Source organism: Brachycentrus maculatus, unplaced genomic scaffold (genome assembly GCF_059751285.1).
Source record: "Brachycentrus maculatus isolate JH-2025_06_01 unplaced genomic scaffold, ASM5975128v1 h1tg000180l, whole genome shotgun sequence".
NCBI lineage: Eukaryota > Metazoa > Arthropoda > Insecta > Trichoptera > Brachycentridae > Brachycentrus > Brachycentrus maculatus.
The window spans coordinates 191698-768413 of NW_028280931.1; the positions used below are offsets into that span (position 1 = coordinate 191698).

Below are 576716 nucleotides of genomic sequence, written 5' to 3' on the forward strand. Positions count from 1 at the left end.
TATTTAGGAAGTAACATTTTTTTAATGAAATGATAAAAAATATCGCTTTTTTCCAATTTTACAAACTTCAAATTAAATATTAAACTAATGTTAATAATAATAAAAAACCCTTATCCGCACCCCAGTGGTGCATAGGGCACTGGTTCATATAAACGCAGTGTTATCTTGATCGTTAACACATGAAGGAAAGGTGATCAGCCCTCCGCTTCAGGTACCAGTCCAGGGAAATATTGAATAAATATTACAGTGAAAAAATCACTTATATTTATTTGACCTCCCCCTGGGAATCGAACCCGGGACCTCCAGAATGGTAGTCGAGCGTGCTGACCATTACACTACGGAGGCGGACAATGTTAATAAATGGTATCAAATACTGAAGCACAGATCTGATGTATGTAATTGACCAAATTAACACTACTTCGATGTGATGTGGTGTGCTATGCACCACTGAAAGATAATTATATGTCAAACTGTTTTCGTATTCGGTTATAAATTACTTATTTTATACGAAAATCGAATCAGGTTATGTGTTGTTTTTAATTATTACATAAAAATTGGTTTCGAGATAAGCAAAGGGTTTAAATATAAAAATAAAATACTTATATAAGACCACTTTTTTGAGTTATTAATGTCAACATGACTTATCTCGAGAATTTAAGATGTTCTCATAATAGTTGAAAAGGGAACTATTATGGAAACGTTTCATAATTATAGTATGTTTACAGTAATAAATCCAAAAATGTGGTCTTTTTTTCAGTAATTTAAATCTTTTATTTAAATCTTCATTTCATTCCGCAAAGTTAATGTCAAATTAATCAATAAAATAATTAAGGATGATGTTTATTTATGACGGAATACTCGTGAATCAACTACATCGATCATTAAAAAAAACAATTCTTCAGGTTTTACTGAAGTAAATATTGGGTTCTTTTAATTGTTTGTTTTAAATTCAAGGCGGGAAAATAACTCTCATTGAAAGATTCGTCTACGAGGCGATGTAATAATTGAAAATGCTGCGAAGCCTGTAAAATCAAAGAAACCCTTTTAAAAATAACAATATTTCTTCCTTAACGGCCAAATTAACGGTTCTATCGCCTTTATCACGGAACTTCTTCGTCCCTAATTAAAAACATTAAGTAGGAGGAAAGTGTGATTCTGTTAACAAGGAACAATACAAATGCGGTACTTAAGGGAACTTTACATTGCTCTAAACCATTGGTTCTCAAACTGTTTTACTCCGTTGACCTGCAATATTGAATTTTCTTGCACTTATAAACTTTACAAGTGTTTTTGATCGCTAAAGGTGCTGTTTACCTTGATAACATATGTTTTAATCAAGTTTTTGGTACAGGTCTGTTTGTTACCTTGATGAATCAAACATATTTGTGAATATTTTTTTTGGTACATGTATGTAACCTTGATGAATCGAAAATATTGGTGAATCAAGTTTTTGGTACCGGTCTGTTATTTTGATAAAACATACATATTTGTGAATCAAGTTTTTGGTACCATTCTGCTACCTTGATGAATCAAACTTATTTACTTATTTGAGAATCAAGTTTTTGGTACCAGTCTGCTACCTTGATGAATCAAACTTATTTGAGAATCAAGTTTTTGGTACCAGTCTGCTACCTTGATGAATCAAACTTATTTGAGAATCAAGTTTTTGGTACCAGTCTGCTACCTTGATGAATCAAACTTATTTGAGAATCAAGTTTTTGGTACCAGTCTGCTATCTTGATGAATCAAACTTATTTGAGAATCAAGTTTTTGGTACCGGTCTGTTACCTTGATGAATCAAACTTATTTGAGACTCAAGTTTTTGGTACCAGTCTGCTACCTTGATAAATCAAACTTTTTTGAGAATCAAGTTTTTGGTACCAGTCTGCTACCTTGATGAATCAAACTTATTTGAGAATCAAGTTTTTGGTACCAGTCTGCTACCTTGATGAATCAAACTTATTTGAGAATCAAGTTTTTGGTACCAGTCTGCTACCTTGATGAATCAAACTTATTTGAGAATCAAGTTTTTGGTACCAGTCTGCTACCTTGATGAATCAAACTTATTTGAGTATATAGTTTTTGGTACCAGATTGCTACCTTGATGAATCAAACTTATTTGAGTATCAAGTTTTTGGTACCAGTCTGCTACCTTGATGAATCAAACTTATTTGAGTATCAAGTTTTTGGTACCGGTATGTTACCTTGATGAATCAAACATATTTATTCAATGTTTATGGCACAAATAAAGACAGTTGTAATTTACCGGTAACATAGATCCCCCTACAAGTCGAAATTGATCCTTAGGGGTCTATATAGACCACTTTAAGAAACTACATACGATATGATAAAATATTCCAAATACTGTAAAAAGACCTAAGACCAAACCATATGTACATACCTACATATGTACATCTACCAAAAATAAATGTTTTACTGATTTTTAATAATGGAAAGAATGGTGAACGTAGCGATAAGTGTATAAAAGGATCAATTTAGTCAGCTAAGTACCAATTCAAAAGCTCTGGGTGCTCAGACTTCCATTTACTTTTGTATTAATAAAACGAAAGATGATTTATATCAAGTTGAGACACTTAAAATGAGAACTATTTGATAAAAAGCATTCCTTTACAACATTTTGAGTGTGTCCAAATACTTGTTCACAAAATCTGGATTATCTCCAATTACAGGAGTTATTTTCATATTATTTTTTGACATCTCATCAAAGATGAAGAAGAATATGGAAGTCTGGGCATTTACGGGGCTGACGACCGTCATAGGCTGGTTTAAGTGATCACTTTACACACGTGTAACATTCACCAATTCTACCCATTATTCTCAAAATGTTGTAAATAAATTATCTGGTCAAATTATAAGCTTAATAATAAAAATGAAAATGGTATTTTTTGGCGTTTCTCATGTGTGTGATTATAATCCAGGATTCGGATCTCACATACGAATATAAGAGTTTCTGCTTAGTAAAAAGCTTCTTCACATCTCACCAATAGATGTCTCTAGTGAAGTTCTAGTGATTCAAGAACAAAGCTTCTAAATTGGTTCATATATAAAGAACTTCCAAGAATTTGAGTAGTGTGGTTGTCAATAATGGGTAGAATTGGTGAATGTTACACGTGTGTAAAGTGATCACTTAAACCAGCCTATGACGGTCGTCAGCCCCGTAAATGCTCAGACTTTCATATTCTTCTTCATCTTTGATGAGATGTAAAAAAATAATATCAAAAAATAAAAGCATTCCTGTTTCTCTATTTTGATTGACATCGACCACGATAACCATTTGATCAGATCAGTCTACATGTATGGAATTGTAAAGAGGTATTATTGACATCAGCATTTCTACGGTGCGCATTTCCTGACGAACTACTCCTGTCGAACGTACCAGTATGTTAGGTATGTTCCATACCGAAACGTAATAGCGCATTCAGTATGCGTGTTATTTAATTACACACGATAACCTACAAATGAAATAAAATCCTTCGTTTATTATGCTTCGCGTGTAAGGTAACACTGCGTTTATATGATGAAATGCCTTATGCACCATCGGGTGTGGATAAGGGTTTGAAGAAGAAGAAAAAAGTATTGCCTTTTTCAAAGTACAAATATTGTATATCTATTTTAAAATGTCATTAGAAAGATTATTTTATCTTGTTAGAAATATTTTTCCGCTCCTGTAGTGTAGTGGTTAGAGCGTTTGGTTACCATACTGGAAATAACAGGTTGTATTCCCAGGGGGGTCAAATAATTTTCTGTGATTTTTACTGAAATATTAACTTAATATCACTCTGGGCTGGTATAGGAAGTTCAGAAAATCACTTTGCTTTCGTGCTGTCTCAATAGTCTCAAAGAATTAATTGTTTTTAAATTGATGTCAAAATTATATTTAAATAAGATATAAAATGATTTTCAAACAACGTTATTTTGTAAGTTGTGAAATGGAATATCGCAAATTTAGTGCTTCAAATATTAATGTTAAAAATATTTTCCCTGAAATTATTTCTAGTTTTCATCATTAGCACAACTATTATACATAAAATATCGTAATATTCTTGAAACCGAAGAAAATTTATTGTATTAACATTTAATTTAATTGAAACTTCAGGCATGATTTGTTTCAGGGTATCAAATATTGAATCATGCCGGGAAATAGGGTGGGTAGCAAGTCTGATTCAATTATTAGAAATCCATGCATTTTGTTTAATAGCTTACATACCGCGAGTAAGCCACACGGCAATTAATTTCAACGCATACCCGTGTACAGTTTAATTATTTATTACTGAGGTATGCTTTGATCCATTAAAATAATCGCGACTCTCTGCGCGCTACTGAGAATTCGGCATCAGCTAATATGTAGCTTTTGAAATAACATATCGCTCACTCCTTTCAACAACGTCATATATCAAAAAACTTGATTTTTCAGGAGATCGTTTCTAAAGTTTAAGAATATAGTAAAATGCATTAAAAATAAATATCAAGCCGCTTATTGAACTTTTTAGTGTGCAACAGATCTTTTAAGGTAAAACCTAAAGGTTTTTTCGTCATTTGAAAAATATTTAGTATATTTCAAAAAATAATTAAACAGTACATTTTCTTCAAAATGCAAAAACATCACTTTTTGCCCTGTAGCGGCTAAATATTTATTTCTTTAATGTTTTTCATAGATACTTTGTGGCAGATTTTATAAACTTATTAAATATATATATATAAAATTAAACAACTTTTTTACTATGAGTATATCAATGTTTTAAAATTAGTACATAAACCGTGATTACGACAAGGTTCTTGTCGAAACCGGTTGAATAAAGTGAACCAATAAAAAGTGGTTAAAACAAAGTTGTTTTATTTTATAAAGGTAAATATTTAAAAGTTTAAAAGTGTGCCGCTTTTGCTGGGGTAAAGTAAATTTTCTGGGCATTCAGAAAACATGCAAAACAGAAAATTCATGATTTTTTTATATATGCCGTTGTTGAAAGGAGTGAGTGATATATACGAGTACGTATTAAGTTCGTACATACCCGTTTGATTTCAGTATATGAATGTAACCACCTAGGTAATTATAATCAATAATGTAAATTGATTGTTATGTATTGATTTATTAAGGTTATTTTAAAATCCATAACACATAATTATTATTCACAGCATTTTGGGTGTATCCAAATGGTTGTTCACAAAATTGGGTTTCCCCGCGTAAAAGTTATTATTACATTTTGACATCTCAACATATTTGAAGAAAAATATGAAAGTCTTACCAAGACTTCCGTATTATTCTTCATCCTTGTTGAGATGTTAAAATATAAAATTAACTCTTAAGTGGAGAAACTCGGATTTGAGCTCATGGATTTGGACACTCACTCACAAAATGCTGTGAATAAAAATTCAACATTTCAAATCCTTATCCACACCCCAATGGTGGATAAGGCACTGTGTTATTTAAACGCAGTGTTTCTTGATCGTTAACACACGAAGGAAATGTGATCAGCCCTCCACTCCAGGTACCAGTCCAGGGCAATATTGAATAAATATTAGAGTAAAAAAATTAATTATTATTATTATAAGATTAATTATTATTATAATTATAAATATTGGTTTTTACAATGTACGAAAAATTGTGTATATTTTCACTTTATTGGGTAACTCAATGTTAACAACATTTTGAGTGTGTCCAAATACTTGTTCACAAAATCTGGATTATCTCCAATTACAGGAGTTATTTTCATATTATTTTTTAACATCACATTAAAGGTGAAGAAGAATTCTAGTGATTCAAGAACAAGGTTTCTAAATTGGTTCATATATATAGAACTTCTAAGAATTTGAGTAGTGTGGTTGTCAATAATGGGTAGAATTGCTGAATGTTACACGTGTGTAAAGTGATCACTTAAACCAGCCTATGACGGTCGTCAGCCCCGTAAATGCCCAGACTTCCATATCTTCTTCATCTTTAATGAGATGTTAAAAATAATAAAACTCAATGTTCTTGAGTTACCAACATTAAATAATAATTTAAAAAAAATATAAGTACTTTAGGAGCGTCGCAAACGAATATTACACGTAGATTTGTACTATATTTTAGCCCTCAGACAAAGGCGTCTGTCTCTTCACTTCAAAAATCAATTAATGGCATTTCGTCAAATTGGATGAACTTGAAAAGAATTTTAATATGACGCGAACGCAGACGCGTCTGAACCAATTTGTTTGAGGAGGTTTGAAGTGATGAATATTTTTGCGGCTTGATTTTCTCAGAACTTGTTTATTTAAAGAATCGTTTATTTCGTCAAGTCTGCGAAACTATGAACTATTTTAAAGTGAGAGTATTTTTTGCGTAAAATGGTTACATTTCAAGAATGGATCAACTAAATTCACAATGAACTTGATATTAATCACTTTCAAGAATGGTAAGTCAATGTTTTGTGTAATTATAATAGAAAACTAGATAAAAGATGTGATTTTGGGATCGTGAAATTCTATTTTCCATTATTTGTTTTTGTCTGAATGATATTATTAATAGATTATACTGTAAATAAATTGAATGTTGAAAATCATGGAGTATTTAGTTAATTATTTGTGTATAAATCAGTCGAAACAACTAAAATCAATTAAAATGTGTTAGTTTTAATATTTTTTTGTGATCATCTTCATTCAATAAATACAACTAGTTTTTTTGTTTAATTAAAACTACCGTCTTATATTTAGATAATTAAAATGTCAACTGGTTTCGTTGCAGATAACTTTTACATTAAGACTCAACTTTATACTATACTAAATACGATACTTAAAATAACAAAATATGAAGAAGAAAAAAACAATTTCTAACATACATAAAATGATTAAAATTTTGTATTATTGGTATGAGTAGTTTTAAGTAAGGACAAGTTTTGAGGAAGGATCTGTTAGGATGAGGTTCCGAAACTGGTGGATATTGAATTTTTTTAAAAATATGAAATAATTTGATATTTAAACGTAGTTATAAATTGTTGAGGTAGTGCTGTACATATTGATTTCAAAATATCATATTCTATAATGATTAAAGAAAACACTTCGTTTTTTACCACTTGAGTTTTATTATAGACTACATGTTTCAGAAGTTAAACTTCCATCATTCAGGTCTGTATAATAACATTCATTCAGGTATAATAATAACATTCATTCCATCATTCAGGTCTGTATATGTTTAAGAGTTATTATACAGACCTGAATGATGGAAGTTTAACTTCTGAAACATGTAGTCTATAATAAAACTCAAGTGGTAGGAAAACGAAGTGTTTTCTTTAATCATTGTAACATGTTTTACCACAAAGTTAATGCCGAAAAAATAAATAAAATATCATATTCTATATTCATACGTGTTTATTTTTTCATAAACCTAAGCGTTTAAAATGTTAGGAAACATGTGGTTTTATTTACTTTTTAGAACTTTTTTTAAACCCTTATCCGCACCCGATGGTGCATAGGGCACTGCGTCATATAAACGCAGTGTTATCTTGATCGTTTCACACATGAAGGAAATGTGATCAGCCCTCCGCTTCAGGTACCAGTCCAGGGTAGTATTGAATAAACATTACAGTGAAAAAATCACTTATATTTATTTTACCCGCCTTGGGAATCGAACCCGGGACCTCCAGAACGGTAGCCGAGCGTGCTGACCATTACACTACGGAGGCGGACTAGAACTTACTCTCAATATAATATATATAACTATTGGTACCTATTCTTGAATATTTATGATATTTATTCTTTTATCTTTCTAAGGAAAAAACATTTTTAAATATAATGTTATGTAAATAAATGAATTTGTGTAAATATATAAAAAAATATATTGATGCCTTTACACAGTCTGTTACGTACAACATTTTGAGTGTGTCCAAATACTTGTTCACAAAATCTGGATTATCTCATGATTGATTGGATTTTGTGAACAAGTATTTGGACACACTCAAAATGTTGTAAATAAATTATGTGGTCAAATTATAAGCTTAATAATAAAAATGAAAATGGTATTTTCCGGAGTTTCTCATGTGTGTGATTATAATCCAGGATTCGGATCTCACATACTAATATAAGAGTTTCTGCTTAATAAAAAGCTTCTTTACATCTCACCAATAGATGTCTCTAGTGAAGTTCTAGTGATTCAAGAACAAGGTTTCTAAATTGGTTCATATATAAAGAACTTCCAAGAATTTGAGTAGTGTGGTTGTCAATAATGGGTAGAATTGGTGAATGTTACACGTGTGTAAAGTGATCACTTAAACCAGCCTATGACGGTCGTCAGCCCCGTAAATGCCCAGACTTCCATATTCTTCTTCATCTTTGATGAGATGTCAAAAAATAGTCTGTTACGTATATTTGAAATTTCTTCCCTCTTCAAGGACTCACACTGCAACAGTCATTGAAAAACTTTTTAAGGGTCTCGTATCCTTGATAATTTACTGTACTTCATTTTATAAGTGGACACCCTTAAAGAAATGATACCGCCATGCAAGAGTGCTTCTAAGGTTAGGGAGAGAAGTGCATCCCTCCTTGTGATTACTCTCCAGTGGTGTTGGTGGGTTTATTATAAATGTGTTTACCATAAAAAGGGCCCAATGAAAAAAATGTGTGAAAGCTATTACTCTATACTTACTTAACACTGTCCTTAGAATACTTAAAAATCAATTTTGTGACACTTGCTTCGCCTAGTTATGGCATTTTCAAATATTCTTTTGAAAATGCGAAAAAGATTTTTCATATGTTTTTAAATTTTGATTCAACATTTCATTCACAAATTAAAATAGAGTTCTACAAATTAAACGCCAAATCTATAAATATAAAAAAATTCGTTATATTCATATCATAATAGTTTTAATACTGTATTCTGTTTAATAAACTTTATAACATATTATTCCGATTTTTTTTCTTCTTCTTCTTCAGCTTGGTGTAGGCCTTGTAGCCTGTTTTAAAGAGGCATGAGCCTACTGCGATATTGATTCCCAGCTGTCAATCTATCTCTTTGGTGATCTGCCCGGGTCGTCTACATATTATTATTATTTTTAAAATTAGATCCAGGTTTTTAATTGGCTATTACTGTACTCTATCCCAACTGAAGTCTGTTTAGTAAAGATAAACAAATTCTTCGATTTTTTTCTATCGCTCTTATATTGCAGCCCACAAATCATTTAAAAGTAACTAAATGAAAATACACCTTTAACCACGAAATCAAAAACACAGAAACACATCAAACAAAATCAAAACACACAGAAACGGATCAAACAAAATCAAGTACATGCATTGTTTGGTCAAAGGAACTTTAAATATTACCCACTAAAGCTGTATAACGTGCCTCTATTATCCATTAAGTCATTAAATTGGGAAACTATGTACAAAAGAGCTATTCACAATTGGATAATGGAAGTGGGTAGATTTGGGATAGATCGTTTATTTTAGCCATACCATACATGATTGCCTAAATCATGATATAAAAATAACTAATCAAATGATTTTACATAAAAAAACTATTGTTGAATATTCCCACGATATGAAAAAACCCAGTGAGGTTTATAATATTGTAACTTTGAAATTGTTCTTTGTTTGTGTACAACACTAAAGTTCTGGTAATTTAGATTAAGCTTCAAATGCGGTGTTTGATAATGACGTTCAATGCATCGATGAACACGTATCAAAATAAATTTTAAGAAACAATGGTATTTACAAAGTAAATTTTTAAAAACAAATAAAATAATATTTACACAAAGTGACCGAATTAATAACTAAAATCATCGTAATCCTCGTATATCGAAGTACAGCATGGAGTTGTAAAATAAGGATGAAAGTCAGAAAGATGCAGTCAAAACGATGCATGATAGGTGTTCGAATGATTGAATAAGGCAGGATGTAAAGCTAAGTAAGCAAAATTGATAAAATTCAGAAAAGAGTGTTGAGATGTTTTGGCCACGCGGAACAATTGAGTGAGGAAAGAACGGTAAATGAAATAAATCAGGCGAATGAAAATGAAAAAGGATACAAAGAAAGATTTATGAAAAATTAACATGGATAAGATTTTTCAAATATGTGGGCGTGGATAGGTAAGGAAATGAAATGATCGGTGAATAAGTATGAGGAGATGGATGAATGTGGAAGCGATATATGTTTACAAAAACAGAGTAGTGTGGCGTTCTACTGCCTATCTCTGTGAGAGAATGGCATGATGTTTAGTTTAGGTAAAGTAAGGTTAGGTTAGGTTAGTTAGTTTTTTATGTTTATTGATTAAGTAATAGGTATGTCAAATAAACTCTTAGCGACAAAACGATTAAGAATGTATTATTTGTAGAATATAAAAAATATGTAATTCAAAAATAAATTTGCGAATACATTTTGTGAAATGATTTTCTAATAGGGAAAACCTTTTTATATTTCCGGGGTTTTCTTTACACACACTTTACTATAATTTACGTATATTCGTGAAAATCTTCGTACCTTTATTATATTTAAAAGACGGTTGGAATAATCCCTTTTCTAGAAAAGGGTTGTGGCCCAATAAATTACACCAATAAGGGTGTTAAATACAAATGAAAGGGAACATTTTCAAAAAGGAAACTTTTCTCTCGTCTAACATTTAATATTTCAAAGGCACGAATCCTTGTTATATAATCCTTTTCATAAATTTTGTCTCAAAGACTTTTTTTTGCCAAATTCGTATGTAGTAAAAACTTACGTCTATAGAGACTGCGGTGTTAGACTGTGTAACTATATAATTTCTACAATATTTTATTCACAAGTACCAGTTTCAAATACATATATTTTTATATTTATTTATTTTTATCATGTAATTATGTATAAGTATATATATGTATATATATATATATATATTATATATATATATATATATATATATATATATATATATATATATATATATATATATATATATATATATATATATATATATATATATATATATATATATATATATATATATATATATATATATATATATATATATATATATATATATATATATATATATATATATATATATATATATATATATATATATATATATATATATATATATATATATATATATATATATATATATATATATATATACATATTATAACAATTTACGAAAGAAACTTAAAATGTATTCGTTTACTTACTCATTTTTCTTACCCCGTTATTTTATAATTATTATTGCACAAGTTTATGTATTTTTCAAAACATATTACATACATAAATCATATTTATAATATTCCCGATGAGTAATTTCTATTTTTCATTTCGGGACATGGGATTAAGGTTAACATGACTGGAATACAAATAATGAAGTAACAAAAAAGATTTTTAAAAAATAACCAAAACTAATACATGGCAAAATATAAAAACAATAAACAGATATAATAAATACGCATAAGAAGGATATTTAAAAAAAAGAGCAACATAAGTTATAATTAAAAAGGTACCTCAATTGAAAAAAATAATGTACCTTTAACTGGTCCCTTCTCTTCGATAAGATTTAGTTGCGAATATTTAAATTAAATCGTTCGTGGCGGATATTGGCGGGAGACAACAAAAATGCCTTTGAACAAAAGTCGTGCGGGTTTAAGGTATTACGTAATTTGAATTACAGGAAAACCTCGTACGAACATTTTGCTGTAACCTCCTTGTAGTCGCACAACCTGAAATATGTCAAGGATTCCTTTACTATGTATATATATACATTTAATCAATATCTAGGACATTCATAAAGTGAAACATTGAGCTAGATGTGTAAATTGAAGAGCATAGAAACATCACTAAATACGAGTATTCATTTAAGGACAACCTTTTCAACTAACTGTACCATAGGTCAGCGGCTCTCAAACTCTTTGACGGTGGAACCTTTTAAAACAATAAATATTTCATGTAGTCATAAAATAACCAAAATCTGGTATTATGTTCATTATTTAACTATGACTTTAATGAAAATCGTACAACAAAATAGATACATTATGTACTACTGATTTTACAGTAGTAAACTGAATCACACACAATATAATAAACAAAATAATACAAGAAGTTTAGTTGTTTCTTTGTTTACAAACTATTAATAAACTTCATTTATTGTTTCGGCATTAACTTTGTGGTAAGACATGTTACAATGATTAAAGAAAACACTTCGTTTTTTACCACTTGAGTTTTATTATAGACTACATGTTTCAAAAGCTAAACTTCCATCATTCAGGTCTGTATAATAAGTTATTATACAGACCTGAATGATGGAAGTTTAACTTCTGAAACATGTAGTCTATAATAAAACTCAAGTGGTAAAAAACGAAGTGTTTTCTTTAATCATTATTAATAAACTATTAACTATATTCATAAATTAAAGAACTGCGATATGATTTTCACTACATATCTGCCATAAGGTTTAAGAAATAATGATTGATTGGATAATTTCAATAAGTTACTATTGAAAATACGGAGGTATGATTAAAATAATTTTGAACCCCCCCCGTATGTTTTTCAATGATAATGTGAATTGTTTCTAGTGTAAACTGATAGTGATACAATTTTCTAGTGATTCTTTAAAAAAAATAAAACGACATCTGAGTACGGCGATGTTGTTTTATCGCTTTTAACAGATAAGCTTTTAATGTGGAAATTTTAAGGATAACTTCATTAAAAGGGAGAAGAAAAATCAATCTTAATGTGATATTAATGATTTTTTTCATAAATCACCCTGTACAATAAAGGTATTATTGAATCGAATAAGGAGCTTTGTGAAAAATAATAATAACAAAGTATAACGCAAGGCAGAGCTTAGTGCCTTCACACGTGGTATTTATTTTCTTATCTCTTGCCGACAAATTTTGTATTGGTAGTTTTTTTTGTGAATACCGCACGCCACCCCGTTGACCTACCCTGTACGTGTAGACGGGAAGGCTTTCATGTAACTGCGCTTCCAGCGCGGGCCGGACACGCCGTTATCTCACCACCGCAGGCCGTATTTACGCGATCTACGCGGTGTGTAGAAAATCATTATCATCAAGGAAAAAAAAAGTAAAAAAATGCGCGTATATATTTTATTATAAGCGTTTTTATTTTATTTAAAGATTGAGAGATTAAAAATGGTCCAAATCATTTAATTTCTCTCTAACCTTTATTCACACCCAATGGTGCATAGAGCACTGCAAAGTTTTGACGTAATTTTATCTTGATCGTTACTTTCATGAAGGCAAAGAGATCCCTCCTGCGCTTTAGAGACCAGTCCCATATTAGAGCTTAAAATCATAAATATTTATTTTCATCCCCCTTCCCCTGGGAATCGAACCCGAGACCTCTAGCACGGTAGCTAAACACGTTTACCATTACATCAAGGAGGCGGACAAAATCTACAGTAATGAAATAAATGTTTTAATTCTACCTTTTTTTGTAACATTCTGTTAGTTTTTTTATGACTTATTATTTTAATGGAAAGAATGCAAAGCTTATGGAGACATTTTCGATAAATTAAAGAAAACAAAGGTAGGTAGTTTGGAAAAAAAATCCACACCAATCTATCTTTGCAAACAATTAACTAACCTTTCCACTTGCTCTCCTACATACCCGCCGATCACTCCGACTCCGGACTTGATCATTTTCGAGTATTTGAAAAACATGATTATATTTTGTTTTCCTCGCTATTTCTCTACTTCGATTACCAACCACATTCACCTCATAAATTTGTTAAACTTTTCTTTCTTCACTTATTTGATTCACGTGCCTAAACCATCTTAATACACCTTTCTAAATTTTATCTACAACATTCTCTAAATTGTTCATATTTAAACCATTTACTTTGTGGCTAGTCTTTGGGTCGACCAAAATTGCATGTGATAAACATTTTGTGAAGTTGTGTGTGAATAGTGCTATTGTGGTGATATATATTATTGTTTGCATGCTGTTGTATTGATTGTCCTGATGAAGTGACGAGTACGTCTCGATATCGGTAGACATTAAAATTTCGGTGAGTGGTTATAAAGTAATATTATTAGCATTTTTGTAATAAAATATTAAAATTTACCGACAATAATTAACGCAGCCTTGCATTTTTTGCTTATATAACTAGTCGAACATCTATCAAACAGCATTTTGAGAATAATTTATAATTTTTATATTCCCATAATTTCGAGGCACCCTATAGTATTGAGGCACCCTATACTCAGAGTATTCCAAGTTTCCGGTAGCCCGAACAGGCTAGGCCGGCTTGAAAAGACTACACATATCACGAAAACTCAACTACATGTCTGCTCGTTTTACTTAATATGAAAAATGGGGAAGAGAGTCTTACAGTAAACACAAAATAATATTTTTGTAATTTTCTAGTTGTTAAGGGGCCTGTTAATAGGCAGCATTTTCACTCCAAGTATTGCGACGAATGTTATCCAGAATATTTTAATAAGTGTGCCATGTGATCCAACATTATTGTCGTATGCCGAGGCGTTTATTAATATTTTTTATTTTCATTCATTTGTTGAATACATACGTATGTCCATATACATACAAATATACAATGAAAGCTGTCCCACCGCATTTCCACATCTGATAAGGAAGCATCTAGGCTTCCTAACAGACCTTCTCTTATAACCCGATAGAACGCATTTCAACATTGGCACATCTATCTTACATCGTTTTGCGCACAATTGTTTGAGATAACTAATTTTGATTGTATTATGTTAACTTAATCATTCTATTGCTAATTCTATGCTTCAATTCCATATATAAGGATTGTAACGGAGGCAGACTATATGTAATAAAATAACTAGGTACCTACCTATACATTTTATTAAGTACTTACATATAGTACCTACATAAAACAGATCTACCACCAGAGGTCATATGCATCGCACTGAATAAAACAAAAGACGTCAGATAGAAAAAATAGAATATTCTGAACTGTCAGAATCAGATAGATAGATAGAAAAATATTATAAAGATAAATTAAGAATAAACTTTAATTATAAACTTTAATTTCAAAGCAACGCATTGTTTATTTTATTATTATACACCCTCTTTACATATTATTTACACCCAATTTACGAAGTAAAATATTACCACGTTATATATAAATAAATTGTGATAATATTTTATTTTCGTTATTAATAAATGATTCAGAAATATGATAACAGAGAGCATTTTTTAAAGAAAAAAATGCCTTGTAATATGTGGTATATGTGACAAAAGGAAAAGAATACATACATGTGTTAATTAAACACATGAAATTATCTTGAAATTACGAGAAAACATACCTATTAAGTACGGAAAACATGTTTCCTTCCGGAAAGACATTTCCTTATTCCTGGAAGCCTTCGCAGTTCCATCAGCGGATCCCTTAATGTAATATAGCGCTTCATTAATATAACCGTAAGAGAAATGTTTCATATGACTCGCTTCAATTTAGCCTGTTGAATAATACAACAACTTCACCGACTTTTATTACGCTCATTTTCCGCTACGGCTAACGACAATGGCCGACTAGCTAATATTGCCTTTAAATTTTATGGCGTACATTAACACAATTCACATGATTATTTAAAAGCGTAAAGACACTTTAAATAATTAATACGGTTTGATTTTTATAGCTACCTTAATTTGAGTATTGTAATAATTACCTAAGTAGGTGATTTTCAATTTCTGTTTTATTATGGTTTATTTTTATTATTTTTATTTTCAAACAACAATCTCTTTATGATTCTATGTTAACTTATGTAATATCACTTAAAATTTCCACTTCACGACTGCCAGTTTCGGGATAACGAAGACATCGTCAGGTCAACTGTAGACTAAGACCTCAAGAATGCAAAAATAAAATATTGTTAAATGTGAATGTGACTTTTATTTTGGAAATGTATTTTTCATAACAAGGTGAGTGAGTTAATTTAAAATGAATTTAAAAAAAACGTAATAAATACTTACCTTCTTCTGCTTGGTGCAGGCTTGTGGCATGTTTTAAAGAGGGATTAGAGATGTTGATTCCCAGCTGTCAATCCATCTCTTTGGTGGTCTGCCCGGGAGTCATCTTCCTTGGGGTTGGCCTGGGTTGGTTGAGCCTAGGTGGTTCAATTCTCCTCACATGCGCATACCATTGTCTTCTTCGTTGTCTTTCCTGCTTAACCACGTCTTGGATCTTGTTTATTTCTCTTTATAAATATAATATATGTGTACGAAATTATTATAATTATATGAATTAATATTAACCGATGAAGGCTAAAGTTATATTCAATATATTCGCATTGTTCAAAAAAATGTATAAACCTACCATATGAACCTTAGAGGCAAGCCTTTTTTACCTTAAGGTTTGGAATAAAGAATAAAAAATAAATAAATAAATCGTTGTTTCGGTAGCAGATACAAAAAACCAACAAAAACATCACTTTATTTTCAATTAATTGACCATTAAGTAAGAGTTGTACCAATTTTATTCGATACTTCATTCCCTTTAAAAGACGAAGTAAAATCGGTGGTTTGTAACGAAATAATATAAGAAAGACAAAAAAATATTTTATGAAAATATTGTGAATTATTATTTTATCTGATATTGGCTTGTTCTATTACTCAAAATGTATCATTGACCTATTGGCGTTTTCCCAATACCGGGATATTTCGAATTTTCCAGAGCAAAATATTATTTCTACGAGCCAAACAAAATTTCACACAGAAAAATCTGACTCGACCGGAATACACGATAATATTAATATTGATATTATATACGAGTGCAGGGTGGACCATATAAATATGTTTTTTTTTCATTAAAATTTGACATAAAAGGAATTTGAATAAAAAACATAGTTATTTAACAAATATGTAGTTTTGGAAGGCTGCATTACAAAATAATATGAAAAGTTTAAACGATGGATATTTAAAAAAAGTAATGCATTTTTTTTCAATCAAACATATCAATCAATTCATTCAATTCGACACTTTCAGGTGATATCTGTTTATTTTCAATTTGAATTTTTCTTCAATTTCAATTTTTAGAAATAGTTGTAAACACACCTCATTTTCTTAAAATTTATTGTTACACCTTATTTGATGGATTTCACATCATTTTCAAACACCAGATAGGGAATGCATCAAAACACGTGTCAGAATTGATTTTCATAAATACATACAAGTTGTTTTAACCATGTTAAATTGATTTTTTTTTCATGTTGATATATTTTGTAAATTTAAAGTTTTGTTAAGTTAGTGGTATCATTTATCGTTCACTTTGTGTAATACCACTTAAGTCTGAAGTCTAACTTGACGATAGAATAGTTTTAATAAAACCGGTAGTCATTAAAACGTGGTTTTAAGTGGCATTACGTAAAGTGAACGATGAATGATAAGGAAAGTGTTATATCCAGTAAAATAATTCGTAGGGGACCTTAAAATATTAAATAATGATCAGAAATAAATGTATCTAAATCAAATAAAAAATGCCTTTCGTTTTTTGTTGATAGTCTCATTTTTATGCTTTACCTCTTCTTTGTCGTTCTTTGTTGAATTAAAGAAGAAGCCAGACAGAATTTTGAAAATATGACGCTTCTTATCTCTTCACTTTATGCTAACGTGCCTTGTATTTTAATGATATTATTTTACCACTCCCATTTCTATTCCTTAAAAAGGGTCTTCCAGCCAGCACTGTGCTCAGTTATTCTAGCTCGGAGTACTTGCATTTTACTATCGCGATATCTTTATAAATTTAATATTATTATATGCTCTATGCGATGGGATTGGCGAGGACAAATTTTACAACAACTTTCATAAAATACTATGAAAATAAATAAAATGCTATTTAACAACATGCTCTTAATGTAGTACGGAATTTATAAAAGATGACAAAAATTTAGGTTATAATGGAAGAAATACAACCAAGTCGTAGTCGTACAGGAGAAAATGACTAACTACCAAAACGTAAAATGTTCAGGAGGGTCATTTAAGTCACTTTTGCTTGGCAAGAAAATAAACACCAATGCAGTTAGTCATTTTTAACAAATCAAAATACAATATTTCCAAGTTTAAAATTCTTTGGGATTTTTTTCATGGCAATATTAAGCTAGTAAGATATCAAATAGTCAATGATCACGTTTTTGCAAAAAATACACTTGGTCACATTCATGACTATGAAATACGGAATGTAACGATCATCTTGGTTTATTTGTTACTTTAATTTAAATAAAATGTATTAATTTCAACGCTAATCAAGGAATAAGCTTTTAGCTATGGCTATTGATAGTTAAAAAAAAAACGTAAATATTTAATTGAAGGAGTCTACATGCATACTTTTTTCGCCTCAATAGTAAAATGGTTAGTGCATTTGGCTATGATGCTGAAGGTCCCAGTTCGATTCTCAGGAGAGGTCGAAATAAACATTACTGATTTTTCACTATACCATCTGTATTAAGTAATATTTACCCTGGACTGGTACCTAAAACGAAGGATTTATCATCTTGCCTTCGTGCAAGTAACAATCAACATAGCACTGGGTCAGTACGATCCAGTGCCTTATGAACTATTGATTGCAGATATGGGTAAGAAGAAGAACTCGGAAGAGAGAATGTATGTGACAAGACACAAACAGACACACACACAGACACACACACACAGACACACACACACACACACACACACACACACACACACACACACACACACACACACACACACACACACACAATTATACAAATGCAGCCGAATTTTTCAGCTGATTGAAAAAATATATATACTTATTTATTATTAATTTTATCAAAATACACTTATTTTCTAGAACAGAAAATCAATTTGTTTTCGAGTGTGGTCAAACTATGATTCGAAAGTCCACAACACAACCACCTTTTATGATTTATTACAAATATTACTTTAATGGAAATTGAACGAAAAAGGAATGCGTTTTTTTAAATGACAAAATAAATTTTTATGGTAAAATATAATTTTTCATCATTCGCAAGGTTAATCAGACTAAATCCTTCCTAATTTTGTTAAATTATACAATATAAGTATCACAAGATCAAAATTAAATTTAGTTAAATTAACAGGACCAATTCATGTCCGTTCGGTACATTAAACAAGTAAAAAAAGGGAAAAACTATAAAACCCGCAAAAAAAAATACATTCATATACACAATGCATTGCTTCGGACAAATTAAAGCTGTCCTCCATAAGGGTTGAGGGCGCGGCTTTGTGAAATGTGTTTACCGAAATATGAGAATTCGTGAACAAATGTGGATTTTTCGCCGTGAACAACGGAAAGGGTTGAATGGTTGCCGTGAGAGTAATCATCCCCTGGCCCGTGGGACAGCGTTTTGTGACACAAGACTTACCGAAATTTATTCGAAGATTAAATATTTCCGGTGAAGAACAGTAAGGGATGATTTATTTGTTGATAAATAATATGATTCATGGAGTTTGCTGCGAATGACCTTCGTATTCTGATTCAAAAGGAAGTTTTTCATTTTTGTTGTTTGTTAAATGGCTTAAAAATGTCATAATCTAGTCATTATGTATGTGTATATAATATTTGTGATCACCGCCTTTTTGTACTTTGTAAGGACTCGGAACTACATTTGAGTTAAATGAAGTAACTATCTAACTAAACATTACGGTGGTTTCCGCAGGGGTCGGCAGAGAATATAGGACGCCATATCACTTTGTTTTTACAAAAAAAACTGTCTTTTTAAAAAAAAAAAAACAAAATCTTCTCCTACGTACTTGTCAATAAATCCAACTTCTGGCTTGACTACTATCAAATATTTTAAATATTGTATTAACACACCTTTCTTAATTTTATCGATAATGCTTATATCAACCTTGCATTCATTCTTTATATCACCATTCGAACACCTATCACACATCATTTTGACGCATTTTTGTCTGAGAGATCGCATTTCGACTGCATTCAGTCTACTTTTATTCTTCTTTTGCCAAAAACATGTTTCATTTCACCACACATTACGGTTGGTATCAGGACTCCGTTGTGTACTGCCAGATTAGCATTTACTGATAGGGTTTTATTTGCTATAACTGAATTCAGTGCTCCTTACATTCACTCTACTCCTAACAATCAATATCCCTTGTAAATCTTTATCAATCTTTCTATCACTTAAAAACATATCTCCCAAATATAGAAAATCATCTACCTGTTTTTAAATTTTCCATCTTACTACTTTTTTAACATTCAAACTAAAAAAAACATTAAGAAAATTAAGATGGTATGGGGACATAGGACGCAGAGAACTTGAACATATTGTGAACCAGGCAATCGCCATGAATCTTCTTCGAAAGACATCTAGAAGAAGACCAAAAAATTCATGGATGCTACAGAAAAATAGTATTATTTATTGATTCGGCATTAACTTAGGTAACAATACCGTTTTTCCTTTTACGAAATATCCCGTTCCTCAACCCTCCCCCTCCCCTATATTTATTCTATCAACCTCTATATATATACCCCTTAATATTTTTGCTTGTTAGTTTTAATTTTAACTTCAAGATGAAAACATCTGTAAGATTTCGAAACTAGTCGTGTATAATAAAAATAAAACTCACTAAATGGTTTATTTCAAGTGTTACATTTAAAAAAGAATAACAGAAAGCTAACATGATTGGAAAGCATGGCCTAGGTGACGTGGTCCACGATAGAAGGACCTACCTGAGGACGAGGAAAACTTATCTCTATAGTTTACCAAAACGATAAGTTGGATACCTGAGGACGAGGAAAATTTACCTCTATAGTTTAACAAAACGATAAGCTGGGATGAAGCCAGGATGAAAACTATTTTTAAAAAAACCATGACTTTGGATGTGTCATTAGCCATCAGCATATCTCTTTTCTTGAATACATTATACGTCTTTGACACCAACGCTACTTTGTGCTAGTAAAAACAAAAATATGTTCATAAATTACGTTAAACTGAGAATTGAAACTCAAAAAATTCTGAACAAATTTTTTTAACATAATATTTTTAAATCTCTCTTCTACAAAATTGTATTTTATGGTTTATGATGGTTTAGTATGAATGTGTTTTTTATTAAAATTAAACACTTGAATATACCATTTTAATCAGTTTTATTTTTATTTACGACTAGTTTCGAAAACGACAGATGTTTTCATCTTCTAGTACAAATTAAAACTAACGAGCAAAAATATATTTAGGTGTATATATAGGTTAATAAATATAGGGAGGGGGGTTAAGGAGCAAGATTTTTTGTAAACGGAAACATTGATAATAATGGTGACGTATTTTAAAACAGTTTATTATTAATTATTGTTTTATCTGAATTTAAATTTTTATGTATTTCTAAATACATACAAATGTATTCAAGTGTTTAATTTTAATAAAATAATTATGTCATTCCACAAAGTTATTGCCGAATCAATAAATAATATTAGTATGAATGGTTAAAAAACAGTTATTTAATCATAAAACACATTTATCGAGAAACAGTTTTATTTATTTTTACTGTCGCATATTTTTGCAAATAATATAATTGCCTATTTGCTATCCATTGTAATATTTTTGGCAAATTTCAAAATGTTCCAAATGTAAAGTTCCCCTCCAAAGTTGTCTGAGATCAAGAATTAAAGTGCTATTATGACTAGCTCAATCAAACTGCTAATGTATACCGTTTTAGCTGACGCGACGTGCAGCCGCTATTAGAATTCTAAGTTAAAATAGTCTACGAAATGTCAAACAAATGTCATAGGTCAAATTTAATAAAAACCCAAGGGATTCGAAGAGGTTTTTCTCAGTCGAACCTTAATAAACCTTTCAGCTCAAATACTTTTTCTTGCACTTTTAGGACGCTGTCTGCCACGATCAATATTTTTTTGCGAGTGTTTCTATTACTTTTAACAGATGGTGCTGCCATGGCCATTTTTTTCATGTATTATGAACGAAATGAAGATTTTGCCAGAAATCTTAATTGAAGTGTAATATATCCACCTAAAGTGATCATTTTTTTTTAGGTTCATTTTTCTGTTTTTTGGCATCAACAATTTGTTATTGATTTATGTAACGCAGTCCCTTTAAAAGTCATTTCGTCTTTATCTAATGTAATTTTTAAGACAAAATAAATAAAGAAAAAAGGGCTCGCAACGTTTTGAGAGTGTCCATGCTCTTGTTCAGAAATTTGGGTATCTCTACTTGGGAGTTATTTACATTGTTATCAACAAACTCTATGTAGATGAAGATGAATATGGAAATCAGAGCATTTATAGGGTTTACGACCTGTCTAAGGCTGGTTTAAATGTTCACTCTATACGCGTGTAACATTTACCATTCTACACATGATTGACAACTACACTCTTTTGGAACTCATGATTATGTCATATAATTCTTACGTCGCATCATGTGTAAGTTCGCGTCAGTATCTGTAGTTGATTTGAGTATGCTTTAATTTGGCGGAAACCCTCTTATTTAATTATATGCAAGATCCTTACCGAATTATTTTACTTGCTGAGAGAAGAAACATAAATTATTTTAGCAGCTTACAATTTGACCAATTATTTTATGTGACATATTTAAAGCAATTTTTTATTATTTTATTTTTTATTTACATTAATTGTATACATTTATTAAAAAAAAAATTAACATATATTTTTAAAAAATGCAGAGACCCACCATGCCACCTTGTGGAAATCTAATTAAAAATCAAAGTTTTGCTGAAAAAATGTTAGATTCCGGTGAATATTTTTAAATAAATTATCAAATGAAGATATACGACGAATAATTAAAACTCTTGTGGGTATTATAGAAATTAAGGAATACGCAAGTAGTGGATAATCTTAGGGGTAGATTGAATTAAACCCCTATTTTAGTGACAGAGTTTCTAAAGGAAAGATAATAAACAAGTATTAAAATTCTAATCGCGAAGTCCAAATCCAGACAAAAATTACGAGCACTGAATATCTTAATACCGCTTCGACCCAATTCCCTGCAAAAAGCTAAAAAACAAGCCTTTTCTCTTCATATTATTCCACTTTATGATAAACAACTGGAGAAGTTGGAATCGCTCAGGGAAACAGTAAATATTTTTCAAAAGGCTGAATTTTTATATATTGATCGCGCTTTCGCAAAAAAAACCATTTGAAAATACAAACGTAGAAAGTTACTTTTGTACTTGTTTAATATCCAACCCGGGACTTCAAGCACGGTAGCCTAACGCAATAATAATTACCGTATGGAATCAGATTGTAGCCGTAGTAAATAAAATTATCTTGAATTCTGTAAAAAATATTATGAAGGAAAACATGTATTGCTGCGTATTTTGCAAACTACATTACATTGTTTAAAAAAAAATTAAAATACAGGGTGGGGCGCGGTCACCACCTTTTTGAAAATCTCACCACAAAATTACAGTTACTCTTCGAACGCGTTCCTATAGCGCATTTGAAAGCACATGATCTTATTTTTTTAAAGGTTTGTTTAGTGTCAATCATGCTGTGGACGAACAAGGAGCGCGCGTTTGTCGTGGAGGCCTACTTTTCCTTCGACCGTTCGGTCTTCGCAACTGAGCGTGCATTCAGAAAACAATTCAATATCGCGCCTGCAGGTCGTGTGCCTAATCGTAAATAGATTTTTACATCAGGTATCATACATTACAATGTGAGTGGACACGTTCAAGGAAACTGATAATGTAACGAAGAAACAAAATGGAGCTTCCAGAGCCAATAGGATGCCTGAAAACGTCGTCATTATATCAATTTCTTCGGGTTTTTTTTTAAATCCCCAAACTCGAAGAAAGATATGTAGGGGATGTGTGGTTCCAACTAGATGACGCAACGGTTCATAAGACACGAACTTTCATTATATTTTGCGGGAACACCTTCTCGAACAGTGCATTTCTTTTAGGGGCGATCTTCAGTAGCCAGCGCGATCCCCAGCTTTAGCTCCCTGTGACTACACAACATTGATTGAAACATTGATTTACACCAATCGTACAAAGACTCTTGGCTAGCTGAATGACAATATTCTTGATGCTACTGCCGACATAGGAACAGATATGCTAGAAAAACTTCGCAGATCTTCGCGCATTATCGAGAACAGTAGCACCCTTTGAGATGTCGTTTTTAAAACTAAACGAAATAAAACTTAAAATGTGCCCCTGTATAAAAAAAGAATTAAATCCATACTAATAATACTTTTTGTGTTATGATTTTTTTAAATAATAAAGTGACCACGGAGTTATTTTTTTACTTTATTTTTGGCATCTCAACAAAGATGAAGAAGAAAATAGATTCGAATATAATCCTAGCTTCGGTTCTTGCATTAATCCAAAAAGAATCTCTGCTAAATATTTTTTTTAATCCAGCATAGATAGCTCTTGTGAACTTATTTCTACGGCGTCACGAGATTACTTATATATGTAGGAAAAATATAAAATATTGAATGATATAAAAATTTTTCCGATCTGAAATTCATTATTATATTTAATTTTTTGAAATTCTGCCGTACATATAATGAATGACAATTTATTTTCATCTCTAACAGAATTATAACTATTTAATGTTCATTAAAAGACCGGGCGGATAAGATTGAATTGAAAATCTTTACACGCTTTGAAAGAAGCGAACTTTGATTCAAAGGGATCAAATTATTCCTGTTTTCCGGTCTGCTGCAAGAACGGTTCTCCGAAAAAAGGCGGCAAAAACAGAAATCGCCCAAACTCGTTTACGATTCGTTAAAAAAATACTTCGTTAAAACTCGTTTGGGATCGTTTTAATTCGTTGACCACGTGACCGGGCTATCCGAGGGGTAAATGTACCCTTTCGGATAGGGCGCATTTTTTTCGGCATTGGTCATAAATTATCGGTACAAAGGACTACTAATGATGCGGATGTGTTTGAAGGGTGATGCATATAATTTATTCCGTGTACTATTTTGACCCTTGAAACAAATAAATCATTTCACAATAACAAAAAGTAAGTAAGGGTACAACGCATTTTTTTATATATATTTTTTGAGTGCTTTTAAAGGGTTAGCTAATAAAACACAAACATAGGTTGACAATCGATAAATTGATAATGTTTGTAGAAAATGTTTGTATTATGTCCGATCGCGCGTTTCTACGGCTCAATTTTATTTTGAAATGAAAAAGAAAAAAAAAAGAAAAGCACACTTTTCTAATGTTTCTTTTCACAATGCTTGTTGTAAGTATACCATATTTTTATCAACTTTGAAGAAGCATGCAGTCCGCCATGAGCGTGTTGTTTAGTGTTGCGTGTGTTGTTGTTACTTTTTACAGATGGGACTGCCATTTCGACAAAAAATGTAATTTATTATTTTAAAGCAGGTTGTTAGAATGTATTTTTTTAGGTTGATGTGTCTTAAATTAAATATGAAAGAAATGTCATGTGTTTTATGTGTACATTTTTTAATATAATAAATATAACAAGAAAAAAATAAGAATGTCAACGGATAATGAAGTCAATGTATTTTGTATTTAATTTTAATTTTCATTTATATTGATAAAAAGCAGACTATTGCTGAATGAAAAATCGTTATAGAAATATCAACAGTGATTGAAGAGGGTGATTCAAGTTATCAAACATCTCACTGCGAGTATAGTTGGCAATGACGTCATTTAGAGATAGGCTCGCGTTCTTTACACACATAAGTTTGATTAAAATATTTAAAAAATTTAAAACATTTATTTAATGAATTTTATAAAACTAAACAACTTTGTTTTAACCACTTTTTTATTACAAGTACACTTTAACCTACCGGTTTCGACAATAACCTTGTCATCATCAGGGTTTATAAAATTCTAAAACATTAAAAACATTTAAATATTCATAATTAATAACATTCCCTCAGATTTTGGATATAGTATTTGGTAAGGGAATGTAATTAATTATGATTATTTATGTTTTATAAACCCTGATGATGACAAGGTTCTTTTTGAAACCGGTAGGTTAAAGTATACTAATAATAAAAAAAAGTGGTTAAAACTAAGTTGTTTAATTTTATAAAGTACATTTTAAGTCAACGTTTGTTAGTTGGTATTATGCATTGATACTTTATTCAAGACCGAAAGACAGATGTAAGGAAATAATTCTTACGCAATCTACCTCCTTCTCGAGATATCACCGGCAATCAGATGGGCCGTGACTGAGAGCCAGGAACAGTGCTGGAAATGGAATTAAAAAAAATCTAAATCAATAAAAATGTTAACTTTTATTATAATTTTCATCTTCCTTGGTCTATCCTAACTTATCGTCTTTCTAGATTGTTAGGGTCAGCTCTCCTCGTCCTTAGGTCCTTCTATCATAAACAACGTGACCTAGGTCATGCCTTCGAATCATGTTATCTTTCTGCAGCATCCATGGTGATTGCCTGATTTGCAATATGATCAGATTCTCTACGTCCTATGTGTCCATACCATCTCAATTGCATATCCTCCTCCTTACTATTGATATCAGTTACACCTAGGCTTCCACGAATGCATGTACTCTTTTTTATCTCTAAGGGACACTGTCAATGGTTATTATATACAATTTCTCAATTAACTCACAAGCTTAACCTTTTTTTATAAGGTTTAAGTTTTGTTTTGACATTTCTTGGTGGAATTGCATTATTATACATACCATAATACCGCTTATTATACATTATACTGCATTGAACATATTACGAAAGATATTTTTTTTTAAATTCTTTTTTCAAGTATGTGATATTATTAAATCGCTTTTCGTGAGCCGAAAATTCAACGTGTGATGGAATGCTACACTCTTCACTCCTGACATACACTCCTCGCTGCCTTCACATCCATACATCTAGTCATACATGCAGATCACGCAGACTTTTGACATTACCAGAATTGAGGTTCTGATTGATCTGATCGTACCAAGTCTTTTACGGACTTCTTCGTTCCGAAGACGGCCGTAAACCGTCTTCGTTTTGTTCTCCCGTTCACATTGTTCAGTAAATACTTAATATTTATTCCAATACATAAAAACAAATTAATTTGTGAAATTTAGATACTGGAAACAGTTTTGAATTCTCTGCGTTTCCCATTTCCAGCCCTGGATGTTTGTCTAATGGGGGTTGGGTTGTGAGGGATGCAGATCACGTCCTCTCCGATTCGTAAAACCACTTTGCGTTATTCTCCAGCGTTAGTGAAGAGGTAGAGAGAACATGAACAGGAGTCAAAAGGTGAATTATGCATTAAATGTTATGAAGTAATCGGTGAGTTTCAAATATGAACGCTTAAGGGTGACACAATATTAAGACTTGTACCCAGACTACCATATTCTTCTTCATCTTTGATGAGATGTCCAAAAATAATAAGAAAAATTACTTCTATAATTGGAGATAATCCAGATTTGTGAAAAAGTATTTGGACACACTCAAAATGTTGTAAATTACAACTATATAGTTTTTTTTCCACATTTCTTTTATTTGACTAGTAATCGAGTTTCATCGTTACTGACATCATCAGACTGGTGAAATTGGTAACGACAAAATTTTGTTACTGGTCAAATAAAATAAATGAAGAAAAATTTTTTTTTTGTTGTTTTATTATATAAAATGGAGTTCCACCAAGAAATGTCATTTCAAAATTTAACTTGTTTCGAAAATTAAAAATGTTATCATCAATAGGTAAAATTGAAATCTGGTAAAATTGATAAAGTTGATAAATTTAATTTCATTCGGTCACTTTGTAGTGAAAATATGAACCCATTTTTTATCTTTATTTTACTTGGTAAATACCACTATTTAAAAAAAAATCTATTGTGATATATGCTTCGTTGTATTCCGCATCATTTTCAAACACAATCTTTGAAAATGATGCGGAATGCAATCGAAACACGTGTCACAATAGAGTTTAAGAAATAGTGGTTTTTACCAAGCAAAACAAAAATTAAAGATCAATAAATTTAATTTAATTAATAAATTTAATTTAATTGATAATAAAATTAAAAAGGGGTTTAAGAAAGGCATATATTCGATGATTGTTTTTCTTTCCAGTAACAATGCAGCAAAAAAGCAAACATATTTACAGTTTATTTTTTTCCGATTGTACAAAGCTTTGTTTTCAATAACTATGTGCCAATAGTATTCGTTCGCAAAATATGCCATGTCTCGAAAAAAAATTAAGCCCCTCGTTTCGAAATTTGATCAGTGAATTTAGCTAATAAATCACTATTGAATTAAAATAGAAAAAGCAATCAGTGAAAAGGGAGCATGCGTGTAGGTACTAGGTATACTCGTATACTACTGACTGGCAACCCCTACCGCCGCTGTGTAGTTTGAAGGGTAATTGCTAATTTTGTTACGTCGACGGTAAAAAGACCGTGTTTATTCGAAATATCTAAACGAAAGCTTTCCTGCATTGCTGTTCGAATGTTTTCATTTGTTTAACACTCGCTTTACACAAAAAGTTATATTCACAACATAGATTATCTCCAATTACAGGAGTTATTTTCATATTATGAAAATAACTAAAGTACATTTTAAGTCAACGTTTGTTAGTTGGTATTATGCATTGATACTTTATTCAAGACCGAAAGACAGATGTAAGGAAATAATTCTTACGCAATCTACCTCCTTCTCGAGATATCACCGGCAATCAGATGGGCCGTGACTGAGAGCCAGGAACAGTGCTGGAAATGGAATTAAAAAAAATCTAAATCAATAAAAATGTTAACTTTTATTATAATTTTCATCTTCCTTGGTCTATCCTAACTTATCGTCTTTCTAGATTGTTAGGGTCAGCTCTCCTCGTCCTTAGGTCCTTCTATCATAAACAACGTGACCTAGGTCATGCCTTCGAATCATGTTATCTTTCTGCAGCATCCATGGTGATTGCCTGATTTGCAATATGATCAGATTCTCTACGTCCTATGTGTCCATACCATCTCAATTGCATATCCTCCTCCTTACTATTGATATCAGTTACACCTAGGCTTCCACGAATGCATGTACTCTTTTTTATCTCTAAGGGACACTGTCAATGGTTATTATATACAATTTCTCAATTAACTCACAAGCTTAACCTTTTTTTATAAGGTTTAAGTTTTGTTTTGACATTTCTTGGTGGAATTGCATTATTATACATACCATAATACCGCTTATTATACATTATACTGCATTGAACATATTACGAAAGATATTTTTTTTTAAATTCTTTTTTCAAGTATGTGATATTATTAAATCGCTTTTCGTGAGCCGAAAATTCAACGTGTGATGGAATGCTACACTCTTCACTCCTGACATACACTCCTCGCTGCCTTCACATCCATACATCTAGTCATACATGCAGATCACGCAGACTTTTGACATTACCAGAATTGAGGTTCTGATTGATCTGATCGTACCAAGTCTTTTACGGACTTCTTCGTTCCGAAGACGGCCGTAAACCGTCTTCGTTTTGTTCTCCCGTTCACATTGTTCAGTAAATACTTAATATTTATTCCAATACATAAAAACAAATTAATTTGTGAAATTTAGATACTGGAAACAGTTTTGAATTCTCTGCGTTTCCCATTTCCAGCCCTGGATGTTTGTCTAATGGGGGTTGGGTTGTGAGGGATGCAGATCACGTCCTCTCCGATTCGTAAAACCACTTTGCGTTATTCTCCAGCGTTAGTGAAGAGGTAGAGAGAACATGAACAGGAGTCAAAAGGTGAATTATGCATTAAATGTTATGAAGTAATCGGTGAGTTTCAAATATGAACGCTTAAGGGTGACACAATATTAAGACTTGTACCCAGACTACCATATTCTTCTTCATCTTTGATGAGATGTCCAAAAATAATAAGAAAAATTACTTCTATAATTGGAGATAATCCAGATTTGTGAAAAAGTATTTGGACACACTCAAAATGTTGTAAATTACAACTATATAGTTTTTTTTCCACATTTCTTTTATTTGACTAGTAATCGAGTTTCATCGTTACTGACATCATCAGACTGGTGAAATTGGTAACGACAAAATTTTGTTACTGGTCAAATAAAATAAATGAAGAAAAATTTTTTTTTTGTTGTTTTATTATATAAAATGGAGTTCCACCAAGAAATGTCATTTCAAAATTTAACTTGTTTCGAAAATTAAAAATGTTATCATCAATAGGTAAAATTGAAATCTGGTAAAATTGATAAAGTTGATAAATTTAATTTCATTCGGTCACTTTGTAGTGAAAATATGAACCCATTTTTTATCTTTATTTTACTTGGTAAATACCACTATTTAAAAAAAAATCTATTGTGATATATGCTTCGTTGTATTCCGCATCATTTTCAAACACAATCTTTGAAAATGATGCGGAATGCAATCGAAACACGTGTCACAATAGAGTTTAAGAAATAGTGGTTTTTACCAAGCAAAACAAAAATTAAAGATCAATAAATTTAATTTAATTAATAAATTTAATTTAATTGATAATAAAATTAAAAAGGGGTTTAAGAAAGGCATATATTCGATGATTGTTTTTCTTTCCAGTAACAATGCAGCAAAAAAGCAAACATATTTACAGTTTATTTTTTTCCGATTGTACAAAGCTTTGTTTTCAATAACTATGTGCCAATAGTATTCGTTCGCAAAATATGCCATGTCTCGAAAAAAAATTAAGCCCCTCGTTTCGAAATTTGATCAGTGAATTTAGCTAATAAATCACTATTGAATTAAAATAGAAAAAGCAATCAGTGAAAAGGGAGCATGCGTGTAGGTACTAGGTATACTCGTATACTACTGACTGGCAACCCCTACCGCCGCTGTGTAGTTTGAAGGGTAATTGCTAATTTTGTTACGTCGACGGTAAAAAGACCGTGTTTATTCGAAATATCTAAACGAAAGCTTTCCTGCATTGCTGTTCGAATGTTTTCATTTGTTTAACACTCGCTTTACACAAAAAGTTATATTCACAACATAGATTATCTCCAATTACAGGAGTTATTTTCATATTATGAAAATAACTCCTATAATTGGAGATAATCCAGATTTTGTGAACAAGTATTTTGACACACTCAAAATGTTGTAAATAAATTATCTTGTCAAATTATAAGCTTAAATATTAAAAAAGAAATGACATTTTCTGGCGTTTCTCATGTGTGTGATTATAATCCAGAATTCGGACCTCACATACTAATAAAAGAGTTTCTGCTCAATAAAAAGCTTCTTTTCATCTCACCAATGGATGTCTCTAGTGAAGTTCTAGTGATTCAAGAACAATGTTTCAAAATTGGTTCATATTTATAGAATTGGGCATTCACGGGGCTGTCGACCGTCATAGGCAAGATTAAGTGATCATTTTACAAACATGTAACATTCACCAATTCTAATCATTATTCACAACCACACTACATAAATTTTTAAAAGTTTTATATATTTTTTATTGAAAAATCCTCCTATAATTGAAGATAATCCAGATTTGTGAACAAGTATTTGGACACACTCAAAATGTTGTACCTATAGCTTTGATATCATCCATAGGGTGTATGCTCCAGTATTTGTTTTACTTAATATTATTAATATTTCATTATCTACTACGTATACCTCCTCGTTATGTCTAGTAGATAATGTAATACTTTGCAGCTGGCATTGTTTTGAAAAAAAACCTTTCGAACACATTCATGTAATCGTTGATTAATTATCGCGACCTAATTGCTCAGTAAAGCGCACGGCTGGAACAATAGGCATCACGTCTCATCTCACCGCAAGTCCATAATCAGCATACATGGCTTACGGCAGGCTTGATAACCGATCGGGGAGTGGTTTTTCACACAACCCTAATTCAAATTGATATTTTTTCAAATAAAATTAAACAACTTTGTTTTTACCACTTTTTTTTTATTATTAGTACACTTTAACCTACCGGTTTCGACAAGAACCTTTTCATCATCAGGATTTATTAAATTCTAAAAAAAAAAATACTCAAAATTAATTACATTCCCTTACCGAAAACATCCACAACTCCGTAAAAATGTAATTTATTATGAGTATTTTAATGTTTTTAATAAATCCTGATGATGAAAAAGTTCTTGTCGAAACCGGTAGGTTAAAGTGTACTTATAATAAAAAAGTGGTGAAAACAAAGTTGTTTAATTTTACAAAGTTTATAAAATGTGCCACAAAGTATCTGCAAAAAACATTGAAACAAATTGATATTATTTAAATTTCTGCCTTTTACTAACAATGGTCAAGGGTGTGTAGTAAAAAATATATTTTGATGTACTATTGGTATATAATCCATTATTTTTAGTATTAATAAAATTTTTTGTGAGATATTTTTTATTAAAAAAATATTTAGAAGCATAAAACGATGTAAGTACTGTAATGTAAAAGATATGTATAATAAAATTATTCATATGTTATAAAATCGCACTTTATTTTACTTTAACTAAATTAAACATCATTAAATTGTTAAATAATCATATGAAAAAATTAAATATTAGCCCTTCAAATGTATTTTAAATATTTTTTTGTGAATCTTGAATTTCCTTTTTTTGCTTTTGATTTTTCTTTGATAAATAATTAATAATATTTTTCAATTTTAAGATTAATATTTTAAAATATATATATATATATATATATATATATATATATATATATATATATATATATATATATATATATATATATATATATATATATATATATATATATATATATATATATATATATATATATATATATATATATATATATATATATATATATATATATATATATATATATATATATAAATATATAAATATATATATATATTATATATATATATATATATATATATATATATATATATATATATATATATATATATATATATATATATATATATATATGTGTGTGTGTATATATATGTATATATATTTATATATATATATATATATATTTTCAATATTTTATTCTGGAAGAGTGGGTATAAGTTCAGAAACTTTGTGACTTTAACCACGAGATTACAACCCGATACGTAGACTTCAAAATAGAAGTTTAATTTATCCTAGGTAAATTTAATAACATAGTTTATTAAATTTTCCTAAGATATAAAATTAAATCGGGTATCGCAGTTTTTAGATAATGGAAATTGGTTATTATTATATCAAAGAAGAATCTTTATTGCTTTAAATTATGACTTAAGTTCCACTGCCATAGATTTAAGTGAATAAATTAACCGCTTAAAATACAACATAAACTTAAGTGCTTTTACTAAGAAAATGCAAAGATTTAATATATTCATAACAAAAATACCCTGTCGCAAACTTCAGAGACTTTTCAGGTAAAGCTCTCTTATAAAACTTTCCCCGGAGTGATTATGAAAAGCCACCCCAAGTGACTGGGACCGATAAATCAGCCTCCAGGTACATTTACTCTACTTGTTGGAACCTCCGTATTCCGCTGCGTTAAGTTCCGGTCATCTCCGGGGACTTGACGGAAAACTTACCGAAGCTTAGGGCCGCGATATTTCCTGGGATAGATTCACATAATAGATTCATCGGGAGGGATTCGCCGAAAGAGATTCGTCGAATGAAATTCACCGAAAAGAATTTAACGAGACTTACTTGAAAATGTTTGTTTTCGTTGTTTTGTTGTACGAACGATTGTTTTAAATGATTAATACATAAATCGGAGTTTTACAAATTAAACGCCAAATCAATAAATAAATCAACATTATCATTCATTCAAGCCCTTATCCGCATCCCAATGGTGCATAGGGCACTGCATCATATAAACGCAGTATATCTTGATCGTTAGCAGATTAAGGAAAAGTGATCAGCCCTCCGCTTCAGGTACCAGTCTGAGTAATATTGAATAAATATTAGAGTGAAAAAATCACTTATATTTATTTGAACCCCCTGGGAATCGAACTCGGGACCTCCAGAACGACATGTAATCCAACAACATATTCGCATATGCCATACATATGCCCATATATTATACATCTTTAATAATAAAACGCAATGTGGATGATAAATAATGTTTGGAATGGTGAATGCTACACAGGTATATAAGTGATAAGTTATCGCTCAAGTTAGTCGAATGCCTGTCCGTAAGCCCTTGAATACTCGGACTAGCATTGTTTTTCGTATAAAAACGAATATTCTTCGTTTTGGTAATCACACCTACAATACCTACATATGAATAAAATGAGGTTTATACGACTAAAAAATGCTGACATTATGATTAGTAAAATAATTTGTTACAGACATTCTTAGGTGTTTAACTTTCAATGAATTCATAGTTTTATCGGAGAGTCCAAATTCTTGTTCAATATTTGTATAAAACAACTGATCGAATTGTAAGCTTCATACAAATTTATAATACGTATTTTCAGGCGTCTCCTAGTGTTTGAAATGATTGGTGAAGAATCTTACATACTTTTAAAATGAGGGTCTCTTCTCTGCTTAATAAAAAGCATACTAAAATCTATAGATGCCTGCTTATAACTCATACGCGAAAGAACGTGTCAATATAGTTAATGTTAAATAAATAAATGTCAAAATCGTAAGGTAATATAAATGTTTTCGATGTTCAAAAAAATCAAATAACGCGATGAGGTACTCATTGTTATGGTATAAAATTAAAATAAGGATCACAACTCTTATATTATCTACAATAATCTTCTATTGTCTGCCTCCGTGGTGTAATGGTCAGCGTGTTTAGCTACCGTGCTGGAGGTCCTGAGTTCGATTCCCAGGGGGGGTAAAAATAAATATTTGTGATTTTACACTGTAATATTTAGTTAATATTACCCTGGACTGTTTCCTGAGGCGCAAGAGTGATCACCTTGCCTTCATGTAAGTAATGATCAGGAAGGGTTATAATTCTTGGCGGGTTTCTGAACCTTTATTCTCAGATGTAAAAAGGATTTTTCGACGAATTCCGGTGGAAATATATTCGATGAATTAATATATACGTCACAAGTGCACTCTAGGCAACATCCTGGCCGGCGCGAAGTAAGATTGACCGCCCTAGACGAAATCAATGGGTCGTCGGAGGGGGTCCGGCGGTGTTGCGGAATACTGATGAGGATTTGTCAACCCTAAGTGGTATTACTCAATAATGCTGGGCGATCGGGTAAATCAATAAGACGTTATCATTACTTAAACTTATTCATCCGTGAGAAGTGCTATAAATCAACTCGAAAACACGTACGGTCAGCGTATTTTGAATATTGTGGGTTCAAATAAACTACTTTCGGACGAAGATTTTTTTATATGTTGAAAATCATGTTTTAAGACGTCTCCCAGTATGTAAAAATAATTCGTGGTTCGAATCTTGCATACATCCAAAAAGGGTTGCTGCTAAATAAAAGCTTTCTAAATCTAACGTAGATGGCTCTTGTGAACTTACATATATGTAAAGCGTCATGAGATGATATACATCCATATGTATGAGTTCCAAAAATCTGAGTCGTGTGGTTGTCAATTATGGTGAATGTTAATACCCAGTCTTCTTCTTCGTCTATAATCTATGTCAAAAAAATGCAATTAAGAAGTGATAAAAATATATATTTGCTTATATGAATGTTAGAAATGATTTTTTATTTGCTTTACGATTTCAAATCTATATTTATTTAAATGTACATAATTATGCGTTCGTTCAAATTCCCGAATCTCCTTAATTTATCCACCGATACCTACAGGTAGTATTTGGACACACTCAAAATGTTGTACCTATAGCTTTGATATCATCCATAGGGTGTATGCTCCAGTATTTGTTTTACTTAATATTATTAATATTTCATTATCTACTACGTATACCTCCTCGTTATGTCTAGTAGATAATGTAATACTTTGCAGCTGGCATTGTTTTGAAAAAAAACCTTTCGAACACATTCATGTAATCGTTGATTAATTATCGCGACCTAATTGCTCAGTAAAGCGCACGGCTGGAACAATAGGCATCACGTCTCATCTCACCGCAAGTCCATAATCAGCATACATGGCTTACGGCAGGCTTGATAACCGATCGGGGAGTGGTTTTTCACACAACCCTAATTCAAATTGATATTTTTTCAAATAAAATTAAACAACTTTGTTTTTACCACTTTTTTTTTATTATTAGTACACTTTAACCTACCGGTTTCGACAAGAACCTTTTCATCATCAGGATTTATTAAATTCTAAAAAAAAAAATACTCAAAATTAATTACATTCCCTTACCGAAAACATCCACAACTCCGTAAAAATGTAATTTATTATGAGTATTTTAATGTTTTTAATAAATCCTGATGATGAAAAAGTTCTTGTCGAAACCGGTAGGTTAAAGTGTACTTATAATAAAAAAGTGGTGAAAACAAAGTTGTTTAATTTTACAAAGTTTATAAAATGTGCCACAAAGTATCTGCAAAAAACATTGAAACAAATTGATATTATTTAAATTTCTGCCTTTTACTAACAATGGTCAAGGGTGTGTAGTAAAAAATATATTTTGATGTACTATTGGTATATAATCCATTATTTTTAGTATTAATAAAATTTTTTGTGAGATATTTTTTATTAAAAAAATATTTAGAAGCATAAAACGATGTAAGTACTGTAATGTAAAAGATATGTATAATAAAATTATTCATATGTTATAAAATCGCACTTTATTTTACTTTAACTAAATTAAACATCATTAAATTGTTAAATAATCATATGAAAAAATTAAATATTAGCCCTTCAAATGTATTTTAAATATTTTTTTGTGAATCTTGAATTTCCTTTTTTTGCTTTTGATTTTTCTTTGATAAATAATTAATAATATTTTTCAATTTTAAGATTAATATTTTAAAATATATATATATATATATATATATATATATATATATATATATATATATATATATATATATATATATATATATATATATATATATATATATATATATATATATATATATATATATATATATATATATATATATATATATAAATATATAAATATATATATATATTTATATATATATATATATATATATATATATATATATATATATATATATATATATATATATATATGTGTGTGTGTATATATATGTATATATATTTATATATATATATATATATATTTTCAATATTTTATTCTGGAAGAGTGGGTATAAGTTCAGAAACTTTGTGACTTTAACCACGAGATTACAACCCGATACGTAGACTTCAAAATAGAAGTTTAATTTATCGTAGGTAAATTTAATAACATAGTTTATTAAATTTTCCTAAGATATAAAATTAAATCGGGTATCGCAGTTTTTAGATAATGGAAATTGGTTATTATTATATCAAAGAAGAATCTTTATTGCTTTAAATTATGACTTAAGTTCCACTGCCATAGATTTAAGTGAATAAATTAACCGCTTAAAATACAACATAAACTTAAGTGCTTTTACTAAGAAAATGCAAAGATTTAATATATTCATAACAAAAATACCCTGTCGCAAACTTCAGAGACTTTTCAGGTAAAGCTCTCTTATAAAACTTTCCCCGGAGTGATTATGAAAAGCCACCCCAAGTGACTGGGACCGATAAATCAGCCTCCAGGTACATTTACTCTACTTGTTGGAACCTCCGTATTCCGCTGCGTTAAGTTCCGGTCATCTCCGGGGACTTGACGGAAAACTTACCGAAGCTTAGGGCCGCGATATTTCCTGGGATAGATTCACATAATAGATTCATCGGGAGGGATTCGCCGAAAGAGATTCGTCGAATGAAATTCACCGAAAAGAATTTAACGAGACTTACTTGAAAATGTTTGTTTTCGTTGTTTTGTTGTACGAACGATTGTTTTAAATGATTAATACATAAATCGGAGTTTTACAAATTAAACGCCAAATCAATAAATAAATCAACATTATCATTCATTCAAGCCCTTATCCGCATCCCAATGGTGCATAGGGCACTGCATCATATAAACGCAGTATATCTTGATCGTTAGCAGATTAAGGAAAAGTGATCAGCCCTCCGCTTCAGGTACCAGTCTGAGTAATATTGAATAAATATTAGAGTGAAAAAATCACTTATATTTATTTGAACCCCCTGGGAATCGAACTCGGGACCTCCAGAACGACATGTAATCCAACAACATATTCGCATATGCCATACATATGCCCATATATTATACATCTTTAATAATAAAACGCAATGTGGATGATAAATAATGTTTGGAATGGTGAATGCTACACAGGTATATAAGTGATAAGTTATCGCTCAAGTTAGTCGAATGCCTGTCCGTAAGCCCTTGAATACTCGGACTAGCATTGTTTTTCGTATAAAAACGAATATTCTTCGTTTTGGTAATCACACCTACAATACCTACATATGAATAAAATGAGGTTTATACGACTAAAAAATGCTGACATTATGATTAGTAAAATAATTTGTTACAGACATTCTTAGGTGTTTAACTTTCAATGAATTCATAGTTTTATCGGAGAGTCCAAATTCTTGTTCAATATTTGTATAAAACAACTGATCGAATTGTAAGCTTCATACAAATTTATAATACGTATTTTCAGGCGTCTCCTAGTGTTTGAAATGATTGGTGAAGAATCTTACATACTTTTAAAATGAGGGTCTCTTCTCTGCTTAATAAAAAGCATACTAAAATCTATAGATGCCTGCTTATAACTCATACGCGAAAGAACGTGTCAATATAGTTAATGTTAAATAAATAAATGTCAAAATCGTAAGGTAATATAAATGTTTTCGATGTTCAAAAAAATCAAATAACGCGATGAGGTACTCATTGTTATGGTATAAAATTAAAATAAGGATCACAACTCTTATATTATCTACAATAATCTTCTATTGTCTGCCTCCGTGGTGTAATGGTCAGCGTGTTTAGCTACCGTGCTGGAGGTCCTGAGTTCGATTCCCAGGGGGGGTAAAAATAAATATTTGTGATTTTACACTGTAATATTTAGTTAATATTACCCTGGACTGTTTCCTGAGGCGCAAGAGTGATCACCTTGCCTTCATGTAAGTAATGATCAGGAAGGGTTATAATTCTTGGCGGGTTTCTGAACCTTTATTCTCAGATGTAAAAAGGATTTTTCGACGAATTCCGGTGGAAATATATTCGATGAATTAATATATACGTCACAAGTGCACTCTAGGCAACATCCTGGCCGGCGCGAAGTAAGATTGACCGCCCTAGACGAAATCAATGGGTCGTCGGAGGGGGTCCGGCGGTGTTGCGGAATACTGATGAGGATTTGTCAACCCTAAGTGGTATTACTCAATAATGCTGGGCGATCGGGTAAATCAATAAGACGTTATCATTACTTAAACTTATTCATCCGTGAGAAGTGCTATAAATCAACTCGAAAACACGTACGGTCAGCGTATTTTGAATATTGTGGGTTCAAATAAACTACTTTCGGACGAAGATTTTTTTATATGTTGAAAATCATGTTTTAAGACGTCTCCCAGTATGTAAAAATAATTCGTGGTTCGAATCTTGCATACATCCAAAAAGGGTTGCTGCTAAATAAAAGCTTTCTAAATCTAACGTAGATGGCTCTTGTGAACTTACATATATGTAAAGCGTCATGAGATGATATACATCCATATGTATGAGTTCCAAAAATCTGAGTCGTGTGGTTGTCAATTATGGTGAATGTTAATACCCAGTCTTCTTCTTCGTCTATAATCTATGTCAAAAAAATGCAATTAAGAAGTGATAAAAATATATATTTGCTTATATGAATGTTAGAAATGATTTTTTATTTGCTTTACGATTTCAAATCTATATTTATTTAAATGTACATAATTATGCGTTCGTTCAAATTCCCGAATCTCCTTAATTTATCCACCGATTGCTTTGAAAATTTCGAACATCGTTGGGTTTAAATACACTTGTTTTTATAAACATAGTTTTTTTGTGAAAAACGTTAAGTGACTAATAAAATTTGTTTTAAAAAAAATTATTAACATGGATGCCTTTGGATGTTTGGATGTTAATTTTATATATTAGGACCTCTTTCAGGAACTCCTTTTGGTTGTTATTATTTCTTGACTTATCTAAATACTAAATAAAACTAATGTAAATAAAAATATTAATGAAAAGTTGTTACAAAAACTTGACATTTATAATACATGTAATCCAATTTGTTTTTTTAATTTTTTAAAAATAATATACATATATTGCAAAATAATTTTATTTTATTACTCTAACTTTTTTTTTCGAAACTCTTTATTTATTTCTAAGAAAAACTTATATTTTCGATACAAAAACGGTGTTTTAAGTAAAAATTCAATTACGTTAAATATACCTAGGATTAAAGAAAATTAAGTTACGTGTTTTCGAATATCCCGGCTTAACGAGACTACCCCATGTACAGCAATTTAATAATAATTGATATACTAACTTCAGCTTTTGAGATATGAATTTATCATGAACGACTCGTATTTTCAGGAATTTTATGACTATTTAAGGTGAATAAAATAATAGATGGCTGTATAATTTTTGCAAATTAAATTTAAAACAATATCTCTCATGCACATAGTAATTTTGTGATTTTGCAAAACATTTTGTAAACATCAACACGGGAAGTATACCAAGTTTGTAGAATTAATTAAGTTCTACCCTTCATGAAGGTTGGTTGGATAAAATCCATCGTCCATTTCGTGAGCGGCCCCCTAATAAAGAATTTTTAATAAAAAGGAAAGAGAATCTCATTAAATTAGTTAGAGGGTAAGAAAAAAACGAAATCTTATTTCAGATGAAGTTCTTAGTATTCATCAGAGAGGAGATATTATTAATTTTATAAAATTATTATTTTCACAAATGTATTAAAGTAAATTTATATTGTTTCGAAATAGATCTGATATGAAAAATACAGAGAAAGAAAGAAAAGGTTTAATAACTAACTAACTAACTAACCATCACGCCGCTTCCCCGCAGGGGTAGGCAGAGAGAATAGAGCGCCACACCACTCTGTCCTTGCAAGCATTCTTCGCCTCTTCCACGTTCATGCATCTCCTCATACATACCCGCCGATTGTTACGACTCCTAACCTGACCACTTTCAAGTATTTGGCATACCTGATCGTGCCATGTTTTTCTCGGTCTTCCTCTGCTTCTTTTCCCGCTAACATTCGCCTCATAAATTTGTATTACCGTTCTTTCCTCACTCATTTGTTCTACATGTCCAAACCATCTCAACACACCTTTCTTAATTTTATCGATAATGCTTATCTCAGCTTTGCATTCCTTCCTTATTTCACAAAAGGTTTAATGACATCATTTAATTGTCTGCAAATTGCTCGCTGGCAATAATAGCAATTTTGTGTTCCAGTACTGCCACATGTCCAACACTGGATCATTTGGCATAATCAATTATGTCAAATACTTGAAAGTGGTCAGTTCAGGAGTCGGAATAATCGGCGGATATGTAAGACCTGATGCATGACTGTTGAAGAGTCGAAGAATGTTTGTAAAGACAAAGTGGTGCGGTGTTCTTTTCTCTCTGCCTACCCCTGCGGGCATGATGGTTAGTTACTTATTTTTTTAGTAAGTAAATATATTCGCTTAATTGGCTACCATGAGAAATCAGTACAAATTATTATAAATTTTTCTTTGTCCCACGAAATGTAGTCGAATACTAACGTATTATATTTTATTTATTTAAGCGATGTAAAATATTAAAAAAAAATATAAATGAACACGAGGCTGTAGCCAATTCGTTTTAGTTTACAATTGACCTTATGATTGAATGGTTATTCCTATACCGATACTCATGAAATAGCGTTTTAAGTGGTATTACACAAAGTGAATACACAAATGAGACATCCGAAAATAGGCGAGAATGGCGAAAGAGATGTCATCTGCTGCTACAGACCTTGAGACCAGAGAAGAAGACACAAAGTAAACGATGAATGATAAGGAGAGCATTGAGTGAAACCTTTCTGCAAAATGTTACTTTTCACATTCCCTTATGTTTTTCACACTCGAGTGATGTCGGCTGTCCAAACTCAAAACACAGTAAGGGACATTTTTTTGTAGTACGTTTTTTTTGCATTTTTGGACTAAGTAGATGCTACTTAGTCCAAAAATGCAAAAAAAAACGTACTACAAAAAAAATGTCCCTTACTGCGTTTTAAGTTTGAACAGCCGATGTGGCGTTCTATTCTCCCACTTGTTTCTGCAAGGAGTAAGTTAGTTAGTTAGTTAATCTCACATATCGGAATACGCTGTTTTTAGTTTCATTCATTGTACGTAAAAACCTGCAGTATCTAGGTGGGGTGCCGTCAGTACTAGATCCGCATCTTTTGTTTGTTGCGGGTCGCATTCAAGTGCCGGAGAAAGTTCAGACAGTTGTTCCTACAGCTTGAACAAGTTGTACTCTTATTTACCTCCAACATGCTGGAAGTGATGCAGTTGGAAGTTTTTCAGATCTTTACTTAGACATCCCCTCCCCATCTCCCATCCCTGTTCATGAAGCAGTTGAATTCCTTATTCGTCAACTACTTGAGAGTTTGGAGATAAAATCAGTGCTTAAAAACGTCGATGTCATAATTTTTTCTTTTTCTTTATAGACTTGATACATTTGACCCACATTTGGACCTAATGGTTTATAGGATACTGTAACAAATTAATGCAAAATTAATTTGCTCGTTTTATACACGAAAGCAAGTAGGTCAGTCCTACGCTTCAGGTACCAATCCAGGGTAGTATTAAATAAATATAAAAGTATTTTTGACATCTCATCAAAGATGAAGATGAATATGGAAGTCTGGGCATTTACGGGGCTGACGACCGTCATAGGCTGGTTTAAGTGATCACTTTACACACGTGTAACATTCACTAATTCTACCCATTATTGACAACCACACTACTCAAATTTTTGGAAGTTCTATATATATGAACCAATTTTGAAACCTTGTTCTTGAATCAATAGAACTTCACTAGAGACATCTATTGGTGAAATAAAAATAAGCTTTTTATTGAGCAGAAACTCTTTAATTAGTATGTGAGGTCCGAATCCTGGATTAAAATCACACACTCAACAGATTTTGTTAACAAGTATTTGGACACACTCAAAATGTTGTAAATATAATTGTTTATTATAAAATAACAACCTTGTAGTTTTTTCACGATATTTTATTCGACCAGTTATCGGGTTTTGTCAATATAATTAGGATAACGATGAATTTTAATTACTCAATTTAAATTCATCTCCTCAACATATTTTATTTCAAATCATGGTTTTCAACCATATGTATACAAAACATTTTGTCAAGCCTCCCATCAGTCTAATCATGTCGGTAACGACGAAACTCGGTCACTGGTCAAATTTAGTATAAGTATGTGGGTAAAAACTAAATGGTTGTTTTTTTTATTAGATAAAATGAAGTACCGCCAAGAAATGTCAAAACAAAATTTAAAACTAATATTAACAAAAGTGAAAAACAATATTTATGAGCATCGAACTCTAAACCTCCAGCATGGTAGCCAAATGCGCTAAAGCACTACACTGTGAAGGCAAATAAATAATATTGAAATATACTTTTTATATAAGTGAATATGTCTTGATTTTAATCAAAGGAAGCTATTTTATTTATTCTAAAATTAGTTTATTTTCCATAAACTTTGTATGGTATTATTTCTTTTTAAAAACTCTCTTTAATTGTTTTTGACTATGTATTTAAATTAACTACTTTATATGTGTGTTTCAAAACTGTTTAATGTATTTAAATAAACAGTATTTGAATTAAACTTTTGGACAAATCTTGTTGATACCATATTACATCAGAACGTTGGTTTAATTGTTGACTTACGCTTAAAAAAACATCTTAGGTTATCATTTCAGATTACAGTATATTTACCCAACTAAGATTTTCGGTACAAGTTATGTGGATGTTATTTGAGTTGCCCTCCAAATAGAAATATATTTACGAGGCTGTTTTAAACTTTGACTTTGACATACCCTTGGATTTAGTTATGTTAATATACTTAAATACTAAAAATCATAAATAAAACCCATATATTTTGCTTTTTGTGAAATGAAGAGGATCTAAAAAATTGTCCAAAAAAGAACATTGAAATTCCTTAATCCATAGTCGCCCGTTAGAATGTTCAATTCAGTCTAGGTCAATCTGTTGCATTGGCGGCGCGTAACTTCGCACTTTTTTGAAGATGTGGAGTACGAAAAATTAAATGTACTTAAAAAAGGCATCAAGTGCCACAAAATGTGTGGCTTTTTTCAGGAGAGAGAAAAGGGTATATGATCTCGAGGTATCGAAAATGGCTCACAACTGATCTCTGATGGACCTAGTTAAGGCATTTTCAAACAAATTTCAAGTTTAATCTTCACATTCGTATGAAAATGCCACAACCAGGCGAAACAATTGTCACAAGAGAGTCACAAGAAAGTAGACTCTAAAAATCTGTGTTTGATTAAACATTTAATACATAAATATTTTAAATTGCTTGCGTTAACACGTTCGACCTCTAGCGCAACCGTCTGAGTTCTAAACTTGAATATTGCGAGTCATTTTTTAATGAACTGTTAATATATAAACGCAAAATGAAAGCAATTCAAATCATAAAAAAACTCTAATAAATATACTGAAATTAGAAAAACCTGTCTTGTTGAATGTACCGCCAGTTACTTGTTTAATTAGATTTTCTTTCCAAAGATCAATTTTCCGACACGGTAATTGAGCGAAATTCTCGATTAAGCTAGACAATAAAAAATTCTCCGAACGGCTAACGAGGCCATCGCGTGCTGCGGCAAGTTGTGGGCGGAAGGCCATAGACTGTAGGTAGCGGCCGTGTGTGGTCGCAGAACAATTCTCAAGTCTGCGGGCTGCCGATTCTCCGACCCCAGAGCAGCGAGTATGAACTGATGAAGGTTCGGAGCCCCGTTTAAAACTATTCAAATAGTTATATAATGACCTCATTACGGTCACAAGCTTTATGGAAAGATAAGCTGTTTAGTAATGTTCTCAAATTAGTGGGCGTATCAAATTCAAATACTATGTTTAAAGTAATATAATATGTATGGAATATGCATAATATCCGTAAAACACTTGTTTTTGACCAATTAAGTAATTTATTGTTGCGACAAATTTTGGAAGCTACAGATGCTTCCATCTTCGAGTTTGAATATAAACTAAAGCAAAAAAACAAGTATTTTAATTAAAATATAATCTTGTTAAACAAAGTCAATGCCGAAATATGAATAACATACATATGTCGCTCACTCCTTTCAACAACGTCATATATCAAAAATCGTCAATTTTCAGTTGTGCATGTTTTCGGAATGCCAAGAAAATATACTATATCCCAGCAAAAGTGGCATATTTTTAACTTAATATTTACCCGCTACAGGACAGAAAGTGTTGTTTTTGCATTTTGTAGAAAAAGTATTGTTTAATTATTTTTTAAATATTCTAAATATTTTTTAAATAGAGATAAAACATTCAGATTTTACCTCAAAAGATCTGTAGCACAGTAAAAAGTTCAATACGTGGCTTGATATTTATTTTTAAAACACGTTTTATGTTTTTAAACTTTAAAAACGATCTCCTGAAAAATCTAGTTTTTATTTTATTTATGACGTTGTTGAAAGGAGTGAGCGATGTGTGTAAAACTAAAAAAACTAACTACCTATAACGCCGCTTCACCGCAGGGGTAGGCAATGAGAAAAGCACGCCACATTAATATGTCTTTGCAAACAATCTTCGCTTCTCCAACATTCGAATATCTCAAATGTATTTTAACATACTCGTAGATTTTTTTTTATCCTAGGTGTTTCAGCTTGATATGAAAAATCTATCGTTATTTTTTACACGAAAGAAAATGGAAACTCTGAGGATCCCAGTGCTGACATTTGTCTGGCTTAGCGATCATTTTATAAAATTTAAACAAAGCAAGCTCAATAAATACTTCACCAATATCTTAACTGGTGGCGCCACAATCAGTCATAATTTACATAGTTATAGAAAAGTCTACTCGTCTGAGAATGTTGCATAAGTATAAACAGGTTGGACAATTGCATAGTTTGAGACAGTTGCATATTTACAGGTTTCAAAAATTAATGCAATATGGATGTACAACAATAGACAGAATGTTGAAAATTCCACATTGATCTCATCGGTTCGCGGTTGTGTGAATAATCCAGTGTCTACAACATTTTGAGTGTGTCCAAATACTTGTTCACAAAATCTGGATTATCTCCAATTACAGGAGTTATTTTCATATAATTTTTTGACATCTCATCAAAGATGAAGAAGATTATGGAAGTCTAATAATAACAGTAGAACTCTTATTATAAAATAACATAAGAGTTTCTGCTTAGTTAAAAGCTTCTTTACATCTCACCAATAGATGTCTCTAGTAAAGTTCTAGTGATTCACGAACAAGGTTTCTAAATTGGTTCATATATATATAGAACTTCCAAGAATTTGAGTAGTGTGGTTGTCAATAATGGGTAGAATTGGTGAATGTTACACGTGTGTAAAGTGATAACTTAAACCAGCCTATGACGGTCGTCAGCCCCATAAATGCCCAGACTTCCATATTCTTCTTCATCTTTGATGAGATGTAAAAAAATAATCCAGTGTCTGATATGATAAATATAAGTAATATTGCTTTATTTTTATTTTTATTGAACATTATTTTAAATTGGTACTATGCAACAGTCTGATGTGAGGTTCGATCCACTTTCTAGCACCCCTGTTTAATAGGGCTGATTTATTGCCTCGTCTGGAACGAATGATTAAGTACGTCAACCACTTAGATTTGTGCCTGTCTTGTAAGTATGGTAATGCTAATACCCCAATTTCAGTGAGCAATTACAGTAAGTAGAGGTCTCGACGCAAGTATTTAAGAAATAACAAGGGCTGATAAATTTATGGCACACGAGATTTGTATATATTTTACTCAAAGCACGCTGCTCTGATTTGGTGATTAATTGGACTTAATATTAACATATCGACTTGTACCAACGTAAAAAAAAGCGTCAAATGTGGTGAATACTATGGGGATTATTTGAAAAATTACACTGGGCAACAATTTTCGACTTTTATTTTGTAACTGGCATGAATATACCTGATATTTATGCACTTTGCATAGGTGAATTCAAAAACAAAAGCAAAAAAAATGTAGCACGTCACATTTTAAAGTTTTTTATTATGATATTGACATAAGTTAATCTTATTATTTATGTATAAATATACATAAACATACAATGCTATCGTATTAAAAAAATAAATAAAATAAAACTGGTGTTTTGTCATATAATGACGATAGTAATGATATTAATATTTTTGAAAATGAAACCAAATTTTCACATAGTAAATGTAAGTGTTTTAGAGGGTTCCAATGCTTTTTGAAATGATATCAAAGGCTATGTCGCCCGCCACTGCAAAACAGTATTAATTTGTTAACAACTCGGGTATTCACAAAGCAGTTGCTTAAATAGCCTTTGTATGGTCTTAACCCTAAAATACACGCTTATTTGTTGAGCCAAAACTTTAGGACACGAAACCAAATTTCAACAGATTACCCCACTAAACAATAGGAAGGAAAATTATTATATTTTGGTAGTTAGCCTCAACTAAAAGTTTCATATTTTGCTGAAACAAACAATACTTATTTATCTATCTTATGTTTAAAACACCATTTTGACTGCTTAAATGGATATATTGTGTCCATGAAATATAAATTTCAAGTCTATTTATTTATTTAATTATATTGTAAATTAGAATTCTCGAACACAGTATGTACACTGGGGGGCATTTTGTTAAGACCCAGTATTCGTTAAGTCGCAACTTATTTTTCTCTTAATCCAGGTAACATTTTACGTTTTTGATTTTTTATTAAAACATTGTTTTTGTATTGAAAAAATAAGATATTCTTCGAAATGATAACATGGTTTCGAAAAGAAAAGAGTTATTGAAAGATATTTGAGAGCAAATTGTGCTTGTAATTAGTAAAACCGGATAAAAACCAGTTAATCGTAGTATAAATGGACTTATAATTGACATACATTATTCTATCATATATTTTGGATCTATAAAAACGTAAAAATAGTATTCAAGTCATCTCAAATATTAAGATTTTAAATTTAATTCGTACAAAAAAAACTGGCATCTTGAGGTTGTAAGAGCAAGGAGTGTTGAAAAAAATATTTTACTGAAAATTTTTATTATTTTGATTCAATACTAATTGCCTTCAATATATTTTTTAATTATTTAAATATTGTAAGTTATTAACTAATGTAGCATAATTGTGTGGTAATTTCATTTTTTTTTGTCAAAAAAAACGGAAAACTCATTTTGAAAAATTACGATTTTTATTATATTTTAACAACAATCCTTTTATGAACTAAATTAACCAGACTACAAACTAATTGTGACAGCTAACATATTATAACTGAAATAACATTGAAATATGTTTTGAACATTTGTTTGAGAATTTCTCAAGAATGCGAAACATTACTTCATTTCCATAAAAAAAGATTTTTATGTCTGAAGTAAATTAAGAAAGTTGCGAATCCATTGCGTGTTTATTTCTAGTCTTTTTGGCCCATAAAATAATGTATCTAACCGATTTCACTCAATTTGCCGCCCATTGAGAATGCCGCCCTTAGGCATACACCCTACTTGACTACTCAGGGCAGGAATGGCAAACCTTTTTGAGCCGGAGTGCCTGAGTTTTTTATTCAATATATTAATTTGTCGCGTGCCACATACAATGGAAATAAAATGCATCAAATGTTTTATAAACTTCAGATTTTTAATATAAACAAGCCTTAATATATCGAAAAAATAATTGAGTAGGTACTAACGAATATGGCAAAATAAAAAAAATAAATGAAATATAGGCTTAGTCAAAAAAATGTAGAACCCTTACCACTCAGTAAGTACGTTACATAAAAAGTTATAACAATTCAGGTTTTTGTTGTTGGATGCTAGATGCATTTTTTTATATTGGATTCATAGTTGGTAGCTTTTCTAAGAATACAACCAGGAGTACTTTCGTCTGGAAGTCTAATTTTTTTTTTTTAAATGAACAATTACTTTTATTTTTTTTCTCTTCATTTGCGTACCACCTATGGTACGCATGCCATAGATTCGCCATCCTTGACGCTGGATGGATGCGAATGGATGTTGCTACACTAAATACGGGGCATGAATACCGTAGAGAGGTACCATTATTAACCATAAAGAAGCGTCCTATGGCTCGCGAGACATTGACCGATGAATTTTCTGAAGTGTCTTCTCTTAAACCCCTTTTCAATGTGAATATTTGTCTAAAATGAATTCAGTGCGCACATTGCCTTTTTTGGGAACTTAGTTTTGCTTTCATTATTTTTCATAACTGGCAATACTGATTTTTCTATTTTTTCAGGAATGTCAATTACAGTATCATGTTGGATAAGGTACCACCTTCTTTGGATATCCTGGGCGTCCACGGATCATTAATGACCTGCATTCCTTCAAATGACCAGTATTGAATCAATGTCAGTTTTAAGTCAACTTTATAATATAAAACAACTTTGTTTAAACCACTTTTTATTGGTATACTTTCGACAAGAACCTTCTTCGACAAGAATCATCCTGATGACAAGATTCTTGTCGAAAGCGGTTGATAAAATGTACCAATAAAAAGTGGTTAAAACAAAGTTGTTTTATTTTATATAGCGTATAAAATGTGCCACAAAGTATCTGCGTAAAATATTCAAGAAATAAGTTTTTAGTATGTGTTACCCTATACAAATATACACATTATTTAAAAAAGATGTAACCTAAAAAACCTTGGTTTGGTCTCAAAACACACACATATACACATTCACACACATCTATATCTATTCTAGTCAGTGGTAGTGCAACTTGTTTTAATATATCGACGACTATTTCTACTGCCATCACGCTTTTTCTCTGCAGGGTTAGGCAGAGGGGATTGAACTATACACTCTTTTGTCTTGGCATGTACTCTTAGCGTATTTCATATCCACACACACTACTAGTTCTACATTATTTGTCATTTTTTGTCAGTATTTTTATTGATAACTCAACACAGATGAAGAATTCTATTAAAATGAGAACATGAAAGTCATTTACTGGGTATCGCGACGTGTTCATTGTCTGGTTTAAGTGATAACTTTGTACACTATGTAACATTCATCATTCTACCCATAAGTTACAACGACATTGCTCAAATTTCGAAATTTTGTATTAATGCTTCAATCGAAAAGAATAACTGAATTAGAAAAAAAAACTTCATCGGCGATATTTATTTGATTTTATTTTATTTCAACTACATATATATGTTGAAGGCAAAGACTCATTATAAAAGGGCATATAATCATTTCAGTTATCACGGATAGAATGGTGAATATTACACATTGTGGGTATAAAGTGAACACTTAAACCAGCTAATGACAGGTCATCAGCCCTTTAATTTTTTTTAAATTTTCATTCGTCTTTTTATTTTTATTTATTGATTTGGCGCTTAATTTGTAAAACTCCATTTTAATTTATGTATTTATTGTTAAATAAACACAGATATTATTGTCATAATACTGATTATTATGTGTTTTTAAAAAAAAATACAAAATAGTGTACTCAAAAAATTTATGTTTGATTCAACAGTCAATATTTTTTTAAAGCCCTACCTACTACACATTCATATTCCCACCTCAACAGACATTCATCGATGCCGAAATATCAATTTTTAAGTATCACAAAAATCTTTAAATACACAAATCACTCAAAATAGAAGCAAAACCAGCATGCGTTAAAACAAAAATTGGGGCACACTCGAAATATTGTAATATTTCCTGACTGCGCGCCTGTTGTGGCTAAGTCAGTTGGGGTGTCGCTTTGCGTCTCGACCCGAGGATTTATTATTTGTACGTTGCATTAGTTTTATTGCCCGCTTTCAATTTCTCCCCGCAAATGGCGGACGCAGCAGATGCGGTTTATGCAATTACGAGAATTAAAATAAATAAAAAGAAATCCAGTTGATGTCGGACGACAGCGTTTCCAAACCTTTTTTGGCTCGCTTACTACTTGGTAGCACAATACATCACGCTTAATTTTTATTTTTTTTATTCTCAATATTGTTAAATATTTATTACATTTACTTTGTGGTTACTCATTTTTACTTATTTTTTTTACAAAAATGTTGATAATATTAGTATATAACCTCTCTTCGTTAGGACAATCACTACTACAGCATGCAAACAATACCACCCTTCACCACGGGTACGCCTCGAAACTGGTAGACATAAAAATCTCGGTGAATGGTTGTATACTAATATCATTAACATTTTTGTAAAAAAATAAATAAGTTTATTATTTTTTTTTTTACATAAATTGTATACGTTTATTTAAAAGAACAATTATAAGCATATTAAAAACATTTTTTGCAGAGACCCACTAAGCCACATTGTGCGTCTTGTCGGTGGAGTTCTTTTTACAATTTTTTAAAATTGTTTTTATCCATTTTAACCTAATATACCTACACACAAAAAGAGAGAAAAAAATATACTACTAGTAAAAATGATTTTATTTCGAGAAATTTCTTATTCTTTTTCCATTATAAATATTAAAGGGTATTATATATTCCCCAAAACAAAAATAATAATTTCATATTTTCCAAAAGTCAATTTATTCAAGTTGTAAGAAAAAACATTTTTTTTGTTTTTCTGATAAAAATGAGACATTTGAACTTAACATAGAAGAGTGTTTATTTAAATATTTTTTTTAAATGAAAGGTGCCGAAGCTCATTTATTTTCGAAATTCAAAACCAGGACATTTAAACAAGATTTTTTTAACTACTATACTTTATTTAAAAAAATATAGAAATAAATTAAATTATTTATTTAAAAAATATTAAATGCGCCGCAGGCAATTTTTTCCAAAAATTACCACTATCACCGGAAATGTATGTAAAATATTGTAAGTTTAAAAAAAACTTAAAATATTTTTGTCTTTTTAAAAAAAAACTTTTTATGTCCACCATTACTGATTTTTCGTGTACCACTAACTATCCACTCGCGTACCACCGGTGGTATGCGAACCATGTGTTGGGAACCGCTGCCGTATGACATTCGTCATGCTTCTGCTCGAGGCTGTGAAAATATCAGGGCGTTAACCCAATTAAAAATGTTGTTTTCGCGGGATTACGTTCGGCTTTATTTTTTAATTTTCCTCTCCGATTTTCCCACCATTTTGCGTGCGTTCAATAACCGATTAACCGATTTACAAATTTCAATTTGTATCGCGGATATTCGCAATATCGATTAAAAAATCACCGGAGTCTACAGCGGGAGAACGTTTATTAATATTTTTAATTAACGGGCAATTAATTGAAATGATATGAAAGCCAATTGAAATAGGACGCAGAGAACCTGAATATGTTGTGAACCAGGCAATTGGATTGGATCTTTCTCGAATCACATCTAGAGGAAGACCAAAAAATCCTGGATGATACAGAAAGATAATATGATTCTAAAGCATAGTCTAGATGACGTTGGACGTGATAGAAGGACCTATAACTAGAGGATGTGGAGAGCTGACCCCACCAGTCTATCCTTATATACATGCATATATATATATATATATATATATATATATATATATATATATATATATATATATATATATATATATATATATATATATATATATATATATATATATATATATATATATATATATATATATATATATATATATATATATATATATATATATATATATATATATATATATATATATATATATATATATATATATATATATATATATATATATATATATATATATATATATATATATATATTTATATATATATATATATATATATACATATATATATATATATATATATATATATTCTTATTCTTCTTCATCTTTGTTGAGATGTCAACATTGTAAAATCAACTTTTATGTGGAGAAACTCATATTTGTGACCATATTTTAGACACACTCAGAATGTTGTAAATATTATTCAAAGTGAAACCGGCATAAATGATAGTAATTACTATTTCAGGCATTTCTTAGTAGGTATGTAAAGTAATCCGCGTTCTTATATATATTTCTAAATCCAATCATAGATGGGTGCTGTGAACTTGATCATAAATAAAATCAAAAGATTGATCATAAATAATATGTATGCTGTCAGTCATGGATAGAATGGTGAATATTACAAGTGTGTAAAGTGCCCATTAACCAACCTATGACATGTCGTAAGCCCTGTAAATATCCAAACTTCCATATTCTTTTTCATCTTTGTTTAGATGTCAAAAAATCCTTCGTTTTATTTGAATCAATAAAAAATATCGTGTTATTTATTGATTCGGTATTTACTTTGTGGAATGGCATGTTGAAAACATCAATTAATATTATGCTTTTTCAAAATACGTCACCATTATTATCTATGTTCCCTTTATAAAAAAAGGCCCGTTTCTTAACCCATTCCTCTGTTAATTATCCTTACAACTCTATATAAGTAAACCTGAATATATTTTATTGCTCATTAGTTTTTAGTAATCACCTGTCAATGAAGACAACTGTAATTTTTCAAACATCGTTTGTAATGAAAAAACATCAATAAGTATTGTAAAACAAGTGTCTAATTTTTAAAATTAGATGGAGTCGAATTAATTGTCTGTTTAATTCGAATGTCTTTTATTTCAACAACAAAAAAACATATTTACAAATTAAATTTTAGGCTCCTGATAGTTCACGCAATAAAGGTATCCTTTCGTACAAAACATGGAACAATGAATACAATTAAGTCCAAAGTAATGTAATAGAAATTCCCGTTTCGGTAGTCCTAAAAAGGCACAAATAATTTGAGCGGACCGAAGGCTTGGTCCTTAATTTAAATTTATATTATGGTAGCGGTTCCTTTTTGCCGTTTCGTTAGAGCATACTGCTATTTGCATATGTAATCTCAATAAAATAAATCACCCTGCGGCAATTATCAACCCTCCCGTCCTACCCTTAATCAGTTCAGTAGAGTGCACCGCATCCCTCGAGCTCCCTCATTTCAATGCCCGGGTCACATGTGGCGTGGGGATGATCTCCGAATTATCTGGTATCATCTCTTAATTTTCACTAGGCAGTTTGCGGGATGACAAATTCACCCTGCTCAACTTTTTGCACGGATTTTAAGCTTTTTCTCTAATGCCTTAATTCTAACTAAAATAAAATACATGTTTTTCGAGGCGCATGTACGAATAAAAGTATAAGCAAATACGAGTGAGAACATCATTGGTGATTCAAAGGGAAATATTTTAGAAGAATATTTATATTACATAGTTATGTAATATGTAGATGTTTGAATATATTTCTATTCGAGTATCCTATACAGTCAGGTTTCGATATCATATACAGTTTAGGTTTCGCTGAAAGGTTTTTATTGCTATAACAGATTTCGGTGCTTCATTTACTCTATTCCCAACATTGAGTCTCTTACTTTATCTTAATCAATTTTGTATCCCTAGGAAATATAGTTCTTATTTACTTTTACATCAAGATTTACTATCCATGCTTTTCAAAAACCATGACTTTGGATTTGTCAGCATACGAGTATGTACATTTAAAAAATATATTTTCTATACAGCACACATTGTACACCTTTGACACTGGGTCCTGCAAGTTTTTTTCTTTTATTGGGTGTTATTATACCATATTTATCTTAATTGTAAAAAACAAAATTTATTTATTTTTATTTATTTACAAAAAGGATAAGATATTTGTTACAATAAGGATAAAATAAGACTGGCATTTTTGAAAAAAAAAAACTGAGTCACAAAATTGTTTGATGCATAAGGGTTTGATAATTTATGATGAGATGCCTGAATGTATGAAGAATAAAATAAGTTTGAAAGAATTTAACAATAAATGTTATGTTTACTGTAAGAAGATGAAAAAATATATATGATGTAAATTAAGTGTAAATAAAACTTTGTATTAAATGTAATGTGAGCTAACTAAAGAAATAAAATATATATTTTTAATAATATTTAAACATTATGTACAGAAAAGAAAAAAGTACATTGGCGTTATTGCTAAAAACCAATATCTTCCCACCAACCAAAAACAGACTAGTGATATTGATCAAAACGTTTGATACCATATAAAGCTGTTTGCAGAGGGTAGATGGTACTTGAACATTTAAAAAAACCTAAATTATATATTGACATTTAAGAAAATAAATTACAAAAGATGATAATAAGGAGGGAAAAGAAAAAAAGGAGTATATGAAATTTTACTTTCCTAAATTTTCATTTCCTACAGCATTTGCAGTTATGTCCTTTGTATTGAGCTATTTCAATTACTTCATCCCTATCATAGTTAACGACCAAAATAAAAACCGGGAATCGAAAATAATAAAAGTTCTCGTGGAAAAAGCTAATTTTACATTTGGTTATTCAAAACTGTACGAATATCACTTTGGCGATTAAAATATAAATTTAATTAATGATTGAATTTTACTTGTAATTAATTAATGTTATTATTTTCGTGCCGTTGGATATGCGTTATTAAAAACGTGTTGGTTACATGTTTAACGTACTTGGATTTTTGAGCGTTACGGCCAAATTAACAGTACGATTCAACGATTTTGACAGAATTTTGATTTATTAGTTGGCTCGCATCAATTTAAATTAAATAACATTTTATTAATTGAAAACTTAATTTTAACATCTGATAAAAAACATGTTTATTGTACTTTCAATAATGATATTTATTGCTTCGGCATTCACTTTGTGGTAAGATATGATTTTATTGTTAATAAAAAATCTTTTTTAACTATTTTCATTCAAACCCCTATCAGCACCCCAATGGTGCATAGGGCACTGCATCATATAAACGCAGTGTTTTCTTGATCGTTACCACATGAAGGAAAGGTGATCAGCCCTCCGCTTCAGGTACCAGTCCAGGGTAATATTAAATAAATATTATAGTGAAAAAATCAAGATAAGTATATAAAAACATTTATTCGCAAAAAAATATAAATTTTTGTATATTTTTGTTCATATTTACCGTAGAACGGGGTTACTTGAACTTTGATGTGTTACTTGAGCCCAGTACAAAAAAAAAATCTGTATTTGGTCTACAATAATGAACGAACAGACATGATTCATTGTTTCCCTGAGAGGTGACACTTATTGTCACGATACGTTCATTATTGTAGACCAAATACAGATATTTTTTTTTGTACTAAGCTCAAGTATCACATCAAAGTTCAAGTAGCCCTGTTCTTCGGTATGTGTTATAATATTATATATATCGCAACCTGTTTTAAAAAAATGCTTTGCAGGAGAGGTCTGTCAGAAAGCCTAGATGCTTCTATATTAGAATGCTTCTACTCGTACATATATTAGATTATCCGGGAATGCGGTTGGGACAGCTTCAATTGCGAGTAAACCCATAAAAATGATCGGATATTACTGAATCACAATAGTCTAATACATTTAACTTCGTTCGCCGCTTATTACTGCAGTTGCATGTCGTATAATGCAACCGACAATTTCGAGTCAAAGGTTTCTAAGTTGTCATGCGAATGCCGCATTAAAGTCCACCGACTCGGTCTATAGCATGACTGGACCCAAAGATGTCAATCTAACTAGAGCAGAAATAAAGAGTATTAACTCCTTATGTAGATTAAATGGCATTCCATTATTTATTGCAAAAGATCGTGCTTACTATTAAATGACTTAACTCGGCGAGCATGTGGCAGGGTTTCTCATACCCAGATATTATTTAAACACTATTTATACATCGATACAATTTTATAAAGAAAGACTGACATGAATGGTTTTAAGATGTGGACCTAGAGAAAATTGCTAGGGATATCCTGCAGAGACCATATTTTGAACGTCGAGGTACTACGAATAATTGAAGAAAGAAAGCACCTACTCGCGACTATCTTGAAGAAAAGCGCCAAATGGATCAGTCACGTGTTGAGACAGGAGGGTTTCCTGTACCTGGTAAAAGAGAGAAAAACCGAGGGAAAAAACGCCAAAAGACGTCCACGCCGCAAACATCTTTGAGGATGCAGCCCATCTCCAAGATATGGACTGTTCAACGTATGAGGAGCTGAAGAGTGTGGTGCTCAGAGACGTGTATTCTATATAGGCAAAAAAGCAATCTCTACCCTGGATTAGCACCAAATCTCTGTTCCGAGCTGCAGCATCTAAAGTAAAAATAGCCATGATAATCGCCAATCTTCGTTAGAAGAGGCACAGAAGGAAGAAGAAGACCCTGGATTATTCGCGTTCATATAGAAATACGACCAATGCCTACTATGCTTTATCCTTACCCAACCCTACTGTGTACCCTGATAAAAAAATAATAAAAACTGTGCACGCCACTGGTGGCGCATAATATACCATAATAATAAACCATTACGTTTATTTTTGTACTTTTTTTTAACCAGTTTCGGTTTATTTTTATCAAAATATTGTAAATTAATTAAAAGTAAGATCATTACGCAATTTCGTCTAAAAAATTAAATAAGCATTAAAACTAAACATTTTTAATAACTAAGTAAATTAATGTAATGATTTTATTTTTAAAACATATTTTCTCTGTTCCTACAAACAATAATAATAAAAATTCCACGCTTCCATCCCCTCTCACTAGAAACCACACTTAATTACCCACTCTTTATCCCTCCTACCCACCTTACTATGAATATTTCTCAGCTTTCAGTTTAGTACATATCCATCGCTTAATATGACAATAATAATAATAATAATAAAACCCTTATCCGCACCCCAATGGTGCATAGGGCACTGCGTCATATAAACGCAGAGTTATCTTGATCGTTTACACATGAAGGAAAGGTGATCAGCCCTCCGCTTCAGGTACCAGTCCAGGGTAATATTGAATCAATATTACAGTGAAAAAATCACTTATATTTATTTGACCCCCCCTGGGAATCGAACCCGGGACCTCCAGAACGGTAGCCGAGCGTGTTGACCATTACACTACGGAGGCGGACATGTAATTGTCAATATGACAAAGTAATTGTCAAAACTGGTTAGAAAAAATGTACCAAAAATAAAAAAAATTGACTTTTATTTTATTTTTGTTTAGAAAATGAGACACAAAGTATCAGCAAAAACTTCTAGAAAAAAAAATAATACTCTACCATCCCTATCCTTGTTTTTCTACATAAAGGACAACTTCATTGAAGCATCGAAGGATATTACTTTAAATAATAAACATAAAAAAATATCACTCTACTTATCATTCATCGTTCACATTGTGTTACATCACTTTTATAAACACTTATTTCTCACAACCGGAATAATCATTCCATCTTCAGATGGAATGATTATTCCGAAACCGGTAGTCACAAATAAGTGTTTATAAAAGTGATATTACACAAAGTGAACGATGAATGATGAGGAGAGTATTATATTATCATACCAAAATGTTGTTAATGCTTAAAATGGTTAAGGAAACACATGTTTTTATACCACTCGAGTGGTATAAAAACAAGTGTTTCCTTAATAATTTTAACATGTCTTACCACAAAATGAATGCCAAAACAATAAATAAATTATCAATGTTTTTAATAAACAAAATATTTGAAAAAATATTTTGTATCATTCACGTATTTATTATTACAATTATTCGATTCCACGCGTTTTAAAATAAAAACAATTCCGAAGAATTATTTTTGTGTATTTTTGTCAACGTTACGCTAAAACCGCTGTTTTCGATATGGCGTACAAATTTTGTAGTTATTATTTTTACGTCATACAAACTCGATTTATCAGCATGTTCGAAATGCCGATCCCCTGCACCAGAATATTGAATCCGAAACACTCCTAGCGTGTAATGCAATCAATAGCTGATGCAGAGTTACGCCGATGTTACACCAATCCTGTATCGGGTTTACACCAATTATTATTTTAGGGCTGCAGAAAAATACCAGCTGCATTCTGTCGGGCTAAAACACGACTGGACTAGTGACGTCACATTGTAGCAAGTTTTTAAATATTTTATTATTACTGCATCAAATTAAAAAAAAGTGTATTGGATAAACAGGTATTGCTGAATGAAATGTAAATCTCATTAAAGTGAAACCTCTGTATAACGGACGTCTATTTAACTGACTTATTTTACAAATTTATGTGTGTGTGTGTGTGTGTGTGTGTGTGTGTGTGTGTGTGTGTGTGTGTGTGTGTGTGTGTGTGTGTGTGTGTGTGTGTGTGTGTGTGTGTGTGTGTGTGTGTGTGTGTGTGTGTGTGTGTGTGTGTGTGTGTGTTTGTGTGTGTGTGTGTGTGTGTGTGTGTGTGTGTGTGTGTGTGTGTGTGTGTGTGTGTGTGTGTGTGTGTGTTTGTGTGTGTGTGTGTGTGTGTGTGTGTGTGTTGTGTGTGTGTGTGTGTGTGTGTGTGTGTGTGTGTGTGTGTGTGTTTGTGTGTGTGTGTGTGTGTGTGTGTGTGTGTGTGTGTGTGTGTGTGTGTGTGTGTGTGTGTGTGTGTGTGTGTGTGTGTGTGTGTGTGTGTGTGTGTGTGTGTGTGTGTGTGTGTGTGTGTGTGTGTGTGTGTGTGTATGTGTGCGTGAGTGTATATGTGTGTAAGTCTGTCCATGGGAGAGTTTTTGTGTGTGAGTGTTTTTGTTTGCGAATAAATGATTTTATATACTTATCTTTATTTTTTCACTCTAACATTTATTCCATATTACCCTGAACTGGTACCTGCAGCGGAGGACTGATCACCTTTCCTCCGTGTGTTAACGATCAACATAACACTGCGTTTATATGATGCAGTGCCCTAGGCACCATTGGGGTGCGGGTAATGGTTCGAATGAATGAAATATGATATATGTAGCACAGGAAGACTGAGGAAAACTTGCCTTGATCATGTATCTTAAATATTTGATGGAAAAATCTCATCAATTGATTCGGCAGTAACTTTGTGGTAAAAATCTATCCATTTTTAATTATAGTTTTACTTAGTAAATACAACTTTTTCTTAAAATGTACTGTGACACGTGTTTCGATGCATTCCGCACCATTTTCGAACACCGTATCATTTAAAAACATTAATAAAGTTGGAATAATCATCGGGTATTTAGGAGCGATTTATGAATGTTGAAGAGGCAAAGATTGTTTGCAAAGACAGATTGGCGTGGCGGACAATTCTCATTGCCTACCCCTTCAGGGAAGTGGCACGATAGTAAATTAGTAATTTTATGTAATAATTAAATTATAAATTGCTATGGTGATTTAACCATTTCTTTAGAAAAATCTAACGATCAGTTTGATATGAATGATAAAGTATTGTTACAAAAAACAAACTCAAACCCTTATTCGCACCCAATGGTGCATAGGACACTGCATCATACAAACGCAGTGTTATCTTGATTGTTAACACATGAAGGAAAGGTGATCAGCCCTCCACTTCAGGTACTAGTCCAGGGTAATATGGAATAAATATTAGAGTGAAAAAATCAGGGTATATAAACCATTTATTCGCAAACAAAAACACTCACACACATTTACTCTCACATGGACAGACTTACACACATATACACACACGCACACAGACACACACACACAGACACACACACACACACACACACACACACACACACACACACACACACACACAAACATGTGTAAAATATCCAAAGTCAGTTAAAAAGGCGTCCGTTAGATCGCACCAATGGTGCATAGGACACTGCATCATACAAACGCAGTGTTATTTTGATTGTTGACACATGAAGGAAAGGTGATCAGCCCTCCACTTCAGGTACCAGTCCAGGGTAATATGGAATAAATATTAGAGTGAAAAAATCCCTTATATTTATTATCCAAAAAACAAATCGTCGTGTTTAAATCAATTTCATTTACAACTTTTCTACAATACAGCGAAAACGGACAAAGATTGAATAATAAAGAAGATCGAGTGGACTCAGCTCGCTAGTCTATGCCGGAAAAGTGTTCAAATATATTTAATTAGTCGGGGGTATTATGTTAGAGACAGACGAAATGCATTAAGACTTTGACTTTAATTGAATTATTCCGTAAATTTAGGACAGTAGTGAAATACATCGTCTGTAGTTGGTCCAGTTATTAATTGTGAGAGGGTATTCTTCATTTCAATGTCCCAGATAGAGTTGATAATTAATAACATTATTTTTTCATCTCAATATTGATGTAGAAGAATATGGAGACATATTTTCCTTCGTCTCTTTTAAGATATCAATATTAAAAAATAACTCTTCAGTTGACAGTGGACAAACCCAGATTTGTGAGTAATGATTTGGATACTCTCAAAATATTGTGCAGTCAGTTTTCCAAAACATTTACACTACAAGACATTTCTGATAAAACTGTTTTAACCTTCAATTAATTAAATTATATTTTTAATGTTATATTTCAAAATATTTCTTATAAATCGATTTCAAAGTACAAAAATAATTTTTATTTAAAGATTTGGCGTTTATTTTGTAAAACTCCATTTTAATTCATGTTTTAAATGAAAATAAAAAAAACTGATTTTTTAAGTCTACTAAGTTGTATTTTGTTCGTTTGAAAATGCCATAAATGGGCGAAAAAATTGTCAACAAAATTTATTTTTTGTTCGTTTTGTTAACAATAAAATACAACTTAATAGACCCAAAAAACTAGTGCTTGATTTAACATTTTATGCATAAAATACACATCGTTCACTCCTTTCAAGAACATCATAAACAGAAAATCGTGAATTTTCTGTTGAGCATGTTTTCGGAATGCCTGAAAAATTGTACTTTATCCCAGCAAAAGAGGCATATTTTTAACTTAATATTTACCCGCTACAGGATAGAAAGTGTTGTTTTGTATTTTGAAGAAAATATATTGTTTATTTTTTTTATATACTTAATATTTTTCAAATGGAGAAAAAACCTTCAGGTTTTACTTCTGTTGCACAGTAAAAAGTTCAATAAGTGGCTTGATAATTATTTTTAATACATTTTATTTTATTTTTAAACTTTAAAAACGTTCTTCTGAAAAATCAAGTTTATTGATTTATGACGTTCTTGAAAGGAGTGAGCGATATTTAATGTCAATCTTCTCTTGCACCCCCTAGAATTACTTTCTCATACATTTTTTTAAAGAAATTATTCTCTTATTAATTGGCAAAACAAAATGTTTAGGTGTATTCTCACGCAGTTGGCTGCAAGTCGCCCAAAATGGCGAATGAAAAATGATAATACCGAAGTGTGTAATCTGCTTTATACTCTGGCTCGTGTATAAACATGAACAACAGTCAGTGAATAAGAATTACGTCAGCTTTTCCCATACACAAAGTAATCCCAGCTCAGACGAACTGAAAGCCCCATCTGGTCGAGTTAAGTCGTAGTTTTTCAATTAAAAATGTACTGCCATGTTTGCGCGGCTTGCTCGTGTGCCGTGTTTTCGGACAAGTGTGTGCATTAAAGTATTAACGTGTTTTATTTTAATGGAAAACTCATGGAAAACGATGTATGGTAGATGTTCGAATACTGAAATAAGGAAGGAATGCAAAGCTGAGATAAGCATTACAGAATAATATTCTCAATATTATTAATATTTAAAGCATTTACTTTGTGGTTAGTCATTTTTTACTTATTTATTTTTTACAAAAATGTTAATAATATTAGTATAAAACCACTCACCGAGATTTTTATGTCTACCGGTTTCGAGACGTACCCGTCTCTGCGTCAGGACAATTACTATCACTGTGCTAGTGATTGTCCTGACGAAGAGACGGGTACGTCTCGAAACCGGTAGACATAAAAATCTCGGTGAGTGGTTTTATACTAATATTATTAACATTTTTGTAAAAAAATAAACATTATCGATAAAATTAAGAAAGGTGTATTGAGATGGTTTGGACATGTAGAACGAATGAGTGAGGAAAGAACGGTGAAACAAATTTATGAGGCGAATGTAATTGAAAAAGGAGCAGAAGAAGACCGAGAAAAACATGGCGCGATCAGGTATGCCAAATACTTGAAAGTGGTCAGGTTAGGAATCGTAGTAATCGACGGGTATGTGGGAGGAGATGCATGAACGTGGAAGTGGCGAAGAATGTTTGCAAAAACAGAGTGGTGTGGCGTTCTATTCTCTCTGCCTACCCCTGCAGGGAAGCGGCGTGGTGGTTAGTTAGTTAGTTAGTGGAGTGAAAAACAAAAATTAATCGATTATGCCCTTCACCTCATGCGAGACTTTCTTGTGCTTGAAAATGTAAATACTTAACATGTTATTTATATATTAAATATCAAAATCACATACCAATTTTTAGAGTCTACTTAATCGTATTTTATTATTAATAACACATTAAATAAAATTTGTGATAAATGTTTCGCCTTGTTTTGACATTAGTTTGAAAACAAGGAGAAACAATTGTCACAAATTAAATATTATGGTGTTTTTAATAATTAAATAAAATTTAATAGACTCAAAATTCAGTATCTGATTTTAAAATTAAAAACATAAATTAAAATAGAGTTCTACAAATTTAACGAAAAATCTATAAGTAATTCAATATGTACTTAATTAAAACTATACCCATACGCTGGAGGCGTTTAAGATGTGGTGCAATAGGTAAGCTCGAACCCAAAAACTCTGAAAGAGTCTGCGACACTAACCACCGGACCACGGCACCGATTTAAAAAAATGTTTGTTTATGTATATTATTTACTCAATATTTTTATCTTTTTTGAGATATCAAAAAAAATGTGTCGATAAATATTTACGCTTAATGCGATTCGCGAACTCAAATAGCGCTATATTAATAATCTGATGTTAACATATTAAATAATGTAAATATAGATATTTAAAATAAATAAACATTAATTAAATGATTTTTCACCATTAACACCAACAACAAAAATAAAATCTTAAGCGGTTACGTGTTGTTTTGATTCGCGATTTACTTATTATTTTTTTCTACAACATTGTAATGAATTGAACGAAGCTTTGTGTTTTAAGACAAAGCAGGGTAGGATTTGATAAACAGCCAACCCAAATACGAAATTTAGATTTCTAAAGAAGGCATTGATAAAACAATGTCCGTAAATTAAACTCAATTGTCCGATCCAGAGTTCATTTCGTTTGTCGAAATAACGAGTGGAGCAAAGCCTCGGAGAAAAATTATGATCCGAATATTATTCGGCGCAAAATTTGTTCTAAAGTGTTTATTCAATTTCCATTTTGATGTTTTCCATCAAACGTACCCGTTTTGTCGCAGTGGGTGAAGAGTGCTTTATTAATTCGACACAATACAACTTCATTATGGGCGACTCCGTCTAACGTTTTCAGGGAGGATAATTTGTCCCTTCCACGGTCCGAAAAAGGGCTGGTATTAAAATGGTAGCGATTGAAATGGGTACCCGACGTCTGTAACTTTAACTTTGCGAGCAACTTTTCAGCGTATCTCTCTTTCGGTTTTGTTTAGTTGAAATTTTCCATCCCTCTCCCTCCGATGTAATACACCTTTAGTTAGTATAGAAAGGCTCGCGGTGTGGTGCTATATATGTATTGGCAGCACGTAAGTCCGGGGTTGCCTCTACGGCTGTGTAGCCCGCGTGTCAGTCGGGAGGCGTCTTTCGTAGGGGATGGTCGCGCCGCGTTTCCTCTCTGATTCGTAACCGCTGCGATCAAAACTCGTAGGTGTCGACCCGAACACTAAAAATTGACAAAACACTTTTCGCCATCGTCAATCACAATTATGTGGAAAATTAATCAATTAAACATACATGGCGGTTGAAAAGGGCACTTTTAAAATTGGTGATTTTATCAATGTGCTTTGTCTAACAAAGGTTTGAAAACGTAGGTACCTTTGCAATCTGACAGGTTGAGATATTATCGTTTCGTTCGACTATTAGAATACTAACAATCAATTTTAGATGACTTTAGAAGAAAAATGAAATAGACATTATATTTCTGTGAATATGTGAATAAATTAATTGAAGTTTATGTGAATATATCGTACTTGTTCATCCGTTTTAAACTCACCGTATTTTTCGGACCGGCTTCAGCAATATAAAGGTAACTTTTTAAAACAAAGTTTTTATAGAATTTTAATATGCGATATGAATAATACATCTTTAACCACTTTGTCGTATTTTTTCTTGTCATTAATTGTTAAAGAAATACCCCCTTTTTCTCTTTTACAGTGTATCATATATTAAAAAAAAATCCATGTTATATTTTTATTTGTAACAATAAGCTTCACTAAAACATACGCCGGAAGAACTTGCAACATGCAATGAAATTTGATTTGGAAAACAAAAATTATAATGTTGTAAAATACACGCGAATCAATCGAGATATTTATAAAATCGGTTTTTTGAATTCGGTAATTGAATGAATAAATCATCTGAAAGAGTTACAAATTACAACAGTTACCTTAACTTTTTAACAAACAAAAAATTATCTTTCTCAAAAATGTGAAAAATGGTAAAAACGTACCTTACAAATAATAAATATAAATATTGACACTGCATTATCATAGTATTAGATTTAAAAAATATGAAGGCTAGAAGTTAATAAATATGGACAAATAATAAAAAAATGTTATATCAAAGGTATTAAATAATATTTCTCTAAATTTTATTCAAGAAAAGACTGAAAAAACTATTTAATGAAGTAACGATGTCCCATGGAGAAAATAAATAAAAATATCATCTATTGAATTGACATGATACTTGATTTTCAACATGTGAATAGTTTTAACAGTTTTTAATAGTTTTAGTTTAATTACTTAAATGTGGAATTGTTTAATTGGCTTTTTTTAACGTAACTATTTTTTGTTAATGTAATGTAATGTTTATTATTGTTAATGTAACTATTGTTTACTATTTAATTTTTTTATATTGTTTATTATTTCATTTGTTTATTATGTCATTTTGTAAGCTGTACAATTCCCGAATAAATCAAATAAATATGATGGACTACGTTATATTTTATTTGGTTAGAAAAAAATGAAAATTGTAAGATCAAACATTTTTAATAAACTTTAACGAAATATTATCGAAGGCAACGTTATTGAGGCTTAATTTAATATGAAATTGATATCGAATCGATCTTTATTTATTAAAAAATAAATATGTTTTTTTAAATAATAATTATTTTTAATGGTTTTTTGTTGTTTATTTCTGCTTTTATTTTTATATGAGTATAAACTTATTTTATAAAAATTTACCTTGTTAAAAATTACTGATAGGCCAGTCTTGGGCTTAAGTGATTTTTTTAAGTTTCATTTATTGATTTGGCAGTCGCTTTGTGGTAAAATCTATACAATTTGAATCTAAATTTTACCCAGTAAATAAATATAATGAAATTTATTTTATAAAGACTGATAATGTGATTATTTGACTTGAAGTTTTTTTTTGAGGAACTTCGTATTTATGTTTTAATGTTTAAATCAAACACTGATTTAAAATATTAACTTTATTTGAAAAAAGACAAAAATACAAATTCTGTGACAATTGTTTTGCCTCGTTAAAAATATTATTTTCATTTTGGCCATTCTTAAAATAATGTCATACTTAATCTATTTTATTTTTGAAAATATTTTTAAGGGAATGCTTGGTGTTAAAAGAATGTTTAAATCGTTTAAGTAATGATAAAAATGGTTAAGAATATATGAGAAATACATCACAAACCCCTCAGACCATTTTTTTTGTATTAATTTTGAAACTGGTGGAAATCGAATCCACGACTCCAGTTTCGCAATTGAGCATCTTAACAATACCACGGCGCCTGATGGTATATTATTTAAGATTATTTTACATAAATCTATAATATTCAAATGGTTTTGTAATAATTTATTAATACTCATTGATTGCTCAAGTATTTTTTACTTAAAAGGTTTGACAAATATTTCGAATTAAACGGTAATCGATGAATGACTTTATTATATACTTATCTTTTAATTTCAGCTTCAATAAATATTTTACAAAGACGGCAAATTGATACCTTAAAAATAGTTTTCCGAATAAAATATTTGAATTTTTAATCATTGCCATTTACGGTTGAAAATGGAAAAATATAAGTCTTGATTGAAGCCTTTAGTTGAATTGAAATGTCAAAGCTTTTTTTATAGAAATAATATTGGAAAGTTACATAAAATCCTCTAAACATATTAATAATTTTGCTAAAAATTCTCTTGAAATAATACGATAATATTTTCTCAAGTAAGAAATTTAAAATAAAGTTTAACAGCAAAGCACATTAATTACAATTAACACACCTTTCAGAAACGTACATTGAGCTACAAGATCCAAAACACAGAAAAAGAAAAAAAGTAAAACACACCTATATTTTGTAAATTAAAAGAATCGTGAACTTTATGGAATAGTAGTATCATTTTTGTGTTGTATAAATGTCTGGAATACAATATCACTTTGGTCTACATTTGACCTGATGATGGAATGATTATTCCGAAACTGGTAGTCCTAAAGTAGTGTTATTTTTTTAAATAAGCATTACACAAAGTGAACGACGAATGATAAGGAGAGTGTATAATACATACCTGTTTTGGTCAATAGAACTGTGATTATAATGCAATAATTAAAAAATATAACCTGCTTCAAGTAAACATAAAGTCATTAAAAAAAGCAACAAAGTATCTAGTAGATATTCATGAATAAATAATTTGGGTGGGAAAATCAGAAGTAAGAGTAGATCGCTTCATTCACCCATATCGTATTTGATTACATGTCATGAACGATTTTTTTTTTATGTAGTTATATTATTATTTTTTGACATCTCATCAAAGATGAAGAAGAATATGGAAGTCTGGGCATTTATGGGGCTGACGACCGTCATCGGCTGGTTAAAGTGATTACTTTACACACGTGTAACATTCACCAATTCTACCCATTATTGACAACCACACTACTCAAATTCTTGGAAGTTCTATGTATATATGAACCAATTTAGAAACCTTGTTCTTGAATCACTAGAACTTCACTAGAGACATCTATTGGTGAGATAAAAAGAAGCTTTTTATTAAGCAGAAACTCTTATATTAGTATGTGAGGTCCGAATCCTGGATTATAATCACACACATGAGAAACGCCCGAAAATACCATTTTCATTTTTATTATTATTAAATAAATAGTTATATTAATTGAGAGCACGGGAAAACTTAGTGAATGCCAATAGTTGTTATTTGTTATTTTCCAGTATGATAAAAAACATAAAAAATAAAAATAAAAAATAGAAATACTTTGTATTTAAAAAAAAAACACAACTGCATACTACGAAAGTAGTATAATATTATTAATAAACAAAATTGAAATAGAAAATCTCTCGACGAATTATCCTTACCAAAATTATTGAATTATTTATATTTGAAGCACTAAATTTGTGATTTTCCATTTAATAATCAAAATGTAATTTTGTTTTATAATCGCCATAAATATTTTATTGTAACTTACATAATTTTAATGTCTACCGGTTTCGAAGCTAACCGCTTCAGTCTTGATAAAGAAGCGGTTACCATCGAAACCGGTAGACATTATAATTAAGTTATTTAAAATATTCAAAGTGATTTTTAAACAAAGTTACATTTTAATTACAAAAAAATATTGTTTGTGTTGTTAATGTTTTCACAGATCTCTTTTCAGTCATTTGGACTTCTCCGTTGATTTCATACTCCATTGTTAGGGGTTCAAGCTCCTACTACTAGGCAATCAGTTTAGCTCTAAAGCCTTTACGTCTTGCATTCGCTTGATGTTGAATGAATGCAACTGCCTCGCGTCATACAGCAACCATCACGTTTGTTTTGTGCAAGATAACTAGGAACATTTTTGCGCCAGTCGTTTTGTGATGGGGGGCATAAAAACCGTTCAGCTAACGTTTCCGTACGCCTTCCTTTAGAATTCTAGGCAAAATATGATACGGCTGAGGGTAGTTTACGAGTTTGCACAATGCACTGTTCCAGGAAATACCTGACAACGGACATGTTACACAAACTACAGCCTTGCATTCTTTATATTTTTGTGTATCAAGCCATTTTTATTTGCTTGCATATCATAAAAATGAGAATTCGGAACACTTAACGTAAAAATTTACCTCAAAAATTGGATAGAATAAGTGTCTTAAAAAAAATAAAATATTCATTTTAATTTAAAAAAACTTTTTTGTATCATTATTCTAACATTAACATATTGTCTGCAATTTTAATTTTATATTATTCGATTGCAATATATTACTATTATTTTTTGACATCTCATCAAGGATGAAGAAGAATATTGAAGTCTGGGATGGCTGACGACCGTCATACGTTGGTTTAAGTGATCACTTTACACACGTGTACCATTCACCTATTCTACTCATTATTGACAACCACACTACTCAAATTCTTGGAAGTTCTATAATATATATATAAACCAATTTAGAAACATTGTTCTTGAATCAATAGAACTTATATGAAAAATAACTCCTATAATTGGAGATAATCCAGTTTTGTGAACGAGTATTTGGACACAATCAAGGCGTTGCTAGTAATTGGCGTTTAAACTATATTTGATTTTCTTTGAAAATACGAAAGTTTTATTTCACTTTTCTTTGTTATATTATTCGATTGCAACATATTACTACATCTCCCCCAAACATGACAACAAGTTATCGTTGCTATTCTTCATATCTGTTTGCTCCCTGCCGGAGAACCTTCATCACGTCACTCATTGTCATCTCCCATTGTCAAATTTGTGAGCTCGGGCGGCAATATTTTAGATAAAACTCCGCTATACAAAGGCGGCTTTGTTTTGTCCCGAGCCGTCAAGGAACGCGTGGAAAAATTCAGATGTCATATCGTAAAAAAACCTAGCTTAGCGGACTTTATATTAAGAATATCGTGCCGAAAAAACTCTAACTGACGTGAGGTTTTGTCTTTGTCAGCATTTCGCGAACTCGTTTCTGGCGAATTAAGAATATTTAACAGTGACCTGAAAATAATATTTTTCTTTTTTACTTTTTGACTTCTCAACATAGATGAAGAAGGATATAAAAGTCTGGGTATTTACGGGGCTTATGACCTTTAATAGGCTGGTTATGTGATCATTTTACACACGCGCAATATTAACAAATTCTACGCATGATTGACAACCACAGTACTCAAATCATTGATTCAAACTCCTCGATATATTGATCAATTTCATGACACAGTACATATGAGATCACAATTGACATCTATGCTGAATTGAGGAAAGCTTTTATTTAGCGGAGATTCTTTTATTTGTATGCAAGATCCGAACCCCGGATTATATTTACGTACTGAGAAATGCCTGAAAACGTAATTTTTTTAAAACTTTAAATTATACCAGTTATTTTTATTCACTCCATTTTGATTGTGTCCAAATACTTTTTCACGATTTTTCTTCAATAAGAAACTCGTACGTATTGCCTCATGAGACTGATCATATATCTAGGAGCACCAAAAATTTGAGAAGTGTGGTAGTCAATCATGGGTAGAATGGTGAATGATTGGTTGAGAGGTCACTTTACACGTGTGTAAAGTGATCACTCAACCAGCTTTTGACAGGTCACAAGTCCTATAAGTATCCAGGCTTACATATTCTTCTTCATCTATATTGAGATGTAACAGAATAACTCATAAAAATTTAAAACCCAGATTTGTGAACAAGTTTTAATGTTTAATGTTTAACTATAAATGTTTTAATAATATTTTTTACTAACTAACGACATTACTGCCTTTTACAAAAAAAACATAAAAATTTGAAATTAAGAAAGATTAAATAGAAAAAAATAATAAATGAAATAAAATAAAAATGAAAATAATAAAAAAAAAAAAAAAGTGCATTGATTTTTTTTAAAAATTGGTTCAAATTAGGGAAGCTAATAATCACCTTAAAATTCATAGCAAGAGATCCAAATCCTCTTTAAATTTCGACTTTAAGACATTAAATATGTTAGACATTAGTATGTATGTAAAAAAATGTACTTTTAAAACTCTCTAAAAGATAAATTGAGAAATTTGAAATCAGACCTTTTTGTATATTTTTTCACCTGTCAGCGTTGATGATTTATTTAAGCAAACATGTCATGTTTTGAATGTTAGTTTCTTCACTATCCGTCACGGTCGATTTGTATAAATATACGCATGGAACTGCTGGAGGGCAACGTGTATATTCAGTGTAATTCGGTGTTACAAAGTGACAAATGAATCGTGTGTAGTAACATTAATGTTCTGATTAGGGGTTATTTCTGTACACGGATCACGTGTGACAATTATGAAAGGCAATTTTCCAACGGTGCTTACTTGGGGCAGGAAAGTCGCGCCGCGATAGCGTTTTTAGCTTTCGCCATTATTATTATTTTCATTTTCATCACGCGACTTGGTCGCTTTTTTCGTTCATACATTTCCCATTTTCGATATTTTTATTTACGTTTGGCGTTTCAGATGGAGAAACAAAGGAATACGCATTTTTTATGGCCGTTTTTGCGATTATTTTATTTTATATCTAGATTTTACTGCTAAAACAAAATGAGCTTTTTTTAACGTATTTTTTATGGCATCAATCAGTTGTTTGTCAAATTAAGTCATAGTTTTTTTTTCAAAGAAATGGAATTAACGATCTTATCGTTTATATAACTATATTTTTGTTCCAAAATACCTTTAACGTTTTGTTTTAATGAGAATTTTATTACACGTTCAACATTAAAATCATACATTGATTTTTAGGGCCTGCTAAGTTGTATATTTTTTATTTTTAAAACACATTGTATCGCGACAATTGTTTCGCCTTGTTAGGGCATTATCAAACTTTTGATTTTACTCCTTACTAGCCGTATCTAGCCAAGCGTTGTTGTGATTCAGTCTGGTTAAATGGAATATAAATAAAACGAAACCATACATTTATAATATTTTTCATTAAAACAAATTATTTCAAAGTAAAACTAATGGAAGACAAACAACTTTATGCTAAAACAATGCTTACATACAAATTAAAGAATTACTCTCAAACAATACAAGGAAGTATCTTTTAGCCTAAAATCTAACACATATCTCTTTTCATCAAAAGAACTTTGATTATTATGCAATACAGTTGTTAAACTTGCATTATCCATAGTCATTAAAAAATTAAGGATAAAAAGGCCATTATTAAATAGATTAAGAAAGTGGTTGATATGAAGTAGATCGACATTTATTCATGTCGCATTTGATTGCACGTTATAAACGATTTTCTTTAATATAATATAGTTTTGTAAATAAGTTTTGTAATATTTACCCTCGGCATGGAGTGAGACCACAATATTGTAATTTATGATTAATTTATATTAATTGTTTTTAAGAGTATGATGAAATATAAATAAATCGTTTTTCATATTATTTTCTGACATTTCATCAAAGATGAAGAAGAATATGTAAGTCTGGGCATTTACAGGGCCGACGACCGTCATTGGCTGGTTTAAGTGATGACACACGTGTAACATTCACTTATTCTGCCCATTATTGACAACCACACGACTCAAATTCTTGGAAGTTCTATATATATGAACCAATTTAGAAACCTTGTTCTTGAATCACTAGAACTTCACTAGAGACATCTATTGGTGAGATTAAAATAAGCTTTCTATTGAGTAGAAACTTTTATATTAGTATGTGAGGTCCGAATCCTGAATTAAAATCACATACATGAGAAACGCCAGAAAAAATCATTTTCATTTTTATTATATTAGCTTATAATTTGACCAGTTAATTTATTTACAATATTTTGAGTGTGTCCAAATGCTTGTTCACAAATCTGGATTACCTTAATTATAGGAGTTATTTTTCATATTATTTTTCCAATACATTCTCCAATATAATATGAAAAATAACTCGTATAATTGGAGATGCTACAGATTTGTGAACAAGCATTTGGACACACTCAAAATATTGTAAATAGATTTTGACCATTTCGTTAATTTGTTAAACTTTTTAAAAAGATATTTAAGATAAAATAAGGTGTGAATATTTAAAACGATAAATTGGAAAGCAGCCCCAATGATTATCAGGGGTAACTTTACTAGGATTCATTTTCGATTTGTGGATAGTATAGGTGTTCATAGAAAAGTTTCACCTACCGACTGGAAAAACTGCAGGAGAAAAGTTTCAAATACACCCTTTTGATGCGCGCTCAAAATTTACACGTCGCGTTTTGATCATTTCAGTTTCGGTGAGTTGTTTCAAGTTACTGGGCGGAGATTTGTCCGTTTACAAACAACGTTTGTTTGCGTGGATATTTGTGTCGAATTTTATTTGACGTTCTCTGGTTTAGCTTTTGTCCTCATAAGCACATCTACGCTTTTGTGATTGTCACACGCACGTTATAATATTATCTGTAGAGTCGTATAGCGTTTAACATTTATAAACATAAATATATATACACACACATGTGTGTGTATATATGTATGTATATTTATGTCATGTGTTGCTGTAACTTTCAACAGATGACGCTGCCATTGAGGTCATAATCTGCCAAAATTGCCATTGATTGTCTTGTATTGTCATTTGGCCATATATACATCATCTTTGAGTACCATTCGACCGATATTTTGTTTTCATGTAAAGCAGCTACATTTTGGATAGTGTGCCTAAATGCCTCAATTTTTTTCGTTACTGCAAATCTCCACATCAGATTTTTGGAGCCTGTTATTTGGCCACATCAACGTCATCATTATCGTCGTCACCATCAACCGTTATGTGTCATTTGGCCAAATTATCATTCCTTATGTGACATTCGGCCATCCACCTTTAATCAATTTATTAAATATTCAATCTTATTTATTATAACCAACTTCAATTAACCGTTTTGGATACCTGTTTTACACATTGGCTCGATACTGACAAACATTTTGAGTGTGTCCAAATACTTCGTCACAAATCTGGATTATCTCCAATAAGGAGTTATTTCATACATTATTTTTGATATATCAATAAAGAAAGAATATAAATTAGATATAATAGGAAAGATGGAATCGATATATTAAGTTCAGAGGGCAGAATTATGATAGTCTATAAAACGCACTTAAGCTTCGTCGAATCTGTTCCAGAAGATATTTTTCAAGGTTTTACGGGTGGTCACAATATTGTCTGCCTCCGTAGTGTAATGGTCAGCACGCATTGCTACCGATCTGGAGGTCTCGGGTTCAATTCCCAGGGGGGTCAAATAAATATAAGTATTTTTTTCACTCTAATATTTATTCAATATTACCCTGGACTGGGTACCTGAAGTGGAGGGCTGATCACCATTCTTTCATGCGTTTACGATCAAGATAACACTGCGTTTTGTATGATGCAGTGCCTTATGCACCATTGGAGTGCGGATAAGGGTTTGAATGACAATAGTTAAAAAAATATGTTTTATTAACAGTAAAATCATGTCTTACCACTAAGTGAATTCCGAAGCAATAACTATCATTATTGAAAGTACAAAAAATATGTTTTTAATCAGATGTCAAAATTATGTTTTCAATTAATAAAATATTATTTAATTTTAATTGATGCGAGTCAACTAATAAATCAAAGTTCTGTCAAAACCGTTGAATTATGCGTTATAACACTGAGTTTTTATGATGCAGTTCCCTATGCACCATTGGGGTGCGGATAAGGGTTTAAATGAAAAAAAAAAAAAAAATATATATATATATATATATATATATATATATATATATATATATATATATATATATATATATATATATATATATATATATATATATATATTATGTATAATTTTGCTTGTCGCGTGTATTTAAACGTAATGTAAGACCAACACGCCGCTAGGGGTGGCTTCACAGTAAATGAGGGATGAAAAGCGCATCGGGGTGCTTTGTTTGACGAGGGGGTCGATGATTTCCATCGCGGGGTAGTTCCGACCCCGCGTAGCCGCGGGCGATTGTTTTCTGATCGATGGTCATTCGACGGTTGTCAAGGGCCGTTGTGAAATATGAATTTTGTAAACCCAAGGCTTGAGCGAACTTCAACATTTGTTTGGCGAGTAACAACTACTGCAAATAATGATGGAAATATTGTTGAATTTTGAATCGTAACCGGTACAAGGAGTTTCGTTGAAAGCGATAAGCTTTTTTAATGATAGAAACAGCAAAAAAGTTTTAAACAAATGAAACAAAAAAAGTTAAAGTATCAGAAAATGAAGAGCATTTTCACTATTTGCATTTTCGACAATGATGAATAAAAATATGCAAGTCTTTTTATTTTTCTATTTACAGGGCTAACGACCTGTCAAAGGCTGGTTAAGTGATCACTTTACAAACGTGTAACATTCACTATTCACAATTTGACATTCAACATTGTAAAATAACTCCTAAGGTAGAGAAACCCAGATTAGTGAACAAGTATTTGGACACACTCAAAATGTTGTGTAAACGTTTGGCCTAAAATGGAATGCATTTTTATGAATAAGTTGCATTTCGACTAGTTTAAATAATGTATTTAAAAACAATATCTCAAGGAAGATAAAGAAAAATTTGGTCTGAATATTTACGGTCCACACATGTTAACAATCTGTCATAGAATGGTTTAAGTGATCACTTTAAACACATCTTTTGAATGTAGAAGCTAAACAACCAAACATTTAACTGTCGATTGCATTTTTGCTTCAAAGATTTTAAATATTTTCATTGCTCTACAAGCATTGTGAAATAATTGCATTATAATTGCTTTCTTTTTTTTATCAGACTGAGCCAAAGCAATGAGTGGTTGGATACAGCTATTCAAAAATATAATTATTTTGCATAGTAAATAACAACTGTATACTAGTAGTTATATCATTTTTTACCAGTGACTGGGTTTTAGTCATTACCGACACCATCAGACCAGTCCGATGATGTTGGTGACGACGAAACCCGGTCACTGGTTAAATAAAATGAAAGCGTAAAAACTTAAATTTATAGTGGTCGTTTTACTATGTGAAATGCAGTTTAACTAATAAATATCAGTACTAAATTCAAATCTGATAATTATTTTGTATTGTACTATACTTCTCATTGGGAGTGTACGCGACTGAAAATGGCAGCCTTCAAAAGGAACTGGGAGTGCGATTAGGACTCGCAGGGTCCGCATTTAACAGTATGAAGGCTATCTGGAGATCGGATTTATACTCGGTGAAGACCAAATGCCGCCTATACAATGCCTGCATTGCTCCTGTTCTCTTATACGGCTGTGAAACATGGCACCTTACAAGGGCCCAGAGCAGCCGTGTACTAAGCTTTGAGAATAGGTGTTTGCGGAGAATTTTAGGCGTGCGGTGGTTTGACTTTGTGAGGAATGAAGAGATATGGCGTAGAACGCAGCAAATCTTGGTCACAACTGTCGTCAAGAAAAGGCGATTCAGTTGGCTTGGCCATGTACTCCGAATGCCTCCTGAGAGCCTTAATCAAGCTTGCCTCTTTTACAAGGCATCAGGTTCGCGCCGCCCAGGACGACCACTGCTGACAATTCGTCGGCAGTTCTCGTCAGAACTTCGGGACGCGGATCTGACTTGGGAGGATGCAGGAGGGCAGTTTGTGGACTCCATATGCTCCACCTAGGGAGCGGATATGGTTTAATATACTTCTCATGTAAATGTAAATATTCATAAAAGACAAGCAGTTTAAAGTTTTATTCAACTTTCTCTTGTGATATTAACAGGTTTGAGATAAAAATCTTTAATTTCGTTTATGATGCTCAGAGATGGGTGGACCTTAAAATTTACTGGTTAAATTAAAATTATCCCCGTCTCGTACAATGGAAGTTTTTTTCCTATTTAGTTTTACAGGTTCTTGGTAGTATCCGGTTGACAAATGATAATTTCTGCTGTGCTTTCATTGAAAGCTCTTCCAACCGTATTCCTGGATCTGATACAGAAGCTTACTGACAGACCTTTCTTGCAAAGAAAAAATAGTTTATGAACTAAGTTGCGAAAATTATTAGAAAATGTAAAACAAATATGTATCCCGATTTTAAAGTGTATTTACTTTTAATATCTTTCAATGTATATATTGATTTGGAGTTTAATTTGTAGAACTCCATTTTAATTTATGTATTAATTGTTAAATAAAAAAAAAATTGAGTCAACTATGTTGCATTTTATTGACATTCGTTTGAAAATGCCATAACTAGGAGTAAAAATTGTCACAATATTAATTACTATGTGTTTTTTAACACTAAAATACAACTTAGTAGCCTCAAAAATCTGTGTTTGATAAAACAATTAATACATATTTTTCAATGTCCCTGTCACTGCCAATCTATATAAACACAAGCTACAATCACTACTAAGTATCTAGAAGTGCTCCTCAGTAGGCAGTGAAAGGGAGTAGTAGTTAGTTTAGTTTGTCAGCTAGATCCGATTCCAACATGATGATGGACGCTACACAAACGCCTCCACAATCCCGACTAGCACAGTAGGCAGACACGGAATAGTGCCAAAGCATTTCATAAAAAAAAATGTGTTGAATATAAATATAAAATATATATAAAATTTCTGTCATACTGTCGTTTTCAGTCTGGGGTGAATAAACTTATTTTAAAAGCACTTGTTGAACTCCCTGTTATCACTTAAAAGAGATGTTGATTAACCCACACTTATGACAAATTGACCCACGCTTTGTACCTTGGGTCGTGTCTCCAACTAGACAATTAGTCCTACATACAATATGGACAAAGACAGACTATTTACATTTTGAGTTCCCAAAATACATGAAGAAGAATTTGGTAGTCTGGATATTTACAGGGCTTCTGTAGTACGACCTGTTTTAAGTGATCATTTCACACAGGTGTAATATTCACTTATGAATGACAACAAAACTATATTTTTTTTTGAGTAATAGTTTCAATTATTTTTTAAGTGTGGTTGTAAATAGTAGTTAAAATATCGAATGTTACACGTTTGTAAAGTGATTGCTTAAACCAGCGTATGGCAAGAAATTCTTTCATACACCGGACAAAGGACTCACTGTAAATGACGACTTCCTCCTGAAAAGCGTTAGGTTGTAAATTGATAAGATAATTGATGAACGAATCAATTGTCTCATCAGTTACCAAGGCACGATCTGAAAGAAGGAATTCCTCCCATTCATCCGATGCACGTTTTTTTAGTAACCTTACACGCCACGTCTTTAGTGAAAGATTAACATATAGCTCACTCCTTTCAATAACGTCATATTTCAAAAAACTTGATTTTTCAGGAGATCGTTTTTAAAGATGGAAAATATGATAAGATGTATTAAAAATTAATATCTTTTCAGGTTTAGGTCATCGAATGTTTTTTCTCCTTTAGAAAAACATTTAATTTATAAAAAAAAAATAAAGAATATATTTTCTTCAAAATACAAAAACAACACTTTCTGCCCTGTAGCGGGTAAATATTAAGTTAAAAATATGCCACTTTTGCTGGGATATAGTACATTTTTTTGGCATTCCGAAAACACGACTGACTGACACAACTAAAAATTTACGATTTTTGATATATGACGGTGTTGAAAGGAGTGACGAAATGTGAAGGTCCTAACCAAAACGTTACATATACATTATAAATGATTTTAACTTATCGGGAATTCAAGTTTGTAAAATTGTTACGTTTTGGGGCGATTTAATGATTTTATATTGGTCTAACACAAGTTAAACAATTAAGATTTCGATAGGATACAGTAAACAGAATAGATTTTCATTTATTTGATTTTTTGTGCAATATTGGAAATGTAACTTTTTGGTGATGACCTCCACAAATATTTTATTTGGTGACAAGGAAGTTGCCATGTTTCTGAGGAAGTCTCGAATTATAATGTGATATCTCGAGCATTTTAATTCAGTATTTCTGTTCAAATATTTGAACGGACTCAGAGAATTGTTGATTTTCGCTTTCAGCGACATAATTTGTCTGAACGGTGGCAATATTGCGGCTAAGGACGTCGTAACAGTCTCACCATATATATACCAGAACTTTCTAGTTTTTTTTTTAATCTTTTCAGAGATTTTCACCATTTAATTCCGTCCCAAAGCCGGCAGAGTGAAGATAATAGATTTAAAGAAAATATATTAAATTGAAACAAGGTAGCCTAAACTTCTTAAATGTTGGCAAGCTGTGTCCATAATTTAACAAGCCCGTTTGATAAAATTAACGAGCATTCCCGGGCTGAGATACAAACAAAAAAAAAGCCGGAAATGTCGGGAAGACTCCGCTCCCAGGGATTAAAGGGTAGTATTTTGCGGAATTAAATTTAAATTTCTCATCTCTGGCTGTTAGGTTTCTCCCTTCCCTAATCCAGGTAGATGGCCAAGTTTCTGCTTTTGGAGAAGAGATAACCGGGGCAAATTGTAATACGAAAATTTGCGCGCATATAAATAAATGAATGCCTAATTGAAAAACAGTGTTACGCTGAAAGAAAATGTGTTGACTTTACTGTATTTACTTTGTTTTTTAAGCTATAATAATGAAATACTTGTATAATACCACTTATTCAGTTTCATTTCACATGACTAGTTTTGCTTGTGTAAACACTTATCGATGAAAAGTGTGTTTATTTTTATTTTTAAATAATCTACATGTCATTCCACAAAGTAAATCATGAATTAAAAAAAAAAAAAATATCTACCCATCGCGTCGCTTCCCCGTATGGGTGGGCAAAAAGAACAGAACGCCACGTCACTATGACATTGTAAACATCATCTGTCTCTTTCACATTTATGCGTCTTCTCATACATACCCGCCAATTTTTCCCAAATTAAAATATGATTTTACATTTATTGCAGCTATTTTTCTTCACTCAATAATAATATCAAATAAAAATAAATTAATAATTTAAAAAATAAAATAAAGTAGTAATAATATCAGTTAAAGTAATAATTTTTACAGGTAGAGAGAAATCGCATGTATCTATAAATGATTCAATCGGTATTTTAAAATATAAATTGTTACATAAATTGATCCAAAATTAATCGAACTGTGAACCTCAAAATAAGGAAATATAATGGGATATCAATTTAATTTTATTGCGCCCACATTAAAATTCTATACTCCCACTAAAACTTGTATTGATCGTGTTATAATAATGAAATATACATTCATTATAATAGATTTATATTATCCACTGACACTTCGTGATGGAATTGCATTTTTAATTTATTATTAGATTAAAACCAATATTTTTAGCTTTTCCACTTTTTTATTTGACCAGCGACCGGGTTTCGTCGTTACCGACATCATCAGACTGATGATGTCGGTAACGACGAAACCCGGTCGCTGGTCAAATAAAAAAGTGGAAAAGCTAAAAATATTGGTTTTAATCTAATAATAAATCATTCATTATACTTTCCAATTATTATTATATTTCTATTTAAGTCAAAAACATAGTCAGGATTTTTGTTGGTCGGTTTACAGGCAGAAAAACCGCAGCTGCGGATCCCTGAATTACAATATTACTTTGAAAATATTTTTGTATTGCTCAGAACCAATATTTTATGAAGCCTTTATTATGTTTGTAAAAACCGACCACAATGTTTGAACAATAACGTTAATGGGTAAATAAATACTCATAGCAAAATTGCTGAGGAATTTTATCATTAATTTATATTTTTAATATGGCGGTTTATCGCTTTACACAATAACTTATTTGAAAATGTTTTAATTAAATCATATATCTCGTGAATGAAAAACACACATTTTTTTAGTTAGTTGTTTGTTGTTTCGCCATTTTATGGTAAGACATGATTGAACTATAAATAAATACTTGTTTTTTACCACTTGAGTATTATATTATAACTAGTTTCGAAAGCTACAGATGCTTCCAACTATGGGTTCGGATAATAACTATAATAATTTTGTATTCAAACCCTTAGATGGAAGCAGCTGTAGCTTCCAAAACCAGTCATTACAATATATTTTAAATTTTTAAGTTTTATTTTAAATTTTCCAGCTAGTTCAATTTACTTCTTTATAAAATAAATAACTTTGTTTTAACCACATTTTTTATTTTATTATAAGTACACTTTAACCAACCGGTTTTGACAAAATGTGCTACAAAGTATCTGCGAAAAACATTCATGTATTAATTTACTTTACTTAATGACGTGTCATATGTATTGAAATACATATCTCGGATACGTATATATATATATATATATATATATATATATATATATATATATATATATATATATAAATATATATATATATATATATATATATATATATATATATATATATATATAAATATATATAGCAACAATTACTTTTACAATATTTTTGAGAATGATAATCCTAAAATTATAATTTTAATGTTGTGGGATTAATGCAAGTATGTGTTTCCAGTATCACTCTATAAAATGGAAGGTACGAATTCGGTGTTTGAATTCTAATATACGAAATTAAAGTCAGGTTTAATCTCTTTAGAAACTTTGATTTTGAGCCAGGATTACTTTTCGCAGGATTAGGTATATCTGAATGAGACACTCTCCTTTCAAAAGTTCACCATGTATTTCTTATATACGCCTTATTTGTCATCTACATACTTCCATATCTCGTGTGAACATGCACTCAGCAACATAAAATTACATTATAAAGATATATAACAACTACTACAACTACCAAAATCATCACGCCATTTCTCCGCAGGGGTAGGCAGAGAAGATAGAACGCCACATTCTTCTGTCCTGACAGACACTCCTCGCCTTCTTCACATCCATACATCTGGTCATACATGTCCTCCGATTACGCAGACTTTTGACACTACCAGATTTTAGGTTCTCATTGATCTTATCATGCCAAGTCTTTTCGGCCTTCCTCGTTCTTTTTTCCAGCTCACATTCACCACATATACTTTATTATTCATTCTATCGCTATCCATTTGCTGCACATGTACTACATTCAAGAACTCTTCTTAATCGTTTCAACTTTCCTTAGTTCAGCCTAACATTACTTTCTAATATCTTCGTTTTTAATTCTGTCATACAATGATTTTTCACACATTCCACTGGGGGAGCTTATTTCAACGGCGTTCACTCTGCTTCAATCCTTTCTTTGCCAGTTCCATGTTTCGCTTCCATACATCAGTGTCGGTACTAGCACTCCGTTGTGAACTGCCAGTTTGACTTCCATGGACATATTTTTATTTGCAATTACTGTTTTCATAGCACCATTTATTATATTCCCTGCTTTTACTCTTCTCTCGGTATCATTATCCACTTTTCCATCCCTTGTGAACATGCTTCCTAGATATAAAAATTCATGCACTCAAGATGTACAAATATAATTGAAATATAACTATTTTACAACATTTTGAGTGTGTCCAAATACTTGTTCACAAAATCTGGATTATCTCCAATTACAGGAGTTATTTTCATATTATTTTTTGACATCTCATCAAAGATGAAGAAGAATATGGAAGTCTGGGCATTTACGGGGCTTACGACCGTCATAGGCTGGTTTGAGTGATCACTTTACACACGTGTAACATTCACCAATTCTACCCATTATTGACAACCACACTACTCAAATTCTTGGAAATTCTATATATATGAACCAATTTAGAAACCTTGTTCATGAATCACTAAAACTTCACTAGAGACATCTATTGGTGAGATGTAAAGAAGCTTTTTATCAAGCAATTTGTGTAATGTGACTATTAGGAATCTGGTACTTTTTTGATGAACGATTGGGATGGTATTTTTAACTTCTTTCCAGCTTACGTTTTTGACGTCAAATAGTTAAATTCATTAAGCGCAAGAAATACGTAACCAAATTTGTAAATTGATTGGCTTGATAAGCTTTGAATGAAAACTGGAGTGTTTGATGACTTTTCTTAAAAAACGTTCTTGAATTATAAATATCTTCCCTAAAGAACATTGGTGTGATGAGATGTTTACAATTTTTTCCCTAAAAAGCAAACCCTTTTAATAAAACTTTAAAAGGTGTCATGACCCTGTAAAAGTTTACTTGTACCTCCCAAGCCTCCCTTAGGTAAAAATAGCCCTTGTTTAAATTACGCTTCCCTTGCGTTAATTAAGAGTAGACCAACAAAAGTTATTTTAGTATTTTTTGACTAGAAATTGCGCGTACTGATTCAAAAATCAATCGCATTTTTTTTAATCGTTTAAATTTTTGGCATGCATGTTGCTTAGGACCCTAGAAAATTCCTCACCCCCAAGTGTTTGCTTTCCCCTAAATGAGTCCTTGTAGTTAATTTTTAGGATTTTACATAAAAAGAATTGGAAAAAAGTGGGCAGGCTTTAAATGTCACTATTAAATTATCTATAAAATAGTTGATATTTTATTATGATTTCAGACTTCTAAGTTCTTAAATATGACTGCTTACATTGCTTGAAAAAAAACGCTTTGTAGTAAAATTGTAAAAATTAAGGAATTAATAATTTTTTGTACATTTACTTACGAAACAAAACATTTTTCATTAACGTTGGAGAATCAGTAAACTATTGAGAGCTTTTAGCATTTTTTGAGGTTAAATGTATCCTTAATTTGCCTGGACTATACCAGTGACCTTGAAGGAACCTTAGAATTTTTATACGAATTGTAAAGATACCCTTGTAAATATTAAAATATTTAATCAATATTTTTACAACTCTAAAATGGTTATCATTATTTCGTGATATCCTTGCGTATATATATATAAATGTATATTTGCGAATATTTTGTTTGTCTCTTTAGTGTAGTAATTACCACGTTTAGCAACCATGCTGGATGTCCCAAGTTCGATTCTCACGTGGGTCAAAACAAATATGAGTGTCCTTTCTTATATTTATATTATTTAAGACTGACCCCATACCTTCCTGTAATAAACATATATATATATATATATATATATATATATATATATATATATATATATATATATATATATATATATATATATATATATATATATATATATATATATATATATATATATATATATATATATATATATATATATATACATATATATATATATACATATACATATATATATACAAATATATATACTATTTATTTTTAATAAAATGAATGAAGACAATGGTTTGAACTTGAATGAAGTAAATTTTTATTTCATAGTTCGTAATTAACAAGTCATTTTACCATTTTAATAATGCTTTTAAAAGCTGGTTGCATTTAACGTTGTATTTTATTTCTCATGTTCTTGCCCACAGCTGGAGAGTTTTCTTTAATGAGTGTAGCACATGTTAGTAGCCGCGGGAATTCAAGAGGTAATTACTTATCTCTAAATGGGGAATGTGAGTTTTAAAACGTGTCCACTGAATTATCTGGCTGGAATTATGTGACACTCCCCAAGAGTCTACGGAAAGGAAGAAAAATGTACGGAGCTAGAAGTGCCGCACTCCTTTATTGCAAAAAGTTTATATTAGGTCCTCCTTAGAATTGAACGCCCGTATAATATAAAAAAAGATAAGTCCATGGTAATTTATTACAACACCTCTTGTTTTTCCACTTTATAACACATACCATTCGATCGAAGGATATTTTAGTATCACGCAATGAATCTCAATGTCTGGCTTCCATTATCCAAAATGTTATTGAATATTTTTTTTTTCAAAAAGAGGGCATATCGCTCACTCCTTTTAAGAACGTCATAAATCAAAAAAACTTGATTTTTCAAGAGAGCGTTTTTAAAGTTTAAAAATATAACACAATGTTTTAAAATAAATATCAAGCCACTTATTGAACTTTTTACTGTGCAACAAATCTTTTTAGGTAAAACCTGAAGGTTTTTTCTCCATTTGAAAAATGTTAAGTTTATTTAAAAAAATAATTAAACATTACCTTTTCTTCAAAATGCAAAAACAACACTTTCTGCCTTGTAAATATTAAGTTAAAAATATGCCTCTTTTGCTGAGAAATAGTACATTTTCTGAGCATTCTGAAAACATGCACAACTGAAAATTGATTTGATTTATGACGTTCTTGAAAGGAGTGAGCGATATAATAATGGGTCGAAATAGAAATACGATCAAAAGTTAATATTGTTAATATCCTGTAATTGGAGATAATCCAGATTTTTTGAACAAGTATTACACACTACGAATGTTGTAAAGTTAATATTGTTTTAATTTGAAAAAATATTGTAGTTATTTTTGAGTGAATTATTATGTTAAAATAGAAAAAATCACAATAATAAAAGTACGTAAAAAGAACTCTATCTACAAGACACCAAAGGTGACTTGGTGGGGAAAAAGGAAAAAAGTAATCAAAATTTACATTGAAACATTCGTTGGATTTAAGTTATATAGAAGTGATATTCTCTTTATTATTATTTAAAGCATTTACTTTGTGGCAAGTCATTTTCAATTTTGTATTTTTATTACAAAAATGCAAGTAATATTGGTATATGACCACTCATCGAGGTTTTATGTCTACCGGTTTCGAGACGTACCCGTCTCTTCACTACCACAGCATGCAAACAATACTACCCGTCACTACGATAGCACTATTTACACACTCTAAACTACACAAAATGCTAAACACATGCGATTTTGATCGACCTGATGAGTGGTTATGTACAAATATTACTAAAATTTTTGTGAAAGAATATTAAAAGTAATATAGAAGTGATTTATTCAAGGAAAAGTTTTTTGTGTAGATTTTAAGTAAAGAAACAAAATTTTAAATTTGCGATCTCGTACTTTATTAATTACTTAATTAAAATAGAGCACTTTCCAAATATATCTCAATCCAGAACGCCATGGGATGCTTGTAATGACGTCATCATGGCATGGGGCGAAAACGTTAAATAAGCGATGTGAAGTTGCGGCATAAATCCAAATTTGGCTCGTGGAATTATCGCAGTCGGTTTATCTTCCCTAGAACGACACGATGCACGTGGAACAAGATATATCTTGTATGTCTACCCTTACACGTTGGATTTATTATTTAAAACTCAATATTTTGAGTGTGTTCTAATTTAAAAAAAAAATGAGTGTGTCTAAATACTTGTTCACAAAATCATCTGGATTGTCTTGAATTACAGGAGTTATTTTCATATTATGTTTACATACTAACAAAAGAGTTTCTGCTCAATAAAAGGCTTCTTTTCACCTCATCAATAGATGTCTCTAGTGAAGTTCTGGTGATTCAAGAATAATGTTTCAAAATTGGTTTGTATATGTATAGCACTTCTAAGAATTTGAGTAGTGTGGTTGTCAATAATGGGTAGAATTGGTGAATGTTACACGTATGTAAAGACATCACTTGAACCAACCTATGACGGTCGTCAGCCCCGTAAATGCCTAGACTTCCATATTCTTCTTCATCTTTGATGAAATGTCAAAAAATAATGTTCTAATCTTCTCAAATCTGAGATTATCCACTAAGGAGTTTTTACCATATTGTCATCTCAAGAAATACATGAAATATGAAATATAAGTTTTACTCGGTAAATACCACAATTTATTAAAAATCTATTGTGATACGTGTTTCGATGCGTTCCGCATCATTTCTAGACGTTGAAGGTTGAAGAGGGAGTAGGAGCTGTTTGCGTCCCAAGGACGCAAGTCTAAAATATAGACTAAGCTTCACATGCGGTGGTTGAAAATGATGCGGCATGCCTCAAAACAGTGTCAAAAAAGATTTAAATTTACAAAATAAAACTTTTTGTATTTACAAAGTAAAACTTTCATTAAAAATATAAAGATTTTACCAAAAAGTGACTGCCAAATCAATTCATGAAAAAATATGGAAGTCTAAGTATTTAAAATAATTCGGTATGAATTGCTCTGCTTAGTTTAACAAACGAAAATAAAATTTAAAGATGAAACATATAATTCTTGATATTTGTAAGGATATCTTTCTGCCCCTCTCTAACTGAATATTGGATTAAAGGATTGATTGCATTGTAAATAATATCAGTTGTATATTTAAACAGGCAAGTGTGAAATTTTGACAATTGACAATAACGTAACAAAAAAGAGACTAGTAAATATATTCACCTGCTGTCAAACGTCGTTACTTGGTTTTTCGTATCATATCATTTACGGAAAACCATAATCAAATTATTTTATTTTTATTTATAATGTTAGCAAATGGTGATAAATCTTTGATCCAAACTGTATTATGAAAACATTTATTTGTGTCAAAACTGAGTATTACTGGATTATATTAGTATGAAACTATAAACTTATTGCAGACCAAAATCTTTGCTTTATGATTTAATGAAATTGTTGGCATCGGTGGTGCAGTAGCTGTCTCAAACAGTGTTGCACAAGATAAAGGGTATACCACCATGTGTGAATTTATGGCATTTGATTTATATTGATAGTCAATAGTTGTAGCCAGAAATACTTTTTATTATATATATAAATATATATATATATATATATATATATATATATATATATATATATATATATATATATATATATATATATATATATATATATATATATATATATATATATATATATATATATATATATATATATATATATATATATATATATATATATATATATATATATATATATATATATATATATATATATATATATATATATATATATATATATATATATATATATATATATATATATATATATATATATATATATATATATATATATATATATATATATATATATATATATATATATATATATATATATATATGTATATATATATAAATATATATATATAAATATATATATTTACATATATTTATAATAAACGTATTTAGCTCTTCAATCAGATATTGTTACATTTTAATATATTCAATAATTGATTCGGCAGGCACTTTGTGGTCAAATCGATCCATTTTCAATGTTTTTCTTGGTAAATACTACTGTTTCTTAAAAAAATCTATTGTAACACGTGTTTCGATGCATTTTACATTATTTTTAAACACCGTATATAAATCTAAGTCTATACTTTAGAGTCGTGTTTTTGGAACGTTGAAGGATGAAGAAAGGTTAGGAGACTTTTCTTGTTTTTATTAATTAATTAATTCATTATTTATCAATTTTTATCAGTGGCCACTTTAGACTTATGAATATGAAAAATACATTTTATTACTCTTTGGGAATTCTGGAGATTACTTCAGTGTGATTTGCTGCCATCATATAAAGTACTAGATCTTAAAACCGCTGATCACTTAAAGCAATATGTCCGAAAGAAGACTCTCTTTTACATGGAATTCCTGAAAAAAGAGACATTTGTTCGTTTCGCTGTCCACGGCATGCGAGGTATTCCCGCACTAGAAAATATATTCGGTAAGATGATTTCAATTCTACCCCTGCGTTAGCTATAAATCTACCGATCTTACAAGGCTTTACGTCAGAGGGATTTATTTAACCTACATTATATAAACCTTTACATAAATGTGTATATTATATGCTACTTAGCATATAAGAAGGGGATACATTCCCTTATATAAATATACATAGGCGAACCTACTTGGTAGCTATGGATAGTAAAGAAATCACTTTGATTTAATATTTAATTTTCGTCGATTACAAATGGAAGATTACATTAAAACTTCGTAGTTAAGATAACTTCCTATTATATTTATACAAAATATATGTATGTCTGAGTATTCCTGGACTAATGACCTGGAATTTTGATGGCTTGAGTGATCACTATATTTACTTGTGTAACGTTCACCATTCTGCATATTATTGAACATCAATATTGTAGTATATAGTATGGTATATGTACATATATGCATTTTTTATCAGTTGTTAGTTTTATTGATGTACTGCTTCTATATGTTTGAGGTTTCCGCTTTTGTTCAGCTCTCAAATATTTATGTAATTATCTTTTAAAAGGTTAAATAAAAACGAAAAAAAGTTTTTTTTTTTTTTTGACATCTCATCAAAGATGAAGAAGAATATGGAAGTCTGGGCATTTACGGGGCTTACGACCGTCATAGGCTGGTTTAAGTGATCACTTTACACACGTGTAACATTCACCAATTACATGTTACATGTTAATTCATGTTACACGTGTGTAAAGTGATCACTTAAACCAGCCTATGACGGTCGTAAGCCCCGTAAATGCCCAGACTTCCATATTCTTCTTCATCTTTGATGAGATGTCAAAAAATAATATGAAAATAACTTCTGTAATTGGAGATAATCCAGATTTTGTGAACAAGTATTTGGACACACTCAAAATGTTGTAAAGTTTTTTTAATCTATTTTTTTTTCGGTAAATACTTTAAAATTTGAATACCACAATAAGAAACAGTATTTTTTAAACATCTTATAACCCTTATCCGCACCCAATGATGCTGCATCGTATTGACGCAGCGTTATCTTGATCTTTACTTAAATGAAGGCATAGTGATCACTCTTGCGCTTCAGGGAGCAATCCAGGGTAATGCTAAATAAATACTAAAGTGAAAAATATAAATATTTATTTTCACCCCCTGGGAATCGCACTAGAGACCTCTGGCATGGTAGATGAACACGCTAACCATTACACCATGGAGGCGGATACAAATAACATACGAGTTTTGAAAAATGAAAAATTTAAAATATCTTACGGAATTTAGGGACCCTGGTCCAAGTCCTGTTATGGAACATGTTTTTTTTTCCTTTAATAAAATTAACTTATATTTTCATTGTGATAACTCTCCATCTTTTCGGTTGCTAAGCAAACATGACGTTTTGTGATATTTAATTGAATATATTATAATTTATAGCGCCGAAAAAGAAATGCCGGTGGTGGCACGAGGCTATTTTTTCCAACTTTGCCTACTTACGGTAATTATCATTACATCTCTACGGCCCGTCTAAGTTATAGGGGATGGGGGCGCGGAGCTTTTGGGGGTCGAAAGAGACAGTTTTGCGGAGATAACCTTGGATAGACGGAGACAGATATATAATTAAGCTACACGATGAAATATTTTTGGAACGCCACTGAGAAAACTTATATAATAATTTTCATTTCAAGACTGATAACTAAGACGAGGAAAAACTTTTCCGGGGGAAAAATTAAACACGTTTAAGTGAATCTTAAGTTAAATTAAGAGATTTTAGAAAAACGAGCGGGTGAATTACTTATTTTTGTGGTCACGTGGTAATATGTGAATATACCCATATGCTTGATAGAAGCCGTGTTTGATATAGTTTCCAATATGTTTGTTATTTTTAGATTTTATATTGAATAGAAACTCATATATTACAATCCAGGATTCGGACTTTACACACAAAAAGAGAGAGCTCAATAAAAAAGCTCCTTCGTCTTACCAATAGATGTCTCTAGTGAAATCCTAGTGATTCACGTACAATGTTACAAAATTTGATCATATACATATATATAGAACTTCCAAGAATTTAAGTAGTGATTGTCAATCATGGGTAGAATTGGTGAATGTTACACGTGTGTAAAGTGATCACTTAAACCAGCCTATGTCCGTCGTAAGCCCTGTAAATGCCCAGACATTCATATTCTTCTTTATCTATGTTAAGATGTCAAAAAAAAGTTTTTAGTGAAGATTTTTATTTTATTTTTTTCTTATTTTTAATCTCGTTTTACAATAAAATTGAAACGATAATTGAAAATAAAGTGATTCTCATTCAATTGTCATATTTTTGTAAAATTTGTGAGAAGAAAATTGAATCTTATATTAAAAATTAAAGTCATCTTATTCTAATAAAAAATCGTATTATTTTCTTACTCATAAAAAATAGCATGTACTGATTAAAATGCTTAATCATTAATTTGTTCAGCAAAAAGGTTATTTTTTTCATTATCTTTAAACAGAACCATAATTTAATTTAATTAAAAAAAAATTAACCCTTTAATTTGCTCTTTCCTTTTAGTTGACAAGCAGAAAAGGGCCTTAGCCGGTTTTTGTAATCACAAAAAAAATATTCTAACGCACATACATATTTATAAATTCTTTAGGCACCTACTGTCTCGTCTTCACAATAAACGTCCTTTCAACAAGGACACACTTTTCCGAATAATTATGTTGTCGAGTATACGAATGATAAACTTACACCCTCTCTTTATATCCATCGCATTCTACCCCTGGGTGTTTCTTTATTATATATTTTTAGGGTATTTTCACGCTTCAAGGTCTCTTTGCTTAAGCTAATTAATGTAGGAAAATTTAATTAAGTATAGGTTAAGGAATAACAAAAAAATCTTATAATTGTTTTTTTTTTTATGTTTGCATTAATCACGATTACTCTGAATTTTTTTCTAATTTTAAACACAAAATTTAATTCATAGTACTTTTAAAAAGTTTAGAGAAGTGATGTTTATATTTTTTATCTTCTTCAAACCCTTATCCGCAATGGTGCATAGGGCACTGCATCTATCATTCATTTATTTCAGAATGCTTAATAATATTTTTGGCCATTAGAGTACAAACTTATCATCTAATAGTATCACGAGTTCCATGTTCATTAATATTCGCACGCCCCGTAATAATCTTAACGTACACGTACGCTTTTGGACATACGTTTGCGTCCCCCCCAGGAATTGTCCCTACACACGAGGACTAACTAACCAATAACCAGCGTGTAACCGGCCTCCTAACTAACCGGTAACCGGCTTACATACTTTCCCTTCCCCAACTGCGCTGATGACTTCCTCCGGGAGCGCGGCAAATTGCTACTGAATTACTTACTGCGGCCCTGGTAACAAATACGTGAGATTATTACAAAGCGCGGATTGATAGGCGATCAGAAACGTATTTGCGTGTAAACTGGGCCTAACTTTTCAGATTACTACAGGGTGTTAAAAAATACCTTCCCAATAGTCAATTGTTCAATTAGAAAACAAAAATTTCATTGACATCTCAACAAAGATGAAGAAGAATAAGGAAGTCGGGGCATTTACGGGGCAAACGACGATCATCTGTTTTAAGTGATCACTTTAAATGTCCAAAAATAATATTAAAAAACTCTTTTAATTGGAGATAATCCAGATTTATGATGTATTTTGACAGACTCAAAATGTTGTATGTTAATTACATTTTTGGTGTGTCCAAATACTTGTTCATGGATCTGGGATTTCTTCACTCCAAAAGCTTTCTCAATCCAACGTAGATGGATCTTGGGAACTCATATGAATAGCGTCATGAGATTAATTATACGTTTATGTAGGAGTAACAAAAATTTAAGCAGTGTAATTGTTAATCATAGGTTGAATGGTAAATGTTGCACGTGTGTAAAGTGGTCACTTATCCATCCTATGGCAGGTTGTAAGCCCTTTAGATACCCAGACTGCCATATTCTTTTCCATCTTTGTCAAGAAATATATTTTTATTTACTTCTCTAAAGAGATTCTTTTGAGATCTTAATGTATTTTCATGTTAAATTTTAAAATATTTTTTTGGTTTTGTGTCACTTTGTAATACTATCTATTTATTTTAAATTCAAGCTTTTCACTGTCAAATATCACTTTTTATGAATACTTGTATTAACCAAGTTATAGTTTAATTTCAAATGTATCATTTCATACAATTTTGATATCTATGTACGCTATTTAGATTTTTATGTTCATTGTGACAATTAATTTTAAAGGGTTCACATTAATAAAAGAGCTAAAATGATCATAAGCAAATGATTTTTTAAACATAACATTTAATGTTTTCAGACTCATAAAGCATTAAAACGTTTTATAAAACTATAAATAACCTGAAAATTTTTTAAAAAGTTATTATTGATATTAATAATTTAATTTCCAATGTTGTTAATAATGATTCGTTAGTTCGAGGGTTTATAATTTGAAAAATTCTCATTTTTTTTATTAAATCATTCCGCACTGACCCGAAGGAATAACATTTGTAGTAATAAAATCAGTTATATGACATTCATCTCAAATGTTTACTACGAAGTCTGTTCAGCTTGTACCTTGTTTTAACCCTGTATATGTTGATATATCCACAAGGGTATAAAGGGCCAAAAAGTTGTTTAATTATAACAGTAGGATCGAAAAAAGGTGCAAAAGGGGAAAATAACTAATTTAACAATTCTATGTAAGTATATGAAATCGTTTTAATTTGAACAGGGTTGCTTTATTCAGGCAATTTTTTTAATCATATTTTTTATATACGAGTACCACGTGTGTAAAGAGTTATTTTAAGGGTCATATCTATAGTACAATATCTAAAAAGTGCCTTGTAAGAAAAATCGTATTTTTTCCTAAAACTTCAAATTAAAGTCGGTTGTACACAAATTTTATAGCAATAGCAATCATAAAAAAATCATTGAATTTAAGTTTTAAGTAATGTTGTCTTTTTCTACTTTTTACCCTTATCTGGACCCGACGGTGCATAGAGATCTGCATCATATCGATGCAGTGTTATCTATATCGTAAATTGCATGAAGGCTAGGTGATCAGTCCTGTGCTCTTTGTATAAGTACAGGTTGATATTAAATAAATATGACAGATAAAAATAACCTATATTTATTTTGACTCCCCTGATCATCAAATTTTGACCTTGGGTAGCCAAACAGGCTTACCACTTCATTACGGAGGCAGACTCACTATGTTGTTTTGTTGTTATATGAAAATTAATGAGTTCGTAGATATTTAAATATGTATTTTTTAATTTTTGGAACTGCGATACTTTCAGTCAGCACTCCTCAAAAATAGATACATCAATTATGTATATATATATATATATATATATATATATATATATATATATATATATATATATATATATATATACATATATATATATATATATATATATATACATACCAAATGAGTTTTATTTCATTACACACGAACATATGTTTTCTTCTACAGGTGAAAAGAAAAACTAGATGAAAACATCTGTTAGTTTTCGAAACTAGTCGTATTAAGTAGTATTATATAAGTGTTTTATTAAAAAACATACAAACGAGAATATGTTTATTATTTTCCTCGTATTTATTTTGGTTTCAATACCTTGTATATCCTTTTCTAGATATGATTAAATTTTTTACCTTAAGCCTGTAAAACTGTAATAAAACCTCTTAATCATGTAGGTATTTCGCTTATTTAATAGGTAGAGTTTTGTGAAATATTATCTTTGAGCCTATAAATACCAATAAGCCTGTAAAACTGTAATAAAACCTCTTAATCATGTAGGTATTTCGCTTATTTAATAGGTAGAGTTTTGTGAAATATTATCTTTGAGCCTATAAATACCAATAAAGTGGACATTTCCATTATTCTGGGGGGCTTTTCCTAAACCGTAGGGTAATAAAATATTAACGATAATGGCACCGTACGAATTTATACTAACATTCCGTAATTATAATAATACTTTCAATGAGGAAATACTTGGAATACCCCAGCCTTCATCATTGTTTCATTTTTTCCCTTCTTACATTTTCATTTTTCTTCTAGAATATTCCATCTGAAAGAAAGTGGCTTTACCTGCCATCCGAAAATAGGTGATGAAACGAAAAAATACGCGTATTTGCTCGGACAGAAAAAAATTCCTTTGTATTTTAAGATATTACAATTTAAAAGGTTTCTTTGTAAAAATGGCATGAATTCGCTTTAAACACGGTGGAAATGTATGTTCTAATAATGAATTTCGTTATTATCACAAATTAATTAGGAAACTGTCTTATAATTCCTTTCATTTCTGTTAGAACGCCATGGGTAGTATAAAATATATATATTTGAGAAAATAAATACAAAATAACCATTATAACTTATTTTAACAATTTATTTGTATTTATTACTCAGGCGAACAATCCAATACCCGATACAAACAATTTATAAAATATCAATAAAAGCACTAAAAAATATAAGAAAATATCTTTAAAAGCATTGTTAACTTTGTGTTATGGTAATATAACACTTTACTTTGTGTAATTATCTTTGTATAATACCACTTAAAAACACTACTTAATTACGACCGATTTCAGAATATGCGTAATCATTCCATCAAGTCAACTGTAGACAAGCGGTAGTTATGAAGTAGTGTTTTTAAGTGGTATTACACAACGCGAACGATGAATGATAAAGAAAGCGCTATATTACCATACCACTAGTCAACAATTTAAACAGTATAAATATGACTTGATGACGGAATAGTTTTTCCGAAGTTTTTATGAGAAATTATACAAGGTGAACAATGAATGATAATGAAAGTATTCAAGTTATAATAAATTGATAATTCTATTTTTAGGAAACGACATTTTCGTTTTATTACGACATTTATTACCGGTATCGAAACATTGGTAAATAAAATATTGCTATTTGGTATTTTGTTAGCATGCTTGCAGAGCCTAACTTCGAAAAACCACCAACCGATTTATCGTTAAATGAGGGCATGTGGCTTTTTGGTAAGGGTTGGGGACTAATGAGATTTTGAGTAAGATCCCTTAAACCGCGAACCCAAAGCAACCCTTATTTTAATAAGACAAGAATTTTTTGCTTACCATAAATCAAATAAAACGGCCAAATTGAAATATGCATGCCATGTTTTGTATTTTATTTATTTATTCATTTAAACTCCACGAACAGAAAATAAATGAGAACATTGACGGGCTCGTTGCTAAAAAAGAATATCTTCCAACCAACCAAAAACAGACTAGTGATGTTGGTCAAAACGTTATACCGTACCTATATAGCTGTTTGCAATCAGAGGGTAGATAATACTTGAATATTAAAAAAAAAAAACATAAATTACGAATTGATGATAATAAGGAAGGCAAAGGAAAAAAGGAGTTTAGGGAAGGAAATAGAAATATAGTAAAATAGTTAAAGTAAAAATATATATATATTTTTTTTATAAATTCTAAAATACAAAAAAAAATATTTATTGATTCGGCAATAACTTTGTGGAATGACATGATTATTTTATTAAAACTAAACACTTGAATAATCCACTTATTCGAGTTTTATTTTTATTTACGACTAGTTTGTTCGCCTCCGTAGTGTAATGGTCAGCACGCTCGGCTACCGTTCTGGAGGTCCCGGGTTCGATTCCCTAGGGGGGTAAAATAAATATGAGTGATTTTTTCACTGTAATATTTATTCAATATTACCATGGACTGGTACCTGAAACGGAGGGCTGATCACCTTTCCTTCATGTGTAAACGATCAAGATAACACTGCGTTTATATGACACAGTGCCCTATGCACCATTGGGGTGCGGATAAGGGTTTTATTATTATTATTAGTTTCGAAAACGACAATTGTTTTCATCTTCTGGTACAAATTAAAACTAATTAAGTTTTAATTTGTACCAGAAGATGAAAACAATTGTCGTTTTCGAAACTAGTCATAAATAAAAATGAAATTCGATAAAGTGGATTATTCAAGTGTTTAATTTTTATAAAACAAAAAAAATATATTAAAAAAACATTTTTGGAAAAAATCGGGCGTGGAAAGACATGTTTTTTTTCGGCTGTTGGCCGGAAAATGAGTTCTGTCTTTGCGAATATCCCCTTAATGCCATATCAACGAATAATGTTACCTAATTATAAGGTTTTTAAAATTTATTCTGACATATGTACAGCCAATATCTGCCCTCTAATTTCAAACGGCTGCATAAGGTTTATACTTTGACTAGTTGGAATGTATTGCTTTTGAGCAATAAGCCGGCAATGGACATAATGTATTCTGTTTAAGAAGTTTTATGAATAAATAATATAATACATTATACAACCGAAATACGTCTACGAAATTTCATTACCCCGTAACAATAGCCGCTTGCCACCTCTTTTGAAATTTGAATACGTCACATTTATCTGTTAAACAATTGAGTAACATTTTGGTTTAATACAGTATGGGGATGTAAAGGAACCCTTTGTAGAGATCCACACCTTAATGTGCGTCTATTGTACGTATGTACATATGTATACGGTTATTCTTGGAATACAGTTGGGGTCAACAGTTTAGAGACACATTTGTAAAATAAATATAATAATACATAGCGTTGAAAATAATTTGTTAAACTCACACTATTTAATATAAGTACCGATGTAAAAAGTCTAAAATTGTAAAAGAAAGCATGTGACAATTTTCAAATCTATTGATATATAAATAAAAATGTAATAATATATGGATAAAAATGTAAATGATAATTTTTCAAACTCTGAAATCTGCTTGAAGTTATTCACCGATTACTTTGAAATTTCAACATAACGCTGTAATTAAATACGACGTTTTGGCTGTCTTTTTACTACAATGGTAGCGCCATTTTTTAAAATAAGATCAACATAGACAATACTAAACATTGCTTATGAGGGGCAGTGTGTTTTTTGACAGCTGCTAAAATATTATAGACAGAAAAGTACGTTGAAATTTAACATATTGAGAATGTGTGCTTTCTCTTTAATACTTTTCCACAACTGAGCTACAATAATACATATGTGGGTCCTACAATCGACTATAACTGTCGAAAGTAGCTAGTATTTATAAATATATCAATGATTCCCTTGATATTTGCACATATTTTAAACAATGGTAATTATCAGTTTGACAAATACGTTTCTCAAAAAGTCATTGAAAAAACCCTTTTATCGAATTTCAATGGTTTTATACAATAACAAAAACAACAACAAATATATCTTCATTTCTAAATGCAACATCATACAAAATCATGGAGTCGATAAAATAATAAATAAAGAGTAGATAAAATTGACTCATACTGTAGCAGACTTCTTCGTTGCGGTATGGCCTACCTTAGGGGTGGTTTGTGTTGAAATATGGAAGCACAATACACGATACTCATTCATTGCCGCCCTCAACTAACTTAGGGTAGGTTGAAATAATATTTTCGCGTCTAAGCCAAGTACGTTCATGGAATTGTTAAACTTGACTGAAGGCTACAATTATTTTGATAAGCACATAAAATAAAACAATTTAATTTCAATGGAAAATAAATATGGCTTTACTGAATACAAAATATGATATATTATTAGATTAAAATCAATATTTTTAGCTTTTCCACTTTATTTATATTTGACCAGCGACCAGATTTCGTCGTTACCGACATCATCAGACTGGTGGAAAATAAAGTGGAAAAGCTAAAAATATTGGTTTTAATCTAATAATATATTAAAATGCAATTCCATCACGAAGTGTCAGTGGATAATATAAATCTATTACAAAATATGAGTTGAAAGGGTTCCATTTCTCACATTTATAATAATTGTTTCATTTCGTAAAAAATAATGCATTATTGGATTATACTAAATTATGAATTAACATTGTGGGTAAAGCACATATTAACGCTATTTTTTATGCAAAATTTTATATAATAGTGATGAAAAATTATATTCTTCAGTTAAGACTTTTTAAATATTTGATAGAATTTTTCTTTTTTTTTCAAAACAAAGAATACCTCAATGAACACCTTAGTACATGTGTTCTAACATTTTCTCTCTTCTAAGATTTTTATGGTTAACGCTTTTTATAGCTCTTCATTTATCTCTCGCTGTATCCAGCTAACTCTTTTGTCTTTCTCCAACATAAAACTCAAATACTTCCAGTCTTTCTCTATACTCCAGATATAAATATTGTTTATTTTTTAAAAATACTGTTTATTTATACTATTTGGGCAATAAATATTACCTGAATATTGATATTTCTCGTGAAATGTCTGTTTAACCATAACTTTTTTTACTTCTGTAACTGGAAACCTCTATAATTGTATTTTCTACATACTTGCACTAAGATTTATAGAATAACATGATGATTTAAATATAAAAATTAAATGAAATTTCAGACTACTTTTTTGAGTTTATTAATGTAAACACGACTAGTTTCAAGAATTACAGACGTTCTCATTAACAGGTTGAAATAAAAACCGTTCATATTTTCAACTGTGGATTCTCATTTACAATTCTCGAAACGATGGGCATTTACATCAGTAAAACTAAAAAAATGGTCTGAAACAAGTGTTTAATTTTCATATTTAGGGTCTAAGATTAATTATGTAGCATTATTTTGTCCGCCTCCGTAGTGTAATGGTCAGCACGCTCGGCTGCCGTTCTGGAGGTCCCGGGTTCGATTCCCAAAAAGGTTAAATAAATATAAGTGATTTTTTCACTGTCATATTTATTCAATATTACCTGAAGCGGAGGGCTGATCACCTTTCCTTCATGTGTAAACGATCAAGATAACACTGCGTTTATATCACGCAGTGCCCTATGCACCATTGAGGTGCGGATAAGGGTTTTATTATTATTATTTATTATTATTTAAGGAGTATTTATCAGAATGAGTAGGAGTTCCATTTATGTATCGCTTTCAGTGAATTTCAATTGTTTAGGAACGATATTATTGTATTTTTGGGGTGGTAATTAAATTGATTCCAATTAAATATACAATCCAAACCGAAATTGATTGAACTAGGGGATTTGTTACAGGAAAGCCTAAACTGGGGTCTCAATAATCCTAAGTAAGAAGACTTTGGGAAGGGCTGGCGTTATGTTTGTATTAGTATGAGAGGATTTAATAAGATTGAGACTAGAATCAAATGCGAGGGCTCAAGTTTTGAATTAATTCAATCGTGTACACATATTACATATTTCAACTGATTTCCTGGGAGTGAAGATCAGAAGCCAAAAATAATTTATGTATGAGTACTCATACCTAATAATTTAATAATCATAATTATGTCGTGTTATGAACGACGTTGTTATAAATAGCGTTGTTTATATAAATGCAGATTATTTGCACATTTTAAACATTAAATTGTTTTGAAAGTCTATATTATTTAGTCATTTATTACTTTTTAATGAATTGTGTTTTTTTGTTTATCATATCACCTTGTCTTCATATGAATAACGTGTAGTAAATATCATTATTTCTTAAAACCTTTTGCGACACGTGTTTCGATGCATTCCGCACCATTTTCTTCTTCATTTCAAAACTTTATACATACTTGATCGTGCATAGGGCACTTCATCATACAAACGCAGTGTTATCTTGATCGTTAACACATGATGAAAAGGTGATCAGCTCTCCGCTTCAGGTACCAGTCCAGGGGTATATTGAATAAAATTTAGGGTGAAAAACAGTTATATTTATATGACGCCCTCCCCTGGGAATCGATTTCGAGACCTCCAGTGTCGTAGTCGTACGTGCTGACCATTTATATTATGGGGATGAACAAAATTTTGAACACTGCGAATTTCTAATTCCGCATCATTACGGCGTTTGAAAATGATGCTAAATGCATCAAAACACGTGTTATAATAGATTTAAGTAAATATTGGTATGTACCAAGTAAAACTGAAATTAAAATGGATAGATGTTACCAAAACGACTGCCGAATCAATCAATGTTATAGATAGTATTGCATTGCCAGTACAGCTATTTTTGCTTTTGCCTTTTGATATTCAGCTTTTTTCCAGCGTTATTTTAAACGTTTATTTTCAGTATTCTAAATGATAGGAAAATCATATAATTTTGAAAGAATTACGAGTATCAACCAGCAATGTAATAAACAGCGACTGAAATAAATAATTTCAAATTGCCTGCGTAACATGTCAAACAGGTTCATATTTTGTCACGAGAAAAATGAGAAAACAGTTACAAGGGGTAAATTTCGAGGGGTGATAAATATTTCCCAAACAGCACCCTCGGGGAAGAAAAGTACTCCGATATTACTTTGGCATTTATATTTTCTCCTACGTTTTTAAGATAAGATTTTCCCCGAGAAAGGGGATGCTTTGTACAATACACGTAAGCTAGAATAATACATATTTACGTATGTAATGCATGTAAAATTTAGCTTGAATGAAGACCAACGAGAAGATAATGGGTAATCGATATTTTGAGACATGTAAATTATTACTGTCAATCATTTTCAATAAGCAAATATATACCTAAAATTGATTGTTACTATAAGAATGTAATTTCAGTTTATTTAATTTATTCGAATATTTATTCATTTTATTCTAGTGCTTTTCCGATTTATTCAGTTTGCCTTGTTATGGTCTCTCGTCAGAGAAATTAGATTTAAAAAAATGTACCAATTTCATTAAATTCTATCTCAATGGCACTTCACTGTGGAAGAGGCGAATAATGTTTGCAAGAACAGAGTGGTGTGGAGTTCTTTTCTCTCTGTCTTCCCCTACGGAAAAGTAGCTTGATGGTTCGTTAGTTAGATGAAAATGAATATTTTTTTTTAAATATTAACTACAGGAATCAAGTTGTAAGGGATATATTTTATTAAGTTTTTAATTGGCTAGGCAAAGTTGGTGATGTAAACCTAATAATCATCGTGAATATTGTGTTAGTGTCCACGCATGATTGATCACGTGTCAGTTTAGACGACTATGTCATAATGCAATTTTGAAGGCTTACTCTAATGGATATGGGAGTATCTAGCTACATAGGATAGTAATTAATAATAATTGATAATAACGTGTAATAATGTTGTAAAATTATTCAGCAAATTTTCGACAACATTATTTATTGATTGTGGACTAACTTTGTGGAATAACGTTATTATTAAAATATAAAAATAAAACACTCGTTTCAGAAATAGGAGTCTGGATTTTTACAGGGCTTATGGCCTGTCAAAGGCTGATTAAGTGATCACTTTACACGCGTACAACATTCACTGTTCTACCCATGATTAACAACCCTTAGACGATAAATTGAGTAGTGTGGTTGTCAGTTATGGATGGAATGGTAAATATAACATATGTGTAAAGTTATCACTTAACCAGCATGTGACTGGTTATAAGCCTTGTAAATATGAAAACTTCTATATTCTTCTTCATCTATGTCAAAAAATGTAAAAATAACGCTTATGTGGAAAAAAACCTGATTTATGAATAAGTATTTGGATACACTCAAAATGTTGTGAAATTAGTCGAGTTTATATAGAAACTAAATTTTTCAAACATCGCTCACTCCTTTCGACAATGTCTTATAATAAAAAAATCGTCAATTTTCAGTTGTGCATGTTGTTAAAACGCCCAAAAAATGTACTTTATCCCAGCAAAAGCGGCATATTTTTATTTATTGTAACTGCAGACAGGTGGTAGAATTCCATATTGAATTGTTGGGTAATATATCCAAAATAAAACAAGGTTTGTTGGATTGAATTCTACATTTATTTATGTATATGATAAACACTCGCGTATTTGATAATGTCCTTAGAAGACGAAACGCGTCACGTATTAACATATACATAAATAAATGTAGAATTCAATCCAAGAAACCTTGTTTTATATTGGATATATTACCGTATCAAATGGAGAAAAAACTTTCAGGTTTTACCTAAAAAGATCTGTTGCGCAGTAAAAAGTTTAATAAGTAGCTTGATTTTTATTTTTAAAACATTTCATTATATTCTTAAACTTTAAAAACGATATCATGAAAAATCAAGTTATTTGATATATGATGTTGTTGAAAGGAGTGAGCAAGATATGTTTTATTTTTATAATTAAAATATATGTTTATATAATTCAAAGATGTTTTTTTTTCGGGAAAAAAGTACATGAACATGATTATGATTTTGATAACGAAATAATTATTTCCTCCAATTAGCTTATACATAAATTTTCATGTATCGTTAATTTCATACATAATTAACTTATTCCGTATCGAAAGTCCGCTATTTTCTATGTTTGGCCTATTATTAGTATTTCCCGTTTATGATTTAATGACAATAATGATAAATAATGCTAATTAGTGTATGTTTGACCAATCAGCTTATGACTAACCATAATAATTATGATATTATTGAATAAGGGTCATGAACGATGATCGTGTTCAGCAGGGGCGTGCAATTCACATAAGCATAGAAAAGCAGTGTCTATCCTGACCTACCCGCGTGATATAAAAACGCAACCAGTACCTACCCTTAGTAGTACCAGCTTACCTTACTACCTGCCTTTAATGCCTACCATATATATTTTTTAAAACCCTTATCCGCATCCGATGATGCATAGGTCACTGCACAAAAAACAACAATTTTATATTATTATTAGCTTTGAAAGTATATTAATACACAATTACAGAGTTTTTGGTTGTTAATGTAACCTCCTGTAAAATATAGAATCACGATCACGTTTTATTATATAATTCTACGATTTTCTTTACAAGTATGACCTAAAGATGATTCCAACACTTACTAACCCTTTCGAATATACAACATTATAAAATTTAACAGTTTTTGGTTGATGATGTAGCCCATGGGTTCCCAAAGTGTGCACCGCGGCACCCTGGTGCGCCATAGAAAGTAAAGAGGGGTGCCGTGAGTCGATCCTCTATCATTATCCGAAACCACAAACATTCTCGGTTACCTATAAAGCAACAATTTCTTTTTTGAGAGTCACTATCTTTCTATCTAACTACTATTATTGTAGGTACCTATTTCTTTCAACTATAATATATGTATATACACTACATATATAGTCACACTATCTATGCCAAAGAGCTTACTTAAGTAGGGCGCCGTGACGAAATACTAAAATTGTTAGTGCGCAGCGGGCTGAAAAAGATTGGGAACCCCTGATCTAGCCTCCTGTTAAATATAGGATCGCGATCACGTATTATCATTTGGTACTACGTTTTTCCCTACAAGTCTGACCCAAAGTTGATTCCAACACTTACTAACTCTTTGTAATTATTTCCCGAGCACGAAATCAAAATTTTCCTTAAGAGTTTCCGAACATAAGCGAATCGGCGAGGAATTTCCGAAATTGATCTAATTTGGCAATTGGGCGAAGTTAAGACGGCTCTCGAGATTATCGGCCTTCGGATCTGAAAGGGAGCGGCTGAAAATTCTGATGGGGCTAGATTTGAATTAGATTTCACGCGATTCTGTTGTGATGCCGAAGAGATATTCAATTCTCTAAATAAAGGGATGAATTCAGCATTATTACATTAAGCAAACAACTGTTAGAGTAATTTTTATGATTAATATTCCCGTATTTCTGTAATATTTTTATTTTAGTTTAAGATTTTTATTTTATTGAATGTTTTTCGCAGATACTTTGTGGAACATTTTACAAACTTTATAAAATTAAACAACTTTGTTTTAACCACATTTTATTATTTAAGTGTACTAATAATAAAAAAGTGATTTAAAAAAAGTTGTTTAATTTGATAAACTTTAACAATTATATCTTCCCTTCAAAGAAGAGAAGAAAAGTGTGTTGAGATGGTTTGGACATGTGGAACGAATGAGTGAGGAAAAAACGGTAAAGTGTATGAGACAAATATAATTTTTATTAAAAAAAAAAGATAAATATTTGTTTTTTTTTTATTATTTACTCAAATTTCAATTTCATACTATTTTTGTGAGTCTTAGCGGCTCATTATTAGAAATAGGTAGAGTGGGTTCGAACCAAGAAACTCAGACTTAACAGTCCGCGACACTAACCACGGGACCACAACCCGACACTTCGACACTTGGACAATTGGAAACGACCAAAAGACTAGAGGAAGGCCGATAAAAACTTATCATGATCAGGTTTGTCAAATGCTTGAAAGCGGTTGGGTCAGCGTTCGAATGATTTCAAAGACAATTGTAATATAAGAAAAACTTTTTGTTTTGGTTTTTTTTTGTATAACAAAAGCATTGTCAACTTGTCTGGTGTGGTAATATAACATTCTAATAATATCACACACGTAGTGTTTATGAAAGTTTTTTAAAAGTGGTATCAACAATCTGAACGATGAATGATAAGGATAGCGAAGAAAAACTTGTTCACAAATCTGGGTTTTCTTCACTTATGAGGTAAAACTCATGGTACTGTGTCATGCGATTAATGGTTTATCTAGGAGTTCCAAAAAATTGAGTAGTGTGGTTGTCAATCATAGGTAGAATGGTGAATGTAGAGCGTGTGTAAAGTGATCACTCAACCAGCCTATAACAAGTTATAATCCCTATAAATGCCCAGACTTTCAATTCTTCTTCATCTATGTTGGGATTTCAAAACACGCGTGATTTAACCACAGCATTTAAAAAAAAAAACAAATGTTTTAATTATTATCATGGATTAATCCTTAAAGCTTATTTAAATACAATAGTTTCTTGAAAATATCCAATAACGATATAAGTATTTCTTGAGTAAACAAAACAGCTTTTGTTCAATTCCAGGAATTTTATTTGAGATCCTTTGTAAATTATTTCGGCTGAATTTATCGGATTTCGGAAATATCCCTTTATAACTTATCGAAACAGAATATTCGCTGAACAAATATTTTTGCAATATCTCAATAGTTCAATGGTTAAAGAAAACACTTCGTTTTTTACCATTTGAGTTTTATTATAGACTACATGTTTCAGAAGTTAAACTTTTTAAAGTTATTATACAGACCTGAATGATGGAAGTTTAACTTCTGAAACATGTAGTCTATAATAAAACTCAAGTGGTAAAAAAGGAAGTGTTTTCTTTAATCATTGTAACATGTCTTACCACATAGATAATGCCGAAACAATAAATAAAATATCTCAATAGTTCGGTTGAAGTTCAATTCCGCCATACGTTTTATTATGTCGAGGTGTGGAATGTATAATCTATTGATTTTTTTCGAGCATGCAACCTTCGCACAATTATTTGAAACCAAGTCTTGCTGGAAATTTATCATTCTGCGAGGAACGTCAAAATTACACGTTTCAACAAACGACCCCTGTAGTAAACTAACAAAGCGTACATCTCCCTAAAGCACCCGTTTGAAGTTTTCATTTCTTCTAACATCCCTTCGAAATCAAGCGCCAAATATAACAACCAGGAGCCGAGTAGAAATGGCGCAAATCAAAAGACAACCCGCTCAGCGTCACCGCTGAATGAAATACTCATTTTTATAAAGTGGCCGGGTTTTCAATAAGGGTGGTCAAGTCTTTGGAGCTTTTCATTTGGGATAAACGGAGGTAAAAAGCAAAGGACTTGCTGACTATTCGCTTTGGTTCAAAGCTTCTGTCATGCAAATCTAAGGGTGCTGCGAGTAAAGGGGATGTAAGTATTTTTCGTGAAATCCTTTTCGCATAAGCTAACCTAAATAGCATTTTAATAAAATACGAGTTTTAAAAGTAGGTAAAAATGTTATAAAATCGAGAGTGCTAGAAACAAACACAGGATCATCCACCAAAGTCTAAAATTATGTCATTGATACAAATTACATGTAAATACATTTTTCACATCTCAAAATAGATGGAGTGATGAGTAGTTGATACATTATATTATTATACAATGTAAAAAGTTCTAACCTCAAATCCCTAGCTAGGTTTCGTTTCCTTTAATTAACGTTAGTTTTTTTTAAAGTAAAGATAATATTTTATAAATGCAATTCAGTATTGATTTCGCGTTCACTTTCTGGAATGAATAGTTGATGATTGACAGTCTTATTTATTGATTTGGCATTAACTTAACTTAACATTATATTAACTAACGACATATTGATTATTTTAAAAATGTCATGTTTGTATTATACCACTTATTGAGTTTTATTTCATTTAACACCACTAGTTTCGAAAACTGTAGTTGTTTTCATCGAAATGTGATGACAAAAACATTCATTTGGGATCGAAAAAAAAACATATGGTATACATACTTATATCAAATTACGTATGAAAGCGTTTCTTCTTGTATTAATTTACTTTGTATAAAAAAAGATTGGGCCAAAAGAAAATATACAAATCCGATTATGGTGATGTTTTTCTACCCTGTGTGAATTTCTTACCGCGTTGTGTCAAGTTTTTTCAACGCCGAGTTAAGAATCAATATGGCAGGAATATTTTCTTAGATCTTCGGTATGCAGTGTTTTTCTTGGCGTTTGATTACTTTCGTCATTTCAACAAACAGAACGTGAAACATTTTATTGGATTTGCATTTCTCGGTGCACCCTTATTGGAAACTGTGGTGGGTCAAAACAGATCAAAGCACCTCGAGGCATAAGAAAATATGTACACAAATAAGCTCATATCATAATAAATATTTTTGTTTTGAAAACAGACAAAAAATAATCATTTAAATAAGGGTAGATACGATAAAATTGTTTTTTCTTCTTCCTTCTTATAGATCTTTGGATGTGCTTGTTCCGTTGGTGTCTTTTGTGATGTGAACTGCTATATGTCACGCTATCGCTTTGAAGGACTTCCAGGTGATTATCATTCGTTTGGGTTCTCTTGAAGAGCAATTCGAGCCTGTTTTTTTTAAATCACCTAACGTCCAAGTGACTCTGAAATCTAGCTACGGCTTATGCAACACCGCTTATCATGACCCTACTCAGGCTTCAACTTTTTAAGTTTCATAGACTTTGCCTACTCGTGAGTGGATTTACTCTTTATGTTTAAAGCTACTATAATGTTATGTAATTCACGAGTAAAAATTGTTTTCTAGCATTCTATTGATATAGGCGTTCTAGAATCGTCCTCGCTGCCTTCCCCATCTGACTGCATTCTCCGTACTACACATTTTTAGAATTTCTGTTTTCATTATTCAGTCTCTTAAAGTGTTTCCGGTGATGATCCTCAATATCCTGATTTCTGAAGTTCTAAGAAGAGATTTGATTTTTGCTGTGTCTGCTCTGGTCTCTATCCCATGTGTGGTAATCGGTCTTACACGTGTCTTACATATGTATATGTATATTTTCACTTTGTATTCGATATTCTTCCAGATTTTTTCTCTTCGGTCTCTTCTTCTTTATAAATGTGTCTAGAGCAGTGGTTCTTAACCTGGGTTCGATCGAACCCAGGGGTTCGGTGAGTCAGTCTCCAGGGTTCGGCGGAGCTCAAAACACACACCCGACTTATTGTACAATATTATGAAAAGTGATACAACATTCAATATATTTATTTACCCAAAAGATCTAGTATATTATTTGAAAGGAATATATCAATCTAGCAATATTTTTTTCCAATTAAGGGTTCGGTGAACGCGGATATGAAACTAGTGGGGTTTGGTACCTCCAACATGGTTAAGAACCACTGGTTTAGAGTCTCATCATAGAGGTTATTACTACTACTGATGTCAACAGTGCTACTGATGCTACTGAGGCTAGTTCTGCTGATGTTAAGTGTCTGCCACAAAAGTTACTACAAAAACTAATGAAATCTCAAACTGCCAATTTAAATATATATTTTTTAATTTCTAAACTATGGCTTAAGGATCTCTAAAGTGAACATTTTGTAGATCGGATTAAAAATTATCAACACGAAGATATTATTTGAAAATGGTTCGACGCTTTGTTTCGTAACCTTCATTAATATTCATTGAAGCTGAAAGGGTTTATGAATGGGGCTATTTGATCTGAGGGGTGTGGAAATACAATTTCCTCCTGGTTGATTTCTACTACTAATAATGCATATGACTCCGGATTGGTTTGATGCAACGTTATCTTATACAGTTTATCAAACGTAAATGACAATAACATGTTTATTCACAACATTTTGAGTGTGTCCAAATACTTGTTCACAAAATCTTGATTATCTTCAATTACAGGAGTTATTTTCATATTATTTTTTGACATCTCATCAAAGATGAAGAAGAATATGGAAGTCTGGGCATTTACGGGGCTGACGACCGTCATAGGCTGGTTTAAGTGATCACTTTACACACGTGTAACATTCACCAACTCTACCCATTATTGACAACCACACTACTCAAATTCTTGGAAGTTCTATATATATGAACCAATTTAGAAACTTTGTTCTTGAATCACTAGAACTTCACTAGAGACATTTATTGGTGAGATGTAAATGAATGAATGTAGACGAATGTTACACGTGTGTAAAGTGATCACTTAAACCAGCCTATGACGGTCGTCAGTCCCGTAAATGCCCAGACTTCCATATTCTTCTTCATCTTTGATGAGATGTCAAAAAATAATATGTTTATTCACACTTCACAAATTTTGAAATAAGACACATTTAATAAAAAATATAATTAACATCTAAACGGATATGGATAAACGAAAAGAAGTGGGTAGATCTGAAAAAGATTGCATCATAAACAATTTTACAACATTTTGAGTGTGTCCAAATACTTGTTCACAAGTATTTGGACACACTCAAAATGTTGTAAATAAATTATCTGGTCAAATTATAAGCTTAATAATAAAAATGAAAATGGTATTTTCTGGCGTTTCTCATGTGTGTGATTATAATCCGGGATTCGGATCTCACATACTAATATAAGAGTTTCTGCTTAATAAAAAAGCTTCTTTACATCTCACCAATAGATGTCTCTAGTGAAGTTCTAGTGATTCAAGAACAAAGTTTCTAAATTGGTTCATATATATAGAACTTCGAAGAATTTGAGTAGTGTGGTTGTCAATAATGGGTAGAATTGGTGAATGTTACACGTGTGTAAAGTGATCACTCAAACCAGCCTATGACGGTCGTAAGCCCCGTAAATGCCCAGACTTCCATATTCTTCTTCATCTTTGATGAAATGTCAAAAAATAATAAACAATTTTTGTTTTATATAATTTTACTAATAAGTATTGAAAATATTCCCTCGGCACATGAAAACTCATTAACGTTAAGGGCAAATTGTTGTAATTTATCGTAGAAAGGTATTTGTTTCTTGTGAAAGAGGACAATAGTGAGCGTTCTGGGCTTGAACCCACTCTATAACACAAACAAATATGTTTATGTATGTATATTCATATCTTTAAACCCTTATCTGCATCTCAATGGTGCATAGGGAACTGCATCATATAAACGCAGTGTTATCTTGATCGTCAACATATGAAGGAAAGGTGATCAGCCCTTCGCTTCATGTACCAGTCCAGGGTAATATTGAATAAATTTTATAGGAAAAAAAAAACACTTTTATTAATTTTACCCCTCCCTGGGAATTGAACCCGGCACCTCCAGAACGGTAGCCGAGCGTGATCACCATTACGGAGGCGGATATATAGATAAATATGTTTGTGTGTATACTTCTTCGAAAACTAAATTTTATTTCGATATTAATTTAGATAAATATGTGCACGTATTATCTAAGTTTGAAAGGATTATGAAAGATAATTTCGTTTAAGAACGAGCGCTTATAGTAATCCACAACTTTGTAAGTGTTTATATACTGTTCGATCCAGGAACAAAATGCGAACAAATTACCAAAGTCATAATATGTGATACATTTGTTTTAACCGCCAGTTCATTTAGCATTGCTGCCTATAACACAGCACGTTCTATTAAACCTCTGAGCCTGTTCATAAAATCACGTAACTAGTTACACGTGTGAGGAGGGGTGGGTACGCGTGGAGGAGCAAGTTCGCGCTAGAAGAAAACCCGAAGACGGCGAGAAATCGCTTTACTAGAACTTTGCGTTTCGTGTGGCTTTTACAGAACTTCGATAAGTAGCGCAAAGTTTATTTCCAATTCGTTGATTGTGAGCGCTAAAGGATCATAAATGGTGTAAAACTGAACTGGGTAGGGATGTTCATCTTTACAAAACTATGTATTCAACTTTGTAGGATCCTTACAGTGGTGCAGAGGAAGAAGTCGGTCGGATTGAAAGTAGTATTTATTTTTGTACCAGGCAGGAACTATACAGGTACTATATAGGTGCTACACTAAGCGGTGTCGTAGCAGTGGTGTAGCAATGACGTAGCGTTAATTGCGTTCAATTATATTTAAAAAACATAAACCATACTCGTATTTATCATTTTGAGCATGTCTAAATACACAAATTTCACATAACTAAGTTTCTCCACTAAGTAATTATTTTTACAATTCAAATTTTAGTTTAAAAATTAAATTTTACTTGGTAAATACCACTATTTCCGAAAAAAAATTAAAGTGTACCAATGAAAAGGCGGTAAAAAGAAATTCGTTTAATTTTATAAAGTTTATAAAATGTGCCACAAAGTATCTGCGAGAAACATTCAAAAAATGAAATCTTTTGTTTTTAGATGCATTCCGCATCATAATTAAACCCCGTATAATGAAAAATGATGTGGAATGCAACGAAACACGTGTCACAATAGGTTTGAAGGAAAAGCGGTATTTACCAAGAAAAACGTCACGATATATATAACCAAAAAGTAACTGCCGAATTAATTAATAAGGTAATATTTTTTTATATTTTTACATCTCAACATACATGAAGGAGAAGAATATGTAAGTCTCGGTATTTATAGGGCTTTTGACCTGTCTTGGGTCATAAGCCCTAATATTCAGACTTCTATATTATTCCTTATCTACGTTGAGATGTCAAAAATGGATATATTTAACATATGACTCTATTGCTTCACAAACCATAGCACAGTGAATATACTAAATTAATAGCTAAAGAAAAGCTTTTTTCTTAAATGTATTTAATTAAAAATTGCTAATCGAAAAAAATGTACACTGACATCTCAACATAGATGATACAGAATATATAAGTCTAGGTATTTGCAGGGCTTACGCCCTCTATGATGCCGAAAACTCACATGTGAAAGAACGTGTCAATTAAACAATATATATACAAGTTCCGAAACTTGAATAGTGTGGTTGTCAATCGTGGGTAGAGTGGTGAATGTTAGGCGTATGAAAAATAACACTTAAACCAGCTTATGGCTGGTCGTAAGCCCTGTAAATACAGGCTTTCACATTCTACTTCATCTACGTATATTGAGATGTCCGTATAAATAATTTTTAAGTGAACATACCCAGATTTGTGAACAAAAATTTGAATTCGTTTTCGATTTATATATATTTAAAAATCAGTACGTAAATGAATAATAATTTTTGGTTTTTTGTTGACGTTTTATTACAATTTATGTTTAGGTAAGTGTGTAATGGTAGTCTTTTTAAATAAGCCTTTAATTTTTTTTTAATTTACGTAAGTATATAAAAAAAAATCAGTACTTAAACGAATAATAAATTTATGTGTTTTGTTGACGTTTTATTGATATTTATATTTTGGCAAGTGTGTAATGGTAGTCTTATTAAATGAGCCATTCGTCATTTCCAACGAAGTGTACTTTTTTACAAACCTTTGTGTACAAAGTCAACCTTTTATCTGGGGGTTTTACGGCTTGCTGGCTATTTAGGTCACTTTCGGATATTTCTTTTGTTTTTTAAATAAAAAAAGGCTTTGTCCATTGAATAGCAAAGATGTTATCATTACATTTAGGATCCGTTCTCGTATATTAAAGTCATCTCGAGTCGCGATAATAAATTGAGTGCCTTTTAACTATTTATTGGGCTCGAATTAGTTTCGTGTTTCAATATATTGGTTTCTTTTTAGTACCGTTAGATAAAATGAAGTTTCTTTGACGAATTTTAGTTTTATTTTCCTTCTTGGAAAACATAATAATTGAGTTTTATGATCATCAATTGGTTATTTAAGCAGAATTTACATGAATATATTACGAAAGAGTATTTATTTGATCTCTAAAATGTAAACGAGGAAAACATGAATCCATTTTCTTATGTATAAATATTAACAGAAAGAGCAATATAGATTTTCACAAATTGTTTTTATTAAAAAAAAAAAAAATTACCCGCAAAGCCTCTATTTTGTTTTCTGTTGTATGATGTTCGAAGATGGAGGATGAAGGAAGAGGAAATGGATAATTGTATAGAACATAATTAAAATTTCATTAATTGATTCGGCAGTTACTTTGTGGTAAAATCTAATCACTTTTAATTTAAGCTAAACTTGGTAAATACCAATATTTCTTAAAATCTACTGAAACACTTATTTCGGTGCATTCCGCATCGTTTTCAAACACTGTGTTTGAAAATGATACGGAATGCATAGTTTACATGTTTATTGAAGAAAAAAAAAACACACACACAATAAAATAGAACAAAGAGTAAAGGTTATAAATCAATAATTAAATACAAACGTCAGCTGTAAGTGTGAGTCCTAAGTGTAAGTCCTTCTCCAAGCACAAGAGCTGACAAAGAACTAGTATAAGATATGTTATAAGTAGAAATGTCTAGTATTTTTTTTTCAAAATTTTATTGATTTAATAAAGTTGCATTTTTAAATACCATTTGATACAATTTCTAAACATTTATACATATGACAATTTTATAATTTTTGTTTCGCTGTGCCTCTCCAAAACAGAGTCTGAGCTCTTGTTCTTGGAGAGGGACTTACACTCAAAGTTTATTGTTTTATTTGATTTATGGTAAAGCAGTCTTTTTCTTTTCTTTTATAATTTATTTTCTTTTATAATATCAATTTTAATATTTTTTCTAACTATATCAATGAAAGAAGTCTATGTTAAGACACATATAATCTTTATATTAATAGTATTGCTTTTGCAATAAAGATAAGTATTCAATATTAACGCTTATTACCAAGAACAACATACTAAATACTGATGTTGACGCCAATAAATATACCAGATTTTGCCCCATAAATAGTGGTGTTTCGATTACAAATCTAACGTCAAAGATGGCGGCAAGTTTTACGGTTTGGTACTTCGCCGACAGATGGCGCTAGTCATGTTTTGTGATTTAATGTCGCCACCGGAATTACTTTCCGTTTATTCAAAGACTCAGATACATTTTACCCTGACATGACAGTTTTATTGCTGCTACACTTTGAAACTAACTTGGCTATTGATTCTAGCCACGAGTCCGAATCAGAATTATGTTAGTTTGTATCGAATTTATGAGCTTTATCAAACACAACTTGAACGTTAATCCAAATATAATAAATACTTAATTAAATTCATTATTATGACTTTTTTTCACGTAATCATTTCAATTAGATTTGGGATGTTTTTAAGATATGAAATGTAACAAGCAAGGATTAAAAATGAAAGAAGAAATTATATATTTACATTGGAAATGCTATAAACATCTTCTTTAATTTTTTTTTATATTAAGTAAATATATATATTTATGAGTATGTATGAGGAGATGCATGAACGTGGAAGAGGCGAAGAATGTTTGCAAGGACAGAGTGGTGTGGCGCACTATTATCTCTGCCTACCCCTGCGGGGAAGCGGCGTGATGGTTAGTTAGTTAGTTAGTTTTATATATTTATACCGGATAAATATATATATATTTATAACTGGAATCGACATCGCAGGAGGCTAATCCCTCTTAAAAACAGGCCACAAGGACTACACTAAACAGAAGAAGAAGAAGAAGAAGAAGATAAAAAGCTAGAATGGTATAAGTACGGCCAAGCATATGTGTGTGTTAGAGAGGAAAAAATATGCTACAGATTTAGAATAAAAATTTAAACAATGCAAATGAGTTTATATTTAGACCCAAAGATGGAAGCATCTGTAGCTTCCAAAACTAGTCGTTAAAATAAAATAAATATAACTCAAGTGGTAAAAAACAAGTGTTTTTCATTTACAATGTTAATAAAATATAAAAATATAAAATGGAGAGACACGTAAAAAATACAATATAATTACTATAATAGATTGAATTCTGGGTATCTACAGTATATTATGAAACAAATATAAAAAAAAATACATGAATATAGGAGTAAAACGGAAAACTAAGGAAACGAAAAAAAACACGATGAAAGTAATGTTTACATAGTGAGAAAAATAATATAATACAAAATAAACAAGATAGAACTGGGTATAAGTAAAAAAACAACTAAAAAATATTTCGAAATCAGTAGTTTCCATATGAGTTCCATAGTTTCATATAGTTTTTATACAAACCATGGTTCACTACTACTACTACTACCATCACGCCTTTTCTCTGCAGGGGTAGGCAGAAAGGATGGAACTTCACTCTCTTCTGTTCTGACGTACATTCCTCGCTTTCTTCACATCTAGTCATACATGTCCTCCGATTACGCAGACTTTTGACACCAATTCTGTTGAATATAAATATTATTAGTCTGAATCTAATTGCTCCAACACACGTAGGAATGTTTTCACAAACGCATACGACACAGGATATATTGAATCTCTTTATTTTGGTATTGCTCATAGTATTGTTATCTGTCAGCCATGCAATTTGGGCCAATCCGTTCATCGTCGGTTTTCGGTTCCATATCAAAGTGGCGAAAATCAGTTTGTCTCTCTCATATTCATGCCGTCGCATGTTTTCGTTATTTTTGTTTATAATTTATCGTGGCGGCTCACGATTAAGCCAGATTTTTGTTATGTCGCCAGGTTAGAAACACTCACTATATCCATGGTTGCCCGGTTGCAATTTTGAAAATACCAGATGGTGGTCAAATCATTCGTGTATATGTACCATGCATATTATATTGATAGGAAAAATGTACGAAAGTGGACCATAGTATGCAGATAAGAAAAAAGTTAATTCTCTATTTTTTTTTATTGAACTAATCAACCGGGATACCGTCGCCATATTAAAAGGTTAATAAAATACAAGGATGAGGATTTACGTAGTTCAAAACGATTTCGTTGAAGTACTCATCTTTTAACATATTTCTGGAATACGGCCAACAACGTGGCAAAACTAGTGAACTAAATGAAAATATTACGTCTGTATTTTGTTTCAGTGTGGCACATTTTACATTACACGAGCCGTTTCACCTGTATCGAAGCGAATTTAACGGAGTGTAACGGAAAACTTAACAACAAGCTCCTTTATATTGGCTGAGCCTGACACTGCACACGACAGCTAATCTTTTGTGCTTTCCTTATGAAATATGCTAGAACAGGAATACAATGGTCGCGGCTATCAATCGTGTGTGTATTGAAATACTATTTCCACACCATCGCGGAGATTTTCATGAAATGGGGGAACACTTAGAATTCATTGATTTCCGTTTGAATAAATTGTCAATAAAAAATCGACCCATCAGAGCTTTTTTTCAGAGTATCGGAACATTTTTCAAGATACTTGAGCGAGACCAAAACATTGTTGACAAAAAATTATGGATTTGGTGCACAAATGAGATATGTATCCAAATACTTGTCCACAAACTGGATGATTTCTTCGATTAGGAGTTATTCTTTATATAATTTTTTGACATCTCAACACAGATGAAGGAGAATATGGAATTCCGGACATTTACGGGGCTTACGACCGTCATAGACTAATTTCTCTTAAAAGAATTGTAGAATCGGTATGTATTGTAAAGTGATCACTTTAACCAGACTATGACGCTTGTAAGCCCCGTTAATGCCCAGACTTTCATATACTTCTTCATCTTTGTTGAGATGTCATAAAATAACATAAATTAGATATTCACATCAAGATATGAATTGATATCTCAACACAGATAATTTTTATATATTTTTTATTAAGATGGGAGAATGGATATCTAGGTATTGAGATTGCTAACAACCTGTCTTTGACTAGATCAAGTGACCACTTATCGTAACATGTAAGCAATAATTGACAATTTTTTTAAGTTTTATTTAGACGTAGCTTGACTTTATACAAAAACATAAAACACAAAAATATATATTACTTTAAAACCATATCACGAATATTGTTAAAATAACACACTTCGTATAACTGTTATAAATTATTGTTCTGTATGAAAAAATTATGAAGCATGTATAATATAAAAGGCCTAATGACGTTTTTAACTTAAAACGAAATAAATGAAGTAGAAAAAAATATGAAAGAACGATAATTACAATGTGGCCGAAAATATATAGTGATTGGAATAAAAATGAAATTATCGAAATAATCACAATATATCGTGTTTGTTCCAATGTAACAATCGATAAACATAAATATATCACAAAAATGATTCCCCTTAAAATGGAAATGGTACGAGTACCTTGTACCATTTCCATTTTAAGTCATTAAGGTATACGAGTACGTTCGTTGACCATATTTGTGATATCGTCAAGACTGATTTTTTTTCAGTAATTATGTTTTAAAAAATGTTGTCGTTATTGAAAATGTTTTAGTTGGTTTGCCTATTTTAATTTTAACTTTTTTAAAGTTAGCTTAAATTACATTTAGTATACAAACTAATACTTATACGTTATTTAATATCATATGTAGGTATATTATTTAAATCATCTTATCATAAACATAACATTTATTTTAAAATTCATTCAAAATCTTATCATTCTTCATATATTCAGGTATCTCATCATACATTTTTGAACCATTATACGTATTGCAATATGCCTTGTTTAATTCTCATTTCAAATTTTAATAAAATACTTATAAACTCCTCTTAAATAATATATTATTTCCAAATTGTACTAATACCATGTTTTTTTTTTAGGTACGGATTCTTTCACTAACCCCAGAGAATGTCTTCTGTAGAACAAAATAAGTCTACCAAATCACAAAAAAGGTTTGAGTTTATTATTATATTTACTTTAGTGTTTCATATTAGTTTTTCTAACATACGTATATTTCCTAAAAAAATTCTCTCTTCTGCCAAGATTTGATTTTTAAGTATCAACCTAAATATTAATAAATTTTAGTATTCGAAATATCAAATTGAAAATTCGGGAAGCACGAGTAATGTAAAATAAATAGGTTATTTCTCAATTTGCTCGTTCACTTATAAAATAAGATTGATTTCGACATTAAAAAATCTACAGTACAATATGTTAAATGAAATCATTTAGCGTAGGTACTGATATTTCTCTAGATGAATTATAATTTATGTCCGTCGTAAATATATTCACTCTGATCAGATTTGCTGGCGTAAAAAAATATTTGGTTAATATATTTCTTTAACTTTTTTACTCATTTTGCTGAGTAAGTTCCTGATATTTTACATAAATTCATACAGAGGTAGATTAAAAGACAAAAATAAAATGATTTGCATGATTTATATTTTGAATACATTTTTTTCAATTTGTTGTCATTCAACGACAAATTATTAAAAAAAAAAAAAACTAACTAACCATCACGCCGCTTCCCCGCAGGGGTAGGCAGAGAGAATCGAACGCCACACCACTCTGTCTTTGCAAACATTCTTTGCCTCTTCTACATTCATGCATCTTCTCATACATACCCATATATATACATATATATATACATAATCTATATATATATATATATATATATATATATATATATATATATATATATATATATATATATATATATATATATATATATATATATATATATATATATATATATTTGGGTAGTATGTTTTCAAATTATTTTTAATATTTCAAAATTAATGTGAAATGAAGGTTTTTTAATGTCCGAAATGGGCTTCAAAACCAATCTCAATTCACTATTACCCATAAAATGTAGACAATTTAACTTTTTATGTAGATTTTTATATCTGATTTGTAGAAATCATTAATCATCAAATTAACCAAATAACAGAAAAGTTGATGTTATTTTTACTATGCAGTTAAAACGTTAATTTCCGTATCTAATAGATGGCATAGGCCAACGGTTTATCGAATTAGCCAATTTTCTTAGGAGTAATTTTCTATTTTTCATTTCATGTAGTTACTCATGGAATTTTAAGAAAGAATGATTGATTAAATCCATTCTTACATACTCGTTATATCATTGTGAAAGTAAACGACGGTTTCTTTAATTTATTTTTCTTTTTACTGTAATTGAAAAGTTTTGCTTTATGGCTTAGTATTATTTTAAGTTTCCGAAATACTCTTGATGTCGAGGTTTTTTGTTACAATAATTTAAAGTCAAAAAATCATATTTTCAGACGTTAAATGAGAGCGCAATATAAAAAATAGAATGACTCTGAATTTTCTATGTTAAAAAAACAACACATAAACCTCTGGAGATAATATTTTCATATTAAAAGTACCACGTATGAATACGTTCAGAATAAATATAATCATTTCTGTCAGGTAGAAAACTTTTCATCGCATATTAACGAACAGATGTTTATTTTTTCATCGTTTTTATCCGTCTCGTTTTCTGAATTTCATCCTTTCTTTTAATATTACGTTTTGTTTGACTCTGTTCATTTTTTACGTCGTAGCGATTGAACAATTGTAAGCTGGCACGTGACATCAACTTACGATTTCGCATGACACTTTCGTGACGTCTGCGATATATCTCACTGCCGACGGTATTATTCTGATAGCGCGTTAAGAAATTCCGTCTCCTGTCTTCGGGCAATTTAGATCCTTCGACTTCCGTTGCAGGAATGGCGGGAAACGTCAACATCTAACGCGATACATTGAATAATGCATACATTATGTACTACGTTCACGGTAACGGATATACTCTAAATCCGTTAGTTGGCGTGTTTTATAACTCAACAGCAGATTAAGAACTAGGGCGGAACATGGAATTATTGAATTATTCGTTTTATTTTTCCAATGTTCATTTAGAAATTATGGAATTCCGTATATTATATTAGAAGCTTCTAATAAAGCACGTTCAATTACTCATAATAACTTAATAGAATAAATATGTCACTTAAATCTGTAAAATATTTTGAAAAACGTTTTTCATTCTTAATGAGTCGAATTCATATTATTTTCGGTATAATCAACGATAGTTTTTGGAAATAAAAATAAAATTACGAAAATCCAAATGTGTCTTTGAATAGAAACTCTTTATATTTTCATTCTATTAAATTAGATACTCACAAAACTTTATTCATGTAAAATATTTTTCGTGTTGCAAAACATTTTTTTTATTATATTAATCGAACATGCGTAAAAAATGAAAATTATTCTTTGCTAAAATCTTAAATCTGCTTAATCAATTCACTAATTGTTTCAAAATTTTGACACAACGTTGTATCGGAATATGCGTATTTTTTACTAACTACTGTGTCTATTGTTTTTACCTGTGCCAGTAAAAAGTGTAATTTTTATAAATCAGTTTATTTGCTCAATTAAGTAGGTCTCTTAAATGTGTTAGTTTAGAAATGAAACCAGGGAGATAATGAACAATTTCACAGGATATAAAGAAAATGTAATGTTCAGACAAATTAAAAAAATTAAAAAATCCATTTTTAATTTCAGTTTTACTTGTTAAATACCGGTATTTACCCTGTGAAATGGATAGCTATTATCACAAAGTGACTGCCGAATCAAATAATGAAATTAATAAGAAAAAATCCATTAAACTGAATTTCTCATTACTTTTTTTTGCAAACGTCCTTTTAGAGATAGAGAAGGCCGCCATATTGAAAAACAAATGATTGCTAATGTAACTGCAAATCTTTGTGATGAGTCAGTATCATTTCCGTATCAATATAATTGAAACATAAAATTTTATCGGCCTCATAATCCTTCTGTAACACAATACTTTGTTTTGCCAAGAAATGCGACGAAATCATAGATTGAATATTACTTTATTTCAAGATTGTTCCAGAATAACCTGTTAAATAATACGTTACCGTTATTTAAGGGGGAAGGCGGCCATAACCTATTACATAATGGCTGTGAAAATGAAATAAAATTTGATACCCTTTGGTATTAAATCGACGCTCCAGATTTTGGTGTCGTCATAAATCTAATGCTTTATTTCGACTATTTCAAATATTATTAGGTACTTTCAATATTTTCCACATCGAACACAAACGTTTTATTATTCCCATATACATATCTTTAAATTACACACTCCTCTGCCTCGCTATATTCTTTTACGATTGAGGGAAAAAGGTACTCTAATATGATGTTATCGTAAATAAGAAAGTGAAATACAAAAAAAATTAATGTAAAATATACCTTGATGTAAAGTAGAAAAAAATTGATGTTATATATTACATCGGACACTGGATTATTCACCATTAAGGAGTCTCAACTTCAAATGAAACACGTATCTTTCTTTCCTTTTTATGAGTGAAGATGGAGGTCTGAGCATCCCAAGGCTTACGACCTGGCGTTTGGCTTAAGCAATCACTATATACACTTTTGTAACGTTCACCACTCTGCCCATTTTTGAACATCCATATTTCATAAAAGAGGGAAGAATGATATATGTTTATTTATTTAATCTAATAATATATTAAAATTCAATTCCATCACGAAGTGTCAGTGGATAATATAAATCTATGTTAAAACACCATTAAAATTGAAATAATATTACAAATAGTATTTGAAAATGATAGGGAATGCATTGAAACATGTCGGCTGTCCAAACTTAAAAGTAAGGGAAAAAAATAGTACGTTTTTTAAAATGTATTTTTGGGCTTAATAGAATCTAAGTCCAAAAATGCAAAAGAAACGTACTACAGAAAAATGTCTCTTACTGTGTTTTGAGTTTGGACAGTTGATGTATCCAAAAAGATTTTAAGAAAAAATGGTATTTACCAAGTGAAATTTCAATTGAAAATGAATAGATCCCACAAAGTAACTGCTGAATAATTAAATGAAATTAAGAAAAAAAAAATAGTTTGACCCTGGCAGAGTTTTCGTTTGAAAGCTTTTGATTTAACTAAGTATTATCTACCATACGTTACTTCTGGTTTTATTTCTGATGACTTTGGCATTTTAAAACTGCTTGACTAACCATCACGCTGGTTGTCCCCAGGGGTAGGCAGAGAGAATACAATGCCACACTAATATGTCTTTTCAAACAATCTTCACCTGATCCTTATTTATGCATCTCCTCATACCCGTCAAATTTTTCTTCTGACCTGACTACTTTTTTAAAAATACTTGATTATCCCAAGGTGTCCTCGTTATTTTCTGCTCCTATGTTCAACTTAATTTGTCGCATATATTTGATATACTATTCTTTCTTCACTCGTTCGTTCCACATGACCAAACCATCTCAACACACCTTTATTACTTTCATCGATAATGCTTACTTAATGTATGCTGAGATACATATCTTAGTTAAGTTATGTGAAGATACATCGTAGTTGGCGAGTCTACAACAACTATACCGTTTACTCTATATATCAAAATTGTGCACTTGTTTCAAATTCAATTATAATATTTTGAGCTAACGTAATATGTTTGTGTAAAATTTCCGTCTGAGCCAAAGGACTAATTTAACTCTTCTTTCTTCACTCATTCGATTCATATGCCGAAACCATCTCAACACACCTTTTTCCATAACGCTTATCCTAATGTTTGCTGAGATCCATTTCTAAGTTTAGTTATATGGAGATATATCATAGTTGGTAAGTCTATAAACAACTTTACCGATTACTCCATATATCAAAATTGTGCACTAGTTTCAAATTCAAGTATAACATTTTGAGCGTATATATGTTTGTGTAAAATTTCCATCTGAGCCAAAGGACGAACTTGCTCAAACTTACATTATGTAGAGCCATATCACGTGACCTAAAATACACTCCATATCTAATTACATAGCGTTATGTATCGCAGGGTGCGGGGCTCAGTTTTCCGAGTGTAGTTTTAGCGCAATCGCGGAACGCCCGCCCTGGTGAGCACCGCTCGCATAAGTAAGTCACTTAAGTGGTAAGTCGGCTTACTCACGCTACATTTGCCGCCCGCTGGATTGAATTGAATTCGCATTATCGTAACTTGCGCAAGCTTCAGCGGCAGGTAGACAAACCCGGCCCGGGTCAGTTGCGGGGCACATCTAGGAAATTGAATCCGATTGAAATGGTGTGCTATACTGTGCAGTGCCGTCTCGGGAAATGGGCGCACTGCCGGATCCCGATTTCGACCCTGCTACACCTTACCTCTTCAGGCAAACTTGTTAATGAAAAAATGTAGTTTATGTATTAAATATTTAATCAAACACGGTTTTTTTTAGTATTCTAAGTTGTATTTTATGAAAACGAATGTCTGAAAATGGCATAATTAGGCGAAACAATTCTCACAGAATTGATTTTCATGTGTTATTTTAACAATAAAAAAACAACTTAGTAAAATCAAAAAATAATGTTCTATTCAACATTTAATTCATAAATTAAAATGGAATTCTACAAATTAAACGCCAAATCAATAATTAAAAAAAAGGATTAAGTCATTCTAATCGTTTATGACAGTATTTCTCAAAGTGGGCGATAACGCCCCCTTGTGAGCGTTTTAGAAGACTTTTAGAGGGCATAAGAAGCCCAAAGAGACAGATAGAAGTACCAATAAGTAAGATACATATTTAATTCCGTCCCTCTTTCTATGATGGGACATTCTGGCGATTTTATATTACTTTTTAAATATGATTTTATATGCTTTAAATATTAGCTGCCTTTATACGTACGCGCTTCATCGCGCAAAAGGCGTTGATCGTCAGTAGCCAAACGCTTTGTAGACCGCGAGTACCATAATTTACGAAAAAAGCACCACTTACCACGCGACAAGAGGGACGCTACTTTTGACAATGCACATGTTTTTGTGTCACAAGTTTATTTATGTATTATTTGCTCGGGAAAGCACGCCCGTCTAAAGGCAACAACTGGGAATACAATACATTCTTACTCTAAATGCTGTGCAGCTGGCTTGTCCCCAGGGCTCAAGAGGTTGATGTGTATAATATACAAATATTCAGTCTCTGTTTTCTACTAGGTGCTTATTTTCACAGAATCCGATGAAGTTGAATTTATCGCGCATTTGAAATATTATAGCAATAAATTTTATACACTTCAATGCGTAAAAGTTTAATGCGTGACAATGGTTAATGTTTGTAGGAATTCATTTCGTCGAAAGGCCAGAATATTTAGAATTGGAAATTGGTTCTTTGTTAATGTATTTTTTATCAATAATCAAAGCTTTCATAACGTCGGGCAGAGCGGAGAATTATTATTTATTAACCTGATTTCGGCGATTCTGTTTCGTAAATCATATTTATCGTTTTCGTTTCAACGGTTTTCTATAATTATAATTAAATAACTACTATTTACGAATAACGTTCTATCTTTAATCTAGAAAAGTGGTTCTCCACTACTTTGTATTTAAACTAATTAGGGTCCCTGTATAACTAAAGTAATTTCATGGACAGTGGCGGATTGTCAAACAGCTTCGAAGCCTGAATATTCAGCTCTCGAGATGTAATAAAGATTTTCGTAAATTGATTCGGCAGTTACTTTGTGTAAATAAACATCCATTTTATTTTTAATTTAATTTGGTCAATATGACTCCTTCTTAAAACAAATGATGACACGTGTTTTGATTCCGCATCATTTTTAAATTCCGTATTGTTAGAAAATGATGCAGAGTGCATCAAAACACGTGTCACAATAGATCGATAGATATTAAGATATAGTGGTATTTTATCAAGTAAATTTTTAATTAAAAATGGAAAAAAATATGTTTTTATTTAAAAACCAACTTTTCCATGTGATATTTATTTGGCTTTCATGGATGAATGTGATTCCAAAAAATAGCATATATCTCAAATACGAAGAGTAATCGAAATGAACACGACATGTTTTAAAACATTCTATTGAAAAAGAACGAAGGGGAAGTATTTAATCTCATGAAAATGTCATCAAAAAGATTTTTTTATCCTTAAAAGTTTCGTTTTTCTATAATGTATGTATAGTTTATTCGAATATGATTGATGAATAACTGAAAATACGTAAAGTTATGTAGTTTTTTTTTTTCATGACCTCTACGTACGCACACATTTTTAGGAATGATTTAAGTGCGAAAGTCGCGAGCCGCCTCTACTACAAAATCGATATAGCTCATTCTAAAATGAAAAAAATATTTTTTTATAATTTACGATTTAAAAAGATCTCCCTTTAGAAAATATGCGTATTTAAAGTTAAGTATTCCATGGTAAACATTGGTGTTAAAGTTTTCCCCGCTTTTCATAGTTGATTACAACAATCTATTATTAATTCAGTTTTACTCAAACATCTCTACACGTAAATGATGTTGATTTTTATTTGACCTCATCAATTATTTGGAGGGGAGACCTTAAAACATTCTTTTGGGGCCTTTCACGTTCCAAATCCACCACTGTTTTTTAAATAAAAATCCAGGAACATCGCTGTTGCTATTATTTTTTTCTAAATGAAATACATATCGCTCACTCCTTTCAAGAACGTCATAAATCAAAATAGTTGATTTCTCAGGAGAACGATTTTAAAGTTTAAAGATATAACACAATGTATTAAAAATAAATATCAAGCCACTTATTGAACTTTTTACTGTGCAACAGATCTTTTTAGGTAAAACCTGAATGTTTTTTCTCCATTTGAAAAATATTAAATATATTCAACAAAATAATTAAACAATACCTTTTCTTCGAAATGCAAAAACAACATTTTCTGCCCTGTAGCGGGTAAATATTAAGTTAAAAATATGCCTCTTTTGCTGGGATATAGTACATTTTCTGGGCATTCTGAAAACATGCACAACTGAAAATTGACGATTTTTGATTTATGACGTTCTTGAAAGGAGTGAGCGATATACGCATCAGTTTATTTATATACAACAACCAATATTTTTTTTTGTACTAAAAGCGTCAAACAAGTTTTGTTTATTTACACGATTCAAATTAAAATATATAAAAACAAACTTCTTAACTTGCGGAGTCTTCTCACAGACCTAAATTAACTGAGTTGAGAACTCGTTAAAAATATTTATTTACCTTTGTAGGCAAAAATTACAACATCCTTGATATTTTTCAATTTCAATATCAACTATTAAGGATAAATTAAGTACCCGAAAAATAAGCATTTTTTTCGACATTTACAATATTTGCATTCCATATAATCTGATCTTAAAGTACTCGTAGATATGACTGTGTCCAAAAAACAGCTTCTATGAACACGGGTATGCAACCTCGAGTGCTCTTGGTAATTCTGTTATTTTCATTGTCTTACATACTGTTTCTGTTTTATTTTCATTTATATATTAATCATTAATGGCCTAACAACTCAATGACAACAAAAATAAATACTTTTTTTATCTAACGCATTCCCGGATCAGATAGGAAGATTTAAGCTTCTCGACGAAGGCAAATTTTGAATGATGCTAGTAGCAAAAATCATTAGAAAATACAATAAAATGTATCCCAATTTTATTAATAATTTACATTCAATAGCATTAAATGTCCCAGCCATTGCCAATAAAAAATAAAAGAAATCGTAAGATAAATGGAAAATATTGTGCACTGTGAACAATATAACGAATGTTAATATTAAATAATAAAAAAAAGCTTGGTTAATTACAAATGCTAAATACGACTTAAAATCCCAAACCCGAAATTGTAAATATGTCTTTGAATTAATATACATATACACTTCAAATTATGATCGATAAAAAGTTAGATTCAGTAAGACGATTATTTTTTTAAATAAAATAAATATGAATAGGCAAAAGACAAAATGGACTTGTTTTGACTTTTATACGTTTTGGCGCTGTGGTTTTCCAAATGATGTTCTCGTGCTAACTTGGATATTATTATTATGTGAATACATTAATTTTTTTATGCTGTCTAGTGTTCTGTAGAGTATAGAGAATTAATTACCTTTGTATAAATTGTCGGATATTGTTTCTACTGCACATATCCAATGTCATTTACGTAATAAATATTTTGCCAGATGAAGCTGTGCAGATAAAATATTGATCAGCGCTAAAATATAACAGAAACGGAGCACGGTACGGTACATAAATAAAGGTAGACATTGTACGTATAAACGGATATTGTATTGAAATTAGATTATCATCCCACGGAATGGAGTCGTGAACTTGTGTATGATATATAATAAAGACAAAGCCTCCTGGATCGATGAATCAGTGTGGACGTGTCATAACATCGGATAAATGGAATTTCTCTCCCATTTGATTCTACAGCATTCCTGGGATACCTGGCTTCCATTGATACCGAATCCAGAAACGGCGGAAGGGAAACACGTTGCCCATAAACCATAAAAAGCTGTTTCCTCTACATGTTTTTTTCATTATGATTTTTTTTTAGTTTTATATTAGCGAGTGTTTTAGCCTAGAATTTTCACTCAAGAATTACATGAAATTATAGTAACTTTAAACATAAAGAGTAAATCCACTCACGAGTAGGCATAGGCTATGAAACTTATAAAGTTGAAGCCTGAGTAGGGACATGATAAACGGTGTTGCATAAGCCGTAGCTAGATTTCAGAGTCACTTGGACGTTAGGTAAAAAAAAAACAGTTTTACATGAACATTTATTAAGTCATTAAAAAAATTAAGAACATAATTTAGTTTTTACAGACACCATTAAGCCACCTTGTGTGTCTCATCGGTGGAGTTCTTTTTACATACTTTTTTATTTATTTAAACCTAATATAAACACAAAAAATAATGAAAAATAAACTTTTTACAATTTTCGCAGAATTAACTCATGATCATTTAACATTTTATTTATTTTGCCTTTGTTCCATATTTTATCTTGACCTCTGGCAACAAATTAAAAATATACCATGAGTAGGTACCACAAAGTCAAATTAGTTAATTCAAATATTATTTTATTTGGGAATTTCACAGAACAGTTACATCAAGTCGTTCCCATATACGAGCATAACAAAATAAGTACGTGTACAAATTCAATTACAAAATTCCACGTTTGTAAATTTGTGCAAATACCTGGAAGATGGACGAAAGGAAGGAAAAGGGGAAAAGGGAAGATCAAAGCTCAAATCAAAGACAAATTGTACGAAACGAGGGACACAACCGATATCAATGTCGACTTACACTACGTAATAATGATGATTTCACACTTTTATGTAATATATATTTATATAAACAGTCTAGGCGAATTGATTACAATTTAGATCAAACCTCAGAATACAAACAATCAATAGTTTTAATTTCTGCCTTTAATTTTTGATGTGATAAGTGTTCCTAAGGACCCTAGAATGTGTCGTATTATCAACGTGTCCTTATATTTTCAACCAATAAAATATCGTGTAATGATAATAAAATATGTACACCAGATACCTACCTACTCGTGTCTGAAAATTAAAAAAAAACTGACTTTAAAAATATAACTCAAAAGTACAGTTTTTTTTCAACGGTTATTCTGAAGAAATCGTTTGAAAGATACCTTAATTATAAACGCGACTACCTACAAATGAAAAAAAACTTACTTTAAATAATAACTGTATAGTTTTTTTCAACGGTTATTCTAGAGAACTCGTTTGAAAGATACCTTAATTATAAACGCAACTGCTTGTACAGAAATGTACTTTTTTCAAATCGAGATAATTTTCTTTTTTTTCCCTTTGAATTTCCGCGTCCGCCTCTGCAACGTTACTCAGACAGCACACATCAACAAACAACCCGGGGCATTGTTTGTGCGGAGTTTTAGCGGATATTAATTTCTGTCCCGTGTTTACCTTTGTGATAGATCCGCGCATTGTGAAGGGATGGATATGTCTGAAGGCTGTGTGCCTTGCGCCGCACACGCCCGCCGTACTGGTGTAGGTGTTACAATAAACATGACAGCAGGGCTTTTGTCTCTCGCGCGTTAATCATAACAATAATATCTTTAGTATTCCGGCATTTTATTTTCTCCTGGCAGCGCAAACGCATGTTTCTTATTAATGTTACGCATCCATCACGCTTTGAAACGACGTTATAAAAGTTCATTGTTTTATCTTATCGAATGATGTACGCATATATGTGCGTATAACGAGGGTGAAACGCCACACATAGCTAGGTCGGCTGTCCAAACTCAAAACACAGTAAGGGACGTTTTTTTGTAGTAATTTTTTTTTGTATTTTTGGACTAAATAGATTCTACTTAGTCCCAAAATGCAAAAAAAAAGTATAACAAAAAAAATGTCCCTTACTGTGTTTTAAGTTTGGACAGCCGAGGTGCTTGTATCAGCATTGTTGAAACCGTTGAACAGTGTAATGCATGCCTATTAAAAAAATAACTAAAAAACCCTTTTGACATTTGATAGGCACTTAAAAAAAATCTCCTTCTTCTTCTTCTTGGTGTAGGGCTTGTGGCCTGTTTTTAAGAGAGATTAGCCTCCTGCGATGTCGATTCCCAGCTATCGATCCATCTCTTTGGTGGTCTGCTTGGGAGTCGTCTACCTTGGGGTTGGCCGTACAGTGCAATGTGGGGGAGTCTGGATGGTCCCATTCTCCTCACATATGCAAACCATTGTCTCCTTCGTTGTCTTCTCCACCTAATGATTCAAATCTAATTTTCTTCATTATTATTATTTGTTCTCTTATACGGCTGTGAAACATGGCACCTTACAAGGGCCCAGAGCAGCCGTGTACTAAGCTTTGAGAACAGGTGTTTGCGGAGAATTTTAGGCGTGCGGTGGTTTGACTTTGTGAGGAATGAAGAGATAAGGCGTAGGACGCAGCAAATCTTGGTCACAACTGTCGTCAAGAAAAGGCGATTCAGTTGGCTTGGCCATGTACTCCGCATGCCTCCTGAGAGCCTTAATCAAGCTTGCCTCTTTTACAAGGCATCAGGTTCGCGCCGCCCAGGACGACCACTGCTGACAATTCGTCGTCAGTTCTCGTCAGAACTTCGGGACGCGGATCTGACTTGGGAGGATGCAAGGGAGCTGGCAGCCGACAGAAAAGCCTGGAGACAGTTTGTGGACTCCATATGCTCCACCTAGGGAGCGGATATGGTTTATTATTTTTTTTATTTATTATTATTTGTTATATTTTCAATGTTTTTCCTTTATACGTGCTTCTTATCTAATGTTTTTTATGCCTATTTGCTGTACCTTTTATTGCTTTATATTCTACATTATGGCTTATTTTTTCATTTTTTTTCAGTCTTGTTTACCTTAATCTCATGTCCCAAAATGAGTAATGGAAATTACAAATCGGGAATATTATATATATATATATATATATATATATATATATATATATATATATATATATATATATATATATATATATATATATATATATATATATATATATATATATGACTTATTTATGACTTGTTATGACTTGTTATGACTTTATATGACTTGTTTAAATAAATAAATTGATAATTTTAAATGATAATAATACAATAAAAAATTAAAATCATTAAGGGTTTTGCATTAAAAAACAATGCTAATAAATATTTTATTGTATAAAAAGAAGCAAATTACTGCGTTTTTTAGTATTTTTAAATATTTTTCGTTTAAAATAAATTTGTACATTTATTTTTAAATGAAAAAAATACAAACCTTCGTTTAACAAAAAAAGTTGGGAAATTATACAACAAAAAATATTTATTTGTAAGTCAAAGTATCAGTCTTGATAAAGAAGCTGTTAGCTTCGAAACCGGTAGACATTATAATTAAGTTATAATAAAATATTTATAGTGATTTTAAAACAAAGTTACATTTTAATTATGAAATGGAAAATCACTAAGTTAGTGCTTCAAATATAAATTATATGGAAATAATCCAGATTTGTGAACAAGTATTGAAATGAGTAATGGAAATTACAAATCGGGAATATTATATATATATATGACTTATTTATGTAATATGTTTAAATAAATAAATTGATAATTTTAAATGATAATAATACAATAAAAAATTAAAATCATTAAGGGTTTTGCATTAAAAAACAATGCTAATAAATATTTTATTGTATAAAAAGAAACAAATTACTAGGTTTTTTAGTATTTTTAAATATTTTTCGTTTAAAATAAATTTGTACATTTATTTTTAAATGAAAAAAATACAAACATTCGTTTAACAAAAAAAGGTGGGAAATTATACAACAAAAAATATTTATTTGTAAAAGGGCAAGCGATAGCGGGAATGATTCTCCGGGCTTCGTGAAAATTCGTCTATTTCCGTAAGTATTCGGATCGTGCGTTGAAACGCAAGTGACGCAACATTTTACCGCTCTGTAGGTAGGGCCGCTAGCTGTTTTAGCTACTAGCGACTACCGACGTGAAGTCAGCTGCTCATGTCAAATTATTTCTCGCGGTTTACGGTCGATCGCTACAGTACGAATGTCAAATGTTTACAATCAAAAACTGTAACAAAACGTTTTTATGCTGTGTGTAAATGTGACAAACCTTTAAATAACATATTTTAAGACATTGTAAATAAATAAATGAATCGCAGTGGAAAGTTACAAGACGTTTCACATTTTATTTCTACTTGTTCTCGCTTGGTGACAGTAGTTGATAACAACTTATATATTAGTGACATTTTGTGCGTACATGATTCAAGGGCAATTCATATTGTGACGTAACCATCGTGTTGACAAGAAGTGCCGTATGTAAACAAAGTTATCAAATTAGACGAAAGATTTTCTCGTTTATAAAATTGGAAAAGTTTAGTATCCGCAATGGCTGTGTCTCAAGTAAAAACTATTTTGACGAATTTACCGCGAAGAATTTTCGTCCGGGGTACGTCTGTACCGAACAAATCATTTTCTCAATGTTCGGTCTTATGTTCAAAGTCTGGAGCAACTTCGAAGCCCGTATTCAACTGGGAGGATCCGCTTAATCTAGAATCACAGCTAGCGGAAGATGAAATAGCCATGAGGGACACATTCAAGAGTTTCTGCCAGGATAAACTTTTCCCGAGGATTTTAGAAGCTAACCGAAAGGAACTTTTTCATAAGGAGATTCTCACCGAAATGGGCGAACTCGGTGTATTAGGATGCACCATAAAAGGATACGGATGCGCCGGTGTTTCGAATGTAACGTACGGGCTGCTCGCGAGGGAAGTTGAAAAGGTCGACTCGGCATACAGATCAGCTTTCAGTGTACAAAGTTCTCTCGCCATGGGGGCCATCTACATGTACGGATCAGAAGAACAGAAGGAAAAGTATTTACCCGACATGGCCAAGGGAAAGCTCGCGGGATGTTTCGGATTGACGGAACCTAATCATGGCAGCGATCCAAGTTCGATGGAAACGCGGGCAAAGTTCAATCCCAAATCGAAAACCTACAGCTTATCGGGATCGAAAACGTGGATTACCAGCTCTCCTATCGCCGACATATTGGTCGTATGGGGGAAAACAGAAGACAATACGATTCGAGGTTTTATAATAGAGAGATCGCAAGTCAAATCTGGATTATCGACACCGAAAATCGAAGGGAAATTCTCGCTTAGAGCATCCGAAACCGGGATGATTTTGATGGACGACGTTGTGATTCCGGAAACTAATATTTTACCTAATGTGCAGGGTCTGAAAGGTCCTTTCGGATGTCTCAACAACGCGAGATACGGTATTGCGTGGGGTGCCTTGGGGGCCGCCGAATCGTGCCTTCACATCGCGCGTCAGTACACCCTCGACAGGAAACAGTTCCAGCGGCCTCTGGCTGCGACTCAAATCATGCAAAAGAAGATGGCGGACATGATAACAGACATCAGTTTGGGATTACAGGGGTGTATACAAGTTGGACGTTTGAAGGACAGGGGGTTGGCTGCGCCCGACATGATATCCTTGATAAAGAGGAATTCCTGCGGAAAGGCATTAGAAATCGCACGAAACGCCAGAGATATGCTCGGGGGGAATGGGATATCTGACGAGTACCACGTCATAAGGCACGTCATGAATTTAGAGGCGGTGAACACGTACGAAGGGACGCACGATATCCACGCGCTCATTCTAGGGCGAGCTATTACAGGCATTCCCGCGTTTGCTGCTAAATGATCACTATATATTTTTAACCTCTCATAAATTGTTAATACAAATTTATACTTTTATTTTCATATTACTACTGCATACTCACTGTTTTGTAATAAATACTATATTTATACTAAAAGTGTCAATTTTTATTATCAATTTATACACATTATTTTTATAATGTATAAAAATGTACCATAAGTACCTGCACAACTGAAAACACAATGATTTAAAAGGTTTGGTATTTTTACAGTAAGTATATATTTACTTCTAATTTATTTTTTCTTTAGCTGTTCTCAATTTATCGAGTGTGTTTACAACAACATCTAATAAAACAACAATTAATTTTTTTTCCACTTATGTTTTATTTGACCAGCGACTGGGTTTCGTCATTACCGACATCATCAGACTGGTGGTGGTCACTGGTCTGATGATGTCAGTGACGGTGAAACCCGATCACTTGTCAAATAAAATAAAAATTAAAAAAAAATGTTTTACTTTATAAAATGCAGTTCCGCCAAGAAATATCCTTTCCGCCTGTTATAGGCTGGCTCAAGTGAAACTTTGTCAGGTCGTAAGCCTTTTAATACCAAGAATACCATATTCTCGATCATCTATGTCCAGATGTCAATATTAAAAATAAATGTTTTAATATCGAAATTTATTTTAGTTATAAATTCCATTGAAAAGTCATTCGCTATTCCACCTGACTTAGGCTAGTTCAAATGAAACTATGACTGATCGTAAGCTCTGTAAATACCCAAAATTCTTTATTCTTGATCATCTATGTCCAGATATCAATATAAAAAAAGTAAAAGCAATATCAAAATTTATTATCATAAAAAAATCCTTTGAATAGTATTCACTACTTTTTAGTTTACATGGAAATTTGAATGAGATGATTTTTTCTCGGAATGCTTTATATCCTGGAGAGTATCTTATTTACGCTTATTAAATTCTAGATAAAGCACTTTTAAGAAGCGCTTCCATAGCTTTGGAGTATTCCTGCGTCGAATTTATGTATTAAAAACGTCGGGTAGCGAGTACGACGGTCGTAAAACAAAAACCTCATATTGCTCGGTGAAATGTTAAGATGAAAAGCTCTTTTCATCTCTCGTATTCTTGGCCGGGATTACACCAAGTGAGTTCCTTCTCTGCTCCTGTTTGTACTAGTCAGATTCCCTTCATGCCAATATCATCGGAAACGTGCATCCATGGTCGGTATTTTACCTTTCGACAGGAGTATGCAACTGCTTTAAGTAAAATGTGTATTTTACATTATTTTTGACATATCGACATAGATGAAGAAGAATATGGTAGTCTCGGAATTTACAGGGCTTACGACCGTCATACGCTGGCTTACTTTACACACGTGTAACATTCACAAATTCTACCCATATTTGGCAACCACACTACTCAAATTCTTGGAAGTTCTATATATATGAACCAATTTAGAAACTTTGTTCTTGAATCACTAGAACTTCACTAGAGACATCTATTGGTGAGGTGTAAATGAATGAATGTAGATGAATGTTACACGTGTGTAAAGTGATTACTTGAACCAGCCTATGACGGTCGTCAGTCCCGTAAATGCCCAGACTTCCATATTCTTCTTCATCTTTGATGAGATGTCAAAAAATAATATGTTTATTCACACTTCACAAATTTCGAAATGGATAAACAAATGGATAAACGAAAAGAAGTGGGTAGATCTGAAAAATATTGTATCTATGTTTAGATGTCAAAAATAATATAAAAAAAAACTCCTAATTGGAAATAATCCAGTCTTGATAAAGAAGCGGTTAGCTTTGAAACCGGTAGACATTATATTTAAGTTATAATAAAATATTTATAGTGATTTTAAAACAAAGTTACATTTTAATTATATTTTTGGTTTTTGAACAAAACACAAGTATTAATCAGTCTTGATAAAGAAGCGGTTAGCTTCGAAACCGGTAGACATTATAATTCACTTATAATAAAATATTTATACTGATTTTAAAACAAAGTTACATTTTAATTTTATTTTTGGTTTTCGAATAAAACACAAGTATAAATCAGTCTTGATAAAGAAGCTGTTAGCTTCGAAACCGGTAGACATTATAATTAAGTTAAACTAAAATATTTATAGTGATTTTAAAACAAAGGAAAATCACTAAGTTAGTGCTTCAAATATAAATTATATGGAAATAATCCAGATTTGTGAACAAGTATTTGCACACATAAAATGTTGTAAAGATGTATTAGTATATTTTTATTCGAACAAAATTCATGTTTAAGTTTTTACACGTGTTATTATACGTGTTATATGTTCGAATCATTTATAGAATCAGTATCGAAACTGCTGTCAAGTCGTATATGAATGATGCACGTCATTTCAATTAAAATGCATTGATTTGATAACACCCGTAAATTGGTGAAGTAGATCAAACTAATGCTTAAGATGTCGTAATAGAAGTAATTTTTTAAAACGTTATTTAACGTATTAAAGTGATCTAAACTAAGACGAAGATCTTAATAATAATAAAATAATAAAACCCTTACTGCACCCCAATGGTGCATAGGGCACTGCTTCATATAAACGCAGTGTTATCTCGATCGTTTACACATGAAGGAAAGGTGATCAGCCCTCCACTTCAGGTACCAGTCCAGTGTAATATTGAATAAATATTAGAGTGAAAAAATCACTTATATTTATTAAACCCCCCAGAACGGTAGCCGAGCGTGCTGACCATTACTCTACGGAGGCGGACAAGATCTTAGTCTTTTTAATAAGTATATTTAATTTTTTATTTTTGTAATTTTGATATATTTTTGTACTTGCGTGTATGAAATTTAAACAGAGATTTCATACGCATTTAACGTAATAAAATATTTAATTAATATAACCGATATTCATCAGGTATTTGGTTTTTTAGACAACGAGACACAATCCTGCGTGTAGAGCGATGTAGTGAGGATAGCCCCAACTTATTAAATTACTTAGAAAATATTGTTTGAACTTAGATAACCGATATTTATTAGGTATAAGGTTTTTATACTGTGTTTCGAGAAATGTAACAATTAATTTATTCCGAATACAGTTGATTTAACTGACTCTGAATTTATATATGTATATTATTATGAGAACGAGAATTATGCTTACGCAGACCTTTATCGAAACTTGAGATTAAGATTACTATGTGATGAATCTACTATCCCATGAACTTCTATTAAGTCTTCTTCTGTGGTCTCCATCATGTGTATTGGTTTGCAGCAACAAATGACACCTCCTTTTCCATCCTGGTCTATTATACACCACCCAATGTATTAAGTATTATATTTTCAAAACAACACTAAAGTTTTAATATTATAACACTTAATTTCGAATTTTCCAACTTATCGCGAATATATCATATTACGTCTTGGTAAATTCCAGCCTGATTCAATAATAGGGTGATGGTCTCGACAATCATCTGACTTGTTGATTTAACTTATTGAAGTTTGTTCGCGAGACTTTTCTCGGAAAAGATCTCCCGTATCTGCCCTTAAAATATTTGTACTGCATCGTGATACATCATGTATATGTGTAAAGATAGCGAGGAGGGATGGCGGTGGGCAGACCTCGCCTTTAGGGAAATCACGAGGCAAAAGGTTCGGGACGCTTAGCTTCACGTCTAGACGGTTCAAGGAGGCTTTTTATTCAGTTAACCATGTGAAAAGGTTCCACTATTTATTTTTCGCCGCTTGAATGAAAATATTGTAAAAACGCGTATTTTTACAAACCATTTACGTTTTCGAGTGAACGGTCACATTCATGTCAACGGTATAAGTGAGGGACATAATGGATATCCTTTTGCGAGTTTTCTTCAAAGTGAACGTGTATGAATATATCAAATATGAATAGTTTCAACCTGTTTTTCGTGACAGGAAGGTTCGAACAAATATTTTCACTGTTGACTACGCACGATACACGGGTACATTATGTTTTCTCAAAACTAAATATGATTTTGGCATGATCAAGTATTTCAAATACTTGAATGTGGTCAAGTCGAGATTAGGTATAAGTACATGGAATGCGGAAGAGGCAAAGATTTCTTGGAAAGACAGATTTGTATGGCGTTCCATTCTCCACACCTACACCTGCGGAGGAGAGGCGTGATGGTTAGTATCCATTTTTAATTTAAGTTTTACTGAGTTAATACCACTATTTCTTTAAACTTCTTAAATATAAAATATAATCCTATCTCCTATCCCCTCTTAATCTTTCAACGTCCCAAGGACACAACTTTTAAATTTAGACTAAGCTTCACATACGGTGTTTAAAAATGACACGGAATGCATCTAAAGACGCGTTACAATAGATTTTAAGGAATAGTGATATTTACCAAGTAAAACTTAAAACAAAATATGTTATTTCACTTTTGAGCTTTACCTTTATTATTGATTAAGTGTCACCACACTTTACAAAATCATATTCCTAAGTAGCAGCAGCCGTGAGCGGCGGACGTATTGTTTCTGAGTGAATTACGTGATTCATTCGATGACTCTCTGTATCAATCGGGTAATATTTAACTGCAATTTTTTTCAAATCAAAAGCATAGCCAATTTGCCTTTAAATACAGCACGATCGAAAGATGTTGATATTCTTACAAATAATATAAAGTTGATGCACATGCCTCGTTGAAAAAATCACGGTTATTAATTAATGACCGCCCTTTAGGTAATATTTTACGAAAATGGCGCCATATAAATTATCCAAATTTATCATTATTATTATTATAAATAGATGCGTCTGCCGCCTCAAAGGAATCCCATCTCATAAAGAATCTGTATTTTACAGCGAGATTGCCAGGAATGTCCTAAGTCGTTTTTCGCCTCGAAACCGGCTGGGCTTTGTGTACATCGCGGTTTACGTTTACATTAACGTAACGTGAACACGTGTAGGGAATTTACCATTTCACATAGAAATTGTTGCTTTTACTAAGTAATTTGCATACTGAAATTTGCAGAACAGGTAAATAAAACGTAATATTATTATCTTTTATAGTTATACCGACGAATAAATTTTAATAAAATATAATTATAATCACTTATACACTATTATCTATAGAAATTTGCATACTGGAATATCAAATGTACATAAAAAGCTTTGTTTATGATTTCACACTCAAAATGTTTCTTTTGATCATTTCTGTAATAAAAGTATGCTTCTGTGACTATAATAATAGATTAATTTTATCTCAAGGAAAAATAGGGTAAACATTTAATTAAAACTCCCTGACAGATAGATACTGAATAATGTTTTGTTTTTATAATAATATAACAAATTACATCTTATGGGTGTAAGCTTTTTCTCATACATTTTGAATATTGTTATCCATCTTCTGCTTTCAAAACTATTAATTTAAAAACAGTTTATCATGGTTGGTATTTTTTATAAATGAAATTCTAACGTTATTTCTTAATGGATACTTGTCAATTTATAAAGCAATTATCAGTGTTTGCGAAGAATTTTGTATATTTTTTTTTTTCGAATCAGAAGGACGCAATAAAACAAAAGCACATTTTATTAAAAAATAATAAACTGTACATTTTTTTTTTAAATTACACTGGCTTGCATCTACAATTCTACTTTCTCTACTTTTAAAAATACGTATTATTTACTTCAATAAAATAACATGTCTTTTCTCATTTTGATAAAAAAAATTCGAAAATCTGTATCGACAATTCATGAGAATTGGATATATATATATTTATTTATACATATATATATATATATATATATATATATATATATATATATATATATATATATATATATATATATATATATATATGTAATAAAATACCTAGGTACCTACCTATATATTTTATTAAGTACTTACAAAAAGTACCTACATAAAACAGTTCTACCACCAGATGCCGCATGCGTCGCTCAGAATAAAACAAAAGACTTCCGATAATATTATTAACTGTCAGAATCAGATAGATAGATAGATAGATATAAAAATTATTATAAAGATTAATTAAGAATAAACTTTTATTGTCGTTTCTTTAATTACAAAGCAACACATTGTTTATTTTATTATTATACACCCACTTTACATATTATTTACACGCAATTTACAAAAGAAAAATATTACCACGTTATAAAACGACAATTTTGTTAATTGGAAATGGATTATGAAACATTAGATGTATTAAAACAATTACTACAATATGTTCGGAGTGAGAGAGAAAAATTAGAAGATGATCAAAGAAAACGATTAGAAGATAATCAAAAAAGACGTGGAAATTTAAGAACTAGTGATAAAATTAAAAATAAAAAACATGTGAAAAAAATTTCTACAAAATATAAAATAAAATATACTCCAGAAAAGAAGAATTTCGAAGCAGATTGTGTGAGCAGGAATCCAGTATTAGAATCGAAGGAAAATGCAAATGAACAATTAAAAGTTGTAAATTTGGTTAAATTAGAATATATTTTAAAAGATCAGAATAAAAAAGAAGACACAAATGACACAGAAACAGTGCTTGAAAAATGAAAATAAAAATAAAGTAGAAAAAACTTCTACGAAAGATAAAATAAAATATACTCCAGGAAAGAAGAATTTAGAAGTAGATTGTCTAAGCAGGAATCCAGTATTAAAATCGAATGAAAATGCAGATGAACAATTAAAAGTTGTAAATTTGGTTAAATTAGAAGATATTTTAAAAGATCAGAATAAAAATGAAGACATACAAATAACACAGAAACAGTGCTTGAAAAATGAAAATAAAAATAAAGTAGAAAAAACTTCTACGAAAGATAAAATAAAATATACTCCAGGAAAGAAGAATTTAGAAGTAGATTGTCTAAGCCGGAATCCAGTTTTAGAATCGAATAAAAATGCAGATGAACAATTAAAAGTTGTACATTTGGTTATATTAGAAGATACTTTAAGAGATCTGAATAAAAATAAAGGAATTCAAAAGAAAAAAACAAATGGATTGAGAAAAACTGTGTCTACTTTAAAAGGGTCAAGGAGAAAAAAAAAATACAAAAAAAGAAAGAAAAAAAGAACGGAAAAAAGAAAAAAAAGAAAGAAAGAAAAAAAACAAGAAAGAAAAAAAAGAAAGAAAAAAAAGAAGGAAGAAAGAAAAAAAAAAAAAAAAAACTTTATCATACCACTAAACTTATACCAGTCCCTTCACTACAAAAAGATGATCCGGAGGACGAGTGAAAATTTTACTATGAATTTTCATCCCCAAGGGGGGAGATGTAATAAAATACCTAGGTACCTACCTATACATTTTATTAAGTACTTACAAAAAGTACCTACATAAAACAGTTCTACCACCAGATGCCGCATGCGTCGCTCAGAATAAAACAAAAGACTTCCGATAATATTATTAACTGTCAGAATCAGATAGATAGATAGATATAAAAATTATTATAAAGACTAATTAAGAATAAACTTTTATTGTCGTTTCTTTAATTACAAAGCAACACATTGTTTATTTTATTATTTTACACCCACTTTACATATTATTTACACGCAATTTACAAAAGAAAAATATTACCACGTTATATATATATATATATATATATATATATATATATATATATATATATATATATATATATATATATATATATATATATATACATATAAATACATATATATATACATATATATATATATATATATATATATATATATATATTCATATTAAAAATATACTATTATTATTATAGGTATCTAACCCTTGATGTAACGACTATTATTTGCGCGAGTTGGACATAATGGTTGACCTTTACCCTTTCATTCATCTATCAACCGTAAAAGGATCGGTCAAAGAAAACTCATAAACCTTACGCACAATGCTTCGGTTGGTTCACAAATTGTGTTCATAACGTTGGCTGAGTTTATATGTTCAATTGGGTAGGTATGCTGGCAATCATCCTTGCATGTTGTATCATATATGTGTCTTGTGATCTAGTGCTAAACACGGTCGAGGAGCCTTGGCGGTCTTTGAACGTTAGAAGAATTAAATGATTGACTGACTCATGAAAGGTGAAATCTTTGGGGAGCATTGTTTTTTATGACAAACGCACTTACTTATAAGGGGAATTTTACAATTTCATTTTACAATGGGAAAAATAAGTGACAAACGGTTTTTTTGTGTATTATTTTTTACATATTGACTTTATTTTGAAAATACATTTTGAGGGTAGGAAAAGGGAAATGGGGATATTTGTAGGATGGACTGTTTATTTGTATGAATGCAAGTCTATGCAATTGTCAAAAATCATTTTTGTTATAAGCACATAAGAATAATAAATATATTTATATCTACATTAATATTATTTAAATAAATAATATATATATATATATATATATATATATATATATATATATATATATATATATATATATATATATATATATATAAGGTAAGTGTCTATAAAACTGACCTAGCCCCTATTGCTGACCTATTTCAAAGAAACAACAGATAATAAGACACTGGTTCAATTATTACTAATTTTTAATATTACCAACACTGCAGCCATGCTTGTGTTATGTGATGACAATGTTTTACAGTCAATATTTTGATTTTTCATATTTGAAATATCAGTTATAGTTTGGACATCTGGCAAGTAGCGCGCGCACACGGAAAATCCTTAACAGACAAGCCTAATCTTTCAAGTTTTATTTTAAAGGTGTATTATTTTTATATGATTGATATTTACTAATATTTTATATGTGTTAGTTAGTTTAGTGTATTGAATTTACAAAAAACAAAGTATTTGTGAAATAACCATATGATTAATACAATACATTTATAAAATAAAAGTTGTCAGTATTACATTCACCCGAAATTTCATTAGTTTCCTTTACTGACCTATAGGTCAGTAATGAGTAAGACGAGAGCATTTTTAAAGTTTACATAAATTTGTGAAAATTCTTAAATACGTAAATTTCTTGCGTGCTTTGGATAGCATACAGTTTTTGTATTATGGGGGCCTAATTCTGACCTATATATTTTTGCTTGGTTTTATAATTATAATAAATAGTTTCAGCGGTCAGTAATAGAAACGAATCTAGATCAGTATTATAAACACATACTATTTCAGAAAAGGAGTTTCGTTCTGAGCCATCTTTTTGTGATTTTTCTTATGTTAAAATACAATTTATTTTTTCTTTTTTAACATAATATCAACAAAAAAAACTTTGTTTATTATCAAACATAAACTGATTCCACTATACTCGCATGAGTGATCACCTTGCCTTCATGTAAGTAACTATCGAGATAACACTGCGTCAATACAACATCAGTGCAGATGCAGTGCACCATCGGGTGCGGATAAGGGTTAGTAGAATATAAATATAAATATATATATATATATATATATATATATATATATATATATATATATATATATATATATATATATATATATATATATATATATATATATATATATATATATATATATATATATATATATATATATATATATATATATATATATATATATATATATATATATATATATATATATATATATATATATATATATATATATATATATATATATATATATATATATATATATGTATATATATATGTATATACATATCAGGCACACCACCATCATGCTCTAATGTTGCACACCCAAATGAGGTTACTCCTTGTAAACCTCCAAATCCCACGATCTTAAATGTTCTAACAGCGTTTAACTGTCCCGCTCCGAAGGGGATATCAATTTCTTTACTAGCGCTGTATCTATCTCCACAGTTTAACCATCGGCGGTAGATCCCCAAATTTGCACGCGTGTGAATCGTGTTCTCGAACGCAAGCGCAAGCGTTATTTGGCAAATACAGAGTGTTTTTTTTTCGTTTATAATAAGAATTATTATTAATTTAAATTATCTACTGAAATTTCTTGGTGCAATTGCATTTTCATATTTATTTTATAAATATCTACCTTTTTACACTAATTAAATTGTCATAATTTTAATATTTACTTTACCCTAACAATGAGTGGAAAATAATTGACAGATGATATGATTGAGCAACTTCTGAGCTATACGGACACTGATGTATGTATATAAGTGATGATGAATTCCATTTAGGGTTAGAAAATAAAGATTATGCTTCCGACGCCGACTCAGATAACTATATAATCCAAGAACTTGATGAATCTGACTCTAACAGCGTCAAGCCCGTACATATGGTAGACAACAGTAGAAATGAAGAAAATTTGTTCACTTCCAAATCAGGCTACAGATGGACAGATATTCCCAAACCCAAGTCCAAACTGTTCATACAACGTAATGTCATTTTTGTATTGTTTCCCGCTATCCGATTTTTTTACCATTCTTTGTTTTTTTTTTCACCATAATATACGACAAATTAGAAACCCGCTAGTATGTACCGAGTAGTATGCTTCTCTCTCTCTCTTTCTCTCCTCACCCCCTCTAGCTTGCATCGTTTCCGGCCGAAGCGCCTAGTGTCCAGTGATGCTTAAACATTGGGCGGAATTGAAAGTCATTTCCGCAGAGAACTTCTTCACAACTATGTTTTTTTGATTCTTCACAATTATTGTTTATTGCAGAAAATTCAAATTTAAATGGAAAAAATAGAATAACATTTCGACATTAGTCGAATTTGTGAAAAACCTGTATTTTTAGCATTTTACTTGGGGTATTGCCAGTACCCCCTTCGGAACCCGCGGATTGTTTTTTTTTTACTCTGGACAGGAAAGATTAAGCAGTCTCTGTGTGCCAGAAGATAAAGTGGCAGAAAAGAAGAAAAAAAACTGAAAATCACCAAGGGTCTTCAAAAAATCTTCCTCGTAAAAACTAAAATAAAATGAGTCCTGTATTGTAAAGTAGGAAGGGGAATTTTTTAGGAATTGTAATAAATCCCAAAAAGGATGGTTCCGCTTTGATCAAGGTCGTGGTATGCCTGAACTGGAAGTGCCAGAAAAACAGGATACTATATAGTATACTTCAGAAGGAATCATAAAAACAATTCCAGAACCGGTGTGACTAAATGCTAGAGGAAATTATTCCATTCCAGAATTACTTATTTATAGTGAGCTTAAAAAAAATACATTAACAATACATTATGTTTAACCAATATGTTTTTTTTAATAAATAATAAATTGTCACATAAGTACTTACTTTTACATTTATTTCCATTACAAATACTTATATCTTACTCCAGTTTACATATGGTAAAATATATTAAAATATGAATTTAGTTGTCTTTTCCACTCATAGTCAGTAATAGGGGCAACAGCGGTCAGTATTATGAAATAATCCATTTCGAATAGGTCAGTATTGAATACAAAGCCTTTAACTGTTTATTGCGTGGATTTTAATAAATGCACTTGATTTTTGACTATTATTTTTTTAACTTTGTAAGGATAAAACTATCCCATTAAAAAATAAAAATAAATTAAAAAAATTATCAAGCCGTTTTAATATTAAATAAATATTTTAAAAATATGGACCGGCTTAAGACAAAAACTAGGTCAGTATTATAGACACTTACCTTATATATATATATTTTTTTTTTTTTCATTACGTTCTAAACGCATCTCTCTAACAAAAGACACTGCAATAACGCTTTAAACTTCGCCAAATGTTTCAACATATAAAGGAGTACTTATCCAGATAAAAGATACAAGAGTATAAAATCGTTCTAGTGGTTATTTTTATGATTAATATGGTCAAAAGAACGAGAATCGTACGATTATTCATCAAATACACATACATATATACAAATTATCCCCCTTTAACACAATGATTATCGGATGCATTGAAACGTTATACGCGATCAAATACTATTTAATCATGACGTTTACCAACCTCCCTTTTGGAGCCATCGAATCGAAATTAATTTGAAATATTGTTTAGCGATTAGTTGGACTTTTGATGAGGAAAATTGTTAATAAAATATCTAAAATGGTGACCCATTGATTAAAAAACGGTGTCGGTTATGGTTCCGTGGTTAGTGTTGCGGACTATTGAATCAGAGTTTCTCGGTTCGAACATACTCTACCACAATTTGATACCTATTTCTAATAATGAGCCGCTTAGGCTCTCAGAAATAGTATGATTTTTGTAAATAGTAAAAACACAAATATTTCTGTTAAAAACCAATCAAAAATATTTCTAAAAATTATTGTTATCAAATGTTGTACGAGTTTTCGAAGAATTGACATATAAATTAAGATAACGCAATAATAAATTAAAGAGAAATACACAAATAAAAAAATATATTTAAGGTAAGTGTCTATAATACTGACCTAGTTTTTGTCTTAAGCCGGTCCATATTTTTAAAATAATTATTTAATATTAAAACGGCTTGATAATTTTTTAAATTTATTTTTATTTTTTAATGGGATAGTTTTATCCTTACAAAGTTAAAAAAATAATAGTCAAAAGTCAAGTGCATATATTAAAATCCACGCAATAAACAGTTAAAGGCTTTGTATTCAATACTGACCTATTCGAAATGGATTATTTCATAATACTGACCGCTGTTGCCCCTATTACTGACTATGAGTGAAAAAGACAACTAAATTCATATTTTAATATATTTTACCATATGTAAACTGGAGTAAGATATAAGTATTTGTAATGGAAATAAATGTAAAAGTAAGTACTTATGTGACAATTTATTATTTATTAAAAAAAAACATATTGGTTAAACAAAATGTATTGTTAATGTATTTTTTTAAGCTCACTATAAATAAGTAATTCTGGAATGGAATAATTTCCTCTAGCATTTAGTCACACCGGTTCTGGAATTGTTTTTATGATTCCTTCTGAAGTATACTATATAGTATCCTGTTTTTCTGCCACTTCCAGTTCAGGCATACCACGACCTTGATCAAAGCGGAACCATCCTTTTTGGGATTTATTACAATTCCTAAAAAATTCCCCTTCCTACTTTACAATACAGGACTCATTTTATTTTAGTTTTTACGAGGAAGATTTTTTGAAGACCCTTGGTGATTTTCAGTTTTTTTTCTTCTTTTCTGCCACTTTATCTTCTGGCACACAGAGACTGCTTAATCTTTCCTGTCCAGAGTAAAAAAAAAACAATCCGCGGGTTCCGAAGGGGGTACTGGCAATTCCCCTAAGTAAAATGCTAAAAATACAGGTTTTTCACAAACTCGACTAATGTCAAAATGTTTATCATGCTATTGTTATTCTATTTTTTCCATTTAAATTTGAATTTTCTGCAATAAACAATAATTTTCAAAAAAACATAGTTGTGAAGAAGTTCTCTGCGGAAATGACATTCAATTCCGCCCAATGTTTAAGCATCACTGGACACTAGGCGCTTCGGCCGGAAACGATGCAAGCGAGAGGGGGTGAGGAGAGAAAGAGAGAGAGAGAGAAGCATACTACTCGGTACATACTAGCGGGTTTCTAATTTGTCGTATATTATGGTGAAAAAAAAAACAAAGAATGGTAAAAAAATCAGAAAAAGCGAGAAACAATACAAAAATGACATTACGTTGTATGAACAGTTTGGACTTGGGTTTGGGAATATCTGTCCATCTGTAGCCTGATTTGGAAGTGAAAAAATTTTCTTCATTTCTACTGTTGTCTACCATATGTACGGGCTTGACGCTGTTAGAGTCAGATTCATCAAGTTCTTGGATTATATAGTTATCTGAGTCGGCGTCGGAAGCATAATCTTTATTTTCTAACCCTAAATGGAATTCATCATCACTTATATACATACATCAGTGTCCGTATAGCTCAGAAGTTGCTCAATCATATCATCTGTCAATTATTTTCCACTCATTGTTAGGGTAAAGTAAATATTAAAATTATGACAATTTAATTAGTGTAAAAAGGTAGATATTTATAAAATAAATATGAAAATGCAATTGCACCAAGAAATTTCAGTAGATAATTTAAATTAATAATAATTCTTATAAGAAACGAAAAAAAACACTCTGTATTTGCCAAATAACGCTTGCGTAACGAGAACACGATTCACACGCGTGCAAATTTGGGAATCTACCGCCGATGGTTAAACTGTGGAGATAGATACAGCGCTAGTAAAGAAATTGATATCCCCTTCGGAACGGGACAGTTAAACGCTGTTAGAACATTTAAGATCGTGGGATTTGGAGGTTTACAAGGAGTAACCTCATTTGGGTGTGCAACATTAGAGCATGATGGTAGTGTGCCTGATATGTATATACATATATATATAAATATATATATATATATATATATATATATATATATATATATATATATATATATATATATATATATATATATTATATTTATATTCTACTAACCCTTATCCGCACCCGATGGTGCACTGCATCTGCACTGATGTTGTATTGACGCAGTGTTATCTCGATGGTTACTTACATGAAGGCAAGGTGATCACTCATGCGAGTATAGTGGAATCAGTTTATGTTTGATAATAAACAAAGTTTTTTTTTGTTGATATTATGTTAAAAAAGAAAAAATAAATTGTATTTTAACATAAGAAAAATCACAAAAAGATGGCTCAGAACGAAACTCCTTTTCTGAAATAGTATGTGTTTATAATACTGATCTAGATTCGTTTCTATTACTGACCGCTGAAACTATTTATTATAATTATAAAACCAAGCAAAAATATATAGGTCAGAATTAGGCCCCCATAATCCAAAAACTGTATGCTATCCAAAGGACGCAAGAAATTTACGTATTTAAGAATTTTCACAAATTTATGTAAACTTTAAAAATGCTCTCGTCTTACTCATTACTGACCTATAGGTCAGTAAAGGAAACTAATGAAATTTCGGGTGAATGTAATACTGACAACTTTTATTTTATAAATGTATTGTATTAATCATATGGTTATTTCACAAATACTTTGTTTTTTGTAAATTCAATACACTAAACTAACTAACACATATAAAATATTAGTAAATATCAATCATATAAAAATAATACACCTTTAAAATAAAACTTGAAAGATTAGGCTTGTCTGTTAAGGATTTTCCGTGTGCGCGCGCTACTTGCCAGATGTCCAAACTATAACTGATATTTCAAATATGAAAAATCAAAATATTGACTGTAAAACATTGTCATCACATAACACAAGCATGGCTGCAGTGTTGGTAATATTAAAAATTAGTAATAATTGAACCAGTGTCTTATTATCTGTTGTTTCTTTGAAATAGGTCAGCAATAGGGGCTAGGTCAGTTTTATAGACACTTACCTTATATATTATAGTTAAAAATAAAAATAAAAATAATATCAGAAAAAATAGCAAAATGGTATATTCCATAGTAAAATCTATCTAACGTCGCTTAGCCGTACATACTTCTGAGAGATCACATTTAGACTGCATTCAGTCTACATTCATCCTTGTTTTCCAGCTCTGTGCTTCATTTTCATATAGCAAAGTCAAAAGTAAGAAGAAGAAAGGGGCATTAAAAATACAAATGAAAAACATATTTCAATAGTTATACAATACAAAAGTCAAATATATTTCAATAGTTTGAATTTAGTACTAGAATGACCTTTCAATTGATGTTTTGTCTCATTACATGTCTTTCTTTGTGTGAAACAAAATAATTTATTTCCGTAAAAAAATGTTTTTCCAAACTATAAAGGTGTCAAAATATTTTTTACAGCAAAGCAAACAAGATGGCTTTTTACCAAAATAGATAAATTTCTAAAGTCGTTTGTGGAAAACGAAAAACTAATGGGGGTGTATTCCCAAACGATTGGAGAAACTAAAAGTTAAATTGACTTTTTCTCGTTTTCAAAAAGTTTGTCTCACAGTCGAACCAATGTATCTACAGCCACTTGTATGATTTTTTGCAAGATCTTTTGTTTCTTAACTCTAGGGCTTTGCCAAATAAATACGCACGAACATAATGTATGACATACATGATATTATGAATGTTTATTGTAATACCAGTATATTGATTATTTTTCTTGAACCAAAATAGGTAAATTAGTTTTAGTTTTTTTTTATCTAAAAATATATATTTTTAAACTTTATAAAATTATATAACTTTGTTTTAACCACTTTTTATAAATACAATTTAACCTCCCGGTTTCGACAAGAACCTTGTCATTATCAGGGTTTATTTAAATTTTAAAAAATATTAAAAACATTAAAATACTCTCACCAAAAACTGCCACACACTCCGTAAAAATCCTAAATGTTTGAAAATGCAGTTTTTGGTTAGAGTATTTTAATGTTTTTGAATTAAAATAAACCCTGATGATGACAAGGTTCTTGACGAAACCGGTAGGTTAAATTGTATCAATAAAAAAGTGGTTAAAACAAAGTTATATAATTTTATAAAGTTTATAAAATGTGCCAAAAAGTATCTGCGGAAAACATTCAAGAAAAACTAAAAATATGTTTAAAAATAAGAAAAACCTTAATCACTCTTGTCTGGAGGATATTGTTATATGGAAGCGAAACGTGGACTATCGGGCAGGCAGAACGAGGTCGGCTAGAGGCGTTTGAGATGTGGTGCTACAGGCGCATTTTGGGGATTCATTGGTCGGTAGGGTAACATGTAAGGAGCAATGAGGTGCTAAGCAAGGCGGGGGAGTTTACATGCATACTTAATTAAGTAAAACAAGGATTGGACATAATATCAGACACCCGAGCCTGCCTCTTACGATTGAGGAGGGCATTTGTGAAGGCACAAACTACAGAAAACGACCCCGTTTAAACTACATGGCATTGCCTGGTTTACAATATGTTCAGGTTCACTTACAAACTAAAAAGACGATAGTAATACCATTTTTCTCCTAGCCCTAGAGCATTGTAATCTGAAAGGTCTATTACCCGAAAACCAGAAATGCAGTTCAGGTCTTGGGTAATATATAATAAGTATTACCGTAAAAAAATATTTGTACTATATAGAATCCCTAAAAATTAAACTTAGGACCGTTAGCATGGTAATCAAATGATCTAACTACTGCAATATGGAGTCGGACAAACTTAAAGCAGTAGTTGTAGCAATTAAGATCTATGGAGCATGTTTTGTTGCCGGGAAAACAACAGATGGTCGTATAAAAATTGAGTGCTACCCCTTTCGCTGAGTCTAGCTTCGGAGCTTCGCAAACCCACCCCAGGGCTTCGCGAACGCGCTTCACGGCTCCGCAAATCTGCCCCCAGAGGCGCGACGTTAAAATTAAATGAGCGACCAAATCGCGCCCTTTCAAATCGCGAAATAATAAAACGGCGGGCGCCATTTTAAATTTCCAAACGGCAACAAGATGGACGCCCGCGCGTAAAATTGATGGGGCGCGAGTGATGACAGATTTGCATGATATTAGCCGGTGGACTGTTGTCTCCTCGGCGTTTCATAATTGGCGAAGAAATATCGCCGGAATTGGGAGGGTAGGTTTGTTTGAATTAAAATTACATTTGAATGATACTCCAGAAGCTCGTTGATCATTTTTATTATAAGACTAACTGTACGCGGTCACGCTGATGTGGCTAAGTCTGATTTAATGGAAAAGAGAGAATAAACAGTCCATGTTTCTAATATGTTTCGTGTCACAATGCTCGTGAAGCAATGAAAATATTAAATTTCTATGAAACAACATTGCAATCTAAAACAAAAAAAGGAAAGTGGCAGCACTTGACAAGAAACACGCTTTACGCCATAAGCAATAAAAGTATTACTGTACTATTGATTTATTCAACAGATGGCGCTGCCATTACTGTAAAAACTGTTTTTTTTTTAATATGTACATTTAAAACATAACCAACTAAATAGTTACAGTTAAGACATTCTTATAAAATAATTAACATTTTTTACAGAATTGTAATTTTAATATTTCAACTGTCTCAACTTTATATAAATATTAAAAAGCGCACTTTTACGAAAATGGCGATATATGAATTATCCAAATTAATTATAGCTATTATTTTTTTTTCTGTTTAGTAAAAATCCAATGTTATAAGTAAAAATATACTTGACTAAGCATCGCACTCACCGCTTAGTGAAGCCTGAAAAATATTTTTTTTTTTTATAAATTACAACAAATTTATAGTCAATGTATGAATATTTTTGACTTACATATCCACAGAATTGCCTTCTTAATAAAATATTCCATTTATTTATCTAAAGTTATCTTGTTTGTAATCATAATGCATGATTTTTTTTATACGGGTTTACTTTTGATTATTTCACTAAGCTAGAAATTAAAACCCACCATAACCTTTTTTTCAAGTATTTGGCATCATTGGAAATTTTCTTTTGACAAGAATAAAAAAAAAAAATGTTGTTGCTTTAATTATACAGATGAAAATAAATTCCTTTTAACCATACATACATTCTTTTTAATGATAGGGTGTAGAAATTTTCTTTTGACAATAGATATAAAAAGTTTTACAACATTTTGAGTGTGTCCAAATACTTGTTCAAAAATCTGAATTATCTCCAATTAAAGGAGTTATTTTTTGATATGTCATCAAAGATGAAGAAGAATATGGAAGTCTGGGCATTTAAGTAGTGTGGTTGTCAATAATGGGTAGAATTGGTGAATGTTACACGTGTCTAAAGTGATCACTTAAACCAGCCTATGACGGTCGTCAGCCCCGTAAATGCCCAGACTTCCATATTCTTCTTCATCTTTGGTGAGATGTCAAAAAATTATAAGAAAAAGTGTTGGTTATTTTTTTTGTTGTTGTTTTAATTATGGAGATAAAAATGAATCCCCCTTAACCATACATACAAATACATGTATGCAGTATATTGTACTATACTGCAAAAGATTGGGAAAACAATAAAAACCTCATTAGTTTGTTACATGTCAGAAAGATGAAATAGAAATTTCTTCCAGTTGTAATTGGAAACGTTGATGGAATAATAAATCCTAGTTTGATGTTGGAAATGTACTTTTAAATATATATATATATAAATATATTTATATATATATATATATATATAATATATATATATATATATATATATATATATATATATATATATATATATATATATATATATATATATATATATATATATATATATATATATATATATATATATATATATATATATATATATATATATATATATATATATATATATATATATATATAATATATATATATGTATATATATATATATATATATATATATATATATGTATATATATATATATATATATATATATATATATATATATATATATATATATATATATATATATATATATGTATATACAGGGTGAAATGTAATGTAAATATGATACCTACCTTAATATCAGTGTTATAAATTGATTTTATAAAAAAACTATAAATGCTACAAATAAGCACATAAAACGTTTTTTGAACTATCTAAATAAAAATACAGCAATATGATTTTATCTCACTGTAAGTAAAATGTTGTTGTTTTTAGGTACAATAATTAAGTAAAAAAAATACCCTATGTAACTAATACAATACTAACTAACTAACCATCAGGCCGCTTCCCAGCAGGGGTAGGCAGTGAGAATAAAACGCCACACCACTCTGTCTTTACAAATATTATTCGCCTCTTCCTTGTTCTTGCATCTCCTCATACATATCCACCCATTATTTTGACTCCTTACCTGACCGCTTTCACGTATTTGGCATACCTGATCGTGTCAAGTTTTTCTCGGTCTTCTACTGTTCCATTTTTCAAATACATTCGCCTTATATATCACTATTAAATAATCTTATATTAGTCTATAGTCACTAACTAACTTACCATCACGCTATTTCTCTGTAGCGATAGGCTAAGAGAATAGAAGGGCATACTACTCCATCTTTGCGAACATTCTTCGCCTCTTCCACATTCAAGCATCACTACATGCGTACGCGCCAAATATTACGATTCCTGGCTTGATCAGTTTTAAGTATTTTTGATGCAACTAACCATGTGTAGATTAAACAGCCTCAGTGCCACAACACATACCCGTTTAACACATATTCTAGTCCAAACCATGTTTTATTTTATTTCCACTCTGTATGTGTTTTGTAAACGATCATGTAGCTTTTTGTGTATATAAATAAATCCATATCGACTCACATTTCTTTGTTTTAGTCAGGAAATCTATTCACACGTATACAAATGGTAAAATAAACATACTTTCATAAATGTGTAATTTTATCACGAAATAAAATATGCTCCCATAGATGTATTATATTGTAAGGGAAACATAAATATTATATGAAATACCTGTACTAAAATGTCTCTATTCAATGTTTTTGATATCTGATTTTGTATGCTCTTGTTTAAATCATGTACTATGTAGTGTAGGCACACGTAGATAATGTCAAAGATATGAGCAATAACGGAAACCATGAGAAATGATAACATCATAACTTACGATGAGATTTAAATAGAAGAAAATTATAGTATTATTACCTTTACCCGATGAACAGTTGAAAACAAAGTAAAAACTTGTTTTTGGAATATTTGTTTTTATCAACAACCCCATTATATGCCATGAGTCGTTTGAGAATACCCGGATCTTAATGATCAATTCATTTGAATTAGATCAGTGACCGGTTCACTCTTTTGAGTAAATTTCGTTCGCAAACGTTGAACCGATCAACTGATAGGGATCTTCTGAATGACCGGATCTAACCCACCTCTTGTTCTTAAGTTTCTTGCCTGTTAAATCGGGTTAAAAAGTATTCAAGTATTTATTTTTATGTTTAAAAAGGGTGATTGAATGTCGATTGTATACATGTCAATCATGAGTGGAATGGTGAATATTAGATAAAGCTTAATTTTTTGGGACATAGGTGAGTTTAGTTGAGAGAATTGGAGGGAAAACGTATAAATTATAAGATTATCGATTTTCAGGAGACCATTATAAAGGTTTATTACGTAAATATATATAATAGTATAGAACTAGCAAGTTTTGAAAATAGGTGGCTGAGGCGAACACTGGGTATAAAGTGGTATGACTTCGTCAGGAATGACGATGTGAGGAGAAGAACTCAACAGCCTTGCATACTAGAAGTCCTAAAGAGGAGAAGGAGGACATGGTTTGGACATGTCCTTAGAATGCCACCTGAGTGCATCAACCCCTCATGTCTCTTCTTCCAACCCCGAGGATTCCGGCGGCCCGAAAGGCCGCTGACGACCATTCACCGACTATACTCAGCGGAACTTCGAGACGCCGGACTGATCTGGGAGGAAGCCAAGGAGATGGCGCGTGACAGAGTGACTTGGAGACGTCTCGTGTTGGCCATATGCTCCACCTAGGGAACGAACACAGAAAGGAGAAGAAGAAAAATATATTATAGCAAAAAAACGGTATGAAGACAAAGCGTTTATTCTTTGATTACAAAATATTTTACTAAAACAAGCAATTACGGAAGTATTTATAAATATTTTATGTATGCAATTCTATCGTTTTAAATGTTAAAAATTACTTTAAGTTGTAAAGTGCCCTTGAGGTGATTTATCACTTAAACGGCGACCCATAATAATAATTGACCAAAAAATAAATAAATAAGACGATTGTATTTAATTTTATTATAATTTGAGAGAAGTATTGTTTCCATTAAAAGGGATGATAAATATTCGACGGTTTCAATTACAAGAAATATGAAAGCAAGAAGCTATTAGTAAAAAGAGAGCCATTTGTTTTCGACGTTGTCACAAAACAAGCCATTAAAAAAACATTGTTCCCACAGAGCCGCCTCCTTAATCATTGCGAATAAACAAAGAAAGTAAAGAATATCCGAATTAAAACAAAAGTGCGGAGTGCAGGCAATATCCGGCGGGTCTCATCAGCGCCCCCCTTTGTGTTTCGCGCAAGACCGATCCCTTTGTTATATTAATTATTGTTAGTAAGATTTCTGGGAGGGAAATGAAATGTTCAGTCGGAAGGAAACTCAACAGGTCTTTTAAAACAATTTTTCATCAACGAATTTTTCGACAATTCCCGATAATTCCCCGCCCGAAAGTTTGTCGAATGTAAAATGCCGCTTCATTGATTCGTTATAATAATATCCTCTGATGAGAATTTTCGGTTTTAAATTTGATAGAAAGACCGAAGAAAACTTGGCATGAACGTGTGTTTCAAATACTTGAAAGTGGTCAGGACAGGAGTCGGAATAATCGGCGAATGTGAATGAAGTATATGCGTATTGCATGATTGAAGATGCATGTAAAAGAGGCAAAAATTGTTTGCAAAGACGGATCTATTTTCTCTGACTACCCATACGAGAAAACAACCTGATGACTGAAGAATATTCGGTTTAAATAAAGTAAAACTTATCCGTTATTGTATATTTTTAGTAAATTCATAATTCAAAAAAGTACCTAAAGATTGGCCCATGCTTTTATTTTTTGATTTCTTCAACAAATAAAAAGAAGTCCATTGAGGTGGAAATATGAAAGTACGGAAATTTACACAGATTATAATCTGTTATTGGCTGTGTAAGTGATCACCATCCTATGTAGTCTAGATTGACAATAATATAACTTAAATTTCGGTAGGTTGTGTTTATTTTTCCATGTAAAAAGATCATAAGCATTTTGGAATAAAACTTCATCTGCGGCATGTGTTGTTGAAATAAGTAGAAATCTTCATTAATTTTATGTTAGATTCTTTCTACAAAATGTAACATAAGCTTATGCTTATAAGAATAAGCTTTAAAATAGAATTTAATTTGTTTTTTTTTAAATATTTATTATATTAAATATTTATTATTATATTAACACTTTTTACTCACAATATTTTGTGTATCCATTTTTTATTGATACGTGATAACCTTGCCTTTAAATTAATAAAGGATCAATTTAACATTGCACCAATTTGATGCGGTGCCCTATGCACCACTGGGCGTGGACTCTATTTAAATGTATCCGCTAAAATATAAATTCATTCAAATGAAGGAAAGCTTTTTTACGTGCTCTCTTTGAAATATGCATACTTAATAAAATGAAATAAATTTACCTCAACTTACTTAAGCAAAAATTTCCTTTGAATTTCTCAAATCATTTGCTTGTGGTTTTACTTGAGTATCATATTATTCTCAACAAGAAGGAACAATAAGTTAGGAGCTTAGCATGTTAGGCTTCACTTTTATTTGAACTTGAAAAAAGGCCAGGGAAAACTCCCGGATAGTTGGTAGCCTAGAAAACTATTAATTTACTGCGAGCGAGTTGATAAATGTAGTTTACCAACTTTATCCGGCCCTTTTATATTCTACTTTGTTCATTTTCTTAATGCCCCAATTCTTTTATTTCCCCGAAAATTTCCATTTATAAGAAGTTTACAATTCACGAACAGTTTTAAGAGAAATGAGCAATAATTAAATAACTTCTATTCAGAACTTGGCGTTAAATATTTTCCCCTACGTAATATTTTTTTTAAATAATTTTCTTCTCTATGGGATGCTAAACAATTCTTACATTAATTAATTAGGCAGTCATTTTGTGGAAAATATATTAATTTTGGAATAAAATTTTTCTTGGTTGATACCACTATTTCTTATAATCTATGGAGACACCTGTTTCGATGCATTCCGCATCATTTTAAAACACCGTATGTAAAGCCTTAATTTTAGCCCTTTGCACTTAAAAGTTATTTGGTATGTGCATACGCCAACTCAATTGAATTCCAAGACTTATTAGTATATAATTATACTCATATGATTCTGGTTTAATTATATTGAAAAGAAAATAAGCACACATTAAAAAATATTGAGTATTGGGACTTTATTTAATTGGCGCCATAGCAGTGACACTCGAGTAGTACGGCAAAACCAGGCATGTTGCTTCTATGGCTGTTTACTCATTGAAATATGATAAAATATCTTGCTTATTCTATAAAACGAACGATCTGAAAATAATAAGAAATGAACATTATCTTTCAGTATCATTTCCCGTATTAAATATCCAGATTGTCTCGATATCACTTTTATTTGTTTATAATGTGAATGTCGCGTTTATAACAGATATAAATTGTATTTCTTTTTTCTCTTCAGACTTCTAAGAAATTGTCAAGTATTGGTATTATTGAAATATATACATTTGGTAACAAATACACAATGTATTATTAATCCACTGAAATTTTATTATGGTTGTTTGATCATATGCTGAATGGGGAATGTTGGACGATTTATAAAATGATCACTTTATATATATATATATATGTATATATATATATATATATATATATATATATATATATATATATATATATATACATATATATATATATATATATATATATATATATATATATATATATATATATATATATATATATATATATATATATATATATATATATATATATATATATATATATATATATATATATATATATATATATATATATATATATATATATATATATATATATATGTATATATATATATATATACATATATATACATATATATATATATATATATATATATATATATATATATATATATATATATATATATATATATATATATATATATATATATATATAATGTGTTTCATTGCTATTTTAGTCAATCTTTGAAATGTAAACACATAATTTATTTCAAATCGAAAATAAATAAGTAGTATAAGCCAATTCATAAAACATTGAAATTTGTTTGAGAATGCTATAACTAGGCAAAGCGATTGTCACAAAAAATAATTTTATGTGTTTTTTGTCAATAAAATACAACGTAGTAGACTCATTAAATCAAATCAGTGTTTGATTTAACATTTAGTACATACATTTATATGGCACCTTCTTCGTCAAAAATCACCTCAAAGGGAAAAATATACAAATGTTGTCTTGTTTAAATTTGTTTCTTTGCGGTATGGTGAGTAAATGCGCTGTTTAAACACAGGGGGTGACTAAACCGCAGATATCGGAAAGCTGAAGGGGTGTTCATATCCTAAGATGTCGAATCAGACATCTCACGGCTTCCTCGTTGCAGCGAATCATCTCCGTGCCGTTGAAAAGCAAACTAAACACGATAAATTCGGTATCTGCCACGTAACTACATGCACAAACGGGAAATCGTACATAAATTATTCCCTTCAAATTACCGCCCGTCTCTGTAGGATACTCCTATATAGGAGTGCTCACACATAATTTCCAAGGAGTTGGAATTATGTCACATTCGATATTTGCATAATATGCAGATGCTCATCGGATTAACTTCCCTTTTATATAAAGTTAAGTCATTTACGATTCATTTTTACAACTGCATGGAAAATATTCAAGAAATTACCACTTATGTCAGTCGAATAACTATATGCTCCGTACACGAGCATTTTATAATTACTCTTACATATCACAAACAAGTACCTTTCAGTTAAGCACACACATCACAATTTACATACACACACACATATATATATATATATATATATATATATATATATATATATATATATATATATATATATACATATATATATATATACATATATATATATATATATATATATATATGTATATATATATATATATATATATATATATATATATATATATATATATATATGTATATATATATATATATATTTATATATATATATATATATATGTATATATATATATATATATATATATGTATATATATATATATATTTAAATATATATATATATATATATATATATATATATATATATATATATATATTTATATATAAATATATATGTATTTATATATATATTTATATATATATATATATATATATATACATATATATATATATATATATATATATATATTTATATATAAATATATATATATAATATATATATATATATATATATATATATATATATATATATATATATATATATATATATATATATATATATATATATATATATATATATATATATATATATATATATATATATATATGTATACAACACAAATTATAAAATTTAGTAAACACGAATATTTGGGCGTTTACAGGGCTCACGGTATGTCATCAGATGATTGAAGTGATCACTTTATATTCATTCGTAACTTTCACCATTCAGTGATATGTTTTTTTAATTTCTAGATTTTTTGGTTTCTTGGAAATTGTGTTTAAGTTTAAGCGTGGAAGTTTTGTATTTATGCTTAAATTGAAAAGATCTGATTTAAGATGCTTCGTCGTCGACATCTATGGTTGTAATAAGTAAAAAATTATATCTACGTTAATACATCAATAAATTATTTACCAGTCTGTTGGTATCGGTAACGACGAAACCCGGTCACTGGTCAAATAAAATAACTGAAAAAAGTTATAAAGTTATATATTTTATTTCGAGAAATAAAAATACTTTGTGTTTTGATCCACTTACATTTTTACTAACCAACTAGTTTCGGCAACAACCTCTTGTTGGTTGTTGACCTCAGGTTGTTGCCGAAACTAGTTGGTTAGTAAAAATGTAAGTGGATCAAAAGACAAAGTATTTTTAATTCTCGAAATAATATATCAATATGATCCACAAAGTTAATACTTTCAATATTCAAAACAAAATAAAATATCAGTGAAAAATTTAAAGAGTTGTTAGTCCCGGCCACTAGTCAAATAAATAATCAGTGGAAAAAGCTATAAAGTATATGGTCCCGGTCACTGGTCAAATAAATAATCAGTGGAAAAAGCTATAAAGTTGTTGGTCCCGGTCGCTGGTCATATAAAATATCAGTGGAAAAAGCTATAAAGTTGTTGGTCCCGGTCGCTGGTCATTTAAAATATCAGTGGAAAAAGCTAAAAAGTTGCCGTTTTATTTTGTATCTATGTAATTGACGGATCGCATTTTAATTAGTGAAATTTTCAAACTGAATTAACGCGTGACGGAAAAGGTCCCCTTTGCTTTGGTAATTTAAAAAGTAGGTATCATAAATATTTAATATTGTAACTCCTGTCTTCCGATGAATATTGGATTTAATTAAAAGTTTGTTAATTATTTTTCAAAGTTGTTTTATTGTATTTTGTTTTGTTTTCAGGTAACATCAACGGAGTTGTGAAAAGCAGAGTTCCGAAATTCAATTAAACCTTGAAGTTTTCCACTGCTGGTGAGAAATACATAATATAATTTTGCGATAATTTTCATACACATTCAATTACTATTACTGCTGTCAAAAGTATTTTAAGACACAGTGGCGGCAATACATATAACTTTAACATATTTTTGAATCGAATGAGTAAAGAAAGAATAGTAAAACCAAAAATTTATGAAGCGAATGTAGTTGGTAATAGAAGCAGAGGAAGACCGAGAAAAACTTAACATAAGCAATAATTTCAAATACTTGATAGTGTTAAGAATGACTGAAGAGTCAATGCAGTCTAATTGTGATTTCTCAGACGAATGTGCGGCGAAGCAATGTATGAAAGATGTGCAAATTGTTATATAAAGGAAGAATGCAATACTGAGATAGGTATTATTGATACTATTAAGAAAGGTGAGTTAAAATGGCTAAGGTATGTGGATCGAATGGGTAAAGAAAGAACATCAAACAAAGTTATGGGGATAATGTATAATAGTTGGGAATAGAAGCAGATGAAGAACGAGGAAAACTTGGCTTGAGCAAGTATTCAAAAAACATTATTGAACGTGTTAAGGTCAAGAGTCGGATTAATCGGGGGGTATGTATGAGGAGATACATGAATGTGGAAGAAACGACGATGGTTTTTTTAGATTGTTTTGCCGTTTTTCTCTCTCTACCTACCCTTGTAAATATATATAAATGAATTTTTTTAAATGAAATTTCAACTAGATGAAAATACTGGTAATATTATACATCAGAACGAAAGCATTTCGATTCAAACCCTTATTCGCACTCCAATGGTGCATAGGGCACTGCATTATATAAACACAGTGTTATCTTGATCGTTAACACATGAAGGAAAGGTGATCAGCCCTCCGCTTCAGGTACCAGTCCAGGGAAATATTGAATAAATATTAGAGTGAAAAAATCACTAATATTTATTTGACCCCCCCCTGGGAATCGAACCCGGGACCTCCAGAACGGTAGCCGAGCGTGCTGATCATTACACTACGGAGGTGGACGAAAGCATAGTCTTAGTTTATCCTTCTTCCAACTTCATGTTTAACTTCCTTACAATAGGGTCAGAACCAGGATTCTGTTGTGTACTGCCAGTCAGGCTTTTGCTTATAGGTTTTTATTTGCTGTAACTGATTAAGTACACCGTTCACTTTGTAACCTGCATTTACACTCCTTTATGTATCTTTATCAATCTTTCCATTTCTAGAAAGTATACTTTCCAAATATACGAAACCATCTACCAGTTCCAAAATCTCCCCATTTACTACTTTTTCACATCCAGATCTACATTCGCCTCTTTCAAAAACCATGACGTTTTTAAATTTGCAAATCACTTTCCTTGCATGTCTGGTTGTGGTCCCGTGGTTAGTGTCGCAGACTCTTAAGTTAGAGTTTCTCAGTTCGAACCCTCTCTACTACAATTTGATACTTATTTGTAATAATGAGCCGCGAAGGCTCACAGAAATAGTATTAAATTGAAATATTTGTGTATATAATAAAAACACAAATATATCTCTTTTTCAATAAAAGAAAATATACACCTTTGACACCAGTGGCTCTAGGTAACAAAGTAATTTGAATATTTCTTTATTTATTATCCTTATAAAAAAAAATTAAACTTCATTACGGACGGATTTCTCTTAACAGGCGCATTACCGAATAACAAAGTTCCATTTTCAGAAATTAAAGGGACTTTTTGGCATCCGTTAAAGCGATAATAATAATTATTCTTTACGTTTAAATAAAAGAGGAGGAAATTGTCTCGGTTAGGGGAAAATATCTTTTGATTTAATCTGCGTTACATTTTTCCATCCAAACGGTTAAATTGAATGTAATAATAATCCATTTTATTACTTGTTGAAATCCTATTTAATGGGAACTTCACCAATTAATTTCGTAAATAAAACAAGATGCATTTATAAAAATTAAAACGTTGTATATAAAACATTGGAAAATGCATTTAAAGGGAGCTCATGTATATATAATAATAATACCTTTTAAAAATGGTAATTTTGTTTTTTTCTAAATCCCAAATATCATCAACTTTTTCACCAATTGCTTCGAAATGATCTATGACTGGTGTTTCAACGTGGGGCTGATTGGCATTTGAAGTTATAATTTTTTTATACAGCTTTTTCAACCACAATGGCAGCGCCATCTGTTGAACGTTATACACACAAACGCATTACTAGACGTTGCTCGTGATTTAAAAATAAAAATACGTATTTGTTGTAATCAATCATTACGAATCAAAGCATATTAGAAATGTGTGTTTTTTTTTTATTTCATTTTTATTTAACCACACTGAGCTGCAGTAACGCGTGTCCGGGTACAGCTAGTTATTTTAATAAACATATAACGCATATCGTAATAATATTTTGTATTTTTATTTAATTTGACGCTGTGGTGTAAATTTTTTTAACTGTTTTTTTATTATTTCAAAATACATTTTTAATTAATTTTATTAATCACAATTTTTAACATAAGTATACCAATTTCGTTTTTTTGTTTGTAAATTTACAATGAAACAAAAATGCAATAAATATCCACAAACCTGCTCATGAAATATAAATCAGAACTCATACCCTGATGTTATCGCGTTATTTACATTCATTTGTTTAACTCGGTGAACGTTCTGAAAACCATTTAATTTTTTAAATATCCCTAGATCAGCAAAACGAGGTGCTCACCCTTAAAATACATCTCGAAATACATTTGATAAATATGCAAAGTGTTTTTTTCTTATCTCACCCTCCTGTATTTGGAAGCTATCACCCCTCTAGCCACAATTCCGAGGTACGACATTTGAATCTGGATTGTGTCTTATTTTTCCCAACAGAAAAAAATCCTTGCAATGCAATTTATCCTTTAAAAATGCAATAAAAGGTTAAATTTAATCCTCTTGTTTCATGTTAAAAATAACTTTTGAATTATTAATGTAATAATTTTCACTACGGTATTTAAAATTATCTCAACATATGTAAATGATGAAGAACATGAATGTCTGGGTGTTTACAGAGCTTACAATCTATGAAAGTATGATTTAAGTGATTAATATAATAATAATATAATAAAACCCTTACCGCACCCCAATGGTGCATAGGGCACTGCTTCATATAAACGCAGTGTTATTTCGATCGTTTACACATGAAGGAAAGGTGATCAGCCCTCCACTTCAGGTACCAGTCCAGTGTAATATTGAATAAATATTAGAGTGAAAAAATCACTTATATTTATTAAACCCCCCTGGGAATCGAACCCGGGACCTCCAGAACGGTAGCCGAGCATGCTAACCATTACACTACGGAGGCGGACAAATATAATATTTACTTATTTTTTTATTTATGTATTGAACGGCTTATGCCTTTAACATAATACATGTATACAGTATCTTATATAAAAATACACTAATTAATACACTAATAGAGAAACAAAAACTCTTAAATATTAATTAATAATAAAATAACAAATAGTAAGTACTGGTAAATACACGTCTTCTTCACACACTATCAGCGAGCAGCGAGAGAGAGTGAAATACAACGTTTAAATTTATCCATTATAACATGGAGAAGAAATGCTGAGAAAGTACAGACTGCAAGGTGGATAATTATATATTAAATAAATCTATACTTTCAAAAGCATTAGCTTACATGTGAAACTAACTTATACCATTCACAATTCTATGATTCATAGCTCGTTGCACGTGCGAGTTTCCAGCTTAGTTTCTATGGTTGATTTGAGTGAACATTATTTAGCAATGACCCTTTTAAATGTACGCAAGATACCGAATTATTTCACATACTGATTCCTTATTTTCAATTTTTATGACGCTTATAATTGGACCAGTTTTCTTTTTCACAACATTTTAAGTGTGTCCAAATCATTTTTCACAAATATCTCTCTTAATAAAATACTCCTAAGTAGAGAAAACCAGTTTTATACACCGAATATTGTGAGCTATAGTTAACTTGAAAATGAACTTCTTTTGTGTTGACATATTTTTCCTGAAATATTTTCTTTTTTATTTCTTCTTCTAACCCTTATCCGCATCCAATGGTACATAGAGCACTGCATCTTACAAAAGCAGTGTTATCTTGATCGTTAAACACATGCAAGTTGATCACACTCTCGGGCTTCAAAAACCAGTCCAGGGTAATATTAAATAAATATTACAGTGTCATATCACTGATATTTATATTCATTCTTTCCTCTGGGTAATCAAACCCGGGACCTCCAGCACGGTAGTTGAACACAGCTAACCACTACGCCACGGAGGCGGGCACTTTTTTTCCGGATCGCTTGACCGTCGCCACCTTAAATTGTGATAAGAATCGCGTATAACTAGGTGCACAGTTTACTTTTCCGCCCTTTAACTTCTAACGGCCGTTATAATAATATTATGTTACCGGTTAACATAAAGTATGAAGTTTGTATGGGTTTAAGAACATGGTTTTAATCTCGGTCACTCAGGATCGCTGTGTTTTCACTTAATTAAACTATGGACCTTCACTACCCCTTAGCGTGGCCGGGGGAGGGACGTTGTAGAATTACTACATAAAATAAACAATATTAACGGATTAAAAAAGTTGTTCTCGCTTCACGTCCCTTAAACCTTATTTACGAGTATATCGTCAACGGAAATCTGAAACGCTGTAGATACAATAATGTAAAGCAGTTTGGGCTTGCTTGTTCAACATCCAACGAAATATCAAATGGATTGCGACGAAAAATGTGTTGTAATTTAATGATTTTTTTAGATGGTAATTGCATTTATTTACCTTGCTTATTATGTACAAAGTCTATAGATCATTTAGTGGAGTTTTGTTTCTTCTAGATAATTAAATATGTTTTATTTGAATCTGTGTTGGGAACAGGAGGGATAATCTAGTGTGGGCCAATCAGGAATTTGCTCAGCATTTGCTCATTGCTGGGAGGAAACCACGTAAAACTTCTCAGGAGAAGGCGGACTGTTGACTGTCATCAGCAGACCTTCCGTTCCACTAGAATAGGGTTCGGCATTTTGTGTTCTACTTTGGTTTATGTTACCAATGTCCTTCACTATTTTAATCATGTATGAAACCACCTCTCGTGACAGTTCCTTATGAACTATCACGGATCTGATGGACAGGTCCTCACCCAGGCTCCTGCAACGCGCCTCCAGGGGGCAAAGCATCAACAGGTGAGGGACATCTTGAGGTGTCTCATCATCACACGTACAGGTGTCGATCTCGGAGACTTCGAATTATGTAGGTAGCTCATGAACCCTCCGTGACCCGTAAAGATTTGTAACAAAATGATTCCGGTACATAATATCGTAACTTTAATGGGGATGATAAAAAGAGACGGCAGAGATAAGCAATAATTCGAAAAGAAATTGCGGGCTTAGTTACATTTACTACTTTTCTTTGAGTAATGCCTCTGGGTTTCTTACCTTTCATCCTCTACATTTTGATATTATAGAAAAGTTCCTTCCATTCATGTAATCTTAGTGAATGCTCGAAATATGCAACTTTTCGTCTCTTATGAATTCGAGAAATTTCCCAGTTTGCCTTTGGACGAATTCATTCATGACTTACCAAACCTAACTTATCCACAGCATTATCTGGTTGCACCACATTTATTTTTTTTACTTTGTTTTTTCTTCTTACCCTTATTTATTTATTGGAAAACCAACAGAATATTCAACAAAAATTACATAATATTTATATTATTAAAAAAATAACATTCCAATTAGAGGTTTTCAGTTAAGTTATCTAAAAATAAAAATAAACTGTCATGCACATAAAATTATAATCATGTAATAAAATTTCATTGCATGTTTTTATCAAATAATAAAAATTTTCTTTATCAACTAGTCAAATAGACATCAACAAAATGTCTCTTAAACGTATTAAAAGAAATATTTTTGTTGTCTATTTCATTAAGCATTACGTTGTACATATCGTAAGCTCAATTTCAAAACGAATTTTGGTAGGACTTGGTGTGCATTTTTGGGATTTTAAATAAATTTTTGTTTCTGGTCTGTGCTCCCGGGACTCTAAAACTGATGAGTTATAAAAGCTCTGGGCAATCTACATAATTATTTGAAATTTTATTCTGGAAAATAAGGTCAACATTGTTCCTACGTGTTACGAGCTTGTGTAAATTCATAAATTTTTATCCAAACCAAATGGTGCATTAAATTGATGTAATGTTGTGTTGGTCATTACATACTTACATGAAGGCAAGGTGGATCAAATGTGTATTTCAGGTACCAGTCCAAAGTAATATTAAATATTTATTAGAGTAAGATATCACTAAAATGTGTTTTTTGAAATGAAAAATACTTGTTTTTTACCACTTGAGTTTATTATATTATAACGACTAGTTTAAGAAGCTATGCTTCCATCTTCAGGTCTAAATATGAACATAACTAGTCTTTATAATAAAATAAACTCAAGTGGTTACTAACAATTGTTATTCATTAAAAATTTCAACATATCTTACCACAAAGTGAATGCCGAAACAATAAATAAAATATTTGTTTTGAACTCTCCTGACTATCGAACCTGGGAACTCAAGGATACTAATCAAATGTGCTAAACACTACACAATAGAGCTGGACAAAACTTTTTTGCTATATTTTATTGCACAATTTTTTAAAAGAATCATACTCATCTAGAAAAATCGTTCCTTTCATCTTTTTAAAATCTAAATAACTTCACCTTTACACAAAGGCTTTGAGCAGGACTTTGAAAAATATAAGACAACACCTTATAAAGAGGAAACGGGCCTTGAAGATTTTTCGGAAAATATTCAGATATAATTTTTGCATAAGGAATTCAGGATTCAGGGTGGAATTTGTATACGATTTTAAGGACCGTGGTGATTTTCAAAGGAGATAACTCTATTGTATTACGACGGATTTCAGGATTTTATCAACTCATAAAAAGTGGAAGGCCGAAAGGGAGTACATCAAAGAAACCTTTATATTTATGATTCAAATAAATTTCATTGTGTCTGTCAAACGATTATTATTGATTTATTTTTTCTTGATTTATTATTATTTTCTTTTAACTATACTGCATAGATTGTACAATAATTATTATTATGATTTTAATTTATTCAACTTTTTTTGAGTTTTTTTCACATTTCTTGCTAAACGGGTAGCGGGTAGGGTGGTAACGGATATTCATGATATACAGAATAAAAATTCAATGCAATGATATCTCTAATGACCATATGTACTATAATAATGTGTGAAAAAATATTTGTATTTTTGGTTTTAATTTTTTACTTTTATTTTAGTCAGTTTAATAATGTGGATTTATTTTAAAAAATTGGTTTTTTGTACTATCTGTACATCATAATTAAAAAAAAAATGTTAGTAAAAATTATATAAATATAATCGCCAATCACATCGCAAATATATATATATATATATATATATATATATATATATATATATATATATATATATATATATATATATATATATATATATATATATATATATATATATGTATACATATATATATATATATATATATATTTATATATATATATATATACATATATATATATATATATATATATATATATATATATATGTATATATATATATATATATATATATATATATATATATATATATATATATATATATATATATATATATATATATATATATATATATATCTATATATATATATATATATATGTATATATATATATATATATATATATATATATATATATATATATATATATATATATATATATATATATATATATATATATATATATATATATATATATATATATATATTTCATTATGAGTCATTTTATTTGGTTTTATTATTTTTTATAACAAGAATCACAAAATTTACAAAAAAACAATTAAAAACAAAAGCTCTTTCGATGATGTTTTTCATTAATGGTTGTTATTTCAACATTTTTTAAATATTATATTTGAAACTAATATTATATTTAAAACTTTTTTTTATTTAAAACCAAAAAATACTAACGTGTTATTATTTTTTTGTACATGATAAACATTCTTCCCAAAAAATCTTAAATTAAAATCGACAAACCATATGTATTTAATTTAATAAAATATATGTTTCATCGAATAACTTTTTCAGCGAGTTATTTGATTCGGTGTTAAATTTTCAGAAATCACGAATAAACAATAACAAATACAAATACGATCAAATTTGTTTGCGGAATCCGCGTTGATTGATATTAAAATTATCCATGTAGTCTCCTACCCTGTAATCCGTGGTCTGGCGGGGGAAGGGGTAGCTTCAAAGACTTTGTTTACCAGAGCGCGCCATTGATCCAGAAGGGTACATTGGTACATCGGTACATCGGTACATTCGGTAATCCCTTACAGCGGAGCCGACCCCAGCTTTTGTTAGTTCCATGGTAAACAAATGGTTAGTCAAATTATTTATTTAATCAGCGGGTCTTATCACTTGGGGTTGAAATGTTATCTAGGAATTTAGTGTTTCGTAACATACGGTAAACTTCTCGCAAATTCCCGTTTATATTCTTGTTTCGGTTAGTTAATAATATCATGATTATCGGCTTATTACTCCTCCGAATTTCTCTTTATACAATTTACATTCGCATTATTTTCCTAACGATTAAAAAAATCTTGTTTGGTAATATATCCAAAATTAAACAAGGTTTGTTGGATTGAATTCTACATTTATTTATGTATATGTTAATACGTGACGCGTTTCGTCTTATAAAGACATTATCACACACTCGTTAAGACATAATAAGACGAAACGCGTCACGTATTAATATATACCTAAATAAATGTAGAATTCAATCCAATAAACCTTGTTTAATTTTGGATATATTACCCAACAATTCAATATGGAATTCTACAGTTACAAAAATAAAAAATCATTATCGTAAAAATGTAAATAAAAAAATAAAGACTAATTAATCATCACGCTTCTTTCCCACATGGGTAGGCTTAAAGAACAAAACGTCACACAATCTATGTTAGGAAACAATCATTCCCTTTTTTCCACATTCATGTATCTTCTCTTATACACGCCGATATATACTTATATACTTTATATACTTTTCCGACTTCTGACCTGACAGTTTTCAAGTGTTGAAAAACTTAAGCAAGCTTAGTTTTTTCAGTCTTCCACTTTGACGTAAATTATCGTTTATTTAAAATCTCAAGTCTCTTAACGTTGCTTTGAAATGTTAACACTACGTTGGATTTGAAAAACATTTTTAAAAAAAATTACATGTGATAAAAAAAACACTATTTTTTCACCGCAATATCACCGTCATCTGTTGAACGTAAAAACGACATTATCAAAATTAAAAAGTTCTCCTAACAACTTTAGTAATTTTACAAAATTTGTTTTATCTGATATATCGCTCACTCCTTTCAAGAACGTCATAAATCAAAAATCGTCAATTTTCAGTTGTACATGTTTTCTGAATGCCCATAAAATTTACTAAATCCCAGGAAAAGAGGCATGATTTTAACTTAATATTTACCTGCTACAGGGCAGAAAGTGTTGTTTGTGCATTTTGAAGAAAAGTTATTGTTTAATATTTTTTTGAAATATATTAAACATTTTTCAAATGGAGAAAAAACTTTCAGGTTTTACCTAAAAAGATCTGTTGCACAGTAAAAAGTTCAATAAGTGGGTTGATATTTATTTTTTATACATTATATTATATTTTTAAACTTTAAAAACGTTCTCCTGAAAAATCAAGTTTTTTGATTTATGACGTTCTTGAAAGGAGTGAGCGATATATGCATTGTTTTTCTTTTATATTAACTATTTTCATTGCTTCAAAGCATGGCCAGTTTTTTTCGTTGTTTTTTTTTCTATTTAACTATTGAGCAACAGAAAAGCGTAGCCAGATTAAGCTTAATAAAATACCTGTTCAATATGAAATTTTTTTGATCTTATTTTCTGACAAAAATTATAATTTTAATTAAATTTTCAAATTATATTTCTGGGTATTTATTTACAGTTGAATTGCTGCTTTATTAAATTTTGAAATAATCTTTATAATATTTTTAAAAAGTTTCTTAATTTCTCAAATCATGTTTCACTTTGTAATATCTGATCATTATACTATGAAATATTTAGGCGTTATCTATCCATGTCCATTAAAAGGTATAACTTTAATCATACTATAACATTCACTACAGCCAAAATTAACATATATCTCAAATTCAACTACATCGTTAGGAAGGATTAATGGGATTTGTATGTAAATGTGTTTTTGACTTCCTCTTTCGTCTACTTTCTCTCTATTTTGCCTGAACTCTACAAATCCCAACCCTCGAGTTTAATCCGGAAAATTCAAAGCCCCCCCCTTCAACTACCAGGCACTTTCGAAAATGGTTACAACTTATTTGCATCTTTTAATCACTCGGCCTACGTGTGCTTTGTTCCTTTTTACGCAATGGCTCGACCATCGTTTTCCTTGTTCCTTAGTGATAGTTAAGTGATTCTAATAAGCCCCTTTCAGGTGAGCTAACGTAGAAGGCCTTTTGAGAGTCTTTCCGTACGGAAATATTTTGATAAATTGCTACAGAATCCGGCCTTTAAGATAAGTTGAAAAACTTATATTAAACAGCTAATAATATTTCGGTGTTCACCACGCACTTTAGTAGTGCGTTTTTTTTTTTTACTAGTATGCTCAACAGATGGCGCTGCCATAAGGGTAAAAAAAGCTATTTAAATAATCCGTCTCACGTTAAAACAAAAGTCATAGATCATTTCAAAGCAATTGGTGAATAATTTGGGATGTAGAAAAGACTTACATTAAGATTTTTACTAAACGTTTATTAGTTTTACATTATATCAATAAATAGGCTCTTCCTCCCACTGCTTGTACCTTTAAATGGTATTTAGTTAAAGGAAAAAAATTGTTTTAGTTACAAAATAAATATAATATGTAATATTTGATTGACAAGTTAATTTTCAAATTTCAATTGGTCTGGGTCTGTTTGATGAATTTTTTTTCATATTTGCTGGTCCTTTCATTACTCTCCTAACTGCAGGCAACCCTCTTAAAGTAGACGCTTCGAGGGTTATGTTTTGAGAAGTTCTTTTTTGCCACAACAAATTATATTAAGTTTTATTATTTCTTTTTGCTTTTATTTCGATACCACTGAATTGATTTTTATAATAAAATAGCAATTGTATAAGACCACTTTTGAATTGTTTGATGTAAACATGGCTCGTTTCGAGAACTAATAATGTTCTCATCAGGTCACATAACAATCTTTCTATTGTCATCACTGAACTGTTTAAATTTCACAATTCAATCACCATATTATTCTACAAAACGAATTCCATATTAATAAATAATACTACCGATTTGTAAAAATAAAGGGAACTAAATGTTTTTATTTATAGCATATCTAAAATTATTAGTCTTCTTATCCCTTATCTGCACCAAATGGGGCATAGGGCACCTACGCATTTATGGCGTGTTACATTGATCATTGATTACTTGAAAGGAAGATGACTAAACTTTATAAAATAAAAAAACGTTGTTTTTAACCACATTTTATTGGTACACTTTTTCCAACCGGTTTCGACAAGAACCTTTTCATCATCAGGGTTTATGTACTAATTCTAAAACATTGAAATACTCAAAGTTAGGTTATAGTTAATGACCCTTCCCTTACGATGCCAAAAACTTCCACGCACTCCGTACACCATATGAAAAAATGATTTAAAAAAAAAAACGGGAAAAACTCCTAAATGTTGCTTTTATTGAGCTTTGCAAAAAACATTAAAGAAATATGACAAGTTAAGAACTTTATCTACTGCTTATCTTCTCATTTATAGAAATCTACATTACCTACCGAAATACCCACCATTATATGTACTCCTAGACCTAATAATAGCAATTATTGTTAGTATATAAGGACATTTTGTAAATATTTTAAGTCAGTGTTTGATAATGTCCTAAGAAGACGAAACGCGTCACGTATTAATATATACATAAATAAATGTAGAATTGAATCCAAAAAACCTTGTTTTATTTTGGATATATTACTCAACAATTAGATTTGATTTGTTCCCCCTTGGGAATTGAGCACAGAATCTCCAGAATAGTAGTCATCTGCATCAATCACTTATACTATGGAGGCAAACAAAATAATAAATATGTACTCAAAAACTATTAGGTAAAACAATTATTTGCAAATGTGAGTACGAAGTTTGAAGTCGGTGACTTTTATCGCTGAATTCGAATACTAAAGTAGTTTCAGTTTGTTGTTTAAGCTTCGTACTTATTTAAATTTATAATCGGCAAGGGGGATACAAACAGGCAGTTTAGTGTGGTGTAGAGGAAGCGAGCCATTTTGGTGTTTAAACGTGGGTGAAACGAATTGGAAAAATGTCTGATACACTTTGAAACTATTCTCGGTATCCGGCGATCGTTTCCTATGTTGTCTTGAAAAACAATCCCGCTCACTTCGGGCCGGGCTGAGCTGATGCTGCCGCGACCTCGCCGGAAGTCGAGAGCGCCTCGACACCGGATCCGGAAATAGTCGGCCAACGGGACCAGCTACAAGTGTTTCCGGCGCGAGTGAAACAATGGCGACAACATAATACCCGGAAAAACACATGGAAAAATTATTCAGCTCCGTAACTCAACCCTTTCGGATGTGATTTATTACTTTACATAACTATTTGGAAACTTGAAAGATGGAAAAAATATGTGGCGAGGAGTAGTGCTCATCATCGAATAATTAAAAATATATTTTATAATGACATTTCTTGGTAAAACTATATTTTACATAATGAAACAACAACTATATATATTTTGTATATTAAAAACATGTTAACTTTGTGATATGCTAATACAAACTCTCTCCTTATCATTCACTTTATATAATATCACTTAATATACTACTTCATGACTACCGGTTGCGGAATAACCGTTTCATCATCAGGTTAGTACAGTTTACAGTTGACCTGATGGTGGAATGATTATTTTGAAACCGATAGTCAAGGATTAGTGTTTTTAAGTGGTATTACACAAACTTAACTGAATGAGAGTGTTAAAAACTAAGAAGTTTTTTTTGTTTTTTTTTTATTTTTATTTTATTTGACCAGTGACCGGGTTTCGGCTATTATCAGGCTAGGCTTAATATGGGATCGAAATCCATGATTTAAAAAAAAATATTTTTCTGACAAAAGGAATTTCAATTTAATAAATATAAGTAGTGTTTTATAAAAAAATATGACATATAAGTTATGGTAAAAGTTTTATGTAGGATTTTACCATGCAAATATATTTTTGTATATAAATTTAAATAACATATAGGTGAATCTGGAACCGTTTTTATTATCCATTAAAATATGTTGTTATTTGTATAATTTTTTTCCATATATAATATAAACATTAATTTATAAAATCTCTTCAAAAATATTTTATAACATGTATCGTTTGCGTTTGCATAAAGACGTAGTACATACGTAACATACAAATAGCGTAATTGGAGTTCAACAAAAAAAGTTGCTCCAAGTCTGAAGGACGAAACTGTTTTAATGTTAGCAGGAACGAGGCTTTATCGTACATAATAAGCGTTATTGGCATTTGAAAAGGAGTCATTGTAAGTACGAAGGACGAATGTTTTTTCAAAATAATTTTGTCGAAAAATGTGCGATTTATTTGAGATAAAGCATTTCAAGCTAATGAAAGACAAATTTTCGTATTTCATAAATGAAAAATATATTGTTTGGCAGAAATGGCAACGCCATCTGTTGAACGTTACAGGAATTCATGCTTTACTTAACATTTCTAAAGGCGGACAGCGTGCTTCGTGGCAGCTGATGTCACTAAGTATTTTCAATATTTTCGATTGCATTTTTATTTCGTAGATTGTTATTGGAAATCATTGTTCGCAAATCGTTGTGAAATTTTAAATTTTAGAAAAGTGTGGTTTCTATTTAATTTCATATTATTTTAACTTCTACCGCACCTAGAAATAGTACCTACTCTCTTTTCATCCTTCAGCGTCTCAAGGACACAGCTCTTAAATTTAGACTTAGCTTCACATACGGTGTTAAAAACACATGTGTACTGTGACACGTGTAACTATTGATTTAAAGAAATATTGGTATTTACCAAGTCAAACTTTCATTAAAAAAAAAAGTTTCACTTAACTACTTTCGAAATTAAATAATGTTAATTTCAGCTAACAATTGTAGTGATATTTAAATAAGGCTGTGAACTTTTTAGTTGAAAGTCCATTGTAATTAAATCAATATAAATTATATGGGTTAATACACCAATCTACTGTGTTTTTTTTTAAATCGTTGTTAAAACTTACTTGATTAAATAATCAATACATCATATTTATGTTAAGCTAGGTTTAATTAACGATTTATTTATTACTTTTCTTCACATTCTCGTTGCGACCTTGCAGAAATAACAAACAAACTAAGCCGTTTATTTGTAAAAGGGAAATTATTAAACTGATACAAAGGGAAATCTAATGAACATACTTTCAAAGAAAGTGTTCCGACGGAAATTTCTGCTTTTGCTTACTCCGTTTCACATGATGGAATAAAGCAAATTTTGCTATTCTCGCAAAAATTATTGTAGACGATATTGTTATTAACTGATGCCAGCGTAAAATTGGCAAAGTTTGTCAAAACGGAATATTTGGGCTAAGGAACATTCGCCCAACCCTTCGTATACATCACTCCACCGATAAACGGGGGATAAAGTGAGAATCTCCCTCGAAAGGGATCAAGTACTGCAAACATGCCTTGAGCCGGCTGAAGGGTTGGTTGTAGTCTTTCTTTGCGGTGCCAGTGTGGAATCCTTTGTCGGTGGAGATGGAGCATTAAACGGAGTAAGAAGTTTGTTAACAAGCTTCCAAACTCTTTGTCCTAAGCTCAGCCCCAAGGGATTGTTTTAGAAGCGGGAAAGATGCTGTAGACTGAAGAAGGGAATGAAAGAAGTATTTAAAAGACGGAAAATTGACGCAAGATAACAATTTAATAGGAATCGCTGGAGATTTCCAGTGGACTTGTATAAACGATGTTTACACATAGGAGAACTTTCTGGATAAGAAAGGGTCATAATTATATTTTCTGTGAACCTTTTAATACAACCAAATAAAGCGGAGAAACTGGCGGATGAATGGAACGAAAATGTTCCAGCAGAAAAATAATTCAAACTGAAAGAAATACCAAAACGTTTTTAGTGCGTCCAATTTTTTGTTAAAAATCTGGGTTTAGTATTTGTTTTTATTGATATCTCAACATAGATGATGAAGATTATGGATGTGTGTATGTTTACAAAGTGAATACCCTGACTGCCGTATTTTTCTTTATCTGTGTTGAGATATCAAATTGAAAAAAATACTAGTATTGGCAACACCTAGATTGGTAAACAAATTGGTAAACACACTCAAAGTATTGTGAAATATTAGAGGTTATCAAAAAATGTTAACATAGTTATGAAAAAAATGTTTATGTTATGTATTACTGAATTGTGGATCCTTTGCAATTATAAAATATGATTTTAATAACTTTACGAGTTTCATTTAACATTTTAAATATTTTCAATTTAATAAAATAAATGAAACGGCTCCTATCTCCTCATCCTTCAATGTCCCAAGGACACAACATTAAAATTAAGACATGTCCATCGAAACACGTGAAACAATAGATATTAAGTAATACTGGTATTTACCAAGTAAATTTTAAATTAAATATGTATTGACATTATCGCAAAGTGACTGACGAATCAATTTATGAAAATACTTATTTTGATTTTTTTTACTTCTCTTCCGTGCAAAAAATTTAAATTACTCTTATATCTCAAGTACATTAAAAATACGAGTATGTAATATAATAAACCATATACAACGTTCATTTTTAGTACGATTCAACAAAGGAAGATAAATAAAAATGAAACATACGACATACTATTAGACAAAAAAGGCATAAAATTTACAATAAAAAACAAATCAATCGGAAAATAAATGACTTTGTATCCCGGTCTCCGATACATTATTCCGAAATATCCGCCATCACAGGGTTGTATCGTTTTATTTGCTCTTGGGAACAGATGCATGGGCACTGATAGCGTATTATATACCTACAAAATACTCCCCTGGAGTGAGCCAAATGGACCCTTCGAGTGTCCCAGAGGATGGATTTCATTCTTTTGTCCATCCCAATAACATAAATTCGAGAGATCGAAAAACCTTACCGAACCAATAAAAGTTATTTTATTTTTTAATACCAGAATTACATTAGAAATACTCTTTATTTTACGTTTATTTGATATTCATTTTCGAAGTAGGAGTTATTTGCGGGTATATATAACGAGATACATGAATATCGTAGATGTGAATGTTGTTTGCAAAGGTTGATGTAGCGTTCTATTCACTCTGCCTACCTCTGCGAGGACTGCTACCATACTTCGATTGCATATGACTTGTAATATTTTAGGAACATTATCTCGTTTTATACTTTATTTCTGGATGTGATTATTGGTTAAGCTACGTACTCTCTCTCAATCAATACTCTTTGAAGTACTTTCCCATTCAACGTTAACTTAATAAAATCATCTCGTTTGTTAGACCTACGATAAATTTAATACAGTTTACTAGAAAAAACGATAACATTTTCAAACATATATAAAGACATGTTTTCTTATTGTTTTACTATTAATTGTGACTTAAATCATGTAAAAGTGTTATTAAGTGCAATTCTCATTTATATTTTTTAATTTTAAATTTGTGACTTCATATTCTTATATTTCATAGTATTTTTTTAAGAATGTAATAATGTCTGTCAATAGTAAAATTAAAATTCCAGATCTAAACTATTTTACAACATTTAAAAGAGTTTTATTTTCTTTTTACAGACGTATTTATTGTACACCAATTGTCACATATTTAAAATGTATACTTTACTTTTTTCTATTCCATTTAACCAAAATAGGTAACGCGTGGCTGTTAACAGCTATAAAATAGATACAAATAAAGTGATAATCTATACTTTTTGTGTTAAAGTATATAAGTATGTGATGCCATAATTTTTTTATGAATTCTGCTTTAACTGTAACGAATAATTATCAAAACTATTTTTTTCCTGATAAAGTGACTATGTATGACCGGATATCTGAAGTTTTTCTATCCCATTTGTTATCGTTCAATCAACCAATTACTTTTTCCCCTTAGCTATTGTTTCCTGTAATTTCGAACGGAAAGTAAGCTTCCGTCTGAGGTTCACACAGGATGTGAAAACAACGTATTTCAAATATAAATATTTCAATTTAATATTTCTATTTCAACGATAAAAGTCCGATAAAAAGAATGCTTAGTTAAGTTATATATATTCCATAGATCAATTTATTAATTTGCATTGTATATGCATATCTCCATTTCAGCCCTGAGGCTGCATTTGAAGTGTATTGTTGGAATTTTTTTTCCTTATGTTTTTTTTATACCATACCAAAATCGTTGGTATATCGGATGGATAAATTTGACGTTATTTTACTTCAGAAAATATGGCTCCATCCTACGGATATTTTTAAGCGAGAATTCATTGAAATCATAAAGCTCCTGATATCAAATATACTTTCCATATATTTTAAATGGTGTTTAAACAGTATGAATATCAAAAGCTTACACTATTTGCTTCAGGATTTAAGATTAAGATAAATAAAAACATAAATGAATGGTGATTTAGATCACAAACTAAACGAAAGATAATGAGGCAAATTGTAGTACTGATTGGTCCCAGTCCAGGATTATACATAATGTAAAAGAAATTGAAGATGAACTTACAGAATTTTTGCTTTAAAAGTTTAATTAGTGTTATGGTAGAATGTATACATGTGTGGGTCTAATATTTGATTCAATTTAAAGACATTTAGTAGCAAATATATTAGTAAGATATGTCATTTCACATCTCAAAGCATTACGTAATATTATTTCATGATTAAAAACCTCGTTTTAAGAACAATGTACCCAGTGATTACGTTACGTAGACCTCGACATTTTTCTATTAATAACTTCGTTAAAATTTTTTTCCTTAAAGGAATGGAATGGAGGATTATCGGATTTTTTTTTAATTATGTGGTTACCACACGCACGCATACACACACTACACACACACACACACACACACACACACACAAACACACACACACACACACACAAACACACACACATGCACGCACATACTCATTCAACGTTTTTGGTTTTGTTTAATTTTTCACTCCAACATTTGTTTAATAATTCACTGGACTGTACCTGAGTGTCCGGTCTGAACTGAAAGACTGTACACTGCTTCGATGCGATGCTGTGCGCTATGCACCATTTAGAGATGAGGATTAAAATAATGCTCTGTAAATTTTATTTACTTTAAACATTAGTAAAGTTAGCACTGTACTTAAAAATAAAGATGTTCAGATATCGAGGGCCAATTAATTAAAAATGAACAAACATCCTGTGGAATGGCTGCTACCGTAAGCTTCCCTATAGTACAACTTCCTTCCTTGCCCCCCTGTGAATCCGGATATTGCACTGTTTGCTTCAATAAACTATTTGTTTTATTTCTAATAAGAAACTGCAGATACTTCTTAAATTTCCCAAGAAAATCTCCGCTAAATTCTGAGATAGATTTGGAGTAAAAAAAAAACAAATCGTATGTAATATCGTAATCTTTTCTGATATTTCATTTCATGTTTATCAAAACACAAATTAATTACGAAATTATGAACTTTACAGGTTAAATGTCAAGTAGTTTTAAAATTTTCTACATTTTTTAAAGACTAAAAAGTAAAAATAATTAATTCCATAAAAATAACACATTAATGTCACATATTGAGATTTGAAATAATAACAGTTTTTTGAATTATTAATATAACATAAGAGTATAACACTTGCATATGATCTTTCTTAAATTTTTATTATTGTTAACAAGGCTAGTTTCGAGAACTACACATGTTCTCATCAACAAGTAAAAAAACAGCATATTAGTTCTCGAAACTAGTCGTGATTACATTAATAAACTTAAAATCATCATTTACGAATGTTTTATTTGAACCATGTTATTCCACACAATAAATGCTAAATGCCAAATTAGTATGTTTACAAACATGAATAAGTCATTAAGATAATAATATGGAAGGCTAGATATTTACAGGACCTACGACCCGTCATCGGCTGATTTACCTGTTTAATTTATAAACTGTGTTCAATATTCTCTCTATGATAAACATTAAAACTACATCCATTAGTCAAATTTGTTTCATATAAATTAAATATTGTAACAATATCTTTTATATGTACCTATGTAATTTAAATTTGGCTGATTGTATTGTAAAATATGTATGTCAGTTAAGGGGATATTCGCAAACACTGAATTCAGTCCACCGGAGACCATCGAAAAAGTCATATGTCCGATTTTTTTAAGGAATGTTCTTAGGATTTTCTTTTGTTTTTTAAATGGATGTTTATATTTTTTTAACTCTTAACTTTTTAATAACTCTTTTTTTTCCGAACCATATAATTATTTTTTGAAATAATTATATGGTTCGGAAAAAAAAGAAATAATAAAACTTTATTTTAGTCTTCATAAAGGCCTAGTATTTGTTAAGTCGCAACTTAATTTCCTCTTATTTCAGGTAATATTTTTCGTATTTTTTTCTTCTTATAACGGCGTTTTTTGCATTGTAATAATTAATTACTTTTTAATACTTATTAATTATTAATTATTTATTAATTATTTCAATGCAAAAAACGCCGTTATAAGAAAAAAAATAATTATAATATAACAAAAAATATTACCTGAAATAAGAGAAAATTAAGTTGCTACTTAACAAATACTAGGCCTTTGTGAAGACTAAAATAAAGTTTTATTATTTCTTTTTTTAGTTTGGAAGAGAAACATTTATATAATTATATTTGCTAGTGCGTCATTAATCGACTCGTACGTAAGAATTATATAAAATTAACGGGCGTTTTTCTTATTTATTTCGATACACTTAAATGGCGAAAACTCCAACTTATCGCATGACCAAACCTTATTAATCTTCCTTGGAGAAATGAAATTTCCTGATTAAGGTGTCGTGTACCTCGGGGACTACACGTTCGGAATTTGGAGTCTTAGAATTCCAGACTTGAAAACTTATTTAGCCTGTATTCACAATGCTCCCGAAAAAATCCAAGGGTTGTTTTAGCCCCCAAGTGGTAAACACGCATTTGTACCTGTGGAATTTGGTTTGTTTTAACGAACCCTCCGAAAAATGTTTTCTTTCACGTATCTGGGGGGATGTTTGTAAGATATTTAGTCTTTGAATATACTGCCAAGGAATGGTCACGCGACGCCATAAAACCTACACCCATGAATACTCATGAGTATTATTTAAAATAAAAGGGTGGAGGACAAACTATTCTCTTATTTTATTATTATTTGACTTACTTATAATCCGAGAATAACAGTAAGTTTTTAAATATTAAACATTGAAAATTATATATTTACGTGCGTTTTAGGCATTTATGATGAGAGTTTTTGCGTGAAAGAATTTGTCAATTTTTTGTTTAATTTTTTTTCTTAAATTACATATTCTTCTTCTAACCCTTATCCACACCCCAATGGTGCATAGGGCACTGCATCGTCTAGAAGCAGTGTTATCTTGATCGTTAAATACACGAAGGAAAGGTGATCAGCCTTCCGATTATTAATTACATATTATTGTTAAAATATTTAAATCACACACTAATGTTGGTCTACTAAAATCTTTATTATTTTTCAAAACTGTGACAATTGTGTCACCTTATTAGGGTATTTTTAAACTAATTTATTTAACAAACTAATATTTAAAGTAAAAATATGGAATTCTTCAAAATAAACGGCCAGTAAATAAATAAATTATATATTATTTAACAAGACTCCATAATTTTGATTTCCTTATTATTTTTTATTGTTAATTTATTGTTATATACTTTATAACAACAAAAAAGTATTTTATTATATATACGTTGTTGTTGTTTATTACGTTTCCGAGCTTTTTTCTTTATATTTTAATCAGTTTTATACACTTTGCTATTAGGTTTTAGTTGTTTAAATTTTATTTATTTTTGTAATCAAAAATATTTTTCATGTTTAAACAAATCATCTGGCAACATTATAAAGACTAAAAATGCTTTATTAAAAAAATGCTCATTACCTTAGAACACGTATGTACTACCTATTGTATCATTTTTCCTTCGTTTCCTCTACCTCTCCCCTCTCAACTCCTTACCTAATTCTACTTTTGTACAAGCACTATCTGCCCTCTTCTTTCAAACGGCAGTATAGTATTCAAACTTTGACCGGAATCAGTTATCTGTTTTTGGTTAGAAGATATTGCGTCTTAGCAACAAGCCCGCCAATGTAAAATTATTCTGTAATACGATTTAAAATTTATTTACTTATTTACACAAATGCCCAGAGGGCTTTTACAAGTAAAAATTCAATTAAAAAAAAATATAGAGTTGTTATAATTATAAGTCACAAATTTATAAATCGTTCAAAAGTATTCATGAGCAAAGGCAAGTATTTAATAGAACATAATATTTTTTATCCATTGGAGATTTGGGTATATGGAAAGTAATTTAATAAAATAAAAATATATCTAATAAAAATAAAAATAAATATTTCTCTGAATCTTTGAATGGTCACAAAAAATATCGATTTTAATCTAGATTACAATTTTTTGATTGTCATTGAAGTATATTTTTAAATTCTAAATTTCGCCCAAGTCATGCGTGATTTATTAACTCACATACATATTATAATTTCAGGAACCGGAAGTATTCATGGCTCAGTTATTTTTTTCTAAAATTCGACACGATGACGTGTTACTTTAGGTAATTTTGTACTCGGAGAGTCATGTAAAGGCGTATTTGTTCAAGATTTACCTGATTTTACTATGATTGATCGTATATTTCTGCTTCAGAAAATTTTCTTAAAAAAAAAACAACGTATTAAATATTTAATTCTTAATGGTTGGCATTTATTTTGAAGAAGGATTTAATTGCCTGAGACACGCACGCAACTTACAGCTATATTTCATTCACTCATTAATTATTTAAAAAAAACGGTTGATATTTTTATGAAATAAAAGGCCTATTTTCGAATTAAAATTACGGATACGGTTTTAAAAAATCAAATGTTTTTTTACCTTAGTTACGACGTATATTTAAAGAACTAATGAAATAACAATATATTAACAGTTTTTTCAAACAATAAAAAGTATTTTAGGGAACCAGCTATGGTATTTTAAAATAATATATCAAACTAACCATCACGCCGCTTCTCCGCAGGGGTAGGCAGGGAGAATAGAACGCCACACCACTCTGTCTTTGCAAAAATTCTTCGCTTTTCCACGTTCACGCATCTTCTCATACATTTCCGCCGATTGTTTCGACTCCTAACCTCACCGCTTTCAAGTATTTGGCATACCTGATCGTGTCAAGTTTTTCTCGGTCTTCCTCTGCTCATTTTTCCAATTACATTCGCCTCATAAAATTGGTGTAGCGTTCTTTCCTCTCTCATTCGTTATACATGTCCAAACCATCTCAACACACCTTCTTAATTTTATCGAAAAAACTAATATTTTTAAGAATATTTGTATGTACCGTATACCATATTCTTATTATAACCCATTTAATGTTTCATCCTGTGCACGAGATAAGCCTACCCTAATGTATGGAAGTGAAGCATAGAGTTGACAAAAGCGGTATGAGAGTAGACTGAATGCAGTCGAAATGCGATTTCTCAGACAAATGTATGGCAAAATAATATGTGATACACGTTCAAATTGTAAAATAAGGAAATAATGCAAAGCTGAAAAAGAAAAAAATTAAGATCAAGGTTTGGGCCTGAGGAACGAATGAGTGGTAAAAAAGGTTAAAAAAATCATGAGGTAAATGTAGCTGGAAATAGTAACAGACGACGACTGGCGATAACTTGGCATGATAAGTTTGTCAAATACTTGATAGTGGTAAGGAGGTTAGGAGTGGGAATAATCAGCGGTTATGAATAAGGATATGCATGAATGAGGAAGAGGTGAAAATTTTTTGCAAAGACAGACTAGGGTGGCCTTCTATTTGCTCTGCCTACCCCTGCGGAGAAGCAGCGTGGTTAGTTAGTAAGTTACAAGAAAAATCCAATGTAATTTTCCATATAGAAATTCTGTGCCTCATTAACGACTAAACCTAATTAAACCTAATCAAGCTTAGAGTCCAATATATAACACGACTCTTTGTAAGAGAGAAAAGGATTTTCCTAATTTCAGCGCTGTAATAATTGGACGTAGAGAAAATTGCACCCAACCAACGAAGTAGTAGAATTAAAGCATTCACAGCGCTTATTTTATTTTTTAATAGTATTATAAAGCTTACGGAACGACTTCAGAAAATAAATTAAATTACACACTACTTTGTCTTCAAGATAAGGTACATAATTTACCCACCTTGACATCAAATTATGTGTAATTTTCCTAATTTTACGTCAAATTCTAAATAATTTACCTACCTTGACCTCGAATTCTTTGTAATTTACCTACATTGACGTCAAATTCTATGTAATTTACCTACCTTGACATCAAATTCTATGTAATTTACCAACCTTGACGTCAAATTCTCAATCTATGTTGGCATGTCAAAATGTAAAATAAATTCCCAAGTGGAGAAACCCAAATTTGTGAACAAGGGGAATGGGACTTGCTTTAAAATGTTGTGAAATGCATTAATATCGTTTTCCGTGCAGTTTGTTCGTAATCTGGGAGCAAATTGATACCAGTAATTCACTTGAAGTGTACAAAATGAAATATTTATACAACGGAGACCTTGCAACCTCTAGAATGCTTGTAATTAAAAATTACATTTCGCGTAATTTATTCTCTTTTCGTTCGTTATTCAGTCCATCCAGGTTATAAATTTTCTGCGCAATCTTAATTTTTGCCGTAAATAGAATCCAGCATCAAACGCAATAAAAAGAAAATGTGTCTTTCTGACATGATAAATGCATAAAGTTGGATCTCGTTCAAATCTAGTTACTAAATTAAATTACTCGTTTTCTCTATGGAGAGAAAAAATATGGTATGCGGGATTGCATTGGAAATGATATTAATATGCAGTCTACCAGAAACTTGAAAAAAAAGAAGAATCCTGCTATCTTCGTTATGCAATATTTTAAGTCTTGTTACAAATATTTTTCAAAAATATCGAAGCCATTTAAACATAAAAAAAAATCATGTGTACCTCTGTCGTATTTTTAAATGTTTTCATAAGAAATCTTGTTATTCTTCTTCTTTTTTGTTTGTTTTTGCGCCAAGAGCTCTTGAGGTAGTACGAATATTTAAACGGAAATATCACTGAATTTTTAAAATTAAAAATCGCGTATATTATAAACTATCAATATTAATATTGTCATTTCATTTCTGTAGTATATGCCTTTTTGGATATTTTTTTCTTTTACCATGTTCTGAGCAGTTTTGAAAAAATCGTTAAACTACGATCTTGTCATACTTGCTTTACAGTATACAGTAAAATTTACAAACCTCAAATTTAAATTTGATGAAATGTTTTTACACACTTTTTAATCGTGTCAGAAAATAAATTATTATTTTCAGTTCTTAACTGTTGAATAATCGTTTTCTTTTCAATCGTTATTTACCAATTCTTACTTTGTAAAATGTGACGCAAAACATTATTAAAGAATATAAGTCGTAACACAACCTATAAATGTATACATGCATACATACATATATGCACACACATCTACATGCATAAATACATAATAACGCATACACACACTATACATAATGTGCGTAGTATTTTCCTAATGTGTGTTTTAAGTATAGAGATGTCATCAACTTTTAGGTAGGGTTATAATTTTTTTAATGTTTCAACATATTTTTTAATGTTTATTTGCTGTCAAATTTTTTAGTGTGTCCAAATAGTTGTTTACAAATCTAGATTATTTTTAATTTTTAATTTCATATTTATTTTCATCTCACCAATAGATGTCTCTAGTGAAGTTCTAGTGATTCTAGAACAGTGTTTCGAAATTGGTCCATATACATATAGAACTTCCGAGAATTTGAGTAGTGTGGTTGTCAATTGTAGGTAAAATTGATGAATGTTACACGTGTGTTAAGTGATCACTTAAGCCTGCCTATAATGGTCATCAACCCCGTAAATGCCCAGACTTCCATATTCTTCTTCATCTTTGATGAGATGTCAAAAAATAATATTTATTTATTATTATTTTTAGTATTCCTCCCATGATTTCAAATTTAAAATTTAATCATTTAAACATTTAAAATTTAATTGTGTTGTTATTATTAATCGAAACAGTCATTCAAAACGTAACTGACCTATAAAAATATATTTTTTTGTATTTTTACAAAAATATTTAAAACAACATACGATATTATCAAGCAAAAGTTATAAAAAACATTACTTTCCAAATTAGAGTCATTGAAAACGTTACTGACATAAAAAAATATTTTCTTGTATTTTTATAAAAATAAATCAACAATTAAAACGTAACTGACCTAAAAAAAATATTTTCTTGTATTTTTATAAAAATAAATCAACAATATACGATATTATCAAGCAAAAGTTTTTATGTTGCTATAGAAAAACATTACTTTCCAAATTATTTTTCCTCATTTCGGAAAATTCCTGAAAATACTCGAATGCTACAAAGACCCGAATCCCAGGATTATTGTTACCGCAATATTCCGAGAACGGGGGTAGAGGAAAAAAAAGTGAATTCCGCACTTTTTCTCTTTCTTCTGGGCTCGCTCAGCCACAAAGTTCTCCCCGGGAGGGTGTTCGATATGAGAACGACAGAAAAAGCCTTTAAACACAGAATATGGGTGGGAATACCCCGCCATCCCGGATCCCACTTGATATATTGGAAGAATCCCTCTGTACTCCCGAAACAAGTGTGGAAAATGCGCGAACCTGTCTCCCGCAGTCAGAGACAAATCATTCATACATTTTACGATAAAGGCGGTTGGATATTATCTGAACAAGTCTGGAATCACCTTGTGTGTAGCGTTGATTTGTAGCAAAACACTCTTCTTATCATCCATTGCTTAGTTTGTGTATTACCACTTTTATAAATACTTATTTGTTACTAGCGGTTTTGGAAAAATTTTCCATCATCAGGTCGTTAAAATTGAATTATTACGATTTGACATTTGTATTAAAATACAAGTTTTCAAAGAAAGAAAAACGACAAATGAATCAAAATGGGAATATTTTTATTTGTAGCTACAACATTTTGAGTGTGTCCAAATACTTGTTCACAAATCTGGATTGTCTCTAACTATAGGAGTTATTTTTCATATCATTTTTTGACACCTCAACATAGATGAGAAAGAATATCGAAGTTTGGGCATTAAATTCATTGGGAATGAAAGATTTTCTGCTCAATAAAAAGCTTCCTTCATCTCACCGATAGATGTCTCAAACACTTTGTTTCGAAATTAATCATGGGCGGAATTGGTGAATGTTGCACGTGTGTAAAGTGATCACTTACACCAGCCTATGACGGTCGTAAATGCTCCGTAGCCCCGTAAATGCTCAGACTTCCATATTCTTCTTCATCTATGTTGAGTTGATTTATGGTGTTTATTATGAAAATGAGAAGGAAGACCTTCGTACCGACATCATTTGCGGTATTGAATGATCCTGTTAAAATTTTACCTTCTACCAAAATTCTATATAAAAATGGGATTAATCGGATTCTCAATCCCCTGTTTTCGACCCTCAGCATTTCCACTAGAAAATTACCGACGCTACAAAACTATGCGCAAAAATTCTAAAAATATATTCAATTTGGCAAATAATAAGGATTCGTTATTTTTAACGAGATTTCTTATGATAATTTTTGTCTGTAATTACCTCTGTAATACGGATTGTACATATCATAACTGCCATTAAAAACGGTTACTTTACGCATTACTAGACTATTATTTTAATAATGTTAGCATAATTTGGCAAAATATTATGCCATGACCTATAATATCATTAAAAAATGCGTTTAAATCTTGATAAAGCTTGACGTAGTTTGACTTGAACAGTGTTAAACAATTAATTTTCAACATCAAAATTTAGATCCCAACGTCATGTTGTCAGCTGTCACTTTTTTTAAAGTTTCATTTTAATTTTTGAACAAAATAATATACTCCAATGTTAATATGCACTTTGATAAATTCAAGTATAATTTATTTTATAGTAAGATTATTTTAAACACATGGTGATATTCTTCATTTGAAAGATCTCTTCAAAACCTAATGGCAAAATTAATGTTTGATCGATTTTTCGGATAGATTTAAAAGAATCCTGAAAATGGTTTTTAATTTAAAGTATAATTTCACAAGATTTATATTTTGTGATTTTTATAAATGACATATACACAAAGCAAAAATACGCGTAGTTAGTTTATTTTTAACGAATTTTTGCTTTAAAAATTATTTCACATGATTCGTACTTTAAAACCTCACTAAGAGCTTTGTGTCACAACTAGACCGGGTGTTTGGAGAGTCAAATGAATAGCAAGTGATAAAGGGTGCAAAGATCCGAATAATCCCCTTTTAATATGTTTTTTTTTATTATTTTAAAATATACTTTTGTCATGTACCTACTTATAATACGAGCAAATAAATATTTCAGTAGATTTATTTTAAATATGTGTAATAAACCGACTTCTCGTTTTGTAATGTCTCTAAATATTTAAATACGAAAACAAAACACTTGTACAAGACAACTTTTTGAGCTTATTAATCCAAACACGACTAGATTCGAAAACTACAAATGTTTTCATCAACTGGTGAAAATATAGTTAAAAATGTATTTTTTGAGAACGTCTGTAGTTCTCGAAAGCCATGTTTGTATCAAGAAATTCTTTAATATGGTCTTTTATAAGAGTTCTATTTTTATATAGGAATCATCGTATTTCCAAAATGTTAATACTAAATTAATTTTTATTTATTTCTCCGCATATATGTTACAAATCTATAGTGTAAGTCCAATTATAACATTTGTCTTACAAGTGAATATTATATTCAGGTTATATAAGATCTTTGACATTTGATTCGACGGTAATAGGTTCTATGCCATATACGTTTTACATAGATACAATTTACCGTAAACAGAGAGAGAGAGGTATCGCAGAGGAGCGGCCACATACCATATATATATATATATATATATATATATATATATATATATATATATATATATATATATATATATATATATATATATATATATATATATATATATATATATATATATATATATATATATATATATATATATATATATATATATATATATATATATATATATATATATATATATATATATATATACATATATATATTGTCGTTCTAGACGACTAGTTCTTAAAAATATGTGCTGAGAATCTTTGTTCCTCGTTTCTTTATTTTATGAAGTGAAATATGAACGAATTGAGGTAGAAGTTAGCTCTAAAATGCTACTTTGCTTCTTTAAAGACTCTTTTGGAAATGATACAGGATTTATGGGGCGTATTATTTGTAAACTGGAAAGAAAAAGAAAGTACTATAATAAAAAAATAATAAAAAACAGTTTAAAAATATCATTGACATTGACGTTTAGCACCACATCGGATTAACATATTGTTCACACCTTCCAACCCTGGTTCCCAACCGATGGTACGTTGGGCACTGCATTGAATCGACGTAGTGTTATCTTGATCGTTAATTACATGAAGGTAAAGTAATATATATAATGTATAAATATACATACATATAAAGAATGATCTGAAAAAATACTTTATGGAAAGATATTTATGTTAGTGATTAGTGATATTTTCTCACTTGTTTCCTTTAAACATTTTTTTAAGGAATCACCTATAAAGCGTCTATTTTAGATGCTTGTCTGCAGGTAGGATAGTAGGGATAGAGAAAGTAAATGTAAAAAATACATCACAAACACCCAGACCAATTGAAATTAAATCTTTCTTGAATTCATTTTGCAATTGGCGGGAATTGAACCCGCGACGCCAGTTTCGCAGTCGAGCGTCTAGCCAACTACGTCACGGTGCCTGCCGTGACGTAGTTAGGTGTTTTTTTTTAGTTGGGGAGGTTTTTCTTTCTCAGGTTTTATTTTCGTATGCTTATTTAATAATTTGATATAAACGTTTATTTTATTTATTGTTTCGGCATTAACTTTGTGGTAAGACATGTTACAATAATTAAAGAAAACACTTCGTTTAGTAATTATTTTTCGGAATTTGCAAATCATATAATAGATACTAATCACTCATTTCACTCCCATAAATTAAAATTATTACACCTTGTTCCATATAAAGGCCAAATTATGAATTATCTTGAAAATTTAGAAATACAAAAAAACCTGAATTCTAATAATAATTTATTAAATAATATATTGTTTCAAAATTCTTCGCCATTGCTTTCAATTTTTCCTTTGTTTTCAAACTCCGTTCCTTGACTAACCCCTTCCCCTTACTTTCCCCCTATCCTTATTTATAGAACAATTTTATATTTTATATTTTAGTTATTATACAGACCTGAATGATGGAAGTTTAGCTTCTGAAACATGTAGTCTATAATTAAACTCAAGTGGTAAAAAACGAAGTGTTTTCTTTAATTATTTTAAACGTTTATTGTTTTATATTTTACATTTCACCCTGTATTATGTGTAATTTTTTTTTCTTTTACTTTCAAATTTGTGTTCAAGTTTATTTTTTACGATTGTTCAATTTAAAAAAAATATATATTTACTATCCTTAATTGTTTTGTATACCACACTTTACTTTTGTTTTTTTTACGTATCTTGCAATGTTTTAATTTTTAGGTACCTTGTTAACTGTAATCCTAAAATGAGTACCTAATGACAATTACACATCGGAAACACTAAAATTTTGTTATTTTTACTTATGTAATATACGCATTTGAAAATAAATAAAGAAAATAAATATTTATTTTTGGTGGTGAATTAATAAATATTCTATACTTAAAAGTATATGTATTTATTTAAATGTTCCAGAATCAATACTCATATTTCCAAAAAAATTGTTTTTCGAATAAAATGTGATAAAACCTCTATACCATTATTTTCATTAAAAACGAAAAGTCATATTGGTGTATGGGTATTATGGATGTATTCATGTATGGGTTGGTATTTCAAAGTGTAAAACTCCCATTTACAAGTAGTTTTCATGTAGATGCAATAAAGGTGCTTAAAGCTTTATTTCATTAATAAAACAATTGAAAACAAAACATGGAAATTTTATTCACAGGCTTCGTTTTTATGGTCGGGTGCTTTGTTTGAAATTACATGCCTACATGGAAGATATTAATTACGTAAAATATTCACGCTAAATAATCGTGACTAGTTCCGTTGATTTCTACACGCAGATATTTTTATCATCATTTAAGTAAAATTAAAAAAAAAATACTAATATTTTTTAAAAATGCGTGTTGAATTTCTACTGAACAAAGATTTGTGAATCTAGATCTAGAATCCAGATTTGTGAACAAGGATTTGAATATACTTAAAAATGTTGGGAATTTAATCATCTGGTCAAATTATAAGCTGAAAAAAATATAAAATCTTATTTTCGAGCGTCTCCCAATATGCAAGTGTAAAGTAAAGTGTCTCTGCTGAATAAAATATTTCTTGAACTAATCATGAATGTCTCTCATGAACTCAAACATAAAGTCATGAGATTTATGTTACTTGAATGAGTTACAAAAAAGAGTAGCGTGGTTGTCAATCATGGGCAGAATGGTGAATGCTACACGTATGTAATGTGATCACGTAACTAGCCTTTGACAAATCTTAAGCTTTTAAATACTCATACTACTATATTGTTATTCATCCATGCTGAGATTTCAAAATGTAAAAAATCTTGATTTAAATAATTTTAGAATGGACCAAAATCCAGAATTTGTATGGTCAAAATATTGTGAATTGACATTTAATTCAAATGTCATAATATGCAAGAAGACTTAAACTAATGTATTAGTTATATGTATTTATGTAGTTTTAATTTATTTTACTGGCAGCAGCGTGTGATGCGCAACTAATGAATTATTCCTGGCTTTATCCTGTCATATAAACGAACCATTTGCTTGTTTTTGATTTACTATTCCAAAATTCATAATTTCGAGGTCTGTAATTTTGAGCGCACGGTTACAACAGCATGTCGCTGGAGGGATGAATTCAGTCATATTGGTTAGGGGTGTACATGTGTAGTAGATGGGGGTGTAATGAAGTTTAGATTAAAATTAATTGATAGCTCTAGATCCTGTGTAATTCTAGTAGGTAGTTAGGAACGTATGCGGGGTAAAATGCTGTATGAAATTATGTTATACGGAGGCAGTGAAATCGTGAAACCTTCAGCACATCCCTTTTATAGGTATAAGGTATTATGGAAGGCGTTCTTATTATTAAATTATGCAAATATGAACATACACACTTCCACGTCTAATTTACATGATTTATATTCTTCTTCTTCATGCCCTATTCGTACCCTATGGTGCATAGGGTACTGCATGGACCTAATGTAATTTTAAGTTGATCGTTCATCATTTGAACAGAAGGTGAATAGTCTTGCGTCTCAGGTATCAATGTATTAAAAAAGATATGTTTTATAAACTCCCTTCTCATGTTTTCAGCGGTAATAAATTTTTCACGATTTTCCATTTATTACAATTTTATGCCCTATAAAAAATCTCTCAATTTGTTACAATTTAATTCCTAACTATATCCTTTTTATTTTTTTTATCATTACAGTTTTAACATTTCTACCCCTTCTCTATCCCTCTTTGTCTGGTTTTTTATTTCTTTACGTGTCTAATTCTTAGATTATTATAATACTAATATAATTCATGTTCAAATTATCCATATTTTCTATACATCTAATTATTTCAATCGTAAATTAAGATAAGTATTTCTTTTAAACCTTTCGTTAAAACAAAAAAACGTATTTTTCCTTTAAAAATTTTTCGTCTCATTTCTCAGATTAAATCTGTCGTAATATTTTGTTATTTACATTCAAATTTTACGGTTTCTCTACTAGACAAGTTTACTCATTTAAATGATTTAAAATGATGGCGTAAGTTATGCTCGAAAGATGAAAAGTTTTTTATAGGAAATATTCAATAAAATTAAACTCATATATAATCAAGACCCAAAACTGCCCATGAATATAAGAACATTTTTAAATGAATGCGATTACATAGTTTTAACTCTTTTTTCAAGTTATTACAATTTATGATACGTAAAAAAGCACTTTGTTACTGTTTACCGGTGAAAACATTCTTTTTAATTTTAACTTAAAAATGTAAACCGTTTTTATGGTTCAAATAAATGTGGTTTTAACTACAAAATTAGTGCATTTATGTTTCCACATATAATACATTGATTATTATATTAAATGTGTATTAATCAATAGAAACAATTATATCAACTATCTACACAAAAGTTTATTATTAATATTTTGAATTCAATGCACTCGGAGTACAATCGAAAACCATTTAATATGCGCAATATGTCATTTGCTACCATCAGTAGGGTAAGCAGAAGTCTATAATTTAAATTTACTGTTTTGTATTTTTTTATTATTAACATAAGACAAAAAAGCTGCAGATGTATTGCCCCATGAGACAATGAAAAATACGTGTATTACGTTTGATTTTATTTATTTAATATAAAAAAAAATAAAACAACAAAGATACATTTAATTTACAAATATAACAAAAGTGTCATATTTGTAAATAAACTTTTATAATTCATTCAATCAAATTAAATAAATATTATAGTGAAAAAATCACTTAAAATCAGTTAAATAATGCATACTTTTTTTAAATTCACGAGTACTCACAAATCCAAAAAGGTCTTTTGTTTATATTCGCATTTGAAATTTACTTGCTAAACATTACTAAAATCGGTCTCAGATTGTTGAATGCATCGAAACACGCGTCACGAATATATTCATGAATAGAGGTATTAAACACGTAAAAGCTTAAATAACTGCCGATCAGTTAAGGAATTTGGTCAACCCTGATATTATCATCTGTTTGCCAAATTTATAATTAGCTATAACCAATGTTCGTGTAATGTAATCGGCAAAGTTCAGTTTGCTGTTATCATATTTGTTTGATGTTTAAGTAATTCAATTGTGCTTCTACATACGGCAAATTATACAAACACACGCGTGTGCCGTATTGATTTACTTTCAAAGCGTAATCCTCAATAGTATAGCGTAGTGAAATATGTCTTTCGCGTGTCAATTTAGTGCGTAATTACTATGGCTCATGTGAATTATTTACACAAAATATGGTAAATTTTGATACAACATTTTGAGTGTGTCCAAATACTTGTTCACAAAATGTGGATTATCTCCAATTACAGGAGTTACTTTCATATTATTTTTGACATCTCATCAAAAATGAAGAAGAATATGGAAGTCTGGGTATTTACGGGGCTGACGACCGTCATAGGCTGGTTTAAGTGATCACTTTACACACGTGTAACATTCACCAATTCTACCCATTATTGACAACCACATCACTCGAATCACTAGACAAATATAAGAGTTTCTTCTTAGTAAAAAGCTTCTTTACATCTCACCAATAGATGTCTCTAGTGAAGTTCTAGTGATTCAAGAACAAGGTTTCTAAATTGGTTCATATACATATATGTAGAACTTCTGAGAATTCGAGTGATGTGGTTGTCAATAATGGGTAGAATTGGTGAATGTTACACGTGTGTAAAGTGATCACTTAAACCAGCCTATGACGGTCGTCAGCCCCGTAAATGCCCAGACTTCCATATTCTTCTTCATCTTTGATGAGATGTCAAAAATAATGTAAATTTTGATTATTTGGCTGCACTAACACGCTTGATGGGGTTTTTGTGGTGATATTATCAGTATATCTGAGAAGATGGGAATTTATTATTGATATTTCGACTACCATGGAAGACTTATTTTCTACTTAAACTTTTACACAAAAAAAATACGTAACATATAAGTCACTATGGAGATTCCTGCACAAAAAAAAAGTTGTTATCTCGCGCAACATATTTTTTTAAAGTATATATATTTTTTTAAACTTAAGCATGTAAGTATTTCGGCTTGACACAGAGTTGGACTTAAGAGCCAAAATACATATTGAAAATGTAAATATATATGTTTACGTAATAAAAAATTAATAAAGTTTAAAAATATGTTTAGAACATTGAGTAGTACGGAAGTTACACACACATGAGTATATTATGAAGAAAAAAATACAAATGTTATGAGAAAATAATTTCATTTTTACGTGTAAATATTTTTTTCAAAGTAAATAATTATTTTTATTTTCCTTTCAGATTTCCTGGAAACTGGTGAATGGAATGATTGAATGCGGTATGAAAATTTAAACCTCAAACGAAATATTACGATCGATTTCGTATTTCGACTTATTACTTACAAAATAAACATTTATAGGAATTCTATTTGACTCTAAAGTTTCATAAAATAATGTTTAGGTTAAAATTTGAATTACGATAGATTATGAAAAAAAAAATGACGAATTTTGTAAATTATCTGAGAAGAATCGATAAATGAAAGTTATGAATAAAAAATATTCGTAATTAGTATAATCTTGTTTTCTCAGTAAATGCTTTCGGATATTAAGTATTAATATTCTTACGTTACTTAGATTTTTAAAGGGTGTTGATAAAATAATAACGTAAAATTAGTGAAATTCTGTGAAAATGCGTGGAAAAACTACGGCATCCTGTGGTTCGGTAACTCTCGTTGTGCTGCTGCTATGCGCCGCGGAAATCCTGGCACAAGGACAGAGTGCTGAAGAAGGACCTCCTTGTCGTCTCAGCGAGTTTTTCTGCGACACAGGACAGTGTATTGCCTTGGATAAGTTCTGTGATGGAGAGGATAACTGCGGGGATAAAAGTGATGAGCCGAGATACTGTTCACGTAAGTCAAAGCAAATTTAAATTACATTCATATATATGAACCAATTTAGAAATCTTGTTCATGAATCACTAGAACTTCATATATATATATATATATATATATATATATATATATATATATATATATATATATATATATATATATATATATATATATATATATATATATATATATATATATATAACATCTCACCAATAGATGTCTCTAGTAAATTACATTCTGTGTTTCATTTTTCATCTATTTTTTTCATAGGAATGTGTTTAATAACCTGCAATTTATTCTACATTTCCTTTTTCTATGATGATTTTAAATAACTACAAATATAATTGTGTCACCATTGGAAAAAATATTTATAATTTGATGAGATGTCAAAAAGTGATATGAAAAATAACTTCTAAAATTGGAGATAATCCAGATTTATGAACAAGATTTGGACACACTAAAAATTGTTGTAGGAAACAATACATTTATCATATACATACATATGTAACTGATATTTTGAGATCGACAAACCAAAAATACTCCTAAAATTGGAGATAATCCAGATTTATGAACAAGATTTGGACACACTCAAAATGTTGTAGGCAACAATACATTTTTCATAAACATACATATGTAACTGATATTTTGAGATCGACGAACCAAAAATAATTAATGTATCGTTATTATAACCCTATTCATAAGTTTTGCGCGTATTTAAATCCTTATTCATAAATCTCCACATAGATTAACATTCACATTCTGACATCTCAATATAGATGAAAATGTATATAAATTTCTGGATATTTACGGGGCTTACGAGTCATCATAAGTGATCACTTTATACCGTACGTGTGTAACATTCACCATGATTGACGGTTCATATAACCATTGAAAATGATGTTTTCAAACGTCTCTTCTTAATAAAAATTAATGATGAATGTAAAACGTGTATAAAGTGCTCACTTAAACTAGCCTATGACGGGTTGTAAGCCCTTTAAATACCCTGACTTAAATATTCTTTTATCTTTGTTGATACATCAATATATATATATATATATATATATATATATATATATATATATATATATATATATATATATATATATATATATATATATATATATATATATATATATATATATATATATATATATATATATATATATATATATATATATATATATATATTTATATATATATATATTTATATATATATATATATATATATATATATATATATATATATATATATATATATATATATATAAATATATATAAATACCGACAAATATAAAAATTACAATTCACAATGGTGACTGCAGGGATTCAAATTGCAAAAACTTATGTTCTGTTTTATGTCCAAAAAAAGAAATAAAATATCTAGGTGTAATAATAGACCAACATTTGAAATACCATAGTCACATTAATGAACTAGTAAAACGAATAAGAAAATGCATATATATATTCATTAGAATCCGAAACATACTAACCATCGACAACCTAAAAAGAGTTTACTATGCTATCGTTCACTCACTACTACAGTATGGCATTATTGCATGGGGAGGCTCATACAACAACATACTGAACTCAGTGAAAATAGTACAGAAAACCATAATTAAAGTCATCTTGAAAAAAAAAAACATATTTCCAACAAAATTATTATTTAAAAAATTTCAAGTCCCAAATATAGAATCCATTTATAAAAAAACCGCAGTTTTTCAAATACTAAAGGGTGACAACTATTTAAATTTAACAAAGAATTTATCATCGAGATTCTCAAACGATTTTTCTATTCCAAAATGCAACACCAAGCAATTTCAGCAAAACTTCAAATATTTGGCAATCAAACATTTCAATAAACTCCCTAAAGAAATAAAAAAAATAGATGATATAAAAATTCTCAAGAAAAAAATTAAAGCTCTATACATTTAAATCTTTAAAAAAAAAAAAATTAAAAAAAACTATTATATCTTTTATTATATAACATTAAACCACGAGTGTAAGTCCCTTTCCAAGCACAAGAGCACAGACTCTTTTATGGAGAGGCACAGCGAATCGAAATATAAAAGTTCTACATATGTATAAATGATTCAAATGTTATTATGTTATAAATAAAAATGTAAATATATTAAATGAATAAAAAAAAAAAAAAAAAAAATATATATATATATATATATATATATATATATATATATATATATATATATATATAATATATATATATATATATATATATATATATATATATATATATATATATATATATATAAATATATATATATATATATATATATGTATATATATATATATATATATATATATATATATATATATATATATATATATATATATATATATACATATATATATATATATATATATATATATATATATATATATATATATATATATATATATATATATATATATATTTATATATATATATATATATATATATATATATATATATATATATATATATTTATATATATATATATATATATATATATATATATATATATATATATATATATATATATATATATATATATATATATATATATATTTATATATATATATATATATATATAAATATATATATATATATATATATATATATATATATATATATATAATATAAGTAACTCGCAAGTGGAGACATACCTAAAGTTTGAAAACAAAGATTTGGATACACTAAAAATATTTTGTACAAACCCATTTTTTTTCAAAGGCGCTTCAATTATCATTAAAATAAATTAATGTTTTCATTACCTGTATTTTGATGTGTCGCGCTGGAAAAAGGGATTTTCCAAGAGAAAAGGTCTCTCCTAAAAACACAAGTAACATTTCGGTAGGCTGGCATAATGACCCTCATTATGATGAAAATTTTGATGGAAAATAACATCCTGACGCGTGTAACGTCCCTCGGTGTGGGGTAATTATTGATGGTATCATTAGTGAAAATGTTTGGGTGGTTACATTTTTTGAACACACCAATTTTTCCGCTGGGCGGCGCTGGCATTTTGTTTTCGGCAACATTAAAGGAATATTACGGCGCGAAAAGCGGTCTGTGTGCTTTATGATCGTTAGTCGAGATTTTTAATAATGTTTCGGATCCAACGCCTACCGACGCACTATCACCAGGATGTTTTCATTTTATTCAAATTCGTTAAGTCTAAAACTGTTTAAGTATTTTTTTTCTATATGCATTGCTTCAGTTCTTTTTCTTACTACTCTACTACTACTACTATTACTACCATCATGCCGTTTCTCAGCAGGGGTAGGCAGAGAGGATTGGCCGCTTTTCTACCCTGACATACACTCCTAGCTTACTTATCCATCTTTTCATACATGTCCTCCGATAACGCTGACTTTTTACACCACCAGATTTTAGGTTCTGATTGATCTGATTGTACCAAGTCATTTTCAGACATCCTCTTTTCTGCCGCTCACATTCGCTTCTTATGTTAACATAGTACTTTGTATTTTACTGGTTTTACTATTGTGGTTAGTAATATAAGCAGAGAAAGATTGAAGAAAACTCGCATGATCAAGCTTGTCAAATACTTAAAAGAGGTCAGGTCAGATGTCAGAATTATCGGTGGGTATGTATGAGGGAATGTGTAAATATGAAAGAGGCTTTCAAAGACACCTGGGCGTGTCCTATTCTCTCTGCCTACTCTTGCGTGGAAGCGGCATGATAGTGAGATAATTAATAGTGTTTGGACACACTCAAAATGTTGTATTTCTAATAAATTTGATATTTTTAAATGAATAAAACATTTTTTTGGCATGTAATTTTGACGTGAAATATCATGGAGGAATGAGCTCGATTGAAAATCTTAACATTATCTTTTCGCACTCTTGATTTTTATCTGCCCATTTGGCTTTGGAGACATCGCTGTATCTCCACCAAAAGAGATAACCTTTATTTAATTTGACCGTCTCTCTCCCGTTTGCTCCTGCAATGCAGTCTCTATTCACGGGCACCATAACGGGTGCCCCAAACTGCCGCAATCTCCATCCAGCTCGCCGGGGAATTTTAAGTCGCGGTTTCCGTAAATTCGGGGTCCGGGAAGCGTTTTCGCTTATGGCCTGGCCGGAGTTTTATTTGGCCTCCTAACAATGCAGCCGGACGAGGATAAAGGTGGGCTATGTGCATGTGTGCATGGATGGCCGTTGCAGCGTCCGATTTTATACGTGTATATCGCAAGCACCAGCGATTTTCTAACGGCTTAAGCTGGTCTTTCTATCTCTCGGCGGTTTGGTTTGAGAATTATCTGCATTCTTACTTGCGTGGAAATTCCTAATGTTTCAACCTTTTAAAAAGCTCGCCACATTTTAAATGTGTCCAAATACGGAGTTATTTTTACATTTTTGACATCTAATCATACATGTTTGGGTATTTATAGGGTTAATTACCTTTCAAAGGCTGGTTAATGCTGTACGTATGTTAATTGATCACTTTACGAGTGTATGATAAGTCGTAAGCCCTGTAAATATCCAGATTTTCCATATTCTTCATTATCTATGTTGAGATGTAATTATTATGTTCATTTAATTATCACGATTATTATGATATCTCAAAAAAGATAAAAAATTACAGATATGAGAACACGAAAGTCTGGTCATTTACAGGGGTAATGTTCTGTCATTGGCTGGTTTAAGAGATCACTTTAAATACTTTGTTATATTCACCAATCTAGTCATTTTTTGAAAACCAAATTAGCTTCTTCCACACTAACGAATATCCTCAAATATACCCGCAAATTTTTTAAACTACTCGACCTTAGTCAAGTATTTGAAAAACTTGATCGTAAGATTCCAGTGCACGATTCACTTTGATCTCAGCGTTCACTCTCCTTTCTTAATCTTCGTCATCTTATCATCCCCAGAAAATATACGAGATCAACTAACTGTTCCGAACTTGTATATGCGGATATTAAATATAAATATATAATTAGGCGCTACGAGGGATAATGGATGTAGGTTTTAATACTATACTACCACGCATGTAGCGAAATTGGCATTATTAAATTATGAATATCCGCCGCAATAATTTCGACGCGAATTTACGGGCATAGTTAAAATTTGATAGACTTATTTCAATAGTACCAGCGTTCAATTATTTCAATTGAGCGTGTGCCATATTTCTTGGCAAAGTGACGGTAAATTTGGATAATAGCACGGAATAATTCCGTTTACATTTTGGAGAGAAATAGCTCAGCAATATATTTACGTGTTAAGAAATGTATTACTCCACTGCGCTCTCACTAACCGTATTTATTTACGTAAAACGTATACATCCTTAATGTACCGGTATGGCACATATCTTTGCAACGTAAATTCAAATGTGTATGTTAAAATTTTACACCTTCTTATTCAAACATACAGTAAAACCTCGATACAACGGACTAATTGAGGGTAAAAGGTTTCCGTTACAGCCCAAAGTCCATTATATAAAAATAGGTTTAAATTTAATCACAAAACGTTTTTATTTTTAAATAAATAAACAATGTATTAAGATATTAATAAACAATACAAAACAAATAAAATTATATTTCATACTTAAGGCATTATCACAAACCTCAGAGGAAGAATGACCCGGAAAAAGAAACTTCGTAATTTTGACATAAAGTTTTATATTCACATTTAAATTCAAGCGTGTTTTATCTATGGTAAAAAAAATCTAAAAATATGTTTTTTCGAAAAACAGTTTTTCTCGTAATGGCAGTGTCATCTATTGAACTTAGTATCAGCACATGTAAAATTTTACATTGCTCATGGTGGACTACGTGCTTCTTGACATTTCTGCCACTTACCATTTTTCATGTTTTCTATTGTGTTGTTTCATACATTTTTTAAAAAATATTTTCTATGCTTCACAAGCATTGTAAAATTAAACGTATTAGAAAAGTGCTTTATATTTTTTTTATTAAACTAGACCGGGCCACAGCAACGCGTGGCGGGTACAGACGGTTTTGTGTAAAAAATATAAAAGAGTTCAGTAAAGTGCGACTTTTTAACCTGCATTTCCTAGTTTTATATCAGGCAATTGGCGACACAAGAATACGAGTATAACTCAAAATAACGTGTCACACAACCGTTTATTTAAGTCATCTAGTTGATTAATGGTACACAATATAGCCTCCCCGACCCGAAATCTCGCTGCATTTTTGTCAACATGCTGCTGGAAATTTCAAGATCCAGACAGCGGAAGAATGCACGTCCCGTATTACCCGCCATTTTATATTTTACCTGTACGGGTTAAGGAAAGCCAAGTAATTTTACGCTGTCTGTTGCTTTTGAAGCGAATTTCAAATGGCAAATTCTGCTCCTGGAATATCTATTCGAGATATCTAACAACAAGTGAAATTTTCCATAAATTAAAATAACACAAACAGCAAAACCCCTACATAACGGACCTTTATTTTAACTTCGGATGTAACGGACAAAAAATCCGGTCATATTATTTTCTATTTGTAAGATAACGAAGTTCACCATACCATATTATGCGTATTTTCGTAGTCGATTAGAGTTAATTATTTTTAAAAAAAAACCGGAAATTCTAAGATTTCGAACATAATTTTATTCCTTTTTAATGCAGGATTACCGAAAACAAGCGTTGACATCAAAAAGCAAAGTCAATAAGGACGAGTGGTCGAAGCCAATAAATAGAATTTTCTTTGTGTTTTATATATTTTATTTGTATGTAAATACAGTGTTATATATAAAATCATATGAAGTCAAAAAAGTATTTTGATTTACTTTAAATTAATTTTCATAAAACGGACTTCTGGCTTTAACAAACACTCCTCCCCCCAATTAATCCGTTATATCGAGGTTTTACTATATTTTTTAGTATGTTTTTGTTAAATATTAATCTGAAGTAATAAAACAACAACTACAAAGATGTTTAATTTACGGAAACATATAAATCTAACATGGTAAAGATTGTATAACGTACATCCGTTTTTTATTTCATAGAATTTATTTGGTTAATAAAAAAAGATTATACGTTACATAATTGACATTGAGCTTAAAAAACAAATAAAATCGTTACACATCCTGTACGAGAATCATAACAGCGTGTATCAGGATCCCATATAAAATAATCACTAGTAGTTGTAAAATGTTTTTTTTGGTAAAAAAAATGCTTGTCGAACTGCTACAATCTTTATTATCAAGCATGGCTACATTTCACAGCCGAATTCGGAAGATATTGTATCGGAAAACGGCAAATCTTGCGTGAACAGTGCCAGGCTGGTCTGATTAAGGTAAAGCGTGTTTCCAGGGTTTATGGCTCTGGAAACGTATAAAATTGTGGAAATATTTAACAATATCCCACGCGTACTTAGACATCGGATGTATTACCTACTTCCTACTTTAGACCCAAGAGGCACATGCTGGAAGATATTTTTTGAAATTCGATTTGCGGGAATATTTTTTTTATTTTTGTCTTGTAGTACTAAAATTCCCGAATATATAAATAAAATAAAAAATACAAAAGTAAAACAAACGTGTTTTTCGGATATTGAAAAGAAATCTACTTTGAATATTTGAAATATCTTAATAAGAGTGTAAAAAATGATACACAATAAAATAAATAAATATTAACGTGTCTAAAGTGATCACTCATCCAGCCTATGAAAGGTCATTAGTCCCGTAAATACCCAGTCTTCCATTTTCTTCTTCATCTAATTTGATAAATCAAAATTTGAAGTAATAGAATTATACACTCTCCTTATAATTTATCGTTCACTTTGTATTTTATCACTCAAAAAACACTACTTCGTGACTACCGGAATATTCGGAATAATCATTCCATCATCAGGTCAAGTGTTTCCAGGTGTTTTTTAAATGGTATTACACAAAGTGAACGATGAATGACAAGGAGATTGTAATGTTACCATTTCACAAAATAATCAATGCTTTTAATGTACAAAATATAATAATATTGACATAAATAATTATAAAATTGGAATTTCATAAAGTTAACAAAAATTGATAAAACTTTTTTCGTTTTTGTCAAATCTGTTCTTTCTTATGTTAAGTGAATTTCTTGTTTTTTGCTTTAAGTACACCATAATTATATATTTTATTAAATGCATTATTTTTGTCGGTTGCATTTTTTTTCAGATGAAATATCTTTAATGGCAGAGATATAACAAAATAGAAATTCATCGGCTTATTTTTTTGCAATACCAAAATATGACTATTTTGGGATTGAAAACTTTCTCAAGTCATGTGCAGGGCTGTCACAGCCCACCCCTAGAAGGGCCATCGTTAAATTTTATTACAACATTCGGTTTTACACCCTTAACGGGTCGGGCCGATGTCGCTTCCGTTTCCTCAATATTTTTTACGATGGAAACATGAAATACTCACACCCCCTCTGGCCGCCATAAAGCGTTTCAATTGTAAAGATAACGGAAAATGCTTTTGTTTGTTGCGTAAATACCAATTCAACTCGTCATTTTTAATAGTCTCATTAAACTATATAAAAATGGTCCTGTGTGAATATGCGAACTCGTTTTGTGGTTCATTTCTAGGAAAATATCACTTTTATCGCTTTTACACCAACAAACTGACAAGTATAATAATCGGCAGGTACCTATGTATGAGGAGATGCATTAATTTGGAAGTTGCGAAGATTGTTTATAAAGTCAGAATGGTGTGGCGTTCTATTCTCTCTTCCTTCACCTGCGAAAAAGCGGCTTGATGGTTAATTAGTAAGTTAGAATATATAAAATAACTGAAAACATTGTTTATTTTGAAAGTATGTTTCTAAATTAAAACCTTTAAAATAATAAATTTTATCAAAAACTCTCTTGCGCATTTGTGGATAAAACAAAACCTTTAAAAAAGCTAAAAGTATGTAAGATTTACTAAGCCTTCTCCTTACCCTTATTCAAACAAACTGGGGCATAGGGCAATGCATTAGTCGACCCAGTGTTCACTCCTGCGCCTCAGGTACAGTCAGGAAAAATGTTAAATAAATATGCATTTATATATATATATATATATATATATACATATATATATATATATATATATATATATATATATATATATATATATATATATATATATATATATATATATATATATATATATAAATATATATATATATATAAATATATATATATATATATATATATATATATATATATATATATATATATATATATATATATATATATATATATATATATATATATATATATATATATATATATATATATATATATATATATATATATATATATATATATATATATATATAAATATATATATAAATATATATATATATATATATATATAATATATATATATATATATATATATATATATATATATATATATATATATATATATATATATACATTCATGTATATATTGTACGATTGCTGCATGCGAAGTCGGTACAAAACACATGTAAGAATAAAACATCCTCTTTGATTCATCTCACAACTAAACCTTTCAGAACACAGGACGTAAAACCCTTTTTTACCGGATTTCTCATCTGAATTATTCAAAACCCCGGTCAATCCCTAAAGAACCACCACCTCGCCCTACCCCCGCGCGCCGACCACGTCGGGGCAAAGAAAGCCATTTTTAAATCTGATGTTTTACAGTCATTATTAAACGGGAGAGCGGAAGCATATGAGCCCCCATACTTACAACGCGGATCCAAGAGTTGAGTATAATACAGCAATTTACATACGGTAGTAACTCTGAGATATGTAAGATATGTAATACCTGGTAAGCCCATACTAATTTTTCACAAATTTTAACCCTGAAAAATGAAACCTTTTTTGTTTTATTTTGCAAAATGATATGATGTACATACATGAAACGAAGTGTGATAATAAAGCAAATTTAGAAATTTTATCTCCTACTTAGTATTTTGCAAACTTTTTTCATTCTTCAATATGAACCCTTTTCTCTACTAGTTTTTATATTTTATTTTGTTTTCGTCAATTTCGTTATTTTTTTTGAAATATTTAGTCTGCTCATGTTTTATTCGGTCTTCCTCTTTCCAACTTAATTCGCCTTAAGATTTGTTTGACTGTTCTTTCCTCACTTGTATGTTTCAAATGTGCAAACCATCCGAACACCCTTTTCTTAATTTTATCGATTATTCTCCGTAGCACATTAGTCTGAGGGATCTGAAAATATGAATCATAGAAGGTAATTTTTTAGTGTAGAAACAAATGGACACAATTTTCTATATCAAAGTTTATTTTTTCATTTTTATTATTTAACCATATCCGCTCCGTAGGTGGAGCATATGGAGTCCACAAATTGTCTCCAGGCTTTTCTCTCGGCTGCCAGCTCCCTTGCATACTCCCAAGTCAGATCCGCGTCCCGAAGTTCTGACAAGAACTGCCGACGAATTGTCAGCAGTGGTCGTCCTGGGCGGCGCAACCCTGATGCCTTGTAAAAGAAGCAAGCTTGATTAAGGCTCTTAGGAGGCATGCGGAGTATATGGCCAAGCCAACTGAATCGCCTTTTCTTGACGACAGTTGTGACCAAGGTTTGCTGCGTCCTATGCCTTAACTCTTCATTCCTCACAAAGTCAAACCACCGCACGCCTAAAATTCTCCGCAAACACCTATAAAATTTTTATAGAGAAGGGAATAAAAGGGAAATGTTTTTATTTGATGACCTTACCCACTCAATTCAGTTTGCACAACCTTCAAAATATAAGTATGAGAATATTTATAATTTTCACGATGGTATAAAAATATTTTTTTATTGGTTAATTGAACATTCTCTTTATTTAAAGAGAACACGAAAAATAAACTTATTTTAAAAGCGACTGAAAATTATTTTTTGCAAATTAAAAACGTATTAAAATATTTGTTTAATCTTTTACGAATATTTATCTAGCGCGTCATTATTAAAATAATTTAATAAACTCGACAAACAAGTTAATATTTGCCACCCTTGATAAATGAGGAACTAACCCTCTCCACCCCGAATAAACCGGACTCTTTACAAGGCCTAATCTCAATATGAATTATTTTATCCTTCAAACAAAGTGAGAATGAATGGCAAATATGGAAAGAGCTCGCAAGGGTAGCAAAGGGTTATTTGCTTGGGAAAGACCACAGTTCTTGATACGTAGTAAATTGAATTGTATAAAATTAAATTAGCTCTCCTAGCCGATAAACTTGATAAAACTGAACTACCATATTATTTTAAAATAATGATATTTTTATTGGACTGTTTATATTATTATTTTTTAATATATTTTACATTATTATTTTTAGAAAAATATTTTTATTAAGTTATCTTTTTAAACTTAAATGTATGCAGTTTAACAAATAAATACTTCACTCTAACATAATTACAATCATATATAAAGTAAACAAAAAATATCAGAGAGGAAATTCACTTGCACTTTACATAATATATTTATGAACAAGTACAATTTTTACTTGATAAATACCACTATTTCTTAAAATCTATTATGACACGTGTTTCGATGCATTCCCTATCATTTTCAAACAATCAAATACATCAAAACACGTGTCATAGTAGATTTTAAGAATCAGTGGCATCTTCCAAGTAAAACTTAAATTAAAAATGTAAATGTAATATAATATGACTGCTGTAAATAATGTAAAAGAAATTTTTCTTTGATGCACTTGTATTATATTTATAAAAAAATACTAAGAATCCAAAGATAATATACCTAAATCACTTACTTTCTTTATAAAATAAAATAATGTATCATGTATCTAAATTAAATACCTTTATGCGTTTTTAAAATATGAATTCAAAAAGACATTAAAATAATGTGTTAGTTTGTAAAACTTAATTCTTTAAGGCGTATTCAAAATATGAATTCAAATTAAATTTTAAATGTAAGTAAATAAAAATATCTCTGATTATTTGAAATAAGAATATAAATTGATTTAAAAATATATGTTTTATAATTTATAATTATTTTGCGCGTTCGAAATATGAATTCAAAATGATTTTAAAGTTAAATAAAAGTTTGATAATTAAATACCTTTATGTGTATTCGAAATATGAAATTAAATTGATATTAAAATATAATTAAAGTTCTTTTGATAATTCAATACCATTATGCATATTCCAAATATGAATTCAAATAGGTTTTAAAATATAACATTACCGGCTTAATTTTGAAATTGAATAGATAAAAATGTGTGGTTAGTGAGATATAAAAGAAAATAGGAAAATATAGGGAAGAAAAGAAAATGTAAAACAGGTAAACGAAAAACAACCCCATGAGGTCTACTCTGTGTGGGGTAAGTTTGTGATCATAATGGAAATGTCTCCAGAAAAATACGATACTTCAAGGACCCTCCTCACAGGAAAAAGGGATGAATTCTTAAATAAATGCATTTCTGTCTCTACAGCCAGGTTAAGTTTTTTTTTATATCTCTTATAGAAACTTCGGTTTCTATCATTAAAATGTTTCTCTTACACATGTTGGATTTATGATCTCTGTTTTTGGTACAAAACATTTGCATCCTATTGGCCCTATATTTTGTCGTTCTAAAATATTTGATAGGTGATAGAACTTTATTTACTTTTTAAATTATAAAAGGTCCAGTGGCGTTCATTTCATAAAGGCACAAAACAGTGCTTTTCTTACCTTATTTGCGTTTCATATAAGTAAAAAAAAAACATTGTCTACCATACTTTCATCACGCTTATTTTTTTTAAAGAAATAAAAAGGTTCATGATAAGAAATTGATCTCTTATTTAACAAAGCCCTGATATAAATCTCTTGAAATAATTTTTCTTGAAAAAAATAGATATTACTAATCTCTACTGCAAAAAAAAAACTTTGTAAACGCCACTAAAAAAAAACCTTTTCATTTTTCGTTACTGTTAAAAATGTGCACATAAAATATATACATCCATTCAATACATCACAAACATTTTTTTTTACAAAAATGCACGAAATTACGGTAATCAAAAAATGTAAAAACTTTAAAATTTAAGCCTTGATAGAAACATGATTAGCGGTGCTGTCTGTATAAGCTGTAGCTAGATTACAGGTCACTTACACCTTAAGTTATTTCAAAAAGCATTTTTCCAACTTGTTAGTTAATTTTTCTCACAACATTTTGAGTGTGTCCAAATACTTGTTCACAAAATCTGGATTATCTCCAATTACATGAGTTATTTTCATATTATTTTTTGACATCTCATCAAAGATGAAGAAGAATATGGAAGTCTGGGCATTTACGGGGCTGACGACCGTCATAGGCTGGTTTAAGTGATCACTTTACACACGTGTAACATTCACCAATTCTACCCATTATTGACAACCACACTACTCAAATTCTTGGAAGTTCTATATATATGAACCAATTTAGAGACCTTGTTCTTGAATCACTAGAACTTCACTAGAGACATCTATTGGTGAGATGTAAAGAAGCTTTTTATATTTATTTCTTACATTAGAATCAAAATTGATTTTTATTTTTATAAAGTTCACAAAAAATCGTGTAAGTGTATATATTTTTCATTTTATTTTAAATAATAAATGAACAATATGAGTCTAAGATACTTGCCACTTTACATGAAGGTATGTAATAAAGACATTAATAAAAAATAAAAGACAACGAAGCTTCTTTCGGCATCATAATCAAACTTGATTATGTCTTATTGTAGGTATATACTTTTTATAATAAGATCTACAATAGATATTTCGCGTACACTAGTAATATCCACACCAGTGAACCGCTCAAGATATTAAGCCTTTTAATAAAATACGAATTTCCGTTGACGTTCGAAGTTTTTCAATAAATATATTTGTTATTTATGTGAAACAAAAAGATATATGGCCACTTTGTTCGGGAGAGATCTGTCTGAAAATAAAAAGAAATATCGCAAAAAGGCGCAAGAAAATTCCTAGTATTTCATCTAGATTTAGATGTTTCTATATGATCGATTGTCTAAGTAACTACTCAATCATGGCATGTAACAGGATTCTTCTTTGTAGTTATTTCGACTAATGTTAGTTTTTTGCTTGTACTGTTAATGCTGAATGGACAATATAAAAAATAAAAAAAGTTAATTAAAGTTGTTCACTTCGAATTTGACGTTCTACACACCAAATCGCACGCCTTATAAATTTAAATCGAACGTTTTACATAACAAATTGGACGTTATATTGTATTTTATTAAAAGGTTAAAATTTTAAAAATAATTATTTGTATTAGTACTGCATAGATTTACCTTTAAATCTGTATTTTTACATATAGAAGTTATTTTTACATTTTGACATAGATGAAGAATAAGAAATCTTTTGTGACACGTGTTTCGATGCATTCCGCATGATTAAAATTATACAAAATGCACCGAAACACATGTCACAATAGATTTTAAGAAATATTGATATTTACCAAGTGAAACATAAATTAAAAATGAATTCATAAATCTATTACCTCAAAGTGACTGCCGAATCAATTAATGAAATGATTTTTTTCTCAATATTTTGAGTGTCAGAATATTTTAACGTCATAATAATTTAACGTTAACGTTTTAGTGTCATAATAATTTAACGTTAAAAATGTTTTTTTATTAATGTATTTTGAAAAAAATATCTCAACACACATAAAGAAAAATATGGAAGTCTGGGTATTTACAGGGCTTATGACCCGTCATAGGTTGATTAAGTTTACTCTCACACGTTTGATATTCCCCATTCTACCCATGATTTTCAACCAAACTACTAATTTTTTTGGAACTCTTTTATACATTAATCATAAATCTAATGGTGGTCTATATTTAAGTTCACGGGAGCTATCTATGGTGTGTTTGAGATTTCGCGATGCAAAGACCCTTGTATTTAGATGTATGGAAGATTCCAACCGGATTCTTTTACATACTGGGCCTAAAATGTAATTTAAAGGTAAAAAGAAAAAGAAAAAGGTTTATGTGTGGCTATGTTCTAATAATGCCCATAATTATCATTGAAATAAACCGTTGTTTATTTCATAACATTCAAGTATTTATGTAAAATACAAGAATCACGAACGCGTAAAATAATTTATTTTATACTCGTGTATATATTTTAATTTTGAATATTACACTTTGTATTTTTTTTACATAATTGACAATTTTTTTTTAACTTAAATTAAAAAAAAAACTTATTCCAGAACATTTTTTAGAACCATTATTTTTCATTCCGTCTGATTCCGCATTAGGTTTGGAACCATAAACTATATTTAACGTTAAATGCACTCCGAAAATGGCCGCAGAATTCCTTTTGTCGAGGGTGAGCTCCTTCAAGTGATTTACAGATCTTACCTAACGACGACGCACTCTTAGGGGTTAGAAATCCACTGGATATAATATACTAGAGGTTGGTGAATGCGGTAAGCCTACCTCGGGCTGCAACCCTATTTTTTACGCATCTGAAAATGTCGTAAACATCACGTTTTTCTCATAATAGAAACCAGAATTGCACTTTGGATGTCCTTTGTGTTGCGGTTATTACATAAAAATGGAGAGCCTGCGCGGATATTATATTTTACACTTTGCTCGAAAATATATATTATGGACAGTGAAAGTTGGGAAAAAAGCTCAGGTGCAGATGAAAACATATTGGTATTTAAACTCACCAAGCTCACCACCTACTTATTCAATTTTTTTACGGAAAGAAAAAAGTTTTATGTAAAAACGAAAAATAAAAAAGATTTCATTTCGTTTTTATTCTAAGATATTTTAATAGATAACTTATCAAAAAAAGTGTTGATAAAAGAGAGGGAAGAATTTTTATTTTTTTTTACGAGAAAAATAAATGTGAATAATTTGAGGGTTTTGCATAATAAAAGAAGAATTGTGAAAGTAAAGGAACATAGACAGTTAGTAAAAAGATGACAAATATATGGAGAAAAAAAATGTTAAATATGAAAGTAAGATAGTAAATATAGGAAGAATAATTAGTCATAGTAAGAAACGTTATATTACATGTCTGAATGTTGAGAAAATAGTTGAGGTACCTGATCATAACAAATAAATAATACAGAAAAAAAAACGATAAGGCCATTACTTATATTATCTTTGGTATTTTTATAAACGATTGGCTACAAGATAATATATTTATTTGTATATATTTAAAAAAAAAATATTTTTGCAATTATAATTCATGTGTTATTAATAACTACAACACAGCGAAAAGTTCCATGGATTACACATTTTTTTCTGAACAAAGTCAAAATATCTTTGTTAGCTGTCTTGATTATTGTGTTTTTTTTTTAATTCAATTTGAGATTCAAACAAAAGTTTGCTACTGGTGTTAAGTTGAAAATTGTAATCAGATATCTTAAAATTATACAACTGTAGAATCGTAATGGTGTATTTTATCCTTTGATGTTTACTTATTTTGTAGTGAATGTAAAAAAAAAATATCTCGTAATAAAATATATATTTTACTTTGGAAATCTCGAAGGCCTGAGATAAGGAAAACATTTTGGTTACCTTATTTTATTATACCGAAAAAGGAACATTTTTTTACACCTCTGCTTTATTGTTTAAATATGCAAATGGTTACAACTGTCAACCTACGGGTAGAAAAAGTATATTATGAAGCAATTTTTCTTTGTTTCGAGCGGGATCCCAATTTAAAGTGCTTCCTTGGGAAGTCGTACGAATTGTGATATTTTATTCACTTTAAAATCTTACGTAAACATTTCAGTTCCCCGTAAACCGCCTAAACCCAGTACGTCAGACCTTCTAAATAATCCATCGGTGATATTTCTCCTTCTATTTTAGCCGGGGTGTGTGCCGGGGGTGGACGAAAACAGGCAAACACAGACATGTGGAATATTTAGTTCTTCCATTCATAGAGATGTACTGGACATGTCGTCTGAATTGTGCGGAGCCGGCCCTATAATGATATTCTATAGAAAAGAACGAACAAAGGCAGAGTGCGAATTCAAAAACGTTTTCGGTGAAAGGATATCCCAACCTACCCTACTTTCCACCGACATTTTGGGCGAGATTTAAAGACAGGAAAGAATCGCGCCGCCCGTCTCCTGCTGCTACTGGGCTTTCACAAGGGAGTGACGATTGAATCATTGGAAGAAAAACTGCCCTAATCCTGAAAACCTTGACGCGATAAAGGATTGATGGGGTACAAAGAATTTATCAAGGACCCGTTAAAAAATCACTCTCACTTTAAAATAGTCATATACATACATAATAATAAAATACGAGTGTTAAGTTTTATTTCCGCATTAATTTTATTTGAATAGTTATTGAGTTTCATCGTTACCAACATCATCAGACTGGTAGACAGAATTCTATGTTATATAGCCAACCAGGCAGGGTTTGAAAAGTAATCAATAACCTAGACTTGCTTTTAAATTAACTTCCGATAAGTAATATTTTTTCAAACCTATTGAACAACCTTTTTTGCCTCCATAATGTTGTGATAAGCACATTTGGCTACAATGTTAGAAGTCCCGGGTTCAATTACCAAGGAGATGAAAAGGCATACGAATGTTTTTCTAATTTTGATATTACCCTATTTATTAACTTGTAGACCATTTGGTACGGATTAGAGTCCGTAGTAGTAGTAATAAATGAATTGTTGAAATTTAATTTTTAAAAAAAACTTTACAAAACCATTGGAGACATATTGAGTGTGTCCAAATCGTTGTTTACTAATACAAGTTTTTCCACTACATTTACGAACCCATATTGTTGATCATAAAGAAGAAAATAGAAGTTTGGGTATTTAAAGGGCTTACGACCTACATTTACCATTCTACCAAATGAACACTTAAAATTTCCGATAAAAAACGTAAATTAAATACTATGTAAAGTAAATAAGTAAAGAAAATAATGATTAAATGTCATGATTAATTGTCATGAGATTTGTGATATATGTATAAGTTCCAAAAAATTCAGTAGTGTGTTATGAATCATGGGTAGAATGGTATATGTTACACATGTGTAAAGTGATCACTTACTCAACTTATGACAAGTCGTTAGCCCTGTAAATACCCAGACTTTCGTTTTATTCTTCATTTACGTTGAGATGTCAATACCGCTGTATTTTTAAAGTTTATTTTGAAGTTTAACCAATTTGTATATCCTCGAGAAGTGGGTTGGTTTTACGTCTATTTGTGGAGCAGACTGCAGATTCGCTAATAGGACACTCCAGAGGAATAATGTAATCCTGTGCACAGTGCAATCTTGCTACATTTTTAATGATGTCATCAACCAGAGCGTGCAAAACAAGCGTAATACGACAAAAGGATATTCGCGTTCCGTTTTAGGTGCATTTTTCTCTTTTCTTTGTTGTTTGCGCGAACTGCATGTCAACCTCACTAATTAGTTGCCTTTCACAGTTTTATAAATCCATTAATACATTTCTTCCCCTGCTTCTTACCATCATCAGCATCTAATGGTGCACCATTAGATGCTGATGATGGTAAGGGCCATTACATCGGGTTGATGCGATGTTAAATTGATCGAAAATACCAAATATGATGGAAAGGAGATCAATCAGTCTAACGTTGTTTACCAGAGCAGCAATTAAAAAATAAATATTAGATCGAAAAATATTTTTATGTTTTGACCTCCCTGTGAACGAACCCGTACCTTCAGCATGGTAGCCAATCATGGTAAACAATACCCTTTGGGCGTAGACATACTAAGCATATTATATTAGTTTTAAATCATTTTTAAGAAGTAAGTTTTATTTTATTTTATTTTTATTATTATTTTTTTTATTTTTTTTTATTTATTTTTTATTTATTTACTTTTGTTTTTGTATAGTTTGAATAATGCGAGTATCTTATGTGTATTTCGTTTAAAGGAGTATAAATTTCGGCTGCCAGCTCCCTTGCATCCTCCCAAGTCAAATTCGCGTCCCGAAATTCTGACGAGAACTGCCGATGAATTGTCAGCAGTGGTCGTCCTGGGTGGCGCGAACCTGATGCCTTGTAAAAGAGGCAAGCTTGATTAAGGCTCGCAGGAGGCGTGCGGAGTACATGACCAAGCCATCTTAATCGCCTTTTTTTGACGACAGTTGTGACCGAGATTTGCTGCGTCCTGCGCTTTATCTCTTCATTCCTCACAAAGTCCAACCACCGCACGCCTAAAATTCTCCGCAGACACCTATTCTCAAAGCTTTGTACACGGCTGCTATCTTCAATACCCGACGATTATTCCGACTCCTGACCTGATCACGTCCAAAAAATTCTCATTTTTTCGTTTACATATAAAATGGAAATAATATATCATGTTTAAATGTAAAATATTATAAAACTTACTTTTAAAGTGTTGAGTATTCTACCCAAATTGTAAGAAATTTATTAAAAAATAGGCACTTTTCAATTAAATTTTTTAAACCGTGTTGTAAAATGTATTTTTATTACTATGACAGAATTCAATGTGACGAACTAGGGCAAAAGCTGTAAATACATTGTTATTCCACAAAATAAACTATTTACGATATGTATATTAAATATTACTATATTAAATTATTCACATGGACCATTTGCTACCGTATCAGTACTTAATGGTCCACATGATATTATCCCTATTTATCATGCAATTCGGTATATCGATGTGGGATATGTTATGAAACCGATATTTTAAAGGGATGTCGAAGATATGTTGAACGATATCTTGTATATGATCTGATTAGATAAATATAGTTAAATACAAAATAATTTTTTTTTGTAATATAAAAACTTTTAACATTTTTTTGTCATATTATTATTTATTACAAAATTTATTAATCTATTCCGAATGTTTAGTAGTATATGCTATTTATTGTTGCGAATGCAGGATATAAGAGAATCAATACGACATCCTAAAATTATTATTTAAAAATATTTACTACACATAATTTAAAAGTATGGTAGAAAGAATGTAAGAGTTAATAAATGATACGTCGTTAAAGATGAAGTATACGCATAGTTAGTATAAACTTTAAAATGTAGAATAAATGCAAACCACGGTTTGTATTTGAAATAGTTAGGCGCTAATTACGGCCTTTAAATTGGAATAAATTAAAAATATAAATCATTATCTTAAAACAATAATAATAAAAGAATAAAACCCTTATCCGCACCCCAATGGTGCATAGGGCACTGCGTCATATAAACGCAGTGTTATCTTGATCGTTTATACATGAAGGAAAGGTGATCAGCCCTCCGCTTCATGTACCAGTCCAGGGTAATATTGAATAAATATTACAGTGAAAAAAACACTCATATTTATTCTTACCCCCCCTGGGAATCGAACCCGGGTCCTCCAGAACGGTAGCCGAGCGTGCTAACCATTACACTACGGAGGCGGACAAACAAAGTTTGAAAAAAAAAATGGTTATGTATATAACAACATAGTAAAACTTAAAAAGAAAAATTTGTGAGCACATGAGCATTCCAATGTCAGTATAGTAATATCTTTAGAAATCTTTAATTAAAATAAAAATATTTATTTAAATATGAATACAGAGTAGTGAGAAACAATGTTTTTTTGTTATTATAAATATTCAACATAGTATAAAAATTAAGATAAATTACAATGCATTTCCCCCATCGTTAAATTTAATGCTCCCGTTCACTCATTTTTGCATATTCAATTTCTTTTGAGGGTAGATAAAATTAGTGGGTAAAGTTGGAAAATATCCCGAATCCTGTTTTCTCCACGTAGCATTCTCGCATATTTATAAATTCAAATACTTTGCGGACGTAATGGTTCCGAAAAAACAGTCTGCCAATAGAAAAATAGGAGATAAATTCAAACAAATGGCGTATAAACGACGTGAATCGCTTTAAAAACGACAAGTACTTTTGGGGGAGAACGGGCATGTTTACGCAGAGGTAAGTGTATAGAATCCGAATATACTTCCTATATCCGATTATGTTGGAGCCATTCCTTCAAGGGAAATAAGGGTGAATATCCTGAAGGGATGCTATATTTAAATAAGACTGACGAATTTGCATTTTTCCATGATAAGCTTTTTTTTATACACTTACCTATCCATAAACTTTTATGTTTGAAGATTAAAGAAAGTTTATGGAAATATAACATCCTATTATTGGCAGAAAACAACAATAAACTAGAACCATAGTTTCAACCTTATAAACTTTAAAAGTAAGTTTTTACTTGGAATTCGTAACGAATTACTTATTTCTTTTTTTATTTGTTTAAAAAATTACTACACCCTAATCTATTTTTATATTACTTAGTTAATATCTTTTAATGTGTGTTTTTTTGGAATTATTATTCTTATTTTATTTTTAGTGTTCAGCGTGCAAAAATTATATTTATATATTACATATATATATATATATATATATATATATATATATATATATATATATATATATATATATATATATATATATATATATATATATATATATATATATATATATATATATATATATATATATATATATTTATATATATATATATATATATATATATATATATATATATATATATATATATATATATATATATATATATATATATATATATATATATATATATATATATATATATATATATATATATATATATATATATATATATATATATATATATATTAATATATAAAATAATTATTATAATAATCTTGGATGATTTATATAGCGCCATTTTCGTAAAAAAAAAACTACCTCAAGGGTGCTATATAAATTTCTTGTATATATATGTTTCTTGATTTGTATTACCACCTGCTGGTGAGAATATCCGTATTTCCTGAAACTAGTCGCTTTAATATTTATAAACTCAAAAATAGTCTCATACAATTGTTTGATTTTCATATTGAAATCATCACGTTATTCCTCAAAGTCAATGTCAAATCAAAAAACAAAAATTCTGGAGTTGAATCCATAAATAAACGTTAGAATAAAATGTATAATTGGTTGACAATTTTCCCAAAAACATCAAAAAAGCCTTTCACAAAGTACAAAACAAAATGAGTTTTTCGGTTCAATACGTTATCGAACTCCATTTCCCGTAAATTTCCTCCGCTTTTTGCTTTTTTCCGCCGGTGTCGCTTGATCAATCATTTTGATGAGGGGTTGGACGTGTTCATTTGGACCACTTTTGTTTGAGCCCTATTGACAAAAGAGGACAAGCAAATAAATAATAAATATTATTGACCATCCAGATTTTTTTTAGATCTGTTGGACGTCGTCTTGGCAGCCATTAAGTTCTGAGAAGGGTCAACTTGAAATGATTAAATCATGCTTTCGAAAAGAAATTACTTTTGGCATCAATGACAAAAGAAGACTAGGAAAAAATCCATTTACAATAAAAATTAAGTAAATCATACACAGGATTTACTTTAACATGAGAAAATAAAAATAAAGAGGAAATAAAGTATTATTCTTAATTAATTTATTATGATTCTAAATTAAGGAGGAAATAAAAATATAATAAGGAATGTATTTAAACGAGCATCACAAAAGGAGTCTGTTCGAAGTCGATTATTCATTGCTGCAAAACACATTTTCTCAAACATTTTAAGTCTAGCCCCCTTTACTATACTAGTTCGTAAAATGGCCAAAATGTCTCTTTACAGAGAGTGGGGAGGATTATAAATATGTTGCGCACTTCCCAGCCCTCCATTCTATCTAATAAGGCCTCTAGTATTGTGCAGAATATCTCTGAGATGTACCCTTTGAGAACCTATGGAACAAATTGGGTTCCAAGTATGTTCATAATTCCATTATGTCTTTTTTATTTCAAACAGAAAAAAATGTGAACTCTCTTGAATTATTGATACTCTTATATCTCTCCTAAAAAAAATGTGTCAATTAATTTGTTATGAATATTGCATATATTAAATTGGAATAAGCCTCATACTTCATAAATTGTCCATTGATGGTGATACCATCTGCAAAAAAAAATAGTAAATAAAGAAAATAAATTCTACAACAGTTCATATACATTTTACTCACATCCAAACTATTGCTTTATGAATGTTCTAATGTGCAGAATGGTGAACGTTTTACATTTGTATAAAGTGATGACTTAAGCCAGCCAAATGCTAGGTCATAAGCCCTGGAACTTTCAGACTTCTACCTCTTTTCATTGAAAAAAATCAATGGATCTAGGTTGAGACACATAATAAAAAAATCTAAAATTTCGTTAAGGATTTAATGATGTGCCCACGAGTGAGTAAATCATTTCGATTGTCGTCGATTTAAATCTAGCCTATTATCGTATTTCATTAGGTCATTTGTTACGTCCATGTTATTCAGAGGTGTTGAGAAAAAATATCTCCGCAAGCCGAGAGGGGAGAGAGCGGGCCAGGACGATAACACTTGTAAACAATAAAAGTTGATTTACGCGTTGTTTTTAACGGTTATAGCCGAAGCCGTTCGGGATTATAACGCATGTTTCCCGGCGATACCGCGATAAATCGGCGCAGAGTCCTGAGGGGGCGAGTCCGGGAAATCCCGGGAAATACCGGGACTAATGTGGCGTAGCGCCGGAGGCCGCGGCGGAATACGGACGTAAATACCAATAATAAACACGTGTACGTTACAAAGCCTTGTCTTACGTGATTCCCCGGCTGCGAACGGCGAGCGAAAGGTAACATCACGTGGACCTTGCGAGGGGTGGTTTTTTATCCAATCTACTCGTAGCACACCTTTATAATGCGATTAAGTTAAGTGCAACATCCTCTTTTTCCTACCCCATGTCAATTAACTTCCCTGCGTGCTTATCGGTACGGCGGTGTGTGCATAATAATAAAATTTATGGCTTCGCATTACCATAAAACCCTTTATTATATAATTGAGTACAATTTTATCGTTTTGCATTTTCAAAACGTATTGTTTTGTAAATTTATTTCATTTTATTTTCTTTCTACATTCTAAAACATTTTGTAAGGCTACTTTGAAAAGGGAATATTAAATGTGATAAATTGATAATATCGGTAAAGACGAAACCTGGTCACTGATCGAATAAAATAACAGTGAAAAACTAAAAAAATGTATAAAATATAAAATGCAATTTCACTGAGGAAACTTATATACGAATTAAATACGAACATATATTTAAGAACGAAGCATTGTTATGATTCGAGCTAAATTGAGTAGTATTTTACTCCATTTGCTTTTCGACGTATTTTCAATTGCTAAGCAGATGTAAACTTAATATGTTTCAATAAATATTAAATTGAAAAAAAAAACAAAAAAAAAATTTCTCAACGATTTGAGCGTATTCAAATAAATACTTGTTCACAAATCTGGGTTTGGTCGCTTAGGATTCATTCAGAATTATTGACATCTCAACATAGATAGAGAAGAATTTGGAAGATTGGGTATTTACAGGGCTTAAATCCGCTTATGACAAGCCGTAAGCCCAGCACACATACCCAGATTTTCTTATTATCCTTATTTTTTATTAAAGTGTTAAAAAACATTTATTCTGACCCCCTGGGAATTGAACTCGACACCTCCAGTGCGGTAGCCAAATGTGCCGACTACTATATTACAGATAATTTGATTTTGAATTACATGCACAGATAGTATTATTCATGACATGCTACCACAAAGATGTCTCTTTAGCTTTTAAATTTAGCAATATTTATTCGTCATTTTTTGTATCTTATCTTTTTTTCATACAAGTTTGTTATAAAAATAAATAAACGGAGCAAATGGGTTTTCGTTTACCTTTTCAAATGAATTCCGGATTAAGCGCCAGGGATTCTTTAAGTTTATTCCCTCCGAATTAAAAGTGCCAACGAAAAATTTAATTTATCATCTCTCGTTTCGAATTCAAACCATATTCTTATGTAAAATAAACCCTTTTTAAATTTATTCATGCGACTGTGGCGCATAAAATTTTATATTTTTTGCCCGAAATGTGACATATGACCGCGATAAATCACACACTCAGAGACGTTTAATGCGGTACGGGAAAAATGGACACGAGCGGCAGCTCGGCCCGCGCCTCCCCTTCGTGACCTAGAGACAATATTCGGGAACAGTATTGTGTTAGGGTATATTTCAGAGTTTTATCTGTTTATGATGGAAACTGACGCTGCCCGTTTGGCGGGAAAATTTATGATAATCGAAAAAGTGCCGCGGCTTCTGGAAGAGATTCTCGCGGTATAATCTGGCCGTTGTATTTTAACTTCGCGGAGAAAACGAAAACAACGTTATTTATCGTCGCCGCTTGAGGAACGTATGGGGAAGGCACTAAACGAAAATATCGAAGATGGCTGAAAAAATACAGTCCTACTACGTTCGGGACGATGTACATTATATATATCCAGAAAGTTTTACAATAATATTTATATTAAAGGTCTTCGCACAAGTCCATAAATTACGGCATAAAAGTGATTTATTTTATACAATTTATAAAATTACAGTACAATTTTATATTACGGAATACGGTGTCTATAAAACAAAAGAATATTTTTATATAATTTATTAGATTTCACTTTCGTATTGACATTTCTTCGTGGAACTGCAATTTATATATATATTTATATATATATATATATATATATATATATATATATATATATATATATATATATATATATATATATATATATATATATATATATATATATATAAATATATATATAAATATATATACATATATATATATATATATATATATATATATATATATATATATATATATATATATATATATATATATATATATATATATATATAAATATATATATATATATATATATATATATATATATATATATATATATATATATATATATATATATATATATATATATATATATATAAATATATATATATATATATATATATATATAATATATATAAATATATATATATATATATATATATATATATATATATATATATATATATATATATATATATATATATATATATATATATATATATATATATATATATATATATATATATATATATATATATATATATATATATATATATATATATATATATATATATATATATATATATATATAATATATATATATATATATATATATATATATATATATATATATATATATATATATATATATATATATATATATATATATATATATATATATATATATATATAAACAACAACTTTACTTTTTTTTAAATTTATACATATATTCAGAAGGTTTCATAATAATATTGATATTAAAGGTCTTCGCATGAGTCCATAAATTACGGCATAAAAGTAATTTATTTTTTATACAATTTATAAAATTACAGTAGAATTTTATTTTACGGAATACGGTGTCTTTAAAACAAAAGAATATTTTTACATAATTTATTACATTTCACTTTCGCATTGATATTTCTTGGTGAAACTGCATTAAAAAAATTAAACAACAATTAAATAAGTTTTTCCACTTGTGTTTATTTATTTAATTTTATACGTCCAGAAAGTTTTACAATTTACAATTATATTTATATTAAACGCCTTTGCGGCAATTACATCAACAAAAAAGTGATTTATTTTATAAAATTTATAAAATTACAGTAGAATTTTATATTACGGAATACGGTAGGTATCTATAACACAAAATTAAATTTTTGAATAATGTGCAGTATTACAATTTACTCAAAAAATGATAACATTAGAAATTAACAGATTTTGTATGCGTAAATTGAAATCGTCAAAACATTCTGGTCATAATAATTCTTCGATACATATAGTTTTCAAAGTGCCGAGTTTTCCTTATACACACGTTTTTTGTAAAATTAAGTCATTAATTATTTTTAGCAATTTTAGCATCACTTTTAACTCAGCCATTTTTAAGACCTCATACCAAGGTTTCATGAAGAAGAGGGTTAAATGGATTTCATACAATTCATCTCTGATTACCGCCTCGGGCATGAAATGTGTTATCTCATTTTTGTATTAAAATCGACGCTTTATTCCCAGGGTCCAATACGCGCGATATTTGATTCCATAGCCCTCCCTCGGCCGACGGCTGTGACTGATGTAGAAGTAAATGGAAGAATGGCAATTTCCTCCGCCATAATGGACCCATTGCGAGATGTGTAGAATAAATTCATAGGCGGAGACAAATTGTGGGTCGAAAGGGTCCGGCGGCCTCGGGGCTATCGCTCAAAGGGAAATAATGATGGATAACACCCCGATGAAGCCCGATCCGATTGATATATTCAATTTCTTGGAAACCGACCGCGGCAACCGACACCATTGTGTTTTGCCGTGTGTAAAAAATACCCTTTGGCTTTTGAATTCCGAAGAAAAACATGTTTAAAAAAATATATGTTTAAGTTTTATTAATTTATTTTTATTTTATTTGTTTGGGAATTATACAGCTTGTACATAATTTTTTTTTAAAATAGTTACATTGATAATAATAAGTTGTACTTGGTAAATACCACTACTCTTTAAAATCTTTTGTGACACGTGTTTCGATGCATTCTGTATGATCAAAATGCATCGAAACACGATAGATTTTAAGAAAAATTGATATTTATTATTAGATTAAAACCAATATTTTTAGCTTTTCCACTTTTTTATTTGACCAGCGACCGGGTTTCGTCGTTACCGACATCACCAGTCTGATGATGTCGGTAACGACGAAACCCGGTCGCTGGTCAAATAAAAAAGTGGAAAAGCTAAAAATATTGGTTTTAATCTAGTAATAAATTAAAAATGCAATTCCATCACGAAGTGTCAGTGGATAATATAAATCTATTAAAAATTGATATTTACTATGTGAAACTTAAATTATAAATGGATTCATTTATGATGAAATGATTCGATTTTCGGAACTCCAACATATATGAGCTCACTGGAGACATCTATAGTTGGAATAGGAAAGCTTTAAATTAGCAGAGACCCTTTTATTAGGATGTATTCAAGATCCTAAATGGATTAATTTACATACTGGGAAACACAAAAAAAACATTTATCCTCTACACGTTATAAAAGGTCTCCCTTTTTGTTAATAAACTTTTTTCTCTCAATGTACAAAATTGTTTAACGACCACGAAAAAAGTTTCCTAAATTGGATGAAAATAAGATGAATACACGTAGATTACGTCTGAAGCGAAATGTATGGAACGTTTTGCAAGAAAGGGATGATAATACAACCGAGTATATGAAACTTTGCGAACAGAAGGAGAGAGAGAGATATACGAGCACGGTACTTAATTTCATCCGTTAAGCCTTTCATTTGGCCGTAATTTCACATATTTGTTGTTTTATACTTTAATGCAAAGAATGCAAAGCTGAGATAGGCATTATCGATAAAATTTAGAAAATGTATTGTGATGGTTTGGGAATGTAAATCGAATGATTAATACCCAGTATTCGATAAGTCGCAACATTATTTTCTCTAAACCATGGTTTTTTACGTATTTTTTGTTTTCTCAAAACACCGTTTTCATATTGAAAATATTAGTTTTTCTTTGAAATAACTATATGGTTTTGAATAGTATCGAGTTATTGAAAGGCAAGGCAAAATATTTTATCTTTTTATTCTACAAAACAAAAAATATCCAAAGTACAAAAAAAAATTAAAAAATCGGGCACGGGAAGACATGTTACTTCTTTGGCAGTTGGTCGGCAAATGAGTTTCTTCTTGGCGAATATCACATTAAATAAAGAATAGTAAAAAAAAACTATTTAAAGGCGAATGTACTTGGGAAAAAAGAGCTGACGATGACTGAAGAAAACTGTGTTCTATTTTTTTACGTTGTCTTACGAAAATGTTCATCTTTCTTTTTATCATCATCCTTATAACTGGTAGCGTAGGTAGGTGAGCGAACTAGATTTGATCTAATTAATCAATACAATATATTGCATTTAATAGAATATTCAAAACAAAATAATTAAATGAAATTTGATTAAGTTTTATTTGTTTTCAAAGTGAGATAAAGATTTAAACAAGCCACGTCCCCTAAGCCTTATTCAGAGGATTCTTAGGGAAAAATTATTCCCGAAGGATGAAATCCGCAGAATAATAATAAGTCTCACCAACTCAACGTAATTTGGTCATATACAGCGTCTGGTTGTAAGAGATGCTAATTTTACTCGAGAGCGCTCTCTTTCGCTTTTCCTTAGCCCCGTTCATTAAAAAGAAGCGAGACGGATGAACGGCAGGCTAATCTTTGGTAATTTTGCAGAGCGCTTTCAAATGAAATATGCACTCGGTGAGGAATGAAAAAGTCTTTCTTAAGACATCATAGAAATAAACTCCACTGCATAAATGGTTTAAAAAATACACTTCGTCTACATTTCACGACGTTTCATCGAGGTTTTTAATTAGCGTTTTAAAAAAAAAAAATTTCGAAGATGAAAGAAATATTTTATACTATGTAATTTTAATTTACTTTTTAAGTATTGTTTATTTATTTAAATACATATTTTGTCCACCTCCGTAGTATAATTAATGGTCAGCACACTCGACTACCGTTCTGGAGGTCCCGGGTTCGATTCTCAGGGGGGGGTCAAATAAATATTAGTGATTTGTTCACTCTAATATTTATTCAATATTACCCTGGACTAGTACCTGAAGCAGAGGGCTGATCACCTTTCCTTCATGTGTTAACGATTAAAATAACACCGCGTTTATATGATGCAGTGCCTTTTGCACCATCGGGTGCAGATAAGGGTATTAAAAAATAATATTAGGGATATTTAAATACAATTATACATATATGAGTTTTGGTTATTTAAGTATAAGATACTGAATTTTAGCAATAAGCCCACCAATGTACATGTATTATTTTAAAGAAGTAAACTACTTTTTAGTTAAATACACCTTTTATTGTTTCATTTAAAAATAATGATACCGGGTTTTCCGAAAATACCTCCTCTCATTCCTAAGAAACAATAATTAATGACATTTTTTCCCAGGAGAAAAATCGCACAGCCGGGAAAGGTGGGTATAATTTAATAAGTGTAAATCTTTGTTAAGGAATATTACTGAAATAAACATGATGTATCTCATAATTAAAATCTTACAAAATGGAAGTCGGTAGCTGGTAACGCGCGCGAATGGAACAACATTGAGGAGATTAATTTCCCGCCAACCAGCGTTTCCCGCGCGATGCCCGAATTGCCAGAGTAAATCCGGGGTTAACAGTCAACAGTAAAACTTAATAAGAGAATAAGCTAATGATACACAAAACGACATCTTGTCAAGGGAATCTCGCAGAATAACGTTATACGGTTTAATCTCGCTTGTAAATTAGGCGACATCTTTTGTATGCGCTGAAACGTGGGTCGCTCTAACGACTGTACTAGAGAACAGATACTATGATATTCCACGACGAACGTTAATTTTTTGTTTACCGTTAATAAAACATCATCATATATCTCTTTTAAATCAGATTATTTTGTTTGGATTAATAATGATATTTTTCAATGGATTAATTAAATGGGCTATAAAGGCGAAATTTCTCACAGTTGTATGAGTATATATTAAAGTTTCCTCCCATATTCAAAGTAACAGTCAAATATAAAAATAAAGTCGATATTTGTAAAAGACATCTTTTTAGAGTTTATTAATGTAAACACAACTAGTTTCGAGAACGGATATTTTTATGAACAGGTGAAAACACAAACTCTTTGTATTTTCACCTGTTAATGAGAGGTAAGAGGTAGAGGAACTAGGGAAGAGTAATGTGATGAACAAATAAAGTTCCATGGATAAATAGTAATGTTTCTATAAATAGTAAATATATATATATATATATATATATATATATATATATATATATATATATATATATATATATATATATATATATATATATATATATATATATATATATAAATATATATATTTATATATATATATATATATATATATATATATATATATATATATATATATATATATATATATATATATATATATATAAATATATATATATATATATATATATATATATATATATATATATATATATATATATATATATATATATATATATATATATATTTATATATATATATATATATATATATATAAATATATATATATATATATATATATATATATATATATATATATATATATATATATATATATATATATATATATATATATATATATATATATATATATATATATATATATATATATATATATATATATATATATATATATATATATATATATATATATATATATATATATATATATATATATATATATATATATATATATAAAAATATATATAATTTTTTTTACTCGATTATTACTTAAGTAATAAAAGTATTAAATTACAAATTAGTAGAATTCTTAGTTACAAGAATTTTACAAAATATGTTCAAAATTAATCCATTGTATAAAAAAACGTTATAGTAAATTATTTTTATTGAAGGAAAAACTTTGTAAGGAATTCGGGAGTATATCTTCTTAAAATGCTAGATCTTTTCAAATATTCGTTCGTATAAGCCTCGAATAATTCCGAATAGAAAATTTATTCAATATCGAAATAACGTTTTAAACTCTAAGCATTTATCAAAACTTTTGAATACAATAATAATTTATGTTATCTTTCCCATGCTCAACAATTTCATAATAAGGGGAAAGTTTTTGTAGTAAACTTTCCTCGAAATGTTAGTTAAGGCCACTTAGATTAACTTTTCTTTACGGCCGATTGTGTATTTAATAAAAAGTTAACAGCATTATTTAGTCAAAGTTGAACAGTATTTGCGTTTACTTAATAAAAGTTGAACACTACACTAATTTGAATATTCATTACTGCGACAGTCGCACTAATTTATGCTCATATATTTTTATTAACTTAACTTTCGCCCTTACGAAATTTCATATAAATTGTATTCAAAGTCAATAATTCATTTGAATTAATATTATTTATTTGACATTTCCTGGCAGAGATCTATTGTATATCTTGTTAAATAGAATATAAAAAAAACTATATTTGTAGTTTTTCTACGTATATTATAAAGTGTAATACAAAAACACATCACACATTAGTACCCATTACAATTGTGCCACGGCCTTTTATAGCCGAGATGAAGATCAACTCTTTATAAATAAATCAACAATTTTGTAGTTTTGCCACTTTTATTTTTTTAAACAGTAGTCAGGTTTCTTAATCGCCGTCATCATAAGACTGGTGAGAGGCTAGATAAAATTCCATACTAAGTACACAAGAATGTAGAGGTTTAAAACTGTTTTTTTTTCTCGTCTTTTTTTTTGTGTGTTTAATATGTTAGTTATTAAAAGTATGTAAAAAGTCCACTGATATGACATATCAATTCTCTTGGCTAGTCTCCTAAAAAAGTATATGTATCGATAAATGTTTTTATGTATATACGAAAAACTAAATTTTATATTTTGATAAATATATAATTAATTTTCTTTGTCATTGGGTAATGCATATATATAAATGGATAAACATTGAAGTGAATATATAATTTATTGATATTTCATTATTCATCTGCAGTTTTCAAAACTAGTCGTTTGTAATGAAACAGAACTGAATTAGCGGTAAAAAGGCGTTTTTTTTTTTTAAATAAACAAACGAAAAGTTATTAAAACTATTTAAAGAAATTGTCCATAAAATATTGTGCATGAAAAATTTCATTCATCTTCTCGGTGATGCTAAAATATTTAGAATATCCTGTTTATGTAAAAAATACGAACATACGTAAGATACGAGACACAACCTGAAAATCGTTTGTTTTCTCTAGGACTGTTGTGGCAAACAACATGTGTCGTGTTTATGACAGATCCTAATTCATGGGTAGGTTAATGACTTAATTCGTCGCTTAGCGCCTTGCTTTGTATGTCAGAAGACAAGCCCACATTTCGGGACGTTTTGCAAATGTTTCTCTAGTTTATTATTGTGTTTCGTGCGACATGTGAACTATACATTTTATATGAGAATTAACAAAAAAGAAAAAAACTCAACCATCTTTTTTGACATGGAATAGTTTTCCAGGACTAAATGAAATTGCTTACTAAGCAAAGGAAACATTTTTGTTTACTCAATAACTACTTGAAAACGCAGTGTAATCAATAAGCACTCTCTGTTAATTATAGTACATAATATAACAAAGGTTTAAATTTCATATACTCGTACATATTTTTTTCAAATGAGAAAATCAAAGGCTCAGTGAGGAAGTAACTGTAAAAGAAATTTATCAGGCGAATGTAGTTGAAAATACATGGGAGCAAAGGATGACCATGGAAAACTTTACATGATCACGTACGTCTAATGCTTGAAAGTCAAATCAGGAGTTGGAATAATCGGCGGCTATAAATGAGGAGATATATGAAGGTGGCAGAGGCGAGGAATGTGTGCAAAAAAGCCTAATATACACAAAATTACTAAAAAAATACTGTTTTACATCCTTAATGAAGTCAAATAAATAAAAATTAAGTGTTAATCCCCAAGCACAAGAGCTAAGTCTCTTTTTTAAGAGGCACAGCGTAGCTTGTATAAGATTTTTATAAGTATATAAATCGTAGTCTTACAGGAGAAAGTGACCAAGTGCATTTTTTACAAACACGTGATCATTGACTATTTGATATCTTATTAGTTTAATATTGCCCTGAAAAACGTTACCAAAGGATTTTAAACTTGGAAGTTTAATATATTGACTTGGTAAAAATGACTAACTGCATTGATGATTATTTTGTTGCCAAGCAAAAGTGACTTAAATGGCCCTCCTGAACATTTTGCGTTTTGTTAGTTGGTCACCATCTCCTGTACGACTACGATATGTGTTAATGAATTAAATTGTAATATTTCTTGTAATGATAGTAAACAAGTAAAAAAAAAAGAGTGGTATGGTGTCGTTTTCTGTATTCTCTCCTATCTATGCGGTGAAGCGGCGTGATGGTTATTAGTCAGTGAGTTAGTTTTTCAATTCATTAAAAACTCAATTACTTCGAAAATGTTTTCGAGCAGTAGTGGATCTTTATACTTTATGTTAGCAAATAAAGTAACACATTGAGAGATAGCGCCGATATAAAATCTTATATATTTCACAGATTAAAAGGCAATTTGTCAGACTTTCAGGCTCTTTCAGGAGCAAGCTCATTAAAGCTCCTTATGGCCAATAAAGCCAAGCCAAATAGCTCATTTATCTCAAGCTTCAGATTGGCATATATCTAACATCAAATTAGTTTTACTCGGCTAAGTACACAGAAACTCATTTAAATTTTATTCGTAAATCACGCAGACTGGGAACAAACTCATCCCACGCTATCTTAAATTGGTATTTTAATGATTTTATACATCTGCGAATTAAATTAGCCATTTTAGTTTTGTAAATCATATGATCGTTTTATTCTGGAATTTATTCCTTAAGACGCTAGTAAATAAAGGGAAATTTGTTTTTATTTAAAACACTATGAATAAAATTTAAGTAACAAAAATTACTTATTTATTTGCATAATTGCGACTTAAATCCTTTAACCTTAAACTTTATCTGAAAGTTTATAAGTAGATTATTGAAAAATAAACCATTTTATTCAACAGATGCGAGTTTTTCTATGATATTTTATGTTGTTTAAATGATCTTTTTACATTTTCCTGAATGTTTTTCGCAGATACTTTGTGGCACATTTTATAAACTTTATATAAAAAAATAAAACAACTTTATTTTATACAGATAAAGGTTGTTATATTTTATAAAGATCTTTAAATATTTTTTTACTGAAACTTCAACGAAGATGAAGTAAAATGTGGGATTCTTGGCATTTACATGGCCAACAAACCTCATCGGCTGGATTAAAAGATCACTTTATGTAGTAAAGTAAATTATTAAAGATGATCTAGGGTAATATTAAATAAATAAATAATCCTTCTAATAAAATTTAAAAAAAAAAAGTTATATATATATATATATATATATATATATATATATATATATATATAAAAATATATATATATATATATATATATATATATATATATATATATATATATATATATATATATATATATATATATATATATGTATATATATATATATATATATATATATATATATATATATATATATATATATATATATATATATATATATATATATATATATATATATATATATATATATATATATATATATATATATATATATATATATATATATATATATATATATATATATATATATATAGCATGCACTTTATAAAAGTTGCGAGGTTTATTAAAAGAGTAATTTACTAACTATGTATTATAGATACTGTACTCTACGAATATGAGTTTTGTGAAAAATTCTAAACTACAATATCATATTATGTATATATGTATTTATATATTTTTCATTGTTATCTTTCATTAGTTCCGTGTTCCCCATTCTACAGTGAAATTAATTAATAAATTCTAGAGGTGCCAATTAAATTTGCAGATAATTTTATAAAACGGAGGTACAATATTCACCCTCTGGATTAAATTTCATCGACAAGTTATCTTCATTCGATTATTTTGTTTATGCGCGGGAAACATAATTCCGCGCGTTCCTACACCAAGATGGCGGACTACGTGAATAAGGGACAGTTTTTCTGACTCTGCTTAAAACCGATTTAATCTGAGCGTTGAATATAAATAACAAACAAGACTCTCATGAAACATACCGAGTTGCTTCAAAATGATAATTTGAGTTCAATAATGGTATTTGGACATTATTTTCCATTTAAAAATTCAATGTTTTAAAATAATTTTTTGGGGTTATCTGGTATAATTTTGACTAAAAGAACCTTTTCTTTTTTTATAAACCCTTTTTTAAACGAATGAGTTATGTATAACAAATATGGAAGTTTAGGTATTTACTGAGCCTACGACCTATCATTTGCTGTTTAAAGTAATCACTTTATACATGTATAACATTCACACTTCGTCCCATGATTTATAATCACACATCTCAAATTTTAGAAGTTGGATTTATGTTTCAATCAACACCTTCTTGCACTTGCTACTTTTAGGTTGAATTTAGTTTTTTGATTATCGAAGACTTTTATAAAATTATACGTTCATTAACAAAAATTAATTTTTATGTTCACTTCATATGACACGAATGACTTATCACACTATGAAGATATGCTATAGATACAAAAAGCCATGGACAAGTAACAAAGAAAATGTTTTATATTATCCACTGACACTTCGTGATGGAATTGCATTTTTAATATATTATTAGATTAAAACCAATAATTAGATTAAAACCAGTCGGATGATGTCGGTTACGACGAAAACCGGTCGCTGGTCAAATAAAAATAAAGTGAAAAAGCTAAAAATATTGGTTTTAATCTAATAATATATTAAAGAAAATGTTAAAAATATAAACGAAAATTAAGTAGAGTTAGTACTTTATATATGGAGTTCTATCCAACTCTTCTAGTAATTGATTACTTTTTCTATAACGGACCCCTTATCTCTACATAAATAATTTATATATTTATCTTTATATTATTCTCAACTTTTTTAATATTTAAAGCATTTATTTTGTGGTTAGTCATTTTTACTTATTTATTTTTTTACAAAAATGTTAATAAAATTAGTATTTAACCACTCACCGAGATTTTTACGTCTACCGGTTTCGAGACGTACCCGTCTCTTCGCCAGGACAATCACTAACACAGCATGCAAACAATACTACCCTTCACCACCATAGCACCATTTACACACTCAAAACTACACAAAATGTCTAACACATGTGATTTTTGGTCGACCCGAAGACCAACATGCACTATAGTTTTCAATACAGACATGCGTTACGAGCCGAGGTTAAACGTACATTAAAATTAGACCTGTAATCGAATCAACTTATATACTTGTAGGATGAAAGGAGTGGGTGGGGTTCGAATTGGATATTGACGAATCGTGTTTAACCGATGTCGATTCAAACAATGGACTATATGTAAAATTTATTTGGTTGTTAATTATGTATCTTTAATTATAACATATGTTTATCAATGTGGATCATATGCATGTACGACTAGACTACTGCACGAGTTTTATACAGTTCTTACACGATGTGTAATATATCCACATTTCTATTTGCGTCATGTAAAAGTAGTACAAAAAGTGTTTCAGCATATTTTTAAATACCGAAAAATCGCTATACTGGTCGACATTTAAGTGTATTTTAAGCGGCAAATAAAAAACCCGGCCTTTTGAGTGTTTTCCATTTTAATAGCTTTATAGCCCCAAGGCAATAGTTTTATAGAATCCGCCGTTATGGCAGGTGAAATTTGCTCAAATTTATTAAAGCTTTCCCCTTAGTTAAGCTCAACACGTTGAAAAATAAATTGTCCGAGAGGGTTGTGTTATAATGGCTTTAGCTCCATTTTGTTTAGCACGTTCCTACACTTATTAGTCGGGATTTTAATCCACTTTATTGTCTGGTGCTTTACGATAATAACGATAATTCAAATTCGACTATTTGTAATTGGGGATTGTGCGCCCAATTAAAATTTCCTAATTATAAAATAGACTTTGTAAACTTTTGCTAGTATTTTTAACGAGGCGTACTTACTTAATTATTTTTTTTTTTCATACTTATATAACATTTTATAATATAACATAAAGAGTCCAAGAACTACCTCCAACTCCTCTGTCGGCTGTCAGGTCCTGCACATACACCCAGGTCCGCAATCAGAAGCTTAGACAAGAAGCTTTCGACGAATTTTCTTCAGCGGATGTTCTTGCTAATGCTAATGCTTCGTAAATGAAGAAAGCTTGATTAAAACCCTCGCGATTGCATGGCCTAGTCAACTATATTGCCTTTTCTTGACGACAGTTGAAACCATAGGTTTGTGTACAAGTGTCTTGTTCATCACAAAGTCATACTACCGCACTTCTTAAACTATTCGTAGACATATTTTCTTTAAGCTGAGTGTATGGTTGATCTGAAATCTTGTAAGGTACCATGTTTTCTTCAAAGAAAATATTATATTCTTATGAAATGTGAAAAAAGCTCTTAAGTGGAGGAACCCAGATTTATGAACAAGGATTTGGCGTGGAGTTAGTGTTTTTCTTGCCTTTATTCATTTAGTCTTACCCTAGACTGGTACCTTAAGCGCAGAACTTTCCGTCTTTAATAATCGATTAAATAAACATTGCACCATTTTGACCCATGCACCATTAGTTGCGGATAAAGGTCAGTAGTAGTATTAATAATTGTGAAATTAAGTCGTTAAGGGTTCGATAAATAAATGTCTGAAAAAGTATTTAAACACACTCAAAATATTGTGAATAAAACGAACTGGTCAAATTATTAACTACATAAAAAGTCTCTTCTAAATAAAAGCTTTTCTCAATCTAACATAGATAGGTGTTGTGAACTCATATGTACTGCGTCATAAGATTGATCAATATCTTGAAGTTCCAAAAATTTGAGTACCTACTATGGTTGTCAATCATTGGTAGAATGGTGAATGTTACACGTGTTTAAAGTGATCATTTAACCAGCCTATGACAGTTATATGCCCTGTAAATAGACTTCCTAGACTTATTTTTCTTCATCTTTGTTGAGATGTTAAGATGTAATAATGACTCATAAGTGGAAAAAACCCAGATTTATTAGGTATTCGTACTCACTTTCGTGTGCTATAAAAACATTCACAATTATAAGAAACGAGTCTAAGATAACATAATAAAAATGTCAATATCCTATGTTTAAAACATATTTACAAATTTATCAACAGTTCTGAGTATTGTAGTATATTTTTTGTTACAAAGTAATTCTGCCGTCTGAAGTTGGAATACTCTAGTGTAACACAAGTATTAGGAGGGCAAAAGAGTTAAGATAAAACTAGTCCTTTCATCCGTTACTCAACATTCAATACTAGAATGATGTTAGCAATTCCTTCTGAGAAAAATTCCTCTCCAACTTGTCGAGACTCTCTCTTTATTCCGAGTGGAAATTTAATTATTTCTTTGCAGACAGTTTGCTCCGCTACGTTTGAAGTTTATCATAACCGAACTTTGTAGGAGTTTTCTCAATGTATCAGTAAAAAACGATGATTTACGGAGAACTGCGAATGGATTTTCTTTTTGATTTATTATGAAAGTGTTTATTTCCATTCTTTTATCCGGAATATTAAAACAGCTAACTTTTTACGAAGTTTAAAGTAAAAATTAAAATTTTATTATTTTAGAATAAGTTCAAGATTATAATGAGTTGGGATCTTATTAAAAACTAATTGTATCCAGCCATGCGTTGCTGTGGTTCAGTCTTGTTAAATAGAAAAAAATCTCACATTTCTAATATATATTATTTAATTTCACAATGCTTGAGGGTATACAATATATTGGCAGCCATCAAGACACACAATTTTCACCAAAAAGTAATGTTTTTTTGCGTATGATGCTGTTACATTCAACAGATGGCGCTGTCATTGTGATAAAAAACTTTTTTAGTAAAATTTAAAACACGCGCATATTTCAATGTTATCTTATGACAAAATTTCAAAGTTATTTTATAGTTACTTTAGAAGTTTTAAGATAAATGTTATGCTCTTAAAAATAAAAAAATATTTTTTTTATATTCAAACAGATAAATTCGTGTTTATATAATCAACTTTATCGTGCACGTACTTTTTCGCGGCCAAAGTATGTCATGTATGTAATTTTTAAAGGTTTGCACTTAAGTTTATTAAAGCTTTCAAACAACACTTTATTTTGATTATTTTGTACACTGAAAAAGCTGTCTGTAAGGCTTCGTATATTTGTACAAAGTTAAACCAAAAAATGTTAATAATTAATGTTTTTTTCTTCTTCTAAGAACTTAAAAAATGAGGATATTGAGGTAAGTTACCAGAAACACGTTAAAAAACCGAATATGAAACACGGAAATTCGGAAAATATGTAGTCCGGAGGATCAGATATGGAGACAGGAAAGACGACTCCCATGTCAATACAATCCAAGAAAATAGACTAGACCGAATTGCTCTTCAAAAGAACCCTGACGGAGGAAGACCACTTGGAAGACCTCTAAAGCGATGGCGTGACAGCTTGCAGTTCACATCAGAAGAGAATAACGGAACAGACAGATCAAAGGATCTATAAGAATGAAGGATAAGTTTTCTTTTTAACAAAAATATACGATAGTTAACATCAGGGTTTTTTTTTCATGTAGCGCGGTGGAACGGCGTTCCCTTTTTTCATGGGAATATTTTTTTAATTTTCAAAATCAATTAGACGATACAATTTTGGCGCTTACGTAATTATAGTATTTATTTATATTATTCGTCAAAATAATAAAAACTCGTATAAAAATGAATATTTAAATGATTTTTAAATACAACATTTTGAGTGTGTCCAAATACTTGATTCAAGAATAACATTTCAAAATTGGTTAATATATATATATTATAGAACATAATACATATATATTATATAGGTTAATATATATATATATATATATATATATATATATATATATATATATATATATATATATATATAGAACTTCCAAGAAGTTGAGTAGTATGGTTGTCAATAACGGGTAGAATTGGTGAATCTTACACGTGTGTAAAGTGATCACTTAAACCAGCCTATGACGGTCGTCAGCCCCGTAAATGCCCAGACTTCCATATTCTTCTTCATCTTTGGTGAGATGTCAAAAAATGCTATTTAAATATATTTTTTTAAAGTAAGCTTGACGTAAAGGTGAGTTTCGGGAACTCTTTTGTTTATAAAAAGGTCTGGTTAAGATTATGGACAGAATTACTCGAGAGCTCACTTCAACAGAGTCAAAACCTAAAGTAAGCTAAGAAAACCACATAAGATATTTCATACCTAACGACGTAAGCGTTTCGGTTCATTAGACACACCTGCCTTCGGAAATCGCGTACAGCCAGATTATAATGGCCAAACAAAAGCAAAATACACATACGAATTCCACCAATATCGAGCAAGCAGATATCGTTCTCACCGAGAAGAAAACCGCCACTGGTAACTGCCTCTAAATAAAAAGGGAAAATCTAACAAATGGGGGATAAATATTGCATTACTTTTCGTTAAACCTTTTGCGCTCGGATTCCTGTGATCAGCTTTCCCGCTTGTCGTGTTTTACAGCTACTGCTTTGTCGATGCGCCCAACGAATATTGTAGGAAATGAGAAATCGCAAATTGCCTTATAAGTTTACAAAAAAAAATGCGTAACCATTGTCAAAAGGTGTCTGCATAATTAGAGCAGAGAAATAATTAATATAATTAGATAATTAGAGATAGAGTTTGGATCATTTAGTATTAAATAAAGAGATTTTTTAAATTTATATCATTGGTATTTGATAGAATGGATACTCGGCATATCCTTAATATTCTCATATTTTCGCGATTTTATGTGAATTTTTTTATACAATTTTAAATGGTTACTACGTTTTCATACGAGTAGATATATAAAAACGCCTCTCAGTTTTTCATCCTAAAAATTCATGGATATACTTATTTGAATCTTTTATTTTGCGGAATCTTTTATGATTTCAATAAAACGTGTTTTAACATTTCAATATCAAGTATAAAAAATTAAAAATCAGTTACATACTGGAATGTTATAAGACAGATATAAATTGATTTAAAAATAATCATTATCAAAAAAAATCTGCCTGCAATATAAAAATATTTTTTTATAACTTTAAAGGCTATAAAAGCGGTTATTTTTATTTAACTTATATAGTTTGCTTTATACATTTTTTAATGTTAAATTTTATGTGGTAAATACCACTATTTCTTAAAATCTATTTTGAAACCTATGTGTTTCGATGCATTCTGCACCATTTTCAAATAGCGTGCTTGAAAAATCATGCTGAATTATTTATATTCGGTCCTTAAAAACTGTGCGAATGCATCGAAACACGTGTCAAAACAGATTTTATGAGGAAGTAGTGTTTACCAAGTAAAATTTCAATATAAAAAAGGGTAATTTAGTTGGAGTCCTTGAGAAGATCGAACTATTTTTTTCAATTTTTTCAATCCATTTTTAACTCAGACATTTCAAAGTTAAATTTAAATTCAAAATGAATACACATTATAACAAAATGCCAAATCAATACATTTTTATTTTTTTAATAAATGCATTTTGTGTAGATACGATAATTCTCGTAGTACGTTTTCATGTATTTGGAGATTCAGCGGAAATAATTCAACCTCACGTGCGATGTATGCAAATGTATGCACATAAGAAGTGGAACCCTATCTCAGACACCTTACAGACGGATTGGAGTGGATGGCACGCGACTGGAGGCACTTCGTAGGTTAATTCTATCAATTTGTCCACGAATTAAACTATTTTCTCGCTTCTGACTCTGAAATACTAATTCCTCCAGCGCTCGTGTCTCTAGTACGAGCAAACAATATTACGCCAAAGTGGCTTACTTACACCAAACGTCTTTTTTAACAAAACTTGTGGAAAATAATTTTAGTCTTAGTGATATTCAAAAAACATATCGCTTACAACAACCCTTTCAACAACGTCATTTATCAAAAATCGTTAATTTTCAGTTGTGCATGTTTTTGGAATGCCCATAAACGAACTATATCCCAGCAAAGGCGACATATTTTAAACTTAATATTTACCCGCTACAGGGCAGAAAGTATTTTTGCATTTTGAAGAAAAGGTATTGTTAAATTATATTTTGACTAAACTAAATATTTTTCAAATGAAAGAAAAAAAATCAGGGTTTACCTAAAAAGATCTGTTCCACAGTAAAAAGTCCAATAAGTATGTAGCTTGATATTTATTTTTAATATTTTTCTTGTATTTTTTAACTTTAAAAACGATCTCCTGAAAAATCAAGTTTTTGGATATATGACGTTGTTGAAAGGAGTGAGCGAAAATGATAGCTTACATTTTAGCATGTCCAACTCTTTATTCATAAATCTGGGTTTCAGCACTTAGTTTTTTTTACAATTTCGATATCTCAACATAGACGACTTTTAGTAAACGTTCTATAATTTTACCCACATGCAGATTTTACAAATAAATAAAGATCTTTTTTCTTGTATAAAAGCCGATTTTCATTTGAACATCCATTTATATCTGACCGACTTCAAAATAAATCCCGTATATTATGATAATAAAAAAACTTATTTTGAAGGCTTTTGATTTACTGTGGAGCTTTTAAGCTTTAAGTCTTTGAGAGACCGAAGACAATACAAACACCCTTGTCCAATAAAACTTATTCGTATTTGACTTGTATTCGTTGACAGAGGGTGCTTTATACGAAACTTTAATGTCACTCAAATTGACCATTTTTATATAGAGACATATTGAAGTAAAAAGATTTTTTTAGAATCTATTGAGTGTGTCGAAATACTTGTTCACGAATCTAGATTTTCTCCACATTAGAAATATTTTTACATTCTGTCATCTCAACATTAATGATGAAAGAATATGGATGTCAAGGTATTTACAGAGCTTATGACCTGTCAAAGTCTGGGTTTGTGATCACTTTATGCATGTGCAACATTTACCATTCTACCCATGATCGACAACCACACTACACTCTGTTCACAGATATTATAACTCATTTTTTAAAAAATAATGTATGCTTTAATTAATTTAATTTATTTTTTTGTTTTTAATTATTCGTACTAAAATTTTCAAAACTCCTAGTAATATTGATCGATCTCATGACGCAGTTCATATTACTTCACAATAGTTATCTTTGTTGGATTGAACAAAGTTTTTATTTAGCAAAGACCTGTTTATTTGAATGCTTAAACCAGCCTATGACAGGTCGTAAGCCCTGTATAAACCCAGTTTTCCATATTCTTCTTCAAATATAAATGTCTTTATTGTAGCGATGTCTTAATGTAAAAATAACTCTTAAGTGGAATAAAATCCAGATTTGTAAACGAATATTTGGTCACACTCTAAATGTCGTAAAAGAAATATATATATATATATATATATATATATATATATATATATATATATATATATATATATATATATATATATATATATATATATAAATATTTGTATGTATATATATATATATATATATATATATATATATATATATATATATATATATATATATATATATATATATATATATATATATATATATATATATATATATATATATTTTTTTTTTTTTTTTTTTTTTTTTTTTTAATAAAAATGGTCGATTTCAGTGACATCAATGTTTTGCGTTATTTAACCACCGTCAACGAATACAAGTCAAATACGAATAAGTTTTGAATTCTTCTTCATCTATGTCAAAATGTAAAATATGTTGATTATTTCAAATAATTAGTGATCACAGATACATGTTCAAAAAAAGTTGTTTAGTGTTTTTACAAGTGGCATTACACTAAGTGAACGATGAATGAATGATAAGAGTAGAGAATTTTCTGTTTCTATTTCTTTTCTTTCCGTCTCACCAATAGATGTCTCTAGTGAAGTTCTAGTGATTCAAGAGCAATGTTTCTGAATTGGTTCATATATATAGAACTTCCAAGAATTTGAGTAGTGTTGTTGTCAACAATGGGCAGAATTGGTGAATGTTACATATGTGTAAAGTGATTACTCAAACCAGCCTATAACGGTCGTCAGCTTCGTAAATGCCCAGACTTCCATATTCTTCTTCATCTTTGATGAGATGTAAAAAAATAATATAAGAGGAGAGTGATAGAATATTATTTATATTTTCAGCATTTACTTTGAGGAATGTCATTTTGATTATTATTACCCAAGACAGCGTCGACATAGACTGTTTCACATTCCTATACACAGGACCAACCTGCAGATGGTTATGCCAGTAGGAAGAGCTACCGCTATTTTGAACAATATCTCAATGGATATTGATCTGTTCCATGTGTCTGTAGGAGTTTTCCGAAGTTGGATTCTTCTACACCTTAAGCAATAGTATTCTTGCTTATTTTTGTTAATGTTTACGATTTAAATATAAGTTTGTAATGTGTATATTATCTATTAATAAATAAATTGAATTGAATTGAATTATTAAAAAAATATATATATAATACCACATCATGAGTAATGCGAAGTCAAACTTTTACTTTTCACCTGACGATGAAAACATCTGTAGTTTTCGAAACTAGTCGTGTGAAATAAAACTGAAATATTGATCTTATAAGGGTGTTTAATTTTCAATAATTTATTCTTTTCCATCCGGTCACCTTGCTGGCATTATTCCTCTTCCGTTCCAACCGGACCCCGCTTCCTACCCTTCTGGAACTTTATTGGGGTAGTTCTCCATCAGAGATGTCGGCTTTCGACATATTATAAATGATGCAGCGCGCGTTCTGAATGGATGATCAGGTGTGAACTGGCGGGCGGGAGTCGAAATCCGATTTCCACGCCGAAAGCGGACGTATCAGCGTTTGAAACGTACGACTTTGATTTTTATTTTATCTTACATTTTAATGCAGTCGTCAACGATTTTCTATTAAAGCCGTCCTATTAATTTTGATAAGTTAAAAACAAAATCATTACACGGGACTAGTTTCGAAAACTACAGATGTTTTCATCTACAGGTGAAAAGTAAATATATTTTTTTGTATATTAAAAGCATTGATAACTTTGTGGTATGGTAATAAAACACTCTCCTTATCACCCATTGCTTACATTTTGTAATACCACTTTTATAAACACTTATTCGTGACTTCTTCGTGATTTCAGAAAATCATTCCATCATCAGGTCATTGAAATGAAATTGTTACGATTTGACTTTTATTTAAAAATTTAACATGTGTAAATAAATTGGTATTACACAAAGTTAATAATAGATGATAAGGAGAGTATTTTAGTAAAAGTATAACTTCACATAGCTCATAAAGTGGTATTATACAATTGTTTGGTTTTTAAAAACAAATCAACATGTCATTCAACAAAGTAAATGCTAAATATATAAATAATATTCTAACACTCTCCTTATACTTCATCGTTCACATTGTGTAATACAACTTTCAAAAACACTACTACGCGACTATCTTTGTATAAATGTCAGACAGTAACAATTTCATTTTAATCTACATTTGAAGTGATTATGAAGTGCTTATTCTGAAACCGACAGTCAGAAGTAGTGTTTTTCAAAGTAGAATTACACAATGTTGACGGTTAATAGTAAGGAGAGTGTTGTACTACCTTACCACAAAGTAAACAATGCTTTTAATATGCAAAATAAAATAATATTCTATGTTTATTGATTGGTAATGGCGATGTCTCATGGCAATATTCCTTTAAAGCTTATGTAAGCTCTATAAGCTTATATATCCTTTACGTTGTACGTTTTTCTTTCACGTTACACGCCACATGCGTAAAAGGGGGATGAATAACCAACAAGGAGAACAAATAATACAAGTCGGTGTGGTCATTTCCCGTGGGAAGGCAGGGAAAAGGGAATTGGGAATTGGGGACTACGCAGATAATGCAGGAATATTATTATATATACATTCATCGCTTTATTTGTATTACGTATTTGCGACGAGAAATATGTTTTTTTGTTTTGACTTTGTATTGAAAGATGGAAAACGATATTTTATTTACAAAATTTTTTACTGTGTGCAAAAAAAGCGCTCTAGAAAATGCTATTTAAATCAAAGCATGTTCAAATGTTTTCTTTTTATAATTTACCTTGGACCTGTCGTTTATTTATTTCTTATTATTCCTTAAAATGTGGAATGGAAAAATCGTATCGTTACTTACTTGCGTTAAAATAGTTCACAATATATAATATATCCTTAAAAAAATAATGTTTTATTATTTTAGTACTAATTTTGGAAAAAGAAAAAATAATGATGTGCCATCAAATAAGTCATTTAGGTACGATTGTGGTATTTTGTGGTATATTGTAGTCTATTGTGGTCTATTAAGAGGGTGGTCTGTCCTATATGTTACCAACCGCTAATATCTCCGAGACTATAGCCCGAAGGTCACACAGGTTTCTAATGACTTACTTGATCACCCTTTATCACGCCTTAATATCGATGTCCCAAATATTACGTATATAAGATACTTCAAACAGATATTTTAGACACGAATATATTTTCTTGTCTGGGTATTTATTAGCCTTACGATCTGGCATCACCTGGCTTAAAGGATTATTATAAATGCTTTAATATAATAAAATATTATATTTGGCGAGTACGAGCAAAAAGTAAGTGATATAAAAAAAACATGCAATGATATTGAATCATTTCCCTTTAGTTACTATATATTGAGTTGGCTTTAATTGCTTTAAACATTAAATTATTTATTAACACATTTACAAATTTTAAGGTACAATATTATTTACGATAGGGATGATATGGAAATATATTTATAGGTGGAAATATCACCCCTTTGTAGGTTGCAGATGGGGAGAATCTATTTAATTTCTTTTTTGTTGTGTGTTAATTTAATTTTAAGGTCAATTATTTAACAAAATATTGCTATATACCATAAGTTCCAAATTAAAACTTGATATTACCTTACTGCACAAATAAAACTAGAATGAAATTTAATTATCTTTTAATCTTATTTTATTAACAGTAAATCATCGACTAGAATTTACCTATGTTTCCATATAATTCAAGATAATAAATTAAAAAAATATTAATGGAGTATTGGTAAATAATCCAGTATCTGATAATAAAAATAACCGTAAAACATGTAAGACATTGAAGTTTATATATTGGTATCGGGACAAATTAAAGCAAAAGCAACTTTTTCATTGTGGTACATGTAAGAGTCCCAAAACACCATTATACGCTGAACGGTTCTCAAACTGGACTAACTTGAGTAATCTACTTGAGATAAAGTAAAAGATACTTTTATTGTTGCTGCTACAAAACTATACCCTGATATAAAGTTACGAGCCATTCCAACTTTTCCCTATCAATAAGTAAGGAAGCTCTAAATGTTCTTTCTCCTTCTCCCCTCTCTCACTCGTACAGCTAAAACTTTAAGTACGGAAACTAGAAAATATCTACGTACTTGCATGTATACGTACCTGCACAATTAGAATAACCTTCTGACATCAACTTTGTAGAATAACATGATAGATAATAGAAATAGAATACTTGTTTAATACCACTTTTTGTGGTCTCACTGTAATTTTGACATGTGTAGGTAATCGTTATTAAATTAACAAACCAATTTGAATAACGATTATCTCAAAATAAGTAATTATTTAATTTGATTTTCAGATTCGATCTCTTGAAGCTCATTAAGGTAATCAATAGCCAAATTTGGTTGTAAAAAGCGTTATTCTACCTCTTTATTTACCAATTTTTTTTATCAAAAACGTAAACTGAAAATAAATATTAATAAATATCACCCCAATCGGATAACTGAATAAGTATTTTTTTAATCACATCTCAACTGTAAAAGATGGAATATTTAATTGTCAAAAATAGATTATTATAATAATTTTTAGATATATCGCTCACTCCTTTAAACAACGTCACATATGAAAAAAAAAAAATTAGGAGATCGTTTTTTAAATAAAAAATATTATAAATAAAATTATTAAAAATAAAAGCTACCATTATTAGGTATCCATTTTCAGATTAAAGGTTCATGAATTTAAAAAAAAAAAATCGCTAAAGCTTTTAGTGATGTTCCTGATCGACACACGCTCATTGATTCAACCGTCCTATCAGGACCAACGCCAACGGGCGGAAAAACTCAACGACTCTTATATCGATAATTCGATTCCGACCGATCCGCAGTCGACACTGTGGAATTATTTTATGCGACCGATTACGGGACAACACAAAAAGGAGAAATATGTACGGAGCGGACAAATTGGATGAGGTCGTGTGTTTGCAGGGTGGGCCGGAAACCGCGCGGTTTTATTTTATTTAGCGCCGGCGCGCCGTATGAATAATTCAGGAGGCAAGGACTGCGTACTTTGGGACACCCGGTAGGCACGTCGCTCTCGTCCTTCCATCGTGAGATGTAGATATACATGCACCTGCTACATGCACCGCAGGAGATTCTATGCACTTTTAAAACATATCTATTCTTCTTCTTTTGTTCTTCTTCTTGGTGTATTTTTTTTAAATTACCCAACGTCTAAGTGACTCTCAAATCCAGCTACGGCTTATGCAACACCGCTTATCATGACCCTTCTCAGGCTTCTACTTTTAAAGTTTCATAGCATATGCCTCCTCGTGCGTGGATTTACTCTTTATGTTTAAAGTTATTATAATTTCATGTAATTCATGAGTGAAATTTCTTTGCAAAAACACTCGTTTTTTCTTGGTGCAGGCCTTGTGGGCTGTTTTTAACCGGTTCGCTGCCACAAGCGCGTTAACGCGCTCTGCCATTCCGTGCTCGCCAGGCCGGCCTTACAAAATGAGCGCGTAAACGCGCCTCGTTTGAGCTTGTCGCAAGCCAATATAATATCAATTTTCAATATATTTTTAAATTCAGAATATATAGAGAAATGTTCTTTTATAAAAGTCAGGAGATACATGAGAGTGGAAGACGCGAAGTTTGTTTGCACAGGCAGACTGGTGTGGCGTTCTACTCGTATTCTAACTGACTAGCCTTGTGGTGAAGCGGCATGATGTTTAGTTAGTTTTTTTAGGGTAAGGGTAATTTTATAGAATCTACCTTAGAGATCAATATTTGCGATTGGAAAATAAACCATTTGAAATTCACGTTTTACGATAGAAGATAATTATTATTTGATTAGAGTAATAATTGGTAAATTTCCACGAAAACTTTAATACTCCTGGAAGCAAACTTTTAATAACATCGGAAAATTTATGACAATTTTTGTCAATATCTTGAAAAATATCAGTTGGATTTTGAGTTTTAAATATTTAAATCAAGTATTGATTTTTAAGGTCTACTAAGTTGCATATTTTATTGAAAAAAAATTCAATACAATTTTAGCTTAACAGTACCTACTTATAATTGATAATGCCTTGATAAGGCAAAATACGTGTCGCGAATTTTTATAAAAATATTTTTTTGTTATAAAATTAACAATCTTTTCAATTCAAACCCCAATGGTGCATAGGGCACTGCATTATATAAACATAATGTAATCTTGATCGTCAACACGAAGGAAAGGTGATCATCCCTCCGCTTCAGGTACCAGTCCAGGGTTATATTGAATAAATATTAGAGTGAAAAAATCACTTATATTTATTTGACCCCCCCTGGGAATTGAACCCGGGACCTCCAGAACGGTAGCCTAGCGTGCTGACCATAACACTACGGAGGCGGACAGTAGTTGATATACAATCTAGTAGACCCTAAAAATCAGTGTTTGACTTTAATATTTAAATATTAATCATGGAGTACTACAAATTAAACGCTAAATCAATAAATAGCTTATTTTCAGTTGTCAAAGCCCGTCGGGGCAGGTTAGTTCCTAGGCATGTAGTTATCTCAACCCCTGTTGCCCACCCTTGGCACCTTGACACTTGACTCACCCCCTCCCCCTCCGGCTGGAACAAGTGGGCGGATGATGACTTGCTTCGGGCTGCCTTGGATGGCTGGCAACTCGTAACAAATTTAGTTTATTGTTATAGAACACGCGTCGAATTAAAACAATAGTAGTTAATTCAATTCGAGAGTAAGACACATAGTATAATATACATGACGCCAAAACACATAGTATATTATATTGTACATTACTCGGTAGTGTTAAATTAACGCGCTTGGATTCTATGGGTGAGTTCTGAGGCTGGCTTTCTGGTGGAGAAAAAAAGTGTTTCATAGCCTCATTCGACCAGTTATGGGAATCAAACCCATAACCTCAAGCACATTGGCCAAATGCGCTTACCAGTGCTGTATGGAGGCCGACAACAATATTTTCAATGGTATATCCATATAATAATTTACATAAAAATCTATATTAATCCAATCTAATGTATAAAAATGTTTTTTTAAAACGTCTTTACGCAGAGAAAAATCGACAAATGATATAATTACATTAGTAACACTGAAAAAAGATTAAAAATGCACGAAAACTTTGAAATTGTAGTTTTATTTCGTGAAAGATAATACGAATAACTGAATACGTTAAATATATTTTTTTTAGATCACTATCGACACGACTCGTTTCCAAAATTTAAGAAATGATTTATTTTTAAAATAAATCTTTTTTAATTAATAAACTCGGAAGTGGTCTTAAATCAGTGTTTTATTTCTTTCAGCAAACCATCACGTTATTCCACAAAGTAAATGCCAATTCCATAAATAATAAAAAAGGCATGTTTGTCTGAGAATAAAATAATGGAATATATTTTTATATAGTATTAGCAAACGAAAATGAAAATTCGGTCTCGTAATCTTATATTTTATATGCCAGCACATCCAAAGGTCGCCCATTCGGCGTTAAAGTACACCGCATTTAATAATATCTCCTTAAAGTTTCACCAAGTTTTCTATTTGTTGCCTGGACAAAGATCGCGATAAGAAATCTGCGGGTGTCGGGAAGAAACATGGATAAAACTGTTTATCTGATCAACTTGATAAATATTGGAAGTAATTTAGCGAGAGATAAAGTGGTAGAAGTTATAGCAGGACGCGCGTGCTCTGGGGGGGGAGTGTGGAGTGGAAAGAAGATAGAAGATAGAAGAAAATATCTCGAAACCAGTGTGGAATGGAGAGAAGATAGAAGAATATATCTCGGAACTGACCTGTCAAAGAAGAGTAATTGTTTCTCTGGAAGTTTTTTGTTGGGCCTGCGCTGGCGGGCCATGACTAATTAATTACCATTTCGTACAAAGAAATTGGGACTTGGCCGTTGTTTGAACTGATTTGGGTCGTGTCAATAGACCAACGGTCGAATAACTTGGTCAACATAGCTTGTTTATTAAATATATGTTAATGAAATTGAGAATCACATCTTTTTCCATTAAAAAAAATATATATATTTTTCTCGAAGACACATAAAAATTTAGAATTTAAGGCTGGGCAACGATAACATATGCCATAAAAAATTTTAGTACAACTTTTAATAAAAATTTCTCCTGGATTCTTATTTATACTCTTATAAATAAAAATGTGTATGTTACATTTTTGACATTTAAATCGAAAAAAATTAAATCGCTTAAAATTATTTAAAAAAATAAACACTTGTAAAAGACTCGTTTTTTTAATTCAATGATGTGAACATGACTAGTTTTGAGAACTACAGATGTTCTCATCAACAGGTGAAAAAATAATTTTGCAATTTTGACATCAACACGGGTGAAGGAGAATACGAAAATCTAGGTATTTACGGAGCTCACGACCTCTCAAAGGCTAATTAAGTGATCATTTTAATGACGTATAACATTTAATCCTAACTTAACCTAACCTAACCTGCCCATGATTGACAACCACACTACTCAAATTTTGAAAATTTCAAAGTCATAGAAATATGATATATGATCAAAATTTTAGTAGTGGTTGTCAATCATGGGTAGGATGGTGAATGTCACACGTGTGTGACACAGATCGTAGACCCTGTAAATCCCCAGAATTTCATATTCTCTGTTGAGATGTCGAAAAAAATAAGTTAATTTTTTCACCTGTTAATGAGCCATCTGTAGTTCTCGAAACTAGTCATATTCATTTATGTTTTATTTTTATGTGTTTTTTAATAATATAATACAATTTAGCTGACTCAAAATATCATTGTATGGTTTAACATTTAATACATAAATCAAATTGAAGTTTAACAAATTAAACTCCAAATCTACAAATATGGTCATTTTTACATCACTAATATAAAAAAAACAGTGTTATACGAGTGTTTTATTGGGTACATTTTAAGTTATTTATTTACGTACTCAAATGGATAAATTTCTCTGACGCATTGTAATTTTATATAGCCTAAAACCGACTTGTATATTATTATAATCAGTAAAATATTGAAGCACAAAAATAAATGTTTTCTTTTTTAAAGGAGCTTTCACGTATTTTCGAATATCCGCATTATATTTCATACACTCCAATTCAAGTATTATAGGGTGTATCAAAATAACTCATATTTATAAGTTTTTTCTCCTGGCATTTTCCAGATTTTTGTTATTTATTATATCTCTCGCGTTAGGTAAGCGATTTGTTTTCATTACCGGGAAAACCAAGAGTGTGGTTTCTTTTTAATACCTCTATATTTGTATTTATTAGAGCCATTGACTGGAAAAGTTATTTTCTAGGGTATCTTGATAAGCTTTCGGAAACCTTTAAAGGGTTTGCATACGAAAAATGTTTAAAAATGTCGCTTGATTGAATACAAAGCTTTTTATTTAAAAAAATACTTTAAATATAAAAATAACTTGATAATTCAAATGATTTGATTATCATAGAAATTTGGACATGTGGAACGAATGAGTGACAAGAGAAAGGTAAAATCAATTTATTCGGTGACTGTAGTTGGCAATAGGGGCAGATGAAGACTGAGGAAAACTTAGCATGATCTAGTATTTCGAATACTTGAAAGCGGTCGATTTAGAAATTGGAATAATAGGCGGTTATTTATGAGGAGTTGTATGAATGTAGAATAAGCATAGAATGTGGAATGTATCCGTAGGGATATAAATTCTGTATGTGATAAATAAATGAATAAATAAATAAGAAATCTTAATTTATACTAAATTACAGGTTATGACAAAAGAACACATTTGTTATAAAATAATACTCTTTATATCAAAGAAAAGTATGTCTTTTCGTATGTCTCTGCTTCAAATGTAAACACACACCTAAGTACCCTTTAAATTGCCAGTCACATTCATAAATATGGAAATAAGGCTTAGGCCCTGGAAATATGTGTCTTTGGTGCTTAAATTTATTTGATTTTGTAAAGTTTGTTCGCATCAAACGAGTTTATTTTGTGATATTTTTCCTGAAATATGCCATTTTGTTAAAGTTTCCTCCATATTTAGAGGCGCAAATAAAGTCTTATAAGCTCTTGAAAATATTATGCTTATACAAAGTTTGGTATACATATTTTTGAAGCACGTGCATAGACTTTTAGTATAATTTTCGAATATAACCAAATTTATAAATGGCTCTTGAATCGTTTTGCACCACTTTATTATTTTAGATTTTCATAAATGCAAACTGAGTTATAATAAAGTATTAAGACAATTTGACATATTTAAGCGAATGTGGTTGGTAATGGAAGAGGAATGCAAGGAAAAATTGGCTTAATCAAATATAGGAATTGGAATAATTAGCGTGGATGTATAATAAGGAGATGCATGAATGTGGATGCATGGATGCATGCATGTGTGTGGCGTTCTATTTTCTCTACCTACCCCTGCGGAGAATCAACAGGATGGTTAGTTAGTTAGTTTTTTATATATAAAGAATATAACCACCAGACAATTCAAAACAAAAAATTGGTGGTGGTTTTATAAACTTGCATTTATTTAGATGGGCAGTGACAGGGATATTGTCTTTAATCATGTCTTTAAGAACATTGTCCGTTGATGGTTGCTTCTCATTGGAAGGGACAAGGTAGAAAGTGATTTAATTAAATTCCAGGTGTAATTATTATAATGTAAAACCTTTATACTGTAAATTGTTATTGTATGTAATGTTTATAATCTAAACATAAAATAAAAATAATTATAATAAATATATATTGTTTTGACATGTAAGTATTTTGGCTCAACACAGGCCATGCCTAAAGAGCCGAATAAATAAAAATATTAAAAGTTTTAAATGTAAATTCACAGTAAAATCGCATTTTTAAAATAAATTTCGCAACATATTTCATTAAAAAAATGTATTGCAAGAGAAGGTCTGTCAGGAAGCCTAGATGCTTCTGTATCAGATCTGGAAATGCGGTGGGATAGCTTTCATTTCAATACCAAATCTCGATTAAAATCTGCCGATGCACGCATACTAGCGTGTGCATAAAATATTCCAAGTTTCCATGTTGCAAATTAGTTGTTCACCGTTTTCCCGATGTTGCACTAAGCAGTAGAACTCTTGTCAAACTTTTCACAACTTATGTGGGGTTGTTCTAGCTTGGAGGCTCTTAATAATTCTCAAGTCTGACGTCATAGCAGTCTGTTCGAATTCTGTATAAGCGGTGGATGATAATTTACGGAACGGCTGTCTCTAGGGGACAAAAATACAAACTTTACGTTCGATTTTATAATCGTCTTATGGCGGATTAAGGACGGTTTTCAAATTAAGTTCTATTTTTAGTGAATTGGTAAATTATTTACGCTATGGATACAATAATGAGATTTTCGGGAATTAAATTGTTTGGTCGTATTTAGGATATCGCTCACTCCTTTCAAGAACGTCATAAAACAAAAAAAACTTGATGTTTCAGGAGAACGTTTCTATAGTTTTAAAATATAATTCAATGTATTAAAAATAAATATCAAGCCACTTACTGAACTTTTTACTGTGCAACAGACCTTTTTAGGTTAAACCTGAAGGTTTTTTCTCCATTTAAAAAATATTAAGTATATTTAAAAAAATACTTAAACAATACCTTTTCTTCAAAATGCGAAAACAAACTGTAGCGGGTAAATATTATGTTGAAAATATGCCTCTTTTTCTGGGATATAGTACATTTTCAGGGCATTCCGAAAACATGCACAACTGAAAATTGATGATTTTTGATTTATGACGTTCTTGAAAGGAGTGAGCGATGTATCATATACATATATATTATTAATGTGTCTAAATGTATGCATATACATAAACTTTTGATGTATCCTAACATAATATATCAAATACATATATATTATTAATGTTTCTAAATGTATGCATATACATAAACTTTTTATGTATCCTAACATATGTACCATTGAAGAATGAAATTTTCTGAAAATCACATTATTGTATGCATGGCGTAAGTAATTCACAAATACTCATAAAAAAGAACTAAAATACAATATCGTGTAAAATTATGAATTTCTTAAATTTTTAGACATCTTAACAAAGATGAAAGAGATCTTCTTTGCATCTCACCAATAGATGTCTCTAGTGAAGTTCTAGTGATTCAAGAACAAGGTTTCCAAATTGGTTCATATATATAGAACTTCCAAGAATTTGAGTAGTGTGGTTGTCAATAATGGGTAGAATTGGTGAATGTTACACGTGTGTAAAGTGGCCACTTAAACCAGCCGATGACGGTCGTCAGCCCCGTAAACGCCCAGACTTCCATATTCTTCTTCATCTTTGATGAGATGTCAAAAAATAATAAGATGAAATAGAATATAATATTTAAGTCGCAGTAGGAATATACTAGTATTTAAAGGAATTAACGATCATATTTCGTAGTATTGCATTTATTTGGTTCTATTGATTACGTCAACTGAATTTTCCGCATATGGCGTTGTATGCGACATCTGTGGTTAAAATAAATAAAAAATCAATAAAAATCTTTATGTAAGTAATTGAAGTATTTGTAAATGCAAACTTGCCACATATTTTTTTTGTTCACTTTAAACATTCTTTTTGACATTCTAAAACATTTGAACTACTTATAAACGTCACGATTTGTATGAAATGTTGGGGGAAAATATAAATGTAATATCCGTATTGCCTTTGAAAAATCTTTAAAATTTCTAAATAACCTTTCCTTTAAAAATAATAATCATCAAATTAAATCAACTGTTTTCTTATATTATTTATCTGAAAGAAATTGAAATTTTAATCATGTAGAATAAATATGAATTAATAGATTTATATTATCCACTGACACTTCGTGATGGAATTGCATTTTCAATATATTATTAGATTAAAACCAATATTTTTAGCTTTTCCACTTTATTTTTATTTGACCAGCGACCGGGTTTCGTCGTTACCGACATCATCAGACATTGACCAGTCTGATGATGTCGGTAACGACGAAACCCGGTCGCTGGTCAAATAAAAATAAAGTGGAAAAGCTAAAAATATTGCTTTTAATCTAATAATATATTAAATATGAATTTATGGAACATGATTTATTTCCAAAAGTCTTTTTTCAAAGAGCTCAAAATTAATTGCCAAACCTCATACCCTTAAATCAGATAAAAGTTGAAGCCATACCGGATTGATTTTGTTTGTAAATGTTTACAAAAAATCGTAATCGGAAACAAATTATAGTCATAAATCCAATACTCGTAAAGACGGGAGTCTAACATTTCATAGATTGGATCGGTACCTATAAATTCGATAGAGAACGCCCCTCGGAATCACAAAATCCGTTTAACCCCGCTACGAAAGTTACTACATACGTTTTCTACAGTGATAACTGCGAGGTGGAGTTTACTTTAAATTTAACAACCGGGCCTGTGGATATCAAGCTCCCGTTTCGCAGTACTTTACGAAATGGTTTTTCGACCCTCTGACCGGGGCTTCGTAACGGGGTGTTTTTACCCCCTGGTTTTTCTCGGCAAGAATGATTTGATTCTCTAAGAGTTCGTTAGCAAGTGATAAAATTGATTCGCAGGGTTTCAATTTAGATAGTGCTACAAATTTACGTGTAAAAAGCGATATAAAAAAGATACTTTTTCTTCTTCTATATGTGCCACTACTAACAAAGATCGGCGATCATCTTGGCTATCTTCAATTTTGATGCTGCAGCTCGGAACAGAGATTTGGTGCTTCTGCCAAACCATTGTCATAGGTTTTTCAGCCATGATATCTTTCGGCGTCCTTGAGTTCTTTGCCCCTCAATCTTTCCTTGTATGATTAGGTGGAGAAGACGATATTTGTCATTTCTCATGACGTGTCCGAAGTACATCAGCTTTCTCTGCTTGATGGTTTTTAGGAGTTCCTTATTGGTATTCATCCATCCGAGGACCTCTCGGTTGGTGACCCGATCACGCCATGATCCTAAAGATACTTCAACATTTGATTTGTTCTGTATGGAGTAAAAATTTACAACATTTTGAGTGTGTTTAAATACTTGTTCACAAATCTGGATTATCTCCAATTATCGGAGTTATTTTTCAAATTATTTTTTTAACATATCAACAAAGATGGTGAAGAATATGGAAGTATGAGCATTAACGGGGAACTTTCAAGAATTTAAGTAGTGTGGTTGTCAATCATGGGTAGAATTGGCGAATATTACGCTTGTGTAAAGTGATGTAAAATGAAAACCAGCCTATGACGGTCGTAAGCCCCGTAAATGCCCAGACTTCCATATTCTTCTTCATCTTTGTTGAGCTGTTAAAAATAATACGACCAAATATTTTATTTCAAACGAATAAATCTAACTCTGTCTTAAACTTTATATTTTCTTTGTTTCTTTATACTTGTATGATAACTGTAAACGATGAACATCTTTCAATGAATATCAAAAGGTTATGATATCAAAAAAAAAATCATAACATAAGAAATTCTTTACTTAACGTGTATCTTATTTAAAATTATTAATAATATTGGATTTCTTATGAAACGTAAACTTATATATTTTAAGAAAATTTCCAGACGTTTTTATCATTTTATTTTTGATAAAATGTAGCGACTTTGTGAAAAATTTATTATAAGAAGAACATTCATATTCTAAGAGTTGAAAAAACTTGTCTAAACGTTACTAGTTAACAAAAAAAGAATACTTTGTATTTTAATTAAATTTACTTTTTGTTAATTTGATTGAAATTTAGTCCTAGGGTGGTTTTTTTAAACGCTACTTAAAAAAAATTGTAATCTTGGAATTTTGGCGATTTAATGTTATTAGTTGTTGGTAATAAATACAGTAAAACAACCCTTAAAATAATTTACAACACCATCATTTATACAAATACTAAAAAAGCACTATTTTAATTGACATTAATGAATATTATGTATCTTAACATATTTTTTGGCATATTATATTCATTTATAGTTAATGTACCCTTGACGAATCAAACACGTCTAATGTCTTACCCTTCTCAATCAACGTTATCCGAACCAATCATATTATCGATTAAAACAAGCGAATGTTGTAGGTCCATCCGGGGGAGTGTGCGAGAGGTAATCAAATAAAATCGTACCATCGTGAAACACACGCCAATCACGTGAAAAAAGTAAAAATCACACTCTGAAAATAAATAATAAATCAGATTTTTTTACCAAAAGTCCATGGGCGGCTCAATAAATGGCAGAATTAACTAACCGTCACACTGTTGATTTTTATTATTCATTTATTTAAAATAACACAACATTCAAACATTTTAAAGGCTAAAATTGTATATATTTTGTCAAAGTTTGACTCCGTATTTCACAAATTTGTAAATAAACAATTTTTTGAGAATCTTCTTAATTTTTTGACACTCAAAAATGTTGTTTTTTCAATTAAAACTTATGTCGACAAATTTTGATTTTTATAAATATTTTTTTATGATACACATAATTACAGTTTTCAATAATTTGCCCTCACTGGGGTTTCCCGTACCAAGGGCAATTTTTCTTTTGAAATCGTATGAAATGAAAATTGTTTATTACGTATGTTCATATATGATATGGCCAAATGATGCGATCTTTTTCAGATTTACCTACCATTTATAGATAGATCTATTAAACTTATTCGTTATTTGAATAACCAACACAGTTTGTAAAACATAATTGCAAACGAACCACAATTCTTTTTACCAAAAGAGGTATGTGTATGTTCAATGTTTGTTTCCACAAAGTGTGTTAATTGTGATTTGCGTGCTTTGCTGGAAGGAGCTTTTTTGTGTTATGTAAGATTTATTATTTTATCCATATGTAAGGATAGTTTAAGCATATATGTACATATTTTACAGTTATAAGTTGTAACTTGCTGAGTATTTCCTCTAGGAATCTGTCTCCTAGTGTTAGATGGCTACTGTAATTTAATTCGCCATGAGTAAATTTGTGAAATAAAATTTCTAATTTCACTGCGTTAGATGTTGAAAGAATACTTTTCTGTCGGTTTATAAAAAAGGAAGGAAATTAACCTCCTAAGCGAAAATACATTCAAAAGATGGTTAAAACATATTTTAAATGAAATACGAGCATATTGGTTTCCTTGGAAAATAACTTAAAAGTTCTGAAGTATCTTTGTGGATTTTTAAAGAATTATTTTTTAGATATTGTTATAAGTTTATTTTTTATGTATTTGTATTTTTTTATGTATCTATTTGCGGGGCTTATTATCTGTACATAAATAAGTATTTAAATCCAAGTTGATTAAAAATCCCCATGTTCAACACCTTAATGTATGAGAGTGAAGCATGGGGTTTGCAAATAATGATAAAAAAAATGCAAGGAATGAGTGAGAAAAGAACGGTAAAACAAATTTGAGGCGAATGTAGTTGGAAAAAAGTGTTGCGGAAGACTGAAAAAAAACTTGATACTTGAAAGTAGTCAGGACAAGAGTCGGAGTAATTGAGAGTATGTATGAAGAGATGAATGAATGTGGAAGAGGCGAATAATGTTTGCCTACTTCTACTGGAAAGCGGCGTGATGTTTAATTAGTTTTAAAGTTTCAAAATCATTGATCTTCTAAAGAAATTCCCCGATTGCTTTGAATTTTTGACACAACGTTGCATTTGACGCGTGTCTTTTATCTATAGGTGTTTATATAAAAATAGGTTGTTTTTAACCGTGACAAGTAAAACAGCTTGTTTACCACAAAAGCAGCGCCATCTATTGAACGTTACAGAAACACTGGCAATACTTAACACTCTCTGCTCATGGCGGACTGTGTGTTTCTTGAAAGCTGCTAAATATTGCATACCCACAAACATTGTGAAATTAAGCATATAATGAACGTTTGCTTACTCTTTTCTTTTATTTTCCATTTATCCAGACTGAGCTACAATAAAGCGTTACTAGGTACGGTTAGTAAAAAAAATATAAATTTCATATATCGCCTGTATTTCACTATACTAACGTTGTAATGGGGAAAATCAAAAGAAAATATACCTATATTTCAACCAATGAATAATGTCTTAAGTTCGCGATATTAAATCACGAGCGATTTTCAAGATTACGTTAAAAAAACCGCACGATTTGACTATTATTTCTGAATTGCGAAATTTCAAGTATAAAGAAACAAAAAACGAATCTACCTCACGCAAAAAGAAACAAATTTCAACCCTTGTACTTTAGCATAAGAACAACAAGCTGTGGATTTTAAATTATTACTAGATCATGCATCGATGTTTTCCACCATTATTCCAACCCAGTGGCTTCTATATTTAATGTGTTGAATTATATACGTTTTAAGAAAAAATTAAGAAAGGTGTGTAAGGATGGTTTGGGAATGTGAATGGAATGAGTGAAATTGGAACAGTCAAACAAATTTATAAGGCAAATGTAGAATGTTGGAAAAAGAAGCAGAGGAAGGCCGAGAAAATTTAGCATGATGTAAACATGCAAATGTTTCAAATACCTACTCGAAAGTGGTCAGGTCAGAAATCGGAATAATTGGCGGGTGTGTATGAGGAGATCCGTGAATATGAAACAGGCGAAGATCGTTTGCAAAGAGAGATTGGTGTGACCTTCTGTTCTCTCTGCTTACCCGTGAGGGGAGCGGTATGACGAAAAGTTATTTTGTAAATTATATAAATTTGACATTTATTCGTATTTGTTATTTACTTTTTTAATTATGACTCAAAAAAATATTCAACAAAATGTTTATTATCTTGCTTATTAAAAATGTTTTTAGTTATTTATTTTTTTTACAAAAATAAGTATATAACCACTCACCGAGATTTTTATGTCTACCGGTTTCGAGACATACCCGTCTCTTCATCAGGACAATCACTAACACAGCATGCAAACAATACTTCCCTTCACCACCATAGCACCATTCACACACTCAAAACTACACAAAATGTCTAACACATGCGATTTTTGGTCGACCCCAACATGCACTATAGTTTTCAATACAGACATGCATTACGAGCCGAGGTTAAACGGGCGAAAAATGTTTATTTCTAACACTTGAATTGCAGTGACATTTTTTAATAAGTTTATTTTATGTCCTGTTAATACTGTAATAACGATTTGGTGTTTTTAACCAAGTTATGCTTAAATAAAAACAAAAAAGTATTGCCCAAAACAATCAAATCATAAAAATTCACAATAAAAGTCATTGGCTGTGTTTTTTTTCGACAAAATCAAGTCGTGAATAATTATAAACATGGTTATTGAAGTCGTTAACGTGGTTACGGATTACGAGTGGGGTTGCCAGACCTACCTCGCAGCACGGCATCGTATTATTTATTATCCAGGAGGCACTGCTCCCACCGGTAGACATATTTGATCGCTTTCCGTGTAATAAGTATCATAAATGCGAACAATATTTTGGCATTATACTTTATTACTTCGGTAATCGGCCGCCAGGGTCTCTGGAGGCCGCCGCGTGCGTGATTGTGCCATAAAATACGACCTGACGGTATTCACAAATGATACACTGGTTTTTGTCACGGCCAAGAATAAAATTCCACCGCCGCATTCACTCCCTCGGTATGAGTAGATAAACAGAATTCGGCTCATCATGAAAAGGTGGAAATTCCTTTGATAAACCGGGGCTATTACGGTATTTAATGGAATAAGGTTTTTCACGCCGTTCAAGGCGGAAAACAGTTCCCGTCCCTTCTATAACAATTTTATTAAGGGAAACCCAATATTTTCTTACTCTTGAAAGAAAATACAATCTAAAATCCAACAGAAAAGACATTCATATAAATTGTTCATTTATTTAAAAAGAAAATTCGAACACACTTTTTGTATGATAAAAAGTGAAATGTTTTTTTTGAAATATTAATATAATACAAACACTTTATTAATTTTACCTTACAATATTTTGAGTATATCCAAATTTTCGTTTACAAATCTGGGTTTGTCCACTAAAGAGTTGTTTTAACATTGATATCTTAACAAAGATGGAGAAGACTACGGAAGTCTGGGTATTTATAAGGCTTACAACCTATCTTGGGTTGATTTAATAGATCTCTTTACACGTGTTACATTTACCATTCTTATTTCTGAAGACCATAATTTTAATAAATCAACGGGTATAGAAAATTTACATGATAATAAAACTGATCTTTTTTTAGATAATCTAGAAAAATTAGAATTAAGTAAAGCAATCAATAAAGACTTACCCGTAATAAAAAACCAACTAAATTTAACTTCGAGTCCACTTTTGAAATTATTCTCACTGGGATTCATTTGTCGTATTTCCCTCTTTCAAAAAAATCATTTTATGCAAATGCCAAATCGTAATAATTTTATTTTAATGACCTGATGATGGAATAATTTTCCGAAACCGGTAGTCACAAATAAGTGTTTGAAAAAGAGGTATAACTCTAAGTAAACAATGGATGAAAAGGAAAGTGCTTATGACCATACCACAAAGTTATCAATGCTTTTAATATACAAAATATATTTACCATTTTATCCATGATTGACACGACTCTTTTTGACACGAATTTTCAAAACTCCTACACATATCATTATTCTCTTAAGGTGGAGACTGATCGCAGCATTTCGTCGTAACGTAACACGTTACGATGCGAGCATTCAGGCAGTCAGTACAGTGAGCCGAGCGCTCCATCCATAGTTTCGGACGCTCGGTGATGCTCGCCGCGAGCGATGTTACGACGTTATGTTACGACGAAATGCTCCGGTCAGTCTCCACCTTTACGCTGTACATGTGTATGAGATCATTTACAAGAGATATGTATGCTGGATTGAGAAAATTTTATTTAGCAAAGATTTGCAATACTTTATTGAGCACTTTTTGGATGTATGCAAGTAAGTATTAAGGACACACTCAAAATGTTGTGAACCTATACGAGTAAATATACATATGTTATTAGTTATTCCTTATACAGTTATTAAGCAAAAGGTAATTCAATTACATTTCTAATAATAATCACGAAAATAACACAAACAAATTCTGATAAAACTTTTTGTACAACCAATTAGTAGTGCGGCGCATTACCAACAAGGAGAATTTATAATCACCATCTAAAATAATATTAGTTTACGTCTCTAGTATATAATTTTATGATCTCCTGGTAACGGCGTGCTTAACACGCTACGCTAGCCTGAGGGTTGGAGTTCGATATTCCGTTGGGCCGTACAGTGAAATAAATGATTGGCAATACTAAAAGAAAGAGCAAAAATATTTTTAATTTTTAATTTTCTCCATTTGAAAAATATTTAGTGTATTTAAAAAAATAATACCTTTTCTTCAAAATGCAAAAACTTTTTTTCCCTGTAGCAGGTAAATATTGAGTTAAAAATACGCTTTTGCTGGGATAAAGAACATTTTCTGGGCATTCCGAAAACACGCACAACTTAAAATTGATTTTTGATAAATGACGTTTTTGAAAGGAGTAAGCGATATGTGAATCTTTTCTGAAGGTGATTCTCTCCATTGAAAATTTGTAAAGTATTTATATGGCTCTTCCAAATTTAGCTAAGTAAAATTCATTCAGATTTTTTTTTATAAATACATGGAACAGATTTTTAGGATTGAGCCTGGAATATCATTTCTAATGTTAAGATGCTTTTATTTGACCAGTAGATCAAAAGATTTTATTATTTTTATTTTGTATTTTATCTGACATTTTCTTTTATTAAAATTAAAGTTAATGTCAAATCAATAAATAATATGACATTTCCTTAGTAAATGATAGATGTTACGTCTCAAGGTATATTACTAAAACATTATTTTTATTTTATTTTTCATCCGTCTTCGTAGTGTGGTGGTTAATGCGTTTGACTTCCATGCCGATCTGTGGTCCCGGATTCAATTCCAGGGGAGGTATAAAAAAATATCACAAGGGAGGTATATATAAAACACACAGTCAAACTGAAAACTGTGTACCAGAGTCACAAAACGCGATTATACAATTTTAAAGCTAGCCTCTGTAGTGTAGAAGTTAGCACATTCGGCTTGCATGCTGAAGTTCCCAGTTTCAATTCCCAGGGGGGGGGTTAAAATGAATAAAAACAATTTTTAATCTTGAATTTATTTAATATCAACCTGTACCGGCGCCTGAAGCGCGTGACTAGTTACATTGCCTTCATGTTATTTACGATTAAGACATACTATGCCGATATGATGCAGTGCCCTATACACCATTGGCTAGGGGTAGGTGTTACAAAAGATAAAAAAGAGGTTATTGTTATTTTACATGTAATCAAATGACCACCTTCCTTTCTTCTAATTTACGATTAAGACATACCATGTCGATATGATGCAATGTCCTATGCACCACTGGCTAGGGATAGGTGTTAGAAAAGATAAAGTAGAGTTTATTTTTATTTTACATGTAACCAAATCATCGCCTTGCTTTCTTCTAATTTACGATTAAGACATACCATGTCGATATGATGCAGTGCCCTATGCACCATTGGCTAGAGATAGGTGTCAGAAAAGATGAACAAGTGCTTATTATTATTTCGCACGTAATCAAACATGTCAACACACATCATCATATATTGCCGGGTATTGATGCAGTGCCCTATGCACCATTGGCTAGGGATAGGTGTTAGAAAAGATGAAGAAGAGCTTATTATTATTTCGCATGTAATCAAACATGTCATCTTTCACACCATACGATTGCCGGGTCTTGATGCAGTGCCCTAAGCACCATTGGCTAGGGATAGGTGTTAGAAAAGATGAAGAAGAGCTTATTATTATTTCAAACAAATCAAACATGTCATCTTTCACATCTTGTGATTGCCGGGTCGAGCTGGACCTCCGCTCCCTCGGGAATCCCAAAGAAATTGCGTCGATCCAGTCGTTCAGCACGAGTCGATGATTTGCCGCCTTCCATTCGGCCATTCCGTCTCGCTTTGTGTCATCCCTGCTCAATCGAATATTATCTATTAGGACTAATGGAGATGCGGGGAGGCTGCGTCACTCGAATTATGGTCCCAGGGGTGTCGGCTAACGAGCGGTACGCGATGCCGCCCTCGGCGCCCCGGGCGCGCGGTAAACTTTCGTCTTACTACGAGTTTCGTGTGTGTAGCTAGGGTTATCATTTACACAATTATAAATCAAATGTTATTAAATACTGGAATTATTTCAAAATCAAAAACCCTTACCCGCACTCCAATGGTGCATAGGGCACTGCATCATATAAACGCAGTGTTATCTTTATCGTTAACACATGATGGAAAGGTGATCAGCCCTTCACTTCAGGTACTACAGCTGTCCAAACTCAAAACACAGTAAGGGACATTTTTTTAGTAGTCTGTTTTTTTACACTTTTGGACTAAGTAGATTCTACTTACTCCAAAAATGCGGAAAAAAAGTACTGCAAAAAAATGTCCTTTACTGTGTTTTAAGTTTGGACAGCCGACCAGTCCAGGGTAATATTGAATAAATATTTGAGTGAAAAAATCACCAATAATTATTTGATCCCCCCCCCCCTGGGAATCGAACCCGAGACCTCCGGAATGGTAGCCGAGCGTGTTGACCATTATACTACGGAGGCGGGAATTATTTGCATGGACTAAATTAAGTGCGAATTTTTTATCTCAATATTTTATTTATTCATATTCTTCTTACACTAATCCACACCCAATGGTGCATAGGTCACTGCATCGAATATAAACGGTATAATCCTAATCGTTAAATGCATGAAGGAAATATGATCAGCCCTGCGCTTCAGATACCAGTCTAGGTTGATATTAAACTTAGTGTCGGGTTGTGGTCCCGTGGTTAGTGTCGCGGACTCTTGATTAAGAGTTTCTCGGTTCGAACCCATAGCACCACAATTTGATATCTATTTCTAATCATGAGCCACTTAGGCTCACAAGAATGGTATAAAGTTGAAGTATTTTTGTATATAATAAAAACACATTTTTTTTTTAATTAAAAAAAAAAAAATGTTTTGAAGAATCACTTGTGAACAATGTGTGGGTGTGGTATAATTTTTTAATTATTCAAAACTTATTTATTAATTTCGAAAATTCCGTACAGAATATATATTTTTTTTTTTTTATTTATTTCTTAAGTTAGCTTATATTAAAACTAATATAAACTATTATATACATTTACATCATCTTTATATATTTACATTTCCTTACAGTAACTTAGACATTTATTTTTAAATTCTTTCAGACACTTTTCATTCTTCATACATTCAGGCATCTCATCATACATTTTTAAACCCTTATACATCAAGCAATTTTGCGACTCAGCTCTTTTCAATAATGGTAGTCTTATTTTATCCTTTTGTCTAGTAGCATATTCATGACAATTTTTGTTTAAGACAACTTTATCCTGTTATATGACATGATGTTTTATCACACCGATTACTTTGTTTCATTTATTTTAACTATGATTCTTAAAAAAATAAAATCAAGGAATATTTATAAAATAAAACAACTTTGTTTTAAGCACTTTTTACTGGTACACTTTTTACACACCTTTACAAACACTTTACACTTTACACTTTTACAAACTTTTAATATAAGGAAGAATAAAAAAGCAAATAGACCTTCAAAACCTGTTTTTATCAACAACAACAAAAATATCGTTTTTCAATCAATTTTCTTTACACAACCGAATGTTTCTTTTCAAAAACAGGCATTTTTTACTGAAAGGATTTCGCCACCCTTAATAGTTCACGAAAAATTTCTCCACCAGTTAATATTTTATTGAATAGATGTAATTTTGGCAGATACATTACATTACATCCGTGTAGCCCACACATTTTATGTTGGCTATAAAATATGTAAGTTGTTGCTTATTATTCATTTTAGAGTCCTTGCGAAAGATAGAACTCCACCAGAATTCTATTAAGAATATTTTCATTAAAACAACCTCCTTTTTCATATTTCTTTGAAAGATAAAAAGGAGATTGTTTGTAAAGGACATGGTTTGAAGAAAAAAATGTTTTATCCTAGAACTTTAATTTTGTTTAAATAAATATTACCGGTGAATGTATACTTATTATTATTTATTTAATTTTCAGTATTTTAAATTTTTAGCTTATAAAAAACGTTATCTGGCATTTGTATCAAAACAAATCAATATTTTTTTGTGAAATTAACATACATTGGTTGAAAAATTACTGGCAAAAAATATTAGTAAAATAAGTTTAAAAATAATCAACTCAACCATTGATTGTGACGAGAACTCGCATGTGAAAGAAGGTGTCAATTGAAGGATTAGTATGTACAACTTCCGAAATCTAAGTAGTGTATGTTATCATGGGTAGAATTGTGAGTGTTACACGTGTGTAAAATGATACCTAAAACCAGACTGACAAATGCTTTAATAAAAATATAAATCTCGAGATATCAATAAAAACATAACTTTTTTCTTGCGACATCTTACATATCCGGACAAAATTAAAAAAAAATTAATCCCATTAAAATCAGATCATTTTATATAGATATTTAAAAAAAAAATTATGATTAATTATTTATTTAATAAAGTTACATTTTTAAGTACAACACAATACAATTTCTAAACATTTATACAAATGGCAAACTTAAAGTTTTAGATTCGCTGTGCCTCTCCAAAAAAGAGACTGAGCTCTTGTGCTTGGAGAGGGACTTACACTCAATGTTTAATGTTTTATATAATTAATGGTAAAATACTTATTTATTTTTTTACAAAAATGTTAATAAAATTAGTGTATATAACCACTCACCGTGAATGGTTATATACTAATTTTTCGGTGAGTGGTTATATACTAATTTTATTAACATTTTTGTAAAAAAATAAACAAGTAAAAATGACTAACCACAAAGTAAATGCTTTAAATATTAATAATATTGAGAATATAATGGTATAATAGTCTTTTTTAAATATATTTTTTCAACATTTATATGTATAACATCGCATAACATATGAACGTACATCTTATATTATGCATATGATATCTTGTGGGTAGGAATTTAAGTATTAGTTCATACCGTGAGTTACCTACATTTGTTGAACTTCATCTATATGTTTTCCGCCCGAGTTCAGCGCACTTACAACGTGACCAAAATACCATATCGCCATGTTCATGCGAACACTAACTTCAGATCTTACGTTTAAGTGTAAGTACCTTCCTGTATATTCAAATATCGGCCCACCTCTCAGTTCAGAATTCGCAATGCTAAACACTTGGCAAATGTACCCCCCCGACGTCGTTACGGGTTGAAATATTGGACCCCACCAAGATATGCCGCCCCGGGGTACATAATGCACGTCCGAAGCTGGACCCCAGAGGGTTGAGAGTCTGGCATGGTACATCCGTCATAATGGGGTTAGAAGTTGTCTGGAAATATTGTTTGTCTGAAATACCTGAAAACTAAACGGGTCGGGTTGTGGTCTCGTGGTAAGTGTCGCGGACTCTTGAGTCAGAGTTTCTGGGTTCAAACCCATTCTATTACAATTTTATGTCTATTTTTCATAATGAGCCGCTTAGACTCACAAAAATAGTATGAAATCGAAGTATTTTTGTAAAAAATAAAAACACAAATTTTGTTTTAAAAAATAAATAAAATAAAAATTGCTAGTCAAGTTCTACATTTTAATAACAATTCTACTGTATTGTTTTATTGATTGGTAAAACTAATGCATTATCATAAAGTGTTTTTGCTGTCCAAAAATCAATAATGAAAGATAAAGCTTAACCCGAGATTACGGGACATTCGTAAAATTTACGACATACATACATACAATTTGTTGGGGAGCACTGAGGCAACAAACGTCAAGAATGTAGTGACTACTAGCAGGTTTCCTATTTTTTTAATTTATACTTAATGTTTTATTTTATGTGAAGTTATTGATCACATGTTGCAGTTATTTTTTTAATGTTTTTAATAAACGTTTTTTGTATAATATGAGTTTTTATTATCGTGATAAATTTTACGATTGTCTCGTATTAAGGTATATTGAAACAAGTCGTGGGATCTAGGGTTAATGTTCCGAGACGAACTCCCACGGTGGAAATATTTAACAAATTATAACTTATAACAGTCAACCAACCATATGTTAAAACAATCTCAATATATGCTTTTAAGAATCACTCTTAAAAAACTCAAGAAAGTACTTCCCAAAAAAGAAGAAAGCCATTACTTATCAAAGATGCTTTTATTAGATGTAAACAAAGTTGAAATAACTGCCAAATAGATAAAACCCACAATTGTCAACAAGTATTTTGACACACTCAAAATATTGTGAATCAAATAGATCGACAAAAATTTACTAATAATTTTTTAATATAAAGGTACATAGTACCACAATGTGAAAGATTTAAGACCATTTTCAGTTTATATAAGAGTTTTTATAATGAGAAAACTATCCTTAATGTTACCTCGATGGATTTTAAACGGAGTTCTTTAGATTCGGGGAGGAAATTCAAATATAGGAAAATGTGTATTCTTATGCAATTTTCTCAAGCACGTTAGACTCTTGTTCTATTCCAATGGTACGTAGTAAGGACGGAGGGTGGCAATGCGGGAAGTTGTACAAGCGATACGTGAGACGAATGAATTTCGATATTTTGTAACCAGGTTTTTAACCTCAAGATACCTTCAACCGATAGAGCTGAAGATTTTTTATCTAGTGTTTCTCTACTTAGGAGCCATTTTTACTTTTTTATATATGCAAGTATTTGGACACGCTCAAAATGTTGTGCAAAGAAATAATTGGTCAAATTTCAAGCTGCATATATTGAAAATCATGTTTTCAGGCATTTTGCGGTATGTTGAAAAAATCTGGGGTTCGCATATTGCATACGTCCAAATAAGAAGGCTTCTGATTAATAAATTCTGCTTTCTCAATTCAACAAAGATGGCTCTTGTAAACTCATATAATATAATACATAACAAGTGGCCAAAAATAAAAACTGTATTTTTTTATCATATTCAATTGCATATAAATTTATTGTCGAAAAAAAGTAAGTTTATGCGGAATTTATCGACATCTTGGTCGCTTGTAGATAAGTGTAAAGTATATGACTTACCCTTCCGCACTCAATGGTGCAAAGGGCACTGCATCAATTTGATGCAGTGTTAATTTGATGTTTTTTTTATAAAGCAAGGTGATCAGTCTTGCTCTTGAGTCCAGTGTAATATTAATTAAATGTTGGTGTGAAAAAACACTTATATTTATTTGAAATCCCTGAGAATCAAACCTAAAACCTCCTGCATGGTATCTAAATGGGCTAACCACTACACTTTAGGGCAAACTAACGTTTTTTTTTTACTTTATGTGCTATCTAAAACCAAGATTGTCTTTTTCTTTTTTTATAATTTGCAGCACAATTTGTCTCTACCTCCTTTCAGTAAAGTCTATTCGTGTCAGGGGCCAAGCTGATGACAATATTTGAAATGGAACCTAGTAAATAAATTTGATCCGCCAATAATACACATTTTGTCTGTCTATGGCATACATATCTTAAGAAACTGTCCTCTAAATTTCTTTCCTTAACTCTCTCTGTGACAACTAGCTCCTTGAGACATTCGTTACTCTTTCTGGCAACGTGCCCAAAGTACCTTCGTAAAGAACCTTTTTCCTGAATATCCACCGAATCTTCCTACAATCACTTGTTCTTGAATAATTAAGTGGTTAGTAAAGAAGGGTTTAAAAAAATATCTATTTCACATTTCTTACAAATATCGTTTGAAATACACATAGTTTTTAGTGTGCTAATTTTATTTATTTATTTATTTTCTGCTGATTCCATTTTAAAAAAAATGGAAGATAGTTATTTTACATAGAAATTACAGTTTTTTTACTTTTATATTTTAATATTTTACACACATTTTTTTACTATTTGGAACCTTAACCTTACTAATTACAGCTCAAACTGAGGTATTTATTTACAAGATTGAAATTATTTACTTAAATAAAACGTTTTTTTTTGGCATCAAACTAAAACAGGAATGAATTGGGGTGTAGAATGGTGTCCATTGTCAATTTATCCAAAAATTTAAGCTTTTTCCTGACGTTTCTTGGTAGAATTTCATTTTATATGATAAAACAACAACTTCAAAAAATATACATTCATTGAATAACTGGTACAGTCTTATGATGCGGTTACGGTAAAATCTGATTCTTGGTCGAATAAAATAAAAATATTTAAAAAATTAAAGCTGTTTTTTTCACTGTACTATATATTTTACAGTAAGTACTGATGAATTACTCTGCAAATAATTGAACAGTATTCAAATAGCTATATTCACCTACTTTTGAATCACAATGGTTGGCGTTATTAAATCATGACTTGATTTCTGTTCACGTAAAAAATGCAAGTAAAAAATGTAAGTAAAAAATGTAAATGTAAATGCTATTTGTCTCTCCTCTTTCAACAGTGTTAATAAACTGAATAAAAAATCAGTAGCAGTCAATATAGCTGGATTCTTCTCTTATGAGTGAGAGCATTTCATTTTAAAAGATGTGCGTTAGAAACATCCTATAAAATACTTATTTTTTATGCTTTAAGGTCAAATCGACGTAACATCTGTCTCTAAATGCAATTATTAGACAGAATCGTGAATCTCATTTAAATAATAATACATTTATAAATTGCCATAAAAATATGTGACGTTATTGTTACATATTCTTTAGCAATATTAAACCAATTTTCGTATAAATTTTCTTCACACACGACTTTTTTTTTGTTCCAAATAAAAACGTAATTTAATATTGTATCGATATTCTGAAAGGACTAAACAAAAACTCGAAAATATAAAATATTTATTTTGTCCTTTGCTTTTGAGTTTAGTAGTCTAGCGAATGATTTTATAGGACTATAATATAATTCATATCAATATCCGATGTCAAAAGGCGGCTTCTCTAGCTATTCTTCAATACATATTTACAATACATGTTTTTTTTTGTTTTAATAAATTACTTTTTACAAATCCTGGATAACTCGACGTAGGAGATATTTACATGAAAATTTTCATATATATATTTCAACAAAGAAGATTAAATTTACAGAGATCAGAAAAATGTCTATGTACAGGGCTTATAATTTGTCATTGACTTATTTAAATAATAAATTTTATTTGAATCAATTGAAAATATGTAAGTTATTTACTTTAATAATAAATTCATTACTATTACCTTAATATGAAATATTTTAAAACTTTCTTTGGTTAATTTTTAACGAAAACGGTGATTATTTTTTATTTTTTTATTTATTTTGAAACTTTTGTTATTTTTAAGGTTTATAAAAGACATCAGAAGAAATTATGGAATCAAAAAAGGTTTCAAATGAATTTATCAACTCATAAATTTGAACTTAATTCACTTACTTCAAAAAATACTTTTTAAAAAAATTATAAAATAAGTATAATTTTATTGATTAACTTAAATACTTAACTTACTTCTCCGCAGGGGTAGACAGAGAGATAAAGAACCCCGCCAATTATTTTGACTCTTGACCTGACCGCTATCGAGTATTAGTAAAACTGTATTTCTGTTTTTTTTTATAGGACGTCTTATTTTTATAATTTGAAATGGCCGGTAAAAAACGCATTATTAAATTTATTCGTGAAAGTTTTCAGTAATTTAGATGTAACGAATTAAAACATGAAGTAAAAGTAATAGAAATGGGAAATGGAGAACAGCAATGCAAGATGTTTTATAAGCGAGATGAAAGTGATGGCAATATATCTACACAGATAGATATTTAGTGCCTGCAACGAGTAAATCTTGCATACGAGTCTCGAGCGCAGGTTTCCGCCGGAAAGTCAGTTATCCGTCGGCGTCGCAACGCCCGGCGTCGACTGAATTCTAGCAATTTAAACCATTTTCCAATTTCACCTCGGTTCCCGCCGTTAAACGGCAAAGTGAATGCCCTTGAAAAGGCAGGGGAAATAAACTGAAGCCTCGGGAATTACCAAGAAGGACGTGACTCGTCCTGGAAGAAATCTTCTAAGGGTCTGAAGAAAGGAAATTGTTACTTTACAGTCTTAACTAGTCTCACTTTAATTTCAGGAACGTTTTCAGTCAGCACATTTATTTTACTTTTCATACAATTGTGAGAATAATTCATTTGCATGTAGGTCAATGGTTGAATTCAAATCATTTTCAATCCATAATCATCTGGTTTTTAATGAACTTTATTTTACAGTATGACTTATTTATAAATACATAAATTCAGTAAAATCTATTAAATTATTAATTTATATTATAAGAGAATTTATTTGTCATTTACATATTTATTTATAAATTTGAATATAAATAAATTATAATCATAAATATTTATATATATATATATTATTAAAAAAGATTGAGAATTAGAAGGAGATTAAGAAAAAGATATTCTAATTGAAAGATAAACAAGTTTTATGATATACAATTTTCACAGACAGTGAACCATGAATGTAATAAAGGGAAATTTCGGTCATAAATATAAATAATTGTACCAGTTTTATTGAAGTAAATTAACTCAATTATCTTCGTTTATATATATATATATATATATATATATATATATATATATATATATATATATATATATATATATATATATATATATATATATATATATATATATATATATATACATATATATATACATATATATATATATATATATATATATATATATATATATATATATATATATATATATATATATATATATATATATACATATATATATATATATATATATATATATATATATATATATATATATATATATATATATATATATATATATATATATATATATATATATAAATATATATATATATATATATATATATATATATATATATATATATATATATATATATATATATATATATATAAATATATATATATAAATATATATATATATATATATATATATATATATATATATATATATATATATATATATATATATATATATATATATATATATATATATATATATATATATATATATATATATATTTATATATATATATATATATATATATATATATATATATATATATATATATATATATATATATATATATATATATATATATATATATATATATATATATATATATCATTCTATAATTCATCCAACTCCATAGTTAAACCACTTATTAAAACTACGTTTAGGAAAATATTGATTGTGCCACCTACGAATTTTCCGCAATACATTAGGTTTAGATGATAATAAAACTTAGTCGTTCGTTCCGACCGAATGCTCTCGGTGAAAAAATACCCTATATAAAATAAGTTTTCCATGCCTTGCTTCGATCCCCATGGGAAAATTTTTCAACCTTACTTCCTATTTCGAAGAATGAAACTTTATAGCTACATGTGAGTTTTGGCAGAAGAAATACCTTTGTAAAACTGACAAGATTAATATGGCTATTGAGAAAAGAGTATCTTTTTCTATCAAAACTTTCTTTTTACCGATAATAAATAATGATTTTGTCATCGTGCTTTTATACTGTTGTCTTGTTTGTACAATGAAAAAAATGGTTCAAAAATTCATTCTTTCAAAACTAATACCCAACTATCAATGCAAAAAAATATTACAACTCAATAGAAAAAATCAAATATGCAATAAGTATATATTTTTTTCTTAGATGTTTTTTTGTAGATACTTTAATGACACGACTGATTAATTTGAAGAAAAAAAAATAAAAGCGTTGTTGTAACCAATTTTTTTTTGTACATTCTTCTCCAACCGATTTTGATAAGATGCTTGTCGGAACCGGTTAAATAAAAAAATAACAAAAATAAAAGTGGTTAAAAACAAAGATACAATTTTATATTTGTAAATATATATTACACAAATTCATGTAACAAAGATGTTGTTTAAACCTTGATTTATTCACCGGAGTGCACAACTGCACAACATCGGAGTCTTAGTACCAATCCTTGTGTATGGAGTTGGCAAGAGAAGAATAAAATTAGACTAAATGGTGTGGACATGCGATCTCTAAGACGAATTAGCAATAAAATGATGACAACGTGCCTCTTTGCACTTACTGCCACTTAGTGTTTTTGACGTTTTCGATTGGATTGTTCTTGTTTTGTTTTAAACTTATAAACACATAATAAATTTGTGCTTTTTTTATCATTTTTCATTTAAGCAGACTAAACCACGGCAAACGCGTGGCCGGGTATAAATAATTATATAATTATGTAAATCTTTAATATTTCATACATGTGTTTATTACTTCTTAGGTGCTCTGTAAGGGATTCACTCTCATAAAATCAATTATCTTAATTAAATCAGCATCACAACTTCTCTTTCGCAAACAAAATGATTCGTCTTCTTCCCCTCGATGTGTATATATCTTCATCGGAATTCCAGGGTTGATTTGAAATATCTCTCGAGTTCGCTTCTCTCCGCGTGCGGGGGTAGGAACCCCGTGCCTAGTACGTGGCCGTGCTCCTTACAGCGCGGTAGCAGCATCACCAATGATAAATACTCGGCCATATATCTCGACTGAGATAAACACCCCGCGTCAAGAAGTAATGCCAAGAAGGTCTGCAATCTAGCTGCGTCGGGGTTGCCAACCCCTAAAAACAAACAAATCAAGAAACTCCTTGTTTCTTGATTTTTCATATACAAGAATGAACAAACGAATATTATGTAAAACATTTTGAGTGTGTCCAAATACTTGTTCACAAATCTGGATCATCTCCAATTACAGGAGTTATTTTTCATATTATTTTTTGACATTTCATCAAAGATGAAGAAGAATATGGAAGACTTGGCATTTACGTGTGTAAAGTGATAACTTAAACCAGCCTATGATGGTTGTCAGCCCCGTAAATGCCCAGACTTCCATATTCTTCTTCATCTTTGAGGAGATGTCAAAAAATAATATGAATATCATGTTTTAAACTGTAAAACTTTTACCTTAGAATTTCGTTTTTAAAAATATATGACAGGCTACAAAACTTAGCCACAGTACGGGAGGTCCTGGGATCAAACTGACCATGGTGTTGATTCTAAGTCCCAATGAATGAAGCCAGAACCTTGCGATTGATATCCTAATGTATAGAATAAAATTACAAGTATGTAATAGTTTTCCACATTAATTTTATTTGACCAGCAACCGGGTTTCGTCGTAACCGACCACTAGTCTGATGATTTCTATTATTCCAAAATGTTGCAGTTAATAGAACTAAATTAACAAGTATGTTATTTTACCCAAATGAATTTCAATTGACCGACATCATCAGACTAGTGGTCGGTTACGAAGAAACCCGGTTGCTGGTCGATTGTAATTCATTTGGGAAAAATTACATAAGTAGCTGTTAATTTAGTTCTAAAAACTGCAACATTTTGGAATAATAGAAATTCATTAAAACATAAATAATAATAAACTCATAAATTACTAAAGCATTCCACCCTATCTTCCCACTGATAAACAATTAACAGCTCTTAAATTTAGACTTAGCTCACATACAGTGTGTGAAAATGAATCTGGTATATACCAAGTTAAACTTAAATTGAAAATGTACAATATTTTTTTTACTATGAGTTAACGTTTGGAAAATATTTGTTTCATTTTCATATATAAATACTTTTTTTACATTTTTTCCGGTGTAACACTGTTATATTTATAACTACTGTCAGTAGTTTACTAATGCTGTACTAGGCGGAACAGTTGTCACGAATTTTAATTTCGATTTTTATGTTTTTGTTTAAACAGTATACTTATACATTTACAATAATATACAGTGTAGTAATTTAATCAATCGTATTTAAAAATAAATAAAAATATAACGTAAACTGCTACGATCAAGTCACGGTTCTCACCCCAATAAAATGATTGAACAAATTACAAATCACCGTAATCAAAATCAATCACTGCGATGGGATTGGCAACCTTTTGATGTGCGCTATGGAGCCTGCGGGCCCATCCCATCCCGTCTCGGCTTCGGTATAAATTTATACGAGTGTCTTACCAGAACCACTTTATGTAATGATCTCAGCCTCGAGAACTACGTGTCTGTTGGCCCCGACCCGGGCAAATATTGGCCGAACATGTTTGATCTCAGTGTATTTCTCTATAATGATTATTTACCCCGTAAACGTGGTTCAGCTTTTAAAAGTACGGGGCACTTTGAGTCCTCACGTAATGCCTATATTCGCCCCCGACTTAAAATGCCCTCCCCCAAATTGTTACACTCACCTGCGCGCCGTTCTGGGATTCAACCTAAAAGCTTACAAACATTAACAGTTACTCCTTGTCACATATTAAAAGTGCCGTAAACGCGAGGCTCGAAAAGGATTCCTTCGTTAAAAATTGTACATATTCACTCTGCGGAAATATGTATAACGGGCGCGGCAATTATTGCTAATGTCGGTAGGGTAAAGTTGCTTTTAAGTTTATCGAATCGTTATGACTCTAAATGTGTTTTGATGCTGAATATAATAACACGTAGAGAATATTTGATCGCCCTTGCGGAAGCAATTTTGGCTGATACTTATTTTTATTATTTATATTTTCCCTTATTTAGGGCAACCTTTTCAGGTTTTTGAACAGATATAAAATTAACGCCGCTGGCGACTAAAAACCTAACCCTACATAAATTTAATTACTAAAACCTTTTGACTGTGTTGAAGTGTTTTGAGTGTGAAAACACTTAAAAAATCTAGGTTTCTTCACAAAATTCAAAGTATAAAACAATTACAACAGTTTGTATTTTCACGTAACACAACAGTTTTTTTACCCCTTAATGAGAACATCTGTAGTTCTCAAAAATAGTCAAGTTAACATTAAAAAAATCAGAAAAATGATCTTAGACAGGTGATATTTTTGTATTTAAATCATCATTTTATTAAAAAAGTCAAATATAATAAAGAAATAATATGGCGACCACTTATAGCGGGTTGCTACGTCAAAGTCGACACTTATAGTGTATTACTATTTTTGGTGATGGCGACATGTTGCCGTGTTTCATGATCACGCTAGGGGGTCATGTTTTTAGTATAATGAGGAAATGCCAGAATGAAATTTAAAGAATGTTTTACTCGCAGTTAGTCCTTTTATTTATATAAATGCGATTTCGCTGGAATCAGATAATTACAAAATACTTAATACTCTATATATAAATTAAAGAAGCAAAATGAAAGTCGCAATAATAACGTCCGATGATTTCAACGCACTAAGTGGCTCTCAACGCGTCTGAGCTCGGGCCGTTCCAGCGTTGGTTTCGCTCGGCAATCTCCATTCTCATTCGTCGTTACGCGTCCTGTCAGCGCTGCCAACTCGACGGTTACATCGTTACACGAGTTACATCGCCTACAATAACAATACAATAGTATTTTTACAACTATTTGTGTTTTTAAAATAAACTCAAAATAATATGATTCTCTCTGTGAAAATGCCATAAATTTAGCATAAAATAAAACTTTGTCGTTTTTTACAGCCTGCAACCGAACGTACTACGGAGACGTTGGAAGGACGTATGAGCTTGAGATCAGAAGGCCGAGAGAAGACAAACTTCCTTTCATGTGTCACCTCAATTTTACGGCAGCTGGAGCCAGCTATGGTGACTTGGTTCAGGTAGGAATGCATTCATATTTAATATTTCTGGAGATATTATCTTACTAATTCAAGGGAAAAACATTTTCAATTGGTGTGGGTGTTTGGGATGTATTATTCACATTTATTTTCCCTACCCTCCTAATCTATCCTACCTGCAGACAAGCCTCTTAACGTATGGGATTTGCGGGTTATTCCTTTGAAAAAAATACCATGAAGTACCTACGTATACCTTAAATCTACATATCTAATACTTAAGATACTACAACAATTTTTATTGCTGCATAAACTTGATCGAGAATAAAACACTTGCATTATACCACTTTTGAGTTTATTATTGTAAACACGATTTGTTTGTTTTTTCACATGTTAATATAAAGATCTGTTAATCTTAAAACTTGTCATGTTTATGTTTAATAATAAACTCGAAAAAGTCATCTTATACAAGCGTTTTATTGAAGTGAAACTTATTAGACGGCGTTTCAAAAATTGATAATGGACGAAAATTGATAGTGAAATTTTAAGGAAGCGTCGCGTTCGTTAGGCATATTGCGTTAAATAATAGAGAAATAGATACAAAATACAGATAAGGAAAAAGAGATTTATTTTGCACAGGAGTGGAGCAAAAGAAAAGAACGTATACATAACAATAGCGATAGAATAAAATAGTGTTGTGCATGCCCGCGTTGTAGATGTACACGTCAGACGCTATTTATGAACACTTGAAGTACCATGCATTGTGTAAGATATATTTATCATTTTGTTTGTGTTTATTTTCTAAAAAGTTTCACTGCTATCACGTATACGAGTTATTATACAGACCTGAATGATGGAAGTTTAGCTTCTGAAACATGTAGTCTATAATTAAACTCAAGTGGTAAAAAACGAAGTGTTTTCTTTAATTATTATCACGTATACGAGTACATTCTGAACGCGCAATTTATAAATGTTAATATCATAATTTTATTCCTCAATTTTAATGCAAAATCAATACAAAACCTAATTTGAACATGTGATCATAAAAAATACTTTTATTTTACTATTTATTTATTTTACCTTAGAATGAAAACAAGAGTAATTTTCTTGCTCAATATTTTCTGAAACTCGTCAAAATACCAATATTTTATTACCCTACATTTTATGAAACCATTTTTTTTCTTCTGTGTGTGTCATGTCAGGTCCCTCTGACGTCGACTATCACTTGTATGTAATTGTCCTTGTCTTGGGCAGCTCTTAACATCTCCTCGACAGTCCTGATCCCCATTCAAACACCTTTATTCCGAAGCCAGGAGATTTGTATTCTGCCCATACCTCTTTGACTTTCTATTTTGACTTAATATTGATAAATATTAAAAAAATGATTCATTTATAAAATAATTCATACATTCAGAACCTAAAATAAAATGTTTACCCAGATACAGGCCATACCTTGTGGGATCTTTTTTGTATTAATGTATATTTTTTAAATAAAAAAATTAAAATAAAGAATAAATTTTAAAACTTATTATAAGGGAAGTGTATTTCATATTTTTTGTATAAATTTATACACGAGTTTAAGCCAAAAGATATTAAATTTAGGTGATATTGTCCAAGCATGCTTAGGAATGTTCCCTGTAGAGGGTTTAAAATATTCACTCTGTAGTCAGGGGCGGTAGATGGCGGCTAATAAAATTGAATTAAATATCTCTTCAATATTCAGTAACTTTGGCTACTTGAAAAGTTTGGAATGGGCTATTTTTCGGTAATGAATATTGGTCCGGATTACAGTGACGAACCCTTTTGTTTTGCGAACCTCGCGCCCGGAGGCTTCGATTCACTTAAACCAGGGGAAGGGTAGTTTTGGGTCGAAGGACCTTAGAATATAACCGTCAATGTTTTATTTAAACCGCTTTAAAATTTAAGCGAATAAATACTTATTAGGCATCCGAAGCGAACGGAAAATTTGAATATTAATTTCAATAAAACGAAGTGGGTTTCGTAATATAATATACGGAGCGGAGCGTGAATACGACAAATCTGATACAACAAGTTGAAGACAGAGGATTACCTCTTTTAGTCCGGGTAGTAAGTATCTGTCGCCCTAATTACGGACTGCTTTAAATTAGACTCCCTTCTGTCCCTTACAGAAGCAAGCATATTTAAATATTCTCGTACGTGTAAAGTACTACTCTAACTATTTTAATTTATTTATTTTAAATGGTTCATAAACAATACTACTTTCAGCATAAGCCGTTTTCTGCAGGGGTAGGCAGAGAGGCTTGAACGCCAAACTTTTCCTCCATATCCATGTATCTAGTCATACATGCAAATAAAAAAATAAAAACAAAATAAGAAAAATACAACAATATGCGATTTTTTTTCTTTAATTTACTGTTAAGACTTAAGCACAGAAGCAAAGACATAAGTTAAAAATATACCATTTTGTAGTGGTTGAAGAAGTAAGTAACCGTGTTGGAGGTCCCAGATTCAATTTTTATAATGGTTAAGACAAATATGTATTAATAATTTTTCATTACAATACATATTTTATATTACCCTAGACTGGTACCACAGGCTCAAGGCTGATCACCTTTCCATCGTGTATTTAACGATCAAGATAACGCTGTTGATTTACGATGCAGTGCTTTTTGCACCGTTGCAGTATAGAAAAGGGTTAGAAGAAGATAATATACACACACAAACAATTTTTTTTTCATTTTTAAGATTTTATTAATAAGTATGGGCGGTGTGCTTGAAGTGGGTTAACCAACCATATCATTATGCAACCTGACCGCTTGAATCCGAACTAAGCGAAGTATTTCCGTAAAAATTGGATGTATTACATAATTTAATATCTTAGTGCCTTTTCACAACGGTGTGCAGTCATGGTTCACTAAATATTCATTACATCCATTTAATATTTGTAACATATTCTGCTGCTTATATAATAATCAAGAAGATACATCTCAGTTTATTTATTTTTAAATAGCAACAAATTATCGTTAAGCGTTTTAATAATTTAATAAATTATTTATCACTCTTTTCATCATTTTCACTTCATTTTGTGTAATATCATTTAAAAACACATCGTAAATACCGGTCTCGAAATAATCATTCCATCATCAGGTCAAAATACTAATACAAAATTCCTACCGTTTCCTTTTTGTATAAAATAAAAAAAATATTTTCATAAGTCTTTGAATGACAGAGAAAGAACATATGGGAATATTTTTAAAAGCAAGCATGAAGTTAAAATTAATCGTTTTTTATGAGTAAGTTTTTATTGTAAGTACTTACTTGTTTCTAATATTTCATGATTATTTAAATGAAGACCAGTTTTTTTATGTGTAAAATCTCTATGCCCGTTGATTGATTAAAACGAATAAATTAATTCATCCACCTTCATTGTAAAGTGGTTGGCACATTTAGCTACCATGCTAGAGATCCCGAGTTTGATTCCCATGGGGGGGAGGTCAAAATAGTTAAGTGTTTTCAATCTAATATTCTAGTGAAATACACCTGTTAATTCATAATTACCAATGAATTACCAAAAAACTCCATTCAATAACAGAGGTTTTAAGTTTGATTAAATATTCAAGTAAAAAAAACTATAGAAATACATCTAGAAGCCTGTATAAAAAAACTATTGAATTTACTCCATCAGTTTCCATTTTGTCAAAATAAATACCGAAGGAATTTCCCGCTTTCCCGAAAATGCACGAATTTTGCAGTAAATTGTACCAAATAGCAAATTTTCTTTATCACCCTCCGGAGATTTCCCCCGATTATGATCAACGTATGGGCCGAGAGGATCTTCCATCCAGTGGAAATTTATCACCAAACCTACCCCTTAGTAGGGTTAAATGTGATAGATTTTTCCCAGCCCTCTAGACGTAATTCCTGATAGGGTGAATACGTTTCCTATCTCCAGAAATTATATTTATTTTCTACTTTTTGCTCGCTTTCGTGATTTATGTGAACATTTGAACTTTTTATCCCTTCTGAAATAAAAATGTTATATTTTGTTTATAAATTAATACGAAAGGGCTAAATAATTTCAACATATTTTCTGACTTTTAAGTTAATTCTTGAATCAATTACAGATTTTTTGAGTCCACTAAGTTGTGATACAAAAAAATTGTGTTTGATGTAAAAATTAATTCATAAATTAAAATAGAGTTCTACAAATTAAAAGCCAAATCAATAAATATTTTCTAACGTTCGAAGTTAATTGAATAGACAGTTTTGTAGACTAAAGGCCATCAAAGTCGATACGAGTATAATACAAATACTAACAAAGACACAACGTTTGTATATTCACCCTTATCCACATCCAATGGTGCATAGTGCACTGCGTCAAATTAATGTACTCTTAATTTGATCGTTTACTAAATGAAGATCAGACCTATATTTCAGGTTTCAGTCCAGGGTTATATTAAGGTGAAAAAAAATTACATTAATTTTGACTCTACTAGGAATCTGGTACGTCTAGGATGGTAGCCAAAAGAGCTGACCACTTTTAAATTGAGAGAGATAACTACGGAGTTTTATTTTTATTATTATTGTTTATTTTATTGCAAACCTCTGTGTGAATAGAGCAGACCTGTAAGGGGGCTTACATTATTTTACGTACTTTTAAAAAAGTATATATAAAGTTAGAAAATAAATCAAAAATACAAATAATTCTTGGCAGCAACTATTATTACATTGGTTAGGCTCCTTGGTATCGCAGCGTAGTGAGTAGACTTTCAATTCCGAAACTGACCTCGCGGGTTTCATTCCCGCCGAGAGCAAAGTAAATTCAAGAAATATTTATTTTCTATTTCTCTGGGTGTTTGTGCTATATTTTTCACATATACTTTCCCTATCTTTACTATCCTACCTGCAGTAAAACCTCTAACAGTAGAGGCTTTGTGGATTATTACTTTAAAAAAATATGTGTTCACATAAACGTTGAAAAGAGATATTATTGAGTCTTCCAAATGATTGTTTATGACAAATATGGCTCTTCGATTTTTTCGTCGTCTTAATTTTAATTAATAGTACTTTAGTACATAAACACTATAATTTTCATTCAAAAGTTTGGTTCCTTCTAAGTTTCCATAATATGCGATAAATTCAAACTAACCCTATGAATAAGGCCTGAAAGAGTGATTGGAGGAAAAACCCATATTTTTCCCTCACATTCGTTTAATAAAAAAAACCTTTTTTGAAATTTATTTATAAATAGCAACGAAGCTAATGGTTCTATGTACTTTATTTCAGAAACATAATGTTGCCAAATTATTGGATTATACATTAACCTGCTAAAACTGCTTCGTAATGTTTATTCACCAGGAGGACAGAGCAAATATGAAATTTCATTTCAACATGACAAACACGAATTTCTAATAATTCGGTAATATTTATTTGCCTTGAATAATTTAAAGGCAAAAATTTCCAACAAATTCGTTCTCAAATTCATTATTTGAACATTGTATTTCCCGCAAATAAAATATTAAAGGTAAGCATTACGGCGACTGAAAAGAAATATTTTACTTTTTAGGTTTAATACGAATAATTGATATACATATATTAATTTATATTACGTTAATATGAAGTCCGCCTCCGTAGTGCAATGGTCAACATACTCGGCTACCGTTCTGGAGGTCCCGGGTTCAATTCCCAGGGGTGGGTCAAATAAATAAAAGTGATTTTTTCCCTCTAATTTTTTTCACTGGTACCTGAAGCGGAGGGTTGATCACCTTTCCTTCGTGAGCTAACAATCAAGATAACACTGCATTTATATGATAAAGTGCCCTATGCACCATTGGGGTGCGGATAAGGGTTTGAATAATACGATGAAAATAAGAATTTGAGTTGTTTGCTAAATATAAATAGTTTAACGGTACACTTCTTTTCTTCAATTGTATTGTCCGAGACGAAGGGTTGGCATATTTTCTAGGGGGATAGATTACGTCATATAAATATAGTTTTTAAATTTTCACAATATATTTTTTAATGTTCAAATAATGATGATATTTTTATTTAATACTTATATTCGTAATACACATGTATTAAGCTATGTTTATATATTTTTTATAAATATTCTTCCATATTGACAGTGGATTATTCACCCTATGGATGATATATCAATAGGTATTATAGGTTTCTTAACTGAGATGAAACATTTATCACTTTTATACGAAAGAAGATAGAATTCTCAGCCTGAGCGCCCAAAAGGTTACGACTAGTTTATGGGGGATGGATATATAATTAATATCATTAACTTCTAATCACGCATTTTGCAAGATATTTTGAAAGTTTGAAGTAAGTTCCATATTTTTTTTAATTTCATATAAACCCATTAAAAAGACAGACGATTATATGCAAATTTTACTTCCGATTTTCAGAAGATCAATATTTACTTTTTTTAATTTTTATTTATTGATTTGGCGTTTAATTTGTAGAACTCCATTTTAATTTATGTACATGTGTATTAATGAACTTATTAGACACAAAAAATCCGTGTTTGATTTAAAAATTAAAACGTAAATCAACATATACGTTTATGGTAGATTTTTTAAAAGTATTATGTAAATGATATATCCAGTGCACCAGTCTGATGATGTCAGCAAAGACCAAACTGAGTTGTTGGTCAGATTAAATAAAATTGTAAAATATTTTTCCACGTATTTTTACATGATGTCACGTTCATATTTAACATGTTATATTTATTATGTCTATTATGCAGTCAAAAACGAATTTCGGACTGATTACTTTAATTTAAGTTTTTAAATGATGTATACTTTTATTATCTGTGAAGCGTCATAACGAACATTTTTTATTCATTAAAATTATTAGACAAAGCGTAAATTAGCACGCTTCCGAAAAATCCTACATAGGTAATCCTCTTAAGAGGAGATTTAATCATAATTCATCAAATTAAACTCCAGAATGAATATAAATCTATCCTTCGTTTACCGGGATAATTTAACGAGAGTAAATATAACGGATATAAATTACAGATGTTTGCTCGGAATATCAATAATTGAGAGTCTTGAAGAATAAGGAGACTGGAAGAAAATCATAAATAAACACACAAATCCGGTGAAGTTTTTCCAGGCCGGCAGAGTTTTGTACAAATAATTGTCCGTGAGGGGGGATTCCCTATTTCCAGCCTCCAGGATTATTTGGTCGGCATTTAGTCCTGGCAAATATTTGGATAGGGATTAGCAATTTGTACACGGAACGGATGTGAAATAGTCCCCCGGATATAATTCAAATAGAAGCACTATATAAAAAGGGGATGATGGCAAGGCTGAAAAAAAAAACTGCGTCAATTTATATTCCTGTTTTCGTATGCATAATACATAAATTAGAGTAAACAACGACTGACTTAATCATTAATTCATTCTCGGCTTACAAATACGATCCAAAATGTTTTTTTTGAAAAAAAAAGTAAAACCGGTTTTGGCTAGTTAAAAGTAGAATTGAAAAAATAGTAAATTTTCAGGAAAAAAGTGATGCTTGAAAAACCGGACCTGCAGTGGCTCATTTCTAATACGTCTTGCGCACATTACTTTTTCGGCACTATCTATAGTAGAAATAATATCTATATTTTTTTTACATATTTATTTTACATACAAGTAGACGACTGAAAACATTTTTATTTACATAAAAATTCATTTAATAAAAAAACTTATTTATGTAAAATACCAACAACAAAAAATTAACTAAAATATCACTTATAAAATACATACACCTAATACAAAAATAAAAAGACGACTTTTATCAAAATAATTTGATATATCGCTCACTCCTTTCATGAACGTCATAAATCAAAAATCGTCAATTTTCAGTTGTGCATGTTTTCGGAATGCCCAGAAAATGTACTATATCCCAGAAAAAGAGGCATATTTTTAACTTTATATTTACCCGCTACAGGACAGAAAGTGTTGTTTTTGCATTTTGAAGAAAAGGTATTGTTTAATTATTTTTTTAAATATACTAAATATTTTTCATATGGAGAAAAAACCTTCAGGTTTTACCTAAAAAGATCTGTTGCACAGTAAAAAGTTCAATAAGTAGCTTGATATTTATTTTGAATACATTTTAATTTATTTTTAAACTTTAAAAACGTTCTCCTGAAAAATCAAGTTTTTTGATTTATGACGTTCTTGAAAGGAGCGAGCGATATATGTAATAATTCAAAAAATCTTATTGTTGTCCTCATATTATCTTCTCAATGCCTTTTATTCCTACAAGATTATCAAGGATTAGAAAATATTCGTTTTGCGGTTTTATTTTATTTTTATTATGTAAATAAATAAAAACTTAATATGATAGACGTAGACATTCTACAAGTTTAATAATGGTCTAGAATAATTTAAACATACTACACGTTAAATGATAGTTTAGAATATTTTTGTCGTTATTTTTATAGAATGATATTTAAGAATAATTTAAGCATTACACGTGTTAAATGGCAGTCTAGAATAGTTTAAAATAGGAGGGAAAAAAATATGTGACAAAATGGCGTACCATTGAAATCAGAGTTCGGCCAAATGCTCAGTTAAATGGCAAATAAATCTAACTTCGGGTTATAAATCTAATAGAAGGATGGCAGCAAGCGTTTAAGTAATGCAATTGTAGCATTTTTGTCCTCTGCGTATATAGAACGCCACAGTTCTCGATGGAATGATGTATATTTTGAATTTTGTACGTCAGCATTCCGCATAATTGCTACGGTCCCATTTTATTTCGTGGCTAAACTACCAATTAAGCAGATGTTGCAATTTCAGAACGCCGTGGTCAAATTGCGGATTCGTGAATTACTACCGTAATTAAATGTGTCGCATAATTTATAGAAGAAAATAATTATAAATTATAATTTTACATGACAGGTTATTGCCTAATTTCCCCTCTCAGCAGTCTAATAAATTTATCGTAATTATATTTTACGTTTTAATCAATCCCTTTTTCCTTTGTTGCAAAGAAAGCTTTTTTGTTTTTTTTTGCGATGCATTAAACGTAAAACTACTGTAGATAAATCGCTTAAGTAACTTTTTGCAGTACCCTGTATTCATCCACAAAAGTTACATAAAATAATTTTATGATTGAAATGTTTGATGTATTTAAAAGTAGTTTTCATTTTATTTTATTTTATTATGCCTCCACTCGTTTACGAGTGATTTTAAAAGTGCAGCTTTGTAGTAGGAAATAAATTTAAATTATTACTTTTAAGTCTCCGTAATTTTTTTAATTTTTCAGTCAACTGTTTTTCCCTTTTTACAAATATTTTCAAACAAATATGAAAGATTTACAACATTTTGAGTGTGTCCAACATTTGTTCACAAATCTGGATTGTCTCCAATTATTGGAGTTATTTTTTGTATTTTTTTGACATCTCATCAAAGATGAAGAAGAATATAGAAGTCTGGGCATATTAGCCTATGACGGCTTTTTCTCTATAAAAGAAATACTAGCTAAATCCCATATCGTAAACCCTAGAATTTCTCAAACTTCAGTATTTTTTATATAAAAACGGTTTAGGACACCGATAATATTATTAAATTATTAAAATATATATTTTATTTTAATTAAATATATGGAAAACATAAGTATTTGTTTACTATCGAAATACAAAAATATTTTTCTTGAAAAGTGATAAAGGAATGTATGAGTATTCATGCTATCAATTTCGGATGATATTGAATATCTTGAGGTAATTCTCGAGTTATTAATTTTTCTTCCTGTGCTTTCGTTCAAGTATGTAGTTATTGATTTCTGAATGGGGCCCAACTAAGTATCGTGTTTTCATGTTTTGCAGCGATTAGTTATTTTATCATTAGCAAATGGTAATTAAATTTTTCATCGCTCTGTAAACCATGCGAGAATTAAGTGCACACGGAAAAGCACCGTACAATATCATCAACTAATCGATACGTAGCCCATTCTATCACAATACTTGGTTGATTATATTTTTACCCAGAGTATGGTGAAAAATATATCGCGCTAAGTGAGATGTATAAATAATTTTAGCCATGAAATAAATAAAATCAGTGAAATTAAAATACATTACTGTATACCAAATATTCAGAATTGAATAGAAGACCAAATAATGGATTTTCATAATAAAATTATAAAGTTGAGCGCTTTTTTTAAATAACTTTTTGGTAATGTTTTGTAATGGTTTGTTTTGTGATGTTTTAATATTATTTTAGGGCAAATGACAACTCAGGGATACAGACAGGTTATTTGCGGAGTTTTGCAGTTCATATAAAAAATTATAAACCGGTTAGTTTCACTTTGGATTCAGATATAAAATTATGTCATAAGAATTTTACAATATAAGAGAAATGAACAAATATCATCCATTTTACCATATTAATATTAAGATTTTTCATCTGATCATAAAATATATGGAGGTTTTGGTGCCAAAATATATGTGTTTTACTTTACACAAAATCCAAAATCATCAGAGTAAGCAGAAAGGATAGATCGCAACACCATTCTGTTTTTGCAAATATGTTAAGCCTCTTTCACATTCATGCATGTTCTCAATACATACCCGCCGATTATTCCGACTCCTGACCTTAGTTGCAAATATATGTGTTCATGTTGAAAATAATTATGGAATATTTTCTTAGAAGATAAATAGTGAAAATATATATATTTGGTATATATACGAAAATAATTTGAGGTTATTTACTTCAATAAAACTGGTACAATTATTTATATTTATGACCGAAATTTTCTTTATTTCATTCATGGTTCACTGTCTGTGAAAATTGTATATTATAAAACTTGTTTATCTTTCAATGAGAATATCCTTTTTTTAATCTCCTTCTAATTCTTTATCTTTTTTTAAAATTTTGTAATGATATTTTTTTATGGAACCATCTCAAATATCTATTGAAAGGTGATTTTTTTCGTCTGATTTATTTTGTTTCGTATTAACTGGACAAAGATTGTTTAAATTCACACACAATATTCACAAAAAAAACCTCATCATGTATGAACGAAGAATAATGTTAAATCTGGATGCATTACTTGGTCTAGATAAAATTGCAGCTAACTGCATTTATTTTACCATCTGAAAAAATCGATATTATCAGACTGTAACGTAAAACACAGAAAGAAACTATATGAATAAGATTAATCGCGTTATGTAATTTCTATTGAGTTTCAAGAATAAACGATAAAATATCTTGTTGTCGGATGGAAACTAACAACTAGATCTTGTTCAAAACATTTTTATTAAAATATTTAATTTTTACAATTTTTATTTTAAAGAAATAGATTAATTAAGATAAATTCACGATATTTTGAGTGTCCAAATCTTTGTTCACAAATCTGAGATTTTACACTAAGCAGTCATTTGTGTTGATATCTCAACATAGATGAAAAATAATATGGCAGCCTGGGTATTAAAAGAACTAACGACCTTTCATAGGCTGGTTTATGTGGTCACTTTATACACGTTTAACATTTATCATTCCGTTCATGATTTACAACACACTACTAAAATTTCGTAGGTTGTATGTATCGTTTAATTGGCATCTTCATTCAAGGGGAATTCAGGAGAAATCTTACATTAATTGCATAAAAATCTCTGCTAAATAAAAAATATACTCCACTCAATCATAGATACTGTCAAGAAATATTTGTCAAATAAGGTATCAATTAAAAGACAAATAATACTTCGGAAATTTTAGAAATGTGGTATCAATCATGGGTTGAATTGTGATTATTACTCGTGTGTAAAATGATCACTTAAACCAGACGTTGAAAAGTCATAAGCCCTGTTAATACCCAGGTTTTTAAATTCTTCATCATTTATGTCGAGATGACAACATAAATATTACAATGTTGATTTATCGACATCAGTTCATTTTACTTTTCTTAGGTTTGTTCTGCTCTATCAAATCTTTCAAGTTATCCCGCGGGACCTTTTTCCTCAGCGCGACGTTGAAAAACAACCAGGAGAGGATGAAATACAAGCAGTAAATACAGAGCCCGATGAATAGTTTAACATCCACCATGTGATATTCGTACCATGACATGTCTCTAGCCGGAGAGTTCATGTGTGGCGCCCCCCTGTGCCTAATCACGTATTCAATCCAATACATAGCCGAGTCCATGGGTGACATGGGTCTGTCATTAAATATGATATTAACTCTCCCAGCCGCCTCGGCGTAGCTTGAATTTTTCAATACGCTCTGGATAGTTTTTGCAAGCGATTCTTCGGTTATTTTATTCACTGCTACTTCTTCTCCGAAACCTAGGCGTTTAGCTTGTGCACATTGCCTGTATTGGTCTCCGTACAAAGGCAAACAGATGATTGGTACAGATCCTGAAACTGCTTCTTGTATGCTCAATGCACCACCTTGTGTAATGAACAGTTTCGTATTTGGATGAGCTGAAATGAAAATGTTATATAAATATAATATGTTGAATAATAATGTTATATAAATATATAATTAATCAGTCACATCAATATTTAATTATTTATTGATTCGGCATTAACTTTGTGGAATGACATGATTATTTTATTAAAATTTAACACTTAAATATATCACTTTGATGAGTTTTATTTATCTATACGACTAGTTTCGAAAACGACAGACGTTTTCATCTTCTGGTACAAATTAAAACTAAATTTTAATTGTTTAAATTTTTAGTTTTAATTTGTACCAGAAGAAGAAAACATCTGTCATTTTCGAAACTAGTCGTATGTATAAATAAAACTCATAAAAGTGGTATATTCAAGTGTTTAGTTTTAATAAAATAATATTTAATTACATACATACATTAAGGTTATGGCAATCATAATCCAAAAGGTAACTTTCTCCATTCGACTCGTTTTAGAGAAGAGAATAAAGATTTATAATAAACCCAATTAGGTTAATATTTCATATAATAAGTGAGGCGTGGATCAAGTTGCGATCTTTGACGGGAGTCCTTTGTTACATAAAAATGCTAGCCATGATTAAGGGAAAAATCTACCAAACAATTGTCAGACCCGCATCCACTATGGCATCGAATGCTGGACATCTACATATTCTGGGCAACTAGAAACTGCTGAAATGCGAATGCTCAGATAGTCAGCTGGAGTGTCCCTCAGAGATGAAATATAGAGTTCAAGCATTTGCAGAAGCCTAAGTGTAACTAATATCAATAGTAAGGTAGAAGAAAGGCAATTGAGATGGTATGTAGGTATATAATTGAGATGGAGGTAGAGAACCTGAACATATTGTAAACTTTGTATGCAAAAATTATTTTAAAACAATTTTTTTGGTGACTTTTTCACATATTTTTATAAAAATAACTTATTTTGTTTGCGACACAATTTAAGTTATACAGCACCCTTTAGAAAATCCCAAATTAAGATGATCCTGATCAGTCCAAATTAATCGAAGTGTACTTGTAATAATTGACTAAAAATTAATTTAAATTATTTACATTAATAGTTTTAAAATAAGTATGTCAGTGTTACTCATCAAAGCGTTCTTTAAGAATTGGTACATTCTGCTTAATAGCAATTTAAAAATGACGATGCGACAAAAAACAGACAGCGCGATGTGGCCCAATCAATTGACAGTAAAAAATAACATTCTTCAAAATACAAAAGTTTTGCTTACAGTACTTTAGTGGGACTAATGAGATTTCCGCTCCATTCATTGTCATATTATTTTTATCACGTTTCGGTAATTTGACTTTGAACAAGCATTGTTTGATTCATCTTTGCCGTTTTTGTTTATTATAACAGAAATGTAAAGTGTTGCGGCAGTTGAATTTTGTATTTTATATTTGTGGTGTGCTTTTTGAAATCGTGTTCAACATTTTGGAGTGACCTGGCTTAAAGTATTTCCATGCAAAATCGTGAACTGGCAGCACTAATCGTGCTAGAACGCTATTTAAATGTCGTCATTCATTTTGTTTTATTCGATAAAATCTATGGATTTACCCGTCATTTTTGTTAAACAAAACGCAAAGTTAAATCCTATCTATGATAAGACAATTCCTGTAAATAAACTGTAAAGGCAAATGGTAAAATTAATCAAATTCATAAAAACAAATGCTAATCTTTCTTAATACTTATGGCATCTAGATTTCTACTGATATCTTTACAATGACGGAGATGTATATTTATTTTATAAAATAATGAAAAACACAAGGAGTAAGAACAACAACAAAAAAATACTATGAAATAACAGTTTACTAAAAATAGATAGAACTTAAATCAAAGGTATACATATAAACATGCAAACGTTCATACCACACATATGTATACACATTATTACAAATCTTAAGGTTATCATTTTGAGGTTGGAATACAAAATTCTGAGTATTTACATTTCTTACAATCTGTCAATGGTTTATTCAAGTAATCACTTTATAAACTGTTTAATAATTGTCAGAATACTCAAATTCAAAACAAGGTTGTATTTTTTCATAAATATAAAGATCAATATTGACATCTATGATATAAGAAAGTTAGTTTTTCGAAAACAAATACCTTATTAAAATGAATGATTACTCATTTTCAGTTTACATTTTTAAATACGTTTTTTACGATAATATTGGATTAACAAGTAAATTGTTTACCTAAAATGTCGGCTTGTGGTAGCCATTTTCTGGTCATCAAATTATTAGGCTTTCCAGGCATATTCTCGTCATCCCATTTCCATATAATTTTTTGTTTTAAACCAGAGAATACTTTGACGAACATGTTGACAGATTCCTTGGGTACTTGGGTGCTTGTGAAAGTACTCCCAAGACTAAAGTAAATTACTCCATCTTTTGCTCCATCCATGAATTTCTTGATATCCTAAAATAATAAAATTAATTTGAAAAATTAAATAAGTACCCCTTGTGCTCAAAGAAGAAAATTACAAGCTACTGCAACAGATCATCGTGGGTAAGATCAAGGAACGAAGAGGTATCGGAAGAAGGCGGATCTCCTAGCTCCATAATAGTTACGAGTGGACAGGAGTACAGAACGTTGAGGAGCTGTTTTGGACTGCCCAAAATAGGCTCACTTTCTCACAAGTAATAGTCAACGTCGGGAGGACCCGACACGACACGTAAATAGAGAAGAATGTCCAATTAAGACTTACACAATAAATACAAAGTATAATTAACCCAAGGAAGATAGAATGTTAAACTTGATATGAGCAAAATATACATATTGATAATCTCAAAAATTTGTCTTATACTAATGTTTCATTTTTATATTTTGGACAAGAAATTGTTTAACACCAGTAGACAATGTACTCTTTCTCTAAGTTTTTTACTTTATTTCATATCCACCAACATCGACTAATATATCCGCAAAACATACAAAACGACCATATAATATAATTAAACACGTCTGAATACATAACTGTGGTATAACTATGTCGTTATTCTGTAATATAAATTTTATAAAATTTATATTTTATAAGTTGTAAAAAAATTCTTATATACTTATATAACATTACAAATTATATCCAATTTACAATTAATATCCGCAAAACGGAATATATAAAATAATTACACTTTACGTCTGAATACATGACTTTCGGAATATTATGTCTTTACTTTGTAATACATATTTTGTATGAGCTATAAAATTTATATTTATAACATAACTTTGTTTCAAAATCACTATAAATAGTAATTTAATAGTGATATATACGAGTATAAAGTTATTTTAAAATAAAGTTACATTTTAAATATAAAATGGAAAATCACAAAGTAAAACAAAAATAGTGCCTCATTTATAAATTTTGTTTTTAAACGTGACTTCACAAAATATATGTACAATTTATATCCGTAAAATAAAGTATATAAAATAATTACATTTTATTTCTCAATACATGATCGTACGGAATATTATATCGTTACTTTGTAACATAAATTTTGCAAAGCTATAAGCTATAACATTTTTAAAAATTTTTTATAACCTTATCGATAACATTTGTAACATTAAACTTACAATTTATGTCTGCAAAATGGAGTAGGCATATAAAATAATAACACTTTACGTCTGATTACACTTTAGTATTATTATGTAAAATAAATTTTGTAGTTGTTAGTTATAAAATTTATTATATTTTTATGGCCGTTCAGATGTTGATTGCTTTTTTTCCGGGGTATTTTTATTATCATGAGTTGACCTCAAGAGACTCGCATACATTCTGACCCCTTTTAGCATCCAATGGTGCATAGCGAATCGCATCAGATGAACGTCGATGTAAACTTGATCGCTAATTATATGAAGGCAACGTTCTACGTTCTAGATTTTTGGATCTAGTGGTAGAATGCATTCGATGGGATGCTTTAGATGTGTGTAAATTACACACATACGCAACGTACACGTTAGTTGTGTATAAATTAAACAAGGTATTTACAAGTATACGTCTTCAAACGCCCTAGCGATTTCAACCATTTTTTTTATTAAATTAAACAGTAATATTTATTTCCTCATTAATAAAAATATTTAAATTTTACAACATTGTGAGTGTGTCCAAATACTTGTTCACAAAATCTGGATTATCTCCAATGAAGAAGAATATGGAAGTCTGGGCATTTACGGGCTGACGACCGTCATAGGCTGGTTTAGGGCCAATTCTTTGTTGTATACACAACAAGGCACTTTACACATGTGTAACATTTACCAATTCTACCAATTATTGACAACCACACTACTCAAATTCTTGGAAGTTCTATATATATGAACCAATTTTTAAACATTATTCTCGAATCACCAGTGTAAAGTGATCGCTTAAACCAGCCTATGACGGTCGTCAGCCCCGTAAATGCCCAGACTTCCATATTCTTCTTCACCTTTGATGAGATGTCAAAAAATAATAAGAAAAATAACTCCTATAATTGGAGATAATCCAGATTTGTGAACAAGTATTTGGATACACTCAAAATATTGTAACTACAAATAAAAATATTCCCATTTTGATTCATTTGTCATTTTTCTCAATCTCAAAAATTATAGTTTAATACAAGTGTCAAATCGCAATTTTAATTATTTAATTTTATTTTAATGATCTGATGACGGAATAATTTTCCGAAACCGGTAGTCACAAATAAGTATTTATAAAAGTGGCATTACACAAAGTAGCAATGGATGATAAGGAGAGTGTTTTGCTACAAATCAACGCTACACACGAGGTGTTGTATCATATTAAGTGCTAGAAATATCATTAATTATTTCAAATTTACTTAGATTCTTACCTCTGGTAATGGTTTTGGCTTTTGTATATGAATCCCACCGACTTCAACTATCCCAGGGACATTAGCTCTCACTCCGTCAATACTGAAGTGGGAATTCACCAAAGCGAGTGACACATTCTTTTCAATGACCGAAATGCTTTTCAAATTCATCGGCAAATGATCCGAATTCTTCTTGACCAGTTCTTCGTGTTCGAACAACAGGTACCTGCTTCTCTCGCATAGGTCAACCATAGTCCAGAATACATTTCTCAACCTGTCGTAGAAAGAAATTCTTCCTGTGAATTCCAGGAATTCGTGGCTTGCATACGATAGTTCGTAAGGGTTCCCTAACATCTGATTTAGGAAGTGGGCAGATCCGTATGTGGATATTGCCACCAGTGGAGCATTGTATTTAGAAGCATATACAAGGAAAGCTTCTTGGAAGAATGCTTCATAGATCACAAGGTCGTATTTTGAGTTGTCCTTTGCTATGAAGTTTTGAAATTCTGATGATTTAAGGACGGCTTCCGTCATTCTCAGCGTACAATTCCACAGCTCCATTTGGTTTGTGTAAACAGTCACTGGCTCTGAATTGAAGATCTCGGTGTCTCCGAGAAGATCTGAAATATGAAAAAAATATATATATATATATATCTCAACGTAGTTGAAGAAGAATTTGGAAGTCTAAGTATTCATAGGGTTGACAAACATTTGTTTGCTTGTAAACTAATCATTTTATACGCCTGTAACATTAATTATTCTACCCATGATTGACAACCACACTATTATAATTTTAGAAGTCATACCATATTTTGGTACAAATATAATCAATCTCTCGATTTTGCGTACAAATAAAAAGGTCTCTGCTTAATTAAAGCTTTCTCATTACAACAAAGATGGCTAAAGTGATCTTAAATGAACAGTGTCATGAGATTAATTTTATATGACGGAGTTCCAAAAATTTGAGTAGTGTGGTTGTCAATAGTGGATTGCATAATTAATGTAACACATCCATAAAGTGATCACTTAACCAGTCTATGATAAATCATTAATACCCAGACATTGAAATGTTAAACATGTTAAATAACTCTTAAGTGGAGAAACTTAGATTTGTAAACAAATATTTGGACACACTCAGAATGTTGTAGACAAAAATCTTTACTAAAGTGTGCAGAAAACCACAGGTTAACAATAAATATCAGCAATCTTCATTATCTTTAACCCTAAGTTGCAAAAAGCCACAGAAACTAATGTAACTGGTAAGCATACGTACGTCTTAGACTGGTCAACCTGTTTTCCGCAACAATGCGCACGTTTTTATACTCTGACGCACGCGTGATGGGTATGTATGTTAGTTAGCACGTACTGGCTGGCGGACTAATAGACACTTTTAATTAAATATCAATTTTCTTACTTTTAAAATCAGTAAACAACGAAAAGTCATATTGCAACATCTCAGAAGAATAGAAATCCATAAAAATATAAAAATAATAACTAACCCATAATTAATAATAAGAAAACGACCTAAGCCTCCCCCATATTATCTATGTTTCCACTGATGCAAAATAAAAAATAAAAAATTGAAATAGCTTCTACCAGCTCAATAGTAATAACCAAGTAGACCTTTAATTAAATATGTTCAGATCAATTGAATAATGATTACGTGAAAATGCAATTTATTTCAATTGAAAATTCAATACGAATATAAAATGATTAACTTTAGGAAAAAAAATATTTAATTGAAAATTTAATTCAAATAAAATAATTACTTGGAAATGCATTCTTTTTAAATGCTTCTGACGTAAATGCCATTAAAACGTCATCTGAAGCATTATTTTCTTCGTCGCAAGTGAGAATTCTTGGTAAATTAGTTAGTAAGTTATGATATGTTTTTTGTTTGTTTTTTACACCACAAAATTATCCATGCATTCTCAGTTCCCATTAGTCCACAAAAAGAAGGACGAAAACTTGCATGTAATGAGACAAAAATAAATTGAAAAGTTACTACTTGAAGGTAATTTTTACAGCAAATTGTTTCAAATTTCATTTTTACGTCATTAAAATTGTACAAAAACGTCATATTTTTTACGCTACGATTAATGTAGTTGAAAAATATTGTATGTAGGTAAGTACTATTTAATAAGAAGCATCCGAACGTCATTTATTTATTTTATTATCTTGAACGTCAATTGGATATTTTGCCAAATTATGCTCATTATCTACCATAAGTTAAATTTTTATTTTATATTTTTAAAGTACCTACATTTTATAATAACTAATCAAGACAATATTTTTAGATTGCAAACATAATTTTTATTTTTTTTTATTTTAAGTTTTACTTGGTAAGTATCACTTTTTCAACAAGCAAAAAAGTGGTATTTATTAGGCAAAACAAAAATTAAAAATAGATAGATTTCACCACAAAATATTTCGTTTATTTTTTACATTAAATAATTTTAAGTGCACTTTTCTAAAAAAGTGTTTTGTTCCTCCTATTTTGATTTGAGATTTTACCAAATTTTACTAACTGCCCAACAACAACGCCGCTTCCCCACAGGGGTAGGCAGAGATGATAGATCACCACACACTCTGTCATTGCAAACATCGCTTTCACCACATTCATGCATTTCCTCATACTTACCCGCCAATTATTCTGACTCTTAGACAAATTTCAATTATTAAAAATACTGGACCTTGCCAATTTTTCTTTCGTCTTTTTCTGTTCCAATTTCAAACTACATTCCCCACACATATTGTTTTACCATTCTTTGCTCACCAATTCGTTTCAAATATCCAAACCATCACCTTCCTTTATTTGATTAATGATGCTTATATCAGAATTTCATTAATTTCTTATCTCACTTTTCAAACATCTTTCATTGATCATTTTTCCGCATACTCCTCTGAATGGTCACATTTCGACGGCATTAAGCTAAATTTCATCCTTATTCCGCTAACTCCATGCCTCAATTCCTTGATTCAAGTATTTGATCGTGGATATTTCACATTGTTTCTGTATTAAAAGATTTACGTACGTTTTAAGCAGAAACAAATACCGAACATTGTATTAGCATGTGGGTTATAGTTTAACTGCAATCGTAGATTAAATTGTATTCGTACAGTGCACAGAGAATTGCAAACCAACTCCAGAAACTCACTGCAAAGTTCAACTCGGAAACTAGACTATTGTCCAGTTAGAACTTAGTCGGTTGTTCTTTTTAATTTTCTTCGGCAGTGACCACAACTGTTCTACTTTTCGCTTGGACAGTTTTCATCTGAATTGTGTATAGTCACGATCTCTCGGAATACTTACTATTCGAAAGGTAAATATTTATTTAGAAAAAAAACTGTTCATTTTTTTCAGTTTGTTTAATTTTTTTTAAATATTTCTTTAAAGTTTATTAAAATTGTCTTTTACATGCGTACAACTGTACTTATGCGAATAGGCAAAGGTAAATAGCAGCAAGTTAAAAACGGTAGTTTTGAGATAAATGAGTTTATAGTAAACATAAAATGATGCTTTTTGCCCATACATGTATCAAATTAATACAATTTTGCGGCTATTTGGATAATGAATATCTGAGCAAAATCTGTAGACTAGTTATAAGAATACTTTGAGCCGTGTTATGCCAAACAGCCGCAACTTGAGCTAGGGTTGCTTGCCTCTACACATTAGTGTAGTGGAAAATAGATTCTCACATACAACTTTTGGAAAATATACATTGAGTATATATTTGTACAACGATAGAGAATATTTATAGGACAAAATAATTTCGTTTACTACTAATTTTACTTCGACCATCACGTCGTTTTTCCGTAGGGGTAGGCAGAGAGGATGGAACGCCACACTTTTCTGTCCTGACATACACTCCTAGCTTCCTTCACATCTAAACATACATGACATACATGAGTTATACATGACCTCCGATTAAGCAGACTTCTGAGACCATTAGATTTAAAGTCTGATTGATCGGATTGTGCCAAGTCTTTTTCGCTCATCCTCGTTCTTGTTCTCTTGCTCACATTCGCCACATATACTTTCTTTGTCATTTTATCGTTATTCATTCGCTTTGTATTAACCGTTCTTTCCTCACTCATACGTTCCACATGTCCAAACCATCTCAACACACCTTTCTTAGTTTTATCGATAGTACTTATCTCAGCCTTGCATTCTTTCCTAGAAATATATATATTTATACGTTTAGAAATCACGATTTTAAATCAATGAAAGAAGGTTGCAGACGGTGAGGTTCTATTTGACTCATTTTTTATTGTGTACATTTTATTTCAAGGTCAAATATTTACCATGAATACTGAACACCGCTTTAAAAGTCCCAAATTAAAATTTCTTAATACCTCTGCGACTAAAAGTAAATTTAATTTTTGTTTACTCATATTCTGGTATTATTCAATTATTAGCTAGAATAAACACATGTTTTTTGTATGTAATACAAGAAAATCAAATATCGTTTTGTAATTTTAATTTGATCATAAAACCTCAGTTTTTTTAACAAAAATCATTTAGTTTTTTTTTTTCTAAAACAGACAGTTAATATTGATATTTGGATTTATATTGAAAACGGATAAAAACTAAAGCAATATTTTTTTTAAACCCTTATCCGCACCCCAATGGTGCATAGGGCACTGCGTCATATAAACGCAGTGTTATCTTTGATCGTTTACACATGAAGGAAAGGTGATCAGCCCTCCGCTTCCGGTACCAGTCCAGGGTAATATTGAATAAATGCTAGAGTGTAATAATCACTTATATTTATTTTACCCCCCTTGGGAATCGAACCCGGGACCTCCAGAACGGTAGCCGAGCGTGCTGACCATTACACTACGGAGGCGGACAAAAAGCAATATAGGCTTATAATATAAAATACAACGGATTGCAAAGTACCGATATTTAAATTTGGAATGTATTTTTGGACACAAGATTATAAACGAGTACATTTAAAAATTCAGTTATAAATCATTTTGCATTAACTTTGCCGAAAAACATTATGATTTAAATATTTAAAACGCTTGTTTAATACCACATTCGATTTCGTTAGTGTAAACACGACTAGTTTTGAGAACACCTGTAGTTCTAGATACTAGTCGTTTTTTAAATAATAATCTCAAATCTCTTCTTTTGATTTTTATTTTTATTTTTTATATATACTCGTAAATGCTTACATCTTACGACGTTTTCAGTGAGCCCAAATCTGGATGATCTTCTATTTGGATTTGCTTTTTCCATTTTTTTGACATTTCAACATAGATGAAGAAAAATATGGAAATCTGGTCATTTACGGTGCTTTCGACCGTCATTGTCTGGTTTGAGTGATCGCTTTACACACATCGCTCACTCCTTTCAAGAACGTCACAAATCAAAAATCGTAAATTTTCAGTTGTGCATTTTTTCGGAATGCCTAGAAAATGTACTATATCCCAGCAAAAGCGGCATATTTTTAACTAAATATTTGCCCGCTACAGGACAGAAAGTGTTGTTTTTGCATTTCGATGAAAAGGTATTGTTTAATTATTTTTTTAATTATACCAAATATTTTTCAAATGGAGGAAAAACTTTCAGGTTTTATCTCAAAAGATCTTTTGCACAGTAAAAAGTTCAATAAGTGGCTTGATATTTATTTTTAATACATTGCATTATATTTTTAAACTTTAAAAACGTTCTCCTGAAAAATCAAGTTTTTTTATTTATGACGTTCTTGAAAGGAGTGAGCGACATGTCAAGTGATCACAGTCGTATGGTTGTCAATCCTGGGTAGGATTGCTGAATGTTACACGTGTGTAAAGTAATCACTTAAACCAGTCTATGCCGGTCGTTAATGCACAGACTTCCATGTTATTTTTCATCTATTTGATCTTTAAAAAAAATATTAATAATGAAATAAACATGTACATATATATTTTAATGTGGAAGTTATTCATACAATCAATCCACGAAGCTCTTATGTATTTTATATGGCGAACATATAAATGATTTGTGTACCAATTAATTGCTTCGTATAAAAAATAGCTCTTCATACTTCAGTGAATCCACGAATCGTTGAAAACGACGAGAGGGCAATAATGAGACTTCGTTGCTTTATTAGACCTACGCAAATTTGTTTTACAGTTACTTCAGTAAAAATAATAATATACCCGGAAGGAAATTTTAACATGATTTAAACGATTTATGTTTACTGTTAACGTTGGGCTTATTAATTTTTTTAACCAGTTTTTTTAAATAATTTTAATTGAAGTAACTGCTGGTACAAACGTTCACCTACATACCTTTTAACCTCTTAAATAGGCCTGAGTAGATGAAATAAACATTATAAATTTACAAAAACTGACATATATTTATTTCAAAAGAACGTTTAATATTCAATAAAAGCCCGGATCACATGTTTAGAAATGCTGACATTATAATGTAATTTTTGTTTTATTTTTCTATTTTATTTTTAGTACTCTTACAATAATGTACATATAGAGATGTATTATTAATGTCTCAATAGAGATAAAACATTTTATTAGGAAAAATGCTTTCAACCTGTCATCGACTGGTTTGAGTGATCACTTTATAATTCATCATTATTCGTCGTTAGTTAATTTTTTCCTATCTATTTAAGTACTTTACAAGATCCCTCAAAGATTTCGTTTTAACTAACATATGAATCGTTCTTTGTATATTGCATATATGCAACATTCAACGATCAATGTAAAATGGAAAATAATTCAAAAGCATTGTAGTTAATCTTAGTAATATGATATTTAAAATAAAATTAATTATAAATAAAAATTATTTGTTTTCGTTATGGGCTGTAAAAATATTTTGTATAGAATAAGTACATTTTTAAAACAATCTTGCAAATATTTTGGAATTACCTAACGTCTACGGGAGTCTTAATTCTAGTGATGGCTTATGCAACATCACTTATCATGATCCTACTTACGGTTTGAAGGCTATTTCTGCATTGGATTGATTTCACTTTTGTTCAAAATTACTTTGAATTCGTGAGTAATAAATTCTAGAAAAAACAACACTGGCATATTTACTCACATGTAGAAATTGATTGTAAAATTTAACACTTAGACATTTTTCTTTGTGTACTTTATACTCCTTTTCTTTTATATTTACATAGATGTTCAAAAATCTTAATTATACCTTTCAGAAACCGATAAAATTTCTCTATTTTCACCTTTTCATTAAATTGTAAACAAAATGGCCTGGCAAGTATACCAATAACTTGTTTACCATATTTATATGGCAAATTTACGTTGGAATCGTTTTTTATTATTATTATTAACGAAGCAGCCATGTGGTGCTATAAAAAATATTTTACGTTCAAAAGATGTGTTAATCCTTCATCGGAGATTTTATAAAAGCCTTTCAAATACATTTTAACACGATACGACTTATATATGAAAATTATAATATTATAACGATGAAACGTTGTCAAATTAAATACTCTCATGGACAGACTCTGCAAAGCGATTTGATTATATAAACATATTTTAATATAAAATAATACTTAATATTATATTTGCTACAAGGCATGCCAGTAATGACCCATAACCACGATTTGGGGTATTAAAAAACGACCGTCTTACCATAACGTGTTTTTATTATTGATATTAACGAAATGTTGCCTAGTATGTATCTTAAAGATTCGTGCCTATAGCAGCCATGTACGTTACTAAAAACACATGCTGATAACTATTGCTTTGATTAGTGAGATATTAATTTGAACCGCGTCTCTTGCAAAACGTGCTTAACACTAGACATTTATTACTGCTATTATAATTAGACTAGACGTGCAGTTTCGCAACGTCAGATTATGTAAAAGACTTTATTACTATCTCAAATTGTCAGTGTTGAATTCTTATACAAAATCTCATATACGTATTGCTCTAAGTATTGCGACTAGCAGGCTTCAGGCTTCATACACGAGTGTGCACGTGACCCCAAGTGCGTCCCAAAGACGTTTACGAATGGAGGTTTCTAAGAATTGAATCCTCGTAAACATTGTGTAGGTACATAAATGCCTTCTCTGTATCGAATAAGTTGTGTTTCACCGGGGCGAACGTGAGATACCTGCAATTGTAGAATTCATCAGTCTATGTTGTAACGTCATACTTCTTTATCAACGCAAATTTAATTTATGTATTAATTTTAAATCAAACACAGATTTTTAAGTGGACTAAGTTGTATTTTATTAACGAAAACACATAAAAAATTAATATTGTGACAATTGTTTCGCCTAGTTTTGGCATTTTCAAACGAATGTCTGTTACATTCGTTTGAAAATGCCATAACTAGGCGAAACAATTGTCACAATAATTTTTTTTATGTGTTTTTGTTAATAAAGTACAACTTAGTAGACTCAAAAAATCTGTGTTTGATTAAAAATTAATAAACGCCAAATCAATAAACCAGCAAATTTAATTTTTCATTTTATCTTTAGGTAGGTTTTTCACCTCGGCTAAAGAAAACGTGCTTGATTTTCCATAAATATTTCCGTATCGTACTTTCAGTATTTCAAATAATAAATATAGTATGTAGGAGGTACTCATTGTTTTAATTTTTATTTTTCATATAACAAACCGCTTCAAAAAGGATCAGTGATAAATAAATATTTTTTATCTTAATTAAAACAATAAATTAGCAAGTTTTTTATCGTTTTCCAGGCCGGAACCGTATTGAAAAGATTTCACCTTAACTACGTTGTCTAGATAACTTTATCTCAACTTTTATTCGGTAAAAAAATTACGATCACTAATTTTAAATCATTAACTTAAATTTTTTGACAGCACAGAAACACAAAAGGCTTCGAAATTTGCGTTAAAGTTATCTTTACTGCGTAGTTGAAGCGTTACTTTTTATAAAGAACCCAAGCCCAGAGGGCTCGACGTAACAGGATGAAAATTTCAGACCATTCACTTGCCTGAAATTTGCGATGAGTTTAGTACGGCATTAACAATCTCTAATATCTTATACACCATATTTCAAATGAAAAAACATATATTAAATAATAATCAACCAACCACTACGCCCTTCTCCACAGGGGTAGGCAGAGAAAATAGAACGTAACACCAATTTGTCTTTGCAAACAATCTTCGCCTCTTTAACCATCGTGCATATCCTCGGACTCTAGATCAGACCAATTTCAAGTATTTAAAATGCCTGATCCTGCAAATCTTTTTCGATCTTCATCTGCTTCTATTTCCAACTACATTCGCTTCATAAACGTATTTATTACTCATAAATTAACTCGTTTAATTCGCACACACACACACGCACACACACACACACATATATATATATAAAGTGTAAAGTAGAAATAACCTTTTTTTAGGTCCCATAACTTCAATTTCGGAACTGCTATTTGTTTATAATTTTTTGGTGGATTTTTAAGTTCAATCGGGGTTATAACTGTGACATCGTGTCCTCTCACAGCAAGCTCCTTCAGGATCGGCTGACAGAAATAATGATGAGAGGCTATGTCAAGTGGCAAAAATGCCAAAATCCGAGCAGCCAGTGACTGCTCAACGGCTATCAACACAACCAATAAAACACTGCTTAAATTCATCTCGGTATAAAAAAAAAAACCTTGATAAATTTTATAACCGCTTAAAAGTTTATAACACGAACATAATTTTATTTTTATTTATTAATTTGATGCAGAATGTAGTAAGTTTCTATCATAAAACCATTGTGATTTGATGACCGAGCATAAAACCGAATTTAGTCAAATTTATTCACTTTATAAAATCACTGTTTTGTTCAAAGTGTCTTTTTGTTCTACGATAACGGTTATTTTTAAGTTTGCCGGCAAACTATATTACGAATGTTGAGTCAAGTGTTAAAATCCTATGCACTACCGACCAGATGAATGAGTGTTACCGTACTGAAGGTAGGAACAACACTATTTCTCTGTAGACAGGTCAAGATAGTTTCAAAGCAAACACCGTTCGGCTACGTCTGTGATGAGCCGTCAACTTGAAAGCATACCATGTCGTAAGCGTTTGGTGAAAAAACTCAAATTATTTCGCAATAATAACTGCTGACTGCGATGGAGACAGAAAACGCAATTTTCTTGCTTACGAAATGTTGACTTGAGCAAACAAAAATTCTCTTTCGTGTTAGCTCTTGTTTGCTATTTATTTATATATTTTTCGTCATACACATAATTAAAATTTTAAATAATGATCCTTATTGGGTGTATACTTCCATATTATACACTGAGTATAAAAGGCACACTTAACAAACCTTTTTTGATGTCATTATTTATATGTTTATGTCATACAATCATATCGCTCACTCCTTTCAAGAACGTCATAAATCAAAAAACTTGATTTTTCAGGAGAACGTTTTTAATGTTTAAAAATATAATACAATCTATTAAAAATAAATATCAAGCCACTTATTGAACTTTTTACTGTGCAACAGATCTTTTTAGGTAAAACCTGAAGGTTTTTTCTCCATTTGAAAAATATTAAGTTTATTTAAAAGAATAATTAAACAATACCTTTTCTTCAAAATGCAAAACCAACAATCTTTGCCCTGTAGCGGGTAAATATTAATTAAAAAATATGCCTCTTTTCCTGGGATATAGTGCATTTTCTAGGCATTCCGAAAATATGCACAACTGAAAATTGACGATTTTTTATTTATGACGTTCTTGAAAGGAGTGAGCAATATATAACGTGACCAAATGGTGTGATCTATTTCAAATCTACCTACTTCCATTATCTAATGATATGTTATGACTTTATGAATAATGGAAGCAGATTATATGTATAGCTTCATTGCAAAATATTCAAAGTTTCATTGACCAATCGATGCATGTATCAGATTTTGATTACATTTACATTTTAAAGAAGTAAAACAAGTATTTTTAAGTGAAGATATAATATAAAAATTACTCGAAATGAACCTTAAGAATAAGCCAAAATAATTTGATAGAAAAATAATATAAATGTCTTTTAGTATCGTTTCTTTGTGGCATTTATCATCATTCTAAGTAAAATTCCTCGGAAGATAAATCCAGTATTTGTCTACATACGAGTTTGGAGAAATATGATATATTGTAATGAACCTTTTTATAAATAAATTAGCTTATTTAACCATTCTACTACAATTAAATTTGTAATTGATGTAAAATATTAGATTTTTTGTTAACATGTACATACATCACTTATTTGTTTTTCTCTCATCAATTAAAATATTATACAAAGCATTCATAAGTAAACATATATTTTTTCTTCACTTAAACTGGTTGTTATAATTTTCCGCTATAGTTTATAATTATTTCTCACTGCCATACGTATCTTCGGATAAATCTTATTTTTAGTATCGGAGGTGGCTACGCCAATAAATAAGTATTTAGTTCTGATAAACTTTTTGCCTTGTATAAGAGTAGGGATAAGACATTCCAGCAACCGGTTTTCCTTGTCATTTTTCCAAATGCACTTAATATTTATTTTTATTGGTGGGCTAGTGATAAAACTGAGAGTCGAGATTCTTAGATGTCGATATACATATATGAATGAAGGATTTTGTAAAAAAAGTCGAAAACTAGTTTAACACTTTTTAATTACAACTGTTTAACTCAATTAAATGACGCCTTTATTGTATTGAAAACCGAAAGAAAACACTTTTTTTAATGTGGTACACTCCGGTTATTTTTTAATTTGTTGTAACTTATTTGTGTGCATCTGTTTACTGATTATATTGGCTCCTCAAAACATCTTATTACTCAAGAATATTACACTCTCAAAAACGTGACCGCCAATTTGATTGTCTTACTGTGTGTCCCGTACTTTGGACCATCTCAGGGTACCGTACCTTGGACCAGTCAGTTTTTATTGTTTAGTGTTGAGTTTGGCCATTACAATGTAGAATGGACTATATTTTGCCAGATGCATATCTGTACGTGAGAAGCAGACGGATGCAAGTCCAAAAACCTAAATGTTCAGAAGAACCATTTTTTTTTTAAATTAAAGGCCTTCAACTCCTTTAAATATTATTATAACTGTTAAAAATTAACAGTATTGAAATCAATAACTTGTCATTGATTAATAAAATAAACATTTTAAACATTCTGATTTTGAGGTCTTGAATAGGTGATTTTTTTTAATTGTTGGTATAGAAATATAAACCATTATAAACTATATAAATAGTTTTACTGAACGATTACTTAATATGACCAAGGTACGATACCACAAGGTCCAAGGTATGGGACCGTACCATATCTTGGGCCAAAGGAAGAGGCTTTGTAAAATGTCATTCCTATGTATACCATACTTGATAAGCATATGATATCTTCGAATAATTTGATCATTAATAACCGATCTATTCGGTTCAATAAAAAAATTACGTACTTTATCAATTAACCATTTTATGATTGCCCATGGAAAAAAATGGCCCCAGATACCAACTTCTCCCCTATATTACGTTGTTTATTACGTATTTTATATATTTATATAAATTACGCGTTTTGTTTATTATGTTGTAAGAAAACATACTAATTAAAAGTAAAGATATATCAGTTGCCATAAGCAGTAGCGGTATACGACTAAAAACATGTCACGGGCTACCAATTTAAGAGTAACTTTGAATGGTTCAATTATCAAATGTCTGATAATTTCATAAAAAAATTGACATCTAAATTTTTAATTATTTTTTAATTGATTCCGCAGTCACTTTAAAGTAATATCGATTCATTGTTAATTTCAGTTTTATTAGGTGAATACCATTATCTCTTAAAATCTACTGTGCCAAATTTTCAAACACATTATAAGAAATGTTCTTTGAAGAAAATGATTGTAAATAAATCTAAATATAAGACTTCATATAACATTTTCTAAAAATGCACGAACGTACATCGGTGTCCCACAAAAGCAGTGATCTTAACATAATGTACTGTATTACAACCTGCATTTGATTTTCAATACAACGATAATGAGTCTGATTTTATTCAGAGCAAATTGCAATACCTTTGATTGCTTTTTCCTCATTTTAAATATAAATAATAATCACATCGTCAGCTAAATACGTTCAGTCGGCCAAAGTTAGCAGCGAATTCTCAGAACACTTAATTAGGTTTATTTTTATTACTTAAATATGACATTGATATATCCAATGACCTGTTTTATTCATTGTTTTTTTTTATCAGAAATTCTGCTAGTGGAACTAGTTTTGAATTGACAGTGTATTAAAAACTGGTAAATCGTTTGGGAACCAAAATTATTGCATACGTATTTGTATACTTATTGGATATTGGCGGGGGTTTCTTGAAACCCACTTACAGGAGAGAAACAGGTATACATACTTAGATTCTATGTGTGTATATTTGTTTTTATATATGAGTTTTGTTATGCCTTTTTTAGGGAATCCCTTTTACTAAGAGCAAATCTGTTTTTAAATTCCCTTCTAAAACGAGGCACAAATTAAATATATTATATAATTATTATTGAATTTGTTTTTTTTTTATTATGTTTACAAATGATTTATGGAGTCGAACATCGGCGGGTATGGATGAGGAGATGCATATGAATGAAGAAGAGTTGAAGATTGTTTTAAAGACGTTTTGGCGTTCTATTCTCTGTATCTACCCCTGCGAGAAAGCATCATAAAAGTAAAATAATAAGTTATTTATATATCAACATAAATCAACCACTTAACTTTCAGATTGGTCATAATTTTCCAAATTCTTTTTATTAATTAATTAAATAATTAATGTATTATCACAAAAAATTAACCTTGCCATTTTAATGAATATTTTTATATCCATCATTATGATAATTGAAAAAATATATATATAATACAAAATACGTATTTATTCCCTACATTCATATTTTCAGGATATATCAAGTCGGTGCTTTCTAGTTTCAATGTATAATTTTTTCACAGAAGTCACAAAATACGTCGCATAAAGAGCAAGAGTGCCGTAATTTTTATGTAACAACATGATATATGCATACTTAAAACAATATATGTATATAAATATTCATTCTTATATCATAACTGCATACGTAACCCGCTGATTAGAGAACCGGTATTATACTGTTCACTTTCAATTTTGATACACACATTTTAGAGCGAGCGGCTGTAAACTTTTATTTTCGTTTAAAGTAATAAAATATATTTGTACATACTTATATATGAGTTGTTGTACGTTCGTGGTATGATATGTTATGTTTTGCTTACTAAAGGCAGCAAGCAGTTCACAGTTCAATTCATAAATGTATCGAAAATAAAAATAAAAATGTAGCTTATGTTAATTTATCTCTTTTTATATCCTTTTCGTAGTCGTAAAATAATAAAAAATAAAAAAGTCGAAAATAACAAACAAAATAGCATTTTTTGCTGCTATTTTGTTGCACATTTTATAAACTGAATAAAAACGAAACTCAAAGTTTATATTTATCCACTTTTATTTTTGGTACTTTTTTAAATCGATTTCGACAACCATCTTGTCATATTCAGGAATTGATACATATCCATCTTTGAAGATGATGAGGTGCTTATCAAACCTAGTTGAAGGAAAGTAACAGAAATAAAAGTGGTAAAAAAAGATTTTTGAGTTTAATCTTATAAAAAAAAATTTGGATGGAAAAAATGGATTTAAACAAAAAAAGGTTTATCATTACTTTTTGTAGTAATTATTTAGCAGACAATGTAAAATGAAAAGAGTTTAAAAAAGCAATACGTTTTTATGTTATTTTACTGTTGGTGTTTTAAAAATAAATTTGGGCTAGGTTTCTGTATGTTGATCAAAATTAAGATTGCGGCCGTAAAAAAGAAATTACGACATTGCACTCCTTATATAGATTGATCGTTGCTCTATGAGTTTCCTGGCTAAAAAAAATAGAAATCTAATAACAGCATTTTTAAGGTAAATTTTATTTACTTAACTTTCTGAAAATATCACATGGAATTAATATAAAGTTAATATGAAAAACATATTTTCATACTAAGATTTATTTATTTATTAGGTTAAAAATGTTTAAATAAAAAATTCTAAGAATCAAAGGAATAGGATATTCATAACATGAAGCTCATTTTTTAAACTAAATTTTTTCTCTAAAATTCCTACAAAATTGTGAGAAGAATATGGAGAAACTAGTTTCACCATGGTACGTATACCCGTATCTACATTATATGTTATGTACGAAACACATATTTGTTTGACGCTTAGCGAATATTGATTTTTCTACTAAATAAATATTTCTTTCAAAGATTTCTTGACATTGTAATGCGACACAAACTCACGATATTTTTCCTAGAAAGTGTTTATTTGGATTTCGTGAAATGAACACCGTTCTTACATTATGAAAAGCCATCAACTGCATTGTGTTAAAATAATATTTCTATCATTTTGTTAATTTCTTTTAGTGGACACTCGCTACATCAGATAGATAATAACCCATATTTATTACATCAAATATATTTATCTGAAGCTGCCTATGTCTGCTATAGTTATTTGCAGAAGTAAAGAAAAAAGAGATACTCTGCAAGCTTAAATCAAAGCAAGATGATGGATTTTTAACAATCTTGGTGACCCAGATTTGGCGACACCTGATAATTGAATATGTTCTTTATATTAAATATTATAAAATATTACAGAAAAAACCATTCCCTTTATATCATCAGTTTGGATTATGCAGTTTTTTTATTTCAAGTATTTATGTTTTATTTGTATTTTTTGGATTTCATTTATACGCCTTTCATTTCAAAACGATAACCAATGCAAAAATTTATATCAGTTTGGCCTGTGAGCATAATAATATTTAAAACTAAATCGCAATATTTGTGAGCTCATACAAGCTGATATGTTGACATTGTGAATTAGTGCTCGTTTCCAAATGTTTTGATACAAATTACAGAATGACAAAATGACAAAATGACGTATCATGAGGTAAGTAACGACTAATGCTGATTATATTGTAATTTATCACTTTATATTACAGCCCCCTATTTTCACGATAAATACGTTCCACACGATACCGTGTAAAAAAATGCACCAAAATTATATATTAAATTCATTTTTTATTTGATAGATTTCCTTGTACAAGAATTAATTCAATATTTAAAAAAAAATCTGCTTACATAAAAAAAAGACAATAAGGTACCAATTTTTTTTTTCTTGTTGTTGGTTGAATTAATATCCAAAGGATTTTGTAATATCCTCCGGCAAAAGCCAGCTGTCATCAATATTGAATTTTTAATTCAGCATTATATACTTATTATACTTATTATATTGCAAGTCGTTTGGCAATAAGTAGGTTCAAAGAAGAGAAAATAATGATGCAAAAAATACTCTTTTTAATTTTGTTTATTTCGTCTGCTAACATTATTTTATATTCGAGTTAGTTACATCAGTTAAATATAACGGTTTTGGTATAGCTTAAATTAATACGCTACCACTGAAGCTGAAACATTATTACATATAAACATATCGACGATGAAAAGCGAAAAATGGGTAATTTCGAGAGCTTTACATCATAGTGATTTTCCTATTACCAAAAAAAAAGGTTCGGTGGTTTGTCGAATACTGAAATAAATCACAAACGTTACTGAAGCAGTAGGGTAGTTGTTAATTAAATAGTGCCTGGGGATGGCCATTTTAATTGACATAAAAACCCTTCCTGTGTTGTGTACGTACTTCTTTTTGCATTTTTTTTATTCAGCAACGTTATTTGGAAACATGAAGAATTCGAGTACTAACGTGTAAATATTAATTTCAATTATAGAAATAACTAATTCTATAAATGATGCGTTAAAAGACTTGACACGGGTAAAAAGACAACAAACAATTATGAAAAAGTCCTGTGTCCTGGTTCTATGCAGATACAATCACAGAGTTGAATAAAATTGTATTTTTCATATTATTTTTTGACATATCATCAAATATGAAGAAGAATATGGAAGTCTGGGCATTTACGAAACTGACGATCGTTATAGGCTGGTTTAAGTGATCACTTTACACACCTGAAACATTCACCAATTCTACCCATTATTGACAACCACACTACTCAAATTCTTGGAAGTTCTATATATATGAATCAATTTAGAAAGCGTGTTCTTGAATCACTATAACTTCACTAGAGACATCTATTGGTGAGATGTAAATAAGCTTTTTACTAAGCAGAAACTCTTATATAAGTATGTGAGGTCCGAATCCTGGATTATAATCACATTTATGAGAAACGCCAGAAAACATCATTTTCATTTTTATTATTTTAGCGTATAATTTGACCAGTTAATTTATTTACAACATTTTGAGTGTGTCCAAATACTTGCTCACGAATCTGGATTATCTCCAATTATAGGAGTTATTAAAACATTTTATTTAATGACTTGATTTGAAATGCAAGGGTCAGAGAGTGGAATTATCCTTTTTAGGAGATATTTTTGTAAATTAATTTGGTACTTTATAAATAATATCCATTCATTTTTAATTTAAAATTTACTTGTTAAATACCACTATTTCTTAAAATCTATATTGATACATGTTTCGATACATTTCGATGTACGGTGTTTGAAAATGATGCGAAATGCATCTAAACACGTGTCAGTATAGATTTTAAGAAACAGACCAAGTAAAACTTGAATTAAAAACTGTTTTTATACCACCAAGATCAGGCAGAGCAGCGGTTCTCAAAATGTGCTCCGCGAAGCAAAGGGTTTTCGCCGCAAGAAACACCATAATCAATCTTCACATATGCTTTGATCAAAACGAGTAAATATGTGGCAACTCTATACTCGTCTCTAGACACTTGGAAATCTGTGCACTGACGCACTCTCCTTCTATTTCTCTCGTTGCGCACTGTCTCATTAAATTTAACCATGTTTTGTTAATTTTAGAGCTCTATCAAATATTTAGCGTTTCAAAAGGGTTTGAAAACCGGTAAATTTGGGTAGCAGAGACATAAGAAATTGTTAGCATTCTATAAACTATTCGTATTTTGTAAAAATAACTCTTATTTGGCTTATAAAGTTCAACTTTTTTCACTTTCCAGTAACGATATGTTTTTATCTACTCTAAAATCAACTTGTCATTTTAATGGTAAATAAATATTATATTTACTTCTATGTACATACATTATACAGAATAATATTCATTCTGGTTTCAATTTGCTCTTTCTCTTTGATGGTTTTCTATACAAAAGAAGTTTGCAGATGATAATCAGAGAGAAGTAAACTGTAATACCGACAATGATGGGTCCCATGATTAATATTACAGTGACATCTATGAGCAGGTATTGAAACCAATTGAGATCTAGTATCGGAGATCTCATATGCGCTGCGCCGTCATTTCGAATCACGTACTCGATCCAATATACAGCCGTTTCCATCGGCGTATGCGGTTTATCTTTAAAACGCCTAGAGACATCTCGCGCACTGCGTCTGAAACTTTTATCCGTTATCATTTTATGAAGATTCTCCCTGAAATTGGCCTCCGTTAGCTCTTTGTACAGAATCTGAATTCCGTAGCCTTGTTTGACGGCCTTGCCCACGTTCAGAAATTGGTCCCCGTAGAATGGCATTCCTATGATTGGAACTCCGTAGAAAATCGCTTCTTGGGTACCCAGAAGTCCACCGTGTGTGATGAAAAACAGAGTATTAGGATGAGCTGAAAAAATACAATGTTCTCATTTATTTTTCAAACTATGGTTAAAACACGAACATTTATAATACATACTCTAAATTTTCTTTCAATTCTTTTGTACAAAACAAGCTTTTAATGTGAGTTGTCATATTTTCACTAAAGAAACTAGAATCGTCAATTTGAGCCTCACATCACATAGAACAGGATTCCTTTATAGGTTGCATATAACCAGGCCCTTTTTCTAACAAAAAAACGATTCCGGAACTCACTTCATGTCAAGCTTTTTACTACAACATTTTTTTTTATTCATTTAATCTACTTATTTACATTTTTATTTATAACATAATACATTTGAATCATTTATACATATGGAGAACTTTTATATTTCGATTCGCTGTGCCTCTTCATAAAAGAGTCTGTGATCTAGTGCTTGGAAAGGGACTTACACTCGTGGTTTAATGTTATATAATAAAAGATATAATAGTTTTTTTAAATATTTTTTTAAAGATTTAAATGTATAGAGCTTTAATTTTTTTCTTAAGGATTTTTATAACATCTATTTTTTTATTTCTTTAGGGAGTTTTTTGAAATGTTCGATTGCCAAATATTTGAAGTTTTGCTGAAATTGCTTGGTGTTGCATTTTGGAGTAGAAAAATCGTTTAAGAATCTCGATGATAAATTTTTTGTTAAATTTAAATAGTTATCACCCTTTAGTATTAAAAAACTGCGGTTTTTTTTTATTGGATTCTATATTTGGGACTTGAAATTTTTTATATAATAATTTTGTTGGAAATATGTTTTTTTTTTCAAGATAACTTTAATTATGGATAACTTAAATTATATTTAAATATCATTTAAATAAAAATTAAAACAACTTTTCCTACTATTTCATATAAATATAGATTGTAATTACGTAAGCACAAAAATTGTTTCGTCTTATTGATTTTTAAAAATAAAAATAATTAAAACATCTTTGAAAAAAGATGGCGGAACGCCATTCCACCGCGTTACATGGAAAAAAAGCCCTGCATATGACCATATAGTAGTACATATGACCATCATTAACAAAACCTTCAACTAGTTTCAACCAATACGCCATTTAAAGCATTCAAACATCTTACTTATTAGGTTGTATTAACTAATTGTTGAATGTCAGGATTAATATTATTTAAATAAGGTCAGATTATGGTCAGAACATTATTTAATTATTGGATCTAAGAAAAATATTTTAAAAAATACAATGAAAATACCTAGGGACTTAACATAGGCTATCTTTACAGTTGACGGTAATTGAACCTAAATGTATATGCTTAAGGCTTAGATAGTTTCTTTTTATGGTAGTAACTAGAATTCATCTTATCTCTTAAAAACGTTAAATTAAATATTAGCTGTCTCAGACACATGAGGGATTAAGTTATGAGTTGTTAGACTAGAGGCTGCTTAGATCGATTTCTAGAATTATATATCTAAAATAACGTAAAATACAAATTGAGTGGATATAGTGATAACCATGTCGCATTTTTTTATGTTTTATTTAATAATTTAAATGCGAAAATGATCCATTTTTTAAAAAAAATTCAGAACAACGTCGCCAGACTGCTAATATTTTATGTTATGTAGAAAAGAATAAATATTTAAAACCGTCAACTGGAACAGGTATTTTCAAATAGTTTAATTTATTATTTGATAGCTGCCAGCTTATTTATTCATTTTAATGATTAGTATTGATTGAATTCCAGATTTCTTACATATTTTAATAAAGCGTTCTAAATTTTTAATTTTTTGCGATGAGATTTTACAGCAAAGATAAAAGTATACAGCTATGTTTTTACATACTTGTTTACTATGTTTCTGAAGAGTTTCGCGTATGTATTGCTGTAGTGCTAAAGAGCACTATAGCGCTTCTAAATACTTGTATCGAAAATGTGTGATACTAAAATGAATAATTGTTTTCGTTCCACTTTCTATGGGAGAATAATTTTTTTGAAAAAAAAATGCGTTGTTTTAAATTGTTGAAAGAGTAATCACAAAATATTTCAAAATGTACGTTATTTATAGTATTTATGTACGAAATTGTGTCACCCTGTGGTCGGTGTTGTGGATTTTAAGCCTGGAGTTTCTGGGTTCAAGCCCCCTTTATAGTCATTTGAGTCCTATTTTTTATGCATACGATAAAAGTGTGAAGTTTGTGTATCAAATAAAATAAAATATTCCATTAGAAAATAACTTTGTTCTATATGAGACTGTAGTAAAATTAATATCTAGTGTACCGCTTGCAATGTCAGGTAAATCATAATTCAATAATCCTATTGACCTTAAAACCACTAGCTTTGTCACCTTGATCTCGTTAAGAACTCAATAGAAGTAAAAGGTTTCCAGTAAAAAAACTAACAAAGGTATAAGTTCATTAACTCATCGCAATTTATCGTGATGAATTTAATGGCATTTGGCCTTAGTTTTTTCAACCCGCAACATCCTGCAATTTTGCGGCATTTACAAAAATCATTAGAAAGTTGTAATTTTGTAAATCGAAAACGTTACATGTCACTTATAACAATATTAGTTCAGTGGCAGACTTATCAATTTTAAGTATGCGGATTTGTCAATTATAAGTAAATATATTATTTTCATTTTATCACTCAAATACTGTAATTGGACCTTAACCGTTTTAGTGATGTGATTTTTTTCTGATATATTTTATGCTCAAAATGTTGAAGACTTTTTAGTAAGAATTGTCCCTTTATTAGGTGTGTACAAAATTAACAATTTTTTTATAAGTATTGGTTGAGAACATATCAAACTTTTATTTTTTTATTTACATAAATAGTATTCATTTATTTAAAGAAGAATTATAATCAAATTAAAAATATTTTTTGCAGAGACCCACCAAGTCACCTTGTGTGTTTTGTCGGTGGAGTTCCTTTTACATACATTTTTTTTGGCATTTTGTAAAGAAATATACTAAACATACAAAAAAATACAGCTTCAAAAATAAAAATAAAATTATATTCCCAAAAATGTGTCAAGGTCGTATGAAATTGGCTCGTCCTCGGAGTTAACACTATTGATACGCGTCCTCCGATTGATACACATTCTGATTACATTGTCACAATCTATACTTTATGTATAACAAATATTTTCGTTCGAGACAATCGCTTTCATCTTTGGACGAATACGACGTTGTAGGGGCAAAAACTGTAGGATTTTACAACATTATATATTTCTGTTCTTCAATAAAATATTAAATTTGTTTATTAGGGAATATTTTTAGGAATCGTAACTAAAAATAGGAGCACGCTACGACACAACCTCTCAGCTTGACCGCCAAAATACACGGCGCCATCGTCGGTATATCGACAAGCAGCGTTTAGCAAAGAATACCTGAGTCGATATATCGATTCTCAGCACTCTAACGGTTAATTTTAAAGCTGATCTGATGATTTTGACTCATAATTGAAACAATAAAAAACAAAATTAATCGTAAACTATTTAAACAATCTAAATTCTCACAATTCTTACCTAGAATAGCCGCTTGCGGAAGCCATTTTGAAATAAAAACGTTATTCGGCACATTTGGTGGGCTGTCATTTTCCCATTTCCACAAAACCCTCTGCTTGAGTTCGCTAAATACTTTGACAATGAATTCAACTTTTTTCCTTGACAGCTCGGAACTTTTTACGATGGTTCCAAGACTGAAAAATATCACCCCGTTTTCAGCCTCGTCCATGAATTTTTTCATATCCTGAAAAATACGAAATTCATATTATAGGGATTCGCTGGAGAAAAGTGTTACTTAATCATTCGAGCACATTTGCAGTTCAAAACTAAAAAAAATATCACAAAATAATATTTGGAAGAGTATACTCGTAGGTGCCTTAAAAATATCAAATTGTTTTATCATTTTCTTTACTGTATTGTTTTTTAACGCCACACCAATCTGTTTTTGCAAACTATCTTCGACTCTTCAACATGCACGCATTTCTTCATACATAACCGCCGATCGTTTCGACTCCTGGCCTGAACACTTTCAAGTGATCATGCCAAGTTTTTCACGGTCTCCCTTTACATCCATTTTCAACTCCATTCGCGTCATATAATGTAATTGTTCCACTGAGCTTTCTTCACTCATTCGATCCACAAACCCAAACCTCCTCAAGACACTTTTCCCAATTTTATCGATAATACTTATCTCAGCCTTGGATTATTGTCTTACTATTATCACCATTCGAACATCTTCATACATACTTTTGTCACACATTCATATTTTGTCACTGAGAGATCGCATTTTGACTGCATTCAGTCTACTTTTGTCCTTTTTTGCCAACTCCATGCATTGTCAGTACAATATTTTTTGCAGTTTATTATTATATTATTTTAAAATTTGTGAAATCACAGCCAAATTGCCTAACAAGTATATCATTCAATAAAAATTAAAATATTCAAAAGATTACAATTTAAGCAAGCCTGCTTGAGACCTATACTTGTATATCATTATATATTTATGATACTATAGACTGCTAATACCAACATTCTCGTCGCCTCTTTCAATTACGAGTTATTGTTTTTTAATAAGGAGACAATAAGAAATTTATTTTAATGCGTAACGTACACTGCATTTGGTTCAAAGTCTACGTTGTGTAGTCCTTTGTACCCAAACCTGGTATCGCAAAGCGAAAAATATTTTAAATATTTCGATATTTAAATTAAAAGTAGAATTAAATTATTAATTCAGAGCATTCCTTCTTCAACCAATATTCTTTTCCTTACTTTTTCTTGTTTAGTGTAATCTATTAACTACATTAAGATTAGCATTAAGATATTATATTTAGATTATAATTAAGCTCGTGTATCGTACAAAGCATAAAATAAATTAAAACATAGAAAATTAATGTGCCTGTTCTGACGATATTTTGTAAAAATGGTGTTTTAAAAATTAGCCAAATATTTTTTTTACAATATTTTTCTTAAAAAGTGTAATATTTTAGTGATTTTTAATGGATCAAGATACTTTAGGTAACACATTTAGCAAAAAAAATATTGACTATGTTATTCTTACTTTTTTCTATTGCATTCTTTCCCTATTTCACGAATACGGATACTGGGCGCTTAAAATGGATATTACATGATTATTTTTAATAGAAGCATACACTTAAGGTAACAAATTTAGCAAGAAAGCTTTTGCTTTTGTAATTCTAATGTTAACTTTTACTTTCTTTCCTTATTTCAACATTCGAATATCTTAATAATTGAATACAGATACTGGGCGCTTTATATGTTTATTATAGAGATTTTTTATATAAAAAGGGCATTTGAGGTAACAAATCTAGCAAGAAAGCTATTGATTGCGTTATTATAACAATTTACTTTTGCAATTTTTCCTTATTTCATATTTCAAATATGTGGAAGCTCGAATTCGGATACTGGGTGCTTAAAATGTATATTACAAAGACTTTTAATCGAATGGGGCACTTCAGATAACTAATTAAGCAAGAAAGCTATCGATTATGTTATTTTAACTATTAACCTATAACATTTAATATATTTTAAAACATAGATATTGTTCTTTAATGTACATAATACGGACTTAAATACATCAAGTTTAGTCCAGGTCTATTTTTCTAGTATTATAAGCATCTGAGAATATAAATGAGTGCTTGTATTTTTAGCTAGCTTTATGTTTTGGTTTGAAATATGATAACATCTTATCTGCAAATCTGACATTATTATGACCAGACAGGTACACACACAAAGACAGACTATGTTTTCAAACGTTAAAATTATCTGCTAAGATTTATTAGTGGAACTGCATTTTATAAAAACAGCTTTATAACATCCAGCAACTAAGATTCGTCCTTCGGTTTTCAAGATTTTATTTCTATTTAAAGGATTGAAGGAGACAATCGTAAGCAAACGACCTACATAATTGATAATAAATAAATGTCAAAGATAATATCGTAGTCATACAGGAGAAAGTGTCCAAGTGCATTGTTTTACAAAAACGTGATCATTGACTATTTGATATCTTACTAGCTTAATATTGCCCTGAGAAAATCCCAAAGGATTTTAAACTTGGAAGTATAATATATTGATTCGTTAAAAATGACTAACTGCATTGGTGTTTATTTTCTTGCCAAGCAAAAGTGATTTAAGTGGCCCTCCTGAGCATTTTACGTTTTGGTAGTTGGTCACTTTCTCCTGTACGACTACGATATGGTCATTTGACTGGCTATTTCAGTAGTGAAATAAAAAAAGTCAGGGTGCCAAATAGTTTAACAATAATCTTGATAATAGATTGATTTAATAAACGACAAAAAAATGATAAACCTTGAACCTTTGTTTTGTTAAAATAAAAACATGGACGATACGTATTATTCAAAATATTTCACTTTTAATTTCATGATTTACTTATTCAGCATTTATTTTATGGAAAAATATGATTATTTAAATATGTGTAAAGGTAGAAAAAATTTAAAGAACATTTTTGAGTTAATTAATGTAAATACGACTAGTGTCAAGAACATCTGTAGCTATCGAAACTAGACGTGCTTGTAATAATAAACTCAAAATGTGTCTTAAACATGTGTTATATTTGTATGTTTACACCAAATACTAAGCAACAATTACATAGGTACATTAAGACTTAAAATCGAAGACGGAAAAAATTTTATTATCTTAAAAATTAACAGTTAATTTTAAAATTTAGTTTATTTAGTAAATACCACTATTTCTTAAAATCTATTGTGACACGTGTTTCGATACATTCCGTATCATTTTCAAAATGATGCAGAGTGCATCGAAACAAGTACCACAGTGGATTTTAAGAATTAGTGGTATTTAAAAAGTCAAACCTAAATTAAAAATGTATAGATTTTATCACGCAGTGACTGCCGAATCAAATTACCTTTGGTAGTTCTCCGGGTTCCTTAATATGGACTCCCCCTACTTCAATTATATTTGGTACGTAAGGCCTTACGGTGTCTATGCTGAAGTGGGTATTGACCAGCATCAAAGAAACGTTCTTCTCTAGATCAGCCAGCCTGGGCAAAGGTTTTGGTAAATCACCAAAGTGTCGTTCCGCCAAGGCTTGCTGCATCGGCAGATAGTAGAACTTCCTCCCTAGTAGATCTGCGATTGTGTATAGAGTATTTTTTATCCTCTGCCAAACGTTCAGCGGTCCAATAACGTCAATAAACTCGAAGGGGACAGCGGATAGCACCAAAGGGTTGCCCATTTGCTCGTTGATGTAATGGCCCGCTCCAAACGACGAGAGCATGACCACGGGCGCTTTGTACTTGTGGGCGAACATCAGGAAGGCTTCTTGCAGGAAGAGCTCTGTTATTATGAGGTCAAATTTCGTATTGTCTGTCTTGATGAAATGTTGCATTGAGGACGAGTTGAATGCGGCTTCCGTGAACCATAGCATTGGAACCCATCTTTCCATTTGTTGATCCAAAAACGGAGGTGTGGTAACCAGGTAGTGCTCCCTTTCTTCATCACTTACTTCAGGCGCTGAAAGATAAAATTCATTCTGCATCATTATTCAAATTGATGATAATTAATATTCAAAAATGATGTTTGATAATGATGCTGAATTCGTTAATAAAACGTATCACATTTCAATAAATAGAAGTTTTCACTACGTAAAATTTTAAATTATCAAAAATATACACAGCACCACAAAGTGACTGCCGAATCAATATGAAGAAATAAAATTACGATACCTGTGATAAAAATACCATACTTTATGTTTATTTTTTAAATAAGCATAATATAATAATAAATAGAGGATTTTCGAATGTTTTTTGCAGATACTTTGTGGCACATTTTATAAACTTTATAAAATAAAACAACTTTGCTTTAACGACTTTTTATTAGTGCACTTTTTCCGACCGGTTTCGACAAGAACCTTGTCATCAGAGTTTATGTACTAATTCTAAAACATTGAAATACTCATAGTTAGGTTATAGTTAATTACCCTTCCCTTACGATGCCAAAAACTTCCACCAAAAATTAAAATTAAAATAAATAAAAAGTGGACCAATAAAAAGTGGTTAAAACAAAGTTAAAACACTTTCAGCGTCATTCTACAAAAATACTAAGTTTTTTCTCGTTATTCTTGATTATCTAATGTGATAACTATTACGAGGCAACTTGTGTCCCACAATGGTAAGTATATCACAAAATACATCATAATAGTTTTGTATCCACAAAAGTTATTGAAATGTAAATTTACCCGAACGTATGTATGGAAAAATGTGGTACAGCTAATAAATATTTAAACACATACGCCTTTTATTCCCGCATTGTAATAAACTTATCTTACGTACATATCAAATTATTAATATTTTAGTATCTTGTTATTCAAATTGTCATTATAATTCTTAAATAATTTTCATTTAGATTATTCTCTGACAGAATTTAAAGCAGTCATTCCAACTGGCGTAATAATGTTCTTTATTGTATTATGAGTTACGTCGATTGAAAGGAAATCTTCACAAAGGTCAGCTCTAAAAGTATTTTTAACAACATTTTGTCCAAACTTTTGTTCACAAACACTGGGTTTACTTCACTTATTATTCATATTATTTTTTGACATTTCATCAAAGATGAAGAAGAATATAAAATTTCTGGGTATTTACTGAGCTGATGACCGTCATAGGCCGGTTTAAGTGATCACTTTACACACGTGTAACATTCACCAATTCCACCCATTATTGACAACCACAATACTCAAATTCTTGGAACTTCTATATGTATGAACCAATTTCGAAAGGTTGTTCTTGAATCACTAGAACTTCAACAGAGACATTGGTGAGATGAAAAGAAGCTTTTTTGGATGTAAACATTGATTACTGGCTGCAGCTAACTGGCAGTGCGCGATAGAGTCCTGGTCCCAACCCTAATGTTTAGAAGTGAAGCATGGAATTAGCAAAAGAAGGATGAAAGGATACTGAATGTGATCGATATGCGTTCTCTTAGATAAAGTACGCTTTTTTGCATTTTTTTTTTTAATTTCAAGCTTACTTTTTGATGAACGTTTCACTAGACAGAACCCGTGATAAGACGTTCATTTACATTATAAAGAAATATTATTTTGAAATTACAAGTATGCAATAGTAATTATTCTATTTTTTGATATCAATAAGGTAGAGTGACCAAGTGTATTATGTAATTAAAATGTCATTTTGTTTTAAGATCACTATAAATATTTTATTATAGCTTAATTATTATGTCTATCGGTTTCGAAGCTAACCGCTTATTTATCAGGACTGATTAATACTTCTTTCTCAAGCTTCTATATCAAGACTGATTAATATTAATCAGTCTCGAAAAATAAGCGGTTAGCTTCGAAACCGGTAGACATTATAATTAAGTTATAATAAAATATTTACAGTGATTTTAAAACAAAGTGACGTTTTAATTATAAAATGGAAAATCGTAAAGTAAGTGCTTCAAATATAAATTATAAGTTAATTTTTATTTTTTATTTAACCATTATATGACCGATGCAAGATTTTTTTAGTAGTTTCGTTATGTGTGTCTATGTTGCAGGATGTCAATATTGAGATCTCCTAGAATTATCACATTTTGCATATTTTTTACTTGCGCTGATGTTTCATGTAATGATTCAAGAAACAGCAATATGTAATTATTTGTCAGAGATCGGCAAATGACTGGAATAAAATATTCCTAATCTTTTGTAGTTTTTATTGCATTTGACTCACATATTATGTCCCCTTCAATGTTGAAAACAATACGTTGAAAAGGTACAATTCTTCTGATATACACCTGTGCAGTATTTATCAAATTAAGATACAATGTAACATGAATTAATTTACACATTTGTAAAAGCTAAAGTGACATTAATTAGATAATAACGATTCTCACAATAATTACATGAATTATCCTAATGATAGAAAAATTCATTCATTTTAGATTTAATCATTTAACTCGTGTACAAAATAATTGCTTCTTATGGCCTTTAAAATATTACCACCGAAGCAAATGTTGGCATTTACATAATGATCAAGAATATTAATTACCCGAGTGCCTTATGAAACCCGGGTAGGTTATTACGTATTATTTTAATTTTTATAAGTATTTTTTACAAAAAAATCCAACCATTTTTTATTTACTATTTTTTGTTGTTTATAATATGAGTATAAGGATATTGTACTTAAGAAATAAGTGGTATTCATAACCTACGTTATTATAATCTTGTTATGTTAATACTCAAGGTATTTTCGTGTTTTTTGCATACGTATTATATTTATTATATCATAAATAACATATATAATATATTTATTTTTCAATCCTGGAAAAACTTTTGCGCATTTACAGCGCCTTTGGTATAATATTTTACGTAAAGTTTTACCAAATAAATCATCCAACATTAAAATTATTATTATTTACTTCTTTCCGCCCCTGTATTCTAATGGTGACTCACTTAGCTGCCGAGCTAGAGGGCCTATGTTCGATTACCGAGGGAGTAAAATAACAAATAAATTTTAGTGATTTTTTACCCGAACAATTATTTTATCATTACTATGAACTGGTACAAGGATCGCAGGATTACCAATCAGCATAAGACAGATTGTAAGCCCTGTTTAAACACATATTTTAATATTCTTTTTTATCTCTTCGTTGAGTTATCAAAATGTTAAACAACTCCTAGGTGGAGAATCCCAGATTTGTGAACAAAGATGTAGACACACCCGAAAATATGTCGGGTTGTGGTCCCGTGGCTAATGCCGTAGACTCTTGAGTCAGAGTTTCTCGGTTCGAACCCACTCTTCCACAATTTGATACCTATTTCTAATAATGAGCCGCTTAGACTCACAGAAATAGTATGAAAATTGAGTATTTTTGTAAATAATAAAAGCACAAATATTTCTTTGAAAAAAATGTAGTAAATGTATTTTTTTATCATATTTCTTATCCCTTAAAAACGATTTATTACATTTAATCAGTAGTAATGTGCCATTTAATAAAGAAACAAAAAAATTATTGGATTAATTAAAACCGCCTTACTTAAAATTTGTACATCAAAGTATTTTTAAAATAAAATTGTTTTTTAATATCCTCTTATTTTGGGTCATCCAATTTGCTTTGGAAAATTGGGATATTGTACGCTCCATTACCTAGCAAACAAATTTTAAAACAATTTAAGTCGGTCTGAATTAACACCAGAATATTTAGGAAACTATAAATTTTTTTCTCAAAAGGCATGAATGGGGCAACGCTAATATTATGAAAATTTATGGGGAAGGATACAATTGTATATACGTTTCAAATACTTTTACAGTGATTTCTATTATTTTTTTAATAATGTCTTAAAATACGATTATATGTTATAAATATACAAATGAGCAGATTTTTTAATTATTAATTTTCGTGATATTTGATACTCGTATATTAATCTTCTGGGAGTGCAAAAATTGATGTCCGACTTTCTCTGGGCAGTGGGCTCTTTTTACATGAATTTTTTTTCTTTAAATCGATGTATTATGAAGATAGAAGTTATGTTAAAATATATATAAAAAAAAGAAAAAAAATCACCCATTCGAAATATTTTTCAATTATGACAAAATTACACACAAATATCCACAGATGTCATTGCTATACAAGTTAAATCATAATAACTTACAGACGGACTTCGACGTTCATTAACGTCCATACTCCTATAAGGAAAATTCCCACTGACGTTCATTTACGTCCATACTCCCGGACTAGTTACGAGACGAAGATGTTATAAACCAGTTTAAAGGGAGTGTAAATTAAGATAATATGGAAATATATTAACAAGCGCAGTGGCGTAGTTAAGCTCATAGATGCTGCACTATAAAACAGGCGTCGCGGATTTGATTCCCGCCAATACGAAATGATTTCATGAAACATTTATTTTTAATTGGTCTGAGTTTTTTTTTTAAATGTTTTTGAAGGGTATTTGACAATATAAAGTTCTTAACTTGTCATATTTTTCAACGAATAAATTAGTATTTTAATTTTATCATCCTTCTATATATGTATATATATAGTTTGTGACCATTTTTTTAGTTTTATTTTTCAAGAATATTTGAGCATTATTTCTAGGGTCTAACTTACATTGTTTATGTAAATTATTAAGATTTCTTCTGAGTGAATTCAATTTACTATCAAACCACGGAGAGTTGCCTTGCCGACTATTTCCAATAAGTCTCGGATGGAATTCACAAGATTCGATATCTAATCCAAAGTATTTGTCAAAAATCTTATAGTTTCCATTTTCGCAAAATATTTTTTCATATATATCTCCCCTGTTCTTAGTTTACTACATAACGACAAGTCTCTTCAATAGAAGCTTTGCTGGATTTTTTTTTCAAATAAAAAATCGAGTGTTTACAAAACGATGTACATATTGTAAGGATATATTTTACAAAAATAATGTGTATTACTTTTCTCAAATATTATTTACAAGTATGTAACATCTAAGACGTCGGATTTTTCAATCAGCTAATGATGTGGTATTTTGAGCATTATCTTATCTTAAACTATGCTGAGAGTAAGATTGTATTTTATAAATAACAATATATTTTTTAATTTATTTTAAAAGCAAGGATAAAACATTTTTAATAAAGCATAAAATTATTTACTTTGTTTCAATGTATGCTATTTTTATTAAATTAATTTGTTATCTTTGAAGGTCAATGTCAATTTATTTAGATTACAAGAACAAGCTAAGTATATTAAATCGTAACTTGTCTGGATTGTTCTTTCTCTTTAAATTGTTTATAGCAATTAACATTATCAATTGCGCCCTATTTATTATATGTGTTTATTTTTTACAGTATGTTTAATAATTATTATTTAATCATTGATAAATAAAATAATGATAAAACCCTTATCCGTACCTCAATGGTGCATAGGGCATTGCTTTATATAAACGCAGTGTTATCTTGATCGATTACATATGAAGGAAAGGTGATCATCCCTCCGCTTCAGGTACTAGTCCAGGGTGATATTGAATAAATATCACAGTGAAAAAATCACTTATATTTATTTAACCCCCCCTGGGAATCGAACCCGGGACCTCCAGAACGGTAGCCGAGCGTGCTGACCATTACACTACGCAGGCGGACAATCATTGATACGAATCAATAAAAAATAACCAGTATGCTATTGAAATTTTGTTTTAATTGGCGGAACTGCATTTCACATAATTAAAAAACAACTATATGGTTGATTTCACTTTTTTATGTGACCAGTGACCGTCTGCACCAGTTTAATGATGTCAACAATGACAAAACCCAGTAACTGATAAAATAAAATAAACGTGGAAAAAATCTATAAAGCTTTTGGTTTATTATTTGTATGAATTCACTTCAACTATAAAAGGAATCAAGCCCCTATATTTTACCTTCATGCCAGCACGTCTTTTTGTCCGTGAGTATCTGATGAAAGTTTTCAGGTGCATCCTTTTCTTCGAAGGGCGTCAAAATAGTCACATTATGTCCCCTCTGGGCAAGCTCCCTTACTATGGTCTGCGTAAATATGTTGTGGGATTTTATAAAAATTGGCAACACAGCTAAAATGTTCGCACTGTTAGTGCACGATACAAAAAGGGACAAAGCTATAAATACGGTCAAAATAGAAGGCATTTCGAATGTTTTTAACATTTCTTCACTCTGCCACACTCACAGCACTGGACTTACAAACAATAACACAAATAAACCATTTAAGTAACTTTAAACTCATATTAAGTAAAACAGTATGGAATAACGCCTAGCACATTTCAAACACTCAATTGTCTGACTCACGTAACCTTGAAATATTTTTAAAAACTATATTCATTTCAAGGTACATATTTTTTTAATTGATAAATTACTTGTTTTGAGAACTGCCTATGTTTTCATGGGCATTTTGTTACTGCGTTGTGCCTTAATGCTGTCATAGTGAATGTAGGTTCCGAACTAAATTATGAAATTATTTTCCGTCGATACGAAGTCAGTCGTCGGATTCGCTCGATATCAGTGATTCTCAATTATTATTTTTTATCGGAACGGATGCAATATTAAATGGATAGGATTGATGAAATAACCGGAATCGGTTAAAAAAATAATTACAAATCAAAAATTAAATTCACAATATTAATATTATTTATTAAAGTAGAATAATTCACCCTACGGATGAGATATCATTTTTTTTTTCAGGTTTACGACCAATAATATGGCTGGCTTAAGCGATCGATATATACACTCGTGTAACGTTCACCATTCTGCCATTATTGAACGTCCATATTTTATTTTTTGTCTCGGCATTTACTTTGTGATAAGAAATGATGATATTATTAAAGAAAACACTTATTTTTATACCACTATATATATATTTATATATATATATATATATATATATATATATATATATATATATATATATATATATATATATATATATATATATATATATATATATATATATATATATATATATATATATGTATATATATATATATATATATATATATATATATATATATATATATATATATATATATATATATATATGTATATATATATATATATATATATATACATATATATATATATATAAATATATATAAATATATATATATATATATATAAATATATATATATTTATATATAAATATATATATATATATATATATATATATATATATATATATATATATATATATATATATATATATATATATATATATATATATATATATATATATATATATATATATATATATATATATATATATACCAACTGAAGCATAAAACCATTTAATTTTCTTAGAAATATTGTAAAATATAATACAATTCTTCAAATTGCACACCATTTCAATTTAATCATAAAAAACATTTTATATATATATATATATATATATATATATATATATATATATATATATATATATATATATATACCAACTGAAGCATAAAACCATTTAATTTTCTTAGAAATATTGTAAAATATAATACAATTCTTCAAATTGCACACCATTTCAATTTAATCATAAAAAACATTTTCAATTTATTTTATATTTCAAATGTTTTGAAATATCCTGCAATCGAAGTAATTAAAAAAGATCAGATGGTATCCGTTTTAATTATATTTTTCTTGAAAGAGAATTTTAATTAATTGATAACCTTCGAATAGTTACACAGCTGGTATAAGAAAAACGTTCATTATGGATTCGCAAATGATATGAGTATGATAATTTCTCATTATTTTTTTGACATCTCATCAAAGATGAAGAAGAATATGGAAGTCTGGGCATTTACGGAGATAATCAAGATAATACAATTGGGGATAATCCAGATTTGTAAAGTATTTGGACATACTCAAAATGTGTTAATACTGGTCAAATTTTAAGCCAAAATAATATAAGTGAAAAAGATATTTCAATTTCAATTTTCAATTTATTTAATAAAAAAATAATATATACATTACAAACAATATTCAAGGCGTATATATTATAATAAAAGTAAGCAATAAGACTTAAAGGTGTAGAAGAATCCCGCTTCGGAAAACTCCTTCGGACACATGGAACAGATCAATATCCAATGTGATATTGTTCAACATAGCGGTAGCTCTTCCTACAGGCATAACCATCGGCAGGTTGGTCCTGTGTATAGGAATGTGAAACAATCTATGCCTATATTTTCTGTCGTTTCTCATGTATATGATTATAATCTAGGATTCGGACCTCACATTTCTTCATCTCACCAATAAATGTCTCTATTGACGTTCTAGTGATTCAAGAACAACGTTTTGAAATTGGTTCATATATATATAGAACTTCCAAAAATTTGAGTAGTGTGGTTGTCAATAATGGATGGAATTGGTAAATGTTACACGTGTGCAAAGTGATCACTTAAACCAGCCTATGACGGTCGTCAGCCTCATAACTGCCCAGACTTCCATATTCTTCTTCATCTTTGATGAGATATCAAAATAATAATTTGAAAAATAACTCCTATGGGTGGAGTTAATCCAGATTTGTGAACAAATAGTTGGACACACTCAAAATGTAGATAATTTCTTAGTGACGTATAAACGCTTTTCTAAGTAAGGCCAATATTTTTAACTTTTTAATAGAGCATTGCATTATAAATTCACAAAGATGTGCATTGGGTATAATGCAATATAGTACATGTTAAGTTTTATAACGGCACTAGAAAGCCACGAATTGCTGTGGCTCAGTCTGGTTAAATGAATAAAAAAGCACACATTTTGAGTATGCTTTATGGCACAATGCTTGTTAGGCAATAAAAATATTAAAATTCTTCGAAACAACAATGCAATCAAAAACATTTGTAACTGACAACATCCTTTAAGAAGCATGCTATCTGCCATGAGAAATGTTTAGTATTGCGTGTGTTGCTGTTACGTTTGACAGATGGCGCCTTGAATAACAGTCAGGAAGGATTTTAAACAAAATAACATATTTACACATCATGGGTAAAAACACTTGTCACGTATCAAAACACAAGGGTATTCAAATGCAATGTTGATTTAAAATTTCAAACCAATGGATGAATAAATTAAGAAGATTTGAGATTTTTGACAAACGAATATTAAAATTTTAATTTAATAAGATTTTAATTATGACTCATTTATTTTCAGTGGATATAATTATTTTTAGTCAACAGTCCCAACAAATCAAAATTGATATGAGTATGCAAAGTTTTTTCTGTTTCCTAATATATTTTATTGTAAATTTAAAGGTTTTTTATTGATGATATTTATTTGTGGTTTGGCAATATTTTTTTTTTTTTACCAATCAGATATATTTGATGTCAAATACAAGTAATCCCACTTTTTACAATATATACTACTAGTTTTCACAAAACAGGTAATATTACCTTACGAGATGACTGGACACCCATACTCAACTTAATTAAATTACTCATGTATTCACATTGCATTAATATTTATGATTTCCGTTCTCTCAACTGGAGATGATGAAAAAAATATAGCTACGGCTATCAAAAGATAATTCTTAAAACAATACGTTTAATTATTTTAAGATGTTAAAAAAAATATGTATTAAAAGTGATAACAATAGTTTTTTTGTTTACGCGCCACAGGTTTATATTCTTCGTTTTTAATTCACGGTTGTTGTATTATAATATATATATCAGAGCAGTAACATGTTATCAAAACAAATGAACTCGCCGCGTAGCCACACACACACACACACACACACGCACACACTTATACAAGCGTACTCATAAATTTAAATTAAAATCGTTTATCAAGATCTTCACTGCTCAGAGCTCTGCATGCCAACCATTAAAAATATATTAAACTGCATCTTGCATTGTGAATTTTATGCATGGCTACATACAAATAACAAGTTTTTATATTAAAAAAAATAAAAATACTCGCTTATACCTGTTGTTCCCTTGCACAAGACTTAAAGTTATCAATAAATACCTCCAGATGACGTTGTAAATAATTTTTGTAATACCTTTTTTATCCCTTAGATATAGGGCTGTCCAAAGCATATAAGACCCAGGGCCAATTCAAATAACTCCATATAGGTTGGAGGTTCGCAATATTTTTATTAATACTACCTGAGTAAAATCAAGAATTAAAATCATACACCTAAGTAACTTCACTGCTAACTTAGAATCATTGAAATGTATAAACTCATGCCTCTAGCGAGATAGCGAGTGTTTTTGCCTAGAATTTTCACTCATGAATTACATGAAATTATAGTAACTTTAAACATAAAGAGTAAATCCACTCACAAGTAGGCATAGGCTATGAAACTTATAAAGTTGAAGCCTGAGTAGGGACATGATAAACGGTGTTGCATAAGCCGTAGCTAGATTCCAGAGTCACTTGGACGTTAGGTAATTCAAAAAAAAAAAAAAATTTTAATGAGAAAATAAAAATACAGGGGCCTTCATTTTAGTAGTTCTTCATTAATTTCTCTTTTACAATTTTAATTTTTTTTTTTTATCTCAATATAGATGAAGAAGAATATTGAATTCTAGGTTTTTACAGAGCTTAAAACCGTCATAGGCTTGGTTAAATAAAAATAACTCCTAATTGGAGATAATCTAGATTCTGAATTTGGACACACTCAAAGTGATGTAAATTTAGACAATTTTTTCGATATCAATATAAAAACAAAATAATTTTCTACAAAATGTTTTTTAATTGTTTTTTTTTACTTTTTTGCGGTAAGTTAAAAACACGTCCCGAGCTGCAAAATATAAGACGTCGGGGGCTACATAAGGCCCATGGGCCATGCTTTTGACAGCCCTACCTTAGATAATGTTAAATCTTGAAAACGAGTTTTGATTTTTTACTTGTGTTTTTAATTATTTTTTGTTCACATCGTTATAGACACCTCACTCACTAGTCTGATGGCGGTAACGATGAATCCCGGTCACTGGTCACATAAAATATAAGTGGACAAATCTTTATAGTTTTTGTTTTATTATGTACAATTTTTTACACCCATGTAAAAAAATTCTGTCCGCCTCCGTAGTGTAATGGTCAGCACGCTCGGCTACCGTTCTGGAGGTCCCGGGTTCGATTCCCAGAGGGGGTCAAATAAATATAAGTGATTTTTTCACTCAAATATTTATTCAATATTACCTTGGACTGGTACCTGAAGTGGAGGGCTGATCACCTTTCCTTCGTGTGTTGACGATCAAAATAACACTGTGTTTATATAATGCAGTGCCCTATGCACCATTGGGGTTTGAATTGAAAAGATTGTTAATTTTATAACTGTGATCAAAATAACACTGTGTTTATATAATGCAGTGCCCTATGCACCATTGGGGTTTTAAGGGTTTTATTATTTTATTTTTACATGTAAAAAATTGCTTCATACTCATAAGTCTAAGCATTTTTTAAAAAAAATAGATATATAATAGAATAGAAAAAATAGAAAAAGAAACTCTTTGGGGAAATTTTCAGTATAGATCTCATTTTTGAATTATCACCCAATCAAATATTAATGATATATTGTAGCTTCAGTTTTTCACTTCGAGGTTTTTATTCGAAGTCCACTGTGACAATTTGAGATTTAAAAATGTAATATGGTATTGTTATTTTAACATTGTTACTATCATTATCAAAAGCTGTATCGTAAAATTTTAATTAATTAATAATAAATTGATATTTACCTAAAAGTGACTGCCTAACCATATGATGAAAAAAAAAGATAACACCTTTATTTTTTTACCAATAAAGCAGATATGATCATATATCGCTCACTCCTTTCAAGAACGTCATAAATCAAAAAACTTGATTTTTCAGGAAAACGTTTTTAAAGCTTAAAAAGAAATCACAATGTATTAAAAATAAACATCAAGCCACTTATTGAACTTTTTACTGTGCAACAGATCTTTTTAGGTAAAACCTGAAGGTTTTTACTCCATTTGAAAAATATTTAGTATATTCAATAAAATAATTAAACAATACATTTTCATCAAAATGCAAAAACAACATTTTCTGCCTTGTAGTGGGTAAATATTAAGTTTAAAATATGCCGCTTTTGCTGGTACATAGTACATTTTCTTGGCATTCCGAAAACATGCACAACTCAAAATTCACGATTTTTGAATTATGACGTTCTTGAAAAGAGTGAGCGATATATTATCATACCTTCCTAGTAGATTTATTACTAGGACAACGTTTATTTTCTTACGGTCGAAAAACAGTAATCATCTCAATATTGATTTTATATTAGTACGAAAAATCCAATTCACAATGTTTTAAATAAAATACGATGAATAACTTTATTTAAAATATTTATTTTTATTATTAACACAAACAATTGTCCAGCATTATAAACATTATTATAAAAGTTTAAACTCTCACATTTTTGTCATGAGATAATAAATATTAAAATGGTTTTCTATTTTCTAACTATTAAAAGGAAATTTTGCCGTTCTTAAACATATTCGATAGTCAGTTATAAATAAAAGCATTTTTTTAAATCTGCGAATTTTTATATATTTTCCTCTTCAACGCTTCATTTCAACGAATTATTTGTTACCAATTTTTCTAAATACAAAATTTCAGAATCGTTTTTAATACTTGACACCGCATATTATAATAATACGTAATTTGAATTTAAAAAATATTTTAATTTTCTTGTTTTTGTCAAATGTAAGCGAGTAGAGATATCTTCACTGAATGCATACATTTTTATTTGTTTAATTATTTCCTATCGTATTATATATTAATGTCAACTTCTTTTGTACTTTTCATTCATTAATACTTTGGTTATTCTTTTATTTTCTCTTTTTTTAGAATAGTGGCTGAGGTATAAAATAAAACCGACAATTATCGCCACAAATCCCAACGCTACTGTGGCGACATCTACCATGTACTTTTTGTACCAACTCAGGCTGGCATAACTTGATTTCAGGAACGAAGCACCTCTGTGACGTATCACGTACTCAATCCAATACGTCACAGTGTCGAGAGGTTTGTTCGGCCTGTCTCTGTACCTCGCCGACAATTCCTTCGCCATCTGTTGGTAGCTGGAGTCATTAAAAACTTTGTTCAGAGCATCGGACACGCTTTGCTCATTGATTTTCAAGTAATCTAGTTCGACGGCAACACCGCGAGAGACTAGTTTCGCAGTGTTTAGATACTGGTCTGCAAATATGGGAATTGATATCATCGGGACCCCTTTGTCGATGGCTTCTTGTATACTCAACATTCCTCCCTCCATGGGTGATGAATGCCTTCACGTTGGGATGAGCTGAAAAAATAAATTAAAACCCGAATATAATTTTTCAATTTGAAGTTTAAATTTAAAGTCCCAAATATAGAAACCATTTTTAAGAAAACCACACTTTTTTTATTTATAAAAGAATGACTAATATTTTAAATTAAAAAAAGTTTATTTTCGGTATTCCAAAATAATTTTGCAACTCCAGAATGTAAAACTCAACAATTTCAACAAAACTTCAAATATTTATGAAAGAAATATTGTACTTCAAAAACTCCCAAAAGAAAAAAAAAATATTTAGGTTTGATTCAGCTATCGTTTAAAAGAAAAAAAATGTTCTCAAAGGAGGAGTGAGCAAAATAAAGTTGAGAGCCTATGGTTTAGAAGAAAAAAAAATATTCTCAAAGGGGGTGTGAGTAATATAAGGTTGAAAACCTATGGTTAAGAAAAAAATATTCTAAAAGGGGGGTGAGTAAAATAAGATTGAAAACCTATAGTTTACAAGAAAAAAATACGGTTGAGAACCTATGGTTAAAAGAAAAATATATTCTCAAAGGGGGGGGGGGTGAGTAAAATAAGATTGAGAACCTATGATTTAGAAAAAAAATGGTCGAGATGGCAAAATAAGATGGAGAACCTATGGTTTAGAAGGAGCCAGAGCGTGTGATTAATTCCCATTCGCTGTAAATACTTGATATGTAACATTAACTAAATAAATAATTACCGAGTATATCGTTCTGCGGCAGCCATTTCCCCGTGAGAACGTTGTCTAATTGCGGCGGTTTGTCATCCTCCCACTTCCACAGCACGCGCTGCCTCAGCCTCTTGAAGACGCTCACAAATGCATTTATTTTGTACTTGGGTATGGAGGAGCTCAGTAGGTGTGTGCCCAGACTGAAATATACGGCGCCATCTGTTGCCCCATCCAGGAAACGCTGCAGTTCCTACGATATGTGTATAAGAATTTGAAACAGCCATTAATTAGTAAGCAACGAACGGTGAAATGAATGGGGTTGGATTTGGCGTCACAGTGACTAACATCCCCTTGTCAAATCATTAATATACAGATGAATGTTTCGTGCCCTGGAATGTAACTAACTAACCAATTAACCATCACACCACTTAGTATACATTACGTAAGTAGAAAGAGCAGAACTTCATGCTACTGTCTTTGCAAAGATTATTCGCCTCTTCCACATTCATGCATCTCCTCATCTCCGCCGATTATTCCTAGTTCTGATCTGACCGCTTTCAAGTATTTGTAATACTTTTTTTTTGTTTTTTTACGGTCTTCCTCTGCTTTTATTTCCAACTACATTTGCGTTAATGTTCATTTTACCGTTGTTTACTCACTTATTCGTTCCACGTGTCCAATTGATCACACTACAGTTTAAAAAATATATATGTATATAAATACATATATATATATATATATATATATATATATATATATATATATATATATATATATATATATATATATATATATATATATATATATATATATATATATATATATATATATATATATATATATATATATATATATATATATATATATATATATATATATATATATATATATATATATATATATATATATATATATATATATATATATATATATATGTATGTATGTATATATATATATATATATACATATATATATATATATATATATATATATATATATATATATATATATATATATATATATATATATATATATATATATATATATATATATATATATATATATATATATATATATATATATATATATATATATATATATATATATATATATATATATATATATATATATGTATGTATGTATGTATATATATATATATATATATATATATATATATATATATATATATATATATATATATATATATATATATATATATAAATATATATATATGTATATATATATATATATATATATATATATATATATATATATATATATATATAAATATATATATATATATATATATATATATATATATATATATATATATATATATATATATATATATATATATATATATATATATATATATATTTGCTAATTATCTCAGCCTTGCATTTTTTTACCATTGCGATCGGAAAAGGGTTTACTAGTATTTAAATACCTAATCTAATTAATGACAAAATAAAACTTTGTGAGATTTTTCTTCAAAAAATGCATACAGTGGACTTCTTATCGTATAAATACAATGACCTTCTCCAGTAAATCGTAATTTTTTTCAATCCCTTTAGAGTACTATCGTTTTTCTAATGCATTCGTAAATTGGATACATTTGCTTTTAATTTGGTAGGAATATGAAATATCGGTGACCCTAATATCGGTAATTGGGATTTTTTTAAATACCTTGGAATCGAAGGATCTTTGTAAAACTTCCAACTGTCAAAAAATTTTGTGAAAACATACTTATCTTTAAAAAAAATATATATCAGATACGTTCACTCATATAACTGATAATAAAAAATGAGAAACTGATTTATTGATAAGATTTGAGCAAAACAGAAGTTGATAATCATGACGTCACTTACATCTGATAATTTGTTGACGGGTTTGATATGAGCTCCACCAATTTGCACTATCCCAGGAACAACAGGGTATACAACATCAAAACTAAAATGGGTGTTAGCCAGTACCAAGGACACCGATTGCTCCAGTTTTTCTATACTGGGCAAGGGTCCTGGAAGATGCTTGAAGTACTTTTGGATGATGTTCTTTTGATTTCCGGCAACGTGGTATCTCCTTCCGATGTAATCCACCATTCCTATAAACCAGTTGCTAGCTCTTTGGATCATGGACAAGTCACCCGCCGCGTCGAAGAACTCGAAGGGCACATAGCTCGCTGGGGCTGGACTCCCCATTATGTCTTCCACGTGTCGCTTGACTGAAGATGTCTCCAATAACACCAGCGGTGCGTTGTATTTGTGCGCGAACATGTACATGGCTTCTTGGAAGAACATCTCGACTATGACGACATCGAAGTGACTTTGATCCTTCTCGTTGAATTCTTTGACCGTTGGACAACTTAGTACTTCTTCCATTAATTTGATTCCGTGTTTCCAACCGAAAAAAAGCCCGTCGATGATCGATTGGTTCCTGTGTTGTAAATTGTCGAAGTTTCCCACTAAAAATGTTAAAAAAGACACATTTTAAAATTAAGTATCCGTCAAAAAAAAAGCTTTTTCATATTATTTATCGATTTGGACATACTTTGTTGAATAATAATATATTGCTTTTATCTTGTAAAAATTAAATAAAACACTTGTATAAGACCACTTTTTAGATTATTCATGGAAACACGACTAGAGATGTTCTCATCAGTGCAGTAAGTATTTTCAGTAAAATACGGTTAATATTTTGACCTGTTGATGAGAACATCTGTAGTTCTCGAAACTATTCGTGTTTACATTGATAAACTCAAATGTGGTCTAATACAAGCGTTTGATTTTTATATGTATATATTTAAATACTTTGAAATGAAAATTATTATCCAAAAAAATAAAACCTATTTAGTTTCTAAAAAAATATATGACAAAAACCTAAATGCAAAAATATAAAAGAATAAAAAAAAAACCATGTCGTTTTATCTACATGAATTTTATTTGACCAGCGATTGGGTTTAGTCGTAACCGACATTATTACACTGGTGATGTCGGTTACGACTGGTCAAATAAAATTCATGTTGTCAAAACTATTGTACATAGTTGTTATTTTATTATATAAAATGCATTTCAACCAAAAAAACTTAAATCTAGCACTAATATTTATTAATCACAATAACGTTTGCACGTAGATTTTAGGGCCCTTTCAAACTGATATAAAATTACTTTATTACTAAGTTTGTAAATTAATAACAAAAACGATCTGTTAAACCACTTTATCGATAAACCAACATACTTTCAGCCCTGAAGTGGTCCAAATTAACCGGTATTTGGTGATAATTGGGCGGCGGATCCTTGACTAGAATGGAGGTGATAACTGTAACATCGTGTCCCTGCTTGGCGAGGTGTAGCGTTATAGACTGGATGAAGAGCGAGTGCGATGAGCCGAAGAATGGTGCAACCGTGAGTATTCTGCTGGTTGAAACATGTGCAGCGCTTCCAAGGAGGACCAGCAAGAACCCGACAAGAAAATACTGAAAATAAAACAATGCGACAAAAACTTATACAAGTAATACCGGTTTTGCATAAACAGATTAACTGAAACCATTGAAAATAAAACTATATGTTAAAACCCGCTAAAGTACAACCTGTTTCGCATAAATATATATTTAATTATAACATACATTCCCGGAACTATAGTTTTATTGCTGTTGTTTGATTAGGGAACTATGTATTTTTATACAGTAACCCTGTGGCATAGTTGAGGTAGACGCACAACTACCCAATATGCATCAAGGGTTCTTTTCTCGCAATTTTTTTTGTTTAATTTCAAGTATCTGTGTGGTTTTCACATGGACCTTCCCTATCCATACTATCCTACCTCCAGACAAGCCTCTAAAGTATGAGGTTTTCAAGTTATTCCTTTAATTAATAATTATTGATTGATATTACTTTTTACTTTAATTTTTTAAATATCAATTAATAAATTGATACTATTTTATAAAAAATAAGTGTTTTTTAAATACATATGTTATTAAATTAAATTAAATATCCGAGGTAGCGTTGCACGTGCCAGGTCGCTTAGTCGCTCCATTGTATGTCAGACAGATAAAAAATTAACAAATTCAACTCAAAGGTTTTTTATTATACTTAAAGATACAACAACAAAATAACTCCCAAATGAATAACTTTGTTTCTTTGTCATTGTAAAAATATAAAATGACGTCAGTTGTTAAGTATAATACGAGTACTTATATACTATATTTTAATAAATTTGTATTTCTATGATAAATTACTCTGCGGTTAAGTATGTGGTATGCACATACATAAAATATGCATGTTCAATGTACAATGTGCGAAATGTATATGTTTATACGACAGATACACAGACTACTGATATGATCTGTTATTTTTAACGCAGACAATCGGCCGACTGGTTTATCAGTCATCTTGGAAGCGGAGAAAAGTTATGAACGGAAGAGAAATCGTCTTCCTTTTGAAGCACCTCAAAAGATACTGTTGATTCAAAACATGAAGACAAAAAAAAACACACGAATTAATCATTGAATAGTTTGCCTACCTCGATTACAACAATGAATAAGTAAATTTATATAATATATTATTAGATTAAAACCAATATTTTTAGCTTTTCCACTTTATTTTTATTTGACCAGCGACCGGGTTTTGTCGTTACCGACATCACCAGTCTGATGATGTCGGTAACGACGAAACCCGGTCGCTGGTCAAATAAAAATAAAGTGGAAAAGCTAAAAATATTGGTTTTTAATCTAATAATATATTAAAATGCAATTCCATCACGAAGGTGGATAATATAAATCTATTAAATTTATATATGTATTTATAAATGTATATACACACATATATATATATATATATATATATATATATATATATATATATATATATATATATATATATATATATATATATATATATATATATATATATATATATATATATATATATATATATATATACTTATATATATATAAATATATATATATATATACACACACATATAGATGTATGTTCTTAAATACCATCTACCAAAAGGCAAACAGACGCATCTTCGGAAATATAACAGTTTATTAATTTTTATTTTTATTATCATATTATTTTAAAATTATTAATTTATCGTTTAATTTTTTTAGTTGATATTTTTTCTTACTGACATATACTGTTATTTATACAAAAATTCTTACGTGCTATATTAATATTAATAAAAAATAAAAAAGTACTTTTTTTAATGCATAAAAAATATATTATTAATTATTTTACTTACTTGTCTTAAAGTATCCATTATTGATTTTTAACACAGCATCCCTTTTTTACTGACGAACTTGCATACACAGTCACTAATCAATTTATTTTCAAAGTCTCGTTTCTAGCAAACTCCGAGAAAGGAACTGGTCACATAATGACAATGTTTGACAATTAAAATAAATATGTCTGGAGCAGTTTACTTTGCAATGTTATCTAGCGCAAATTGAATAAATAATATCCACAATTATTCGATTATAATTGATTACAAAGCAATCAGATATGATTTTTCGGTAAATAAAACTCCAATACAATAGTAAATTATCTCGCAATGATGTTGATAAAATTTTAACCAGCGCGCTGTCATCGGTAACATATCAATCACTCACACTTCACAATCAGATTTATTTTTGCTAGAATAGTAAACTTAATTAATTAATTCTTATAAATATGAAGTATTTTGAAGATAAGAAAAGAAACTTCAGATATATAAATGCAATACAGTATTGTATTTATAGCTGTCGTCTATCACATTGTGACTTTTGACGTTTGAGTTGTAGGGTAAAAAAAAAAACAGATTTATTTAAGGACTCACCAAAATTTATTCTTTGAGACATCTATTGAAATAAGTTTAAGTTAGAAATGTATGATTTTTCAAGAAGAGGTAATATTTTTAATTAAATGTAAAATCAGCGCACTCTTTTGACGAAATCGGAAATCATTTAATTGCTACCAAAGCGAAATTGTAAAAAGGCGGTATATTCGTAATTAGCACTGGATATTTAGAAATAATATACATGGTACTAACATATATATTTTTAACTGCATAATTAACATGTCTTTATACAGTATACATATTTCTCTGCGAGAGAGCATTAGCTTCATAATTGCTAGCATCTAAGCATTTCGTACTACAGGTTGTACCTTCAAATTCTCATTCGGAAAAAAATAATATTTTGTGTTGTATCGTTGTTACAGCAAATTTGTAATATTTATATATATCGCACAATAAGTTGATTGGATTTTGGTGAAAAATATCGGATAACATATTTACTTTTAAAAAAAATATAACAATTTGAAATGATTGATTTTAAATTAGATTTTTTTAATCATTTTTCAATTTTAACTCATTATTTTAATAATTTTGATTAAAAGAAACAGAATTTTACTAAGTTGGTGACATATGGAGACTTTGCTTGCCCACACATTCATGTTGATATTATATATTCTCAATGTTATTTACTTATATTCCGGTGGCACTTATTACCCGATTATAAACTCCGAAAATTCGGGTTTAGGATGAATAGTATTGTCACATCTATATTATTATAAATTTGGCTTTTACTTTGTTGAATTGTATGATGATTTTAATTTAAAAATAAAACACTTTTAATACCACTTTTGTTAGTTTATTAATGTAAATACGACTAGTTTTGAGAGCATCAAATACAAAATAAGGTAATTGCTTTAGGGGTTTTTACAATGTTCATATTTTCACCTGTTCACGAGAACATCTATGGTTCTCGAAACTGTTAGTGTTTAAATTAATAAATAAACAAATAAGGTCTTTTACAGTACCTAGTTATACTTTTATATTTAATTTGTTACAGCTGATAACATCACTTTTTTTAAATCGTGTCCGCACCCTGATGACGCATAGGATACCGAATCAGTTCGACTTTATATGTCAACTCGATCATTAATATATATGAAGGTAAGGTCATCAGTCTGTAGCTCCAGATTCTTGGATATAGAAGTGGATTGTGTTTGATGGGATAAAGAGGGCGTAGATGAATAAGCAGTTAAGAAAATAACTGATGTTTAGGAAAATAAATGTAGGGGATATGTTGCGTAAGAAATTAAGAATAACGGGAATGGTTATACATATTACTCGGGGTTGAATAAACGTACTCATACAAACTGCTGTAACCTAATGCGCATAATTCTTTCGAAGTAAAACATTTATTCATAAATGTCAAATGAAGAAAAAAATATTTTGTATAAAAATAGACTGCAAACCTTAAAATAAATTATATAATAATTCTTGATAACTTTGTCTCAAAAATAAAATGGATTAAATTATATATATCTTCTTGAGTCTTTATTTTTCTTTGTAGGAAAATTGTTTCAAAATAATTTTCTTATCATTCATAATTCCCCTATCTTAAGCACAAGTACCTTCCTCGAATTATCGTGCTAAGTCTCTCAAGATAATCAAATATTTGCTCTCTTATATACAAACATATTTCGACCGTTTCAAAGAAACGAAATATCTCGGAGCGGAATTCTCCTTTATCATATATTTTTAAACACCAATTGAGCTTATTTCTGTTTGCACTGATAATAATATCGACCACAACTCTAAGATAACTCATGGTTAAGTAATGAATTGACTCTGTAACTTACTCAAAAATCCCTTCAGATGATGGAAAATATCGTGATATTTTCCATGAACTATGGTTCACAGAAAAATGTGAGTCAAAACATAATTAATTTGGCGTTCCAGATATATAACTCTAGTCTGGAATATACTATTATATGGAAGCGAAACTTGGACTATCGTTTTTCTTAGGAGAAAACCCTATCCATCCTTCAATTAAACTCATCCCTCTTCAGTAATACCTTTTCTATCTAAGCGAATTACCTTTCTCTGATGACCTTGCAGAAGAAAGGAGGAGACAGGAGTCTTGTCACCTGTCATCTTCATGGTCTTCTAAGCAGTTGAGGAACATGTTTCAAAAATAATAAAAATTTTGTGATGTAGATTCTTTTCATTTCTTCAAATATGAAATCAGGATATCGGTTAAAACAAAATAATGGCATTAACTTTATACAATGAATTAAATTTAATATTATCTATTATAATATGTGGGAAATATTCAAGAAATATTTATTTTGATGATGGATTTACTTTCATACTAAATTTAACAATTTTACAGTTTTTTTACACATGTGAACCAGTACCTGCTTAGTAAACTGCGATCGATTTTTTCGTTGTTTATTTGCGATAACTCTTTGTAAAATTCTTCATTTATGTATATTTTGGATATAATAATTAAAATAATGTATAAATATAATTGTACTGATTTTTTAGGCGTTGCAAATTAATGTAAAATATGTACAATCAATAAATAAAAATATTTTTACTGTTCATTCTTGAATTATATGACATTAATCTCGTTTTCTTTTCGCTTTGGTTTCTTTAGACAATTTTCTCCATAGCTTTGAAAATTTCCTGAACACAAATTTAGCACTTGTGGCTAACACTCTTACGACCACCAAAATCACTAAAAGTATAACGAAAATCGCATCTATCATGTGGTATTCATACCATCTTATATCCAGCACTGGTGACCTCATGAAACTTGCTCCTTTGTGCTTGATGACGTACTCTATCCAATATATCGCCGTGTCCATGGCTGATTTCGGCCTGTCTCTGAACCGAATTGAAAGCTCTCGAGCGCTTTCGGCGTAAGACGAGTTGGTGAGGATTTTTTCTAAAGCTTTTGTAATAGCTTCCTCTGTGAGGGTAGAAAAGGCTAGTTTGATACCGAACCCGAGGCTTTCTGTTCTTGCTGAATTCAAATGTTGGTCTCCATAAACTGGTATCCCAATAACGGGAGTTCCGAAGTGTATTGCCTCCAATGTACTGAGAAGTCCTCCGTGGAAGATGAAGACCTTGATGTTTGGATGTGCTGAAATATAAGCGTTTTACTTTGAATTAAACAAATAAAGCACTTCAGAAATTAGATTTTACTTCAATGTTTATTTTATTAAATAATTCACTACTAAAGATTAAGGAGGAACGATATCTCCAAATAAAAGAAGAATGTTAGAACTAGCAAACAATATACAATTACATTCTCTTACCAACAGCAGCCGATAGGATAAGTGAGGAAGTACTAAAGAAATAGTTTAAGCGAGAATATTAAGTGAAATGGAAGGTACTTATTGATGAAAAGGTTTTTTTTTATGAATTGCAAGATAAACGTATTTTCCATAAAAATATATATTATGGAGGAGTGAACATAATACAAAACCATTGTAGTAGATTATTTTTGTTTTGCTCACTCTAATATTTATTTCATAGATATTAAATAAATATTAGAGTGTAAAATAAACTTAATTTATTTTAACCCCATGGGAATTGAACCCTAGCCAACACAATTTACGAGGGGATATATGTTAGATCATTAAAAATAATAGTTTTGTTTGGACTGTTATTTTTTTATTTAAATTTTACTGAATACCACATTTAAAAAAAATATATTTTATTACACGTGTTTCGATGGATTCCATATTATTTTCAAAAACGGGAACACGCGTTACAATGAATTTCAAGAAAGTTTAAATGGATAGTTATTACCAAAAAATATCAGTTTAAGAGTCATTAATGATGCTATTTTTAATACTCATTTTCCGCGAGGGTAAAAAGATAAGTTCGCAATTCTAATGTATATTTTAAATATTGATGTATTGTTTAAAATGTTGAAATAATGGGTAAACATTTTAAAAATGTCGTGTGTAATGTAGTCTTACTTCTTTTTAAACGTACAAAGTACTCAATTATTATTTATTATTTATTGAAATTTACTTTTCAAAGTTTACTTGGAAAATCATTTTTTTAATAGTTACCTAAAATATCTGTTTGCGGTAGCCAAGGTCCAGTTAGAACATTGTCTGGTTTCCCGGCCATATGTTCATCTTCCCACTTCCAGAGCACTCGCTGTTTCAGTTTTGAAAATACTTTCAGGAACATTTCTATCTTTTGTTTAGGCATGTCCTTGCTTTTGAGATTCGATCCCAGAGAGAAAAATACCACTCCGTGCTTAGCTTCATCGAGAAATTTTTGAAGAGTCTGAAAGTGTAAAGATATATAAATATTATAGGATGATTAACCATTAACTTTGTCAAATAACATGATGATTGGAACACACAAAAAATACTTGTGTTAGACCACTTTTGAGCTTATTAATGTGAACGTGACTATTTTCAAGAATTTTGTATTTTTATCTTTTTATAAGAACATCCGTATTTCTCAAAACTAGTCTTCTTAACATAAATAAACTGAAAAGTAGTAGGTATTGTTAAAGTATTTTTTATTTAAAATAATGCATCAAATATATTGGGATATTTTTTTTAAATTAAAATTTTCTGGGTTAATACCGCTATGTATTGTGGCACATGTTTCGATGCCTTTAGTATCATTATCAATCTACGATGTCAAGTTACGATGCTAAATGCTTCGAAACACACGTTACAATAATGCTCATAGTTTAAACATTAACATTCAAATTAAACATTAATAAATTTTACCACAAAGTAGCTGCCAAGTCGAGTAATGAAATTATAAATTTACTATCTTATTTGGTTAAAATAAAAATTATAATTTTTGATATTTTATTAAGTACCATTTTTGTAGATTGCTACTACCCCAAGGACCCTGATATGTAAAATGTAAAGTAATCAGGTATGTATATTTCTCGGTAATTTACGAAAAACCACATATTTTGTGATTCAATTTTAACAAATTTAATTACATTACAAAATTTCGTACGGATTTAGAATTTCATATCATATATCTGGTTATTTCAAGCAATTAAGAGCGGTGGTTAAATTCGTTCATTAGGTTACGAATTAATCGCCTCTAATTAAATTTTATGGTCCGGAAATTACTCCTAATTTGGAGACTAAGTAATAAGCGAACTTCTCACCTCTGATAAATTCTTCGGTGGCTTAATATGAACACCTCCGATTTCCACTATCCCAGGTACGTGAGGTCTTATCGTGTCAATACTGTAGTGGGTGTTTATAAGCACTACAGACACATTTCTTTCCAATTCGCTGAGACTAGGCAAAGGCCTTGGTAGGTTCTTGAAATGGCTCTTCAAAAGATTTTCGTGTTTTGGTTGCAGGTAAAATTTTCTCCCGAGAAGATCGTAGGCGGTGTAAAATACATTTTTCAATCTCATCCAGAGATTCATGTTTTTCTCCGTCGACAGGAATTCATGGGGCATGTACGACATCTGCAAAGGGTTCCCCATGAATTCGCCAGAATACTGGGTGAATCCCATCGTGCTGATCGCCACTATGGGGGCCTTATACTTATGGGCAAACATGAAGAATGCCTCTTGGAAGAACAGTTCCATAAATATCAAATCGAATTTTGAATTGTCGTTTTGTATGAAATTTTGAAGAGACGTTGAATTGAATGCAACCTCGGTGCTGAAGTAAGTGCCGTCCCAGAGTAGTTTCATTTCCTTAGGGAATGCCATGTTCTCGAATGAGAACTTGTCCATGTTTTCTCCAACTAAAAATCAAGATGTTTTTATTTTATTTTTTCAACTAGCTGCACCCTGCCACGCGTTTCTATGGCTCATTCTGGTAAAATAAAAAAAGCCAAAAGAAATCACACAATAATAAAATGTTTAATTTCAGGATACTTGTGGGCATGGAATATTTTAGAATCTGTCAAGAAACACGCTTTCTGCCATGATCAATGATTAGAATTGGATGAAGGATATAACCTTCAACAGATGACGCTGCCATTGCGGTCAAAACTGATTTTTTTAAACATGATTTCACCTGTCATAGGCATAATCCACATACGTGTTTATGAAAAAAATCGGTGAATTACTTTAGAAGATTAACGATTTTGATTAAATAAACATTTACATTTTTATTTCATAAATGGAAAAAAACATGCAGGTTTTCGAGTGTATAATTGAGTGTGATTTCAAAGAAATCGATGATTAACTTTAGGAGAATTGTGATTTTGAGCGAACAAACATTTACGTTATATTTATGTAGAAATTCAATTAAACATATTACCTCTTCTGATCACCTGGTACTTGTATAAGCGTATTCAAAAAGTATAATGTTATAATCATTGCCTTACGTTTTAATTCTACATTCGTTATCTAGATAAACAAACATATGTACTATTATGGTATCATTATAGTGACCCATATTTTTAAGTCCAGGTATGTGGTTATCTTATGCATCAATATATTATGCCTGGTGCACACTCACGAATGTTTTCACGAATGTATTTGGCCAATTACCTTGTATTTTCATAATTCTAACCTCGAAAAAGGTGATTTTAGAATCGACAGACCATTGATATAGGAGAATTGCCAACCTGGCGATATTGCACGAAGGTATGTAGCCTCACTTCGAGACGCCATGATGAATTGTAATAATATAAATAAAACGAAAATACGCGACAGGATAACATATGATAGAGACAGAGTGATTTATGCCACTTTGGTGTGCAGCCGAAAACCAACAATGAACGGATCTTGGCTAACGGAAAATACTATTGACAATACCAACATAAAAATATAAAACGGAAAGTACGCCATTTAAAGTCGTTAAAACATTCGCATTATGTGGGTATATTAAAATAATTTGGGAATAAATATTTCTTTTATAATTACACTTGAAACTTAATGCAGATTTAATATCTTTCACTTCTACTAAAATCGTTTTTATCATTTTATTAAAAACCATATTGTTTTTCTATATTTTTATGAATGCTATTTTTTAAATAGATTTTACTTTATTATCTTATGTGTTTATTTTTTTTTTCTCTCAAACGTCATGTATTATATGTTTTCTGAAATTCAAACATCACAAAAGATTACATGTTTCAATGGAGATGAAGCACTTTTTATAGAAAGAGAATGTGGAAATCTGGGAATCCGGTTGTTAAAATTTTTCTCTTCTTTGTGGGTAACAATATTTGTTATGATTGGTTTACTTCTTTCATTGGCAGCCTCCACCCACCTCTATACTCCGCTCGTCTCTTCAACTCGGCATATCCACTACAACGCATGTCGGAGATAATTTGGTTCATGTAGGTTAAGATGAGTTGTCATCTGTAGTTTGCGCCTTCGTACATGTCTTCAACAATCGTAAGAAGTAGACATGGGTGTTTTATATTATGACCTCACCAGCCCTACTTCATACCTCGTTGTTCCCTACATATTCCGACCAATGAATCCCCAACATGCGCCTGTGGCATCACATTTCAAACGCCTCCAACCGCCTTCGTTCTCCCGTTAAATAATCCATATATACAATATAATAATAAAATAATAATAAAACCTTTATCCGCACCCCAATGGTGCATAGGGCACTGCTTCATATAAACGTAGTGTTATCTCAATCGTTTACACATGAAGGAAAGGTGATCAGCCTTCCGCTTCAGGTACCAGTCCAGGGTAATATTGAATAAATATTACAGTGTAAAAATGACTTATATTTATTTGACCCCCTCTGGGAATCGAACCCGGGACCTCCAGAACGGTAGCCAAGCGTGCTGACCATTACACTACGGAGGCGAACAAATACAATATAAATGTTCAATAATGGTTAACATTACAAAGTAAATAAAGTGATCGCTAACTGCTTGATCTCTTTTAAAACATCTCATAATTCTTAACAGTATTTTCGACTTACATGAATCCCAAAATGTCCTGTTGTCCAATATTATTTGATGATAGTTGGGAAGAGGTTTTTTCTCATAGTGAGTAGTAACAACTGTCAACTCGTGTCCTCGCTCGGCCAGTTCCTGCAGGATCGGCTGGATGTTAATGTAGTGAGACTTTCCTGTGAAAGGAATCAACGCCAATATCCTGGCGGGAGAGCATTCTGGGAGAATAACTAACGCGAGTAGAAATATTCTCAAAAATGTGCTATCCATCTAGAAGCATAGAAAAGCAAAAATAAATAATAAATATTGGATTATAGGCGCTGTTGTTAAAGGCAAGTATAATGTGTGCAAGGAAAGTGATTTTCTGATATATGTTGAAAAATCCAATGTCGTGGTTTTTGAAAGAGATGAATGTAGATCTGGATATTTAATAGTAGTAAATGTGGAAATATTGAAACTGGTAGATAATTTCGTGAACTTTGAACGTATGTTTTCAAGTGATGGAAGGAACAAAGATATAAAAAGGTGAAGGAAAACTGGGAATAGAGTTATGAAGAATGGTGCACTGAAATGCACAGTAGCGCAAAATTGATCACCTTGCTGTAATATAAATAACGATCAAAATATCACTGCCATAATACGATGCAGTGCCCTATGCATCAATAGGGATGGATAAAGGTAGGTAGAACATTTTAGTGAACTTTTAATAAATAATAATAATAATAATAAAACCCTTATCCGCACCCCAATGGTGCATAGGGCACTGCGTCATATAAACGCAGTGTTATCTTGATGGTTTACACATGAAGGAAAGGTGATCAGCCCTCCGCTTCAGGTACCAGTCCAGGGTAATATTGAATAAATATGACAGTGAAAAAATCACTTATATTTATTTTACCCCCCTTGGGAATCGAACCCGGGACCTCCAGAACGGTAGCCGAGCGTGCTGACCATTACACTACGGAGGCGGACAAAATAATAAATGTTTAATAAATGTGTGTTAAATAAAAGTAGACAGAAAATCATCCATATTTCCAAATCTATAAATAACTACTCGCATGTGAAAGGAATCCAAGACCATATAAGCCAGAAATGATCATATAAGCCAGCCAAAATTCCAAGTCGTACTGGAATGTGTACTCCGAATTTTTCATGTAAAAACGATAAATGCTTCATTTTATATTGAGACACTGATAATAAATCGAAATACGTTATAATTTCAATGTAACAAAACATTGTGTTGTAAAAGATCATTGTTTTACAAATTAATCAATTTGACTTAGTTTGAAAATTCGCAGAAAGGATTGGTCTATCACCATTTTGAATTAGTGATTGAAATATCTTATCATTTAATCTATAACTCCCGAGAAATGTCTGATGGACCATATAGGAAAAATACATACAAAAGGTAATCTCCATTCGTATGATTAAACTTACCTGAAATTATTTAAGTAGTTTTATTGATAAGCTTACAATTAATTCCAAATCTTCCTCACAAAAAAATCTAATATTATTTTTTTTAAATAATATAAAACTTTATTTTAATAATAAGTACATCCATTTTTCTATACTTGTATTTTTTATTATTATCGAGTGTTTGATTAATCACGTACATCCCAAATAATACGAGTATACAAAGATTATTTTGGATAAATATTTTAAAACATACCGATCGCCTGTAAGTTTCTTTTACTTTGATATGTTGATTGGTAACATTTTATCGGTTTCGGGGATTAACATTTTTACTGGGGGTTTCCTAACAATTTGGATTTTTTTAATCTTTTTTCCTTAACAATAAATTATATCGTTAGATTATTGAAAGGAGTCACTAACTGATTGAATACCAAGTCTTTGATACGCTGTTGAAATATATATTCAGTATGAAATATCAGTGGTGCAATTACAAATATCGCTCACTCCTTTCAACAACGTCATAAATCAAAAAACGTAAATTTTCAGTTGTACATGTTTTCGGAATGCCCAGAAAATGTACTTTATCCCAGCAAAAGCGGTATATTTTTAACTTAATATTTACCCGCTGTAGGGCAGAAAGAGTTCGTTTTGCATTTTGAAGAAAAAGTATTGTTTAATTATTTTTTTAAATAGACTAAATATTTTTCAAATGGAGAAAAAACCTACAGGTTTTACCTAAAAAGATGTGTTGCATAGTAAAAAGTTCAATAGTGGCTTGATATTTATTTTTAATACATTGAATTATATTTTTAAACTTTAAACTTAAAACGATGGTGGTTAAAACCTGGTTCCAATTCTAATGTATGGAAGTGAAACATGGAGTTGGCAAAAGAAGGATGAAAGTAGACTGAATGCAGTCGAAATGCGATCTCTCAGAAGAATGTGCGACAAAACGATGTATGGTATATATACGAATAGTGAAATAAGGAAGAAATGCAAAGCTGAGATAAGCATTATCGATAAAATTAAGAAAGGTGTGTTGAGATGGTTTGGACATGTAGAACGAATGAGTGAGGAAAGAACGGTAAAACAAATTTATGAGGCGAATGTTAGCGGTAAAAGAAGCAGAGGAAGACCGAGAAAAACATGGCACGATCAGGTATGCCAAATACTTGAAAGTGGTCAGGTTAGGAGTCGTAACAATCGGCGGGTATGTATGAGGAGATGCATGAACGTGGAAGAGGCGAAGAATGTTTGCAAGAACAGAGTGGTGTGGCGCTCTATTCTCTCTGCCTACCCCTGCGGGGAAGCGGCGTGATGGTTAGTTAGTTAGTTAGTTAAACTTTAAACGATCTCCTGAAAAATCAAGTTTTCTATTTATTTATGACGTTCTTGAAAGGAGTGAGTGATATATAGGTACTGCAATTATATGTACTGTCACAAAAAACGAACGCCTGTATTTGCTTCCGCATTAGATTTTTTTTCAGATAAAGGCCAACTTTTGCCATGTTTCTGACGAGCTTTATAAAAAGTTGCATAAATAAATACATATTGTAGGCATGAGACATGTAATTTAAGCAATTATTTGACTCATACTCAGACTAATATTTTCGATTGCGGTATGTCAAACATAACAATTTATATTTATTAAAAAAAAAATATTTTAAATATGGTACATAATGTATGTTAATGCAATATGAACCTCAATGTTCGGAATAAAATTACATTCATGTGTTTCTCGTCGCAAGTTTTTGAAATTTATTTATTTAAAACAAATCGTTGTATTTATGATACTTTACTATAGTAATGGTATTTTTTGTTGTTCTCTTTTTAAGAAATTATTCATTTTAATATATTTTGCATTGAATAAAAAAACTGTACTGAATTGAACAAAATATTTATAAAATAAACTTTTTTGTGTTAAATTTACGTCTTTTTAAAATAAAAAAGGTATTATTAATAATTCAACATATTGAAATAATTTTTTATTAAGTTTGTTATTAAATACATTTAATGTTTACCAAATTTAATAACTATTTTGTCATTTTTGGAGTACTGTGTTAACCTCAATAATCCAAAGATACTGTCAACATTTATGGTTTGATATTTTAATAAAGCAAAAAAAAGTGCGTACGAACCTTTAAAAAAAAAGAAATTCTTATTTTTCACCACACAAGTCAAAAGGATATGTTTGTGAACTTCATACTTAATTTAAGCGCTACTATTAAAAAAATGTTATAATAAATTAATCAGTTCGTAATTGTCTGTGAGAGTAAAAATATATACCGCACTCGCGTAATGCTGTCGAGTAATGCGTGTACCGAGTTCTACTGAGATTGTAAACGTTACATGTTATATAAATGTATATGAACTTAATACAAGATCATTTTGTGTATTTTCAGATCAGTGGCGTGCCTAGGGTTTACCAGTAAGGCAAACCCATTATTTTTCACATTCGTGAATATATGATGTACCTATAATTTCTTCACCTCATATCATTCCCAGTATAGTAAGCACCCAGAAAGTATTATAAATATAAACAATGTATTGTAATAATTGTAAAAATATGCATACATGTAGCTTTTGTAAAGTATAGCCATCGCCTTTAAATAAAGAAAATGTTCACTTTAATAAAATATCTTCCTCAGATATCTACCATTACCAATAAGTACCATCACCATATAATGGCATGCATAGTGGTTTATAATCAAATAAGCGTGCGATAATTTAAAAACAGTCACACATTAAATATGTATTTTTAATAATTTGGTCTAGATTTAGTCATTTTTATTTGGAGTTTATAGGCAAACCGGGCTTTTGGGCTTCTAGGGAAGTACCGCCACTGGTTCAGATATATGATTCATGTATACCTACGTGCTGTAATAGTTGACTCGTATGCGGTGCTCAAAAACAGGTTTCGTATTTTGTGTTACAATACTCTCGATGCATATGCAAGTCTGTCAAGTCCAGAGTGACGAATTTCTGAAACATTTATTTTGTTTAATAATATTTTTGATGCATATATAAATAAAAAAATAAAATAAAACCCTTATCCGCACCCCAATGGTGCATAGGGCACTGCTTCATATAAACGCAGTGTTAAATTGATCGTTTACACATGAAGGAAAGGTGATCAGCCCTCCGCTTCAGGTACCAGTCCATGGTAATATTGAATAAATATTACAGTGAAAAAATCACTTTTATTTATTTTACCCCCCTTGGGAATCGAACCCGGGACCTCCAGAACGGTAGCCGAACATGCTGACCATAACACTACGGAGGCGGACATTATGCATATATACGTCTGTCAAATTTAGAGTATCAAATTTCTTAAACATTTTTATAATATTTTAATATTATTCATGCATATGCATGTCTGTTAAGTCCAGATAAACGAATTTTTCGATCATTTATATTAATTTACAATTTTCTCGACGCTTTTGCATGTTTGTCAAGTCCAGATTAACATTTTTTCATGTATTTTGTATAATTTATATTTAAAGCACAAACTTTGTGATTTTCCATTTTATTATTAAAATTTCACTGTAATTTTAAATTGATTTTAAAACAAAGTTAAATTTTAATTACAATTATTTTGTTTTACTATTTTTGATGCATACGCAAGTCTATTAAATCCAGAGTAAAAAAATTCTTAAGCGTTCAAACTAGTTTACAATACTCTTTGATGCATATGAAAGTCTGTCAAGTTCAGAGTAACAATTTTTTTAAACATTTATATTGTTTTACTATTGTATATTATAGATACATATGCGAGTCTAACCAGTCCAGAGTAGAAAATTTCTTTATTTTACAATATTTTTGTATTTAAATTTATATTTTGACATTGTTATAAATGTTAAAATGGGCAGCAAAAAAAAACTATTTTTAACATATTTATAAAAAGGAAACTTTTTTTGCGTACCCATTTAAATTGTGCCATTAGATATCAAATTGAATAGAATGCAGATATAACTATTTATTTATTATGATATTAACTATAAACATCGTTACATAAATAACTTGATTAGTGTTGTCGATCAGTTGGAATGCAAATGGTCAAATGAGTCATTTCAGGCCAAGAAATTTATTTTATTTTATTCTTAATACAATAACAAGAAATATGATATACTTCTTTACGGCAATGAACTCACATTTCAGTGTGCCAGAGTGGTGTGGGATTCTATTCTCTTTACGTACTCTAACGGGGAATAAACAAATTAGTACTATATTTATTTATGGGTAAAAGCATAAAATATTTCAATACGTGCACCTCTAATTTTGGACTTTAAAAAGGAAAAGAATACGAAAAAAAATTAAAACAACCGAAACAAAAAAAGAGGTCTAAATAAAGATTTTAAAGAAATTGGTTTTAATTGTCTTAAATTCAAAATTGACCATTATTTATTTTACTCCATTCGGGAATCAAACCGGGGACATCATGTACATTTATTAGAATTTAATATTTATTAATATCTTTGAAAAATTTTATTTTATTTTTGTAATTTGCCTTAAGTCTTAATAAATCAATCAATTTACATTTTCCATGTTGATATTTTTTCCTTAAATGTTTTTCCATAAATTTATTTTCAATTCACCTAGTAAATACCGCTTATTCTTTAAATTTATTGTTACACTTTTTTTGATGCATTTGATATGAATTTCAAACATCGTATGATGCAAAATTCATCAAAATACGTGTCTCAATAAATTTCAAGAAATGGTGGTATTTAAAAGGTTAAATTTAAATTAAAAATGGATATTTTATATAAATTACAGCACAGTGATTACAAAATCAATTAATGTGATTGAAAACAAATAATTATTAACACTTGAATTAAACCGAATTTCTGATTTGCAAACTTTGACCTGAATATAATTTGGAGGCATCAATTTTCAACTAATATACTGTGGCATTTTCCTGTAAATTTACCGTTCTCAAATTACAATTAATTTCCTGTTTCATTTTCTTAAGAGCATTCGAAAATAAGTCAACTTCTTTGAGTAAATATTATTTAAATTTCATCGATTTATAAACTTGATCCACCTGAAATAGGATAGCGCCATCTCTCGGATGGGGCGAGAATTTTTCAATATCGCATTTCAAAAGGTATGTTAATTAGTTTCATAAAATTTGAAGCCCAACCTTTTGGCGAATAATAAGTTGCGAAAATTTTTGAAGATTCTTTATTTAGATTAAGTATTTCTTAGACATTCCTTAGAAAATATAAGTAGATGTATTATTAACAGGATTTTTTTTATTTTCTTTAAATAAAACGTAATAAATGGTCACTTAACTATTCATTAACTAAGTCATTTGAAATTTAACCTTGATATAAATTTGAACAAATACAGTATTATATTAATATATCATTCTGACCACGATTAAACAAAATATTTTATTATGATGTTTTAAGCAATGTAAAAAAGTTAATTTCTTTGTTCATAAAATATCACCTTACACATGCGTCTTCGAAGCTTCATATTTTTAATTCCATCCAAATATAGTTTAAGTTAATTCAGATCAATTTCTTAAACATTTTTTGCAGATACTTTTTGGCACATTTTATAAAATTTATAAAATAAAATACCTTTGTTTTAATTACTTTATATATAAAAAGTAGTTAAAATAAAATGGTTTTATTTAATAAGTTTATAAGTTAATAAGTTTAATTCAGATTAACTGGTCAACTTTTGCCAATTGATAAAAAAGGGTTTTAGGGATATCCTCGTATTAAAGATGTTTATTCCACTCTCATAGCATAGTGGTTAGCACGCTAGGCTATTTTGCTGGAGGTCCCGGGTTCAATTCCCAAGAGGGTCAAATAAAAATATTTTGATTTTTCAGTCTAATATTTATTTAATATGACTCTGGACTAGTACCTAAAGCGGAAGGCTGATAACATTTCCTTTGAGTATTTAAGGATCAAGATTACACTGCTTCTATACGACGCAGTGCCCTATACACCATTTGATGCGGATAAAGGTTAGAAGAAGAAGAAAGATGTTTAACGTTTCTGAATATTCAAATATATTTTATATTCTTAATGTATTTTTTTTACAGCGCTTGAAAATAATTACCTTTACAAAAAGATCAACAAAAATCTAACACGTAAAATTATATAATATATAATTTGTCAATATAAAAAATGGTGACAAATTACTATATTTAGTACTTTATTAAGTTTCAAAGTGAGAACAATTTGACATGAATCAAAGATTTTTAAACTAATAATAAAACGTTTTTTTAAGATACATATTTATTCAAGAATATTTCACTCTTATTTAAAATTATCACGATTTATTATTTCAATTTTATGTTTTGATTATAATCATTAAATATTTAAAATTAATTTCATTATAAACACATTGAAACATAAATGTGCAACACTGTTATATTTATGATAAGAAAAGTAGGTAATTGGTATAAAGAAATAATAATATCTTATCATTTTGTTGTTATAACATGGTATGGCTACCGTAAACATTATATAATTACGAGAAATCATTTAAGATTAGTAGTACACGGCGTTTGAAAAGAAATATTTTTTAATCGTGTAAAAATAAAACTGTTCACATCTCCATGAAATTTGTATTTGGATTTATTAAAAATTTATTTATAGCAAAGGTTTTGCGAGAAGGAAATTAAGTTTATTTTGCTTTTAATGAGCTTTTACACATTTAATTCTACCAGATATCTCCAAACTGCGAATTTCAAACTAATATCAAAATAGGTGACATAAAAAGGGACCTATAGTGAAGAGGGTAGGCAGTAAAAAAAATATATAAAAAAATTTAATTTATTTTAAATCACAAAATATCTAAATAAAATTTAATAAAATGTGTCATATCGTTGAAAGGAAACCAAGTAATCGCATAGTTTTTTTAATGATGAAATCCACATTTCTTCAGCTATCACACTTTTCCATTTGTACACTGAAGTATAGAAGGCACTGCTTATATGACAATACGGAACGCACGCCACTGTACATATATTATTAATTGATTTGAAAATTAAACATTTCATTTGAAAATACCACATATATATTGGGTCACGTGTTTCGATGCACTCAATAGCATTAACACATACGTAATCATGTGATAAATATGATGAAAACGTGTCATATAATAAGCTGTATAAAATACAATTATTTAAAAAATATATATATTTATACCGCAAAGTAGCTGCTGAACGAAATAACGAATTTAAAAAATGGGAAATAAAATTCAAAGTTTGTATTTAATATATGTTACATACATGTGTGATTGAACATACTTTTTTATGTTGCTTACATATTGTGAAACAATTTTAAAAATCAATCGTTTTTCTTAGTATTATTACGGCAACTTCCATTTAACAAACATTTTTTTATTCTCAGTAAGACTTTCAAAATTGTATAAACGATTACCAAAATAATGGCGAAAATTAATACAATTAACGCCGCCACATCGATCATGTGAAATTCAAACCAAGTCATGTCCAAAATCGGAGACCTCAGGAAAGACGCACCTTTGTGTCTTATCACATACTCGATCCAGAAAATGGCTGTATCCATCGCCGAATTGGGCCGGTCTCTGAATCTCTTTGATAAGTCTTTTGCTTTTGTCGAGTATTTTGGATCATTCAAGATCTCGTTTATAGCGTCAGAGAATTTGGACTCAGTCAAGTCTGCGAAGGACATCTTCATTCCATATCCGGACTCTTGAACCTTCTCAAGATTGAGGAACTGGTCCCCGTAGAATGGGAATCCCAGTATTGGGACCCCATGATATACGGCTTCCTGGGTGCTGAGGAGGCCTCCGTGTGTAATGAAGAGTTTGACGTTCAGATGTGCTGTGAACAATTTTGTCATATTGAGTATTCACTAAACTGTATGTTGTGTGCTTTTATATGTCTACTTACTATACCCGTTTATTGATTTGATTAATTTTTATCTTTTTTTACTTTCTCATTTGTGTTTCAGTATTGTTTTTTTTACTATTGTTCTGACTAAGGGTTTTAAAAATATATATTATTTTTACTGTATTTCATTCTCTAATTTTGTTATTACGTATTTTTTTACCCACTTTATTGTTTTTTAATTGTCGGTACATTGTTAACGTTAATCTTTAAATGAGTAATGGAATAGGGAAAAATACATATGTTACTCTTATGTATGTAATATATTTCAAAATATATATTTTTTTCAATATCTAAAATTATTATAGCTGGATATAATTATGTTGTTTTTCATTATTTTTAACATGTACAGAACTTGGGTAATAATGAGATGGCTTGCATAAATAGAAGTTCCAAAAAATTTAGTAGTGTGATTGTCAATCATGGGTAGAACGGTAAATATTGCACGTATGTAAAGTAATCATATAACCAGCCTATGGCATTTCTTAAATGTTTTCCGCAGATACTTTGTGGCACATTTTATAAAGCCTTTGACATACCATAAGCCCTGTATATACTTAGACTTCCATATTTTTCCTCATCTATGTAGAAATAAAAAAAAAAGTTTATTACTATAAAACTTTTTTCCGTACCACAAAGTTCACGATGCTTTTAAAATGTAAAATATATACAACTAGAGTGTTATATAGTGGAGAAATTAAAAATTCTGGCGAAACATACCAAGAATGTCATTTTGTGGAAGCCACTTTCCAATCATTACATTCGATGGTTTATCTTCGAACGCGTCTTCTTCCCACTTCCAAATGACTCGCTGCTTTAATTTTTTGAAAACATTTAAAAATATATCCAATTTCTCCTTGGGCATATTTTTTAATTGTACGTTTGATCCACAAATAAAAACAATCGCTCCCTCTTTTGCACCATCCAAGAACTTTTGCATTTTCTGAAACAAAAATCATTATTCAAAAGATTAAGGGTCAGGACTAAACCACACTTTTTGAAAAGTCTTATTCAAAAAAGAAATTTCAGGAAATTTGTCAAAACGGTGACCTTTTACATAAATGTCCAACGCTTGACCTTTGACATGTTCAACGATAATGTACTATATTTTCTACTATTTATTTTCTGTACATAAAGTTTAAATAAATTATATACTCCTACATATCGCTCACTCCTTTCAACAACATCATAATTAAAAAGAACTTGATTTTTCATGAGATCGATTTTAAAGTTTAAGAATATAATAAAACGTATAAAAAATAAATATCGAGCCACTTATTGAACTTTTTCTGTGCAACAGATCTTTTTAGGTGAAACCTAAAGGTCTTTTCTCCATTTCAAAAATATTAAGTTTATTTGAAAAAATAATTAAACAATACTTTTACAAATTGAACTTTTTACTGTGTGACTTTTTTCATTTGAAAAATATTTTGTGTGATCTATTGGTGAGATGTAAGTATAGATGTCTCTAGTGAAGTTCTAGTGATTCAAGAACAAGGTTTCTAAATTGGTTCATATATACAGAACTTCCAAGAATTTTAGTAGTGTGGTTGTCAATAATGGGTAGAATTGGTGAATGTTTCACGTGTGTAAAGTGATCACTTAAACCAGCCTATGACGGTCGTCAGCCCCGTAAATGCCCAGACATCCATATTCTTCTTCATCTTTGATGAGATGTCAAAAATAATATGCTTTGTTTTTATTATACGCTAACAATATGCATTACTATAGTACAAACCAGGGGTCATCAATTTTATTTTGAAAAAAAAACAAGATTTTTTTTTTCAATACTGGGGGCTGGATGAATAATGCATGTTTATTTCGAATACTTCACTTTTTTTACTTTGGGTCCACTACCTACTACTTAATCTAAATTTGATTGATGAATTGATATATAGCGATCGTGAACTAAATTCACAACTAAATAACATTATCGTATTAGAATTATATATCTTATATTGATTATCATACACAGAAATCAGGATTTTTTTTACAGAAAATGAAAATCTCTTCCGATCTGTGTAGGTTGATTATCGATAAAGAGAGTAAGCGACAGAAAAATATCATAAATCGGACAAGTCACGGTCACATGCACACAGGGAAGTAATACAGCGAGTCAGTCTCATAGACAGCACAAAAAAAACATTAATCATAAAATCGTGAAATGAACTTGGACAAAACTGAAGTTAATTATATTATTTGAGAAAAAAAAAAGATGTATACATATATATATATATATATATATATATATATATATATATATATATATATATATATATATATATATATATATATATATATATATATATATATATATATATATATATATATATATATATATATATATATATATATATATATATATATATATATATATATATATAGATAGATAGATAGATAGATAGATAGATATAAATATAACATCTTTGAAAGCATGAATTTTCTTACCTCGGGTAATTTCTGTGGCTTTTGAATATGAACCCCACCGATTTCTACAATCCCTGGAACGTAAGGCCTTACAATATCATAACTGAAATGGGTGTTTATCAGAATGATCGATATATTTCTTTCCAGCTGTTCTAGACTCGGTAAAGGTCCTGGCAAATGGCCGAAATGTCTCTCTGACAATTTTTGATGTCTCGGCAGCAAATAAAAGTGTCTCCAGAACAAATCGTAGGTGGTTGAATAGAGGTTACTAATTCTGTCCAAAAATGATAGCTTTTTACTGTAGCCGGAAAATTCGTGGGACATGTATGGGATGACGAGTGGATTTCCTTTTGTTTCGCCGATGAATTGCGCGAACCCCATGGCGCATATGCCGACAATTGGCGCGTTGTACTTATGGGCGAACATGTACATTGACTCTTGGTAGAAAGTCTCCACGAATATTAGGTCGTAGTGGGATTTGTCATTCTTTATGAAGTGTTGAAGATTTGTGGAGTTGAATACGGCTTCGTTTGTAAAGTACACTGCGTCCCATGCAAGATTCAGCATTCCCTCTATGTTTACTTTCTCCAGTGCGAAGATATCGGGCTCTTGTCCAACTGGAAAGATTACATAATAATTTCATCACGGTCGAATAATATCGCAAGTGACTTTAGTGAAGTGAACTGAAGAGATATTATAACATCATAAATATTTTGGTTTATAATCGGCTATCTTACGATGATATCGGCCTTTTGCGATATTTATTTTATTTTTATTTTTTTAAAGTAAGAGAAATATTTGTGATTTTATCACTTACAAAAATGCTCCAATTTCATGGTATTTCTGTGAGCTTAAGCGCCTCATTATTTGAAATAGGTACCAAATTGTGGATTCGAGCTCACAAACTCAGACTGAAGAGTCTGCGACACAAACCACAGGACCACAACCCGATACGATTTGTTTTTCTTTGTTTTTTATATTCTAAATATTGTTTCAAATAAATTTCAGGGAGTAATACATAAGATACATTCAGAACGATTAAATAAATTGGAGTTAAAATTCAGATGGTTGGTCGATATCTCATAGTCAAACTAATAAAAAGATTCAAAAAGTATTTTTTTTTATACTATAAGATGGCTTTCTGAATAAGCAAAAAAGTAAAATTAGCTTTTCATCATATTCATCTTTGTTCTATCCACAATTATCTTTGTTTTAAAAACTTATGAATTTACATTATTATTATGCTATAGGACTTTTTTTTTTTATTTTAATAAATTATTTCATTTTACGTTACGAATTCTTCTGTAATCATTACAATTTATTTTATTTTCGTGTCTAAACTTGATATGAATCATCTACATACATAATCATTTGATACGAAAGAAGACATAAGTCTGAGCATCTTACGACCTGGCGTTTGGCCGGCCTGATCACTTTATTTTAACGAATATTATTCTACCCATTATTGAACATTAATATTGAATAATTTAAAAAAAATACAAGTAATTCAATGGTTTTGGATCTTTTTAACATACGAGGAGTTATTTAATAAATTGCTCTTGTATAAAAATGTCAGATGTTATCTCAAGTTGAGACACCTACAGGGTACCACAAAAATAATCACCCTATCTGAAGATGTTATAGTTTTTTCAAATGGCGTCGTAAGTCAATGAAATTTGACATTTGTGAACAAGACAACTGCAGATTGATAAAACGGGCACATATATGTATCAATAGTTGAAGCAGTCACTTGAAAGATATCATCTTTTTCACTTACAAAAAATTGTAAATGTCCAGATAAAGATTTTTACTGCTCAATTTTTTTTTAAGTAAAAACGTTGTTGAAAAACATAATTGGATGATTAATTTTGCAGCACTCTGAATTTGTTTGAATACTACAGCTATCTTGTTGACAAATGTCAAATATGATTGACGTACAACGCCGTTTGCAAAAATTATAACATTTTACAAAAGCTTGATTAATTTTGTGTCAATATATAAAATTGTTTTACTTATATCTTTAATCATATGACTGAAAAACAAATAAATGAAAACTGGACAGAGAACGTAATTTAAACAAATGTATGTAAAAATTAAAATTAATTAAAATCCTCACTAAAATCCCAAAAGAGCTTCTTGTCAACGACTATTTGCTCGTAGTTTGGAGGTGGATTCTTCTCCTCAAACACAGTGAGTACAGTAACATGGTGTCCCCTTTTGGCGAGTTCCAGAAGTATCGGTTTGAAGTTCAAGAAGTGGGATTTTACGGATACGGAGAACGTCGCTAATATGCGGTAGGAACAACATTGTTGGATGAGCAGCAGTATAAGAATGGAATAGAATCCCCACAAATTCATCTGCAAAAAAAATCACAAATTATTTTGAGTAAAAGTAAAATTTTTAACATTACTGTAATTTTCATCAATCGATATTTGCTTAAACGCTGTCAATTTTTTTCTGAATAGAATAAGTTTTTACCTATGGATTTTTTTTACTAAGCCTATTCGTTTACGAGTGATTTAAAAAAAATAGTTTTTTTGATCATGTAACGGATGTATATAAAATTACGCGCATATTTAAACGCAAAATTTATATTAACATTTTAAATTAACCAGTGATATGCGGAGATTTCAGATATTATACAAACGATCATTTACATATTTTGTATATTTAAAACGTGTTACACTCTCCTTATCATTTATCGTTCACTTTGTGAAATACCAGTTTTAAGTGGTATTACACAAAGTAAACGATGAATGATAAGGAGAAGATCATAATTTTTTTATTTAAAATAAATCCATTTTTAACATTTATTTGTAATTAACTATTTCTCTTTTTAAATATTTTCCATTATATAATTTTTCAATTTCATACCTGTAATAATTTTTTTTATATTTTTTCGGTTTATGATTAAAGCTGTTCTTACCATTCAAGCCCTTATCCGCACCCGATGGTGCATAGGGCACTGCATCATATAAACACAGTGTGTTATCATGATTGTTTACACATGATCAGCCCTCCGCTTCGGAAACCAGTCCAGGGTAATATTGAATAAATATTCGAGTGAAAAAATCACTAATATTTATTTGATCCCCCTGGGAGTCGAACCCGAGACCTTCAGCATGTTAGCCAAATACGCTAACCATTACACCACGGAGGTGGACAAACATTTGTTTAGTTTAAAATGTACAGTCTTAAGTGTAATATTAACGAAAGGTTTTGTGAATTAAACCAGTAATGATCGTTTGCATGCATACAACACAATCCAATCACACTTATATATTTTTTTAAACATAGCAGAGAAAAATAAAGATACAAAACGAATATTCGTAAATATTTTTTGTCCCACGTTTTTGTGATACATTGAAAATAAAGGCTAGTTATTTTATTGTTGAATTCAAAATAAATAATAAGGATATATGAAAAACCTGTTATAAAAAAAGCTGTTACATTGTTTTATTAAGTAATAAAAAAACATTTGAATGTGTTCAACGCTCAAACTAATCTATTTGTTCAATTTCAATATAATTATTTCCTGGTTTCATTTTGTAATATCAATGTTTTTTTTTTAATTTTTCTTTTGTTAGTCATTTTGCACCAATTCATCACTAAAAATCAACTTATTTTTCATCTTAAAGCATTTCTACTTTGCCTAGTATAATTCTTAAGTAAAGAAAATTTTCCGACGAATGGTCCGGTGTATAATCCCTTCATTATTAATTTTTTTAAAAAAATGAAATTCGTAGAAGTTGGTCATTTTTTTACTCGCTTTAAATGGCGATATTTATTCAAATTTAATTTTTACCTATTAAAATCAATGTTATTAAAACATGTAATCATCTTCTCTTTCATTTTTTTCTCTTTATTCCTTTATTTTCTTCATCTATATCCACACATTTTTTTGTTGAAATTTAAACACATACAAATCTTATGTTTTGATTCGAATTGAAACAATTGGCTTTATACTAAAGTGTTTGACTTTATGGGGTTTTGAAAACATTATAAAACTAATGTAATGTTAGTTATCAACCCCATGAGAGTAACTGTCATTTTTTTCGTGGCGAAATCCGTATGCTGGACGAACATTTTTTCACTTGTCAAATAAAATACTTGTGTAAAAAACTGTGTAATTGTTATTTGATTTTATAAATATATGTTTTTATATATAATAATGTATATATAAATATATATATTTATATATATATATATATATATATATATATATATATATATATATATATATATATATATATATATATATATATATATATATATATATATATATATATATATATAAACATAAACATAAACAATACTAACCTCGAATGAGCCTAACAGGTATCACTTGATAAATTCAGAAGTTAATTAAATTTTGTAATCATTAATTTTTTGCATCATTTATAACACTTTGTCTTAATAATTTAATATCAATTTCACAATCAATACAAAATATCACAAATAAGATAACTATCACTTTAAAATTATGCAGTTGTAATAATGAAAACTCAGGTAGTGTTTTAAGTGCAAAGAACACAGCGGATGCACCATTGGTCGAACGGAGATACTGAACTGCGAGTTACAAATGCCGTAGCATTTTACTGTGAATGCTATTATATCATTGGGTAACTTGGAAAAGGTTCTGACTTTATAAGAATCTCGAACGAGACAGACTCTTTTTAATACAACGATTCGTTATTACCTACTTGTCGAATGTTCAACTGCCGTTCTGGCATTGGAACGAGATGTCATTCATAACGACTTTTTAATCGTGTACCTACTCGTATAGCCAGCAAACTGAGACGATGACGATGCATAACGTATTTAAAACATTTTGAGTGTGTCCTTATACTTTTATGGAAAAAAAGTGTTTTATTACCATACCACAAAACATGCTTTCAATACACAAAATACGTTATCAAACTGTTTTTTTCTTCATTAATTGATTCTGCAGTCACTTTGTGGTTAAATCTATCCATTTTTAATTTAAATTTTACTTGGTAAATACCACTATTTGCATTTCACATAATTTTAAAAATGATGTGATATGCATTGAAACACGTGTCACAGTATATTGAATGAAAAAGTGGTATTTACTAAGTAAAACTTAAATTTAAAATGTTTTATTTTTTTCAAACTCATTTGATAAATATAATAATTACAAGAAGCATGTTTCGACATCTCAATATAGATGGAGAAGAATATGCAAGTTCTAACAGTTTGATCGTAAATAACCTTTCTATTCGGTTCAATAAAAAATACGTACTTTGTCAAAAAAACATTTTATGCGACTTGGAAAAAAAAACGGCCCAAGGTGCGAACCTCTCCCCTATATTGTATAAATTTATAAAAATGCATATTGAAAACGTCATTTTTCTCATCATTATTCAAATACATATCGCTCACTCCTTTCAAGAACGTCATAAATCAAAAAACTTGATTTTTCAACAGAACGTTTTTGAAGTTTAAAAATATAATACAATGTATTTAAAATAAATATCAAGCCACTTATTGGACTTTTTACTGTGCAACATTTTTTTAGGTAAAACCTGGAGGTTTTTTCTCCATTTGAAAAATATTTAGTATATTTATAAAAATAATTAAACAATACCTTTTCTTCAAAATGCAAAAACAACACTTTCTGTCCCGTAGCGGGTAAATATTAAGTTAAAAATATGCATCTTTTGCTGGGATATAGTACATTTTTAGGCATTCCGAAAACAAGCATAACTGAAAATCGACGATTTTTGATTTATGACGTTCTTGAAAGGAGTCAGCGATATATGTGCGTATTTTTGCAAAAAAATGTATTGTGGTGTTAATACGGATTTATTAATATTTTTTTATCATGCATTTGGCAAGTATTTTTTTTTATTTTAAATAGTTTAAAACACAAGTTTGTTTTGTGAATACAAAAAATTGAAATTATTCTGGCACTTTTTACTGCTTACTTTATTTCATATTTCCGTACTCAAAAATTAATGTAAATATATTACATAAACAAATCACACCTGATACAGTATTTCTGGTCTTCGGCCTTCTTACATAATTAAATTTTAACTGCTCAAGCAGTCAGTTCATTGATTTCTTAATACTATTAAGAACTTGATTTAATGTCAATATTCAACAAACTCACTTCATAAAAAAAATACTAAAAATCTTTCGAATGTTTTTATCATGAAATGAGCTAGTAGTTTATGTATTTATTTTTCAACTTTTTTTGTTATTATCAGACACCTGATCATTTACTCTACGGATGAAATATTAATTAATTGTTAGTATTCAACTGATCAAAATAGAAGTTTCTAAAATTAAAATTTTATTTTAATCTCTCTTGTAAAACAATTATTATATGTTTTTAATTAATGTTTTAATTAGTAAATACCACTATTTCATTTTTGCATTCACAATAGCTTTATATTATTATATGTGTGAATTATTTTTTTATTGATCACACCATCTTCAGTAAGCTATATTCCCAAATTCTCGACTGTGGGTAAAACTCAACCAAAATTCGAAATCCATTACAATTTCAACTAACATACGAAAGAAATCCAACAACAACCTGTATTCTCACTCAAATTACATACTTCTTTTGAAAAGTAATGTAATATTTTATTAGTTGAGACATTTATAATAAATATTTTATTTAAATATCAATCTTTCTTATGAATATTTATACATAAATAAATAAGAATACAGTGCGTACGGCCTATCATAGGCTGGTTTAAGTGTTCATTTTTTACACGTGTAACATTTACCATTTTACCCATGATTCACAACCACACTACTCAAATTTCGGAAGTAGTATTTAAGTTTAAATTGACACCTCCTTTCACATGCTAATCACCTTCGTTTGGACTTTGTAAGTTTATATTTATTTAAAATCAAACACCTTCATTAAGATATCAATAAATAATAATAATAAAACCCTTATCCGCACCCCAATGGTGCATAGGGCACTGCGTCATATAAACGCAGAGTTATCTTGATCGTTTACACATGAAGGAAAGGTGATCAGCCCTCCGCTTCAGGTACCAGTCCAGGATAATATTGAATAAATATTACAGTGAAAAAATCTCTTATATTTATTTGACCCTCCCTGGGAATTGAACCCGGGACCTCCAGAACGGTAGCCGAGCGTGCTGACCATTACACTACGGAGGCGGACAGATAGAATAATAAATAATATTGATATAAATAACTCCTAAGTTGAGGCAAACCCGGAAATTGTGAACAAAGATTTGGACACACTCACATGTGTTTATTTTTTCATTTGAAATTAATCTTCGTTCTTTCTGGCACTGCACCATATAAACGCAGTGTTATCTCGATAGTTAACACTTAAAAGAACGACGATCACCCCTCCACCTCAGGTTTAGAGTAATAATGAATAAATATTAAAGTAAAAAAATCACTTTTATTTATTTGACCCTCCCCTTATGAGAATCGAATCCAGGACCTCCAGAATAATAAGTAGTTTAGCATGCTGATGCACACTAAGGAGGCGGACAATTTGAAATTTATTTTAAACTATACAACATATTTCAGCATATGCATGGAAGTTATTATGTTATTGATAAATATATATTTATGTTTTATAAAAATAAAAATAAAATCGTACGTGAATTGTATTTTTTGTTGTTGTTGCAAGGCACCCAAAATTTAATGATACATAAAGGCATCGTGTTATTAATGATATAAATTATTCAATGCACTAAAATGATTGATATGATTAAATTATTAAAAATATTGTTTTTTGTATTTTTTATATTGGATCTTTGTTATTATCTGACAAAAAATTACCCTACACGCTAGACGGTTCGCGTGCAAAAAACATGACGGTTTTTCATATGGCATTATGGTCCTAATTTTTCGTTTTTTCTTGTTTCAGCTGACCTTCGATACGTTTACCGTTGGCAAGTTCGTGTCTTTCACGTCCGAAGGCTGTCCCGACGGTCACATGACCATAAGAGAGGATGGTTTGCCATCCCCTCAAGGACAGTGGTGTGGATCTGCGTGGGGATACACAGTATACTATAGTGAAAGAGCTAGCCTCAACCTAACCCTTAGCCTTTACAAGCTAAGCCAACAGGTAAGAAAACCTTTTTGATAAAAAAATGCAAAATTAACAAAAGAAGAAGACCTTTTATATTAATTTAATTTGGATACAAAAATACTTTTTTCAATTTTTTTTTACAAAAATTTTAGACATATTAGTATCTAACCACTCACTGAGATTTTTATATCTGCCGGTTTTGAGACGTACCCATCTCTTTGTCAGGACAATCACTACCCCAGCATGCAAACAATACTACCCGTCAATACCATAGCACTATTCACACAATTAAAACTACACAAAATGTTTATCACATGCGATTTTGGTCGACCCGAAGACTAACAATTAAAAAAAAATAATTAACTAGACATTTCTACTTTTAATATCTCCATACAAGTTTCACTATTCCTTTCACGCTGTCGACCATTTCGGTCCATAATCACTAGTTTTTATTTTTAAAAATTGATTAAATAACACAAAGTTTAAAATAAATAAAAATAAAATAAATGTCATGGAAACATATGTAATTATAATATGGTCATAATAAATGCAAAGATTTATAATAAAATATATTAGAACAAAGAAAAATGCCAAGTTACGTCATTCATTTTCAGTCAAACATGTAAGGGCAATATTTTTTTTATCATTAAAAAACATTAGTATTACAAAGTTAGTACACTAATCGTTTAATACGAGAAGGGCTTTCAAAACTCGAGTGTAACTCGAAAGTAATGAGCGGGACATGTTGCAAGAAGAACTCCATAAGATGGACCCCTACAATTATGAGATTTTGAGAATAAAAGAGGCGTCAAAAGACCTCTAAAATATGGTCTGACGCATAGCCACTGTGGGGGTAGAAACTATTGTAGTTGCAAATAGCAACAGACCGAAAAAATGGAAGGAGTCGGAAGAGTTTCTTAAATGTTTTTTTGCAAATACTTTGTAGCACATTTTACAAACTTAATTAAATAAAACTGTTTTGTTTTTAACCATTTTTGGTTGGAAACCGATTGAAGAAAAGTACTTCTAAAAATTGATTAAAAGCAAACTACTTTCATTTTATAAAGATACGGTAGAGGTCCAGCAGTGGAAGATGGAAGACTAAAAAGAAGGGCTTTCAACAATTTTTTTTTTCAAATGTTTGGACGTGCGTTCTCCGATTATGATGGTCCATTTGGCTATTTTCCCCCTGATTTCCTTAGCTCGAGAATGTTTACATCGTTCATTCTAATTATTCCGTAATGTGATTGCATAACAAATCATAATATTTCATAATCACGAGTTTGGAAGTTCTCCTCTCGACGGGGCTGTAGCATCCGACATTTTCGCTACAAGATTCCACTTCTACTCGTGTCTCTTATATTAATAGTTGATATGGGAATTCATATTATTACTCCGCGACTTACTGCGGAGCGCAGTGGGGCGCAGCGGGTCGCTTCCACTTTGGGGAGGCGCGCGACGTTTTTATAGTAATTTACGAGTGTTTGTAAATCCTTGAAAATTTCATCCGAAACAGAATGCGCGCTTCTTATGTGTACTCGCATGCGTTAAGTTTTTTTTTTGCGGTGTTCACCGTAGTCAAGATAAAAATTATATCGATTGTTGAATTCCTGAATTATTGAAACATAATGAGTAATAAGGAGAATCTGTAATGTCGAAGAGGTTGTACGATGGGGAAAAGAAAGAAGACGCTTTTGGAGAGATTATGTTGGCAGAACGAGTTCGAGTGGTAAAGATAGCAGTAGACGAATGTACCTACTAGTATAACAGGCAGCAGACCCCCAGGAAGATGGAGGGATAACTGGACATTTACCTCCCAGTAACAGGCACCAAGAATATCCGGACACAGTCCTTACTAAAATAGAAGAAAAAAAGAAATACTGACACCATACAAATCACTTTTTATACATAAATTATAATTGATAAGATTTGATACGAATTGAAATTTGAAGAAGCTTTGTGAGTAAATTATTTCCACTTTCTTTTAAACTATTCATAATTTTCGTTTTTTATATCAAACATTTAACTCTCAATATGTTTGAAAGGTGTCTAAGACAAAGCATCTATCGTTTTTACGAGGATGGAAGTCTGAGTATCCCAGAGCTTGCTACCTGGCATTTGGCGGGATTAAATGGTCACTTTTGACGTTAACCATTCTGTCCATTATTGTAACATCAGTATTACATAGATTTTTTAAGATGTTTATATGCTCGCATAATTACAAAGTATAAATTACAATTATGCCTAGTTTTTCCTAGCCGAGGGCTCATTTCGCAATAATTACATACAATACTTTATGAAACAAAATTGTTTAAGACATGCAATAAAATATGGCGTGGCCGAAAGATGCAAACTATTTCACATCTATCCACCTACATTATCCATTTTAGAATAGATTTTTTAGAACACTTCCCAGTATAAATGATGTGGAATGCATCGAAGCACGTCTCATAATAGATTTAAAGAAATAGTGGTATTTGCGAAGTAAAACTTAAAATTAAAACCCACCTACCTACAGACTGATTTAAAAATTGTCGCTACAAAAAGATTTCGTGCAAAAGCAGATTTTTCCTTTTGATAAATCATCTTCAGAAACGTAAATTAAAAGTTTAAAATACTCGAATTTTCCAATTTAAGAACTTACTTCTCGCTAATATATTATCCAATCAGAATCTCACAATGAGAGTTTGATCGATTTATTATCTGCCATAACCAACGCTTAAGCATTATGAATACGGAACTATGAGCTGGCTCACTCTGGTTGTTATTCACAGTCACCGAGTTTAGCGAAGTACCGTGGCGGTAGTTTAGCGTAATTTGATTACGGCTATCTCTCATGTTGAATTATCGAGATGAGAGCGCTGCAGCCTAATTCCCAAGGAGAGGAATTGCAACACTTAAGGGAACTTTTCATGGTATTCAATGGAATCAGATGACCAGTAATAATAGACTAACCTAATAAAAAAAATACATTTTTCATTTAAGTTTCACTTAGTAAATACCTCAGTTTTTTTTTAAATCCATTGTTATATGTGTTTCTATGCAATCCAAAATAATTAAAAAATATAAATAATAATAAACCCATACTTAACAATATGATGGTAACTAAAGCCTCCCCCCGTATTGTCTATTTTTCCACTGATAAGAAATTTTAAAAAAATATATAAAAAAATATATAATTAAAAAATAAAAATAAAATACCACTTCTACCCCCTCTTCAACCTTCAACGCCCCAAGGACCCAACTCTCAAATTAAGAATGAGTTTCACATATGGTGTTTGAAAATGATGCAGAATATAATTTTTTATTTATATTATTTTATTTATCAAATGAGTGAAAAAATAAAACATTTAAAATGTAAGTTCTTTAAATCTACTGTGACACGCGTTTTGATGCATATCACATAATTTTCAAACACCGTACGAAACACGTGTCACAGTAGATTTTAAGAAAAAGTGGTATTTACTAAGTAAAACTTAAATTAAAAATGGATAGATTTTACCACAAAGTGACTGCCGAATCAATCAATGAAATAAAAAAATATATATACGTTCCTACATTACAAATAATTAATTTCGTCCCTACTATCGTCATCTATATGAATAAAACTATAAATGTTCATTTCTTCAAAATCTTAAATCTATAACAGGGATTGATTTTTTGTTGTTGTTTTATTTAGAGCTTTTTCACCGCAATTAGAACGACGTACAGTACCGTATTCTTAAGTTACTACTTTATAGATATTAGTTCGAAAATATCATAACAAGGCGAAACAATTGTCACAAATTTTATTTTTTTGTGTTTTTTTTTAAACAATAATGTACAATTAGCTCTTGTAGAATCAGAAAATCAAAGTTTGATTGTAACGTTTAATTTTAGTTTGATTGATTTTTTAATAATTACACACAAAATTGGGTAATATATAATAATAAATGTGTTCTGTCTTAGGGTGTTTTTTAACTGTTTTTTGTGATAGTAAATGTGTTCTGTGTTAGTGCTTTTTATCTGTTTTTTGTAATAATAAATGTGTTCCATGTTAGGGTGTTTTTCAAATGTTTTTTGTGATAGTAAATGTGTTCTGTGTTAGTGCTTTTTATCTGTTTTTTGTAATAATAAATGTGTTCCATGTTAGGGTGTTTTTTAAATGTTTTTTGTGATAGTAAATGTGTTCTGTGTTAGTGCTTTTTATCTGTTTTTTGTAATAATAAATGTGTTCCATGTTAGGGTGTTTTTTAAATGTTTTTTGTGATAGTAAATGTGTTCTGTGTTAGTGCTTTTTATTTGTTTTTTGTAATTATAAATGTGTTCCATGTTAGGGTGTTTTTTAAATGTTTTCCTTCATTCGTTTTACTTTGTCTTGTTTAAATTACCCGGGATTTCAGATTTCCGGGGTTCCGTTTGTAGTTTTATTTTACCAATAACGACAAAACCCAATAGTTTAATAACATAAAGCTGTATGAAGACTTTACAGTTGTTATTATTTTATATGTAATTAAATAGATTAAATTTCAGTCAGTTGTTTTATACGCCTGATCAGTGTCTAGAAGCTTTGTGTAGAGTATATGTACATATAAAATATTGAAAACGTGATGTTGCTTGGCAACCCAGATTCTTCCAGGATCTCGAATCACCCCTGTCAGCTGAGTGGTGATCCAAAAGTTATTTCGTTTTCTTGAAAACTCTGGAAAATCTAGCTCTTTGTTTGAAGAACGAAGATTCTCTTACGATAAACGATACGGCGTTAGCTTAATCATTAACATCAATCTTGTGAAGGTGAGGTGATCAGTTGAGCGCTGCAGGTGAGAGACCAAGATTAAATAAAATAAAAACAATGAAAAAAAAATTAAGTATATTAAAATCATTATTTACTTTGTGGTATGATAAAATAACACATTTCTTATTATTCATCGTCGATTTTGTGTAATACCACTTAAATGCTTAAATTGGTATTACACAATGTGAACGATGAATGATAAGGAGGGTGTTTAAAAAAAACATGATTATTTTGACCCCTTTTGGCATCGAATTTGGGATGTGACACATAACACTTTAGAGGAGGACAATAGCAATGATATACTAGCCGTACTAAGGCACACGTTGCTGTGGCTCTGACGGAGATCAAATGGAGAAGAAAAAAATACAAATAACATTTTTCTAAAATGTTTTATTTCACGATGGTTGTGAAGCAATGAAAATAATAAATATCAATGAAAAAACAATGCGACCGAACACATTGAACTGCTTAGTAATAACAACTGTCAAGAAACACGCTGCCTGCCATGATCGATCATTAAGTATTGCGTGAGTTTTTGTTACGTTCAACAGCTGGACACATTGACACTGCTAAGTAATATCAACTGTCAAGAAGCACGTGCACAACCATGAATTATTTTTCGTATTACGTTAGTAACCCTTACGTCCAGCAGATGGCACTGCCATTGGTTAAAAAATCTATCGGTGAATAACTTTGAAACATTTTATGTTTTGAACAAACGAACATTTATATTTTTACTTGTATACAAAGAAGAGTGTTCATTATAACTGTAAACATGGGTAGGGCCAATTCGTTCAATGATACTCGTACACACTTAAACTGGTCAATTTTCATCATCTGAACAATAAATAGTTGGATATACTTTATGTATTTCATAAAACGTACGAAATATGGTGTTGTTATTTATTCAATGAACAATTTCAAGAAACCACTCATTTGGATATGCCACCAAATAATATAAGTGTCTATTATTATGAAGCAATAAAAAAAATTTGACAATCTCCATTAAGTCGTGCTTGTTTATTATTCACATTCTAACCTTGAGTTTCATCCTCAAATAGGTTCTTCTGTTTCCACTCATGATTGAGAATGACAGAGGCGGAACAAGGTGTGGGCGCGCGTGGCAGGCGTCCGGGGCGCATCCCGTGGGGGCCTGTGATTTTGGCTGAGCATAGTAAAAAAAATCTAGAAAAAAGGATATACTAAAATATTAAAATGCAAAGAAATGTGTCATTTTCACAATTGGAATTAATTAACAGTTTTTTTTTTCTTCAAAACAAGGCTTTTAACAGTGTTAATGGTGGAAAACGTTTCTTACTTCTATGTATACATGCGTAGAATCCAATTTCTCGCAAATGGTACCTAGATGTATTTAGCACTGGTTTCACCCATTTTAAATAACAGTGTTTGTTGTCCCTGAATTTGATTGATATTTGAGTGTAATGTTTTTAATGGCTTTGAGTGTTTTTTTTTTCTTTTTTTTTCTACACTTATTTGTGTAATTGTTGTTATGCTTTGTTTATTATTTTTGCCCTTCTATCTTTATATTTTATAATGTGTCATGCACTAACGTTCCATTATATAGCTGTTTATTCATAACTATTTCCTTATATTGTATATGTAAAGGCCTTATAGACGTATGTACCAATAAATTAAATAAATACTACCGCCAGACTTTTCTGTCAGCTCTCAGCTCCCTTACAAATTAGGTTCAAGTCCCAAAGAGACAAGAAATTCGAAACTTTTTTTTTCCGAAATTTGTTTTAAATAAGCGTTAATGTTATTTATTTTGAGAATATGAGAAAATATTTTTTTTAGTCATATACACAAGTAAAACCCCTTATTGACATGCCCTAAAACAATTAATTGATTAAATAAGATCAAGGCCCCATTTACTATACTGACTGCTTGGGCGCTAAAATGTTTGTTTCCGTCCCTGGATGTTGATCCCCTTCAATATCGTGTCTGCCTTAGAAATAATATAATTGTACATATTTTCATACAAAAAACAACGCTACGCATGTGCGTGTTAGTTAAATAACAAACCGTACCTAAATGGTACGGTTTAAAAATAATTATACATGATGAATGTCTTCGGAAAATATATGTGTTCCGGGTATTTGGTAACTTCTCCCAATATCGTGATATATATATATATATATATATATATATATATATATATATATATATATATATATATATATATATATATATATATATATATATATATATATATATATATATATATATATATATATATATATATATATATATATATATATAAATATATATATATATATATATTTTTATATATATATATATATATATATATATATATATATATATATATATATATACATATATATATGTAATAAAATAACTAGGTACCTACCTATACATTTTATTAAGTACTTACAAATAGTACCTACATAAAACAGTTCTACCACCAGATGTCGCATGCGTCGCTCAGAATAAAACAAAAGACTTAAAACCGATAAAAAACAAAAGACCGATAATATTGTTAACTGTCAGAATCAGATAGATATAAAAATTATTGTAAAGATTAATTAAGAATAAACTTTTATTGTCGTTTCTTTAATTACAAAGCAACACATTGTTTATTTTATTATTATACACCCACTTTACATATTATTTACACCCAATTTATAAAGAAAAATATTACCACGTTATATATATATATATATATATATATATATATATATATATATATATATATATATATATATATATATATATATATATATATATATATATATACATATATATATATATATTTATATATATATATATATATATATATATATATATATATATATATATATATATATATATATATATATATATATATATATATATATAAATATATATATATATATATATATATATATATATATATATATATATATATATATATATATATATATATATATATATATATATGTATATATATATATATATATATACATATATATATATATATATATATATATATATTTATATATCGCTAGTAAAATCTTGAAAAGAACCGAGGTTTGTAATGTACCTTTTAGTGTTTCTTACAATGAATTATATACACCTATCATACTAATTTACAAAAAACTTACGAACGTTCTCAAATAATTGTGCCTTACAAAACTTTATTTAAAAAATCATTCCATCCAATTACGATTTCATACTTTAATATATTATTTGACGACTCTGAACTAATTGATGTTACTTGTTTGGAATGTTTTGATGCATCCACCATATAGTTTGAATCTTGCACTGTCTGATCACTATTTGTTTTGGTCTCTGTACAAATCTCTTGATGGTAAAAAATTGGTCGACCGAAGAGCCGCCGAAAATCACTTGGCCAAGTTTTTCGATGATAAACCACAGAAGTTCTATTCCGATAGAGTTATGAAGCTGCCCGAAAAATGGCAAAAGGTCACAAATAATAGTGGTCAATATATACTTGATTAAATTTGATTTTCAACAAAAAAAATTTTTTTTCAAATATGTTCCAAAAAACCGCACAGACTTTTTATATGACCCAATACATATATCGTTATATTTCTCTTTGTTTTCCACGCTTAAAAATCAACGCAATTCTTTGAATGTCAGTTGTCCTGTCATTTAATGTTGGGAATTTCACATGTCACCGTTCTGTTACATTTATCGCTCGGACAATTTTTCAAAATATTTCTCTGAATAAATTCCAACCGAGACATAACATAATTTTCCAATATTGCCGATATCCAATGACGAAAATGAAATTCCAAATGAAATATTTATTGGAAATATTTTGAAGCTTGATTCGATTTTTCCTCCTTTTTTCATTTTAATATTAAAACTTTTATTTTGTAAGAAAGATAAAATAAAGCCTTCATTGTGTTTACGATAAAATAACTTGTTTTCATTTTGGTAAAACTAGTTTTTATATTAAAATTTCTAGAAATATCAAATTGAATGCATTTTTTATTATTATGTTTTGCTATTCACTTTTTATCGTGTGACATTTTTGGCTTGAAATGGTCATCAATATCATTTCAATAAAGTATAATATAAAAAAAATATAGTTTAAATTTCCATTTATAATATTAAATTATTATTATAAAACACACTTCACAAAATTGGTATGCTAATGGCGCAATTCTCAAAACCTCATATTAATTTGTATATAAGGTTTATGTTACAACTTGAGGCAATTTAATTATTTTTAAACTAAAGATGATGGAAGTTTGAGTATCTTAAGACTAAAAACCTGGGATTGGCCGCTTTAAAAAGTGATCACTTCAAACACTTGTGTAACGTTCACCGTTGTGCCCACTATTGATTATCCGTATTATATCAATCTTTGAAAGATAAGGTATTTTGTGACCCCCTTCTGTGTCAAAGCAGTCACTCTCAAGACCTACGTGAGTCATATAACTCACGATCTATCTTGATGATAGAAGCTTCACCTTCTCGGAATCCGGTAGTGGCCCTCCAAGGATGTGACTTCGATTGTGAGGGTGTGCGTCACAATTATAGAGAATGTGAATGGGTTTTCGCTATCCTTCATACGAAATCTGCAGACTATACACATTATGCTAGTAGTATAAACCAATATAATACTAGTAGTTTATTCAAACTAAACATACAGTTCTTAAGAGGGAGATCCTGGAATAACATTCAAACAATTCTATTTAACCATTTGATTATTTATTAACACATTTTCATTTGTATATTCTATCATTCAGTATATTATTCAACCCACGGATGGTTAATTATAGTATTTTATAGATATCTTAACTTGAGATAAAGCATTAAAGCATTTGTCGTTTTAAAACTAAAGAAAACCGAAGTCTGAGTATTCCAAGGCCTACGTCCTGGCGTTTGGCTGGCACAAGTGATCACTTTATGCACATGTGTAACGTTCAGTATTCTTTCATTCATTCATTATTAATTTGAAAAACGTACTTTAATTTATAACGTTGCAAGAAAAAAGATTCATATTTATATTCAAATAATTCTTTAGAATAGAGCAATTCACATTCATATACATTTTATTTATATAATTTATGAATACATTTTTTGACATCTCAACATAGATGGAGAAGAATATGGAAGTCTGGGCATTTACGGGGCTTACGACATCATAGGCTGGTTCAACAGTCAACAGTGTAGAATTGATCTTCAGCCCTTTAAATGTTCGTACATTCTTCTAATTCTTATTTCTTTTATATTCCTATATCGTTATAAATATATTATTTTATGAATATTCTTATATTCTTCTTCCTCCATGTTGAGATAGCAAAAAATGTATAAAATAACTCCATTATCTAGATTTGTTAACACATACATATTTGAACACAATCAAAATCTTGTAAATTTATGGGTATTTTATTTTATTTTATCCGACTCCAAAATCACAAACGGAGATATTTAAACGTAATTTTGAATACCTCCCATGTATGCGCATCTCAAAGGTTTAAGTGTATGAATTCGGTGGAGCGGTCAATGGACTCCGTAATTTCCCCTGAGGAAGCGAAACCTTCATTTGTAGTCTTAACTGGACAATATGAGATTTATGGGTGATTCTTTTAAAGCATATGCTTAGCGTATCGGCTCTTTAATCCACTTTATTCGTCTCTAGAGATCCGCCTCATGCGGCTAGGATGAAGCTTATAAAAGGATTTCCGTGTACCTATGTTTATTTTAACATTTGTATATTTTTTTAAATGTTCTAGTTTTGATATTTTTTTGGTATACCTTGATAACCAGATAAAATGCTTTCCTCTATCTTCTAGACGTTTCTTATTGTAAAATGAGAGTTGTAGATTATTTGATAAGAAAATTGCGTTATACCGAAAATTTAACTAAGTAAAGAACCATCACGCCGCTTCTCCTCAAGGGTACGCAGAGAGAATGAAACGTTACTCTAATATGTCTTTGAAAACAATCTTCGCCTCTACCGCATTCGTGTATCTCCTTATAAGTAACCTGCCGATTATTCCGACTTCTGACCTAACCAATATCAAGTTTTTAAAATACTTTTCTTACCAAGATTTCCTCTTTCTTTCTCTGCTTCTATTACCAACCACATCCTTTCTTCTATCTTAATACTTGTTCACTTTAGAATTTAAAAAATCTGGATTTTCTTCACTTTATTTATTGATTTTACATTTTAACATCTCAACAAAGATGAAACAGAACATGGAAGTCTGGGTTTTAAAGAGTGTTAGTGGTTTTATATGAATAATTGTTTTATTTTCATATTAAATCATCGTGTTATTCCACAAAGTTAATACCAAATCAATAAATAATATAAGTGTGTTTTTGGCACTATTTTCCACCTTAAAGCATTTGCCGGACAGGAGTTGAAATAAATCTGTGATATTTTCATGATCTGTCTGAAGAGGAGATTTAGTACTGTAAAAATTTAAGAAAACGGGTCATTTCCGATTCCAATGTAAGAGATATGAATCTTGCAGTGTTTTTGGCAATGACAGAATGCCACTTCCTTAAGACCGAATATTTTTCCACCTGAAAAACTTCTTTGTATTTTTCTCGCTTCTAATTTTACTTGGGCAAGGTTGCAACATTGTGTCACAGTATCTACAAGGATTTTCTTCAAAATAAACCAAATTACGCGACGATTAATATTTGATGACCATACTTGAATTTATACTGAAAGAATTCAAGTAATGTATAAAAATTGTAATTACACATAATTTATAGTGATGACTTTATTTATTTTTTAATTTAGAAATAGGTTTTTGTAAAAATTATGTACCAAAATAATTTACAGGTGAATCTGGAACCGTTAGTTAATATCTTTTTCTACTATACATTTGTGTAAGACTACTTTTGAGTAACCCAAAAGTGGTTTCACACAATTGTTTTATTTTTATATTCAAATAAATTTTATAATTAAAATAAAACTTTGTTTTATAATCACTATGAATAATTTATTGTAACTTGTTTATAATGTTACCGGTTTCCAAAAAGTTCGGAACCAGCAGACATCATAATTAAACTAACTAACTAACTAACCATCACGCCGCTTCCCCGCAGGGGTAGGCAGAGAGAATCGAACGCCACACCACTCTGTCTTTGCAAACATTCTTTGCCTCTTCTACATTCATGCATCTCCTCATACATACCCGACGATTATTACGACTCCTGACCCGGCCGCTTTCAAGTATTTGACATACCTGATTGTGCCAAGTTTTCCTCGGTCGTCCTCTGCTTCTTTTTCTTAATTTTCATAATTAAATTATAATAAAATATTTATAGTGATTTAAAAAAGGTTATATTTTAATTATAACATGAAAAATCGCAAAGTTATTGCTTCAGATATGAATTATACAAATAAATTATGTTAATTTCACCCTCGTCTATTGGATACATTCTTTTATTACTTTTCCTCCTGTAATATAATTTGCTATCGTTTGCCGCCGACACCTTAGTACCTCGTTTATTTTTTTTTCACATTTTATAACAACCTTCTAAGGCTTACTTCCTTCGTGTTCTATGTATATATATATATATATATATATATATATATATATATATATATATATATATATATATATATATATATATATATATATATATATATATATATATATATATATATAAATGATAGCCTTTTTTGTATATTTTTTTTACTATGGTCTCTGAAATTGATAGTTACTTCTCATATGTAACGAATAATGATTTTTTTTTGTTGAACTAGATTTTTTTTAATCACAGATAGTCGTACATTATATTTACGTACATGTTATTTATATCATATTGTACATATATTATTTATATTATATCGTACATATATTTATATCAAAAGCAATATTTCATTTTATAATTTTTTAAATTATAAAAATATTTTTATTAAAATATTATTTTCTAGGAAGTACTTACATACATGATGTAATTTTAAATCTCGTTTTTTCATTCTCTTATTTATTTAATATCATTTAATTTATCACTAGTGTCTTAACGCAAGACTGATTTAACTCAACTTTTTAGTCATTAACGATTATGCTAACATCACGTTGATAGGATGCAGTGCTTTATACACCACAGGGAGCGGATAAATGTTAAATGAATTAGAAATATTACAAAATTACCTTGTTTTTTATATGAGTACCTACGAAGTATTTCATTTATAGTCCATCACTTAACGTTCATATAATCATCGTGGATAAAATATTTGAAATATTTATTTTGGCTTACTTGAAACATTATTTAAAATTAATTAGTTTCCTATAAAAAATCCTTTGCTGATTTGTATAAGGACTTATAGCATATTCTATTCATATATCTAAAAAAAATGGTGGCAAATGTGTATAGTAAATAATTAATTAATGGTGTTGATCCATAGAAACAAAACAAAATTTACAGTATAATACAATAGGTACAATAAATCAATATTTCACGAGTATATTGACGAAGATTTGTCTCAAATTTAGTTTAATCTACCACTTTTTTTAAAAGTATACATAGAATACGATGCTCTGTAGCCACTAGTACATGTTTACTTGCTGTTTATTTATAGGGCAGTTAATTGTGTGAGCAAAATTTATGAGGACGTGCACCCGATTACCTTTCACGTTTTTTTTTCTTCTTAAGGGTTTCATACCGTTTTTCTGCGTACGTACTTTGTATGATAAACGATTCGCTCCTTAGCGGAGGTGTCGTTACTACCACCGTGTTGATAAATGGAGTAATCGGGTAATAGTCTGCTGGAATTCTAAGGATCTCATGAATGTTTTAATGAATAATAGTCTGTTCTGAATGAGGAGAATTGTGTCTCCGTGTAATAAAAATTTCCCTCGAAGAATAATTACAAAGGTAGTAAGGGTTCTGTGAAGAAATTGTACCTACTCCCTTAACGGTAGAGGCACTATTTAGCGAAATTCCGTTATTAATTTTCAATGAAACAACTGCGTATTTTTCTTCAAACTTTAATTCGTTTAAAATAAAACTAACAGAGAAAATGGATATTTTGACATCTCAACATAAATGAAGAAAAATATGGAAGTTAAAAGTATTTTTATAGCAAATATTACGTTTTTTCATAGATAGGAATATCAAATTTTTGTTTTTCTTTGTGTTCAATGGGTTTTACGCATACGGGCTCCAAACAATAGTCTTAGAACTAAATTAAAGTTTCTCTTACTAGACGATAAGGAATTATCATCTTTATATATTATTATATTAAAACCAATATTTTTAGCTTTTCCACTATATTTTTATTTGAACAGCGACCTGGTTTCGTCGTTACCGACATCATCAGACTGGTATATTGGTTTTAATTTAATAATATATTAAAATGCAATTTCATCACGAAGTGTCAGTGGATAATATAAATCTATTTATTATCGTCTTGTTATAACCACTCTTCTCAAAATTTAGGAACTTCAAGAAATATTGACCAATCTCCTAACACAGAAGATATTAATTCACAATATTCATCTATATTGGATTGAAGAAAGATTTGTTTCATTCGTATGCAAGATCTGAACCCCGAATTATATTCACATACTTACTGAGAAAAATCTGGAAAAATGATTTTAATTTTTTTATGTAGATTATAATTTGCCCAGTTATTTATATTTACAACATTTTGAAGGTGTCCAAATACTTCTTCACAAATCTAGATTTTCACCACGTATGACTTATATTTACATTTTGTAAAAATAATTCATAAGCGTAGAACATCTAGATTTATTTTTATGTATTTCGAAACATTCAAAATATTGTTAAGAGAAAATAGAAACCAAATTCGTTATTTACCAGATTTTCACTCGTAATTCAATATAATATTATACTTTTATATGGAATCCAACAATGTTGAGGTGCATTAATTGAACTAATATATATTTAAAGCACTCACTTTGTAATTTTCCATTTCACAACTCATTATATTACTTTGTTTCAAATCACTAAATGTATAACGACACGCGAAATTATTTAAAATTACATGAAAAAAATGCAAAAACACCCGATAGCTCACGGGAGCTATAAAAAGCTCAAATAGAGTGTTATCGAATTCAATGCATAAAGGAAATATGGCGTGATCATTTCCATAAAGTCTTGAACCGCCTTCTTTAACCAAGCGTTCTCGATATTCTCACGGAAACCGCATTATCAAGCGTTTAATGGGCATCGGTATACCTGAGACCACTGGCCGTAATAATAGATTAAACATTTATGCCTTTATACAATATAATTGTAAATATTCGTTTTTTCAATAGATTATATCTCAAAAGTTATTTTATTGTACTGAGAGCTTTGAAATTAAATCACAATGTTGCATTCGAAAACGCAGATGTTTTATCTGTGACAGGTCTAAACATGTTTCCGAAAAATAAAAATAAAACTGCAATGGCAGTGCCATCTATTGTACGTAACAGCAATATACGCAAAACTTAACATTGTCCTTTGCTTCTTGCTGATAAAATACATATTGTTTACCCCCACAAGTATTGTTAAATTAAACATGAAATAAATGTATGCTTTCTCGTTTCTTTATTTTCCATTTTACCAGATTGCCCCACAGCAGCGAGTGACCTGGTTTAACTTGTGATAATATTAAAAAAAGGATAGCCCCAGATACTAGAATATTTTGGATTTGAAAATTTTTTAAAAGAACATAAGAAACGTGCATGAAATAAAGTATATGTTTATAACATTTGTCACACAATTGAAATGACCTCATAAACTCTTTTCATAGATATTTAGTTTTTTTAATACATTTTTTTTTCATTTCATTCAAACCCTTATCCGAAACCCGAGGGTGCATAGGGCACTGCATCATATAAACGCAGTGTTATTTCGCCAAAATTTATATTTCAATTCAGTTACTTACTGAGTTTAATAATTCCTCATGAGGATATCCAAACTAAATTGTTTCTACACTTGTGTCTAAAAGGATCTTCTAGAATGGAATTTTAAATGCTCTTCTGCGCGGTACGTGTTAAAGTGGAGCTTGTTATTAGATTTCGTTTTATTTATCGTTAACTTTGAGACGTGAAAATGGATTTATAGGTATGCTGAATCGGGAGACTACACTTTTTTCTCGAGTATAAGATTTATTAGTTTTCGCATTTTTTTTTTTAATTCATACCTTAAAAATATCAGTATGAAAAGATATCTTGTGAATTTTTTAATATGCTGAATTAGATTGACTGCATTTTTTTTCGCGTATAAATTTTATTATTTTTTATATCTTATTAATTTACTTTTTTAATACATTTGTATAATATCCGCTTCCGTAGTGTAATGGTCAGCATGCTCGACAACCGTACTGGAGATCCCGGGTTCGATTCTCAGGAGGGAGGTCAAATAAATATAAGTGATTTTTCACTCTAATATTTATTCAATATTACCCTGGCCAAGTACCTGAGGCGGAGGGTTAATCACCTTTCGTTCATGTGTTAACAATCAAGATAACACTGCGTTAATATGATGCAGTGCCCTATGCACCATTGGGGTGCGGATAAGGGTTTGAATGAAAAAAATATATCAGTGTGAAAACGTATTTTTTATTGATATGTCAACACTGATGAAAAAAAGGTATGGATGTCTGGGTACTTACAGGGTTTACAACTAATCATGTTGAGGTTTAAGTGATCACTTTTTACACATCTGATATTCAACCCATGATTGTTAACCCCGCTAATCAATCTCAGAAGTTATATTTATGCTTCGATTGAAAAGATCTTACTTTTGCTAGTTATTCGTCAACATCTAAGGTTGAAATTTATATGTTTTGACTAGCAGAAACCTTCGTGAAATATGTACATAAGATTCCTCTCGAATTAGATAATATACAAGGAGACGCCTAAAAATATTATTTTCACACATAACATTTTCATAGGTTTCATCATTTAAAAAAACTTACTCATTTAAACCATAGATGTCTTTAAATTGGAACCTCAAACGCGAAAATGATCAGCTTGTCTTCATATAATAAACGATTAAATCAATATTTCATCAATTGGATACACAAAAGGCAAGGATAGGCAAAATAAAGGAATGGGTAAAACATCAAGAGTTAATACTATGAAAATTGTAAATTTATTTATATTTTAGATTTTTTGTGTGTACATTATATTTAAATAGATAAAAACGATCAAAAGAAAAAAAACCTATGTAAAAAGAACCGACAAGACACATAAAGTGGCTTGGTGGGTCTCTGCAAAAAAAAAAAACAAATGATTGTTTGAAATAAATAAAATACTACCCTATGCACAATAAATTGCAATGAAAGAATAATGTTATATCCGAGGGACATAATAAATACTGTATGATATTCATACAATAGCGTAGCGCCGCTTGAACTGCCATGACCTATTTAGGTCACTATTGAGCTATTTATTATTCATTCAAACTCCGAGGGTTGGAAAACGATGTTTATTTTCTTCTCAGTGACAATAACTCGTCACATCGAAAGCTTTATTTGTACAGTTTTGCATAGTAAAAAAGGCATTAAAAACTCGAGGGTTTCTTCTGCCCTAAGTCCTGTATCCTGAGGCCGTTTTGGGGTTTACGTCCAACAAAGGTGTCCTTTAAAGAACACTTCAGCCTTTTTAGCCCAAGTATCGAACCCATCCTGGGGGACTCGGAGTGTACTGGATAGGGCTTAGAAACATATTTAAGGGAGTTTACCTCTTCCGGAGAAAAGATTAGATTGAAAGAATAATAAGGGTATGCCATAAAAAAACACCAACATCCCGTGTGTCGAATACGTTTCACATCGGATATCCTAAATTTTCTTCTAAGATGTGTTTCCACAACCTGACCAATAATGTTATGAATGAAAACACAATAAAACCTTATTTTAAAACAAGTTGTTTACTATTATACAAAGTATTGTATATCTTGCACTGATTTTTTTTAAATGGATACTTAAGAAGTAGGTACCTACTTATTTGTTTCTACCACAATTTTTTTTGTGTTTCTTTATTAACTTACATTATTTTCCATTGAAATATTTATCATTGCGTGTATACTCGTATATAAAATTTATTGTTATCATATCGTAGTCATACAGGAGAAAGTGACCAAGTGCATTTATTTACAAAAACGTGATCATTGACTATTTGATATCTTACTAGCTTAATATTGCGCTGATAAAATCCCAACGGATTTTAAACTTGGAAGTATAATATATTGACTTATTAAAAATGACTAACTGCATTGATGTTTATTTTCTTGCCAAGCAAAAGTGACTTAAATGGCCCTCCTGAACATTTTACGTTTTGTCAGTTGGTCACTTTCTCCTGTACGACTACGATATGTTAGTTAACACCTCAATTCTAATCATTTCATAGCATATGAATTGATTTTCATATAAATTTAATAAGCCAACATAACGATTACGACAAACGTATTATATAATGACTCGACTATAATCAGTATTAAACGCAGTAGCGAGACTAACTTTTAGAATTTCTAAATTCAGTCACATCACCCCACTACTTCACCAACTGCACTAGACGCTTTCCTGAAAGAGTTGAGTATAAACTCTGTCTACTAATGTATAAATCATTACAAAATGAGGCTCCAGAGTATCTAAAAGACCTGTGTATTCCAGACAAATTGTTTGATAGAAGACTCACGCCTATTGAGGCGATTGCAGCTACAACTGCTATTGGTAAAGTGATATTACCAGCTCGCAACCAGCGAATTAAATTTGGCGAGGCTGCCTTTGCTGTTGAGGGACCGATCGCGTGGAATGATCGTCCACCAGTAGTTATAAATGAAAGTGGGAGTGAAATGATCCTTAGAAGAAAAAATATAAAAATGAATTTGTTAGCTTAATCATTTCCACTATCTCTCTTTCCCCAATACTATCAGAGTTGCTCTCTTTAGGTAGTAATTTACGACAAAAGTCCCAAATAAATTTCCAAATGTAATTTAATATTGCTGTATCACAATTTATGCTATTATTAAACACGATAAACTAGTTAAAATATTTATTATAGGGCGACGTTAATATTAATAAACGTTTTGATAAATGATTTTCTTGTACATTATAAAATATGGTACACAATATAAAAATAAATTCAAAATAATTCAACCGAGAATTCGCAACGTATGAACATATTTTAGTATGCCTCGTTTTATCGTTTTAATTAGAAATGAAATCGCATTGATAAGTCACGATTGCAAGATAGATAATTTTATGATTGAAATGTCAACGACACACTTAAGAAATATATATGTATATCGATTGCTTGTTATATTTAGAGTGTCTAAATTTTTGTTAACGAATTCTGGCCTTTCTCGAATTTAGAATCGAATCTTTTTTTAATCAATATTTTTATTGATATCTCGATAAACGAGTCGATGAAGATATTCATTTTATGATTTTTTCTGTTTACAACTATGATGTCGCAACTATAGATCTCGCTGACAGTAACATGAAGTAACGCTTTTCAATTGGAGCATAAATAAAAAAATTCCAAAATTGAAGTAATGTGTTGGTCAAACGTGGGTAGAATGTTGAATTTTACACAGTGTATACATATTTTTTTTACCGTGAAAAACTCCGCATGTTGTAAGAAAAAATATCATTATAAGATTTTTATATATATTTTTTTAAATGGATGGGTCCTAATGGAAATCAAAAGTTTCTCTACTGGACCTATGAATGTGGCGGAGCTTTCAGAGTTCAAAAATACACTTAAACCAGCCATTGACTAGTCGAAACCCCTTTAAATCCCAAGACTTCCATATTCCCACCTCAAATATACTTCTCATCTATGTTGCGATTTCAATAAAAAAAATCATATAAATATTTTTCAACGTATGTTTTTGATACGTGAAACCGTAACGTCAACCAAATAAATGCGCCAAAAATATTTGTGCAGAATTAATTAAATAAAGTACCAGCGATGTTTAAAATGAATGTGAACACGTTTACAGGAAAGCCGCAATATGTAATATAGTGCAGGTCAGGCCGAATGTAAATAAAGACCACCAAAAACGATTCCGCCATAAATCTAGTGTAATGTATGCGAGCAGCGCGCCGGCCAGACTTGTAGTATTGTTGTTGGTAATACACCATACTTACTTAACCATGCTCTGTGGTATAGTGAAGCAATCTACAAATTCCATACAATAGTTGAATATTTTTAATGCAAAAATATCGTACTCGCATCCCCTGTAGAATTTATTTTAGTCACAATTTTTAGAGTATATCCAAATCCTTCTTCAAAACTCTGGGTTTCTCCGCTAAGAAATTATTTTTACATTTTTTATGTAAAAAACTGAGAAACCCAGATTTGTGAAAAACGATTTGGATACACTCAAAATGTTTTCAGGCACCCAGTTTGTAAAATATGTAATTCTGGAAAAATATTGCATATATTTAAAAATAAAATGGTCTATAATTGGAGATAATCCAGATTTATGAACAAGTATTTGGAGACACTCAAAATATTTTATTATATCTACATGTTAAAAAAAAGCAATATGGATGTTTAATAATGGGCAGAATGAACGTTAAACAAGTGTGTAAAGTGTTAACTGAAGCTAGTTAAAGGCCAGTTTTTAAGCACTAGAATGCTTAGATTTCCACATTTTTTTCGAATAAAAACTATAGATAAAGCTTGATCAACCCTAACTGCACCCCGGGCTGCATCAATAACCTAAAATTTTCCTAAGGGCCGCATACAGACATGAATAATTTAAAAAAATTATTACGTCGTATTTCATATTTTATATATTTTTTAGTATTATATATAATTTTAATGGAGAGTAATCATAAAGTACAATCAGGGTAATTGTAAAAAAATAACATTACGACAACCAGATGTGAGAAGAAAACACGCATTGAACTAACAAAAATTGTATTTGTATAAAATTAAACATTTTTATCAATTTTAACAATCAAAATTTTTAATTAGGCACATTACAATATTAACAATTTTATTTTATATAAAAAAAATTTTCAATGGCCACTGCGAGATATGAGTTTCTTGTAACGACAGAAATATTTTATGTAATAACAGAAACTTTATCGGTTTTAATAACGTAAACGTGATTCAAAATATATTCTGAATGACCAGATATTTAAAAATAAAATATTCGTCATACATGACCGCGGCCGCACGTAAGGAGGCCTCGGGTTGGCCACCCTTGCTATAGATGATTCTTCTCAAGTTGAGATACCTGTGTATAAATTGTTTTAAGTATTGTTTAAACCATATTAAATTTTATTTGAATACAGCGTGTCATCCAAAAATCTGAATGAAATTAATATACGGGAGTGTTTTCTTTTTTCGTTGTTTTGAATGAAAAACATAACAAAAAAACCTTTGATTGATGTGTTTATTATCTAATGGCTCAAAATGTATGCTGTGAAATACAAACTGCAATTACTCAACTCCGCTACAGAGAACAAAGCACACTACTTAGATCAAACATGGCGTCCATGTACATATCATAAATACATGACGTACTCACTACTATTGTTGCAAAAACAGTGCACACTGTTCAAGATTAGACATGGCGTCCTCTGAGCAACCTACCCAGAATATAGTATAGGGTGTTATTTTAAAGGTTTGGTTTTTAAACTGGCAACACTGTTTCCACAACTTTTGAATTTAAATTCACAGTATAATTGGGATACAATTTCGTTACGCATTTTCAATACATTTCGCAGATTAGTTTTAAAAAATTGCTTTGCAAGAGAAGATCTGTCAGGAAGCCTAGAAGCTTCTGTATCAGGTCTGGGAATGCGGTGGGACAGCTTTAAATGTCTACAGACTGTCAATTTGACAGTTGATTTGTAGTCAGTATGTTTTGCCATTTCACCATGAATAAACTGAATGACCATTATGCGTGTCGTAGGTTCGGTGAATGGGTCAAAACAATATTCAGCTTGATTCTCTTTTTCAACGCAAAATTTTGTGCACCGATAAGGCACATTTTTAGTTAAATGGCTGTTTTAAAAAATCAGAATTGCCGAATTCGGAATGGAGAAAACCCAAAAACCTTTATCGATGCGCCCTGACATCCATTAAAAGTCACTATTTGGTGTGCTTTATGGGCAGGTGGAATATATATTTTTAAAGAAAATGCCTGCCAAAATGTTATGGTCAGTGGAGAACGCTACAGAACCATGTTGACTGACATATTCGTACCTTAGTTGAACGTCATCGATATGACCGAGCTGTGGTTTCAACAAGATGGCGCAACATGCCACACGGCGAGTGCCACCATCAATTTATTAGGGGAACTTTTAATTTGTATACCATACCTATAAAAACACACCCTATACTAGTACAAAGGAGCTAGCAAGAAAATGCATTCCTCTAAAATGCGATTCGGCACTTAAAATGCAAACTCGATGAGACGTTTGCTGCCATCCTTTATGTGACGTCACAATCGCATGAACCCAGATTGTGATGCCATTACAAAATCCGACTCACAAAGCGGCGTAATAAGCTTTGAGTGCTCAACTGCTACTGGGACGGGCGTCCATGTTGGATCGACAACTGCGACGGGCTGAAATGTACAATTTCATCGTTTGTTAGGGCATTTGGCGTTTTCATCCCCTTACCAAACTACTCACAAGTGATTTCTTTTGGAACGCGTGGAAGATCAGTGGGGCTGCGATGAAGTAAATGATCTTTACATTCGTACCTACTTTAAATATTTTATCTTTATATTGTTAGCAATAGGTTTGCTGAAAAATCTTTTTCTTCAAATATTAAATAAAATTACAAATTAGATTTACATTTTCAAAATAACTAGAATATCTCATGTAACAAAATTGATTTTTTCTGCAGGTATTACGATTTTGCATCGTTAAATGAAAATTCTCTTCAATAGGTTTTACACTCACGGACTCTGATAAAATGGTCTAAGTACTGCGTTTTTTCCGAAAGAAACCTTTTTTTTTGTACGTATAACCGATTTTTATTATTTAATGTTCATCTTATTAAAACTATGTTTAGTTTTAGGAAATTTTATCACATATTATACATAGGTATTACCATTTAAAACTCAGTCAAAGATTGTAACGTGCAGACAAAGGGAAATAAAGTGGTAATTCAAGTACTACAAATGATAATATAAAATTGATATTTTTAAAGCAAATTTCTACCCTCACTCCCTAAAATCATACCGACCATTGAGTTTTAAACTCCAGTCGCTTTGAGTGCTCAACTGCTACTGGGACGGGCGTCCATGTTGGATCGACAACTGCGACGGGCTGAAATGTACAATTTCATCGTTTGTTAGGGCATTTGGCGTTTTCATCCCCTTACCAAACTACTCACAAGTGATTTCTTTTGGAACGCGTGGAAGATCAGTGGGGCTGCGATGAAGTAAATGATCTTTACATTCGTACCTACTTTAAATATTTTATCTTTATATTGTTAGCAATAGGTTTGCTGAAAAATCTTTTTCTTCAAATATTAAATAAAATTACAAATTAGATTTACATTTTCAAAATAACTAGAATATCTCATGTAACAAAATTGATTTTTTCTGCAGGTATTACGATTTTGCATCGTTAAATGAAAATTCTCTTCAATAGGTTTTACACTCACGGACTCTGATAAAATGGTCTAAGTACTGCGTTTTTTCCGAAAGAAACCTTTTTTTTTGTACGTATAACCGATTTTTATTATTTAATGTTCATCTTATTAAAACTATGTTTAGTTTTAGGAAATTTTATCACATATTATACATAGGTATTACCATTTAAAACTCAGTCAAAGATTGTAACGTGCAGACAAAGGGAAATAAAGTGGTAATTCAAGTACTACAAATGATAATATAAAATTGATATTTTTAAAGCAAATTTCTACCCTCACTCCCTAAAATCATACCGACCATTGAGTTTTAAACTCCAGTCGCACTTGCAAGGTAAGTTCCAGTCACCCAAGGTGGTGGGTGTTGTCAAATAAACTACATACTGCCGACTCGCTCCCACCCCATCTAGTCGACACGAGAGCGAGGGAGACGGGAGGGCGAGAAATATTAGCGGCGGTATAACGTGTTCAGAACAAACGCAACTATGAAGAGCCAATTGTCTTAGCAATTTAGTTTCCGTACAAGACTATTCCATTTGTAACTTGCACACACCGAAACTGCTGCTGAAGTACGCAATTAAGTTGCTAAAATACAGAGTACCAGAGCAAATAAAACGTTAATGTACCACACTACGTTGCGGTGCAAGTGTTGACACGGTAGAGGGTTGCTCGTGTCATCATATCGTATAAAAATTTATAAACGAATAAATAAAATAATACTTTCATTATTATTAATATTTAAAGCATTTGCTTTGTGGTTGTTCATGTTTATTAATTTTTTTACAAAAATGTTAGTAGTATTAGTATATAAGTATGTGAATAGTGCTATGGTGGCGATGGGTAGTATTGTTTGCATGCTGTTGTAGTGGTTGTCCTGACGAAGAGACGGGTACGTCTCGAAACCAGAGACATAAAAATCACGGTGAGTGGTTATATACTTATATTACTAACATTTTTGTAAAAAACATAAAAGTATAAATAAAATTAACCTGACCCCAAAAAATGCTAAGATAAGTAAAAATATTAAACCAAATTTAAAAAAAATAAAATGTAAATGTTTCATAATATATTGGGTGTGCAAAATCCTTGTTCACAATTCTAGGATTTCAGAGTTATTTTTACTTTTTTTTTCAAAGTCTTCACACGTTTACTGGTGATTTTGGATGTTTATGTATTAATTTTAAATCATCAATCAATCAAACACACGAATTTTTTAGTCTACTAAGTTGTATTTTACATAAACACCTAAAAAAATAATATTTTGACAATTTTTTCGCCTTTTTAGGGCATTATCAAACGAATGTCAATGATTTTGGATGTATTGTAATAATAATAAATAAAGGATATAAGAGGATTTGTTAATATTAATATCACTTATTATATCAGACACAGGTGATTTATTCTACAGATGATACGTCAATACGACTATTATATCTCTCAGCTCACTCCTTTCAAAAACGTCATAAATCAAAAATCGTCAATTTTCAGTTGTGCTTATTTTCTTAATGCCCAGAAAATTTACTATATCCCAGCAAAAGCGGCATATTTTTCACTTTATATTTACCCGCTACATTGCAGAAAGTAATGTTTTTGCATTTTGAAGACAAAGTATTGTTTAATTATTTTTTTAAATAAACTAAATATTTTTGAAATGGAGAAAAGACCTTCAGGTTTCACCTAAAAAGATCTGTTGCACAGAAAAAGTTCAATAAGTGGCTTGATATTTATTTTTTATACATTGTATTATATTTTTAAGCTTTAAAAACTTTCTTCTGAAAAATCAAATTTTTTGTTTTATGCCGTTCTTATTTTTATATGAAAAAAGATGGAAATCTGAGCATCCCAGCACTTACCCGGCATTTGGCTGGCTTAAGCGATCATTTCATACACTTGTGTAACATTCACCAAGATGGAACCCTGGAACCTGGGACGGAAAAACCAGTTAATGATTTTTTACACCATGCTCATCCCAAATGGACTTCATTGGAAATTATCCATAATATCCTTACGTTTATCGTTGTTTGCTTTGACAATTATTAGTTTCAACATATTTTTTCAAAACCATTTAAAACAAACATAGTTTCAAATATATTCGATTGTATAATATATAAATGAAAACTGTTCAAAGTAATAGAAAAAAAAAACAGTAGGAAATATAAAATAATGGGGACTTTCCCTTTTTTGCTCGTTACGTTGAAAAAACAACCTAAATATATGTATTTATTTTAATACCATTTTTTTTCTTGAAAATGTCTAAGCTTCTTCACAAGATAAATGTGGTACGTCCATATCGTTACGATTTATATTTTAATAAGGTCTTTCAACCCTTACATCAATTATTTTTTCCCTTCATACGATAAAGGGTTATATGCAGCCCTAAATCCAGTAATTTATTATCATGATCAAAAATTAAATTAGGTGCTCTACAAAGGTATCGGTTATTATTTAAATTCTTGGACCGTGCTATTTTTCCGATATTATGTGTTCCACGATATTTTATACTTTCCCTTTTTTTCAATTTCCCCGACCCCGTTTAGCACTCCTGAAACCCGATTATCCCGAGAGACCCAAATATTCCAAGGGTTCGATAGGTCCTCATATTTCATACCGATATTTTTATAATTTAAGAATCTTTATGTATCGTTCACGAAACTGGGCAATTTAAGCTATTTGCCTTTTGAGACACGTATGTTTTATTTATTGAACGTATTTCCAAGTACTTTAAATTTATTTTACTACACGAAATTTCATTTCCTATTTTTTGTTAATACGTATATAAAAATAATCATATACTTATATTTAGGTTGTTTTTTCAACGTTACGAGCAAAAAAGGGAAAGTCCCTATAATTTTATATTTTCTACTGTTTTTTTCTATTCCTTTGTACAGTTTTCTTTTATATCTTGTACAATAGGATATATTTTAAACTATGTGTTTTTAATGGTTTCGAAAAAATAGGTTGAAACTAATAATTCTTTATCGAAAAATTCTTAACGTTTCGCTACCTGCATCTAGCAATTGGAGATATTTATTGATTTGGCGTTTAATTTGTAGAAGTCCATTTTAATTAATGTATTAATTTTAAATCAAACACAGATTTTTTGAGTCTGCTAAGTTGTATTTTATTAACAAAAACACATAAAAAATTATATTGTGACAATTGTTTCACCTTGTTAGGGCATTATCAAACGAATGTCGAAACGAACATTCGTTTGATAATGCCCTAACAAGACGAAACAACTGTCACAATATAGTTTTTTATGTGTTTTTGTTAATAAAATACAACTTAGTTGACTCAAAAAATCTGTGTTTGATTTAAAATTAATACATAAATGGGAGATATTACTAACGGGTTATTGTTATATATTTTTTTGTATCTAAGTATGATGATTTCGTTAGTTTTTCTTGTTTTTTTTTTCAAATTATGTTTTTGATGTAAAATTGACAAATAAATTAAAAGCTAGAAAAAGGCAATACGCAATCATTGCTTGATTCGTGGTAACTAGCTACATGGATCTAAGGTTGGCTCCGATATGAGAAACGATTTATTTTTACATGGTTGATATTTAATTTAAAGTTATATTTATACTTCAATTAAAAAGATCTTATGTTTGATAGTTATATTAAGTTAAATTAGTTTTTAAAATAATAGCAGAAACCTTCATGAAACGTATATGTAAGATTCTACCCTTGATAATATCAATTTCAATGTTTAATAAAAAAAAATATTGAGCCGTTATTTTTATTAAAAAAATTTTAACTGTTCCCAAATTTTACTGCGAACACAGAAACATACTGCTATTGTTTAATGTGATGTTTTAAGACGATGAAGAGGTAGACAAAAAATATTCAAATCACGAATTTCAGAGCTTTTAAAGACCATATAGGTTTAATAAACGAATATTTTTTCACGCTGACTTTGCAATCTAATAATAAAAATGGTAAAAAAGTATATTTTGAAAATAAAAATAATTTAAAATTAAGGTGCGTCTTGTAGTCCGTAAAAAACAGTTTGTTTTACGTTTTACCAAGATTTATCGCTTTTAAAAACCACAATTTCAGACTTGTCCACTTTTATTAGTAGGCCACCCAATATTTTAACTTTTTGCTATAGTGCCTTAGTTAAAAATCATCCTGTTCCTTTATAATATATCGCTCACTCCTTTCAAGAACGTCATAAATAAAAAATCGTCAATTTTTAGTTGTGCATCTTTCCGGAATGCCCAGATAATGTACTATATCCCAGCAAAAGTGGCATATTTTTAACTTTACCCACTACAGGGCAGAAAATGTTGTTTTCGCATTTTGAATAAAAGGTATTGTTTAATAATTGTTTTAAATATACTGAATATTTTTCAAATGGAAAAAAAACCTTCAGGTTTTACCTAAAAAGATTTGTTGCTCAGTAAAAAGTTCAATAAGTGGCTTGATATTTATTTTTAATACATTGTATTATATTTTTAAACTTTAAAAACGTTCTCCTGAAAAATCAAGTATTTTGATTTATGACGTTCTTGAAAGGAGTGAGTGATATGTGTTAGTAATTGAGAACGCCGTTTTTATCTATTTGATCCAAAGAACTCTCATACGATTACAATTCTAAAGTAGCTTAAACCATCTTTCTTCGCCCAACTGGCGTAACTTCTCATATCGTACATTCTTATAATGTAAGATTGAAATTTTAATATAAAACTTTTCTTCCCTTATCGGGAATGCCACACTTATTCAAACTCGGGCATTTTTCAATCCGCTCATTCTCAACTTCCATAACTAAGTTATAGTATCAATATCTTATATGACCCAGTTCACTTTTATGTTCCGTTCTTTTGAAAATTTGTTACAAACACCCTAAAAAAGTTTTGACATTGTACAGATCATTCGAAAAGTCTCTTACTTTTTTTTTCCTACATATATAAAAAAAGGAATAGCAGGATAGGGAGGGTAAATGCTTAAAATATTATACATCACGAACATCCAAACCAATTGAAAATAAATATTTTTTGAATTTATTTTGCAATTTAATCGAACCCACGACGTTAGTTTCGCAGTCGAGCGTCTACCTTACTACGCCACCCTGTAAATATAATATAAGTAAATAAAATATAAGATGGATAAAGTACTTTATATGGTATAAGATTTTATGAATAATAAATTAGTAATAATTATCTAATATTCATTTATGTATTCATGTAACATGATCGTTTTCACTTATCGATTCTGATCACAACATAATAAACATTTAAGCTTACATACTTTTTGTTAAATTAACTTAAAAATTATATTTATTTAGCAGAATAAATTTGATCTCAATAAAACACAGATGGCTCTGGCATATTTCAATGTCAGGAGAACAAAGATAAAAATCTCGTTAAAAATAAAACATTTGTTTTAACCACTTGAGAACTATTTTGTTACGCCTAGTTTTGGAAGCTACATAGGCTTTCATCTACGGGTTTTAATAAAGGAAAAAGTTTATATTTAAACCCGTAGATGGAAGCATCTGTAGCTTCCGAAACTATTCGTAGCAATGTAATACTCAAATGGTAAAAAAAAACAAGTGTTTTATTTATAAATTAACCGCATCTTACCATAAAGTGAATGCCGAAATAATAAATAAGATAAATAAAATATCTAGGAGTTCAAAAGATTTGAGCAGGGTGATTGTCAATCATAGGTAGAATGATGAATAATAGTGTTGCGTTTGTTTATAGGGATTACTTAATAAGCCTATGGCAGGTCATATCCCTGTACATATCTAAACTTCTGTTTCCTTTTACGTCTATGTAAAGATGTCGAAAAATGTAAAAAGAAAATAATTTATATGTGGGGAAAACCCAGATTTGTTAACTAATATTTGGACACACTAGTATATTGTAAAAAATAAGTCGTTTTAAAAAAGTGCAATAAAGTTTATCCCATTAATGTGTTCAAGTCACATAATCGACAAACCATTTAGAACTGTGCAATATTTTTAATAGCGCAAATAACTGCACAACTCGTACCTACCATTTTGCCCGTGTTTCTGAACATTCAATATCCAAGTAGCTTTTTACGTCCTAGTTCATTAGATACTTTTGGCAAACCCTGTATCGCTATTTTTGCTCTTACTTAAACGAAAGTTATATGAAACCATCATAAAAGTAAGTCAATATGATTACCATATTCTGTAAAGACAAATTTATGTCAATATCGTTTACGGTGTATGTAATATAATATTTTCAGGGTGTTTTTCTTTTCCACACAATGCCCTAAAGCACAACTTAGGAGACAGCAAGGTGCCGAACTACATATGTGGATACCCACCCGACTAAGGAATTTAAAACTTTTTGTTGGTAAAAACAGTAACCGTAGATACATGTTCTGTGTAAGATAACTTTTTACACTCATGGATTATTTTTATTTTTATTTTACCACTGTAAATATATTAACGTGCTTTTAAAAAACATATTTAAAAAAATCGGAACACTATAATATATCCGAGTATAATGTATTTAAGATATGTTTTTTTTGTAATAATTATGCTGAATCAACTATTTCAAATATAAGTTGTTGTTATGGGTTTATTTTATAAAGTCAGTTTTTTTTAATTTTCGTATTATGTGAGTTTACGCATTTGTTAGAATTTACGCATTGACATAAATACAATTCAATTCAATTCAAAATAAAAAAAATACGTTACCATGAGTTTGATAAACCTTGTCCCTTAAGATTTTTTATGAAAAAAGATTCATAGTTTGCATATCTTGGGTATACTGGCAAAAAACTTTAACTCAAAAATATGCAATTTTGACTTAATGATGCAAATTATAATGTTTTCAACCTTCTTTAAACTGGCAAAACACACAAAGTAATTTGAAATGTCATACATGTGTGGCTTTAAAAGTTTATTAAACTTCAAATTTAAAAGCGGGTATTTTATTCAAGCTTTTAAGCTTTCAATAACAGGATTTATTAAGGATTATTCAAACAGGAATTTAAGAGTTAACTTTATTTCCAATATATCCACGATATCATATGTTACGTAATAATAGTTTCCATGATTTACAAAAATCTTAAATGTATATTTTATGAAGAAAAGTAAGAGGTGTGAAATTAGTTAAACGATCATTTTGCTCATATATTTTATTATTTGTATATTCCTGTTAGTTTAACTGACACAAAAAAATAAATTGAAAAATCTGTTTTTTCTCTTTTTTCATCCCGTTTGAGCTTTTTTCATCCCGTTTGAGATTTATTAAGGATTATTCAAACAGGAATTTAAGAGTTAACTTTATTTCCAATATATCCACGATATCATATGTTACGTAATAATAGTTTCCATGATTTACAAAATTTTAAATGTATATTTTATGAAGAAAAGTAAGAGGTATGAAATTAGTAAAACGATTATTTTGCTCATTTATTTTATTATTTGTATATTCCTGTTAGTTTAACTGACAAAAAAAAAAAACAAATTGAAAAATCTGTTATTTCTCTTTTTTCATCCCGTTTGAGCTTTTAAGAATATTGATCCGTGCCCGGGGTGGAAAACCCAGCGCGAATTTTTCAATTCACTTAGACGAAAAAAAAACATATGGAAAGTAAAACTGCGATCACGTCCTAACCATTTCACATCACATTTGAACACAATTCCGAACGTGAAGATAATCAAGTATTTTCTGAACGTTTGTGCAAAGAGATTTCTCGGTGGTTTAGGAACGTTATTTAGGAAAATATTATTTCCCACTAAATTTCCTGTTTTTGCGATGGAAATATTTTTAGATACTCGAAATAAGTCGAGAGATTTTTATTGAAAAAAATCTCTATTTCCTGGTTTCGAGAGGATTTAAACGTTAGCTTTTTTGACGCGTAATTGAAAACGTTAGTGTAATATTTTATTTCTTAACTTTTGATGTTTTTTTTAGATCCATTTAAATATAAAACAAATTTGTAATCAAATATTTACTTATACACTACATATAACAAAAGAACTTTACTTTTAAGATAATTCCGAATGCTTTTAAATTTTGACACAATGTTTTGTATAAAATTTGCCCACAACTTTATTGCATAGTAATAAATAAAGGTAATTTTTATGGAAGTCTGGGCATTTACGGGTCTGATGCCCGTCATAAGCTGGTTTAAGTGATCGCTTTACACACGTGTAACATTCTTTAATTCTATCCATTATTGACAATTACACTACTCAAATTCTTGGAATAATTATATATGTATACATAACCAATGATGAACCAATTTCAAAAAATTGTTCTTGATTCACTTGAACTTCATTGTTGTGATGTCACCAATAGATGTCTCTAGAGTTATGTTCTAGTGATTCAAGAACAAGTTGTGAGTTTAATTTCAATCATGTTTAAAAAAACTATAGTTTATTTTACATGTTTACACTTTGTACATTAGAAAGCTCTATATAAATCTAGATTGGGCGGTTTTGAGATGTCTTTGAAATTTCCTTTTGGGGATTTTGCAGTGTTAGTTTTTAAGATAAAAGGTGAGTTTGAAAGGTTTGCGAAGTTTTCTTTTTTGCACTTGTTTTATCTGGCCTATACCTCTTTTTCACGAAGAAATAAAAGTTTCTCACTTTTAAACTGTCGCGACTACCTGTCAAGCATCCATTTATTTTGCCCAAAGGATTACGTGAAGTTTTTTCCTGCTATGAGAAAAGATTTCTCTCTTTCCTTTTCTCCTGGTAATGCAGACAAACGTATACAGGAAAATAAATAAACATGTTTCTTTATAAAGAATCGATTTTATGATATAAATTATCTTTTAAATATGAAGAAAAAATACAAATGAAAGTGTAAATATAATAATTTACGCATAGCCATAAATAAAATGAAATTTTATTTTATTTTTTATTCAAATGAAACAACCATCACGTCATTTGCCCCATGGGTAGCCAGAGATAATAGAAATCCACACCACTTTGTCTTTTTTTTGTTAATTATATTCGCCTCTTTTACATTCATACATCTCCTAATACATACTCGATAATTATTTCGACTCCAGACTTCCTGTTTTCCTCAATTTTCTTCCTTTACTCCTAGTTCCAACAACGCTTGTCTCGTTATTATTTTATTTACATTTTTTCCTCACTTATTCGTTTCACCTGTCCGAATCAAATCAACACACCATTCTTCATTTTATTGATATATTCGTTTCACCTGTCCGAATCAAATCAACACACCATTCTTCATTTTATTGATATTGCTTATCTCAGTCGTGCTGTAATTTAATTGACATATGATTCACAAAATTTTCAATTGATGCCACAGTCAGCCATTATTCCAAATCTATTAAATCACAATCCGATTATGAACGGGACTTAATACAATTGCATATAAACAAGTTAAAATTTATTTCAATATCTTTTCTTCTTTCTCTTCTTCTTGGTGCAGGCCTTGTGGCCTGTTTTCAAGAGGGATTAGCCTCCTGCGATGTCGATTCCCAGCTATCGATCCACCTGTTTGGTGGTCTGCCCGAGAGTCGTCTACCATAGCGTTGGCCGTACAGTGCGATGAGGGGGTGTCTAGATAGTTCCATTCTCCTCACATGCGCATACCATTGTCTCCTTCGTTGCCTTCCACACCTAACGACATCTTCGATCTCGCATATTTCCCTGATCCTGGCGTTTCTTATTCTATCTCGAAGACTCTTGCATGATATGCTTCTTAGAGTCTTCATTTCTGTTACTCCAAGCGCGTTTTTTTGTGCCAACGGTGTCCGTTCCGTAGGGTAAATACTCAAGTTTGTAGAAAGATGAATAATTTTCTTCTCCAAACCCTTTTCTGAACTTCAACGGTGCAAAGCTTAGCTTCCGAAACTGGTTGTCATAAAATAAACTTAAGTGGTAAAAAAACAAGTGTTTCCTTGAATAAATTCAACATGTCTTACCACAAAGTAAATTCCAAATCAATGGAGAAAAATTTATTACTTGTGATCCACTACATTTTTACTTGTATCTGAAAGCTACAAGACACATCGCTCAGTCCTTTCAAGAACGTTATTGTAATCGTATGAGAGTTCTTTAGATCAAATAGATAAAAACGGCGTTCTCAATTACTAACACATATAGCTCACTCCTTTCAAGAACGTCATAAATCAAAATACTTGATTTTTCAGGAGAACGTTTTTAAAGTTTAAAAATATTACACAATGTATTAAAAATAAATATCAAGCCACTTATTGAACTTTTTACTGTGCAACAATCTTTTTAGGTTAAACCTGGAAGGTTTTTTCTACATTTGAAAAATATTTAGTAAATTTAAAAAAAATAATTAATCAATACCTTTTCTTCAAAATGCAAAATCAACATTTTCTGCCCTGTAGCGGGTAAATATTAATTTCATTAATTGATTCGGCAGTCACTTTGTGGTAAAATCTACCGTATACGGTGTTTGAAAATGATGCGGAATGCATCAAAACACGTGTCACAGTAGATTTAAAAAAATAGTGGTATTTACTAAGTAAAACATTAATTAAAGAAAACACTTCGTTTTTTACCACTTGAGTTTTATTATAGACTACATGTTTCAGAAGCTAAACTTCCATCATTCAGGTCTGTATAATAACTATCAATTGGTTAAATAGAAGCATCTTAAAATTAAATTATACAGACCTGAATGATGGAAGTTTAGCTTCTGAAACATGTAGTCTATAATAAAACTCAAGTGGTAAAAAACGAAGTGTTTTCTTTAATTATTGTAACATGTCTTACCACAAAGTTAATGCCGAAACAGTAAATAAAAGTAAAACATTAGTTAAAAATGGTAAATATTAAGTTGAAAATATGCCTCTTTTGCTGGGATATAGTATATTTTCTGGGCATTCTGAAAACATGCACATCTGAAAATGGATGATTTTTGATTTATGACGTTCTTGAAAGGAGTGAACGACATACGCACTTACATATTCAACCAAAACAATAAGTTTTTTAATATTTTTTTTTACGAATAATCTATGATAGCGACCCGGTACGTTGTCAAACATACGTCGCTCGACTGAATAAAGATTAAGAAATCATAAACAAGATGGTTGACGTTTTCCGTTTACACTTCTTCATATCCGCATTGGAGGGAATGGCCCAGTCGCCATTTTCCCAAGTCCTCACATCTGATATAATATTTAATTCTTCAACTTTATACGAGAGCGAGAAACTTTTACATTAGCCGCTACGCCTGAAATGGATAAATAAGTTTAAATTTTATTATGCTCTCTGAAAGGCCGGCGTTTTTATTTTATGGTTTCCTTCTTTCTCTGTACTTTATATTTTCACGTTTCATAACATTCTTAGCCCAGTTAATAAAATTAAGTGTTCCTTTATCGTGACAGCTTTAAGGCTTCTCTTCGGCATGGAAAGTTAATTGAAAGCGCAATGAATTTCGTAAAGAGTATTCATTTCATTTTTTTAAATTATTTTTTCCATCAAACACTAGATTATTCATCTTATGGATGATATATCACATTTTAATAACATAATTTATTTACTATCAATTGGTTAAATAGAAGTATCTTAAAATTAAATTATTACTTCAGACTTTCTCTTCTAAATAAGATAATTTAAAAAAATATATTTTAAATATGTATATTGGTAGAATCCGTGGTTGATTTCACACCGTAATCCAGCGATGTATTTATGTTATCACGCTGAATTATAAATTACCATATTAAACTTTCTAAAACTTTTGCATGTAAATTATAATGTATGAAGAATCATCAAAGCCCATGTCAGCAAAATGTTCTCTCAGCCTGAAAAGTTTTCAGCGGTTCTAACAGTCTCCTTAATTATTTCAAAGCTTCCCGAAAACAGGAAATGACATCTGCTAAGGAACCTACGCTAAAATTAAGGCAATAAAATTTGTTTCCACGTATTTTACTGACAATCAAAACCTTTGAAGTAAGAAAATGTATTTTTCGTTTAATTTTAACTTCGTGTTGTTTTTCCGTTTAACAGCTTTTATCATCTAATTCAGAGTTTATCCAGTAGATGTTAATCAAAATACTAAGAACACCATAAGGAAAGATGAAAAAAATGTTCGCGCGGCGATACTATACTGCAAAAATTTAAATGAGCAGTGAGGGACGTAAGTTCATATTTAATATAAATTAAATAATAAAAAAATTAATATAGAAAATATTAGGAATAAAATATCTTATATTTTAAGGTGGCGATGTATTCAAGTTAGTTTTGATACATTTTCTCGCTTTCAATATTTTAAAACGTTATGTTTTACAGTAATCGTCTTCCGATGTAACAAAAATCTCTGCATTTCATCGCAGTGTAATCTTAATTTAAAATTTTATAAAGGGAAAAATGATTTTAACACATTGTTGGCGGGTGGCTTTTTCATCAATTCCGAATTATTTACTGATCATAAGTAACATAATCTCATGTTACTGCAAACCCAACTCCGATCTGTTTTTTGCGTCTTGCATTGTACCAAAAGAAATCAAAGAGATCAAAGATAATTGGCATTAAAAGTGCCATTTAAAATTTTTGAAAAAAAAACAGATTTTTTTTTAGAAAAACTTTTTAAATCGTTTTATTGTCACTAAAAAATGTTAATTACATTTCGTACATTAGAAGCATTTTTAACTTTGTGGTACGGTAATCTAACACAGTCTACAGTTGACCTGATAATGGAATAGTTATTCCGAAACCGGTAATCATAAAGAAGTATTTTTAAGTGGTATTACACACAAATTGGACAATAAATGATAAGGAGAGTGTTGTGTAAATTACAAAAAAACGAAGTGGCTTGTTTATTTTTTTAAATTATTTGTGAAGTAGGTAAATTGGTAGATAACATTTATTAATTTGCCTTTCTTCTTTCCTTTCAGGGTATAGGCTACAATTTCGACTTCAAGTTGGCCTACAAGTTCCTGAAAAGGTCCGAGGCTCGTCTCCGCTACGGGAACACTTCCATGTCAATATGGAGAGGGGACCTCGTTCCTGGAACGTATTGCGACAGGCTGCTCACCAACTGCGATAAGAGGCCTTGCAGGATACAGTCCCCCAACTACCCCGGGGTGTATCCTAGGAACGTTACCTGCCTCTACAGGATCGAGCATACCAAGGTCAGATTGAAAATTGCATCCACTCACTCATATTCAAACCATCTCAATACACTTTACTTTATTTTATCCATAGTGTTCATCACAGCTTTGCATTCATGCTTTTTTCTACCGTTCGAATATATACATATACATTTATATATATATATATATATATATATATATATATATATATATATATATATATATATATATATATATTTATATATATATATATATATATATATATATATATATATATATATATATATATATATATATATATATATATATATATATATATATATATATATATATATATATATATATATATATATATATATATATATATATATATATATATATATATATATATATATATATATATATATATATATATATATATATATATATATATATATATATATATATATATAATATATATATATATATATATATTATATATATATATATATATATATATATATATATATATATATATATATATATATATATATATAAATAAATATATATATATGTATATATATATATATATATATATATATATATATATATATATATATATATATATATATATATATATATATATATATTTATATGTATATATATATATATATATATATATATATATATATATATATATATATATATATATATATATATATTATATAAATTTATAGATATTTATTTATTCTTAGTCATTTATCATTTCTCAATCATTTAAAAACGTTGGTTATAAATTCGAAATGAATTTTATATTTGTACTATGTACCATCAATGCTTAATAACCTTTCATAGATTGATGGACCAATTTAAAATCATGTTTACTCCAATTTTACCGATCTAATTTTTACGTTTTCAACTTTTTATTTGCATGAAAATAATATTCACCTATACGTTTGATGAACAGTTCCAACAACTCATTAATTACTTTTTAATTAGAATACTTCCATGAAGTAATTAATATTTAATAAAAATAGCTGTAATAAATTTGAATAAAAGGGTAATCACGAATTTTCAATTTCAAATTTCAATCAAATTTAATACTACTGATGTAATGATCGCGACTCGTCAGCAAATTAAAACCAGTTTTATTAATAATTTCGATTCTGAGAGTAATATTGGATAATAAGTGCTATTTTTTTTATAAAACAATTGAATGAGAAACAATATACTTGTTTAAAAATAAAATTAAATTTAAAAAATAATAATAATAAGAAACACTTTCAAAACAAATATTGTGTACGTACTACATATGTACTCAGTACAAAGGTAATGTTCTAAAATTATAAACCAAATAAAAAATTATAAACCAAATATATCGTAGTCGTATAGGAGAAAGTGACCAACTAACAAAACGTAAAATGTTCAGGAGGGCCATTTAAGTCACTTTTGCTTGGCAAGAAAATAAACATTAATACAGTTAGTCATTTTTAACAAGTCAATATATTATACTTTCAAGTTTAAAATCGCTTCGGGATTTTTTCAGGGCAATATTAAACTCGTAAGATATCAAATAGTCAATAATCACGTTTTTGTAAAAAAAATGCACTTAGTCACTTTCTCCTGTATGACTACGATATGTATGTACGAGTATCACACGTGTATCAACAAAAAAAACTTCTTTGATTAATTTGGTTTTTAAAACATTGTGGTGATATCTATCCATTTTAATTTAAAATTTCACTTCGTAAATACCATTCATTATTCATATTCGACACATGTTTTGTTGTTTTCAGTATAATAAACTTCGTTTGATCATTATGTCAAATGTATCGAAATACGTGTTACAAAGAAACAGTGGTATTTACCAAGCCGAATGTAATTTTTTAAGTCTAACTTTATCTTACTAAATCAAATCTTTAAAAAATAAACTGCCTACTCATCTCGAATATCATATTTAATATTTTCACTTATTAAATAAAATGAAAACAACATAACAAAAATTGGACCGAATCATGAAATCATCATCCAGAGACTTTTCGTGATGGTTACAATTTTAAGAATTTGTATTTCTCTTTTTCTTTCAATTAATCACTACCCTTCTTTGTTTAACGGCTTGTCTGCAGAAATGATAATAAGGACATAGAAAATATTTATTCAAAATATGTACATCAAAAATATCCAGACCAATTGAAAATAAGTATTTTTCAAGTTTATTTTGCGACGGTAAGGATCGAACCCGCGACAACAGTTTCGCAGTATTTTGTATATAACTGACATAAATTACCTATTGCTAGTAAACTCTAGGTTTGTTTGGTAACAATATGTTTTGTTGCCCATAATTATTACTTTTTTTTAACGTGACTGTTAAAAAGTGATAATTATTCTGGATACTTTGGATTTATTTATATTTTTAAATGATATTAAGGATTTTTTTAGCCTTTACTCGTTTACCAGTAGTTTCTACATTGATTTTCATTTTGATTCTAGGATTTAGACATACCCAAAAATGAGTAAAAAATATTTTCCTATGCGTCATTTATCGTATCGAAATTGGACTTTTGGTGAGGTTTCTGCTGTTTAGGAATCACCTTACTTGACTAAAATACAATAATATGCCGCAGATATATAAATTCTTTTGTTCTCACCTGTCGTAGTTCCGTTTTCTTGGGGGAGTGTCTGGCAACCCTTATTTCTCTTGTCAACTGGGGTTGCCAAGTTACGTTCTCGTTAGTTTGTTGCCAGTTAAAGTTTGCTATGTTAAAACATAGGTAAGAAAAGGGATGTCAAATGTTTTATATCTAGGCTTTATTAGTAAAATAATAATGAACTAACACGGACTTTTCAGTTGACTAGTTTTCAATTCAATTCAAGTTAAGCTGAAACATTTACATGGAAACTAAATGACAAAAGTTTGACAATTATTATCTTAGTCAGTAGTTCTAAAATAGTTTTTCCTGTGTAACGCTTCAAGAAAATATGTATGGATGTTTAATAATGAAATGAATGGTGAACGTTACACAAGTGTATAAAGTGACCGTTTTAACAAGCCAGGTCTTTAGCGTTGGTATGCTCAGACTTCGATCTTCTTTCATGTAAAAAGAACGATAGGTGTTTCATATCAAGTTGAGACTCCTTTAGTGATGTTATATCGATCTTAAATTAGATTAAAACAAAGGGATCAGCCTTTCAGATATAAGAATTGCGCTTCAGATCTAGTCCTGGATTATATTAAATAAACAGCAAAGTAAAAAAATTATTGTTTTTAAGTTGACCCTCCTAGGAATCATACCCAGGACCTTTAGTTTGGAAGCCAAACGCTCTAACCACTAAACTATGGAGGCGAGATAAAAAACCGTTAAAATATTATTGTTGGCGTCTTATTGTTACAATATTACTACTTTTATTAAAGAGAAATATTTGTGTTTTTATTATTTACAAAAATACTTCAATTTCATACTATTTTTGTGAGCCTAAGTGGCGCATTATTAAAAATATGTATCAAATTGTGGTAGAGTGGGTTCGAACCCAGAAACACTGCCTCAAGAGTCCGCGACACTTATCACGGGACCACAACATGACACCCGGTTTAAAAATGCATTTTTATCATATCCGTCCTTTTCCCACTATTACATTATAGCATTCAACCAATTTTATAACACTTCGTGATATGTTAATGTTGCCATTTAATGTTCAAGTGATTTTAAGTGAAATTAACTTTTTCAGATTCCAGCTGGAAAGCACGCCCTGTTGGCAGTTCGCCAAACTAACAGTCATAAAATTCACATCAAGGATCAGATTGTGAAATATGATAGGAGCCAAAGAGTCCTCAAGTAAGTTTTTGAATATTTTATCTTTAAATTCAATACTTCGGCAGTATTTTAATCGCTGGCGAGGGGTGGGTTTACAAACTCGTTCAATTAAACGGATGCCAGCCAATGAACCAAACAATATGGTACACTTAGACGTTTTCATTCAACCAATTGTAGGTGTACTTAATTGCTAATTTATCTAAATAAACGGTCCACTGCACTCAAAATTAAGGTCCAAATTGTTTACTTTATTTTTTTAGATACTAGATAAATGCATTTTAAAGACACCTACAGTATCGAACAGATTAATTTAAACAAAACGTTTTTTTCGTATTTTTACATCCTCTAAAAAATGTGTTGGGGTTGTTCCTCGTATAATGGACCAGGGCTGCTTCTTTCAGTGACTGAGATGATAACTAGTGAGAAGTATCACCCAATTCTACTGAAAAAGATACTACCAGAAATACAAAAACGAAGGTCAAATGGTTATGGAATATTTCAGCAGGATTTAACCCCCTGACACAAATCCAAAAAAAATATGTAAATTTACACATAAAAACAATGAAGTGTTGGACTGGTCAAGATTTTTGCCAGATATACATAAACCTTATTAAAAATCTATTGGCAATCTGTAAGAATCGGCTCTCCAAAATTGATTGCACTACGGTGGAAAAGCTCATATTGTCCATAATTCAGGTATGGTTTTGAGACGAAAAAATGTCACCCACGTGCCAACACCTTATAAAATAGATGCCAAGAAGAGAAAATTTGATTGATTGATTGATTTAGCCCAAATAAGATCGTATAAAATATTCATTTGTGATATCATTAAAAAACAAAAAAAAATGCAAAACTTTTTACGAAAAGACATAAAAAAAGTTTTGTTTCAATTAATCTGTTCGATACTGTATAATATTGAAACATCATCCATACGGTGAATATTCTAGTATCTGATAATTATTATAAATTGTAACTAACTGAACAACTTACTATTAAACCGCTTATCCGCAGAAGTAGGCAGAGGTAAAAAATCCCATATCAATCTGTCTTCCAAACATTCACACATCTCCTCATATATCTCCGATTATTCTGACTCCTGATCTGAACTTTTTCAAATATTTGAAATACTTGGACTAATTGGTCGTTTTAAATTATTAAATACGTAATTAATAAACTATTTTTTTTTGTTGTTTCAACAGAAATTGTGGACCTTGTAGCATATTCATATTTAAACCCTTAAATCTTAAATAACTCCGCTTAATTAATTCTGGCAGTACTCAATGTTTGAGATGAGGTAGTTGAGAGAAACTTGATTGACGGGCATGAAGTTTTGATAGCTGTAGCTACGTGTGTACTAAGTTCCAGCATCCCCGATGAGGCGAGCAAATAATCAGCAATTGTTACAAACGGAATCGCTTGAAATATTAATGTTAACCCCAGAAATACAAGTCTCGGGTGAAAATAATCAAACATCACCGCAGATTACTCCTCCCACTCCAACGCCGTACCGCCGCAACTGTTACAAACTCGACACCGTACAACTTGTGAAGCTTACTGCCACAACGTAAGTCGGGGTATTAGGCACCTACTCCACTCTATTGTGGCTCACAAAAGACGTACATGACGTGTCTCATAAGGCACGTAACAAAAAACTTGCGAAATTCAACCGTAGATGGTGCCAAAGAATCAGCGCGCGATATGGTTTCAATTGAACCATAAATACTACTTCTGAAATTTTAGCAGTGTGGTTGGTTGATATCAACAAATCATGGGTAAGAATGGTAACTATTCTATATGTCTATACTCGTAAAGTGGTCATAAAGGTTACAACGGTCCATACTGGTAAAGTGATCATCTGATTCCCCTTTTTAAAATAGTTAGACCTACGAGCATAGTAATTGAAATATTTGTTTACACATACTCTTAATGTTTTGGTTGAATATCCATGATTGGCCGATGGGGCCGAGAACTCGCATATGAAGGAAGATATCAATTTGAGGATATACTCGTACATATGGTATATGCAACTACCGTAATTTGAGTCGTGCGGTTGTCAATCATGGGTAAAATGGTAAATTTAACACACGTATAAAGTGATTCCTCAAACCAGCCTTTGACATGTCGTTACCCCTATAAATGCTCAGACTTTCATTTTCTTCTTCATTTATGTTGGGATATCAACAAACAAAAAGATTTTTTGTACCAAAAAAAACAAAAGACAATATCTGCTGAAAATTTACAAATAATTCCTGAAAGAAGGGTTTGACCTTTTACAGGAGAAAATGTATGTTTCTTTTTTCAATAATTTTTTTTCCAATAATAAGGCCATCTATTGAGTGCATCATCAACACTTGCAATATTTATTGTTCATGGTGAATAGCGTCCTTCTTAACAGGTGCTGTCACTTTCGTTGTTGTCGATTGGCTTCATAGATTTAATTTTATTGATAATGCCTTGCATTCTTTCCTTATATCACAATTCAAACATCGTTTTAGAGGTTGTATTTTGACTGTTTTCAGTCTATTTTTATCCTATATAGAAGTCTGGGCATTTACGGGACTGACGTAAATGCCCAGACTTCCATATTCTTCTTCATCTTTGATGAGATGTCAAAAAATAATATGAAAAATAACTCCTGTAATTGGAGATAATCCAGATTTGTGAACAAGTATTTAGACACACTCAAAATGTTGTAAAACCATAAAACAGCATAAAAATAGAGAAATTGGCTGTTTTCCGGTCTGGTTATCTTCCGTGCATTATAATTATATCTGAATCTGTGCCTTTATTTATGCCACGACCATTAGCAGCTCAAACAGCTGTGCGCAACCAACTATTCTGTATATATTATTACATCTCTATTTTACGGAGGAAACAATAAGCCTCGATTAATCAGCTGAATACCAATACAGCTGGTACCATGATATTAAAAGCTCGGCATCTGGTCCTAAATTATTTCCAAGTCTTGGAAATGATCAGATATTGTGCTCCATCAAGGTTACTGTGATATTTTAAATTATCTATGTACTTTTGGAAAAACTTAACTAAATTTAGGCGGTTTGGTAAGAATGATAAAATAGATCAAACTTTAAGAGAGAAAAAAATAAAACAGAATACGAAAAAGGCAAGTTAATTATAGTTACTCTAAAAAAATAAATTTGAGTGGAATATTTTTTAATTTTTTTTTATTAACAACGGCTTATGCTTTCAACAATATGTGCAATAACATTTAAGAATATAAAAATAAAATCATCACTTTCATACAATAGATAAAATACAGTACAATAGATATTCAAAGCAATTCGTCACATTAACAACAGCTACATACTATAAAAAAATCTGGAATATTTATTTTATTTATTTATTACATAGATACATACATTTTTATTATATGTATAACGGCTCTTTAGGCATGGCCTGTGTTGAGCCGAAATACTTACATGTTGATATATTACTTTTTTTTTAAACTAATTAAATTGTATACATTACATGCAAAAGATACAATAAAAATTCACAGTATAAAGGTTTTACAATAAAATAATTAAGTGGTAAGGATGGAGGAAGCGATAAGGTGCATTTGTCATAAATTTTATGACAACGCGCCCGCTGGAAGGTTAATTTGATGCCAATTTATAAAACAAGAATGAAACAATGGACTGTATGGTTAAACTGACCATTTATTTTTGCCACCAAAACGGGACATATACCAATTTTTATGTAATAGTGTGTTTATTTAAAAAGAATCATATTTTTTCATAGTTTTTATGTATTAGTAAAAAGAAAAGGAATGTTGATATAGAAAAAAAGAGGAATAATTCATAAGAATATGAATGTTTTTTTGTTGTTTTATTGTTTATATAAAGAGTCGACGGTCTTTATTAGTGCGAGTGTTTTTGCCCAGAATTTTTAGTCATGAATTACATGAAATTATAGTAACTTTAAACATAAAGAGTAAATCCACTCACAAGTAGGCATAGGCTATGAAACTTATAAAGTTGAAGCCTGAGTAGGGACATGATAAACGGTGTTGCATAAGCCGTAGCTAGATTTTAGAGTCACTTGGACGTTAGGTAATTAAAAAATATATAATTAGTTAGTCTTTGCACATGACTCACCAGCCACCTGCTGTAGCCATATGCACCGAAATCAAGCTAGGATTTATGTATTTATTTTAAATCAAACACAGATTTTTTGAGTCTACTAAGTTGTATTTTATTAACAAAAAACACATAAAAAATTATATTGTGACAATTGTTTCGCCTCGTTAGGGCATTATCAAACGAATGTCATTCGTTTGATAATGCCCTTCGACATTTGTTTGATAATGCCCTAACAAGGCGAAACAATTGTCACAATATAATTTTTTATGTGTTTTTTGTTAATAAAATACAACTTAGTAGACTCAAAAAATCTGTGTTTGATTTAAAATAAATACATAAATTAAAATGGAGTTCTACAAATTAAACGCCAAGTCAATAAATAAGCTAGGATTTGTTCAGCAAAGTTGAAAAAAATGAAACGGTTATACTACAAACTATCGTCGATTTTTTGCATTTTTTTTTATTGTTAACGTGTGTTGCTCTTTTTTTGAAAACGGGACATTTCGACGTCCCGAAACTTTACTTGGGGACAACGGGACAGGCTATCTAAAAACGGGACGGTCCCGTTCAAAACGGGACGTATGGTCACTTTATGTATGGTGGAAAATTGTATTAAATCGAATGCCACATTCAAAATTGGTACTTTTAACAAAATGGCATATAATTATTATGAATCCATTTGAAAAGCAATCATCGAATATGTGTGTAGTGGTCTATCTGACCTGTCCACGGAATCGAGGTGAATATCGAGTGTCTTATAATACGTACATATGTATTCGAAAACATGTAATATTGCGAATGGATTCCGACCGATGCATTATTGAATTGAAATTGCTACGTACAGTAAACCACAACGGCCGATTGCGATTGAGAAGCCTACAGTATCCATTCTATAATCTACCTATACCATCAGTATTCTGCAATATCCACAGGAAGATTAAAAAATCGATTAACATAATACAAAAGACGCGTTCTTATAGGTAAAATATTAGTAATTTAAACAAAACGTTTTGGGTATGTTAAAATCCTTGTTCGCAAATCTGGGTTTCTCCACTGAGGAGTTATTTTAATATTTTGACATCTCAACAAAGATGAAGAAGAATATGGATGTGTGGGTATTAATTGGGCTTGTTTAAAACGTCATGAGATTTTTGTTTATGTAAAGCAATAAGTAATTTATGATATACGATATGTATGAGTTCCGAAAAATCGATGAGTCGGGTGGTTGTCAATAATGGGTAGAATGATGAATGTTACGCGAGTGTAAAGTAATTACTCAACTAGCCATGACAAGTCATAAGTCCTGTAAATATTTCGACTTCCATATTCGTCTTCATCTCTGTTGATAAAGAAGAATATAGAAGAAGGGAATTAGTAATTTTAAAATGTCAATATTATTAATTTATTATTTATTTATTAACAATCTGGCGATGTCAAAAGTCTGCGTAATCGGAGGGCATGTATGACTAGATGTATGGATGTGAAGGAGGCGAGGAGTGTATTTCAGGACAGAAGAGAGTGGCGTTCCATCCTCTCTGCCTACCCCTGCGGGGAAACGGCGTGATGGTAGTAGTAGTAGTATTAACAAGCTGTACCCGTTTTTCACATATTTTTTAAATATTTTCGTTGTTTCACGACTAATGTAATTAACGTCGCTTTCCACAAAGGTAGGCAGAGAAAATTTGCTTTTGAAAACAATCTTAGCTCCTTCCACATACCTGCATCTCCTCATACATACTCACTGATTATTCCGACTCCTGTCCTAACGACTTTCAAGTATTTAAAATACTTGATTATGCCTTTTCCTTGTTTTACTGTTCTTTCTTCAGTCAATCGATTTTAATTTATAAAATTTGAAATCACCCGCAAACGAGTGAAAAAAATACTTAACACATTTTATTTATCAACTTCAATTGCAGATTGAATTAAAAAACCATTAAAATGTTAAATATGAAAATACATGTATTTTATATTCACGTGCATAAATTTGCCTAGAATTTTATAGAAGTACTTTCTTAAGTTGAGTCAATTGTTTTATTACTGAAACCTTAAATAAAATATAGAAAACTAATTTATATGCATTAAAATTAAGGTATTTAAATACTCATTCATATTTCTTGTTGCATGCGTAAAATTCACAGCAAAATTTAAGTAAGTTAAAACTATGAGTTTACTTTGTGTTACCCTGTATCTTGGTCCATGCTGTTCAAGTGAATGTAGCTGTTGATGTACAAATAGAAGGTATCTGAATACATACATAGAAGGATGTTAGCATTATATGACATAAGGAGCATTGCGCAGACCATCCTTTCAAGGAGTTGTTAATGACGCTATTGTCTAATATAGCCCATACACAAGTCTACAGCCTTAAAAATATTTCAGGATATATTTCACGTTAATGACAGAGACTTCAACCATAATTAAAAACGATTTAAATAAAAGATATTGAAAAAAGTTTGTGTACTAAAAGCTTGAATAAAATATAAGAAACCTACTAACTAACCATCGTGCCTCTTCTCAGAAGGGGTAGGCTAAGAAAATATAACACCACACCGATCTGTTTTTGCAAACAATCTTCACCTCTTTTACATTCTCGCATCTCCTCATACATAACCGCCGATCATTTTAGATCACCCGACTCCTGGCCTGACCACTTTCAATTATTTGAAATACTTGATTGTGCAAAGTTTACTTTGTCTTCCTCTTGTTAAAAATATATCAAAAATTTTGCTTGCAATAATTCTGATCCCCCTTTGCAGTGAATTGATATCTTGGTTACAAATATTTAAATGAAAAATAATTATTTTCGCACTTCAGATTTTTGAATCTAGTATTGGAATATATTCGAAGAAATATAGATGATGAAAGTGAGGGAGCTCACGGTGTAATACAATGGTATATAGGAAAAGAAATGGATGGAGAACGGGGTTACTTTTGATTAAAAGGAAGTAAAAAATTTACAACATTTTGAGTGTGTCCAAATACTAGTTCACAAAATCTAAATTATCTCCAATTACAGCAGTCATAATATAAGAGTTTTTGGTTAATAAAAAGCTTCTTTACATCTCACCAATTGATGTCTCTATTGAAGTTCTAGTGATTCAAGAACAATGTTTCTAAATTGGTTCATATATATAGAACTTCCAAGAATTTGAATAGTGTGGTTGTCAATAATGGGTAGAATTGGTGAATGTTACACGTGTGTAAAGTGATCACTTAAACCAGCCTATAACGGTCGTCAGCCCCGTAAATGCCCAGACTTTCATATTCTTCTTCATCTTTGATGAGATGTGAAAAAATAATAGGAAGTAAAAAAAAATTAAAGAGTTTGCACACCCGTTTTTTAAAGTTTTTTTTTAAGTATTATAGCTTTTCCTGAAACTTATTTTACATTTGAGATTTGTTTTTAATTTTCTACATAAATATGGATTTTGTAATATGTAATGCATAGTAATGAAAAATCTAAAATAATTCACATTGAAGCGAAATTGAAATTTCGCATACCTACTCGACTTTCTTAATACTTTTCAATAAAGAAATACCAAAACACGTAATTTATAATATTTCAAAGCTTTGAAAAATTAAACAATGTATTTGTAAAGCTCAAGGCAAAATATATTCGTTCGTTGGTCGTTAAACCATTTTTCTTCCATTTTCACGTACAAGGACCCGCATTTTGAGCGATTTCCCTTTGATTTATTCATTTTCAAGACATTCAAGTGTTTGACTTGTATTCTCAAAGATTTTTTCATTTACTTTTACGAATTCTTCTTGAAAAATCATTAGGGAATATTTCTCAACGACTGCCTAAGTGCAATACTTATTTAATTTCGACTAAAATAAAAATAAGTCACATTCGAGTGTTGCGTCTCCCGTATACTGGTAGATATTTTCATCCCAAGTACTATTTATTAATTTCTGAACCACTTCTGTTTTTCATTATATTATACAAGAGTCTTATTACATATGATGATTTAACGGTTGTTTATAAAATTTAAAGGGTCTGTTTTAAAATTTAATACTTGTTTTTGTATATATCACACAGCTTCGATGCAGGGGTGGGCAGAGAAAATAAAACTCTACACTAATCTGTTTTTTCAAACATTCTTCGTCTCATATTCATACATTTCCTCATACATACCCGCTAATCATTCCGACTCCTGACTAAACCACATTCAGATTTTTGAAATACTATATTTGACTTCATTCATACGTTTCATTATTTACATTTCATTCATATGAAATTAATGGTGGAGGTTTTATATCAAATTGAGACATATCGCTTACTCCTTTCAACAACGTCATATATCAAAAATCGTCAATTTTCAGTTGTGCATGTTTTCGGAATGCCCAAAAAATATACTATATCCCTGCAAAAGCGACATATTTTTAACCGACCATTTACTCGATACAGGGCAGAAAGTGTTGTTTTTGCATTTTGATGAATAGGTATTGTTTAATTTTTTTTAATATTCAAAATATTTTTCTAATGGATGAAAAACATTGAGGTTTTACTTAAAAAGATCTGTTGCACAGTAAAAAGTTCAATAAGTGGTTTGATATTAATTTTTAAAACATTTAATTATATTTAAAAACGATTTCATGAAATTTCAAGTTTTTTGATATTTGACGTTATTGAAAGGAGTGAGCGATATATAATAAAAAATTTAACCTTTCTTTCTACTTTCCTTCTTCTTCTTACCCTCATCTACACTCAATGGTGCATAGGGGACTGAATCATATATATAAACAGTGTTATCTTGATCGTTAAATATGTGAAGGAAAGGTGGTCAGCCCTGCGCTTCAGGTACCGGTCTAGGGTGATATTAAATAAATATTGGAGTGAAATATTCACTTATAATTATTTGATCGGTATGGTAACCGAGCGTGTTGACCATTTTTACACTACGTAGGCAGACATTTTTTAAAACTATTTTTACTGAACAAAAATAACTTCGCTTACTAAAATATAGATGTCGCTCAAGCGGAACGGGCAGGAGTGTGAGATAAACCGTGGTGGGGGGTACAGCGGCTTACATTGAGCAAGTTTTCGCCGGATTTCGCTAATTGACAGGCCAACGTGGCTACTAATTGCCCCACCATACTCGTGGAGCATATACATACATGAAATATACATTGATTATACCCGGCGGCAACGCGGGCTAGTGAAATTCTACCCCATTCGATGTTCCGCTAATAGCCTATCCCGATTCGACAAGAAAATGCAAAAGTAATGTAAGCTCGCAAACGGATGGGTTTAAAATTGATCATCGCTTATGTCGGTCGTCGAATTAAAAAGTGCTAATGACTTGGCACGATCAGATCAATCAGAATGTAAAATCTGGTGGTGTCAAAAGTCTGCCCAATCGGAAGGCTAGATGTATGGATGTGAAGGAAGCTAGCAGTATGTCAGGACAGAAGAATGTGGCGTTTCACACTCTTTGCCTACCCCTGTGGTGAAACGATGTGATGGTAGTAGTCATAGTAGTAGTAGTAGATATTGATGCCAATAAAAATAAAACATTATCAAAAAAATACAAAATCCTAATCGGATTATTTAACATACTGGGAAACGCAAAAAAATATTTTTTTTTTACAAAGCTTACCATTTCACCTTTATAAAATAAAACTAGAACTTTGTATTTCAACCACTTTTTCAAGAAAACTTGTTCTTAAACGGTTTTGACAAGAGCATCATCAGGGTTGAACATGTATATCGTACATGTTTAACCCTGATGATGACAAGGCTTTTTTCGAAACCGGTTGGAGAAAAGTACCGATAAAAAAGTTGGTAAAAAACAAAGTTCTAATATAGTTATATATTATAAAGTTTAAAAAATGTGACACAAAGTATCTGTGAGAAACATTCAAGAAAGAACAATTTTAATTGCAATATATTTATCAAATTTTGTAATTAAAAGCTTTTGACAACAATAAAAATTACTCTCTTAAGTACCTACCTATTCGCATTTTTATAAAGTTTGATTGTTTTTTTTAACATCCTAAAAGTGTTATTTTTTGACATCTTATCAAAGATGAAGAAGAATATGGAAGTCTGAGCAATTACGGGGCTGACGACCGTCATACGCTTGTTTAAGTGATCACTTTACACACGTAACATTCACCAATTCTACCCATTATTGATCACCACACTATTCAAATTCTTGAAAGTTCTAAATATATGAACCAATTTTGAAACATTTTTCTTGAATCACTAGAACTTCACGAGAGACATCTATTGGTGAGATGAAATAATATGAAAATGACTCCTGTAATTGGAGATAATCCAGATTTTGTGAACAAGTATTTGGACATACTCAAAATGTTATCCTAAAAGAGCATTATTGAGTACTCTTTGAATATTATGTAATCGCTTGCATTTACAATGCCTGCAATAAATAGTGGTACATTTGCTCGATAGTTTCGTGATTAATACTCCTAATATACATAAAGCCGGGTCGAGTACCGGGTGTCCGGGAATATCCTCCCCATCCGAGTTGTCATCCATTAATGAGCCGCCACGTGACTAGAATGAAGACGGAACTTAATTGCAGCAGAGTCTGGATAGCGGAAATGGCATCACAAAGACTACGCTCCCACCTGCCCACGAACAAAGACGTCCCTGTAATTGAGGGAAGATACACCTGGACCACCCTGTATTCTGCCCGAGCGAGAACTGAACTCGGATACCTTTGACATCGAAGTGCTTTTGTTTCCGCAACCAATTTGTGATGAAGGTCAAAGTGACAACCCTCAGTATAACGTTTATCTCACTTCCTTTTAAGATGAACAGACGTCGAGTTAGTTATATCTTTAACCAATAAAAACAGCATCTATAAAAATACACACACCACGATATTATTGTACTTCAATGCTTTGAATTTTAAACTAAATCAATTCACATTTTTGACATCTCAATAAAGATGAACGAGAATATGGAAGCCTGGGTATGTACAAAGCTTACGAGCTGTCATAGGCTAGTTTAAGTAGTCACTTTACACACGTGAAACTGATATTTAAATATTTTTGATTATACAGAGCTATGATAATACTTTGTACTAATTGTGTAGAAGTGTGTCTTAACAATGACGTCAAAGAATAAACTAACTAACCATCAAGGGGTATATATATATATATATACATATATATATATATATATATATATATATATATATATATATATATATATATATATATATATATATATATATATATATATATATATTATATATATATATATATATATATATATTTATATATATATATATATATATATATATATATATATTTATATATATATATATGTATATGTATATATATATATATATATATATATATATATATATATATATATATATATATATACATAAATATATATATATATATATATATATGTATATATATATATATATATATATATATATATATATATATATATATATATATATATATTTAAATATATATATATATATATATATATATATATATATATATATATATATATATATATATATATTAATATATCTTTTTTTGAAATACTTAAAACATTTTGCAATATATTTAAATATACTAAGGTCTCCATATATTTTACGTACATACTATTACAATTACGTTCTTTTAATGACCTGTTACCGCTACTACTCAGACCCATTAGACATCTATCATTCACCATCGTCGACTACTATTTCAGGTGTTTTAATTATGTACATTTTAGATAAGGTATTTGATCGATGGAACGGTGTAAAATGAAAAAAAAAAGGAGAAACCAGAGTAGCAAATTTGCATCGTCTGGGAATGGAAATTCTATCTTACGTGTTCGAGATATTATGTAAATCTAAACATATCCTTCCTCAAATGATCACATTGTTTTATTTATATACATGTCTGATAGAGAAAATTGTACATATCTCACATTGAAGTTAATTTTAATATCGCAATATAATTTTTTTTGTAATTTGCATATGAAATAACAAAGATTAGAAATCTGGATATTTAGAAGACTTACTACCCTTAATTGACTGATTTGTGTAACTGACTGTTTTATACATCGCTTTATATTCGACATTATTTTGATTGCACAACCAAATTACTTTTATTTTTAAGACATATACATATACTAGTATATTTCATGTCACATTTTCTAGTATTTTATTTATGATGAAATGTAAAAACAGACATTTATTTTCTATATTGAATTAGCTGCGTATGAAAGGATACTTAAACCAGCCAATTGCAGATTAGATACTCTATAAATATTATGTTTTAACATTTACATTTTGATAATTTCCCCACCTTTGTTAAGATATCGACTGAATTTTGATGATGACCTATATGTGAGGTTGAATCCTATATTACACACTTCTTCACAAACCTTAATATTGCATTGCGGGCATGCAAGTAAACGGATTTTCATATTATAATAAAAACAACATTCTTTGTTATTTTTATTTTATTTTATTTTATTTGGGATTTTTACAGCCAAAACAATATATTATACAACATTAATTAACCAAACTGTGGCCAATTAAAAAAATCCTCCGATAATGCTATTCTTATGTTGGTTGAGGTGAGTGTGTGTGTGTGTGTGTGTGTGTGTAGTACCTATTTAAACAGTTGGCTTGTTGAACAAACGTTGTTGGCTTGTTATAAAAAAAAAGATATTTAACTGATATAGCTACTGAACAAACACATATTTCGAAATTCTCTGAGTTCAGATTCAATGATATTTCTTAATGCTATAGCAAATAATCTTAAATCTATTTTTCATATAGTAAAAATAAAAATATACATTAAAAAATTAATAAATCATTTCGATAAAATAAAAACAAAACATCAACATGTGTTTAAATTTAATTATTTTTTAAAAATATTTATCAGAGTTAGGAATGAACTAATTATTAGAAAAATTCGTTTTACGAACATACGACTAATTTAAAATTATTGTCACTGATTTTTAAAGAAAATGAATAAGTTTAAATCAAACATGGAAATAATAATACACTTAACGATTCAATAAAAAATTGAGGGAATGCTCCATGAGTCAAAAGTAGTAGTTTATTATGGCATTTGAAATATTTTAAATATTTAAAGCACTTATTTTGCGGTTAGTCTTTTTAACATTTTTTTTGATAAAAATGATAGTAACGTTATTACTCTCTTCGTCAGGACAATCACTACAACATGCATGCAAACAATACTACACGTCATTACTTTAACACTATTCAAACAGTTATAACTATACAAAATGTTGATGACGTGCGGTTTTGGTCGACTCGAGGACCAACACGCACTAAAGACATTAAATTCTCACATTGCAATTTTTTTTTCGTAAAAAATAGTTTTTAAAAAGTAGTTATGTTTACTTATCATCTTTAAATAAGTAATCTTCGTTACATAAATATCCTGTAAATTATTTCTCAAAGTACAAAATATTTAAGGGAAAATTAATGTGATTAGGTAGGTGCCTTTAGCTGTTTTAAACCATTGGCAAGTTAGGCAAATATTTATGGTATATTGAGGTAACTCCATAACCCATGCATTAGAATATTTGTTCGGGTTTACCCCGGATTACGGCATAAAGGCGAAAACCAAAACTTTAATTAACAAAGCTTATTTTGTATCCGCGCCTAATTACAAAGTTTTCCCGGCGCCTCTGTATGTAAGGTAAATTACTTATTTCTACAAACTAGCAATTCCGATTTAAACTATTGTTTGCCTGCGTGAAAGCCTCGGCGTAGGACTATTAATGTACCGGTGAAATCGGGGGAAATTACGTGAAAATTCTCTTTCGGTGGGTTTTCTTGTAGGAATATGACATTTTCACGAGTTGATTCTGTTAGTTTGGAATCATTATCATTAGTGAATCCTGAAGGAGATCATTTAAAGTTGTATCCTACCCGCAAATAGGTTTGGGCTGTTTAAATTGTCTGTGGAAAATATTTATATTTCCTTACTGCGACAAAAGATGAGTGTGTTTTTTGGAAATATCTTTTAAAATGTAAATTGATTAATTTCGATTAGTTTTATTCGAACTTTATTTTATTTTGATCAATATCTACATTACATATGGAAATCGAAGCGGTGATAACTACAGATGTTCAAGTAAAAGTTGTCAGAATTGGGTTTTTTATATGCTCAAAAATTATACATTTTATATTTTTTTGTTTGTTTACACAGTATACAACGATTCATAATTTATTTTTAGAATAATTTAAAAAATGACGACAATATGAGTTTTTATGTAGAAAACTTTTGTCGTAATAGTATCGTCAGGAAAAATTTCATAGTTCAAAAAAGATATTTCCTAAACTTAACATGAGACGTGAAATACGGTACAGGAAAAAAAATAAACAAATGTTTTGGGAAATGTCGTTGCGTTCAATAAGGATAATTTTCGTAAATATTAAAAACATTAATATAACATCGTTTATTTCCTTTACTTCTAATATTTAAACAGTTTTGAAGAATCAAAGTACACTTGTAACAAATAAATCTGTATTAAAAAAAAACAATTTTAGTTTTAAAAAACAACTTTATTTTCGGGATATACTTATACTGTGAATCCATTAATAAATGTTTTTGCGAAAATCAATATTCATTCATATGTTTACATTCAACATTCTATGTATGTATTGGATTTAATTGTTTCATTCAAAAGCTTTATCATGGGATTCTGCAAAGTTAACATCTAACTTATAAACAATGAAATTTTATATTCCTGGTGTAAACATCGAATACATGTAAAATCCGTGTGTTCGTTGAAAGCTTGTTTTGCGCACGTTTATTTCTCTCAATAAAATAGTTGTGTGAATGGCGTTAAAATGTAACCCAAAAATACAATATTTACAGCCATATTTTATTTCATTTCATATAAAACCTACCCAGTTCACAATGAATCGATTATATGTATATATTTTTTAATTTAATGTTTGGTTTTACACAAATATGACCGAAAATATGCGTATTTATTTGACTTTTTTTTACATTAGTTATGTGTTTTTAACGTGAATTTATTCACATGAACTTTTCGATCATGATCTTTTCAAAGCACTATCAACTAATTTTAAGTGTTTTTTTCTCTTAAACTTTCTGAGATTAATGCATTGTACTTTTGAAGCATATTTGTAATGAAAACGGCGCCATATAAATTGTCCAATAAATAAATTTGTACAATTTATTTTTATTTAATTTTGGTCATACGGATAGTGTATTTTATACACGCCACAGATTTTTTATTCTGTTTTTTTTTTTATTTACAGGATTTGGGACCAGTGCAACATAGTACAGGACTATTTGACGGTGTACGATGGAGGGTCTCTCTCGTCTCCCATCCTCGTAAGGCTGTGCGGGGGGGATGCAGTGCCTGATATAATCAGCAGCGGACCCAGGATGCTGCTTGAATTCCACACTTCACCCTTTGATAACCCTTTCCACCCAGTGCCACTCAGCTACCTACCAGGGTTCGAGCTTGAAGTTCAGGTAAAAAAATCTTTTAATTTATTTGATATAGTAACAAGAGCTTTTGTTTAACAATATTATTCATTTTCTAGACATTTCTACATTACAGTCTTAAAATAAATTACGATTTTCTCTCCAAAAAGAGACTAAGCTCTTGTGCTAGGAGAGAGATTTACACTCATAGTAATATGATAAATGTAGTTTTAAGATTTTCCCTTTAGAGGTTTGGTATCTCTTCTATAGAAAAAATACTTTTCAACCCGAGACTAAGCTCGTGTGCTTAGAAAGGGACTTATTATTTATTGTTCATGTTTGTGGGTGATAATAATTAAAACAGTTATTCAGTGATTCGTTTTTAAGCTGCAAATAAATATTAAAGAAATAAATTATTAATTTATTTCTGATAATCTGTCGAGTACAAAACTATTAAAATTATAACCTTAATCCTTTCAAAAACTTTATAAAGTAAAAGAATCTCATATTTTGTTTTGACCACTATTATTTTTGATACACTTTTTCTAACCGGTTTCGACAAGCACATTTTCATCTTCCGATAAGGATAGGTACTTTCAGGGATGGATAGAAAATCAATTGGAAAATAGGAAGCGAATATAAAATTGGTCGAAAACAAAGTTTGAATTATGTTTGTAATAAAGTGAATGTAAGAAATCTACTGTAGTAAATGTTATTTTTTAAATGATAATGATTGGTAATTTTTTTATTTAACCAATTTTTTTTGTCCTTTTCTTTAATGTGATCCTTTTATCAAAGGTTTATTTTCTTTAATGTGATATGTTTGTACACATCCTCCATAGCCTCCAGTTATGAAAATTTTGAGATACTATATATTTCTAATAAGGGTCTAATGTTTTATTTTTTCTGACATCGTTTACATTGTTGTTAATTCTCCATTTTTCAAATAAATTTTAAATTACTGCGTTTGAAAATGATGCGAAATGCATCGAAACACGTGTCACAACAGATTTTAGGAAATGGTTATATGAACCAAATAAAACTTTAATTAAATATATCATTCATTGTAGGTACTTTTTTCATATGATAAATTTATTATAGAAGTCTCAATTCGAGATGAATCACCTATCGTTTTTTATACAAAGGAAGATGGAAGTCTGACTAGTAAAAATGTTGAATGATTCGTCTCAAATTGCGATACCAAGAATATCGATTCGTAGGGTGAATGATTCACTGTCTAAGAGAGTAAATAATATATATATATATATATATATATATATATATATATATATATATATATATATATATATATATATATATATATATATATATATATATATATATATATATATATATATATATATATATATATATATATATATATATATATATATATATATATATATATATATATATATATATATATATATATATAGCTCTTGTGCTAGGAGAGAGATTTACACTCATAGTAATATGATAAATGTAGTTTTAAGATTTTCCCTTTAGAGGTTTGGTATCTCTTCTATAGAAAAAATACTTTTCAACCCGAGACTAAGCTCGTGTGCTTAGAAAGGGACTTATTATTTATTGTTCATGTTTGTGGGTGATAATAATTAAAACAGTTATTCAGTGATTCGTTTTTAAGCTGCAAATAAATATTAAAGAAATAAATTATTAATTTATTTCTGATAATCTGTCGAGTACAAAACTATTAAAATTATAACCTTAATCCTTTCAAAAACTTTATAAAGTAAAAGAATCTCATATTTTGTTTTGACCACTATTATTTTTGATACACTTTTTCTAACCGGTTTCGACAAGCACATTTTCATCTTCCGATAAGGATAGGTACTTTCAGGGATGGATAGAAAATCAATTGGAAAATAGGAAGCGAATATAAAATTGGTCGAAAACAAAGTTTGAATTATGTTTGTAATAAAGTGAATGTAAGAAATCTACTGTAGTAAATGTTATTTTTTAAATGATAATGATTGGTAATTTTTTTATTTAACCAATTTTTTTTGTCCTTTTCTTTAATGTGATCCTTTTATCAAAGGTTTATTTTCTTTAATGTGATATGTTTGTACACATCCTCCATAGCCTCCAGTTATGAAAATTTTGAGATACTATATATTTCTAATAAGGGTCTGAGCGATGTTCCAAAAAGTCATTTGAATGAGTTTTGCAGGCTACAGAAATAATGTTTTTTTTAAAGCGATTGCGAGTACTTCTGTTATACTCGCATAAAGCCGTTGACTCAATTCCCGCCATCGTGTGTGTATAATGCGAGTTTTAACTCCCCGCGAGTCGTTTCAGTACGTATTTCAGTTTTCAGGAAATTTTTCATCCGCGGAAACACGAATAGCCCGCAGCTCTGCACGCCCAAAGGAAAAAAGATAACCGGAGCTCGCGATAAAAAGTGAAACTAATTGTACAAAGGGACTGAAAACTTTATATTGTGATTTGGATTTGTGTCCTTTTTTCGTTCCAGTTGCATTAGAATGAAGCTCATTAGTTGCGTGTCTCGCTCGGGAAATGTGAAAGCATTCTTCCGGCTGATTGCCTTTTGTGTGCTTCAAATGGGGGGGAAATATGAAAAGAATATTGTTTAAGTTTCTTGGAACACAATTTGCAAGCTAGAAATTACAAAGTAATTCTGAAAACCGAATCCAAAATGGACATGAATGCTGAGCAGTGTTGGTGAAAATGTTTCAACGCTTTTTCATTCTTGCATTGTAATATAAAACAGGATAATCATAGACGAATCGGTTAAAATATTTTTTTAACCGTTTTTGGCTCATTTTATAAACTATATTAAATAAAATAAGCTTTATATAACTTTGTTTTTATCCACTTTTTTGGTACTTTTCTCCAACCGGTTTCAAGAAGAACCTTGTCGCATCAATGATAGTACTTGTTCGGTTAACCCAAGTTTTGTTGACCCAAAATTGGTTGACCCGGGTCTCAGTTGACCCGAGTTTGGTTGACCTAGGTTTCGGTTGACCTGCATTTGATTGACTTAGATCTCAATTGACCCGAGTTTGGTTGACCCGGGTCTCGGTTGATACCAGTTTAGTTGACCCGGATCTCCGTTGACCGGAGTTTGGTTTACCCGGGTTTCGGTTGACTTAAGTTCGGGTAACCGGGGTTTCACTGCATGCATAAAATTCCAATTCTTTTCTCGGCATTTTTTATACATGCAAACCAACCCCTCGCGCTCTAATTACAAAAACAAACTAAAATTTACCCACTTAGACGGAAACACGTAACGAGTAAATGTTTGCTCTATTTCTATGCATGAAAACGTCTGAAATATTCAAAGCCACCCAGTATTTGTGCATCCAGTATGTTATTCCGCAAACTGCCGCTGGTATAAGGTTTTCTAGCCACCCATTACACCGAATGGGACTTACGTGTGCCGGGTCCCAACTTATAATATTAAAATGGCCGCCCAATAACCCTTACCTCGAGTAGTAACGGTAACAAATTTTAAGGACCCTACCTTTCCGTATAAATAATTCCAACTATTAATATCATATTAAACGAGAATTAATAAAAATACAATCGTTTCTTATATATTTATTGTTGCGAGAATCTAAAAATACATTTGACTTCTTACCGAAAAAACATTTAATATTTCAATGCGACCTTTCACGAAAATTCAAAAAATATAATATTACCCTTGTTAAACACATCGTAAAAACTTTAAAATAATAATAATAAATTTGGATAACTTATATGGCGCCATTTTCGTAAAAAAAATACCTCAAGGCCGCTTCACTGTGAATGAATTAAGGGAAAACATTATGGTGGAAATGATTTAGCAAACGTGTTTTTAGTCTTTTTCTAAAGATCATCTCACTTTCACTATTTCTAACCATTGGTGGAAGAGCATTCCACGCCGTCAGTCCTGCAACAGCAAAGGCACGCTCGCCAAATTTAGTGCGTTGGTTGCGAGCTGGTAAGATCACTTTGCCCATTGCAGATGTTGTAGCCGATCGTGAGACGTCTATCAACCAATTCATCTGGAATACACAGCTCCTTAAGATACTCTGGAGCCATATTGTGTATTGATTTATACATGAGTAGGCAGAGTTTATACTCAACCCTTTCGGGAAAGCGTAACCAGTGAAGTTTATGAAGTAGTGGGATGATGTGACTGTATTTAGAAATTCCAAAAATTAGTCTCGCTGCTGCGTTTAACACTGATTGCAGTCGAGTCATTTTATTGTTTGGTAGACCCGTGTATATACCGTTACAAAATAAGAACTTAACGGTGCATCAAGCACTACATCGTATCAACGTAGTGTTATCTTAATTTTATGAAGGCAAAATTATCAGTCCAGTGGTTTAGTACCAGTCTAGTGTGATATAAAAAATATATGAGAGTGAATAACTATACATTGATTATATATTTTATGTAATTATTAATATAATTATGTAATTATAATAATGTAATTATTAATATACAATTGTCCGCCTCCGTAGTGTAATGGTCAGCACGCTCGGCTACCGTTCTGGAGGACCCGGGTTCGATTCCCAGGGGGGGTAAGAATAAATATGAGTGATTTTTTCATTGTAATATTTATTCAATATTACCCTGGACTGGTACATGAAGCGGAAGGCTGATCACCTTTCCTTCATGTGTAAACGATCAAGATAACACTGCGTTTATATGACGCAGTGCCCTATGCATCATTGGGGTGCGGATAAGGGTTTTATTATTATTATTATTAATTATTAATATTGTTCATTTATCAACAAAAAATTACTCTCCTTGGAATCGAACCTGTGACCTCTTTTAACAGTAGTCCAATGCGCTTACATCGACACTACGAAGGCAGAAATATTTATATCGTACATATATTTACGTTTTATATATATTAACATATGCATATTAATATAGACATAGAAAGGAGAGTGAATGCTGGGAACAGAGTGAATGGTGCATTAAAATCAGTTTTAGCAAATAAAAATCTATCAGCGGAAGCTAAACTGGCAGTACACAATGGAGTTCTGGTTCCAACCCTTATGTATGGAAGCGAAGCATGGAGTTGGCAAAAGAAGGATGAAAGCAGACTGAATGCAGTCGAAATGCGATCGCTCAGACGAATGTGTGGCAAAACGATGTTTGATAGATGTTCGAATGATGAAATAAGGAAAGAATGTAAGGCTGAGATAAGCATTATCGATAAAATTAAGAAAGGTGTGTTGAGATGGTTTGGACATGTGGAGCGTATGAGTGAAGAAGTAACGGTTAAACAAATTTATGAGGCGAATGTAGTTGGAAAAAGAAGCAGAGGACGACCGAGGAAAACTTGGCATAATCAGGTATGTTAAATACTTGAAAGCGGCCGGGTCAGGAGTCGTAATAATCGTCGGGTATGTATGAGGAGATGCATGAATGTAGTAGAGGCAAAGAATGTTTGCAAAGACAGAGTGGTGTGGCGTTCGATTCTCTCTGCCTACCCCTGCGGGGAAGCGGCGTGATGGTTAGTTACTTAGTTATATATGCATAGCTCTTTTGGTAACAAGAAATTTGATTAGTATTTAATAATTTTGAACTTAATCTGCTTCTATTGTCCGTCAAGTCATTAAAAAATTACTTTAAAAGAGCTATTCATAAATGAATAATAAAGGTGGGTAGATGTGAAATAGATCTCATTATTCGACAATGTGAGTATTGATTGCTATAAATCAATATTCTTTTTATAAATCTATAAATAAGCTTTGTAAAATGTGGCCTTGGCACGAGAAAACTCGGCGAGGACAAATTATTGTAATTTTTAATTTTGTGATAAATATTTTTTATAAATATATAAACGTTGCTAAAACTGTGGGGTAATCTAATAAAATATTTATTGGGTTAAAAAAATAAAATAAAAAATTATGGAAAATAGAGATAGTTATAACGTTTTAAAGGAAAGATTTTAGAAAAGTTTAGCGATTTAATTTTTTTAAGCGCTATGCTGTCGGTTTCTTCATACCAAGTTATGATTTAAACTATTACTCTCTTATCCGTTTGCTTTGATAGTCGTCTTACTTTGGCCTTTAAAAATGCTCTAAATCAAATACAAAGAATATTTAATAAATCTTTACCCTTGTAAAATTGACCTCAATGGTCATAAGTTCTCATTATAAATGCATCCGCAAGGATGGCAGGTTCGGACCTTTTTCCGCTGTGAAATTCATCCGGAAGTTTTAATTGCTTTTTAAGTCATTAAAGAAGTTGAACCAGCACGACGTTACTTTGCTAAACCTTTTATTCCACTGGACTAATAAAACTTTCAAAATCTTTCACTTATTAGTAACGAGGATCAGTTTGAAACGAGAAAATCGATAATTAAAAAGAAACTCTTTATCCAGTTTTACCTCTTCATTTAATTTAAGTGTCTACTCATATAAATATTTATTTAAATACAAATTTGGAAATATTCGATCTTATCATTTTGCTTTATAAAATTAAACAACTTTGTTTTAACTACTTTTTTATTCTTAGTACACTTTAACCTACCGGTTTCGACAAGAACCTTGTCATCATCAGGGTGTTTTAAATTCTAAAACATTATAAACATTAAATTTTATAATGTTTATAAAATGTACCACAAAGTACATATCTGCGAAACACATTCAAGAAATATTATTTTGCATTTTAAAAAAAAGTAACATATACAGGGCGCGGTTACTACCTTTTGAACCTCTCGCCACAAAACGACAGTTACTCCTAGAACGCATTCCTATAGCACGTTTGAAAGCACAGGATATGAAGCTTTTTTTAGGTTAGTTTAGTGTCAATCATGCCAAGGACAAACTTTTTAAATAAGAAAGTGACCACGCTCCACCCTGTATTTACATTTCTGGATACTTTTCAATAATGATCTAGATGTTATGTTACATCATTGCATATCGTCACGTAATTACTTTCTATATAATAATGTATTACAGTGGCAAGATGGCTTATATTTTCGCGTCACCTCGAGGTTTAAGTATAACCTTAACAGTACAAAATAATCAAATAATATTAAACTTTATTTTAATAATCCGTCTGTGTGAAAGTAAAGATTAAAAGATCCAAGTGAATAAATAAATAAATAATAATCTCAACAATTGATTTGGCAGGTCATTTTGCAGATTTTCGAGATTTTTTACAAGGAAACTAAAACACAAAACAAAGATTTTTTGGATCGGATTTTTTATACAAATGTAAAATTGTAATAATTTTATTTTAATTTTAATAATTTTAATGTTATTATTTTATTTTAATTTTAATGACCTGATGACGAAATGATTTTCCGAAACCGGTAGTCACAAATAAGAGTTTAAAAAGTGGTATTACACAATGCAAGCAATGTATGGTAAGGAGAGTGTTTTATAAAAACAAAGAATATTTAATGATTTACATCCCTTCATCTTCACATATAATTAACATTCAAAAATAACTTTAATACTTAATTTTCAATCTAATTTTATAGAAACCTTTCACTTGTTTTCATTACAAAATATCTCAAAACGGTTTAAAAAGCTTTGAGCCGTAGAATCACATATAAATACAATACAAAATACTTCCGAAGAAATTACAGCGTAGCGAATAACATTTCTAAAGAAATTCGTGAAAAAAAAGTAAAAATGAACCGCTTGAATTTTCTGTTCACTCCTCAATAAATTGACTGACAACATCATGCTTTTACCCATTCTTTTTCAAGGGAAAAGGAGCACTTCATTGAAAATAAGCAGACTTGAGTTTTAAGCTCCCGAGTTTTCTATGAATCCTGGGCACTGCGGTAAAACAGCCACTTGTATGCTAGTCCTGGTGTCCTTTACACCATCTCCGGAATATTGATCAGGACGTATGCGACACGCACTTGCTAACCCTTTTAGACCCAAATATATGTATATTTATATATATATATATATATATATATATATATATATATATATATATATATATATATATATATATATATATATATATATATATATATATATATATATATATATATATATATATATATTTATATATATATATATATATATATATATATATATATATATATATATATATATATATATATATATATATATATATATATATATATATATATATATATATATATATATATATATATATATATATATATATATATATATATATATATATATATATATATATATATATATATATATATATATATATCTTCAGGAAAGAAGCAAAGAAAAGATATGATTTAAATATTTTTGACAAACACTTAAGAAAACAAACTGATATTTATTTACCGAAAGGAAACAGTATTTTTACCTTATGATTAATTTTTTATGATTATTTTTACCTTATATTCTCGAAACTAGTCGTTTTTGCATTAATAAACTAAAAAGCGGTTTCCAACACGGATTTTGTAATTTTATTTTTAAACAGTAGCTTTGTTGGTGTTTTTCTACAAAGTAAATGCTAAATTAATAATTAATATAAGATAGAACATGACTAGAAGGCCTAGTAATCTAAGCTTATTCTGGCTTAGTAATCTAAGCTTATTCTCTTAGACTCGAAAAGTCTAGGTGCATTTAGAAAACGCAGGACAAGAAGAACTTTTGTGATAATCCCCGAGACAGAACACTTGAAGAAGAAGTATATACTCCTTAAAAAACACTGTAATAGTCTTAGTTAAAATTAACGATCGGACTTAAAGGGTTGAGATGATACGGAGGATGAAGATAAGTATAGGTATTAAGTAAAAGACAAAATAATTCCAAGAAGAAAGGAAACGATGAAGAAATGGATACCTTGTAAAAAGATAGCGGTGTATATAATACCTCTATGTCGAGATAGACTCTCACAAATTTGTGTCGAACAGGTGTAGAATTAATTATGCAGAATATATTACATTGTCGTCTTTCTTCTCTAATTAAAATAAGCTGGAAGATGTTGGTTCAGAGGTAGTTCTTGTGTAATATCATCATAGACGGTGGAACTGATTAAAATACTCCATATAATCTGATTACTTCCAGTAAGCGGCATGCCATTTACGACGTTAATACGCATTATAATGTCTTACTTTTGAGAAAATCAGAAACTGAGAGCAAAAATTATGACGTTTAATATCTCCTCCCAAAAACAATATTACATTTATTGATTCGGCAGTCACTTTGTGATAAAATATATTCATTATTAATTATTTTTTTACTTAGTAAATACCACTATTTCTTAAAATCTACGTGTTTCCATGCATTCCGCATCATTTTCAAATACATAGGTGTTTGAAAATGATACGGAATGCATTTAAACACATGTCACAGTAGATTTTAAGAAATAGTGGTATTTACTAGGTAAAAAATTCATGAAAAAAATGTTAGTTTAATAAAAACTATGAAAATCTTATGTTTTATGTTTTTATAGAGTTATTATGCCTCCCATGGATATATATATATATATATATATATATATATATATATATATATATATATATATATATATATATATATATATATATATATATATATATATATATATATATATATATATATATATATATATATATATATATATATATATATATATATATATATATATATATATATATATATATATATATATATATATATAAATATATATATTTATGTATATATATATATATATATATATATATATATATATATATATATATATATATATATATATATATATATATATATATATTATATTTATATATATTTATATTTATATATATATATATATATATATATACATATATATATATATATATATATATATATATATATATATATATATATATATATAATTGGTTTCTGGGATTGTAAGGACTACCTAAGGATTCATATTGTCCACTTTAAAAGAGTTATGATAAGCGCGTTTAATTCGAAAAAAGTTTATTCATTCAATTTAAAATAGATGACGTAATGTTTTATGATAATACGTAGGTACATGTGTTTTTGGTTTCTGAAAAAGGAAAGACTATCTAAGGATATTTTTTTATGCACTTCTGCAGAGTTATGGTTTGAACGTTTATCTATCGTGCTGGAAGCCCGGGCTCGATTCTCATAAGGGATTAAAAATAAGTAATTTTAATTTAAAATGATCCGGTTAGAATCATGCACACATCGAAGTAAAAGTGTCTCTGCTAAATAAAAACTTTCTCAAACCAACTATAGATGACTACAGTGAAAAAAGCATAAAGAGATATAATATATGTAAGAGTTCTAAAAAAATGAGTAGTGTGAATGTTTATCATGGGCTTAATGGTGAATGTTACACTTGTGTAAAACGATTTCTTAACCAGCCTATGACAGGTAATAAGCCCTGTAAATATCCAGATATACTTCTTCATCCGTGTTAAGATGTCACAATGTTTTTTCTCCAATTAAACCATAGTGAAGCGCCCTTAAGGTTTTTTTACGTAAATGTCGCCAATGTTTTTAAATAAGTAAAATAAATATTTTCCATTCAGACGTCTAGTCTGCAAGTCGAGGAGTCTGAGCCGAAGCATGTTTATCACCTCTGCTCCTGCACCCGCCGAGAAACCGTGAAATATTCGCCAAAGGCTCAAGCCCCAAGGAAATGAGGCCCTTCTCTTTGCGCCCCATCCCTTGCACTCAAAGCGAATATATTGAACGTCTGAATCTTTTATTTGTACCGAACTTCGTTTCCAAAGCTCGAGAATTCCATAATAAATTATTTCCCAGCGTATGCTATGTAAAAAGTTTTTATTAGCGCCCCACTCACACACACCGAGACCCCCTTTGTTCAACCATGTATTTCGCTTCAGCTTTGGGCTTTTGCATAGAAATGTTTTCTCTTCAAGGCGGAGTCTATCAGGGATTAATTTAATTACAAAAAAATCAGTGTACTATTTATGAAACGGGTAGAATTTTGTTATTCAATTCAAGAAGTTCTTTTGACACGAATATATTTCAATCCCTTAGTGTGATGGAACAAGATGAATATGATGGAACGGATAATCTAAAATCGTGCTTTTGTTTATATTCAATATTTTTTCTTAGTATTGAAATGAACATATATTGTGTGGTGAAAACCAAAATACGCTGTGCCGTAATAATTTGAAGGTTTTTTTTTATTTATGATATATATTTATTATAAAATAACAACAAAAATTCTGTGGCGTAGAATATCACCATTTGAAAATCTATCATATAACGTTTTACGTATAAACATAACTTCTACACAAGTTTTTGGTAAGGAAATGTAATTAATTATGAGTATTTTAATGTTTTTAATGTTTTGGAATTTAACAAACCCTGACGATGACAAGATTCTTGTCGAAACCGGTAGGTTATAGTGTACTAATATTAAAAAAGTGGTTAAAACAAAGTTGTTTAATTTTATAAAGTTTATAAAATGTGCCACAAAGTATCTGCGAAAAACATTTATAAAAATATTCATCACTTTTGTGAAATTCCTAAAAATAAATAATAAAAATACCAAATTACCACGTGTATTTCTAACAATACATTTCTAATTACGATTCGGTATTGAGAACGTAAACCTCATTCACCTACGACGTGCACTCGAACTCCATTCAAACGACTATTAAATAACCTCGCAAACGATAATTGCCGTGAAGAATAGAACCTGAAGAGCTGCAAGCCTAATTTAAATTAGATCACACTGAATTTACCCCATTGTCTCAGAGTACTACATTCCTCGCGAGGAGTTCTAACTCGACTTAATTTATTTTAAACACACCATCCAACGAGAATAGAATAGAGTAATTGCGACCGTCTTTAATTGACATTAAAATATTTTAATTGAATAGAAATATGCATTATGCGTTTTTAATGGCATTTGCATCATAAGATACGGATCATCAGACATAATTTTACGTTCTGAATTCAGAAAAAACCTTATCTTAGTATTTAGGTTGATTTTTTCGAATGAATTAAGTAAGAATTGATTTTGTGTGCAATTTAAGCTGCGAAAATATCAATACACTTGCATATTGTTTTCTTAATGGAAATTTTCCCATAGAGATAATTTGAAATAAAAGACACATAAAGTAGACATAATCTTTAATTTTAATACATAATTACATACAAGTTATTGATACATATGAATAAATTAAGTATGAATCGATTTTGTATGTAAATTAAAAAACCGCAAAAAAATCAATTTACCTGCACATTGTTTTCTTAATGGAAATTTTTATATGGATACAATTAAAAATTATAGATATGTACATATGCTCAACGATACTGTAATGTCTGCCTCCGTAGTGTAGTGATCAGCGCGTTTGGTTTCCTGTTGCAGGGTGCAGGCTCGTTTCCCAGGGATGTTATAACAAATGTGGGTGATTTTTCACTCTCGTACTTATCTAACATTAACCCTGAGTGGTCTTTGAACAATAAACGATAACAACTATACAACATCTTCAAGATGTAGTACTCTATGTACCATTGGGTGTGGATAAGGAATATAAAATAAAAATAAGATATAAATTTATTTATTATGTATTTATGTACGAAATGCTACAGAAAAAATACAAACAGAAAAAATACACACATTGTATATTGACTTTATTAGCCAACATTGAAAATAATCAACGCAGCAATATGACCATTTTATTTCGACTTTATTTTCTGATAAATACCGGTAATATTTTACTTTACAAAACTGTATTATAACTTTATTTACCGGTAAATAATTGCCACTTCTAATGCTCTTTAAAATATAATCGACTTTACGCGACAATTTTTTTTTAAAATATAGCATCGTGTGAACAGCAGTGACAATAATAACATCACCAACAATGGATGCAATAATTCCTGCTAAAACGTAAAACCTCAGATTCCACGAAAAAACTGTGGTCTGAACTTTTTTACAGCGACCTGAAAAGGCGAGGTCTTTCGTGGAGCGTGTTTGATTGTGGAAAGCGAAACCAATCATATTAGCATCCCATTCTCTCCCCCGTGAAAGTCCTTTGGGCCGAAAGAGACGGCGATACCAAAATATTGGCGGGAGAATACTCGCTTTAATTAAAACCTTGCTTAATTATGAAGTGGGCTTCGCAGTTTGCCCTCGCCGCTGGAAATGAAAATATTATACTCACATGGAAATTTGTATTAATTTGAGTGCGGTCGAGATACGCCGTTCGCCGTTTGATACGTTTTCTTTCCAAGAAGAGTCAAGTACATCATTTATTTGATTTATTCAAGTGAAAATTTATCCCAATGGTAGTACGCGATTCGTTCTAATGACGTCACAACCAAAATATAACCAACAAATAAAGCAAATACCACCCGAACGTACCACCTGGTACAAATGTACAACCTATTGTAGATGAATAAAAGTGAAGCGTGGAGTTAACAAAAGTTTGTTTGTTTGTTTTATTTTTTTTAATTTAAAGATAAATATTTGTGTTTTTATTATTTACACAAATATTTCAATTTCATATTATTTTTTGACATCTCATCGAAGATAAAGAAGAATATGGAAGTCTGGGTATTTACGGGGCAGACGACCGTCATAGGCTGGTTTAAGTGATCTCTTTACACACGTGTAACATTCACCAATTCTACAATATTAGTAGTATTGGTGAATGTTACACGTGTGTAAAGTGATCACTTAAACCAGCCCTGGTGATGACAAATAAGACCTGATGATGACAAGGTATTGTCGAAACCAGAAGGTTGAATTGTATTAATAAAAAACGTGCTGAAAACAAAGTTAATTAATTTTATAAAGAATTCATTATTGTTTATTTACAGAAAGAGTGAATGCGAGTATTTTTTTTACTAAGGAATCATGTTATTATTTTTGCGACTCCACGCAGGAGTAGGCATACATAAATTATGAAATGTGCCACAAAGTATCTGCGGAAAACATTTAAGAAATAATGAATTCATATCAACGAGATTTTCTAATATTTTCATTTTTCATTTCTTTGTGCTTTGTTGTAAAGTGTAATAATCCAAGAAAAATAAAAAGAAAAACAAAAAATAAAACACACGCATAAAATAACAGTACCTGTTTACAAAGACTGATTGGAAGATATCGCTCCTTAGCAACATACCCGCAACAAGAAGTTATGGGTAAAATATGAATTAAAATTAAAACTATTGACACATTGACATTATAAAACATCTTTTTGCTTATACTTTAAAACCGCTGGTGCATCTTTTATAAACTAGCAGTTATTGAATTGAATTTTCAGAATTATAGCAGGAAAATCGGTCAAGGTTGGAAAAAAGTTTACCCTTATTTCGATCTTATTCAAAATTGATCTATAATTTGATTTAAACATACTTGTTAATTAAGTTTTATGAAGAAACCAAGCGTTCAGCGTGATTTAAGAATTCCGTGCTAGGAAAAAAATAAAACACTGTTCGCGTGGGTAGAATATGGATAGAGTTTATCATGATACATTTCAGAGGAACCTTTAACATTCCATATTTATCTCGATGTTTGACTGTTACAGAGTATATGGTTTATTCGTTTATCAAAGCGGTTTATCGGAAAACCCACACAAGCGTGGGGACGTGTATTGCCTGCGAATTTTTCCGTCATTTTTTCAATCAAAATAATCCCCCACGAAAGATCTGCGGCTCATCCCCACTGATAGGATTAAACAGGGATGGAAGAATTCATCCCATCCGTCTCCTTATGCCGGAATGAATTTAAACAAAGGGAGGGCTACGTGTATCAACCCTTCAGATAAAAAAAAACCTATTCTGGTCTATAAATCACACCTCAACTCTTCCACATGTCTATCTGGTATCGGATCTCTTCTCCCCTCGTTCGAACTGAAAACTTATGAAAAAAAAACGAACAAAACAAAACTTAGGGATGTATTATTCATTCCCTACCACCCACCCCACTATTTCTTTGCGGCGTGTCGCTGCAGGAAGGGATACATCTTAATCGTATTTTAGGCCACGATATGCGGAGAAGGGAGATGACTGGAAACAATTGTCTGATTTAAAACGCGAATTTCTCTGAAAAAGGACGCGAAAAATAAAATTGTTTGTAAGACTGGTTCTGACACTTGAACGACCCTTATTGTTGTAAGGGGTGACTGTTTACCTTTGTCGTATTGACTCTGTCGGCTGTATTATTCCTATATAAATTAAGGCCGGTACAATATTTTTCCTCCAGTTTGTTATTTGACATTCGCAGGACTTTCAATTTTCGTGTTAATTTATTTTCTCTACACTTTGTAGTTTTGATCTTTGTATAAATAATATTTTCACTTTAGGTGTAGCATTTTTTTTGACTAGTGCTGACGAAATTTCAACATGAAAGGAAGATAATTTGTGTAGGTGAAATTCTCATTATTTTTATCAAGTAAATTTTCAATTTTTTTCAAAATTTCGTCTTTATATATATTTGAAATAGTTGACTGTTTATTAAAAAAACGTAAAGACACAAATAATTGCTTCTTTCGGTGAAATATTATAATGGTGAAAATCAGACTTTATGTCACACTCTATAATATATTAATATTTACATCATGTACGAATCAATGTCTTGTTTAATTTCCTAACATCAGATTAAATAAATCACACATACCATGATTCTCAAGTGAATATATCTACATATAATATGAATGTGTATAATGTATGTCTTGATTTTGAGCATCCAAGTATAGCAATCGAGTGATCATAACTATTCGCGAGCAGATACAGAAAATTTAAGGGGAAAACATAGAAGTTTGAGCTTGAATCTATTGACAGTTTATCAAATTTTAATTTCTTAAATTTATTTATTTATTTTTATTAACACTAATGAGGTAAGTTCTACATATTTATTTCACGCGCTTTTGTTAATATTTAAGTTTAGTAATAAATCTGAGACATTTATTGATACGTGCAGGTTCGATTTTTTTCGAATCATTACGTCTGGTTTGAACGCCTGAAAAGGTAACCTGTTTTCGAATATCCGTTTTTTGCAACAAAAAAATAAGAGTAGAATTATGGCTTTGTTCAAAAAAACATTTATTTTTATACATTATTGCGTTTAACTGACGAAATACTGATTTTCGATTTTTAATTAAAAATCTGTTAGTCATTTAAAAATAATTGTAACCTATGCATAGTTTTATTATTCATTTTATTTATTCGGGAATTGTACAGCTTACATATAAAAAAATATATATAAAACAATAGTTACATTAACAATAATAAACATTACATTAACAAAAAATAGTTACGTTAAAAAAAAAGCCAATTAAACAATTCCACATTTATGTTATAAAACTATTAAAAAAACATTTAGAGATTAAACAAAAAAAGGGTATTGTATAAAATTATAGATTTAGCAGGAAGGAGAAGGAAAGGAGAGGAATTAATAAGGGTGGTTAAAGGATTTTTTTTCTAGGTAAGAAGTTTATCTACTAAAATAAAGAAAGTAAAATATCTTAAGTTAAAAGTAGAAACATTTCCATTTTACGTTATTGTACTAATGGAAAATATCGTAAATACGATATAATTTTATTTCAATTTATATGTCTCGCCTTATGTATGGTTTCTGTGTAAGATCCTATCAGGCTATTGATCATTGCCTAGCAACGTGCAACGTATGTGAGTTAATGGCTCAGAAACGCGTGTGTCGGAATAGGAATGAAGGTAGAACGTAGAAGGAACGTGTAAAGTATTGCTAATGCATTTGGGTTCTCCAATTTTAGTCAAAAATGGTGAAATACTACGAGATTGCCTATTTCAAACACTAAAACCCATACACTTACAAATAAAAACGTGGCGTGTATCGCTTTATTTTGGATTTATACAGCCGTTCGGATTTTGTTTGCGTTGTATAACGTTGAAACTTTTTATATTAAGGAAAATAGTGTTTGCTAACTGAAGAAATCTAACAATTTGTACATTAATATTTTTATGATATTGAAGTTTTGGGATATTTGACTCTGCTATTGAGTGTAGGCACCATGTGCGAGTTCTTGAAAACCAAACCAAGCTATGAAAACGTAGTATCGTTTTGTTTTTGTATACAGCAATTCACTTTGCTACCTTCAATGGTCTCTCACATAACTTTTTTTGACATTTCATCAAAGATGAAAAAGAATATGGAAGTCTGACTTCCAGACTTCATATTCTTCATCTTTGATATGATTTCAAAAAAATAATATGAAAATAACTCCTGTAATTGGAGATAATCCAGATTTTGTGAACAAGTAGGTATATGGACACACTGAAAATGTTGTGTCTATCTTGTTTTATTGAAGTAAATGTTGCCTTGATATAACGCGATGGACTGGAGAGCAGTCAAAGTGGACGATTTAGTTTGTAATTCTCAACGTTATTCAAAATACAAATATTTTTGTTATATTAACTTCATGGAAAATTTCAGCTCAACAACTTTCACTGAAATTAATTTTTGAACTTGCGTATGGTTAAGTCTGTATTACGTGGAATATTGATGTAAATATATGATACATGTAACAATCTGAGTTTTTTTGTAATAATTGGCACAAAATAATTTATAATGAGAAAAAAGGAGTCAATATATTAAAATGTAACATTACAGACGCTATTTATGACATATTCATAAAAAAAAAACAATATATTATTGATACTTTTTACCATGCTGTTATTTTTACTGTTAGATTAGAAAAACCTTGCACGAATAAATCAATCTCTAACCCTCTATCTTGAGGCTTGTCAGTAGGTGAAAAAGAAGAGGTAGGGAGGAAAAGGAAGTAATAAAATATAATCCCTGACTTAATGAATATAATACCTTTGCAACCGGCGGGAATCGCACCCCGTAGGCCAGCGTCAAGCAGCTAAAAGCCAGCCCAATTACAGCATGGTGGGGCTGTCTCCTATGGTGAAAATTAATGGCTTAAATATGATATATCGTTAAAGTGAAATATTTTTCTCCTAAAAAATTTATTATTCATCGTTAAATTGGAATATTTATCCCAAAGTTGTTCACCTATTGCTTTGTAATTTTGCAGTAGTATAAGTATTTTTTTTTAACTTTTCGACCGTCAGAATATCATCAATATAATATAGACTTCATCGTAACGACATATCGCCTTCCTCTAAAGGACGTAGACCCCCAGGCAGACCCCCAAAATTGTGCAGAGATAGCTGGCAGTCGATATTCAAAGAGGAACAGGCGGCGGCACAGATAGATCCCGAGATCAATAGAATGATGTAGTAGAAGATGATTTTATGACAGCACCATCTATTTAACAGTGACAAACGCATTATTTAAGTGCACTTTTAGACGGCTGATGTTATTTAGCATTTTTTTAATGTTTCAGTCAACAGATCGCATTCTTGTTTCATAGGTTTTCAATAACTTCTGTCATTTTTTTCTTTTTCTTTTAACTAAATTACAGCAACGCATTACAGAGTACAATAGCTAGTGATGACTTACAAAATAGCTGAGAGAATAGAATGCCACACTAATCTGTCTTAGCAAATAATCTTCGCCTCCACATTCATGCATATACTCGTTTTCCCCGATTATTCTGACTCCTGACCTGACCATTTTCAAGTATTTGAAAAAGTTGTACGAGCCAAGTTTTCTTCGGTTTCCTCTGCTTGTATCACCAACCTCATTTGCCTCATGAATTTTTAATACTTTAACTATTCTTCCTTCATATAATAAAATAACAACTTCGTAGTTTTTTTCCACATGAATTTTATTTGACCAGGTTTCGTCGTAACCAATATTATCACTCTGCGTGAAGATGATGATGTCGGTTAAGACGAAACCCGGTCGCTGTTTAAATGAAATTAATGTGGAAAAAACTAATTGGTTGTTATATTATTCTTTAAAAGCGGTTCCACCAAGAAATACCGGTACAAAACTTGAATATATTTCTTTCACTTATTTGACTACATGCCCAAACAATCTCAACGCACCATTATATAAATTATATTTGTAATTTAATCAAAATTTACATCGTTATTTACAATCATATTTAGTATTGCGAACAAATTATTTATCGGTATTTAACCCTTGTGACTATAAAATGTTCTGTCGTCTTACTAATGATGCTTAAGAATTAGAATAGAACTGACGAGTCGTTTTATATTACCACCCCTGTGTGGAAATTGTTTATCAAGCGAATTTCCAAGTTCCCGTTTCCCGTCAAAGAACGCAACAAAAACCAAACAATTAAAACTTTCCGCTCCATCATAATACACACCAACATCTTCCTTCCTCTACCGAATAAAAGACGGTGTCTATCAATCATATTCATACGTATAAATGGGTGAGCAAACACCTCGAACAAACCCTTCGCATTGCAGGGGATGCACCCTCCCCCGTCTGGCGTATTGTTTCAATAAGACCGCGGGCCATTCTTGCATGAAATGCAAATGGCCACCCTCATCTGTTCTAGGGTGGATTGAAACATCTCAATTGATATAATGGGGGAATCATGAGGGGATTTGAATCTGTCATCAATTTGGCTTTATGACATCTATTTCGCATCAAGATGAGAATGATTCTGTTACTCCCTTTTCTGATTTTTACGCTTTGAATATTCCATTTTCACGCAAAGGTTTATATACACACAAATTTTTCATATATTTGTAAGTGTATAAATATATCTAAATCTATCATTGTATATATATATATATATATTTTTTTTTTTATATAAATACATATCTATAAATATATATATATATATATATATATATATATATATATATATATATATATATATATATATATATATATATATATATATATATATATATATATATACATATTTATATATATATATATATATATATATATATATATATATATATATATATATATATATATATATATATATATATATATATATATATATATATATGTATATATATATATATAAATATATATATATATATATATATATATATATATATATATATATATATATATATATATATATATATTCATATATATATATATATATATATATATATATATATATATATATATATATATATATATATGTATATATACATATATATATATATATATATATATATATATATATATATATATATATATATATATATATATATATATATATATATATATATATATATATATTATATATATATATATATATATATATATACATATATATATATATATATATATATATATATATATATATATATATGTATATATATATATAAATATATATATATATATATATATATATATATATATATATATATATATATATATATATATATATATATATATATATATATGTATATATACATATATATATATATATATATATATATATATATATATATATATATATATATATATATATATATATATGTATATATACATATATATATATATATATATATATATATATATATATATATATATATATATACCTGAAGCGCCTTTACTAACGTTTGCCTATTATGCTGTACGTCTTGGGTTCGAATCCCAAGAGGTCAAAATAAAAACAATTGATTTTCACTCTCATATTTATCAAATATAATATCACCTTGGACTGTTACAAGAACACAGGATTTATCATCATCCCTTCATGCAATTAACAATTAAGATAACGCTGCGTGTGATACAGGGCCTTATACTTTACCACTGGATGTGGATGAGGCTTAGGAAGAGTTTAAGAGAGAGAGAATTGTCATCCCCTATTTACTTACAGCTAAGCTCCCTTGCGGTAGTGTTTAAAAAAAATAAAGTAAACTATCCTTAACTGAATTTTTATATAGAAGATTCTATTACCATCTTAAATTTTTTTTAAACAATCGTTAGGTAATTCAAAATAAGCATTTATAAAATAAACATAATTGAAACTTCAACGTGAAACTTCTGAAATACAAGCAGTGAATAGTTGAGTATCGTTGACTTCTATAATTAAGATACTTTCAATTATGTTCCGAGAAAACGGTTCGATAAAACAAACAAAAAAATTGTAAAATTAAATTTTTGCTTAAATACGTTAACCACTGCACTACGGAGGCTAGCGAAACTTGTACAGTTTTAAAAATTAAATTGTTTAATTTAAAGTTGTTTAACTTTTTTTTGTTTAGGTAATTTAATCATCTTTTTCCCAAACTTTCATTATGAGCCAGTCTTTTGTCTTAATTATTTTTTTATATTTAAAAACTGTTTTAAAGTTTATCGTAAATACTACCTTTTAATATAAATGTCATGTAAAATTAATACACGTGTTTCCTTAGAACTAAATAATCAGCACAAAGATGCCTACACATAAAATGTATAATATCGTTTTATTTGCTGGTTTTTTGGGCAATATTGAATGAAGAAAAAAAATCACTACTTACATAACTTTCAAACGCGTTCAGGATGTCCATAAAATAAGTAGTTCAACATCCCCATATCACCACCTTTTTGCTTATCTTAAAGGTAAAGGGTGTATTTATATATTCAGCCTTTCTTTTCGATTTCTATTTCTTTTTAAAATATAACTATTGTATATTTTTACATAAAATACTTAAGACATTCTTCTTCTTTTACTAATTTGATTTTTGTTTTGTTTTTCAATCAAAATAATTATAGTTATTGAATACTTAATAATAATGCAAATTTTTGTTTTGGGAATATCTCTTTTGATAAAAAATAAATTTGCGAAAGAACATAATGATTTTAATATTATATAAAAATAAAATACATGTAAAAAAATAAGTTTATGAATATAAACATGACTAGTATCGAAAAAACACATGTTTTCAAATGTTCAAGGGAAAATATAATTATATATTTTAAATAAATATGGATGTTGGTAATACAAAAATAAAATAATAGTATTATATTTCAGTGTTTTTTTTATATTGCTTAAGACAAGATAACTGGCAGAGATAAACATTATTGTACGTATATATGTATTTTATATTATTATAAAAATAAATTTATGTACAAATATTTTCAAAAGTTCAAACGAAAGCAATAAAGACGCATCCAAGAAGTATTATAATGCAGATAAGACTTCTTTTGGTTTCCAAAAAAAAAATAACCTATTGTTTTTGTGAATTGAAACTTAAATTTTTTTAAATGAAGAAATAACCCCCAATGCCCTTACAAGAAGCATCTGCAGGTAGAATAGTAAGGATAGGTAAGGTAAATGTGAAAAATACACTAGAAACACCCAATCCACGTAAAAAACAATCATTCTTGAATTAATTTTGCAATTGCCGGAATCGAACCCGCGACACCAGTTTCACAGTCGAGCACCCAGCTACGCCACGCTGTCTGTAACTCGTATAATTTACAGTTTTTGATTTTATACATGCGAAAATGTATTTTAAACGCTAACATAAAATTAAAGTGCAATATGAATTTTAATGGGAATCTCCAGGGAATCGATTACTATGGTGAGGTCGCCACTGCACTAAGGCAACTATCGGCTGGCATAGCATCTACCCGACCTACCCGTAGGAGGGTGTGCGCGCTAGTACTGGACCCTGCAACAATACACCTAGCGTGCACACCCAATCTCCGGCCGGAACTTTGCCTCACCATTGAAATCAAGTTTGCAATGCCCCGAGGTAATAGACTGTTCATATTCCCAAACATGATCGCCACTCGTAACCATGGCGATATGCTATCAATTATGGAATAACTAGGGTGGATATATATTTACTTATATTCTAATATCATTATACATTGGTCTTCATTTTGATTTTCATACCAAAAATTTCATTTTTAAATTAAGTTTTACTAAGTAAATACCAATACAGGTCGTGAGTTGAATGACTCACATAGGTCTTAAAAGTGAGCTATGATACAAAGGGAGGTCACAATTGACCTAAGATGGTCGCAGTGAAATAAGCGATGCAAGACCCCTTGACCTCTTTCTTATATATGAAAAAAAAGTTTATACCTACCACTCTTTCTTAAAATCTATTGTGACACGTGTTTCGATGCATTCCGCATCATTTTCAAACACCGTAGGTACGTATATGTGAAGTCTAAATTTTAGAATTGTCATAAAGTTAAAGGAGGTAGGAGCTGTTTCTATTTTTCTTTTTTTGTTATCAGTGGGAACAAAGAGAATTAGGGGGAGGCTTTATTCATCGTCATATTGTTTATTATTATAATTAAGTAAAAATTTTAATTTAATAGTTATCTAAACTTGATACGGAACATATCGTTCTTTTTATATGAAAGAAGATCGTAAGAGGCTAGCGACCTGGCATTTGGCTGGCCTAAGCGATCATTTCATATGAATGATTAAAGAAAACACTTGTTTTTTACCACTTGAGTTTTATTATAGACTACAGGTTTCAGAAGTTAAACTTCCATCATTCAGGTCTGTATAGTAACTAAACTATAAAATATAAAATTGTTCTATAAATAAGGAGAGGGGAAAGTAAAAGAAAGTAATAGTAAGTTTATAGAACAATTTTTAATTTTATATTTTAGTTATTATACAGACCTGCATGATGGAAGTTTAACTTCTGAAACATGTAGTCTATAATAAAACTCAAGTGGTAAAAAGCAAGTGTTTTCTTTAATCATTGTAACATGTCTTACCACAAAGTTAATGCCGAAACAATAAATAAAAATCATTTCATGTGGTTGTTAAACGCTCACCATTCTATTATATTTGAACATCGTATAACATTATTTTTTCAAACCTATACATATGCAATGGTCTCGAGTACCTTCTGGATGCGGGTTGCATTTTTAATAGATTTGAAAGTATGGCAGATTGTGGGGCCCTCAGTTTTGATAAATTTGTGAGTCAGGAGTTGGAGTGTGGTCAAGTTAAGCGATGCATCAATGTGGAAAAAGCAAATAGTGTTTGCAAAGACAGAGTAGTGTATCGTTCCTTTTTTCTGCCTTCTTCTGCGTTGAAGCGCCGTGATGATTAAAAAGTTTTATTTTTATTTTTAAATACTCGTACGCACACTTTCTGTGAAATAAAATCGATTAAATACATGCTTTGTTGGAAAATATTGTATATTATTCTGAGGAAAACAGGTCAACCTACTATCGGTAACTTTTTATGAAATGTTTGAAGAATATTATATGAAGATATGTATTAACAATACGAAATTAAATTAACACCTGTAATTTTCTTAAATTTCCATAAATGTTAACATACATGTATATACCTGTGTGTTTGTGAGATACCATTGTCAGCAAAATGATCTTTTCACAGCATCTCTAGAAAATTATGAGTTGTTATTTTACATATATATTATATTTAGCTCTAATTTTTTTAATTATTTTTTTTTTAATTTACAATACTGTGTAGTTGAAAGCAAAATATTGCTGACTTAAAAATGTACCCACTGCTGAGTCAAGCCAGAATAATGAAAATAAATATCGGGATGAGACAACCTTTAGAAATAAAAATACCTTTTAAAAATTTTACACGTATATCGTAAAAAAAATACCTTCCGCATCCTCTCTCGGCGTTGTGTACTTTAATTAAATTAGTACTTGGGAATTTCAAAGTTTTCCCCAGGTAATAACGATCATATTTTTTTCATTTTGGATCTGACATCCTATAAAACAAAGCTACGCCGGCTTATCCACTTACAGGCTGCCTTCTCCCTTTAAAACACTTAAAAAATCAATACTTCGACATCTCCGGTGGAAAAATAAAAATCTGCCTTCCTGGGAGGTGAAAATATTTCAATTTACGTCGATAAAAACAAAAGCGTGACTCGGGTGAGAAAGGTTTTGCTAAATTCGACACTTTACTTTTTCTGTGTAAAACCTGGAAAGAGGCTTTACGATTATCTACTCAGAAAAGATTCAATGATTTTACAAGAGAAAAAAAATCGTTTTGTTGAACACAAAAGAAGGTACTTATTTATTTTATATAAGTTATTTCTTGATAAAGATTTTAAATGTTCACCGAAAATCTATCGAAGCTACACAGCTTAGCTTTGATCATCATTTTAAGAAATCTGCATAAGTATATTTCGTTTGAAAATTTAATAAACTAAGAAAAACAAATTTAAAAAAAAAAGGCCAAAATTTTCATAAAACTCGCACAACTTGAATATTCAGCATGTAAAGTGATTAAAAAAACTTAACGCACTTATTGTGATTAATCTCCGTCATTTCGTAAAATTTTGCAGCGACTAAATCATTTGTTAATCCAGAATTATGGATTAAATTCATATTTTTTTTTTGGGTTGTCCAATTCCTTGTTCATAAATCTTGAAGTCTCCACTTTTACATACTTACGTGTTATTTCACACGGAGTTGTTTTAACATTTTGACAACTCAGCATAGGTGCAGAAGAATATAGTATTAACAGAGCGGATGACCTAGCATATATATACATCTTAATAAAGACTTCGCTACAAAATAAAAGCTTTCTAAACCAACCATCATGCCTCGAGTTCGATTCCCGATGGGGGTAAAATATATATAAGTGATATTTTCGCTGTAATATTTATTCAATATTACCATGGACTGGCGTCTGAAGCGGAAGGCTGATCACCTTTCCTTCGTGAGTAAACGATTAAGATAACACTGCTTTTATGTGACGCAGTGCCCTATGCACCATTGGGGTGCGGATAAGGGTTTTATTAATTTATATTATTAATAAGGGATTGCTTATAAAAATTTGTGTGAGTGTATTTCTGAATTTTAGGCATATTTGATATTATATTATCTGTGTTGTTAATATTTTACAATGATTTTGTTACAGGTACTTTTCATGGACACGAACTCTCACAGTTATGTGAGAGAAGATGGCCGCTGTGAGTTTCTTCTCAACACATTTGATGCCAGCTCTGGAATACTAAGGAATCCGAGGCATTCCTTGCCACCGAACACTACGTGCCGATATCATTTTCAGGTCAGTTTTGTCAACAGTATGTTTTGTCTAATTTAATTTAATTTTAACCACAAAGCACTACGTTTTAAACCAAAATATATATTATAATTGCTTGCAATTTCAGTCACTGGCCGCCTATAGTTGAGATGTGATTGCAAATTTAAAAATTTACATATTTATCTTTAAAAATACTACGAATGATTTGATAATTGTTGTTTACTAAGGTGGTAGATGATCACTAATGACTCGCTAGTAATCTGACTTTTTTTGCATTTCACAATATAATGTAATCACAAGTACAAAAATATTGTATTTTATTAATACAAAAAAATCATATAAAGGTATGGCCAGTGTACGGGCACAACTTTAGGTTATAATTAAGGGTATCGTTGAACAGGGCTACTTGAACTTTGATGTGTTACTTGAGCCCAGTACAAAACAATCATTTAAATCTGTATTTGGTCTACAATAATGAACATATTGTGACAATAAGTGTCACCCGTCAGGGAAACAATGAATCATGTCGATACATTCATTATTGTAGACCAAATAAAGATCAATTTTTTTTGTACTTGGCTCAAGTAACACATCAAAGTTCAAGTAGCCCCGTTCTACGGTACCTACTGAAAAAAATACAATACTTATTTATAATATACTTTGGGTTATTATAATAAAAACAAGTATTGCTAGGTAGCTCAAAGTGAGTGATTGGTTTGTAGGAGAGACAAATCTAGAATGCCCTGGCCAGACTATGCTGGTATATACACGATAGATGCTATGTTGTTGTCACCACTGTGTCACCAACAAACCCACATACCATCCAATATTTTATTGAATGTTCTTCGCATATACTTTGTGGCACATTGTATAAACTTAAAAAGTTAAAAGTACTTTGTTTTTAAACATTTTTTTCGTACTTTTTTCTCCAAACGGTTTCAACAAGAACCTTATCATCATCAGGGTTACATGTTTAACCCTGATGATAATTTCAAAACCAGTTGGAGAAAAAAGTACCAAAAAAAGTGGTTCAAAACAAAGAACTTTAATTTTGTTACCATATAATATTTATCAAATTTCCTTTTACTTAATTTTTCACGAACGAAATAAGGTTTTTTTGCGACTTTTTGTTTAGAAAATAACGAAACACATGTTTTTATTTCCAGGGGCGTAGCAATGAAATAGTTTGGATATCCTTTATCAAGTATTATGCTGCTTCACCAGATCCGGCTGCGTTCGACCAGGGAACTGACTGCAACGCCCAACTAAGGATTTGGGATGGAAGGGTGCTTGATGGTGACGCTGAAGAAAAGGTAAGAAAATTCGTCTAATTTTATAGGTTCGCAATTTAATCTCGTAAATGCATAACGCATCACACTAAAGTCAAAGCTATAGTCATTTTAGAAATAAGTTTGCAATTTTTCATTAAATAAAAAAAAAATTGGTATGGAAAAGTTTTACTTTAATGAAGATATGTAGGTATTCTTAAACAAACGCAATACGATAACCAAACAAAATATATTATAAATAAAGCACTTGAGTATTATATTGTTACTTGATTTAGAATCTAATGATGCTTCCATCTACAGGTTTGAATATAAACTGTTCCGTTCAAACTCGTAGATCGAGGCATTTATACTTAACGAAACTAGTCGTAACAATATAAAACACAAGTGGTAAAAAGTAGTGTTTTATTTATGATTGTAGATTAAACACTATTTATTGATTTTTCATTAACACTTAAGAATAACTTATGTATTCATTTTTAAATGAAACACAGTTTTTTTTTAGTCCACTAAGTTTGTATTTTATTTTTAAAAAAATACATAAAAGTTAATATTTGTGATAATTGTCTCGCCTAGTTATGGCATTTTCAAACGAATATGCATTAAATGTATACATGAATTAATATTATTTTTTGACATCTCATCAAAGATGAAGAAGAATATGGAAGTCTGGGCATTTACGGGGCTGACGACCGTCATAGGCTGGTTTAAGTGATCACTTTACACACGTGTAACATTCACCAATTCTACCCATTATTGACAAACACACTATTCAAATTCTTGGAAGTTCTAAATATATGAATCAATTTAGAAACCTTGTTCTTAAATCACTAGAACATCACTAGAGACATCTATTGGTGAGACGTAAAGAAGCTTTTTACTAAACAGAAACTCTTATATTAGTATGTGAGGTCCGAATCCTGGATTATAATCACACACATGAGAAAAGCCAGAAAATACCATTTTCATTTTTATTATTTAAGCTTATAATTTGACCAGACAATTTATTTACAACATTTTGAGTGTGTCCAAATACTTGTTCACACTCAAAATGTTGTAAATACATGAATTAAAATGGAATTCTACAAATTTAACGCCAAATCAATAAATAAATTATGGAATAACTTGAATTTTTTAATTGAACAATTTAAACACTTATTTCAGACCATTTTTTAAAATTTATTAATATAAACACGACATATTTTGAGAACTACAGATATGCTTATCAACAGGGGTGAAAATACAAAATTTAATTTTTACCTGTTAATGAGAATATAGTCCGCTTCCGTAGTGTAATGGTCAGCATGCTCGTCTACCGTTCTGGAGGTCCCGGGTTCGATTCCCAGGGGGGTTTAATAAATATAAGTGATTTTTTCACTCTAATGTTTATTCAATATTACACTGGACTGGTACCTGAAGTGGAGGGCTGATCACCTTTCCTTCATGTGTAATCGATCGAGATAACACTGCGTTTATATGAAGTGCCCTATGCACCGTTAGGGTGCGGTAAGGGTTTTATTATTATTCTATTTATCAATGATTAAATAATGATTATTCTTGAAACGCGTCGTGTTTATATTAATAAACTCAAGAAAGTGTTCTTATAGAAGTGTTTTACTTTTATATTTAAATAATTAGATAAAGTTATTTATTATTGAAAAGGAAATAAAAATAAATTACTGATTTATCAACACGGTGTTATCTTCACTGTTAAGAGCTCCACCGACAAGACACACAAGGTAGCTTGGTGGGTCTCCTCAAAAAAAAAGGTTCAAAATATGTATAAATTGTGATTTAAATAAATGTATTCAAATAAAAAATAATAAAATAAAAAAATTACGTTAAAGTAAGGTGATCAACCTTGGAATTCATGTATCAGTCCAAAGTGATAATAATCAAACTATTATTCTAAACTATATCTGTCCACCTCCATGGTGTAATGGTTAGCGACCGTGCTGGAGGTCCCAGGATCGATTCCCAGGGGGGGGGGAGCGTGAAAATAAATATTACTGATTTTATACTCTAATATTTATTTAGTATTACATTGGACTGGTCTCTGAAGCGCAGAAATGATGACCTTGCCTTCATATAAGTAACGATCAAGATAACACTTAATATATATAAGATAATACGATGCAGTACTCTATGAACCATTTGGTGTGAATAAGGGTTAGAAAAAAAATTGTTCTAAAACAACTTGTTTTTATGACCCCTCGGAATCAAGTCATTGTTCTTTAGAGTGGTAGCTTAACACGCTAATCACTACACTGCGGAGACAGATATATATGTATGAGTTTTGCAACTTTATTTGTATTACGACTCCGAACTTGCGTTGTAAATTAATGAGGACTTTATAAATGAATAAATAAATTAATATAGCCATTTTCGTGAAAAGTTTCGGTTTGGTTGGAACTAATTTATAAAGCGAAGGGTTGTGCTATTTCGCGGATATAAAATGATGGAGCCCTGAAAAGGTTCAGGGTTCGTCAAGCGGGGTGGTTTTCGGGTCATATATTATTCAGCATTTACGCCATGAGCTTAATTCGAATTTCGTCAAATATCTCTAAATTCGCCTCAAACCCCCGACGGCCGAAATTTGCAAATTATCGTCTCGACGCTTTCTTTGTGAAATACTACCGAAACAAAACAATTAATTTTCATTTAGGAAGTATACTTAATTTAAATTTATAATTTGATTATTTTGCGGTAAAACTTAGAGGGGACTAATTAAACGAGAAAGGTGAATATAAATAGAAAGAATCTATAGGTACATACGTTGGTGAAAATCAGATATTTTATATTATATTTGTTATTTATTTTTTTTATGGAAATGTCCACTTTGCAAAAGGTACCTTTGTCTACAATTTAAAAGGTTCATAAGTTTATTATCTAACTATCTAACTAAACTTTACGCCTCTTTCCTGCAGAGGTACGCAAAGAGAATAGAACGCCACATCATTCTGCCGTTGCAAATATTCCTCGCTTTTTTATATTCATGCATCTCCTCATACATATCCGCCAATTATTCCAACTCTTGACCACTTTTAAGTATTTGAAATATTGATCATGCCTTGATGTTTTTGGCCTTCCTCTGCTTTTATTAACAACTACGTTCGCCCCACAAATTTGTTTTGCCGTTCTTTCCTTATTCATGCGTTCCACATGTCCAAACCATTTTATCACTCTTTTTGTTCATTTTATAATCATACTTAGTCTTGCATTCTTTCCTTATTTCACCACTCGAACGTCTTTCACGAATTGTTTTACCGCATATTTGAAGATATCAAATTTCACCTGCCTTCAATCTACTTTCATCCTTATTTTTATAAATTCATGATTTACTTCCAAACATTATAGTTTCAATATTTTAAGTTCCAAAAAAATGCCATTCGTATTATATTTTTGGTTGGTTGGAAGATATTGCTTTATAGCAATAAGCCCGCCAATGTACACACATATTGTACAAAAAGTTCAAATAAATAAATAAATAAATATATTATTCATCTAAAAATATATTTTATCACAATTTTCAATTTCATTTATCACATCCAAATAAAAACACAAAACAACTTTCAATTCAGAACATAAGTTTCAGATCACATTTCGGTTCTTATTTTACAATATTTACGACAGAAAGTCAAATTCAGTATGTTTCTTCAACAATCACAGCTTTGTTATTCAAACAAATGGTCAAAATGTTAAATAACTCTAAAATTTGATATATTTCTTCAACAATCACATTTTTGCTCTTATTTGAAAATAATTAGCATAGAACGTTTGTTCAATTACTAATTACAAACAAATTCATCATCCAAATAGTCAAAATTTAAAAAAATAAAATAAAATTATTTTTTGACATCTCATCAAGTATTTGGACACACTCAAAATGTTGTAAAATTTAAAATAATTTTATATCTTTTCACTTATCAAATTTTTGTTTTTGGCTTTATATAATCACGAGAAAATGTTAAATTCATAGTATTTATGCACTTATTAAATCTTGATCATTCATTTCAATGGTAGAATATTTAAAATAACATCAAATTTGGAATATCTTTTTACTCGTTATATTTTTTAAATTACCTAACGTCCAAGTGACTCTGAAATCTAGCTACGGCTTATGCAACACCGCTTATCATGACCCTACTCAGGCTTCAACATTTTAAATTTCGTATCCTATGCCTACTTGTGAGTGGATTTACTCTTTAAGTTTAAAGTTACTATAATTTCATTTCGTCCGCCTCCGTAGTGTAATGGTCAGCACTCTCGGCTACCGTTCTGGAGGTCCCGGGTTCGATTCCCAGGGGGGGTCAAATAAATATAAGTGATTTTTTTCACTGTAATATTTATTCAATATTACCCTGGACTGGTACCTGAAGCGGAGGGCTGATCACCTTTCCTTCATGTGTAAACGATCAATATAACACTGCATTTATATGAAGCAGTGCCTTATGCACCATAGGGTTGCGGATAAGGGTTTTATTATTTTATTATAATTTCATGTAATTCATGAGTGAAAATTCTAGGCAAAAACATTCGCTTTACTCATTACATTTTTATTTTCAGCCTTATATTGTATATCACGTAAAACAACTTTGAATTGAGAACATGTTTTGATCCTATTTTTAAACTGTATACTTTATACCCTAAATTTCATCTAAAATTTAACATTTCCCGGGACAACGAATTCCAATCTGCATACAAAAACGTGTTTCTCGTGGGTTGACAAATAAAAAGCAAAAACTACAGGGCGACCATAAATTCAGTTCACCTTCCCGGTACCATCCGTGCGAACAATGTCGCGAAAATATTTATAGTAAACCGAATGTGTTGGGATAACCCGTTCCGAATCTATACACCTGGGGCATAGGCGCCGAGCACTACTCGCTGCAACATCAACCGAACACAAAATAAAAGAGATTCTTTTCAAAAACCCTGTGATATATCCGAATTCTGTTAATGAAACCAATTTTTTGCTCTCGCCTGATTCAAAACGAACATTAATTAATTAAAATGAAGGCGTAAAGGGTATTTAGTTCGTCCTTGATAACAACTAAATAATATCAAAGGTAAATTAATCAGGTATTTTAATATAACGGTTTATTTTTCGCTTCATATTTCCACGAATTTTCAATTATATAATTTAGAACTTGTTAATGAACTGCTTATAAATAGTATTAAAAATATAACTTGAAAGATATTTTTTGATACCTATAAAAAATAATTATTTATTTTCAATAAAACCTTATTTGTTTCATTGATTATTATTTTCGTTAAAATAATGTACCTTACCTTTATACAGGAATATTATATTTTTAAAATTTTAATATTTATAAGTTATTACTTAGCGGCCAGTTATTTGCACAAAATGTAAGTAATGGTAGTTTATAATCACTCACCGAGTTTTCAATCTACCAGTTTCATGACGTGCCCGTCTCTTCGTCAGGACTATTTCTACACCAGCATGCAAACAATACTACGCGTAACTACCATGGCGCTATTCATACAATTACATAATGGCATAACAAAATTTTTAAATAGAAATTCACAAAATTAGTTTATTGAATATTTATCATTCGAGAAGGGGTGAAAAAATATATAATTGTGACTAATAAAATTGTTTTCACTTTTAAATAAACAAATTCAATAAAATTTTTCATTATCTTGTTGATAATATTCGTGAATTAGGGACTTTTTCATTTTCAAAACTCAATTACTAATTAAGTCACTATTTTTGTCTTAAACAAAGACCTTGTCTCATAAATTTCTTTTTTCTTTAAAAGAACATTAAATTAAAACATGCATTTTTTCTCCCTCACGTTTTATAAAGTTCTACTCGACGTGTTTTTTTTTATCGTAACGGTAGCTACATATTTTTTTGAACGTGGATTTATATTTGAATCCAAAGCACGCCATAAGTTCTAATTGCAGAAGTGTTGATTTTTTTCACTGTTGCTTTGTGTGTGTGACGTGTTGGAACATTGGAAAATCCGAACGCTCCCAATACGAGCGTTCGCAAACTCACAAACTCTCATTGCTTCCCAAAGCCAGCTGGGAGTAAAATTTATCACAGTTGAGAATAGTTCCAATGACAAATAATAATAATAACGTGCCGTATAGTCCCCGACACTATCGGGAGCTTGGCATAGCACGCTATCATTTTTAATGCACTATTCTGGTTTAGTGTTATACTACAAGACAATGAAATATTCCTTTACTACCTCCGTTCTTGTATTATTTGCTGTTTTAGACATGTCTCTTCGAGTATTTCTCATAAGGCTTACGTTGCATATTCGTATATTTTTGTTCACAATGCAGAAACGAGAATTATGTTTTTATGAAATGAGATAAAAATAATTACATTTTTACATAGATGAAGAAGAATATTAAAGTATGTATTTACAGGGCTTGTGATCTTTCCTAGGATATTTGAGGGGCCACCAATTTGCGAAGTATTTATTGAGCTTGCTCCGTTTGAACACACGTTTAAATCTATGAAAAATGTTACCCGTATCAGAAAGGTAACTGAGACCATTGCATATATACAGGTTTTAAAAATTAATGCAACTTGAATTTTCAATAATAGGCAGCATTATGAAACGATAGATGTTTCGTCACAAGTTAAAAAAAAACCTATGTGAAATATATATATATATATATATATATATATATATATATATATATATATATATATATATATATATATATATATATATATATATATATATATATATATATATATATATATATATATATATATATATATATATATATATATATATATATATATATATATATATATATATATATATATATATATATATATGTATGTGTGTGTGTGTGTGTGTGTGTGTGTGTGTGAGAGTGTATTTATATAGGTATAGATAGATATATGTAGATATATCATCGGTAGGGGTAATCTAGTGTCTGAAGCAATAAGTAATGATAAAAAGTTGTTACTCTACTCATAAATTTTAACGCGTAATTTTTAAAATTAATATCTGAAAGGTGAAAGAGAATTGCCTCATTTATCATTTAAAGTACTCCTTTCTCACGTTTGGATTTTAGATTTTGAATTCTTCTTCGTGACTCTGTTGTTTTCTGAAATATCAAGAATTCATACATTTTCCTTGTGCATCTTACATCCAATCCGGCGCATTATTTATAGGATGCAGCCGTTTGCAGCGTCCGCTAATGCACCGTTCATATGAGGTGAATTATTGAGTGACGGGCATTAAGGTTCTATGTTTATCTTTCAACCCCTGCTAGCCGCCATTTTGAGTTGCCGGCTTAATTCTGGTATTACAAGCGGGTTTAGTTGGGCAAATTCTGTTTGCGGTATATAATGTTATTATCATACACCTGACCCAAAAACATGTATGATACTTCGTATATTCTCATATCAATTTTGAAAGATATTTTTAAATTAAAACCCGGCTTATAGACGTTGCGTAACCAAAAGGTTTGAGTAAATTAATTTGTATATTTACAACATTTTGAATGAGTCAAAATAATTGTTCACAAATCTGAATTATATCATAATATCGTTTCTAAAAGAAATTATTTTTTATATTATTTTTTGACATCTCAATATAGATGAAGAAGAATATGGAAGTCTGGGTATTTACGGCCTGAAGTTAAGGTCATTTACTGCGTAAGTTCCAATAATTTATTTAGTGGAGTTGTTAATCATGGGTACAATTGGTGAGTAAGTAACACGAGTAAAGTGATCACTTAAACCAGCCTATAACTATCTTAAGCCCGATAAATGCACAGACTTCCGTATTCTTCTTCAGCTATGTTTCAATTCAATTCAAACCCTTATCCGCACCCCAATGGTGCATAGGGCACTGCATTATACAAACTCAGTCTTATCTTGATCGTTAACACATGAAGGAAAGGTGATCAGCCCTCCGCTACAGGTACCAGTCCAGGGTAATATTGAATAAATATTAGAGTGAAAAAATCACTTATAATATTCATTCGACCCCCCCTCGGAATCGAACCTGGGACCTCCAGAACGGTAGCCGAGCGTGCTGACAATTACACTACGTAGGCAGACAAGTGTCAGCTATGTTTAGATGTCAAAAAATAATATACCATTTTTTGTTCGTTTCCATAAGTCATGAATAAAAGTGGAACCCTTCCTCAAAAATATGTTGAATATTTTCTCGTAGTGCATAGCTCAGGAGAATATTGTGTGACACCGCTTACGTATTGATTCTCCTTATTTTCCAGTATCTAAATCAAGCATTATCGGCGATTTACCTAACAAACGACCCGGCTTAACATGACATATAGCCCGTTAAAAGTGATCAAAGCCACTCGCTTGTGAATAAAAACACGGTAATCTGACAAATGACCATTTTACAGAATGTTGGAATATGCAAATGCATCTTTTTGAAAAAAGAATGCAATATGAATGTGTAGTAATGAGAAGAATGGTGAACGTTACTCAAGTGTATAAAGTGATTGCTTGAGCCAGCCAAATACCAGGTCCACAGCCCTGGGATGCTCAGACTTCCGTCTTCATTCATATGAAAAGAACAATAGATGTTTCATATCAAGTTGAGAGACTTAAAATATTTACACTATAATATCCGTAGGGCGAATAATCCAGTATATGATATAACTAGTAGTAAAAATATTATTAAAACTCATATTATCTACATTTGGTTACACATTGTACAAAGCGATCACTTAAACCATCTAACGATACATCGCTGTAAATACCTTTATATTCCTACTTTAATGCATTTCTTTTTTTATCTGTGTTGAGATATAAAAAAACATTAATATAAAATTACTTTTTTATTTAAAATATTATAAGTACTTTAGAAGTTTCATGCATTCAAATATTTTGAAAAGCTTTTTTGTAAAATGTGAAATTTTATTACAAGTAACGAATAAATAATGGCATTTTTCCTTTGCCATTTTAACGAAGAAGTTTTATATTAAATTGTTATTTTTTAGGAAAATACCACTATTTCTAAAAATATATTGTGACATGTGTTTCGATGCGTTCCGCATCATTTTCAAACTCTACAAAAATATTGTTTATTTTGTGGTAAATTGCGTTACAACGCTTTGCCATTATCGCGTTATCTGACGAGCTTACCCGGATAGTTAGAGATATGTGATTAGAGGGCAATGTTTAAGATAGCGACAACTTGAATCCTGATTTATCCGGCAGATGTATAACCGTTATTCAAGATGAGATAAGAAATGCTATTTCCTGGTTTTAATTTATAAAATGTGTGCGTTCAATTTTCATGTTTATAGTCACCCAAAAATTATCCAAAATTTCTTGAGGAAATTTTCTAGTTACTTTTATCATGGAAGATTTTAGAATATATTTTCATGCAACGAAAAATATACGTGAAGAGTCTCACAATAATTACAATTTTGGGAAACCCAACATTTCATTTTCAGCCTAATGCGACAGTACACTTTAAAACAAAGAATACTCTTTTCAGTTAGGGCTCAGACAAGAAACGTCATGTTTTGATCAAAGCCGTACATTTCACTAGTACTGAAAAGAATATCATTTTTACTAGAGTGGCGTGGTTTACTTGCATTCTTTTGAATTGCTGTTTTGGAGCAGAGCCACGTATCGAGTTTTCTCGAGCAACCTTCCTTTTTACGAAGCACGTAAATTTAACGGAACTGGCTTTTGCATATTTAATAATTCAAAAATATCCTAGGCGTATCATTGGAAGACCAAAGTTTGCCTTTTGTGAAAATAAATATACAAAGCAGTCGAAGCTTTCTCGTGCATTCCTTCAGATTGATTCAGAAAACTTTAAAAACGGTCCTTTGCTTAAGAGAATACTTTATCTTTCAATAAAACCCTTTTGATCGCGTATTCAAATATGTCTACTTGTAAATAAAGATAAAAACACTGTCATCTTGAATTACATAATGTCCAAGTGACTGAAATCTAGCTACGGTTTATGCAACACCGTTTATCGTGGCCCTATTAAGGCTTCAACTTTATTAGTTTTAAAGGCTTTTCCTACTTTTGAGTGGATTTAACGTTTTTATTTAAAGTTACTGCAATTTCATGTATTTCATGGGTAAAAATTCTATGCAAAAAGACTCGCTAAAAAATACGGTACTTAACCCACAAAATAAGAAAAAAATATAATTTAATATATTAATAATCATTTTTCTAGCATAATTAAACATTTTGTTATATTAAATAAAAACAACGATTTCAATATGCTGATCGAGTAGTGTGGTTGTCAATCATAGCAACAATGGAGAATGTTACAAATGTGTAAATTGATCACCTTATAAATGTTCAGACTTCTATATTCTTCTTCAATTATTTTCCGATATAAATCTATCATCTGTTTTTATTTTATTATTTAAATAGATACATAACTATAAAGACAGGCATATTGAAATGCAACATTGGGTCAAAATTAAAAAAATCGGTGAATTAATTAAGGAGATTTCAGATTTTGAATATTTGAGCATTTATACTTTTATTTATTTAGGTATATTCCAGTGACCAGGTATGGCCGTAACCACGTAGTAAAGGCTTAACTCAGACATATTTTCTATACACCTTTTTAGGCTGGGAGTTTGCAATCGATTTATTATACATAGTATAAGGGATGCAATCAATTGATCACTTATTGGCACTGGCTCGACAATCAAAATAACAAAACGCCAAGAAAAACCTTCTTTATCTTATAATTTTCTATCTTCGAGATCTTATTCAAAAAATTTTTTCGAAGATATGTAAAATCAAAAATTACAATGAACTTAACATAAAATTACCATGTCGGAAAATCTCGAAATGGAGAATGACATGACCAAAGCTTTTTATATGATGAATCACTCGTGGGAATCGAATACAAGACCTGTGGTTTGGTAGCCAAACACTTTCACAGCTTTATATTAGTTAGTATTAATTAAATAAATTACTTGAATTTAAAATATTCGTAATTTTTATGGTTTATTTCCTGTGAAATTTTTGATTAATTTGTCGGTTAACATAGATATTAATATGTACAATCTATGTATATACGTTGAATGAGTATATTTCGTTGCGTGAGCACATATGTACGCTTATACGCATTTATCTTTTTTTAATTTAATTTCCCTTACCCTTTCCATCTTCGTGGATTCAAATAATCTACCCAATATATCGCACAGCGACACTGATTAAACATTTCCTGTGTGAGTAGTAAACTTAATTTGTTGATTTATTTCAGCGTACTGTATCAAGAAATAATTATTATTCTCGCTCGGTGGGGGGGCGTGGGAGGGTACGCGGGGAAAAAGGGTGTAAGTGAATTGTATAGTAGCAACTAACATCCCCCCGTTTTCAGTTGACACGTGTATTATTTACAATTCTGATTTATTCGTGAGAAGTTTGTGAAATCTGTACTCGTGATGGAATCGAATAGAAATATGGGATTCAATCACTGCCTATATTGTTCTCGAACAAATGTGTTTCGAGGGTTGACTCATTGTTAATCAGCACAAATAATACTGTTTATTGTTTTACGCTCAACAATGAGTGATAATATAATTCACGAGGTGTGGAACTTATCGCCAAGGACAAGCGAGGATGTGAGAGTAAACTTTACTGTCCAACAAATACATCTGTTGTATGGTATAATATTATACAAACGTATCTGTATAGTAATCAAAAGGGGAAATAACTACGCTACGAGTATATTATAACCGTGAAATTCATTGCTTTATTTTAATTTTTCATTTGGAAATTTACCGTGTGTAACTCCTTATTTTATTGTGAAAGCTGTGAGACTCTAAATTTTATTTATGAAAGCTTAAATATTTTCTTCATAAATTACTTTGTGCAAATACAATATTCTTTTTATAAAACGACTCACTAAGCAAGACTCACTAAACAGGTCGATAATTTAAATTATATTTTAAAAATATTGTACGAAAAAAAATCATTTTGACATCTAAACATGGGTGAAGAAGAAAATAGAATTCTGGAAATTTTCTGGGCTTACGATCTGTTATAGGCTGGTTTAAGACACTTTATACAGTGTAACATTCACCATTCTATCCATTATTGACAACCACACTACTATTTTTTTTAAACTCCTATGTATACTGACCCTTATATATTTTAATTCAGTGCCCATTGCACCATTGGTGTGCAGATAAAAGGGTTTGAAGATATATACTGACTAGACTTATTTTACGGGGCTTACGACGTTACCTGTCGTAAATCTCGCAAATGCCCAGCAAATGACTTGCATATTCTTCTTCATCTATGTTGAGATGTCAAAAAAATAAGTTGAGATGATCCAGATTTGTGGACAAGTATTTGGGCGCACTCAAAATTATGAAAATGTAACCTGGGTTTAAAGAAAATTAAGTTGCGTTCCATTGATTGCTGGCCCTAAAGTCCCAGGAGTGATCACAATGCTTTTATCGTAGTAGCTATTCAGTAATTTTGGTGGAAATCTAATAATACAAATAATAATAGTGATTATGTAAAGCACAAACAGTAAGATTTGTTCACAGCATCACCCGGGGCCAGGCAAACAGTTTAACAAATACGCTAAGCGTAATTCCGCTTAAACAATATTATATAACGAATAATAATATACATACTTATGCAAACTATTTGTTTTGAATAAGCGGAGTTATCAGGATATCAGCCGAAGTATAGTTAAACCAACAGGGCAGTTACATTATTCTGACAAATTTTTAAAGTAGATAAATAAAACTGTGAAGTTAAGTGGAAAAACAATTTGTAAAATTTTATTTTTTAGAATTGTGTAATTAGGAAAGGATTCAATGCTGAGATAAATGTATATTTAAAATAAAGGTATGTGTTAAGATGGTTTGGACATGTGGATCAAACGGGTGAAGAAAGGACAGTAAAACAAACTTACGAGGCAAATGTAATTGGAAATAAGAGCAGAGAAAAACTGAGGAAAATTTTAAATGATCAAATATGCGAATAATGTTTGCAAAGAAAATAGAACTATATTCGCATCTCACTCTTGCATTCTCGCACTGTGCAATTGCGATGAGCTCAAACCTCAATGTTCTCAGTCTTCCTCCGGTTAGCGGCACTCGACGGTAGCTTTTGAGCTTCCAACTAGAGTGTACCTATGATTGTTCCGTGAGCGTTGCCAGATGGTTTTTAAATGTTTTCAGCAAATAAATCATAATTATTTTAAAAAATTACTTCATTTATAATTAACTAAGGGGATAAGCTATGAATTTCCGTATTTTTTCGATTTAAAGTCGCTAATTTTTTATTGTGTAATGACTACCCAGCACCTAGACGTGCGTTTTTATTTTTGCACCGGAAGGGAAAAATATCAAGAAAAATACGACTGCCTAAAACGTCATGTGATTTATAAAGTGCGCAATTGTTTTCCTTACAAATAGGCAGAGGCATTAATCAAATCAGATGTGTTGTGGAAGCGTAGATTAGATTTTAATAATATATTTGAAATTTGCGAAGTAAGTTGTATCGTCACAAGTAAATAACATGTACCTAATTTAATATACCCTATCTCCCTTTGATCCAAACGAGATTCGCATCTCTTGTTTCCGCATATTGATGTTAATGTAATAATTTTAATACCGTGTTTAAATTTGGTGACAGTTCAACGACTCCCTTTACCTTAGATCAGTTGAGTGTGTACTCAAAATTTAATTTATATTCGGATTTCACCCGGCACTATGATTGATGTTCAACGGAGAACTATGTTAAAATGAAATAGCTTTTCGTTAGCGGTGCCCGAACAGCCATCGGAATACCTCCTTCGACAGAAAACAACAATATTTTTGTCTCCCTCCCTCCCTTGGCTTTCTGGGGCATCCCCGGATCTTAAAAACGTATTTGGCTCGATTATTTTCGGGGGGTAGTCGACAGTCATCCCTCGGAGGTTATGGGCCGTTAGCAAAATGAGTCTTGTACAAACCTGAAAGGCTTGACAGGCGAGATTAACAATATACAAGTCTCGACCTTAGTATTACAAGGTGCTTTTTTCGATTCCCATTATAAGACAATCTGGGCCCAGCGACGCTCTCCCCAGAGCGCAATTTTCGGTGATGTAATTTGTTAACATAGAACCTTTTCGCTCCCGGATCGCGCAGTAGCAGAGCTATTGTTACACAAGTAAATGCTATTTACATAATGTTTTTGAGGAAAAACATCCTTTCAGTTTGCCGAATGCCGAGCGATATTTCGCCCATTGTACAAGGAATGATGTTTAGATTTTTTAACTTGATTTTCGTGATGGGCAAACATATTTCAGGCGAGACGATGAGTAGGAAAATTTCGTTTTCGTTCGTTAACTTTGTAAGCACCCAATCATGTTCTTCTACTCGAACCTCATTTAATACTATTTATCAAGTTTGGTTTGATGGATTATTCTTTACATTTCTACGGTATTATTCGTGGTGGCAGAAATCATAACATATCAATTGAACAATAAAATACCACGATTAAGATGGATAAAATGACATATTTGAAAACGAAGAAATATTTCATTCATTCAAACACTTATCCGCATCCCAATGATCCATAGGGCACTGTATCATATAAACGCAGTGTTATCTTGATCGTAAACATATGAAGGAAAGGTGATCAGCCCTCCGCTTCAGGTACCAGTTCAGGGTAATATTGAATAAATATTACAGTGAAAAATCAATAATATTTATTTGACCCCCCAGGAAATTGAACCCGAGACCTCCAGAACGGAAGCCGAGCGTGCTGACCATAACACTACGGAGGCGGACAAATATGCATTTTTAAAATTATACCATGCCAAAATTATGCCACGAAGAAATATACATTTTTTTCAATTGTACGTGGTAAATACTATATTACTTTTTCTAAAAATAAATCGGGTTTTGATTTGTTTTTAAAACATGTTACGGTGTTTGAAAATGATGCGGAATGTATCAAAATACGTTCTACAATAAATGGATTTTAAGAAACAGTGGTATATACCAGATATAATTCAAATTTAAAATTTACTCATATTATTGCAAGGTTACTGCGAAATCAATTAGTGAATATGTTCTGCTTTTCCAAACCCTTATCTGCACCCAATAGTGCATTGGGCACTCCATCGTATTCTCGCAGTGTTATCTTGCGCTTCAGACACCAGTCTAGGGGAATATAAAATAAATATTAGAGTGTAAAACCACTAATATTTATTTCCACCACCCCCCCCCCTTGGGAATCAAACCCTGAACAGCAGCTTAACACGCCAACCATTACACCACGGAGGCGGACGAAATATATGTTACCAAATGTAAAACGTGAATTATGCTGAACGGATAACATTTTTTAGAGTATGTACTAACTAAGCCAACTCGAGAAACTCCTAAACATTACATTCGTTTTATATTTGTATGCGATGGTACATACCATGAAATTAAGGAAGCGTAACCACATATTGTCCGCCTCCATAGTGTAATGGTTAGCGCGTTTAGCTACCGTGCTGGAGGTCCTGGGTTCGATTCCCAGAGGGGGTCCAATAAATAAAAGTGATTTTTCACTCTAATATTCATTCAATATTACCCTGTACTGGTACCTGAAGTAGAGGGCTGATCACCTTTCCTTCATGTGTTAACGTTCAAGATATTCTGCGTTTTTGTGATGCAGTGCCCTATGCACCATCGGGTGCGGATGAGGGTTAGAAGAACCACATATTTTTTCTTTATCTAAAAAATATTTATATATACAGATTTCTTATCTGATTATTTCGACATTATGGAATACGTGATAAGGCTCATTAATCATAAATATGTATATGATCATTTATCCAAATGACATCTTATGAAAAATTCAAAGCACTCGATCAAAATTTCTTTTAAATAATCTGACAAAGATAGATAGATACATATATTATAATTTAGTAAATTTACCTTCTTTGTTTATATTTTTTTTTAAATACCTCCATATTATATCCTTACTTAATTCGACATCTTTTTCGGGAATGTTTTATTTTGATCCTTTAAACAAGAATCTTTGTTTTAAATTGACATATTTTATTTTTAGATACATATCTTTGATAAATAATTTCATATAAACACAAATAATAAAAATTTAATACGTGTACATATATTTAATTAAAAAGTTATGTTTATCCATAAAACATGTATTGAAATATGATAACTCATACAAATGTATGCTATTCTTTGGAGGACTATTTATTAATTTTAATAATCAATTTACATATAAACGTTTTCTAATTGTTTTATTATTTTTGCATTTAAAAACAAAGGTAAAAATTAAGTTTGGTGTAATGAGAAAAAAAAATATATTTTTTTTTTAATTTATCAATTTGTTATATTTATTTATAATAAAAACGATATTTAAATATTTAATTATTTAGAATGAATATCTCATTTTAGATACATTGGCTTTAAACGATAAGTATTTCCGCATTAGCAAACCTACAGTTTACGTTTCCGTGTTTATTTATGTATAAAACTAACTAACTAACCATCACGCCGTTTCCCCACAGGGGTAGGCAGAGAGAATAGAGCGCCACACCACTCTGTCCTTGCAAACATTCTTCGCCTCTTCCACGTTCATGCATCTCCTCATACATACCCGCCGATTGTTACGACTCCTAACCTGACCACTTTCAAGTATTTTGCATACCTGATCGTGCCATGTTTTTCTCCTCTGCTTCTTTTCCCACTAACATTCGCCTCATAAATTTGTTGTTTTTTATGTATATATATATATATATATATATATATATATATATATATATATATATATATATATATATATATATATATATATATATATATATATATATATATAAATAAATATATATAAATATATTTATTTATCCATTGAAACAACGACGATTTCCACTCCAGTATCAATGGCAAGGTTTTCAGGATAAAATAGCTAATTCGAAATAAACAAAGTGTTAAAGAGAATTAATTACGCCAGATTTAAGGTGCACGCCGGCAGTGGCTGGGGGCCCTACTTAGACGCGAGAAAACTGAGGGGTTAATTGATTGCCACATGAAAGTTTAACACTTTGAAATATTGCCGCCTCTCTGGTCTGCGCCCCTGGAATTTATACTCGCCTCACAGATATAAATTTAACTGCCTTAAGGGCTGCGTTAGATGCCCCACACAAGGCGGGTCGCCGCGCTCTGTTCCGTGCCTTATCGCGACCTGCTGTCAAAGGTGACGTTATAATTCAAAGATAATCCCACTCGTACATTCAACAAATTCATAGAGAAATTCGTTTTGATAATATTAATTCTCAAAAACAGATGAAAAAAATTAACTTCCCATTATTATTACAGGTACTTTAACTAAGGTTCTGCTGGTGTCCGGATAATCGATCTATATTAATTGTAATAAACGTCATGTATTAGTGAAATAAGGAACAAAATAGGTTTGGCTAAATATGCGTTATATTAAAATCCATTTTTATTTAAGTTCTGCTTGGTACTATTTCTTAAGCGTAAGTAAAACTTAAATAAAAAAGGGATAGATATTACAAAAAAAAATGCCGAATCAATTTATGAAACAAAAACTTGGACTATCGGACAGGTGGAGGCGTTTAAGATGTGGTGCCATAGACATAGTGCGTTTGTGATGCGCATGTTGGAGACTCATTGGTCGCAACATCTTGGGAACACTAGATTTATATTTAGCTGGGCTGGAGAGTCTAGATTCTTCATTTATGAAGTAGCATAATAGCAAGCCAAATGGATAGGCCATAATATAAGACATCCTGGCCTGCTTCTTACGACTGCGGAAGGCATGTGAGAAGGCATAGTACAGGCATAGTACAGAAGGCATGTACAGAGGATGACCGAGTTTAACCGACATGGATCAAATTATCTCTTATATGCGTTAAAGCGGGTACGCCGAGATGAAGAGACGAGTGGACCATGAAAGAAGCAAACCAAGAAGAAGAAGAGATGATTCTCATTAGAACATGACCAGCAATATATCGTAGTCATACAGCAGAAAGTGACCAAGTGCATTTTTTAAAAAAAACCTGATAATTGAGACTATTTGATATCTTACTAGCTTAATATTGCCCTAAAAAATCCCAAAGCGATTTTAAACTTTGAAGTATAATATGTTGACTTGTTAAAAATGACTAACTGCATTAATGTTTATTTTCTTGCCAAGCAAAAGTGACTTAAATGGCCCTCCTGAACATTTACGTTTTGTAAGTTGGTCACTTTTTCCTGTACGACTACGATATGACATCTTGTTTGAATTGATGAGTAAAGAAAAAATATATGTGTAAAAATAAAATACCGCAATTGCTAAAATACCTCGAACCACACCGCGACACAAACAGTGAAACCCCTAGTCTGGTGAGGTCTAACCACCCTCCGTACTCGATAGCGTGAGATTTATTTTCTCTCTACAGTAGCGTGTTTGTTTATGCGCCCAGCGGGGTTTCCTTTTATCAACTCCCCAAGGTATGCAATTTTAGTACACGAAAAAAATGGGCCATTTCTGATATTTCTTTTAATAAAAATATTTTAATGGAGACATTTTTCTCCTTGTATGTATTTATGTTTGACATTAACAAACATACATAACTGGGAAATGTCTAGTTTTCATAAATTTCATGTTTTTTTCTGATTTTTTTTAAACAACGGGTGGTGAACTGAATCGAAGCGTCTACAAGAGGATACAAAAATGTGTATCGGGGACTATTTTCGGATACTAGCTATAAATCCTCATCAGAGATCGATAGAAAAAAGTGTGACAGAACCCTCTTACTACTAATAAAGATACTTATATTGATACTTTCCCTTTCATAGATAATAATCACAAATATAACAAAAATAACGTAGAAATGCTAAAAATTATTAATATGAAATTTCAGAAACTGCAACATTTTAAAACAATAGAATTTCATAAAAATTTAAATTTAAATAAACCCATTATTGACAATATGACTTAAATTCACATACGGTTTTTGATTAAAAAAAATACCATGAATGTATTAAGTACACATATCCAAATTTATATAATAAATGCGTTTAAATACGAAAGATTGTAATCAATTTTTTTTCATGATACCCAAAAGAGACGAATAAGTATTTTGTAGACGAAAATATAAAAATTTTCTTATATAGTTTATTACTAGGCAAAAAATGACAATGATGAAAGCTATATTAAATTGGTATCATCAAATGCCAACGTTTTTTTTTCTTCTTCGTATTAATTTTAGTTATTTAGCTTCTAGTAAGTAAAAGCACCTTAATTTACCTAATGCCATACGATGCCTCTATATTTCGTGAGATAAATGGTCCTTTGTCTAGAAGGGTAGACATTATAACGTCTTTGTTTATGATACGTCTGTTAAATAAAATGAGTCAAGTGGAAGTACTCGTGTAATAGAGAGAGCTTATTAAATACTTACACGTTCATATTTCTTTTTCGTACATATATTAATTAAAAGAACAAAATTATCCATATAATTTTACAAAACAACAACTACATAGGTTTTTTTCCCTTTAATATTATTTTATCATCAAACTGAATGAAAAGTTTAATAATAATAAAAAATATCGAAAAAAACATAATACACGTAGCATGTATTTTTATTTACAACATTAGTGTTGTAAATAAATTATCTGGTCAAATTAAAAGCTTAAATAATAAATGTGAAAATGATATTTTCTGGCGTTTCTCATGTGTGTGATTATAATCCAGGATTCGGACCTCACATACTAATAAAAGAGTTTCTGCTGAATAAAAAGCTTCTTTTCATCTCACCAATAGATGTCTCTTGTGAAGTTCTAGTGATTCAAGAACAGTGTTTCAAAATTTGTTCATATATATAGAACTTCCAAGAATTTGAGTATTGTGGCTATCAATAATGGGTAGGATTGGTGAAGTGATCACTTAAACCAGCCTATGACGGTCGTCAGTCCCATAAATGCCCAGACTTCCATATTCTTCTTCATCTTTGATGAGATGTCAAAAAATAAAATGTATTTTTATATCAAAAGTACAGTTGTGTCAGTTTTTTACCTCTCAAAATAAACTAAAACACGAAATATATTATTTCGAGAAATAAAAATACTTTGTGTTCTGATCCACTCATATTTTTATTTAACCAACTAGTTTCGGCAACAACCTGTTGCCCTCTTCAGGGTTACATTTATTACTAAATATATATATAAAAAGAAACAGTGTACAAGTTGTTGGGTTTTAAAACCCAGGGCAAATAAAAATGTGAGTGGATCAGAACACAAAGTATTTTTATTTCTCGAAATAATATATCAATATGATCCACAAAGTTAATACTTTCAATATTCAAAACATAAAACATGAAAGAAATTTAAAATAGTTATTTAGTGTTTTGGTCGTTATTACTAGATTTTTTGCTGATTCTGTCCTGTTTTCAGAACAATGCAAGCCTACTGGGGGAGTTTTGCAAGGAAGAAGTCCCCCGACTATGCGACCATACTCTTCTAAGCAACAGCACTCGCTCCACGAGACCATGCTCTTTGCAAGAAAGCTACGTCACCACTGGACCTGAGATGACAATAGAACAGGTAAAGCGATTCATCTCTTCTGTATAAATATTTTTTATTTATATTTGATATATTATCCTAATTTTTATTATTATTAAAAGCGTCTCAAGGTGAGGTGAAGCATCTATCTTTTTTTTTCATAAGAAAAAATATGGTAGTCTGAGCATCTCAGGGCTACGCATTGGCTAGCTTAAATGGTAACTATACAAGTATATGTATGTACACTTGAATAAGGGAGGGTCAAATAAATCAAAATTATTTTTTTACTCTAATATTTACTAAACCTTGGACTGGTACCTAAAGTAGAAGACGTTTCCTTAATGCATTATAACGATCAAGATAACACTGCGTTTATGTGATGCAGTGCCCTATGCACCATCGGGTGTGGATAAGGGTTTAATACTATTAACCTTTATCTGCACCCAAAGGTGTTTAGGGCACTGCATCGTATCGATGCAGCGTTATCTTGATCGTTAGTTACATGAAGGCAAGGTGGTCACTCCTGCGCTTCGGGGGTCAGTCCAGAGTGATACTTAATAAATATTTTAATGTTAAATCACTAATATTTATATTCAACCGCCCTGGGAATTGAACCCGAAACATCCAGAATGATAACTAAAACACGCTAACTATTACACCACGGAGGCGGACAGGGTGCAGGGTTGAATAAATCAATGAAATTATTATTGTGTAACTTTCCCCATTCTGTCCATTAATAAACATATTACACCCGTATTAAATTTATTTTTTATACTTGTATATATAAATTTATAGTGATTTTTAAACAAAGTTACATTTTAATTATAAAATGGAAAATCAAAAAATATAAGTAAAAAAAAAAAACTTAATTAAAAAATAATATTTACTTAATTGTTAAGAGAAATGTTGTTATTTAAGTAACAATAAATTCAGCATAAAAGTAGTTTATCAAAATAATAATAATATATGGCCTATTATTACAAAATATTGTCTGAAAGGCGCTTTGTTTTTCACGTTTCTGTGAAAAACATAGCGCCTTTCTTATACACAATACTACATCTTTAGCTATCTACTATATAATTACTTTACTCTTGTCTACATGCAAGATCTTTATAGAATTTATATGTGCCGCCTACTTTCAAAATCCACCAAATCCAATTTTATAAGACTTTAAAATATATACTATTTCGGAATGCCAATTGTAGGTTTTATTGATTTAAATATTTATATACTTGAAAATCCTTCTGAAAAATACTTTAACACGGCGTTGTATTTCAAATTCGGCTATATTCATGAAACTTGCTTTCTGACCCATATCGGCCAATCAGAGAGCGGATATATGGTTAGTCAAAATTAAGATGACGTCATTATCGGTTTGTGTCTCGTGTTTTTTTTAATACTGAATGATTTTCTAAAAAAATGGGTAAATTCTCTATTTCATAACATTTTATCTAAAGGTAGACAAATTTTTAAAATTAAAAATATTATCCGGATATTTTGTATTTTTTTGAAAAATCGTCTTACATGGATCTGGCGGATTTTGAAAGTAGGCGACACATACATTACTCTCTATAGAAAAAGGGATAAAAGGAATATTGAGGAAAGAAGACTTTCAATTTAATAGTGGAATTCTAATTTTACGTTAATTATAAGGATAAGACATATGAAATATATGAGGTATATTCAGTTGTGATTGAAATAAGTTGTATTTTTAATGTAATACCTATCTAAACTAATTAATATTCAAGTCAATTCAAGACATTTCAAAGGAAATCAAATATTAGAGTAGCATCATAATATTATTTGGTTATGATATTTATATTATTTAAATATATCGATCATACTTTATTTAATAGTATAACCTTATATGTATGTAGTTCCTCAATCAATACTTAGTCTATTATTAAAGCATCGAGTCAGATATTCCGCGCAAAAGGTTTCGCCAAGTCGAAAATACGCCGTTCTTTGGATAGTTTCACGGAACATATCGGTTCCCAGAATACAAATGTACTTTCACACGTTAATGTCTTATGAAAATTTCAGTTAACCGCTTCAGGTCATTCTCTCCTGGTGGAGCTTGGGCTGAGTTACTTAATAATTCACTAAGAAAGTGAATTTTTGATAAGGGTAGGAATATTACACAGTCCCCCATCTGTCACTGGTGATGCTGCTTGATAGATGATCAGGCTAATGGAAGCCGCAGAATATTGGCTAGATGTACCCACGCTGTACCAGTTCGGCTATATGGTTTCTACATCATTAAGCTGTTCCCTACTTTAGGAAAATTAATGTCAAGATTGTTGGCTATACTACTTTAAGTATAAACTTTAGGTGCTACAAGATCTTCGTAAACTGATTTCTCTTTAATTTTTCAATGTAGGTGCTTAAGTGTAATGAAATCAATTCTAAAATTATTTTTGAAGTATTTCAGTTAAATAAACTGAAATTATTGAAAAAGTTTTTATGAATGTTTCTTTTTAAATAGATACATTACATAATAAAAATAGTTTTGGAATAATGTCGATTTCGGATAAAATATGGAATTAAGTATCTATAATTTTTTTGTCATTTACTATATAAGCTATTTGCACGCAGTAGTTTCACATAATGATAATAAATTGGAACTTGTAAATTTTATAAAAAAATATATTCAACTCTTTTTTATTTATTTATTAAACATTCTTTAAAAATAGATTAAGATTTTTTTATATAATTTTTTAATGGTAATGATAATCATATGCTTTTTATCTCTTTCACAGGTTCTTCGGCAAGGATCGGCTCTTTATCCTATACTCTTCGTTATTCGGTACGAGTTTGTCGATATCAGTCAACAAGGGCAAGCAATACGCGGGTCGCAGAGTCTATGTGACAGGGTTTTCAAGTCCACTCCTGGTGGCCAAACGTCTGGAAGGTTCCAGTCACCGAAAAGCATTTTCTTCTACGGCAGAGGCGGGTCACAAAACATGAGCTGCATCCTCAGATTCGAAGCCGGAATAGGAGAAAGAATCAAGTTAACATTTACCAAAACAGTTTTTGGAAACAAAGAATGTTATTCGTACAAAGATACTAGAACGGGAAGATGGAAGTGTGATCGATCATATATGAGGTATCAAGGAAATTACCCGTTATTACATGGTTTTGCTGAACTAAAAATCACCGAATTCCCTTGGCCAGGAATCGCCTTACCTCGCGATTGCATATGCACCAACATGACCGAGCCTACTTTCATCCAAACCCTTACAGCATCAGTTGTAGAAGTGAATTTAACCATTACGATGATGAACATAACGGAAGATTTCAATGATTTTGGATTTGAAGGAGAATATCAATTCCTACCCGTTAATTCAGCCGATGAAAGTGTATGCGCTCCATCGTGGGGCGAAAAGAGACTTAAAGGCTCCAGTGGTGAAATATCTTTGAAAAACTCCCAATACGATGATTCACCCCTATCAGAGATATTGGACACAAATATAGTATCGGAAAGTGTACGGTCTGACGATCTTGCTGTTGAAAGTTGCACCCACCAACCTTGGCTGATTGAGCCCGTCGACTCTAACATGAACTACATTTACATGAAAATCAAAGGATTCGAAGTCAATCAAATTTCGGCCTCCGTGTGCCCGACTTCCAATCGCATCCTCGTTTACTACGCCCTCGAGACATACTCCCCTAAAGAAATCTGCCCGATGCCCAGTATCGGGTACGACAAGGCTAACTTCGAACTCCAAACGGTGGAATTGTTTTCCAAGGGCTGGAAGTTGAAGGGAGATCAGTCCGACTCGGAGTTAATTTTGGAACCGAACTCGAGAAGTTTCGTCGTGGAGTTTGTACAAAGAGAAGCGGGGAAGTACACGGTCAAGTGGATGGAGGTGTCCAAGAGACAAGCTCCAGGCGGTTCCAGTTCTTCCTACATCTCGTCTTCTATTGCTTCCATGCCGAATGTCTTACAAGATTGTCCCTACAGGTAATTTAAAAAATATATAAGAACAATAATTTATGAAACACTCTCCTTACCATCCATTGTTTACTTTGTGTAATACCCCTTTTTAAGCACTAATTTGTGACTACCGTTTCTGAAAATCATTCCATCATCAGGTCATTAAAATTAAACTTAAATTGTTTTATTACAACAAAGTTATCAATCGTTTTAATATAATAATAATAATAAAACCCTTATCCGCACCCCAATGGTGCATAGGGCACTGCGTCATATAAATGCAGTGTTATCTTGATCGTTTACACATGAAGGAAAGGTGATCAGCCCTCCGCTTCAGGTACCAGTCCAGGGTAATGTTGAATAAATATGACAGTGAAAAAATCACTGATATTTATTTTACCCCCCTTGGGAATCGAACCCGCGACCTTCAGAACGGTAGCCGAGCGTGCTGACAATTACACTACGGAGGCGGACAAAATATCCTTTTAATATACAAAATAAATAGTCATTTTGTTTTTCAGCATCAAATTCTACTTTTTTTTATTAGTATTCTAATTAAAAATTTATTTTGTTGGCCATTGATGTCACCGACGAAGTTAAATGCATTAAATCTTTTCAATTGAAGCATAAAAACAACTTTGTGTAGTTTCAATCATAGGTAAAATTGTGAATTTTTAACTCAAGTTTTACTCAGTAAATACCACTTTTTCTTTCAATTTATTGTGACGCGTGTTTCGGATACATTCTGCACTATTTTCAAGCACGGTACGAAAATGATGACTTAAATGAAGAAAAATTATTGAAATTACCGTATTTGAAAATAATACGGAATGCAACGAAACATGTATCATAATAGATTTTAATAAATAGTGGTATTAACTCTGTAAAACTTAAAAATGGATACATTTTATCACAAAGTGACTGCCGAATCAATTAATAAAAAAAATTAATGTTACGAAGCGTATAAAGTGATTACTAAAACCAGCCAACGATTTTACATCTATTGTTGATAAGATTTCCATAATAAAATACTTGGTAGATAAGAAAAATAAGTTTCATATTCTTTATTTTTAACAATGCGTAGATCTCTAACTCAAAATGTATGTATCTAGATGTTTATCTATTTTTATTACATCAAATCATGCCCCATAAAGATACAACGCCATTTTTGTGTATCAGTTTCTCGAATGAAAATCAGTATTTATTGAAACGTTCCGTTATAAAATAACGAGGCTGAAAAATATTTCATTGCCTTTAAAATAAATATTTTTGTTGGCACACAGTATCGGCAAATTGACATGCGTGTTAAAAGGCAAATGGCTATAGTGGGTATGCACGTAGATCCATAAACATGAAGACGAGAGCTTTGCTATATCTTACGTCTTCAATGAAATATTTTTATAGACATATTTATAAAAAAAATATTTTTCGAAGTTTTGTCAATCGCTATCCCTTTTCGTACAAAGCGAGACGAACTGTTTTTGTTAAATGCTATTAAAAAGTTGTTAACAATTTTTTTTTCTCACAAACCATATATGCGGGTAGGTACCTAAAGTTTTAAAAACGGATACAGAAATGTGTTGAGAGCTAATATATTCAAATATTTCGAATTAATCATGTTTTACGTTGCATAGCGACTGGACTATAACTTCTTATTATCCTCATTCGCACCCAATGGTGCATAGAGCACTGCATCAAATTCATGCGATATTGATTTAATCGTTAATTATATAATGGCAAGGTGATCAACCTAACGCTTCGGCTACCAGTTAAGGGTAATATTTAATAAATATTAAAGTAAAAAAAAACACATTTTTAATTTACCATTTTTGATATCTAAATATAGATAAAGAAGAATGTTTATGTCCAGATATGTGAACAAGTATTGGGACACACTCAAAATATTGTGAATAATATAATAACTGGTCTTGTTACAAGCTATACATAAAATAAAATTAAATCATGTTTTCAGGCGTTTCCCAGTATGTAAATATAGAGAAAACCCAGATTTGTGAACAAGTATCTACTTGTACACACTCAAAATTATGTGAGCATATGTATTTTAAGTCCTCTGGAAATCGAACCCGATACCTCCAACATGATAGACAAATGCGGTAACCACTACACTATGGAGGCGGACTATAATAATATTGATAATTACAATAATGGACAACATATATAGCGCCAGTTTCGTGGAAATCAACTCAAGGGCTTTAAAATTTAAGAAATTTTAATTTGTAAAATGACCAACGTAAACTACTATAACAGCACTTTTTTCTTCAATGGAGGGTAGAAATAGAAAAATTCAAGTCACAAGTACCGGTTATTACAAGTACCGGTATGCAACCTCAGATGCTCAATCCAACGCTGTTTCGGTATTTTAATATGACGCAGAATGCATAAAAACACGTGTCGTTATAGATTTTAAGAAATGGTGGTATATACCAAGTAAAACTTTGATTTAAAAAAAAAACTCTCAACATTAAAACGGTTCAAAAAGAGGAGGATGAAAAATAAAATATACTGATGTTTATTCTAAAAAGTGATTAATTATTATAGATTAAAATAAATTGCTATTTTGTGTATATAAGATTAATTTTATTCGATTCAAGTTGAATAAAATCCTAAAATGAAAAATCGGATCAAACGTTTTTAATTTCATTTCAAACTCTTCATGTAAGTCTAAGATCGCAAGAGATTTTATTTCCTGTTTTCTAGAACCAATCAAATTTTATTTCCCAGAGACCTTCCGATATCCCCGACCAATTAATTTCTCATTTTTCTTTCCTCTTCTTGACCTACTTCCGATAAGATATCCGATTTAATATCAGTAATATAATGTAGTAAGAACGATTGCACTCAAACATATGTATGTTTTTGCACTTAAAGTATCATTTTGTTGCAATGAATTACTAGAATTCTGATCAAATATACTACATATGGGTGGACCATCCATCACATTCATATGTCGCTCACTCCTTTCAAGAACGTCATAAATCAAAAAACATGATTTTTCAGGAGATCGTTTTTAATGTTTAAAAATATAACACAATGTATTAAAATTAAATATCAAGCCACTTATAGAAGTTTTTATAGTGCAACACATCTTTTTAGGTAAAACATGAAGGTTTTTTGTCCATTTGAAAAATATTTAATATATTTAAAAAAATAATTAAACAATACCTTTTCTTCAAAATGCAAAAACAACATTTTTTTCCCTGTAGCGGGTAAATATTAAGTTAAAAATATGCCACTTTTTCTGGGATATAGTACATTTTCTGGGTATTACAAAAACATGCACAACTGAAAATTGACGATTTTTGATTTATGACGTTCTTGAAAGGAGTGAGCGATGTATGTTTTTTTTTTAATTCTTAAGTTAGCTTATATTATCATTAATTGATTCGGCAGTCACTTTGTGGTAAAATCTATCCATTTTTAATTAATGTTTTACTTAGTAAATACCACTATTTCTTAAAATCTACTGTGACACGTGTTTCGATGCATTCCGCATCATTACGGTGTTTGAAAATTGACACAGTAGATTTTAAGAAATAGTGGTATTTACTAAGTAAAACATTTATTAAAAAAAGCTTATATCACATTTAATACAAACTATTTTTTACACTTAACCCGTTGTACCACTAATAAAGAAAACACAATTTGTTGATAAAATACACTATTTAAATTTGACACATTTTTTTTACAACAACATTAAGACTAGATTACACACAAAATAAAAATGGTGAAATATGAAAGGATATACCATATATGTGTTGTTCGTAAGCTAGATCATTATGTCTTGAATGTTTTTCGCAGATACTTTGTAAATTGTCATCCTCAGGGTTTATGTACTAATTCTAAAACATTGAAATACTCATCGGTTAGGCTATAGTTAATTACTCTTGCGATACCAAAAACTTCCACGCACTCCGTACAATACATGAAAATGTGATATAAAAAATGTGATTAAAAAAACGGGAAAAAACTCCTAAATGTTGCTTTTATTGAGCGTTGCGCAGCGAATACGTTCACTCCAAACGACAACTTGTGAGCTACAAATTAATCAGTATGACTCATCCCCAGGTAGTTTTGGAAGAGTAAGTTCAGTTTAGAGTTGTGAAAGTTTTTGTCATTCAGTTTCAATGTTAAAAAAATCACTTCAATGAAAAAACCGGTGATTCGCCATTTTGTGTTGCAATGGGTTAGTTTACATCATATGTATAATATATTTACATCTTCTTACAGTATACAAAACATTTTTCTTAAATTCTTTCTTAGACTCTTTTCGTTCTTCATTTAGTTCAGAACACTTTGAGTGTGTCCATATATTTCACAAATCTGGTTTTCTCCACTTACGGGTTATTTTTAAATTTTGACATCTCAACATACAAAGATAAAGAAGAATTTGGAAGTCTGGGTATTTACAGGGCTTATGACCTGGCAAAGGCTTGTAAGCGATCACTTTACACACGTGCAACATTCTACCCTTAATTGATAACCACACTACTCAAGTTCTTAAAAAAATCATATCGTCGTCGTTTTATCGGCTCCGCTTTATGCAAAGTAAATCAAGTCGATATATCGATTTTCAGCACTCTTACGGTTAAAAAGCTGGCATATTTTTATGCTACGTGTGTCAACATCTGTTTTTCTCTTGTTAAAATTATAATTAGGTACCTCCCTTAATAATACAGTGTAATGTTATAAAGAACATAAATATTTCGAACAGTATGTTTTTCCCGCCGATTCAACTCGAACACGATCGCCAATTCTCTTTTCCCGCCAATACTCTACAGCTTAATCTGCGAGCCATAAAAATGGCGCGCGCTTGAACCAAGGAACGTGTTATTTATTTTTCATTTACCCGCCGACTCCCGCAAAAGTGGGAGATTACAAAAAGCGGATTAAAATTATCGATATTGCACAGACTGTTTTGCATTCCGCAGATGATAAATGGCGACGTGTTTTTCTTTTCACTCCGGGGGTATGTGAAATTGGCGGGAAAAATCATTTGTGTTTTTAAAAAAAATTGGAGCCTGATTCGATTTTAGTGAGATTCTCAAAGACCCAAAGTCGAAGTATTATAACGGTTCATTACCGCCATCTATCGATAAAATTAAATATAAGAATAGCTTCTTGGTTTTTTTAAATATAATATTTTTGAGTGCAATCTTCAGTCATCCGTAAAAACTGTCACTATTCATTTGTATTATATATATTCATTTTATTATCTTTGATGAAAAAAAAATACATTAATTTTGTATTCGTTGACACTAACTAACAAGCTACCATTCAACTTATATCTTGTAGAGGTAAAAAGTATGATAGAACGCCAATCTTCAAGTCTTTATTTGGAAACATATTATTGTTATTTATTTATTTTTTTGGATACAAATCGCTTAGAAAATATATCATATTTTGTCCACCTACATAGTGTTACAGTTAGCGCATTTGTCTACCATGCTAAAAGTCCCTGGTTCGTTTCATACATATCTATGAATATATATATATATATATATATATATATATATATATATATATATATATATATATATATATATATATATATATATATATATATATATATATATATATATATATATATATATATATATATATATATATATATATATATATATATATATATATATATATGAAGCAAAAATTACGCTTTAAGGGTTCCACGGCCGACAAAAGTTTAAAACTCCCTGCATCAGGAGATAATATTTGAGTAAAAAACAAAACAATATTTTATATCCTTTAAAAATACACAGCCAGGTAAAAAGTCACAGAAATTATCCCAATTGACGGCTGCGAGCGTGCAGGAAGTCCTTTATGTATTTTTACAAACCTCCTTCCTCTATTTCCTTCCCGCTTGTACTCTCGAATAAAAACGATACGCCCGGGGCGGGAACTACGCGAAAAAGGCCGATCACAATTAGAGCTAAAAATGGGTGGCTCACGAGAAAAAAAAACGAATTTTCACTTCGCGACGGTGAAAAATGTCGCGACGGGCCATTAAGTTGATGAGTTTATTTCTACCTCACACCCCTACACTACGCCCACGTGACAATTCGACTCACCCTACAAGAATCTTTCAGAAACTTCGCGATACAAACACCCTTAAATAAAACATCTGAATAATGACTGAATTTATTTTTAAAAGAATTCGTTCATTCATTCAAACCTTTATCCGCACCTCAATGGTGCGTAGCGCACAGCATTACATAAACGCAGTGTTATCTTGATCGTTAACACACGAAGGTAAGGTGATCAGCCCTCCGCTTAAGGTATCAGTCCAGGGTAATATTAAATAAATATTAGAGTGAAAAAATCACTTATATTTATTTGACCCCCCCTGGGAATCGAACCCGGGACCTCCAGAACGGTAGCCGAGCGTGCTGACCATTACACTACGGAGGCTATCGTTATTTTTGCCACTTGAGTTTTATTATAGACATCATTCAGGTCTGTATAATAACTAAAATATAAAATTGTTCTATAAATAAGGAGAGGGGAAAGTAAGGGGATTTATATGATATTACCCTGGACCTGCAGGGTGAGACTGATCATCGTTTCTTCATATAATTAAATATCAATTAAATATTTCATAAATTTATGCAGTACCTTATGCACCATCGGGTGCAAATGAGAGTAAGAAGAAAATGAAGAAACAAAGGAACGTGAGTCAAAATTACGATTAGCCATTGTCATATTTTTAACAAAAAGTTTTCATAAAACAGTCTAAATTATTAAATTATATCCAATGACATTAAGCAAGGTGATCCAGGACTAAAGAAAATATTAAAATATTTGTTTCAACTTGATGAAAGATTTTTTTTTACTTTAATTTTATCCTGTATATGACACAAAATAAATTAAAGCCCGAAATTTACTAATTGAATATTATTCTTAATTATTTTTGTGTCGGGAGATTTGATTACAATTTTGCTGGGAAAACATTTTCTTGAGAAGATTATTTTCTTCTCTCGTCTCTATAGCGGAAAAAGATACAACATGTATTAAGATCGTGTAACTTAAATTGAAATTTCTACCTTTATTTCGTTCGTCCCTTATATTTCCCGCGTCTAATGTAATTACATAAAGTAAGGTTTATCCTATTTTTGAAGGTTTTTATCGGGACCTTTTACCCCGCGTAGAAAGGGAAGCGAAAACACATTGAGGTTTATTTTTACTTACAGAATTTTCATCATGGTTTTAATTCCATTTATTATACCAACCGTAAAACGACCTTATAACATTACTTCGGCAAGATAAGGTTAAATGGATTAAGACATTTTGATTATTCCGATGAAATAAGAAAACGCCAGTAAATTCTTCTTTAATTTACTGCGACGCGAGAAACATTAAATTGAATTACCTAAAAAAATCCTTTCATGTTTATTCCGAGTATATTAGAACGAAAATTTTTTACAAATTCTTAAGTTCATAAGAATAAGAACAGTTCTTAAGAATTGTTTAACGATGAATATTGAGACTTTGATATGTTCTAATCGTTATTATTTTATTCAAACCCTTATCCGCACCCCAATGGTGCATAGGGCACTGCATTATATAAACACAGTGTTATCTTGATCGTTAACACGGAGGAAAGGTGATCAGCCCTCCGCTTCAGGAACTATTAGAGTGAAAAAATCACTTATATTTATTTGACGCCCCCTGGGAATCGAACCCGGGACCTCCAGAACGGTAGCCGAGCGTGCTGACCATTACACTACGGAGGCTATCGTTATTATTAGCGCTCAGATACTTCAAAACTTAATATTGTATTTTTTCCGTTGACTTTTCTTAAAAATAATATATATCTTCAATGTATTGTTCAATTATTTGTTAAAAACTAATAAACATTGAGCCGGATAGATTGAATATATGAAACGTAAATACGGTGAATGATGTGATTTATCTTGACCAAAAAAGTATATTTTTAATTAAAATTTTACTTGGTAATTACTTATATTTCTTCAAATCTGTTATGACACGCGTTTCGATCCATTGAACATCATTATCAAACATCTTATTATGGTAATTGATGCTAATTGCTAATTGATAATTAAATGCCATATGCATCGAAACACGATTCACATTATACTATAAGAAAAAGTGACATTAAATAAGTAAAATTTTGATTTTAATGTATAAATGTTACCACAAAGTGACTGCCAAATCATTTAATTAAAATTATTTTTTTCATTTAATATTTTACGTAAGCTTTAATCTTTCCCCCTTTCTTCTCTTCCATCCCTCCCCTAGTCCTTTTTAATGTATGTATGTGCCAATAAATTGAAGAAAAAAATATATTTTATAATTGGGCCAGTACAAGTGCTCGTTGTGTAATTAGGTTAAATACTTTTACAGATTTGTTATATTACCTGACTAAATAAAATCAAACATGCAATTTATACAAATATTTGCAAATATTCATAAAGTCTCCCAAAACTCAGTAATATTTTATTATATATTTGTAATTTTTTTTAATGTTTGTGTTAACTAATTGAATAAAATGTATCTTATAATTTGGCCAGCATCAATATTTTTTATGTGATCACTTTTTGTGCATATGACTTAATTGAACTGATTTATTAATGTATCCAATTAAATAAAATAAAACGTACAATTTCAATAAATATTTCTTTGAAAAACTCCCAAAACTCTTTCGATATTTTACTGTATTTATATGAATTGACCATTTCAATATTTCTTGTCCATCAAATTAATATATCATTTATTTATTCCAGATGCCCAGAGCTCAACGCTTGTATATCGGCTACCCTTTGGTGTGACGGAGTCAACCACTGCCCATCCGGTTATGACGAAGAAGACTCGAACTGCGCCTTCCAATTCGGCATTCCGTTCCTCTACATCCTCATAGGCGCCGGCGCCTTCTGTCTTCTCATTATACCGATCATATTCACAATGTGCATCCGCTTCTGTCAGCACAAGCACAGGGAGAAGAAGAAGATCAAAGCGCAGATGGAAGCCAACTCGAGCGCGAACAACCACCTGCACGTCAATCACATGCATTCTAACGGAACTGGCATCGGACGCTACCCCATCCCGACTCCGGACACTTACGTGGCTAACGAGCCTAATTACACCACTACGCAGAAGTACGCGACAATAGACAAGTACAGCATGGGATCAAAGTATTCAACAGCTGAGAGATACGGCCTCAACGACGCTAGGTACAACATCGCAGACAACAGATACGATCCCCATTCGGATGAGAGGTACATGAAGGACGCGTCGGATCCGAGATACGGGGGGACGCTAGGAAGGTACGGGAGCCATCACAATAATACGGGATCTAGATACGGCAGTTCCAAAGGAGTATACGTCCCATCTACCGAAGACATGTACATAGAAGGGAAAGACAGCTTTTGTTGACAAGAACTCGAGATGGTGGAAACCACAGTTTAGCGTGACGAATGCCGTACTGTTATTTTACGCGTTCTTAAGGCATCGTTTCATTCGTCAGTGCGCGGTTTTCACTCCATTTGTAATTTAAAAAATCGACTGATTTTTGTATGTAAAATAGCAATAACTTAAATTGTTTTAGTTGATTAAGAAAAATGGTCATTATTTTAATAGACGCTCCCGCGTGTGATTCCTGGGATTAAAGGCAATATTTGTGTATGATAATTTTTAGACTTTTTGTACAGAAATAATAATGTCGATATGAATCCGTTAAGTGAAACCTGTCTTAGCAATATTTTAAATGAAATGTACATTTTTGTAATTAACTACTTTTAACGATTATACAATTTTAAGACTCTTAAAATGTTGTGAATAGATAATAACACGTATAAGACAATTTTAAAACAATTTTATCCGATTTTTTAAAAATATTTTATTTTACACGTTAATTTTTTTGTTAATGTAAAATGAAAAAATATCCAAATTTAAATTTTATTACGTTCTATTACTATCTACTATTGTACATAAACTATACGAATATATTATAAAGTTATACAATCATACGTGTAAGAATTTCCCCTGCATCTAGATTTTTTTTATCATAACCGATTCATGTTTTTCTAGATCATATATTAAATTATTGAAAAACAATTTATATTTTAATATTATTTTCTACTAATTTTACAATTGTTTATTTACACCATCTTTCACAAGTTTATTTCAGTGATATTTTATTAAAATTGTATAGTATCAAAAATATCAGTAATCTTCAGTGTAATATAAAATTGATTATTATTCGATTTTTTGTGCATTCGTTACCCGAGACAAATCTTGGATATTTTAATTTCAGTATTAATAAACATAAAAAATAATTAATCATACTAAGTGTTTTATTTGCCATTTTCATAACCAAACACTATTAATTTACAAGCTGAAAACTGAAGAAAAGTTTATTTTTATTTAAGTAAAATTATAATTTAGCCATCAATAATATTTTTATTTATTTATCAGAATCCTTCGAATTCTTCTTTTGAGGATAATTTCATTTCAGTAAAGTATAATTAATATATTTTTGAAAATACTTATAAATAATAATACGGAAATCATTCATGAAATGATAACATAAAAAAAACGGTGCAGAATATTTAACATTTCAAATTTTGACGTTGTGTTTTTTAAATATATATATTTTTAATTCCGATTTTAAATTCTATTTATCATGAAACAACACTTATTTTGAAGCACAAATAAACTCATGTACCCGGATTTGGAGTTATTGAAGATTATTAAAGAGACGTTTCATGGTTCTTCGACCGAAATTTTGAACCCATAAATATGGATTTACGACTAGTATATTATATTACTGTAAGTAAAGATACAGTTTACATTTAAATTACTATAAGTAAATAGTAAGCATTTAAGCGTTACAGTTAACTTGAAGTGCAGGAGTTCACCTTGCCTTCATGTAAGTAACGATCAAGATAACACTGCATCGCTACGATGCAATACCCTATGCACCATTGGGTGCGGATAAGGGTTAGAAGAAGAAGAAAAAGAAGCATTTAGAGCTCCTAATATTTTTAAAAATATGACTCTCATTACTTAAGACCAGGCCTGGTCCTAACCCAAATTGCACCCGGGCCGCATCAATGACCTAAAATTTTCCTAAGGGCCGCAAACAGGCAGATATATATTTTTTTTTTAAATTCCAACGAATTTTGATTTTTATGTAAGTATTTAAAATAATCTGAATGCAGAAGTAATCAGAAAGTACAATCAGGGTGATTTTGAAAAAAAACATGCCTACAACCAGATGTGAGAAGGAAACACACATTGAACCAACAAATAATGTATCTGAATATAAATAAACATTTTTATAAATTTTAACAATTAAAGTTATTAATTAGGACACATAAATCAAGCAATATAACCAATTTTATTTTAAATAAAACCAATCTATCAATGACCACTCAGTGCGAGATTTGAGTTTCTTTTCACCAGAATATATGCATTTCATGTAATTACAGAATCTTGATTGGTTTTTTTTAAATATGATTTTAAATATATTTTGAAGGACCCTATATTTAAAATTAAAAAAAAAAATGTCATACATGACCGCGGGCCTGTGGGCCGCGGGTTGGCCACCCTTGCTTTAATAATAATAATAAATCCCTTACCCCACCCCAATGGTGCATAGGGCACTGCTTCATATAAACGCAGTGTTATCTCGATCGATTACACATAAAGGAAAGGTGATCAGCCCTCCACTTCAGGTACCAGTCCAGTGTAATATTGAATAAATATTAGAGTGAAAAAATCACTTATATTTATTAAATCCCCCTGGGAATCGAACCCGGGACCTCCAGAACGGTAGGCGAGCATGCTGACCATTACACTACGGAGGCGGACATGCACTGCGGAGGCGGACAATGCTTTAGACCAACGATATATTTGTTAATTAAATTTCCATGGCCCTATAAGAAATAATCACTAACATAGAAATCATTACATCACTTTTAAGAAAAAAATACAAAGACTGGGGATTTAAAACGTTGTTAAATCTACAAAGATGGTTACTTTGGTAGGTGTGGAGCCGATTTGATGCCTTGGACTCGTATTACTTAAGATCCCGTTCTCTCCCTACTTTATATTTTATTTTTTTTCAAATAAGAATGATCGTAAATATAACATAAGAAATTCCATTTTTCCATCAAATTTGACGTTTATTGGAATCATTCCAATATTTAATAATAAATTCCCTAATATACATATACCTCCGCCACTCAATCGTGAAGACAAAGAAAAATCTTAGGAAAATAATGATAAAAGATCGATTCCTCGAAATACCTTTCCATCTTCCTCCCGCGGGAGTGAAACCTTCAACCCAAATCAATGTCTTGTTTGAGGATCCATTATTGGATAACATTTCACTATTTGAATATCTTATTTGAAACTCTTAAGCGCTAAATTGTATCGAGTTTCATGGGTTTTATTTGTGTTTAATTCTCATCTTAAAGTTTGTTCGAGCTTGGCATGAAATAATATAAAAGTTTATTTATCTACTAAGTACATTTTAACACATTTCTGAAATAAAAAAATAATTTACATAAAACATACAAGATTTCCCTGACCATCGCAAGTTGGTTTTTGAAATGGAAATAAAAAGACAGATTGGTGTGGCTTTCTATTCTCTCTGCCTACTCCTGTGAAGAAGCAGGTGAGGGTTAGTTAGTTAAGATAAATATTTTGAGGATCAATTACCCGTAGACTAAGTGTGTCAATAGTAAAAATCAGTTCCTTGACCAATGCGAAGAAGATCATAAAAGAAATGCATATTTTTATTATTATTTATTGATTTGGCATTATTTATTAATGAAGTAACTCAATGATTTCAATATTAAAATTTAACGAATACTTTTTCACAAATCTGGGTTTCTCCACTTAGCAGTTATTTACAATTTTTGACACCTCAACAATGATGAAGAAGAATATGAAATTCTGAGTATTTATGGGGCCTTTGACCTGATGCTGGCATAATTTTACACACGTACACCATTCTTGACCCATGATTGACAAACACACATTTTTTTTCTAAAATTGAAATAACACTTATACATACTACAATATCTCTTTTTTTCAGGTAAACCTGTTTGTATTTAAACAATATTAAAATATTTTTATAGTTTAGACTTCGTTCAATTTTTCATAAGAACAATACCATTTCTATAATAATAAAATATTGAGAAAAAAAAATATATTTTTAATTTTTAAAAATGTTAAAATAAATAAAAGTTTAATGTAACCCTCCCCCACGAATGAATTTCTCATGTATGAACTATATTTCCTCCCCTAAGGCCGGTTTATGATTTTAACTACAAAATGAGCATTCTCGAGAACATGAGGAAATCGTGATAGCAGTATGCGACCAACACGCGATACGAGTCAGGTATTAAAACACTTTTGTAAATGACATAATTCTACCCCTTTATCGCAAAACGAATGTAAATAATATAGGCCCTAACACAATTGCAGAAAATTGCAAACACTTCTTGGTCACGCTCAAACTACTAATAATAATCAACTAATAATATATCAAGAAAATTAAAAAGTATTAGCCCTTTATTTTTATGTGTTATAGGTGTCTAAAATTAAGACGAATCATCCATCTTTTTTATATGAAATAAAAAGGATTATCAGGCAAGCAGAACGAAGTCGGCCGAAGGCGTTTGGTATGTGGTGCTACAAGCGCATATTGGGAATTCACTAGTCGGAACGTGTAGGGAACAACGAGATATTAAGCAGGGCTAGGGAATCTAGATACTTACTAAAAAAAGTAATACAACACTAAACCAAATGAATATGGATAGTGCATAATATAATATAAGACACCAAAGCCCGCTTTTACGATTGCGGAAGGCATCTGCGAAGACTAAAACTACAAAGAACGACCCCGTTTAAACTACATGGACCAAATCATTTGTTACGCCGAGTAAATGAGACAAGCGAAGGATAGAGACGGGTGGACTGATCATGAAATAATCAAACCAATCATCACATAGATCCCGCAAAGAAGAAGAAAAGTTCAGAGCGTCCCACAGTCTACCTTCCGTTTAGCAATATAAACGCTAGTCGCGGAAAATATTGAAAACGAAATGGGCGATTTTAAATTATTTAATAAAAAAAATAACGTATTTTAGATGTTTTCATTCAACAACAAAACACGCATTATTAAAATTAAAAAACTGAGTGAATGAAGTCATCCGTGATAAGTTTTTTTTTTCATTTTCATTTAATTTTATACGCTTTTTCGTACTGCTTACCTTGATTGAAAGCTCTACATGCCAGTGTATAAGAATGACCATGAAATTTCAGGATTTTTCTGATTTTAAAGACTTTTCCTTTTTAATATGTAGCCTACCAAAAAAACATTCCGCCTTGTTTAGAAAATATTTTCAAACCAAGTTGGGTTTCTTGAGCAAAATATTTTTCATTTTTATTTACAAAATCTGAAAATTAAAAACTCTCATTTTCGTGTGTCGTTTTCCTGTGGTAGTGTTGGAGATTTATATATTTTTTTGTGATATAAGGAGGTAATTCTAAAGCCTATTCTAGTTCATTTATTTTCAATAAGATAAATGTTACTTTAGTGTATCCCATCAGCATTAAGTAGTGTTTCTTAACATAAGGCGCAAGCTCTACCGGGCAATTTTAATATTTTAAGGGAAAATCTTCAAATTTATGATATTCATCAAAATTGCATATATTTCTTTTCATTCTAATTAAATTAATATTTATTTACAACATACACCTTCGAGAGTTTTTATACAGGTTTCCGATAGAAAAAGTTGACATCATATCACATTTAAATATTGCTAAGCATCTCTGGACAAGATGATATATTAATATGCGAAAACAATATATTTTTTTATATTTTTGACGAAATTCATCGTATTTTTATACACTTACTTTATATTTTCAACTACAATTTAAGCCGATTTTGTTGAATTTGTAAATTATGTTGAGAATCACTGGTATAAATTTAAATCTGCAAAAAAACTTACTTTTTACATTTGTTTTTCGAAATTCTTCGTATTTTTACAATCAATGCAATAAATCGAATTAGAATTTGACCCAATATTGAAAACATGGATTTTTTTTTTAAACTTCCTGAGATGGTAAAAATACAATTATAATAATTTTAAAAGAGATTTTGTTAACAATATAATAGAAATGATGATAAAATATTTGAAGAAAGTAGCATTTCACAAAAATGTAAAGTCCATTAATATCCGGGGTAAGTTATTGCTCTGATATACGACATGTACTTATTGCGCGCCCGTCTGGGAATGTTGAATGTTACCGAGATATTAACTCTCCACACGAGAACCTCCCGCGGAAACAATGGTTGCAATCTTACCTTAACGGTATGATAATGTCGTAAATTGCAGAAAGTCATTTACATTTTTGCGTTGCGTTCTGACAACGAACATCGTCCCAAGGCGCGGTACTACGCTCGCGGGCCCCTATTATACGAACTGCATAACGTGAAATGAGTATCACTGCCGTTAGAAAGATTTCCATACTTACGGTTCTGAACGAGTGAAGGATATTGGATGAAATATAAGTATGTTATAGCTACTTAGAATGCAAACAGTTTTACAAGTTTTACATAGAATATTTTGTATGCGGATAGTATTCTCACATGCATCAATGCTAGCTTCTGCTTGCTTACTGACTCACTAATTTGAAATAAAGATATCGCCTAAGAACCATAATTCAGAATAATTGTCGTATGGTAAAGTATCTCTTTTACAAGGCATCAGGTCCGCGCCGCCCAGGACGACCACTGCTGATAATTCGTCGGCAGGTCTCGTCAGAACTTCGGGACGCTGACCTGACTTGGGAGGATGCAAGGGAGTTGGCAGCCGACAGAAAAGCCTGGAGACAGTTTGTGGACTCCATACGCTCCACTTAGGGAGCGGATATGGTTTAAGTAATTAATGGTAATGTATAAAGTGGATCATTTAAACTATGTAGATAATAGGTTGTAGGCCTTGATAATTCATAATTATCTATATTCTCATCTTAATACCATATACTTCTTTATATATACTAAGATATCAAATAAATCTAATAAATATTTATCTATTTATTGGATAATTTAAATAGTCCTTTTTGTGAGAAATAACCTTAAGAGCACTTTAAAATTTATTTAATATAATTTTAACAATAAATGCCACATTACTTAATATTTATCCAAATTTAATTAAAGTACTATTGGTATTTACGGCTATTTCTTTTTATATTATATATTTAATGGTCAAATGATATATGTACATGATTGGAAAAATTTTATTCTTAACATTGATAACCGGAGCATGTGTAAGACGGAAGATATCGTGAGGTGGAGACGACAACGAAGGCGATACTGGAATGGGCATGTAAACCAAATGTCAGAAGACAGACTTCCACGTAACTCCCTTCAAGGAAACCTTGAAGGACGTAGACCCCCAGGCAGACCTTTAAAAAGGTGGAGATATAGCTGGCAATCAACATTCCAAGAGCGATAGGCGGAGGCACAAACAGATCCTCAGGATCTTTAAAAAGAAGAAGAAGAAGATTTAAAAAATAATTGGCATGTATACTCATCACAAACTGGCCCTGAGTTACGCCGATGGAGATTTAACTATTAAATAAGGAAGAACGCTGATGTCTGTCTAAAAATATACCAAGAATATTTAAAATTTATACTTATATTTCGTAGTCGTACAGGGGAAAGTGACCAACTAACAAAACGTAAAATGTTCAGGAGGGCCATTTAAGTCACTTTTGCTTGGCAACAAAATAAACATCAATGCAATAAGTAATTTTTAACAAGTCAAAATATTATATACTTCCAAGTATAAAATCTTTTGGGACTTTTTTTCAGGGCAATATTAGTAAGATATCAAATAGTCAATGATCAGTTTTTTTGTAAAAAATGCGCTTGGTCACTTTTTCTGTATCACTACGATTTGTTAAATCATTTTCGGATTCCGTTTCTATTATATTAATATAATAGAAATTATGAAGATTATAGCGTAGAACTAATGCAAGGATTAAGCTTCAGACTATATTCAAGACACTAAAATGTATTGATATTATTATATTGTCCCCTGTTGGCACCACAAATGGCCGGAAACAATGGGCATTATGTACGTAGGACGACCATAAAACAAGTTAAACGACCATACTTAATTGAGAAAAGTTAAATGTTTGGGTCACGTAAAACGTGAAGGCCCAACGTGTCTTATCTCCATCTCGCGGATGGGATTTACTGTGGAATCTTAAGGGAAAACATTATCAAAAAGTGTACTTCACTTGGCACGAGATAAACGACTGTTTTCCTTTGATCCAATGGAAACATTTTATATTTATTCTCCTCTTTGGTCCTAGATCATCGATAAGAATAATGTCAAATCTATATTATTAATGTAAAATCATTTATGCTTCCGACAAATTCTTTTATCAAGGAACGTGCCCTAACAGACAGCTTTTGAGAGAAAACGTCTTGTAATTTTTATTTTGAAATACGTACTTAGCAGTTTTCAACCATATTTTATAAGTATCTTAATAAACGGAGAATTTTTAAGTTCAGAAATGCAGATTTGTTAAAAAAATTAAGACAATGAAAGTTTTGTGGGTTATAAAATCAATTATTCTTATTACACTCTCCTTATCATTCATCGTTCACTTTGTGTAATACTTTTTTGATAAACACTAATTCGTGACTACTGGTTTCGGAATAATTATTCCATCATCAGGTCATTAAAATAAAATTATTTATGGAATGATTATTCCCAAATCAGTAGTCACGAATTAGTGTTTATTAAAGTGTTGTTACACAAAGTGAACGATGAATGGTAAGGAGAGTGTTATATTACCATACCACAAAGTTAACAATACTCTGAATATACAAAATTAATTATTCTCATGTTAAAGATAGCTAAACATTACAATTATAATCTACAATATTTTCTGTCCAAATCCTTGTTCATAAATCTGAGTTACACCAGTTAGGGGTTATTAATATTGACATCTCAACATAGATGAAGAAGAATAGAGAGGTCTGCGTATTTACAGGGATTAAAATCTATTGAATGCTGGTTAAAGTGATCATTTTATCCAACTGTAATATTCACCATTCTACCCATGATGACAACCATACTACACAAATTTGGAAGATTTAAGTTAAATACATATAAAGTTGTAGGTGTGTGAATCTTGCTAAAGTAGTGACAAGTAGAATTGTGTGCATGCTAGTGTATTGATTGTCCTGACGAAGATACTGGTACGTGTCGAAACTAGTAGACTAAAATCGTGGTAAATGGTTATATATTAACATTAAAAACATATTTAAAAAAAGGAAAATAAGTCAAAATGACCAACCAGAAAGTAAATGCTTTGAATATTATCAATAAAAATAATTGTTTTATGAGGGGGTGTCAAATTTTCTTAACTGTAGCGTTGTGTTGAATAAGATAAATGGATATGGCCTTTACAAAAGATTCTCTATTTCTCTCGTATATCGTATTACTACATTCCTACATTTATAATAATAAAAAAATAGCAAACACGCTTCAATAACCATTAAACAAATAAACATCACAGCATGACGTTTTTTCGGCGCCGGATTAAGTGCCTTGTAACTTATTGAAAAAAGGCGTAAGCATACAGATTATTAAATTATTTCAACATATGCATCTTTTCTTTATGTATTAATTTTTTAATCAAACACAGATTTTTTGAGTCTACTAAGTTGTATTTTTTTTATTGGAAGGAAGAACAACAGTTACAATATATGAAACATCAGAATACAAAAAATAAAATCATGAGTTCCAATTATAGTTCTTCACAACTATGCATAATAGAGGTCTTTATAAAGGAAGAACATTAACAGAACATTTATTAACAAAAACACATAAAAAATTAATATTTTGACAATTGTTTCGCCTAGTTATGGCATTTTCAAACAAATGAAAACGTTTGTTTGAAAATGCCATAACTAGGCTAAAAATCGTCATTATATTATTTTTTGTTTTAATTAATGAAATGCAACTTAGTAGACTCAAAAAATCTGTGTTTGATTTAAAAATTAATACATAAATTAAAATGGAGTTCTACAAATTAAACGCCAAATCAATAAATATCTTTCCTCCCTTGTTAACAAGTGCCAGGGAGCTTTTGCCGGTGAGCCTAAATAGGTCCGGCGCTGCGTGCTATAATACTCTCCTCTGTTAAAATACTTTATAGCAATTGAGTTTATTAATTACGAACCTTAAAAACAAACTCCTGTTAGTTTTCATGGGTCTTTTTTATTATGTTGCAATTTCTCAGTTTACTACTGCAATCAAGAGAACTTTTGAAGTTTCCTCTTGAGGTTGTTTAGAGCGCAACTTTTGATTGTAAATATTTTATATTCCAAGTAGCTTTTTAAGTTTAACTACTTAATTAAATAAATATTATATTTCCAGTCATTCTAGTTAATTTCATTTTTAAGTACTAAAATATATTTTTCACAGGAAACAGCAATTTATTATCAAAAGAAATGAAAAAATATTGTATTTTTTAATTAATATGATATACGTTGGCACTAAATTAATAAAAATTATAATATTTTCAATTTTATTAAAATTTAAAGCTTTTACTTTGTTTCTTGAATGTTTTTCGCAGATATTTTGTGGCACATTTTATTAACTTTATAAAATAAAATAGCTTTGTTTTAACCACTTTTTATTAGTACACTTTATCCAACCGGTTTCGACAAGAACCTTGTCATCATCAGGGTTTATGTACTAAATTAAACGAACAATAACACCCGTCACCACCGTAGGATTATTCACACACTTGAAGCTACACAAAATGTTTATCACATGCGATTTTGGTCGACCCAAAGAACCAACATGCACTAGGGGTTGCAGAACAAATATGCATTAAGAGCCGATAACTGATCTCCACTAGGGATGTTAGTCAAATAGTTACTGAAAAATAATTTTTGAATTTAAATTAAATAAAAAAAATGGAATGTTTTTCAAAAATGTAAATCATAGGTGGCCAACGTTTTCAGCAGCCGGGCCATATTTAAGGAATAAGATTTCCTACCGGGTCGTAAAATAAAATTTCTTTTATTATTCAAAGCAAACATGAAATAAATACAACAATATTTATAAATGTACATATATATATATATATATATATATATATATATATATATATATATATATATATATATATATATATATATATATACGATACGATAGTGAGAAGAAAAGATACAATGATTTTCATCAAGGGTGGCCAATCTGCGGCCAGCGGAGCATTTTACACATTTTTTCATTATATATATATATATATATATATATATATATATATATATATATATATATATATATATATATATATATATATATATATATATATATATATATATATATATATATATAATATAATGAAAAAATGTGTAAAATGCTCCGCTGGCCGCAGATTGGCCACCCTTGATGAAAATCATTGTATCTTTTCTTCTCACTATCGTATCTGTAGGCGTTCAATTGGAATAGAAATCGGTTTTTTTCTTTCTTTAAATCTCTCATTTCGGATGTGGTTACTTTTGAATTATTTATACACATTTAATAGTGTATTTAATTCCAGGAGGTGTTGACGGAGCTTAGATAAGAGACAAGGGCGAGGAGAGGAGCTTGGGGGAAGAAAGTCCTGGTGTCCCCCAAGAGTTGGCCATCAAAACTTTACCCATAAACGGTGCAGCATTAATGGACCTACTCACCTTGGATGAGTTTACTCGAGATACACTCGCTGTCAGGTTGCCGCCCTCCTCGCTATGGTGGGCCATGGGAATTCAATAATGTTTACACGGGCGTAATATTTTTTTAAAATATTTAAATAAACCAGGAGTATTAAATTATTTAAAAAAAGATGCACGGAAAAGAATCTTCGCAAAAACGTTTTTTACTTTGTGTTTCACTTTTTTGTAAATTATCGCACAAAAATATGCCAAGGGTTACAAAAACTTACACGGAAACAGTTTTATATCGTAAGTAACATTATCTCTTCATAGGATGAAAGAAGAAAGACTGAATACAGTCGAAATGCGTTTTCTAACGCGAATGTGCTGCTGAACATTTTATCGATAGATTTTCGAAAAGCGATATGTGGAAAGAAAATAAGGCTGAGATGGTTTGGACAAGTCAATCGAATGAGTGGAGAAAGAGTAGTACAACAAATTTATAGGGCGAATATGGTTGGTTGGACCGAGGAAAACTTGGTATCATCAAGTATTGCAAATACTTAAAAGTGGTCAGGTCAGGAGTCGGAATAATCGGCGGATATGTATGAGAAGATGCATGAATGTGGAGGGCTGAAGATTGCTGGCAGAGACAGATGGGTGTGGTGGTCTATTTTCTTTGCCCACCCCTTCGAAAAATCGGGATGATATTCAGTTAAAAGGTCCCGGGTTCCATTCCCAGGGGAGTCAAATAAATATAAGTGATTTTTTTCACTCTAATATTCATTCAATATTACTCTGGACTGGTACCTCAAGCGGAAGGCTTATCACCTTTCCGTGATCAAGATAACACTGTGTTTATATAATGCGGTGCCCTATGCACTATTGGGGTGCGGATAAGGGTTTAAATATATATATATATATATATTGTATATATATATATATATAAATATATATATATATATATATATATATATATATATATATATATATATATATATATATATATATATATATATATATATATATATATATATATATGTGTATATATATATATATATATATATATATATATATATATATATATATATATATATATATATATATATATATAAATACTTTTACATTCACCTCTTACACTCACCAAATACATAGTCTAATCCAACAGTAGCAAAGGGTTATCCGGCTCAGCTAGTCTCTTAAACAAGTCACAAAGACACTCAAAATAAAAGACTGATTTCTGAATCCGTCCCAAGATATCACTACTCGCACAGACGGGACGAAGATAATTGCAGAAGAAGAAGAAGAAGTAGTTAGACTCGACCCAAACTTTAGCCACTGAACGAACTTTAACTCGGAAACTCGCTTCAACTTTTGCCGTAATGACGAACAAAAAACAACGGCATCTGGCCATTGTGTTCTTTTGGATGGAGTATTTTGTAGCTTTATCGATTGAACTGAAGAATTATAGGGGGGAATTACAGCGACGAGCCTGCACTATAGCTTTTCAACTCAACTTTATTAACGCTAAGTTTATGAGAAAATTTTCCTTGTGCATCTGAATTTGTACGAGTTGATAGAACTATTTTTAAATTACTAAAGTTTTTCTTAATTTTTAAGCAATTCATTTTCATTTCTGAAATTGAATTAGATTTTTAAGGTATTTTCTTTGTGTTAGACTTCTTATCCACACCCAATAGTTCATAGGGTGCTACACCATATTGACCCAGTGTTATCTTGAGAGTTACTTATATGAAGGCAAGGCGATAGTGAAAAACAAAGTTCGTGATTTTATGTTATAAAGTTTATATTTATTAACCAACATAAAAATAATTTTTGGATACTTCCAAATTTGAGTCTGATGGAATTACTATTTTAATGATATAAGTAAAAAAATATTTCACCAAGCAACGATGCAATCAAAATAAACTTCATGTTTTATCATCTCACCATTATGCTACTAGAAATGGTTTTATTATCATTTTCGTTCATACCTTTTGAGAACTTTTTATCACCGATATAAATAGAAAAATTTTTCTTCTTCTAGCCCTCATCCGCACCAGATGGTGCATAGGGCACTGCATCGTCAATACGCAGTGTAATCTTAAAAGATGCTTATATGAAGGCAAAGATACTCATACGCATTTTATTTGACTATATTTTACTACCTGCAGATAAGTGTTTAGTATAAACAATTCACCAGCCATTTCTTCTAAAAAGTATATGGAAACCCATAAAGGCATTAAAAATTCGTTTTCCATTTTTGGCATGCATTCAATTTGGGTCATATGGCAAACGATGCTATGTGTATCGAGGTGAAGTGGATTTATTGTATAGGTTGATTGGGGACAAAAGGCGAGTGCGAACATTCCATGTCCTCAACTTAATTGAAATATTTAATTTGAAAATTCCACACATCTTTATAGTTGAAAATTCCAATATGCTCTGCCACATTTACTCATATGCTGACGAAATCAAATTTTGTAATCCCGGACCAAATGGATGTCGTCATGGATGTATGAATTTTTATGTTTACCTTATAATGTATATAAAAATATAGATATGAAATTCTATTTACCTTACGCATACTTTAAAATGATTTTTGACTGACAGTCAGTTTTGTACTTGACATTTCTTGGTGGATCTGAATTTTATATAATAAAATAACAACTACAGGAAAATCTAGTTTTGCGCCGGGTAGATTTACGCCGATTCACAATTACGCCAGTTGGTACTAGATATGGGCTTCTCGAATCAATAATAAGAAGAGTTGATGGAAGAATAAGATTGCTCTTGATCATAAAATTCAGATGAAGAAGAATAGGAAGATGAGACATTAAATTATGGGAAACCTTTCTTTTATAGAAAAAACTTTCTTTTGTTGAAAGGTTAACAGGTAAGTTTTATGAGATAGAAGGGGATTTCGATCGATGATCAAATGTGTAAAGAAGCGTCACCAGGACGAAAATATAAGTTTGGAATAGGTAGAATCATTAATTATAATTTACATCTTAAATAACTTCAAACGATTTTAACGACAATTTTTTTGAACAACGAAAAAAAACCACACTGATTCAAAAAGAGTCTCACTGAGAAGCTAATCTTATTCGCAGATGATATATGTAACATATATATATATATATATATATATATATATATATATATATATATATATATATATATATATATATATATATATATATATATATAAATATATATATATATATATATATAATATATATATATATATATATATATATATATATATATATATATATATATATATATATATATATATATATATATATATATATATATATATATATATATATATATATATATATATATATATATATATATATATATATATATATATATATATATATATGTATATATATATACATGTACATATAAAACTACAAAACACGACTTTCATTGCACACATCTTTTTCCTCAGTATTGTTTTCAATTACCTATAGTTTTGTTGTCTCTCCAGAATCCACTATACGTTTTTCTGCCATAGATTGGCGACAGGTTGGATGTGCTTTTTTTAATTTATTTTTAGTAGGAGACTGTAGAAAAACTGAAGTGCATTTCAATTCGGTCCGTAACATTTCCAGTGGAAACATTCAACGAAAAACATTGGGACCAAATGAAAATGCCGTAAAAACGGGTGGTTAATTTTTTTAGCCGAAAATAAAGAGATGAATAAAGGTTAGAATTTAAATAAAATATTGCATAAATGCATCGATATGAATCACGAGTTATTTACAACATGCAGTTTGATTGAAACAAATGCATCCGTTATTTGTAGAATTCCATGAACGTTATTATTTTACAAAATAATAAAACATGATATATTTTATTGTACTTTAAATCAAGTAAAGGAAAAAGGCTGATAATATTATTCATAACGTTAAACCTCATCAAAAATGACTAATTAAATATGAACAACCAACATATATACATAAAATATTACACACCCATGAAATGATGAAGTTTTTAATTGAATAATAATGTATGTATACTGTTATGTCTTGTTATAAGGGAAGAAATAATTACGAATGTAAATAATTACGTATGTAATTAAAAAAAAAATAATTACGTATGTAATTAAAAAAATTACAAATGCTAACAAATATGCTCAAACACATATATGTACTTATGTACATTTGTTTGTTTTACTTCATTATCATTGATCATCTTAATTATCTTAAGGGAAGCTTTTATATTTTTTTTCTTTAAAAACATTTACATAATGTATTGAAAAATATAGTTTGAATATGAAATGAAAGTTTATTGATATGCTTTTTCTGATATTATTTGGTGTTGTTAAAAAAGTAGATAAAAGTATAAAACAAAATATCTTTCATTAGATTTTCCGTGAATCTTTATTTATATATATATGTTTATATATATTTATATATATATATATATATATATATATATATATATATATATATATATATATATATATATATATATATATATATATATATATATATATATAAATATATATATATACATGTATTTATATAAATATATATATATATATATATATATATATATATATATATATATATATATATATATATATATATATATATATATATATATATATATATATATATATATATATATATTATATATATATATATATATATATATATATATATATATATATATATATATATATATATATATATATATATATATATATATATATATATATATATATATATATATATATATATATATATATATATATATATATTAATATATATATATATATACATATAATATATCTGTGTGTGTGGGTGTGTGTGTTTATGGGTGTGCGTTTATAACTGTTGGGTTTCTTTCTAACTGCTGCGCAGTTTCATTCGTTTACCTTTGCTTCGTTAAGTATTCAATATGTTTTGGAATTGCTTTTATCAAATTCTAGAGGGACGTTGTATTACAGACAGAAGTATCTTTGTTATTTGAGAAGTTTACAGTTTATGTAGCAAGTTAAATGCGTCTACTGGTGTAGTGTTCAGAGTAGTCACAAAGTTATATGGGAGCCTTTTATGTATAAATAAACACTGAATCTTCCCCTTTAAAATATCCTTTGGGATCGAGAACTAGCCAACAGTATTTGCAGGAAGTATTATTGATGTTTGTCCAACAAACTTGCAATTTATAATAATTACCAATGGATGCTGGAAATAAAATAAAGTCTAATTTTGCCTTTTTTATACATTACTATATGTTAAATATTAAAACATGTGTATGATAACATTTTGAGTGTATCCAAGTACTTGTTCACAAATCTGGACTGTCTCCAATTATATGTAGGAGTTATTTTCATATTATTTTTTGACATCTCAACAAAGATGAAGAATAACTTGGTAGTCTGGGAATTTACGGGGTTTACGACCGTTTTAGGCTGGTTTGATTGATCACTTTACACACGTGTAACATTCACCAATTCTACACATGATTGACAACCTGTCTACTCAAATTCTTGTAAATTCATTATATATGATCCAATTTTGAAACATTGTACTTGAATCACTCAAATTTCACTCAAATTCTATCGTCAGATTAATGAATGGTCAGATATCACAAACACAATTTGAGACCTACATATATCGAAAAACAGCAAAAACATATTTTTACACCAATTTAAAATATATATTTTTCATAAAACTACTTTTACTCGATGTTGTTACAAATAAAAATCTACTTAATGATCTATTGAAGCAACTTTGAGTGTTGTTCATAATCTGATCAAATAATAAGGTGCAAACTTTTTAATCATATATTGTGGCGTTTTTCAGTATGTAAAATCATCTATTTTGATTAAATTAAGAAAATATTTTAGTTAATAACATACAAAACTAGTGAATAAAGAAAAAATATTGAGTTTAAAAATGGAATCAAAGCATGCAGTTGCAAAAAGATGATGGAAATAGTCGTAATGCAGTCTAAATACGATCTCTCAGACTAATATACGTAAAAACGATAAATGATGGTGCATATAATGGTGGATAAACATGTTCAAATGGTGAAATAAGGAAAGAATGCAAGGCTGAGATAAGCATTATCGATAAAATTAAGAAAGGTGTGTTGAGATGGTTTGGAAATGTGGAATCGAATGAGTGATTAAATGATGATCAAACAAATTTATGCGGCGAATGTGGTTGGGAAAAAGAGCAGAGGAAGACTGAGGAAAATTTGGCTTAGTCAGATTTGTCAAATACTTGAAAACGGTCAGGTAAAAGAAAATGCATGAAGGTGGAAGGGGCGAATAATATTTGCTAAGACAGGGATGTCGTATTCTATTCTCTGCCTACCCTTGCAAGAAGCGGCCTGATGGTAAGATAGTTCAATCTCGTTTCTTTTATATTTTATTGATCGTTTTTCATTTAATAAATAGAAAATACACCCTTTATAGGATATAATTTATTTACAACATTTTGAGTGTGTCCAAATACTTGTTCACAAAATCTGGATTATCTCCAATTACAGGAGTTATTTTCATTTTATTTTTTGACATCTCATCAAAGATGAACAAGAAAATTCTTCTTCATCTTTGATGAGATGGCAAAAAATAAAATAATTTATTTTTTTCCTGAAGTTGCTTTTTATTAAAATCATTTTGAAAAAGAGAAAAAAAGATGTATTGATCCCTTACGTTCATATACTTACTCGTATGCATGTGTGGGTGAATTTTTACATTGCTCATAACGGTTCATTATACAATTGAAGCTGCTTTGGCTTTTTAGAAACAAAAAATAAATCATTAGCGCCTTTGTAGAATACCCATAAAATTCTTTTTGTCAGAAATATCAACGAAGTTTCTATTTTCCTTTTTTGTCGTGTCGTTCCTTTTGAAGTGTCTGATTCAATCAGTAACATTAAATAATATTTCTTCCTCGCTGTTTTCTTACCGAAATATGTTTGTTTTGAAACGAAATAGACTATGGTTAAGTTTTCTTTTTATGTAAAATGTTTTTTATAGCCTCTTTTATTATTTTCACATTAGCGCACAATAATTTTTAAAAAAGCACTTATTTGATGTAAGAAACTGAAAAACTTGGGGATGTGACATTTGATGGGATATTTTTTTAATAAAATATGTGGTGAACTAAATTATTGTGACAAAATTTTGAGTGTGTCCAAACGCTTGTCACAAATCTGGGTAATTGAAAAATTTAAAAAAAAAACATATTTTAAGGCATTTCTCGGTATGTGAAATAATCTAGGTTTGTATTTTGCATACTAATAAAAAGGAGGCTGTTTTAAACGCACGTGTACTGTGTCATGAGATTAATCATGTATCTAGGAGTTCCAAAATTTTGAGTTGTGTGGTTGTCAATCATGGGTAGAATGGTGAATGTTACACGTGTGTAAAGTTATAACTTATTCTACCTATGATAGGACATAAACCCTGTAAATACCAAGATATCTATATTTCTTCTTGATCTACATATGTTGAGGAGTCAAAAAAAATATATCATATTTATAAAAAATTAAAATATAATTTACATAATTTTGTACATATCACTCACTCCTTTCAAGAACGTCATAAATAAAAAATCGTCAATTTTCAGTTGTGCATGTTTTCAGAATGTCCAGAAAATATACTATATCCCAGCAAAAGATGCATATTTTTTACTTAATATTTACCCACTACAGGACAGAAAGTGTTGTTTTTGCATTTTGAAGAAAAGGTGTTGTTTAAGTATTTTTTAAAATAAACTAAATATTTTTCAAATGGAGAAAATACCTTCAGGTTTTACTTAAAAATGTCTGTTGTACAGTAAAAAGTTTAGTAAGTGGCTTGATATTTTTTTTTAATACATTGTATTATATTTATAAACAGTAAAAACGTTCTCCTGAAAAATCAAGTTTTTTGATTTATGACGTTCTTGAAAGGAGTGACGATATGATAATATGTTTAGTCAATAGTCAAATTATTAATCAAAGAAGTATAAAATTCACTGCAAAAAGATGCTTTTTAATATTTTTCACTAAAAATGAAGATATATTTAATACAAAAGCTAACAGTAAAAGACGTGAATGGAAGGCCACATTGAAAGAGACAAATAGTCGTTGCGTGTTTGTGACGTATTCAGGCTTTGCTGTTGTGTTTTTCAAACAGATTTCATGACGGTAAAAGAAAAAAAGTTGTAAATAAGAATACTTTTTAACTCAAATAACGAAAGCATCTTTATTCCTTGGATATATGTGTAATAAAACCCTCCTTGAAATAAGATTTGATACAAATACTTAAATATAATAATATATAGATTTGATACAAATACAAAATACAGGAGGAAACTATTTAAAACTCTTCATACAAATGTTTTTAGAGGGACTTCTTAATTTATTTATTTTTTATCATACCATAATTATAAATTGCAATTTCTTATTATGTGCCGTCGCTGATTTTTTGTCGAAGAACATAAATAATAAACAAAATATTATAATATTTGTTATTCGTAGCCAAAAAAAAAAAATTATTTATCATTTATATTTTTTAAATATACCTTAATATCTTAGAAGCGTGCAGACACTACAAGATTTAAATAAAGATTAATAATTTAATATGGGTAGTATTTAAAAATATTTTATACGAAGAAATCACGGACATTCACCATAGTCTAATGTAATTCATAAACTCAAGTTAACATAGAATGTGATGATTAGTACTATGATCGATGTATTGTATATCCAAAAAGAAAAAAAAATATGACTCAAGATCCTGGTATATGCTTTGATGACGTATGGGTAATTAGTGATATGTCCCAGTGAATACACAAAACACAAGAAAATGTGAGTTTTTGTTATTCATAAATATACAAATAACAACCAGCTTACAAACCAACGTTTTAAGATTAAAACTCATTATGTGCTAAATACATGTTTGAAGTGTGACACGAGGGGAGTTTCATCTCTGAACTGCAAGAATCTGAAAGCAAGATTTAAAAAATATCGATTGAAAATTTATTTTGTAATTTCAATATGTCCAATTTTGTCCGCCTCCGTAGTGTAATGGTCAGCACGCTCGGCTACCGTTCTGGAGATCACGGGTTCGATTCCCAAGGGGGGTAAAATAAATATAAGTGATTTTTTCACTGTCATATTTATTCAATATTACCCTGGACTGGTACCTGAAGCGGAGGGCTGATCACCTTTCCTTCATGTGTAAACGATCAAGATAACACTGCGTTTATATGACACAGTGCCCTATGCACCATTGGAGTGCGGATAAGGGTTTTATTATTATTAATTTCAATATGTAACACATGCTATAGAAAGTTTATTTTTTAAATACATAATTTTATTTTATCGATTTAAATGACATTTTTCATGGGATTCTATCCTTTAGCTATCGAATTAATTTGTGCATGGCATTTGAAAATTTCAATTTGTCTCGAATCTGTTCGAATGAACTAGCATCATTGAGATCTCATTTCGTTTTGTGCATACAAATACTTTCTTGTACTCTCTTTTCCCATCATACCTTTGGTCCTTTCCTGCAGGTGTTACCAATCTTAGGGATTTTCATGCAACGTTAAGAAAGTTAAAAAAAACCATATCTCTAGCTTTAATGTAATATTTAAAAAAAAAAAATATTTTTAAATACCACTTTTTCTTAAATGCTATTGTGATACTCTGATTTACACAACTGATTTAAAGAAATAGTGGCATTTAATAACATTCGTATTAGTATGTTTTAAAATAAAATTGAATAGATTTTACTACAAAGTGACTGCCGAATCAATTAATGAAGATAAATTATCATTTTAAAAGGTAATGTATTCAAAACATTTTTTTTATTACGGCAAATTAAAGATGTGACTCCTTCATACTATAAATGTAACAATTAAAGTTTTATATAATATATTTGAACAATATGCAACATGTAACACGTAATATGTAACATGTAAACTGTGACATGTAACATGTAGTATGTAACATTTATAGCACGTTACAAATGATATGTAACATTTAACATATCAAATATAAATTTTATATAATGATTAAACAAACCTTAAATGTTTTGAGCACCTGGCTTTGAACGATGGTCTTCAAATAAATAGGTACAGAAATGCCGAAGGAAGCCAAATTGCATCTTGTCTTATTTCCTTTTCAGCGGTTCCCGCAAGTCGGTTCTTTCAATAGGAATGCATTTTTCATACAAATACAAACACAGTGATGCAGAAATCTATTTGCCTTATTGGATTTCAATAAAAGAATTACCCCCAGATAAATTGGAGGAGTAATAAAAAAAGGAATCTAAAAATCTAATAAACATAGGGGAAAAATTATAGGATTCTTTATTTTGTTACAATTGGGATTATGTGTAGTTTGGGTCATATCCTATATATGTTCAATTTAAAGTATTATTTTATCGTGGCTGATACCATTGAACCAAATTTTTGAGTCTAAATATATGTTTGTGTATGTGTGTGTATTTATATATATATATATATATATATATATATATATATATATATATATATATATATATATATATATATATATATATATATATATATATAAATATATATATATGTGTATAAATATATATATATATATATATATATATATATATATATATATATATATATATATATATATATATATATATATATATATATATATATATATATATATATATATATATATAAATATATATATATGTATATATATATATATATATATATATATATATATATATATATATATATATATATATATATATATATATATATATATATATATATATATATATATATATATATATATATATATATATATATATATATATATATATATATATTATACATAGAAACAGAGAAGAAATAGTGCAAATTAAAAGGAGAAAAGCAGTACTATCTAAGGCAGTTGAGTATGCAAAAAATGTAATGGATTTATATAATTAAATAAATGTTCAAAAAAAACTTTATGTTGTGTCATATTTGATATAAAATAATCATCAGAACACTGTTTACATAATATAATATACTTTAGTGTTTTATACAAAGAAGCGCTCCAGCACTATTGGTTGCGGGTATAGTAAATACTAATATTTCAAAATCAAATGTAAAAAGTATAAAAAAAATAGCACGATGCTGTCTAGAACACACTAAAGGGTGAATAGCCATAAAAAGGGTAAGAAGTTAAAATAAAATATTTTACCTATAAAGTATAATAAATAGGTACTGCAAAGGCAATACGCATATAATTTATGGAAGGAATCATTTTATACGACCACTTATAAGCCCCCTCTCAAATCGATGAATGGTTACAGTAATTGTAAACATTATAATGATGGATATGGTTTTCGCATGTCACCACAATTGTGTCAGGGTTTTCACGGGGCACTAGGTGATAAAAACCATACTTCTGCCTTCCCAGAGTAAGTTTCCATGTATCCACCCCACACGAGAGGGCAAAGTGTTAGCTTATTCGAAGCGGAAGAGGTTTTGGCCATTTTGCATTTAAATTTGGGCATCGGACATAAAGCCGCCGTCAAGTGTTTGTATAAGGGGTTACTCCCATTTCAAATACCGCACGATCAACTATAAACCGGTTGGTAAAACTATGAAAATACCCCCGACTTAACCTTTCTATCACAGTTTAATTTTGACTTAATAAATGGCCTAAATTTTACTATTTTCACGTTAAACCCTAAACCGCGTATCAATTTATTTAGTTTCCATAGAGCAAACTTAAAGTCCGATTTAACTGCCAGTTAACAAAGCAATTTTGAAAGAATGGGTTTTATTGTATGGAGTTCATCTCGAGGTTTTAACGTCGATTGTTATCTTGAGAACTAGTAATGAAAACGTGTATTGTTTGCTTAAATGATACACACACATATACATATATACATACCTGTATATTGTAAAAATATTTTGTTCCTGTTATTTTCTTTACAAGAGTCATAATTGCAAAACACACTAATCTCTAAATTGGGGAGCACTAAAATTACGCTTGAAGTTTCACTTGAGTAAACGGATTAGTTTGACCTAAATATCGCATTATTATATTGTAAACAACTATGTATAATGATTAAAAGTTTTCACATCAAATCACAGGAATGTAAACTGAACATAGAACCAAATGCGTTTTAGTACGAGCACTGCAATGTAAAAGTGATGAATATTAAAAAATGTAATTCATTTATATATAATTAAAACAAAGTAACATTTTTATTTTAAAATGGAAAATCACAAAGCTGGTGCTTCAAATATAAAATATGGAAAATAGCTAATTTATTGTTAGTTGTAAGTCAAATAAATCGATTAACATTGATCCGCGAATGGATAAAGTCAACTTGTTTTTAATTCGTCATAAATCTTTAATTTAGACTACGTTGTTCACATTATTAACGGAAAATTGACCAAAAATAATTCTGTAAATGTATTATAAAAGAAATATATGTCTAAAAATGAATAGCATATCGCTTACTCCTTTCAAGAACGTCATAAATCAAAAAACTTTATTTTTCGGGAAAACGTTTTTAAAAATTAAAAATATAACACAATGTATTAAAAATAAATATCAAGCCACTTATTGAACTTTTTGCTGTGCAACAGATCTGTTTTTGTAAAACCTGAAGGTTTTTTCTCCATTTGAAAAATATTTAGTATGTTTAAAAAATAATTAAACAATACCTTTTCTTCAAAATGCAAAAACAACACTTTCTGCCCTGTAGCGGGTAAATATTAAGTTAAAAATATGCCTCTTTTGCTGGGATACAGTACATTTTCTAGGCATTCCGAAAACATCCACAACTGAAAATTGATGAATTTTTTTATGACGTCCTTGAAAGGAGTGAGCGATATGGAGTACAAATATTATTCACAACATTTTGAGTGTGTCCAAATACTTGTTCACAAATCTGGATTATCTACAATTAGGAAATATAAAAAAAATCTGACATCTCTAGTAATCCAAGCACTTTGTTTCGTATTTGAATAATAAAATAATGATGATAATGATAAAACCTTATCCGCACCCAAATGGTGCATAGGGCACTGTCATATAAACGCAGTGTTATCTTGATCGTTTATACATGAAGGAAAGGTGATCAGCCCTCCGCTTCAGGTACCAGTCCATGGTAATTTTGAATAAATATTACAGTGAAAAAATCACTAATATTTATTTTACCCCCCTTGGGAATCGAACCCGCAACCTCCAGAACAGTAGCCGAGCGTGCTGACCATTACACTACGGAGGCGGACATATAATAGTAATAATAATTTTTAAAAAAACCCTAGCGATATGTACGATAGTTCTAACGAATACTTGAAATTCAATTCCCTGCCATCGTTGATTCCAGTTGAGCACTATTCTATTTGTATCTCTCGCCCTTGTCTCGAACACAGCAACCCCCGCCGTTAGTGCGGGTCTTCTTCCGAGATTATTTGCTTAGAACGTTAATCCTCGAACGAGCTCGGAATTCCAATCGTTGCATTTAGCTGCTGAAGTTAGCCCACTGCTCTGGCACTGTTGCGAGGAGTTGTGAGTGCGAGCGGTTAGATTGGTGTTTGCTTAATTTGGAGGTTTGTCTTGACTTCTGACCCGGGACAAGAGTGTATCTTAGACTTTGGAAGACTGCATTGGTACTGGTACATGGTCCTCCGTAATGGAGTGTTAACACTTTTGTTTTAAAAAATTTCATTCAATATTACTTAAATTTCAACCACAGTTTTATTTTGAGACCGAATTCCTAATTTTTTGTATTTTTTTCAAAACATATTACATACATTAGTCATATCGTAGTCATACAGGAGAAAGTGACCAAGTGCATTGTTTAACAAAAACGTGATCATTGACTATTTGATATCTTACTAGCTTAATATTGCCCTAAAAAAATTCTAAAGGATTTTAAACTTGGAAGTATAATATGTTGACTTGTTAAAAAATACTAAATGCATTGGTGTTTAATTTCTTACCAAGCAGAAGTGACTTAAATCGCCCTCCTAAACATTTTACGTTTTGGTAGTTGGTCACTTTATCCTGTACGACTACGATATACATATATAATATTCCCGATGATTAATTTCTATTTCTCACTTTGGGACATGGGATATAGGTTCACAAGACTGTGACACAAATAATAAAGTAACAGAAAAGTTATTTTTTTTAAATAAACAAAACTAATACATGGCAAAATATAAAAACGATAAACATTTATAATAAATACGCATAAAAACCATATTTAAACGAAATAAATAAGAAAAACATAAGGTAAGAAGCATATTTAAAATAAACAAAAAAGAAAATATAAAAAGCATAAGGTAAAAACAAAATAAGAAAATAAGACTATTATTATTATTCGTGAAACAATTTTGAGGCTTTAACAAAATTTCAAACTAAATTTTACTTGGTCCATACCACTATTTCTTAAAATATATTGTGACGCATGATCCGATGCAGCATCATTTACTAAAACCGTGAATAGTTATATTTCATTTAATTTCCGAATAAAATAAAGCATCTCATTGTTTACATTCATTAAAATCTAATTTTTAAACATATTTAAAAAAAAAATTTGCAGAGACCCACCAAGCCACTTTGTGTGTCTTGTCGGTGGAGTTCTTTTTTTAATATATTTTTTATTGTTTTTAACGATTTTAACCTAATACACATACAAAAAAGAGAGAAAAATGAAGAATCTAAACATTTTACAATTTTCATAAAATTAACTCTTGATCATTCATGCTTCTTTAGAATTCTTCTTCTTCTTTAAATCACTATCCGAACATCTTTTTGTATCATACATCATTTTGCCTCACATTCGTCTGAGAGGATTTGACTGCATTTAGTCTACTTTTTTCTTTCTTTTGCTAACTCCATGCTTCAATTCCACACTTTAGAGTTGGAACTAGGATTTCATTATGCAGTGCCTGTTGCTGGTATGCAATGCAATGTAATAAATAAAAAATTCAAATTTATTTAGAAAATCGATAAATTCTTTTACATTACTTTGTTCTTTGTTTTATAGTTAAGCTGATATATAGCTCACTCTTTTCAAGAACGTCATTAATCAAAAATTGTCAATTTTCAGTTGTGTATGTTTTTGGAATGCCCAGAAAATGTACATTATCCCAGCAAAAGGGCAGAAAATGTTGTTTTTGCATATTGAAGAAAAGATATTGTTTTATTACTTTTTTAAATAAACTAAAAAATTTCAAATGGAGAAAAAACCTTCAGCTTTAGCTCAGTAAAAAGTTCAATAAGTCACTTGATATTTTTTTTAAATACATTGTGTTATATTTTTAAACTTTAAAAACGTTCTCCTGAAAAATCAAGTTTTTTATTTTATTTATGACGTTCTTGAAAGGAGTGAGCGATATGGGATAATCATGATGACGAGACCTTATAAACGGTCTTTTAAAACCATATTAAACTCAATCAGGCATTTGCCTTCATTTCGAGTAGTTTTATCAGATAAATTACCCTTTTATTTACTTCAGTTCTAAAGAGACGAGATAAACGAGCTAATCCATAATTTATTTTAATCACACCTACGAAACATTACACCTACATCAGTGAATACAATTTGGTTGTCATATAAACATCCTAGCCATAATGATAAATAATAGCCGGCTGTTATAATTTTCAGCTGAACCCGAATTCGGGCTTCGGTCCGCTGTCACCCCCTTCGGAGATCCTCCATCCCTCTGCCCGTTCCGACCTTAACTTCCTGCGGATAACGAGATAGTTCCGACAAAATTCCAACAACAATAAACTTTTATCTGTAATCAATCTTAATTAGGTGCCGAAACCGTTTCGTGATGTAAGTCGGCAGTCCATTCTGACAGGGGCTTCCAACTTAATGTAAACCGACGAAATCGTTTCGGGGCGGTTTCTATCTGGATAATCGGTTATTACTATAGATGAAGAGTCAAACTTACAACCGGTGTAAGTGACAATGTCGCATATAAATCTTGAAAAAATATATAAAAAAGACTATTATACAATTAATTATATAAAACATTAAACCTTGAGGGTAAGTCCCTCTTCAAGCACAAGAGCTCAGTCTCTTTTTTGGAGAGGCACAGCGAATCTAAAACTAAAAGTTTGCCATATGTATAAATGTTTAGAAAATATATTTTATTGTACTTAAAAATGTAACTTTATTAAACAAATAAAAATATCTCCGTGTTTTAAATTAAATTTGAAATTATTTTAAATACATTATTATAGATAAATACGTTTCATCAAATCGTGTTTAAGGAGTATTTTAAAGTCGTGTTTTATAAACCATGTAGGCCGCTCCTAAAAGGGTATATCCATCCTATTTTATTATTTTCGTGTAAAAAGATTATTTTTCGTGTAAAAAGAAAAAGAAAGAAGGTTCACTCTTGTTAACTTGCCCCATCACTTCACATGGTACATAGGTCCGTTTGACCACACAGGGCAAAAAGTGTATATTTGAAGAAAAATATATAAAAGCTTTTTTTGAACAATTTCATTAAAAGTGTATTTTAGGGTAATTCCATTTTATTATTTTTTGTGATAAAATTATAAATATAAAAACATATGATAAAATTATGAATATAATATATGAAACATTTTCATTGAAAACTGAAATAAAAATGAAATAAAACTGAATTTATCACTACTATCTCCTTTTCTCTTTATCCCATCCTTGTCTCATGTCTCTTTCTATAAAGACTTCTCTTATGCATAGTTGTGAAGAACTGTAATTGGTACTTATGATTTTATTTTTTGTATTCTGATTAATCATATATTGTAACTGTTGTTCTTCATCTCAATAAAATAAAAATGATAAAAAATAAAAATAAAAGATAAAAAATAAAAATAAAAAAAATGAAAAAAACGTATTAAGAGTCATGTTTTTTATATGGACCGCTACTGTTGATCCATTTATTTCTTTCTGTAAAAATCTAATGAATAAAATTAAATGTATCAAATGTTTAACACGTAAAGTGTCAGAAGTCTGGGAACTAGATTTTTTAGGCAGTAAATCAGTAAGTAGTTCCACTGACATCCCAGAGGTGGCAGCATAAGTATCGTTTTTAATTTTAATTTTCATATAAGTGGCTCCATAATATCCATGATTCTATAAGGTGGGGAAACTATCTCCCAGTACCACTTAAGGGTAAAATGAATTTTATTCATTGAATAATGTAAAAAACGTATTTTTTAATCATGTTTCTAACATTTAGATCACTACTGGCAAAGCATGACCATTGTGCAACTAACAATTTTATTTTTATAAATTTTATTATTTTTTGAGAAAATCCAATAAATAAAAGCATTATAAAAGCGTTCTTGGAACCTTCTGGATTAAAAAGTATTAACATATTTGAATGGTCAGCACGTTCGGCTACTGTTGGTCAGGGGGGGGATCAAATAAATATAGGGGATTTTTTCACTCAAATATTTATTCAATATTACCCTGGAGTGGAGGGCTTTTCACCTTTCCTTCATGCGTTAAGGATCGAGATAATACTGCGCTTATATGATGCAGTGCCCAATGCACCATTGGGGTGCGGGTAAGGGTTTTCATATTTTGTGAGTTTCAAAATTCATCCTAACATTTCAGAAAATTATATCAATGGCACTTAGATCGTTTGGGATTTCCTAAATGTGAGAGGTAAAGGATACTTTGGTAGCTTCTAGGCATATCCTTGAATTAATAATAATCGTTGAGCATTATATTTACTCACTTACTTGCTTGTTTTGTACTACTTATAAACAGAGCGATGTAATGAAAACAACTTAAAAACAACATAATCAAAATTAAATTTCATAAAAATCGTCATGGATTCGTGAAATATTTTTATATCATTAACACAATAACAAATCGTTAATTATAATTTTTCAAAGTTTCTCAAACGGCTGTTTTTTTTTTGCAATTAACGACTTGCATAACCGAGAAATAATGAGGTTTTTTTTTCTCACCGAAAATTCATCGAAGAAATTTAGTATAAATATTATTATAACATGAAAAAATTTGGGAAAAGAAAAATAGCAACGATGGATATCTTCTTTCTTTTCTTCTTCTTTTTATAGACCTTCAGGATCTGTTCGTGCCTGTCACTCTAGAGATGTTGACTGCCAGCTATATCTCAACTTTTTGAAGGTCTGTCTGGGGGTTTACGTCCTTCAGGGTTTCCTTGAAGGGTGATGCGTGGAAGTCTGTCTTCTGACATTCTGTTAACATGCTCATTCCAGCATCGCCTTCATTGTCGTCTCCACCTCACGATATCTTCCGTCTTACACATGCTCCGGATATCAGTGTTTCTTACGCAGTCTCTCAACGTGATATATCGCTCACTCCTTTCAAGAACGTCATAAATCAAAAATCGTCAATTTTCAGTTGAGAATGTTTTCGGAATGCCCAGAAAATGTACTATATCCCAGCAAAAGAGACATATTTTTACTTTATATTTATCCGCTACAGGGCAGAAAGTATTGTTTTCACATTTTGAAGAAAATGTATACTTTATTATTTTTTTGAATAAACCAAATATTTTCAAATGGAGAAAAAACCTTCAGGTTGTACCTTAAAATATCTATTGCACAGAAAAAGTTCAATAAGTGGCTTAATATTTATTTTTAATACATTGCATTATATTTTTAAACTTTAAAAACGTTCTCCTGAAATATCTTTTTTTTTATTTATGACGTTCTTGAAAGGAGTGAGCGATATACGCTATTTTTAAGTATACACCCGTTGTCATTTATTTATTTGGGTCAACAACAGCAACATATTAAACAAAACATCAAAAGAATATACATTAAACAAGCCAATTATAGTAACCCACAGAAACGTGAAGATTTGCACCAATTTATTAAGTGTAGATCTAGCAAATAGACACGTATCTATGAGAGAAAATGTGCATGTGTGAAGTGTGTAAGAGGGTGCGTGTGATGTTGATTCTAGTAGGGGCACACATACAATGTAGAGAAGGAAAGTTTTTAAAGATCCTGAGAAGACAATATGCTCACCATTCGACTTTTCAATACAGATTTTCCGAAATTTGAAATACAAACTTGTGTGATCTAATCAAATAAGCAACTGAGAATGTGTACGAGTGAATTGGGCGGGTTGTTCAACCCTTATTATATTTTTAACCAAACAACGAAATAATCAAATGAATAAAATAAATTCATTATTTAATATTTTTTACGTACTTTGACAATCGTTGAATTCTTAAAGAAAATTAATTACATTCCATACTTTAAAGTCTTTCAATTAAAATATATTTTACCCATCATTACAACGTTAGATATTTTCAAATGTAAGAGCTACTCGGATATTTCGTTACATTTGTAAATTCAAATATTATTTACTGTTTTTTATCTGCTGAGACGCTGATTAAAAAGAAACGGGTGAGTTTTTCTTGAAATTGTAAATATTATGTCATATGTCAAAATTAATACGTTGTTCATGTGCATATGTGAAAATTCATAATTAATATCAAAATTTTCAATTTTCAATTTTTTTAAGACAAACGAAGATGCATTACGATTTAAAATTATTTATCTTAATTAGAATATCGTCCTATAAAATTTATAGAATTCAATGCATTTAAACTTAAAATATCGTGACTTATTCGAAGAGTTTTGCAAACTTTACAAAAACTATGCAAAAGTTAATTTATATGCATTGAGATTTAATCATTTTACCAACTTAGAAATTGAGTTTAATAATTCTGGCTTTTAGTTTAGCCGTAGGTCGCTTATCTTTTTTTGAATCGCTTATGTAAAATTATATTTTCTTTTGGTATTTTTTTATAAAAAATGGTATATATGAGGTTTAATCAAGTGTCACTATGGAATGAATAGTCTTCTTCTTACCCCTATCTGAATCCAATGGTGCATAGGGCACTGTATCGTATTAACTCAGAGTTATATTGATCGTAATTTACATGAATGCAAGGTGATTACTTCTGCGCTTCAGGGACCAGTAGTCCAGGGATATGAAATAAATATAAAAGTGTAAAACAGCTATTATTTTTTTTCACACCCCTGGGAATCGAACCAGGGACTTCCAGCACGGTAGCTAAACACGCTAAACATTACAATACGGTAACGGACTTAATTGGAATTAGATGTACGAAAGCTTAAAATATCGTGACTACATTTAAATGTGTATTTTGTTTCGGCATGCTCTTATTCAAAGGGTTGTAAACTATGCAAAAGTAAGTTAATAATCATTGAGATTTAATCATTTTACGAACTCAGCAATTGAATTTAATAATTCTGGCTTTAAGTTAAGCAGAGGTATCGTTCTGTGCTGTATTGGGGGCTATAACTTTCCGATTAATTCATCACGCAATGCGTTCACAGCGCGGAGTATAATTCCTGGTTCTGGTAAGTTCAAATAATTGTGTTCGTGTTAAATGATTTATTACTCCGCTAAATACTACGTAAAGGATATCACGAGCCCCAATCTGGGATAACATTACAGGATTACGTTATTGTCAACAATATGTAGTTAATGAAAAGATTACATACTGTACTGACCATTCAATGTCACGTTCTCCCGACTGAATAAGTCATTATTGATTCATTCAGGGTTGAAAAGATTTTTAAAAAACAGAGGAAAAGCCAAAAGTAATCTGATGTTATTAATTCAATAAATTAATGAAAATTATCTTATATGGTCTAGTAATTATGAAAAATTTTAATAATTTGTTTTATTTGTACAATGTTTAAAAAAATAATGTTAATAAAAGCTAGGTTATAATTTATACTTGAAGCACTAACTTTGTGATTTTCCATTTTATAATTAAATTGTAACATTGTTTCAAAATCTCTATAAATATTTTATTATAACTTAATTATAATGTCTACCGGTTTCTAAGCCAACCGTTTTTTATCAAGACTCATTAATACTTAATAAAAGTATTAATCAGTCTTGATAAAAGAAGCGGTTAGCTTCGAAACCAGTAGACATTATAATTAAGTTATAATAAAATATTTATTGTGATTTTGAAACAAAGTTAAATTTTAATTATAAAAGTTAAGGTATTTATTGAGTCACTAAGCGTAATAAAGAGCCAGCATTTTATTTATTTGTAGGAGTTTTTATATTATTGCATGATAAATGAACAAATGATTTACATAAGTATTTTTTTTTTCTCGTTATGAGTACGTTTTTGATTTTTTTTAATTTAATTTATTTATTTTCTTGTTGTATTATATTTTTTTAATGATTTAACCGATTTACAAGGTTTTTTGCCGTTGTAAATTCATTTCCTTTTTTTTATACATATAACCGTTTTATAAGAAAACCACGATTTATTGGAATGAACACTAGATTAAATACAGTTTATAAAACTTTAAAATATTTTTATAGCCTGTCAGTGATTATATTTCTTAAAATAATTTCGTAAGTCGTTATCTTTTTATTTCACAATTATTCCTTGTTCAAATGACCAGTTAAGAAAAAAAAATTCACAGTTTAAGAAAAATATGCAGATCGAAAGTTACTAAAACAGAATGCATTAAAAATTGACAACACAATCGATTCAAAAGTTCCGAAAAAAATACGATTTTACTGAAATTTATGTCACGGTTGTCGAACGTCGAATGTCGAATGTCAACATTGAAGTAATTTTATTGAAATTTTTGCCACTTAAATACAGAAAAACATATTTTAGAATTAAACATGCTTCAAAAATTGCGATATTTTACAAATTAAGATGATTACAAAAAATAGAAATCTCGAAGATATGTCGCTATCGAAGATGAATGTTTAATAATCTCGCTAATAACTTTTTTTTACAACATTTTGAGTGTGTCCAAATACTTGTTCACAAAATCTGGATTATCTCCAATTACAGGAGTTATTTTCATATTATTTTTTGACATCTCATCAAAGATGAAAAGAATATGGAAGTCTGGGCATTTACGGGGCATTTTTTAAACCAGCCTATGACGGTCGTAAGCCCCGTAAATGCCCAGACTTCCATATTCTTCTTCATCTTTGATGAGATGTCAAAAAATAATATATCGCTAATAACTGATCGTAATCAAGCGTATGGGTACTTTAAATACTTGGGAAATGTACCATGTAAGAAATGGACCACGTAAGAAATGTGGATAAAGATGACAGAAGAAGTTTTGTCTCCGTAAACCAAGGAAACGAAACGGAATTGAACGCAGTGAAGATGCGATTACGAGGAACCATTTAAGTTATTTTAGTATCTCGACCAACTTTCAATGAGTGAGAAGCTTTGAGTGAAGAAGAAATAGACGATTCAAAACTGGTACCCTTAAAAATAATCTACACTGCTACTTGACGTTCCAGGATAATAAATAATGAACTCGTGTAATCTAGTTTCTTAATTGTTTTAAACTTTGTTAGCTAATAATGTTATCATTATACTACATTTGATACGCCCGACAAGCAGCCGATCAATAATTCAGAGACGCGTCAAGGAATCTCTCTCTAAATCTTCCGGAGAAATTCATCTTAATACTAAACAAATCTTGCATAATAAGTGAGCAACATTGACTTCAATTGCGGTTTATTATAATAAGAATTATTTATTATCAAGGGTCAAAGCAGCGCGTTTAAAATTAACCAGTTTCAAGCTGTCTGTAAAGTTTTGAGAACATTTCAGCTTGAATTATGAATTACTTGAGAAGGGGAAAGTTAGTTGGGATGAGAATGTGGTTTGTCTTGGATATGTTGCTGAATTTGATGTTTTCTTATGTATATTAAAAAAGAAAATATAAAAATAAATATTTAGACCGCTGCTGCCGAATATTAAATTAATATCAAAGTGTACAAGACATATATATTTATTTGGACCTAAGATAATTAGCAAGGTAGCCAAATATGCTAACCACTACGCTATTGAGATGGATATATATCAAAGTGTCTGAATAAATAATAAAACCAAGGTTACAAAAAATGACATTCATGTCCAATTTGTGGGTAAGCTGTCAGTTCAATTAGTGACAAGCTTCGCACTGGATCGTGTAATCTGTGCTTTCAACTTTGCAATGTGTATTTACACTGAGCAGGCGTCATGCTAAATCGAGGATATCCGTTTCGTACCACTGACGTTCATGGTATTAAGCATATATGTGGGAATGATTAAACATTATGCAACGCTAGTGAAATGGGATCGCCAACCATTGGACTATTAGGAACTTTTCTATTTATTTATTAATTTTCTCCTTTTTACTTCATAATTTCCCTGTTTACTAATATTTTATGTCCAGATCTACATTCATCTCTTTCAAAAACCATATCTTTAGATTTGCCAATATTCATTGGAAAATCACATTGCACAAATTATTTATTTTTGTTGCCAGCGCCTGCAGGTCTTCTCTGTTATCGGCAAGAAGCATAGTAAACAAAAGGTAACAAAAAGACAAATTGATTATTTTAATCCAATATTTAAATTTTTCAGTTCTCTCATTTTTTAAAGAGAAATATTTGTGTTTTTATTATTTACACAAATATTTCAATTTCATACTATTTCTGTGAGCCTAAGCGGTTCATTATTAGAAATAGGTATCAAATTGTGGTAGATTGGATTCGAACTGAGAAACTCTTACTTAAGAGTCTGCGACACTAACCACGGGACCACAACCCGACAGTTAATATTGTCATATTTTTATAATGGGAGTTGCGTTCATTATTTACTTTTCTTATTATGTACAAGGTTTAAAGATCATAAGGAGATTTTTACTTCTTCTAACATAGAAAAAGTTTTATTTTAATCTGTGTTGAACAGGAGTGATTATCTTGTGTTGACCAATCAGGAACTTCTCAGCATTTGCTGATTGCTGTGGGGAAACCATGTAAAACTCCTCAGAAGAAGCCGGATTGTTGACTGTCATCAACAGACCTTCCGTTCCACTAAAAGAGGGTTCAGTATTTTGTGTCCTAGCTTGGTTTATGGTACCAATGTCCTTCACTAATTTTATCATGTATGATACCAACCCATGCATTGATCAAACAGCCATGACTATAAATAAAAATGAACCACTTACTCAAACGCATGCAGTGCTATCCTCTTACAAGACTGCAATGCCTTGGATAAGTTATCTCAAATATATTAATCAAAATTCTTCTTTACCTTTTTTCAATCGCACAATCACAGTTTGAACAGTGACATCTTTTACCATCCCAATTATTATTTTTGATGTTGTTGATTTTTTACATTTTACAAAAAATCATTGAGTTATCGAAAGCAAAAGAAACATCTTAAATAAATTAAATTAGTAATAAAACTTAGTACAGTTTTGCATCAATTGTCGGAAGTAGTTGATATTTGAAACTAAACACTAAACGCTTGAAGCGAAGGAACCACAGGTTGTAATTTAGGAAACTCCGTCGGCAGATCCTTCCGCAGTCATATAATAAGGTCTATAATATAGGGACCGTTAATTATACAAGCTTGTGAATTTAATTGCTTACTTTATGTGTTCAGGTTTATTTGATATAAATTAATTTGGGACTTGAGAAATCGTCTTAAAACACCCGAAGTAAGAATTAATCATTATTGTTAACACTATATGTCATCAGAAATGGAAAAGCTATAAAGATTTTGATAATGTTTTTATGAAAAAAATAATAATCTGTCGATTTCTGTGCGCCTGGTATAATAAAATCCGTAAAACCAAACTTCTTAGAACTTCAAATATGTTACAAAGAGCATGGAACCAACAACTACAATACCACAATGTCCATGAAAAACTACTCTGTCTGGTTGAAAAAATCTAAAGAGCTAGCTAGTTTAATGTTTTAAAAATGTATTTAAAATATAATGAAACCAACTAAAAGCATAAAAAAAATATATAAACCATCATTTATTTTTTAAATTAATTAATCCATGGTAAATTATAACTTAAAATGTATTGTGACGAGTCTTTAGTTTGGTTTGGCATGTCTGCGATTCTATGCATTCAGCATTATTGTCAAACACTATATGGGTGTATCTTAACACGTGTCACGATCAATAGATTTACATTTAAATATAATCAATAGAAATAAATGAAAAAATATTTTATACATAAATTAAAATTAAAATGTTCGTTTGTTCGAGATCTTGAATTTGCTTTATTGGCCGATTACTTTGAAACAACTTTTTAATACAACGTTTCATATGCGTATTTTTATTAATCATCATAGATGAATATAAACAAAAATGTACCATAAATATTCATTCGTTCGTAATCTTAAATATCGTCAAGATATTCGCCGATTGAAAAATCGGTGAATACCTCTAATTCGTACTTGGTTGTTTCTTTCACCTCCATTAAACCAGACTGAGCTATAACAACGCGTGACCAGATAAAACTAGTAGTTTTAAAACCGGTGCATTTAAAAAAATATATTGTTGATATATTTAAATGGATAAAATTGTACTAAAAAGTGATTTCCAAATCAAATGTGAATAAATGCTGTGTAAAGTAATTAATTAATTAATTTGGTAGTCACATTTGGTAATATCAGTGCGTTATTAATTAAAGCTTTTCTTGATAAATACTAATTCTTAAAATCTACTATAAAACGTATTGATGCATTTCGATTTTGATGCTGAATGCATCAAAACTCGTGTCACTATTGATTTTAAGAAATAGTGGCATCCACCAAATAAAGCTGTTCAAAGTCCTAATTTTAAGACTGGTACAAATATTTATTGGTACATTTGTAAAGCTATTTTAAAGTACATTTAAATTGTTAAACTGGCAGAAATCAATCCTGTTGATGGCACGTGATGAAGGTTAACTGTTTGAAGAGTGAGTACCTGTTTATTGTCAAGAACAGAAACTCTGTAAAGAGACAAATTTAAGAAAATACGATTCTACTAAAATATTTATTTACTTTGTTTTAATTGACTGAATCTTGGAGAGCAAATAAGTACAATAAAAATAAAATGAAAAGTCTAATTTAATTGATTAATCTATCGAATTAAAATTATTGAAAATCCTTTAGAAATTGCTACAAAATAACCAAATACAATTTTGATTGAATTTTACAAATTTAAAAACTAATCGCAATTTTTTCACTACTCGTTAGTTCAGTAGAAGCGACAGGTTTTCATATCTTTAAAATTTATGTACGTATAAAAAAACAAGAGAATTCAGTAGCTGACTAGCATGATTTTACATAATTTGGTTTAAGCCTCAAACACAAGCCGTCTTAAATTAGTCGACAATGATAACGAATTAGTACAGGATAATAATATAAACGCTCAGTGTACAAAACACCAGTAATGAATTACTTCGTAAGCTTTATAATTTAAATTATAATTGGTGCGCAGATATTTTACGTTTCGCGCATAAATTGGATTCCCACAGATCTATTAATCAAGTCTCGAATAACTCAAGACAATACATTACCTTGAACCATAATATATCTCAATTAACATTGAAACCATTTATTGTAATCACGAACCGCCATTTTGTGAAAGGTTCCTTTGCTGTTCGGGCCAATTCATTAAAATTATAATGGGTACGGAAGCAGGAGGCACAGAGGGGGATGCTACCCCTCCGCAACTTGAAACAATACGTATCGCATAAATCAGACTAAATTCCACGAGCCGTCTTGCGTGCATACGTGCACACGCATTTCCCACGTGCCTCGTGCGCTGGATACTTCAAAATCGTGGCCGTACTTATTTATTTCCATACTATACACTGGTAAACTAAACAAAGAGATGCATGCCTATATTATATATGTTACATATTACCAAACATCTTTCCCTATCTGGCTCCCGTTCTGGATCAATTCGTAACTTTGTCGGGCAAATTCAACAACTCTCGCAGAAGCTTTAAATATTAGTGATAGTGAGTAATTTTTTTGAATTAATGTTTTACTTAGTAAATACCACTATTTATTAAAATATACTGTGACACTTGTTCCGATGCATTCCACATCATTTTTAAACACCGTGTTTGAAAATGTTCACGGTTTTGTTCATCAGGAGTAGGGTAGACTGGGTACGGTTGAAACAAAGGACGGTTGAAACAGAGCAAATATCTTGCAAACCGTATGCGGTAGGGTGAAGGGTCCAAGGGACGAATAAAGCGGACAACAAGTTCAAACACGAATATCAGTGTTGCATCGCTCGCCGCACGGTGCAGTTGCTTGTAGGAGGTCCTATTGTATTTTGATAACCAAAAGTAAGTATTTTTGTTCTGAGAATTTTCCTTTTATTACGGTTTCTATTGAAACGATATTATTGAGTATGATTTCGTGTTTCAAATGAAGCTTGTAGAACACGATATAGTGATTAGTTTTAATGTGCCATTATTGTTAACATTACTAATTTCTGTTTTCCACCTAAAGGAGGGGTTGGGGACGGTTGAAACATTTTTTGTGGGTACGGTTGAAACAACATATTTTTTCAGTTTTCCTGTTTTCTAGATGCCGAGAGTACGTGCAAGAAAGACTTCGAGAGGGGAGGTCGACTTGTCGAGGTATACATACGCTTATGAGGAGGTTAAAGCAGGAGATTCACTGCGAAAAGCGGCGGAAAAGCATTGATTAAACCACTGTTCGCTCATTAGATATATACGAAAGCGAGATGCATCTGGTGAAGAAGAAAATGGGATATGAACCCAACAACGAAGTTTTTAATAAAAAGCAGTAGCAGGAGCTTGCAAAATACTTGCTACTAAAAAAAACAGAGAAAGAAGAGATAAGAAAGGAGCATGAAATAAGGTTGAAACGGATGAAAACTAAGTAAGTCAAGAAAATATTGGATGGAGCAAAAAGTAGAAGGATCGTTAAAGGAAAAAATAATCATAATACGCAACAGGAATCATCATCAAAAGAGGACGAGTGCTATTGTCTTGTTTGTCTGTCACTGTATTCAGAGAGCAGATCCGGTGAAAAGTGGATACAGTGCACCACTTGTAAACTGTGGGCTTAAGAAGACTGCACAAAAGGTGGTCTTAGTTATGTTTGCCACAATTGCGACTCGGAATGATCCCAAAGCTAGATTTTCGCTTGATTTATGACTATTAAAAATGAAAGAAGTGTTTCCTTTTAGTTTATTCACAGATTATTTTCGTTCGATTTGTTTTTTTTTAATGCCATTGTTTTTAGTTGTTTTTGTTCATTACATATCTGGAGACTGATTAATATTGTCATGCGATGCCATAATTATTTATAAAACAAAAATAAATAATGAATAAAACGTCTTACAATATTAAATATTGATTTATTTGCGTGTGTTTCAACTGACCCCAATCACTGTTTCAACTGCCCCTGGTATGGGGACGGTTGAAACAAATCGGATATATTTTTTAAATTTGATCTGCCACTAAAAATAACACACTGGGTACTGAAATAATACTTCCCATTAGTAGACAGAAACACGCTCTTGTATTTAATGCATCTTCATCATCGCTTGACTTGTAAAGAGCAATACTATGGACAATATAAGCAAAATTGTTTCAACCGTATCCAGTCTACCCTACGTATGTACCTTAATTTAAATTAATATTCCTCATTGCTTTATGACTACCTGAGCTATACAGCTGAAGGCTGAAGGTTCATGAAATCCAAAAAGCAGTTAGAATATCTCAAATCATAAGGGCACACGAGGGTAAATTCTCGGAGTATTCTTGTTCATGCTCACACACCCCCCATTCACATTATTCCTAGTCGCATTGACTTTTAATACACAGAGACTAATTAACGTCTCGCATTTGAAAAGGGGCTGGGGGTGACTCGCTAGGGTTGATATTTTTAATTTATTCAACTGTACAGCAATATCGGCATATTTCTTTTTAATAATGATAGATTATTGTAAATAAATGATGTTCGTTTCCGGAGTACTGCGATTACTGCGTTAGGCTATCCTGTTGGAAATCCTGGGTTCGATTCTTAGCGGAGTCAATGTATATTTTTGAAAGTATCAAAATTTGCTTATTGTTATTGACTTACGACTTATTGTTTGATGGTTTAAGTGATCACTATAACATTTAACATTCTACCCGTGTTTGATATCCGCATAACTCAAATTTTTGGTATTTATCTTGTATTTATGCTTCAATTAAAAAGTCCCCGTGTGCCGATTATTTCGAGTCTTTACTCGACCGCTTTCATGTATTCGAAATACCTGAGCATGCCAAATTCTTCTCGGTCTTCCTCTGCTTCTTTTTGTAACCGCATTCGACTCATAAATTTGTTTTACCATTTTTTCCTTACGTATTCCATCCTCACGTAAAAACCATCTCAACACATCTTTATTGATTTTATCGACAATATTTGTCTCAGTCTTGCATTCTTACATTATTTCACCACTCGAATATCTATTTTACATCGTTTTGATGCACATCCGTCTGAGAGATCTAATTTCAACCTCATTCAGTCTACTTTCATGCTTTGCTCCATACATCAGGGTTAAAACCAGGACTCTGTTACTCTTTCACTAATAGGTTTTATTTGCTTTAACGGTTTAAGGCCCAGCATTTGATAAATCGCATCTTAATTTTCTTGAAACCCAGGTAAACTTGCCGCATTTCTTTTTTATTCTTAAAACACCATTTTGGTATTGAAAAAATACGTTTTTCTTCAAAACAAATTTATGATTTTGAAAAGAAAAGAGTAATCGAATCATAAAAAGCAAAAAAAATACTACACATTCTTTAAAAAAATGGATATGACCTGACGTCTGACTCTCAACGCAAACTGCTGCTAATGAATTATAATATTGAGAGTAAGCTCTTAATGGGTTAAGTGCATTAATGTCCCTACATTTATTTCGGAGGTCCCAGGAAACATTTTTAGGTTGAAGTACGGTTATAGAAGTTTACGGCCGGAAGTGTGTCCAGCACTTCACAAACGGAGTAATTTGAACTATTTGGCAGTGCATTTGGCCGTCTGCACTCAAAGAGCGAGAGAGCGTCAGCCGAAATAATAAACAGAATTTATTACAAGCATAATTTCGATCCGAGCGCTAACGACTCTCGCTTAAGGTTGTAAAGTCGTAGGAATTAATTAAGCTTTTTTAGAAAATGGAAAATAATAGCGTTCACGCTATTACCGTTTAATTACAGAAATGAATTTATGCACTCCGTCACCATTAGGGAGAGGAGAACTAAAAAGAAAATTGCGCTTGGGGTGTAATCACAGTTGTCAAATCGATTACTTCAAAACATATCGAATTTTATTACCAAAGATTACTTATTCTTTTTCTTCTTCTTCTTTTTGAATTTTTTGACCTCCACTGCTAGATATAAGCCTCTTCCCTTCATTTCTGTTTGCTCCGGCTGGTTGCTACTTGAAGCCAGTTTTTTTTTAATGTCATCATATCATCTCTTTTGGGGTCTTCCGATCTTCAATGCCAAACTCCTTCCAAATCAAATAATATGAACCAAAAATTACACCCTTATAATATTTACATCCATTTTTATCGGAAACTTAAAAAAAATATTTTTATTTGTTTGTCTATACCAACATTAATGAAAAACTAAAAAGATAGCAAATAAAATCGTACAACCAAAAGCTAAACAGGCAGTATACAGTATAAATAGTTTGCAAAATAATGATAAAAGCAAACTGAATGCATTCGAAATGCGATCCTTTAAATGAATGCCTCAAAACGACGTATGATAGATGTTCAAATGGTGAAATAAGGAAAGAATGCAAGGCTGAGATAAGCATTATCTATAAAATCAAGAAAAGTGTTCTGAGATGGTTTGAACTAACTAACCATCGTATTATTTTTTTAAACTCATCAAAGATGAAGAAGAATATGGAAGTCTGGGCATTTGCGGGCTGACGACCGTCACAAGCTAGTTTAAGTGATCACTTTACACACGTGTAACATTCACCAATTCTACCCATTATTGACAACCACATTACTCAAATTTTTGTCCGCCTCCGTAGTGTAATGGTCAGCACGCTCGGCTACCGTTCTGGAGGTCCCGGGTTCGATTCCCAGAGGGGGTCAAATAAATATAAGTGTTTTTTTTTCACTGTAATATTTATTCAATATTACCCTGGACTGGTACCTGAAGCGGAGGGCTGATCACCTTTCCTTCGTGTGTTAACGATCAAGATAATGCAGTGCCCTATGCACCATTGGGGTGTGGATAAGGGTTTAATGAATGAATTACTCAAATTCTTGGAAGTTTTGTATATATGAACCAATTTTGAAACATTATTCTTGAATCACTAGAACTTCACTAGAGACATCTATTGGTGAGATGAAAAATATAAAATGAAAATAACTCCTGTCATTGGAGATGATCCAGATTTTGTGAACAAGTATTTGGACACACTCAAAATGTTGTAACTAACCATAACGCCACTTCTCCGCAGCAACATTCAATAATAAAATAATACATAAGTATGTATATAATAATAATACAATTAAAAGAATAAAAAATGAAAATTCATTTATTTCTCATATCTCAAACTAAATGCAGCCTTTAGTTTTAGATATGGATACAATGTCAGCAAAATTTCATGAATAAAAAATACTCATATTTTAACTTTATTCTCCATTCCAATCGATTCAGCCTATTTCCCATTCAAAATGAAACATCTGTGAGACTAAACATTTATTATCTTTTCCAAACATGAAACACAGGTTTCTGCCTTACCTACCCTTTCGCCTGTCTTCCAATACTGAGTTAACTAACACACAAAGGTTAGAGTATTATAATGTGTGTACATTGCCAGAAGGATTACGGTTAAGCGTTTGTTTAACAGACCCCCTGTCTGCGATGCGGTAAGGTACTGTAGTTACTCACACGTTCAGTCTCGGTAATTTTACGCTCGGTTAACGAAAACTAGAGGATTGTTAGCTTTGATTTTCGCTATTATGGAATTGGTTTATTAGTTAATCTGGTTGATATAAACAGGGGCGGAGAATGTACCGCTTTTGTTTATCTTCCCATCTTATAGCGGTCACATGTTGCGAACAAATTCCCTATGTACATTTCTCATTTCCTGAAAGAGCAAAGCTCTCAGTATCTTGTTTTGTATACACGTTAAAGCGAAATACGTTTAAACAATTTATAGAGAGTTATTTGCTGCATTCTCTACTTTCGTAAAAACGTTAGTGAAAAATGGTATAATTGAATGAATAAAGAATAGTTTTTTTTAAACATGAGGCAAAAGTTAAGAATAGTGTTTAACAACTGTTTTTTTTTACATAACGAAAAACGTTTTAAAAATGTTAAAGTATGAAAAAATAATTCTGCATAATTTAACATATGCAAGTGTTGCACCAATTTTATAAAATGCTAACTCAAGGGCACTTAGCTGTGATACTAGTCATTCAGTCTTGTCTTTGCAAACAATCTTTGCCTCTTCTACATTCATGCATCTCTTCATACATACCTGCCGATTATTTCTACTTCTAACCCATTAAAATGTTTGACATCCCTGATTGTTCTCAACTTTATTTGTATGAGTTTTGTATTAAGTTTTTCTCGATCTTCCTATGCTTCTTTTTCGTTTGCCTCATTGATTTGTTTAACCGTTCTTTCTCACTCATACGTTCCACATGTCCAAAACATCTCAACACACCTTTCTGAATTTATCGATAATGTTTATATCAGCCTTGCATTATTTCCTTAATTTTACCTGACCATTTTCAGGGAATTGAAATACTTGGTATTGCCAATTTTTTCTCAGTTTTCTTCTGCTTCTTTTTTCAACTACATCCGTCTCTTAAATTTATTTTACTGTTCTTTCTTCACTTAGTCAATTCACATTCCCAACACAAACTTTTTTTTGTTATTATTTTTAAATAGTTTTTTTTAAATATCATAAAGAAATACGTAATATTGGTATAGAACATCAGCGTTAATGTAACGTTAAATAGAAAAATTATATCTTTAAATAACGCGATGTGAAAATACCCGAGCTCCATTAAAATTTTACTGTGTTTAAGTTCTAGACAGTAAAAAGAACTTTAAACCACTTTTCCGGAGATTTATAATGGAGAGGGTGGAGCTTCGATGTTGAGGGTCGTTGAAAAATATTATTTATATGAATTAATAAGTACAACACCAAGTCGTCTCGAGAATTACCCAAGAAACCCCCAACCATACTCTTCGTTCATACAAAGTAAATTAAAGTATTTACATGCTTAGACAAAAAACACATTTGGAACACGTGTTGTAAATTTATGTCTTTTTTTATCCCTTCTTACCCTATAACATTAATTTAGAACGTATTTTAAACTGTTTTAAGGAAAAGCGTTAAGTAAAAATTTTGAACATTTTTTCATTAAAAGTGGTAGTTGGTGAACAGAATCAAGAATCCATGATAATGAGTTCATCCCCTGTCTTCAAACTAAATAATATTTTAATTCGTTATTACCGAATATTATACAATTACAGTAATAAAAACACAGACATTGACAATGATATTTTTTGAAACGTGTTATTGGCCGATGCTATATTTGCACATTTTTTTTAAATACCACATTTATCATTTATATTTTGTACATTAAAAGCTTTAATAACTATGTAGTATGGTAATAAAACACTATCCTTATCATCCATTGTTCACTTTGTGTAATACCACTTTTATAAACACTTATTTGTGACTACCGGTTTCGGAAAATCATTCCATCATCATGTCATTAAAATAAAATAAAATTATTACGATTTCACAAAATATCTATATTTTTTTTTCTCTTTCAAAATTTTATTTTTATATAAATATCAAATCGTAATAACTTTATATCAATGGCCTGATGATGGAATACTTTTCCAAAACCGGTAGTCACTAATAAATGTTTATAAAAGTGGTATTACACAAAGTACAATGTATGATAAAGGGAGTGTTATATTTTTTATTATATTTAGTAAAAAAAATGTACATTACATAATAATTTCAACAATACTACCGAAACAATCGGGTACAGTCAGATATAAAGTTCCCCTTTGCTGTTTCATTATGACGTCACGCTTTTATTAGCCAATCAGCTGTTGTTGGCAATTAACTGACGGGGTTTGCTGCAATAATACTACTCAGGTTTGGATAAAGGTTTTACTATTTAAAATGCAAACGAATAACTGAATTCCATTAAATTCACATTTAGATTAGCGTGTTCCAAAAACAGCGGTTCCACTACATAGGGGGAATTAAAACTTGATAAGAGTTATTTTTGAGAAATAATTGTTCTTGAAACAAGCAAATTGTAGTCGTACAGAAGAAAGTGACCAACTAACAAAACGTAAAATGTTCAAGAGGGCCATTTAAGTCACTTTTGCTTGGCAAGAAAATAAACATCAATGCAGTTAGTCATTTTTACCAAGTCAATATATATTATACTTCCAAGTTTAAAATCCTTTGGGATATTTTCAGGGCAATATTAAGCTAGTAGGTATCAAATAGTCAATGATTACGATTTTGTAATGCACTTGGTCACATTCTCCTGTATAACTACGATATTTGTATTGTAAAATACTCGCATGCTGCAAATTGCTAAATATCTAAAAATAATATATAAAAATTAAACTTATTTATGAGTTGTTTTTGAAAAATAATTGTTCTTCAAACGTCCATGCATATTTACATTGTTATATACTCGTATGCTGCAAATTGTTGAATATTTATTAATTTAAATTTCATGTAGAGCTAAAAAAAATATGTACATAGCGGGCTTATTGCTAAAAAGCCATATCGTTCAACTAACCAAAAACAGACGAGTGATATTAAACGTTTGATATTTTATATAGTTGTTTGCAATCAGAGGGTAGATAGTGCTTGACCATTAAAAAAAAGATAAAATATTTTTATTTGAAAAAAAAACTAATTAAGAGTAATTCTTGAAAAATACGTGTTCTTCAAATGTGCATTTTTTTACTGTCAAATACTCCCCTGCTGCAAATGGTTAAACATATTTATTTTTTTAGTGTTTTTATTTTTTCAACCATTTAAAATAAGTGCCAGACACTTTTCTTGTTCTATAAAAATTCAACAGCAATTCCAATACGAAGCAAAGACAAGAGAGACCTATCCCCAAAACCCACAATACAAACTGCCCATAAAACTTTGTTTGGTAAGCACTGGAACTTCTTTGGTCGATTATTGCATATCCATTAAAATAGACGTCCAGATTTCCGGGAGGTGTAAGCAAGTACTCGCTCCATTTCTTCATCAATCCATTTTCATAGAACATCATTATGTATCGATCGATATACGTGAAATATGGAGATCCTTTTTTGAATGCCCACGCATGTGACGATGGGAATATGTTAAGATCCTGGGTTACACGAAGGCTTAATAACTCTTCATCTGTTACCATATGTCTGCAGTATGTATTGATCTCCCCCATCAAAACATCAATTTCATCAATAACTATTGATTTTTTTCCAATTATTGCCTTTAAAGCAGTACAAAAGTCTCCAAAATAAGTTATTCTTTGTGCGATTGTTTGAAGAGACTTATCTGATGTACTATTTAGCATATCAGTAAGGAACAGCGTCTAGAAATAATAATAAAGTTGTTTTATTATTTATTTTATTATCTATTACTTTAGCTAACTTAAAAAGTCCAAAAAAATCTTACATAATTCACCAAATTCAGATTAAATCCATTATTTACGAGATGATCTAAGTTAACAACGGCTTCGCCAGGTGGTTTGGTAATAAACGATGTAAGTTGTGATTTGTACAAGGTACTGAGATTAATGCAACAAAGCAGCCATAGAGCCAAACTACGCCCTCCAACTGTTTTCAAATTATTTTGGTGTGGTTGATCCGCGAGCAGAAATCCAACTGACTGAAATATAGATAAAGATAAGAACATAAAGAATTTAACAAAATGGAATCACTTTCAATAATTCTTATTTGGACACTTTATTTTCCATTTTAAGGATAATTCAAGATACACAATACAAATATGTCAAACATATAACGTTTAAGCTTTGCTGGATAATTGAATCAATTTCGTTTATTATAAAATGGATTCAATTATGCAAATTAATCCTACAACTTACCCAAAAAGTGTTTCCTATGGATACAGAGCTTGCTTTCGTAGTCAATTTATTAAATATGTAAGCAATCACAGCTTGCACGAATAAACTTATGAATATTGCACCCCAAGTTGAGATGGAAAAGACATAAACTAATATTAATCCTGAAATAACAAGATGAATCTTATATTTTTTAAATTAAAAGCATTTTAAAGTTATTGGTATGATAATATAATTATCCTTATCATTCATCGTTCACTTTGTATAATACGCAAAGTGGTATTACACAAAGTGAACGATGAATGATAAGGAGAGTGCTACATTTATTCTAGTTCAACATACATTTGGTAATTAAAAATGTGTTCAAATTTGGCATTGTGATTTTTTTTTCCAAAAAATAAAGAGATTCTGACTTATCTGAAAATAAAAACATATAAATATATACTACCGGTGACTACATATGCATTAGAGACCATGGCTCTGATATGATGAGATGCAGATAAGCTCATATGCACACAGCGATCCATGTAAAGATCCATGTTTGGTATAAGCCTAAGAGATAAAATTAATTGATTTCTTAGTTTTGCTCCTAATTAAAAGAAATTAAGAGTGGAGCCAGAATGATGGATAACATGTATTGCGTAGCAAGACTTAAGTAGCAATAGGCAGAACATGTTGCAAGACAAGATTCCACAATTTTGAGACGGAGACCTTGAGAATAAAAGAGACGTTGCAAGACCACAAAATATATGGTCCAACCACATAGTCACTGTGAGGGAATATTAACTGGCTGCAAGCAGGAACTGATTGACAAAAATGGAAATATATAGAAGAGACAGTAGTGGAGGACAGAGGGTTAAAGAAGGAAAAGAAGAATTTTTAATTACCATCTTCCAAAAACGTTTCGTTTACGCTGTATAACACCTTCGGTGGGTCAACGTAAACTGGATAGCTGAATTGTGTCTTCCCCCATCTGCTAGATGTGACCGTTATGCTCCCAACGCCCCAGTCAGCTCTCTTTTGATTGACGTAGTGAAGAATGGTTGTGTATGCTCCATTATAAGTATTCCCAAAATTGACTAGCTCAGTTTTGAAATTTAGCCTCTTTTTCATTTCTTCTAGAATATCTCCTTCCAGGCTGGATTTTTTTCCACATATCACTATAGATTCTTCTTCATTGATAGAAGTCATTTTGGGATCTGGACACTCGAAATTTATTTCGTTAAAAGGAAACGCAACCTTAAACGTATGTAAATCAAAGTTCCAATTTTCCATAAGAAATATTTCAACCATATCGGAGTATAGACTAACATCGTCTACGTCATTTTCTGTTTGAATATATATTTCTTTTAACAAATTGAGTTTTCCAACATTTGTACTACAAAAGTGACAGACGTCGTACAAACGAACTCGTTTTCCGATCAATTCAATAACGAGAGTTAAAAGAATTTTTTTAAGGGAAACAAAATTCTTTAAGATTTTCGGTTCCAGAGCGCCGATTGTATCATCAAATGCATTTTTACAAACTCCAATATCTTTTACACACATCAACAAAATTATGTCTGAAGTTTTAAAGTTATTTTTATACACTGTATCAAACATTGATGGGTTATACAAACAAACAATATGTATACTGAAACGTCTTGTTACATTTAATACCCTTTCTTCAGTTTTCATTTTGTCATAGTTTATCATCACTGTAGTGGTTGGATAAGAAGATTTATTTTGAACTTTAGTCAGACGAAAATTAATTGCTTTTATGACTTCACCCACAAAGTTTGAACAGTACCTATCATAATGGATGATAAAATCATTCACAGCCGATTCACTTTCAATAATTTCGGTGATGACATTTTGAAACTTGTCGCTCAAAAGTTGATCCTCAGCACTAAACAGCCGTGGATCGAAAACATCAAAATTATTCAGTGAACTCTTACTTTCTAAGCCTTTATTTCTGTCAATCATATTCCATATAATTATTATGAAAAATTGCATTTTTAAATTGTTTTTAAAAACATATCCAATCAAATTGACTCGACACATATTTAATTTATGTATACAATGAACGAACCACAAGTTCAACTTTCTTCGGCCAGGTGAAAATACTCAATGATCGATTCTCAACAATGTTTGTCTTTTTAAAATAATGTTGTTATAATAATATATCATTTGATATTTTGAAATACCTTTTGTAAAAATTACAGTCACATCAAAAATCTTTTGATAGTAACGTACAAAATAAACGTATATTTTGTATCATTTAATGGAATTAGGTATATTTAATTTCAAATCAATCACAATCTATGTATATTATTACCTAGTACAACCTGATTTATGACAATCTCTTGAAAAAAAGGTTTTTGTTATGGAAACAATTCTTATTTATTGATTTGATATTACCGTTGTAGAATAACATGATTTTTTAAACATGAAAATTAACACCTGTATCAGACCAATTTTGAGTTAATTAAACAAAAGTAAAACGTGCATTCAAGAAAATACAAATAAATACAAGTATTTTCTTCAATATTTTATGCAGATACTTTGTAGCACATTTTATAAAACTTGATTTAAAAAAAAAACTTGTTTTGAACTACGTTATTTTTAGTACTTAACTCCAAAATGTCCATCCTTGAAGATAACAAGGTTCTTGTCGAAAGTAGTTGGAAAAAAAGTACCATAAATAAAAGTGTTTAAAGTAAAGTTCTAGTTTTATTTTATAAAGTTTTATTTTATAAACACGAGTAGTTTCGAGGACTAGAGATGTTCTCATCAACAGGTGAAAATACAAACTTTTTTTATTCACTTATTGATGAGAACTACTGTAGTTTCTGAAACTAGACGTGCTTGCCTTAAAAAAACTTAAAAGTGATCTCAAAGAAGAGTTTTGTTTTTATATTTGAAGCGGTTTATTTTATAAAATATAGTTATCGATTATTGAAACTATTGTAAATGTAATTTATAATAGATTAACCATTAGTTAGTAATTACCAGACAACACTTATATACCAACAAAAGTCTTTTTTTTTTTTTTTTTTTTATTTCAATGAATTAGTAATCCGTGCACATTTATGACAATCTTAAAATGCCTAAATGAAAAAAAAATTGTTTTGTTTATAATGTTTATTAATATTATATTTAAGCAACTAATATGTAACAGCGACATACATGCATACTCGTATGAGTGATTACTTTTCTATAATCTTAATATGTAACAAATAAAAAAAAAATTAACTTTCGTTTCTCTGTCATTTTAATTCAACATTTCAATCGAAAACGGGTTTTTATGTTACTATGTAAATACAAATATAACAGGTGACTATCAAATAAAGTAAAAAATTATAAATGATGTTTATATGTCAATCAAAATGTAACATGTGACAGGTAACACGTTTTAACCGTAATGGCAGTGCCGTCTGTTGAACTTAATAGCAACACACACACAATCATAAACATTGCTCTTGGCGGATAGCAAGCTGCTAGGCAATCTGCTGTCACTCGGCATTTTCAAGGGTTTTCAATTGCATTGTTGTTTGATAGACTTTTCATTGCCTCACAACTATTATACACAGTGGGTGTAATTATACACATTGGGAAAATATGCATGTAATTGAAAAAATACTTAGTGAATACCACTTTCTCTTAAAATCTGTAAACCGTATACGGTGTTTGATAATGATGCGAAATGCATCGAAACACGTGTCACAGTAGATTTTAAGAAATAGTGGTATTTACCAAGTAATTTTTTTTATAAAAAGTAGGTAGGTTTTACCTCAAAGTGACTGCCGAATCAATTAATGAAAATAAAAATATGTACCTATAAAAATTTCATTTTAATATGTGTATTTTAATGTAATTGATATTAAATAACTTTTCTTGAAATAATTTACTAGTGATTCAAATCTAAAGCAATCCAACCAATCAGAAATCAGAACTGCATCACATAAAATGTACATTTAAAACGTACATTAAAATATTGATATTTGAACTTTATTCATGTTTTATTACGTTTCTTGAAATAATTTACAAGTACTTCAAATATAAAGCAAACAAACGAGAGACATATACCAAAAACCCATAACACAAACTGTCCATTAAATTTAACATTTTTAACGCTTGCACTGCTGCGATCAACTGTTGATAGTCCATCAAAGAAAATACTGAAATTTTTGGGAGGCTTGAGTAGGTACTCACTCCATTTTTTCATCAATCCATTTTCATAAAAGAGCATTATATACCTGTCAATGTAAGGAAAAAATGGAGATCCTTTTTTGAATACCCAGGAATGCGCTGACGGGAAAATGTTATCTTTCGTTACTCGAATGGTTCGATATTCGTCTTCCGTCAAAGAACTTTGGCAGTCCGTAAAAAGTGCAATTAAATATGCATCATGTTCATCAATAACAATGCTTTTATTTTGGATCACACCATATAAAGCCGAACAAATATGCTCGTAAAAAGTAACCCTTTTACCCAGAATTTTCAGAGTCATATCAGTGGTAGTGTTAATCATTTCCATAATAAACGCCGAATTCTAAAATTGAATGGTTAAAATAGTAAACAGATTCAATTAAATATAATGATAGGAGGACGGTTCAGAGATCAATCAATATAAGTCACATTTTTTCGTAGGTAAACTTAAAGCATACCAAAACACATAGCTAAAGTGAAATTTCTTTAATTCGCTAGAAAATACAAATGTTTAGTTCACAGTTGAATCACAGAACTGTGTTACCTGGCTAGGCCAGGTAACGTTAGGTTAGGTTGGGTTAGAAAATGTTAGAAAGGTTACGTGAGAGATAAAATACTGGGATATAATTCTTAAATGTGGCCAAATAATTGTTTACCAATGCTGAATTATACCCTAATTAGATTACCTCCACATCCATCTAAATTTAAAAAAAAACAATATTTCATTTAGTGCTATATAAACCACACCCCAAATATAGATGCATAGGACACTGCATAATATAAACGCAGTGTTATGTTGATTTTCAAAACATGAAGGAAAAGTGATTAGCCCTCCGCTTCAGGAATCAGTCCAGGTTAGGGTGAAAGAATTTTTTTTTACTTTACTTTAAATAAAGTAAATAAATATAAGAATGAAAAAAAAATCTTATATTTATTTAATCTTCCCATGAAAATTGAACCCGGGAACTCCAAATCAATAGCCGAGCGTGCTAATCATTTCACTATGGAGGCGGATAAGATAAATAGAAAACATAAATTTAATATTTATAATTTAATTTAATATTCTTCTTCATCTTTGATGAGATGTTACAAAATAATATAAATTTACTTGTTTATAATAGTGCCAAAAAATAAAAATAAAACTATTTATATTCATTCAATACATCGTGGACTTACATTGATTGACCAACGAATCCTACAAATATTATTTTAACATTTTTACAAAGATCCTTACTTTTTCAATCAGATTAAGACTATATCCTTTGCTAACGAGTTGATCTAAGTTCATCACGGATTCACTGAAAGGCTGGGTAATGGATGACGTCAGCTGTGATTTGTACAAGGTACTAAGGTTTATACAACACAGGAGATAGAATAGCAATATAGTTCCTCCAACCGTCTTCAAATTATTTTTATGCGGTTGCTCTATAAGGAGAAATCCAAGAACCTAAACAGATATAAAGATAATTGAATTTAAAAAAATACAAAGTTGAATATTTGTTAATTATTATAAGATATGTTTATCGCAGGCACTACTTCGAAGCTATATTATCCTGACTGATAATCACAGGTAGTATATTATATCATCATAAAAATATACAAAACTTGTGTATGTTAATTTTTTTTTTTAATTATTTCAAATACATACATTCATTTAAATATTTATAAACCTAATCAACTTTTTTTGCAGAGACCCGCCAAGCCTTGTGTGTTTTGTTGGTGGAGTTCTTTTTACAAACGTTTTTTTTAAATATATTTTAACATAATATACATACAAAATAATAATTTTAAAAAAATAATTGTATAGTACATATAAACTCTCTTATTTTGATATGTTTATATATATATATATATATATATATATATATATATATATATATATATATATATATATATATATATATATATATATATAAATATATATATACATAAAATTGAAATATAAATAATTTTAACACAACATACCCATATAGTTTTCCACAGTGATATTTTATGTAACTTGTAAAAATATTTATCTAATAAGTAAGCAATTATAGATTGGGCGAATAAACTTAAAATTATCGCGAGCCACGCAGAAAGAGTGAACACATAAATCAATTTTAAACCTGAAAGAAAAAAAAATATTTGTAAAATGTTTAGTACCAATGGATTTTATCACACAATGGAATAATCATTAGGACTTATTGAGATATCTCGGCATATACAAGTTCTTCTTCTTTGAACCGTTTAAGGCATCCTATTGACGTAAAGTTATCTTGATCTTTACGTACGTGAAGACAATGTCATCATCCCAGTGCATCAGGTACCAGTCAAGGGTTAAATTAATATCACAATGAAAATTCTTTCATTTTTATTTCGACCCCTCTTTGGAATCGCACCCGAGGCGTCTAGCACGGGAGATAAACGCATTAACTATGGCATATACTGTATATAACATTCACTTCAAAAATGTCTCAACTGATGGCGTCACAACCAGCCATTCTTTCATTTTTTCTTGTTACTGACATATGAAAGAGAATCAAGACCATTGTACAGATACAAGTTCCAAAAATTAATGCAATATGGATGTTCTATTGTATAATGGTCAGAATGGTAAACGTTACACAATTGTATGGAGTGATCACTTAAGGTAGGTAGTCAAATAACAGGTTGTGAACAATAGGATCACCTCTATCTGCTTTTATTTAAAATCAAATAAACTTATAAAAAATTACAAAACAAACTAAACATCATAATATTCAAACCCGTATAATAGTCAAATGGCAGGTCGCAAACCCTGAGATGCTTAGACTTCAATCTTTTTTCACATTAAAAAACTCACAAAAAGTATTAAAAACACAAGCCAAACGTCTATATTATTCCATATTTATATTATAATAACGCATCTACATCTATATAAATCCTACTTGTATGATCTTAACAAGATAATTTCTCATTATTTGATTTTTAATGCTTACCGTCCGTGAAAAACGTTTCCTGTACGCTGTACGCAACTTTTGATGGATCAATAAATACTGGATAACTAAATTGGATTCTTCCCCATCTACTAGGAGTAACAGTTATGCTCCCAACGCCAAAGTGGGCTCTCTTCAGGTCCACGTAGTGAATAATCGTTGTATACGACCCATTTAGTTTGTCTCCAAAATTAACTAAATCAGTTTTAAAGTTAAGACGCTTCTTCATTTCATCAAGGATATCAACTTCTAGACTACTCTGCTTTTCACATATCACGTTTGATTCAACATCTGTAACTGGAGTGATTATAGCATTGGGACATTCAAAATTATATTCTCTTAAGGGAAATGCAATTCTGAAAGTAAAGGAATCGAAATTCCAGGTAGTCAACTTTAGTATGTCATCGATTTCAGGATAAACTCGTAAATTATAATCATCTGTGACGTTTTCTTTCGGTACATGTATTTCTTTCAATTCTTTCAATTTTCCAGCATCCGTTCCACAAAAGTGACAAATTTCGTATAATCGAACTCGATTCGCGATAAATTCTATAACTAGAATCAACGGCACTTTTTGAATAGAAATAAAGTTTTCAAAGTAATTTGGTTCAAGCGCGTCACTTGAAACATCGAAGCCATTTTCACAAACTTTAATCCCTCTTACACATATGAAAATAATTATATCTGTCGATTTCAAACTATTCGCATATAATAGATCAAACTTTGAAGGATTATTTAAACATACAAAGTGTATACTGAAACGCCTTGTTATATTAAAAATTCGTTTATCAGATTTGAGTACATCATCATAGTTTATCATGAATGTTGTTGATGGATATATTAGTTTATTTTGTTTCTTTTTTAAGCAACAGTTTGATTTCGCAACTACTTTATCAACAAATTTTGATGAAAACTTGTCGTAATGGATAATCAGATCGTTTAGTGAAGATTCGCCTTCAAAAATATCTCCAATGATATCTTGAAATTTTTCGATCAAATGCTGATTCTCAATATTAAAAAGCGATGAGTCCACCGTATTGTTGATATAATTTGAAGAGTTTTTGTCTTTTGTATGGGTTATTAACCCGCAAATAATCCTGACCATACTTAACAGGATATAAGAGAAATGCATGATGAATATTGCTTTTTAAAAATCCTTTATTTGATATTGTTTTTATTTTTAAAATATTGAACATGAAACGGACAAAATACACGTTTATTCAACAATTCTCTTAGCTTAGAATAATACGTTATTTGTACTTGTATGTTGTTCTTATAATCATAAAATACAATAAATGTCTCAGAAAGGTAAAGTGATAAAGACATAATGGTTTGAAGTGATTAAGCCATGCATAAATAACAGTCACATCATAAATCGAACGACAGTCTGTACACAACGTTTCATATAAAATTAAGAAAACGTATGTTTAGAGTAACGTATGTTTATCCACACCCCCAAATTATTTTACCATCGTGCAAATTTACTGATGTAATTATATTTGAATGGATAATATTTTTATGTACAATTTGATTTATAATGTATTTCTATCGATTCATTTATGGACGTTTAGGTAGATTTTAATAGAAAAATAAAATAGAAGTACTAAAATGTGTAGTCACTATCCAAAATGCTTAGTTAATGAGATATTTTTAAAACTCTTTTTTTTTCAATTTCACAAATTTATTAGCCAGTTACTTTCACTTGTTCAATCTCAATTTAGAATTCAGTTAGTAAATACCGCTACTTCCCAAAATTTATTGTGATACGTATTTGAAAACGTTTTACAATAGATTTTAATAAAAAGTAGTAGTTACCGGGTGAAATATATTTTCACCACACTTTCTCGGTTATACTGTATTTTAAATAAGAATAAAACAACAGCAAAACAGCTTTATCCACCTTTATTTTATTTGGATAGAGACCGGGTTTTTTTCTACTGATGTCGATGATCTCTTTCAGTCGGATAATATCGGTAACGACTAAACCCGGTCGCAGGTCAGATAAAATAATAGTGAAAAATGCTATTTCGTTGTAAGTTTATTTGTGAGTCAAAATGTCGAATCCAAATATGTCATACTGTCAAAATTAAACGTTAATACATATTTTATATCCGACATTGTAAGATGATCTAAATTTATCCTTGAAATGCAGAAAAATATTTTCAGAAATACACAAATACAATAAGGGCAAAAATGTATGAAAATACTAATAATAATATACCAATATTTCGTTGACATCTTTATTTATAGATTGTTCTTACATTTATTAAAATTGTGATCTACATTTTACCTCTCTGTAATTTTTTAAACATCTCTAACAATGACAATCCGACAGATTTTCCGTATATATGTATATTTTTTTTAAATTCTTTATTATACAAACACAATAAATTTTACAATATATGTTAACAATGTGGTAACAATGAATCCATAATTTTCTCAATTTTGTAGACTTTTCATAAAAATAAATTTATATTGATTTTTTCTTGAATACATGCTTCGGATGATTTGTGGCGCATTTTAAAAACATTATTCAATAAAATATAAACTGTTTTCTTAAGCACTTTTTTCTTCCTTTTTTGGTACCATTTTCCAACCAGTGATGACATGGACCTTTTCATCTTCAGGGAGTACCTATCTATTTCTGAAGATGACAAGGCACTTGTCTTAACTAGTTGTAAGAATGTACCAAAAATAAAAGTAGTTGAAAATAAAGTTTGTGATTTTATTTTGTAAAGTTTATATTTATTACCCAACATAAAAGTCATTTTTGGACAATTTGACATAAAATAAAATACTACTTTCATAATATTAGAAAAAAAATCACCAAAGAGGCAATCAAAATAAACTTCATATTATGTAATCTTACCATTATATTATACTACTGGAAATGGTAATGTTATGATTGTCATTCATTACTTTTGAGAATTTTTAATCACCGAATTAAATAAATAATTTTAATAACACAAGAATAAAAAATAGGAAAATGACTGCTAACGCCTTATTAATGGCCAAACACTAACGAAAAGCGACGTCTTACATATGTACAATGTATAATATTACCGCCCAGGCTCAATTTTTTGCACTAAAATTAATGAATAGGATTTTGAGATTCGGATTCAAGTGTACATTGTACAAATAATATATTCGAAAAATAATATGTTCATTTTTATTTCTTACAATAATTTATGAATATTTCAAACACAAAACAAACACACATAATAAATTCGAAAAATAATACGTTCATTTTTATTTCTTACAATAATTTCTAAATATTTCAAACACAAAACAAACAATAGATAGACAAATACCGAAAACCCATAACACAAACTGCCCATAAAATTTGGTTTTCTTGTCGCTTATGCTTCTCTGATCAACAGTTGATATTCCATCAAAATAGACGTTTCTATCTCTAGGAGGAGTAAATAGGTACTCACTCCATTTCTTTATTAATCCATATTCATGAAATAGCAATATGTATCTGTTAATATAATGAAAATACGGAGAGCCTTTTTTGAATACCCAGGAATGTGATGATGGAAAAATGTCATCCTTTGTTACACGGAAAGATAAAAAATCTTCGTCTTTCAAAATATTTCTGCAATCCTTGTTCAAATCAAGAATGAATAAATATTGTTCGTCAATCAATATGTATTTTTTTCCAATGACATTATATATAGCAGAACAAAAATCGTCATAGAAAGTTATTCTTTGACCAAGTATCTGGAGAGATTTATCTGATGTACTGTTTAATGTCTCTGTTATATACGATGAAGTCTAAAAATAAAAAAAATAAAAATACAATATTATTTATTTTACATTTTTTGAAATTCAATAGTTTATTTATTTCTGCAAAAACCTTACGTTAGAAACCAAATTTAGGTTATATCCATTTTTCACGAGTTGATCTAAATTCGAAACCGGTTCTTTAGGCGGGTTGGTTATGAAAGATGTAAGTTGCGATTTGTATGTAGTGCTTATGATAATACAACACAGAAGCCAGAATATCAAAATTCGTCCTCCAACAGTCTTTAAATTAATACTCCGCGGCTGATCAATGAGTAGAAATCCAGCTACCTGTCGAAAAAAATTAAAAACAAAAATATTTCATGATAATTGGAAAGCATCTTAAATTTAACAGTTAAACTGAAACCATACTAACCGAAAGAGTTTTTCCTATGGACGGTGTATTTGACTTGTTATAATATTTATTAAGTAAAACTGCAATCAAGGATTGGGCTAGTAAACTAAAGATTATAACAGCCCATGTGACGATGGAGAAAACGTAAACCAATATGAAACCTAAAAGAAATATCAAAAAATCATTTTAAAAGTTCACTAAGGAGATATATTTGTTTCTCAGGATAAAGAATATTTACCGTCTTGAAAAATACTTTCTTCCGCGCTGTATAAAACTTTAGGTAGCACAACGAAAACTGGGTAAGTAAACTGAATCCTTCCCCATCTACTAGGAGTAACGGTTATACTCCCAACCCCAAAGTGAGCTCTTTTTTCGATGACGTAGTGAATGATAGTTTTATAGGGCCCATCATGTTTATCCCCAAAATTAACTAGTTTGGTTTTGAAATTCAGCCGCTTTTTCATTTCATCAAGAATGTCTACTTCTAAGCTATTCTGTTTTCCACATATCACTCTCGATTCTACGTCTGTAACTGGAGTGATGATAGGATTTGGACAGTCAAAATTATATTCGCTAAAGGGAAATGCTACTTTAAATGTAAAAGAATCAAAATTCCAGGTTGTCAACTTTAGTATGTCAGCGATTTCGGGATAAACTTGTAAATTATAATCATCTGTGACGTTTTCCTTCAGTACATGTATTTCTTTCAATTCTTTCAATTTTCCAGCATCCGTTCCACAAAAGTGACAAATTTCGTATAATCGAACTCGATTTGCGATAAATTCTATAACTAGAATCAACGGCACCTTTTGAATAGAGATAAAGTTTTTAAAGAATTCTGATTCAAGCGAACCGCTTGAAACGTTGAAGCCATTTTCACAAACGTTAATTCCTCTTACACATATGAAAATAATTATATCTGTCGATTTCAAACTATTCTCATATAAGAGATCAAACTTTGAAGGATGATTTAAACACACAAAATGTATAGTGAAACGCCTTGTTACGTTAAAAATTCGTTCATCAGACCTGAGTACATTATCATAGTTTATCATGAATGTTGTTGATGGATATAATAGTTTATTTTGTTTCTTTTTTAAGCAACAGTTTGATTTTGCAACTACTTTATCAACAAATTTTGATGAAAACTTATCGTAATGGATAATCAGATCGTTTAGTGAAGATTCGCCTTCAAAAATTTCCCCAATGATATCTTGAAATGTTTCGATCAAATAATGGTCCTCATTATTGAATACCAGTGGATTTATCGTAAAGTTGATATTATTCACCGAGTTGTTAGTTTTGATGTCCGCTAGTAACCCATCATTAAAGCTTATCATACTTAAGATACTTAAAACAAACATTGTCAAAACGTTATGAAAAAAATGCAATATTTTTATCAACTAACAAAGCACACGTTTAATCTTCACTTTTCACAGCGTAGAGTACAACGTCATTTTACTGTTGTTTATGACATATAATGTACACACAGTGTGTTTTTATCTGATAATAGTATTTAATTTAACTGTCTCACAAATTATAGACACATCATTTAGACACGTGGAATAAATTATATCGTATATACCGTAGGTTCTCAACCTTTTTTTGAACAAGCGCTCCTCACCAAAATTTCTCCCCAATAGAGGTTAGGAAATTACTAGAATATCCCCTCATATACACGGAGGAGGAGTAAAACTATATTGCTACCTTCAAATCTCTTTCCAATCTTTTAGGGCCTCTAGTAGCCCTTGGAAGATCTATCCAGCGCACATTAAGGAGAGGTACTTCTCACGTCGAGAACCTAGAGCTTATAATATGATATCATTTGAACTTCCAACTAAATCATTACAATTTTCGCATTGTTGGTGGTTATGTTATTGGTTAGTTTTGTTATTGGTAATACGCAATTACATACGTGATTTAAGTCTCATTTAAATAAAGTATATTCTACTTAATGTTATGAATGGATTTAGCATTTACTTTGTGGAATAACTTGATAATTTAAATATCAGAAAAATACTTGCATTAGGCCACCTTTTGTGGTCTTATACAAGATTTTTTTTAAATATTTTAATCATATTTTAGATGAAATTAGGAAAATTATTTTTAAATAGATAATTTGGCAAATTACAAAAAAAAATATTTTATTAAATTAGAAATCAAACACAGCTGAAATTGTGTTTTCAACCAATTTGACTTATAAGGAATAGTTTTTGCCTTCTGAAGACACGTTTAAATGAATAAAAATACAAGGAGCCTAAAGTTCCTTATATGACACGACGATAAATATTTGACAACAATATGTAAAATAATATTTACGATTTTAATTATACCATAGATAGCTATCTTACTACCGTATATTTGAATTAATCTAATGAGAAAAACTGTTAATAAGTATTTCAATTAATTGTCTTAACGATAGAAACTGTCATATTCACATTAGAATTTTATGAATAAGGCTAATAAATTACAGTCGTAATCGATGAAATACTGAATTATTTATTTAATATGCCAAGTCATTAGTACTAGACCCGAAACTGTTCGGAAACCTTGGGTCAAATGTGCATTAGAGTTTTTTTTTGTCAACTATTCTCGTTCTATTTTATTTATTTTTCGATGATTTTTTAGTAGTCCAGTTGATACTTTCAATTCAAAAATAAATCTCAACCATCATATCTATCAAGATTGTCTATAATCAGATTCCAAGTAAAATGTTATATTGGAATCGTTTGCCAAACAAGGCGTAGACAATGATTCGATGAAATATTAAGTACATGGTTTTACAAAAAAATATATATACATTTATTTATTCTTCTTCCTCTTCTTTTTGTAGATCCTAGGGATCTGTCTGTGCCTCCGCATGTCGCTCTTGGGAAGTTGAGTCCCAGCAGTCTTTCCATCTTTTCGGAGGTCTGCCTGGGGGTCTGCGTCCTTCAGAGATACCTTGAAGGGCAATACGTAAAGGTCTGTCTTCTGACATTCTGTTTATATGTTCCTTCCAGTATCGCCTTCGTTGTCGTCCCTTCCTCACGATATCCTCCGTCTTACACATGCTCCGGATGTCGGTATTTCTTACTCTGTGTCAGGCACCTCCTACAGAATTGGTTTATGTCTTTAAATACCGCAATTCTTGCAATCCCATCGGATTGTATTTTATTTTTAAGGGTTTTGCCTACAACTTACTACCTGTTACCCCGACCTACTACAATTAAGGGGATGGTTTATTTAGAACACTCTGCTTACTCATTTCAAGGGTCAAGTCTATATTTGAAACGTTGATCAGTTATTATAATCAGTGAATAAGTACATTTATACATTCCATTTATGTTGAAACACCTACATATAATATCGATAAATCATCCATAGGAAGAATAATCAAGTGTCTGAAATAATAAAAAATATAATTAAAATATAACATTATTTTAAAATCATTATAAATATTTTACTATAACTTAATTATAATCTCTACCGGTTTCGAAGCTAACCAGTTGACATTATAATTAGGATATAATTAAATATTAAAAGTGATTATAAAACAAAGTTACATTTTAATTATAAGATGGAAAATCACAAGGTTGTCGCTTCAAATATAAATTGTTAAAATAAAGTACTTTAAAATCATATAACCAAAATAATGAATAATACGTTTCACAACTTTCATCATACATTATTATATTGTATATTTGATACTTAGTTGAGAAAATATAGAAACAAAACAAGATAATGCAAGGTATTTTATTTTCGTGTATTTCTCACATGTGTTAAAACATTCACCATGATTTCTAGCAGAAAGCATAAACATGACAGACAAATGCCAAAAATCCACAAAACAAACTGTCCGTAAAACTTAATTTTATTTGGACTGAAATTACTATTATCCACTATTGAATGTCCGTCGAAATAAACGGACATGTTCCTTTTCGGTGTCAACAAGTACTCACTCCATTTGTTTATCAACCCATTCTCGTGGAAAAACATGATAAACTTGTCAATATAATTGATAATTGGAGATCCCTTTTGAAACGCCCATGAGTGTGAAGAGGGAAATATTTCATCGTGAGTGACACGGAGACTCAGCAACTCGTCATCAGTTAAAGTATCACTGCATACTTTGTTGAACATCAGAAAGAGCATGTCTATTTCATCGATTATAACGTTTTTCTGTCCGATCGAATCCTTCAAGCCCGAACATGTATCTGAGCTGAATGACAGCCGCTGAGAAATGGTTCGAAGAGTTTCATCGGTTGAACTATTCAGCATATCGAAAATGAACGTTTTCTAAAAAAGAAACATCAATTTGATGAACGAGAATTAAAACATTAATAATTATTTTTAACAACTCAATAATCATTTTTAAAATATAATAATTAAACAAAAATTGTTAGAGCATTTTTGTACACATGACTAGTTTTGAAAACTACGCATGTTCTCATCGGCAGGTAAACATTTAAACGTTTTTATTTTCTCCTGTTGATGAGAGTATTCGTAGCCCTCAAATCTTGACGTGTTTACATTAAGAAACTCAAAGGTAGTCAGTCTCATACGAGTTTTTTATAAAAAAAAATTACATTGAATGCATAAAACGATTTAATAATTTTTTTTTTGGATTTATTATTCATTGCATTGTAATAACATCTACCACATATTATTTTTCGGCACATTTGTCTGAGAGATCGCATATCGAGTGCAATCAGTCTACTATCATATTTTTTAGCCAAATCCATGTTTCACTTACAAATATTTGTGTTGATACGAGGACTCCATTGTAATAAAATTAAAATAAAATTACTTTTCTCAATTTCTCTACGCCAATGACTATTTTGTGATATTTTCAATCGAAAACATTAATTTACTCTCAATATTATTAATATTTAAAGCATTTACTTTATGGTTAGTCATTTTTACTTTTTTATCTTTTTTTTTTTAAATAAATAAATGAAAACATAAATATTTTTTGACTAATCTATTTGTGAAACAATTTTCTCTTAATTCCGTTCTATGATATTATATCTTAAAATAATTTACTTGTAAGCTTTGGAGTATTATATACCTAGTAATAAAAAAATTTGTCCGCCTCCGTAGTGTAATGGTCAGCACGCTCGGCTACCGTTCTGGAGGTCCCGGATTCGATTCCCAGGGGGGGGGTCAAATAAATATAAGTGATTTTTTTTTCACTGTAATATTTATTCAATATTACCCTGGACTGGTACCTGAAGCGGAGGGCTGATCACATTTCCTTCATGTGTAAACGATCAAGATAACACTGCGTTTATCTGAAGCAGTGCCCTATGCACCATTGGGGTGCGGATAAGGGTTTGAAAAAAAAGTAATAAAAAATTTAAAAAAATAAAAATACTCACATTTACTAAACTTAATTGATACCCATCGTCTACAAGTTGGTCCAAATTAAGCGGTGTTTCTTTTAAAGGTTTAGTTATAAATGAAGTCAGCTGCGACTTGTATATAGTGCTGATATTAATGCAACAGAGAAGCCAAAATATTAAAACACGTCCACCAACTGTCTTCAAGTCTCTTGGATGTGGTTGTTCGGTCAGCAAAAACCCTACCGACTGTCAAAGAAACAAGTATCAACTACTACTACTACTACTACTACCATCACGCCGTTTCCCCGCAGGGGTAGGCAGAGAGGATGGAACGCCACACTCTTCTGTCCTGACATACACTCCTCGCCTCCTTCACATCCATACATCTAGTCATACATGCCCTCCGATTACGCAGACTTTTGACACCGCCAGATATCAACTAAAAAGTCGTAAATAGAGAGAAAATCATATTTATAAAATCAATTAAAAAATTATTTACAACATTTTGAGTGTGTCCAAATACTTGTTCACAAAATCTGGATTATCTCCAATTACAGGAGTGAATCACTAGAACTTTACCGGAGACATCTATTGGTGAGATGTAAAGAAGCTTTTTATTAAGCAGAAACTCTTATTTTAGTATGTGAAGTCCGAATCCTGGATTATAATCACATCACACACATAAGAAACGCCAGAAAATACCATTTTATTTTTTATTATTTAAGCTTATGATTTGACCAAATAATTTATTAACAACATTTTGAGTGTGTCCAAATACTTGTTCACAAGAATTTGAGTAATGTGGTTGTCAATAATGGGTAGAATTGGTGAATGCTACACGTGTGTAAAGTGATCACTTAAACCAGCCTATGACGGTTGTCAGCTCCGTAAATGCCCAGACTTCCATATTCTTCTTCATCTTTGATGAGATGTCAAAAAAATAATATAATTTTAAAATTATTTACTAACCCACATTATTTTTAAAAACGAAGCATCTTTCTTTTGATTAGTACGCTTATTTAGCACGTATACGGTTACTGATTGAGAAATTAGTGTGAACATAATGGCGACCCATGTTAACACGGAAAATACGTACACCAGTTTCAGACCTAAAAATTCAAAAATCATATTCTTTATATTTTTAATAATTCAAGCATTTACTTTGTGATACTCATTTTTACTTTCATATTTTTTTTTCAAAATTTTAAGTAATATTAGTTAATAACCACTCACTGAGATTTTTCGTCTAGCGGTTACGAGACGTCTCGTCTCCTCATCAGGATAATCATGCTATTGTAGCGATTGTCTTGACGAAAAGACGTGTGCGTCTTGAAACTGATAAACAAAAAATCTCGGTGAGTACTTTTTTGAAAAAAAAAATATTATTAAACATTTTTGAAAAAAAAAAATATATAATAGTTAGATTTACGTTTTTTACTGACATTTCTTGGTAGAACTGCATTTTATAGAATAAAATAACAATTTTTTTGTGTTTTCCACATGAATTTTATTTGATCAGCTACCGGGTTTCGTCGTAACCGATATCATCTGACTGGTGTGAGGCTAGACAAAATTCTATGTTATAAACTCTGTGTTTGTAAATTTTACCGTTACTTATATGTATTTTTTATTTTAATACAAGACTTTAACATATTTAATTTAAATTAATTTTTGTCAGAAAAAATATATTAAATCATGATTTTCAACTCCTGCCTTATTGTGTATATATGTATATATGATGATGTCGGCTATGACGAAGCCCGGTTGCTGGTCAAATAAAATTCATGTGGAAAAAACTACGAACTTTAATTTTATTCTACCCAAGAATTAGTTTAAAGGATAAGAAGCTATACTTGGTTAAGTTGAAAACTGCGTACCGTCTTTAAAAAACGCATTTTGGACGCTGTATATAACCTTCGAAGGGTCGATGAAAACTGGATAAGTAAATTGTACCTTATCCCATCTTATTGGAGTCATTGTTATGCCTCCAATACCCCAGTCAACTTTGCTTTTATTAACACTGTAAACCACCGTTTCAGTAGTTCCGCCAAAGTTTTCCCCAAAATTTACCAGATCCGTTCTGAAATCCAATCTCTTCTCCAACTCTTCGAGAATATTTCTTTCTAAGCTTGGTATTTTGTCGCACGTCACGATTGCTTCGTCAACACCAATGAAGAGTTCACTCGGACTCGGACATAGAAAACTGTCTTCTTTGTATGGAAATGCTACGTTGAACTTGAACGAATTAAAATTCCATTTAGCGGGTTTAATCAATTTTACTAATTGGGTATTGAAATATTTCTGTGAGGCATTTGAATGAATATCAGTATTTTCATAAACTAACTCTAATATTCCTCTGTTTCTTCCACAATAATAACATGTACTGTACAGTCTTACTCGTTGTTCTAATACTTCAATGATAATTATTACTGAAACCTTCCTCAAGACATGATAATTTTCAATAAATTTCTGATCTAGATGACCAACATTATCGTCTAAATTTCCATCACACGCTTTTAAATGTAATTGACAAATTACTATGACAGCATCCAAAGGTTTCAATTTTTCTTTGTACATATTATCAAATTTTGACGGTTGTTTTAAATTGATTATATGAATGCTCTCTCTTTTAGCTATATTGAATATGGATTTATTAGAATCAACGAATTTGTCGTAGTTTAGAAGGACTTTGACAAATGAATGCTTAGGTTTCTTGCTAGGCAGATGCTCAATTGACATTTTGCTACCTTTTTTAAGCATACTGTCGACAAAATCCGCAGAGAGTGAATCATAATGAATAAGAAAGTCCTTAGAATACGATTTGCCAGATAAAAAACTACTTATAAACTGTTCAAATTTTTCATTATGGAGTGTTTGTGAAATGTTGAACTTCCAAGAATGATCAAATGACGAAAATATATTTTTCGTAGAATTTATTTTATCATTTAGAGTTAAAGCTTCTAGAAGATGAAAATAAATGAGGCCACACGTTATATAAAATGTAATGATTTTCAGTAAAAATAACATATTCCTTAATTTGTAAAAATGTATATATCTCGCAAAATATTTAATAAATAATCTTTCAGAGGAAACAAGTTTATGTTTGTAAATTTAACGATAAATTAAATTGTGCATTATTTTATCACCTCTTTATATACATTTCTCAATTTAGGTCAACTTAACAGAAAAACCTTTGATATTTTTTCAAATATCAAATTAATGATTTAAAATTTAATTTTTAGTTTAAATATACAGTTCTTTTATTTAAAGTGTTTATAATTTATTTTAAAATGTATCATTTGAATAACTTTAATTTTTCATAACATGTCATGCACAAAACTAATTGTACACTCAGTTGTTATTTTTTCTAGAGTTATAAGAATTTTCTCCTTTTCCCAGAATAAAGTTTAATTTCATAAAAATAAACGTTATTTTACTTAAATATGCTTAGTTATTTTTTCTAACACTCGTTATAAAATAAACTTTATAATTTTAATAAGCTTCGTTACCTTTGTTTTCCTTCATTAATTATTAATCCTTACCCATAAAGGTGGATTTACCATGAACTGAATATTGACTTTTCATTTAAAAAAGGCAATTTAAAAACCCTTTTAACAGTGTTTAGTTGATTGACGACATGTTTTTAATGGTTTTGATGTTATTATTTTCTTTGTCTTTTAGAAAAATGATTAAATTATTATTTTTTATTTTTTTTTTTTTAAATATTTGATTCTAAAAAAATAATATTTTGTGGATTGAACTTTGAATACATAAGTTTACGATTTATCCCACGATTAAACATATATCGTTAGCCTCTGTATATTTTGATTCAGCATACTATTATAAAATCGTTATCCGGTATGCTTAGATCCAAAGTTACACTTAAAGTTACATTTTCGATTTGTATTCCCAAAAAAATATTAATATCCTAAAATGATAAGAAACATTAAAGTTGCATCTTGTTTGTTGTCATTAAAAAAACACACACACAAAAGCAAGATAATAATCACTGAGAATTTGTCAATTAATGTTTACAAATGCGATGGTAAACTTTTTGACGCGTCGCGACGTGTCATTTTTATGGTATTTCATTTCAATATAATATAAGTCTCAAATTGAAATGAAACATCTTTCTTTTTTATATGAAAGAAGGATGTCTGAGAATTCCAGGGCTTACGACCTTGCATTAAGCCGACTTGAGTGATCACATTATTCACCTGTGTAACGTTCACCATTCTGTCCGTTTAATCATCTACATATATTGTATTATTTTTTTAATGATGTATATATGCACTGTTGTTGACGGTAGCGCCTTCGGTTGAGAAGTTTATTCCAATCGAAAATAAATTAAATTCATTCCGAATGAGTTCAAATATATTTTAAAAGAGTTTGAAATATTATTTCAATATTTTGGTACCTTTATTTGACTAGTTATTTATAAATAAATTAGAAACTTTACCTCGAGTTTTTCAAGACACATTTTTATTTCTGTATTATCCGCAGGGTGAATTATCCCATACCACATCGCTCACTCCTTTCAAGAACGTCATAAATCAAAAAACTTGATTTTTCAGGAGAACGTTTTTAAAGTTAAAAAATGCAGTACAATATTTTCAAAATAAATATCAAGCCACTTAATGAACTTTTTACTGTGCAACAGATCTTTTTAGGTAAAACGTGAGGGTTTTTCACCATTTGAAAAATATTTTGTATACTATAAAAAAAATAATAAAACAATACATTTTCTTCAAAATGCAAAAACAACACTTTCTGTCCTGTAGCGGGTAAATATTTAGTTAAAAATATGCCTCTTTTGCTGGGATATAGTACATTTTCTGGACATTCCGAAAACATGCACAACTCAAAATTGACGATTTTTGATTTATGACGTTCTTGAAAGGAAAATTGAAAGGAAAAATTTCAAAATAATACATTTATTTGTACACATCATTTTAGAGTCTAAAACTTTTACAATCGTATAAATGTTTTCCAAACGTGATTATACTCGTATATGTTAGGGTGTATATGTATATATATATATTTAAATAGTTTTTAATCTATTAATTCAACCATCTCCCTAAGTGGAGCATATGGAGTCCACAAGCTGTCTTTAGGCTTTTCTATCGGCTGCCAGCCCCTTTGCATGCTCCCAAGTCAGATCCGCGTCCCGATGTTCCGACGAACTGTCAGCAGTGAATCTATCCATCATTCAATTCCTATTCCTTTCTTTTCGTTTTTTTAGCTTGCTTGAAACTATTTCGCAAGCAAAGCACACCAAAGAAATTGCAACACCAAATATCAACAAAACAAAATGTCCGTTGAATTTCATCTTTTTCGACGACAAGTTGGAACTGTCGACAATGGTAAGCCCATCAAAATAAATTGTTTGTTTTTTTAAGGGTTGAGTCAAATACTCGCACCATTTTTTCAAAAGACCGTTTTCGTGAAACCAATAGAGATACATGTTGATGTAAAAAAGATAAGGCGATCCTTTCTGGAAGGCCCAGGCGTGGGTTGTTGGGAATATATTTCCCTGGGTGACATGTAGTTTCAATAGGTCCTCGTCAGTGAGAATATTTCTGCATCTGTCGTTTAGTTGTATATTAAGGCTATCGATTTCGTCAAGAAACATCTCTTTTTTTCCAATCGCGTTTTTAATGGTTACACATGTGTCATTTCCAACCTTAACTCTTTGTGAAAGTTTCTGAAACGTTTCATCAGATGAACCATTCAATATTGGCTGAACAAATAGCGCCTGAAAAAACAAACTCAATCAGAATACAAAGCATACATTATTTACAAATATAAATAATTTTTAATTTTTTTTATGTAAAATTCGTTTTTTAAGGTTTCTTTAAAATTTCGACACATCTGCATTTTTTTTTTTTTTTTTTTTAATTTATTTCTTATGTTAGCTTATATTAAAACTAATATAAACTATTATATACATTTACATCATCTTTATATATTTACATTTCCTTACAGTAACTTAGACATTTATTTTTAAATTCTTTCAGACATTTTTCATTCTTCATACATTCAGGCATCTCATCATACATTTTTAAACCCTTATACATCAAGCAATTTTGCGACTCAGCTCTTTTCAATAATGGTAGTCTTATTTTATCCTTTTGTCTAGTAGCATATTCATGACAGTTTTTGTTTAAGACAACTTTATCCTTAAAATATTTTGGTAATTTATCGTGAAAAAATTTATGTATAAATATCAACATATTAAATTTAAGTCTTCTTCTTACAGATAACCATTTTAGTTCATTTGAATAAACTTTTTTTCAAATTATAATTTTTCAATTTTATTAGTATTATTGTGTGTTATGTTTATGATGAGAAAACACTGGACATAACGAGTATGTATCACAAATTGTATTTCATACAAATAAATTTCAGCGATCAAATAACGTTTTGTTTTGAATATTGAAAGCATTAACTTTGAGTGATCAAAACACAAAGAATTTTTATTTCTCGAAACAATATATCAAAAAACGTGTTCGTACCTTCACTAAATTGAGATTGTATCCATCCTTTACCAGCTCATCGAAGGTTAATACTTTTTGTAACGGAGGTTTTGTTATAATTGATGATATTTGCGCTTTGTATAAATGACTTACGATCATGCAGCATACGAACCAGAATATCAAAACTCTTCCACCGATAACCGATAAGCTCCCGTTACGGGGCTGATCAATTAACATAAATCCAACCACCTGAAAAACATTTTTTTGTTAGTTAGCCTCTAGGTACAAATGTTTAACTATAATATACATGTTTTCCTGTCACAAGTTCACAGAGTTCCAGAAATTATCTGTATGTTCACACTCACTTCTTTTTTAGCGGTGGATAGATCGTGCGACTCCCAAATACCCGTCAAAGTCACTTTTCTAATCCAGTTTAAATAAAACTGCACTGTAGACCAAGAATATCTGTTTTTATAATATATAACTATTAACGCCATTCTGACAATACTGTTACAAAAAAAAACATGTACGTACCCAAATTATTTGATTTATATTTTTCATTTTTCGATTGAAGAATTCCGAATTGTTGAACAAGTAGATAATACCAGTTACAAAAAGTAAAGTGAAAAATATTAATATCCACAAAAATGTTGAGAAAGCGTATATCAGTTTCAATCCTGTAAAGAAAAGAAAAATATTGACAAAACTAATAAGAAACTTTGTCAAAAATATTGAAAAAAGCCTGTAGTAAAAAGTAAATGATAAATTTAATTTATTAAATATAAAAAGAGCGAGAATCCATGATTTGGATATATTTTCTAAAAATAATGTCCTTAGAAATCTTTTATATGTTTCTCGCATAAAGGAACCTTTCCTTATGTTTTTTTATATCTCGTTCATGTTTCCGAGATCATTTTGATTTTTTATACGTATAATTCATATTACTTACTCAATAATATGAGACAACTTCTTGCAAACCATATGTAAACTGGTGATAGCGATACATTATACAGCAGTTTTAAAATTTTTACCAAATAGCGCTTATACGCATTAGTGAGAAATATAATTAGAAATAATATTTTATGTATGTGCAGTTAAAATTATGACTTTTTTTTGCAAATTGATGAAAAAATAATGGCAAATGCAGTAGAAACTGGTGAGAGTGAGAGGATCTCAAAAAGGAAAAAAGAATATGCTGAACAGTTATGGTTTAAAGGATATTTCGTATTGTAAGTGAATATACATTCTTCAGGTATAGAGGTTATTCAATTCTGGCGTCTAGCAGTTTAGGAATCACAAAGAAATATTGCGGCATGTAAAGAAATTGGAAAAGTTTTCTTCAAAGAAAAGGCAATAGACTATGATTTGAAAGCAGCATAAAATTCTAAGTAAGATATTTCAGTAACAGTAATAATTTCTTCGCGATTCATGTTTTTTTTGTGATACGTACCATCATGAAAAAATCCTTCTCGTTTCGAGTAGAGTGCTTTGGATGGATCTTCGAAAATGGAGAATGTGAAGTCAGTCTGCTCCCATCTGGCTGCAGTAGCGGTCAAACTTCCAACTGCCCAGTCAACTACACTTTTATTTACCATTTCAATCATAATACTCCTTGCTGACGATTTATACGCCGCTTGATAATTGACCATCTGTGTTGTGAAATTGAGCCTATTCATCAGCTCCGTCAGTAAATCTCCTTCTAGTCCTGATATCTTGATACATTCGACTGTCGTTTCATTTCCCGAAACTGATTTAGTCGTCGGTTTATGACATCGAAAATTGAAACCGTTGTACGTAAAAATTACTTTAAACATGTGTCCATTGAAAGTCCAGCGAGTTTTACTTATTATACGTTTCACAATATCCCTCATCTTATATTTCTCGTCTGAAAATGTTACTTTATCTTTCAAATCGATTGAATGCCTCAACACCGTTTTGTACGCGCGATCACCGCAAAAGAAACATGTCTTATATAATCGTACCGTATCCTCAGATAGTTCAGCAATTATCATTCGATATATTTTCTTTAAAAAATTAGAATTTTTAAGAAAATTTGGATGTAATATACTGTTTTCTTTGTAAATGGAAGTGGCACAATCTTTATTGAATCTATGACAAATAAGAAATACAATGTCCGTTGGTTTTAACATAGCTTTGCTTACTTTATCAAACATTTTAGGTTCGAATAGAATGATAACATGTACCTTATAACGTAACTGCAATAAGATTTGATCAAATTTTTCCTTTCCTTCTATTTTATCGTAGTTTAAGAGACATATTACAGGAAAGTTCAAGGAATCTGAATATATTTGTTCTGAGTTTTCACCATTCACGTTAATCATTACTTGATCTATGAAAACTGAAGAAATTGAATCGTAATGTATAATTATATCGTTGTTATAAGATAAGTAAATGAATAATTCACCTATTATATCTACAAACATCTCATCATGTGTTTGTTGATCCGAAGTATCAAAACGTAACATGTTGTAAAACTTGGAATCTTTTAATCCATCAGAAATTTGTGGATTATCAAGCAATATTTCTGTTCCAAATGACAGTTTAAATATAGTTATTGAATTCACCAGCAAAATTTTAAAATACGACATAATAAGCGATATCAAATCTATGCAATTTATTCAAACCTTTTTTATATAATGTTACTTCGAAAATGATACCATATTTTTAGTCAAAGTGTTTAAATACTAAACTCGCCGCTCCTAAATTTACTTAAATACAAAAGAAACTGACATGTTTATAATATAAGAATAACACTACCTTGTCACTTCATTTTTGTGAAAACTTGAAAGTAAAAATGACATTATAATGGAAAATAATGTTTTCATACTTCAATTCTTCTGTTATTTATTTTGGCTTATATTTTTACTAGCTCGGGCAAAAATATACATATGTAGTTGCTTTTCCTTCAATTTCCTCGTGATTTTTTTTTGTTAATTTAAAACAATTTAAAATCTTCTGTCATAAAAAATAGGTATTTTGAATCTTCTTCTTCTTCTTCTTCTTCATGAGCTCTCTGTCCTCTACTGCTGGATATAGACCTCTTCTGTATCTTTCCATTTGCTTCGGTCGGTTGCTGCTTGCAGATGCTTGCTGATTCCAGATTCTACCCCCCACAGCGACTGTGTTGTCGGACCATCTCTTTCGAGGTCTTCCGACGCCTCTTTTCTTCTCCCAAGGTCTCTTAAAATTCTTCAAAATCTTAAAATTCTTGGGGTCTATCTTGCGGGGCCCTGTCTTGCAATATGTCCTGTCCATTGCCATTTGAGTCTTGCCACGCGATCCATGATATCCTTGATTTTGGTTCTGTTCCTAGTACTTTAATTTTTCTTATTTTATCCATCATGATATTTTAAATATCATATTATATTCTTGATCCCTTATGTCATTTCGCGAAGAGAAAATACAAATAGTTACAATAATCATGAGTGATGTTAATAGATTTATATTATCCACTGACACTTCGTGATGGAATTGCATTTTTAATTTATTATTAGATTAAAACCAATATTTTTAGCTTTTCCACTTTTTTATTTGACCAGCGACCGGGTTTCGTCGTTACCGACATCATCAGACCAGTCTGATGATGTCGGTAACGACGAAACCCGGTCGCTGGTCAAATAAAAAAGGGGAAAAGCTAAAAATATTGGTTTTAATCTAATAATAAATTATGAGTGATGTTAATCGATAATATGTAATTTAATATTAACTTTGTGGAATAACACGACGATTTAAATTGCATAAGACCACCTTCGAATTTATTAACCTTAACATGGCTAGGTTCAAGAACTACAGATGTTCTCATCAACTTCTACATATTTTTTTATATATATTTTTTTTAAATGTGTTTACATTTTTGTCTCAAAAGTGGTCTTATTCAAGCGTTTCATATTTATATTAAATGCGAAAAACTAAATGATTATTTCTTTTGTGAGACTTAAAACTCAAATTATTGACCAAGAACTCTTTTGTCGTAATATTTTTATTTTATTTATTTTACACACAGCACACAGAACATCCATTTACTATAAAATTGTACATCGTACATCATATACTAAAAACAATAACAAAAAGTCATATTATAAAAAAATGCAAAACATCGATACAGATTTTATATAAATATTCACTTTAATTAAGAAAATAAATACCGTAAATTGAAGTTACACATTTAAACGAAAAATTAACTAAATATATTATATATGGTTTACAGGTACATACTAAAAAATATTTAGTAAGCTTTTATTTTAACATTTTTACTATTAGCCTTCACACATTTCAACAAATTACGTCTTCATTCTTCACTATCTGTACCCAGCTACCCGTTGCTGTTGCTCTGTCTGGTTAATAGGAAAGAAAGAGTATACAAAAAACATTTCTAATATGGTTAATATCACACTGCTTGTGGGATTACAATATTTTAGCAGCTGCCAAGAAGCACGCTATCCGACATAAATAATTATTAGTGTTAATTTCGTGTTTTGCTCCTACATTCATCTGATGGCTGCCATTGGATTAAAAACTGTTTTTTTTTTTACTTTTTAAAATACCTATCAAACTTATAAAAAATAAGCTCATATTTAAATACAACGTTGTGTCAAAAATTTCCAAACAATGGGTGATTTACTTATGAATATTTAATATTTTGAATAAACAATTGTTCACATTTTAATTCATACTGATAATATAAAAATGTGCATTTTTTAATCAAAAGTAATTGAAAAAATTTCTAGTGGTATTTTTTTTTCTATTTAAAAACGCTCTTTTAACATTCACCGGAAAAAATAATTTATGCACTTTCTTTTGACATCTCAACATAGATGAAAAAGAATATGGAATTTTGGGAATTTCTATATTTATAAGTGATTTTTTTCACTGTTACATTAATTCAATATTACCCTGGACTGGTACCTGAAGCGGAGGGCTGATCACCTTTCCTTCATGTGTAAAAGATCAAGATAATTCTGCGTTTATATGACGCAGTGCCCTATGCACTATTGGGATAAGGGTTTCTTTATTATTATTATAATATTAAAATTCTAAACACAGTGCTTGAATTACTAGAGATGTCCGAAAATAATAATAAAAAATACTTCTAATTGGAGGTAATCCAGATTTGTTAACAAGTATTTGGACACACTCAAAATGTTGTGAATAATATTTGTACTACATTTAATCATCTTCACGAGATGATGTCGACGGCCTATACGTGAAGTACTCTATCTTCAAATCTGTTACTTTACAGGAGAGAGCTTAGAAAATTTTTCAACGTATTTTTTTATTATTAATTAACAGCTCTATCTGAAATTCTAAACTAGTATTATACATTCAAAAGTACGACAAAATAATGTATTTAATTGTTTTAAAACTTTATGCTTTGTCAAAATTAAGTAGTTAGCATTTTAGGAGTTCAGTTTATTTCGAGAATTCGATGTAGATAGCGTCTTATACGCCTGAAAACTAGGCGTAATTTATTTTTTATATATTTTTTGTTTATTTATATTTGTAGAAAACGGTCTGTTGGTAAAGTACACCAAATATTTAAAAAATGACAAAAATGTAATTAGAGCACTTTACGTAGGGCACGTCGATGTGAGTTGAACAAAATTATTTTTTTCTCATATTTAACGGCAACCTTGAACGGTTTCGTTCAAACTTTTTAACCAAAATCTCGCAAACAAAAGCCAAACTGGATATAGCCAAACCAATTATGAGAATCACAAGTTGACCATGGAAATTCTTTATCATATGAACGGAGTGACGATTAGGACCACCAGAAATGGTGGTGAAATCAAGTTTTCTCGAAGGAGCCATCAAGTACTCACTCCATATTTTTTGTAGACCGTTTTCGTGAAAATAAGTGATGTATTTATTGAACATGTACAAATAGGGGGTGCTTTTTTTGAATGCCCAGGCGTGGTAGGTTGGAAAAATATCGTCTCCCGTGACTCGAAGCTGATACAAGTCGTGTTGCGTTAATTTGGTCCTGCATTCGTCCTCGAGGTATATGTACAACGTATCCGTTTCTTCGATGAGTATCTCTTTTTTTTCTATCACCCTTTTAATAACATCGCAAAGGTCGCGCTCCAAATTTACTCGTTTCGAGAGTTGTCGCAGAACTGGATCTGAAGAGTTGTTCAATATGTGAAAAAAGAACTGCGACTAAAATAAAAATAATAAAAATCTTGTTAATTGTTAACATTACATTTCAAAACAGCATGTCCAGTAACAACAACGTCATGAGTTTTTTTTTATTTGATTTAAAACATGGATTGAGTAAATATTAGAGTAAATAAATCACTTACACCTACCCTGGGAATCGAACTCGGGACCCCCAGCACGGTAGCCGACCGTTGTGGCCGGTGTGCTGACCATTACACTATGGTCAGACGGACATCTGAAGTATGTTCACCTCCGTAGTGTAATGGTTAGCGTGTTCAGCTACCGTGCATACCGCTGGGGGGTCAAATAAATATAAGTGATTTTTTCACTCTAATATTTATTCAATATTAACCTGGACTGGTACATGAAGCGGAGGGCTAATCACCTTTTTTTCATATGTTAAAGATCAAGATAACACTGCGTTTATAAGATGCAGTGCCTTAAGCACCATCGGGTGTGGATAAGGATTTAAAAAAATATGTTTCAGATAGACAATATCATTCCATGCATTTTTAAATTCCAATTGTTTTGTTTATTTAGTACCTACTTTTTTTTAACCCTTATCCGCATCCAATGGTGCATAGGGCACTGCATCGTGGTGTCACAGTGTTACCTTGATCGTTAATTACATGAAGGCTAGGTGATCAGCCCTCCGCTTCAGGTACCAGTCCAGGGTAATATTTAATAAATATTAGAGTGAAAAAATCACTTATATTTATTTCACTTCCCCTACCAGTACATAGCTACTAGTAAAAATAATTTATTTTCTATTTGTATCTCTCGTTACGTAAATTTTACTCACTTTGACCAAATTAAGACTGTATCCATCATTGACAATCTCATCAAAAGTCAACGGCGCATCTTTTGATGGTTTGATTATATACGATGAAAGGAGCGATTTGTATAAATTGCTTAGAATAATGCAACCAAGAATCCAACATATCATCGCCCTTCCCATGATATATTTCATACGATCTTGAAAAGACTGCTCCATAAGCAAGCAACCTGTAGCCTAAAACAGACGAAAACTCAAGTACTTTCCAAATACATACTATTTGTAATGTCCCAGGATGTATAAAAAAATAGATAACTAATTAATTAAATATATAATTTTTTAATGGGTGATTTATTTAATTTTGTCATAAAACAATAAATATGAAAATATATGTACGAATGTAGACGCGAAATTAGTATATACATATATGGTAGACCAGTGAAAACGGTGTAACGTATGTTTTACCGTTTTTTTAATAGGGTGGTTCCAAGAAATGTTACACACATTTTCCTAATTATAAAAAATAAAATTAATACAACCCTTATGATGCATAGGGCACTGTGTCATATAAACGCAGTGCTATCTTGATCGTTTACACATGAAGGAAAGGTGATCAGGCCTCCGCTTCAGGTACCAGTCCATGGTAGTATTGAATAAATATTACAGTGAATAAATCACTTATATTTATTTTTACCCGCCTTGGAAATCGAACCCAGGACCTCCAGAACGGTAGGCGAGAAAATATACATAATAAAATCTAAATGTTTCATTTTTAATTTGAATTCTACCAAACATTAACTTCATAAGCATGAACACGCGTCATTTAGTCAAAATTATTGGAAATCTATAAAAATACTCACCGAAATGATTTTGTAAAATGAAATTTTCTTCTTTTTGTAAATTTTATTCAAAACATATATTACCAACGATTGAAATATCAGTGTTAAAGCAATCATAGACCAAGAAAGTTTTTTGTAAACGTTTAGCAATATCAAACCTGTAAAAAAAATTAAGAATTTTTAACAAAAATTTCAATAAAGAGGTATTTCTTAATAACCCGAAGTATTTCAAGTTATTTATTATAACTGCAGACAGTTGGTAGAATTCCATATTTAATTGTTGGGTAATATATTTAAAATAAAACACGGTTTTTGGATTGAATTCTACATTTATTTATGTATATATCAATACGTGACTCCATGTAACTATGTACATTGCATTTAACTACATTGCTTATCTTAACATTCATAGAAATCCACATTACCCACCGAAATACCCACCATTATATGTCCTCCTAGACCTAATAATAGCAATTATTGTTAGTATATAAGAACATTTTGTAAATATTTTTAGTCAGTGTTTGATAATGTCCTAAGAAGACGAAACGCGTCACGTATTAATATAAACATAAATAAATGTAAAATTCAATCCAAAAAACCGTTTTTTATTTTGGATATATTACCCAACAATATTTCAATTTAATGTTTTTTGGAGGTTTTCAATCTGTGTTTCATATATTAGGGCAATGTTAGATCATATTCTTTTACTGGCATCTGTGGTCAAAATCTTAAAGTATTATTACTTTGGTCGATCTTTTTTACGTTAAAAATTTGACGTACGCAAAGACTCGTATACTAGTCATCTAATATAGCTAATATAGAAGGTAGAGAATAACCCCAAACATGTAATATTTCTTCATAAAAAATATCCAGTTGATCAATGATTACAAATGAGGTTTTCATCAATGATTTGGTTAGATCACAGTTTCTCAAACTTTTTCGTCCCGCGGACAACTTTTTCCATTCCTCCCTGCCTGTCCTTGAATGATTTTAGAAAACTTATTAACTTCAAATGTGTTTTTGACACCTGACATACTGCTGTTCACCTTGATGAAATACACAAGTCTCGAAAGTTGTTATTCACCCGGCGATGCAGGTTGCTAGTATGAAAAATTGTAACTCAACCAAGGCAAATAGGTTCAAGTATTTAATATATCTTATACTTTCCAAGTGCTATGCATAGACAATCTTTGTTAGGTGTAAAAAGATATTTACAGGACCCCTAAATACCGATAAATTTCTACCTGAATGTGACCTATTCTCGTGGACCCTCATTTACATATTGTGCATCAGAATTTTTTTCTCGCTAACGTTAAACCCCTGAAAGCAAAAATCGACCCTTGAGGGGTCAATATACTACCTTGGAAACCTCTGGGTTAAACGCAGAAAATACCCCAAAAATCTTTATTATTATTTAAAATAAATCTTTAAATCTTTATTATCTTTAAACTTTTTACTCACCATCATGATAGAATTGATAATGGGCACCATACAAAACTTTTAACTCATCCTCTAGAACAAACGAACTGAACTCTGAAACTGCCCATCTCAGAGGAGTTACTGACACGCTTCCAACGACGAAATCAGCCAAATCATTATTCACTAAACTGATGAAGGTTTCCCTAGATCTACCAAACGAGTGCTCATAAGTCACTAACGTTACTTTGAATTTGAGCCTTTCACTAATTTCCGTCAGAAATTTTCCTTCCAGCCCAAACATATAGTCGCAAGTGATGGTCGTCTCGTTTCCATTCGACGATACATTTTTCAAATTAAAACACATAAAATTATGTCCTGTCACAGGCACAATAATTTTAAACGAGTGATAGTTGAAAGTCCAAATATTCCTGGCCGAAATTGTTTTAATTTTTGAAACGAAATCCACTTTTTGGTGAACTGTGCTGGATTTGGAAATATACGTACATTCGTGCTTCATGGTCAGTTTTTTTGACAAGGTTCCGCAGTAATAACATACTTCAAACAGTCGCAAACGATTTTCATAAATATTTATTATGACCGTTAAGAAAACTTTGGGAAGGATGTCCGAATTTCCCAGAAAGGTATTATTCAGATCATTTGTATCAGATATATATGCGTCATCGCAGGATTTGTAATATCGATTACATATATAAATAACTGAATCAGAAGGTTTAAGATTATTAATATTACGTTTTTCGAATATCTTGTGGTCCTTTAATATGACGATATGCATCCTGTAACGAGTGGAAATTTTTTTCATAATATTTTCAACTGAAGTGTTATAATTCAAAGCGTCATAGTTTAACATTATGCTTAGTGGCATTGGCACCAAGACATTTTCATCACTTTTATCAGTAGTTTGTTTGAAATTCTTTTTTAATGTTGATATTTCTTTGAACACATTATGAACAAATCGAGAAGAAAAGAAATCAAAGTGAAAAATTATGTCAAGGTTTGGTTTACTGATCAACATCTCACTTATGAAGTCTTCAAAATTATGACTGATTTTCATTTCGGTATAAATATCTAGTAACTCATTTTCAGCACTATTTACTTTTGTAATAACGTAATTTAAATTAATGAAATTTATTAAAAATAAAGCTAAGAAATATTTCGATAAAAAAATCATGATTAAAGAAACATTAAACACTTTCATGCGGGATATATCTAATATGATTAACAGCAAATGCCTTCGTTCTTTTTATATAAATGTTCATATGCGAGTTAAGGTGCTTTTCATACTTTTCCCTTTTTTATTTGACTTCTTAAGAAACCTGTGAACGATTGAAATAATGTTTCTAATCTTATGTCATTTATTAAATTTTTTTATTAATGTAATATAAGTTTTATGTAATAACATCATGATTCAAATATAAAAAAAAACACTCGGATAAAACCACTTTTGAGTTTATTAATCTAAACACGAAAAGTGTTGAGAACTCTCATGTTCTCTTCAATGTTTGTTTTTTCACTTGTTGAAGAAACATCTGTACATCTTAAAACTAGTGTTTACATTAAAATTCTCAAAAGTGGTGTTAGGAAAGTTAAATTTTCATTTTTGTGTATTTTAATCTTAACCCGTTTTCTGCAAGGTAATCTTGTTATATATCATAAATGCAAGTTTGATGACATGCAACTTCCAATGTTGTACTATGTATGATGACAAAGATTCTAGGAACTTCTGTGAAAGGGGTTTAACAAAATGAATATGGGAGTATGGTAAACAATATTAACTTGGTTTCTTTGAGCTAAACTATTCGTATGACAAAATAATTTTATTTACAATGGAATATAAATTTCCCTTCAATTTGATAAAGTGTATAATTAAGATATGTTAAATAAGGCAAGGGACAAAATATATATTTTTTGGTTCCTAAAAAAAGTTTCTACTTTCATCTGATTAAAATATATCATTCACTGTCGCCTTCACTATTATTAAAGAAAACACTTGTTTTATACCACTTGAGTTATATTGAAGACTACATGCTTCGGAAGTTAAACTTCCATCATTCATTCAGACATATTATATTAGTGTTTTCTTTAATCATTGTAATATGTCTTACCACAAAGTTAATGCCGAAACAATAAATAAAATGTCACCTTCACTATTGAAAGCATTATAATCATCGGTGTAATTTTTATTAAGAGACCTTTATGTTGCTCGCCTACACCAGGGAACTTCAAGAAAATTTCGTGGTGGTTTTACAAACTTGTGTGTGTTAGATTGGCAATGACAGGGATATTGAAAGCTTTTAAATGTTAATTCACAATAAAATCGGCATACAATTTTGTTTCACAATTTCCATAAATTTTTCAACTTAGTTCATAAACAAAAAAAAATGCTTTCCAAGAGAAGGTCTTTCTGGAAGCCTAGATGTTTCTGTATCAGATCTGGAAATGTGGTGGAACAGCATTCAAAATATATTTTAAATATATGCAAGATTCTACTCGAATAATTTCACACTCTGGGAGACGCCTGAAAATACGATTTATAATTTTGATAAAATAAAATAAGGGCTCTGATAAATAAAAAAACTTACTCTACTCTACAATAGATGCTGCCGAGAACTCCTACATTAAAAACATGTCAATTTTGCGAAATATATATTAGTTGCGAAATTTCACTACTGTGGTTGTCAATTATGGGAAGAATTGTAAACGTTACTCGTATGTAATAAAGACAGGTCGTAAGTCCTGTAAAAACTTTTCATTCTTCTTTATTGAGACGTCAATATAAAAACAATTTCTTAGTGGAGAAACCCAGCATTGTGAACAAGGATATGGACACTCAGATTTTTATTAAAAAATATTAAGAGTTTTTTTTTGTAAATTAAAAGTATTTTTAACTTTAGGAATGGTAAAAAAAAAACACTTTTCTTATCATTCATCGTCCACTTTGTGTCATACTTGGTTGTAGAATCTAGAAAAATATTCGAACACTTTTCAACATAAAGTTCGCCGTCGGGGTGAGTTTCACGCTCATAAAATTTAGGACCATTTCAATTCTCAATTCGGCAATCAAATTTACATTGATTCGAGATTAAAAGTTTTGGAGCGCTCTGCTCAGTGTATACCCTGTAGAGTTCATCCCCATTATGAGAAACGGTTCGTAAACGCTTTTTTTTTAAAGCTAATCACACTGATCTTTTTTTAGTCACGAGAAAATAATAACGATGAAAGTTAACTTGTCTATAACGTTGAAACAATTGCTTAGATTTTTTATTTTGTAAACATACTATGGACACCTCCGTAGTGTAGTGGTAGCACGCTAGGCTACCGCATTGGAGGTCACGGGTTCGACTCTCAGGGAGTTCAAAATAAATAAGGGTAATTTTTATTTAATATCACCCTGGACTGGTATCTGAGTCAGAGGGCTGATCACCTCTCTTTCGTGCAATTAACTAACGATCAAAATGACGCCGCGTCGCAACGATGCAGTGCCTTATGCACCATTGAGTGTGTATAAGGGTTAGAAGAAAAGGAATATATATTGTACATAGAAGCAAGCTGTTTGAATTTATAATGTAGTGGTTAGCATATTTAGCTACCACGCTGGAGATCCCGCGTCGATACCAAGGGGGGTCAAAATAAATAACTGCCTTTTTTACACTTAAATTCAATTTTAATCACCCTGAACCGGTACCTATAGCAAAAGACTGAGCACATTGTCTTAATTTAGTAAACGTACAAATAAAAAATTGCATCAAATTGATGCAGTGCCCTTTGCACCATTGGAAGCGTAAGGGCTAGTAGTAGTTGCAGTAGCGTTTTGATTTCGGATAAGATAAACATAAGTACTACTTACTTTTTTAAATTTTATTATTTTACCTCTGTTGTAATTATAACCTGGTTAAATAGAAAAATTCACATGTTCTGGTACGTTTTTTTTATAAAACAGTATGTTATTTTAAGTTATTAACAAAAAAGATTTTATTTTTTAAAAAAAATATTTTTAAGCTTTTTTTAAATTTTATATTAGAAAAAGGCTCTGAATTTACTTATGAAAAAATATTCTTTCGTTATGAAAGAAAAAAATAATTGTCTAATAATGTCATTATAATTCAAAATTTTGTCCGCCTCCATAGTGTAGTGGTCAACACGTTTGACTATAGTGCTGCAAGTCCTGGGTTTGATTCCCGAAGGGTTCAAAATAAATATATCTGGTTATGTCTATTACTTACATTTATTTAAATATCACTTTGCCTTCATGCAATAAACTACGAAGATAATAAATAAATACCATGTCGATACGATGCAGTGCCCTATGCACCATTGGGTGTCGACAAAGGTTAGAAGAAGAAAATTTATTTGATAATTTAAATTTTGTTTGAGCTATTAAAAATTGCAAGCGAAACTAGAAACAAAACTTAAACGTAAATTACAAAACGAAACTGAAACAAAGAAAAGAAATTTCCATCGCTGGAGAACCAGTTTAATAATGGTTTTGCATAACTAATAGTAATATATCTATGGTCAGCATTTATTTCACCATCTTCTTTTCTGGAGACCGTTAATCCACAATGATTATGTACCGACTTCATAATGTGCAACGAAACTCGAGAGGGAATCTTATTTTAGTCTCTAACCTAGGGGTGGATTGAAAATATTATTTTATTAAAATATAAAAGTAAGATACAAGTATAAAATAAGTAATATTTTATATATTTTAAAAGACGGGCATATCAGTCGTTATGAAACCTATGAATAAAATAAAATAATCTGCTTAAAATATCAACAGCAACAAAAAAATATTGTGATTTAAAAAATTTTGTTTGGTTAAACAGCATTTTAAATTTATTTATTCATTTGGTATTAACGTGGAACAACGTAATGGCAAAATAAAAAATATACTCTTGAATATGGCTCCCTTTGAATTTTTAATATTACAGTCTGATGATGTCGGTAACGACGAAACCCGGTTGCTGGTCAAATAAAATTAAAGTGGAATGGCTAAAAATATTGGTTTTAATCTAATAATATATATACAATTAGTATATTCGTTACATTTTTCACTGAGATGCCGAGTTTTTGAGTCGTTCATTCAATTGTAAAATACGAGTAAATAAACAAAAATATTTTGTATATTTTGTAAGTAATGCTATCTTTGTGGTATGGTAATATAACACTCTCCCTACCATTTATCGTTGTGTTTGTGTATGTATACATACTACCACTTGATACATTTGACCAAATTATGGAATGATTATTCTGAAACTGGTAGTCATGATGTAGTATTTTTTTAAGGGTGGTACATAAAATGAACGATGAATGATAGGGAGAGTGTTATATTACCATACCACAAAGATAGCAATACTTACAGTGTTAAAAATATTACAGCTTAAAATATTTTTAAAAAACTGAAAATTCTTGTTTGTCTTCAGATTTTATACGTTGAAGGGATTAAAAATAATTTAAGAAAGTTAATTTAATTAATTTTTTAGGAGATCTGCTGATTTCTACAATTATTTCAGGACCAAATTAATTCATTAATTTAAAAATATTTTTCCTACCCTGTCCTGCATTTCAGATCCTACATCCAACCCCTTCATCCCCTGGCTTCGTGTAGAGTGCTTAATCTTCCTATTAAATTTTTTTCGCTACTTTTGTTGGTCGTAATATTATTCCCGGAAGATATTTCCATCTTTCCCCACTCGAGGGAGATAAATCTCCTTTGAATGAACGAACTGTGCAAATTATAAAATAATCTTCATGCATATGGTGTTCTGCCAATTCAGCAAGTATTGGGTGCTATTTGTTATTTTATTGTGTACGTACAACAAATGTAAAAAATTAAAAATAATTTCTTTAAAACTTCAACGTTGAATACATACCCAATAAATCAATGAACATACCATATTTAAAGTGAACTAAACTTTTTTCACTCTTATATTTATTCAATATTACCCTCGACTGGTACCTAAAGCAAAGGGCTGATCACCTTTCCTTCATGTGTTAACGATCAAGACAACACTGCGTTTATATGATACAGTGCCCAGTGCACCATCGAGTGGGGATGAGGGTTTGAATAAGAAGAAGAAAAAATGAGACAAACATCATGCGACGACGATCTCAACCTAAAGCTAAGGCAACGGTTGGTCAAATGCTACATATGGTCAGTGTTATTATATGGAGTTGAAACGTGGACTCTTAAAATGAGATTTGAGAAGATTATATCTTAATTGTAATATTTGATTATTTTAATAAAAATTAAAAACAATAATAATTGAAGAATGCGGATATCCTAGAGCAGTGGTTCATAACCATGTTGGAGGTACCGAACCCCCCCAGTTTCATATGCGCGTTCACCGAACCCTTAATTGGAAAAAATATTGCTAGATTTTTATATTCCTTTTAAATAATATACTAGATCTATTGGATAAATGAATATTTCATACTCCATATCATTTTTCATTATATTTGATACATTCTTTTCAAATAATATACTAGATCTTTTAGATAACTTAATATGTCATACTAATATTGTACAAGTCGGGTGTGTGTTTGGCCTCTGCCGAACCCGGGAGGCTAACTCACCAAACCCCTGGGGTTCGATCGAACCCAGGTTAAGAACCACTGCCCTAGAGGGACATGGTCAGCAATGCAAGATTTCTCCAAAGAGCCAGAGCGAATAAGGACTAATAGCAAATATTAAAAACCGGAACGTTTCATATTTGGGACATGCGCTCAGAGGAGAAAAGTACAAGCTACTGCAACTGATCATTAAACTTAAGTTCGAGGATTGAAGAGATGTCGGAAGAAGGCGGATTTTCAGGATCTCTTATACACGAGTGGACTGGAAGTACGGAGCGTCGAAGAGTTGTTTTGGACTCCCCAAAATAAGTATGTGTGAGAAGGTGTCTCACACGTGATAGTCAAAGTCGGGGGGATCCGACACAATACGCAAAGAAAGAAGTAAAAAAAAACTGTCAACTTTTTTACTTAATAATGAAAATGTCAACTCACGCGAAAACTAACTTATTCCATTGAAGCGGAAGACTTGTAACCTAACCTTCATAAAATAAAAGTTTAATTCAATACTTCATGAATTTTATGCGATGCTTTATGCAATTTTGGGTTGAGACAATGCTATCATTTATTAAAGCGCTACAGTTGAAATATATAACTGAAATAAACGGTAAGCTCTTGAGGTAATATTTGGAAGAATATTTTTTTTATAGTATTAATCAGTCTATATAAAGAAGCGGTTAGCTTCGAAACTGGAAGCCATCATAGTAAAGTTATAATAAAATATTTATAGTGATTTTAAAACAAAGTAACATTTTAATTATAAAATGGAAAATCACAAAGTTAGTACTTCAAATATAAATTATAAAAAAGTTTAAAAAAATTATATAAAGTATTTGTTGACTGAATCATTTCCACTGTCTACTTTTCCCAATTTCAATCACAGTGAAGCGACTTTAAGGAAATATCTTACGAAAATAGTGCGTTTTAAATTATCCAAAATAATATTTTATAATTATTAAGAAAGAGAAAAAAAATCCAGCTCAATGCTGGGAAGTATTTTGTTTGATGTTAAATACGCATGTTTGAGTATTTCATATTCTTCAATCGATCACTTTATTTCCCTGGACATTTTCGTGAAACCTTCTCAAGTCTATAAGACAATGTTAATCTTGTGGTTAGCCCTAAATATCTCGTGTGATCTTGTAAAGTTTCCAAATCAAACCGAGGGATGGGTCTCGTAAGAAACTTTGTCCACCAAAGTAAAGGGGTTTGCCCCGGTTTATATGAAACTTCCTAAAGAGGGTTATAAGAATTTAGGGGATAAATTTCCCAAAGGGTTCATTGATATACATTACTAATTTGTTTAAGTTCCATGAAATTAATGTTTCATTCAAGCGGGATTTAAAGAATATTGCCTCAGTATTTCGACGAGTTTTCGTATTGTATTTCAGACGTCAAGACACATGTTATAAGAAAACAACCGACATTTCATTTTGTACCGACATTTCATGGTGAAACTGCATTTTATATAATGAAATCAATAAATTTATTACTTTTTTACAACTTTTAAAAGTTTTCAGCCTTGCATTCTTTCCTTATATAGTATAATACTAAGTATACGTACTTGATCATACCAAGTTTTCCTCTATCTTTCTCTGTTTTAATTAATAACGACATTCGCATCTTTAATTTGCCTTCCTGTTCTTTCTTTACTTATTTCTTTCTTCGAATCACATGCCCAAACCATCTCAATACACCTTTCTTGATTTTATCGATAATTTTTATTTCAACCTTGCATTCTTCCCTTATATTACCATTCGAACATCTATTTTATAATAGTAATAAATCAATGTCTATATTACATTTCTATTTGTAATTTATAATCTTATTTGGTGAGGTAATCCTCAAAATACGGGCATTATAAAATATTAATATATTAATGTCCCATGCGAACAGCTTTATCACACAAAGTTAATGCCGCTATTCATGTGGGGTTGCCATTAATAAATTTAATACGCCCTTACGCAGAATGTTAAAGTAAGAAGGGTTTAGGATATAATAAAAAAGTGGGTAGAACTGGTAACACTTAGATAGCAGGTGTCATTTTGGTTTTGTGGGCTGGTGTTAATGTTATCTACACTTATATAAAATTTATCACACATGTGGGTGCTTTGTTACACTTCGTTTAACTCGCATTACAATACACCTACGTTTTAACTGATATTCAAAATATACATATGTGGACGTCCACATGTTACAGTTCCAATATTGCACAAAAAATCCTTTAAAAGCAAATTTGTTCTGTTAACTGCATTCTATCGAAATTTTAATTTAAGAGGCTACAAAACGTGACTAATCCTGTGTCAAACCAATATGAAATCAGTTAATCGTACCAAAACGTAACAATTTTACAAGCTTAAATTCCTGATTACTTAAAAACATTTATAATGGGAATGTAACGTTTTGGCGAAGACCTCCAAATATGTGGTCATGACCGAAAATACATCTTATTTTTCTCCTTCTTTTCCTGTTCTTATAATTCTTTAGATTCTGGGGATCTGTCTGTGACGCCGTCTGTTGGCCTGTTGCTCTTAAGATTTTGACTGACAGCTATCTCTCCACTTTTTGGGGGTCTGCCTAGGGTGTACATGGAAGTCTGTCGTCTGATATTCTGTTTTATGCTCATTCCAGTATCGCCTTCGTTGTCGTCTCCACCTCACCATATCTTCCGTCTTACACGTGCTCTGGATCAGTGTTTCTTACGCGGTCTCGTAACGTGTTTTCGTTTATAGATCAGAGAGTTATCATCTCAGAAGTCGATATTTTTTTACAAGTATCTGCATTCTGCCTCAGGGAACAAACATTTTTTATCGTTTTTTTAACTCTTTATTATTCAATAACTCTTTTCATTTCGAAACCATATGTTTATTTAGAAGAAAAACTTAATTTCACAATGCAAAAACGGTTTTTTAATCAAAAAATTCAATCACGTTAATGTTACCTGGGTTTACATAAAATTAAATTCTGGGCTATCGATTATCTGGCCTTAAGACATCATTACAAAACACTATGCTTTTTCCGTGTGAGGGCCCCTATTTAGTCGAGTGCCCCTCTGTAAATCCGGCTCTGTGTTTAATGATATTATTAATTTCAGGTTTAATAATTGTCTACTGAATTCCTAATTACACCCGCTTTGTAGTTCAATGAAAATGCTAGTTAACGATACATTATGGCATGTGTGATCGATAACTCGATTACAGCTCCGCTTTATTGCGAATATTTCAATTAAGCTTATGTTCCAACCCTAATGTTTGAAATTGAAGCGTTGAGTTACCAAAAAAAGGATAAATGTAGACTGAATATAGTAAAAATGCGGTCTCTCAATGTGCGTCAGATTAATATATACTAGGTGTTCAAATGGTGATATAAGGAAAGAATGCAATTTCAGTAATCGCGTCACATGTAAATGACCGTTAATGCATAAATACTTCGGTTACTTGATTTAACAATTTAACCTGTACCCAATGGGGCATAGGGCACTGAATCGCACAAAGTTTTTTAGTCGTTATTACATTAAAGCAAGGCGACTAGTCCAGCGCTTCAGATGCCAGTCCAGGATGACAAATAAATCTTTAAGTCAAAAAATCACTAATATTTATTTAAACCACTCTGGGATTCGAACTCGGAACCACATTTACTCTGCACAATACATTTTTAATAAATTAGGTTACTTTTGCGATATCTAATTTTATACTCGCATGTAAAATTTTAATGGAATTTTTCGTCTATTACCATTTTTTTTAAACCTTGTTTATTTATTTGAAAAATCGTTTTATCCATGTAATTTTATTACACCTACATATTGTGTTTTTTTAGGAAACCTACTCGTTTTAAAAACCTATCATTTAAATAGCTAACATGTAATAAAAGCCAAGAGTCCTTTCACAGGACATTTATTTTTCTTGTTATCACGGAGAGACCTTCTTTTATGGAATTAATGCATGATTTCCTTACTTTACTTTACACGGTCCATAAAATTTGTACAGGAACGCCCCAAATGGCAAACGACTTTTTTATCAAATAAATAATTTGTTGTATAAACCCTTTTTTTAAAAATACCAAAAAGATTGAGTAAGAAAAAAATATACAATAATTAAAAATAGTTTATAAGTCATTTATACTTTTGTTAGACGGTCCTGATGAACCCATACAATTCTAAGTGACAGTTTTAACATGTGCAGCAACAACCTACATCCCCCATTAGCTACTGTTGTCTCCCATAAATTAAAGCTAATTATAAATTCCGTAATATGAGTAAAGTGGTTGTCAAGCCTAGGTAGAATAGTGAATATAACAACGTCAAACAGTGATCACTGAATCCAGCATTAATAAGTTGCAAGTCCTGTAAACGTCCTTTCCTTTATCTGTGCTGAAATTTCAGTAACAGATAACATACGACGTATCATAATCTACAGCGAAACTGGCGATGCGGGTTCGATTGAAATAAAATTCATTGCAAGAAATATTAATATTCATTCAGTTTGGGTATTTGTAATGTATTTTTCACATCTACGTTCCCTTTCATAACTATCCTACCTGCAGACAAGTATCTAAAATAAAGCCTTTGCGGTTTCTTCTCAAGAAATGAAAATATTTATATTCTTTTTTGACATCTCATCAAAGATGATTTACGAAGCTGACAACCGTCATAGGCTGGTTTAAGTGATCACTTTACACACGTGTAACATTCACCAATTCTACCCATTATTGACAACCACACTACTCAAATTCTTGGAAGTTCTATATATATGAACCAATTTAAAAACCTTGTTCTTCAATCACTAGAACTTCACTAGGGACATATATTGGTGAGATGTTAAGAAGCTTTTTACTAAGCAGTAACTCTTATATTAGTATGTGAGGTCCAAATCCTGAAGTATAATCACACACACGAGAAACGCCAGAAAATACCATTTAAATTTTTATTATTTAATCTTATAATTTGACCAGATAATTTATTTACAAAATTTTGACTGTGTCCAAATACTTGCTCACAAAATCTGGATTATCTCCAATTACATGAGTTATTTTCATATTTTATGAAAATAACAGATTTGGACACACTCAAAATGTTGAAAATATTTATGTTTATGTATAAACTAACGTTTTAAACAAGTAGATAAAGCCCGGTAATATCGTTATTGAACTGTATTGATTTTGTGCCTTTATTTCGGGATAGTTATTCGGAGAAATTAAGAAGTCAATCATGGTAAGATGGTCGTATCAGAGTATTCGGTTTCTCGTGATACCATAAATCTGTTAAATGAAACCCTTGTCAAACGCGCAGGTCAGACGCGAACAAATCCCGAAGATCACGTAGAACATGGAGGCTGCGACCTCCACTGTCACGACGGCAGGGATTTATTCTCACAACCCGCAATTAATTCAATCAGAGATAAAACAAAGACTTGAGGAAGCGCTAACAATACCAGAAAATACATATATTACTGTGTATATTACGTACCTACTTTGGTTCTTTGGTTGTAATGTAAGCTTTCGTGAACACTTATTATGTTACAACATTTTGAGTGTGTCCAAATACATCAAATCTAATACAAATCCGGATTATCTCCAATTATAGGTGTTATTTTTCATTTTATTTTTTTACATCTCATCAAATATGAAGAAAAATATGGAAGTCTGGGCATTTACGGGGAAAATAAAAATAAAAATTTAAGTATTTTGACATTCTCAAAATGTTGTAAATAAATTATCTGGTCAAATTATAAGCATAAATAATAAAAATGAAAATGATATTTTCTGGCGTTTCTCACGTGTGTGATTATAATCCAGGATTCGGACCTCACATTCTAATAAAAGAGTTTCTGCTCAATAAAAAGCTTCTTTTCATCTCACAAATAGATGTCTCTAGTGAAGTTCTAGTAATTCAAGAACAATGTTTCGAAATTGGTTCATATATATAGAACTTCCAAGAATTTGAGTAGTGTGGTTGTCAATAATGGGTAGAATTGGTGAATGTTACACGTGCGTTAAGTGATCACTTAAACCAGCCTATGGCGGTCGTCAGCCCCGTAAATGCCCAGACTTCCATATTCTTCATCATATTTGATGAGATGTCAATAATAATATCCAAATACGAAATTCACAAATCTAGGTTTCTACTAGAGGTTATTTTTACAATTTTGACATGTCGGTAAATACCATTATTTATTCAAATCGATTATCTATCTATCTCGATCTATCCTGAGAAGTCAAAAATATAAAAAATTATTTTGTTGGTAAAAAATACAAATGGGAATAAAAAATTAATAAATATTTCGAGTCATTTTTTTAAGTGTCTCTTAGTTTGTAAAATAATTCTGAAAAAATCTTACACTAATTTTATAAAGATATCAGCTAAATTAAAAATCTTCGACCATAGATACTATCAAGTTCTATCATATAAAAGTAGGTGTCAACTAACTAACCATAACGCCGCTTCCTCGTAGGGGTAGGTAGAGAGAATAAAACGCCATATTACCCTGTCTTTGCAAACATTCTTCGCCTCTTCCACATTCATGCATTTCCTCATACATACCCGCCAGTTATTTCGATTCCCGACCTTGCCGCTTTCAAGTATTTGGCATATCTGACTGCGCCAAGTTTTCCTCGGTCTTCCTCTGAAGTATAAATAACATACAACTTCCGTAATTTGAGTAGTGTGGTTTTTCAATCATGAATATTATGCGTGTATAAAGTAATCATATCCGGACCTTAACCCTTAGAGTGCGAACCGTCGATAGATCGACTCTCTATTAGTGCGTATAAAGTGCGGAGCGTCGGAATTCCGACTATTGAGAAAAATTAATTTAGGTATCGACCTATACGGACGTGTCTTAGCGCACGCATGTATAACGTTTTTAATAAGTAAATAACATTATAAATAACTATTTAAAATTATTTTGCTGTGAATCCAACATTGATTTTTGTATTTTTTAACTAAAAGTTTTTTTATTTCTACCTACAAAATGTCAAATTCGTCAAGTAATGATGATGAGAAGCAATTAGCAATTTATGCAAAATATGTGAAAATATGCTCAGCACTATAAGGGTTAATCTTCTTCAATTTTCTTGAAATATTAATAAAAAATAAATCTACATTTATCTTCTTTGAATTTCATAACAATCCCGTTCTCCGTTCCCCTTCATATTTCCTAAATTGTTAACCAAAGAACCTTAGTCCTTAGAACGAAACCGCCAGATGACAGCCGGAAGTTCTCTTACCACTAACTTGACAAATGAGGGTCTAAGGAATAAAAGTAATGTGTTTTTTTTTTCACCAAGGGTCAGCCGCAAAGTGAATGCCGAGGGAAACTTTTGAATGAACATGAATAAGATTAATAATTACATAAGAACTTAACACTTTTATGGGAATGTGAAATAAACCCATCACGCCGCTTTGTGCATGGGTAGGCAGAGATAAAAGAACGTCACACAAATTCTTTGCAGTCAATTTTCGCTTCTACCACTTTCATGCATCTCCTCATACAAGCACACCATTTTTTTGTTTTTTGTATACATTTATTTCAATCACAATTTATACAAATTTAGAAGTTTTTTTTGCACTGACCCACCAAGTCACCTTGTGTGTCTTGTCGGTGGAGTTCTTTTTTAATTTTTTTCTATTGTTTTTAACGATTTTAACCTAATATAGACACAAAAAAGAGAAAAAAATTAAGAATTTAAACATTTTACAATTTTCATAAAATTAACTCTTGATCCCATTCCTTTATTTTGCCTTTGTTCCATATTTTATTTTGACCTCTAACATCCGTTGGCAACATATTAAAAATGTTCGGAACGATATATTGCAGTGTTCGACTCCCATATTTATTGTTAATTCTTGGGACTATCAAACCTTCGTTGTGTGTAAATCGTGTATCATGGTTGTGTACTAAAGGACTGTACTTGTGTACTAAATTACTTCGACTTCTACCAAGCCACATTTAACAATTGAAAATACTTGTTTATATTAATATTTCACTGCCTCTATCACTAACTACATACGCCTCATAAATTTGTTTTACTGTTCTTACCTCTCACATTCGATTCACACCTAAATCATCTCAAAACATTTTTCTTAATTTTATAGAAAATTTCTTATCTCAGTCTTGCATCCTTATATCAATCACCATTTGAACATTTATCATACATTGATTTGATGCACATTCGTCGGAGAGATCACCTCATATTTTTTTACCGTTCTTTCTTCTCTCATTTGATTCACATGCCCGAATCATCTCAACACAACTTACTTCATTTTAACGAAAATGTTTGTCATAAATGCTTAGTGATGATGACATCACTATCTGCAAATGTTCCACATCCATCAAGATTACGAATAACATTGAATCCTACATCGTATAGTATTTTAATAATTCGTTTTTAGGGGTTAAAATCCATTCACAACAATTTGATTGGGTCCAAATACTTGTTCAGAATCTTCACATACATCCAAATAAAAGGGACTGTGCTAAATAAAAGCTTTCTCAGTCCAACATAAATGGCTGTTGCGAACTCATATGAATTATGTGATGATATCAATGATACATCAAGGAGTCTCAAAAAAAATAAGCAGTGTGGTTTTCAATCATGGATAAAATGAAGAATGTTTCACATGTACACAGTGATCACTAAACAATCCCATGACAGGTCATAAGCCCTGCAAATAACTAGAATTCCATATTCTAATTCATTTATGTTGAGATTTCAAAAATAATTCAAAATCCATTGTTTGGCACAATCATTTAAAAATTGACATATGATAATTTTGTTATGTTTTATTTTTTTCCATGTCAAAATTCATATGTATGTAGTTAGAGTTTTTTATAAATAAATTCGCATGTATGTTAATTCACATATTTATCAAATATAATGCTTAATCAACTGTTTGGCACAATCATATAAAAATTGAGAAATGATAATTTTGTAATGCCTTATTGCATGCCTGTTAAAATTCACATGTATGAAAATTCACATATACTCGTATGTCAAAAATAATGCATTATCCATTGTTTGGCACAATCGTATAAAAAAATAGAAATGATAATTTTGTAATGTTTTATTGCATGCATGTAAAAATTCACATGTATATAGTAAAAGCTTTTCATGTATAAATTCACTTGTATATAAATTCACATATATGTCAAAAATAATGCATAATCCATTGTTTGGCACAATCGTATAAAAAAATTGAAATGATAATTTTTTACTGTTTTATTGCATCCATGTAAAAATTCACATGTATGTAAATTCACATTTATGTAAAAAATAATGCATAATTCATTGTTTGGCACAATCGTATAAAAAATTTGAAATGATAATTTTGTAATGTTTTATTGCATGCATGTAAAAATTCCCATGTATGTAAATTCACATTTATGTCAAAAATAATGCATAATTCATTGTTTGGCACAATCGTATAAAACATATGAAATGATAATTTTTTAATGTTTTATTGTATGCATGTAAAAATTTACATGCTTGTGTAGAGCTTTTTATTTGTGAATTCACATACATATATGTAAAAAATAATGCATTTTCCATTGTTTGGCACAATCGTATAAAAAATGAGAGAAATGATCATTTTCAATGTCTTATTGTGTGCACTTAAAAATTCGCATGAAATATTTACGTGTATGTAGCTAGGGTTTAAGGAAGAGATTCAAATTGTAAAACTTGTTTGAAGTCAGATTTACAATACGCAAAACTTTTCTAAAGGGTGCAGCATTTTCTCGCTGGCGCACAATGTTCCATAAATTAGTTTCCGGCAGGATCCTGACGTCATTTCGTGGCACAGTCATGATGTCACCTGACGTTGTCGGCAAGCCGCGATCTCGAATTCGGTTCATCGACAGACTCGGCTTCAGCCCTAACGGCGAATAAAGCGCCCCTTATACTGTCGTTACGCCGTTATTGCTGTAACGGGCCGTTTAACGGACGTCCGTTCGATGCTCGTACTAGTTGAAATCGCCGTTTCGCGTCGTTATTTTTGGCTGAACGAATATAATAATGTCCTTAAGAGTACCTCAAAATCGGTTTTTGATACTCTTAAATTGGCTCATTATGAATTTTAGTATGTGGCAGATACGAAGTAATACTCTGATAGAGATTGTGTTTCTTTTACAATATTTTTATGTTTAATGAGGGTTAAAAAATCTGTGGAAAATCGTTTTTTGATA

The 576716-nt window shown here is 30.4% G+C and overlaps 4 protein-coding genes and 1 pseudogene across 5 annotated transcripts; 2 read left to right on the forward strand and 3 right to left on the reverse strand.

Annotated features, from left to right (window-relative positions):
• Positions 1 to 64456: 64456 nt before the first annotated feature.
• Positions 64457 to 481223, forward strand: LOC148307969 (uncharacterized). Its single transcript, XM_088262474.1, has 12 exons — positions 64457 to 64914; positions 193424 to 194030; positions 273121 to 273257; positions 363718 to 363918; positions 400038 to 400274; positions 403941 to 404047; positions 419385 to 419604; positions 445179 to 445328; positions 446471 to 446617; positions 466979 to 467128; positions 469846 to 471050; positions 479783 to 481223. Exons 2-12 carry the CDS (start codon positions 193811 to 193813, stop codon positions 480429 to 480431), a joined length of 3423 nt encoding a protein of 1140 aa, XP_088118600.1. The 5' UTR covers positions 64457 to 64914; positions 193424 to 193810; the 3' UTR covers positions 480432 to 481223.
• LOC148307970 (glutaryl-CoA dehydrogenase, mitochondrial) lies at positions 130341 to 132156 on the forward strand. The gene has a single exon (XM_088262493.1). The coding sequence runs from the start codon at positions 130728 to 130730 to the stop codon at positions 132042 to 132044; it is 1317 nt and encodes a 438-aa protein (XP_088118619.1). The 5' UTR covers positions 130341 to 130727; the 3' UTR covers positions 132045 to 132156.
• LOC148307971 (uncharacterized) lies at positions 284439 to 322971 on the reverse strand. The gene is made up of 8 exons (XM_088262510.1): positions 322417 to 322971; positions 315922 to 316529; positions 312540 to 312762; positions 308532 to 309043; positions 299749 to 300058; positions 290433 to 291031; positions 287808 to 288030; positions 284439 to 285618 (listed from the first exon to the last, which is right to left on the reverse strand). The coding sequence occupies exons 1-8, from the start codon at positions 322673 to 322675 to the stop codon at positions 285083 to 285085; spliced, it is 3270 nt and encodes a 1089-aa protein (XP_088118636.1). The 5' UTR covers positions 322676 to 322971; the 3' UTR covers positions 284439 to 285082.
• Positions 328799 to 335842, reverse strand: LOC148307972 (UDP-glucosyltransferase 2-like; annotated as a pseudogene). Its single transcript, XR_015837757.1, has 5 exons — positions 335675 to 335842; positions 333668 to 333905; positions 332302 to 332894; positions 330464 to 330683; positions 328799 to 329769 (listed from the first exon to the last, which is right to left on the reverse strand). The product of XR_015837757.1 is annotated as a UDP-glucosyltransferase 2-like (transcript).
• LOC148307973 (UDP-glycosyltransferase UGT5-like) lies at positions 337028 to 360544 on the reverse strand. The gene is made up of 7 exons (XM_088262444.1): positions 360147 to 360544; positions 357943 to 358183; positions 355848 to 356443; positions 344116 to 344239; positions 341367 to 341962; positions 340288 to 340510; positions 337028 to 339347 (listed from the first exon to the last, which is right to left on the reverse strand). Exons 2-7 carry the CDS (start codon positions 358181 to 358183, stop codon positions 338824 to 338826), a joined length of 2304 nt encoding a protein of 767 aa, XP_088118570.1. The 5' UTR covers positions 360147 to 360544; the 3' UTR covers positions 337028 to 338823.
• Positions 481224 to 576716: the final 95493 nt, after the last annotated feature.

Coding starts and splice junctions, on each gene's coding strand:
- LOC148307970 (XM_088262493.1), top strand. CDS start 130,728: ATGGCTGTGTCTCAAGTAAAAACTATTTTGACGAATTTACCGCGAAGA.
- LOC148307971 (XM_088262510.1), bottom strand. CDS start 322,675: ATGTTAAAAACATTCGAAATGCCTTCTATTTTGACCGTATTTATAGCT. Junction 316,530..322,416: donor AAAGACGTGCTGGCATGAAG/GTAAAATATAGG, acceptor TTTATCTTTCAG/CGCCTGAAGTAAGTGATGAA. Junction 312,763..315,921: donor AACCCGGAGAACTACCAAAG/GTAATTTGATTC, acceptor CGTATTTTTCAG/GATATGAAAAAATTCATGGA.
- LOC148307973 (XM_088262444.1), bottom strand. CDS start 358,183: ATGAATTTGTGGGGATTCTATTCCATTCTTATACTGCTGCTCATCCAA. Junction 356,444..357,942: donor GAAGCTCTTTTGGGATTTTA/GTGAGGATTTTA, acceptor TAATCTTTCCAG/TTGGACAAGAGCCCGATATC. Junction 341,963..344,115: donor CAGGACATTTTGGGATTCAT/GTAAGTCGAAAA, acceptor CTTGATTTTTAG/TTGGAGAAAACATGGACAAG.
- LOC148307969 (XM_088262474.1), top strand. CDS start 193,811: ATGCGTGGAAAAACTACGGCATCCTGTGGTTCGGTAACTCTCGTTGTG. Junction 363,919..400,037: donor TTTACAAGCTAAGCCAACAG/GTAAGAAAACCT, acceptor CTTTCCTTTCAG/GGTATAGGCTACAATTTCGA. Junction 404,048..419,384: donor AGGAGCCAAAGAGTCCTCAA/GTAAGTTTTTGA, acceptor TTTTATTTACAG/GATTTGGGACCAGTGCAACA.